This window comes from Neofelis nebulosa, chromosome 17, assembly GCF_028018385.1.
Source record: "Neofelis nebulosa isolate mNeoNeb1 chromosome 17, mNeoNeb1.pri, whole genome shotgun sequence".
Lineage (NCBI taxonomy): Eukaryota > Metazoa > Chordata > Mammalia > Carnivora > Felidae > Neofelis > Neofelis nebulosa.
Window position 1 is genome coordinate 6644637 of NC_080798.1, and position 564582 is coordinate 7209218.

The following is a 564582-nucleotide window of genomic DNA, read 5'->3' on the forward strand; positions in this document are numbered from 1 at the left end:
AGATGAAGAGTTCTGGGGAAGGACAGGTGGTGATAAGGTTGCATAAAAATATGAACACACCTGACCACTGAACTGTACACTTAAAAACAGTTAAGACGGCAAAATGTATGTTACATTTAAGATTTATCACAATCTTCAAAATTAAGAAAAAAAAGTTCCGTGAGCTCTGCCACATGAGGTGAAGGTGGGGAGTGTGGGTGTGACTGAGAACAGGGCTGACAGAGAAGGCACAGGAAAGGGAGCATAAGGGTAAGAGGGAGGTGGTTCACGAGCATGGGGTTTGGGGGACACAGAGCGCAGAGGAAGAGGGTGCAGAAGGTAAGTGCACACAGAAGTTCAAAGGTGTTGTGTGTTTAAGGGGCACTCAGGCGTCCGAGGGCACACAGAGGATAAGTGTGCAAAGCAGTGGAGGGTGCAACACATATATCGGTTAAGGGATTTGTGTGATAAGGGCTACAGCAGTCCTGGGAACCAAGGGGATATTTGGCAGGGGACAGTGGGCAGAAGTGACGAAGGGCAGGGCTGGGTAAAAGGAACAGGTGAGTTGGTTCATGTCCACAAGGAATAAAGAACACAGGGGAGGAGGAGTCTATGCTTTGGAAGATTTAAGGACTCTCTCGATGGTGGGATGTAACAGAATGACACTACAATAGATGGAAGGCAGACCTGGTCTCCTGTGAATTCCAACCACAGGCCACTAGTATCTTCCCTACTTGGTGCTCATCCTCCTTAACCACTTCCTTCCCATGAAATTCTGCACCTCTTTCCCCAGAACCCAATATGCCTCATACCCTTCACTCCCCTGCACACTTTGTCTCCCTGTACCCGCAAACATGGCAATGCCCCTGTGATATTCAGCACACAGTCTTTATCCCTCTGCCTTCTTTCTTCTCCTGCCCTCTCTTCTCCCCTCACTCGCAAGACCTCTGCACCACCATCCAGTCCCTAAGTCCTTCTTTCCCTGTGTCCTCTCTCTCACCTGCTCTGTCACTCACCCATGCACTGCCACTCTCCTACACGCCCCAATGTTCCTACCACATGTCCTGACCTAAGCTGGTATTGTTTATAGCACTTTTAAAAGACTGCATATTATAAATACTGCCTTTGTAGGCTATTGCAGGATTAGGACTATAAAGGGTGGAAAGAGAAGGCCCCATTTTTAGGCATCCAGAGATATGGAGGTATAACTATTCTTCTGGGGGGTGCCTAGGTGGCTAAGTCGGCTAGATGTCTGGCTGGATTTCAGCTCACATCATGATCTCACGGTCTGGGAGATCAAGCCTCATGTCTGACTCCATGATGAGCGTGGAGCCTGCTTGGCATTCTCTCTCTCTGTCCCTCCCCCACTCACGCATGTGCACTGATGCGCTCCCTCTCTCTCTCAAAATGAATAAACATTTACAAAAATTGAAAAAAAAATAAATCTTCTGTATGAGAACATGCTATTGAGGTGTACACATGCTGGGTGACTCTGTGGTTTTATGAAAAGGAGTAACTGTCAAGGCTGTGTTTGCAAGTTTGTGTGTGGTGTGTTCCAGAATGTTTGAATGTATAGCTAAGGTGATGTCACAGTAAGTGTTCGTGTGTGTGTGTGAATGCATATGAGTGTGTATTTCACTGCGTGAGTGTGCATGCAATTGTGTCTTTGTGGAAGTGTATAAATGAATGTGTGTGTGCGTGTGTGTGTGTGTGTGTGTGTGTGTGTGTGTGTAGTCTGGACTGCCCACCATCGTAGCTCCAAACCCTGACTTGAAAACTGGGGGTGATTGGACGGTGAACCCGTATCAAATTGTGGATTTGTGTGTAAGAAAAATCAAAGAGCCAACCTGAACTCCGATTTATGTTTGTTAATTATCAAAGCATCAAGTGCTCATGCTGCAAATTTAGCCAAAGTGTGGAGAACTGGTAACCTTTTGCTGCTCTGGAATTAGGTAAGTAACACTGGCTAATATGATAGTTTTAGGAATGGTAGAATCTCCCTGTTAAGCCATCTGATCCCACTGCTTTTACTTGTGAGGGGCCCTTTTAGAACCTTCTCTCTTCCTTCTGTGGGTATTGTTCTGTGACCACTTCCTATCATTAGAGGGAGGTCGACAATGGTAAAGGTTATTTTCCTTCAAAATTTCCATTAATAATTGGCAATTAATTGTGCAAATGAGTCCAAATTTGGACTCTGATGTTTGAGTTCAATGGTTTCAGTTTGTAAATTGCTGGCATCATGTTCTTTGTCTATTTGCATCTCTTTGAAAGCCCTTCCTAAGTATTTGGTCTCTTTCCATTTCTCTGCGAATGACTTAAACGCTCAGTGGAATGAAGCCTGGGAAAGAACTAGACATTGGGGAAAGTGCTTGGGGAAGCAAAGATCCCAGTGAGACACATGTAATGGCTGCCAGTTCCTCACACAGCAGACCCTGGCATTTCCTGCTGTCCCTCCTATGAGACCCCGTCTGCCTCCAGGGATAATGGAAAAGAAAGAGCCTCTCAAAATTACTCCAATACTCTCTTAGGAGACGCTAACTAGAAACTTGTAATTGTTTTTGGTAATTAGCAACAGGAAAAAAAGGTTTCAGAAAAGTCTTCTCAACTCCCAAGCCTATGCTCCCATTGCGGCCACAGATGAAATGGTAATTGCAGTTCTAATGGAGATGATCTGACAGAATTGCGAACTCATGTCAGGGTCTGGCTGCCTGTAGTGACCATCACACTGAGCCCACTCTCCTGGCAGCAGGAAAGAGTCAGGTATTTTCTATTTCAGTTTGAGAGGCAGAATCTGTACGGGAAGGAGGCATATCAGGATTCTGCATAGGTGACTATGTCAGAAAAAGGCATTCTCTGGTTTTAAACCTGGTCCAGTGCCAAAGCACACAGGAAGGAGAATTCCTGAGGTATTGGATGAGCTAGTAAAGAGAGATGGGAGTTCTACATCCTACCTGATGGCTCCAAATGCAATATAGTAAAATCCTCTCTGGCAGAGTTTGGTGGTATTTAATGTAATAATAAAAACTGAGTTTTAAGGTGCTTAAGGATGTAGTTGTGAAACCAATCTTCCATTCCGGCCTACTTTACAGGAATCACAGACCAAAATTTCAGGATTACCAGAGGTGCATCTATAATACCTCCATGCTTGGAATAAAGAGTACGATGAATTTGTAGGAATTATCTGATCCCACACAGAAGGTGTATCCAAATGGTAATGGCTTGAATGGAAAGATTATCTCTAACTCTGGAGACAATTAATGGAGACCATAATGGGTCTCTTGAAAACTCTGCAGTCTATTGATTATGGTGAAGCTATTTCCCTCTTAAATTTAGGGGAGGAACATTAAAGGAAAGGTTGACATAATAATTATGTGTTTCACATAGCAACTGCCTCGCTCCTACAATCTTGTTACAAAGGTACCATGCTAATGTGGGATTCTGATAGGGAGTATATGGGAAGTCTCTGTACCTTCCGCTCAATTTTGCTGTGAGCCTAAAACTGATGTAAAAAATGAAGTCTGTTAAAGTATTTATATTCTCATTATAATCCAAAAATCTACTATATCAATTTATAAAATACACAAGATTTCATGCTTTACGCCTGCCATCTTGTACATGCATCGTTTACGAATATGGCATCGGTGCAAATAATTTTAGTTAACTCTGATATTAATAGTAAATATGGGATCTAAAAATAATAATTCAGCTTCTGGCCTACAGTATTTTGTCATATATGGGTGTTTTATGTCCCCAAATGTAAGGAATGCTGTTGATTATTCCACAATTTCTGTGATAGGTGCCATTATACTTGTGTTCTTGATATAAAAGCAAATGAGCCTTTTCGTTGCCATTCTATTATCAGGCCGGTCTTGCATCCATCATACATAACTTGTCACGGAGCAGGTTCCTGTAGTATTCTGTTGCCAGCAATGCATCTACATTTCCTAAGCTTTCTAAAGCTTTATTCATAACTGATACTGGCCTATAAAGCTTTACAAATAAATGGAAACTTGTTATATCTGACACTGCAATAACAAACATCTAAAGTCAGCTGACAAGGTATAAAATGAAAACTAATAGAAATTTGGATGATTTGATGAACTAGCTTTCAGTAGAGTAGTAGTTTAATGCACTGTATTTGTTACCAGCCATTAAATTACATACAAAATGGATACTGGACTTGAAAATTCCCTGAGCAGACAAAAAAAATTGAAGCCACATAAGAAAAACTAAAATCTAGCTTATTTCATGAACATAAGCAAAATATAGGTTATTTCTTGTGAATGCCTCTGATAATCATAAAAATTTATCTTCCTAAAAATGGCATAAGACAATCACCTTTAACCAACCCCTTGTCATCTGGAAACCCCCATTGTAATAACCAACCACTGTAATCCCTTTACAAGCCATCCCGTAACATTACGCCCCTGACCTTCTTATCAGTTTTAATTTTGAAAACTCCCTGTTCATGAACATTTCTCACATGCACAATAAACTCTTACTAAATACTATGTGTTGATTTGGGTGTTTTGATTCTATTTCTGGATTTTTGACACAGCCCACCCATTTCAAGTCCCCACTCTGCCCTAAGGAGCAACTTTTGACAAATGTTTAACCTTTCTGTGTGTATGTTCTCTTCATCTGCTAATTACAGCCACGGCAGTGCCAGCCCCACAGATTTGTGAAGCATGAAGGCTTCACTCACATGAGTGCCTTCACAGGACTGATTTTACATTATGAGGGCTCTTTAAAAGTTATATGTTCAACCTCTGGAAAACTCTTAGTAAAAGAAAAACATTAAGCCAACATTTCTTAGTAGAACTAATGGTAAGTGGAGAATATTGGATTGCAATTGACGTGATACATCTAACCTGTTCTCATTCAGGGTCCTTTAGCTTAGAAGACAAATTCAGTCACTGGGAACTGACAAGATAGCTGCCAGGGACTCGGCAGTGGGAATGATATCATCATAGACCACAGCTGGAATCCTGGGCAATTTCTCTCTTCTTCACCATCATATCATCCTTTACTTTGCAAGTCAAGGTCCATAGATTTGATACTTAAGCACCTGATTATAGCCAACTCATTGGGCATTCTGCCTAAAGGAGTCCCCACACAATGACACCTTTTGGGTTGAGACGTTTCCTCAATGATTTTGGATGCAAACATTTTTTGTATGTCCAGGGAGTGGGCACGGCATGTCTACGGGTAACACCTGCCTCTTGAGTGTCTTCCAGGCCATTATGATCAGTCTCAGGAACTCCAGGTGGACAATAAAGTGAAAGCTCCCAAGTACATAAGCACCTCCATATTCCTGTGCTGAATCCTACACATGCTGGTAAACACAATTTTTCTTATGTATATCACCAGTAAACAGAGCAACAAAAACAAAAAACAAATGATTTTGGATACTGTTCTTGGACAGTACCAGAGACTTACTGTATGCAGCGTCATCATTCCGTGATGTGTTATGTTTGGAGCCCATGATCTGGGCCATGATGGTTTTCATTCTGCACAGACACAAGCAGTGGGTCATCTCATTAATAGGACCAATGTTTCCTCCAGATCATCCCAAGTCCAGAGCTACCAAAACCATCCTTCTCCTGGTGTGCACCTGTGTCTACTGTAACATCCTTTCCTCCACCTTTCAAGTCATTTTGTCTCTTTTTGATTAACACCAACTGGATGCTCTTGAGTACCACTTCAGTCATTACTGTTTCCCAACCATCAGCCCTTCTGCTCATGAGTCAAGACCCCAGTTTATCCATGCTCTGCTTTGCCTAAATAACATGAAGTCCCTCATCTAGGAGGAACACGTAAACTAGGTGTTTTCGCACAATATTCAGTCATTTACTCACTCCTCCCCCTTGGGATTGTACGAAACAGTGACATTACAAGAGTGTTGGTAAACACACACACACGTACACATATTTGTATATTATAAATGTATGCTGTGTGTTTGCACATGCGTATGTGCATACCAATCTGATTATGATTACCCATCAGGCAACAGTATCGGAAAATTGCATATAACAATGTAAAACTGAGAATTTAAAATACTGATCTTTATCTTGCCCTTCTAGTTGATGATCCTGTCAAAATACATGGAATGTACTTTTCATTTATCTACTTTAGTTCTTATGTCCTAGCTATGTCTCTTGATAAACATATCCAAATGAAGTCAAATAATATTTGACTTTAACAGGATTAACTAGTCTCTTTCTTGAGAAGCGAGTGTGTGCACGTTCACATGTACATGCAAGCAGAGGAGGAGCAGAGGGAGGGGGGAGAGTGAATCCCAAGAGGTTCCAGGCCCAGCAGAGCCCAACATGGGGTTCGATCTCACAAATATGATATCATGACCTGAGCTGAAATCAGGAGTCAGACGCTTAAGTGACTGAGCCACCCAGGCACCCCAATTAACTTATCTTTCAAGTTTAATAATGGGCAAATTTGGAAAGCATTTGCCAAGTTATTATGTATGCTTCATGATACCTGTTCTATTTTCTTATTCTTCCAATGTTGACTTCTGTGCTTATTTTAATAATTCGACATTTTACCCCTTTTTATCGGTGCTATAAACTTAACATCTCATAGATTCCAACCCAGAATTGACTTGTAAAAACTAATCATTATGTAAAGTTATTTAATATAGTTAATACAGATGACAATATAGGGTCATTGCATATTAACCTATTTACCTTCTTACAACTAATTTGTTTAGTTGCCGATATGTATTAAAAAAATATTTATGCACAACTCATGAGTGCACTAAGATACCAAACTGAACACACCTGTGTATAGATCCTAGATTAAAACAATTTCACCTCTTTGCAATTCGCATGAATGGAATCCTACAGCAGGAACTCTTTTGTATTTGGCTTTTAAAATTCCACATGTTTGTCAGGACGCCTGGGTGGCTTAGTCAGTTGAGTGTCTGACTTCGGCTCAGGTCATGATCTCGTGGTTTGTGAGTTCAAGCCCCGCATTGGGCTCTGTGCTGACAGTTCAGAGCCTGGAGCCTGCTTCAGATTCTGTGTCTCCTCTCTCTGCCCATGCCCCCCTTGTGCTCTGTCTCCCAAATATAAATAAATGTAAAAAAAAGTTTTTTTAAAATACAATTCCACGTTTGTTAATTTATCTGTATTTTCTCATGCTGTTGGTGTTAGAATTCCCTTGTCTGAATATGAATCAGTCAAGTTAACCCTTTTGTCCATGCACACAAAAGTGGGTTTCAGTTTGAGGCTATCATGAATAGCACTGGCATGTAAACGCTACAATGTGGTTTGGTGATACATGTATGTATTTCTGTTGGGTACATATGAGATAGAGGAACTTTTGGGCCACAGGTCTGTATCTACTCAGCTTTTGGAGATAACTGCCAATTTTCCAAAAATGTTTGTGTGAATTTCATACCCACCAACAGTGTACAACATGCCTAGTTTATACACGTCTTTATTCATGCTTAGTATTTTCTGTCATTTTCACTTTAGTCTTGTGGTTGGTGTGTGATATTAAACTAGGTAGTGACTTTATATGCAGTTCCTTTATTACTTAGGAAGTTGATCTTTTTTTTCATTGCTGTTGTTGTTTATTAGATATTGGGTACTTTTTTCTTGAAGTGTCTGCTTTTATTTTGTTCATTTTTTCCTGTTTTATTTTCTATCATTTTCTTACTGAATTTTATAAAGTTCTTTACGTATACTGGATGGAAATCCTTTCTTGGCTCTATCTCTTAGTGTCTTTTGATGAGTAGCAGCTCTCAATTTGTCCTCCTTTATAGTTAATGTCGTTCTGTTTAAGAAGTCCTTTTATAAAATCTCATAGGTGTTGTTTCCTTTTCAAAACACCATTTATACCTTTAAAGTTTCCATCAGCATCCATTTGGAAACTATTTGTTTTATGTATAGGTAGTGACTTAAGTCTTTTTTTTCCCCCCCTTCAAGATAAAATGTGATATTTGGTTTTCCTTTTTGGTTACTGATCATTGCCTCACCTGGTTTAACATCACCTTGCCTTGGCAGCTTTCTGTCCAGCCTCCTGGTAATTCTCTCTCTGGGTCTCTTTCAATGCTTACGACCCCAGTGTACCACACTACCAAGGTTAGTCTTGGTGTCAGAAATCTTCAGTGGAACTTTCTGTTCAGAGGATTATTTCCCCTGCTTTACAGGGAAAGCTGCACCATTGAATTATCATTTCAAGGATTTTTGTTGGCCTCAGGCAATGCCTACAGTATCCCCCCTTCAGGGAAAAGGGCAAATTACTTGACCACCATAAAAATAATGCTTCCCCCTGAGGCAAAAATTTGGGCAGTTTTTGCTTGTAACAACTTTAAAAGGTTGAGATTCTTAAGTCCTAAGCACTGACATTACTCAGTGGTAGTGCAAACGTACTAAGTGCACGGCGTCCACCTGGGTCTCTTTGCATCACCGCCATAGGACTTGAGGAGTACCAGGGGAACAAATGCAAACATGAAGCTCTTGCTGTTTACTGTGTCATTATAAATAAATAATAAATAAACAAAATAAATGATACAATCTTATCTTAGACCCAGGAGTCTCATGCCTTCCATCAGCATTCATGAAATAGACAGGATTTATCTTGCAAATGGGGTAAAATCTAAGACAATTCTTCACATTTTTTTTTTTTAATTTTTTTTTTTTTAAAGTTTATTTATTTTTGAGACAGAGAGAGACACAGCATGAACGGGGGAGGGGCCAAGAGAGAGGGAGACACAGAATCAGAAGCAGGCTCCAGGCTCTGAGCCGTCAGCCCAGAGCCCGACGCGGGGCTCGAACTCGCGGACCGCGAGATCGTGACCTGAGCTGAAGTCGGACGCTTAACCGACTGAGCCACCCAGGCGCCCCAATTCTTCACATTTCTTGACAGTCTTAGTGAGGATGAGATACTGAGAGAGATGAACCTTTGTTCTCAAAGAGGCAATTACAAAGACCTTTCAGAATCCTCAGAATCCTCCTCAACTTCCTAAGTAATAAAGGAACTGCAAATAAAGTCACTCCCTGGTTTAACATCACACACCAACCACAAGACTAAAGTGAAAATGACAGAAAATACTAAATGACAGGGGATATGAAAAGGCTTCCTGGGACAAATTTACCCAAGAGCTGGGCCAGGTGGCATTAGGGGCCTGTACTGTCCTACCTGTTAAAGAGGCTGATGGTTAAGAGGCAGGCCCAAAACAAGACGCTTGACTGTAGTTTATTATTTATTTTTGAGGAGTTAATCAAGACTGACACAGAAATGGATGAATAAAAAGCATTACACTTTCATATCACTGACCTGTAAACAGCCAAAGGCTACTGAAAACAAAAAGGCAATGTGCCTATGAGGGTCATGTCAGCAGAATGGCAGAACAGTATGCCCAGAAAGCTCCTTTCCCCAATAGACTCAGTGACTCAACAACCATAAACAGATGAATTCCTTTTGTAAGAAATCCATAAGCTAGTTGAGAGGTTCCTGCATCCTGGGTGAATGTCAAACCAGTCAGACTGAGACCAGTAGGAAAATTTGAGTCTCCTTGCCATAATACCTACCCCTGGCATAGCTCTTAGCTTTCCCCTTAGGGAAGAAAGAGCTGGATCAAACGTCAAAAGTTCCAGCTTTTCCAAAGGCTACCCAAGGGACTGGCTTGTTTTGTGTCTCAGACAGCTGACGGGACCTGGCATATTCTAGATGCCTGGAGACCAGTGAGAATAAACACAGGTTTAAACCAACATACAACCAGGCGCCATAACCCCTCTTTCAGCTCAACACAGTACGGGCAGAAGAAAAATTTCAGATACCATATTCTCCCTGGGCAGAGAAAGAATGGACCACATGTCCAAAGTCCCAACTTCTCTGTGGGATGCCTGAAGGACTGGCTTCTGTCTCACCTGTCTCAGACTGACAGGACCCAGCATATTTTAGATGCCTGGGGCCACTACAACAAAGATGGTATTTCGGACTAGTGTGAAGATTTGAGAGACTCCCAGAATCTACAAGACCAGTCCATGGAGACTGGTAGAGGTGGCTGGGTTTTTCTTAATGCACGGATACCAACACAGAGTCAAGGAAAATGATGAAACAGGGAAATATATCTCAAACAAAGGAATGAGATAAATCTCAAGAAACCAACTCTAATGAAATGGAAATAATATGATTTACCTGACAAAGAATTCAAAATAACCATCATAAGGTTACTGAATGAGGTCAGGAGAACAATGCATGAACAAAGTGAGAATTTCAACAAAGACAGAAGAAATATTAAAAAAAAGAGAAAAAGGTATCCGGGGTACCTGGTAGCTCAGTCAGTTAAGTATCCGACTTCGGCTCAGGTCATGATCTCACGGTTCATGGGTTGGAGCCCAGCATCGGGCTCTGTGCTGACAGCTCAGAGTCTGGAATCTGCTTCAGATTCTGTGTCTCCCTCTCTCTCTACCCCTCCCCCTCCCCTGCTCATGTTCTGTCTCTATGTCTCACTCAAAAATAAACATTTAAAAAATTAAAAAAAAAAAAAAAGAAAAGAAAGAAAAAAGTATCAAACGGAAATCTTGGAGCCAAAGGATAAAACAACTGAACTGAAAGATTTACTTCAGGGCTGAACAACAGTCTAGAGCAGAAGAAAGGATAAACATAGGCTGAAAGTGAAGGGTTGGAAAAAGATATTCCATGCAAATAGAAACCAAAGAGAGCAAGAGTGGCTACACTTCTATTGGATAAGATAGGCTTTCAGGCAGTATCAGTCACAAGAGACAAACAAGGTCACTATATAGTGATAAAGGAGTCAATCCATCAGGAGGATGTAACAAATGTAAATATATATAAGCCAGTACTCGAGTACCTAAATATTTAAAGCAAATGTTGACAGAGATGAAGGGGAAAATATAATAATACGATAATGCAAAAGGACTTCAATACCCCACTTTCGACATTGATGGATCATCCAGACGAAAAATCAGCAAGGAAATAGCAGACTTAAAGAACACTATAGCCCAATGGACCTAACAGACACACATGGAACATTCTATCCAACAGCACCAGAAAACAATCTTTTCGAGTGTACCTGGAGCATTTTATAAGGCAGATCATACGTTGGGCTACAAAGCAAGTCTTAACAAATTTAAGAAGACTAAAATCCTATCAAATATTTTTTCCAACACATAATGGCATGAAACTAGAAATCAATAAAAAGAATAAAACTGGAAAATTCACAAAAATGTGAAAACTAACACTCCTGAACCAACAAATAAAAAAAGTCAAAAGGGAAATCAGAAAGTATACTGAGACAAATGAAAATGGAAACACAACATACCGAAAGTTATAAGATGCAGCAAAACACTTTTAAGGCGGAAGTTTATGTAATGCACAGACACCAACATTAAGAAAATGCCTACATTAAGAAAAATAAGATCTCATATAAGCAATGTAACATCATATCTCAAGAAACTAAAAGAAACCTAGCAGAAGGGAGAAAATAATAAAGATCAGAGCAGAAAAAAGTGTAATAGAGACAAGATGGACAAAAGAAAATCAGTGAAACTAAGGATTGGTTCCTTTAAAAAAGAAAACTGACAAATTGTTAACTAGACAAATCAAGAAAGAGACTCAGAAAAATTGTAAATGAAAGAGGAAACATTTTAACTGATTCCACATAAATACAAAGGATCATAAGAAACTACTATGCAAAATAATATGCTAATAAACTGGATAATCTAGAAGACAGATAAATTCCTAGATACATACAACCTACCATTCCTGGATACTGAAGAAACAGAAATCTGAACAGACCAATAATAAGGAGACTGAATAAGGAATCAAAAACCCAACAAAGAAAAGCTCAGGTCCAGTTCATTTCACAGGTCAATTCTACCAAACATTTAAAGAAGAATTAACAACAGCCCTTCTAAAACTCTTCCAAAAAGTTGAAGAGGAGGGAATACTCCTAAACTCATTTTACAAGGTCCACAAGACCCTGATACCAAAGTCAGAGAAGGACACTACAAGGAAACAAAACTACAGGTCAATATACCTGATGAATATTGATGCAAAAATCCTCAACAACCAACTAGCAAACCAATTTCAATAGCATATTAAAAGTTCCATACATCACAATCAAATAAGATTTATCCTTGGGATGTAAGGATGGTCCAACATATGCAAATCAATAAATGTGACAGACCACATTAATAGAATGAAGAATAAAAATTATAGAATCATCTCAATAGTTGCAGAAAGCACCTAAAACTCAGTATCTTTTCATAATGAAAACTCTCAACAAATTGAGTATAGAAGGAATGTACCTCAACAAAATAAAGGTCATATATAATATGCCCACAACCATATATACTTCTTCATATATAATATGCCCACAACTGTAAAACTCATACTTAAGAGTTACAGCCGAAGCTTTTCCTGAGATTAACAATGGTGCCCACTCTCACCACTTCTATTCAATATATAATGATAAATATAGTAACCAGAATAAATCTGCAAGAAAAAAAAGGCATCCAAATTGGAAAGGACAAAGTGAAATTATCTGTTTGCAGATGATATGATCTTCTATGTAGAAAAGCCTAAAAATTCCAGAATAAAAGTGTTAGAATAAATGAATTCAGCAAAGTAGCAAAATAAAAGGTCAACAGAAAAATCAGTTGCATTTCTATATACTAGCAATGAACAATCTGAAAAGATTACAAAAACAATTTCATTTATAAGAGCATAAAAAAATAAAATAAGGAATTAACCTTATTTAATTAAGGTGAAAGATTTCTACAATGAAAGCTACTAAACATTTCTGAAAGAAATTAAAGACCTAAATAAATGGAAATGTATTCCCTGTTCATGGAATGGAAGACTTACTATTGCTAAAATGTCACTATGACCCAAAGCCATCTACAGATTCAATGCAATCCCTATCAAAACCTCAATGATGTTTTTTGCAGAAAAAGAAAAACCCATCCCAAACTTCCTATGGAATCTCAAGGGCCCCTAAAAACCAAAACAAAGAACAAAGCTAGGACTCACTTTCCTGATTTGAAAACAAGGCTACTGTAATCAAAATATCATGGTACTGGCATTAATGGTCAAATGATTTTTGAGTGCCAAGACCATTCAACAAATGGTACTAGGAAAACTGAATACCCACAGGCAAAAAAAAAAAAAAAAAGTTGGATCCCTACTTAACGCCATATACAAAAATTAACTCAACATGAAACAAAGACCTAAATGTAAGAGCTAAAACTGTAAAACTCTTAGGAGATAATGTAGGTCAAAACCTTCATGACATTAGATTTGGCAATGATTTCTTAGAAATGACACCAAAGGTACAAGTAAAACAATCCTACAATATTCAGCCTCTTATGTCTGGCTGCTTTCACCCGACATGTTTCCAAAATTCACCCATGTTGTAGCATGTATCAATACTTCATTCATTCTATGGCTGACTCATATCCATTATATGGACACACTACATTTCATTTGTCCATTCATCAGTTGATGGACATTTGGGTGGTTTCCACATTCGGGCTATTGTCAAGAATGTTGTTACCAATATTTACGTACAAGTTCTTGTAAGGACGTATGTTTTCAATTCTCTTGGGTATATACCTAGGAGTGGAATGAGTGGGCAAAATGGTAACTCTGTGGGACCAACACATTGTTTTCCAAAGTGACTATACCATTTACATTCCCATCAGCAGTATATGAGTCCAGTATCTCATCCTTACCAACATTTATCTGCCAATGTACAGATATACAAATTATTCCTGTATATCTATCTTGCATACTGCAATCTTGCTGAACTTGTTTATTAGACCCTTTTTTTTTTTTAGTGGATTTCTTAGGATTTCCTATACAAGGTCATATCATCTGCAAATACAGTTCTACTTCTTCTTTTCCAATCTGCATGCCTTTTCATTTTTCTTGCCTCATTACTCTGAGCTGTTATCACAAGGTTGAAAAGAAGTGGCAAGAGTGGATATTTTTGTCTTGTTCATGATCTTATGTGGTAAGCATCCAGTCTTTCACCATTACATTAGTTGCAGGTTTTTGTAGATACCTTTTATCAGGTTAAGGGAGTTCCCTTCTATTTCATTTGTTGTTTTTTATTATGACATCATGTTGGATTTTGCCAAATGTCTTTTCAGCATCGGTGATCACATGGTTTTTATCTTTTGATTTTTCTGATGTTAAATTAACATTGCATGACTGGGATAAATTTCATTTGATCATGGTGCCTAATTCTGTGTACTGATGGATTTGGGTTGCTAGTATTTAGTAGAGGTTTTTCGTATCTATGTTCATGAAGGATATTGGTCTGTGGTTTTCTTCTGGTGTTGTTGTCTGGTTTTAGTATCAAGGTAACGTTGGCTTCGAAATGAGTTGGGAAGTACTATTACTTTTGCAAAGAGTTTGTGAAAAGTTGGTATTAATGCTTTAAATGTTTTGGTAGAATTTACTCAAGCCATCTGGGCCCGGACTTTTGTGGATACTCTTGATTACCCATCAAATGCATTCCATATATTCCTGATATAGAGATTTCTGCTGTGATGTATATTCTACGTAAGAGGAAGCTAAGCTCTAAAGTTAGGCTTTGCTTAGACTATAGTAGTTCAGGAGAGATCAGGTTTTGCCCCCAATAACTCATTAAAAAGCTTACCGTGGATTTCTAGATTTTGCATCATGGTTAAGAGACCAGGACCCTATTTCCCATAGTGCCAGCCATGCTCTGCTTCTTGTCGCCTAGCTTATAGGGCCAGCTTTCCTCCTTGGCTAGGACCTAAAAGGATCTTGGGCTACTAGAAGAAATTAAGGCACTTCTTCTTCTGGGAGAGATTTGTGGAGTTCTGATCTGGTATGTCCATAAGAGCCCACATCAGACACCCAAAACACTCTGGGTCTGTTTCGTCGTCATCTGAAAAACACAGCTGCACAGAGGACTAAAGGGAGTGGTTGGAGCAGGGATTTCCTTAGACAGGAGGGCCGATGACAAGGCACGTGCTGAGGCTTTAAATTTTGATTAGATCTGAGAACAGGATGGGGACAGGGCCTTCCTTCCAGCTTCATCTTGTGTAACTTCCCTGTGCGTTTGAAAAGCAGAAGTGGCCTCAAGCCTACCTCCTCAATCTGCTCTCCTCGGCCACAGCCCCCACTGAGGCCCTGCCCCTGCCCCCTAGGATCACCATCCCAGCCTCCTCTCTGGCCCCCTGGCCTCATCTGACCCCAGAAGGATCTCCCCTAAATCTTGCTGGATCTTGTCCCTCAGGGTCACAATCAATCCCTTCACTGTATTTGAGGGCTCTTCAAAATCCGCCCCCACATACTTCTCCCCAGTGCCACTCTCCACACTGAATTACTTCTGTTTCCTGAGGAGTGAGGAGGGAAAGCTTTCCAGGCAGAGGTCCGTGTTACGCGCAAAGGGTTGGCGATGTCGAAGCACGTGTAGCTTTGCAGGAACCGAGACGGTTTCTCAGAGAAGAGCAGACGGTCTCAGGAGGCTTGAACCCTGGTTGCCAGGATGACTGCATCCTTCCCTTTACTCCCAGATCCAAGTGTTACCCGGTCTCAATCTGTCCCCTTGAGAAGCTTCGCTGCCCTTTTCACCCACCACCTCCCCAGCCGCACGGCACCTGCTCCAGCTCCAAACTCCTCTCTTGCTTAGACCACATCCTCCAGGTCCTCCCACCCCCTTTAATTCTGATGCTGTCGCTCCTTCACCAAAATCCCTGTGGCCGCTCTCGGCCTCCAGGATAAAGTTTACGTCTTCGGCTTCTCCAAATGCCCTATGCGCTCTGCCTTCAGCCTCACCTTGTGCTGTTGATGCCTCCACCTGCCTCCAACAGAGCTAAGATGGAACTCGAAGTTTCTCTCTGGACCATGTGTCAGAGACTATTACTGGCAGCCCCCAGTGAACCATACCCTCCAGGTTTTCACATCTTGCGAGGCCCCTCCCCGTACAGACTCTGAGCTTCACCACGTGACTTGTTTTGGTTTGTGATGCGAGCAGAGGTTTGAAAGCGAGTAAACTGGGACTCATTCTCTTGGAAGCTGCTTTGGAACCATAAGCCATCAGATAAAGAGGTCCAGCCACCCTGGAGAGGTCACAGTGCTGTAACAGGCCTCGGATGAGGTGGTGCTCCCAGACATGGGAGTGACAGACTCATCCTGAACATTCCAACTCCAGCAGATACCATATGGAGGAAGCTTCCCACTGACCTGAGCCCAGACTGCAGAATGATGAGGAATACATTTTCATTGTTTTCAATCACCAAGTTTTGCGGGTGGGTTGTTACACAGTAAAATACAGATGAAACACCACGCAGCATCCATCTGAATGTTCTTTCAACAATTAGTGGTAGACTGCCTACTGAACTTGAACGTCCATCATGCTGAAAGTGACCACACTGCCCCACCCCCAACTTCATCAATTCTTCACTCAGTCAGTCCTTCAAATATTTACGCCCCAGGAAAGGTACATTTGTATCGAGTGCAGGGTGGGGCCTGAATGTAAGCCACAGACCCTTCCCTTATGAAACCAACGTAAGTCAAAAACGGGTGGAACGGTTTCCTTCACCCTCATCCCCCCAGGGCACAGGTGGGCCTAACAGTAGGGACTCAGTAACACGAGGGCTGAGCTGGTGAAATCACTCTGCCACCCAGTGCCAATTTCCCGTCCACCCTGCTGAGCAAAATTTCACTCAGTATCGCGTCCTCTGTGAAACCTTACACGTACCACCATCCACTAAGTCTCCTGTTCCTCTCTCCGGGGCTCTTTGGCCCCTGCATCAGTTAGAATTTGGTGACCTGCAAGTGAGTGATGAAACCCCAAATGAACAGTGACTCAAACAGTTTAACTCCCCCAAGTAACCCACACTGGTGTGGGCTGTCACAGCATCAGGGACCCAGGCTCCTCTTGTTCTGCTACCTTGCTGGGCTTACTGGCCCGAGACGGCTGCTCCCACTCCAGTCATCTGATCTATAGTCTAAAATGCAGGAAGGAGGAAAAGCAGTGGGTGCATAGCTCCTCCTGGGGAACACTTCCTAGAAGCTGCACACACCGCTTCTGTTCACATGTTATTGGGCAGAATTTAGTCACAATGCCACTTCGAATGTCAAGAGGCCTGGAAAACGCCTTGAATCCAGGCAGACGTGCCCAGCTACAAAGCAGAGCGTCTCTATTAGTGAAGAAATGGGAAGAACTGGTATTGAGGGACAACGGGCTCCATCCTGCCGGTACCCTTCCCATTCATTCCCTGTGACAGCCCTGGGGCTTCCTCAGCAGCAGGGCCTGACCCACAGGGGGCTCTCCAGCAAGGCATGGCTTCTCACGTGCTACGTGCGGTTACCCGCTTGACATATATGAACTTACTTAGTCTTCACCCTGCAATCTCGACTCTACCGTTTTCCCCATTTTACAAAGTACAAAAGTGAGCTTGGGGAAACTGGGTAACCTACTCAATCAAGGTCACACAGCCATTTCTAAAAGAACTGGGATCTGGACCCAGGCAGTCTGGCTCCAAGGCACCTGCTATGAACCACCGCATACTTGGCTGATGTCTGTGAGACCAAGCTGCAGCCAGGCCTCTGCTGGCCAGAGACACCTCATGGACCCTCTCTACCCTGCAGGCCAGCTACACTCCTGGTGGTTCCCCAGAGAAATCCCAAGCCCAGTAATTAGGTCTTCCCCAAAGAGAGTGGGAGAAAGCATGGCCTTGGTGTGGCACCCCTCCTCCATGCTAGTGACTAAAACCAGAGGACCAGCTATTTCTAGACCTTTATTTCTCTGTGAAAAGGGAAAAAAGGAACAAAATAAAAACGGCACAGTCGACACACAAAAAAAACCACTGAGGGGGGTGGGGAGAGGAAGGGAAGAAGGGAGAAAGGAGGTGGAGAAGATGGGGTAGGGGGTCCCCATTACAGCAGCCGGAGCCAGTGACCCTGGACACTCACATCTCTGTGGATGGAAGTGGCCCCTTCCTCCCAGGGTCACTGCCCTGTCCCACCTTGTGCTCCCCAAGCCCCTCGGGAGGTGGACAGCAAGAAGTCGGATTCCCAGGCTGGGGAGAGGAAGAACCGTGCTGAGGGAAGGGGCCTGGGGTCAGACCATGCACAGGGAGTGACAGCCAAAGGCCCCCCACCGTCTCCCTGAGGGAGGGACTTGGGGGGGAGGGTGAACACCAGAGGCCGGCGTTGGCTCCTCTTCCAGCATCAGGCGAGAGACAGAACTGGGGGAACAGGAACAGGAGGGAGTCAGAACCACAGCTAGCCCTCTGCCCCCAACTGCTCTGCATCTCTCCCTCCCAGGAGCTGCTGTTCTCAGGCCTAGGCTCGTCCTTGTACACCACCCTCCCGCCGGGGTGTCTGCGTTCACGCCTCACCAGTCAGAGCCTCCTGGGCGAAGTACTTGACATCCACATCCTGGTCCTGGGTCAGCTTCTCTAGGATGGGCTTGACTTCACTCTGCAGTGTGCTGGAAGGAGAAAGGAAAAGCGAGGGAAGGGGTGAGGCAAGCTAGGCTGGGGGCGTGAGGGAGGCAAAGGGTTTCTGGGCAAGGAGGGGTCCAGATACAGACATGCACGTGTGCCCAGAGATGAAATGACTTCGCGGGCTGGAAGTCTAACAAACTAGGACAGAGGTCTTGGGGGTCCAGAACAGACAAAGGGAGGTCAGTCAGTCTGGGAAAGTGGGGCAGAGAATCACAGGACCCACAAGTCTCAGAGGCTCAGCAAATGGATGTCTTTATTTAACATATTTACTGAGGCCTACTATGCATTAGGTGTGAGCAGAGTGGTAAATCCAACACCTGAGCCTTGCCCGTGGCAAGGGCCTGGGCGAGGAGGAAGACACAGACCAAACTGACGATAATTAACAGAGACATATCAAGTGCTGAAGGAGAAGTACCTGGCCCAATAGGAGCCAAGGGGGAGGTATCTACTCTCCAGTAAGGGCCCCTGGGAAATGCACCCACACGGCAAGTCAAGTGTTTGGGGAAATGAAGGCATGTCCCCTTCCAGTTAACAGGACCGTTCCTTTGCCCCACACAACTACCATTCTCTCTTCTATCATCTAGATCTGTTTTGCCTATTTTTGAACTTGACGGAAGTGGAATCACAGGCTGTTTCCCTGGGTCCGGCTTCTCACTCAACATGACGCTGGTGAGAATCACCTGTGTTAAGTGGAGCAGATGTCTTCATTGCTCAATACAGTCTCGCACAGTATGAACAAACCACGATTTTATCCACTGCACTGCCGGTGGGCACTTGGGAGTGTTTCCATTCCGTGGCTAATATGAATAAAGCTACCACGAACGTCCTTTTGCTACAAACAAGCACTCGTTTCTCCAGGAATGGAAGTGCTGTGCTGGCTCACAGTGTACTTACACTTAGCTCCACTAGATTCTACCGGTTTTCAGAGTGACTGCACCTATATGCCACTCACGGCCTCACCTGCTGTGTATGAGAGTTCCAGCCATTCTACAAACGCCGAATGACCCCGAATGGTTTTCAGGTTAAGCCATTCTGGGGTGTATTTTCATTTGCAATTTCCTGATGGCTGATGATGTTGAGCACCCTGTCACATGTTAATGGCTACAAGGAGATCTTCTTTCAGAAGTGCGTCTTCAAGTCGGTTTTGCCCATATCTTTCTTGGGGGTTTGTCTTATTGATTCGTAGGAAAGTAGTCTGGATGAGTCCATCCTTAGTCAGAAATAGGTATTACCCCCAATCCTCCCAATCAGTGGCTTGCCATTTTACTCTCATAATGTGTTTCTTTTTTTTGAGAGAGAGGGGGGCATGGGCAGTGGGGGAGGGGGAGGGGGAGAGGGAGAGACTCTTAGGCAGGTTCCACACCCAGCGCGGAGCCCGACATGGGACTGGATCTCACGACCCTGAGATCATGACCTGAGCCAAAGTCAACAGTTGGACGCTTAACCAACTGAGCCACCCAGGGGCCCCTCATAATGTTCTCTTTCAATGAAGTTCTTTTCAATCAAGAACTCACCAACCTTTTCCCCTGGTGAGCTATTTAACAAATCTGAGCAATTTAATAAATCTTTGTTAACTCTTAAAGATCTTGTCCCAGATTTTCTTCTAAAATCTTTTTTATTTTTCTGATTATGGTCGATTATCTCTAATTCGCTTACACACTGAAGTGGGAACCCGCCCCCCGCCCCCCCCCATGCATATCCAACTGACTGGGCTGTCTATGAAAATACCTACATTTCACTCCTCAACCGCAGTAGCACCTACTGTTATATACACACAGGTCTGTTTCTGTGCCCTTGATTCTGGGTCACTGGGCTACATTATTGTGCCAACACCTCACTTTTTAATTACCATGGTATCATAAGTCTTGGTATCTGGTTTTAGAAGTCTTCCAACTTTTTTCTTTTTTGGGGCCACTTTTGCTACTCCAGATCTTTTCGTTTCTGTTAATTCCAGAATCAACTTGTCAATTTTTCAATAAAGAACCTGCTAAGATTGACTGAGATTATACTGAATCTATACATAAATTTGGGGAACAATTCCATCCAAGAATGTTAAGTGAATCTTTCATTTCTCAAAACAATGTTCTATAGTTTTCACTAAAAACGTTCTACATCTTTTATTAAATTTATTCCTTGGTATCTGATGGGTTTGATGCAATAATAATACACCTACACACATTGAAAAATAATTAAAACTTGCTAATTTCATTTTCTTCCCTGTTGCTACCAGTATATACACAAGTGCCATCCTACTGCCTCCCTCCCACTATGAGGTGGGCCATGGGAATTCTCATTCCACATCTGAGGAAACTAAGACCTTGGGAAGACGAAGAGACCGGCCAGGCTTACACAGCAAGAGCCACGCTGGGTCTCCAACCCTAGGCTCCAACTTCAAAGGTCAAAGATTAAGACGCCTAGAATCAGCCCCGCCGGTGTGTGAAGGAGGGTCCAGACCTCACCTGTTGTCCAGGATAGGCCCTATCTTCTGTAGGGACTTGGCCACATTGAAGCGGACATTGGCGACAGGATCCCCAGCCATACGCAGAACTGTAGGCAGCATGTGCTTGGTGGTAATGTCCTGCCCACAGACCTCAGACAGCACCTGGGGGCGGTGAGTGACAGAGAGGTGATTACACAAAGCTCATGGCTAACTCCCGTTTCCTCCTTCCTCTGAGCAGGCCACCTCAGTGATCGCCACGCCTGAGCGTGTCGCTGAGCAACATGGGGGCCTCTGAGCCCAGGTTCACTCACTCTGGAACAGTTTATTCTCCTGAGGCTGCCATCTCTACTAACGCCCTCCTAACACCTTAATACCACTGTCTCCCTATCCTGGAAACCCTCAGCTCAGACTGTCCTGGTCCCATCTGCCCATCCTCAGACTTCCCTTTATCTTCTGGGGATGGGCCTGGATTCCTAACCCCAGGATGCTTTCCTTAGTGTGACGGCTTCCAAAGTGAGATGCGGGAAGAAATCATCAGAACACTCAGTTATATTTATATGTTGTTAAATTCTATCTTTTAATTTCTAGCTATGTGGATGGTTTATTTAAGTGACTAGAAAGGAGCCCTTGCTCCACATAACACAACTGTTCTAAGCCCTGTGCGTGTATGGCCAGATTAATCTTTACAACCTCCTGAGGAAGGTATCGTGATTAACAGGATGAGTGCTTTATTGGTAAGGAAACTGAAACACTGAGCAGCTGGGAAATGTCCCAAGGCCTATGACTAATCTATGGCAGAACTAGAATTAATGAGTAGGTCTGACTCTAGAGCTTGCACACATAAACAATGTATCATATGTAAATATACACAGATACTTTATAGACAACAAGAGGGATGCTCCGAAAGGTTTGGCAGTCACTGCTCAGCACGCCAAACCTCCCCAGTCCTGGGTTTCCCCCATGCAGGTCCCTACCCCTGGCCTGTAGTTCCCCAGGGACCCATCCCTGCCCTCCTCCCCGCCCCCAACTCTACCACATCCCCACTCCCGAGCCAGATGTCTTCCCAAGGACCCCGGCCATCCCTCCTCTCCCAGGTACTCTCAGTTCCCTGGGGGACAGGCCAGCGGGCAGGTGGGGGCACTCACATTGATGCAGAAGAGTGTAGTCATGCGGTGCAGGTAGTTGGGGTCCCCAGACATGGCTAAGACCTTGGGGATGATAGTGGCATGGGCCCACTCCTTCCCAAACTTCTCCACCAGCTTCTTCAGGTTGCTGGTGGCCGCCTCACGGATGGCATAGACTGCAAAAGGGCGGGGATTCAGAAGGTGAAGGGCTGAGCGGGCAGGGAGCAGTCCCTCGCTACTGCTGACCAGGCAGCCCTGGGTGCCGGGCTGCAGGTGAAGCAAAGCCTGTGCTACTTGCTAAAGTGCGGTTCCTTTTCGTGCAGTATCTTCCCAACAGCTCCAAGACACAGCTTCCACTACCGACCTTTTTACAGATGGGTAAACTGATATGCCTAAGCAAATTATTTAGTAACTAATACTTGGAATGGCAGTGAAACAAACAAACACTTTTACCTCGGTGAAAACAATGAGCAGTTTTCACCCGTTTCACAGAGGAGTGTGCTCGGAGTTTCCACAGCCAGGGGCAGGATTCCAGCCCGAGTCACCTGCCCAGCCGCCCTGGCACTCTCTACACTGCACCGGGCCAGGCCGCCCCTGGGTGATCTGCTCTGTTTCCCTTCCCACCCTGCCCTTATCCAGGATTCTAAAAAGGGAGCTGGTCCACATAAGCGGCAGATGGCCTGGGGCAGTGACTTCACACCCCTGCAAGCCCCAGTCAATGCCGAGTCCATCCTTCCTGGAGCGCCAACAGCCTCCCCCACCTGCCGGAGGGACTCACCATGATCCACAAGCCATGCCATGCACAAGGAGTTGAGCTTCTCATCAAAAAACTCTACCCCCTGCAGGAGAAAAAAAAGAGAAGGAATCAAAGGAGACTGGGGAGTTTCCAGTGATACACAGGGAAACACACCCACCCAAACACATCGGATACTCCTCAGCTTCCCCTGGGGGACTCCCTTCCCTTCTCTGTTCTAACTGAAGTCTCTTCACCTTTACAGCCCCATTTCCCATGCCCCTTCCTCCTACTCCCCAGACAGCCCTCGGGGGCCTTGGTGACACTGTGAGAGCCCTGGACACGCTGAACACAACAAGGCCTGACTCCAGGCCGCCTCACTCACCAGCTGTCCGGCTAGCAGGGGCATATACTCGATGATGGCCAGCCGCACCCGCCACTTGGCGTCTTCGGCCAGCTCCACGATGGCGGGCAGCAGGGACTGGGACAGCTGTCGGATGCCGATGACCTCGTTCACGCAGTCCAGGTTGGAGATAATGTTCAGCCTCACCTCCGGGCACTGAGGGGAGGATGGGGGTCTAAGAGGATGCACCTGGCCCAGAAGACAGCTCACAGAGCCGCACGGCATCAACTCCCTAGAAGCCACACCACCTCCCGAGGGCCTGCTACTGCCCTGTCCAGCTCCTCCTCAGCAAGCACATTACGTGAGCAGCTTTTTGAATCTCACCACAGAGCATAAGAGATGCTTAGCTGTTCTGAAGAACTGGCAGCAATTACTGCAAAAATATGGTGCTCTGGAAAGAACAGACGTGATAACATTCCCATTCTGCTGTGTGGCAGCTGTGAGCCCGGCAGCAAGGGACAGGGCCTCCCTGGATACTAATCTGTGACAGGGAAACATACATCTTGCCTCGAGGGTGGTTGAGACCATTAAAGTGCCTGCTGGTGTCTGATCCACAAGAGGCGTGATGTGCGGGAGCTCATCAGTATCACTTCTATGACTTCTATTCTTCCCGCTAGTCTTTGAGCTCTGTAAGGAGGAAGTCTCATTCATCCTGATGTCTCCAGGACCCGGCAGAGTCTCTGGCCCTTAGCAGGCACTCAATACACTTCTGCTGAAGGAATGCACTTTCAGCTGCCTGTTGACTACCGATATTATGAGCGCTGACTTACTATATAAGTACATGCACATATACATTATGAGATACACAGACACAAACACATGTACCCCACCAACTTCCCTAAAGGAGGAGAACAACTTAAAAGAAAAGGCACATAAACACAGTTCTCGTTAATCAAAACAGAAGCAAAAATGAACTACTTAGACTTCATCGAGACAAAAGTCTGCACAGCAAAGGAAACAGTCAACAAAACTAAAAGGCAGCCTGTAGAATGAGAGAAGATATTTGCAAATGATATATCAGATAAAGGGTTAGGATCCAAAATCTATTAAGAACTTATCAAGCCCAAAACCCAAAGAACAAATAATCCAGTGAAGAAATGGGCAGAAGACATGAAGAGACACTTTTCTAAAGAAGACATCCAGGTGGCCAATAGACACACAAAAAGATGCTCAACAGCACTCATCATCAGGGAAATACAAATCGAAACCACGATGAGATACCACCTCACACCTGTCAGAATGGCTCACATTAACAACATAAGAAACAGATGTTGGCGAGGATGCGGAAAAAAGGGAACCCTCTCGCGCTGTTGGTGGAAATACAAGCTGGTGCAGCCACTGTGGAGAACAGTATGGAGGTTCCTCAAAAAGTTACAAATAGAACTACCCCATGACCCAGCAATTGCACTACTAGGTATTTATCCAAAGTATACAAAAATACAGATTCGAAGGGGTGTATGCACCCCGATGTTTACAGCAACATTGTCAACAATAGCCAAAGTATGGAAAGAGCTCAAATGTCCATTAACTGATGGAAGGATAAAGAAGATGTGGCATAGAAATATAGATGGAATATTACTTGGCCATGAAAAAGAATGAAATCTGGCCATTTGCAACAATGTGGATGGAGCTAGAGTGTATTATGCTAAGTGAAAGAAGTTAGTCAAGAGAAAGACAAATACTGTACCATTTCACTTATATGTGGAATTTAAGAAACAAAACAGATGGGGGTGCCAGGATGACTCAGTTGGTTAAATGTCCAACTGTGGCTCAGGTCATTATCTCATGGTTTGCGAGTTTGAGCCCCATGTCAGGCTCTGTGCTGACAGCTCAGCGCCTGGAGCCGGCTACAGATTATGTCTCCTTCTCTCTCTGCCCCTCCCCAACTCATGCTGTGTGTGTCTCTCTCTCTCTCAAAAATAAACAAATGTTACAAAAAATTAAAAAAACAAAAACAAAGATGAACATATGGGAGGGAAGAAGAGAGAGGGAAACAAACCATGAGAGACTCAAACTGAGGGTTGATGGAAAGAGGTCGGTGGGGGGATGGGCACCTGTGATGAGCACCAGGTGCCATATGCAAGGGATGAATCACTGCATTCTATTCCTGAAACTAATATTGCACTATATGTTAACTAACTAGAATTTATATAGAAATTTGAAAAGAAAAAAAATTTGCAAATTTAAAAAACAAAAACAAAAAACAGAAGCCCTACTGGAACCTTGTTCCAAATCGTACGTTCCCAGATGGCAGTCGTCACAAGTAGTTCTTTGTAACCTGAACCAAGTAAGAAACGAATCAACGAACCAAGTAAACAAGTACACAGTGCCATAATGGGTTTAACTCCGCAGATCCAGGTCGATCCAGATCCAATTAGGCATGTTCCAAACAAGGGTTGGGCCCCTGACCAGCTCCTGGGAGAATATCCTGTCTGATGAGAGCGACTTTGTGGTCACCTGGGAAGCTTGGGCCATGCCGGACAGACAACTCTAACAACATGACTTACAGGGAGGGCCGTGGGCCATGAGGTACCAACTTGACCTCTGGAGGGGCTGGATACAGAGTAACTGAGGTCAGCCATGCAGGCAGCTCCATTCCTTGGCTATGTGACCAACCCCTCTATAAAATCCCTGGAAACCAAGGCTCAGTGAGCTTCCTTGGTTGGCAACATGCGGTCACACGTCACTTGTGGGAGATTTAAGTGCCGTCCATAGGACTGCAAGGAGAGGACATCTGGGGGCTCGTGCCGGGTCTCCTGTGCACCTGTTCCCTCACTGACTTTATCCATTCACTTTGACCAACAGCAACCACAAGTGTGACAGCTCTTCTGGGCAGAGGGCTGTTCTAGCCTATCGCTGACCCTGAGCATGGAGGTGGGGACGTAGACGCAGCGGCCGTGACGGGTACGGCCACTACTGTGAGGACAGCATGGCTTGGCCGGCACCTCCAGAGTAGAATCCCCGGAGGCCCTGCCTACGAGCACATCTTTTCTTTATCAAACACTGTAAGGTCTCATTTAGGAACAGAAGACAGCCAGTTTCTGGCCGGCCAGTCCAACGGCTAAAGAACTCTCAGAACCAACACCATTTCCCTCCCTACAAGGTATTAATTCAGTTCTTTCTAGAGCCAAGGATGCTGAGGAAGGAACTATTCCAGTGCTGTCCACCCTGTTGGTGTCCTTCTCCTGTGACGGTTGTCTAAAAGCCTGAACTTACATGAGAGACTATATCTGTTCTTCTTTCTTTTCCTAAGAAAGATTCCCGGAGCGGGAGCTGCCCTGTCTGCCATCCTAACCCCAGGTTAGAAAAGCACGTTAGTGTAGACGTGCATGAGTCACAATCTACTCCAGGGGAAAGTAATGAGGATGATTCAAGTCAACTGAGCAGACCAAGACGCGGTCAGAGTCAGGGCTGGGAAGGGAGAGGAGAGAGCCTTGTGCATTTCCCCACTTGGAATGAAGGCATCTGTAACACCCAAAAGAGAGGGAAATTTCTTCTTTGAATAAACTGAAAACTAACTGGATTGACGGCTCATTTGAATAAAAGACATTTGAAATGCATATAAAACCACTGTGATGGCCTTCCCGTACTGAGCGGAGACCCATGTGAGGAGTCTGGCCTCAGTTTTCAAACACGATGAAAAATTAGGGGAGTCAGCACTTATCCAGGGATGTGAACGGAAATATCCTCACAGTGAATGGGCCGATTTCCTTTCTCCAAAGGTTAGCCATACACAATTCTAAGGATGAAAAAATACGGTGTGTGCCTACTTGGGAGTCTCACCTCTGGAGACAAGGAAGAAATGGGCCCCCAACAAAGCACACCGTCTAACTGGTTTTGGGCTCTGCAGCAGCACAGGAGCCGAGCTAAGCCTCCTCTGTCAACAGGCTTCCTTCCCCCGGCTGCCACGTCATTCCCTGATGTGGAGCACCTGCCATCTCAGAAAGCCCAGAAGAACAACTCCGGGCCACAGCTCAAGAGCAACCCTCGCTGGGGCATCCGAAAAGGTCAGGTACAATTCTGAGACTCCGTGTCAGCCAGAGACCAGAGACAAGAGAGGCCTTTCTCAGGTGAAGGCTTTCCCACAGACACCACTTACCCTCGGAGATGGCAAAAAACTATTTCCTTGTTAAAACACAAGCAAACAAAAAAAACAAGGTGTAGAAATGAACCAATAAACCAAGTGAGTGTGTGCAGTGAAGGGTTAACTCAGCAGATCTGGACTGTACAGGGCTAGCGCCTGCCCAGGTCCTGGGAGGGCATCTCTGAGCCCCTGCTGCACAAGCCAGTGTCCTGAACACAAGAGAAGATACAAATACGATGGCTTAAACCATTTAAAAACCTCTGTTTAGGCATACCCAGAAAAAGGCCCTTTTTATTTGGGTAAGTTTATAAATCTTATCAAGTATGAAATGTAAAGTTTACAGGTCTAGAATTGAAATTCCAGATACAAGCCAGATGAGTATCGCACACCAAGAAAGCCACGATGGGTCAGGGCACCTGGATGGTTCAGTCGGTTTTAAGAGTCTGACTCAGTCTCAGCTCAGGCCGTGATCTCACGGTTGGTGGGTTCGAGCCCCATGTTGGTCTGTTAGTGCAGAGTCTGCTTGGGATTCTCATTCATGCTCTCTCCCTCCCTCTCAAAATTAAATAAATAAAATAAATAAAAAGGAAAAAGACAAAGAAAACCATGATGGGTCTTGTCTTCTTTGCAGGAGAAGCTGCCCTGGGGCGCACTACGGCTGCAGGAACAGGACCATCACGTAGCGCTTGCTGAAGGCGAAGCCGGTGCAGAAACCGGCCCTAGCTGTGGCACTGCTGCAGCACATGTGGGCTCACCGCCACAAGCAAGCTGAATGTGGAGCTCCCTTTGATGCCAGGAAGCAAAATGCTCCTCGAGACCCTGGTGAGGTGTTAAAAGGACACAGAAGCCAACGCTCACCAGCCAAGCTGTCTCCACTTAAGCATCAGAAGCGAATACAAACTATATTTGTAACAAGCTATAGCTACAAAAAGCATGCTTATGAAAGAAAACGTGTGTGTGAAGCACTTCACTTAGGTCATAAAATTTGAGTCATTATAAAAATGAATTCTGGTTTGAACTGTAACAAGTGACACAAATAAATGATCAACAGTAAGATTATTAAGCTTTTCTTTAGCAGGTGCATTGCCTTCAACACAAGATTTGTTGAATTTGTAATTTGTACAAATTTGATTTGTAATTCTGGGGCTGAGAGATTATCCCATCATAGCAGAATAACGTGGTATTTTGGGGGAGTGGCAGGGGACTCAAATCTGATGCGATTTCCTAGCACTGTGTGTGCTGGGGAAGGGCGGGGAGGGCAGGGAGAGAGGGAGATGGAGGCCTTTGGCAACGAGGAAGTCACAAAGCACTAAAGAGTCTCACCGTCTGCCTGGTCACCACCATGACAGGAACCAGGGAGCCTGCAAACCACCCCCGCTCCGCATAGACCTTCCCCATCTCTGTAGCCACACCTCCTCTCCCACCAGTCTGGTCTCCCTGCACCTCTTCTGGCCTCCATGCTGCAATCTTTCTTTGACAGTAACCTCGGGGTTCCTTTCTGGCACCCACATCTGTGATGCCCATAGTTCAAGTCCAAACTCCTTCCCTGGCTGTCACCCCACAACCTGTCTAGCCCCCGCCTGGCACTCTCATCTTCTGTATTCCAGCCCAAATGAATGGCAAGGTGTGGTCAAATGACTGGCTCTGGCCAGTGGGGCGTGGAACAGACTGGTGGGTGCCCTCTTACAAGGACCACACATTTCCTGTTGTCTAATACCTTCTGCCTTCATCCTGGCTGGGGATGGTGAAGATTGGAGCAGCTGCCTCAGACCCAGAGAGTGTGGAGGTCAGCAGAGGTAACCCCTCATGTAGGACCCACCTAGCTCTGAACTGTTGTAAGAAAATTATCTTACATAAGCCACTGTATTTGGGGGTCTTTATTACGGCATCTTTGCCTAAATCCTAAAAGACAAGAACTTATCACAGCACCTATGCGATCATGGGATTGCCCATCTCCCTCTCTCCACTGTCAGTCTCTGAAGGTCTCTGAGGAGTGAAACTGTCTTAGTCTCTTTTGGTGTCCCTGATCCCCAGAGAAAGAATTAGCACAGAGCAAGGGTGTGCAAAACATTGCCTAATAAGTGAATGAGTGAACACACACTCCGTTGTGCCCACCAATATCCAACCCATTTGGGACCTGGGTGTCTGTTGAGATTCTAGGAGATTCCAGACCAATCTAGGAAAGCAGCTGACCCACCTGTCACCTCTGCCAATACAGAGCTCAGAGCCTTCCCGGCACCATTACCTCATCCTTCAGCTGAGCCAGGAAGAGGGGCAAGAGGTGCTCAATGGTATTGTCTTTGCCCAGGATGGGGGAGAGGCCCATGATGACGGAGGCCAAGGCTGACTTCACGTGTTGGTTGGCGTCTGACACCAGCTCCTGGGGGGGAATAGGGAAAGGGGATAGGATCAGGACAACCCCCGCAGCAGCAAATGGCCAAGCAGACTCCCACTTCCTAAGAGGCCTGAGCCATGGCCTGCTTTTGCCCATATCCCGCATGGAGCAGGGACGGTTTAGGGCACAAAGGTACACGGCAGTTTCTTACCTGTCCCACCTGCTTAGAGTTCCATGTTCCCAGTAGCCTCCACCCAATCCCAAGGCTCTTGGGACTTTTGAAAGGAAGCACCCCCACCTCCAAGCTTGCCCCCAAGCTTCAGATTCTGCCGGCACTCAGGAAACCTAACTGCTTCCAGCCCAAGTCTGCCTGGCCCCAGAAGGCTGGGGACTATCTGCGTCTGGATGTCCATAAAGCCCCATCTCCATCCCTTTAGCAGACTCAGATCTCCCCTAATCCTCCCACCAAACTCCATTACCTTGATGCAGGGTAGTATCTGTGTCATGATCACATTCTCCCGACAGTCAGCTGAGAGATTTTCACAGAATTCTGTGGAAGAAGAAGGGAGGCAGAAGAAGGTGAAACCTGACATCTGGTTCTACCTCAAACCCCTCAGACACCCATCCATTTGCTGTGTTCTGGTCGCCAGCACCAACCTTTGACCTTGTGGGAGGCTGCGGCCCTCACCTCGGCCTCACAGTCTTTCATCAGGTTCTGGAAGGCGGGGACCAGGTCTGTCTTGGTGATCTCAGGCCCCACTGCTTTCTGGAGCTGCAGACAGAAAGCAGGGGCTGTGAGACAGCTGGGCAGGTACTCCGGGCAATTGAGACCAGAATCAAAGTTCAAGGCACCAGAAGTGAGGGTTAAGAGTGCGCCCTTAGAATCACTGCTGAGATCTAATCCCAGCACCACAGGGTGAGCCGGGCCAAGTCTCCAAGCCTCTCTGAGCCCGTTTCCTTAAAAGCAAAATGAGAGGGGCGCCTGGGTGGCGCAGTCGGTTAAGCGTCCGACTTCAGCCAGGTCACGATCTCGCGGTCCGTGAGTTCGAGCCCCGCGTCGGGCTCCGGGCTGATGGCTCGGAGCCTGGAGCCTGTGTCTCCCTCTCTCTCTGCCCCTCCCCCGTTCATGCTCTGTCTCGCTCTGTCCCAAAAATTAAAAAAAAAAAAAAAAAAAAAAAAAAAAGTTGGAAAAAAAAATTAAAAAAAAAAAAAAAAAAAGCAAAATGAGGGCCATGAGACTACCTATGGCAGAGCGCTGTTGTCTGCATTAAGAATGGTAACACATCTCTACCACTCAAGCTATTTGGGGTGGGGTTTTCTCCCCCCACCAAAAAACATTCCAGTCATGTGATGGCTCTTGCTTTTTAATTTATATTCCTCTGTATTTTTCAAATTACCAGAAGATGAATTATTTTTCTAATGAAAATAGATGTATACACATTAAGGGGGAAGAAGGCCTGCTAGGCCCTGCCTATCCCCTGACTCTTGAAGCCCTAGGAGGAAGCAGGACAGTTCATGACCAAGAGAGGGACAGACAAAAACTCTGAAGGGCCTAATGCTACCTGGAACAAATGTTACCTCTTCTCCACGTAACAGGTATTTACTGAGGATCTCTTGCAGGCCAAGCGCTGCTCAAACAGTGTTAAGATCCCTGCCTTTGCTGAGCTTTTATCTAAAACCCAGTGTGATCCAGTTCATGCTGTCCAGAAGCCAAGGACAGAATTGTCTTTAACCATGGTGCTGAGCCTCCAGGGTGCGGCCACGTGCTAACATTTTCACAGGGAACATGGATGGTCCCAGGAAATATTATCTGGAGGCTCCCAGTCCTTCCACAAACACACTTACAGGAACGGGGAGCCATGGGGTGGAGTGCACCCAAGGTCAGACCCTGAGCCTCTCTCTGGCTTTCCCTCACATGGGGCCCCCAAGAGTGAGCCCCAAATGCTGCCCCTCGCACTGGCTCTGGCCTCCCAGGGCCCTGTGCGCATGCTGTCCTTTTGCTGGGACACAGTTCCTATCCCAGCTCCCACCCACCCATCTTCTAGAACCAGCTGCAGCACCACCTCCTATTCTCAGTGCCTCATGCGTGTCTGTCGGCCTGGGCACCGTTTCCCTCTACCTCAGTAGACCTTCCCAACTTCAGACTGCCTGCCCCGTGGAGGCCAGGAATGCAAATTCACTGGATCCCCTGCACCCAGAAAAGAGCTGGTGGTCAACAAACATGACGGTGGGAAAAGCAAACTTGGGTCTCCATGGAAAGAGCACTGTCCTCAGAGTCAGAGAAACTGGATCTTGTCCCTGTTCTGTCTGCCCAGTGGGGTCATTCTGACCCAAGTTTTGAGCTGTGCTATGGGCTGAACTGTCCTAACCCCTCACTATCTCAGAAAGTTGACTGCATTTGAAGACAGGATTTTTAAAGAGGTTATTAAGGTGGCCCTAATCCAAAATTACCAGAATCCTTATAAGAGGAGGTTAGGACACAGGCATGCACAACGGGGAGACCATGCAAAGACACAGGAAAAGACCATCTACAAGCCGAGGAAAGAAGCCTCAGATTAACCACCCCAGAGGACACCTTGATTTCAAACCTCCGGCACCCAGGAACAGTGAGGGAATAAAGTACCGCCCTGTCTGTGGTACTTTGTTATGGCAGCCCCCAAAACTAATACAGGCTATGCCTTCCCTTTTGAAAAGGACAGAGTTCAATTAGGTCAAGAGTACACAGGTACTACCGTTTCTCTGCTCTTATGGCTCTCCGCAGAACCTGAACTTGGCTTCAGAATCCTTTCCAACACAGCACTTCACGTTGCCAGTATTACTCAACCCGGGTTGGCCATGTGAAAGGAGACCCGGCCAGATGATCAGAGATCTTCCTGCTCAAATACCTGATGACTCCTTTGGATTTAACTAAAACTCCAGTTCCTATATGTGGCCCCGCTCCTTCCCCTCTGAGGGCCTCAGTTTCCCCATCTGTGAGACGTCAACAGTCCCCACTCACCTCTGTGAACTTGTCGGCCACCATGTACCGGACACGCCAGGACTTGTCCTCGGCAGCCTGGCGCAGGGTGGGCATCACCAGGGCCTCCAGATCCTCCTGGGGCAGGAGCTGGGCGATGTTCACACACGCCTCTACCGCCAGCAGCCGCACCGAGTCCTGGGGAGAGGATTGGAACAGGGAGAGGGAGGCAGGGGCCCGTTAGCTCTGCGATTCCTCGTAGACACGGTTTGGAGGGGGAGGAGGCTGGGGAGCACCCACCTGCTCGTCAGAGGCCAGGTTGGAAAACATGGGGATGATCTCACTCTTGACGTTGTCCAGCTCCAGCACCTTGGCAAACTCCCCCAGCTTGGAGGCTGCGGCCCGCCGCACCATGGGGGTGTCATCTGAGCACAGGTTCCGGAAGTACCTGGGGGTTGGAAATGGGGCTCAGGAGGAGGAATCCCTAGATCTCACAGCAGTATACAGTGAAAACAGCAGCTGGCTTTGCCTGCATGACCCCGGGCAAGTCAGAACCCCTCTCCCGAGTGTTCCCAGGCCTACAAAATGGAGCTGACGGCGATACTTCCTACCACACAGGGTGATAAGTTTAAATGACAATGTGGGTGAAAACAGAGCAGTCAGTCTGCACATAGTTAAGTTCCAGTGCATGGAAGGTGATTATATCATTATGACCATATAAAGTTGTTGAGCTAAGAGGCTGGTCAGGGGTCCCTCAAAGGTTTTACTTTTCAGGAGCGACTGCTCCAATTAGAGATGCATGGGGGAAGCGTACACACGTGTACACACACACACACACACACACACACACGAAGCACGTGTGGCTAGCTGTAAATCAGTATGCTGTCATGTAAGAGCTCAGGGCCTGAGCTTGCTCAAGGACAGGAACACATAGTAATGGGAAATTTTAATCCAATTAGAAGCATTTTTGTGAACTGTTCCAGGAGAGTCTTACATACAAGAAATTCTCTGGGGTATCAAGACTAAGGGAGGAGGGTGGAGGAGGCAGCCAAACTGAGCCAGCGTATGTATGAGGGCTCTGGACCTAGGGCAGGCGAAGACAGCATCACACAGCACGGGTGGAGTGCTTTTATGAGTCAGATTCCATTCTAAGCACTTTGTACGTGGTAATTCTTGTAAATCCTTACACACCCAACGGGAGGAAGGAGCTCTCATTTCTCCATTTCCTAAGTGAGCATGAGGCTGTGTCCGGACCAGGCCTGGGGACACCAGCTCTCAGGGGCGGGTGGGGGAGGGGGACTGAGTTGACAAAAGGGGTCCATGCTAAGGGCGAGGCTGGGACTCACTGTCGAAGTTCTGCCTTGACGGCGCTGGACACACGGGGGTAGCAGACAGAGAAGAGGCCACATGCTGAGGTGCGGGAGGTGAACCAGTCACCACCCGCCAGCCGCTTCACCAGCGGCACGAAGTGGGCCTCGAGGTCAGAGGGCGAGTGTTCATGTGAGATGGCCCGCAAAGACTCCACCGCTTTGTCCCGCACCACTGTCTCCTCCACCGTGGCCAGCGACTCCAGGGGCGGCTGTGGCAGAGAGGACAAGGTCACTGCAGGGTCCCTCCCCACCGTCCCAGCCTCAAGCCCCGCCTCATGCCGCTCGTGCATCTCCTCCAAGGCCCTTGAAGGTGCTTCGGTGAAAGCCACGGACCTCACATTTATACCCATCACTTTCTGAGCAGGTGGCCATAGTTGTCATTAGCTCTCAAAGTGCAGGGATAGTCACAGATGTTGACTGAACGTCTATTTGCTGGGTGTCCTAAACAGGGCCATTGCATCGCACAACTTAGGATGGGGGGAGGGGACAATGCTGGCTCTAACTCACTGAAGCCTATGAAGTAGGTCCCGTGACTGTCTTCATTTTACAGAAGAGGAAACTGAGGCACCGACAAGCTAAATCACTTACCCATGCTAGTGCTAGCTACAAGCCAGGACCCAACCCGGGCCACCAGGCTCCTGAGCTTACACAGACAGAAAGTAGAAAGCACGGCTGTGGTTTCTGTTAGATGACTGCCCCCAACAGCTCACATCACTGGGGAACCTGGGCCCGGGGACCGTAAAGCCTGGAGGGGGCAAGCTCCTTTAGGGATGTCTGACTGGCTCATCCTTATGTCCCCAGAGCCCAGCAGAGCTCCTTGGATAGGGTGGGAACTTGGCAATTACTGACCAGATGAAGGGAGACTTAAGTGACTCTAGTCTGTGCAAATAAAGGTGTGGAGGCCTGCAGTTTAAAGCCCAGTGTACTTGGACACATGTCAAAGTCAGGAAGACATCATAAATGGAAATGCCTCCAGGACCCAGGAAGGCAACAGAATGAAATAAGGAGCAAAGATGATGGGCGGGAGGAGGGAAAGCGGCAGAGCTGGGGAGGGCGGCTTCATCAACTAGCTTGGCAGGAAAACACAGCTGGTAGAGGCGTATCTATTGTTCTCCAAAAGCAGCCGAAAGGGCCAGGTGTTTATACGTCAAACATCTCATTCAACACATGGTACCCCACGGATGAATCTTGAAGACCTTCTGCCTAGCAAAACAGGGCAGTCAGAAAAGGCCATGTGTTGTAGGATTCCTTTATATGCAGACCCTAGAGTCACCAGATTCATAGAGACAGAAAGTACAAAGGAGGGTCCCAGGGGCAGGGGAAGAGGGGACTTGGGGAGATGCTGGTTAATGGGGACAATTTCGGTTTTGGAAGAGGACAGATGGTGGTGATGGCTGCACCACAATGTGAATATATTCCATGCCACAAAACTGTACAGTTAAAAACAGCTAAATTTGTAAATTTCATATATATTCTACCACAATAAAAACAAAAATTTAAAAATCTCATTTACGAAGATTAGCAATGATTCAAAAGGAAAATGTGATGCTGTTCCAGCCTGGGGGGGCACCAGTCTGTGGCCTCTGTCATAAAGCCATGCTATCGCAGGGTTTCTGGTTCTGGACCAGCTCAGAGCGTGGCTGAAGGTGGTATCACTGGGCTGCTGCAGGGGCTGGGTTCCTCTTATCCTGGTTTTCTTGCTCCCCCCCGGCTGGCACATGGGAGGTCCTCAATCAGTATTTGCCGGGTTCAGTATTTACCTGTTCCACTCAGAGAAAAACCTATCACTAGAACAGAGGCCTGGGGACCAAGGCCAGGTGGTTGGTATGTCATGCAAGGGTCTCTGCCCAGTGGGTTGCCGAAGGCAGTGGTCGTCATAGCGAGGTCTGGACCACCCACAACAAGATCACTCAGGAGGCCTAGCCCAGCACAGGCCGTAAGAATATCAGACCATAAGAATATCCTGGGGCCCAGGAAGATGTGTGGTTAGGAAACTCAGACAATGTTTTCCCATGATGAGCTGTACCGCGAGGCCTCTCTACAAAGTAGAGAGGGTGGAGCTCTCAAATCCAGAGAACATGCAGGGGAGAGGAGAGGTGTGAATCTCCTAAAATCACTGTACTTTTATGAGAGGGTCTAGAGTTTTCATCGGATTTTCAAAGGGACCCATAAATCCAAAAGGGTTAAGAGTTGATGATACAGAATCAATCCTCGTGCTATAACTACACAGGTCCCTGTGAAATTAATTCCATTTCACCTCTGCAGAGAACAAGGGCTCGGACACACCTCTGGGTTCCCAGGACCCATAGTTGGTACTCATGTTTGTGGAATGAACAAACTGCACAACAGCCATTTTCCATTGCTCTTTAATTGTCAAAATCCAGACTCACTGCCACCTCCTCCAGGAGGACTTCCTGGACAGCTCCCCCACCCCATCTGAAACAGGTTAGGTGCCTCCTCTGGGCTCTAAGCTCCCCCAGCTTCCCTCTTGTGCAGCTCCAATCAGCCTGTGGTGCAACCGAGAGCCCTTGGAGGGTAGCAGAGAGGAGTGGCAATGGTTAAGAGGCAGGGGCCTAGGTTCAAATCCTGACTCTGTCTCTTCTCAGCTCAGGCAATCCACCTAACCAGACCTGGAGCCTCAGTTTCCTCATCTGTGAACTGGGGCTAGCACCAGCGTGCATCTCCTAGGGTCGCTAGGGGAGGTGACAGGTGACTGTACAGAAGGCACCTGCAGGCACCAAGGAGCACCAGCATTTGGACCTGACTGGCCTTTGCTGGTGCTTGGGGGTTCTGAGTGCTCCACGGCCCAGGGCCCTGAGGACGTGCCTGCCAGCTCATGTGAACACCAGAACAGCAGCCCCAGAAGACATGTGACTCTCCCCCAGAAGAAGTATGGGATGACCCTGACATGGCAGGGAAAGAACCTCAGGGTTCCAGCCCTGCTCCCCAGTGGGGAGGCCCACGCCAGCTGAGGACCCTAGGCCCCTTGTTGAAGCTATGGGGTGCGTGTTTTCTGCTCCTAAGTCCTCACAGACGCTGCTGAAAGCTATACATTGTCTCCTCAGAAAAACTGCCAGGGGTTGCAGAAAGTTCCGTGGAATTCAAGGGACTCCTTTTAGGCTGGTCCCCAGACCTCCTCATGTTCCTGTTAAACGACCCTAATCTATGCAAAATGTATGAAATGACCTCATTCGCATACAATTTTCTGTGTGTACATACACGTAAATTATACACGTACACACAGACGAAAGCTGACAGACCAAAATTTAATGACAATTATCAAATTTCTTCAGACATACCTCTCCTTGGAAGAAAAATTACTGCATCTGCTCAAATCCCAAACTCCCCAGTTTTAAGAAGTGCCATTATTGCATACACTACTAAAAGGAAGAAAGGCTAATAAAAAATTTAAGACATCATTAAGGGCAGATGCCCAAGTATACAACTGTGTCTTTACGAACCATGACAGACAGAATTCCTGGGGGTGGGGTGGAGGTGGGGGCAGCAGTGGCCCAGGGCTCTGAGGGGTGGTGGGAACCAAAGGACTGGGAACCCCCCAAGGATCCTCCCTCCCGGGTCGCAGGACCAGAGTCCTCCCTTCTCTTCTCACAAACAGCGGTTACTATTAGTATCTAAACCCCCTCTGTGTCCCCAGATGCCACCAAGCACGGGGGTGCTCACGCAGGTTCCTGAAATCCCAGCTCAGCCACTTAACACCCGTGAGGCCTTGGCCAAGATGCTTAACCTCTTGGCGTGTCCAGTGGCTCATCTACAAAAAGGGAACTGTCCCTACCCCAAAGGGTGGACGTCACCTCAGGACACCATAATGACACTGACAGTGAACACCTGATAGTACTTACCACATGCCAAGGGCTTAAATCAATTATAAAGACAGGTTTTAAGGACTCCCATTTGATAGATAAAGAAAGTATAACGCAGAGAGGTTAAGTAACTCTTACAAGTCACACAGCAAATAAGCGGCAGAACTCAGATTGTCTCCAAGGGTGGGGCCTGCCACTGCTCAGGCAAGTGTCCAGCTAACAGTAAGGCAAACAAGTGCGTTTTGGGTACTGCTGACTTAATGCCATTACTGACTTACTGCTTTAGAGAGAATGTCCAAAGCCTGCCTGTTCCTAGAAGGTGGCCCCCGGCCCCTGCTGTATTCTTCCCACCCTGCTCCTGCCAGGGCCACGGGTCTGATCCCAAGGGGAGGGCAAGGGGACCACCCTGCCTCCCAGACTCACCAGCAGGCAGTGCACGTACTCAGGACCTCCCACCAGAGTGGTGAAGGTGCCCAGCTGTTCCGCCAGGGCCAAGAGGACCTCATCCTCATCGTAGATGGTGTCTGTGGAACCAAGACAGACTCCGTTACAGTCCCGCCCCAAGTCTGACCCCAGCGCCTCAGTGACCCAAGCTGGGAACAAACAGGCTCCGTTCTGCGTCCTCAAACCGTCAGCACTCAGTTTCCCCACTTTCCACCTGGGCTGGTGCGGACACTGGGGCAGAGGCTTGGGTCAGAGGACAGAGCACCAAAGTCCCGCTTCTGTCATTTACGAGGTGAGGGACCCTGGGGAAGTGAGACCACTCTGCGAGCCCATTACTACCCCTGTAAGATGGTGCTAGCCCACCTCTCACCACGAGTCAATGAGGAGCAAACAAGACCACGCAACCGGAGCGCAGAACCCGAGACACGGGGGCTTTTCGCTTCAGTCCAGATTCTACCCTCAGCACTGCCCTCTCTGCCAAGAACTCATCTTTCTCTTGAGCCTGAGAAATTCTTCTCTGTCCTTCAAGACTCAGTTCAGGGGCGCCTGGGTGGCGCAGTCGGTTAAGCGTCCGACTTCAGCCAGGTCACGATCTCGCGGTCCATGAGTTCGAGCCCCGCATCGGGCTCTGGGCCGATGGCTCGGAGCCTGGAGCCTGTTTCCGATTCTGTGTCTCCCTCTCTCTCTGCCCCTCCCCCGTTCATGCTTTGTCTCTCTCTGTCCCAAAAATAAATAAAAAACGTTGAAAAAAAAAAAAATTAAAAAAAAAAAAAAAAAAAAAAAAAGACTCAGTTCAGCTACTATTTCTTGGAAGGTTTCTTGACCAGACCAGGGCACGTCCCTTCTCCACACTCCCCCCAACTTCAAGCCACCTTGATCAGAGTCCTTATGTTAAGGGTCTAGGACTGGCTCCTCTCCGTACCCCAGTTTCTGCCAGAGACGAGCACCGCAGGAGCTCAGCCCAGGTTTGCTGAGAGGACAGATGACCGTGTGAAGACAGAGCTGCTGTGTCCTCACGTTCAACAAAGACTTTTGTCCTCAACTGCTGACCTCTGTTGCAGAAGACGTTTCCGGCAGGAACTGCTCACCTCTGTGACAGAAGAAGCTAATACCCCTGGCACCTATGCTAGCATTTCGACTTCCTGAGATTCAGCCAAACATACAGCAACCCAGCCAGACATCTTGAGGTTCCCGCGCGGCTGGCACGCCAAGTGACCATGCTCGGGCCAACGGGGTGCGAGACGAGTGGTCGGCTCCACTCCGGGTCGCTTCCTCACCTCCTCCCTCTCTGCTCACGGCGCTCTGTCATCACATGCTCATCTTGTGCTGGGTTCTCTGCTCTACTGCTGGCTGGGGGGCGAGGGGGTGGTGGTGGTAAGTCACCTCACCTCTGAGCCTGTCTTCTCACCTCCACACCCCAGCAGAGCTGTTGTGAGACCCAAGTGAAGAGGCGCTTTCTGCGAAGAGCTCAGCACAGGGCCTGGCCCGAGTCAGGACTTCCGTAAATGCAGGCCAGCGTGGCTCCGGGCCCACCAGGCGCTCGGGTCCTTCCCAGCCTCAGTTTCCCAAGCCCTACCTGTACACAGTTAACCTCACCCTCCCCATTTCCTCTCCTTGTGCATTTCCACGGCCTTAACTCACGTTCAACTCAGTCTGCAGTCCAGACTCCTTGCCTTCCTGAACGTCAAATCCGCAGAACTGCCAGCACCACACATTTTCACCGTCCCCAGCTCCACAGAACTGCTTTCCCAGCCGCCCTGCTCTCCTGGCCTCAAAGGCATAGGGCCACCTCCTCCCGCCTGACACAGACCTGCCAACCCTCCACCTCAGGGTCACTCTGACCTCACCCTCCTTGCTGGATGACTGCAACTGCTTCCTAAATGGTTTTTCTGCTCCTGCCCTGGCCCCCAAACTGCTCAGGCTCCTCCCAGAATCCTGAGTGATCCTTCAAATCACCACACTCTCCTGCCTCAATCTTCCAATGGTTTCTGAGACGTGAATTAAAATCTAGACTCCATATATCATATATGCAGCACAGCTGGATTCAAACCCAGGTCCCGCCAACTCCTTTACCCACGTTATTACAGTGCCGTGCCACACGCCATACTCCCCATGCCCCAACCTGGCCCTGTCTCAGCGTCCAAGAGCTTTCAAGTCTCGCCCACCGTTCGCCCACGGAAGCCACCTGGGTCGGGTCATCTGCTCAGCGTCACGTGTTAAATCCTCATGTGGTATTCCCAGGCAGACGGATCAGTAGGAAGCATGAAGCGGTAGTAAGAACAATGGAAACAGAGGACTTACTATTAACTGGGGGCTCAGCCTGCGTCCGCCACTGTGCTCAGTGCTGTGCACACATTTTCAGACAGGAGTGTGTGGGGCGGTCTGAGCACTGACACTTAGCAGCTCTTACCCTGCGCTGAGCACTGTATGAGCACTTTACATGGGCTCTTATTTCATCTTTGTGTCAGGCCACACTATCAGGCCCGTTTCACACACGAAGAATCAGAGGCAGGCAGATGTGAAGTACCTTGCCCAAGGTCACACAGTCAGAAAGTGGCAGAGCTTGGGTCTGAATCCAGGTAGTCAGGACTCTCAGGCACTGCATCCAGATTTGCATCCAGCACGATCAGATAAATAACCTCCTAACTGTAGGATCTCCGGCCAATATATTACTTCACCTCTTCATGCCTCAGTTTCCTCACCTACACAGCTGCTGTGAGATGAACTCGGAGAACGATGGGGACGTGCACTTACTGAGCACGGGCCCCCAGTCTGAGGACGTGAACTAACCCAATCTTCCCGAGAGGGGGTCGCGAGCACTGCCGGGCACGTGGTAGGCAGGGAAGCGGCAGCATTTATTATTACTGTTACTTGATGTTCACGTCAACGCTACGGCACGCACACGTTCATCCCTGCTCTGCACAGAAAAACTACAAGGAACAGTTAGGTTAAGTAACTCACCTAACGTCACCAGCTGCTGACTGTTAGCAGTGCCAACCTGGCTCCATCCACCTCCAGACCCCTTTTCCCAATCCCGCACCCACCCCATGAGTGCCCGGCACAGGACAGACGCTCACAAAACAATGTGTTAAATTCCCAATGAGGCCTATCTAGCAGGAACGCCCCCCCCCCCCCCCGGCAGCCCCCACTCCGCCTGGGCCCCACCTCCTTACCTGTCAGGAAGGGCAAAAGCTCACTGCGGGTCCTTTCCACCCCAAGGGCCAGGGCGATGGTGGACAGTTTCTTGATGCTGTTGAGGCGAAGCTAATGAGAGAAAAGAACAGCAGGGTCAGAGAATCTTAGCAAGCCCCAGCTTAGGGGTGTGGGGCAGCTCTGGATCCAGACAGCCTCTGGAAGCCTCACTAATGTGTGGAAGGAGGTGGAACGGGGACTTGGCACACACCGACCAGGCGCAGGAGTCAGTAACTACAATGGTAGCCGCGGCCTCAGAAAAAGCATGTAATGAGTCTTACGGAGCCAACACTCATTCTGTGGTGCTTCCCACACTCTAAAACCACGCTTAGACCGCGCTCTAAAACCGGTCACTGCTTCCCCACACTCCCGATCCTCCTCCTCTGCTTTTGCCCCTCCTGCACTCAGCACCTGACAGGCTCCAAAAGGGGCGGCCACGTTCCAGCACGTTTACTCTGCGGTCCTAGGCCAGGCACTCACACGACAACCCTGAGGGCAGAGGTGTGGTAAGCCCCGTTCTATATAGGGGGAAATAGGCTCAGGGAGCAAAAGTCCCTTCTACAGGTCACACAGCTCACGTGGCGTGGGGCAGGGACCGAAACCCAGGACCACCAGCTAGCAGTGATGATGACAGGACAAACAATATTACAACAACACTGCTACATAAACAGTAAACTGTAAACTACAGTAAACTGTAATAATACCACTAGTGTAACAGGTTGAATAGCGGCCCCCAAAAGCTATGCTCCCGTCCTCACCCCAGTAATCATGAACGTGAAAACAGGGACTCTGCAAATGTAATGAAGTCAGCATCTCAAGATGAGATCATCTAATTCAAGGGGGAGCCCTGTGAAACAGAAAATATGTTTACTGGTCCCCGCTCCTGGTTCCTGCACAGAGCTCCTAAAACCCTTGCAACTTCCCAAGTGGTAAAAGCACTAAGAGCATCTTCCATTCTAATATTTGGTTTATGACCCCGATTCCTGACACAGAGCTCCTAAATCCCTTGGAACTTCCTAAGTGACAGGAATGTCTTTTGTTCTAATGAAGCAAATCTGGGTGGGCTCCTGGATGCGTGCTGGTCACCAGGAAGATCAAGCCACAGTCACAGCCAGGAAGCCCCCATTACTGGGAAAGGGGCTGGAAATGGGAGTCGATGATCCATCATGCCTGCATGATGAAGCTTCCATAAAAACCCACAAAGTACAGGGTTTGGGGAGCTTCCAGGTTAGTGAACACACCCACATACCAGGAGGGTGGTGCATCCCAAATGCAGGGGAAGGGGAACAGAAGCTCCTGTACTCAGGACCCTTCCAGACCTTACCCTGTAGGTAGCTCTTCATGTGGCTGTTCATCTGAATCCTTTAAATCTTTTATCAAATAAGCTGACAAATCTAAGTGTTTCCCTGAGTTCTGTGAGCTGTTCTGGCAAATAATCAAATGCAAGGACAGGGTCGTGGGAACTTCCAATTTGTAGCGAAGTCTGACAGAAGCTGTGGGTGACGTGGGGACCTATTACTCGCAACAGGCATCTGAGGTCCAGGGTCTCGGGGTACCGCGCCCTTAACCTGCGGGATCTGTGCTGACTCCAGTTAGTGTCAGAACTGAAATGCACTGTGGGACACCCAGCTGGTGTCACAGAGAACTGCCTGGCGTGAGGAAAACCTCACACGTGGTGTCAGAAGCGCTGAGTGTAGTAGTGCTTTGCTCTACGCGGCCAATGACCGTGTCCCAGTGAGACAGAGAAGGAGACACGGAGACGCCATGGGGGAAGATCACGTGAAGATGGAGGGTGAGACCGAGGCGATGGGTCCACAAGCTAAGGAGTGTCAAGAATTGCCAGCTGCTGCCCAAAGCCAGGAGGGAGGCATGAACTGAATCTTCAGAGCCTCCGGGAGGAGCCAACGCCGCTGACGCCTTACTTCAACCTCCGGCCTCCAGAACGGTGAGAATCATTTCTGTTGCATTAAGCCACCAAGCGAGTGGTCACTTGTGGCACCCAGGACTCTAACGCATCTGGCTAACACAGGAGCTGTCTCACACGGAGCACCTCCCAGGGAGGTCAGCATCTGACACCCCCTTCCCTCCCGCGGAGACCGGCTCAGAGAGGCGGACACATGCAGACGCGAGCGCTGGGAGAGCAGGGACCTGGCACGCGGGCCCGGAACGGAAAGCCCTCTCGGTCCTCCAGTTCCACAGGGGCTGTGGCAGAATGAAGGGAGGTCACGCGCGTGGGAGTAGAAGGAAACACCCTTGTGAATGAGTAAGCCACTGCCGGGCACCCAGAGGGCATCCTCTTCCTGGAAGGAGAGGCCGAGCAAGAAGGCACGGGGCTCCCTGGGCGGGTTCTTTTCCCAAAGAGGTCTGCCTGCCAGTGACTGCGATCCTACATCGGTCCCCCGGTCCAGGGGTTCAAAAGTCTCTCTGAGATTACAGACACTGGTGGGACTCTGAGGAAATGCTACAGCAGCCTCAGCTCTTGGAAAAATGCACTCACAACTTCTCATACAATGTCACTGGGTTTTTGGGTTTAATCTGGTCCAAACGCTCACCTCTCTGGCAGCAATGAACCTCAAGATTAAGCATCACGAGGCCTCCGTGTTATTTTTAGCCAAAAATTAAAACACATATAGAGACAGGCCAATAAAAACATAAAAGCAAAATATGGTAAACACTAACAGTTAATGAATATGGGTGGTAAATATAAACCTCTTCTGTAAATTGCCAGCAAGTGAATATTTTGAGCATCTTGGGCCACACAGTGTCCGTCCCAACCACTCCCCTGTGCACTGGCAGTCACGGAACCAGACGATATGCCAACAAATGGGCCAGGCTGTGTTCCCATAAAACTGCACTTGCAAAGCAGGCCGTGGGCTTAATGTGGCCCATGAGTTGTAGTCTGCTGGCCCTGGTACTAGCCTTTAAATGTTATGTTTGAAGTCTTCCATAATAAAGTTTCAGGGGGAGCACCGACTCGGTTGCCAGTTTCTTTCCACCTTGTTGCCTCCAAGTTGGATCTCTGGGTTTTTCTCTTGGCTGGGCTATGGGGAAATGTACAGGGGGGCCAGGGCCACACCACGTGAACGGCAGTCCTGGGCACAAGAAGATGGTCGCAAGGGATGATCACATGCATAATGCCAGCAACAACAGCTGCTAATGTTTACTGATCACTTACTATGCGCTTGGTAGCCTTCAAGTGCTTGATGTGGAGAATTACCATATTTGATCCCTAGAAATGGGTTCTGAGGCAGGTATTGTTATTGGAATCCTTTTAGGGGTAAGGATGCTGATGCACAGAGAAGCTGTCATTTGCCAGAAAGTAGCAGAGCCCAGGCTGGAAGCCAGGAACCCCGACTCTTAATCTCAACATCACTATAGTTAAGGAAAGACGCCTAAGGGGTGGACACATGAGAATCGGGGCATCTCTGCCATGGGAGAGAGCCCCCTTCCCTCCTGCTGTCCCTGGAGATTCTGGTTTTGGTGTCGTTGAGAACATCAGATTACTTTCTTCAGCATAGACAGCACCGTGAACACTCAAAAAAGGCAGCAAGGGGTGGTGCTCTGGAGCCACACGGCCTGGGTTCAAGGCTAAGCAGCTTTGCGTTACTAGCTATGGGATCTTGAGCCACTCTGCACCTTTCTGAGCCTCAATTTCCTCACCTGTGAACTGGGGATTACAACATCACCTATCCTCAGGTTACCGTGAGTGCCGAGTGACATATCCTGGGAACACCCTAGGACAAGCTAAGACAATAATGGCAGCTGTGTCCACTTCACCTGCTGTAGCACCTGACTTTGTTCAGGTATCAAGAAGGGCTATGTGGCAGCTGGGTAGGTATCCACTGACGTCTCTCTTCCCTTCTCTTCGAGGGAGATATTTCCGTGGTACATACTGTGTGCCAGGCACCGTCCTAGGCGCTTTCATGTCTTAACTCACTGGATCCTCACAACCACCCCAGGAGGTAAACACAGGATTAGCCACCACATGATAGAGAAAACAAAGGCACAGGGAGGTTCAGTAACCTCACGCAGCTCAAAGGTGGCAGAGCCAGGATGGGAACCCAGCCACCTGGCTCTTCACCAGAACCACCAATTTGTATTTCTGTGTTTTTCCTTTGGGGGTGGGGGTACCCTGAGCAGGTCTAATAACAACCACAATTCCAAAAGAGAGGAAAGCATAGACGACCCCAGAAATATCTGCAACAGCTGAAATGAGACATGAACAGTCATGACTTCCACAGGCTTTGCCGACGCTATTTGCACTCTGCTATCATAACACTACAGTTTGTAGTAGAAGGCAAGGTAAACCGGAGTTCTAGGGTAGTGACAAAAAAGGCATTACTTTTCCCATCTGAATTCAGATGGGAATTCTCTGCTGGAATTCTAGACAGGCCCTGGGTTAAGAGCTCCTGCAATGGGCTACATTGCCTCTTGTAACCCCTGGGTTGCAGCTGTGCACACGATCCCCTCAAGACATTTCTGAACCTTGCCTGCATCCAACATGACTAGGAAATTAACGCCCAGGCAGTGAAATCCAAGCGGGAATGGTGTGTGCAACTTCTAGAAGTGTCCTTGAGAGGATCTGGGGTCACACTCTTCTTCCGAACAATGTGTAAGAGCCTGAGACCCTGACACCACGGAGTGCCACACCAGCTTGAACTGCCATCAGACAGGAGTCAGAAATAAACTTCAAGCTCATTTAAACCTCCTTTTGAATTTTCCTATGATTTACAGCCAAACTGAATCCCAATGAACTCAGCACATGACCTAGTTCTGGACAAGGAGCAAGTTGGCCAAGGAGCTTCCAAAAAAGATTTTCTTCCTTGGGAAATAAGGGAGAAGGACAGAACAAAACAAAACAAAACAAAACAAAACAAAACAAAAACAAACAACCCTCTCAGTCCTGGGTCGGCCCCTGCTTTCAGTGTGGTCCTGGGAGGACTTAATGATAGCAGACACTGCAGCAATCTTGTGACCACACTAGGCAGGTCAAAAAATCAGCATACTCTGACCCAATTCTGTGATATCCTTGAGCTGCTGAACTCGTATAGAAGGGGAAAATGAACCCTTACTTGTAGGGACAACTGTTGGGCTCTCTGTGACATTCCTGATGGAGTAGCTACCGACATCAATGAGAAATAAGAAAAGAAGAAGAAAAAAAAAAAAGAAATCCTTCCTGTTCCTTGATCATGTCACAGTGCTGGAAGAGTACCCTGTGCACTGTCCCCCAAACTGGTCCCCGGGCTGGGTCTGCCTGTATCCCCAGCAGCCTTCAGCACACAGCCCAGTACCCAAAGACATGATGGATAAAATCTCCCGTCCTGCCACCACATCCACCTATAAAAAGCACTACTTGGCTTTTTAAGGCCCATGTTCCCATTCGATCCACAAAGCCTCCCTGACGTGAACACGCACAGTGTGACCCCAGGGAGCTTTCCTGACCCAAGCGTGTATGGGGTGAGCCACACGCAGTCCATCTTCCCTTCACAATCAAGAGTGAAACCCAAAGGCCTTACTGTGGCCTCCGAGGCCCAAACACAATCTCGCCCCCGTCTCCCCACCCACTCTCACCGCCCACCACCCCCTTGCCCCCAGAAATCCCGTCACAACGGTTCCCTTGACAATAACCAACAAACCAACGCCACCCCAACTCTCCCCCAGCTCTTTGCACTTGTTGATGTGCTGTTTCCTCAGCCAGAGACACTGTCCCTCCAGACACCCCCAGTATCTGCTGGATCCTCACACATGACCCGCCCAGGGAAAAAAGCAGGCCATCGCCCTCCACATGCATGAACTCTCATCGCTCTTGACACAGACTTCTCTGTTCAGTTTGTCCTTCTCCACCCTGTGCTCCAAGCACCTAGGACAACACTTGGCACGGAGTTAGAACAAGAAATATTTGCCAGATTAATGTTTTCTCTCTTTTTTTAATAAAGGAAACACAGATGTTAGTACAAGCAGCAATAACAAGTTTCTTAGAGGAATGCGCTCCAAACCGGAACTGTTTGCAGCAGCTGGTGGCTGGCAATGGGGCGGTGGGGTCTGTGACGTAATGTGTGTGCTTTGCCAAGGAGCTGCGGCCTGGGGAAATGCCCAGTGAGTGGCAGAAGTCTCTCCACGTTCTCTAATGCCCTATATATCTTGCCTCCTTATTCCACAAAGGATCACGTTTCTAAATGAACACAATGTGTGTGGGTGTGAAAAACGAAGCATCCACCTGGCAATCGTTTAGCACTGCTGAAGAGTGGAAATGGCCATCACAACCTCTATTTCTAGATCACGTGAATTTTTTAGTAACAAAGGAGCGTACTCTGGCTTTCCCCATTAGCTAAGGGCTCCCAGGCCAGTCTGGGCACTCGGAGCTTTGGTTTCCTCACGAGAAGAGTGGGAATCTCAACAGTGCCTATGGACTCACAGGATTGCTGGGGTGATCTAATGAGGGAAACTTAGAGACAAAGCCTGGCAGGTACCAAGCACGTAAGTATTACTGTTATTCTTATCACGTCTCTTGTGTATTTGGCTTTTCGTGGGGGAGGTGGGGGAGGAACAACAGTACTCCCGCCCCCCCTCAGAAACTGCAGCACTAGAGTGAGTACCTCCCACCGCAGCTGGCCTGGCATGATGATTATTTATGGACGCGCCTGTCTCCCTGGTTTGGAAAGTGACTGGTCTCTGGGACAAGGGTCAGGACTGTTACCAGTGGCGATTCCTGAACCTTTGACAGGGCTGAGCACACTAAAGGGCATAAATAGAAACGATTTAATTTACAGAGTACTTACTATATGCCAGACACACAGCCAGGTACTCTACACGTGTTCTCTCTTGCTATTCTGTAACCCCACAAGAGGTAGACGCCAGCCCTGTGTTCATTCCGCAGACGGGCAAGTGGGGTACAGAGAGGGGAACGCAGGCGGCCCCGCGAACCGCGGCAGAACCTGGAACTCGCACCCAGTTCCACACTACCATCCTACACAACTTCTCTTTCTCTAGTTTAAACTCTCAGACAGCAACCTCATTTCTAAGTTCCGCTTCACCAATCCCCCACGCATTCCACAAAAAGAGGTCAAAGCTTGTAACGCCACGTTCCTAAGACATGGCCACGGGCGTGCTGCTGCAAGGTCTCAGACAGTGGCTGGTGACTGCCCTGTCTACACGGTACAGCTCGCTAACCCAGCCTGTTTGTCTTCCATCCTCTTTTATTTATTTATTTTTTTTAATTTTTTTTTCAACGTTTTTAATTTATTTTTGGGACAGAGAGAGAGAGACAGAGCATGAACGGGGGAGGGGCAGAGAGAGAGGGAGACACAGAATCGGAAACAGGCTCCAGGCTCTGAGCGGTCAGCACAGAGCCGGACGCGGGGCTTGAACTCACAGACTGCGAGATCATGACCTGAGCCGAAGTCGGCTGCTTAACCGACTGCGCCACCCAGGCGCCCCAATCCTCTTTTCTTTTAAACAATCAAGGCCAGAGGCGCTGAGTAGTAACTCATAAATTTCGAATCCGGGATTTCGAATCCTGGTCTGCTTCCACCCATGACATGGTCTCCCTGTGTCACTTCCAGGCGTAGGCTTTGTGTCCACAGGGGGCTCAGCTGAGTGGTGAGGAGTGAGGCCCTGAAACCCAGTGTCCCTGGCTAACTGCTAGTGTCACTACTTACCAGGTTGCGGGACACCAACTGAGTATCCTTATTTACTAAATGTGAAGATTCACAGCCAAATTTGCAAGCTGATTTAAACAAGGCGATTGTAAAAGACGCTTCTGAAGCAAGCGAGGAGATCTGATTATGAACTGAGGTTTAGGGGATACTGAACAATCACTGACGCAGATGATGGCACTGTGATTATTAAAATATCCGCTGTTTTAGAGGTGCTATGTGGGAGAAGGTATGTGGGAGAAAATGTCTGAAGCCTGGGACTGATCTTTAAAATACTTATAAACCCAGGGGGTTCCTGGGTGGCTCAGTCAGTTAAGCGTCCGATTTTGGCTCAGGTCATGATCTCAAAGTTCGTGGGTCCGAGACCCGCATCGGGGTCTGTGCTGACAGCTCAGAGCCTGGAGCATCTTCGGATTCTGTGTCTCCCTCTCTCTCTGCCCCTCCCCCACCTGCACTCTGTCTCTCAAAAATAAACATTAATAAAAAATGTTTAAAATACTTAAAACAAACAAACAACCCCCCACCCCTGCCAAAACCTGAGGGAGGGAAAGGAACACAGGAAAAAAGTTGATATTTGATATTTAACCATTGAAAAAACTTTTAATTTTTTTTAATGTTTATTTATTTTTGAGAGAAAGGGTAGACAGAGCGGGAGTGAGGGAGAGGCAGAGAGAGGGAAACACAGAAATCCAAGCAGGCTCCAGGCTCCGACCCGCCAGCACAGGGAGAGCCCGATGCAGGGCTCGAACCCACGAATTGGGAGATCATGACCTGAGCCGAAGTCGGACACTCAACCAACTGGGTCACCCGGGCACCCCTTCTGAAAAAAACTTTTAAAGGAAAGTAGATACGATGTTTTTGTGAAGAGTCAAGTAACACACACTGAGTACTCAGCAGCATGCCACCCGGCACATGGCAGGAGTTCTAGACCTCAGCACTACTGGACCGTCTCCGCGGTGGGGGTCGTCCTGTGCCGCATAGGACGCTGAGCAGCATCCCCACACCGGATGCCAGACGCACTCTCCCACCAGTCGCGACAGCCCAAAATATCTCCACATTTGTCTCCTGGGGAAACGAAGTCACCCCAAGTCAAGAACCACTGCTCTAGAGTGATCATGAATAGCTTTTAAAAATGCCCAAAGCACCTCATCTTGACAGACAAAGCCCCCATTATCTCAGCACCACTAAGACTACTACCGGCCAACACTTACCGAACACTTAGAATTCGTCAAGCACTGTTCTAAGCATTTTGCACATGCTATACTACTGAATCCTCACAACACCCTTATGAACTCCCAAATGACAAAACCACTCCATCTGATAGATGAGAAGACTGAGAGAGAGAGCCTAACAGAGACCCACCCTCTCAGCCAGGGGACCATGCTGTCAGTATCACCGTGTCCCAAGCACCCGTGGATACAGCAACCCGGCCTCTGCCACTCACGGACTGGGCAGGCCTTACATAAGGGACGCCATCTTTCTGCACATCACCTTCCCAAGTATAAACAATGAGCTACCACGACCACTGACCGAGGTCTTCACTACCGCATGCCTACTGCTAAGCAGCCACTTAACGTGTCGGGTCTACCGCAACTTCACAACCTCCATGGCAGATGCTGCTTCCTCATCATTATCCCCACTCTCAGGACGAGGAATCCGGGTCCAGTGAGGACAAGGAATTGGTCCAAGGATACACAGGGAGCAAAGTGGCGGAGCTGGGATTCAAAGCTCAGTCATCCTTGACTCCCCCTTCACCACCCACCACATTATATCCTATCCACCGGCAAACCCCAACAGCCCTTCTCTCAACAGACCTGGAATCTAACCTCTTCTCCCTACATACGTGCCGACACCAGTCCTGGGTGCTCTGCGACGGCACCCCAGCAGGTCTATCTGCTCCTGCCCAGCCCCCACTAAACAGCCACAAGGATCCTTTAGAATTAAGTCTGACCATGTCATTCCTCCAGCCAAAGCCTTGCAGCATCACCAGAGCCTTTGCTCTGGTCCACAGGCCTTCACTCCATCTCGTTTCAGACTGGTCCTCACCTCTCACCACTTTGCCATTCATTCTGCTTTAGCCACGCCTCCGGCCAGGCCGTTCTCTAAGCACAAGGAGCACGCTCCCACCTCAGGGCCTTTGTACCAACGTACCAACAGCTAGGAGAGTCCTCCCTGCCCCCAATTCATTCAAGTCCTTACTCCTGATCCCTTCCTCAGAGAACCTTCCCTACACACCCTGTCTAAAAAGCAGCCCGGGGCTTGCTCTAGTCCCGGGTCCCTGCCTTATTTTTCTAATAAACAATTACTGCCACTGACATCACATTCTTGATCCGTCTGCCTCCTCTACTAGAACGTAAGTCCCACAAAGGCAGCAGCTTTGCTCTTTTACTCCCCAGTGTATCCTACCCTTTAAAGTTTATTTATTTATTATTTCTAGAGACAGGATGGGCATGCATGCACATGCGCACACAAGTGGGGGAGGGGCAGAGAGGAGACAGAGAATCTCAAGCAGGCTCCACGCCGTCAGTGCAGAGCCAGATGTGGGACTCCAACTCACGAACTATGAGATCATGACCTTAGCCAAAACCAAGAGCCAGATGCTTAACTGAATGAACCACTCAGGCACCCCTCTCCTAGCATTTAAAACAGTTTGGTGCTGGGGCGCCTGGGTGGCGCAGTCGGTTAAGCGTCCGACTTCAGCCAGGTCACGATCTCGCGGTCCGTGAGTTCGAGCCCCGCGTCAGGCTCTGGGCTGATGGCTCGGAGCCTGGAGCCTGTTTCCGATTCTGTGTCTCCCTCTTTCTCTGCCCCTCCCCCGTTCATGCTCTGTCTCTCTCTGTCCCAAAAATAAATTAAAAAATAAATAAATAAATAAATAAATAAATAAATAAAACAGTTTGGTGCATAGGAGGTGCTGAACAAGTATCAGCTGAGAAATGAATCAAAACTAGAGGATTGCAAATCCCATGTTTTTTCTAATATCTTAGACTGTCTCATTAAAGGCCAGTTCAAGTATCTGGCATATGGAAATAGCAAGTTTCTGTCCCTCCCCAAATACTGTCCTCTCCTCAGGTCTTACCCTTCCTTTGGGAACCCTTCCTGGGTCCTCCACTTTTCAGCTGCATAAATCTGACCATGTTACTTACTGTGCTGTGCTTCAGTTTCCCCATCCGGAAAATATAGGTACACACAGGACCCACTTCAGAGAATGGCTATGAGAATTCAGTAAGCCCGCAAATGTACTGCCTTTTGTAGCCGTTAGCTTAGAGCGATCACCCAACAGACATCAGCTATCATTATTATTAATCCAACCCGTTGTGAGCTCCTGTATCACTGGATATCACAGGCACTGCCACAGGCCTTCCTGGTGATGACTGTGACTTTGGGTTCTGTTCTGAGGACTGTACTGAACCTCTGAATCCTGAGAGATGAATCAGAGCCAAGCCCTGTCCTCAGAAAGCCCATACACATGGACACAGATGCAATCTCTGAGATTCTGTCTCTGATTCTTAGGAAAATGTTCAAATTCCTTTCACACCCAGATCTGTATATATCTGTGTGAAAAGATTTGGAAAAAACACAAGCGAAAAGTGCAAGTTGCAGAAAAAAATATTTAACGTTTAAAAAAATAAAAAGCCACTTGCTTTCTTTTTCTATATTTGACTGGAGCACACTCAAATACAGTGCAGACTCCAAAAGAAATCTAATGCAGATAATAAATGCAAGCCATAAATCTAAGTTTATATCTTCTGGTAACATTAAAAAAATAAGAAGCATGCAAAATTAATCTTAACAGATTTTACTCAACCTGCTATAACAAAATTTTTATCATTTCAACAGGTAATCAAGATAAAAAGCTTCACTCCAGGGGTGCCTGGGGGGCTCAGTCGGTTAAGCGGCCGACTTCAGCTCAGGTCACGATCTCGCGGTCCGTGAGTTCGAGCCCCGCGTCGGGCTCTGGGCTGATGGCTCAGAGCCTGGAGCCTGCTTCCGATTCTGTGTCTCCCTCTCTCTCTGCCCCTCCCCCGTTCATGCTCTGTCTCTGTCTCAAAAATGAATAAAACGTTAAAAAAAAAAATTAAAAAAAAAAAAAGCTTCACTCCATTCTCCATTGTGTGTCTTTGAAATCTGGTATGCATTTAACTTCCACGTACATCTCAACTCAAACTAGCCATATTTCACGTGTTCAATAGCCATATATGGAGAGTGGCTACCACACTGAACTGCACACGCCTATGAAGATTTGTAAGGACCTGACAACATGGGTTACTCTGGGGGCGGGGAGGAGAGGATGGGATTTGATACAGAGATGGTTTAACTCAAAGGTTGGCACTCTCTTCTCTGTAAAGAACTAGGCAGTACATACTTTAGGCGTAAAGAGGCCAGACTGTCTCTGTTCTCAATTCTACCCCACTGTTGTGTCACAAAAGCAGCCATGGACAGTATGTAAATGAATGGGTCTATGTTTTCAATAAAACTTTATTAAAAATAAATAGGCAAAGGGCCACCCGTGGCCATTTGCCAATCCCTGTGATGATGAAAGATAGAAGCAGAAAACGTCCACCTTTAGCCCAGAAGGCTGACCTATAGCTTGCCTACTTTCAATAAGGACCAAATATGTACTGGTTACTACATTCTTAAAGAGGCTCATGACTGCCTGTACATCTCACCCATAGTTAATATCAAGCTAAATGATAATCACTAGAAAAACCTTCTGAAAGTAGTTTTATGAGTAGAAATTCTAAGAAAACATTTATGATCTAATACTCCCTGCAAAATCCCTCACCCTTGAGCACTAAGCATATAATAACCACTGGCTACATACAGCCGAAGTGCAGCTCTTTGTGCCCACAGGTCCTGTCCCTGTGCTACTTAAATAAATTTACTAAGCTGCACCATAAAATATCTCAAGAATTCTTTTCTGACCGTCGATCCAGGAACACCTGGTTTAAGTGATTGCTCAGGACAGCCTTGTGAGTCATGACCCCCTTCACCTTCATCTCCCAACACCAACAGCTCATTCTCTTGGCTCCAGCTACACTGGCCTTCCTGCAGTTCCCAGAACACGTGCTGCACCATTCCTGCCTCAGGACCTTTGCACTTGCTTCTTTTAGCTGAATGCTATTCCCCAGACATCCATGGGGCCTGCTCCCCACTTCCCATCTCTGTTCAAATGTCCCCTTCTCAATAAGGCCTTCCCTAGCCATTCTATCTGAACCTGTAACACTCTCCTGTCCTCCCCATCCCTGCTTCATTTTTGTTCAAAGCACTTTTACCATCCTGACAGCATACATTTTACTTAACTGTCTTATTATCTGCTTCCCCACATGGCAACATAAAGCTCCAGGAGGCGGGTAGTTTTTGTTCATCTTGTTCCCTGCTGTGTACCTGTGCCTAGAACAATGCCCTACCCAGAGGAGAGGCCCAATAAATACTAACCGATTCACTATCACAATACGCTGTTGTTTCCTCCCCACATGACACACGTGTTAATAATGTATTCAGCTGTTTCCCATCTGCCTCTTGTATAACAAATGGTGTCACCATTATATCCTCAGCACCATAAGTGATACGTGGCAGGTGTTTACTGAACAAATGAATTTACACAACAGCCCCATGAACCAGATAATGACCTCCATTTGAGTGAAGAGGAAATCAAGGCTTAAGGAGATTAACCAACTTGCCCATGTCTATTAGCAAGAAGTGGAAGAGCCAGGAGTACAACAGCAACCGGTCTGACTCCAGAGCCAGAAAGCTCTACCTCGAGATCACTCAGAGGCTGGGCCCAGCGCAATCCGCTCAATTTTATAAACAGACAAATTCTGGCCCCTATAAAGGGAGGACGGGACCTCTTCAATGACTTCTCACTCCAATAATTGTAGCCAACGTTTATTAGGCCCTCATAACAACTAAGCACCGTTCTATTTTACTTGCGGTATTAACTCCTTCAGTCCATCACAAGCACTCAGTGAGGCCTGAACTATCATTAGCCCACGTTTCGGGGAAAGCGGGCCCAGAGCCGTGAAGTAACGTGCACAAGGTCACACGACGGGTGGGAGGTGGAGCTGGGATGGGCAAACCGTGGAGTCCTTAGTCTTCTCAACCCTTGGCCAGCCCGGCTCAGCCGGGCTGCCATCCCACTCACCAGAAATGTGTTAGCCTGTTTAGTAAACTGCCCACCCGCAGTTCGGCAGGATCCCAAAAGCGGGGGGAAAGAATTTCTACCTCAAAATCCGCTCTTAAATTTAGCTAGTTGCCCCCTTGGGAGTGGGGTTTTCGCCGCCCCTCCCCTCCGGGAATCTACACCAAAACTGAAGAGGGAGGGAGAGCAGGAACTGGAAAGACAGCCGTCATCTCTCAGTCCCCATTTAGAGAGTTTACCCCCACAGCGCTAAGGCCTAGCCGCCGGATCTCACAGGAAGGGGAAAACCTACCCGGGTCCCGACCCACCAGGCGCCCCTCCCCCACTCGGAGCAAGTCGCACACCCTCCCCATCCCAAAGGGCCACTCAGGGGCTGCGGCCAATCACCGAGGCTTTCCCTCCGCCCCACCCAGTGGCCCGACCCCCTCCCCGGTCAAGGCTTCCCAGGGCCCCGGCAGCCGCATGCACCAGACAGGGCAGGCCTGGGACCCTCCAGGGTGGCCTGCCTCCCGCCCTCCGGTGGGCCGACACCCAATCCCCGGCGCCGTCTCATCCAGTCCTGGGACCCGAAGACGTGAGAGCTGGACGCTGATTGGCCGCGGCCCCCTTCCGCCGCTGCCGGCGAACACTGAGCTTTCTCCGCGAGGGCCGTCCGTGCCCCCATTACCCCTTCCCGGCTTCCCCAAGTTCCCCGTGGCCTCCGGACCTGAACATCCTCGTTGCGGAGCTCGTCTATCAGCACCGCGATGGGGTAAAGCGAGTCGTCGCCGTCCGCCGCCGCCATCTTGGCTCCGTCCCGTTCCTGTCAGACCGCGGCCAGCGCCGTGCTGAACCCGGTGCAGGGAGGGGCAGGGATGGAAAGAGGACGAAAGACGAGCGTGGGGGCGCCCGAGCCACTTTACAGGGGCTGCCCCACGGTCATTGGCCGCGCTACGCCTGGCCAAGTCTGCATTTCGTTGGTCCGGACAAGTGAAGCCCCGCCCACTGCCCATTTGCCATTGGTCGAGGGGACGAGCTGAGGCTGCCTAAGCATAGCTGAGAGGGAAGGAAACGGAAGTGCGTGGTATCTTAGCGACCGAGATTGTGCCCGCCTACGTTGCCGCTAACAACGGGCCAGACGAGCGGCTGTTTTAGCCAATGAAGGGCGGAATCGAAGGAGGCAAAACCTGCCTTCTGGCGAGCCTGCACAAAGCTTCTGCGCCGGCGTCGCTAGGATTGCATGACGTCATGTGGGGAGCGAGACAGTCCGGGTTTTGGCTGGTGAGCTGGTGGCTCTAGTGGCTGATGGATCTGTCCCCAGCAACTTTGTGAAGGAGGAGTAGGGGTTGAGACTTTGGTTTTATGCTTTATTTTGCGGAGGCCCACACAAGGGCGGCGACTTGCCTTACTTTCTGCCTGAAGCTCGAGCCCCGTGTGGTTCTGGTTCCAAAGCAGTGTTTAGGCACATCCATTCCCCGTTTTGCACTTCAGCAGTCCTGGAAAATTAGAGCCCTCTCCGTACATCGTGCTTTTTCACGTGAAACAGCATTTGTCCAAACCATCTCTTCTACTTGGAGAGCAGTTCCTATTTAATACTCAGATCTCTGCATAAATGTCTCCCCTTCCCTGCCTCTCTTCAGGCTTGGTCCTCCAGTCCCCGGAACCACATACCACCACCACCCCACCCTAAACCCACGTATCTCTCAGTCTCTCATCTGTCTCTGTCCCAGAATTTCTATCCCTGGGCTGGCACTGTGACTATGCGCTGGAGTCTTACCTCTCACAGAGTGGGAGCAGTGTTGGGTCTTACTAATTAATCTCTATTCCAAGCTTTACTCAACACAGCCCCCCACCACATTTTAAGAGCACCTTAACACAGGGAGTTGGGGAATGGGGAAGAGAAGACCTGGGATGCTTTTCCCCCCTTCACTGCCCCCTTGAAAGCCAGAGCTGAGCTAGGACTCCTGGACACGTCTGAATAGCCCAAGCTTCTTTTCCAAACACGCCTACCCACTCCAGTTAGACAACTGTTACTCATACACGGAGATGGTGGTAGCATTACATATTTCAATCCTTGCCCTGCATGTGCCCAGGATCTCCCCACCACTACAACAGCTCACTGAGGCTATGGGTCTTCATAGGTAAGAGTGCACTTTAAATATCATAAAATTTTCTTTCTCAAATATACCTCACTAAGGCTGGGGTGGGGAGGTCACAGGCGTGCCATGTACAAACAACTCCCTGAGTCAGAAACAGTCTCAAACAGCAACTTGATTCTGGGCAGACTCTGTAAAGAACAGGCCTCACCATGGGCATCTGAATGAGTGACCCAGACAAGTATTTGAGTGATACAATTGGTTTCCACAGTTCACAGCCCAAGAAAGGCAGGGCGGTCCTTAATCTGGCACCCATAGTTTTCCAAGTCGCACACTCGACAGCTAGACCCTTGGCAGCAGCCCAGGAATCTGACATGTGACCAATGAAGGAAACCACTGCCTCTGATTTCAGATTTGCAGAGCCGGCACTGAGACTAACCCATTCCAGTGGCCCAGGGGACACCATTAGGGTTCAGACTACCTAAACCATCAGCGAACAAGGACATGCTTTTAGGGGACCCTCAGAGGATTGAGGGTTCCTAGTGCCAGTGGCTTTCACCAAAGCATGGAGCTAAAAATGTCTTCTCAAGGGGCAGGTACCACTTTTTCTGGTCAAGCTGACATGTTGCTAGAAAGAGTTTGCCTTCATTCTTGAATATGCACTTTCCATGGGACATGGGAATTTGGGGGCCCTTTCTATCCTGTTACAAGTGAGTCCGTGTTGACTCAGTCCAAAATTGGAATATCAAGGCACACAGTCGAAATGCATCTAAGGATCAGTTTTGAGGAGAGCTCACTAATAAGCTAACCAGTCTTTTAAAAACTCTTTATTTAATTTAGTTTTTAAGCACTGCTACTTTAAAAGAGCACACCTGTGAGTTGTGTCACAGAAGCCTCAAATTCACACCCCCTAGGGAGCTTCTAGGTAGAGGCTGACTCCCTTTGCCAAAGGCTCCAAATGACAGACTCTCACTCGCAGAGACGTGTGCCGTCTCCCATACACCATTAAGGTCCAGTAAGGGCTGGACCTCCTTTTAGGTGATGGGAAGGCAAAGAAACAAGGGTTTTTCCCTCACTGCTGGAGGGATTGAGCACTGTAAACGTGCCCATAGAGTTCTAACGTATTTTCATTGGAATACAGGACTCTGAACTTGAGCAGGTGGTATCAGCCACCCCTACTGGCAGATAGGTGACAGCACGTGAGACAGGGTGATTGAGACTGAGGCCTCTAACTTGCAAACAGACAGTATATCATGTGTATCATGAAAACCTGGTACATCAGAGGCTGACCTAAATCCTTAGCCCTTATACACACACACTGGGGGCAAATGAAAGGCTGTGTGTCCCAGTAATACTTCTCTACCTGCACCTCACCCTGACTGGGATAATCCCCTCAGGAATTTCTGGGATGGGGAAGCACAAGCCTATAACACAATTCCTGTCACATTCTAACAGTAGAAACAACAACTGGTTGTTGAACTTGTTCCAAAGGGTCCTGCTATGGTCTGTTTGTGTCTCCTCAAAATTCATATATTGAAACCTAACCCCAAAGGTGATGGCATTTGGAGGTGGAGCCTTTGAGACATGATTGGGAGGCTCTGCCCTCATGAATGGGATGGGTGCCCTTTACAAGGAGACCTGAGGGCTCCCTCATCCCTTCCAGCCTGTGAATATAAGATACAAGAAGACTGCAACCCAGAGGAAGGCCCGTGCCAACCACACCGGCAGCCTGATTTCAGATTTTCAGCCTCCAAAACTGTGAGATATGAATTCATTTATAAGGTTCCCAGCCTGTGGAATTTTCTTACAGCAGTCCACACAGATTGAGAGAGGCCCAAACTACCTCATCAGCATAGCTTTCCTCTGCTACTATGACAACACACTAAGGCTGGTGGTTGTATGGCTCAATAGCTACCCTATCCTCATTGCTAAGACTGTCAAGAAACGTAAAGGGTGTAAGATTTTACCCCATTTACAAACCAGTAAGTTAGCCTGCCAGCTGCATGGATGCTGGTAGAAGACATGAGATGCCAGGGACTGAGACAAAGGCAGTATTATGCATGCACAACAGGCAGCAAGAGCTTTGTGTTCACATCTCTTCCCTTTGCTTCCACAGGTCTCACGGGGGCCATGCAAAGAAGTCCAGGTGGATACTGCACACACAGTAGATTCATGTCACAGCTGGAGAAAATTAAGTTCAGAAAACCCATTTTTTTCAGTTGAATTAGAAATGCATCTGCCCAACATTTGCCTCTGAGGAAGGCATTATCTCTAGTACATTGGCCAGGTAGTTAATCTGCCCTTTCCCCAAGAAAGAGAGTATTGCTATCCTCAGAGGCTGTTACACAAAAATGTTTGCAAGCCATTCCAGGACAGAAGCTGAAACAAGATATGAAAAAAAAAAAAAAATGAGAGGATCATGCAGAATGATTTGGTTATGATTGATTGAGTAAAAAGATCCATTGAAGATTTTTGATACCAAGACTGCCCTTGGTTGTGTGGTGCTGTGGCACTGTGAAAGACTGAAGGAGCAGGAAGAGACCCATATTTACCAGGACATTCACAGGAAAGATGGATCCAAAGGAGCAGTGATGTCAACCTGCATAAGCAAGGAGAGATGAAAGCAAATGAAAAGGAACAATATCACATATTCTCAGTGAATTGAAACTTGTTATCTTCTCAGAAGAAAATAGAATACATTACCCAAACATACAGCAAAATAATTCTGGATGGATTACCAATCTAAATTTTAAAGTGATATATGGGTTTTAAAAAAGGAGAATAACCGTAGTCTTAGAATAGGAGAGAATTTATTGAACAGAACAGTAAACATTATCTATAAAAGAGAAAATAGTTACATTAACATTAAGACTTTCTCCTTATCAAAACACAACACACACAGGAAAGACCAAGAGACACAGAGACAGTGTGAGAAAAGAGACCAGCAAAGGAAACTTATCCAGCAGATAAAAGGAATTACTACAAATCAATAAGAAAAAATAAACCAAAAAAACAAACAACAAAAAAAACCACAATAAAAATGGACAAAATAAACTAACACATACTTGAAAAAGAGGATGCCCAATGTCTAATAAATATGTGAAAGGATGCTCAACTTCCATAGTAATCAAGGACACTAAAAGAAAATCACTACTTGGTACCATCAGACACTAACCAGAAGTCAAAGAGAAATATGAAAAAATATTGAAACTGTTGACAAGGATGTGCACAAACCAAAAATCTCCTACACTGTTGGTGGGTGTGAAACTCTGTACATTTTCCAAACCCATTAGGCACTATCTCCTGAAGCTACAGAACTGTCAACCTGTCACCCACCAATTCCACTGTTACTTATATAGCCAACAGAAATATGTATATGTGCCAACAAAGCATGGTCTACATTTAGATACCAGTGGTATTCCTAATAGTCACAAACTGAAAACCACTCATATGCTAATTAATGGTAGAATGATTAGGTAAATTGTTTTATATGCACACAATGGAACCCTACACAGCAATGCCAATAAATGATTAATAACAGCATGCAGCAATAAATTCATAAACAACAGAAGGAATGACAAAAGCAAATACAAAAGAGTTAATGCTCTATTACCTTCTTTATATAAGATGCAAGACAGGCTAAAGTAACCTATGTTGTGCCATGCATGTCAGAGTACTGATGGCCCAGAGGAATAGTGACTGGTAAGGAGCAAAAGTCTGACAATATTCTATTCATTGATCTAGGTACTGAGTACAGAATGTGTTCACTTTCCATTTCTTGAGCAATGCACTTATCACCAGTGCATGTGTCTTTAAATTTTTCAAATACATATCAGCCTTAAAAAGATGGGATATGGTAAATAGATTAGAGCTGTCCATATATTATAAAGGTGGGGTTTAAGAACATTAAATAAAATGACACTGTGATTAGCTTTTAAATGTAAGCTGAAATTTCTAGGTAAAACAGAAATGATGAGTATACAACTTCAAAGAAAGAAGTTCAATTATAATGTAGAATTATAAATGAAAATTATATTTTGCAATCCATAGAAAAGTAGTTAACATGGATTAAATAATAAACCCCATTGCATTCAAATGTATCAATTATTATGTTACAGTTAAATGCATTAATTATACCTTTAAAAATCAAGCAATTTTTACTACATTCATTGGATGTTTTCATAAGAGGTATGGCAAAGAAACTGAATTAAAGTATAAAAATTAAAAATACATTTTATGGAATTTTACAATCAAACAACTAGCATGGAAATATACACATACTATCACATACATTTTGAGTTTTGTCATAATTGTAACTAGTACTATTTAAAATTCTTTAAAAAAAATTTTTTTTTACATTTATTTATTTTCAAGAGACTGAGACAGAGCACAAGGAGGGTAGGGGCAGAGAGAGAAGGAGACACAGAATCCGAAGCAGGCTCCAGGCTCTGAGCAAGTGTGCAGCACAGAGCCTGACGTGGGGCTTGAACCCACGAACTGTGAGATCATGACCTGAGTCAAAGTCGGTCACTTAACTGACTGAGCCACCTAGGCACCCCTAAAATTGTTCTTAATGTACAATTTTCCAGGGGCGCCTGGGTGGCGCAGTCGGTTAAGCGTCCGACTTCAGCCAGGTCACGATCTCGCGGTCCGTGAGTTCGAGCCCCGCGTCAGGCTCTGGGCTGATGGCTCAGAGCCTGGAGCCTGTTTCCGATTCTGTCTCCCTCTCTCTCTGCCCCTCCCCCGTTCATGCTCTGTCTCTCTCTGTCCCAAAAATAAATAAAAAACGTTGAAAAAAAAATTAAAAAAAATGTACAATTTTCCAATATGTTAATTGATAGATAACAAACATAATTAAGGCTACATTTATATGTATAAACACACACAGATCACACACAGATATAGATCCCTACACACAATAATTGAAGGTAGGCATGTATTTATATATTTTTCTTCTTCGTGATTTGTGATCTAAAAATGTAGTTAATATTTACGTGCCTCATGTGAGCTACAAATATGGATTCCATTTGTGGTACAAGGTTCTATCTTTAATCTGTAAAAATGGAGGTATCCATTGGGTCAAAAATTTTTTTCAAATTATTAAATTCTCAATAGTTTATATCAGCTTCAGAATGTAAATACAGAGATAGCTATATAAAAATCTCTCCTAAAATCAAAGAGAATTGAAAGTCAAGGAGTCACAAAATCCACATAAACAGAATGGATTCATGTCTCTGCCCTTCAGATGGCACTCCCTTCAGGGCTCCAAATTGAGTGGAAGTCTCCAACATTAACTAATATCTTCACTTCAAAGACTCAAGTGTGCACCTCCAAACCTTGCTTCCCAACATGCCCAAATCATCTTCACAAAGGAGGGAAAAATCTTTCTTCTCCAGGTACCAATTCCATGGAATTCATGGCTTATAAAAATGTCACAATCACTTGATATTGGTTAAGAACCAGCTAAAATGTAATTCTATGCTGTCCACTACCCTCTCCAGTCCAACCTGTCCATTTCTCCCTGAAAATGTTCCCACAAGCTTATCTCCCATGCTCCCAAACATCATACTTCACATGACTGACTCCTGCCTCTCTGGTATGACATTACACAATTATACCTGGCTCCCCAAAGCTTTCTTTGCTGACTTTATTTTCCCTCCAGCACTATTCTCTTCAGTGTAACTGATGACCTGCCACATGCTGACCCATTTCCAGGCTCTTTTTCTTATAATCCCATGCCTACTTCACTTTTGGAAAATTTACTGTGACAAATTTAAGTTACATGCTCAAAGTTTTCTCCATAATATCTGGATTTTTTCAAGACCTGGTGTTTATATACACATAAATTCTGAACTCCTCCAGAATGGCAGACATTAGTAAAACGTCAACCACACGAGTATTTACAAGATAATTATGTAATATTACAGTTATTATAATTTTTTGTTAACATTGAAGAAAATGCTCAGTATGTTCTGTTTACCATTCTTGGGTTAGCCTCTCATAATTGTACTGGAGACTCTGAGGGGGATGAGTAAATTACCAAACAAACATTATGGAAATATATTCGATTTACAGATTTCTCATAAGACGAGGGGATTTTATATTTTTTCCCCATTTTTCCTTTTTATTTAGCAGCACATACTGAGAACAAAGAATGCTTCCACTTATGTTTAGGTTTTGAGGAATCACAATGAAGAGAAGACAGGAAACACTAGTAAGATCATTCTTATTGTCAGATCCCTGGTGGCCATGCTGTCAGTCCTAAGTGACTGATACTTGTCTTCTGGGCTAGAGAATCCTAGGTGGGAATAGGAGGCAGAGGCCACATGAATCATGTCAGCTGAAATCCGATATTCTCCACTTCCCAACACTTCCTACTTTCAAATAATTACTTAAAGTTCTTCAGTCATTTAGGGCCTTCCAAGAGTTGCATGAACAACCGTTATACAACATTTGCTACATGTGAATCAGTGTTATAACAACCACCCATGTACTAAGTTAATATTTCTTATAAATACATGAGGCAGGCACTATTACATTCCTTATAAAGATGAGGACTACATAAGCACAGAGAGGTTAACTGGTTTGTCTGAATTCATTCACAAATAAGGGATAGAGTGGGGACTGGAACATGGCTGGGTGGGGAACAAAATTAGTGCATTTAATCCATAATATAAGAAAATGCTAGTAAGCTGTGTTCTTTATTTTTTCTGTATTTTTAAAATATTTTATTTATTTATTTAGAGAGAGGGAGAGCAAGTGGAGGAGGGGCAGAAGTGAGAGGGACAGAGAAAATCCCAACTCAGAGCCCAACGTGGGGCTCGATCTCAGGAACGCTGAGCTCATGACCTGAGCTGAAATCAAGAGTCGGACACTTAACCAACTGAGCCACATAAGTGTTCCAGGTGTGTTCTTTAAATAAACCAAGATCTAAATTTAGATTTGTATTTATACCTTATCATTTCAATTTAGATTAGTGCTATTTAATTTGAATTTTTATTAATAACAAGTTTCTAGTTATTTATGAAGACTTTTTCTTATAGGCAAATACAAACTGTGAATAATACCCTAGAGACCTCAGTAAACTGTAGATGCACTGAGGCAGGACTACAAAGCTGCAGGTTCCTGCCCCGTGACAACCTGGATTTAATGACCTGCCACATGCTGACCCATGTTCCATTAAGATGACAACAGAAAGAATCATTTGCTTTCATTCCACGAACAAAAGTGCAATACCACAAGACACAGGAACTCTGTAAGTAGGGTGTCACACACACACACACACACACACACACACACATGTACATAATATCACTTTTATTAATACTTGAGTTAAATAAAATTAGTACCAATAAAGCAAGATTTGTGAAAGATATTGCAATATAAGAAATATGCAAAATGGAATGTTAATGCAAGAACTTTGTATATTGTATAAGTGATATAACTTTTTGGATTGCTATTATAATATTTAAAAGCATCAGAAATATCACAAGATACATTTGAGCCTAAAAATCTCGCCCTGAAACCAAAGTTACATTTTATTTAAAAGCTGTTTCCTTGACATTACTGGGAAAAGTCTCTCCATAATCAAGACACAATTATTTAATCTATTCAGTGCGTCATAGGTGTGGAGTTACAGAAAACATTTCTAGTCCAGCAACAGCGATCAGACACATTTTTCTGTACACAATCAGATGATTACTATACATTCATCTGACTATTTAGTTGAATGCACGTTAGAAAGCTGACCATTATGTCTATGGTTCCTGCAAAGTAGGCTGAACAGGGAGTCCACAAATACAGCCCTCAAACACATTAAAAATCAGATTACATGACCACTTGGGTGAAACCACATAATCACTGTCAGTGAGGATTACACTATGAGCCTTAGGAGCCATCAGGGATGGGTGTAGGTGTAGGACCCCATCTCTTTATACCAACTCAGCTCCTGGTTCAGGAGGTATTCCACCTTCCCGTGTGGCTTTAGCACTGAGCCAGATTCTGTGTTGACAGTCAGAGAAGTGAGTACGTGTGCAAGATGGGCAGCTGGGCCCTGAGATGTGTGTTTATGACTGTGTGACACCCGCCTCCCCTCACAACGGCAATTAGCATTTCACCTGAAGCAGCACTAGCAGTGATAGGCTTGGGTCCTCAGAATATTTTTGCAAACATTCTTCCTACTTGCCAATTACTAAGAACAACTACAAGTTTCTAGCTAGCATCTCTAGAGACCACTAGTGTGTGGGAAAGGATGCAAAGCCTGAGGGAAAGAAGCAGTCTGGGCAGGAGGGCACCATGGGCCCAGGACAGAGAGCGCTGGGGAGGAGAGTGGGCGTGTGAGACACAGAGTCCAGGACAAGGGGCCAGGGTGACAGGGTTGAGAGAGAGAAGTAAAGGTTTTCAAGTTATAAACAAATGACCTCTCAGGGAGAAGAAAGGACACAGCATCTTACCTGGAAGCCAATATTTGCCTGAGAAAGACTTTTTCCTCCTTTGCTCTTCAGTTCTCCAGGCCTCTTTCTCATCATCTGGAAAAAACGTAGTTTGCAAATATGCCTTTTTTTTATGGCATCAAAATACGCCTTTTTTTTAAATCTTGAATTTATTTATTTATTGAATTTTCAAGTTAGTTAACATACAGTGTAGTCTTTTCTTCAGGAGTAGAATCCACTGATTCATTACTTATATGTAACACCCAGTGCTCATCCCAACAAGTGCCCTCGTTAATGCTCATGATCGATTTTCCCCACCCATCAATCCTCAGTTTATTCTCTGTATTTAAGAGTCTCTTATGGTTTGCCTCCCTGTTTTTATCTTATTTTATCCCTATGATCATCCTTATCCCTTATCCCTCTGATCATCTGTTAACTTTCTCCAATTCCACATGAGTGAAATCATATGATATTAGTGTTTCTCTGACTTATTTTGCTTAGCATAACACCTCTAGTTCCATCCACATGGTCGCAAATGGCAAGATTTCATTCTTTTACATCGTCAAGTATTCCACCTATACTATATGCCACATATTCTTAATCCATTCATCAGTTGATGGACATTTTGACTCTTTCCATACTTTGGCTATTGTTGATAGCGCTGTTACACACACTGGGAGCATGTGCCCCTTCAAATCAGCACTCCTGTATCCTTTGGATAAATTCCTAGTAGTGCTATTGCTGGGTTGTAGGGTAATTCTATTTTTAATTTTTTGAGGAACCTCCACCTTGTTTTCTAGACTGGCTACACCAACATGCATTCCCACCAACAGTGCAGAGGGTTCCCCTTTCTCCACATCCTCGCCAACATCTGTTCTTTCCCGAGTTGTTAATGTCAGCCACTTTGACTGGTGTGAGGTGGTATCTCAGTGTGGTTTTGATTTGTATTTCCCTGATGGTGAGTGATGTTGAGCATCGTTTCATGTGTCTGTTTGCCATCTGGATGTCTTCTTTAGAAAAGGGTCTATTCATGTCTTCTGCCCATTTCTTCACTGGATTATTTGTTTTTCAGGTGTTGAGTTTGGCAAATTCTTTATAGATTTTGATACTAACCCTTTATCCAATATGTCATTTGCAAATATCTTCTCCCATTCCATTTGTTGCCTTTTAGTTTTGTTGACTGTTTCCTTTGCTCTGCAGAAGCTTTTTATGTTGATGAGGTCCCAGTAATTCATTTTGCCTTTTATTTCCCTTGCCTTTGGAGACATGTCAAGTATGAAGTTGCTGCAGCTGAGGACAAAGAGGTTGCTGCCTGTTTTCTCCTGTAGGATTTTGATGGTTTCCTGAATCATATTTAGGTTGTTCATCCATTTTGAATTTATTTTTGTGTATGGTGTTAGAAATTGGTCCAGTTTCATTCTTCTGCATGTTACTGTCCAGTTCTCCCAGCACCATCCAGTACACTGGATACTCTTTCTTGTTTTGTCAAAGATTAGTTGGCCATACATTGGTGGGTCCATTTCTGGGTTCTCTACTATATTCCATTGGTCTATGTGTCTGTTTTTGTGACAATATCATACTGTCTTGATGATTACAACTTTGAAATACAGGCTAAAGTCTGGAATTATGAAACTTCCTGCTTTGGTTTTCTTTCTTTTTTCTTTACACGTTTTTTTAATGTTTATTTCTTTTTGAGAGAGGGAAAGACAGAGCATGGGTGGGGAAGGGTCAGAGAGAGAGGAAGACACAGAATACGAAGCAGGATCCAGGCTCTAAGCTGTCAGCACAGAGCCCGATGTGGGGCTCGAACCCACAAACCACAAGATCATGACCTGAGACGAAGTCGGACGCCCAACCCACTGAGCCATTCAGGCGCCCGTGGTTTTCTTTTTCAACATTCCTTTGGCTATTTGAGGTCTTTTGTGGTTCCATAAAAACTTTAGGATTGTTCTAACTCTGTGAAGAAAGCTGGTGCATTTTGATTGAGATTGCATTGAATGTGGAGATTGCTTTGGAGAGTATTGACATTTTAATAACATTTGTTCTTTGAAACCATGAGCATGGAATATTTTTTCATTTCTTTGTGTCTTCTTCAATTTCTACATAAGCTTTCTATAGTTTTCAGCATACAGATTTTTTACCTCTTTGAGAAGTAAAGGCTAGTCAGCATGAAATAAAAAATGCTATAACTGAGCTGTGACCTCGAATGGATGCCGCAGTGACAAGGATGGATGAGGCAGAACAGGGAATCAGCGATATACAGGACAAACTTATAGAGAATAATGAAGGAGGAAAAAAAGAGGCAGATTAAGGCAAAAGAGCATGATTTAAGAATTAGAGAAATCAGGGGCACTTGGGTGGCTCAGTAGGTTGAACGTCCAACTTCAGCTCAGGTCATGATCTCGCAGTCTGTGAGTTCGAGCCCCGCGTTGGGCTCTGTGCTGACACCTCAGAGCCTGGATTCTGTGTCTCCCTCTCTCTATGCCCCTCCCCCACTCATGCTCTGTCTCTCTCTCGCTCTGTCAAAAGTAAATAAACATTTTAAAAAATTTAAGAATTAGAGAAATCAGTGACTCATCAAAAAGGAACAACATCAGAATCATAGGGGTCCCAGAAGAGGAAGAGAGAGAAATATGGGTAGAAGGGTTATGTGAGCAAATCATAGCTGAAAACTTTCCTAAACTGGGAAAAGACACAGACATCAAAATCCAGGAAGCACAGAGGACTCCTATTAGATTCAACAAAAACCGACCATCAACAAGGCATATCATAGTCAAATTCACAAAATACTCAGGCAAGGAGAGAATCATGAAAGCAGCAAGGGAGAAAAGTCCTTAACCTACAAGAGAAGACAGATCAGGTTTGCAGCAGACCTATCCACAGAAACGTGGCAGGCCAGAAAGGAATGGCAGGATATATTCAGTGTGCGGATTCAGAAAAACATGCAGCCAAGAATTCTTTATCCAAAAAGGCTGTCATTCAAAATAGAAGGAGAGATAAAAAGTTTCCAAGACAGGGGCGCCTGGGTGGTTCAGTTGGTTAAGCGGCGACTTTGGCTCAGGTCATGATCTCATGGTCCGTGAGTTCGAGCCTCACATCGGGCTCTGTGCTGACAGCTCAGAGCCTGGAGCCTACTTCAGATTCTGTGTCTCCCTCTCTCTGACCCTCCCCTGTTCATGCTCTGTCTCTCCCTGTCTCAAAAATAAATAAACGTTAAAAAAAAAATTTTTTAAAAAAAGTTTCCGAGACAGACAAAAATGAAAGGAATCTGTGACTACAAAAACAGCCCTGCAAGACATTTTAAGGGGGACTCTGTGAGGGGAAAAAAGATGAAATTAATTAATTAATTAATTAATTAATTAAATACCAAAAGCAACAAAGACTAGAAAGGACCAGAGAACACCACCAGAAACTCCAACTCTACAAGCAACATAATGGCAATAAATTCATATCTTTCAGTACTCACTCTAATATCAATGGACTCAATGCTCCAATCAAAAGATACAGGGTAACAGAATGCATAAGAAAACAAGATCCATCTATATGCTGTTTACAAGGGACCCACTTTAGACCTAAAGACATCTTCAGATTGAAAGTAAGGAGATGGGGAACCATCTATCATGCTAATGGTCAACAAAAGAAAGCCGGAGTAGGCGTACTTATATCAGACAATCTAGACTTTAAAATAGAAACTGTATCAAGAGATGAAGAAGGGCATTATATCATAATTAAGGGGTCTATCCACCAAGAAAATTTAACAATTGTAAACATTTATGTGGCAAATGTGAAAGCACCCAAATATATAAATCAATTAATCACAAACATAAAGAAACTCATTGATAGTAATACCATAATAATAGGAGACTTCAACACCCCACTCACAGCAATGAACAGATCGTCTAATCAAAAAAATCAACAAGGAAACAATGGCTTTGAATGACACACTGGACCAGATGGATTTAACAGATATAATCAGAACATTTCATCCTAAAGCAGCAGAATATACATTCTTCTCCAGTGCACATGGAATGTTCTCCAGAATAGACTACATACTGGGACACAAATCAGCCCTCAGCAAGTACAAAAAGATCGAGATCATACCGTGCATATTTTCAGACCACAACACTATAAAACTTGATATCAACCACAAGAAAAAATTTGGAAAGGTAACAAATACTTGGAGACTAAATAATGAATGGGCTAACCAAGAAGTTAAAGAGGACATTAGAAAGTATATGGAAGCCAATGAAAATGATAACACCACAACCCAAAACCTCTGGGATACAGCAAAGGAGGTCATAAGTGGAAAGTATATAGCAACCCAGGCCTTCCTAAAGAAGGAAGAAAGATACCAGATATATAACCTAACCTTACACCCTAAAGAGCTGGAAAAAGAACAGCAAATAAAACCCAAAACCAGCAGAAGACAAGAAATAACAAAGAGTAAAGCAGAAATTAATGCTATCGAAACAAACAAAAAAGGCAAAAAACAAAACAAAACAGTAGAACAGATCAATGAAACCAGAAGCTGGGTCTTTGAAAGAATTAACAAAATTGATAAACCACTAGCCAGTTTGATCAAAAAGAAAAAGGAAAGGACCCAAATAAATAAAATCAAGAATGAAGAGGAGAGATCACAACCAACACACCAGAAATAAAAACAATAATAAGAGAATATTATGAGCAATTATATGACAATAAATGAGCAATCTGGAATAAATGGACAAATTCCTAGAAACATACACACTACTAAAACTGAAACAGGAAGAAATAGAAAATTTGAACAGACCCATAACCAGTAAGGAAATCAAATTAGTAATCTAAAAACCTTCCCCCAAACAAGAGTACAGGACTAGATGGCTTTCCAGGGGAATTCTACCAAACATTTAAGGAAGAGTTAACACCTATTCTCTTGAAGCTGTTCCAAAAAATAGAAATGGAAGGAAAACTTCCAAACTTATTCTATGAAGCCAGCATTACCTTGATTCCAAAACCAGACAGCAACCCCACTAAAAAAGGGAACTATAGACCAATTTCCCTGATGAATATGGATGCAAAAATCCTCAACAAGATATTAGCCAACTGGATCCACCAATACATTAAAAAAAATTATTCACTATGACCAAGTGGGATTTATACCTGGGAGGAAGGGCTGGTTCAATATCTGCCCTTGTTAAAACAATTAACGTGATTCATCACATCAATAGAAGAAACGACAAGAACCATATGATCCTCTCAATAGATGCAGAGAAAGCATTTGACAAAATACAGCATCCTTTCTTGATAAAAACCCTCAAGAAAGCAGGGATAGAAGGATCATACCCGGAGATCATAAAAGCCATATGTGAACGAGCCAATGCTAATATCATCCTCAATGGGGAAAAACTGAGAGCTTTCTCCCTAAGGTCAGGAACAAGAAAGGGATGTCCACTCTCACCAGTTATTCAACATAGTATTGGAAGTCTTAGCCTCTACAATCAGACAACACAAAGAAATACAAGGCATCCAAATAGGCCAGAAGGAGGTCAAATTTTCACTCTTCGCAGATGACATGATACTCTACATGGAAAACCCAAAAGATTCCACCAAAAAACTACTAGGACTGATTCATGAATTCAGCAAAGTGGCAGGATATAAAATCAATGCACAGAAATTGGTTGCATTCTTCTACACCAATAATGAGGCAACAGAAAGAGAAATCAAGGAATCGACCCCATTTACGGTTGCACCAAAAACAATAAAATACCTAGGAATAAATCCAACCAAAGAGGTGAAAAATCTATACACTGAAAACTATAGAAAGCTTATGAAAGAAATTGAAGAAGACACAAAAACATGGGAAAAGATTCCATCCTCCTGGATAGGAAGAACAAATTTTGTTAAAATGTTGATACTACCCAAAGCAATCTACATATTCAATGCAGTTCCTATCAAAATAACACCAGCATTCTTCACAGAGCTAGAACAAATAATCCTAAAATTTGTGTGGAACCAGAAAAGACCCCAAACAGCCAAAGCAATCTTGAAAAAGAAAACCAAAGCAGGAGGCATCACAACCCCAGACTTCAAGCTATACTACAAAGCTGTAATCATCAAGACAGTATGGTACTGGCACAACAACAGACACTCAGAACAGAGTAGAGAACCCAGAAATGGACCCACAAACGTATGACAAATCTTTGACAAAATAGGAAAGAATATCCAATGGAATAAAGACAGTCTCTTCAGCAAGTCATGAAGGAAAACTGGACAGCAACATGCAGAAGAGTGAACCCGGAGCACTTTCTTACACCATACACAAAAAGAAACTCAAAATGGACGAAAGACCTCAATGTAAGACAGGAAACCATCAAAATCCTTGAGAAGAAAGCAGGCAAAAACCTCTTTGATCTTGGCCACAGCAACTTCTTACTCAACATGTCTCCACAGACAAGGGAAACAAAAGCAGAAATGAACTACTGGGACCTCTTCAAAATAAAAGCTTCTGCACAGCAAAGGAAACAGTCATCAAAACTAAAAGGCAACTGACAGAATGGGAGAAGATACTTGCAAATGACATATCAGATAAAGGGTTAGTATCCAAAATCTATAAAGAACTTCTCAAACTCCACACCCGAGAAACAAATAATCCAGTGAAGAAATGGGCAAAAGACATGAATAGACACTTCTCCAGGGAAGACATCCAGATGGCCAACCGACACATGAAAAAATGCTCAACATCACTCATCATCAGGGAAATACAAATCAAAGCCACAATGAGATACCACCTTACACCTGTCAGAATGGCTAACATTAACAACTCAGGAAACAACAGATGTTGGCGAGGATGCAGAGAAAGAGGATCTCTTTTGCATTGTTGGTGGTAATGCAAGCTGGTGCAGCCACTTTGGAAAACAGGATGGAGGTTCCTCAAAAAACTAAAAATAGAACGACCCTACAACCCAGCAATTGCATTACTAGGCATTTATCCACGGGATACAGGTGTGCTGTTTCAAAGGGACACATGCACCCCATGTTTACAGCAGCACTATCAACAATAGCCAAAATACAGAAAGAGCCCAAATGTCCATCGATGGATGAATGGATAAAGAAGATGTGGTATATCTACACAATGGAATATTACTCTGCAATCAAAAAGAATGAAATCTTGCCATTTGCAACTACATAGATGAAACTAGAGGGTATTATGCTAAGTGAAATTAGTCAGAGAAAGACAAATATCATATGACTTCACTCATAGGAGGATTTTAAGAGACAAAACAGATGCACATAAGGGAAGAGAAGCAAAAATAATATAAAAACAGGGAGTGGGGCAAAACATAAGACTCTAAATATGACGAACAAACAGAGGGTTACTGGAGGGGTTGTGGGAGGGGGATGGGCTAAATGGGTAAGGGGCATTAAGGAATCTACTCCTGAAATTATTGTTGCACTATATGCTAACTAATTTGGATGTAAATTAAAAAAATAAAATCAAATAAACCACACATACATGAAGGGTAGACACAACATGAAGTTATGCTGCCATAAGCCATGGAGGCAGAAGCTGGGAAAGTGGCCTGGAGCAGACTCTCCCCCAGGATATTCACAGAGAGCATGGCCCTGAGGACACCTTGATCTTGGACTTTTAGCCTCCAGAACTGCCACACAATAAATTTCTGTTGTTTTGGTCACTCTGTTCAGGGTCCTTGTTATGGCAACTGCAGCAAACTGATACACCTTCCCTTCTGCCTGCCTCCCCACAAGCAGAAGCACCTTCAAAGGCAGAAAAGGCTGCCCTTCCATGTCCTTTTCCACAGGATGGATCCAAAGACAAACAATTCTGATCTGAAGGTCCTACCACAAGTTTCTCCTCCCCTGTCTTCAGAGACATTGCCCTCCTAGAAACATCTCAAATCCTGCTACAGCACAGGGGACGAGATGGCACCAAGATCCTCCTACAAAACCAGGCACAGCAGACCCCTGTTACCTCCCCATGGGCCAGAGCTTGGGCTCCACTCTCAGAAATGAGTCCTGGAGGGGCGCCTGGGTGGCGCAGTCGGTTAAGCGTCCGACTTCAGCCAGGTCACGATCTCACGGTCTGTGAGTTCGAGCCCCGCGTCAGGCTCTGGGCTGATGGCTCAGAGCCTGGAGCCTGTTTCCGATTCTGTGTCTCCCTCTCTCTCTGTCCCTCCCCCGTTCATGCTCTGTCTCTCTCTGTCCCAAAAAATAAAATAAACGTTGAAAAAAAAAAAAAAAAAGAAATGAGTCCTGGAGACATAACAGCTCACAGAATGAAAATGGAAGACGTCAGTAGAGCACACGTGATGGTGTTTCTGAAACCCCATGGTGATCCTAAATGTGAAACCTGTGCCAGGGACCATTTAGTTACACATTACTTCTCAAATTAATGAGCCTAGGAATCATCTGGGCATTTTCCTGTAACAGATTCTTTGGGATACTCTATGCTAAGAATTAGATTTCTGATCAGTCTGCATCTGGGAGCTGACAGAGCTCCTTCAGGACCCTGAAAATCTTCCGGGCACAATTTCTCTACCCAGCTCACTTCAACAATCAAGGCAAGTCTCCTGCTTCTCCCAAAAAGAAACTTATCCACATATCTAGTCCACCAACATTTCCTTATAACCTTTGCCTCTGAGGTGATACACTCAGCAGGTCCCACCATCATCTGTGTGTAGAAGTTCTGCTCAAATGTTGTACCTGAGACACAGGATAACAGACACAATCACAGAAATCCATGCTGAGAGACATTCTGAAAAACAAAGAGTGCATTCTTCAAAACTGTCACTTACACTGAGGACAAATTAAAAACAAGAGTGGTAACTGTTCTAGGTTAAAGAAACTAAAGAATGAAGACAATAAATTAAGTCCCTGTGACATGACTGGATCCTAGATTTCTGAAAACAGACAAAAAATGCATCATTGTATCACTGTGGGAAATCTGTCTATGGACTGTCTATGAAATGATAGCATAACACTAGTATCCTTTCTTAAGTGTGAAGGTTTTATTGCATTAGCAGAATAACCTTCACGTAAAGAGATAAATATTCTGGTATTCGGGCAAAATGTCAATATGGTGACAAATTATTCTCACATGAAACAGCAAAGACATGTCAACAGATAAAAAAGAACTGGTGAGAAAACAGTAATGATTGGTGAATTTAGATAAAGCATATGATGCGGGTGTACATTTGCTCTGAGATTACATTTTCTCCTTTACATTTTCTATTAAATTGTTCAACATCAAAAGTGACCATTTAATAAAAGGTGAAGGCATGAGGGTATGCAGATGGTGGGATCTTGCATTTTACAGCCATTCAAGGGAAAGTTCACAAGTATACATGCACTGTGAGAACATGCAAAAATGGTGGAGAGGTCAGCCCATCTCAAGAACCACTGAGACCATTCATTCATATGTGCACAAAACAACTTGATTAACAATCCACATCCCATGATGTGTGCAATGACAATATTTAACTCTTTTTTTAATTAGGAAATATAATTATTTTTCCTAATACTACAGAAAGGTTGTATATTATTCCAAACAATATACACAAAGGTTTTTTTTTGTTCTTCTTTTAATTCCAATTAGTTTTAACATATACTGTTATATTAATTTTAGGTGTGTAATATAGTGATTCAACACTTCGATATAATACCTGGTGCTCATAACAATGAGTGCACACCTTAATCCCCATCAGTAATTTAACCCATACCCCGCATCCACCTCCCCACTGGTAACCATCAGTGTATTCTCTATACTTAAGAGTCTGAGAAAGGGGTGCCTGGGTGGCTCAGTCGGTTAAGCGTTCGACTTCAACTCAGGTCATGATCTCGCCCTTCATGAGCTCAAGCACCACATCGGGCTCTGTGCTGACAGCTCAGAGCCTGGAACCTTCTTCAGATTCTGTGTCTCCCTCTCTCTCTGCCCCTCCTCTGCCAGCATGTGAATTTAGACAGATCGCTCAACCTCTGTGTCCCAAATTCTCCTTCTCTTTACAATGAAAATAATGCAATGGCAGTGCCTACGTTATACAGGTAGGAAGACCTATGAAAATACCAGAGGTACAACATGATAGCACCGATTCATGCAAACTAAGTGTTATTTAAAATTCTAACCTCAGTGGGAGAGAGTCAAAGCATAAGAGACTCTTAAAAACTGAGAAACTGAGGGTTGATGGGGGGTGGGAGGGAGGGGGGGTGATGGATATTGAGGAGGGCACCTTTTGGGATGAGCACTGGGTGTTGTATGGAAACCAATTTGACAATAAACTTCATATACTGAAAAAATAAAAAATAAAATAAATAAAATTCTAACCTCAACTCTGGGAGGCTTAACAACAACAACAACAACAAATATGTTAATTATTTTTCAGTGAATACTTGTATTCTATTTGATATGATCAATATAGTCCACACCACATGTGTTCAGGCAGGCTCCTCAGGCTCTCAAGATGATGATCTGTCACTGGGAACTGTGTGAATGGCATCAAAGCACTTACCAATATGAATGGCCTACTTATCACAGACCATCTAGGGATTCCGGGCACTTTCTCTCTTCCTTACCACCATCTCTTCCTTTTCCACCCTCATTACACATTCAGGTGCACAGTTTTGATTCTCAAGCACCTGTTTCTACCCAAGTCCTGATCATTCTCCTTAAAGGTATCCACAAGAATAGAGTTATTTGAAACACTTCCTCAATGATTTGGAATCTAACTTTGTTTTCTATCCACACAATTTTGGCAGGACATATCCAATGGTACCATCGATCTCTCAAGCATCTCTTGCTATTTTGATCAACTCAAGCAATGACAAGTTTCATATTATCTCTTTGATATATAAATCAGGAATATATTCAGAATTGATTTATCCCATGATGTAGGTAATGATTCACGTTGTATGTTTTTTTTTCCAATATGAGTAACGATTATCAGTTTCTAAAAAGGTTGTTATTAGTATTCAGCGTTCTTTCCACTTGCTATCACTTACCTTTGCTTCTTCCCAATCAAACCACCTCATCTTTAGTGCTGACACTTCCATGGAATATCCTGGTACTTCTCTCCATCTCCTCCTGCCTCTTCAAGTCTTTGGCAAGCCCAAAGGAGCAACCCACCAAAGTTACTCTTGATGTCAAAATCTTCAAGGAACCTTTTTGTTCACAGGAATGACTTTGGTTATAATTTAAAGGAAAATGTACTGAATGATAGAATAGGTTCTGGGGATTTGGCAATAGCAATAATCTTACCACAGTCGATAGTCTGACTCCTGGACAATTTCTCTCTTCCTCACCATTATGTCTTCCATTACCACACCAAAGGGAGGTTGAGACCCACAGAGTTGATTCTCATGCACCTAATTATAGCCAACTCCTTGGTGATGCTCTCAAAAGGTGTCCCCAAGACATTGGCTTGGGGGTAAAATATTTCTTCAATGAATTTGGATGCAAACTTCTTTTGTATGTTCAGAGGGTGGGCAGGGGAATGTCCATTGGCAGCACCTGCCTCTTGAGTGTCTTCCAGACCATCGTGATCAGCCCCATGAACTCCTCATAGAAGTATCTTAAAGTCAAAGCTCCAAAGTATGTTGGCATGTCCATTTCCCTCTTCTGGATCATATGTATGATAGAAAATTTTATCATTCCTATGTATGTGTTGTATGTGTCAGGGAAACAGAGCAGCCAAAAAAAAAAATCACAAAGAAAAGGGATTTTGAATACTGTTCTACATCTGACCATGAGACAATCTCAGGGTCACTCTATGCAATACTGATAGTATTCCCTGAAGTTTCACTTCCTGGACTCAGGATCTGGGCCAGCAGCTCCAGGGTTTTCATCCTGCACAGGCACAAGCACAGGTCCAACACATTCACAGCACTCATGTTTCCCCCAGATCCTCTGCTGAGTCTAGAGCAACCCACCATTACTTCCTCACTGACCTAATTTCTGCATGTTTTCCAACTGTCAGTCCCTTTCTGATAATGAGACAAGATTCCACAGTATCTAGCTTCTGCTTTTTCTGGATAAGGAACACTATCTTAGCAGAAAAATGTTAAGTTGTATCATTTTGCACAATCCTCAGTTGATTATTCACTCATCACATTGGAAAAGTCAATAGCATCTTATTTTTAAATTTTTTAAATGTTTATTTATTTGTGTGTATGTGTGTGTGAGAGAGAGAGAAAGAGAAAGTCGGGTGGGGGAGTGGCAGAGAGAGACGGACTGAGAATCTGATGCAGATCAGATCTGGTGCTATCAGCACATGGGGCTAGAACCCATGAACCATGAGATCATAACCTGAGCTAAAGTCGGACACTCAACTGACTGAGCCACCCACGCACCCCAATATGGCATCTAAAAGACTAAGCCACTTGTCATTCTATGGTGGACCCTAATGGGTATTTGGGATTCCTTCTGATGGATGAATGTAGGAACCATATAGGCACAGTAGAGGTGAATAATGCAGGTTCACCTCATCCTGATACATAGTATCCTGTTGATAGTGGTCTCAATCAAATGTTATTTGATGAAAATTGAATGAATCTGATCCTAGCCATTTGCGAGATTAATCAGAGCATTTGAACAAGGGATGAATTCATGGGAAATTGTGACAGGAGCCAATACAGTCCAGAAATGACTGCTGGATACTGTTGGAAGACAGTTCTACCATGGGTTTCTCACGTATGTACATGCCTCCTACAGAAGCATGGACAGCTTTTCTTCTATGCTGGATTACCTTATGTGTGATTAGAAAAATACCTTGGGAGACAAGAACAGTGTCACCCAATGGAACACCATACTGACTTATTTGCTGTACAGGGAAACAAAGCTAAAGTCTTCCCCAGGGTCAAAGAGTACAGCAGGTGTGCTAGAATACCCCTTTATAAATCTTGGATTTTGTATACTCAGGGTTCCTCAGGTGTGATGTAAACACTCCATGTGTAGCATTCATCGGGACCCCTCCAAGGCACCATGATTGGAATAAGGTCAGGACAAGGAAGAGGGCCTTGGAAAACTGTTGGAATCAGGATGTTCATGCTGCCTGCTGGGCCATGAGTAATAAAGTGCTTTGCATTCAATCTAGGAATCTCTTGTCTTCTGCTGGTAGCTATTAAGACTTGCAGGCTAATCTCAAACTCTCACGGTTTCTTTTTTTTTATTATTTTTTTTTTATTTTTGGGACAGAGAGAGACAGAGCATGAACGGGGGAGGGGCAGAGAGAGAGGGAGACACAGAATCGGAAACAGGCTCCAGGCTCCGAGCCATCAGCCCAGAGCCTGATGCGGGGCTCGAACTCACGGACTGCGAGATCGTGACCTGGCTGAAGTCGGACGCTTAACCGACTGCGCCACCCAGGCGCCCCAAACTCTCACGGTTTCTGAAATAACCATAGTTGTGATGCAAAACAAACAGGCAGAGCCAGAGATTGAAATATAGGTGATAGAAGATAGATAAATAGGAGAAACTCTTTAAAATATGGATTATACTGAAGCAAAGCTCAACTACTCTTTAAATCACAATATACTCAGGTATTCAGGTAACACGGAGACTTGAGAGAGCCTACCGATCCCTATCCAAATGGAGAAGAAGGTAACTTGTTTGGGCAGATCAGCAACTTGGCAGACAGGAGGGGAGGAATTGCAGGGGAAGGCACTGCATAGGAAGAGGGCAAAGATCCAAGAAGCCTCATAAACAGTGCAGTTCAGAGGGCCAATGGAAGAAAAACAACTATTTTAAGAGGATACCAACTCTTTGCCCTAGACTGCTCTGGAATCTTCTGTCATTCTGACCACATCTTTCAACATCCACATAGATTCCAGATGTTTTTCTGTGTAAGAGGATTCTTTTGGGAATGTTCACTGAGGGCTTCAGTTTGATGTCTGTCCTTATAGACAGCATGTCTAATTTTATGGGGAAAGCTATTTTCACAACACAGGAGATCCTGATAGTGTCAGCTTGTGGGAATTAGCACAAACTCCTGGGAAAACGTTAGCCTTTCAAGACTGTGGAACTGGTAGACTGAAAGACAAGATTTCAGAGGGTTAAAGCTAGACCCAGCTAATATCTAGGTCAAGTGTAGAATAGACAGAGACCCCAAGGAATATATTTACATGATGAGAGAAAGAATATGAAATAAATGGATGTCAGGAGAAGAGCAGAGAGATCAGGTTGCCCTTCCAAGCTTAGAATCGATTAGGTGAATATTGAAATGTTGATGTAATTTTTTGTGTGCTGTTCTGACCCATTTGTGAGGCCCTGGTTAGAGGTGAATAATTTCTGCCCTGCTGAGCAGCTGATTAAGTCCACACATCAAATCACAGTGAGCCTTGTGGCACTGTAACTTGTTCCAATCCTCATCCAATCTCTTCAACTCCATGGAAGCCTTGCAAACCAATCACCTTGCAACTACAGTAACAGTTAAAATCAATAACCTAGCATCCAGTCAGTGGGGGAGGGATAATGAGATTCAAACCAATTCTATCAAACTCTAATCAAATTTAAAGAGGAAGTGAGATATTACAACTTACTCTATGAATCTAGCATTCTTCTGATGCCAAAACCATTACAAGAAATTTATAGATTAGCATCTCTCACTAACCAAATGGGGAAATAAAATGCTCAAAATAAAACACAGGCTTTTCTGGCCCATACTTGAACAAAATTTAAAAAACAAAATTGAAATCAGATTGACAGAAAATAAGCAGTTCTTTAAAAATCAATAACAAATCTACTACAATTAAATACGGAATTTAATCAAGTGGCAGAAAACAAAATCCATGAAAACATTTCATGCTTTGTTTCCCAGTAGGCAGTATGTTAGCTCTATCCCACAAAGTTGGACGTGCACTATTCTTATTAAATCAGTTCAAGATGGCACCTGATTGGAGCCTTCCACTTCGACTCATCTTTATTTAGAAGTGTGTTTTCTGAGTTCAGATTATCTAGGATAATTTTCTAATATCTTTTTCCTACCAGCTACTAACTTCATTCCATTATGATCACAGATCATGTCTTGTAATTCCTTTGTTTAGGCTGGTTTTGTCCCAGAATTTGGCTTATCATGTTGAATAGTTCTCATGACCTTGTAAAGAATGTGTATCTGCCATTGTGGAGTAGGTGCCCCATTTAGATCACCATGGTTGACACACTGCTCAAGTTTTCCATATCCCTACTGATCTTCTGTGACCTTCATACACAGCCTGTAAATATTGTGAAACATAATTGTGAGATTCTCTATTTCTCTTTTTGCTCCCTCACAAATTTTAAAGCTCTGATGGTAGGTACTCAGACTTTCAGGATTGTTACAACTTCCTGGTCACTTTATCCTTCTCTCAAAGTGTTAGATCCCTCCTGCTACCTACAACTTTTCCTGAAGTCTCCTTTGTAAAATCATAAACTAGGCTCTGCAGCTTTCTTATCTTCCTGTACCATCTCTGGGACAGCACTGTGGTACAATTCACATGCAATTCACCACCTACAGTGCACAGTGGTTTCAATGTGTTTTTTTTTTAACATACACCTGTGCACATATTAACACAACCAATTCCTAATATTTTTATCACCACACACACAAAAAACTTGTAGCCTTCAACCATCACCCTAAGTAGCTTCATCCCTCCAAACTCTGGGCACCATAAGCTTATTTTCTGTTTCCATCCATTTGTCCAGTAGGGACATTTCCTACAAATGGAATCTATCATCTTTTGGAATTGACTTCTTTTAAATAACATAATATTTTCAAGGTGCAACCACACTGTAGCATGTGTCAGGAATTTCCTCTTTTTTTTTTTTCTTGAGAGACAGAGAGAGGGGGGAGGAGTGAGGGAGGGAGGAAAAGTGTGAGTAGCGGAAGGGTGGAGGGAGAGAGAGAATCTTAAGCAATCTCCCCGTTCAGCATGGAGCCTGACATGGGGCTCAATCCCATCATGTTGGGATCATGACCTGAGTCGCAATTAGGAGTCACATGCTCAACAAACCAAGCCACCCATGACCTGCCTCCTTTTAAAAAACTTTTTAATATGTATGTTTAATGTACATACAGCAAATTTTACTGTCCAATGTACAGTTCTATCATTTGTCATACACTTCTTTCATCAACTTGCCAGAAATTCTCCCTTTGTCATCATACTCCCTGTTCCTGAGACTCGGTGAGACACCCAAATAAACTTCTAACACACTCTAACACGAGGGCATTATCTTTCATCCACCTCAGACTCCGAATCAGAGACCACCTAGGGCATGAGTCTCTTGAGGCCAGAGACACTGTGCCTGCCCAGGCATCCTGCTCAGGACACAGTCTGGAGCTCTAAGCCCCCAGGGTGCACCGCAGGGGCTATCACGCCCCATGTCACTTCCACTGGTGGAGGTTAGCAGTTGTGGAAAATCGGACCCCCCTCAGCACATCACGCTTTCCCACACCAAACAGGCCTTTGTCCAAACCATTCCATACCTTAGAGAGCAGTTCCCATTCAATTCTCAGATCATTGCATAGATGTCTCCCCTTCCCTGCACCTCTGCAGGCTTGGCCCTGAACCCCAGAGCCACACTCCACCACCACGTGTCTGTCTCCCTGACCCAGAATTTCCATCCCTGGCCTGGCATCGTGAGTATGCCCTGGAGTCTGTCTCCTGTGACAGAGTCGGGAAATGTTGGGTCTAATCTCTGTTCCAAGTTTCACTCAAAACAACCTCCACCAACATCTTAGGAAGACTGTTACAGTGAGTTTGCCGATAGGGAAGGGAAGGCCTGGGATGCTCTCTCCCCCTTCATTGTGTCAACAGAAGGGCAAGACTCCCAATAAAAAGAGATGTTGAGGCATTGCATTTTTCATTGCTTGCTCTCCGTGTTCTGGGATCTCTCTCCACCCCAACAGCTCTGGGTCTTGTTAGCTGAGGCTGCACATTAAATATCATACAATTTTATCCGTCCCATATACCTCAATAAAACCGTGCAAGGGAGTCACAAGTGCGCTATGCACAGATACCTCTGATCGGAAACAGGCTCAATCAGCAGCTTCATTCTGATCAGTCTCTGTGAGAACAGGCCTCACCAAGGGCACTGAATGAGAGACCCACACAATTATTATAGCAGTAAAATGTGCTTCCGCTGTTCACAGCCCGTTAAGGTTTGCGGTGGGTGGGGGGAAGTGAGGGAAGTCATTCATCTGCCATCCACTGTTTTCCAAGTCGCACACTCAACAGCTAGACCCCTGGCAGCAGCCCAGGAATCTGACATACGACCAGTGAAGGAAGGACTGCCTCTGATTTCGGATTTGCAGAGCCAGCACCGAGACTAACCAGACCCAGTGGCCCAGGGGACACCACGAGAGTTCAGCCTACCTAAACCATCAGCAAAGGGGGCCATGCATTTAGGGGACCCTCAGGATATTGAGGGTTCCTAGTGCCAGTGGCTTTGGCTACACCGTGGAGCTAAAAATTTCTTCGGAAGGGATGGGTATGACTTTTTCTTGTCAACATGGCATGTTGCTGGAAAGAGCGAGCCTTCATTCTTGAATAGGCACTTCCATTTGACACGAGAAACGTGAGGCCCTTCCTTACTCTCTTACCAGTGAGTCCATGTTGACTCATTCCAAAAGTGGAATATGAAGCCACACAGTGAAAACACTACTAAGGGTCAGTTTTGAGGAGAGCACACTAGCAAGTTAATCAGTGTATTGTTAAAAATTTATTTATTTAGTTTTAAAACTGCTGTTTCAAAACAGTGCACCAGTTAACTGTGTTGCACGAGCCCCCAAAGCACATACCATGGGGTGCTTCTGGGTCGAGGTTTCCTCCCTTTGCCAGAGGCTCCAAATGACAGACACAGCACTCACAGAGACCTGTGCTGTCTCCCACACCCGAGGGGTTCAGTAAGACTTGACTTCCTTCTAGGTGACAGGAAGGAAACAAGAGGATTTTTCCCTCACTGCTGGAGGGACTGAGCACTTTACTAGTGAATTTTATTGGGTTCTGAATTGCTTGGGTTATATCAGTCACCCCTACTGGCAGAGGTGATGGCACATTAGACAGAGCGATTAAGACTGAGGCCTCTAACAGGCCAACAGACAGAATATCACATACGTTATGAAAACTTGGTACATCAGAGGTGGACGGAAACCCCCCAATGATGGCAAATGAAAGGCTGCGTGTCCCAGTAACACTTCTCTACCTGCACCTCACCCTGATTGGGACAATCCTGTCTGGAACTTCTGGAATGGGGAAGCAAAGCCTATAACACAACAATTCCTATTACATTGTGACATAGAAACAAACTGGTTGTTGAACTTGTTCCAAAGGGTCCTGCAATGGTCTGTTTGTGTTTCCTAAAAACACATATATTGAAACCTAACCCACAAGGTGATGGCATTTGGAGGTGGGGCCTTTGGGAAGTGACCTGAAGGCTCTGCCCTCATGAAAGTGATGGGTGCCCTTTACAAAGAGACCTGAGAACTCCCTCTTCTATTCTGTCTTATGACGATAGCAGAAGGCTGCAACCCAGAGAAAGGCCCTCAACAACCACACTGGCACCGTGATCTCAGATTTTCAAACTCCATACCTGGGAGATGTGAACTCATTTCTACACTATACACTTGTGAATTTTCTTGTAGCAGTCCACACAGACTCAGAAAGCACTCAATTACCACATCAACTCAACTTCCCACTGTTACTATGGCAACACACAAAGGTTAGTCCTTGTACTGCTCAATTGCTATCCCATCCACATTGCCAAGACTTCAAGAAATGTAAAGGGTATAAGATTTTACCCCATTTGCAAACCAGTAAGTGAGCCTGCCAGCTGCATGGATGCTGCAAGAAGACATGAGACTCCAGGGACCGAGACAAAAGGCAGTATTATTCACACACAATAGGCAGCAAGAGATTCGTGGTCACATCTGTTCCCCTTGTTTCCACATATAACATCGTGTATTCTGAAAGAATTGAAATTTGTTAGCTTATCAGAAAAAAATAGAATTCACTATCCACACATACAGCAATTCAGTTCTGGAAGGATTGCCAATCTAAAGATTAACATGATATAAAGATTTTGGTGGCACCTGGGTTGATCAGTCATTTGAGCTGCTGACTCTCGATTTCTGCTAAGTAGGGGGAGATCAAGCCCCATCTTGGGTTCCACCTGAGAGTAGAGCCTGCTAAAGATTCTCTCCCTCTCTCTTTCTCTCACTCTTTCCATCTGCCCCTCTCCCCCTTCATGCTCTCTCTCTCTACAATAAAATTAAAAATAACTTAAAAAAGGGAAGTATTCTTGAACAGAAATAAGCATTATGTATAAAGGAGGGAAGAGTTATATTAACATTAAAACGTTCTTCTTTCTTCTCGGGGCACCTGGGTGGCTCAGTTGGTTAAGTATCTGACTTTGGTTCAGGTCGTGGTCTCACCGTTTGTGAGTTTGTGTCAGCTGTGCTGACAGCTCAGAGCCTAGAGCCTGCTTCATATTCTCTCTCTCTCTCTCTCTCTGCCCCTCCCCCACTCATACTCTGTGTCTCTCTCTCACAAATAAACATTAGAAAATAAAAAGAATTTAAAGACTTTCTTCTCATCAGCACACACAACGACAGGCAGCATGTGGGTAACTCAGTCAGTTCAGCATCCCACTCTTGAGTTCAGGTCAGGTCAAGATCTCACAGTTCGAGGGTTTGAGCCCATCATCAGGTTCTGCGCTGACAGCATCAAGCCTGCTTGGGATTCTCTCTCCCTCTCTCTCTCTGAGTGTCCCCCAACTCGTGCACATGCTGTCTCTCACTTTCTCTCGCTCAAAATAAATAAATTTCAAGAAAAAAAAATGAACATACAAAGACACAGAGAGAGCATGAGAAAAAAGAGACCAAGAAAGGAAACACGTCTAACAAATATACAGACCTACTACAAAACATTGAGAAAAGGACAACACGAGGAGCGCCTGGGTGACTCAGTCAGGTGGGCATCCGACTTTGGCTCGCGTCATGATCTCGTGGTTTGTGAGTTCAGCCCCACGTTGGGCTCTGTGCTGACAGCTCAGAGCCTGGAGCCTGCTTTGGATTCTGTGTCTCCCTCTCTCTCTGCCCCTCTCCTGCTCATGCTCTCTCTCTCTCTCTGTCTCTCAAAAATAAATGTAAAAAAAAATTTTTTTAAGAAAAGGACAACATGATAGAAAAAACTGGACAAAATAAAACTAAGGTATACTTGAAAAAGATATTTCCCAATGTCTAAGGAATATGTGAAACAATGCACAACTTCCATAGTAATCAAGGAGAGTATAAGAAAATCACTACTTGATGAGGTGCCTGAGTGGCTCAGTCCGTTAAGCATCTGACTTTGGCTCAGGTCATGATCTCCTGGTTTGTGAGTTCGAGCCCTGTGTCGGGCTCTGTGCTGACAGCTTGGAGCCTGGAGCCTGCTTCTGATTCTGTCTCCCTATCTCTCTGCTCCTCCCCTGTTCACACTCTGTCTCTCTCTCAAAAATAAACATTTTTTAAGACAAATTAAAAAAAAAAGAAGTTCACTACTTCATACCAGTGCACACCGACCAGAAGTCAAAAAGAAAAAGGAAAAAAAATCAACACTGTTGACAAGCACGTCCACAAACCAAAAATCTCCTACACTGCTGGTGGGTGTGAACGTTTGTACAATTTTTCAAACTCCTTGGGCACTGTTTCCTAAAGGTGCAGAGATGTAAACCTGTCACCATTCAACTCCATTGTTACTTCTATGGCCAGCAGAAAGTTTTATGCGTGCTAACAAAGCATGGTAGAAATTTACATACAGGATTATTCCTAATAGACCCAAACTGAAAACCACCACTATCCTAAAAGTGGAGTGACTGAGTTAATAGTTTCAAATGTATGCAGTAGAACCCTCTCTGCAGCAATGCCAATGAATGATCAATAACAACATGCAGCAGTAAGTTCACAAACAACAGAAAAAATGACAAAAGCCAAATACAAAGAGTTCGTGCTCTATTACTTCCTTTATATCAGTACTAAAGAGCCTAAAGTGACCTATGCTGTTCCATGTCACGGCATGTATGACCGTGATGAGGACTGACCGGTAAGGAGCACAAGGGGCTTCTGAGTCTGACAATATTTTATCTATTGAACTAAATACCTGGTACAGAGTGTGATCACTTTGTGAACTTTCCTTGAGCGACACACTTATGACAGGAGAATGTGCCTTTATATATTTTTAAAGCATACTTTTATATATTTTTTTTCTTTTAGAAAGAGAGACAGAGCACAAGGCTGGGAGAGGGGCAGAGGGAGAGAGAGAGAATCTCAAGCAGGCTCCACATTTATCATGCAGCTCGATTCTCTCTCTCCTTCTGACCCTCTCTATTCTCACACTCTCTCTCTAAAATAAATTTTTTTTAAATCAGCTAAAATTTTAATCTATGCTCTCCACTATCCGCTCCAGTCCAATCTGACCATTTCTGTCTGAAAATGTTTACTCATGCTCACCTCCCATGTTTCCATAACATCATACTTCGCCTAACTACCACCTGCCTAAGGATGAAATGTGCCACAATCATAACTGGGTGTCCAAGGCTTTATTCATTTACTGAATTTTTCCTCTGATACCATTCTCTTCAGTGTCAGTGTTGAGCAGCCACAGGCTGATCCATTTCCAGGCTCCTTTTGCTTTAATTCCATGCCTACATCACTTCAGGGATATTTGCTGTAACAAATTTACATGACACTCCCAAAAACTTCTGCATAATATCCAGATTGTTTCAGGATCTGATGATTGAAATTGCGTAATTTATGAACTCCTCCACTAAAATCATCAGCAAAACTTCAATAAGGATTTACAAGATAATGATATAATATTGCATTATGATTACTATCGTAACTTATTTTTCACTTTAAAGGAGATGTTAAGCATGTTCTGCTTACCATTATTAAGTTAGCCTCTCACAATTATACAGGACTCAGAGGTGAAGAAGGAATAACTGACATGAGGAACATTATGGAAATTCCTACAATTTACACAATTCTCATAAAATGAGGGCATTTTATATTCCTTATACAGGGAAAGCAGACCATGGATACCCTGGGGTCTCGGCTCATGAGCAGAAAGGGACTGACAACTGGGAAACACAGAGCGATCACTGAACTGGTGTTCACGAGGTACCAGGTGGGACAGTCAAAAACAGACAAAACAATTTGAAAGACAGATGAAAGGGTATTAAAGTAGACAAAGGTACACACCAGGAGGAAAATGGTTTTGGTGGCTGTGGACTCGGGGGATGATGTGGAGGAGACACTGATCCGATGAATGTGTTGGACCCTCTGCTTGTGCTGGTACAGAAGGAAAACCATAGAAACGCTGGCCCAGAGCATGAGCCCCACAAACAACACATCAGGTAATGTTAACAACATTGTATTCAATGAATTTGTGGTTTTCTCATAACGAACAGCTGAACAGTACCCAAAACTTTTTCTGTTTGTGATGTTATTCTTGTTCAAAGTGCTACCCATAACCACAGGATACATGATATTTATCAATATCTGCAAGACCCAGCATAGGACAAGTGAAGGGACAAGGCACTTGAGAGCTTTCTCTTTAAGCGCTGCCCATCTGGAGTTCTGGGGGCTGATCGTGATGGCCTGGAAGACACTCAAGAGGCAGGTCATGCCAATGGACACGCCCCTGCCCACGCCGCGAACATAGGGGAAGAATTTACATCCAAAATCACTGAACACGTTATACCACCCAAAAGTTGACAGTGTATGGTGTATTCCAAAAGAGACCAGGACCAAAATTTTGGCTACAATCAGGTTCTTGACAATCAAATCTGTGGGCCTTGGCCTACACCCAGTGAAAGAAAAAAGGACATAATGGTAAAGAAGAGACAAGTTCCCCAGGATTCCAACCACAGTCTGGATTAAGAAGATCACTCTTATTGCCAGATCCCTGGTGGCCGTCCTGTCTGTCCTCAGTGACTGATACTTGTCTTCTGAGCTAGAGGATCCTGCGTGGGAATAGGAGGCAGAGGCCAGACAAATCATGTCAACTGAAATCTGATATTCTCCACTCACCAACACTTCTTACTTTCAAATAATTACTTAAAGTTCTTCAGTCATTTGAGGCCTTCCAAGAGTTGCATGAACAACCATTACACAACACTTGCCATGTGTGAAACAACAGTATAACTACCACCCATGAAATAACTTATTTCTCATTAAATACATGAGGCAGGCACTGCTGCCTTCCTTAGAAACATAAGGACCACAGAAGAACAGAGAGGTTAAGTGCTTGTCTACATTCACGCATTAATTAGGGGCAGACAGGTGATGAGAACTTGGCTGCGCTGTGCAGAAAGTTAGTGCATTCAATTAATGATATACAAAAACACTGCTTAGCTGTGTTCTGTAAATAAACCAGATCTATATTTAGCTTTATGTTTACACTTTGCCATTTCAAGATGGATGGCGGTGTTTACATGCAATTTTTGCTAATGAAAATGTTCCATTATTTATGAACACCCTTTCTATAAGCAACTATAAACCGCGAATACCACCCTAGAGATCTCAGAAAACTGTAGATGCACTGACTGCTGTCCAACAAAGCTGAAGGTTCCTGCCTCATGGAAACCTGGTTTTAATGAATGCAAGAAGGGCTCCATATTAAGAAGGCAACAGAAGGAATCATTGTTTTTTTCCAGAAACAAAAGTACTATTCCTAAGACCTTGGAACTCAAGACAGAAAACATTAGTTCCTGCTTAAACGATGTATACTGGAAACAAAATTACTACTATTTTCACAATCTATAGGTATCAATTTGTTAAAACCTCAGTTAAATAAAATTAGTAAAAGTTAAGCATGATTTGTGAAAGATACTGAAATACAAGGGGCGCCTGGGTCAGTAGGTTAAGGGTCCAAAACTTGATCTCAACTCAGGTCTTGATCTCTGGTCCTGAGTTCAAGCTTGTGTTGAGGTCTGTGCTGGGCATGAAGCCTATTTAAGGAAAAAGAAAAAGAAAAGAAAGACAGGACACATGCATAATGGAATGTCAGGCAAATACCTTGTGTCACTTGTAAGTGAAATAATCTTGGATTGGTTTTATAATATTTAATAGAGCAGAAATATCATAAGATACATTGGAGGCTAAGAATCTTGCAAGAAACTTACTAAGTTCTATTTTTCTTACGTGCTGCTTCCCTGTTAACTGGGAAAAGCCTCTCCATGTTTAATTCACAGACACTTCTTATATCTATTAAACACTTCAAATACCTGGAGTTAGAGAAAACCTTTTTTTTTTTTCAATATATGAAATTTATTGTCAAATTGGTTTCCATACAACACCCAGTGCTCATCCCAAAAGGTGCCCTCCTCAATACCCATCACCCACCCTCCCCTCCCTCCCACCCCCCATCAACCCTCAGTTTGTTCTCAGTTTTTAACAGTCTCTTATGCTTCGGCTCTCTCCCACTCTAACCTCTTTTTTTTTTTTTCCTTCCCCTCCCCCATGGGATTCTGTTAAGTTTCTCAGGATCCACATAAGAGTGAAACCATATGGTATCTGTCTGTCTCTGTATGGCTTATTTCACTTAGCATCACACTCTCCAGTTCCATCCACATTGCTACAAAGGGCCATATTTCATTCTTTAGAGAAAACAATTCTAAACCAGCACCTGTGATCAGACAGAATGTTTATAGATTTTTTTTAAGTTTTACTTATTTGAACAATTTCTACATCCCACATGGGGCTTAAACTCATGACCCCAAGATCAAGAGTCCCATGAGCTTCCAACTAAGCCACCCAAGTACCCCTTAGACACACTGTTCCTACACACGATGATATGATACTAGAGATTCATCAAACTCTTTATTTTGAATCAAGGTTCTGAGGGCACCTTAGAAACCTCACAGTAATGTCTGTGGTCCCTGTAACACAGGATCAAGAGCAGACTGTCTCCAGAACTACAGTACTTAAGTACATTAAAAATCACATTCCTTTGGAGAAATTGAATTACTACATTGTACACCTAAACTAATATAACTATATTAACTCTACATTAACCAACTAGAATTAAAATAAAAACTTAAAAAACACAGATTTCATGACCACTTGGGTGAAACCACATAATCACTGTCAGTGAGGATTACACTACACGCCTTAGGAACCATCAGGGTTGGGTGTAAGTGTAGGTCCCCATCTCTCTATATGAGCTCAGCTCCTGGCTCAGGAGGTAATCCAGCTTCCTGTGTGGCTTTGGCACTGAGCCAGATTCAAACGCAGAAAACCCCCTTTGTTCAATCTGGTCACTTACCTGGACTCCTGACACAGTTCCTTCCCTTACAGAGTCTACCTCTCAGATGAACACAGAGAAAACCCATGAACTTCTTCCTACTGCCTGCAATGATGGGCTCCGTGTTGACGGTCAGAGAAGTGAGTGCATGTGCAAGATGGGCAACCGGGCCCTGAGATGTGTTTATTGCTGTGTGACACCCCCCCCCCCCGCCCTCCTCACAACAGCAATCAGCATTTCACCTGAAGCAGCACTGGCAGTGACAGGTGTGGGACCTGAGAATATTTTGGCCAACTTTCTCCCCACTGGCCAATTACCAAGAACAACTACAAGTTTCTAGCTAGCACCTCTAGAGACCACTGGCATGTGGGAAAGGACGCAAAGCCTGAGGGAAAGAAGCCTGGGCAGGAGGGCACCGTGGGCCCGGGACAGAAAACGCTGGAGGGGAGAATGGGTATTTGTGAGACATGGAGCCCAGGTCAAGGGCTGGGGTGACAGGGTTGAGAGAGAGAAGTAAAGGTTTTCAAGTTATAAACAAATGGCCTCTCAGGGGGAAGAAAGGACGCAGCATTTGACCTGGATATCAATATGAGTCTGAGAAAGACGTTTTCCCCTTTGTTCTTCAATTTTCCACCCATGTTCTCACTCTCTGGAAAAACATATTTTGTAAATACACATTTTTTATGGCATCAACATACCCCTTCTTTTATGGTTTGTACTGTGTCCCATCAAACCGAATACGCTGAAGTCTTAAGCTCCAGGACCTCAGAATGTCTCTTTATTTGGAAACAGGGTCATTGCACATGGAATTACTTAAGATGAAGTCATATTAGAGTAGGGAGTCTCTTAATCTAACATGACTGGTGCCCTTACAAAAAAGGGGGGCGTAAATTTGGGGAAAAAATGCACACGGGGTGAACACCACATGAACTTTGCTGCCACAGTTCAAGGACGCAGAAGTTGGATAGTGGCCTGAAAGGATTCCCCGAGGGCCTTCAAAGGAAGCACACCCCTGAGGACAACTTAATCTTCAACTTTTAGCTTCCAGAACCACCAGACATAAATGTCTGTTGTTTCAGCCAATCCTTGTAGGGTCCTTGTTATGGCAACCCCTGCAACTGTCACACCTTCCTTTTCACCTGCCTCCCCACGGGCAGAAGCACCTTCGAATGCAGAAAAGTCCCCCTTTCTATGTCCTTTTCCACAAGAGGGATTCATGACCAACACAAACAGCTCTGATCTGAAGGTTGTCATACTATGAGTTTCCCCTCCCCTGTCTTAGAGACATTGCCCCCCTAGAAACATCTCAAATCCTGCTACAGCACTGGGGACAGGACTGCACCAAGATCCTCCTACAAAACCAGGCACAGCAGACCCCTGTCACCTCCCCATGGGCCAGAGCTTGGGCTCCACTCTCAGAAATGAGTCCTGGAGACACAACTCACAGAATGCAGGTGGGGGAGGTGTGAAGCACAAGTAATGGCGTTTCTAAAACCCCCTGCTGATCCTAAGTGTGACACTGACAAAACAGTAATGGTTGGTGCGTTTAGATAAAGAGTCTGCTCTAGGGGCACCTGGGTGACTCAGTCAGTGAAGCATCCGACTTCTGCTCAGGTCATGATCTCGCAGTTTGTGAGTTCAAGCCCCACGTCGGGCTCAGACAGTTCAGAGCCTGGAACCTGCTTCAGATCCTGTGTCTCCCTCACTCTCTGCCCCTCCCCCACTTGCACTCTCTCATGCACACTCTCTCTCAAAAATAAATGTTAAAAAATTTTAAAAAAAAAGAGTCTGCTCTAGGTTTACATTTGCTCTCAGATTACATTTTCTCCTTTACATTTTCTGTTAAATTGTTCAACATGATAAGTAAATGTTAAATGAAAAGTTATGGCATGAGGGTACACAGATCCTGGGATATTGTATTTTACAGTCATTGCAAGGGCAATTTCGCAAGTATGCATGCACTGTGAGAACATGCAAAAATGGTGGAGGGATCATCCCATCTCAAGAACCACTGAGACTATCCTCATGTGCACAAAGCAACTGGACCAACTACTGATGCCCCATGATGTGTGGGATAGCCAACATTTAACCCTTTTTTAAAAATTACAAAATATCATTATTTCTTCCTAATACTACAGGAATGTTGGATATTATTTCAAAAAAAATAGAGAAAGTTGTTTTTTGGTTTTTCTTCTAATTCCAATTAGTCAACATATACTGTTATATTAATTTCAGGTAGACAATATAGTGATTAAACACTTCCATCAAATACATGGTGCACGTAACAACAAGTGCACTCCTTACTCCCCACTGGGTCTTTAAAACATACCCTGTATCCAGCTCCCCTCTTGTAACCACCAGCGTGTTCTCTATACTTAAAGAGTCAGTGAGAAGCACCTCAGTGGTTCTGTCGGTTAAGCATTCAACTTTGGCTCAGGACATGATCTAACAGTTCGTGGGTTCAAGCCCACTGTCAACCTCTGTGCTGACAGCTCAGAGCCTGGAGCCTGCTTCAGATTCTATGTCTCCCTCTCAATATGCCCCTTCCGGGCTTGTGTCCTATTTCTCAAAAATAAACAAACATTAAAATTTTTTTAATTAACAAAAAGAGTCAGAGAAAATTAAAGGTCTTTTCATCTTACCCAGATATTCACTATCAAGAATTTTTTTCAGGGGCGCCTGGGTGGCTCGGTCGGTTGAGCGGCCGACTTCGGCTCAGGTCATGATCTTGCGGTCCCTGAGTTCGAGCCCCGCGTTGGGCTCTGTGCTGACAGCTCGGAGCCTGGAGCCTGTTTCGGATTCTGTGTCTCCCTCTCTCTGACCCTCCCCCATTCATGCTCTGTCTCTCTCTGTCTCAAAAACAAATAAACATTAAAAAAAAATTTTTTTTAAAGGAATTTTTTTCATTTAACTCTTGTACGCATAAAAACTTTTGCCTGTGTTTAGATAAAATGACTCATTAATAATCATCAGGGAATAAACTGAAATTTTTCGGGGAATATTGGAGAGCTATTTCTATTGCATAAAGATATCTCCTTTACAGACTAATGACCAATAAAAACTATTTGATTCTAAAGTATGGCCAGTATAACAATATTTATGTACACACTGAATCAAAACAGAGTATCTTCAAAAGTGTGTATTTATTTTTATGTCATTTTTTTTTTTTTTATTTTTGGGACAGAGAGAGACAGAGCATGAACGGGGGAGGGGCAGAGAGAGAGGGAGACACAGAATCGGAAACAGGCTCCAGGCTCCGAGCCATCAGCCCAGAGCCTGACGCCGGGCTCGAACTCACGGACCGCGAGATGGTGACCTGGCTGAAGTCGGACGCTTAACCGACTGCGCCACCCAGGCGCCCCATTTTTATGTCATTTCTGAGATAACATCAGATATACTCCAATGCTACGTTGAGAAACAAAATAAATCTAAATATGAAGAAAATCATTACATTTGGAGATGGAAATTGCATCAGTTTTGAGTATCAACACCTCATGTTATTGTTTATCATTACGTATGTTTCCATATTTAAAGGCACACCTTGGAGGTCTGCACATTTGGTTCCAGAGCACATCGAAAAAGCATATATCTCAAAAAGAATTCCAAGGAATTTTTCACCTCCCCATGCACATAAGTCATGTCCTCCCTGTACTGCAGTCTATTGAGTGTGCACTAGCATTATGTTTAAAAAACAACATGCATCATGTTTCAACCATACTTAGTTTCAGGAAAATGCTGACCATCATCTGAGCTTTTAGGGAGTCAGAAACTTTTTCCTGGTGGAGGGTCTTGTCGCCATGTTGAAGGCTGCTGACTGGTCAGGGTGGGCATTACCGAGGTTGGGGTGGAGGTGGCAATATCTTTCAAAAAGACAACAATAACGTTTGCTGCCTTGATTGAGGCTTCCTTTCACACCAATTTCTCTGTATCGTGTGATGCTGTCTCGTTGCATTTTAGCCACAGAACTGCTTTCAGAACTGGAGTCAATCCTCTCCAACCCTGCTGCTGCTTTACCAACTAGGACTATGTACCCTTCCACATCCTTTGGTGTCATTTCTACAATCCTCACAGCATCTCCACCAGCAGTCGATTCCATCTCAGTCCTCCAGAAGAAGCAACTCCTCATGCGCTCAAGTTTGATTATGAGATTGCAGCAACTCAGCCCCACCGACAGACTCAACATCTAATTCAGATCTCTTGCTTCTTCCACCACATCTGCAGCCCACATTCATTCATTACATTTGCTGTCTTATATGGGCATGGTTCATGGCACCCCAAAGCAATTCCAATAGTGACTTCAAAGATCACTAAACATAGATAACTAGGAGAAAAAAATGACAGAGGGAAAGTCTGAACTATTGTGACTATTACCAAAATGTGACACAGAGACGCAAAGGGAGCAATGGTGTGAAAAACTGGTGCTGACAGACTTGCTCGAGGTAGGGTGCCACAAGCCTTCCGTTTGCAAAAACCACAGATTCTGCAGCCATAAAGCAAAGTGCAACAAAATGAGGTGTGACCGTGGTAGCTTTCTGTTGTTGCTGGAACAAATTCCCATGAAATCAGCAGCTTCAAGCACCGCTCATTGATTTTCTCACAGGTCAGTAGGTGAGGAAGCCCAAATGTAGATGCTGGCTCTCCTGGGCTCTTACCTGGAGCCTGTGAAGAAGATTCACCTCCACACCGATTCACATTCTTGCCAGAGGTCCTTTCTGTGGACAATCACCTTGAGGCTCCCTCCACCCTGACAGCCAGTAACAGGCATATGAATCCCCTTCCCGTTTCAAATCTCTTCCTCTTGTTACATCTACAAGACTTCTTCTGATTTCAGGGGCATATGATAATTTGGTCCGCCCAGACAATCCAGGATAATCTCCCTATTTTAAGTCAGATGATGAGTCTCTTAATTACATCTGCAAAATCCCTTTTACCATGTAAGGCAATTAAACGAAGGGATAACACCAGAAATGTGCTACTTCCTTAGGAGAAAAATAAAAATATTCTTAATTATAACTACATCCATAAGCCTGTTACCAGGGATTACTTTCAGATGGTTTCACACAAGAAAGAAACATTACTTATACTTTTTCAATTCTGTTTTATGTTTTATTTCTTCTATATAGCATGCATTACATTTCAGATATATTGCACTAAAGAACAACTTCATCGAATCAGTTCTGGACAATGAATGTTCTTGAAGAGCGCAGTATCGGGAAGGGTCAGGCCTGCCACCTGCTGCCAACACTGAGTGCCTGGTACCAGTGAAGAAGCTCTCCTGCTAGATGCGCCCCGGACACACCCCACCTGAAATTCCCACAAAGGAGTGAAATAGGGATGAGTGCTGATTTCTCAACAGCCTACCTGTGGCCTTACAGTGTGTTAAAAATTGTGCAGGGGCATCTCATACAAGCACAAGTTTTGCTTCATGGGATCAAAGGAAAAACCATCAATGAGTAATGTGTGACTCCATGGAAATGAGAGTATTGACCAGTGGGGAAATGAATCAGTGACCCCCAAGGTGCCACAAACCATCCCCTGAATCTCCATACCGATCCCCTCTGTATCTCTATTGCCCTTGAGAACTTCATCCGATAATTCCTTTCGTCTTGTCCATAGTTCATACCCTATCACCCTCTACTTCCTTAATTTGCATTTTCCCTCCACCTCCACCAGACCCTTCTACCTCCATACCCCACCTCCAACCCTCACCCACTTAGAATAGCTTCCTTCTGCCCCATGCCACTGCTGTGACTTCAGCCAAACACTCCCGACTTCCACTGCCTCTGCCTTCCTCTGGACCTATATTTCCTCTCCTCCAGTGACCTCAGCCCAACTCCCTATCATTCTTACCCTTCCCTCAAAATCCCAGCCTTCAAATACTGAGTGTCATTACCTCCCTGTATTCCCCGATCCACAACCCTACATATGCTATTCTCCTTTGGGCCCCTTAGTGTACCCAAACACACTACTCCCCCCATTGATTTCATGACCCACAATGATCTTGTCTGCAGGAGCCCATTATCCCCGCTCTAAGGCTCCTGCTCCCCTTCAACACTAACTATCTCGACACTAACTATCCCCAGGAAATTCATATCCCCAAATACATTGTAATAGAGTTTTCAGTTTCCTGTTTTTTGCTACCTTGGCCCAGTTTGGAGTCCCAGCCTGGACTTGAGCAACTGGTCAAGTCCACATAACCACCACCACTTTCATGGAGCTCTACTTCTGGCCACCATGAATCACCTCCAATCAGTCTGGGACCAACTACCAGAAAATGAGGAACCATCCTTATGCCCCAGAACTTAAGGAATTCCATGTGCCAGTGATCAGAGAGTCCAGAAGCCCAACTAGCCCCACTCTCTTTACCATACATAAGCTGCCCCTCGACCTCCAGGGGAACACATGTGTGGCCTCCCTGTCTTCTGGAGTCAGGCTGCCTTTCATCTGAGTGTCACTGTGCTGTGTCCAAATATCAAAAGAATAGTTCAGATTTGAGGGCAATGGGGCTGCTACATCTGCAGCCCAGTGATCGCCAGAGTTGATTCCACTCATCTGGCTGTGGCTATGCGGGTGACCCGTTCCTCCCTTGCCACTGCAGGTGCATCCCTCCCAAAGCCGTGTGATGGGTGGAGGAGGATGACCTTCCCCGACAAAGGAGGACCTCTCTTTGGTCAAGAGGACGCAGGTAGCTGCACTCTTTGCTGGACCCTCAACACAAACCCCCAAGGTCCATTAGTAACAGAATGTACGGGGCGTCAAGGTTCATAGATTCCAGATACATCCAAATGAGGTGCGGCATGGGCAGTCTTCATTTCTTATGAAATAAAATGAAAGAAACCATTAATAAAGTAAATAAAATCAGTTAAATAAAACAGAATAAAAGAAAAGAATCTTTCATTCTTACAAATATATTCCCCTTCCTTTGCTATACTCCTTCACCTACTGTGGACAGGAACTCTGTGCCTCTTACCCAGTGATACTCCTCACTCACTTGTGTGCACTTTTCCTCCCAGTTGTCTTTTGTTTTCATGAGATCTGTACACCCTTTCCTCACAGACTCCAATAGGTGCTACAAGCTAATCGTTTTGCACACCTTGTCCCATTGTACCATATGGCCCAGCGATGTCCTTAAAACATGCCATATATTTTATCCCTGTGCATATTTATCCCCTGATCTCCCATAGCCACATTCCATGCTCTCTGCACCCCATCCTCCTGTACCCCCTTTCCCAGTGCTCTATTTCTAACACAGCTCACAGACCCCACACAGTGAAAGTTTCTCACCACACTCCACACCTCAAGTGGCAAAGCTCTGAGCTGTTTAAATGTTGAAGACATTAAACGTTGCCATTGTGGGCTTGGTGACAGGGAGTCTCAAAGGCAATTAGGATCCTCTTGTTTTGCCTCACAGGTCTGGAGATATGCATGAAACTTTTCTCTACAAACATGTTACTGGAATACATATCCACCTGGTGACTTAGTAACTGTGGGCAAGTGAGGGGGACAGTGACATCTGTGTGGGTAGGTGCACTGTGTGTCAGAATGTAGACATGTGCATGAAGTCAGTGCGTGTGTACGAGAAGGACTTATTTCAGTACACGTTTCAGCATGTTTCAGTCAGTGAGTGTGCATACGTGCATTTGTACATATGTCTGAGTCTCCACAGTGTGTGCATTTCTGTGGTTGATGAATGGGTTGTGAGCCATATGGCTGTTTTCCCTGATGTGGCAAGTAGGGTGTGAGTAAAGAAAAATTCGTCTCTTACCAAGGGAGGTCAATGGATCAAAAGGAAAATAAGCAATTTAGTACAAAATTATAAAAATATATGTATTGACTTTTGAGGACAGATTAGCTGTTTCTTTGAAACCATCCCACCTCACCCTGCTGCTTCCAGCGGTGGGCTTCTTCCCAGTTATACTGTTGCAGATGATCATGTACTTTCCATTAGGTAGATGCCCAGACAAACATGTGTGTTTTGTTGTGAGAGAGTCCTGGGCAGAATCCAGGAAGTGATTTGTGTAGAGAAGAATTAGCCTAACCTAAGGGAGGTCTGGCGTTTGCCCTCTGCTACTGGAGTTGATCTCTAATTGTTTGAATCTCATGCCTGATAGGGGTGTCTTTGTTTGCTTGAAGGTTTGACCACCAGGCTATCTAACAATCAGGTTTAGGATGACCCTTTGGGCCCAAAGTACCATGTCAGTCTCTGGAAGGGCTAGAGGCTAAAGGTATCAGTTCACCTTGGGGACAGAATGGACAGTGAGGTCAGCCGTGCAGAAGGTAAATGGCAGAGTTGTAGTAATACCGCTGGGCATCAAGGCTTGTGAGAGCCACCCTTGCTGGCAATACCCCATGAGTGTTATCCCATATGGACCCCAGAAGGTAACACTCCATGACTCCAGACATTGGACAACAAGGGGATCCACACTGGGTACATTTCCTGGACTCTGCCCCATGTATCTCTTCCCTAATGTTCACCCGTTCACTTTCCCTGTAATAAACCCCAACAGTCAGTAGAACTGCTCTCAGTGAGTTCTATGAGTCCTTCTAGAGAAGTATGGAAACTGAGCATGGTTTTCAGAAGCTCCAAACTTACTCTTGGTGTCAGCACTGAGTGTGGTCTTGTGTGCACGGCAGTCCCTTTAACTCCTCTGTTGAGCTAAAACTCTCAGGGGGAAGGCAGGGTAGACGTACACAAAATCGTAGATTTCTCTGTTGTGAAATCTGAAGAATCATTTTGACTCTTATACTTTATGTTTCTTCTTTAATTAGAAATTAATTACATGATCAGTGAGTGCCCTTAGGAAATTTCAGCATAAGGAAGTCTAGAGAACTCTGCTAAGCATTCACTATAGTTGAATGAAGAAAGTAGCTTTGGCTTCAATGACACTTCAGAGATGGATACAATCTGCCTGTGAAACCATCTGATCCTGGTGCTTTTACTTGTGGTGGACATTTCTTCAACATTTATTTCTATGGATTTTGTTTGTTTGTTTAGACTTACTAGCACAGCTAGAATTGATATTGTTAAAGTATATTTTCCCAGAAATTTCTAGATCATCATTTCCAAATCCATTAGCATTTAGCTCTATTAATGTGCCCAATAATTTCTGAAGTAAATGAATGATATCAAGTTTTTGCTTTTACTCTTTTCTCATTAGAAAGCTTTTCAATTAGCTTCTCTGATATCACTTATCCTGAATACTTCAATAATGGTTCAACTTAGGGATTGAAAATTAAGAATGGCATATATTTGGTGTAGCACTTCTCAAGGAAGCAGTGAACCCAGTGAGATACACCTGCTTGGCTGCCAGTCCCCCATGAGTCAAACTTCAGTAATTCCTGCTCCTTTCCTAGGAGACCCTGCCTGCCATAGGGATCATCAAAAATGAAGAGGCTCTCTCAAACACTCCAGTGGTCTATTTGAAGATACTCAGAAGGAACTTTTAATTGGTCTTTATAATTGGCAACTGGGAAACAACTTATTCATGAGTGTCCTCAGCTGCATACGGCTGAACTGTCATTGTGTGTACAGGAGAAATGATAATTACACTTCCAGGGGAGGTGAGGTCACAGATTCACAGACCTTTATCTGAGTCTGGCTGCCTCCTGTCCACATGTCCTGGCTGTTGTGATTCACACAGAGCCAACAGTCCTGACAACAGGGAAGAGTCCAGTGAGTACTTCTACTTCAGTCTGAGAGGCACAGTTTACAAGGAAATGTCGTCTGAGTAAGTACCCGTGTGTCCAGAAGGATTCTCTTGTGGTAGAAATAGATCCAATGGCAAAGCTAGAGAAAGGGGAGGAAAACTTCCTCAGTTGTGAGCTGAGCAAGTGAAGACAGATTCCCGATGACTCCTAAAATAATGTAATGATATCCTCACTGAGGATGACTGTTGGTGAGGAATACCAGTGATAATAAAATGGGTTTTCTTAGCCACCGAAAGACTTTAGTTAAGAAACTGATGTTTTGCCCACATGTCCTTACACGAACCACAGCCGACATTCACTGTATTATGAGTGATGTGCTCATAATGCCTTTATGCATATAATGAAGAGTCGGATGGAACTTTAAGAATAACTTCACATTGTGCAGAAACCATCTAAGTGACTTTATTTCTAGAATAAACCAAGTGTGTGTAAAAAGTCTAGCTCTGGGTTTGTGATGCTGGTACTTCTAACTGCTCCTGCTTCTTCAAGTCTCTGGCACTCCCACAGAAGCAAACCAACAAACTGGCTGTTGATGTCAAAACCTTCAACGAACCTTTTGTTCACAGGAATGATTGTTGCTGTAATTTAAGGGAAAATGTACTGAATGACACAAGAGCTTCCATGAATTTGGCAATAGCAATCATCTTCTCATCACAGACGATAGTTGGAATCCTGGGAAACTGCTCTCTTCTTTTCCATTATCTCTTCCATTACCACACTGAAGGGAAGTTGAGACCTACAGATTTGATTCTCAAGCAACTGATTATAGCCAACTCCCTATCGATGCTCTCAAAAGGAGTCCCCCATACACTGACTGCTTTTGGGCTGGAATATTTCTTCCATAATTTGGGATGCAGACTTCTTTTGTATGTTCAGAGAGTGGGCAGGGGGGTGTCCATTAGCAGCATCTGCCTCTTGAGTGTCTTCCAGACCATCATGATCAGCCCCATGAACTCCTGGCGGAAGGATCTTAAAGTCAAAGCTCCAAAGTATGTTGGTTTCTCCATTACCCTCTGCTGGATCACACACATCATGGTAAATTTTATCATTCCTGTTTATGGGCTGTATGTGTCTGAGAAACACAGCAGCAAAAACATAACAAAGAAAAGGGATTATGGATACTGTTCTACTTCTGATCCTGAGGCAATCACAGGGTTACTTTTTGTAATACTGATAATATTCCCTGAAGTTTCACTTTCTGGGCTGATGATCTGGGCCAGCAGCTCCATGGTCTTCATCCTGAACAGACACAAGCAGCGCATCCAACACATTCACAGCACTAATGTTTCCCCCAGATCCTCTGCTGAGTCCAGAGCCATCCAGAGCACCCTTGTCCTGGTGAGCGCCTTTGTGTCTTTTTACTTCCTCTCCTCCATCTTTCATGTTGGCATTGCTCTGATTTATAATCCCACTCGGTGGTTAGTAAACACCTCTGCCCTAACTTCTATGTGTTTTCCAACTTTCAGTCCCTTTCTGATCATGACACGAGACTCCACAGTACCCAGGCTCTGCTTTCCTCGCAGAAGAAACACAAAATCTCCTAATCTTACCAAAAAATGTAAAGTGTGTGTTTTTGCACAAAACTCAGTTTTTTATTTTCATAAGACTTGAAAAGTCAATATAGTATTGTTTTAAAAATCATTTTCTAGTTTCTCCATTTGCTTTTGAGAGAGAGAGAGAGAGAGAGAGAGAGCAAGCCAGTACAAGTGAGGGAGGGGCAAGGAGAGAGGGAGAGAGAGAATCCCAAGCCAGAAGCAGGCTCTGCACTGTCAGCACAGAGCCTGATCCAGGGCTCAAACTCACAAACCATGAGATCATGACTTGAGGTGAAATCAAGATGCTCAACAGACTGAGTCACCCAGGCACCCCAAAAAGTCAATACAGCATCTTAAAGCATAGCTGCATGTCTTTCTATGGTGGACCCTATGTAGGAACACGTGAACATTATTTGTTCTTCCAATCAATGAGTGTAGAATGTCTTTCCTTTTCTTTGTGCCATCTTCTATTTCTTTCGTCAATGTTTTACAGTTTTCAGAGTGAAAGACTTTTGCATCTGGTTAGGTTTATTTGTAGGTGTCTTATTAGTTTGGGTACAATTGTAAATGGGAATGTTTTCATTTTTAAAGTTTGTATTTAATGGGACACATGGGTGGCTCAATCAGTTAAGCCTCTGACTCTTGATTTTGGCTCGGGTCATGATCTTGTGGTTCATTTGATCGAACCCCACATCAGGCTTTGTGCTGTCACCAGGGAAACTGCTTGGGATTCTCTCTCTCATGCTCTCCCTCTCTGCCCCTTCCCCACTTGTGTTTGGTCACATGTGTACGCTTGCTCTCTCTCTCTCTCAAAATAAATAAATGAAACTTTAAAGTCTGTATTTAACTTCCAGTTAGTTAACATACAGTGCAATATTAGTTTCAGGTGTACAATATACTGATTCAACACTTCCATACAACACCCGGTACTGATCACAAAATTGCACACCTTGCTCCCCATCACCTATTTAACCCATCCCCCTCCCACTTCCCCCTGGTAACCATCAGTTTTTCTCAATAATTAAGAGTCTGTTTCTTGGTGTACTCCTCTCTCTCTTTTTCCCCCTTTTGCTCACTTATTTTGTTTCTTCAATTCCACATACAAGGGGCAGTTGGGTGGCTCAGTCGACTGAGCCTCAGGCTCTTGATATTGACTCAGGACATGATCTCTCAGTTTGTGAATTCAAGGCCCATGTTGGGTTCTGTGCTGATAGAGGGGAGCCTGCTAGAATATTCTCTCTCTCTGACCCTTCCCTACTTACACACTCTGTCCCTCTCTCAAAATAAATTAATAAACTTAAAAAAAAACTATTAAAATTCCACATCAACGTGAAATAATATGGTATTTGTCTTTCTCTAAATACCTTATTTCATTTAGAACAATACTCTCTAGAGGCATCCATGTTGCGGCAAATGGCAAGATTTCATTCTTTTTTATGGCTAAATAATATACATATCTTTTTTATCCAGGCATCCGATGATGGACATTTTGGCTGTTTCCATAATTTGGTAATTGTTGACAATGCTGTTATAAACATTGAGGTGCATGGAATCCTTTGAATTAAGATTTTTATATTCTTTTTTTTTTTTTTTTATTCTTTGAGTAAACACCTAGTGGTGCAATTGCCGGGTCGTAGCTAGAGACGAGGGAAATTGTTTGCTTAAGTTCTCTTTCCACTGTTTTGTTATTCATCTATATAAAAAGGCAACAGATTTCTACACATTGATTTTGTAACCTGCCACATTACCAAATTCATTTATCACTTCTAGTAATTTTTTGGTGGAGTCTACCATATGATACACACATATACACACAGAGAATGGAATATGAATAGCCTTCTATAACAACGAAATTCTGGTAGAGGCTACAACCTGGATGAGCCTGAAAGACATGCTATATCCAGCAAGTCAGACACAAAAGGATAAATAAGGTATGATTCCACTTAAACAAAGTACCTAGAGATACCAAATTGATAGACACACAGTAAAATCATGCTTGTTGGCAACTGGGGGAGGGAAAATGGGAAATTATTGCTTAAAGGGCATGGAGTTTTAGATTGAGATGATTTAAAAACGCTGGAAATGGATACTGATGATGATGGCACAATACGGGAATACCACTGAAGTATACAATTAAATATGGTGAAAGTGTTACATATATTTTATGTTATGTATATTTTACCATAATAAAAAAGGCACAAAACCACAATGAGATACCCCATTATACCTACTACAATGAGCATTATTTAAAAAAACAACTTGGGGCATCTGGGTGGCTCAGTTGGTTAAGCGTCTGACTTCGGCTCAGGTCATGATCTCGCAGTCCATGAGTTCGAGCCCCGCGTCGGGCTCTGTGCTGACCACTCAGAGCCTGGAGCCTGTTTCGGATTCTGTGTCTCCCTCTCTCTCTGACCCTCCCCCATTCATGCTCTGTCTCTCTCTGTCTCAAAAATAAATAAACGTTAAAAAAATTCTTTAAAAAAACAACTTAAAGATAACACATGTTGGTGAGGATGTAGAGAAAATGGAACCCTCATATGTTACCAGAAGGATGGAAAATGGTGCAGCCACTATGGAAAATGCAGTGGCAGTTACTCTGTAAGTTAAACAAGGACTTACCAGGTGACCCAGAAATTCCACTCCTATGTATGTAAGTCTAAAGAAATGAAGGGGTCAAGGGGGTCAAAGATACAAACTTCCAGGTATAAAATAAATAAGACATTGAAATGTAACGTATCACATGGTGACTATGGTTAACAACACCATATGGCTTATTTTAAAGTGGTTAAGGAGCACCTGGGTGGCTCACTCTGTTGAGCACCCCACTTTGGCTCAGGTCATGATCTTGGAGTTCTTGGGTTCAAGCCCAGCATCAGGCTCTCTGCTATCACCAAGGAGCCCACTTCGGATCCTCTGTCCCCTCTCTCTCCTCCCTCCCCCACTAACCCTCTCTCTCTCTATAAAATAAATAAAACATTAAGAAAAATATTACAGTGGCTAAGAGACTAGATCTTAGAAGTTCTCATCACACACACACACTCACACACACAAATAAAATCTGAAACTATTATAATGGTATATGTCAATTATTCTTCAGTACAAAAGAGAATTGAAATAAAAGTTCCAAAAGAGATATAGAAACATGTTCACAGCTTCACTATTCAGAAAAGCCAAAGGAGGAAACAAAATGTGTAAACATACAATGAGAATATTGTTCAGCCATTAGAAGGACTGAAATACTGACATACAGTACAACATGCATCAACCCTGAAAACACTATGCTAAGGGAAAGACACCAGAAGCTAAAGGCCACATATTATGTGATTCCATTTATAGGAAATATGCAAAAGAGTCAAATTCAAACAGATGGACAACACATCAGTAGTTCCCACAATGTGGGAGGTCGGAACGTGCGTGAATGGCTAATGGGTGGGGGATGTCCTCTTGCAGAGATCAAAATGTCAGGGACGGAGGAGCTTGGGAACTCATGACAGCGTAGGAGGAGATCACCACATCCCGCATTTACAACTAGACAACACGCACACCCAGGTCAATATATCAGAGAGCGATCCGAAGACTGGCAGAGCAATCTCCACAAGTAAATATAAAGAAGGTACATTTGAAAGACTAGGAAGGTCACAAAGGCAGAAGGAGGCTGCCGACAGAACAGAGTGAGCTCCGCTCATAGAGAGGACAGAGAAACACTGGCGTGTTCACATCGTTCAGACTAATCTCCATAACGTTTGGCTTTAAAAACCAGAGGGGCTGAACGCTGTGAGTTTGTAAAACCCAGTGGGACTTGAAGGCTGGAGCTTACACAGTCAGCTCACTCAGCCCTGGGTGAGCTGGGGGGTGAGTAATGGCTGAGTCCCAGCCATTAAACAGATGGCAGCCTGCACAGAGAGGCACACAAACATGGCAGTTTACCCATTGCCAGGGGAAAAGGGAGGCAGATCTGTTCACAGTGATTTCAGAGCAGGTCGGGGGACTTCTCTAAACATGAGGTAGCTGGCAGCTGTCATTTTCCTCTCCCACCCACCAGTTAAACACAGAGCCACCCGCAGGAAGCAGGGCTGCACAGACACTTGTAACCTCAGCCGAGGGCTCAGGGCAAATTTTGTTAAAGTTGCCCACAGACCCACACAGAGACAGCACCCAGTCACACACCCTCAGTCACTGTCCCACACTGGAACCACCCCCCTGTGCCCGACAGTGCTGGTACACAGCCTCCAGCTGTCACGGTGCTCAGTGGGACCTGACATAGGACTGGAGGCCCAGGGCAAATTTGCCAGCACCAGTGCCTGGCTCCCAAATTCCCTGGCAGGAACTTCCCCTCACAACTGGCCTCCGGGGCCCCACTAACAGCACAGAGAGCAAGTACAGTCCACGACGGGCAGAGAGTCAGTGCCCACAACCACACGGAAAGGAAAAGTGAACCAGACACAACAGCAGGGGGTCAGCAATACGCATAAGATACTCTCCCAAAGTGCCAGGTTCTGGTTAGGAGAGGACACTGCACCATGGGCAAACTCCAGAATCTCCTCTTCATACGTCACTACTTTCAAGAGCAGAAGACACAGTTGACTTTCCTAACACACAGAAACAGACACAGAGAGGCAGTAAAATGATGAGACAGAGATAACTATCGCAAACAATATAACAGGACAGGCCACCGCCAGAGATCTAAGCAAAACAGATACAAGTAACATACCTGATAGAGAATTGAAATCATTGGTCATAAGAATACTCACCGGACTTGAGAAAGACCGGAAGACACAAGTGAGACCCTTAATACATATTGAAAGAACAACACAGCAGGGACAAAGGGCTCAATAAACACATGAGAGGGGCACCTGGGCTCAGTCGGTTGAGCATCTGACTTCGGCTCAGGGCATGATCTCATCAGTTGATGAGTTCGAGCCCCGCATCAGGCTCTGTGCTGACAGCTTAGAGCCTGGAGCCTGCTTCAGATTCTATGTTTCCCTCTCTCTCTGACCCTCCCCCATTCATGCTCTGTCTCTCTCTGTCTCAAAAATAAATAAACATTAAAAAAAAAAATTTTAATAAAAATAAACACATGAGAAACACATCTGGTGGAAGGAATAGCAGGATTGAAGAAGCAGTGACCTAGTGACCTACAATTAGTGACCTAGAAGACAGAGTAATGAAAAGTAAAGCTGAACAAAAGAGACAAAAAGATTTATACAAAACAAGAGCAGACTTAGGAACTCAGTGACTCCTTCAAACATAATAATATTTGTATTACAGGACTCCCAGAAGAAGACAGAGAAGGGAGCAGAAAATTTATTTGAAGAAATAATTACTGAACATTTCCCTAATCTGAGGAAGGAGAGAGACATCCAGGTCCAGGAGGCACAGGGAACTCTCATCAAAATGAATAAAATCAGGGGGGAGTGGGTGGCTCAGTTGGTTAAGCGTCTGACTCTTGACCTTGGTGCAGTTCATGATATCACAGTTCATGGGGCTGAGCCCCACATCGAGCTCCTTGCTGAGGGCATGGAGCCTTCTTGGGATTCTGTTTCTCCCTTTCTCTGCACCTCACTTGCTCTCTCTTGGTCTCTCTCTCAATATAAATGAAGAAACTTTTCAAAAAGTCAATAAAAGCAGATCCACCCCAAGACCTATTGTAATTAAATTTGCAAAATATACTGATAAAGAAAGAAATCTTATCTAAAGGGCCACAAGACAAAAGAAGTCATTAACTTATGAGAGGTAACCCATAAGGCAGCAGGAGATTTTTCAACAGAAACTTGGCAAGCCAGAAGGGAGTGGCCTGATGCATTTAAAGTGCTGCTTTGCAAAGTCCACAGCCAAAAATATTCTATTAAAAAGGCTATCATTCAGAATAAAAGGAGAGACAGAGTTTCCCAGACAAACGCAAACTAAAGGAATTTGTGATCATTAAACCAGTATCCTGCAAAAAAATATAAAAGGGGAACACTGAGAGCAACGGAGAGATCCTAAGTGACAGTATAAACGTAGGGAGCACACAAGCAGTAAAAATGAATATTTCTGTAAAAAGTCAATCAAAGAACTCACAAACAAATTGATATAAATATAATAACATATGCCTAAAATCTGGGGAGGACATAAGAAAAGGAGCAGGGGCATCTGGGGCTTGACAATAGTCTATTTATTGAACAAAATGCCGAGTACACAACTGTGATCACTTTGTGAACTTTCCTTGAGCTACATACTTATTATCAGTGATTGTGCCTTTATATTTTTTAAAAGATTTTTTTGTAATTTTTTAGAGAAACAGAGAAAGAGACAGACAGACAGATAGATGGAACTCACAAGCCAGGGAGAAGGCCAGAGGCAGAGAGAGAGAGAGAGAGAGAGAGAGAGAGAGAGAGAGAGAGAGAATCCCAAGGAGGATCCCCATTCAGTGTGGAGCTCAATGGGGGACTTGATCCCATAACCCTGGGATCAGGACCTGAGCCAAAATCAAGAGTCTGACACTCTACAGACTGAGCCACCCAGACACCCCAGGCCTTTGTATTTTTCAAATGAATCTCACCATTCAAAAAAGATGGGATATGCTAAATAGAACAGTGTTGTTCTTCTATTGGAAAGGCAGTGTTGCACACTACATAATGCAATGACATTGTGCTTAGCTTTTAAATGTATGCTAAAATTTCTAGGTAAAACCAAGGAGCAATGTTACAACAATGATACAACTTCTCAAAGAGTACTCAATTATTGTATAGAATTATAATGTCAAATTATATTTAAAAATTCATACAAAAACACAGATGAAAAGAGAAAATAAACCCCATTGAAACCAAAAGTCAAACTGTTATATTAACCTTAAATAGACTAATTTATCCCTTTATTTTCTTTCACAGAAAATACACATTTATTGGAAAATAATGTTTCTTTCATGATGAGAGTCAAAAAATAACACCATAAGCAACGTAAAACCTCTGGCGCTGCTTCTGTAAGGAAACAGCTGAGAGGCTTCTGTGTCACTTTGGGAGCAGACCATCCTCAGGATCTCTGCGCTCCTGTGACAGCTTTGACACAGCATATATGGGCGGTATGTGGCTCCGGTCCTGCTGGAGGCCCAAGAAGCCTACATGGTCCACACAAGATCCTCTGGCCAACAGCATCACAGAGAATTTGAGGGCAGCAGGGAACCACTTCTGAGAAGGGACAGCAGGAGACAGCCTTGTCCCGCCTAACACTGGAGTGTAGACCAGTCTCTTAGACTCATGGTCCTGCTGGAGGAGTGGACGCCCACTGGCCTCGTGCTCAGTTTGTTGCCCAAATGTCTCAGCCAACAAAAACCTGAGACTCTTCCCAGGACAACTTGACCCACCAATTCTCACTTGTGTGGCCAAAGACAAGAAGGAAGTATCTGTGGTCTCAGCCCCTAAAGGCTGCTGGCTGAATCTTTGCACTTCAAATCCTGTCCATACTGGAGAAAGCAGCCAGGGTGAGCACCTCAAGCAGTAGTTCAGAACCACAGGAGAAGAGCAAGATGCTGTTCATGATGCCTTCCAGGAGGAGCATAGAGGTCTCTAGTCCACATAAATAGAATGGATCCATGTCCCTCCCTTTCAAATGGCTCTCCCTTCAGGGCTCCCAATGGAGTGGAAGTCTCCACCATAAACTATTCTCTTCACTTTGGAGACTCAAGTGTGCACCTCCAAAAACTCTTTCTTGCCATTATGGTCAAATCACCTTCACAAAGGAGAGAAATTTTTCTTCTCCAGATGCCAATTCCATGGAACTCCTGGCTTTGAAGATTGTCACAATCACCTGACGATGGAAAAGAATCAGCTAGGGGTGCCTGGGTGGCTCAGTCGGTTAAGCGTCCGACTTCAACTCAGGGCACGATCTCGCAGTCCGTGAGTTCGAGCCCCACGTCGGGCTCTGGGCTGATGGGTCAGAGCCTGGAGCCTGCTTCCGATTCTGTGTCTCCCTCTCTCTCTGCCCCTCCCCCGTTCATGCTCTGTTTCTCTCTGTCTCAAAAATAAATAAACGTTAAAAAAAAAAAAAAAAGAATCAAGAATCAGCTAAAATGTAATTCTATGCTGTCCACTACCCTCTCCAGTCCAACCTGTCCATTTCTCCCTGAAAATGTTTCCACAAGCTCATCTCCCATGCTCCCAAACATCGTACTTCACATGACTGACTCCCGCCCCTCTGGTATGACATGTACACAATTATACCTGGCTCCCCAAAGCTTTACTTGCTGACTTTATTTTCCCTCCAGCACTATTCTCTGCAGTGTCACTGATGACTTGGTCCATTTTCATGCTCTTTCTGGTTTTATTTTTAAGATGAAAAATTTTTTTAAGTAACTCTACAAACAACATGGGGCTCAAACTTACAACCCTGAGATCAAGAGTCACACACTCCACTGACTGAGCCAGCCAGGCACCCATTCATGCTCCTGTCCTTATAATTCCATGCCTACTTCACTTCTGGGAAATTTACTGTGACAAATCTAATGGACACGCTCAAAGCCTTCTCAATGATATCCGGATTGTTTCAGGACCCGGATATTACACTGCATAATTTCTGAACTCTTTCACTGCAAGCGTTTAGCACAACTTCAATCACATGAATACTTAAAGATAACTATGTTTCATTACAAATACTATTGCAACTTATTGCTTAATTGAAGAAGATACTCAATATGTAATGTTTACCATTCTCGGGTTAGCCTCTCATCATTGTACTGGGGACTCTGAGAGTGAGGAATGAACTACCAAATGAGTATCACCGAAACACTTACAATTTACATCTTACTCATAGAATGAGGAGACTTTATATTCTTTGTCCAGGAGAAGCAAACTGTGGATACCCTGGGGTCACGACTCATGGGCAGAAAGGGGCTGATAGATGGGAAACAGAGAGTGAATCCTGAAGCAGTGATCCAGAGAACCCAGCTGGGATTTTCAAAAAGACCCAAAATAATATTAAAGATAGAAGAAAGGGTGTTTAAGCAGACAAAGGGGCTCATCAGGAGAAAAAATGGTTTTGGTACCTGTGGACACAGGGGATGATGTGGCAGAGACATTGGTCTGATGAATCTGTTGGACCTCCTGCTTGTGCCATGATGAAAACCATGCAGCCGCTGGCCCAGAGTACAAGCCCCAAATATAACACATCAGGGAATAATAACAACGCTGCATATAATGAGTCCCCAGCTTTGTCACAACAAAGAGCTAAACAGTATCTAAACATTTTCCTGTTTGTGATGTTTTTGTTGCTCAAAGTATGGGATACTACTCAAAAATATGGGATACAGCATGTTTACCAGTATTTGCAAGACTCAGCACAGGACAAGTGAAGGGACAAGGCACTTGAGAGCTTTTCCTTAAGCGCTGCCCATCTGGAGTTCCAGGAGCTGATCGTGATGGCCTGAAAGACACTTGAGAGGCAGGTCGCACCAATGGACACACCCCTGGCTACGCCCTGAACATAAGGGAAAAATTTACATCCAAAATCACTGAACATGTTATACCACCCAAAAGATGACACTGTATGGTGTATTCCAAGAGAGAACAGGACCAAAATGTTGGCTACAATCAAGCTTCTTGAAAACCAAATCTGTGGGCCTTGGCCTACACCCAGTGAAAGAAAGGAGGTCACAGTGGTAAAGAAGAGAGAAGTTCCCCAGGATTCCAAGCACAGTCTGCACTAAGAAGATCACTCCTACTGCCAGATCCCTGGTCGCCATGCTGTGTGTCCTCAGTGACTGATACTGTCTTCTGGGCTAGAGGATCCTGCGTGGGAATAAGAGGCAGGGGCCACATGAATCATGTGAGCTGAAATCCAATATTCTCCACTCACCAACACTTCCTACTTTCAAATAATTACTTAAAGTTCTTCAGTCATTTGAGGTCTTCCAAGAGATGCATGAACAACCATTACAGAACACATAGTATGTGTGAATCACTGTTATAACGACCACCCAGATGGTCACTTCTGATTTCTCACAAATACATGAGGCAGGCATCATTGCAATCCTTAGAAAGATGAGGACCACAAGAGCAGAGACGTTAAGTGCTCTCTCTGAATTTATTCACAACTGAGGGGCAGAGTAGGAATTGGAACCTGAGGGGCTGGTAACAGTGTATTTAATCCATAATATAAAAAATACTACTTAGCTGGATTCTTCAAATAAACCAGATCTAAATTAGTTTTCTGTCTGCACATGGTCATTTCAATTTATAATGGTGTTATTTTATTTTAAATTTTTGACAAGTTTCTACTTATTTATGAAGTATTTTTCAATAGGTAAACATTAACTGTAAATCCCACCCTAGAGATCTCAGTAAACCGTAGATGCACAGACTGTAGAACTACAATGCTGCAGGTTCCTGCCCCGTGACAACCTGGAATTAATGAATGTGAGAGGGCTCAATATTGGAAACGCAACAGAAAGAATCATTTGCTTTCATTCCAAAAACAAAAGTGCAATACCACAAGACACAGGAGCTCTGTAAGTACTGTCTGATTAAATTGTGTGCATTAGAAACAAAATTAGTACTGTCTTCACTGTATGCACACACACACACACGCACAATTAATGCCTGAGTTAAATAAAATTAGTAGCAATATAGCAAGCTTTGTCAAAGATACTGAAATACAAGACACATGGAAAAAGATGTTAAGGCAAGAACTTTGTATATTGTATAAGTGAAATAATCTGGAATCTGGATTGGTATTATATTATGTTGGTATTATAATAATATTTAAAATTCATTTTTTATTTTAGAGACAGAAAGAGAGCATATGTGTGGGAAAGAGGGCAAAGGGTGAGAGACACAGAGAGAACCTTAAACACGCCCCGTGCTCAGCACCAAACTCAATGCGTGGCACCATCCATGACCCTAGGATCATGACCTGAACTGAAACCAGGAGTCGGACAATCAACCAACTGAGCTACCCAGCTGCCCCAGGATTATAATATTTTGAGGCAGCAGAAGTATCACAAGATGCATTTGAGCCTAAAAATCTTGCCCTGAAACCTAAGTTATATTTTACTTAAAAGTTGTTTCCCTGACATCACTGGGAAAAGGCTGTCCACAATCAATTGAGATACAATTCTTTAATCTTTTTTAAGGCATCACAGATGTAGAGTTAGAGAAAACATTTCAACTCTAGCAACTGTGATCAGATACACCTTTTCTGCACACAACCAGATGATTACTATACATGCATCCAACTATTTAGTACAAATATGGATGTGTTGTAAGTGCACCTTAGAACCTGACAATTATGCCTACAGTTCATTAAAATAGACTGAACAACATACTGATTCCACAAATACAGCCCTTAAGCACATTAAAAATCAGATTTCATGGCCATTTGGGTGAAACCACATACTCACTGTCAGTGAGGATTACACTACACGCCTTAGGAGCCATCAGGGTTGTGTGTAGGTCTAGGACCCCATCTCTCTATACCAGCTCAGCTCCTGGCTCAGGAGGTAATCCAGCTTCCCGTGTGGCTTTGGCACTGAGCCAGATTCAAACGCAGAAAACCCCCTTTGTTCAATCTGGTCACTTACCTGGACTCCTGACACAGTTCCTTCCCTTACAGAGTCTACCTCTCAGATGAACACAGAGAAAACCCACCTACTTCTTCCTGCTGCCTGCATGATGGGCTCTGTGTGATGGTCAGAGAAGTGAGTACGTGTGCAAGATGGGCAGCTGGGCCCTGAGATGTGTTTATTACTGTGTGACGGCCCCCTCCACTCACAATGGCAATTAGCATTTCACCTGAAGCGGCACTGACAGTGACAGGCTTGGGACCTGAGAATATTTTTGCAAACTTTCTCCCCACTGGCCAGTTACCAAGAACAACTACAAGTTTCTAGCTAGCACCTCTAGAAACCACTGGTGTGTGGGAAAGGACGCAAAGCCTGAAAGAAAGAAGAAGCCTGGGCAGGAGAGCACCATGGGCCCAGAACAGAGAGCGCTGGACAGGAGAGCGGGCATGAGTGAGACACGGAGTCCAGGTCAAGGGCTGGGGTGAAAGGGTTAAGAGAGAGAAGTAAAGGTTTTCAAGTTATAAACACATGGCCTCTCAGGGGGAAGAAAGGACACGGCATCTGACCTGGTAATCAGTATTAGTCTGAGAAAGACTTTTTTTTTTAAGTTTATTTATTTTTATTTTTTTTAATTTTTTAACATTTTTTTAATTTATTTTTGAGACAGAGAGAGACAGAGCATGAACAGGGTAGGGGCAGAGAGAGAGGGAGACACAGAATTGGAAGCAGGCTCCAGGCTCTGAGCCATCAGCCCAGAGCCCGATGCGGGGCTCGAACTCATGGACCGCGAGATTGTGACCTGAGCTGAAGTCGGATGCTTAACCGACTAAGCCACCCAGGCACCCCATTAAGTTTATTTATTTTTAGAGAGGGAGAGAGCGAGCAAGTGGGGGAGGACCAGAGAGAGAGAGAGAGAGAGAGAGAGAGAGAGAGAATCCCAAGCAGGCACTAGGCTGACAGCTCAGAGCCTGAAGCAGGGCTCAGTCTCTCAAACCCCAAGATCGTGACCTGAGTCAAAATCAAGAGTTGGATGCTTAGTCCACTAAACCACCCAGGTGCCCCAGACTTTTTCCCTTTGATCTTCAAATCTCTAGGCCTCTTTGTTATTATCTGGAAAAACCATACTTTGCAAAGAGGCCTATTTTATGCCATTAAAATACCCATACCTTTATGGATTGCATTGTGTCCCATCAAAATGAAATGTGCTAGGGGCTAGCCTGGGTGGCTCGGTAGGTTGAGTGTCCAACTTCAGTTCAGGTCATGATCTCACAGTTCGTGGGTTCGAGCCCCGTGTCAGGCTCTGTGCTGACAGCTCAGAACCTGGAGTTGGCTTCACGGATTCTGTGTGTGTGTGTCTCTCTCTTTGCCCCTCACCCACTCGCACCCTGTCTCTCAAAATAAATAAATGTTTAAAAACAAAAGCAAAACCAAAACAAACAAAAAATTAAAATGAATGTACCGAAGTCTTATCCCCTGGTAGCTCAGAATATCTAAAGAATACGACCTTCTTTAGAAATGGAATCACTGCAGGGGCGCCTGGGTGGCGCAGTCGGTTAAGCGTCCGACTTCAGCCAGGTCACGATCTCGCGGTCCGTGAGTTCGAGCCCCGCGTCGGGCTCTGGGCTGACGGCTCGGAGCCTGGAGCCTGTTTCCGATTCTGTGTCTCCCTCTCTCTCTCTGCCCCTCCCCCGTTCATGCTGTGTCTCTCTCTGTCCAAAAATAAATAAAAAACGTTGAAAAAAAAATTAAAAAAAAAAAAAAAAAGAAATGGAATCACTGCAGATGATATGAGTTAAGATGAGATCACACTGGAGAAGGGTACACCTAATCCAACATGACTGGCATCCACAAGAAAGGGAAAATTTAGGGGCTCCAGGGTGACTCATCAGTTAAGTGACCAACTCTTGATTTCGGCTCGGGTTGTGAACTCATGGTTCATGAGATGGAGCCCCAAGACAGGTTCTGTGCTGCCAGTGTGGAGCCTGCTTGGGATGCTCTCTCTCCCTCTCTCTGCTCCTTCCCTGTGTGCTTGCTCGCTCTCTCGCTCTCTCTCTCTCCTTCTCCCTCTCCCTCTCTCAAAATAAATTAATAAACATTTTAAAAAAACAAAAAGGGGAAATTTAGAGGCAGACATGCACACAGGGTGAACACCACATGAAGTTATGATTCCACAAGTCAAGGAAGCAGAAGCTGGGAAAGTGGCCTGGAGCAGACCCCCCAGGACCTTCACAGGGTGCACGGGCCTGAGGACACTTTGATCTTGGACGTTTAGCCTCTAGAATGACCAGACAATACACTTCTGTTGTTTCAGCCACTCCATATAAGGTCCTTGTTATGACAACCAAAGCAACTGTCACACCTTCCCTTCCACCTGCCTCCCCACAGGCAGACGGACATGAACGCAGAAAAGGCCACCTTTCCATGTCCTTTGCCACAGCGGGGATTCAAACACAAACAGCTCTGATCTGAAGGTCATACCATGGGTTTCTCCTCTCCTGTCTTCAGAGACACTGCCCTCCTAGAAACATCTCAAATCCTGCTACAGCACTGGGGACCGGACTGTACCAAGATCCTCCAACAAAACTCAGGCACAGTAACCCCTTTTACCTCCCCATGGGTCAGAGTATGATGTAGATTTACATTTTCTACTTTACATTTTCGGTTCAACTGTTCAAAATGAACAGTGACCATTTAATAAAAGGTAGAGGGTATCCGGATGGTGGAATCTTGCGTGTTACAGCCATTTGGAAGGTCAAGTTCGCAAGTATGCAGAGAATGTGAGAATGTGTGAAAATGGTGAAGTCATCCCATCTCAAGAACCACCGAGACCATCCTCATGTGCACAAAGCAACGTGACCAATTATCCACTTCCCACCATGTGTGGAAGAGCCAACATTTAACTCTTTTTTTTTTTTAATTAGGAAATATCACTATGTTTTCCCAATAATATAGGAATATTGTACATTATTCCCCCAAAATACAGAGAAACTTAAAGCTCTTAGAACCCTACCCAGATAATCACTATCAATATTTTTTTTCATTCAACGCTTTAAATGTGAAACAAGGAGGGTTCTGATAACATGAGTCATTAATCATTTCCATTGAATAAACAGCAATGTTTCGGGAATTCAGGATCTATTTCTATTGGCATAATGATACCGCTTTCATACACCTCCAGACAAACTCTCAACCAATTTGTAGGAGAAAGTAGGGGGTCAAGGTTCTGAGACTGCAGATACATCCAAATGTTTGGCCTTTTCTTATTGAATGAATGAGTGAATGAATGAATGAATGAATAGGAAAAAAGGAATGTTTCAATCTTATAAATCCATACCCCTTTTCCTGCTGTGCTCCTGAACATACTATGGACATGAACTCTCCTGTGCTTCTAACCCAGGCCTGCTCCCCACTCACTTGTGAGCATTCTTCCCCCCCCCCCATTATTTCCCCTCATCCCCACAGAGACCAGCGGGTGCTATACTCTCAATTTCGAGGCACAGCTTGTCCCCTTGTTCCATCAGGGACCCTCAGTGCCCTGGGACCACACCAAACGCTTCACCTCCTCCCGAACATTTCTAACCCCTGACTCTCACTCCCACCCTCCCCTCCTGGCACCTGCTTCTCCTGAGCCCCCTTTTCCCAATGCTCTACTTCTTACCCAAAACAGTCACATCCCACACACTCAAAGTCCCCCACCACACTCCCCACTTCCAGTGGCAAAGCTCAGAGTACTTTTTCAATGTCGAACACATTAAATGTTGCCATTGTGGCCTGTGGTGAGGAGTCCAAAGGGCAATTAGGATCCTCTTGTCTTGCCTCACAGGACTGGAGATACGCATGAAACTTTCGTCTCCGAAAATGTTACTGGGATGCATATCCACCTGGTGACCATGTGAGTGACTGTGGGCGAGTGAGACATGTCATCTTGGTGGGTGTGTGCATCGTGAATGCGTCAGAAACATGGATATCTGCATGGGGTGAGTGTGCATGTGAGGGAGGGAGAAAAGGACTTATTTCAGTACATATTTCAGTGTTTCAATCTGTAAGTGTGCATGTATACGTCTGCACACAATCTGAGTAAACACTGTGTGTGCATTTGTGTCTTTGGAGATGGGTTGTCAGACAAACGGCTCTCTTCCCAGATGTGTCAACTAGGGTGTGAGTACAGAAGAATTAACCACACCCAAAGGGAGGTGTGGCCTTCGCCTCTGCTGCAGGGAGAGACCTCTTGAGTGTTTAATATCCTGCCCCACGGAAGTGTCTTGGCTCAGAGGCTTCTCCACCAGACTGCCTAACAATGGGATTTACAATGGGCCTTTAGGCCAAAAGTATCATGTCAGCTCTGGAAGGGCTGGAGACGAAAGGTATCAGCTCACCTTGGGGACATAATGGGGACTGAGGTCAGCCATACAGAAGGTAAGTGGAACAGCTGTACTAAAAACTCTGGGCACCAAGCCTTGGGTGAGCCTCCATTGTTGGCAATACTCCATGTTTGGCAATAGTCCATGTTAACTCAACTCAACCCCAGAAAGTAACGCTCCATGACTCCACAGAGAGAGGACAATGAGGGGATCCACACTGGGCACATTTCCTGGACTCTGCCCCATGCATCCCTTCCCCACCCTATGTTCATCTGTTCACTTTCCCTGTAATAGACCACAACAGTGAGGAGAACAGTTCTCGATGAGTTCTGTGAGTCCCTCTAGAGACCTACGGAAACTGAGTGAGGTTTGGGGAACCTCCAAACCTGCTGCTGGTGTCAGCTGTGAGTGTGGTCTTGTGTGGACCGTGGTCCCTCTAACTTCTCAGCTGGAATAAAATGCTCAGGGGGGAGGGATGGTAGACATAGGCCAAACGGTGATTTCTCTCTATTTTCTATTTTCTCTATTGGAAAGCCTCAAGAATCTATTTTGGCTCTTAACTTCAGGTTTCTTCACTCATTACATACTCAGTGAATGCTCCCTAACGAAATTTCAGCGTAAGTCCAGAGAACTCTGCTAACCATTCACTGCAGCTGAACTAAGGAAGTAGCACTGGCTTCTCTGATCGTTCAAAGAATGGTACAATCTGCCTGTTAAACTGGTTCTTTCCACTTGTGACAGACATTTCATGGACATCTGTCTCGATGGATTGTTGGTTTGTTTGGACTTCCTCACACAGTTGGGATTGAGACCCTATTTTTCTATAAAATTTCTCTATCATCATTTCCAAGGCAACTTGTATTTAGCTCTACTAATGAGTCCAATCATTTCTAAGATAAATGACTCATGTCAAGTTTTCGCTTTTACTCTTCTGTCACTGGACACTGTTTTTAGTTACTTCCTCTGAGATCATTTATCTTGAATACTTCAAAAATGATGCAGCTCAGGGGTTGAAGACTACCACTCAATTTGATTTGGGGTAGAGAACTTCTGAAGGAAGCAGTGAATCCAGTGAGATACACCTGTTTTGCTGTCTCCCGTGAGTCAGACCTCAGGATTTCCTCTCTCTTTCCTAGGAGAACCTGTCAGCCTTTAGAGATCATGAAAAAATAAAAGGGTCGATTTGAAGATATTCAGAAGGAACTTTTAATTGTTCCTGATAAGTACCAACTGGGAAAATGTTTTTTCATGAAGATTCTCACCTCCACAAGCCTGAACTGTAACTGTGTCTATAGGAAAAATGGTCATTGCACTTCCAGGGGAGGTGAGGTCACAAATTCACAAACCTTTGTCTGAGTCTGGCTGCCTCTTGCAGACATGAACTGGCTGTCGTGACCTCCACACAGAACCAACTGTCCTGACAACAGGAAAGATTCCAGTGAGTATTTGTATTTCAGTCTAAGAGGCAGAGTTCTTAGGAAATGAAATCTGAATAAGTACTTGTGTGACCAAAAGGATTCTTCTGGGGTAGAAACAGATCCAATGGCTGATCTAGAGGAGGGGGAGGAATAATTCCTCAGTAAGGAACTGAGAAAGTGAAGACATGGGTGTCCTAGTCCCTACACCCATTCCTGATCCCTCCTAATATAATGAAATTCTTACCAAGAATGATCGTTGGTGAATGATACTAGTGATAATAAAATGGGTTTTCATAGCTGCTCAAACACTGTAGTTAAGAAATTGATGTGCTGTTCACATTCCCTTACAAAAACCATGGGCTACATTCACTGTATTATGAGAGATGTACCTATAATGCCTTCATGCTTATAATAAAAAGTACAACAGAACTATCAGAATAACCTCACTTTGTGCAGAAACCATGTATCTGAATTTATTTCTGGAATAAAGAAAGTGTGTTGTAAAACTCTAGTTCTGGGTTTGTGAGACACTTGAAACAGTTATTGTGTCTCTACTGAAAACATGTGCACTTTCGGTGCTCTAAAGGTTACCATGAGACTGCTTTCCTGCTTCAAGTTAGGGACGAGCATTTGGGGAAAAGTGAACTCACTCATTATGGTTTCAGAAAACACTTGGGAGGACCTAATGCATGTATATTATTCTCTCTGATTTAACTATATTCTAACCTCAATCCCAAGCTCACTACTCACTTCACTATGATCAACTTCCACTGTGCATAAAATGTCACATTCCATGTTATGTATGTCTCTTGTAGTTTACCGCACTGCACAAATTCTGCCCCATAGCTAATAGTCACACTAACTTGTGCATTAAAAAACTATGGAGTATGTGATCTGAAATAAGTAATTATTTGGCGTCTGGCCTGCCATGTTTTATCACATATTAGTGTTTCATGCATCGTGATTTAGGAACAAAGTGACATTGTTCCCTAATGTCCATTGTATCTGTGCTCCAGCAGGACAGCAAACAAGGCTTTCTGCTGCCAAAGTTAAGAGTGACACAATCTTGTGTTGATAAAATCCAACTTGTGCAAGGGCAGGTTACTTTAGGATGATGCTGTGATTAATGGATCTGTGTTTTAGTGGAATCCTCAAAACTTCATTCATATGTCACATTGAATTATACAACAAGTAATTAAATAGAAATGGAAACCTGTTACAAGCAAAACTCCCAACGATGTAAACTACAATATCAAGGTCTAAACCTAAAGAGAGAGGTGAATTATGTCAAGGCACAGCTGACATAGTTGGTTAGTGGACCACAGTGGTCAGAGCACAGTCTATGAAAACTTCACTGTCAACTTCTGGTCCCCACTCTGGGGTGAATTTAGACAGATTGCTCGATTGCTCAACCTCTGTGTACCAAAATTCTCATTTTCTGTACAATGAAAATTATGCAATGCCAATGCGTACCTCATTCAGATATTAAGACCTACCAAAATACCAGAGGTACAGCATGATAGGACGATTCATGCAAAGTAATGCTGTATAAATATTTTAATTTGAACTCTTGGAATCTCCTTAACAATAACCACAAAAACTTAATTATTTCTCAATGAAAATCTTGGACTTTATTTGATATGATTAATATTGTCCACACGACGAGTGCTCAGGCAGGCTCTTCAAGCTCTCAAGATGATGATCAGTCACTGGGAACTGACTGATTGGCATCAAAGCATTTGCCAATAGGAATGGTCCACTTAGTACAGACCATACAGGGATTCCAGGCACTTTCTCTCTTCCTTACTGCCATCTTTTCCTTTTCTACCTTCATTACAGATTCAGGTCCATGGTTCTGATCTGCAAGTACCTGTTGGCACCCACTTTCTGACCATTCTCCTTAAAGGTATTCGAAGACAAAAACAGCGAAACACTTCCTCAATGCTTCGGAATGTAACTTTGTTTTCTATCCACGCAATGTTGACAGAGCGTTTCCAATGGCACCACTGGCCTCCTAAGCATCTCCAGCCATTCTGATCAGCTCAAGTAATGACAGGCTTCACATTTTCTCTTTAATATTTAAATCCGTAATAGATTCAGAATTGATTTATCCCATGATGTATCTAATGATTCACATTGTGCTTTCTCCAATGTAGATAGCAAATTTCAGTTTTCTGAAAATGTTGTATTAAGCATATACTAAGCTGACTTTTCCATGGAATAACCTGGTACTTCTCTCCATCTCCTCCTGCCTCTTTAAGTCTCTGGCAATCCCACAGGAGCAAACCACCAAAGTTGCTCTTGTTGTCAACATTTTCAATGAGTCTTTTTGTTCACAAGAATGACTGTTGCTCTAATATAAAGGAAAATGTGTTGAATGGCAAAATAGCTTCTAGGGGTTTGGCAATAGTAATACTATTCTTATCACAGACAATAGTTGGAATCCTGGGCAATGTCTCTCTTCTTCACCATTATCTATTACCACACTGAAGGCAGGTTGAGACCCACAGAATTGGTTCTGAAGCACCTGATTGTATCCAACTCCTTGGGCATTCTCTCTAAAGGAGCTGCCCATGCATTGGCAGCTCTGGGATTGAAATATTTCTTCGATTATCTGGGATGTAAACTTCTTTCATAAGTTCAGAAAGTGGGCAGGAGGGTGTTCATTAGCAGCACCTGCCTCTTGAGTGTCTTCCAGACCATCATGATCAGCCCCATGAACTCCTGTTTGAAGGAGCTTAAAGTCAAAGCCCCAAAGTACATTGGCTTCACCATTTCCCTCTGTTGGATCATGTGCCTGATAGCAAATTTTATCATTCTTCTGTATGCGTTGTATGTGTCTGGGAAACGGAGGAGCAGAACATCACAAAGAAAAGGGATTTTGGATACTGTTCTACATTCAATCATGAGACAATCACAGTTTCCGTATATGCAGTGTTGATAGTATTTCCTGAAGCTTCCTTGTGTGGGCTCACAATCTGGGCCAGTGACTCCATGATTTTCTTCCTGCACAGACATAAGCAGCGGGTCCAGCACATTCGAAGCACTAATGTCTCCCCCAGATCCTCTGCTAAGTCCAGAGCCACCCAGAGCACCCACATCCTGGTGAGCACCTTTGTGTCTTTTTACATCATATCCTCTATCTCTCATGTTTATATTGCTTTTATTTATAATCCCACATGGTGGTTAATAAACACCTCTGCCCTAACTTCTATATGTTTTCCAACTGTCAGCCCCTTTCTGCTTATGAGACAAGTTCCTACTATAACCGGCATCTGCTTTGTGAGGGTAAGAAACACAAAATCCCCTACTCTTACCAGAAAAATGTAAATGCTATGTTTTTGGATAAAACTCAATTGTTTATTCTCATCAGACACAAAAAGTCAATACAGAATCCTAAAGAGAAGACACATATCTTTCTAAGGTGGAGCCTATAAGTATTTGGGATCCTCAGATGCCTGAATGTGGACACTACATAAGCATAGTCAAGGTGAATGAATCAGGGTAGCCTCATGTGGCGAATAAGTTTAAGAATTCTCTGAGCTTGCAACAATGGGTTAACAAGGCTTAGGATGGAAAGCCACCAGAGGGCAAAAGTGCCCCCAGCATAGAACAAAGCAGAGAGAGGAAGCCACTGTCACAGGACAAAAGCATCTGAGACCAGGAATAGGCAGAAAGCCACTGCAGCAGAGCTAATTAGCGAGAAAAATGCCTTGTTCACCCTGAGGTAGCATGCCCTATCTTAGCCCCTAGAAAAAATAAGATAAACAGACAAGGTGCCTGGTGCCTGCAATAAACGGCCTGTCTACTCAATGCCAGGACTTTGATTTGTCTTGACCCTAACTCCTAACACCAAATACCTTCAAAACCCCCTTTCTCTCACACACACGAGTTAATGATCACTGTTTTATTGTCTCTTTCTGCATGTCCGTCACGTTTGTAAGTCCTTTGATCCTAATAAATATGGAGCAAAGACCCTTACTCATCCCTGACATTAGCCTCTCTCATATTCAATTCTGCATCCACTCTCTTGCTGGACAACAGAGAACTCCAGCCTCAATGTTGGCAACAGCCTTGTCCTGATTAATCAGAGCACTTGAACGAGTGATAAATTCATGGGAAATTCTGCCAGGAGCTAATACAGTCCAGAAATGACTGCTGGATATTGTTGGAAGACAGGTCTACCATGGGTTTCTCATTATGTTCATGTCTTATGAACAGAAGCACGGACAGCTTTTCTTCTAGACCGTTTCCTTATGTGTGTTTAGAAAAGGTCCTTGGAAGACAGGGACCGTGTCACTCTCTGGAACATTAGGCTGACTTATTTGCTGTACAGGGAACAAAGATAATGTCTTCCTCATGGAAAAGAGTACAACAGGTGTGTTAGCAGTTCTCTTTAAAAGATCTCATTTTGCTGTACTCAGGCCTCCACGGTTGTGATGCAAACACACTGCATGTGTAGCACTCATCTGGGCCCCTCAGCATCACCATGATTGGAATAAGGTCAGGACAAGGAAGGGAGCCAAGAGAAACTTGCTATCAGGATGTTCATGCTGCCTGCTGTGCCTTGAGCAATAAAATGTTTTGTTTTCATCTGTAAATCTCACATTTTTTGCCAGTAGCTATAAGAGTTACAGGCCAGGGGTGCCTGGGTGGCTCAGTCAGTTGAGTGTCCAACACTTGATTTTGGCTCGGGTGATGATCCCAGCGTCATAGGATCGAGGCTCATGTCAGGCTCTGTGCTGAGCTTGGAACCTATTTAAGATTCTCTTTCCCTCTCTCTGTACCCTCTCCCCTGCTCACAGTGCCTCTATATGTACACAATGGAATGGAATAAAAATGAGTTGCAGGCTAATCTCAAACACTCACTATTCCTGAAATAACCATAGCTGTCACCCAAAACAAACAAAAGATAGATCCAGAGAGAAACACATAGATGATAGAAGATAAATACATAGAACTCTTTAAAAGTTGGATTATACTGAAGCAAAAGCTCACCTACTCTCTAAATCACAATAAATTTAGGTGTTCAGGTCAGGACAGAGACTTGAAAGAGCCAACTGATCCCTATCCAAATGTAGAAGAATGTAGGTTGTTTGGGCAGGCTGATGACATGGCAGAGAGAAGAGCAGGACCAGCACTCCACAGGAAGAGGGCAAAGACCAAGACACCTCCTGGGCAGAGCAGCCCGGAAGGACCATGGAAGAAAAACAACTACTAAAAGATGATACTGAGCGCCTGGGTGGCTCAGCTGGTCAAGCGCCCAACTTCACCTCAGGTCATGATCTTGCAGTTCATGGGTTCGAGCCCTGCGTCAGGCTCTATGCTGACGGCCTCTGATTCTGTGTCTCCCTCTCTCACTGCCCCTCTCCCACTCATGCTGTGTCTCTGTCTCTCAAAAATGAATAAACATTAACATTTTTTTCAGTTAAAAGGTATCAATTCTTTGCCATAGTGTACCATAGTACCTTTCTCTCATTTTTACAATGTCTTTTTAAAATCCACACAGGTCACAGATGTTTTTCTGTGTAAGTGGATTCTTTTGGGAATGTTCACTGGAGCCTTCACTTTGATGCCTGTCCTTATACACAGCACTGTCTACATTTATGGGGAAGGTTGAGGTGAGAACACAGAAGATCCTGATAATGTAAACTCCTGGAAATAAGCACAAATTCCTGGGAAACCTTTAGCCTTTCAAGGTTATAGAACTGGTCAGGTAAAACTCAAGATCTCCAAAGGATGAAGTTAGACCCCCGCTGATATCTGGGTCATGTGTAGAATAGACAGAGTTACCCCAAGCACAATGTTTTCATGATGGGAGAAAAGAAGTGAAATAAATGGATGTCCAGAGATGAGCAGAGAGATCAAGTTGGCTCCCCAAGGTTCAAATCAGCTATGCTGAACCGTGGGGATACTGATATAATTTTTTGTGTGCTGTCTTGAGCCTCCCAGTTGGGAGGCCCTGGTTAGAAGCTAATCATCTCCCCCTTGCTGACCAGCTGATTAAATCCACCATCAAACCACACTGAGGTTTCTGGCACGGTAACTTGTCCAAACCCTAACCTCATCTCTTCAGCTCCATGGTAGTCTTGAAAAACAACCACCTAGCAACTAGAGTAACACTGAAAATCAGCAAACTAGCAGCCACTGGAGGGGGCAAGAATGTCTCTGGAACTCCTCAAAAGCCCAACCCCAGAAAATTTTCACTGTTTTAACTTATCTGTTAGCTTGCTGGAAATACACATCTCATGGTTTGTCTCTCTTTGATCTGACGCGGATCTCTGATCTCAGATCTTTGATCTGATCTCTGCGAACACTCCTACCTGTGGGCATTCATTGGAAACAATCAGTGGCTAATGTTTACAACTGTAGAGTTTGGAAAGTGACAGCATGTGGATATGTGATATATAGGATAAGAAGGAGGCACACAGGAAGTGGGAGAACAGGATAGCAGGGTGATGTGAGGACCTGGAGGTGTAGGGTACAGACAACACGCAGGAAGAGGATAAAAGGCAAAAGGGTGTTCAATGCTGCTCAGGAGTTAAAGTGCAAGGCCAGGTTTAAGATTATGAGGGGATTAAGTGTGCAGGGAAGTTAAGAGTAAGAGAGTTAGTTATTAGGATCTGGGTGGAAAAGGTATACAGGGTGTAATGGTAACAAAGGGAATAATGGCAATGGAGAGGTGATGGGCAAACATGGTAAAATATAAGAGCTAAATCTATGAACGTCAAAAGAAAATATAAAGGTCCATCGTGATGATTTCAGATTTGATCGTGGTTTCATAGACATGACAGCAAAAGCACAAGACACAGAAGAAAACCTATATAAACTGCACTTCATCATGATTAAAAACCTTTGTACATCAAAAATACTATCAAGAGAGTGAAAAGACACCCAACAGGAAGAAAGAAAACACTTGCCAATCATATATCTGATCAGAGGGTAGTATCCAAAATATAAAGAACTCTTATAACTGAACAACAAAACAGAAACACAATTTATAAATGGCTAGGGGTGCCTGGGTGGCTCAGTCGGTTAAGTGCCTGACTTTGGTTCAAGTCATGATCTCGTGGTCCATGGGTTTGAGCCCTGGGTCGGGCTCTGTGCTGACAGCTCAGAGCCTGGAGCCTGCCTCAGATTCTGTGTCTCCCTCTCTCTCTGCCCCTCTGATGCTCGCTCTTTCTCTCTCTTTCAAAAATAAATAAACATTAGGAGATTTTTTTCAATGGCTACAGGATTAAACAGGTATTTCTCTAAAACAGTACACAGATGGCCAACAAGCACATGAAATGACACTCAATGCCATTAGTCACCAAGGAAATGCAAATCAAAACAACAATGAGCTATACCCATTAGAATTGCTACTTACAAAAGCAAAAAAAAAAAAAGTTCTGGTGAGAACATAGGGAAATTTGAACACATGAGCACTGTTTGTGGAAATGTAAAATGGTGCAGCTGCTATAGAAAATAGCACGGCAGCTCCTCACAAAATTAAGCATAAAATTACCACGTGATCCAGCAATTTCATTTCTGGGTATATACCCAAAGGAATGGAAAGCAGGAATTCAAGCATATTTTACACCAATGCTCAAAGCAGCATTATTCACAATAGCCAAAACATGGAAATAAACCAAATGTCTATCGACGAATGAACAAAATATGGTGTGTACACACACACACACACACACACACACACACTCGAGTATTATTCAGCTTTATAAAAGAACAAAATTCTGATATAGGTTACAACCTGGATAAACTCAGAGGACATTATGCTACATCTAAGAAGTCAGACGCAAAGCACAAATACTGGATGATTCCACTTAAATGAAGCACCTGGAGAGGTCAAGTTCATACAAAGTAAAATCATGGTTGTCAGGAACTAGGGGGAGGGAAAGTGGGAAGTTATTGTTTGATGGGTATAGAGTTTTAGGGCTGAGATGTGGGAAAAGGTCCATAAATGGATAGTGATGACAGCTGCACATTAAATAATGGGAATGTACTTATTGTCACTGTATACTTGTAAATGATAAAAATGGTGAGGGTCTGGCTGGCTCAGTAGGTAGAGTGTGCAACTCTTGATCTGAGGTTTAGGACTTACAGTCATATGTTGGGCATAGAGCTTACTTTATAAAAAGTATCAAAGTGGTAAATTTTAAGTTATGTATATTTTACCATAATTTAAAAAAAAGGCACTAACAATCCACAGTGAATATCACTTAAACCCACCACAATGGGTATTCTATAAAACAAAACCTTAAGGGTCCCTGGCTGGCTCAGTCAGAGGAATATGCAACTCCTGATCTTAGGGTCATAACTTCGAGACCCATGTTTGGTATAGAAATTCCTTAAATAAATGAAAAACTTTAAAAAATGAAAAAAAAGAAACCTTAAAAATAAGACATTTTGGTGAGGATGTGAAGAAATTGGAACCCTCATACATTAGTGGTGGGGATGGAAAATGGGGCAGCCACTGGGGTTATTCTGTAAGTTAAATGTGACCAAACAATTCCACCCTTAGAAATGTACTCTAAAGAAATAAAGGGGTGAGGGTTGCCTGGGTGGCTCAATCCTTTGAGCATCCGACTCTTGATTTCGGCTCAGGTCATGATCCCAGGGTCATGGGATTAAGCCCCACATCGGGTCCCACTCCACTGAGCATGGAACCTACTTAAGATTCTCTCTCTCTCTCTCTCTCTCTCTCTCTCTCTCTCTCTCTCTCCCTCTCTTCCCTGCTTGCTCTCTCTCTCTAAAATAGAAAGAAAGAAAGAAAGAAAGAAAGAAAGAAAGAAAGAAAGAAAGAAAGAAAGAAAGAAAGAGGTGAAGGACATCAAAGATACAAACGTCCAGGTATAAAATAATTAAGACATAGAGATGTAATGTACAGCATGGTAATTATGGTTAATAATAATATACTGCACATTTAAAAGTGCCTAAGAGTAGATCTTAGAAGTTCTCATCACACACAACAAAATTTGTAAACAATATGATGACCGATGTTAACTAGACTTACTGTGGCGATCATTTTGCAATATATACAAATATCAAATCATTATGTTATAAACTTGAAACTAATATAACAGTATATGTCAATTATACCTCCATGAAAAAAAGAGCTGAAAAAGATATTGAAACAAAAAGTTTACAAGAAAGTTCACAGCAGCATTATTTATAATAGCCAAAGGTGGAAAGAAAACATCACATAAACATACAATGAGAAACTTTTTCAGCTATAAAAAGGAATAAAAGACTTATAAACAGTACAACGTGGATGAATCTGGAAAACTGTATGCAAAGGGAAAGAAGCCAGAAATAAAAGGCCACATTTTATGGGACTCCATTTATAAGAAATATACATAACAGTCACATTCATAGAGATAGAAAGCATATTAGTAGTTCCCATGGTTGGGGAAGGAGGGAATAGGAGTGAACTGATTAATGAGTATGGGAGGTCCTTTTGCAGTGATGGAAATGTCATGGACCAAGATAATGGTGATGGTGGCACAGTGTTATGAATAGACTACATGCCACAGCATTGCACCCTTAAAGTGGTTCAAAGGGTCAATGTTATGATACATGTATTTTACCCCCAATTTGGGAAAGACACAGACCATAGCAATCCCACATCTGGGCTCTAGTGCATTATACCCAAAGCACCTCTCCACATAAGGGCAGGTGCATAAGGCTGTTTATTGCTTATTGTAGGGGAAAACTGAGATTCCCCTGAAATGGCTCTGAGCCATCAGCCCAGTTCTGATTCCCCTTCTGTTAGGTCGAATAGAGCTCGGTTGGTTTCTGCTAGTGTTGAGATGAATGGTATTATGGCTAGAGGTCATGCAGGAATAGTCAGATGTACTCTTGGGTGGTAATTAGTGTGACTAGTGTAAAGGATCCATTTATTTTAGCAGTACTGATAGGAGAATAATGGCGAGTGTGACTTCGTATGAGATTGGGCTACAGTTAGGGCTCCAATTAGGGCGTATTTGGAATTTGAAGCTCATCCTGATCATAGGATAGAGTAGATGGCGAGGCTTGATATAGTTAGCATAAATAGTACTCCTAGATTTATGTTAATAAGTGGATATGGTATGGGTAAGGGGATTCACATGGTGAGGTCTAGCGTGAGGGCTAGGATGGGTGCTATGATGAATATGAATATGGAAGATGTAAGGGGTCGGAGAGGTTCTTTAGTGAAGAGTTTTACGGCGTCTGCAATAGGTTGGAGCGGGCTGTATGGTCCTACAATGTTTGGTCCTTTGCGGAGTTGTATATATCTTAGTACTTTGCGTTCAACTAGGGTTAGGAAGGCTACGGCAAGGAGAATGGGGATAATTAGTGAGAGGATGTTGATTATGAACATATTGTTAGGAAGAGGAATTGAACCTCTGATAGTAAAAGTTTAAGTTTTATGCAATTACCGGGCTCTGCCACCCTAACAAACCCGAGCTCTATGGGTGATGCTGTTGAATAAACTGTCTAGATTAAGATTATATCATCTATTTGGTTAAAGGCACTTTGGTAAAGTGGGCCTTATTTCTCTTGTCCTTTTGTACTGGGAGAAATTATTTAATAGATAGAAACCGACCTGGATTACTCTCATCTGAACTCAGATCACGTAGGACTTTAATTGTTGAACAAACGAACCTTTTTTTTTTTTAATTTTTTTTAACGTTTATTTATTTTTGAGACAGAGACAGAGCATGAACGGGGGAGGGCAGAGAGAGAGGGAGACACAGAATCGGAAGCAGGCTCCAGGCTCTGAGCCATCAGCCCAGAGCCCGACGCGGGGCTGGAACTCACGGACCGCGAGATCGTGACCTGAGCTGAAGTCGGACGCCCAACCGACTGAGCCACCCAGGTGCCCCGAACAAATGAACCTTTGATAGCTGCTGCACCATCGGGATGTCCTGATCCAACATCGAGGTCGTAAACCCTACTGTTGATATGGACTCTGAAATAGGATTGCGCTGTTATCCCTAGGGTAACTTGTTCCGTTGATCAAGTTTTTGGATCAATAAGTGATGCGATGCTTTCGACTGGTTAGTCTAGATGTAAATCACTCGGAGGTTGTTTTCTTCTCCGAGGTCACCCCAACCTAAATTGTTGACTCATGTAGAGAGGTCTGTTGTGCCTGTCGGTTGATTGATAAGGTCTCTTTGAGTCAGTTAATTAAAGCTCCATAGGGTCTTCTCGTCTTGTAATATTCCCGCCTCTTCACAGGAAGGTCAATTTCACGGATTGGAAGTAAGAGACAGTAAAGCCCTCGTGTGGCCATTCGTACAAGTCCCTATTTAGGGAACAAGTGATTATGCTACCTTTGCACGGTCAGGATACTGCAGCCGTTTAACTAATGTCACCAGGCAGACAGTGCCTCTAATACTAGAAATGCTAGAGGTGATGTTTTTGGTAAACAGGCAGGGCTTGTGTTTGCTGAGTTCCTTTTACTTCTTTTAATCTTTCCTTATTTGCATGCCTGTGTTGGGTTAACAATTGGTTTGATATTCAGTTTATGGTTAGGCTATATTTATCTTGTTAACTATCAGTGGTTATCCGCTCTGATATAAGCTTATGCAAGGAGAAGTATTTCTTGTTACTCATATTAGCATTATTGCTTCTATCGTTGAATAGATTAACCCAGTATTAAATTAGGAGTTAGCTGCGTTTTTTGACATTAGGTGTTTTGACTGTTGAGCTTGAATGCTTTCTTAATTGATAGCTGCTTTTAAGCCAACTATGGTTTATGTTTGTGCTTACTCTCTAAAAAAGGCTGTATCCTAGTTCTAAAAAGCTGTACCTTTTTAGATTATATTTTAAACTTACATGAGAATTTTAGGAAGTTTTGGGGGTAAGTTTAAAGTTGAACTAAAATTCTCTTGTGGGTAACCAGCTATCACCAGGCTCATTAGGCTTTTCATCTCTACCCACAACTCTTCTCACTATTTTGCAACATAGACGAGTTCATCCTGTAAAGATTGTTCATGGGTAACTCGTCTGGTTTCAGGGGGCCTAGCTAAAGTTCTCTTTGTTAGGTTGTTCTAGCTGATTCATTGTGCAAAAGGTACAAGGGGTAATCTTTGCTGTGTAGTGCTTTTAATTTTTCTTTCATCTTTCCCTTGCGGTACTTTCTCTATAGCGCCAAGTTAAATTTCTATCTCCTGTACTTTTAAGGGTAACTAAATGTTTTATTTTACTGTCTAGTGTTAATTGCATTTATGGGTGTTTGGGCTAGCTTTGGCTCAAGATGGTGAGTTTAATATGAAATCTTCTGGGTGTAAGCCAGATGCTTTGTTTAAGCTACATCTTGTTTACCCAAGCACACTTTCCACTATGCTTACCTTGTTACGACTTATCTCCTCTTGTGGGTTTAGTGGTTTGAATAGGTTTCTTTAAGGGTTTTGTCACTTGAGGAGGGTGACCGGCGGTGTGTGCGTACTTCATGGCCTGATTCAATTGAGCTCCCTATTCTCAAATTTACTACTAAATCCTCCTTTAGTCCTTAGTTTCATAAGGATTTTCGTGGGTATTCTAGTTATAGAAAATGTAGCCCATTGCTTCCCATCTCATGGGCTACACCTTGACCTAACTTTTTTGTGTGAAGATACTTGTGCTTACTTTTCTTCCTTTCTAGGGTTTGCTGAAGATGCTGGTATACAGGCTGAATTAGCAAGAGATGGTGAGGTGTATCGGGGTTTATCGATTATAGAACAGGCTCCTCTAGAGGGATATAAAGCACCGCCAAGTCCTTTGAGTTTTAAGCTGTTGCTGGTAGTTCTCTGGAAGATAGTTTTGTTTAGTTAGACTATCTATGTTTAGGGCTAAGCATAGTGGGGTATCTAATCCCAGTTTGGGTCTTAGCTATCGTGTGGCCGGAAATGTTAAAGTTACTTTCGTGCTGTATTTTTACGCTAACTGTAGCTTCTTACAGCCTAGTTAAGGTTTAACTTTAGTATGAGTTTTTCTCTGTAACACTCTGTAACCTGGAGCCTACCAGAGGAGAGTGACTGACTAAGCATTACAGCCATTAACCATTTGGTCTGAAAACATCACATGATAGATTCTGAAGTGAAATGAGCAAGTTGCGAAATAATACACAAAGTGTTATCCTATGATTGTAAAACAAAAATAAAAATAACAACTAGAAAATACTTTTTTAAAAAGCCCATGGAGAGCAGGGCCCCCCTTACCTCCCATAGACTACAATATGGACTCACTACTCAGAAACCTATCTCCTTGGGAGCTTCACAGTAGGATTACCTGGGCTACTTTATTGAACCCTGCACCTGGACTACTTTATTAAACCAGTGCTGATTCTGGGCCCTGCCAAGACCAAACGACAGAATCGCTAGAGGAGGCACACAGGCGATGGTAGTTCCCAACACTACCCAGGGATCACAACAGGACGTCAGCGCTGAGAACCACTTTGCCAAGCATAGCTTCTCCAACTTTAACGTACAGACCAATCACCTATGGATCTACTAATACAGACGCTGGGGCCCCACATGCAGAATTTACGATCTTCCACTTCCTTTCAATCGGACTCCCTGGTCACATTTCTGCAGGGTGTCCACGTGAAGTCAGGTGGGGGTTGGGCTGGCTTCTGCTCTTGCAGCAACCTTTGAGATCTCAGAACCGGCCTCAGTCTACAGAGGTCAGGGAAGGGTCACTTGGCATGTGTGGGTGGTCCCACCAGGGACTCTGAGGCCTCAGATCATGTTCGCCTGGTCTGGGAGAACATCCTGGCTGACCCAGGGCATGTAGATGCCACTGCATGACCAGGTGGGGAGAGGAATAATGAGATTCAAACCAATTCTAGCAAACGCTAACCAAATTTAAAGAGGAAGGGATATATCCCAACTTACTCTATGAATCTAGCACTCCTCTGACACCAAAACCATTACAAGAAATCTATAGATTAGCATCTCTCATGAACCAAACATTAGCAAATAAAATGCCACAATGTATTTTAAAAGACAAGACAGTCCAACAACTGATGAATGGATAAAGAAATTGTGGTTTATATACACAATGGAATACTACGTGGCAATGAGAAAAAATAAATATGGCCTTTTGTAGCAACGTGGATGGAACTGGAGAGGGTGATGCTAAGTGAAATAAGCCATACAGAGACAGACAGATACCATATGGTTTCACTCTTATGTGGATCCTGAGAAACTTAACAGAATCCCATGGGGGAGGGGAAGGGAAAAAAAAAAAAAAGAGGTTAGAGTGGGAGAGAGCCGAAGCATAAGAGACTGTTAAAAACTGAGAACAAACTGAGGGTTGATGAGGGGTGGGAGGGAGGGGAGGGTGGGTGATGGGTATTGAGGAGGGCACCTTTTGGGATGAGCACTGGGTGTTGTATGGAAACCAATTTGACAGTAAATTTCATATATTAAAAAATAAAAATAAATAAAAAAAAAATAAAAGACATCTTTGATGCAGGGTACAGTAAAACCTTGGTTTGCGAGCATAATTCGTTCCAGAAACATGCTTGTAATCCAAAGCACTTGGATATCAAAGTGAATTTCCCCTTAAAAAATAATAAAATTCAGATGATTCGTTCCACAACCCAAAAATATCCATATAAACATGATTACAATACCGTAATATAATACAAAACAGTAAAGAAAATACAGAATACAAAGAAATATAAACAAATTAGCATGCACTTACCTTTGAAAACTTTCATGGCCGGTGTGAGGGAGACGAGAGAACGGTTATTGTGTAGAACGACTCTCACCATCACTAACAGAATCACTGCCATCTATTCGCTCAATGGAATCTTTTTCTTTTCGTTCAACTTTAACAAGGAACCTATCCAATGACACTTGCTTTTGCCTCCTCTTGAGGATTTCACGGAAATGTGACACTGCATTGACAATCACCCACAATCCCGCAGGGAGAGAGAGAGAGAGAGAGAGAGAGAAGAACGAATTGTGATCACGTGACACTTGGCATCAAGTACTAGCAGTATTGCAAGACATTGCTCGTTTATCAAGTTAAAGTTTATTAGAAATATTTGCTCATCTTGTAGAACACTCACAGAACAAGTTACTCGCAATCCAAGGTTTTACTGTACTTGATCGTAGGAATTCAAGATTAGAAGAACATTCAAAACTCAAGCCATGTATGTAACTGACCACATTAAGAAACTAAAATGAAGAGTCCCATGATCATCTCAATAGACATACAAAAAGCTTTAGACAAATGCCAGCATCCATTTCTGAAAAAGAAAAAAAAAAAAACCTCCCAGCAAACTGGTAACAGAAGGGAACTTCCTCAACCTCAACCTCACAAAGAAAATCAATGAAAACATACAGCTAACATTGTATATTTAAGTTTATTTATTTTGAGAGACACAGAGACAGTGTGAGTGGGGGAGGGGCAGAGAGAGAGGAAGAGAGAATTCCAAGGAGGCTCCTCGTTGCCAGCATAGAACCTGATGCAGGGCTCAAACTCACAAAACTATGAGATCATGACCTGAGCCAAAATCAAGAGTCGGACGCTTAATCGACTGAGCCACCCAGGCACTCCTACAGCTAAGGTTATATTTAACAATGAAATACTGAGCGCTCTGCTCTCATATCAGGATTAAAATTAGGATTTCTCTCCACTTCTAGTCTACCTTGTTCTGGTTGCGCTAGTCAGGGAAGAAAAAGAAATAAAAGGTCTCTCCTCTGGAAAAGAAGTAAAGCTCACGTCCCTCACAAATGACAAGGTCATTTACATAGAAAACTAGATGGAATTTAAAAATAAATTTTTTTTGGTTTTATTATATAAAATTTATATTTATGTAAAAATAAATAAGTAATATTATTATTAAAAAAATAATTTTTTTTACTTTTAAATAGTTTTAACTACTGACCAAGGAAGAATTTCAGGGTGAATGGACTGCTCTGGCTCCTGAGTTCATGGCTGCTCCACCTGTGGTCCCAGACCTGCTCTGCAGGCAGGCATGTGCCTCTGTGCCTTGTCAGCAATTCCCCACCAAAGACTGGAGTGCTCAGCACCCCGCTGAAGACTGGGGTGCGGCTCCCCCTGTTCAGGCCACCGAATGGGTAGTAATGACCACTGAGTGGTCTTAAGCTGTTCCTGTACAATCTGTGGAACAAAATTGAAATACAATTGATGGAAAATAGATGGTTTCTTTGAAAAATAAATAAATAATAAGAGCTCCTAAAATTAATAAAGTTGTTTGGCAAAGTTACACAAGATCCATAGAAGCATTTCAAGCTTTGTTTGCCTGTAAACACTGCTTTAGCTGCATCCCACAAAGTTGGACATGTACCACTTATTAAATCAGTTCAAGATGGTACCTGATTAAAGACTTCCACTTTGACTCATGTTTATTCAGAAGTGTTTTCTGAGTTCAGATTATTTAGGAGAATTTCCTAATATCTTTTTGCTACTGACTTCTAGCTTCATCCCATTACAGTCAAAGACTGTGTAATTTCTTTCCTTGGTTTAGATTTGTTTTATGTCCCAGAATTTTGTAAGGTTTTTCTTTTCTTTTTTTAAGTAGGCTCCATACCCAATGTGAAGCCCAAGGCGGGACTTGAACTTATGACCCTGAGGTCAAGGTCTGAGCTGAGATCAAGAGTCAAATGCTTAACCAACTGAGCCACCCAGGAGCCACTACTTTGTAAGATTTTAATCTTTTTAATGTTTACTTATTTTTGAGAGACAGAGGGCAAGCGGGGAAAGAGCAGAGAGAGAGGAAGACACAGAATCCGAAGCAGGCTCCAGGCTCTGAGCTGTGAGCACAGAGCCCAACATGGGGCTCAAACTCACAAACTGCGAGATTATGACCTGAGCCGAAGTGGGATGCTTAACCAACTGAGCCACCCAGACACCCCACTCTGCACCCCACAGTGCACACTGGTTTCAGTGGTTTTTTTATCATACAGCTGTGCACGTATTAACACAACCATTTTTTAAATATTTCAATCACCACAAAAAAAAACAAAAACAAAAAACCTTGTAGCCCTCAGCCATCACCCTAAGCAGCCTTATCCCTCCCATCTCTGGGCAACATGAACTTACTCTGTTTCCATACATTTGCTCACTCCGGACATTTTCTATAAAAGAAATCTATCATCTGTAGGAAATGATCTTTACTTAGCACAATGTTTTCAAGGTGCATCTGGCCTGTGCCTTGTATCAGAACTTTATTCCTTTTTTTCTTTTTTAAGTTTATTTATCTTGAGAGTGTGAGCCATCACGCGCGCAAGCGCGCACAGGGCCCCAAATGGGCTCTCTTCACCAACCAGTGAGATCATGACCTGATCTGAAATCAAGAATCCGATACTTAAGTGACTGAGCCACCCAAGCGCCCCCTACTTTATTCCTTTTGAAAAACTTTTTAGGATGTAGTTTAATAACATAAAGCAAATTTTACCGTGCAATGTACAGGTCGAGCATCTGTCAAACAGCTCTTTCATCCCCCTGCCAGAAATTCTCCCTTTATGGGGCGGTTTGTGAGTTCGAACCCTAAATCGGGCTCCGTGCTAACACGGCAGAGCCAGCTTGGGATTCTTTCTCTCGCTCTCTCTTCTCTCTCTCTGCCCCTTCCCGACTGGCGTTCTCTCTCTCTCTCAAAATAAACGAATTAATTAGAAAAAGGCATTCTGCCTTTATCATCACATGTCTTGTCCCCCAGGCTCAATGAGACACCCCGCCCCCACAAAAACTTCCAACAAACCACGCTCCCATCCGGGGCACTATCTCTCACCCACCTCAGACGCTGAATCAAACCACCCAGGGACCTTCGAGCCCAGGGTCACTGTGCCCACCCAGCCTCCTCCTCAGCACCCAGTCCTGAGCTCAGACCTCGGGCCTCACCACAGGGCTTCTGGGGGTTCTGCTGGGCCACCCGACCAAAGTCAAGGACTGAAGCTCCTCGTGCACCTTCGGCTACCCGCCCGCCCACCGCACTTCCGCTCGGCTCCCCGTACCCCTGACGCGCAGGCGCAGCAGCGGGTGGAAGAGCCCGTGGGGACGTCTGGGTGCCGGATTTCCCACCTCCACCTGTGAGGCAACATGGCCGCGCCCTGACCCCTATTTGCCCTTGGAGGCAGCCGCTTTAGGAAGCGCGCCAGCTTTCGTAAAACCACTTTTTCCTTGCCCGGAGTCCAAAGCTGTCCCGCTTGGGCGGAAGCGATTGTAACTAGCCACCCGTCACTAGGCCTTGCTTGTTATCAGCGGAGCACCACCACTTACCCAGCTGAGCGGCACGCTCCGCCTGGCACATGGAGGTGGTTCGTATTTGTGGCATGTGTGAGGAAAACAAGCCATCCTTTCACAGACCTCTCCATGAATGTCCTCTCACATAAAGCCCCATCATCAATGATCTCCCCCCAGATATTCCACAAGCACTGATTCCCCAAACCTCCAGTTATTACGGAACTAGCGCATTTGCTCCTTGGTGAGTTACAGATAACAAACTACACAAGGGGAGCTTGGGTGGATCGGTGGGTTATGCCTCTGACTTCCGCTCAGGTTTTGATCTCGTGATTTGTGAGTTGGAGTCCCTCACAGGGCTTTGCACTGATGATGGCGCAGAGCCTGCTTGGGATTCTCTCTTTCCGTCTCTCTGCCCCTCCCCTATCAGGCTCAAAATAAATACACTTAAAAAAAAAAAAAAAGGCAATTCCAAGTGGAATTGTCACAAAGGAAGTTTTATTTTCAGCAAATACGGAGATTACAGGGATTAACTCCCAAAGCCCTGAATTCCCAAGGAGTGAGTTTCTTTTATTTAGGGTTAGGATGAATATTCAGAAAGGGGAGTTTTGTCATCCTGTGTAGAGGTGGAAATAAGATCATGCCTGCATCTTAAGGCAATTGGCCTATACATACATTGTATGTTATGTCAATGAGGTTTGTGCTCTTCCTTAGGCAGAGATTTTTTTTAATACATATTTTTGTATTTTAGAGCTCAAACAAGGGAGTGGGACAGAGGGAGAGACAGAGAAGGAGAGAGAGGGGGAGAGAGAATCTTAAGCAGGCTCCAACTCAGGGCAGAGCCCGTTGCAGGGCTGGATCCCATGGCCCTTGGGATCATGACCTGACCCAAAATCAAGTCAGTTGCTTATCCAACTGAGCCACCCAGGCGCCCCGAGATTTTAACATTATAATGAAGCAGAAATAAATGTCAGACATGGAGAAGGGGCTATGTGCATGCTCCAAGAGCCAGCATAAACTGGATTCTTGGCCTTATCATCTTGGGCAAAGGGTTCAGGGCCTAGCTTACTTTTGAAACAGCACTTAAGAGTTTTGTTTTTGTTTTTGTTTTTACCACTGACTTTCTCTTAAATGGTTAGGCTACATAGTTTTTATATTACCTTTGTTCCCTAAAAATTCTTAACTACTAAGGTTCTTGCATTTCTTTGTAACCTAGACACCTCCTAGGAAGTTCTGCAAGAATTGTGCTAAGGCAAGTAGGGCACAGATTACAGAAAATAGCTGGGGGCCTAAAATGACTTGTAATTTTAGAAAATGAAATTTAAAAAACACCAGTAACTGGTCTTTTTCTGTGGACCCCTCTTTCTACTCACAAAATGGTTGCATTTGGGGGGGGGTGTATGAAAATATTTGACCATTAAATATTGGGATAGTACTCAGTCTATGCATCCTCTTTTAATATCTGTTCAACAATTTTGGAGAGGAAATGAATGGACACTTTTCTAAGCCACCAAATTGATTTTGCTAATTGTCATGAACTACCTGTGGTCTCCAAAGAACAGAGTCCAAAACAGTTGCTTTGGACCACCATAAACCATCTTAGGACAAAAGATGATAATGATAATTCAATCTACCACTTGCACAATGCTCCAGGCACAGTTCTAAATGCTCTGCAAACATCAAGTTATTTAAATTTTGTAAGAGGGGCATCTGGGTGGCTCAGATGGTTGAGCATCCGACTTTGGCTCGGGTCATGATCTCTCGGTTCCTGAGTTTGAGCCCCACATCAGGCTTGCTGCTGTCAGTGCAAAGCCCGCTTCGGATCCTCCGTCCCCCCCTCTTTGCTCCTCCCCACTCCCACACTCTCTCTCTCAAAATAAATAGAATTTAAAGAATTAAAAAGCTATGGCAGAGGAATAATGGCCCCCAAAGATGCCCATCCCCTACCCCCCAGAACCTGTGAACATGTTGCCTTATATGACAAAAGGGACTTTGCAGATGTGATTAAGTTGAGGATCTGAAGACGGCGAACTAATCCTGGACTACGTGGTGGGCCCAATATAATCACAGGGACTCTATAAGAGGAAGGCAGGAAGGTCAGAGTCAGAGTAGGAGATGTGAAAATGGAAGCAGAAATCAGAGTCAAAAAGATCTGAAGATGCTATGTGTCTGGCTTTGAAGAGGGAGCGTTTCTTATTTACAGAAAATTCAAAATAACTGCATGGCACCTGGGACCCAGATCTTGGTTTCTAATGCCATTCTCCAATAAAATGAACCAGGGTTCCTTGGAGAATTGACTGACTGGAGGACTGAGGATATATATAAGTTGAGTCTGGAGCACCTTGTAGTTCAAATATAAATAAATAGGTAGATAGATAAATAGAGAGTGTTCGGTGACAACAACAACAAATCCACAGTGATGGGGGTATTTTAAAGGGGCACAGGAATCAACTGAAAACAATCTCAATGGCCAAAATTGGAAAAATTCTGAGGAACAAAATAAACTAGTACTGTATAAAATAAATGTCCAGGAATCCATACTGATATAAATGATTAAACAAATAAGGTAGAACAGATAAATCTCCTATGCAGAATTCCAAATAATTTATGTAGATACCTCACCTTCAAGGACATAAAGCATTAACTCTCTACTCTGGAATTGCGGACTATCATGCACAGTGATTGCTTTCCAAAAAAGCATAGTACACAAAGGGTCAGGGACGGGGGGGAAGTAGGGAAGAATGACCTTATAATGGAGAAACCTGACAAATACATCTCATCTAGGTTCAAGGATGTTGACAGTATGTCCCCTTGGCATGATATGATATTTTACTTCTGTGGTCTTCCCCAAAAACATAGAACACCTGTCTGATAATAAAAAATATTAGGCCAATCCCAATAGAGGGACATTTTACAAAATACCTGCCCAGCACTTCTCAAAACTGTCATGGTCGGGCGCCTGGGTGGCGCAGTCGGTTAAGCGTCCGACTTCAGCCAGGTCACGATCTCGCGGTCCATGAGTTCGAGCCCCGCGTCAGGCTCTGGGCTGATGGCTCGGAGCCTGGAGCCTGTTTCTGATTCTGTGTCTCCCTCTCTCTCTGCCCCTCCCCCGTTCATGCTCTGTCTCTCTCTGTCCCAAAAATAAAATGTTAAAAAAAAAAAAAACAAAAACTGTCATGGTCATTAAAAGCAAGGAACATCTGAGAGACTGTCATAGCCAAGAAGGGACTAAGAGGTATTACAACAAGACGTAATATGGTATCCCAGATGGAATCCTAGAACAGAAAGGGACATTAGGTAAAAAACATAGTATGGACTTTAGTTAACAATAATGTAACAGTATTGATTCATTCATTGTAACAAATGTACCACATTAATGTTAGATGTTAGTAACAGAGAAACTGGATGTGGGATATATGGGAACTCTATGCAATTTTTTTTCCTGTAAGTCTAAAATTGGTCTAAAAAACATAGTTTAGGGGAGAAAAAAGTAAACATAGCCAGGCTACCGGATAAATAGTACAAGAGTGGGGCAGTTGGTTAGGTTCAGTTGGTTAAGCATCCGACTTCGGCTCAGTCATGACCTCACAGTTCATGGGTTGGAGCCCCACTTCAGGCTCTGTGCTGACAGCTCAGAGCCTGTAGCCTGCTTCAGATTCTGTGTCTCTCTCTTTATATATCCCTCCCATTTGTGCTGTCTCTCTCTCAAAAATAAATAAACGTTAAATATATGTATATATATGTATGTATAACAGTACAAGAGTAGCTAGTATAAGAGAGGAAGGAGGGGCGCCTGGGCGGCTCAGTAGGTTAAGCGTCTGACTCTTGATCTCACTCAGGTCATGATCTCATGATTCGTGAGTTCAATCCCCGCATTGAGCTCTGTGCTGACAGTGTGGAGCCTGTTTGGGACTCCCTCTCTCTCTGCCCCTCCCCCACATGTGCACTCACGCCCTCTGTCTCAAAATGAATAAATTTTTTAAAAGACATAAGGAATTTTGGGGGAGAGGAGATAACTTCTATTTCTGATCTTTATGATGAAGGAAGAACATCACAGGGGAGGGGAGGTGTTCTGGAGGCAAGCAAATATGGGAGTAGAGGCCAAATGTGGCAATACTTGTCAATTTGGGAAACGCTAGCAGAGAACCAATACCATCCGCTTTCAGAGGGATATTACTGAGAAAGGCGAGGAGGCAAGCCACAGGTACTGTCCAAGCACTGTTGAAGCAGGAAACCACGGCAGCTCTTGGCAAAGAATCTTCTTTTTTTTTTTTTTTTCTTTCCTGAAAATCATTTTTTCTGGCAGGCTGGCTCTGAGAAAGCCCTCAATGATTCCCAACTTTTGGTATTCATACTCTTCTGTAAAACTCCCCGCCCTCAGCATGTGCTGGCCTAGCAACTTGCTTCTGAGACAAGATGATAGCAGAGACAGTGGATTTAGATGTCATATGCACAATGTGATACTGTCTATAAACCATCTTCAAATGAGTTATGAGTCATTCACATAGCGATCAGGAAGAGCTCAAGGCATTCTATCTCAAAATACACATTTAGGAGATTTATCTGATGAAAAATGAGGGTGGACTTATGACAAGCCTCCAAATATCCATTGCAACCATAGGTTTATCTCCTTTGTGAGATCTCTGCCATTTGGCTAAAGATTCCACACACTTAACGTATCCACAGACATTTCTCATTTCTGACACGAGGCCACAGAATATAACTGAAAACCTTATCCTATTCACCCCTGTAACTTGGCAGGTTTGGGGTGTTCAAACCCAGCACATTCCAAAGGACTGAGCTTTTTTCCAAGTTTATTATTTAGGAGAGAGAGTGCATGAGCACATGAGCAGGGGAGGGGCAGAGACAGAGACAGAGAGAGAGAATCCCAAGCAGACTCCATGCTGTCAGCACAGAGCCCGACATGGGGCTCAATCCCACAACTGTGAGATCATGATCTGAGTCGAAATCAAGAGTCGGACACTTAACCGACTGAGTCACCCAGGCACCCCCAAGTGGACTGACCTTTGACTAGCACCTTGGAGAGAACCTCTCAGCCCCTGGAGTATACTGCCTGAGAAGAGCGTCTTTGTATATTTGGGGTTTGGGCCACACGGTGTAGTTTATGCTAGCGATGTTTTTGGTAAACACCTGTTTTTGTTCACCTGTTGACCTTGAGGAGTGTGGAGTGTGAGTTCAGGTCAGACATATGGTTACTCCATTCCTACATAAGCACAAGTAAACACCCTGGGCACTGAGACAAAGGTGAGTTTCCCTGGTTGGCAATATTCCATATGAGGTGTCACATTGTGGCGGAAGAATTAAGCACTATCCATACAATTCCACTGAGAAAAGGCAACTGGAAATATATACCTGGTTTCTCCTGGATTCTGCCCTATGCATTTTACATTTGCTAATTCAATCTGTAACTTTTCACTATAATAACTATAACTATAATAGTTATATTATGCTATATATAATGCTATATATAGGCTATATATATAATGCTATATATATAGGCTAATATATTATGCTATAATAACTATAGCATAATAACTATAACCGTAAGAGCTTTATCAGTCTTTTGAGAATAATCCAATGGGAAAGTGACCTTAAGGACCTGATATAACTGTCTTCCTATAATTTTTTTCCTATGAGAACTTATTGATGATTTGGAAGTCAAGCTCACTACAATTCAACCTTCTAAGAGCCACTGATATTTAATGACGTTTATCTTTCCATTATCAGTGCTTCATTAGGGTACTCTCAGTGAAAGTTTCCAACTGCATAAAAAGCTAAAACTTTTATTAAAAGGCTTTTCCAATACTCTGGTTTCTCTTCAGATCATATAAATCTTTCACCTTTTAAAAGGCTTTTCCATAATGAGTGTATCAAATTTTCCTTACGAGTTTACTGTGACCTAAAATAAAACACAATTGTTAACTGAAGGCACTACCACATTGACAGTATCCATAAGGTTTCTCTCCTGTGCGGGTTCTCTGTTGTCTCCTAAAAGTGCACATCTAACAACAGGTTGTCCTACAAGAACTATATTCCTATCCCCGGGCGCCTGGGTGGCGCAGTCAGTTAAGCGTCCGACTTCAGCCAGGTCACGATCTCGCGGTCCCTGAGTTCCAGCCCCGCGTCAGGCTCTGGGCTGATGGCTCGGAGCCTGTTTCCGATTCTGTGTCTCCCTCTCTCTCTGCCCCTCCCCCGTTCATGCTCTGTCTCTCTCTGTCCCAAAAATAAATAAAAAACGTTGAAAGAACTATATTCCTATCCCCACTCGTGTTTAATGTCTGGAATACCACAGAAGGCCTTCCAGTCACTGTTTAACAGAGTTTTCCTCTTGTATGGGGTCTGTGATACACAATGAGCTGGGATTTCCACAGAAACAATTTTTCACCTTGACTAAATCTACATGTGTCTCTCTCCTGTGACTTGCCTTGTGTTTGATGAGGCATGACTTGTGAGAGGCTTTCCTACAATCGCTGCATCCATATTGTGTCTCTCTGTATGGATTCCTGATGTCTACTGAGTACTGACTTTGTGAAATAGCCTTTCCCACATTCACTACATTTATAAGGTTTCTCTCCTGTATGAGTTCTTTGACGGCTCATGAGACTTGACTTCTGAAAGCAGGATTTTCCAGCGCCACTGCCTACATAGGGAGAATTTCCGGTGTCAAATCCCTGATGTGTACCGAGCGAGACTTCCTGGAGACAGCTTTCCCACACTCACTGCAACCATGGGGCTTCATTCTTCTTTCAGTTCGCTAATGTATCCTACAGAATACTTCACCACATTTAACGTGTTTACACCGTTTCTCCTGCATGAGTTCTCTGATGCGCAGTGAGCTAAAACTTCCGGAGAAATTTTTCCCACATACACTGCATCCATGGGGCTTTTGTTCTGTATGAGTTCTCTGATGTCCAGTGAGCAGAGACCTTCTCATAAAGGTTTTACCACATTCAATACATTCACAATGTTTCTTTCTTTTCCTTTTCCAGTTTGATGTGTAATGAATTGTCAATTGGTGCTGATGGTGTTTCTGTATTGACTGCATTTAATTCCAGTGTAACATTTTTCATGCTTAATACGAGGAAATAATTTATCTATTAAACTTATCGGTATTCTTCACTGCACAGCTTTTACTCTGGTTAACTAATTTTGAATTAGAGTTCAGTATGTCAAAACTACCATGACTTTGCCTTAAAGTAACAAGATTTCTTTACAGATTAAACATATTTCCAGATGAACTGTGTTCATGACCTCTTTCCATGTTTTTTTTTTTAATATGAAATTTATTGTCAAATTGGTTTCCATACAATACCCAGTGCTCCTCCCAACAGGTGACCTCCTCAATACCCCTCACCCACCCTTCCCGCCCTCCCACTCCCCATCAATCCTCAGTTTATTCTCAGTTTTTAAGAGTCTCTTATGTTTTGGCTACCTCCCTCTCTAACTTTTTTTTTCCTTCCCCTCCCCCATGGTCTTCTGTTAAGTTTCTCAGGATCCACATAGGAGTGAAAACATATGGAATCTGTCCTTCTCTGTATGACTTATTTCACTTAGCATCATACTCTCCAGTTCCATCCACGCTGCTACAAAGGGCCATATTTCATTCTTTCTCATTGCCACGTAGTATTCCATTGTGTATATAAACCACAAATTCTTTATCCATTCATCAGTTGGTGGACGTTTAGGCTCTTTCCATAATTTGGCTATTGTTGAAAGTGCTTCTATAAACATTGGGGTACATCTTTCCATGTTCTTTAGCTTGTTTTGGATTTCCAAAGGCCACTGCATATGATCACCAACTTCTCAAACTTCTAGGGAAAAAAATGAATTCTTTCACAATAATGTTACAGAACATAACTGCTTCTAAAATACCATGGTTTGGGCTAGCTCTCTGACAATTCTACTGTCACATGAAAGAAATCATTAAGCGTAAATTTCTTTCTTGGACAAGAGGAGAAATGAAGTAAATGAAAGAGGAGAAATGAAGTAAAATCATAGCGTACAAAAAAAAAAAAAAAAAAAAACCAAACCAAACCAAACCAAAAACAGTTGATACAGAATCAATGGTAGAAAATTTCCAATTAGTAAAACTTTTTGGTGCTCTTCGAATAGATCCTTGCAAAATGGGCAAAGAGGATGAAGCAGAAATGTATCTCATTAACACAAGATCAGGTAAGCTGGAGAGACATCTGATCTAATATGATGAGGGGATGTAGCCATTCATTCTACCAATATTTATTGAATGTATATTATGTATCATGTATTGTAAACAGCACTGGGGTACAGACTAAAGAGAAACGTTCTCTGCATTCCAGTGGGCAAAAAGAGAACAAAATGGAAGGAAAGAAATAAGACAACTAGAGACCAAAAAGTGGTTCAAAGGATATGAAAAAGAATGGAAGTTGATCAACTTTACATAGATAATCAGCAATGAGAAAATAAAAGTTGAGCCAAGAAACCAGGAATAAGGAATGTAAAGAATTACAGAAGGTTTTGTTCAAGTACAATGGCCGTGCAAAGGCCTGGAGACAGAGGTTTGGGCCAGATCAAGACACAGAAAGGTAGCCAGTAGGTCCTGAGTACAATCCCAATACAGGGAGAAAGAAGAGTTAATGTTCAAAAGGTAGATGAGAGTTAGATCATGTAGATCTGACAGGAGGAATCAGAATCTGACGCTATTACCAGTGACAAGCCACTGGGAGTTTTGAGCAGGTGGCATCATGTTCCGATTTACATTTCCAAAGGATTCCTGACTGTTACACAGATACTGATGGGAGAAGGCGGAGTGTGGGAGAGAGAGGAAACAGGAAGTTAATGTAGTAAGACAGCCAAGAGATAATGGTGGCTGGGTCAAGAGCAACAACAGTGGAGATGTCAAGTGGATGAACTCAGGATACATTTAGGAGAAAGAAAAGACAACATTCAATGTTGAATTCAATGTGGGCTGTGAGTAAAAGGGAGGAATCGCAGGGTTTTCCTAGGCATTTGGCTTAAATGCCTAAGTACTGGCTGTACTGTTGAGGAGCATCAGGAAGATAGGTTTTGAATGTGGGGAAAACCAGGTCTATATTTTGAGGCACAAACATTTTGAGATGGTTATTGGATATCTAAGTGCAGACTCAATTGGAGATAGGAATGTGGAGGAAGATTTTGGCTGGAAGACAAATTTGGGTGTTATCTATATAGAAATATTACCTAAAGAGAAATGACTAGGTGAGGTCTCTCTGGGAGAGTTAAAAACCAGGAAAATGATGACTCAGGCCTTTACACATTCTGACTTTTAGGGTTTTGTAAAGAGGAAATGCCCAGAGAATGAGGGAGGCCCTTCCAGGAGCAAAAGAGAAGTGACTCATGACCAGGGAAATAAGCAGGTATAGGTATTTACTTAGAACAAATTCTGGAAGAGGCAGGTCAGAAAGCAAAATTTCTTTCAGTGGACATCCTGTTCCCAAATCTTGTCTCTCTTATTAATTCAGTAATACTGCTACCAAGTTAATTTCCCTAAAGTGCCCTTCTCTTACAATGTGGGGAAGATTCCTGTAGTCAATGCTCTAACTTTCTGTCTGAGGTTATTCTCATATAAGGACGAGAAAGAGGATCATCCATATGTCTTTTAAAATTTTTAAATCCTGTGAATTTTAAAACCAAAAAGTTGGTGGGGCGTCCGACTCTTCAGACTCTTGATTTCTCAAGTTGTGATCTCACCGTCATGGGTTTGAGACCCACTTTGGCCTCTGCACTGGCAGTGCGGAGCCTGCTTGGGATTCTGTCTCCCTCTCTCTCTCCCCCTTCCCACTTGTGCTCTCTCTCTCTCTCCAAATAAATATTAAATACATACATACGTAAGTAAAAAATAAAATTAGGCCAGAGAACCATCTAAACCATCTAAGCATCCATTAGCACAACACTGCTGAACTGTCACTTTTTCCTTTCAAGTCCCTTAAATAATGGAACTACAGACTATAATAGCTGGCTTTCTCCTGTTACATTCCCCAAGCCCTCTTCTTGCCAGTGACACTCCTGATTCTTCCTGAATTCTGTATTTATACCTTAGTTGTTACAGATCTGGAATTCATCAATTAAGGGGTCCTCATTCTAGATCAAGAAACTGGGGCACTTAATCTTCGACTTGTAGAGACTGGTTTAAAGGAAGCTAACTTGGAATTCAAGGAATAGAGAGAAAACTAATTTTTTTTAAATGTTTATTTATTTTTGAGAGACAGAGAGAGACATGGCACAAGTGGGGGAGGGGCATAGAGAGAGGGAGACACAGAATCTGAAGCAGGCTCCAGGCTCTGAGCTGTCAGCACACAGCCCAATGCAGGGCTCGAACTCAAGACCTGTGAGATCACAATCTGACCAGAAGTCGGACGCTCAGCTGACTGAGCCACCCAGGCACCCTGAGAAAACTAAATATAAGCAAAATATTGTATCTTGGAGTCTCTGGATCAGAGAGGGATTTCAATATCATATAGTTGGTAACAGGGTTATAACTAGGATTTTTTAGACTAGGGAAACTAAACCAAGAGTAACAACGAAGATGAATCAAGAGAAAGACCTGATCCAGTAAATATATGTGGAAATCAGCAAAGTATCCATGAGTTTTATGGTTTGATTTCAGGTGAAACCTAAGATTGTGAATTTCTTTGTTTTGTTTTTTGTTTTGTTTTGTTTAAGTGAATTCCATTATTTCAGTACATTTGGGAGCTATAATTCATCCTGAAAATTATAATATTTATAGCTCCTCCCTTACCATTTCATTATAAAAATTTTCAAACATACACACAAGTTGAAGGAACTATACTCTGAACAGCCATATGCCCACCTCCCTGATTCTGTAGTTAACATTTTCTACACTTGCTCTATCTCATATTTGCCCATCCAGAATGAGGAACTAAATACATAAACATCAAAAGACCAGGTTGTTATGGAAACACAGCACTCAAAGTGGGTTGAAGGTCAGGAAGGGAAATCAGTATTATCCAATGAAGCAGGAAAGTTCACTAGTCAGAAGACAGCGATGAATCTGAAGTATTCTCTTTGCAGAGAGGCATGGAAGACTGGATTTCCAACGCAAGAGAAGAGGAAGGAACATACAATGGCCCTATGGCTGGCAACGAAAAAGGGAAACATTTGAGAATCCTCAGTATGAAAAAAAATCTAAGCAAAACAAATCAAGACCCTAGATGAAGTAAATCAGGACCAAATCCAGAGGTGGGAACACAGAAGTATTTTCCTCTAAATGCATAAGCGATGAATAACATAGGAAAGCAATAACCAGAGACTCCATTTAGATATCCTTAGAGACCATCAAAAGTTTAGAAACTAGAAGATGAATCACCTCCACAGTATTTCAAAGGTGTGAGGCCTTCATGAACCAAGGAATTTCCTTCTATTTCTCTTCTACCTGGATGCTTCTCATTCACTTACCTGGAAAGCTCCAAGCATGGTTTTCCTTTTCCATTTATGGTTTATCTCCTAGCTTCAATTTGAAGATTTCCATGGTCTGGTATTTTGGTACCCTATTAGGAAAAATTACAGAATACTTGGAAAAATATATTTGGGCACAATATGCAGACATTGTTACATAATACCTTTTACAGACTGTGCAAGTACACTTTGGACTAGGGCTTATCCTGAAGAGTGGGGAGAACACTCCCCCATCCATCTAGGAGACTGAGAATCTACCACTTACAAAGTTCAAGTCTTATGTAGGGGTCAGCAGACTAAGGCCCATGACTGTAACTAAGAAGAGTTTCTACATTTTAAATGTTATAAAGGAAAAAGGAGAATATGATACAGAGGACAGTTAGTAGCCCATATGGCCTACAGTATTTACTACCTGGCCCTCCAGAAAAACTTTCGCAACCTCTCTTACATTATTCAGCACTTCAGATACCCCCCAAAATCAGTCCACAATTGAGAAAGACGAGGTGTCAATTGGACACGTTGAGTGACACAGGGAACCAGTCCTTTCCGCCACATTGCTAGGAGCTGCCCACTCCTCCCAGGTGAATTGCACGGCTACATCTTCAAATAACAATGATCCTGCAGCAATAAATTCTTTTTTTTTTTAGATGGTATGTTTTGTTATGTTATTTGAGAAAGAGCACACATGAGCAGGGGAGAGGGGCAGAGGAGAGAATCTTAAGCTGCCTCAACACTCAGGATGGAGCCCAATGCAGAGCTCGATCCTACGACCCTGGGATCATGACCTGAGCTGAAATCAAGACTCAGACGCTCAACTGACTGAGTCACCCAGGTGCTTCGCAGTAAGTTCTTCTTTGATCTGAGGGGATCATTTGACAGTTTGGAAGAGATCTGTGGAAATCTAATCATTTCTAATGTATAGGCTGTATCTATACATGTGCATTTACATTATATATTGTGGAAGAGAGGGAAGTCTTATATAGACATCCTGCTACTATAATTCAGTCATCCATTTACTCAATAATTCAGAAGGTTTTCTAAATTAAAGGGGCACCTAGGTGGCTCAGTCGGTTAAGTGTCCAAGTCTTGGTTTCGGCCCGGGTCGTGATCTCACAGTTCATGGGTTTGAGCCCCACATTGGGCTCTGTGCTGACAGTGTGGAGCCTGCTTGGGATTCTCTCTCTGTCCCTCTCTCTATACCTTCCCTCCACACTTGCTCACTCTCTCTAAATAAATAAACAAATACGCTTTTAAAAAAGAAAGAAAGGGGTGCCTGGGTGGCTCAGTCGCTTAAGCGTCCAGCTTCGGCTCAGGTCATGATCTCACGGTCTGTGGTTTCAAGCCCCGTGTCTGGCTCTGTGCTGACAGCTCAGAGCCTGGAGCCTGCTTTGGATTCTGTGTCTCCCTCTCTCTCTGCCCCTCCCCAAAAGAAATAAACAAACTCTACTGGTAGTTCTATACTCAAAATCCAATTCAGCAAAATGGTTTGAGAGGCTATTTAAACCTTAATTCATCTCGATAAATCTAGGTTTTATACCTTGAAAAGGATGGGATGACAGAAGGTATTAAAGGAACTCTAGAAGGAACAACCACCGGTTCAATAAATGCTTTATGCTGGCCAGGTGTACAAATGTATAAAAATTCACTTTATTATGTGTATGCTATACCCCAATAAGAAAGCACAAACGTGCATATGTGTGTGTGTATGCACGTGCATGGACACACACACACACACACAGGAAATAGAAAAACAACCACAGAAAGCCTCTTCATGCCTACACCAGAAAGCTGCTATTGAAGCCACTACCCACTGTAGGGCCATCGAGAAATTTATTGAAATTTCAATGCCAGGAAATATTTCTGTCTCTGAGTAAAGGATCTACTTTCTCTGTACAAAACTGCAAATCACATAACATTTAGTGCTTCTCTTGCTGGAAATGGCTGCCAAAAATATTGGAGATAATCTGGGTAGCTTAACATAAATAATTCAGAGTCTTAGTTTGTTTTTTTAATTAATATTCTGACTTTTAAAATTCTGAGCAGATTCTATGACCTACACTTCCACCATTCCAAGTTTGCCTTGATTTTGACATTATAGTCAATATTTAGTTTTCTACAAATTCAGGCCTTTATCAATGTGTATTTTTCCCACTAGTCAAATCAATTTGTATACGCCTCCACAAATGCAACAGGAAAGAAAGAAGGGATAAAGAAATCTGTAAAACTCACTTGGACCTTGGTCCTTGCCTTCTGCTCTTAGAAAATGGCCAGAACTGAGATCTTTGTCCTTTTATTCTTCTAGTCACTCGGATTCTGGCCACAGATTTCACAGGTCATGTTAATGACGTCCCCAGAAATAATGCTCCCTGCTCCTGACTTCACTTGATTCTAAGGACTCAAAAGCAAATTCACTTTAAGCAGTATATCCCCCTGAGCCACACACCTTGTCCGTGGTACCACAGGTGCTGTGGTAGGCAGAATCGTGCCCACCGGAAGATATCCGCTTTCTAATCTCTGGAACCTGTGAACACGCTACATCACACGGCAAAAGGGGATTCAGGGTGCTGGTGAAATTACAGTTGCTAATCAGATAACCCAAAAATGGGGAGACTTCCTGGATTATTCGGGTGGGCCAAATGTCATCGCAAGGGTCCCCATAAGTGAAAAGCAGAAGAATCCAGAGAGATGTGATGTGACAAGAAAGCCACACACCATTGCTGGCTGTGAAGATGAGAGGAAAGGGAGACAGGAGGCAAGGAGCGGGGACGGCATCTGGAAGCTGGAAAAGGCAACGAAACAGATTCTCCCTTAGAGCCTACAGAGAAGAAAGTACTCCTCCTGACAGGAAAATCCTTAACTTTAGCAGAGGAAAATCCATGTTGAACTTATAATCCATAGAACTGTAGGGTAATAAACTTGCGTCGTTTAAGCCACTAAGGTTATGTTAATTTATTACAGAACCAATAGAAAACTCATATAGGTGTCCCCTAACATAAAATCTCAATACTTTAGGGACGCCTGGCCGGCACAGTGGGTAGAGCATCAAATGTTTGATCTCAGGATTGTAAGTGCAACCCCACGTTGGGTGCAGAGATTACTTAAAAATAAAATCTTTTTCTTTTTTGAGAGAAAGTGAGATCAAGCACCAGCAGGGGAGGGGCAGAGAGAGAGGGAGATACAGAATCCGAAGCAGGCTCCAGGCTCTGAGCTGTCAGCATTTCTGGCTTGCACTCTGTCTCTCTGTCTCTCAAAAATAAAATAAACATTAAAAAAAAATTTAGAAACCCTGAGAAAATGTGCATTGTTTTAAACCACTAAGTTTGTGGTACACAGCAATGGAACACTAATACACTGAATGACATAGAAATTTTAAATATCAAAGCTAGTGAGAAGCAGCTAAGGCAATACATGGAGAAATTTATATCCTGGTATATGCTATCTACTTTTATGTACATTAGTTCACTTAATTTCACATCCCTTGGAAAGATTTATTCAAGGCACATGGATAAGGGGAAAAGCACTATTAAACAAAAAAACAGGTTTGTTCACACCCTTTATTCTTGAGCCAAAATTATTTGCAGATAATAAGACTGCTCAACTTAAAAAAATGTAAATGTGGGGAGCCTGGGTAGCTCAGTCAGTTGAGTGTCCAACTCTTGATTTCAGCTCAGGTCATGATCCAAGGGTAGTGGGATCAAGCCCCACGTCAGGCTCCATGCCCGTGGAGTCTGCTTAAGATTCTCATTCTCTCTCTCTCTCTCTCTCTCTCTCTCTCTCTGCAACTCTCCCTGGCTTGCCCTCTTTCACTCTCAAATAAAAAATAAATAAATAATGTAAAGGAATTCACTGAAACTTTCACTTTCAATAATACCAAGAGCAAGTCTATTGCTCTTTTACAGTGCAACATTGAGAAGCAGGGAAGATTTTTTTTTAATTTTTAATGTTTATTTGCTTTGAGGGAGACAGAGTATGAGCAGGAGAGGGGCAGAGAGATAGAGAGGGAGACACAAACTCCGAAGCAGGCTCCAGGCTCTGAGCTGTCAGCACAGAGCCCAACGCGGGGCTCAAACTCACGAACCGTGAGATCATGACCTGAGCTGAAGTCAGATGCTTAACCGACTAAGCCACCCAGGCACCCCAAGAAGCAGGGAATTTTTTTAAGGTATACTTAACAACTGCAATGAAGCATAAACTACCTAGGTGCGGGGGGCCGGGCCCCGGTGCCAGGCTGAGACTGGGTCGAGCAATGTTCCCTGTTGACTCAGCCAACCCGGTGGTTCCCCCTCCCATTCATGTGGGAGGCCAGCCCCTGGCGCCAGGCTGAGACCAGGTCGAGCAACGTTCCCTGTTGACTTAGCCAACCCAGTGGTTCCCCCTCCCATTCCCCCACTTTCAAGGGCATACGAAAGCCTTGTCAAGGCTGAGAAAGTTAATTCCTGAAGCCTGTGGTCTGCAGGTGTTGGCAGTAATGCTACCTCCCTTTTTCTACCCCGAGTCAGATAGAAACAAACATGGGAACTGTGTTTTGCTAGCAATCTATCAACAAGGTCTTGTGACCCATTCAGAAAGTTCACAAGGTACACAGAACTAAATGTTTTGGCTGGCAGTGATCATGTGAAACCTGTTTATTCTTACAATGACCTGATCCATAAGAGTCTTATATTATAAAAGATTGTGTACAGCAACAATAAAGCCGTCACTTGGGCCATCAGCCCTGTTCCCAAACTTTCTTCTCTTTTTTTCTTGCATTCCCCTATCCTCAGGACCCTGACACCTCGGTGTTTGTTGCGCCGGTCGTGACACCTAGGAAAAAGAATAACCCAAAATTTCTGAGACACACATGAAAAAAGACACAACACAATGTAGAGGTGATGGGTAGGAGAATCTGGATAAGCAGAGAATCATATTATTAAAAAAGTATAAATATATGTCAAGCCTATTTAAAGTAATGTATACATTTAATATGACTCTAGTAAACTTGCCATTGGTTCACCCACCTGATGTGACACTATTATATAACCTTTTTATACTATGGAAATGTTTATAATTAGAAATTAAGTGGTATCTATGTTATACAGATCATTCCACATGTGAAGGTAGCACAAAGAGATTAAACATGCTGTGGTTTTCAGTGGACATCAGAGCTCAGGCTAATTAACAGAGATGTTTTTACGTGTATAGAACAAACCTGAAAGGAAACCTCCAAGAAAAAAATGTAGGGTAAACTCAGAGACAAGAAGGACAAAACACATCTCTTATAACACCTCACTAGATCTTACCTCATTACTGTTTGTTAGGAAGATAAGGACAAGATTGTTAATGCTGCAAGACAAAAGACTTTCATGAGTACCTTGAGCAATATATGGGCTTGAAGGAGTGAAATGGATTTGGATCAGCTGGAGGAATGTATCATCAAGTCTATTCCTAGTAGTCAACATTTAAGCCTCAACCTTAACCTACCTACTCTCCAGGGATGCAGGGTCTCCAAGGCTCCAGCCTCTTGCCTCTTCTGTACATATGTCTCCAGACATAAAATGGCTTCCTCCCAAAACAAAAACAAAAACTGACTCCAAGTTAAGTCCGAAATCCAAACCAGAAACACCCGTTCACTAACACCCTTCACCCCAGGCCTCCCTGTGTCTGAGCCCCACAGTGGAGTGTGATCCTGGACAAGAAAGCACATTCACTGATACATACCTACCACTCCAGTTCTTGGTCGCTGAGCCCCACAAACAGAATCACTCACACTGACAACCAACACTAACAGACCCTCTGCCATTTTTTTTTTTAGTTTTATCTTTTTTTTTAATTTATTTTAGTTATACAGTGCAATATTGGTTTCATGAGTAGAATTCAGCAATTCATCACTTACATACAACACCTAGAGCTCATCAAAAGTGACCTCCTTAACACCCATCACCCATCTAGCCCATCTCCCACCCACCTCCTTCAATCAACCCTCAGTTTGTTCTCTATCATTAAGAGTCTTGTGGGGGCGCTTGGGTGGCTCAGTTGGTTGAGCGTCGCACTTCAGCTCAGGTCATGATCTCACAGTTTGGGAGTTCGAGCCCTGCACTGGGCTCTGTGCTGACAGCCTGGAGCCTGCTTCTGATTCTGTGTCTACCTCTCTCTCTCTCTCTCTCTGCCTTTCCACTGTTCACCCTCTGTCTCTTTCTCTCTCTCAAAAATAAATAAACATTAAAAAAAATTTTTTAAGAGTCTTGTGGTTTGTTTTCCTCTCTTCTCTCCCCCCCCCTTCCCATACGATCATGTTTTATTTCTTACATTCCACATATGAGTGAAATCATATGGTATTTGTCTTTCTCTGATTCACTTATTTCACTTAGCATAATACATTCTGGGTCTACTACTAAAGGCCAGATTCTCCAGCGAAGCAAAAGAAATCCCCAGAAGGGCCCTTTACTGGCCTCACAGGTACTTCACTCCAGAGACACGTGCAGAGCCCCACCCACTTGACGCTGAACTTCTCTACACTCCACCGCATCTACCACAGGCTGGACCCCCTTCCGAAATGACCCCCATTCTCAAGCTCCCCCACCTCCATGGTGGTTAGGGACGCTTCAGGTGGAGCTGGAACCTTCACGAAGTTCCTGGAAGTCGAGTTCCGCCCCCAGATACTCAACACAGAAGTGGCCACCCCCACCTTGGCGATCTGGGTCCAAGCGGCCAGCAGGAGGGCTGCCAAAAGAAATTGAAATCGCTTTAGGGGTGTCACCTTGCCTTTTCCTGCCGTCTTGTGGGCTACCAGCGCTGTGATGAATGCCTCAGAGGCTGGCACTGGCCCTGCGGTTTTCTACCGAGCCTTTCGGGAAGATGGCGGTGTCCGTGAGGACTAGGCAGGAGCACTCCCACGGTCAGGAAGTGCAGCTGGCGGGGAAGACCCTGGCAGCTGCGGGCTAGAGGCCTTTGCATGGCCTTCGAGCTTTGCAGAAGCCAAGACGTAGGAAAGGCAGAGGCCAGACAGCGGACCAAATAACAGAGGCTCAGGCTCCGAGTTCTGCCAAAACTTGACAACGGGGCCCAGCGCGGGTGAGAATCCGTAACGCGGGCCTGGATTAGGCAGGTCAGAGACCTACTGGAGGGAGGGAGCTGCAAAAATGGATGCCCTCGGGGGCCTGTCTAGGGGGCTGGATTGGAGGCTACTTCTAGTAAGTAGGAGGGAGCCTCCCTCCCCATTTTCTGCCACTCTCCCCCACCCCTCTTAAAAAAAAAAAAAAAAAAAAAGGAGGCATAACCTGACTGTACATCAGCAGGCAGTTTGGTGAATTAAACACATCCCTTCACCAGAAGTCAGGTCTATAGCCGTTACAAAAGCCAATTACAGGGATGTCTTGGTGGGTCAGTCGGTTAAGCGTCTGACTCTTGGCTTCAGCTCAGGTCATGATCTCATGGTCTGTGAGTTCGAGCCCCACATCAGGCTCCGTGTTGACAGTGCAGAGCCTGCTTGACACTCTCCCTCCCTCTCTCTCTCTCTGCCCCTCCCCTGCTCACTCTCTCTGAGTCTCTCTTAAAAATAAATAAACTTAGGGGCGCCTGGGTGGCGCAGTCGGTTGAGCGTCCGACTTCAGCCAGGTCACGATCTCGCGGTCCGTGAGTTCGAGCCCCGCGTCAGGCTCTGGGCCGATGGCTCGGAGCCTGGAGCCTGTTTCCGATTCTGTGTCTCCCTCTCTCTCTGCCCCTCCCCCGTTCATGCTCTGTCTCTCTCTGTCCCAAAAATAAATAAAAAAAAAACATTGAAAAAAAAAATTTTAAAAAAAAAAATAAATAAACTTAAAAAAAAAAAGGCAATTATAAAACTATCAGTATTTTTTTAGTGACTTCTTGAAAGCATGGCATAGTGATCTCCACACAGTATTTATATGATCTTCTTATGGCAAAAGTTCATAAACATAGGCATTTCAAAACTTTGAATGGATTAAGTAAAACATAATTCTGAGTATATTAAGGGTTTGGACTTGAGATCAAGAGACTCTTCACTGAGTATGTATCCACTAAATTCTAATCAAGAGATTAACAGTATCAAATAAACTGTCTCATGCATGGCCACAGCCCCTCAAACTAGGAAGCTCTAAAATGGAAGTCCTTTTCCCCTCCAGACTGACCTCTTATTCTCTTTCTCATCCAGCATCACTATTACGCAATAAATCAAGAATGGAAGTGTGAGAGTTACCTGGATTGTAGATCACTGAAGGTTGATATGACAACATCAGGGATCAACCCAAAACATAACCTATGTATTATCTTCACAGTCACCACCAAAAAATACATGAAACTGCAAGTCTCTAAAGGGCTTATACAGAGAGACTGGGGAACCTGGCCAACTGAGGGAAAGCTGCACTGAAGAAATGATAATTGAAGATGATGAAGGATGAAGAAACCAAAAAATGAGGGGAAGGAGGAGTCCTTCTTCAGAAGGAATAAGAGTACTTTTATTATTACCACTTTTTCTGCTTTGTCCCTTTATAAACAGTTATTAAGTCTCTCATGTCACAATGAAAACACTCTGGGGTAACAAGTCTGTTCTTTAGAACCATATTTCCCTTCAGTGACAAAATATACTTTGGCCCATTAATATGTGCACTCACTTTACAAATCTATATATAATTAGGGTTTTTTTCTTTGTGCTAGAAATATAAAATCATGGAAACCAACACTCCAGTATAATCTTCTGGTGTGATGGAAATGATGACAGATTCTCTCATTGTCTCATGTTTTTGCTCAGTGCCAGTACTGTCCAGTCCTCTAGCCACTATTCACATACGACTGTTGAGCACTTCAAATGCGGTCAGTGGTACTGAGGCAATGATTTTCATCTTCCTGGTTCAGAATTTTTTAAACATTAAAATTTACATAAAGCCACTAAAATTAGGGAATTTATAATCTCCTTAAGGAAATAAGAAATAAGCATTTTTTCAAAAAAAGATACACATTTAAAAAATAAAATTATTATTAATTTTATTAATAAATTTATTTATGGGGGCACCTGGGTGGCTCAGTTGGTTAAGCGTCCAACTTTGGCTCAGGTCATGATCTCATGGTTTGTGAGTTCCAGCCCCGCATTGGGCTCTGTGTTGATAGCTCAGAGCCTGGAGCCTGCTTTGGATTCTGTGTCTCCCTCTGTCTCTGCCCCTCCCTCACTCACACACACTCTCTCTCTCAAAAACAAACATTAAAAAAAATATTTTTAAGTAACTTGTGCACTATAATCTTAATCATTAGTCTTTCCTCCATCTTCCAAAATATGCTCCTTGAACCAATTAGTCCATGTCTATTTCACTTAATATAGATATTTATGTCCTTTCACTAGATTAGCTGGTGTGTAAAGGTACCACATAAAGATAATCCATGGGGCACCTGGCTGGCTCAGCCTGTAGAACATGTGATTTTTTTTAAAATTTTTTTTAATGTTTTTATTTATTTTTGAGACAGAGAGAGGCAGAGCATGAGCAAGGGAGGGGCAGAGAGAGAGGGAGACACAGAATCTGAAGCAGGCTCCACAGAGCCTGCTGTCAGCACAGAGCCTGACGCAGGGCTCAAACTCACAGACCGTGAGATCATGACCTGAGCCAAAGTGTGATGCTTAACCAACTGAGCCACCCAGGAGCCCCAGAACATGTGATTCTTAATCTCTGGGATGTGAGTTCCCCAGCCCTATGGTGAACAGAGAAATTACTTGAAAAAAGTTAAGTTAAAGATGATCCAGGTTACCTCAGTGCTCTCTCCCGGAGACCAGGGGCTTTTTCTGTTTTGGCCACCACTGTATATTCAGCTCCTAGAACAGGACTCAGTACAAATGAAGTATTTAACAAATACCTGCCTGGCTGCAGGCTGTCCCACTATGACCACATTCCTATTTGCTAGAAGTCTACTGATGTTTAATGGCGTCTGACAAGCCACAGAAGGCACCTGCACAGTCACCACGTTAAAAAGGTTTTTCTCTTGCAGGACAACACTGGTCTGTGAGGACCTGTGACTGAGGGAGGATTTTCTACCTTGACTAAATCAATTTTCTGATGTTTAGTGAGGACTGACTTCCCTCAAAAAGATCTCCCACATTCAATGCAACTATATGGTTTCTCTCCTGTATGAGTTCTCTGATGTATAATGAACTGGGTAAGGCTTTCCCACATTCACTACATTTAAAGGGTTTCTCTCCTGTGTGAGTTCTTTGATGTTTAATGAGACCTGTCTTCTGGGAACAGGATTTTCCACATTCACTGTCCACAAAGGGAGTCTTTCCTGTGCGAAATCTCTGATGTGCTAGAATCCAAAGCAGGCTCCAGGCACGTCTTTTGGCTGAAGACTTTCCCACACTCATTGCATATATAAGGTTTCTCCTGTATGAATCCGCAGCTGTACCATGAGATTTCCCTTCTCGATGAAGCCTTTTTCACATTCACTGCACATAAAAAGTCTCTCTCGTGTGTTTTCTGATGTACACTGAGCCATGATTTCTTGAGGAAGGCTTTGCCACAAACAGTGCATTCATAAGGTTTTTCTCCTGTTTATGCGTTCTCTGGTGTTCAGTGAGCATGAACTTTCTGGAGAATGTTTTCCTGCAAAGACTGCATTTGTGGGGTTACCCTCCTGCATGAAGATTCTGGTGACCAGTGAACCAGGACTTCTGAATGAAGCATTTCCCATATTTACTTCATACGTGAGGTTTCTTTGTTTTTTTAATTTTCTGATGCTTGATGATTTGGCACTTAGTGCTGATAAGTGTTTTGCTTTCAGGGGATTTAATTTCATTCTGAAATTGTTCATGATTAACGTGAAGAAAGGATTTCCCATCTACAGTATGCTCTGCAGTGGTTCTGCTCTGGTTAAGTAGTAAAATTTGATTTCATACTTTTTCCATGTAAGTCAAACATATCATGTTTTTGCCTTAACACCAAATGAGTTTTGCTCCGAAGAAGAGAATTTTCAAATGTGTTATGTTTGTGTCATTGTTCTAGGCTATTTTCCATGAATTCATTTTGTAAGTGCTCTGGCAGATGACCATCAAGTTTCCAGATTTCTAGAAAATAAAAAAAATTAATTCTTCCACCATATTGACTAAAATAAAAGTATTTTTTAAATGTTTATTTTTATTTTTGAGAGAGAGAAAGAGTGTGAGCAGGGAAAGGACAGAGAGTGAGGGAGACACAGAATCTCAAGCAGGCCCCAGGCTCTGAACTTTCAGCACAGAGCCTGACGTGGGGCTCAAACCCACAAACCGTAATATCATGGCCTGAGCTGAAGTCAGATGCTTAACTGACGAAGCCACTCAGGCACCCCTAGAATAAAAGTATTTTTTAAATAGCTTCATTTGAGGTGACTTCATGATGAACTTATTATATGAGTATAAATAAAACTCTGTGTTTAATGTTCCTTATATATTAGAAAATAACAGTAATAATGAATAAACACAAATTTGGCAACTTTCCAAATATTGCAGAACATGCAGCCTGTGCAATACACACAATTTACCATGAGCAGCAGACTACAGATTGGAGGGTTGCCTCATCCAAACTGGCAAGAGACTCCTTCACTTCACAAATCCTTACTGATGACTACAGTGCACGGGGCATGGTGCTCATGGTGGGGACACACATGAGTCCTCATGTTCAGGAAGCCTACACTACAGTTTGGTAAAACCACTTAAAGGGCAAAGAAAGACACAAGGAGAACAACTGCAGGTTGTGAGAATGACTGGGAAGGATCACTGGAGATGGAGAGAAGGGCAGGAAATCAGGTTACACTTGGAAGACGGGCCTCCCTGGAGGATTCACTGTCATGTCCTGGTTGCCCTTGGGGAGCAACAATATGACGCAGCAGAGAGCTCCAAGCACATGTAACCTACACCTCAGAGAGCTGTCCCCTTTCCTAAAAGAGAAGCCCCAGTCCCAGCACCTCCTCTTCCGTTACTACCATCATCATGTTCCAAATACCATTTCATTGCAGCACTTTTCACCCTCTAGACATACAATATATCTTCTTATTGGATCAGGTTTACATTTTGTCATCTTAGAATGAAAGCTCTTTTTCTGTTTTTATGCTTTTTCTCACTGCTGTTACACTAGGCTATCAAGAAAAAATTCGTTAAAAAAAATGAATCAAGTAAGCAATCGTGTGTGGAAAACACTGGGGAGCTTAGGGAAAAAACTAGAAATCTCTGCGTGAGCAAGAAATAACTATTATCACAGGGACACAGAGAAGAATTTCATGTCTGACAAGTAGTATGGTTAACTGGGACTTAATGTCATCAGGATATAATGGGAAGGAAAGGGAAGCTTTCAGGAAGCGAATGCAATGGTAACATCGACAATAACCAAAAGGAAGATCAGAATTAGTAAATACACAAAGGAATTAAGATAAAGTAGGCATGAGGCACGATCTGGCTCAGGCTTGAATGGAGAATGCAGGATATTAAAATATCTTTTTAGTTAAACTTTGTGAACAGCTGAGGAGTGCCTGGGTGGCTCAGTCAGTTGAGTGTCCAACTTTCGGTTTTGACTCAGGTCATGATTGCAGGGTCATTGGATCGAGCTCCGTGAGGACTCCATGCTGAGCCTGGTGCCTGCTTGGAATTCTCTCCCTCTGCCCCTCTCCCCTACATGCACTTGACTTCAGCTCAGGTCATGATCTCATGGTTCGTGGGTTCAAGCCCGCATCGGGCTCTGTGCTGACAGCTGGGAGCCTGGAGCCTGCTTCCAATTTTGTGTCTCCCTCTCTCTCTGCCCCTTCCCTGCTTGCACTCTCTCTCCTCTCTCCCTCCCTCTCTCTCTCTCTCTCAAAAATAAATAAAACATTAAAAAAATAATTAAGAAAATGCATGATGTAGGTGGCTCAGTGGATTAAGTGACCAGCTCTTGATTTTGGCTCAGGTCATGATCTCACAGTTATGAGATGGAGCCCTGCGTTGGGGTCTGCACTGACAGTGCAGGGCCTACTTGGGATTCTCTCTCTCTGCTCCTAACCCACTCACACTCTCTCTCTTAAATAAACTTTTCAAAAATGCATGATGTATAATTATGTTCATACACAGTGGTAATGATTAGGAATGGTTAATTATATCATAAAATTATAAAGAAAAGCATGAAAGTGTTTGCTACACTAGCAAGATGGTAATTACCTTTGGGTGTGAGGACGGGATATAATTGGGAAGAGGTTCACAAACAGCAATGGGGTGCTGACAATGTTGTTTCTTAACCTGGGTAGTGACTGTTTATATATGTATATTTCTTTTATACTGATTAACTTATAGATATTTTAAATTAACAAAGAAAGGGAAGAGCTGAAATATACTAAAAGACTGTTATGTTAAAAGGCCAATAATACGTATTTGCCTCACTACAAATACCTATCCAGTCAAAGGAGAAAGTGTAAACAAATAATATAAGGAATTAGTGACAGGTATGACTCAAATAAGATAAAGGGCTTTTTTTTTTGTCTGAAAGAATACTATGAATATTTTTATGCCACTAAATTTAAAGTCTTGGATTAATGTTCTTAAAACATGTTAACTCCAGACAATATAGCAGGTGAATTTTAATGATAGGCAATAAGACAAAGATGTCCACTACCACCCCACTTTTGAACTCTATATTGCAGAGGAGAACCAAAGCATTAAGAATAAATTATAGGGGCGCCTGGGTGGCGCAGTCGGTTAAGCGTCCGACTTCAGCCAGGTCACGATCTCGCGGTCCGTGAGTTCCAGCCCCGCGTCAGGCTCTGGGCTGACGGCTCGGAGCCTGGAGCCTGTTTCCGATTCTGTGTCTCCCTCTCTCTCTGCCCCTCCCCCGTTCATGCTCTGTCTCTCTCTGTCCCAAAAATAAGTAAAAAACGTTGAAAAAAATTAAAAAAAAAAAGAATAAATTATAAACATTAGAAACTGGAATGAAAAATTAAGGTTATACTCAGACAATCTGGGCGCCTGGGTGGCTCAGTGAGTGAAGCATAGATTTCATGGACTTCAGCTCAGGTCATGATCTCACAGTCGGTGAGTTCAAGCCCTGCATGGGGCTCTCTGCTGTCAGCACAGAGCCCCCTTTGGATCCTTTGACCCCTCTCTCTCTGCCCTTCCCCCACTCGCATTTTCTCTCTCAAAAATACGTAAACATTAAAAAAAAAAAGTTATACTCAGACAACATCATCATGGACATAGAAAAAGAGATTCAAAGAATTACTATCATAAAAGAGAAAATGCTCCCCCAGAAACCAGTAAGCAGATTTTCACAGATAGCTGGCTGGAACCGCACCACATACTAAGCTCATTTCACAGAAATTCAGTCATTAGCAATCGGAACTGGGACCACCACGGCTGACTAACACCAACCGGTACTTAGTAATAAACCGACATGTGGATCACCCTGCAAGAGGGGTGGATCCTAAGCAAAACAGGCATTCTGTTGGCAAAGAACAAAGTGTGGACGTAGGGCAGGCAAGTAAGCAACAGTGTTCCCCGCTGCTATGTATTAAGAGGTGAGTGCGGGCGCTGGCAAACATTTTTCTGCAAACGGATAGATATTACACATTTTCAACTTAAGATCTCTGTCGCAAGGACTCCATTCTTCCTCTGCCCCGGGAAAACAGCCATAGACGACGACTAACACACGGCGGTGGCGATTTAGCCCCTCGGTCTGCAATAAGTCAACCCCTGGACAAAAGGCTTTACAACAAAACAAAACAAAACAAAACAAAACAAACCACAGAGGGTTTGGAACTACCCTCCTGCGCTCTGCAGTCTTCTGTCCCAGCAGCCCAACTAAGAACTTCAACCCAAACTCCAGCCCCGGGTCCTTGGCGTCCCAAGCTGCAGCCCTGACAAATGTCTCTGTACCAGACACCGATCTCACACGCCCTTATTAATCCGAAAACCGGGCGAGACACCCCGATGTCATGAGCACCCACCGGAGCCCCAACATCACTGAGCCCCAAATTAAATACCGCCCCCCCCCCCCCCCGAACCAGACACTTCGATCATCGTAAATGATCTGCCCCGCCTGCTGCAGGACTCCATATGCTCTACAGAGCGGACACGGTCGTGATCTCTACAGACCCTTAACGGTCTTTTTTTTTTTTTTTTTTAATTTTTTTTTCAACGTTTTTTATTTATTTTTGGGACAGAGAGAGACAGAGCATGAACGGGGGAGGGGCAGAGAGAGAGGGAGACACAGAATCGGAAACAGGCTCCAGGCTCCGAGCCGTCAGCCCAGAGCCCGACGCGGGGCTCGAACTCACGGACCGCGAGATCGTGACCTGGCTGAAGTCGGCCGCTTAACCGACTGCGCCACCCAGGCGCCCCAAGACCCTTAACGGTCTTAATGGCCCCAAAAGTACCCCAACCACAGACACACCTGCCTGGTTCCCCTCAAATACCTCAAATCAGAGGCCCACCTGGTTCTCCTTAAATACCTCCACCTCGGCGCTTTCTACCCTCCCCGACCGACCCCGGCAGTGATTTCACGGATCCATGCTACAGCAGGTCCACACGTCACCCTGTGAGAAGCAAAACGCCCACCGTGAATAATAATAACAACAGCAACAGCAGCAGCAACAACAACAATAATAAAACAACCTTCCAAGGACAAAACCACACACTGACCTAGTTGCCGTCAGATCCGCGGGGAGAACCTGAACGCGGATCGCCCGGCAACCCCTCAGAGTACGGCGGCCGACGAACACTGGAGGCCCTCAGAGATCCGCGAACAACGAATTTCCGGTATTTCCCATCAGGCATTGTGTCCGCGTCCGCTCTCCGTGGCCGAGCGGGCGGCCATATTGGGGCGTCCGATGTACTCAAAGCAAAAGGGTGGATTTGCGGCCAGAAGCGGGAGTGGCCGAGATGAGAAGCTTCTGAAGTTATCTCTTATCCTCAACGTCGACTTTCGCGGAAGATTGATAAATTTTCAAAGTCTGGAGCTTCGCGAGGCAGACGTGGTGCGGGCTACATTGTGTTGGACGGGCTTGTCAGGAACTTACATGACCGGGCGTATATTATCCACTTTGTGTTAAAAAAAAAAAAAAAAAAAAAAAAAGTTTCCAAACGAACTAGTAGGAGTTTAGGTGTCGATAGCGCAGCAGAGAATGAACTAACATCTGGTAAGAAAAAGTAATACGTCCGGTAAACGAACACCCACGCAAAACTTATGGCGGAAGATTGCTTGCAGAAAGTGGTTTTTAAGAACACAAGATTTCCAGAAACTGGTACAGCGTGAGGCTGGTCATCACCCACCAGAGGGAAAGAGCGGATGGACGAACCTAAATTGGGACTGCGATTGGGGCCTGGGAGAAAGGCCACCAAAAGCGGGCCAACAAAGGTCCGATGCCAATGAGAAAGGCACAGCCTGAATCCATCCAATCATGTGAGGGTGGGGGTGGTTAGTAACCCAGGATTTAGGACAGAGAGCGCCAAAATTAAGTGTATGTCAGGCCGGTGTTAAAAATGCGGAGTCCTGGACTCCAGCCCCCAGAGGCTCTGGGTTTGGGAGGTGTTGGGATGGGACTCAACAGTTTGCGCTGTTTCTCAGCTATCAGACGCGGGAGGCTTGTCAGAGACAATCCATAGAAACCATTATTAAATGTTATGGGTTACAAATACTGATGGGTGACTCCCCTCGGTAGATTTGTCTTAGCTCAAATTATATATCCAGAAAAGCCCATGGAGGGGTAAGGAGGAGGGAATAGAGCCTTGCCTATAACTACCTATTCATTAATATAAATCAGTATTACTAGGCCTAGTATTACTAGGACTTAACGCTTTCTTACATTACATAATCCACTTACTCTGCCTCCATAAAGGCAGTTCCTTTGCCTATTTTATTCACTAATGTATCCTCATTGTACAGAACAGTGCCCTGCGTTGTGTTGGTGCTTTAAAATATACCTGAAGGAATGAATACCAATATCCCAGTATTTCATATTGAATTCTGAGACAGACACGGGATGGGAAATCTCTCCTTCCAGAGAGAACTCACTGTTTATAACTTGGATAGGTGAATAACTATATGATAGTTACTTGATAAGGAGAGGCCAATCCCAGAAGAGGGAGAGTAAATAATGAAGAGAAAGCACATGTCAGTTCAGCAGTGAACAGTGGAGCTGGAATCTTTGATATGGTGGCAACTCTCAAGGGTGATAGTTTTGTAGGTAAATAACAAAGGTTCTTCTCCGTGACATCCCCGAGGGATCTCACCTCCCATCTCCTATATTCTCTATTCTTACAGACTGAGGTTCTTGTCCTCCTGTTTATGATATGTCTTCTGAGGATCCATTTTCTTTTCTGCTCTGCCTGGTTTATATTCAGTTATTGAGTTGCCAATCACACTCAGTTTGGAAGGAGACATCTGTATTATTTAGAATTGCCTCTGAAGGACTCATTCCTTCTTTTGATGACAAAACATTCCGACTAGTCCATTGGCTAATTCACTCACTTTTCCAAATCAACATATTTGTCTTAAGTTTTCTGTGCTTGGAATATAAAACCATGTAAACCAATACTCCCCAAGATAACTTTCTGGGAATTATAATAGATTTCTCTCAGTCTGTGCTTTTTAGCCATATAGTTAGCTATATATAGTTAGCCATATAGGTAGCTATCCAGTGAGGTAGCCACTAGTTACATACTGCTGCTGAGTACTTGAAATTTGGTTTAGTGCAATTGAGGAACTGATTTTTTTGTTTTTAAAACTTTACAATTTAAACAGCAAAAAAAAAATTACCAAGGAATTTTTAACCTATTTGGGAGATAAGACATGGACATGAAAAAAATAACTTACTTACATCCTAAACTGCTTTAAAGTCCATTAAGAGTCCTTGCCCTCCCTTGAAGTAATATACCCTTTGGACAAGAAATTCTCATAACCCCTTGGGCCAATTATAGTGATCATCCCTTATCCATGGTTTGGCTTTCAAGGCGTTCAATCACCTGAGGTCAAATGTGGTCTAGAAGCAGATGATCCTCCTCCTAACATCCACAGTAGCCTAACGCTAAAACCATCACAACTCCTACACGTCACTTTATATCTCGTAGGCATTTTATCATCTCACATCATCACAGGAAGAAGGGTGGGGACAAGACAAAATGTTTTGAGAGAACACATTCACGTAACTTTTATACAGTATGTTGTTATAAGTGTCCTATTATTACTGATGTTAATTTCTGTGTGTAATTCATAAATTAGACTATCACAGGTGTCTGCATATAAGAAAAAACATACTATGGGGGCACCCGGGTGGCCCAGTTGGTTGAGCACCTGACTTTGGCTCAGGTCATGATCTTGTGGTTCATAAATTCAAGCCCCATATTGGACTCCCTGCAGTCAGTGCAGAGCCTGCTTCAGATCCTCTATCCTCATTTCTCTACCCCTCCCCAGCTTGCACTCGCTCTCTCAAAAATAAACATTTTTTAAAAAATAAATTGGGGCTCCTGGGTGGCTCAGTCAGTTAATTGTCCGACTTCAGGTCAGGTCATGATCTCGCGGTTTGTGAGTTCGAGCCCTGCGTCAGAATCTGTGCTGACAGTCCAGAGCCTGGAGCCTGCTTCTGATTCTGTCTCCCTCTCTCTCTGCCCCTCTCCACTCACGCTCTGTGTGTGTCTCTCTCTCCCAAAAATAAACATTTAAAAAAAATTAAAAAAAAAAAAAAGAACATACTATGTATAGGGTCGAGTACTATTCTAGCTTCAGGCATCCACTGGGGGTCTTAGAATGTATCCTCAGCATATAAGAGGGGACCACCATACTCTCTATCTTCTATGGACTACTTGTGTCTCCCCCCCCACCCCCCCGCCAAAACTCATACATTGAAGCCTAATCCCAAATATGATGGTATTAAGTGGCCACTTGATGGGATGCCTGGGTGGCTCAGTTGGTTAAGTGTTCGACTTCAACTCAGGTCATGATCTCACGGTTCGTGAGTTTGGGCCCCGCGTCAGGCTCTGTGCTGACAGCTTAGAGCCTGGAGCCTGCTTCAAGTTCTGTGACACCCTCTCTCTCTGCCCCTCCCCTGCTCATAACTCTGTCTTTCTCTCTCAAAAATGAATAAACATTAAAAAAAATAAAGAAGTGGGCCCTTGAGGTGATTAGGTCATAAGGATGTAACACTCATGAATCAGATCAGTGCCCCTGTAAGACCTCCCACGAACGCCCTTCCCCTTCCCCTATGTGAGGACAGTGAGATGACTGCCTCCTGTGAGCCAGGAAGCAGACCTTTAAGCAGCAAATCTGCCAGTGCCTTCATCTTCGACTTTGCAGCTTCCACAACAGAAATAATTTTTTCTTCATTTTTTCTTCAAGACTTCTCATACTTAGAAAGTTTTGAAACATTCGTTATGTAGAAACTTTGCACTTTTTTAATAATTTCTTTTTTACAAGCCATCCAGGCTACAGTATCCTCTTACAGCAAACAACCAAGACTATTTCACCTAGTGTGGATATTTACATCCTCTTATTAGATTAGCTGGTGTGTAAACATACCACTTAAGGATAATCTAGCAACCTCAGTGCTCTCTCCAGGAAACTAGGGGCTTTTTCTACTTTTGGTCACTACTGTATCCTCAGCTTCTGGAACAGGACCCAGTACAAAAGGAGTATTTGACAAATACTCCATAAACTAATGAACTGACTCAGTCTAAGGCTGCTGTTTCATCAGTGCCTCTGCATAAAATAAACTTTAAGAGCTTACGGCAGACATCCCAGTTTCCAATGAATCATCTTGGCCTGGGGAAACTGAATTGATATACACATGTCCCATATCCCACCCACCCAATATTAGCCCTTTCCTGATTTTTCATTCATAGCAGCATTCCAGATACAAATTATCTTGTATGTTTTTAAAATTCACCTACTTATTTCCTCCACTTAGTTGAACTCAGATTTCCTCCATTCCTTTAACAGATACAATAGAGCAACTGATGTGTATGTGTTTGGGTTAACATCAGATTATGCCTCTGTATCAATGCATATTTTTAATAGGATGAGGAAATCAGGCTTTCCCAGCCTCAGCCTTTATACAATTCCTCTCAGTATATACTTTTCAGCCATAATACAATCTAGAAATTTTTGCTCAATCCTTCTCCACGTAGAATGTCTCCAAGCTTCCTCCTACTGGTTTTCTGTGACATAAAATAAGACATAATTGACCACAGAAGGCACGAACACATTCACTGTATTCATAAGGTTTCTGTCCTGTGCAAACCCTCTGTTATCTCCTAAGGGTGCACATCTGGCTGCAGGCTGTCCCACTATGACCACATTGCTATTTGCTAAGAGTCCGCTGATGTTTAATGGCGTGTGACAAGCCACAGAAGGCACTTGCATAGTCACTGTATTAACAAGGCCTTTCTCCTGCACAGCACCACTAGTCTGTGATAAGCTGTGACTCTCTGAGGGAGGATTTTCCACTTTGACTGAATCTCCACAGATCTCTCTTGTGTGTATTCTCTTATGTTTAACAAGGCAAGACATGTAGGCAAAAGCCTTTCCACACTCATTGCAGACGTAGGGTCTCTCACCTGTGTGAGTTCTCTGATGGACAATGAGCTTTTCCTTTGTGGTAAAGGCTTTCCCACACTCACTGCATTCAAAAGGTTTCTCTCCCGTGTGAATTTTTTGGTGTTTAATGAGACCTGACTTCTGGGAACAGGATTTTCCACATTCACTGCACACAAAGGGACTCTTTCCGGTGTGATGTCTTTGATGTGCTATGAGACAGGTCTTCTGGATGAAGCCTTTCCCACATTCATTGCATATATAAGGTTTCTCTCCTGTATGGATACGCTGATGTACAATGAGATTTCCCTTCTGGATAAAGCCTTTTCCACATTCACTGCAAATGTATGGTTTCTCTCCAGTATGTGTTCTCTGATGTATTTTGAGCCGTGATTTCTTGAGGAAGGCTTTGCCACATTCATTGCATTCATAAGGTTTTTCTCCTGTATGCATTTTCTGGTGTTCAGTGAGCATGAACTTTCTGTTGAACGCTTTCCCACAGAGACAACATCTGTGGGGTTTCTCTCCTGTATGAATGATCTGATGATCAGTGAGGCAGGACTTCCTCTTGAAGGCTTTCCCACATTCACTGCATACATGAGGCTTCTCTGTTTTTTGTGTTTTCTGAGGCTTGCTGAATTGGGACTTAGTAATGATGAGTTTCTTGCTTTCAGGGGATTTAATTTTAGTATGAAAGTGTTCATTATTAGTGTGGAGAAAGGATTTTCCATCTCCACTAGGATCTGCAGGGTTCTTTATTTCATTGCTTCTGTTCTGGTTACGTAAAGTTAACTTTGGTTTCATAGTTTTTCCATGTAAGTCACATATATCATGATTTTGTCTTAACACGGAATGAGCTGTGCTCTGATGAACAGTATTTTCAAATGCGTTATGTTTATGCCATTGTTCTAGGCTATTCTCCATTATTTCATTTTTTAAGTGCTCTGGTAAATAGTCATCAAGTTTCCAGATTTCTAGGAAAGAAAAGAACAATGAATTCATTCATCATCTTGATTTGGAAGAAAGATCACCGAAAAACTATCTTGATGTAAGGTGTCTATTTAGTGATGACCCTATGAAATTAGGATCAATAAAAATACATTTTAATGTTCCTCGCACATCGGATAAAACGATAATATAAATAACCCAAAGGATAAAAGTAGTTAGCGTAAAAACAAGGTTAGATCATTTGCAATGAATAAATACAGATTTGCCTCCTTTCTAAAGGAGGCCTCACAAAACATGCAGAGACTTTGAAATACACACAATTTACTGTGAGCAGCAGACCACAGGTTGGAGGGTCGCCTCATCCAAACTGGTAAGAGACTCCTTCACTTCACAAATCCTTACTGATGACTACAGTGCACGGGGCATGTGCTCATGTTGGGGACACACACACACAGAGTCATCATGTTCAGGGAGCCTACATTGCCATTTGGTAAAACCACTTAAAGGGCAAAGAAGGACACAAGGAAAACAGCTGCAGGTTGTGAAACGGGTGGGAAGGAACATTGGAGATGGAGAGAGGTGCAGGAAATCAGGTTACACTTGGAAAACGGGCCTCCCTATAGGATTCATTGTCGTGGTTGGCCTTGGGGAGCAATAATAATGATACACACTGGGTTCCAAGCACATGTAACCTACAAATTCCAAAAGGGAACTCCTGATTTCCCATCCCAAATCTCCTCCTCCACACAGCACCTCCATCACAGTGAATGACAACTCCAGTCTTCCCTTTAACCAGGACAGAACTCCTCAGCGCCTCCTGTCATCTGTCTGTCTTGCTCACACACAGTACCTACCTCATTGATCAATCCCACCTGACCTCTTTAGAATCATAACCAGAACTGAACCAACACCAATGACCTCCACCCTCGTGGAGGCCAATTTCTTTCTCATTTTACAGCAGCAGCCTCCTACTTGGCTTTCCTATTCCTCCCCTGCCGAGTCCTGTCTCCCGTACAATAGCCAAAGGGATCCTTTCAAACATAAATTACATCATGTCAAGCCTCCTCTGCTTGAAACTCCCTAACGTTTTCTCATCTCATGAGGAATAAAATCAAGGTCTTAACATGTCCTTAAAAGGCCTTATGTGACCTGCTACCCCAACCCCCTGTCACTACCCCAGTGACCTTCTCTCCAGTCTTGCTCTGTCCACTCTTCCTAAATTCTTCAGATCACACTCCTGCCTCGGGCCTTTCAACTGTCCAGGTTTACTTTGGAACATTCCTTACCCAGGGAGCTGCTCACATCCCTCATCTACTTGCTCAAATGTACCTTAAGGATTTCCTATTCCTCAAATCACAGCCAAGACCAAGCACTCATTCTTCAATTATGCTGTTTTAACGTTCCCTATAGCCATTTCCACCCCCAGAGTCTTACCTTCAACCTCCATTCATTCCTTCCTCTTACAGCCCATATTTACTTAAATGTCAGATCTCATCTGCCCTCTGTAATGACCGTATCCAGATCATGACCAACACGTCCCTTCCACCCATTCTGAGGACAACCAACCTGTCATGTTGTACGGCAGCCTCCTATATGGCTTTCCTGCTTACACCCTTGCCTGCTACTGTCTACTATATACACAGCAGAGGGATTCTTTGAAAACATAATTATTACATGTCACTTGCTATGCTCTCGGGCGCCTGGGTGGCTCAGCCAGTTAAGCATTTGACTCTTGATTTTGGCTCACGTCATGATCTCACCATTTGTGAGCTCTGTGCTGACAGCGTGGAGCCTACTTGGGATTCTCTTTCCCTCTCCCTCTCTGCCCCTCCCCAGCTTGACCTCTCTCTCTCTCTCTCTCTCAAAATAAATAAATAAACTTTAAAAAAAAATGAACTTGCTATGGTCTCTACTTGGAACACTCCCAACCCAGCAACCTGTTAACTTCCCTCACCTTTCGGCTCTAAGGCACCTTATCAGAGGGGCGCTCCATTCCTAAAAAGGAGACCAAGACCCTACTGTCCCATTATGGTGACTAAGTTTTTCTATTTAAATGTTTACATATTTTTAGATGTTTACTTACTTATATTTGAGGTGGGGGGCAAAGAGGGAGGGGAACAGAGGATCTGAAGCAGGCTCTGCCCTGACAGGAGTGGAGCCTGATGTGGGGCTCAAATTCACAAACCATGACATCATGACCTGAGCCAAAATCAGATGCTTAACCAACTGAGCCACGCAGGTGCCCTGATAACTAAATTTTTATCACAGTACTTTTCACCCCGATGACTAAATTTTTATCACAGTACTTTTCACTTCCCTAGACATATTTATTTATTTTGATTATTTTCTTTATTCCTTCTCTTAGAACGAAAGCTCTTGTGTTTTTCTTACTGCTCTTACCCTCAAGTATACACTGCTAAGCTACCAGAAACTAATTTTTAAAGGAATGAATGAAGGAAGCAGTCACATGTATGGAACACAGTGGGGAGAGTGTAGGAGAGATGATGAAACTCTGCCTTTGTGTAAGTGAGATGATACATCATAGATATCACAGAAAGAGGAATTTCATGTCACATGACAGGTAACGTAGTTAACTGGGATTCAATGTCATCAAATCCAATGGAAAAAATACAAGTTTTAGGGAAATGAACACAGCAGTGTCACATCTATAAGGAACAAGAAGAAAGTTCAAAATTAGTAAATACACAAAGGAATTAAAGTAGGCATGAGGTAAGATCTGCAGAGAGTGAAGGATGTTAAAATATCTTTTTAGGGGCGCCTGGGTGGCTCAGTCGGTTAAGCGTCCCACTTCAGCTCAGGTCATGATCTCGCGGTCCGTGAGTTCGAGCCCCGTGTCGGGCTCTGTGCTGACAGCTCAGAGCCTGGAGCCTGTTTCGGATTCTGTGTCTCCCTCTCTCTCTGACCCTCCACCATTCATGCTGTCTCTCCCTGTCTCAAAAATAAATAAACATTTAAAAAATTAAAAAAAAAAAAATCTTTTTAGTTAAAATTCACGAACAACTGACTCCTTTAAAGAAGAGCACTCTGCAGGTAGGGAATATCTGAGGTCATGCCTGGACGGCCAGGATGTGAGATGCACGGGAGTAAAGAAGAACCTAAACTTACAGGGGCTTTCTGGGAGGAGAGAGGAGGTGAGTTCCTTGCAGTAATTGGGAACTCAGGAGAGTTGCCACGGGGATGAGTGAATTATACAGACCTAAAGTCTGGTGGATCACATTGAGGAGATGTCAGTTTGGGAATTTTCTTAAGTGAACAGAAGAAACTTAGCTTATTAGAATGCAGAAAAGTGTGAAGGGCTAGGAGACCAGATGAGAAGATGGAAAACAGAACCTTGGGAGAACTTCAGAGTGAGGACAAGGGCACAGTGAAGACTTTGGGGACCCAGCATCCTGGCTGGGGTGGAGGTTAGGAAGGAAAATCAACACTACCAATGGGACAGAGGGGTGCAGTAGTCAGAAGACAGGAATTCAAAGTGTTCTCTTTGGAGAGAGGCCTTTGGACAATGGAATTTTATAGCAAGGGAGGTCAAAGGGAATGAAGAGGAAGGGAAAGATCAGAGAATCTTAGGAAGAAGAAAACTATGCAAATAAGCAAAATATTAACATGCAGATAAAAATGAATAGATCCCAGAATAGGCAAAGAGTATATTTTTCTCTAAACTCCTACAAAAAAAAAAGAGGTCGCACGTTGGGAGAGAGATGCATGGAGGCACTGTCTACCTATCCTCAAACCCTCTCACAGCTGTGACTCTTATCTGGCCAACTAGAATATGATTTCCACAGCCTAGCCCCCTCCTGGTTCTCTGACTCACCTGAACAGGTTCGAAAGGGGATGTCATCTTCCACTGTCCCTGTTGGTTTTCCTTGAGCCAACTTGGTGAGCACATCTGGTTTCCTGGGGTAAAAACCTGTTCATGGGAAATGACAGAAGACTAAGCATTGGGCTTGGGGTCTCTGAAGACCACAGAAATGTTATAGTTGACAACAAAACAATTTTCACATTACAAAGGAAAAACATACTGCCCTACATGTCTCCTCTCCTGTTGATTCTCTACTAAGTACTTGACTTCTGACACCTGATCCATGGGGTTTTCACACATCAAGGAATTCTGTGACACCAAAGGACACCGACTGGGTGTCCGACAATTTAGATCAGTTCTGACAATCTCCACCTGGTGACGGCTTCCGATCCCACAGGTTAGGGGTTCACTACCACAAGACTGCACACCTCTTCCACTTCAGATGCCAATCACAAGTCCAAGTTGTTTCTTGAGCTTCTGATAGACTAAATAAATATGGACTGGAGGTTCCCATGACCCCCTTTTTCAGGTTCAATTAATTTGCTGGGGCAACCCACGGAACTTAGTAGAGCAATTTACTTATTACATTACTGGTTTATTATAAACAGATATAACTCAGACATAGCCCAGTGAAAGAGATACACAGTACAAGGTATGTGGGAAGGGGTGTGGAGCTTCCATGCTGTGTCTCGGCATCCCACATTCCCTGCACCTCCGTGTGTTCACCATTTCAAGAGGTCTCTAAACCTGTTCTTGTGGGTTTTTATGGAGGCTTCATTAAGTAGGCATGATTAAGTAAATTAAATCATTAGCCTTTGGTGACTGATTCAAACTCCAGCTGTTCTCTCCTCTCCAGAGGTGAGGTGGAACTGAAAGTTGCAACCCTCTAATCGTGGTTGGTTCCCCTGGCAACCAGACTCCATCCTTAGGTCATATAGTGGCTTTCCAAAATCACCTCATCAACATAAATCCAAATATGGTTGAAAGGGTCTTGTTATATAAATAACAAAAGACACCCATTTTACATTTATCTTCTTATAACCTAGGAAATCACAACTGTTGCAGGAGCTCTGTGCCAAAATTGGAGATGAAGGCCAAAAAGATATACATATATGTACATATACATATATATGCATATGTATGTATATATGTTAAAATATACATGTACATATGTATATATGTATACAAAAGCATACATGTATATACATAAATATATATATATCACAATATCATACATTTGTACAAAGTAAAGGTTGTGCACTTAGGTGAAGGGAGAACATACCCATGTCTCTGGAGCCAGGGAGGGGACTGAGAATCTAATTTCAGAGCAGCATACATACTCCAGAGCTTTAAGAAGCCGAGAAAGGAAAGGCCACTGATGGGGACCCTCTGAGTGACACAGGGGAGCTGTCCTCACCCAATGACACCAGGTTCCTATAGTTCTCCAACATCACATCCCGGTACAGGTTCTTCTGAGCAGGGGCCAGGAGCTGCCACTCCTCCCATGTGAAGTTCACAGCCACATCATCAAACGTCAGGGATTCCTGTAATAACAGTGCTCTCTAATGAAGTGATATCCTTTTGATGGTATGGAAGAAATGTTAAAATTTTTCTGCCTATTTCCACTCTATAGGTTTTATCTAGACATGTAGTGGTGCTTTTATTTTGGTACAATGTGGACGAAGCAAATACCTAATTAAATATTCTGTAATTGTGCACTCAGTCATCCATCCATTCTTCCAACGAGAAGTTTCTATAACATGTAGAAGTTCAATCTTGTTAACCTAGAAACACCATCCATATGGAGATGACAGACAAAAGATATATGTATGTATACTTTTCAGATTAATGGAACTGATTTTTTTATAGGTCTCTACAACACCATTAGGGAACAAAGGAAAGAATAAAATAAACCAAAAGTCACCTGTGCCTGGATCATTTTTTCTGCTCTCTGAAAATGGCTGGCAATGGGGAAGCTCTGCTTTGTGTCTTCTGGATCTACTCTTAACTTCTCTTCAGAAATCTCAGTCCTGGATGAGCACTGGGTGTTATATGTAAATGACGAATCACTAAATTTTATTCCTGAAAAAAAATAAATAAATACATTTTGATTTAAAAAAAAAAGCAGAATGAAAACATGAACATGTTGTTAAAATGGGGCTTGTCCTACTACTAGGTATTTACCCAAAGAACACAAAAACGCTGACTCGAGAGGGCACATGCACCCCAGTGTTCATAGTAGTGCTATCAACAATAGCCAAAGTATGGAAAGAGCCCAAATGTCCCACTAGCGAATGGATAAAGAAGATGTGGTATATATATATACAATGGAACATTACTTGGCAATCAAAAAGAATTAAATCTTGCCATTTGCAACAACGTGGATGGAACTAGAGGGTATTATGCTAAGTGAAATACGTCATCAGAGAAAAACAGGTATCACATGATTTCACTCATATGTGGAATCTGAGAAACTCAACAGATGAACATGGGGGAAGGGAAGGAAAATCATGATAAAAACAGAAGAGAAGGGGCAAACCATAAGAGACTCTTAAACAGAACATGACAGGGATGTCCACTCTCACCATGTTCAACATAGTATTGGAAGTCCTAACCTCAGCAACCAGACAACACAAAGAAATAAAAGGCACCCAAACAGGCAAGGAGGAAGTCAAACTCTCACTCTTTGCAGACAGTATGATACTCTATATGGAAAACCCAAAAGATTCCACCAAAAAACTGCCAGAACTGATCCATGAATTCAGGAAAGTCGCAGGATATAGAATCAATGCACAGAAATCGGTTGCATTTCTATACACCAATAATGAAGCAACAGAAAGAGAAATCAAGGAATCGATCCCACTTACAATTGCACCAAAACCCATAAAATATCTAGGAATGAACCTAACCAAAGAGTTGAAAAATCTATACACTGAAAACTATAGAAAGCTTATGAAAGAAATTGAAAAAGACACACACACACACACACACACACACACACACACACACACACAAAACCATTCCATGTTCATGAATTGGAAGAACAAATATTGTTAAAATGTCAATACTACTCAAAGCAATCTACATATTCAATGCAATCCCTACCAAAATAACACCAGTATTCTTCACAGAGGTAGAACCAACAATCCTAAAATTTGTATGGAACCAGAAATGACCCCAAATAGCCAAAGCAATACTAAAAAAGAAAACCAAGGCTGGAGGCATCACAATTAGGGATTTCAACCTGTATTACACAGCTGTAATCATCAAAACAGTATGGTACTGGCACAAAACAGACACTTAGATCAACGGAATAGAATAGAGAACCCAGAAATAGACCCACAAATGTATGGCTAACAAATCTTTGACTAAGTAGGAAAGAATATCCAATGGAATAGTCTCTTCAGCAAATGGTGTTGGGAAAAATGGACAGCAACATGCAGAAGAATGAACCTGGACCACTTTCTTACCATACACAAAAATAAACTCAAAATGGTTAGAGGACTTAAATATAAGACGGGAAACCATCAAAATTCTAGAGGAGAAAGCAGACAAAAACTCTTTGACTTCGGCCACAGCAACTTCTTACTCAACATGTCTCTGGAGGCAAGGGAAACAAAAGCAAAAATAAACCATTGGGATCTCACCAAGATGAAAAAGCTTCTGCATGGAAAAGGAAACAATCAGCAAAATTAAAAGGCAGCCAATGGAATGAGAGAAGATATTTGCAAATGACATATCAGATAAAGGGTATCCAAAATCTATAAAGAGCTTATCAAATTCAACACCCAAAAAACAAATAATCCAGTGAAGAAATGGGCAAAAGACATGAGTAGACACTTCTCCAAAAAAGACACATAAAAAAATGCTCATCACTCATCATCAGGGAAACACAAATCAAAACTACAATGAGATACCACCTCACACCAGTATGACTTGCTAAAATTAACAACTCAGGCAACCACAGATCTTGGTGAGGCTGTGGAAAAAGAGGAACCTTCTTGCAATGCCAGGTGGTAATGCAAACTTGTGCAGCCACTCTGGAAAACAGTATAGAAATTCCTCCAAAAATTGAAAATAGAACTACCCTACAACCCAGCAATTGCACTATTAGGTAATTATAAAAAGGATACAGGATTACTGATTCATAGGGTCACATGCACCCCAATGTTTATAGCCGTGCTATCGACAATAGCCCAATATGGAAAGACCCCAAATGTCCCATCAACTGATGAATGGATTAAGATGTGATATATATATATATACACAATGGAGTATTAATCGACAATCAAAAAGAATGAAATCTTGCCATTTGCAACAATGTGGATGGAACTAGAGGGTATTATGCTAAGCAATGTAAGTCAGTCAGAGAAAGACGTATCATATGACTTCACTCATATGTGGACTTTAAGGTATAAAACAGATGAACATAAGGGAAGGGAAGCAAAAATAATATAAAAACAGGGAGGGGGTGAAAAAAATTAAAGCTAAAAAAAACAGGGAAAGGGACAAAACATATGAGACTCCTAAATATAGAGAACAAACTGAGGATTGCCGGAGGGGTTGTGGTGGGGGATGGGCTAAATGGGCAAAGGGGCATTAAGGAAGACCCTTGTTGGGATGAGCACTGGGTGTTATATGTAGGGGATGAATCACAGGATTCTACTCCTGAAATCATTAATGCACTATATGCTAATTAACTTGGGTGGAAAGAAGGGAAGGGGAGGAGAGGAGATGGGAAGGGATGGGAAGGGATGGGAGGGAAGGGGAGGGGAGGGGATGGGACGGAAGGGAAGGGAAAAGAAAGAAAGAAAAGAAGCCAAAATTCTACTTTGAAGCATTATTAAAGAGAAGTGTGATTTAGAAAAAAAAAAGAGAGAGAGAGAGAGACTCTAAATACAGAGAACAAAATGAGGATTGCTGGAGAGGAGGTAGGTGAGGGGATGGGGTAAATGGGTGATGGGCATTAAGAGGGCACTTTTCAGGATGAGCACTGGGTGTTACATGTAAGAGATGAATCACTAAATTCTACTCCTGAATCCAAGACTACACTGTATGTTAACTATCTTGAAAATAAATTTAAAAAAAAAAAAATCTCAATCTTCAGTCAGGTGTATCCCATAAAAACTGACACCATATCCGTAACTTCTTTCTCCTTCACATGATCCTTTTACTCCTGGGGCATCAGGACTTGTGGGTTGAGGAGATGACGTAGTCTGAGTGGTGCACTTCCTCTGGGCCCAGATGCTGTCACTACTCCTGGGCTCTCACCTTAACAAATGCCTGTAGTATTGCTAAGTGTCCCTTTTTTTTTTTTTTTTTTAAGTTTATTTACTTTGAGAAAGAAGGAAAGCACAAGCAGGGGAGAGGCAGAGAGAGGGAGAGATAGAATCCCAAGCATGCTCCACACAGCACAGAAGCCCAATGCAGGGCTAGAACTCACAAACCATGAGATCATGACCTGAACCGAGATCAAGAGTTGGACGCTTAATCAACTGAGCCACCCAGGCACCTCTACTCAGTGTCCCTTTATTTAATACCCCAGAAGATTTATTCTTCAGTAAAGCCTGAGGTTCTGAATGTGGCGAAGGTTTTCCTTCATCGTGTGATGTGTAAGCGGGGGAGTCTGACATGAGACGAGGAAAATGAGATCCACCCAACACATGCCTCAGGAGAAGGGGAATCAGGCAGATCACGTGCACACAACAGACCACACAGAAGAGGATCAGGGCACTGTTTTCCTTTAAACCACATGTGCTCAAGTATATCTTCAGAGCTTTTTGTACAGCCTGTGAGTACAGGCACTTCAGTTTAAAAACCAAAGTACTGGGAAAATCAGAAGCATGGTTTTATAAGCAATAATGGTAATATCTTAGGAGGTTTTAAATACATAAGAAACAAAAGTACAGAACATTGTAAATAAATTGGAAAGTGGTGGGGCACTTGAGTGGCTCAGACTTGGGGTCTGGGCTGGGTGTGGAGCCTGCTTGGGATTCTCTCGTTCCCTCTTCCTCTGGCCCTTCCCAGTTCATTCTCTCTAAAAAAAATTAAAAATTAAAAATAAAAATAAATTGAAAAGTGGTAAATGAAGTCAAAGTGTTCTAAGATTCCTGCATCGCTGGAGAAGAGTGTAAAAGAACTAATTAACATGAGAATTTGACAAAGGAAGGTTCCATGCCATACAGATAATGTCCAGTGTCCTGACAAAAACCAGTAATTGTCTTGATGTTCATAATTTTCATGCTGACAGAATGGGAAAATATAATGGCATGAAACTCATCCAAAACAAGGCAAAAAAGAGTAAGAAACTGAGAATAAGTGGGGTAACTACAATGCACTTGGATGACTGTTTTTAAACCAAACATACTAAGAATTATATTAAGGATAACCAGGATTCCAGTTAATTACATTAAACACAAATGCCTCAAAATTGTCCCACTGGATTAAAATTTAAAACCTAATAACATGCTAGTATAGGTTACATGTCTGAAACAATGACATGGAAAGCTCCAGAATAAAAGATTAGGAAAAAAGTATACCACGAAAAGAGTAAGCATAATCTGGTTTAACTATATTCTCAGACAAAATGGACCAGAAAGCCCAAAAATTACTAAAGAAAAAGAGAAACAACACTCACTGGTTAAGAGGTCCAATCCACCACATTATAAAAATTTGAATTTCTATGCACGTAACAACATAGCCTTGAAACGTATACAACAAAAATGGACCTGGGTGCCTGGGTGGCTCAGTCAATTAAGCGACCGACCTCGGATCACCTCATGATCTCACGGGCTGGTGAGTTCAAACTGGGGAGTCCTGCGGAGGGCTCTGTGCTGACAGCTCAGAACCTAGAGCCTGCTTTGGATTCTGTGTCTCCCTCTCTCTCTGTCCCTTCCCTGCTCTCTGTCTCTGTCTCTCTCAAAAATAAACATTTTTAAACATTTTTAAATAAATAAATTGCATTTTCATTTATATTTCCTTTATTTTTGAGGCCTTGCTCAAAATAATATAAATTATAATAAATTATAAACATTGGAAACCGGAATGAAAATTAAGATTATACTCAGACAACATCATCATGGACATAGAAAAAGAGATTCAAAGAATTACTAACATAAAAGAGAAAATGTTCCCCCAGAAACCAGTAAGCAGATTTTCACAGATAGCTGGCTGGAACCGCACCACATACTAAGCTCATTTCACAGAAATTCAGTCATTAGCAATCGGAACTGGGACCACCACGGCTGACTAACACCAACCGGTACTTAGTAATAAACCGACATGTGGATCACCCTGCAAGAGGGGTGGATCCTAAGCAAAACAGGCATTCTGTTGGCAAAGAACAAAGTGTGGACGTAGGGCAGGCAAGTAAGCAACAGTGTTCCCCGCTGCTATGTATTAAGAGGTGAGTGCGGGCGCTGGCAAACATTTTTCTGCAAACGGATAGATATTACACATTTTCAACTTAAGATCTCTGTCGCAAGGACTCCATTCTTCCTCTGCCCCGGGAAAACAGCCATAGACGACGACTAACACACGGCGGTGGCGATTTAGCCCCTCGGTCTGCAATAAGTCAACCCCTGGACAAAAGGCTTTACAACAAAACAAAACAAAACAAAACAAAACAAAACAAAACAAAACAAAACAAACCACAGAGGGTTTGGAACTATCCTCCTGCGCTCTGCCGTCTTCTGTCCCAGCAGCCCAACTAAGAACTTCAACCTAAACTCCAGCCCCCGGTCCTTGGCGTCCCAAGCTGCAGCCCTGACAAATGTCTCTGTACCAGACACCGATCTCACACGCCCTTATTAATCCGAAAACCGGGCGAGACACCCCGATGTCATGAGTACCCACCGGAGCCCCAACATCACTGAGCCCCAAATTAAATACCGCCCCCCCGGAACCATCATCGTAAATGATCTGCCCCGCCTGCTGCAGGACTCCATACGCTCTACAGCGCGGACACGGTCGTGATCTCTACAGACCCTTAACGGTCTTAATGGCCCCAAAAGTACCCCAACCACAGACACAGGCGTCACAGACTCCCACGTGGTTCCCCTCAAATACCTCCACTTTTGAGCCAGTAATTCCACAGGTCCACCCTACTCCACTTCCACGATGTGGACACCACGTCATCCCATGAGAAACAAACCTCCTATGGGACAAACCGAAAACCTTTAAGGGACAAAAGCACACACCGACCTGGTTCTCTCCAGGAAACAAGAAGACCTAAAGGTAACACTTCCGCGAACTGCTGCTATTCCTGGAACCGTCGCTCCAAGTTTTCGACAGCCTATGGCGGCCGAGGAGGACCCTAAGGCTTCGAAGAAAGGCGAACAGTTGGCCGGTATTTCCGGGAGCAGTATGTCCGCGCCCGCTGGCTGTGGCTTTGGGGGCGGCCATGCTGGAACGAGTGTGGGACAAGTGACGTACACAAGGCAAGGCGGCCGGTTTGCGGCTGCGAGCCGGTGATAGCCCGGAAGTCAGAAGCCGCCGAAATTATCTCATTTACTTAAAGTCGGGCCTTGCGGGAGACGGGTAGATTTTCAGACTCAATTTCTTGGAGGCAAACTTGGTGTGAGTTAAATTGCATTCTCGAGCTATGCAGGAAGTGACAAGGCCCGAATGTATAGTATACATTCTGTATTTTATTTTATTTTACTTTATTTTATTTTACTTTATTTATTTTTGAGATACAGAGCACAAGCGAGGGAGGGGCAGAGAGGGAGACACAGAATCCGTAGCAGGCTCCAGACTCTGAGCTGTCAGTGCAGAGCCTGACCTGGGGCTGGAACTCAGGAAGGACAGATCATGACCTGACCCAAAGTCCAATGCTTAACTGACTGAGCCACCCAGGCGCCCCTCCACGCCTTATTTTTTAAAAAAGGTTTCCGGGTACCTGGGTGGCTCAGTCCTTCAGCATCGGACTTGGGCTCAGGTCATGATCTCACCGTTCGTTTGCTCCAGCCCCCATTAGATGATCTGGAGCCCCGCTTCTCTCTCACTTTCTCTCTCCCTGTCTCTGTGCCTCCGGGATTCTCTCTCTGGAAGAAAAAAAAAAGTTTCCAAACAGTAAAAGTTCAAGTGTGGATGGTGCAGCAGAGAACAAACTTCTGGAAAGAGGAAAATACATCTGGTAACAAGCACCCACGGAAAGCTTCTGGTGAAAAATTGCTTGCAGGAGGAGGTTTTTAAGAACAGAAAAAGATTTTGAGCAACTGGTACAATGTTGTTGTGAGATTGTTGAGCTAAGTGGTGAAGAAAGAATTCTTGAGACTTTTGTGGTGCAACTTACTAAGTTAATTTAAGCAGCACCGGGACAGGACCTGTGGGCAGAAAAAGCTGCACTTTTGCTGTATGAATCTGGTGGTTATATGCTTACTACTCAACAGCAAGGGGACACGCAGGGAGTATTGGATCATCAATGTTCTCTTAGAATTTCGACTCATAAAACTACTTACCCAAGATATCTCTGGTGCTTATCATTCAGTTTGATAGTAACTATCCGTGAGATTTACAGGCAATCATCAGACCCTTTAAGAATGTAGCAACCTAGGGGTGCCTGGGTGGCTCAGTTTGGGTAAGTGTCAGACTCCTGGTTTCAGCTCAGGTCATGATCTCAAGGTTTCAAGAGATTGAGTCCGGTGTCAGGCTCTGTGCTGACAATGAGGAACCTGCTTGGGATTCTCTCTCTCTGCCCCTCTCCTACTGGCACTGTTTCTGTCTCTCGCAAGATAAATAAACTTTAAAAAAGAAGAAGTAGGGGCGCCTGGGTGGCTCAGTCGGTTGAGCATCCGACTTCAGCTCAGGTCATGATCTCACGGCTTGTGAGTTCGGGCCCTGTGTCAGGCTCTGTGCTGACAGCTCAGGGCCTGGAGCCTGCTTCAGATTCTGTGTCTCCCTCTCTCTCTGCTCCTCCCCTGCTCACACTCTGTCTCTCTCTCAAAAATAAATAAAGATTTTTAAAAAATAAAATAAAAAAGAAGAAGAATGTAGGAACCAGTACATATTTGATCCTTATTAGAACTATGCTGGCTATTGGTCAGCCTTCCAGACTAAAAGTGAACATTCTTCTGCTTCTGTCCCTCATCAGCATGGGGCTGGCCAACACCAACTAGAGGAAAGAGCAGCTGGGAGGAACCTAAACTGGGACTGAGATTGGGGCCTCAGGAAAAGGCCACTAAAGTGAGGCCAACAAGGGTCTGGAGTCAATGAGAAAGTTACAACCAGAATTGAGAGTCCAAAAATATTAAGGTCAATAGCTTTTTTCCCAAGGTACCAAGATGATTGAATGGGATTAGTCTTTTCAACAAAGGATGCTAGGATAATTGTATTTCTGTTTGCAGAAAAATAAATTAAGACCTTTAACTCTAAATATATACAAAAATTCACTCAAGATAGATCCCAGACCTAAATATAAGGGAGAGAGGTAAATGGGAGGTAATGTTCATAAACCAAATAAATTAGCCAGAGAGTTCGTGAGACAAGACAGTAATGGATGAGCCATAAAAGGTGATAAATTGGACTTGGTTAAAATTAAAAACATTTGTACTTTTTTTTTCTTTTAAACATTTGTACTTTCTAAGCACAACATTTAAGAAGAGTGGAGCCAGGGATTGGGAGAAAATATCTCCACATTGTACATCTGATAAAGGACTTATATTCAGAATATATTAAGAATTGCCAAGGGGCGCCTGGGTGGCGCAGTCGGTTAAGCGTCCGACTTCAGCCAGGTCACGATCTCGCGGTCCGTGAGTTCGAGCCCCGCGTCAGGCTCTGGGCTGATGGCTCGGAGCCTGGAGCCTGTTTCCGATTCTGTGTCTCCCTCTCTCTCTGCCCCTCCCCCGTTCAGCTCTGTCTCTCTCTGTCCCAAAAATAAAAATAAAAAACGTTGAAAAAAAAAATTAAAAAAAAAAAAAAAAAAGAATTGCCAAAACTCAACAATACCAAAACAACCATCCAGTTACTTTGGGGGGTCATGAAAATTCAAAAAAATTGGATAGTGGTGATAAGTGACATAAGAGCCCGGAGCCTGTTTCAAATTCTGTGTCTCCCTCTCTCTCTGCCCATCCCCCACTCGTGCTCTGTCTCTGTCTCTCTCTGTGTCAAAAATAAATAAACATTAAAAAAATTTTTTTTAATTTAATGAAATGGCTCTCATGGAGAAGGAGAATTTACGAAAATGGTTGCTTGTGTCAAACCTGGAAGGAAATACCTGAGGAGACTTTTGCCATAAAATAAAAATCCTGGGGCACCTGGGTAGCTCAGTGGGTTAAGCATCTCAGGTCAGGTCTTGATCTCAGGGTCATGAGTTCAAGTCTGCTTTTAAGTGTGAAGCCTACTTAAAAAAAAAAAAAAAAAAAAAAAAAAAAAGATAAAAAGCCTATCTTTATTCAGGGACACAGCACTTGATCATGGCGAACTACTCTGATTTTTGCAGGGACAGTGAGGAGAGGGGATGCAGGAGACAAATTTTGATTCGAGTTTTTGTTAGGAATCTTGAGAAGGGACTCAAAAGACTGAAAGGAAATACTTCCCCCATCCAGAAGGTTGAGCCTCATGGGGCACCTGGGTGGCTCAGTCCGTTGAGCATCGCTCAGGTCATGACCTCATGGTTCCTGTGTTCGAGCCTAGCATCAGCTCGCTGCTATCAGCACAGAGCCCGCTTGGGATCCTCTGTCTCCCCCTTTCTCTGCCTCTCTCCCACTTGTACTCTCTCTCAAAAATGAACATTAAATCACACACACACACACACACACACACACACACACACACACACACACACTGGCCTGGGGTTATGAGTCTCAAAACTTCTAGACTCCTAGGCTCTCAAATCCTGCACTCCCCAAAACAACATTGACCTCAGATTCGATGTCAAGGTTACCGCAGGAGCTCTCCTCGCGCTGGACGCACCTGCCCCTTCGGAGCCCCAGGTGAAATCGCTGAGGTCGCCGAGGCGCGGTGTTCGTGGGTCCGCAGCTCGCCCCGCGAAGTTAACACACAAGCCCCCGGTCCCGACCGGCCGCCCTCGGCCGTCGGGCCCCAAAGACCTCGCCTGAGCGCGCGCCCGCCTTCCTCGGGGACTGAGGACGTCCCCAGGCGCATTCCCGCTTCCCGGGCCGGGCCCCTCGCTAGGGACCCACACCCGGTCAGGCGCCCCGAACCCCGAGCCTCTGAGGACTCCCCGGACCTCGTGGGACTGCGGTGCTCTCGGCGCCCTGCTGGCCAGCGGCTGGGGTCTGGGCGGCGAGGGGCGTGTGCGGCGGGCTCGGGGCTTCCGGAAGTGCGTCTCGGCTCGCTCGCTCCGGGCCTGAGGGCACTCGGGTGGGAGGTGACCTCGTTTCCTCCCTGAGCTCTCCTAGCGCTTCTGACCGGAGCAGTCGTTTTGCTGCCGGCCCTCTGTCCGGCGGGAAGAATCGGAACCGTCATGAGGGCACCCGGGGCCTTCCCCTCCTCGAAAGAGACGGTCACAGGCCTCTTCAGAGGCGGGAACCTACCCGAAGCCCATGTGACGTGGGGGCGCATTCTGATCATCAGTTTGGGGAAAAAGGGCAAGCTGAGCACTTAGGCAGGAGCACCTGGGGCGCAGCCAGTTTGCGTGAAGTCCGGCGTCCAAGTGCAGGGAAGACCCCACAGAGCTTCTGGCTGGATCTTGGGTTGACTTTTCCTGAGGTCTGTATTGGACAAACCTACAGTGTCGGCCTCCTCCCGTGCTTCTCCTTTACTCACACTGGCTGCCACATGACCCTTGGGGCACTTCCGGTCACCAAATGCTTGTGGGGATTTCCGCACACCCCCGCAATTCTCCAGGACACCAGCTGGGCCCTGCAGTGTAACTCCATCCCGACACGAGCTACCTGGAGTGTCAGGTCCCACAGGTGAAGGGCTGGGCCCCACGAATGAACCCCCCTCCTCATTTCATACCCAGGGACCAGTAGTAGGTCCCCAGGTTACCTACAACTTCGGACTTGCTTACAGGTGGGAGTTCCCCACAACTCCTTCCTCCAGTTCCATTGATTTGCTAGAGCAGCTCACAGAACTCGGAGAAACACTGACACCAATTAAAAGCTAGGTTAGGGGCGCCTGGGTGGCTCGGTCGGTTAAGCATCTGACTTCGGCTCAGGTCATGATCTCACAATTTGTGAGTTCAAGCCCCGCGTCGGGCTCTGTGCTGACCGCTCAGAGCCTGGAGCCTGTTTCAGATTCTGTGTCTCCCTCTCTCTCTGCCCCTCCCCTGTTCATGCTCTGTCTCTCTCTGTCTCAAAAATAAATAAACGTTAAAAAAATTAAAAAAAAAATTATATTAAAAGCTAGGTTAAAGCATATAGGTGAACGGCCAGATGAAGAGACACATGGAATGAGACCTGGAAGGGTCCCAAGCACAAGCTTCTGTCCTGGTGGAGTTGTGTTATGTTGCCCTCCCCCAACCTGGCTGTGTTCACCTACCTGGAAGCTCACCCATCGTTGGGGATTTTATGGAGGCTTCTTCAGGACTGACCAATTACTGACTCAGTTTCCCTCTCCCCTCCCTGGAGGATGGGTGTTGGGCAGAATGTTGCAAACTTTTTAATTATGGCTTCGTCCTCATCCAGTCCTCATCCAGAAGCCTTACAGGAGCCCACCCAGAGTCACCTCATTAGAATAAAAATTGCTCCTAATGCACTCATCACTTAGGAATTTACAAGGGTTTCAGGAGCGTTTGCAGGTAACCAGGGGCAGCTGGCCACAAGGGGCAGAGACCTATATATTTCCTATTATCTCATAAGGTCAAATAGCCAACTTCAAAGAGTAAGTGCTAAATGACTCTACTTTTCTAATTAATGTTCTATAAATGACAAATTTATAGAATCTCTGATGCCAGGGAAAAGTGTCACTATGAAGGGGTGGCATGGGGAGTTTGTGTCGACAACACATTCTGAATTTTTACTGTGGTGTTGGTTACAGAAACCTACATATGTGATAAAGTTTCTTAAAGCTATATATAAAAACCAAAAATGAGTGCATGTGAAAACTGGTGAGATCCAAGTAAATCCTGTGGTTAAAAGTAGTATAATAATTTCACTTTCCTCTATTTGATATTGGACCACGGTTATGTAAGGTTTTACCTTTGGAAACAGCTGGCTGAAGGGCATTTAGGAAATCTCAGAAATACTCGTTTTTGTGATTCTAAACTTATTTCAAAATTAAAAGTCACATACGACGCGGAGGTAGCTCAGTCGGTTAAGCATCTGATGGTCATGACCTCACGGTTCGTGAGCTCAAACCCCGCACTGGGCTCTGCACTGATGGTACAGAGCCTACTTGGGATTCTCTCTCTCTCTCTCTCTCTCTCCCTCTCTCTCTCTCTCTGCCCTCTCCCATCTCGGTCTCTATTTCAAAATAAATAAACTTAAAAAAAAAAATTAGAAGTTATATAAACGTTGCATTTACATTAATTTTATAAACCACTTGATGCTGCTTATGAACTTGGTTAAACACATCCAAATATATTGAGTTACACATATGAATATATCGTTTCATTCTGAAGTACTTCAAGTATTTGGTAATAACAATTAAACTTGGAACAAAGAAACTCAAGGGTTAATTATATAATGAAACAGGCAGAGAACACTCATAGAACACTCCTGTGTTGTACATATTAAAATTTAATACATGATAAGAGTAACTGCCACAATTTAAAATTGATAACATCAATGACAAGGCAGTCAGACATATGGCTGAAGGTATCCTGTTCTCAATGTCTGAGAGGTGTATTATCTGTTATGTTAGACATATGACAGAATGCTCTCATGCATCATTTCTCCAAGGCCTCTTTCCTTAAGTTGTCTGGTATTTTGCTAAAGTCCACCACATTGAACGTGTTCCTAAGTTATTTCTGTGTGGATTTCCTGGCAAATATGTTACTTCAAGACCGGACTATATTTATTACCATAGGAAAGTACTTCTCTAGTGTGAATTAACATCTACTGAGGTCTTAACTTCTGGGCAAAGGCTTTCCTAGTCGTTCATGATCTGTGATGATCACGTGATAGGGCTTCTTCCCACCGAAGGCTTTCCTAGTCTGTCACATTCATAGAATCTATCTTAGTCAACACTTTTTAGATGTATAATGTCCTAAGATATTTTCATCAAGGCTGACTGCGCGAGCAGTTTTGTAAGTTTTTTGTCAACATAAAATGTGACACAACTGATCACTAAAGATAATACCATTCTTTGCATTCATTCTTCATTGCAAAATATTATCTTGAGGGCCTACAACTGGCAACAGGTTTTCCCAAAGTGACTATCTGTGAATTCTCTTGTGTTTAACAAGGATTGACAAGTGGGCAAAAGTTTTCCCACAATCACTGCATCCATAGGGCCTCTCTCCGGTATGTTTTCTTTGATGAACATTGAGCCCTGACTTGGTCGTGAAGGCTTTCCCACATTCCCTGCATTCAAATGGTTTCTCTCCTGTGTGAATTCTCTGATGGGTGATGAGATCATTTTTGCGCAAAGAAAATTTTCCACATTCGGTACATGCAAAGGAGGTTTTTCCCGTGTGAAATCTCTGATGTTGTACGAGGCAGGTCTTCTTCCGGAAGGCTTTATCACATTCGTTGCATTTGTATGGCTTCTCTCCGGTATGAGTCTGCTGATGTATACCTAGAGTACTCTTCATGGTGAAGCCCTTTCCACACTCACTGCATATATACGGTTTTTCCCCGGTATGAGTTCGCAAATGTGCAACGAGCATGCTTTTCCCAGTTAAGCCTTTGCCACACTCATTGCATATATAGGGTTTCTCTCCTGTATGAGTGCGCCTGTGCACATTGAGATGACTCTTCTCTGTGAAGCCTTTTCCACATTCACTGCATATATAGGGCTTCTCTCCCGTGTGAGTTCGTTGATGTCCGACCAGCCGTATCTTTGCTGGAAAGCCTTTCCCACATTCACTGCATATGTAGGGTTTCTCTCCCGTATGAGTTCGCTGGTGTACAATCAGGCGGCTCTTCACGGTGAAGCCTTTCCCGCAATCACTGCATATATATGGTTTCTCTGCAGTATGAGTTCGCTGATGTACAATGAGATCACTCTTCATGGTGAAGCCTTTTCCACATACACTACACACATAGGGTTTCTCTCCCGTATGTGTTCGCTGATGTCTGATGAGCGGACTCTTCAAGGTGAAGCCTTTTCCACACTCACTGCATGTGTAGGGTTTCTCTCCTGTATGAGTTCGCTGATGTACGATGAGACAGTGCTTCATTGAGAAGCCTTTTCCACATTCACTGCATGTATACAATTTCTCTTCTGTATGAGTTTGCTGATGTGTGAGAAGACTGTTCTTCAGGGTGAAACCTCTCCCACATTCATCGCACATAAAAGGTTTCTCGCCAGTATGAGTTCGATGATGTGCAACAAGACGCCTCTTCTCAATGAAGCCTTTTCCACATTCGTTGCATATATATGGTTTCTCTCCTGTATGAGTTTTCTGATGCGTAGTGAGACTAAACTTTGTAGAGAAGGCTTTCTCACATAGACTGCATTCATGGGGCTTCTCTCCTGTATGAGTTCGCTGATGATAAACGAGCCGACATTTCTTGATGAACGCCTTCCCGCATTCATTACATGTATAAGGCTTCTGTCCCATATGAGTTTTCTGGTGTATGCTGAATTGTGATTTCTTAGGAAATGTTTTGTCACATTCAGTGCATTCATAATGTTTCAGTCCTGTATGAATTCTCTGATGTTCAATTAGCCTGGATTTTCTGGAGAATGCTTTCCTACACATACCACATCCATGAGGTTTCTCTCTAGTATGAACTCTCTGATGATCAGTGAGCTGAGACACCTTGACAAAGGCTTTCCCACATTCACTGCATACATGGGCTTTCTGCGTATTTTGAGTTCTCTGTTGTTTCATGACCTGGGAATTATTATTAATGGGTTTTACACCTGCAGGAAATTTATTTACACTATAAAATTGTTCGTGGTTACCATAAAGAAGGGATTTCCCATCTTCATGAAATTCAGCAGAGTTCTCCAAATCACAGCTTATACTCTGGCTTTCCAAACTTGAATTTGATTTTAAAGGTTTTTCACGTAAATCAAACATATCATAATTTTGTTTCAACAGAAAATCACTTTCACTCTGGTTAAAAATGCTTGCAAATGTATTATGTTCACAGCATTGTTCCACACTCTTCTGAATGCTTTGATTTTGTAACTGACACTGCAGGGGATCATCAACTTTCCTGATTTCTAGGAGAGAAGAGAACAATGAATCACTCTGTCATCTCTCATAATCTTAGTTTGGAATAAAACTGTTTTAAAAAGGCCTTCATGTGAAGTAGTTATTTTAAGTGACAATCCTACAGGTGGTATAATAAGAAATACATTTGGTCTCTATCCACAGTTCTTGGTACAGAGCTTCTAAATGTCCTAACGGGAGTTTCTTTTGTTATTCATAACAAGCCCTTTCAATCACAACTGAGTTTATGCTAATGAGGCGATTTAGCATAGGGTTCCTACACAACCACGAAATGGGGCTGGTACCCAGAAAGACCAAGCGATTATAAGGTTGGAACTTTCAGTCCCACCCACCAAGAAAGGGAAAGGCAGGAGGAACTAGAGATTACAGCTGTACAGAAACTCTTGGGGCACCTGGGTGGCTCAGTCAGTTAAGCTCTTGACTCGACTTTGGCTCAAATCATGATCTCACGGTTTGTGATATTGAGCCCCATGTCAGGCTCTGTGCTGACAGCACGGAGCCTGCTTGGGATTCTCTCTTTCTCTCTCCCCCTCCCCTGCTCATTCTTTTTCTTTCAAAATAAATAAACATTTTTTTTAAAAAAGCTCTATAGAAACTCTTAAGTAAGATCTGATCAGCTTCTGGGTTGGTAAAGACATCCGTGTGCCAGGAGGGTGGTGCACCCCAGTTCCATGGAGACAGAAGCTCCTGCATTCAGAAATCCTTCATACTTTGCCCTATGTACCTCTTCATCTGGCTGTTCATCTGTATCCTTTATAAATCCTTTATTAAGCTGGCAAACACAAGTGTCTGAGTTCTGTGAGCTACTCTAGCAAATTAATTGAACCCAAAGAGGGGGACATGGGAATCTACAATTTATAGTCAGATGGACAGAAGCATAGGTAACAATCTGGACTTGCAACTGACATCTGAAGTAGGGACAGACTTGTGGGACTGAACCTTTAGCTTATAGGATCTGACATTCTTTCCAGGTAGATAGTATCAGCATTGAGTTAAATCTGTAAAACATCCTGATTTTATTCTCGGTATAGACAACTGAAGCAAAGGATTAAGAAGGCAATTGCAGTTTGTGAAACACAGTTAAAGAAGCAGTGGAGAAGTAAGAGGTAGAGGAAATCAAGATATATTTAAAGAAAAGATAAGGTTCACTGATGGGCTCAATGGGAGAAGTGGGAAGAGGTTAATGAAAGCGAGGACTCAAGGATCACTTCAGGAATTGTGTGGCTTGGGCTGCTGGACAAAATATCTCTCACTAAAATAAGGAATATTACTGAAGTTCAGAATGAGGGGAAAACCTAGCATGCATTGTGAAACATGCATGCTAAATGTGAAGATGTTATCTTAAAATGTGAAATCACATCTTAAAATGTGAGATTTTTTTAAAAGTTGATTTATTTTGAGAGAGAGAGTGAGCACATGAGAGCAGGGAAGGGATAGAGAGAGGGAGAGACAGAATCCCAAGCAGGCTTTGTGTTACTGGAGGGCTCAAACTCATGAACCGTGAGATCATGACCTGAGCCAAGATCAAGACCCGGATGCTTAACCAAGTGAGCCACACAGGCACCCCTAGATTGTTGAATTGTACACCTGAAACTAATATGACACTGTATGTTATTATACTCGAATAAAAAAAAAAAATCAGACTCAAGTTCTTGAAAAATTAGTAGAAATTCCATTTGCTATCACTTTAAATTTATTTTTTATTAGTTATTTATTTATTTTAACATTTATTCATTTTTGAGAGAGAGACAGAGAGACAGAGAGACAGAGACAGTGAGTGGCGGAGGGGCAGAGAGAGAGGGAGGCACAGAATCCAAAGCAGGCTCCAGGCTCCGAACTGTCAGCACAGAGCCCGACGTGGGGCTCCAATTCACGAACTGTGAGATCATCACCTGAGCCGAAGTTGGACGCTCAATCTACAGAACCACCCAGGTGCCCCATTTTGCCATCACTTTACAAATTGAAAAGTAATAATACATGGGTACATCCAGTATCAGGGTGTGACTGAATTACAATAACAACAACAACAACAACAACAACAACAAAAATAATGTCAGGGAGTGCTTCAGAGCCTGGAGCCTGCTTCGGATTCTGCATCTTTCTCTCTAACCCTCCCCTGCTCGTGCTCTGTCTCTCTCTCTCTCAAAAATAAATAATAAAAATTTAAAAAAAATCATGTGAAAACAAAAGCCTTAGGAAAATAAATGCAGTGATAACATCTAATAATTAAAGGAAAATCTGAATTAACAAAACCATGAAGGAAATCATTTGAAGCAGACATAACTTATGACCCAGTTTGGGCTGGCAATCATGTGGCATGTTAAAAAAGATATTTTCTTGTTAATTAGATAACCTTTGAGAGCTCAGCAAGCAGAGAACATTCAAGGTAATGCCAGGATGGGGACGATTTAAAATGTGTACTCGTGTTGAACTCAAAGAGAACCTAAATTAATTTTTTTTTAAGTTTATTTATTTATTTTTTGAGAAAGACAGAGACAGCACAAGCAAGGGAGAGGCAGAGACAGAGGGAGACAGAGAATCCCAAGCAGGCTCTGTGCTGCTAGCACAGAACCCGATGCTCTGTGGGTTTGAGCCCACGAAGCCGCGAGATCATGACCTGAGCCGAAACCAAGAGTTGGATGCTCAACCGACTGAGCCACCCAGGCACCTCAAGAACCTGCATTTTAAATTTTTTTTTTTCAACGTTTTTTATTTATTTTTGGGACAGAGACAGAGCATGAACGGGGAGGGGCAGAGAGAGAGGGAGACACAGAATCGGAAACAGGCTCCAGGCTCCGAGCCATCAGCCCAGAGCCTGACGCGGGGCTCGAACTCACGGACCGCGAGATCGTGACCTGGCTGAAGTCGGACGCTTAACCGACTGCGCCACCCAGGCGCCCCAAGAACCTGCATTTTAAAAAAAGGATGAAGAGAAGATGATTCCTGTGCTCACACACAGAATGGGAAGTTACGGCTGGCTGCCATGAAGAAGGGTAAAATATATAGGATGAAAGCATGCATTAGACAATATTGAGAGAGAAGTCAATTGGACATCTTAAGAAAAGAGAAAGAGGTTGACTCACGGGAATGGAGGAAACTTAAGAGTGAGGAGAACTGAGAAGAAAATGAAAACGAAAGTATGGAGAACTTCAGGGGTTCCCGGGGTGGGGGTGGGGGCAAAGAACGACATAAATGCACAGCAAAAGCCAGGTTACCATGGAGACCAAGTATCAAAGGTATAGTCAGAAGTTATGGAAGGAAATCATTATTTCCTGGTAAGCAGGCATAGTAGTGAGAAAAAAGTGGGGAAGTCAAAGTTGTTTTTTTCCAGAAAGGCCTGGAAAGTGGAATTTCACAGCAGGAGAGACACTGTCACAGTAGATGAAGATTAGAAAGTCCGAGGAAGAAGATGACTATGCAAAACAAACAAAAACAAGAAGTATATAAAGCAAACAGGGAACAGGGATCAGCTCTCAAAAGAAAAAGAGGGATATATTTTCCTCGAAATTTCAACAAAGAAGAAGAGTTCCCATAGGGGAAAACAGATGTGGTGAGGGGCTGTCACAGCTGTGACACCTTCTCTGCCTGACCAGGGTACTGCTTCTGCAGCCACCCCCCACCCTGCCAACTTCTCACTCACCTGGGCAGATTCGACTGTCGATCTCATCCTCTGTTGTCCAAAGTTCTCCTCCTTCCAACTTGGAGAGTGCATCTGGTTTGCTGGCGAGATACCCTGTTCGTGAGAAATGATAGAGGACTCAGTGGTTGGGGCACCGGGGTGGCTCAGTTGGTTCAGCGTCCGACTGTGGCTCGGGTCACGATCTCGTGGTTCGCGGGGTCAAGCTCCATGTGGGGCTCTGCGCCAGCAGTGCGGAGCCTGCTTGGGACTCTCTCTCTCTCCCTTCTCTCTGCCCCTCCCTGACTCACACTTTCTCTCTCTCTCAAAATAAATAAATAACAAAAAAAAAAAAAAGAAGAAGAAGAAGAAGACGACTCCGTGGCCTGGGGTATATCAGGAGGGCATAATGTTACATTTTAGGGAATAAACAATGTTTCACATCTGTAAACATCAAGGCTTTTCTCTCAAGAGAGGGGGCATTATATCCTCTTGTCTGAGAGAAGAAAAGGATGCGAGAATCTATCATGTCAGAGTACTAAAGAGTTAAGTAGCTGAGAAAGAAAAAACCACTGGCAGAGCACCCTGTGAGAGACACAGAGGAGTCGTCCTCACCCACGGACACCAAGTTCCTGTAGTTCTCCAGCATCACATCCCGGTACAGGTCCTTCTGGGCGGGGGCCAGGAGCCGCCACTCCTCCCGGGAGAAGCCCACGGCCACGTCCTCAAATGTCAGGGATTCCTGTTACAACACAGTTACATTTAATGAAATGATGTTCTTTCAGTGATATGTAAAAAATGGATAAGGGAAACTATTCTGTTCATTTCACCATAAAGGAAATTGGTGGTTTTTGTTCTTTAATACATGGTGATAGAATAAGAAATCTTGTAAAATATTATGTTACTGTGCAGTCTTCTCCTCATCAAAGTTGAAAATCAGAGAAAGTTTCTGTAATATGTACCATTAAATCCTCTTGCTGGTGTAAGAACATCTGTATAAATTTGAGCATCTATTTGCCAATATGGAAGTACGTAGATGAATAACACAGATTTCTAAGTTCACCACGAGCATGTGAACCAATACCAAAATCAGTGATGAAGACTGCAGATATGCTAGAATCACCAGAAAACCCATACTAATTTCAGTGGTTAATATACTAAACAAAATAAAGGAACCGTATAATACATGTATAAAGCAAAGAGATTAATGATCAAGCAAATTTATAAAAAAACTACAAATATACTTACTTATAGACACATAGATGTACATAGACAAATATATATATGTATGTGTGCATATCATTAGGCAGAGTTAACACTACAATAGAAACAATGAAGAAACAGCTGCAGGAACCACGTTTTTACATTTATGAGAAGTAAGGGCAGTTAAGGCCTTTACTCACCACAACAGATCTATGAAGAACGATCAAAGACCTATGTGAACTTCAAACCTATGTGTCATGAAACATTAACATTCCCTCAAGGAACTAGTCTGTTTTCTCCTCACAGTCGATGCCTGTGATACTGTGATATAATAAGAGGTATATATTTGGTATTCATCTCCAGTTCCTAGCACAAAGCTCCTAAAGCCTTTAGAAGGGCTTGCGGTGGGAGGGACACCTTGTGTTATTTGTAACAAGCCCCTTTCAACCATACCCGAATTTATATTAACGAGGTAACTCTGGTGGGCCCCTAGATACCCTAAGGATGTGGCTGGTTGCTATGAGAACCAAGCTATTGATTAGAGGGCTGGAAGTGTCAGCCCTACCCCAGGGTAGGGAGGGGAGAGGAACTGGAGATTGAGATAATCACTAAATGGCCAGTGATTTCATCAATCGCCTCTACATAATGAAACTTCCATAAAAAACACTAAACTACAGGGCTGGGGTGCTTCCATGTTGGTTAACACATCAAGGTGCTGGGAGGGTGGCTTGCTTGGAGATGGCATGGAAGGTCCTCGCCCCTTCTCCCATACCTTGCCCTATGCTTCTCTTCCATTTGGTTGTTCCCATCATGTAGCCTTTATAATAAACTGGTAAATGTGAAGTAAAGTGTTTTCCTGAGTTACGTGAGCCACTGGAGTGAATTCTCGAACCCAAGGAAGGGATTGTGGGAACTGCCCATTTGTAGCCAAGTCAGAAGTATGGGTACCCTGGGCACCTAATGCTTGGCATCTGTAATGAGGTCAGTCTTGTGGGACTGAGCCCTATAAACTTGTGGAGTACGATAGTAACTCCAGGTAGTTAGTGTCAAGATTGAATCAAATTGTACACGGTGGTGTCTAGAGACTTGAGGAACTGGTCGTTGGTATGAAAAAATTCACATGTTTGGTATCAGAAGTGTTGGCAGTAGAAACAGATCACAGTAACTAATGCCTGCCATGTAACTTACCAAGATTCTCTCATGATGGCTGTCAGAGATATGTGCAACATTGACAGGTATTGTGACCTACAGGGTCTTGCACAATCACATATATTCCAACAAGAGCCACAAAGTATGAATCCTATGAAAAATATGTTCCTGATCCTACTTGGCCCAGATTTCTCCAGATCCTGCTATTCTCAATTCAAACTTTTTTGTTTAATTGCACTGATTTTTTTTTTTTTTTCTACAGGCCTCTACAAATCCATTGGGGGAGGGGGAGGAAAGAATAAAAGAAACCAAAAGTCACCTGGGCCTGGATCATCTTCTTCTGATTTTGGGAAATGGCTGCTAACCGGGATGCTCTGTCTTTAGCTCTTCTGGATCAGCTCTAAATTTCTGTTCAAAAATCTCAGTCTCCAGTCAAAGGTTTCCCCAGAAATGCTGATGCCTAAGTCTTGGAATCTTCTCCTTTTTCCCTGGATTCCTCTTGTCCCTGGGGAGCCAGCACCTACAGGCTGAAAAGCAAATTACTCTGAGCGGCACAATCTCTTTAGGCCCAAATATTGTCACTGTCGCTATGCATCCACCTTAAACCAAGGCCCCCAAAGATCTGTCTTTTTGAAAAGAGAGGGAAAAAAACCACAAGATGAAGGGGCGGGCCTGTGCCGGACGACCACGCCTCCTCCCCTTGAGTAACAGGACTCCCACCCTTCCCTAGCCAATCGGCCAAGGCCACAACCCTTCCCCAGCCAATAGGCTGAGGCCACAGCCATTACCTCACCAACTGCCCCTAGACCCCAATAAAACCTTTGTGCTTTTGAAACTCGCTCTCTCTCCCTGGTATCTCACCGCTGTGTCGGTGCAGGTAGGGGATTGATCTTGAGCTAGCTCGAATAAAAGCTCTTTTGCTTTTGCATCGGACTCGGCTCCCTGGTGGTCTTTGGGGGTCACCAATTCTGGGCATAACAAAGAGACTCTTCATGATAGAGAAGAAACTGAGGAGTGATGGAGGGAGGTGGGTGGGGGATGGGCTAGATGGGTGCTGGGTGCTAAGGGGGGCACTTGGGATGAGCACTGGGTGTTGTATGTTTAACCAACTGAGCCACACAGGCGCCCCCCACTGGCCGTGGTATGCAAGTGATCAATCACTGAATTCTACTCCTTGAAACCAATATTGCACAGTGTGTTAACTAAAATTTAAAAATTTAAAAAAAAATCGGTCTTTTTATTAAGTGCTCTGGGCCAAGTGGCAGGGGCCTCCTCAGGCACATCATTTTTAGGAAAGAGGACACACAGACAGTAAGAGATACACATTTTTCTCTTAAATCATGTGTGTCCATCTACCTCTGCAAAAGTCTTTTTACATCCTAGGGGACATACACTTTGATTTTGAGAGCATGATGCTAATAAGCAAATAATAACACATTGTCTTCATAATTTCTCATTGCCATTCAGTTCTTCATACTCTGTAGAGTATTAGAAGTATAAGCCTATAGGGGCGCCTGGGTGGCGCAGTCGGTTAAGCGTCCGACTTCAGCCAGGTCACGATCTCGCTGGTCCGTGAGTTCGAGCCCCGCGTCAGGCTCTGGGCTGATGGCTCGGAGCCTGGAGCCTGGAGCCTGTTTCCGATTCTGCGTCTCCCTCTCTCTCTGCCCCTCCCCCGTTCATGCTCTGTCTCTCTCTGTCCCAAAAATAAATAAAAAACGTTGAAAAAAAAAAAAAAGAGATTTTACTTGTGTCAGAATCTGAAAAGAAATATCCAAGAGGAATGTGCAAGGAATCTCGGAGGACAAAAGAGAAAAGGCGGCAACTTCAACATAAAACTGCTATTAGATAGGCTGGCTCGTTCATCTCGGCAAAAACTTTCATTCCTGGGAGTCCGAGGATACGAAGCGGCGCCGGCTGCCAAAAAACCAGAGCTGAAAACAGGACCCGGGGCGAAAGGGCAGAAGCGGGGACGCACACCCGCTGTCGTTGGCGGCAGCCCAGGCCCGAGCTCCGCACGCCGCGGCCAAGCCCCCCGCCTCCAGGCGCAGCCCACGCTCCCACCCGTACCCCCGACGCACCCGGCGGCCCCCGCGTGAGCTCCACGGACCCCGACCCGTGAGCCCCGAAACAGCTCGTCTCTGAGCCCCGAACAAAACCCGCTCCACTTGCAGCTGACCGCCACCACCCTCCCGCTCGCAATCTCCGAGCCCCAGCGAGTAAACGGCCCCCAAATGTGCCCTCTGCACCCGGTCGCTGTTCCCGAGAAATCTTTACCCACGAACTACGAGAGCACCTCCTGACCGAGACCCCGGGCACCGCCAGCGCACGCCCTAACACGGAAGAACACCCACCCACGGTCTCCTCCCGCAAGAATTCCACCCACCCCAGGCAGACGCTGACGAACCCTCCCCGGCCACAGTCCGCGAACGCACCTGATTCTCGCCACACACCACTGCGACCGACCGGCACCTGAACTTACTTCGCTGAACTTCGTCCGCGTCCCTCAGCACCGCGGGGCTGCGGCCAACAAGGGTCTGAAGCATTTCTAGAGAAAAGACAACTGGACCCCGGCTTTGCCGCTGCGGCAACATGGCCGCACCCTGGCCATGCCCCGTGGGGGCAGCCATCTTGGATCTCGGCCCTACGGGGCGCCAAGAGCCCGATTCCGCGCCCGCCGGCAGGGGCGGCTGGGAAAGTGAAAGGGCCGGTCAGTCTGGGCAGAAACGCACAGGTGGGAGGAGCAAAGCTGGAGCTTACGCCAGGCAAAAAACGGTGCGGGGAAAATCCCTTTCAGCGAGCGGACTGGAAAATTAAAATTAGGACACGGCTCGGTTGGCGTGATCCTGTTAACAGGGAGTGGAGGTATTTGTACAGCACAGAACTCACAGAAGCCTCCTCGGGGGAGTTTCCAGCAGAAATGGGTTTGAAGCGACTTTTGGACGGAGAACAACGTTCGAGAAGCTCTGAGGGCACAGGGATGACGGTCACTGATTAGGAAAGAAAACCGCTGGAACGCGCCAGTTAGGCGTGGGCAAGAATAATGGGGTGGGAAGACCACTAAGGCCCGCGAAATTGAGAGAAGATCAATGCCCAGGGAAGGGCGGAGCCTAGGCTGCACAGAGCTTTTCCTGGGTCCAGAGAGGAAGGCAGGGCTCTGAGGACCAGTGGCCAGGAATAGGCAACTGTGACAGCTTCCACAAGAATAAAAGTTGTGTAAAAAAAAGAATGTTATACCACATGTGTCAATTGCGAAAAGCATCAACAATCACAGCAATATAAATCCTAAATTTGGATCCAACTGAACCTGTCATATATATTGGAAGAATGGAGGGAAAGGACAGGAAAGGCCTGAGTGTGTGTGTGTGTGTGTGTGTAAGAGAAACCGCCAAACTTTTCCAGAGTCAATGTGCCAGTTTCCATTTCTATGATCAATACATGAGATCCACTCTTCCACACCCTATTACAAAAGGAATAAGAGAAAGGCCAACCTAATTTTTTAAATAACTAAATAATAAACAGGCCATTTACTTTTAAAAGTCGCAAGTACTCATAACAAGTTTTAAAATGCATCTAATATTCAAATAAATGCAAAATAAACATGAAACAAAAACATTTTAAACCTTAACATTCATGATGAGCAACATTCACAGTGGTGAGGCCATGTGGATAAAGGCACTCTTATGCTAAGCCTAAGTTTTATTTTTTCTCATCTGCATAGTAGGTAACTGTTGTCCACCATGTACAGCTTTGAATTAATTGAGGTTATTATCATGCTTATCACAGTTCTAAGTTTAAAAGATGCACACCACATTTAATAAGTTTTAGGTATTTGGTATGTTTAGGACGACAGGCTTCAGACCAGAGTATGTAAATTAGTAAAATGTTTTTAGAGTACAATCTGCAATTATCCAATTTAAGCTTTTCATTCTCCTTGAGCCAGGGCTTAATATTAAGAATTGATTCAGTAGAAATTAATCTTTTTGAGAACAAACATATACAAGGATATTTATGGTATAAATTTTGACAAATGTAAGGAAATAAAACACTCTTGTGATTCTTAAATTTACTCTTGCAGGGCGCCTGAGTGGTTCAGTCGGTTAAACGTCCAACTCTCGATTTTGGCTCAGGTCACAATCTCACAGTTCATGAGTTCGAGTCCCACATCCGGCTCTGCACTGACAGTTCAGAGCTTGCTTGGGATTTTCTTTCTCCCTCTCTCTCTGCCCCTCGCTTGCTTGTTCTCTCTCTCAAAAATAAACATATTTAATTTAAAAAAATAAATTTATCCTTCCATCTCTATATTCACACTTTTGGATAGCATCCCCTCCTAGGGACTCTGACTAATGTGTCCAATAAGACAGTAACAAACAGGACAGAACCAGACTTGCTCAGTGAGGTCTGGTATATGGTTCTCTTGAAGCTCCTCTAACACATTATACTAGAGCCCAGGCTAGCCTCTTGCAGCATGAGATTGTGAATGACCCCATCCATTCCAGGGACACTTAGACGTGTAAAAAAAAAAAAAAAAAGCCATCTAGCTCGTGCAGCCCCAGTCGAAACAGCCCACACTAGACAATCCAACCCTAGACCCACACAACAGAATTGGTAAATGTCTTTAGACATTAACTTTTAGGAAAGTAGTTTTGTAATGCAGTCAAAAGAAACAAATACCAGTATGAATGTACACCAGTAGGTGATTTGTTAAATCAGAGATGTCTCTTCATGAACAACCTACAGACATACTGTAAACTGGTGCAGCCACTGTGAAACAGTATGGAGGTTCCTCAAAAAATTAAAAACAAAACTACAATATGATCCACCAATTCTCCTGTATCCACTCAAATGGAATGAAGTCACTGTTTCAGAAACACAGCCGTACCCCCAAGTTCACTGCAGTATTGTTTACAATAGCCATGCATCAAAAGCTAAGTGTCCTATACAAACGAATGGATTTAAAAAATGTGGTACAGGCACAAACACACACAATTGAATATTCAGCCATAAAAAAGAAAACCTTGGGACACCTGGGTGGCTCAGTTGGTTAAGCATCCAGCTCTTGGCTTCAGCTCAGGTCACGATCTCACGGTTTGTGAGGCTGAGCCCCGTGTTGGGCTCTGCACTGACAGCGTGGAACCTGCTTGGGATTCTCTCTTTCTCCCTCTCTCTGACCTGCCCCCAATTGTGCCCTCTCAAAATAAATAAACTTAAAAAAAAAAAGAAAAGAAGAAAATCCTGTCATATATGACTCATGAATAGATCCTAAGGGTATTATGCTGAGTGAAATAAATCAGAGAAAGACAAATACTGTATGATCTTATTTATATATGGAATCTAAAAAAACCCCCCAAACTCCTAGATACAGAAAAAAATTTGGTTGTGACAGGCAGGGGTGGGGGTGGGATGTGGATGAAATGGGTGAAGGTGATCAAAAGGTACAAACTTCCAGTTATAAGATAAACAAGTCTGTAATAATAGTAGTAATGATGTGTGGAATATCGTTAGCCATTAGGGAGACCCAAGTTAAGCTCCAGATCGGTTACTACTATATACCTAATAAAATGGTTAATGTAAAATACAACGACAATACCAAGTGCTGGTGAGGATGGAGAGCGACTGAGTCTCTCCTACGCTGCTAGTGGAATGGCTAAAATAAAATCTACAGCTGACCCTTGAGCAACGTGGGGTTGAACTGCATGGGTTCACTTATATGCAGGGTTGTTGTTGTTTTTTTTTTTTACAGTAAAGCACTGTAAATATACTTTCTCTTCCTTGTTTTTGTTTTTCTTAGGCTTTGTAAATTTTTTAACATTCCAGTATAATTAACATACAGTGTTATACTAATTTTAGGTGTATAATACAGTGATTCAACAATTCTATAAATTACTCAGTGCTCACCATAAGTGTACTCTTAATCCCCATGTTTTTACGCATTCCCCTACCCACCTCCCCTCCTAGTAACCCTCAGATTGTTCTCTATATTTAACAGTCTGGTTTTTTGGTCTTTTTTTTTTTTTTGCTTTATTCATTTGTTTCTTTAATTCCATGTATGAGTGAAATCATATGGTATTTTTCTTTCTTCCCCAAAAGTCTGATTTTAACATTTTCTTTTCTATTGCTTACTTTAAGAATACAGTATATAATACATACAATATACAAAATATGTGTTAAGCAACTATTTATGTTATTGGTAAGGCTCCCGGTCAACAGTTGGCTATTAGTAAAGTTATATGTGGATTTTCAACTGCGTGGGGGTCGGTGCCCCTAACCCCTACATTATTCAAGGGCCAAGTATACTGAATGCCCAGTGCTGGAGAGGATGTGGAACAGTATTTCATACACTGCTGGTGAGAATGTAAAAGAGCACAGGGACATTGGAAGAGACTAGTTTCTTAAAAGGCTAAACACAACTTACCATCCATCCCAACAATCATACACTTGAACATTTATTGTAGAGGAATTAAAATTTATGTTCACACAAAGCCCCGTATGCAGATTTCATACCATCTTTACAACAGTTGAAACCAGGAAATCTCAAGTGAAGGGAAAGGGGCACCTGGGTGGCTTAGTCAGTTAAGCTTCAGATTTCAGCTCAGCTCATGATCTCACGGTTCATGAGTTCAAGCCCCATAATCGGTGAGCCCGAGACCCACTTTGGGTGAACTCGTGCTGCGCTGCAGGTAAGCCCCGCTTCTCTCTCCATCTCTCTCCCGTTCTGCCCCCTGCTCACGTGCGTTCTTTCTCTCAAAAATTTTTTTTAATTTAAAAAATTTAAAAAAATAAAGGGAAAAATAAACTGGTCATGTGTATTACTAATAAAATGTGTCAGTAATGACACATTTGTATGTGTACTACTCACGATAATAAAACCATCCAGCAACTCAAGTAAGTCTTCAGAGCAATTTGCAAATGACAAAAACATGAAAAGTTTACATGCTCCCTATTAATAAAAAATTATAAATTTGTACATAGTCAATAATACTGTAATAACCTTTATCAAAATTATAAAATTATATAAATACAATATATCTACAAAATATATAAAATCCAGTTATAAAAATGATTTTTATAGCATTCATAGAATTACACGGTTATACTGATGGAAAATGTAAGTGGTTGCAGGAGGTAGGTCTGGATAAAGGGTATGAACATAAAAAGGGAGAGACTCTGTGTTGATTACAGTTTTACATCCTGGTTGTGGTAGTGGTTTACATGACTCTCTATAATGTAATAAAGCTGCTTAGAATTACAACCTAAAAAAACAAAACAAAACAAAAACTATGAAAATCTAATGAAATCCAAATAAGGTTAAGGGTTTAGCTAACAGTACACTACCAATGTCATTTTCCTAGATTCAACAACAAAATGTGGTTTACATACTGGGAGACATTAGGTAAAGGATACTAGGGAAGTCTCTGGACTATCTTGCAATTTCTTCTAAGTTAAAATGATTTCAAATTAAACATTTTCAAAAATAACTTGGGGGGTGCCTGGGTGGCTCAGTTGGTTGAGCATCCAACTTTGGCTCAGGTCATGATCTCGTGATTGGCGAGTTTGAGCCCCACATTGGGCTCTGTGCTGACAGCTCAGAGCCTGGAGCCTACTACAGATTCAGGGTCTCCTCTCTCTCTGCCCCTCCCCCGCTTGTGCTCTGTCTCTCTCTGTCTCAAAAGTAAATAAACATTAAAAAACAAAATTAAAAAAAAACTTGGAAAGTGGTTTTATAAAATATCTGGTCATAATTAAAAACTGAGTTAAGCAAGTACAAATATCTGCTATCATAAATTTAAAAGTTTCCTTTTAAAATACTTCAAAATACAGGGCGCCTGGGTGGCTCGGTCGGTTAAGCATCCGACTTCGGCTCAGGTCATGATCTCACAGTCCGTGAGTTCGAGCCCCACGTCGGGCTCTGTGCTGACCGCTCAGAGCCTGGAGCCTGTTTCAGATTCTGTGTCTCTCTCTCTATGCCCCTCCCCTGTTCATGCTCCGTCTCTCTCTGTCTCAAAAATAAACGTTAAAATTAAAAAAAAAAAAAAAAAAAAAAAACTTCAAAATACTCGGGGCGCCTGGGAGGCTCGGTCGGTTAAGCGTCCAACTTCGGCTCAGGTCATGATCTCACGGTCTGTGAGTTCGATCCCGCGTCGGGCTCTGTGCTGACAGCTCAGAGCCTGGGGCCTGTTTCAGATTCTGTGTGTCCCTCTCTCTCTGACCCTCCCCCGTTCATGCTCTGTCTCTGTCTCAAAAATAAATAAATGTTAAAAAAAAATTTTTTTAATAAAAAAAAATACTTCAAAACACTAAATTTACAAATCATATAATACAGGGTAGTCCTAGAACACTCCATAGAACAATAAATATTAGTCAATGATGAAGAAAGCAGACTAACTTTTAAACTATGGAATTAGTGACAAGGCAACTAGAAAAGGGTTCCCAAGTATCATCTGAAAATGCATATCAGGTGAATTACCTGATGTATACAATGAGGTCAGACTTGCAATATTTAAAAGCACTCAAACAGGGGTACCTGGGTGGCTCAGTTGGTTAAGCGTCCAACTTTGGCCTAGTTGGTCATGATCTCGCAGTTTGCAAGTTCGAGCCCCGCATTAGGCTCTCTGCTGTCCACATAAAGCTGGCTTTGGATCCACTGTCCCCGCTCCCCCCACCCCCGGTCCCTCCCCCACTTGTACCCTCTCTCTGAAAATAAACATTAAAAAACCTTTTTTTAAAAAGGCATTCAAATATTTTCCACTTTCACAGGACTTCATTCCTTCACGAGTTCTCTGATATCTGACTAAAGGTGCTCTACATTTAGCATGTCCATAGAGTTTTAATTTCTGTATGATACCTGACCAAACAAGGCAGGATGTATCACTGACATCCTGTCATACTGTCCTCCTAAAGTTTTTCTCCAGTGTGGACTCTTGACACTCACTGAGGTCTTCTTTCTGGGTAAAGGCTTTCCCATGGTCATGGTCAACATGAATTTCTTTAAAATGGTATTTCTATGAACAATAAGCTCACTGATGATCTACGACGATCCCTGATAATAATCTACCTTCCCACCGAAGGCCTTCCTAGTCTCTGTAGTCAACAGAATTTGGCTCAGTATCCACTTCTCCGAATATAATGAAACTAGCAAGTTTTGCTCAAGGCGTCTCCATGCTCAATGCACGAGTTTTTCCAACATGTTTTCATTGACAGAAAATACGAGGTAAGGATCACGGAAGGCACCACATTCACTGTATTCACCAGGTTTACCTCCTGGACGAGTTCTTTAATCTCCTCAGGGCACACATATGACAACAGGCAGGGACACAATGACATTCCAATCTGCTGGAAACAGTGATGTTTAACGAAGTCTTGGTTGCCACAGAAGGCATCACATTCAAAGGGCTTTTGTTTTGCACGAGTTCACTCGTTAAGTAATGAGCCCCGACTCTGTGTTAAAGGAATTTCCAACCTGACTGAATCTACCCGTTTCTCTCGTGTGCATTTTCTTATGTTTAACAAGGTTTGACAAGTGCGAGAAGGCTTTCTCACAATCGCTGCATCCATAGGGTCGCTCTCCTGTGTGAGTTCTTTGATGGACGTTGAGTACTGACTTTGTGGTGAAGGCTTTCCCACATTCACTGCACTCATAGGGTTTCTCCCCCGTGTGAATTCTCTGATGCGTAATGAGACCGTATTTGTGAGAATAGGATTTGCCACACTCAGTACACACAAAGGGAGTCTTTCCTGTATGACACCTCTCATGTTGTATGAGGCAGATCTTCTGGCTAAAGGCTTTACCACACTCCCTGCATTCATAGGGTTTCTCACCTGTATGAGTTCGCTGATGTATAATGAGGGTGCGCTTTGTGGTGAAGCCTTTTCCGCATTCATTACATAGGTAAGATTTCTCTCCTGTGTGAGTTCGCTGATGTATAACGAGGGTGCGCTTTGTGGTGAAGCCTTTTCCACATTCAGAGCACATGTAAGATTTTTCGCCAGTATGAGATCGCTGGTGCACAATGAGATTACTCTTCACAGTGAAGCCTTTTCCACATTCGCCGCATATATACGGTTTCTCTCCGGTATGAGTTCGCTGATGTACAACAAGATAACGCTTCATGGTGAAGCCTTTTCCACATTCAGTGCACATGTAGGGTTTCTCCCCTGTGTGAGTTCGCTGATGCACAACGAGGTTGCTCTTCACGGTGAAGCCTTTTCCACATTCGTCACAGACGTAAGGTTTCTCTCCACTGTGAGTTCGCTGATGTGCGATCAGATAGCGCTTCATGGTGAAGCCTTTTCCACACTCACCACACGTGTAGGACTGCTCTGCCATACGGGTTTGCTGAGGCACAGCAAGGCTGCTCTTCGCACTAGCGCCTCTTCTGCAGTCGTGGGCTATACAGACTCTGTCTGGTGCGGGAGTTTTCTGATGCTTAGTGAACGTGACATTTCTGGAGAAGGATCTCCCACACGGATCATACCCGTGGGGCTTCTCTCCTCCGTGACCACCCTCAGGGTAAAGGAGCCGGGACTTCCTGATGCACGTTTTCTCACCTTCGATGCATGCTTGGGAGTTCTCCGTGTCAGGAGCCCTCTGATGCTTAAAGACTTGGAATTTAGTGCTGACGTGTTTCGCACATTCAGGGAATTCAATTCCAGTATACAAACATTCATGATTACCACGTAGAAAAGATTTCTCGTCTCCGTTAAAGTCATCGGCTTTCTCTTTTTCGTATCTTCTCTTCTGGTTAACTAGACTTAAACTTGATTTCAAAGCTTTTCTACATAAGTCAAACACATGATTTTGTGTTAAGGCAAAATGTAATTTGCTCAGGTGAACAGCATTTCTAAATGTGCTCTGTTCTCCATATTGTTGAAGGCTCTTCAGAAATCTGTGGTTTTGAGAGTGCTCTTGCAGATGACTGTCAACCTTCCCAATTCCTAGGCAAAAAGACAGTAACAAATTGTCTCATGAGAACGGTATGAAATAAAAGTGTTTTAAAGATGACATAGCAGGGGTGACTCTTTATTGTTGATCATATGATCCCAATTTATTGAAAAAAAATTTTTTTCAACGTTTATTTAGAGAGACAGAAAGAGACAGAGTGTGAGCAGGGGAGGAACAGAGAGGGAGACACAGAATCCAAAGAAGGCTCCAGGCTCTGAGCTGTCAGCACAGAGCCTGATGTGGGGCTCGAACCCATGAACCATGAGATCATGACCCGAGTAGAAGTCGGACGCTTACCATCTGAGCCCCCCAGGTGTCCCCTCCATGATCCCAGTTTAAAAGAAAATTATAAAGATGTAAGATGAAATAAATGGAAGATCCAAGGAGAGAAAAGGAGCATATTTAAAGCTAAATAGGCACAAAGAAAAACAGTTCTCATCTGGGGAAAGGAGTATCAGGAGGGGCTGTTTAGGTATCTTCAGACACCCTCTCTGCTGTGACACCTTGTCTTCATGACTAGAATGTAACTTCCTCCACCATTCCCCTTGCTGGTTCTCACTCACTCACCTGCACGGGTTCTATCCTGGATTTCATCCTCTGCTTTCATCCATGCTTCATCTCTGTGTTCCAACACAGAGAGTGCACCTCGTTTGGTAGCTTGACACCCTGTTCATGAGAAATGACAGAAGACTTAGATGCTTAGTGACTTGGGGTACAGTAGGTCAAGATGGGAAAATACTACATTTTAGAGACAACCAATCTCTCACATGCAAAGATTCTCTTTCAGGATAGAAAAGATTACACTGCTTTGTCTGGGGTCAAGAAAGGGAACCAAACATTGGACTCTTCTCAAGACCACAGCGATGGCAAAGCTTTCATTGAGTGATAGAGGAAAGGCCAGTGCCCAGGCACCTCTAAGTGACACAGGGGAGTTCTCCTCACCCACTGACACCAGGTTCCTGTAGTTCTCCAACATCACATCCCGGTACAAGTCCTTCTGGGCGGGGGCCAGGAGCTGCCACTCCTCCCGGGAGAAGTCCACAGCCACGTCCTCCAGTGTCAGTAATTCCTGTAACAACAACAGTCCTGTTTAATGTGAATTACTTTTAACATTTATTTATTTTTGAGACAGAGAGAGACAGCATGAATGGGGGTGGGTCAGAAAGAGAGGAAGACACAGAATCTGAAACAGACTCCAGGCTCTGAGCTGTCAGCACAGAGCCCAACGCAGGGCTCGGACCCACGGACCGCGAGATCATGACCTGAGCCGAAGTCGGATGCTCAACCAACTGAGCCACCCAGGCGCCCCTGATGTGAATTACTTTTATCAACACGGAAGAAGCATGAGGGAAGTTGTAATCACCAAAGCCTCATCCAAATATGTTTTTTTTTTTTTTTGAGAGAGAGATGGTGCAAGTGAGCAAGGGGCAGAAAAAGAGAGAGAGAGAGAGAGAGGGAGGGAGAGAGAGAGGGAGAGAGGAGCAGGGCTCACCTGAAGCAGGGCTCAGGTTTACCCAAAGCCAAATGCAGGACTCAAGTTCACCCAGAGCCCGATGCATGGCTCGAGCTCACCTGATGTGGGACTTGAACTCACAAACTGCAAGCTCATGACCTGGGCCGAAGGCAGAGGCTTAACTGAGCCGCCCAGGTGCCCCTATATACTTTTCTTAAATGCATTTTAGTGGAAGCAAAATCCTATCTTTCAATATATTTTAGCACCATTTTCTTTTTCACTTATTTATTTTTCCTTCAACTTTTTATTTAAATAGTTAACATACAGGGCGATATTGGTCTCAAAAATAGAATTCAGTAGTTCATCACAGGGCACCTGGGTGGCTCAGTCGGTTGAGTGTCCAACTCTTGATTTCGGCTCAGGTCATGATCTCATAGTTCAAGAGTTTGAGCCCCGTGTTGGGCTCTGAGCTGATAGCCCAGAGCCTGCTTGGAATCTCTCTCTCCTCTCTCTCTGCCTTTCTCCTGCTTGCTCTCTGTGTATCAAAATAAATAAATGTAAAAAAAAAAAAAAAAAGAATTCAGTGGTTCATCACTTACCTACAATACCCAGTGTTCATCATAAAAAGTGCCCTCCTTACTTTCCATCACCCAACTAGCCCACCACTCTCCCACTCCCTCCATTAACCCTCAGTTTGTTCTCTATCCTTAAAAGTCTCTTACGGTTTGGGCCACCTGGATGGCTCAGTCAGTTGAGTGTCTGACCTTGGATCAGGTCATGATCTTGGAGTCCTTGAATTAGAGCCACATGTTGGGCTGTATGCTGATAGCTCAGAGCCTGGAACCTGCTTCGGATTCTGTGTCTCCCTCTGTCTCTGCCCCTGCCCTGCTCGCACTCTCTCTCTCTCAAAAATAAATAAACATTAAAAAAAAATTAAGAGTCTCTTTTGGTTTGTTTCCTTCTCTCTCTTTTTCCCCTGTTACCATATGTTCATCTGTTTTGTTTCTTAAATTCCACATGAGTGAAATCATATAGTATTTGTCTTTCTCTGATTATTTCGCTTAGTATAATAATATACTCTAGCTCTATCCACATAGTTGCAAATGGCAAGATCTCATTCTTTTTGATCGCTGAGTAATATTCCATTGCATATATATACCACTTCTCTATCCATTCATCAGTTGATGGACATTTGGGCTCTTTCCATACTTTGGCTATTGTTCATAATGCTCCCACAAACATCGGGGTGCATGTGCCCCTTCGAATCTGTATTTCTGTATCCTTTGGGTAAATACTTAGTAGTGCAATTGCTGGGTCATAGAGTAGTTCTATTTCTAACTTTTTAAGGAATCTCCATACTGTTTTCGAGTCGCTGCTCCAGTTTGCATTCGCATCAACAGTGTAAGAGGGTTCCCCTTCCTCTGCATCTTTGCCAACACCTGTTGTTTCTTGTGTTGTTAATTTTAGCCATTCATTCTGACAGGTGTGAGGTGGTATCTCATCATGGTTTTGATTTGTATTTCCCTGATGATGAGTGATGTTGAGTATCTTTTCATGTGTCCATTAGTCATTTGGATGCCCTCTTTGAAGAAGTGTCTATTCATGTCTTCTTCCCATTTCTTAACTGGATTATTTGTTTTTTGGGTATTGAGTTGGTAAGTTCTTTATGGACTTTGGATACTGACCTTTATCAGATATGTCACTTGCAAATATCTTCTCCCATTCCATAGGCTGCCTTTTAGTTCCATTGGTTGTTTCCTTTGCTGTGCAGAAGATTTTTATCTTGATGAGGTCCCAACAGTTCATGTTTGCTTTTACTTCCCTTGCCTCTGGAGATGTATCTAGTAAGAAGTTGCTACGGCCAAGGTCAAAGAAGTTGCTGCCAGTGTTCTCTTCCAAGATTTTGATGGTTTCCTGTCTCACATCTAGATCTTTCATCCATTTTGAATTTATTTTTGTGTATGGTATAAGAAAGTGGTCCAGTTTCATTCTTCTGCACGTAGCTGTCCAGTTTTCCCAACACCAGTGGTTGAATAGGCTTTCTTCCCCACACTGGATATTTTTTCCTGCTTTGTCAAAGACTAGTTGACTACATAAGCACCATTTTCAAATACTAAAAATAGGCAAATAACACCAGGACAAATAAAATATTTTTACTTTACAAGAAAACTTCACAGCCAATATGAGCATCAACCAGACCACATTCACAGTTTATAAGATAGTATTTTTAATAAATGTAAGAGAATAAGAAAAACCATACAAGGTATATCTAATGCAAAAAGACCACTAAAGTTGATTAGGAATATTTGGAGGGAAAAAAAGAAACTTCTAATAGACAAACATACATACACATACATCTATCAGTAGACAGAAAACAGCACATTAGATACACTGTAGTAAGCTGGAATATAACTGAAGAAATTACCAAAAATGGACCACAGAAAAGAAGGTTAATGTAAGAAAGAGATTAATAAGCATACAGTGTCAAAAGTCTGATATATACCAGCTTATAGTTTCTCAAAAATAAAAGGGAATACCGGAGAAGCAGTATCCAAAGACCTAAAAGCTGAAAAACTCACAACTAATTAAATACTCCAAACCTCAGATTCACAACTCCCAAAAAACTCCAAGCAGGAAGTCTATACCTCAACGCATTAGACTATGATACACCAAATGCAAAGGGAAACTATAAAAGCATCCAGATACAAAAGCCAGATCACCTACAGCAGAAACAACCAAATTCAGAAAAGAATGCAATATTCTTTTCAAAGCCCTGATTTTTTGTGCCAAAATGGCCAGGCATGAAGGCCATTTGATATTGAAACACAGGACTCTCCTTGTGAAGTGTGGACAGCATTGTGTACTCCTAGTCACGGTGACTGTACTCAAGACTGTTGCCAACCTAGGAAGTTCACCTAAACCTCACTGTCCAGAGTTTTCACTGAGGCCTCATGATTTATGCATGATTTACTGAAACACAGACTACATCACTGAACTCAATCTCCAGGTTCCTTCCCCTTCCTGGAGGTCACCTGGTTCAAAGCCACAAATCACATGGTTGGTCCTTCTGGCATGGACAGTCCCGTCTTGAGTCACCTCATTAGCACAAATTATTTAGGGCCTACATGAGTCACTTCATTGACATAAACTATAAAGTGTGGTCCCCGTGGCCCATGATGAATAACAAAGACACTCCAATCACACAGGTAATTCCACGGGTTTAGAGGTGACCTCATACAATTGTGCGTGTGAATTCCATCTTGCTAACAGAACCTGTCCTTTGATGACTTTGATGTAACAAGTGGCATGTTGGGGGGCCCATGTGGCAAGGAACTAAAAAGAAAGAATCTTATACGAGCAGACAGGTAGGAACTGAGGATCTCATTTGATCGGCCCTTCTGGAAATGAATCCTGCCAAAAACCCAATAAGTGAGCTTAGAAGTGCATCCTTCCCCACCTGAGCCTCCAGATCAGACACCACCCTGGCTTACACCTTGATTACAGGCTCAGGAAAGAGTGTGAAACAAAGTACCCAGCAGCAACATGACACAAAATATTTGGCTTTTGGCCCTGGTTCCAAGTACAAAGAACTCTGAAAATGCCTAGAATCTCCAGTGTTAAGTGTTTTTTGTGTGCTAATGAGATGACTGGTAGCCCAGGCTATCACACCACTGCAGGATGGGGGCTGGATGCCAGAAGAACAAACCCATGATTACAGGGTTGAACTTTTGGCCACACCTCCCAACCTCCATAGAGGGGAGAAGGATTAGAGATGGAGTTTACGTGGCCAATGATTTAATCCATCATGTCCACATAACAAAATCTTCACAAAACCCCCAAAACTACAGGTTCAGCAAGCTTCCTCCAAGTTCATTAGCACATCGAGGTCCTGGAAGGGTTGCAGTCCTCCACACTGTCCTGAGAAACGGACCATGGAAACCGTGATAAATTTAGAGCCCATCAGGGGCACCTGGATGGCTCAGTCAGTTAAGCGTCCAACTTCCGCTCAGGTCATGATCTTGCAGTTCATGAGTTCCAACCCTACATCAGACTCTGTGCTGACAGCTCAAAGCCTGAAGCCTCCTTTGGATTCTGTTTCTCCCTCTCTCTCTGCCCCTCCTCCACTCACACTCTGTCTCTCTCTCTCTCTCAAAAAATAAATACACATTAAAAAAAAAATTTAGAGCCCATCAGTCAGTGCAGGAGACCAAGACTCGTGATTGGCATCTGAAGTGGGGGCATTTTGCTGGTCTGCAGCCTTAAATCTGTGTAACCAGTTGCTAACTGCAGGTACTCAGTGTCAGAGAATTGGAGAAGTGGTGTTGGAAGAGATCCAATATCTGGTGTCAGGAGGAAAAAACCTCATACGGTGTCAAAGGTGCTATGAGTAAAAACAACACAGTCTAGCTAAATCATGTTAAAATTATGGACCACAGAAAGTATGAGATTAAAAAAAGGTGTTGTTTGAAGTTGCTAAGTTTTGGAGTAATTTGTCAGGCAGCTGAGAAAAACTCACTTCTGTTTTTCTTTACACACTCACACAGAATACCTCAGTGACCAGATGTGTGGGTTTTCCACACCAAGAAATTCTGGCACCAACCACCTGGAGTCGGCATAGACCCCACACGTTTACTATATTGTAAAGGACATTTTACAGAATACAAATGAGGCGAGCCTGGCTGGCTCAGTCGGTAGAACACGCAACTCTTGACCTTGGGGTCATGAGTTTGAGCCCCACGTGTGGCACAGAGTTTACTTAAAAATTAAAAAAAAAAAAAAAAAAGGATATGAATGAACAGCCGAGATGAAGAGGCACCTAGTGAAAGGTCTGGAAAGTCCCAAACCCACAAGCTTCTGTCCCTGTGGAGCTGGGGTACGTGACCCTCCCAGAATGTAGATGTGTCTACCCATCCAGAAGCTTTGCAAATCCTGTACTTTTGCGCTTTTTATGGAGACCTCATTGCATGGGCATGATCTAATAATCAATTACTAATTCATTATCCAGTACCTCTCCCTTCTCAGGAGGATGGCGGGTGGGGCTACAAGTTCCGCGCTTCTAATCATGGCTTGGTCTTTCTAGTGATTAGCCCCCACAGGGGACATCCAGGAGCCCACACCAAGAGTCACCTTATTAGAACAAAAGATGGTCCTATCACCCAGAAAATTCCAAGAGATGTAAGAGCCCAGTGACAGACATTCCTATCACCAGGAAATTGTAAGGGTTTCAGAAGAACTCTTGGGCATGAGCCAGGGTAAAAGACTAAGTATTAACAGGAACCAGGGGCAGAGATTTACATATATATATGTTCTTATTTCATAGCATCAATACTTAATGAATATGGGAGATAAACTTTTAAAGAAAGAACTTATGAAAGAATAGAAGAAAATACGGAATGTTTATAGCACAAGAAACCATGAAGAAAAAGACTAACACATTTTAATTTGAATAAAAAAATAAAACTTTTGCATGGAGAAAAATATTAAGAACAAAAGCTAAAAGACAAGGAAAATTCTAGAAAAATATTTGCAACATATAAAAGGATCAATATACCACAAGACAAATAATATAAATCAGTAAGATAAAAAAGTTAACTTTTATTTTTTTTAATTTTTTTAATGTTTACTTATTTTTGAGAGAGAGAGACACAGAGTGCGACTGGGGCAGGGGCAGAGAGAGAGCGAGACACAGAATCTGAAGCAGGCTCTAGGCTCTGAGCTGTCCACACAGAGCCCAACGTGGGGCTTGAACCTACAAATGGTGAGATCATGACCTGAGCTGAAGTCTGATGCTTAACCAACTGAGAGACCCAGGCGCCCCTAATTTTTAAAATGAGCAAAGAAGAAATAATCCAAAAAAGCAACAAAGAGACATGTATCTGACCCTCACAACTGATGAGGAAAATGCAAAATGAAATAAGGCAAGAGAATATTAGATCCTACAAACTGAAAAATATACAATTTGATAACATAACAACAAGTGTTGGCAAGCTGTGGGGCACTGAATGCTATTACATACTGCTTTCTATCAACCAGGCACTGTTCTAAATGCTTTGTCTAGATTAACTCACCCTTCCTCCCTCCCTCCCTCCCTCCCTTCCTACGTGTCTGTGTATCTATCTATCTATCTATCTATCTATCTATCTATCTATCTATCATCTTTGAGAGAGACCAAACACATGCTCGTGCTCATGTTCACGGGAGAGGGGCAAAGGGAGAGGGAGAAAGAGAATACTGAGCAAGCTCCACACCCAGCATGAGCCTGATGAGGGGCTCCATATCACAACTGTGAGATCATGACCTGAGCCTAAACCAAGAGTCAGATGCTTGGGGGTCCTGGGTGGCTCAGTCGGTTAAGCAACTGACTCTTGATTTCGGCTCAGGTCATGATTTCACAGTTCAGTTCGTCACTGACAGTGCGGAGCCTGCTTGGGATTCTCTCTCTCTCTGCCTCCTACCCGGCTCATGCATGAGAGCTATCTCTCAAAATAAAAAGACTTAAAAAAAAAAAGTCAGATGCTTAACCAACTGAGCCCCTAGATTAACTCATTTTGTTTATTTATCTACTTACTTATTTTTATAATTTATTTATTTTTGAGAGAGAGACAGAGCACAAGTGGGGAAGGGGCAGAGAGAGAGGGAGACGCAGAATCCAAAGCAGGCTCCAGGCTCTAAGCTATTAGCAGAGCTCGACACGGGCTCAAACCCACAAACTGCAAGATCATGACCTAAGTCAAAGTCAGACACTTAACCAATGGAGCCACCCTGGTGTCCCTTATTTATTTATTTTTAGTGTTTATTTATTTTTGAGAGAGAGACAGAGTGTGAGCAGGGGAGGGGCAGAGAGAGAGGAAGACATAGAATCCAAAGCAGGCTCCAGGCTCTGAGCTGTCAGCACAGAGCCCAAGGCGGGGCTCGAACCCACGAACCATGAGATCATGACCTGAGCCGAAGTTGGACGCTCAACTGACTGAGCCACCCAAGTGCCCCAATCCAAACCCTTAATAGGGAAACACACTTTCCACTTACTACTGCCAAATCTCTACTCAAACTCCACTTCAATTACCTATTTATGGAGGACCATTTGAAAGTCATGCAACCTTTCCACTTTCGTAGGCCATTTCAGTGGTTTTATTCCTGAATAAAACCAGACTGCTATGAAATTGGGTCCCTGGGTCACCAGACTATGGTGCTCTGAAGAACTGTATCCTCTGAGCTCTGCTTGACATATGGCATATTCCCAGAGGAGGCCCTCAGTAAGAGACAGCTATAGAAAATCTGCTTTTCCACTTACCAGAAGGCTGTGGGTGAGGATATACCCCAATGATCCCCTCCCAAGACATCCACTGACGAAATTTCCCAAGACCTAAGTGACATAAACTATTGAATCCCCCAAGAGACTGGTCTGCCTGCCCCACAGAGTCAGTGGACATCACGTAGCTTTTCATGTCCGTCTGGTTGTGATGTCTGTTAGAGATACGAGAGGCAAAGTGACAGCTAATGTAACCCACAGTGTTCCGATGTCATCCTTTCGGATGACGCCTGTGAGTAATATATTCCTGATCTCACTTTGCCCTGCTTTTGAATTTAGGGTCTAAGTTAATTTCTCCCTAGAACCCAAGTATCCCAGTTTATACTTCTTTTAGTTGAATTGATTTTTTCCAGGTCACCACAAATATGTCAGAAAACACAGGAAAGATGTAGCAAAAGAAAATTACCTGGGCCTTGATCATTTTCTTCTGTGCTCAGGAAGCAGTAACATGGATTCTATGACTTTGGTGTCTCCTGCATCTGCCACGAAGTTCTTAGAGTCAGAAATCTTGATGTCCCCTTGAAGTTCTCCCCAGAAGCAATGATAGCCAAGTCCAAGAACTTCCTCTTTCTTCCCTCATTCCTTCACTTGACCTCTCTTGCTCCTGGGGACCCAGGACCTGTGGGGTAAAGAGCAAACGGACTTTGCCTACACATTCGCCCTGGGCCCAGGTGCTGTTACTGCTGCTATGCACTTACCTTAAAGGGCCACAATATTTCCAACGGTTCCTTCATTTGGTGCCCCTGAGGCTTTCACACCGTAAGGCAATAAAGCAGGGGAGTTCTAAATGTGTGAAAGGTATGCCTTTCCTCTGTGGAGCGGAAGTGGCATGGCTATTAAAGGGGAGTTGGGAAAGCAAAAGCAGAAGAGCACAATGCCTCAGAAGCAGGCGGATTATCAGGCACATCCATTCAGGACATATGGAAGGTTCCAAAGATCTGGATAATGTGCATTTAAAAAGCAAATGTGGGGGCGCCTGGGTGGCTCGGTCGGTTAAGCATCCGACTTCGGCTCAGGTCATGATCTCGTGGTCCGTGAGTTCGAGCCCCGCGTCAGGCTCTGTGCTGATAGCTCAGAGCCTGAAGCCGGTTTCAGATTCTGTGTCTCCCTCTCTCTGACCCTCCCCCGTTCGTGCTCTGTCTCTCTCTGTCTCAAAAATAAAATTAGAAAAACGTTTAAAAAATAAATAAATAAATAAAAAGCAAATGTGGCCAGGGGCGCCTGGGTGGCTCAGTCAGTTAAGCATCCAACTTTGGCTCAGGTTATTACCTCACAGTTTGTGGGTTCAAGCCCCTCATGGGACTCTGCACTGACAGCTCAGAGCCTGGAGCCTGCTTCAGAGCCTGTGTGTCCTTCTCTCGGACTCTCCCCTGCTCCCACTCTCTCTCAAAAATTAAAAAAAAAAAAAAAAAAAAATTTTAATAAGCATTAAAAATAATTTAAAAAACCCCCAGCACATCCTGTATAAGTCCATTTATATAAAACTTAAAAATATATAAACTAGCCTATAGTAATGAAAACTAGATGAGTGGTGGCTTGGGGAGAGATGGGGAAGTATGAGAGGGGTAGATTAAAAAGGAGCATAAAGAAAATTTGGTGCTGAGGGGTGTGTTTATGATCTTCATGGTGGTGATACTTTCATGAGTATATATGTCAAAATACCAATCAATATGACTTTTTTTAAGTTTATTTATCTTGAGAGAGAGACAGACAGACATAAAGGGGCAGAGAGAGAGGGAAAGAGAGAGAATCCCAGACGCCACTCTCAGTACCGGGCCCCATGTGGGGATCGAATGCACAAACCATGAGATCATGACCTGAGCCAAAATCAAGAATCAGTCGCTTAACTGACTGACCACTCAGGTGTCCCCCAATCAATATGACTTAAATATCTGTGGCTTACTGTAAGTCAATTTTGCCTCAATAAATCGCTTGGGAAAAAGGGGAGAAACCTGGTGAGAATTATAATATAGACCAAAATTTAATGCCAATCAAAAAAGGTGGCAACAGAAGACTATACATACTTTATGATTCTGTTTATAAGAAATGTCTAGAAATTGCAAACTAATAGACCCAAGAAGATGATCAGTGGTTGTGCATGGCTGGGGGTAGGAGTGGAAGGAGTGGATAGAAGACCAAGAAAACTTTTCAGAGTGATGAAAATGCTTTAAAACTGGATTGTGCTCGGGGCGCCTGGGTGGCTCAGTCGGTTAAGCGTCCGACTTCAGCTCAGGTCACGATCTCGCGGTCCGTGAGTTCGAGCCCCGCGTTGGGCTCTGGGCTGACTGCTCAGAGCCTGGAGCCTGTTTCAGATTCTGTGGCTCCCTCTCTCTGCCCCTCCCCCACTCACGCGCGCTCCCTCCCTCAAAGATAAATAAAGCTTTAAAAAATCTAAAATCTCGATAAGTATAGTAAACTTAAATTTTTTAAATGTTTATTTATTTTTGAGAGAGAAAGCGCAAGCAGGGGAGAGGCAGAGAGAGAGAGGGAGACCCAGAATCCTAAGCAGGCTCCAGGCTCTAAGCTGTCAACACAGAGCCCGACGCAAGGCTCGAACCCACGAACGATGAGATCACGACCTGAACCGAAGTCCTACGCTTGACGGAATGAGCCACCCAGGCACCCCCTTAAAGGCAAGAACAAGAACTACATCTTTAACAGTAAATGTTATCACTAGCTCATCCCGAACACACTGAATTTTGCGGAGACAGTGAGAAGAGTGGTGATGTGGGGAGGCAAAGTTTTTTCTTAGGTCCGTGAAGACCTTGAAGGAGTGAACTGGGTTTCGATTAACTGGGGAAATGCAGGTTTCAGGTCTGTTTACGGCATTCAGGGTTTGAGCCTGAACCTTCCGATTCTCCGAGGACCCTGGTCCTCCTCAAACACTGACAGCGCCCACCGTGCGTCTCGGAGAGTGAGTCTTCTATTAAACGCCATACTGAACCAACCCAGACTTCTCTAACACGGAGCCCCACATTAACTCGCGAACCTGAACGAGACACGCGTTCACGGAAAAAAAACCTTCCACCCGACTTCTCACGCACCGAGTCCCGTAAGCAGCGCGATCCACGTGGACCTCGAACCCTAACACAGTCGGCCTCTCGGTGGACGATTTCCTCAGACTCTTAATCACCGATTCCCAAAGGCCCCATCACTACCCCGGATTCCTCAATGACTGAACCCAAATAAAATCCCAACGGCGGTCCTTCACACGCGCTCCCGTTTCACGGACGCCACAGGCGGCGAGCCAAGCCCAGATCCCGACTCACCTGAACCAGTACCTCTCGAAACGCCGCGGGTTGAGACGAAAGGCCGCCCACGTCCGAAGCTACTTCCTGGTCGGAAGCCCTTCTTCGCAGTACCCAGGGACTCGGATACACAGGAACCAGCGAATCCCGCGAGGACCTGAGGGCGCTGAGGGATTTCGGGGCTCCGACGGCGGGCTCCGCTCTATGATGTCAGCGGCCACGCCCACCCCGGCGTTTCTAACGGGAGGGGCCAGAGCGGCTCTGCGAGGAGGCCAAAATCATTACTGGCCACCTCAGTGTTTTCACCTCCTCCGTGCGAGGGATGACCAACAAAGCGGTACTAACCAGGTGAGACTTCAGAGACAGGTGCTTACTTAAGGCCACCAGGCACATTTATCCGTCAGGGGAAGAAAGATGGCAGCGCCCTTGTGCACGGCCGAGCGCCGACGTCAGACTGGAGCACCATGGGCGCGGCCATCTTAGAGAAAGGCCGGTGTCCGTATGGCTGAGATGGGCTAGTGCCCCGACAGACGGCGGGGGGAAAAGGTTTGTAGAACCTGAGACGTCTTGGAGAAGCGGCGGTCACAGAGTTGACAAAAGCAGTGGTCACTTGACATCTTGGGTGTGGGGAGAGGGTGGTTGTGTTTAAGGAAGACTGCCATTGAAGGGACGAAGCCAATAGGGCGGAGCTTCCTAATAGATGCTAATGTCCCCCCCACCCCCCCCCCCCCCCCCCCCCCGGGAGTAGATACATAGCTACCTCTAGCGGGAAGGGATGAAGTGAAGGTGCAAATGAGTATGTTTCCTTCCAAAGATAGATGAAGGTGGCCGTGGGACATTGCAGAATATGAAATTACGAGATGATACTTTGCACATTTCCCAAATAAAAAAAAAAGCACACTTTAAAATTTTATTACTATTTAGGCGTGGGAGGTTTAATCTTAGAAGATGTTAAGTAGCTACTCCCTTTATTTTTTTTTTTTAAAGTTTCTTTAAATTTATTTTTGAGACAGGGAGAGACAGAGCATGAACAAGGGAGGGTCAGAGAGAGGGAGACACAGAATCTGCAACAGGCTCCAGGCTGTCAGCACAGAGCCCGACGCAGGGCTCGAACTCACGGACCGCGAGATCGTGACCTGAGTTGAAGTCGTCCGTTTAACGGACTGAGCCACCCAGGCGCCCCTAGCTACTCCCTTTTTAGAAGGCAACTTGAATCAATTTAAAAATTTCTCTTTGACCTAGAAATTCTTTTTTTTTTTTTTCCAACTTTTTTTTAAATTTATTTTTGGGACAGAGAGAGACAGAGCATGAACGGGGGAGGGGCAGAGAGAGAGGGAGACACAGAATCGGAAACAGGCTCCAGGCTCCGAGCCATCAGCCCAGAGCCCGACGCGGGGCTCGAACTCATGGACCGGACCGCGAGATCGTGACCTGGCTGAAGTCGGACGCTTAACCGACTGCGCCACCCAGGCGCCCCTTTGACCTAGAAATTCTAATTGCAACAGTTTACTCGGTAAAAATGTTTCTTAATATTAACCACATTGGCTTTTGTAATTTAGAAGAAAAAAACTAAATGTACAATAATACACGAATACTTTGGGAAATTGTGGAATATCCACTCAGAGAAACAGTATATAGAAATTGAAAAGAATATATGGTAGGGGCCTCTGGGTGGCTCAGTCGGCTAAGCCTCCGGCTCTTGATTTTAGCTCGGGTCATGATCTGAGGGTTCATGAGATGGGTTCATAAGACTTGAGCCCTGCATCAGACTCTGCATTAACCATGCGGAGCCTGCTTGGGATTCTCTCTCTCTCTCTCTCTCTCTCTCTCTCTCTCTCTCTCTCTCTCTCTCTCTCTGCCCCTCCTCTGCTTGCTCTCTCTCTCAAAATAAATAAGCTTAAAAAAGAGAGAAAAGAATATACTGCAACTGTCAGTTTAAGGAAATATAACTTTTCTCAAGAAGAAAAAAACACGTCTGCTGGATAGTATAAATATTATGACCCCCGTTATGGGAACAAATCATAAATATTTGTCATTGGCTAAATATTTAGTTTGGATTACTTCAGCGTTTATACTTATGGGTAGTGAATGTCAGAAGTTTTCATATTCTTGCAGGCCTGGCTGGCTCAGTCCGTGGAGCGTGCCATTCACTCTTGATCTCTGGGTTGTGAGTGTGAGCCCCACGTTGGGTGTAGAAATGACTTAAAAAAAATAAAAACCTTGGAAAAAAATAAAAGGTTCATTCTTGAGTCACGGAAGAGATATCATTTTTTAAAAAAGTTTTCACATTCCCAATTTTTGCAGTTTTCCATTAACATCTTTGTATCATGATTCTGTTACTTTAATATTATAAAAAGATGTCAATCTTAGAAAAGTTTTAGAATATTTAATGATGTAGATGTTCATAACATAGTAAATATAAAAAGCCTCATTTTTCTTTCATGAAAGACATACATATGTTTGAAAATTTGGGAGAAGATACTGTTAACAATGCTAGACTCTCAGGTACAGTTATGGGTGATTTAAGATGTCTTCATTTGCTTATATATGTTTTCTAGTTTCTATACGTTTAGAACTTATTGTTGGCATAATTTCTTAATAGTATTATATTCCCTTCAAGGATTAAATGGGCAGCCCCATTCACCTGGGATGTCAAGCTCTGAAAAGTGAGTTCAGCATCTGGTCCAGAGAGCTCAGAGCAGCCTGGGTAGCCTATTCTTGGACCCTGCCTGATCAGTTTCCTTGCCATGGCAGGATGTGTAGATTCACAGAAGGATAAGAAGTAAAAGGGTTCTAAGCACTTGCTTGCTAGAGCATTCATGCCTGTTTGTTTGTTTGTTTGTTTGTTTGTTTTTACTGTAGAGTGCCCAGAATCCATCCTGTTACAGAGTGGAGATGGTGACAGAACACTAATCCAGGATTTAGGGAAGAGATGTTAAAATTTAAGAATAGTTCACAAAGATCATTTTATAAATGCAGGGTCCCGGACCCCAATACTAGAGGTTCTGGTTTAGGAGGTCTGGAGTGTGACTCAAGGATTTGTATCTTTTTCAAGCTTTTCAGAGAATGCTGAGGCAGGAAGCCCAGAGAAAACACTTAGAAACTGATCTGGAGTGTTCCTGGCTTACAAATATGCTGGCTGGTTACCCTCAGTACACTTAGGTCTTGGTTCAAGTTACATCTGCTCAGAACAGCCTTCCTTGAAAACCCTTATTAAAATAGTTCCTCCATTACAACTTATGTACTAAGCTTAATATTTCTTCATAGCACTTAGCAGAACTGACGTTCTATTATGTATTTATTTTACTCAGTCGCATTCACGACATATGTACCACAAAGGCCATGACTTTGCCTGGTTCATTTTGTTCATTGATGTGTCCCCAGCGACTACAGTGGTGCCTGGCACAGTGTAAATGCTCAAAAAATGTATTTTTAGGGGCGCCTAGGTGACTCAGTCAGTTAAGCATCTGACTCTTGATTTAGGCTCAGGTCATGATCTCACAGTTCATGAGTTCAAGCCCCACGTTGGGGTCTGCACTGACAGCGTGGAGCTTGCTTGGGATTCTCTCTATCCCTCCCTCTCTGTCCTCTCCCCAACTCATGCATATGTGCCCACACTCTCTCTCTCTCTCAAAATGAATAAACATTAAAAAAAAAATTTATGTTTATTTTTTTATTTTTGAGAGAGAGAGAGAGAGAGAGAGAGAGAGAGAGACAGAGCATGAGTGGGGGAAGAGCAGAGAGAGATACACACACAGAATCCGAAGTAGGCTCCAGGCTCTGAGCTGTCAGCACAGAGACTGACGTGGGGCTTGAACCCACAAACTGTGCGATCATGACCTGCGCTGAAGTCGGACGCTTAACTGACAGAGCCACCCAGGCGCCCCCAAAATTTTTTTTAAATAAATGAATTACTCAACACTAAGTTGGTAATGAATTTTACCATAACACTGCATGGCAAATGTCTTTTTTTCCCCACAAGTAGGATTTGTAAATTGGATTGCATATCCTTATTATATCAAGAGAAATAACTGACCAAAAAAGAGAGAACCAGAAAAAAGAGAGAACAAGAGCCCTTTTGCTATGAAAACTAACAATTTGTTGCCAGCAGATCTGCTCAAGAATTACTAAAGGAAGTTTTAACAAAAAGGAAATGACAGAAGGAAACATGAAACATCAGGAATGAAGAAAAGGGAACATATGGCCAACTAATTTTTGACAAAAGCAGGAAAGAATATCCAATGGAATAAAGCAGTCTCTTCAGCAAGTGGTGCTGGGAAAACTGGACAGCGACATGCAGAAGAATGAACCTGGACCGCTTTCTTACACCATACAAAAAAAAAAAAAAAAAAAAAAAAACTCAAAATGGATGAAAAACCTGAATGTATGATAGGAAGCCATCAAAATCCTAGAGGAGAAAGCAGGCAAAAACCTCTTTGCCCTTGGCCACAGCAACTTCATACTCAACACATCTCCAGAGGCAAGAGAAACAAAAGCAAAAATGAACTATTGGGACCTCATCAAAATAAAAAGCTTCTGCACAGCAAAGGAAACAATCAGCAAAACTAAAAGGCAACCAACAGAAGGGAGAAGATATTTGCAAACAACATATCAGATAAAGGGTTAGTATCTAAAATCTATAAAGAACTTACCAACTCAACACCTAAAAGTAAATAATCCAGTGAAGAAATGGGCAAAAGACATGAATAGACACTTCTCCAAAGAGGACATCCAGATAGCCAACCGACACATGAAAAAATGCTCCACATCACTCATCATCAGGGAAATACAGATCAAAACCACCATGAGATACCACCTCTCACGCCAGTCAGAATGGCTCACATTAACAACTCAGGCAACGACAGATGTTGGAAGGACGTGGAGGAAGAGGATCTCTTTTGCACTGTTGGTGGGAATGCAAACTGGTGAAGCCACTCTGGAAAACAGGAAGGAGGTCCCTCAAAAAGTTAAAAATAGAACCACCCTACGACCCAGCAATTGCACTACTAGGTATTTATCCAAGGGATACAGATGTGCTGTTTTGAAGGAGCACATGCACCCCCATGTTTATAGCAGCACTATCAACAATAGCCAAAGTATGGAAAGAGCCCAAATGTTCATCGATGGATGAATGGATAAAGAAGATGTGGTATATATATACAATGGAGTGTTACTCAGCAATCAAAAAGAATGGAATCTTGCCATTTGCAACTACGTGGATGGAACTGGAGAGTACTATGCTAAGCAAAATTAGTCAGAGAAAGACAAATATATGAGTTCATTCTTATGAGGAATTTAAGAGACAAAACAGATGAACATAAGGGAAGGGAAGTAAAAATAATATAAAAACAGGGAGGGGGACAAAACATAAGACTCTTAAATACAGAGAACAAACAGAGGGTTGCTGGAGGGGTTATGGGAGGGGGGATGGGCTAAATGGGTAAAGGGGCATTAAAGAATCTACTCCTGAAATCACTGTCGCACCATATGCTAAACAACTTGGATGTATATTAAACAATAAATAAATTAAAAAATAAAATAAAAATAAAAATATCAAAGTAAAAAAAGGAAAAGGTAAATGTATCATCAGACATGATAGGCTGTTCCCCTTTGAGTTTTTAAAATTATGTTCGATGGTTGAAAACAAAAGTAACAACTTTCCCTGATAATGGTTCTCAGCATATGTAGAAGTGCTAAGTAAGCATCACGTGCCGTTGGGAGAGCTAAGACCACCACTATGTGCTACATACACACACTGGATGGGATGTCTAGGATCCGATGTGACCGTGCCAAATGCTAGAAAAGACACAACTGGAGCATCCGTACACTGCTGGTAGGAATGTAAATTAGTATGGCTACTCAGGAAGAGTCTGGCTGTTTCTTATAAGGTTAAACACAAATTTAACATGGGTACTTATCCCGGAGAAATGAAAACTTACGTTCACACGAAACTGGATTCATAGCATCTTTATTCATAACAGTGAAACACTAGAAACAACCCAAAGTCCATCAACACTGAACAGATAACCATGGTACATTCATCACAAAAGAACACTACTCATAACAAAAAGCAAAACTATTTATATGCCCAACAAAGTGGATGGAACTTAAGGGCAATTTGCTGCGTAAAATAAAGCCTGTCTTCAAAGGCTACACTGAATCATCCCATTTCAACAGCATCCTTGAAATGACAAAATCAGAGTGATGGAGTACTGGTCAGCGGTCGCCATGGGTCAGGGTTGTGGGGAGAGTGTGACTGTAAGGGGCAGCCCAAGGATGTTTCTTTGTGTTGGCACAATTCTGCTTCCTGCTTGTGGTGTGGTGGGATTTACAGAAATCTATATATGGCATAAAGTTTCTTAGAACTCTCCACTAAAAAACAAAACAAAGCCTCACACAAATTACTGCATGCTAAAACTAGTGAAAACCAAAAAAGGTCTATAGTTAACAGCATCGTACCAATGTTATTTTATTGGGTTTGATTACGTATTACAGTTATGTAAGATCACGTCGCTGAAGAAGCTGAGTACAGGTAACTCAGGAACTTTGCATACTTTACACTTTCTTGTGAGTCTAAAATTATTTCAAAAAAAATTAGAAAAATCATATATAAGGTTATTTTTGTAAACTACTTAACGCTAACTTATAAACTTAGATAAATACATCCAAATGTTACGTTACATTTATAAATATATTCCTTTTTCTTTTGCCCAAAAGAGATGAATTTAGAGCCTCAGAAATGCAAGAATCAGATGACACATGTTGGGCACAGAACACCCCTGCCTTGTGTACAACATTAACATTTAATCAGCGGTGAGAACACCCTGCTTTAAAATTATGGAATCACTGAGAATGTGATTCAAGGTACCCTGCCCCAAAATGGACATCAGGTGTATTAAGTTTAGATTTGTGACAGAAAACTCAGGTATGCATCATTTTCATGAGGCTTCTTTTCTTCAGAATTTCTGATATTTTGCTAGTTCCAACACATTTAGTGTGCTCATGAGTTTTATTTCTGCATGACTTCATGAGAAAGGATGAGGCAGAATGTATCACTAAAATCCTGCCATATTCACGGCCATTTTCCTTCAGCATGACTTTCAGACAACTATTGAGGTTTTACTTCTAGGCAACGACTTTCCCACGATCATCATGTTGCTACTGTGTGTACGTTCACTGGTGATCTGTTATGATCACTGATTAGACAGGACCTTTATTCCCATGAGGCTTTCCTGCTCTCTCCAGTCACAAGATTCATCTTACTGTGTGCTTTTCAGATATATAATTACCTAAAAATGTTTCCTCAAGACGTTTCTACATTGAATGGGTCAGAGGTTTTGTCTACCTGTTTTGACTTACGGTGTGAGGTAACTGATCACTGAAGGCACTAGCACATTCTCTGCATCCATTAGATTTCACTCCTATCCAAATTCCCTACCTTCCCAAGGGTGAAAATTTAGCAACAGGCTAATTAATCTACACTGACTTTTTCAGGTATGCTGGGAGCACACTGGTGTTTAATGAGTTCACTGAACTATCACTGTTTGTCTCCTGCCTGGGTTCACTTGTATGTAATTTCAGATTCCCTGCAAAGGATTATGTATTTTGACTTACACATTTTTTGTGTGTATTTTTTTAGGGTCTATTTTTGAGAGAGAATGCAAGTGAGCCAGGGGCAGAGAGGGAGGGAGGGAGACAGAGGATCCAAAGCAGGCTCTGTGTTGAGAGCGCAGAGCCTGATGCACTGAGAGCACACAGCCTGATGTGGGGCTCACACTCACAAACCGTGAGATCACATGACCTGAGCCAAAGTAGGATGCTTAACCGACTGTGCCGCCCAGGCGCCCCCATTTCTTGTGTGTATCAACGAGGCTTGACAAATGAGAGAAATGTAATCCTCAGTTATTGAACCCATCGAGTCTTTCTCATCTATGAATTCTTTGATGTCCAATGGTGCTGACTTGGTGTCGGAAGACTTTCTCACACTCACCACATACATAGTTTGTCTCCTGCATAAATTCCCTGGGAGGTACTGAATAGGATTTTCCACAGTCGGTACAAATAAAGGAAGTCAATCCTGTGTGAAACCTCCAATGTGGCACAAGGCGTATTTTCCTCCTCAAGGTGTGACCGCGTTCATTGTGTCATTAGGGTCTGTTTCCATTATGAGTTCTCTGATGTACAATCAGATTTCTCTTTGAGGAGAAGCCTTTTCCACATTCACCGCATATAAAAGGTTTCTCTCCTGTATGAGTTCGCTGATGAACGATTAGACGGCTTTTCACCGTGAAGCCTTTCCCACATTCATTGCATGCATAAGGTTTCTCTCCAGTATGAATTTGCTGATGTAAAATGAGCTCGGTTTCCACAGCGAAGGCTTTACCACATTCGCTGCAGACATAGGATTTCTCTCCTGTATGGATTTGTTGATGTACGAGGAGATAACGTTTCATGGTGAAGCCTTTCCCACATTCACTGCACGTAAAGGGTTTCTCTCCAGTATGAGTTCGCTGGTGTACCACGAGATTGCTCTTAAAGGCAAAGCCTTTTCCACATTTATTGCATATATAGGGTTTCTCTCCAGTGTGAGTTCGCTGATGTAACATCAGTCCACTATTCACAATGAAACCTTTCCCACATTCACTGCATCTGTAAGGTTTCTCTCCAGTATGTGTTCGCTGATGTACGACCAGCCGACTCTTCAGGGGGAAGCCTTTCCCACATTCGCTGCAGACGTAGGGTTTCTCTCCAGTATGAGTTCGCTGGTGTATGATGAGCATGCTCTTCACAGTGAAGCCTTTTCCGCATTCACTGCATACGTAGGACTTCTCTACCGTATGATTTCTCTGATGTACAATGAGATTACTCTTCCTGGGAAAGCCTTTTCCACATTCGTTGCATACATAGGGTTTCTCTCCGGTGTGAGTTCGCTGATGTTCAATCAGTCGACTCTTCATGGTGAAACCTTTCCCACATTCATTGCATAGATAGGGTTTCTCTCCTGTGTGATTTCGCTGATGTATGAGGACATAGTGCTTCGTGGTGAAGCCTTTCCCACATTCACTGCAGATGTAGGGTTTCTCTCCTGTGTGAGTTCGCTGGTGTATGATGAGCATGCTCTTCCCAGTGAAGCCTTTCCCACATTCACTGCATACATAGCATTTCTCTCCAGTATGATTTCGCTGATGCACAATGAGATTACGCTTCCCTGGGAAACCTTTGCCACATTCGCTGCAAACATAGGGTTTCTCTCCGGTGTGAGTTCGCTGGTGTTCAATTAGACGGCTCTTCATGGTGAAGATTTTTCCACAATCATTGCATATAAAGGATTTCTCTCTTTTATGAATTCTCTGATGTTCGTTGAGCCTGGACTTTCTGGAGAAAACTTTTGCACAAATATTGCATCCATAAGGTTTCTCTCCTGTATGAACTCTGTGATGATCTGTCAGCTGAGACTTCTTAACGAAGGCTTTTCCACATTCACCACACACATGGGCTTTCTCTATGTCATGAGTTCTCTGATGCTTAGTGACTTGGGACTTGTTGCTGACAGGTCTTGTACTTACAGGGAATTTAACCGCAGAATGAAAATCTTCACGCTTATCATGCAGAAATGATTTTTCACTTCCGTTGACTTTTGTAGAGTTCCTAATTTCATAGATCTTGCTCTGGTTGGCTAAACTTAAATTTGATTTCAAAGTTTTTATATAGAACTCAAACATATGATTTTGCCTGAAAGGAAAATGACTTTTGCTTTGAGGGACGATATTTCCAAATGCATTGTGTTCGGGGTACAGTTCCATACCTTTCAGCATTCTTTCATCTTCCCAGTGACCCTGCAGGTGATTATCAACTTTGCCAGTTTCTAGAAAAGAAGAGAACAATGAATCCTTTCATAATCTTGTTTTGAATAAAACTTTATTTATTTTTTATTTTTTAGAGAGAAAGAGAGAATAAAACTTTATTTTTTAATTTTTTAGAGAGAGTGACGGAGAGAGAGATCATCTCAAGCAGATTCCAGACTTGGAGCCCGATGTGGGGCTCAATCCCAAGATTCTGGGGATCACGACCCGAGCCAAAATCAAGAGTCGGACACTCAACTGACTGAGCCACCTGGGTGCCCCTGAATAAAACTTTAAGAAATTCTTTGGTGTTTCTTAAAAATGGCATTTTAGTGACAACAGTATAATACAGAATGCCATATATAAATGTTCCTTATGTCTTATACGTTGATAAAAACACAATTATACAGGCAAACGAAAAGAAAAAAGCAGTAAGTGTACCAATAAGGTGACACCGTTGACAACGTACGTACATTTGGCTGCTTTCTAACTAGGAACTTGCAGAGATACTAAAACACAAGTCATTTTTGGCAGCAAATGACAAGGTCGGAGGGATACCATTCCACAGAACTTGGAAAGACATCAGGTCACAGGGGTAGAAGAGACTACTATCCAGAACGATGAGGGTTGTGTTTATTCACTCCAAGCTCTTTACTGAATGGCTCCTGTGTACAGGCACTTATGCTGGTGTTTGGAACATTTAAAATATGCCTCACTTTCACTGATCTTAAGCCTAGTTGGGGAAAACCAAATGAAGAAAAAAAAAGAAAGGAGTTGGATACTGTTAAATGTGATTAAAGGAGAAATGGACACTGGAAAGTAGAGAAAAACAGGACATACTTCCATAAGGAAAAGACAGTTAAATGATGAATTCAGCAGACAGTGGTTAGGAATCAGGGTGACCCTGCTAACTTTATGGCTTGAGCCACTGGGTAGGTAGAAACATGTCAAATGGAGATGAGGAATATTACTGAGATCCAGAAAGTGTTGGAAAAAGTCTGTGTTGCAAACATCGAGAGGATTATTAGGAATGTAGTATAGGGGCATCTGGGTGGCTCAGCTGTTTGAGCGTCCACCTCTTGGTTTTGGCTCAGGTCATGATCCCCTGGTTCGTGGGATGGGGAGTCCTGCATCAGGTTCTGTGCTGCTTGGGGTTGTTTCTCTCCCTCTCTGCCCCTCCCCCCACACACGGTCTTTCTGTCTCTCTCTCTCAAAATAAATAAACTTAAAAAAATGTAGTATAGACATCAAGATCTGGTTGGGGGTATAAATAGAGATAGCAGTGTGGAAATAATACATACCTGTTATTCAAAAGAGGACCGGGTGAAACATTGGGAGGACACAGAGAATGAAAGATAATGAAGGTTTTAGATAGTCCAACATTTAGTTTGCGGATTCTTTAAGTTCACTGAGAGAAACCAAATTCTGACTAGAGAGATCAGGGAAATACGCATACTAAGGTGTATATAGAAAAAATGCATTTGTTACCTAGCAAATAAGAAAGTAAGGCCTTCAGAATTTAACATGAAAGGAAAGATACTCTTGCATTATAATCCTGTTTCTAAATGTGCCTTTCTATATAGACCACCATCCAACTAACTTCCCAAACATCAATCAGATTTAGTGGACCACAGTCCAACCTTGGTCCACCCGGTTCATATTATCCTATGTTCCAATCATACTGAATAGGCCACGCGTGATTGGCAGGAAATCTTTGTACAAAAAAGACAAAACCAAGCACAGCCCTCCACCATGCTACCTCGATTACTCACCTACCAAACCCAGTCATCCTGGCAATAAACGTGTACATCATCATGAATACTCCCATTCATCCCTGTCCCCGCTGCTTCTCCTACAGACACCTTCTAATGCTGGCTTTCATCCAGCCAATTCCAGACCACTCTGAATAGTCAACCCCATGACCTTGCCCATTTCCTATTTCATGCCTTCATTCCTAATTCATGGCAGCATCTTCTTAATTCAAAATGTACGTGTACCTTATACATATCATGCTGTCATTCCATTCTGATCGGACGGCCATGAGCTCCATTTCCTCTTTATTTCTAAATTAATCCCTTTATTGTTCATGTTTAGAGTTACCTTCAGTGAAGATTTAACCTCACCCAAAGAGAAGTCTGGCCCTTGCCCTTGGCTCCAGGGAAGTGATCTCTAGGCCCTTGGAATGTCCTACCTGACAGGAGTGTCTTTGTTTGCCTGGGGTCTTTGACCACTGGACATTCTAACAATGTGATTTACGATGGAGGCTTTGGGTCATGCCGTATCAGTTCCAACCTTCAGACCCTCAGAGGAACTGGAGACTACAGGAATTAGCCTGATTTCTGGAGGGGCTAGAAACTAAAGTTCAGCCATGTGGGCAATTGAGCCCCAGTAAAAACACCCAAAGGATCAAGTGAGGTCCCCTGGTTGGCAATACTCCGTTATTGTCACATCCCGTGGCTGGGAGGAGGAAATGCTGACCATGAGTCTGGAAGCACCATGTTCAGAGACTTCCTGGACTCCATGTGACCCAAGAATTCCACTCCTTGATGTATACCCAAGAAAAATTAGTGTTCACAGAATAATTCATAAAAGCCCCAAAAGTGGAAGAACCCAATGTCCACCAATGGATGAGTAAGTAAATAAAATGTGGTATATCCATACAGTGGGAGTATTACTTGGCCAATAAAAAGGAATGAAGTGCTGACACATGTTAAAGCACAGGAGAACTTCAGAAACATTAGGCTAAATGCAAGAAGCCAGACACAAAAGACCAAATATTTTATGATTATATGAAATATCCAGAACAGGCAAATCTGTAGATATAGAAAGTAGAGCAGGGGTTGCCTGGGGCTGGGGGCCTGGGAGGAAATGTTTCTTTTTATTCTTTATCTTATTTTTTTAAAGATTTTACTTAAAAAAAATTTTTTTAAACGTTTATTTATTTACGAGAGAGACAGAGTGTGAGCATGGGAGGGACAGAGATAGAGGGAGACACAGAATCCGAAGCAGGCTCCAGGCTCCGAGCTGTCAGCACAGAGCCCAACGCGGGGCTTGAACTCATGAACCGTGAGATCATGATCTGAACTGAAGTCAGAAGATTAGCAGACTGAGCCATCTAGGCACCCTTTTAATGTTTGTTTATTTTTGAAAGAGAGAGAGAGAGAGAGAGAGAGTGTGTGTGTGTGTGTGTGTGTGTGTGTGTGTGTGAATGGGGGAGGGGCAGAGAGAGAGGGAGACACAGGATCTAAAGCAGGCTCCAGGCTCTGAGCTGTCAGCACAGAGCCTGACGCAGGACTTGAACTCATGAACCATGAGATCATGACCTGAGCCGAAGTCGGCCACTTAACTGACTGAGCCACCAAGGCACTCCAAATTTTACTTTTTTTTTTTTACTTTTTTTTTTTTTTGAGAGAGAGGGAGAGAGAGAGAGAGAGAGAGAGACAGAGAGAGAATACGAGTCGGGGAAGGGCAGAGAGGGAGAGAGAGAATCCCAAGCAGGCTCCATGCTGTCAGCACAGAGCTCAATGCAGGGCTCGATCTCACAAACCATGAGACCATGATCTGAGCCGAAATCAAGAGCCAGACACTTAACCAACTGAACCCCCCAGGCGCCCCAAAGATTTTACTTTTAAGTAATCTCTATAACCCTCAGATCAAGAGTTGCATACTCTCCTAACTGAGCCAGTAGCCAGGTGCCCTAGAAATGTTTCTTTTTAAAGTGATAAAAATATTTCAGAAAAGGAGCCCTAGAAATGTTTCTTTTTTTTTTTTTAACTTTCCTTTTTTAAATTTATTATGAGAGAGAGATAGAGAGCAAGCGGGAGAGGGGCAGACAGACAGAGGGAGACAGAATCCCAAGCAGGTTCCATGCGGGGCTTGAACTTAATGAACCGTGAGATCATGACCTGAGCCAAAATCAAGAGTCAGACACTTAACCGAATGAGCCACCCAGGCGCCCCAGAAATGTTTCTTTTTAAAGTGATTAAAATCTTTCAAAATCAGGAATGGTTACGTAACTGTGTTAATGTGATACAAAGCACTCAATTGTATGCGTTAAGTTGGCAAATTGTAGGCTATGTGAATTATCTTAAAGCTGCTTACAAAAAAAGAATATGAAAAACAAATGATTTAGAGAAATTAGTACAACGGGAAGACCTACAATGAACCAAAGGAAAATCAGAAATATCAATCATAGGAAGGAAGCCACAGAAGCAAACACAGCTGATTTAGGCTAGACCTGATGATGTAAAACCATCTTTTCCAGTGAAACAGTCAACAGAAACTTTTCTAGTGACACAGTCAACAGAAACAGCAGAGATCTTTAAGACAAGAATGCCACAGTTAAAAGCATGGGCAGGGTAAGGTGTGCAGTACTAAGACAGAATAATGTTAAAATGGGATGAAGAGGGATTTTTTTTTTTTAATTTTTTTTTCAACGTTTTTTATTTATTTTTGGGACAGAGAGAGACAGAGCATGAACGGGGGAGGGGCAGAGAGAGAGGGAGACACAGAATCGGAAACAGGCTCCAGGCTCCGAGCCATCAGCCCAGAGCCTGACGCGGGGCTCGAACTCACGGACCGCGAGATCGTGACCTGGCTGAAGTCGGACGCTTAACCGACTGCGCCACCCAGGCGCCCCTCAAGAGGGATTTTTTGTGTGGAGGGCAGAGGACTCCTATTCCTCATGTAGGGACTCGGAAATCGTAGGCAGGTAAAATACCTAGAACTGAATTCACACTAGACAACAAGTAGGGAGGTATCGACTTGGAGTCTCAACCAGACATCAGAAAGAGCTTAATCCATAACCCAGAAGAGAAATCTCAGGTATTAGGAATACAGCAAAGAAAATGGAAAGGATCTGAAGACCTTCGAGGTAGGGGAAGAGCTAGGAAGTGGACCAGGGAAGAGAACAGGTTACTGTGGAGACACAACATACAGGGTAATCACCATTTCCGGAAGGGCCGGAACGTGCAACCGTCGGAAACAGTGTGAAGTCACGCATTGCTCTTTGGACTCAGCCCCCGGGAGGGTAATTTCACAGCCAGGGTGGCAGGAACAGGGACACCCACTCTGATGGGGCACAAAGAAGGGGGTCAGCTACAGAATCCACGGAAGAACACTAGGCAAAAGCAACACAAATTAAGGTGTAAAATGAAAAAAAGCAAGGATCAGATATCAGAAGAGGAAAAGAAGACTTCTACTTCCTTCTAAAGACCTGGAGGAAAAGCTCTCCCATGGTGGGGAGATGCATGGAGTCCTCAAGCACCCGGCCAGCCTCCTCTCCCCGGCTGGAGGGGGACTTCCTCAGTGACCCAGCTAGCTGGCTCCCACTCACCCGGACTGGTTCCACTGCGGACTTCCTCTTCTATCGCCCACGGTTCTTCCCCTCGTTCCAGCTTGGCGAGCACGTCTGGTTTGCTGGCTTGATGACCTGCCCGTGGGAGAGACAGGACACTTGGAGATGGGCTGGGGTGTGTCGGGATGGGAGGACGCTACATGTGAGGGGCTGAGGCAGTTTTCGCATCTGCACGGCAGGGGTTCTTCTCTTGGGAGAGGGCACTCGTGATGCTGTGATATTATAATATATATTTAGTCTTTGTACAGGCTCCCGGAACAGAGCTCGTAAGGCCCTTGTAATTTCCTGAGTGGCAGCTGTGATAGGAACATCTGTTCCAGGATTTGTTCTAAGTCCCAATTCCTGACACAGGAACTTCTAAGGCCCTTGGACTCTCCAGAGTGAAGGGTGTCTTTTGTGAACTAATGACTGGTCACAGGGGCACTGATCTAGCTTTAGCCTGGGGGCTGGCTGCCAGAAACACCCATGAGTGATTAGGAGGTTGGGACCTTCAGCTCCAACCCCCTCCCCCGGCCACTGGAGACTGAGTTAATCACCAGTGGCTAATGATCTCAGTAGTTATGTCTACATAATGAAATCTCCATAAGAAGTCCCAAAAAACCAGGCTGGGAGAGCTTTCAGGCTGATGAACACACTGGGGTGCTAGGAGGGTGGCTTACCTGGACAGGTCATAGAAGGTCCACACCCCTCCCCCCATACTTTCCCTTCTACCTTTCTTCCTTTTGGCTGCTCCTGAATTTTATCCTTTATAATAAAATGATAATCTTCTTTTTTATTTTTTTTTTATTTTTATTTTTTAAATTTATTTTTATTTTTATTTTTGGGACAGAGAGAGACAGAGCATGAACGGGGGAGGGGCAGAGAGAGAGGGAGACACAGAATCGGAAAACAGGCTCCAGGCTCCGAGCCATCAGCCCAGCGCCTGACGCGGGGCTCGAACTCACGGACCGGACCGTGAGATCGTGACCTGGCTGAAGTCGGACGCTTAACCGACTGCGCCACCCAGGCGCCCCAGATAATCTTCTTTTTTAACGTTCATTTATTTATTTTGAGAGAGAGAGCACAAGCAGGGGAGGGGCAGAGAGAGAAAATCCCAAGCAGGCTCTGCGCTGTCAGCACAGAGCCCAATGTAGGGCTCAACCTCATGAACCGCGAGATCATGACCCGAGCCGAAACCAAGAGTCAGACACCTGACCGACTGAGCCACCCAGGTGCCCCCATAAAATGGTAATCCTAAGTAAAGTGCTTTCCTCAGCTCTGCGACCTGTTCCGGCAAATTAGCAGACCAGAAACGGGGTTGCAGGAATGCCTAATTTATAGCTGGACTGAAGCGTGGGTACACTGGGTACCCAATACTTGCAGCTGGCCTCCAAAGTGAGGGCAGTCCTGCGGTACTAAACCCTTAAACCTGTGGAGTCTGACACCAACTCTGGGTAGTGTCAGAACTGAAATGGATTGCAGGACACCTAGCTGTTACCTGAAGAGCTGGAGACCTGGTTGTCGGTGCGGAAAAACCCCACGCACTTGGCATCATTTGTGTTGCTAATAAAAACAGCTCATAATACGTTAGACCCTTTTAGCATGTGCCAGAGGTGGTCCTGAGAATCAGCCATTCAGAACAGTGCAGGGACCCTGAAGTGTAAGCAGCTGAGAAAGGAAAGGCCACCGACCGGGCACCTTCTGAGGGACACAGGGAAACTGTCCTCACCCACTGACACCAGGTTCCTGTAGTTCTCCAGCATCACATCTCGATACAGGTCCTTCTGGGCGGGGGCCAGGAGCCGCCACTCCTCCCGGGAGAAGTCCACGGCCACGTCCTCCAGCGTCAGTGATTCCTGTAATAACAAAGCCCTGTTTAATATGAAAGGTTCGCTTTTACTGGTTCATGAGGAATATAAAGGAAGCTGCCCTGCTAATAGGAACTATGACGCTGAGACCAGTTCTGAAGTATAGGTGGTGTTTTTGTGTGTTTTTTAAGCCCTTCTCTGACACCAGCTGGAATGGCCTACAACTGAACTCAATTCTGACACTACCTACCTGGAGACGGCGTCACATTTCACAGGTTAAGGGGTCAGTCCCACAAGACGGCCCCTGCCCCTGCTTCAGACACCAATCCAAGTCCGTGTTGTCACCCGTGCTCTAACAAACTACAGAGTGGAGGTTCCAGTGACCCCCCCTCCTTGGGTTTGATTAATTTGCTTAAGCAGCTCAGAGAACTCAGTTTACTTAACCGCGTACTAGTTTATTATATATGATAAAGGATACAGATTTCATCCAGATGAAAGAGACGAACAGGGCGAGGTCCGAGGGGAGGGGCACGTCACCCCCTCAGCACCCACGTCCACTAAGCTTGGAGCTCTCCAAACCACACACCTTTGGGATTTTATGGAGGCTCCATCACAGGCATGGGGGGTCATGAACTCCATTTCCAGCCCCTCTCTCCTCTCTGGATAATGGGGACACAGCTGAAAATTCCACACTTCTGATCACGGCTTGGCCTTTCTGCAGACCAGCCCCCATGCAGGAGCCCACCCAGAGTCACACCATTAGAACAAGAGCTGCTCTGGGGCACCCGGGTAGCTCAGTCGGTTAAGCGTCCGACTTCGGCTCAGGTCACGATCTCACAGTTCGTGGGTTCGAGCCCCGTGTCGGGCTCTGTGCTGACAGCTCGGAGCCCGGAGCCTGCTTCCAATTCTGTGTCTCCCTCTCTCTCTGGCCCTTCCCTGCTCATGCTCTGTCTCTCTCGGTCTCAAAAATAAATAAACATTTAAAAAAATTAAATAAAAAGTTTATTAAGAACAAGAGCTGCTCCTATCACCCAGGACATTCCAAGGGATTTAGGAACTCTGTCACAGATGAGATCGAAGACCAAATATTGGACCGAAAGACGCCTCTAGTGCTCTTTTCACTTAAGGAATTACAAGGATATTAGGGGCGCCTGGGTGGCTCACTAGTCAGTTAAGCGGCTGACTTCGGCTTGATCTCACGGTTCGTGGGTTCGAGCCCCAGATTGTAATTATGCAAGTTGATAATGTGCTATTATTAAGCATTGGCGAAGATTTTAGGCATAGACGATCCACATATCACTTAGAAGGTACCCGCTAAATGCTTTACACAGTTTTACTCATTGAGTATGACTACAGACCAATGGAATTTTGTATAGTTAATATTCATCAATCCATTGCAGTCATTATTTCTTTAGATGCCTGGATTAAGAACAGATTATGTTCTTTGGAGTATGGTTCCACCGACACACAAAATGTCATGACAGGTGTGTTTACATACACAGATGTACATAAATCCAGTTACATTTGTAAGTGGGCCACGTGCACAGATGCACACACAGGTCCAGGGACAGCAGGAGCACACCACACATCTGTTAAAGCGGTATGAAGGAATGAGGAAAGAGGACATGAAAAGAGAATGTACTTTTTTGCTTTTAAGTTTTATTTATTTACTTTGAGAGACAGCATGAACAGGGGAGGTGCAGAGAGAGGGAGAGAGAGAATCCCAAGCAGGCTCCATGCCATCAGTGCAGAGCCTGACATGGGGCTTGAACTCACAAACTGTGAGATCACGACCTGAGCCGAGATCAAGAATCAGATGCTTAACCGACTGAGCCACCCAGGTGCCCCGATTTTTTTTTTTTCTTTAAAAGGTACTCGTGAGCAATTTGTATAGTTACAGGAAACAAAAGCACTAAAAAGAAGAGTAGGTAAAAACTGGATCTAAAAACGGGAAAGGGGGGCGCCTGGGTGGCTCAGTCGGTTAAGCGTCCGACTTCAGCTCAGGTCGTGATCTCGCGGTCCGTGAGTTCGAGCCCTGCGTCGGGCTCTGTGCCGACAGCTCGGAGACTGGAGCCTGCTTCGGATTCTGTGTCTCCCTCTCTCTGACCCTCCCCCGTTCATGCTCTGTCTCTCTCTGTCTCAAAAATAAAGGTTAAAACAATTTAAACAGGAAAGGATTCTTCATTTTCTGAGATAACACAAAGCTGTAAAGCAAACACCCTAGAACCCAGTAATTCAAGCCCTTACTAGACAAAATTTTGTGCAACTATCTAATGCCAAATCTGTACTTGAATGCCAGTACAGGCACCTGTTCCTAGAGCCTTACTTTGGTCCCCTGAAAAAACCGTGTTCACTGAATTTGCTTGGTTTATCCCCCAAGAGTCTCTGTAGAACTCTATAATAAACAGCAGGAGGGAGTCAGCTGCTGCCTTCATTAGAAGGTTAGTGTTCTAGGGCGCCTCAGTGGCTCAGTTGGTTAAGTGTCCGACTCGTGATCTCTGCTCCGGTCATAAACTCACAGTTTGTGAGTTCGAGCCCCATACACTGCACTGATGGCACACAGCCTGTTTGAGATTCTCTCTCTGCCCCTCCCACGCTCGTAGTCTCTCTCTCTCTCAAAATAAATAAACTTTAAAAAAAAAAAAAAAGGTGACTGCTGAAAACACTGTCTACCCCATCACCTCTAAGAAGAATATAAAATTTTTCCTGAGTCCTCAGTGCCATGAAATATTGACATCCCCTGAGGAACCTTTCTGCTTCCTCCTCTCAGTCACTGCATATCATGTAACTTAGCATGATTCTCTTGTCGTTGTCACACATATTAGATGCAGCGTGTCAGCTGATGTAACCCAGAGGATCCTTTAGTTACATATTATGTTCCAACGCTGGTCATTTACCAGGAATCACATTAACACTATATTCTTGATTCTACTTTGCCATGATGTTGGAGGTACAGTCAAAGTTTATTTCTCTCTAGATACTGAACGGATTTTTTAAAAAATTAAGTTATTTATCTTGAGACACAAAGAGAGAACGTGAGCAGGGGAGAAGCAGAGAGAGAGGGAGAAAAGGAGAATCCCACACAGGCTCTGCACTGTTAATGCGGAGCCTGATGCAGGGCTTGAACTCACCAACTGTGAGATCGTGACCTGAGCCGAAATCAAGAGTCAGACGCTTAACCAACTGAGCCACTCAGGCTCTATATTTTCACAAGCCTGTATAAATTCACCAGGGAATAAAGAAGAGAATTTAAAAAAGACAAAAATCACCTGGGCATTGATCATTTTCTTCTGTTTTGAGAAATGGCCAACAACTGGGATATTCTGTCTTTGTCTCTTCCGGATATGCCCCAAATTTCTAGTTAGAAATCTAGTAGCCAGTCAAAAGTGCTCCAGAAATGACACTGTCTAGGTCGTGGAACCTCCTCTTTCTTCATTCATTTCTTGTCTCTTGTCAGGACCTGTAGGCCGAAGAGCAAAATTACTTTCAGTGTTACATCCTCTCTTGCTGTGTACTCGCCTTGACACATGGTCCCCAGTATTTGTGTCTATTTATTTGGTTCCCCAGGAATCATGACTTAGGCATAAGATCCTGAAGTAGCAGGTAATGGGAAGTGGCAAAGGAGAATCGGAACAGAACTCTGCCTCAGTGGCAAGTAATGTTCAGATCAATTTTAGAAATGAGGCCATATGGACAGCGAGGAACAGGGAATTTTTCCTTTAAACTATGTTGCTCTATCTCTTTATTTACCCTATGTACATACACTTCAATATGCAGAACAATGAGCACACCAAAAAAAAAGAGAGAGAGAGAGAGAGAATATGAGCTATAGAATCAAAGTTTTAAAAACACCTCAACAAATTAAAAATTAAAAGACAACTCAAAAGTATAAATACTGAGCAGCGCCTGGGTGGCTCAGTCCGTTAAATGTCCGATGTGGTCTCAGGTCATGATCTCTCAGTTCATGGGTTCGAGCCCCACATTGGGCTCTGTGCTAACAGCTTGGAGCCTGGAGCCTGCTTCGGATTCTGTGTCTCCCTCTTTCTCTGCTCCTTCCCCTCTCACACTCTGTCTCTCTCTCTAAAAAACCAAACATTTAAAAATTTTAAAAATAAATACTGGGAAAATAGCAGACTTTACATAATATATAACCTGAAAGGAAATATCCAAGACAACACACAGTAAAATTACAGAAGGATAAACACAGAATCTTAAATAAAAGGCTAATAAAAACAAAAGGCTAATTAATTTTAAATCTGCTGAATCGTTTCTCTCTCCCAAAACTTTCATTTCTGCGGATTCAAAGGGACGGGATGATGTGGAGAGCCAAAAGAGATTAGAAAATTATATGGAGGAGGGACTTGGACCTGAAGCTTTTAAGGAATGTTAACATTCAACACTTCTGTTCCAGCAGCCGGTCTGAGCCCAACGCACGAACCAGCCGGGGCCCCTGAGCCTCCAAGCCTGCTGTCACACGATCCTGCACAAAAGACAGGCCACGACCCCACCGAATCAATACCAAAACTGGATCAGCTACGTATGTACACTGACCTCCCTTAATGGTTCCTCAATCACTGAGCTCCAAATTATTGCAGAACCAGAGCCAAACACCGCCTTCTGTGACAAACACCACCCCACCAGCTGTCAATCACCTACAGGCTGAGTGACCTGCGAAGACCCTAAACCCTGACCTCAGGACTCTCGGTAGCTGATCTGTTGAGATCTTTAATCACTGACCAGCACAGCCCCCCCAGGATTGACCCCAAAGACATCTCGATTACAGACATTCAATACAGATTCCTCCGTGCTCACCTCCAAAAACACAGCCGCCCTACGCTACCTTCACCGACTTAGGGGAGCAACAACTTACCTAGAGGCCGACAGGCCGCCCCTCTCCCCGCCTTTTCTACAAATAGACCCACACAAGGACTTGAGTCTCTCCTGAACCTGCAGCGACCTCTTCAGGGCCTAACTTACTTCCCTAAACTTCCTTCGCTCTAGTTCCCTCGCCCGGCCTCCTCTCCCGGGGACACCTGACGAGGGTCAGCGGCGTTTCTGGCGCGTTTCTATGGAGAACGGAATACGGGTTTCCGGCTCCTCCTTATGAGGTCATAAGTCCGCGCGGCCGTCGCCTCGGCGCCCCGGGGGCCGCCATCTTTGAATACCCGCCGTACGGAAATCTGGGCAGCGGTGTGTTTGCGCCGTGAGACGGCGGTGAAAGAACGCCGCGGAAACCCTCGCCCTTTCTCGCCCCTCCAGGCCTCACAGGAAAATGGGGAGATGTTCAGAGGCTCCCGCTCACGCGAAGCAGACGTGATATGGCGGTAACCTTTGAAGGGACAGAGGACCCTTAGTTGTTAGGGGACGCGGAACGGCGCCGAGTTGACCAAGGCCGGAGCCCTTCCCCATCTAAAGGGCGCGGCTCCTCCGCTCGGTGGGAAATTAAAATAACCTCTGGGCACCTCGGTCTCGATTCTCATTGCGGAAAGGCTCAGCGGCCGTGTAAAAGCTCCAGCAGGCTTGCCAAGAAAGCGGGCGGCGCGCTGCGGCCGGAGAGGGCCGGGGCAGGTGCCCGCCGGCTGGGAGGGAGCCGCGCGGCCGGGAGCTCGGCGAGGGTGCCGGGGAGACCACGGTTTGGAAAAGTGAGATGGGGTGGGGCATGCGGCGGTCGCCAAGAGAGCTGAAGCCACGGTCGTTGTGAGCCTCTTGCCAGCCTCATCCCATCCATGTCCCTTACACATCCCAGGCAGCCACTTCTGTCACTCAAGATTAGGGGCGCCTGGGTGGCTCTGTCGGTTAAGCGTGGGACTTTGGCTCAGGTCACGATCTCACGGTTCGTGGGTTCCAGCCGGCGATCGGGCTCTGTTTCCCTCTCTTTCCCTGCCCGTCCCCCACTCGTGCTCTCTCAAAAGTAAATACATGTTAATTTTAAAAAATTTATAAAGGGGCGCCTGGGTGGCACAGTCGGTTGGGCGTCCGACTCTTGGTTTCGGCTCAGGTCATGATCTCACTGGTTCGTGGGTTCGAGCCCCGCATCGGGCTCTGTGCTGACAGTGCGGAGCCTGTCGCTCCCTCTCTCTCTGCACCCCCGCCCCCGCCAAAGTAAATAAATAAACTTAAAAAAAAATTATAAAGATTAGTCTGCAACATATTCATGAAATTAGTTGCGTATGTACTCCTTTTTCTAGCTTCTTGCACACAGCATAATTGCCTTGGGGTTGTTTCCAGTGTTTTGGATATTGCAGCTGCAACTGCTGTGAATATTCACGTGCAGGAAATAAAATGAGCACAAAAAACAGATTGACCACAGCCCTGTGCATCTTCACCAAGACGAGTTTGCCAGCCTTTTGCAGGCCTGCTACCCGTTTCCAGCCTGCTCTCGCTCATATTCTCCTCTCCACCCCGCACCGCCTCCCCACCCCCACTCCCGCCAATGCCAGTTGCTGAGCTTAGAAGTCTCCCTCACCCCCAGGAACCAGACACCTCAAGAACACAGGCTGTGTTCACCTGTTTGCCCCCGCTGTGTTAAAACCCGTAGGCTATTATAATTTTCAGAATGCACCTGATAAAGTCATGTCACCACAGGTCAAAGCAAAGGACAGTTCCATCTTCATACGCCTCCATCATTACCATGCTGGCCCAGTCTCGCCCCTGATACTAAAATTGTCCCTGCTGGGGCGCCTGGGTGGCGCAGTCGGTTGAGCGTCCGACTTCAGCCAGGTCACGATCTCGCGGTCCGCGAGTTCGAGCCCCGCGTCGGGCTCTGGGCTGACGGCTCGGAGCCTGGAGCCTGTTTCCGATTCTGTGTCTCCCTCTCTCTCTGCCCCTCCCCCGTTCATGCTCTGTCTCTCTCTGTCCCAAAAATAAATAAATAAAACGTTGAAAAAATAAAAATAAAAAAAATAAATAAATAAAATTGTCCCTGCTTGCACCGTTGGTCTGTGCCAAGCTCGTTTTCATACAGCAGGCAAGGTGATGTTTGTAAAATACAAATCAATCATGAAAAATTTCCTGTTCTCCATTATCTAATGACTGCAATACAGAATAAAATCTCAGGAATTGAGATAACCAAGTTTAGGTGCTTAAAAATGCGTTGGGTTGGGGCGCCTGGGTGGCTCAGTCGGTTGAGTGTCCGACTTTGGCTCAGGTCATGATCTCACAGCTCGTGAGTTCGAGCCCTGCGTTGGGCTCTGTGCTGACGGCTCAGAGCCTGGAGCCTGCTTCGGATTCTGTGTCTTCCTCTCTGCCCCTAACCCACTTGCATTCTGTCTCTGTCTCTCTCAAAAATAAATAAACATTAAAAATTAAAAAAAAAAAAACATAACATTTAAATGTTTAAAAATATATATATGTCGGATTCAATTTACCCCTTAATTCAGGGTTTGTGATGGAAATGTAAAACAGCTACTGCATAGCAAATATCCATTTCTTCTCTAACCAGGACTCAAGCAGGGTATCTTTATTGAATCAAGAGAAAGACTGGAAAGAGGAGAGAGGACAAGAGCCCCAATCATAAGAGGAAAAAGGAATAGAAAAGGCAAACCACATATGCTGTTAAGCAGGTCACAGAGGAAATGGGAACTCAAATTACAACAACTTTCAAAGGTGATAGGGCTGTGAACAACTTAAGGGTTCTTCTCCAATACACTCAAGAGGAATCTTACCTCCTTTCATATCCCAGCTTTCCTCCATCTTGCCTGAGGTTCTCATGTTTTTTATTCTGCTTCTCTGGGGATCCTAGTCCTCTTCTCTCCCCCTTTTATAGGCAAACATTTAGCCTAATAACACACACATACACACAGTATTTTTTTTGAACAATTCCATTCTTTACAACTGCCTTACAATCGCTCATTCTTTGCACTGATAGAACTTTTTTCTTTATAGTCCATTCACCTTCATCTTCCAAATCAACATCTAATTCTTTTATTTCTTCTATGTCACAAAGAATGTATGACCCTATAAAGCAGCACCAATCAATAGACGGTTCTGTGATGATGTAATTGTCATGTAATACATCTGTATTGTCCGACATGGTAGTCACTAGTCACCTAGAACTACTGAATTCTTGGAATGTGAACTCTTGATATTAAGGAAATACATGTTTAACTTAACTTTAATTAATCTACATTTAAATAGCCGCATGTGGCTAGTGGTACTGAAGCAGTGCAAAACTATCAAGGAATGTACAGTCAACGTGGGGAGAAAAGACATGGGCATTTCTAAAGACGTATTTGTATCCTGGATTATTTATACATTATTTTTCTCTTTCCAAGTTTTAATTTAAATTCCAGTTAATTAACATACAGTGTAATACTAGTTTCAAGTGTAGAATTTAGTGCTTCATCACTTAATACAAGACCCAGTGCTCATCACAAGCGCACTCCTTAATCCCCATCACCAGTTTAGCCCACCCCTCCCCACCCTCCCTCTCGGTTTGCCTCTTTTTTTTTCCTCCCCTATGTTCATTTGTTTCCTAAATTCCACTAGTGACATCATAAGGTATTTGTCTTTCTCTGACTTATTTTACTTAGTGTAATACTCTCTAGCTCCATCCATATCATTGCAAATGCAAGATTCCACTCTTTTTGGTGGCTAACATTCCATTTGTGTGTGTGTGTGTGTGTGTGTGTGTGTGTGTGTGTGTGTGTATCACATCTTTATCCATTCATTAATCAATTACTTATACATTATTAATAGGACTCCTTCGCTTGTCTCCCATTCAAATACTCTCCTTGGGGAAAAATGTACTTAGGATCATTCTAACTCCACGTCATTCCAAGCACAAAACCCGTGATCCAATTATTTCACGTCCCATTTCACCTAATGTGGAGTTTACATACCCTGAGTATGTTAGATGGAGCGTGAAGATACACCACTTACATATAATTCAGCTTTTTTTTTCTTTTTTTTCTATTTCATTTTAACCAATTTAATGTTTTTACTTATTTTTGAGACAGAGAGAGACAGAGCATGAGTGGGGGAGGGGCAGAGGGAGAGGGAGACACAGAATCCGAAGCAGGTTCCAGGCTCTGAACTGTCAGCCCAGAGCCTGATGTGGGGCTCGAACTCACAGACGGTGAGATCTTGACCTGAGCTGAAGTTGGTCGCTTAACCCACTGAGCCACCCAGGCGCCCCTAATTCAGCTAACTTAACACTCATTCCAGGAGGGCAAAGACATTTTGTTCACCTCTGTGTCCTTAGCTGGTAGAATAATACCGGGTATAAAGCAGGTACTTCACAAATATTCACTGAATGAACAACAATTCATTGAAAGGCTGTTTCTCAGGTGACTTTACATAATATAAGGTCCTGAAAATCTGTGAAAGGAGTACCGACCGCTTTTCAATTAATCCTCCACACTATCCTAGGGAAACTGAACAGATCTTATATGTTCCCCAAACTCCACTAGTCAAAGACTGCTTTTTCCTATCAACCAACTCTATATTGTAAAGATTTTCATTCCTAGCAATATCCAGATACCAACGACCTTATCTCTTTATACTCACAGCAGTGTTTTGTTTCACTTATGATCCCAGGCATTCCAGATTAGTTGACGAAACTGAGCAATTGATGTGGAAGCTAGAGAGTATTATGTTATGCAAACTACCTCAGAAAAAGACAAATGCCTTATGATGTCACTCGTGGAATTTAAGAAACAAATGACATAGGGGAGGAAACAACAAAAGAGGCAAACAAAGAAACGACACGGTTACTAACATCAGACTGTGTCTCTGTATCAACAATATAGAAAATGAAATTTATCAGGTTTTCCCAGTCTCTGCATTCATATTTCTCTCAAAATACACTTAACTATATAATGGCCTGGAATTTTTTGTTCACTGTTTTTCTACTCTGCAGTTCCTTCCCATAGGTTTTTTGAGACATAATGTAAGAAATCATTGACCACTGAAGGCACAATCACATTGACTACATTTGTAAGATTTTTGTTCCCCTGGGCAAATTTTCTGCCAACACTGGAGGGCGCAACCTAGCTAGAGGCTGTTCCAAAAGGGCTAAGTTCCTATTTGCTAGAAGCCCACTGATATTTAATAATGTCTGAGTGGCGACAGAAGGCATTTGCACAGTCACCAAATTAACAGGACTTCACTTCTAAGAAGCTGTGACCCTGTGGAAGGGTTTTCCAATTTTATAAATCTACGTGTTTCTCCTTTGTGTGGGGGGTTTTTGTTTGTTTAATAAGGCAAGACTTGTAGGCAAAAGCTTTCCCACACCCAGTGCATTCACAGATCTTTCTCCTGTAGGAGTTCTTTAATGGATAATGAGCTGTTGCTTCCTGATGGTTTTCCCACATTCACTACATTTATGAGGTTTCTTTCCTGTGTGCGTTTTCTGATGTTTAATGAGACCTGACTTCTGAGGACAGGATTTTCTTTTTTTTTTTAATTTTTGAGAGAGAGAGAGAGTGAGAGATAGATCGTGAGTGGGGAGGGGCCGGGAGAGAGGGAGACACAGAATCTGAAACAGGCTCCAGGCTCGGAGCCGTCAGCACAGAGCCCAACACGGGGCTCCAACTCACGAACCATGAGATCATGCCTGAGCCGAAGTTGGACACTTAACTGACTGAGCCACCCAGGTGCCCCTGAGGACAGGAGTTTCTACAGTCCCTACATACAAAGGAAGCCTTGTTTGCATGAACTCCCTGATGTCGTAAGAGGCTCAGCTTGTGGATGAAGCCTGGTCCACATTCACTACATATACAGGGTTTCTCACCAGTATGAGTTCACTCACGTACAATGAAACTAATCTTCTGGGTGAAGCCCTTTCCACAATCATACATAGGGTTTCTCTCAGGTATGAGTTTTCTGAAGTAAAATGAGATGTCATTTAATGAGCAAGGCTCTGCCACATTTAGTGCCTCAATGGGGTTTTCTCCTCTTCCATTTCTCTCGTGTATAATGACTTCTGACTTCCTATAACAGGCTTTGCCATATTCACCTATAGGTTTCTCTCCTGTGTGAATTTTCTCGTGTCCAGTGAGCCTGGACTTTGTGGTATGTGCCTTCCCATATGTACTGCATCCATGGGGTTTCTCTCCTCGGTGAATCCTCTCACATTTAGTGAGCTGAGACTTCCTGATGAAGGATTCCCCACATTCACTGCATACGTGCATTCCCCAATTTTGTGAGCCCTCTGATGCTGAACAAACGGGAGCCTTAGTGCTGATGGGTTTTCCAATTTCAGGCAATTTTAGTATGAATTTGCTCATACTTTGTAAGGAGAAAGGATTTCTCATCTCCACTACATGGAGTTCTTTATTTCATAGCCTCTGCTTTAACTGACTGAATTTAAATTTGATTTCAGAGTTTTTCCCTAATTTTGCCTTAAAGGAAAATGATGGTCCAGATGGACAATATTTTCAGAGGCATCATGTTCACAGCATTGTTCCGCATTTAGTTGTCTTTAGGCATCTCCAGCCACGTAAGTGTCACCGTAGGTGATCATCAACTTCAGCTTCTAGGAAAGAAGAGAACAATGAGTGCCTAGGTGTGGACTAGCCAATCTTTAGTGTTGACTGCGTGATCTCAGTATAAAAGAGTCTCTATTAATGTCCCTTATTTCTTGAACACTGGTAAAAACACAACACACAAAAATCAAGTGGCAAAAGCAAAAAGCATACAAATAAGTTTAGATAGTTCACAATGAATAACTATACAGTCGGCTGCTTTCTAAATAGCATCTTGCAAAACATGCAGAGAGAGCAGAAAACAAGAAAACCACTGTTAGAAGAGAAAACACAGGTGGAAAAAAAACTTCATCCAAGGTTACAAGGGCTGCATTCAGTCATTCCACAAATCCTAATAAAATGCCTGGTAGGTACTGGCCACAGTGCTGGTGTTGGGGACACGTGAATGTATTATTCTGAGTTTACATTCTAGGTACGGAAAATACACTGAGCAAAGAAAAATGGGAGGCAGGGGCGCCTGGGTGACTCAGTCAGTTAAGTGTCTGACTTCAGCTCAGGTCATGATCTCACGGTCCATGAGTTCAAGCCCTGCATCAGGCTCTGTGCTGACAGCCTGCTTTGGATTCTGTGTCTCCCTCTCTCTCTGCCCCTCCCCCACTCATGCTCTGTCTCTCTCTCAAAAATCAGTATCGAAAAAAAAGAAAAAAGGGAGACAGCTGCGAATTATGAGAAGTGGTTAGAAGAAGCAAAGGAGATGAAGAGAGGTGGAGGAAATGAGGATACACTGTGGAGTAAGACAAGTCTTACTACTGAGTTCAAAATGGGAGGGGAAAGCACATGAAGAATTAAGGTTCACTCCTAAATATTTTGCTGGAGTCAAGAGGTAGGTGGAAACTTTCTTCAAGAGGGTGGATGTTACTGAGGTTCAGAATGTGGGGGAAATAAGTGGACTTTCCGAAGCATATAAACATTTTGATTTTTATTAGACGGCAGTCTATAAAACTGGCCAGTACCCAGTTGGATAGAAAAATGTTGAGAACTGGCCTGAGTGGACACAGCGATGTGGAAAATATCCGTATGTAAATTTTTAAGGATAAAGGATAAGCTGAGGTCGTGTTCAGAGCGCAAAGACTGAAACAAAGTTGAGGCAAAGGACCAAGATGTTAGTTGCTCAAACATTCAGACTTCCGGTTTGGAAGAGTCCCACCAAAGGAAGCAAACGGACTATGGTGGTCAAGGGCAGAAGCAGATGCTTGTTATGAACAAACATCTCAGGCAATTCAGAATGTTGGACCCTCAGTGTTTGAGTTTGACATTTCTGTGATACTCTTGGGTGGTCGTCCGCTTTCTAAAATTTACCCCTTTCTTCATTCTTCAGAGCACCATCACCCTGGCCATACATTTAAGGGACAGAGTCTTATCTCCACACTCCCAACTTTTAGTCTAGCTGGGGCACGTTCCTGAAGAAAGGGGCAAAGGTGAGAGAGAATGACCATCCAGGAAATTCCACCAGACTGGTGGACACGCAGACTTCTCCAGGGACAGATGTGCTTCCATACGGAAGAAGAAGACCATCACCTTCTGTCGCACTCTGCAAGCTGTACCTGTACAGATGTCACATCTGATTTCCTCCCATTTTGACACCCCTAAGGCACTGATCCCTCATCTTGCAATGGACTGCGTCTTCTTCCATAATTCTGCATTTCTGTCTCCATGTTGGCCTCAGTTAAGCAGCCTTTAGGACCACTTGCCTCCTTCTGAACCAAGACTCGGGCCACTGGTACGCTGTTTTTCCCACAGCCTCAGGCCCTTCCTTATTATTGCTACACAGCTGCCACCAGGTAGAAATTAAGACAACCCAGACCTGAAAAAACAAAACAACAAAAAACCCCTACCATTCATCATGCTACCTCAACTAGTTCAATTACCAATACCTAAAGTCTAAACAGTCAGCCTGGCAATAAAAGTTAATATCGCCTTGGGGTGCCTGGGGGGCTCGGTCGGTTAAGTGTCCGACTTCGGCTCAGGTCGTGATCTCACAGTTTGTGAGTTCGGGTCCTGCATTGGGCTCTCCACTAATGATGTGGAGCCTGCTTGGGATTCTCTCTCTCCCACCCCGCCCCCGTCCCTCCCCAACTCGTGCTTTCTCTCTCTCAAATAAATAAACTTAAAAATAAAAAAGATAACATTGCCTTGATCACCCCATTTACCTGTTTCCATTCCAGTGCTGCCCCCACAAATACCCTCTGACACTGGCCTCTGCGAGGCTTCAGGCTGCTCTGTGGCAGTCTTGGCCATGGCCTTGCAGATTTCTTACTATTTATGCCTCTCTTCTTTGCCCTTCATTACCTTCTTTATTTAAAATCAAGGTATGCGCCCACATATCGTGGCGTTATTCCCCAGGCTCTCTATATAACTGTAGGTTCTATTTCCTCTAGATTTCCACAGTATCACACCTTTGCTAATCATTTTGACATGTAACCTCAACCTTGAATTCTAGCAACAATACTATGTGTTCAAAACCTGTATTGCATACAGATTTTCTAATCAACCAGGCTGAGAGAGAAAGGCCTGGATGCATGCATTATACACATGGTCTCCAACAAAAGCCTTGGATTTAAGAAATGTTTGAAAAATAGATACGATGTTTTCAAGGCTGAGTTTCAGTGCTGTGGGCACAAAGCACTAAGAGAATTCATAGAAGGATAACAAGCAGAGACCATTTCATGAAAAGAGAATTCAAAGTGCAGCAATACACACACGCGCACACACACACACACACACACACACACACACACAATTATATGAATGGGAAGACAACACTAAGATCATATCCCTGTCCCTTAGTTTATGTCTTTCTTGCTGAATCAGCAACTCCCGACGACGTTTATGGCTCTTACTTTCCTGAAAGACATTTTTGTTCTGCTTTTGGAGAACCAGCCTCTCTTAGATCTTCCAACCTCACCACCTCTTTCTTAATTTCCATTGCTCTTTCTTTCTTCTTTTATATTTAAGAGAGAGAGAGAGAAACAGAGTGTAAGCAGGGGAGGAGCAGAGGAGAGGGAGATACAAAATCCAAAGCAGGCTCCAGGCTCCCACCTGTCAGCACAGAGCCGGAAGTGGGGCTCAAATCTACAAACCATGAGATCATGACCTGAGCTGAAGTCAGATGCTTAACTAAGCCACCCAGGTCCCCCCCATTCTTAACCTTCTATAGTACTCATTTTGCTAAACTGTTAGAAGACACTAAACTTAAGGGAAAAAAAAGAGGAAGGTGGAAGAAATTTTCTTCTAGAGAAAGTGATTTTAGTTCCTTACTAAAAAGTCTGAATTCATTCAGGAGTTTCTGTGAACTTAGTCTCTGTTGAAAATAAAAGCTTAACTCAGAAATTAAAGGGAAAGTTTAAGGACAGGAGAACAGAACAAGAAATGGAAAACAGAATCTTTGGACAACTTCCGAGTGGGGAAAGAGAAGTGTCTCATTAGTTCATTCAGGTTGCTAGAACAAAAACCGACAGAAATGTATTTCATATTTTTGGAGGCTGGGAAGTCCCAGATCAGGGTACCAGCAGATTGGGTGTCTGGTGAGGCCTGCTTCCTCGTGGGCAGTACCTTCTAGTTACAACCTAATATGGCAGAAAGGGCAGGACCGTCATGACCTAATCACCTCTCAAAGGCCACATCTCATAACACCATCACCTTGGGGATTAGGATTTCAACACTTGAATCTCGAGAGGACACAAACATTTAGTCTAGAACAAGAAGCTAAGAAGCCATGGAAACACAGAGATCAGATTACAGTGTGGACGCAGCATCCAAAGCGAGGCTGAATGCTGGGAAGGGAAATCACTAGTTTGCAATGGGGCAGTTACATGAACCAATTGGAAGACTATTTTGAATTCAAAGAGCTACGTTTGGAGTAACACTTAGAAGGTGGAATTTCATAGCAATGGAAGTGTGGAAGAAGTAGTTAGAGACACTGCAACAATGGACAAAAAAGACTTGAGAACTGTAGGAAGAAGAGAACTAAGCAAACAATGATAAAAATCAAGATGGGAACGCCCGGCTGGCTCAGTCGGTACATCATGTGACTCTTGATCTCAGGGTCATAATTTTGAGCCCCACATTGGATGTAGAGATTACTTAAAAATAAAATCTTAGGGGCGCCTGGGTGGCTCAGCCGGTTAAGTGTCCCATTTCGGCTCAGGTCATGATCTCACAGTTCACAAGTTCAAGCCCCACGTCAGGCTCTGTGCTGACAGCTCAGAGCCTGGAGCCTGCTTCTCCCTCTCTCTCTGCCCCTCCCCTGCTTGTACTCTGTCTCTGTCTCTGTCTCTCAAAAATAAATAAAACATTAAAAATAATAATAATAAAATCTTTTAAAAAAATTAAGATGTACATAAAATACACTGGGGTCGGCTCTCGGAAGAAGAAAAGGGGCATATTTTCCTATCGACTCCTACAAAGAAGCTCTCATCAGGGAAGGATATGAGGGGCAGCTGTTTAGACATCCTCAGACATTCTCACAGCCCTGGAACCTTCCCTGGCTCGTGAGAATGTGACTTCCTCAGCCATTCACCTTGCTGTTGTCACTTGCTCACCTGGACTGGTTCCACTGCGGACTTCCTCTTCTATCGCCCACGGTTCTTCCCCTCGTTCAGCTTGGAGAGCGCGTCTGGTTTGTTGGCTTGATGCCCTGCCCGTGGGAGAGACAGGACACTTGGAGATGGGCTGGGGTGTGTCGGGATGGGAGGACGCTACACGTGAGGGGCTGAGGCAGTTTTCGCATCTGCACGGCAGGGGTTCTTCTCTCACAGGAGCGGACACGTTATGCACTCTTGTCTGAAGCCAGAGAAGGACCCGAGAATCTACCACTGGAAAGCGCTGCAGATACTCTGAAGTGTTAAGCAGCTGACAGAGGAAAGGCCACTGATGGGGAGTCTCTGAATGACAGGGGGGCTGTCCTCACCCACTGACACCAGGTTCCTGTAGTCCTCCAACATCATGTCCCGGCAGGTTCTTCTGGGTGGGGGCCAGGAGCTGCCACTCCTCCCACATGAAGTCCATGGTCACATCCTCCAGTGTCAGTAACTCCTGTAATAACATGGTCCTGTTTAATAGAAGTGTTTCCCTTTTATTTGTTATTTTTTTTAAGATTTTATTTTTTCTTGGGGTGCCTGGGTGGCTCAGTTGGGTAAGCGTATGACTTCAGCTCAGGTCATGATCTCATAGTTTGTGGGTTCGAGCCCCATGTCAGGCTCTAGGCTGACAGCTCAGAACCCGGAGCCTGCTTCCGATTCTGTGTCTTTCTCTCTCTCTGCCCCTCCAGACGCAGGGCTCGAACCCATGAACTGTGAGATTATGACCTGAGCCAAAGTCAGATGCTTAACCAACTGATCCACTCAGGAGCTCCACAAGCAGTTTTTTAAAAACCACTTTGTAGGGGCACCTGGGTGGCTCAGTCGGTTAAGCATCCGACTTTGGTTCAGGTCATGATTCACGGTTTGTGAGTTCGAGCCCCACATCAGGCTCTGTGCTAACAGCTCGGAGCCTGGAGGCCACTTTGGATTCTATGTCTCCCTCTCTCTGCCCCTTCCCCGCTCACACTCTGTCTCTCTCTCAAAAATAAATAAACATTAAAAACTATTTTAAATCAGTCTGTAGAAGGAAAATACTATTGGGATATTCTGCATTTATACATTCAATAGTCCATTTATTTGACAAATCAGAAATTTCTGTAATAAGTAGATATGACATTCTCTTGCCAACCAAGAATCATATACATGGGAGTACTTACTTGCCAAACATTATACACTTGCCAAACATTAATCTTGATATTAAGATTAATAAACCAAGATTAATCAATATTAATAAAACAAGATTAATAAAACATATTATTACACTCATCAAGGGCCTTCCCAGATTTGGTGGATCTGAATTAACCATGTGGAGACAAGAGATGCCAGAACTACAAGATATGTCATGTTTAATAAGTGTGTTTAAAATGTTCTAAGGAATTTTTATTTTTATTTATTTATTTTTTTTAATTTTTTTTCAACGTTTTTTATTTATTTTTGGGACAGAGAGAGACAGAGCACGAACGGGGGAGGGACAGAGAGAGAGGGAGACACAGAATCGGAAACAGGCTCCAGGCTCCGAGCCGTCAGCCCAGAGCCTGACGCGGGGCTCGAACTCACGGACCGCGAGATCGTGACCTGGCTGAAGTCGGACCCTCAACCGACTGCGCCACCCAGGCGCCCCTAAAAAAATTTTTTTAATAAAAATTAATTAAAAAAAGAAAAAGAAAGCTGGACCAGATACCACATGAGGACACAGGGAGAAGGTGGCACGTACAAGTCGAGGAAAGACCTCGGAAGGAACCAACCATGGGGACCTTGATCTCAGACTTTAGCCTCCAGAGTTGTGAGAAATGTCTGCTGCGTGGGGCGCCTGGGTGGCGCAGTCGGTTAAGCGTCCGACTTCAGCCAGGTCCCGATCTCGCGGTCCGTGAGTTCGAGCCCCGCGTCAGGCTCTGGGCTGATGGCTCGGAGCCTGGAGCCTGTTTCCGATTCTGTGTCTCCCTCTCTCTCTGCCCCTCCCCCGTTCATGCTCTGTCTCTCTCTGTCCCAAAAATAAATTAAAAAAAAAAAAAAAAATGTCTGCTGCGTAAGCCAGCCAGTCTGTGCTCTGTTATGACAGCCCGAGAAGACTAATACACCCACCCCACTGAGCCAGACAAGGCAGTGACCCATGTAGACCCAAGCCCTTAGACCTTAGGATCCTCACTCATCACCCTGTGCCACAGCTGAGAACGTGGCACCTGGACCGAGGGGAAAATGATGAGGCTTCAAAGGTAGAAAAGCAGTTCCCTAAAATACATGAAGATGGAAACGGAGCACTCCAGAGTCTAAGTAACCAACAATGCCATTATCATCTGGCAGTCAGCACGCTTAGTAATTGTTACGATTTTTATGAAGGTGAGGGGTGGAGCCTAGAGGATGTAAACAGACATGGCCTTCTCAAAGAGGACCATCTGGAACTACCTATCCTACTAAAATGTTTTATTTACCTGGGACGCCAGCCTCGGAAAGGTGAGTCAGCACCTGGGCCTCAGGGTTTGAGGCAGGCCTGGGCAGCCCCTTCAGGGACCCCGACTGAAGATTCAAGGACAAAGACACGGGCCACGAGAGGCGGTGCAGATTCGCAACACGAGGAGTGGAGATGACCTGAAGCCTGAGCCGAACAAGAGTCCATTTCTGATTCTTTGAAGAGCATCTGTCCCAAAACCATCCTTCCAGAGGCCATTATTTTGCATGTTTTGTTCACCAGTGTGTACCCCATGTCTACAACAGTGCCTGGCACAGTGCAGGCGCTCAAAAAAACATCTGTTGCAGTAAATTCCTCAAAAACCCAGTGTTTGGAATTCAATGATGAGACAGCCACTTGATGGCAAATTTCCACTTTTTTCCCTTGTAATCAGCGCTCCGCTTTTAAGCTGGACAGATCTTTCCTGAAGCAAGGGAAAGAACCCTGAGTACAGGAGAGAGGACAAGGCCCTGTTCCCAGGACAGTGAGCATGATGAAGCTACGTGTCCCAGTTCATCACATCACAAAGGAGCTGGGATCCCTGAGATAAAAGTCTAACAGGGGGCAGACTGTGGAGCGAGGGTCAGGGCGCTTCACAGCATCGAAAGAATCTCACCTCCACCCATCTAACGCACTGTCCTCCTTTTTGGAGGTGACGTCATTTTCTATCAATTGGGCTTGCTCTGAGGATCCTATTCCTTCTCTGATCTGCCCTTTCTCTATTGCCAGGGGCCTCTATTCAGGATTCTTTTTTTTTCTTTTTATAATTTTCTGATCTTTGAAATTTCTTTCCCGTAGCTCCTTTCCTTAAGTGAACAAAAATCCGCTTGATTAGTCCAGTGGGTCATTCATTTAGGCCACACATTTACTTTCAGTTGCCTTTCAAAGCCATGGGATTTGTTTCCAGTCTGCTATGGGCTGGGGAATATGCGAAAATCTATAAACTATCTGGGTAGGGATTTATAATCCAGGTAGAAAGAAAGTATCTTTTAACAAAGTATCCACATCCTATTTTACACATGTAAAACCAACTGAGTCTTTTCCCCATCCCTGTCCAAATAATAACATGCCCCTCGAGCAAGAAATTACCATGATACTTTGTACCTTTTACCTTATGTCCCTTTCAACTAATGTAGGTGTATCTATCCTCTGATTACATGTGCTGGAAGGTCAAAGTGCTATATGCATGTAATTCAGTTTAAAAAGAAAAAAAAAAAACACTTCAAAGGCAGCAAGGATTCTTATTTAGTTCACTACTGTCAGCATCTGTAGATCATGTATGGAAATAGCTAATGAAAGGTTTTCTGAGCAGTGTGTGTACCGGCTGGGAACTGTCTTCTAGGCAAAGAACTTGACGGATATGTTATTCAGGAGTTCCGAGTAGTTGTTCCTTTGGGAGATATTTACAAAGTCAAACGCATCCAAATATGCCACGGTACAACACTGAATTAAATGTATTCAGCTTCCTTTTGAAGGACTTCAGTGGTCTAAAATTAACTGAATAAATTTAGAACCAAAATAATACAGGAGCTAACCAAATACTATTCCTGGGTGGGAATGAAAGGTTCATGCGCCCCCCCAGAAAAGGGGGGGTGCACTGTTATAGTTCTAACCACTGATGTGCACCATCTACCACCTCCTTTGAATTAAGGAGTCACCATCACATCAATTAGGAGTCTGATTCAAGGTATATTGTCCTGAAATGCGCACTGTGTGGAATGAGTCTAGACTTCTGGCAGAAATCTCTGAAATATTCACTTTCACAGGGCGTATTCGCTGGATGTGTTTGCTGCTATTTTGCTGAAGACATTCCACAGTTGGTGTGCTCAGAGTCCTTTTTTTCTGTAGGATTTCCCCAGCCTGAGGATGCTTCAGTGACAGTCCTGCCACAGTCACTGCCTTCAAAGCTCTTCCAACAGTTTCTCTCCTGTGGGAACCGTCTGGCACCTAGTGAGGTCTTCTCTCTGGGGAAGGACTTTCCCACAGTCATTATATTTCTACCAGCTATGAGCTCACTGCTGATATGGGACCCGTGAGACACCTGGTAGGCTCTATCTTTCCACAAAGGCTTTCCGGATCTTTATTCTATTTGTCTTTTTATACTATTCCCGGGCTTCACACTATGCGTCTCAGTATACGCCTGTCAGCCACACACTGACCTGGCAGGTTTTATTCAAGGGCTTTCCACCTAGATTGTATCACACTTTATGCCTGTGTGCTTTTTCCTGTGCAAACTCGGTTATCTGCTGGTGGTGCACATCTAGCACCTGGCTGTCCCACCGTGGCTGTGTTCCTATTTGCTAGGAGCCCACAGAGGCGTAACGAAGTCTGAGCCGCTACAGAAGGCATTGGCCTGGACACATTAACAGGGTCTTTCTCCTGCGTGCTATCACTTGAACGTGATGGGCTGTGGCTCTCTGAGAAAGGATTCCCCACTGTGACTGGACGTACACCTTTCTCTCTTGCGTGCAACATTCCCTTATGGTAAACGAGGCAAGACAGGTGGGAGAAAGCCTTGCCACAGTCAGTGCACCTGTAGGGCCTCTCTCCTGTATGAGTCCTCCGGTGTCTGTTAAGGCACGACTTATCTCTAAAGGCCTTCCCGCAGTCACCGCAGGTATAGGGTTTCTCTCCTGTGTGAATCCTCCTGTGGTTAATGAGACCGGACTTGTGGGAACAGGATTTTCCACACTCACTACACACAAAGGGCGTCTTTCCAGTGTGAAATCGCTGATGGGATATGAGGCAGGTCTTCTGGCTAAAGCCTTTCCCACATTCGGTGCATACATAGGGTTTCTCTCCAGTGTGAATGCGTTGATGTTTAAGGAGATTGCCCTTCTGAATGAAGCCTTTTCCACAGTCACTGCATACGTAAGGTTTCTCCCCAGTGTGCGTCCGCTGGTGTACGATGAGATTGCCCTTCTGAATGAAGCCTTTCCCACAATCACTGCATATATACGGTTTCTCTCCTGTATGAGTCTTCTGATGGGCGTTGAGCTGCGACTTCCAGCGGAATGTTTTGTCACATTGGGTGCATTCGTAAGGTTTTTCTCCTGTGTGAGTTCTCTGGTGTTCAATGAGCCTGGACTTTCTGGAAAATGCCTTGTCACACAGACTGCATCCATGGGGCTTCTCTCCCGTGTGAACTCTCTGATGGTTAATGAGCCGAGACTTCTTGAAGAAGCCTTTTCCACACTCACTGCATACATAGGGTTTCTCTCCTGTGTGAGTTTTCTGATGCACAAGGAGCCGTGATTTCTTGGGGAATGATCTGTCACATTCAGTGCACGCGTACCGCCTCTCTCCTATGTGAGTTTTCTGGTGTTCGGTGAGCCTGGACTTTCTGGAAAAGGCTTTGCCGCATATGCTGCATCCATGAGGCTTCTCTCCTGTGTGCACTCTCTGATGATCTGTGAGCCGAGACTTCTTGAAGAAGCCTTTTCCACACTCACCGCATACGTGGGGTTTCTCTGTCTTTTGAGTTCTCTGATGCTTGATGAATTGGGAATTTGTATTTGCAGAATTTCCACATTCAGGAAATTTAATTTCAATACAATACTGGTCATGCTTTGTACGGGAAAAGGATTTCATGTCCCCATTAACCTCAGTCAGGTTCTTTACTTCGTAGCTTCTGTTCCGGTTAACTGAACTTAAATTTGACTTCAGTGTTTTCCCATGTAAGTCAAAGATGTCATGACTTTGCCTTACAGGAAAATTACTTTTACTCCGATGAACAATGTTTCCAAATGCATTATGTTCATGGCATTGTTTCATTCTCTTTGGACATCTTTGATTTTGCAAGTGCCCCTGTAGATGGCCACCATCTTTCTTGATCTCTAGGAAAGAAGAGAAGAATGAATCTTTCCATGAGCTTGATATATCAGCTTGATATACACTAAAACTATTTCTCAAGTGGATCTGTGTAGGTTGGTTCCTTATTGACAACCCTATGACCTCATTTTAAAGAAACTCCAGGAAATATGTTTGTTATCATTTGAACAAAGGTTAAGCACAATAATATAAGCAAAGAAAAAAGGGAAGAATAGTCAGTGCATAAATAAGGTTAGATCACTCAAAATGAATAAACATAGATTTGGCTCCTTTCTAACTGTGACCTTACAAAGCATGCTAAGAAAGTACAATAAAACCAAGTTCCCAGAGGAGATAGAAGGATATCCGTTTTAAAATGTTGTGGGACACATTCATACATCCATAAATCCTTAGGAAACTATGACCGTGTACCAGGCATTGTGCTGGTGATGAGGACATAGAAACACATTTCCTGTTTCCACTGAGCATACGTTCCAGTTAGGAAAAACCAAATTAAGCAAGCAGTGACAGAGAAAGCTGCAAAGCTACAAACTGTGAAAAGTGGGTTCAGGGAGCAATGGAGAGGGAGGTGGAGGGAGTCAGAACATAATGTGGAGAGAGGAAAGACAAGACTCGCTCACAACTTCAACTTGGGGGGAATTAATACACATGAGGAATCAGGTCTTATTCTGAAGTATTTGACCTGGGCCAATTGACAGGTGGGTAGTGACTTTTAATGAGATGGGAAATATTATTGGGGTTTGGAATGTGGGGAAATTAAGCGAGCGTATCAGCCTTCAGAGGCGTTTTGGATAGCTGATACAGACACGAAGAGCTTGATTGGATATGCAAATCCTAAGAAAGGTCTCAACTAGAAATAACAGTGTAGAAATCACCAGTGTATAAATGTCACATAAAGACAGGAAACTGGTTGGGTTCGCACTTGGATAAATGAGTACGTTGAAAGATGAAAGTACGGGACCATGTTTACAATTACTGGAACATTAGGAGTTTGGGTTTTTAAATGTTTATTTATTTATGTTTGAAAGAGAGAGTGTTGGGGGCGGCGGGGAGGCAGAGAGAGAGGGAGACAGAGAAACCCAAGCAGGCTCTGTGCCGTCATCACAGAACCCCATGCGGGACTCAAACTCACAAACCGTGAGAGCATGACCTGAGATGAAATCAAGAATTGGATATTCAACTGACTGAGCCACCCAGGCACGCCAGGAGTTTGGGTTTTAAACAGCCCATGGACTGGGGCGCCTGGATGGTTCAGTCAGTTAAGGGTCCACCTCTTGATTTCAGCTCTGGTCATGATCTCACGGTTTGTGAGATCGAGCTCCACATCGGGCTCTGTGCTGACAGTGCAGAGCCTGCTTGGGATTCTCTCTCTCCCTCTCTTTCTGCCCCTCCCCAGCTCTCTCTCTCAAAACAAATAAGTGAACATTAAAAAAAAAAAAAAAAGCCCATGGAGGAAGACAAATACCATATGATTTCACTCATATGTGAACTTTAAGAAACAAAAACAGGGGCCCCTGGGTGGCTCAGTGTGTTAAGTGTCCGACTCTTGCTTTCAGGTCATAATCTCATGGTTCATGAGGTTGAGTCCCGGGTCAGGATCCATACTGACTATGGAGCCTGCTTAAGACTCTCTCCCTCTCTCTCTGCTCCTCCCCTGCTCGCAAGTGCATGCTCTCTCAAACAAAGAAACAAAAATACACAAAGGGAAAAAAAAAAAAAAAGAGAGAGAGACAAACCAAAAAAACATACTCTCAACTATAGAAAACAAACTGACGGTTACCAGAGGGGAGGAGGGTGGGGGTAGGTGAAATAGGTGAAGGGGATTAAGATTACGTTTATCTATCATGATCAGCACTGAGTAGTGCGTCCAATTGTCGAATCACTATATCGGACACCTGAACTGAATATAACACCGTATGTTAACTATAGCGGAATTAAAACTAAAAATTTAATTAGAGGGGCGCCTGGGTGGCGCAGTCGGTTAAGCGTCCGACTTCAGCCAGGTCACGATCTTGCGGTCTGTGAGTTCGAGCCCCGCGTCGGGCTCTGGGCTGATGGCTCGGAGCCTGGAGCCTGTTTCCGATTCTGTGTCTCCCTCTCTCTCTGCCCTTCCCCCATTCATGCTCTGTCTCTCTCTGTCCCAAAAATAAATAAAGAACGTTGAAAAAAAAAAAAAAATTTAATTAGAAACAAAAATACCAAAGGGGGAAAAAAAAACCCAGGGAGAAGCAACAAACATTGTCTACATTAATAAGGGAAATAAACATGCCCATAGTCAGGAAATTACAAGGGTTGTAGACACTCTGTGCCAGGAACCAGGGCGAAAGACCAAATACGTGTTTCTTACATCACAATACCACACGAGGGGCTGTCACCTTCTTCTGTCACATTTACATTTTGTACTTGCACACAAGGAATATTCCAACTGTTCCCATGTCAGTGTAATGAGCCCCCAAATCGATACCTTGCCCCCAATACCATCTTTTTCCAAAATTCTTTTTTTTTTTTAAGTTTACTTTTTTATTTTGAGAGAGAGAGAGAGAATGAGCGGGGGTGAAGAGGGCAGAAAGAGAAGGAGAGAGAGAGAATCCCAAGCAGGTTCCATGCTGTCAGCACAGAGCCCGACATGGGGCTCAAACTCACGAACCGTGAGATCACGACCTAAGCCGAAATCGAGAGTCGGACGCTTAATGGACTGGGCCAGCCAGGTGCCCCTCTTTCAAAATTCTACATATACATCTTGGTTTCCATCGACCCTTCTCCCACTCTGCGTCACTGTGAGCCGTTTCCCCTCGGTTTCTAAAGTACTCCTAGCTTTACCGTTCACTGACAATTAACTTCACCCAGCCCAGAACTGTAGTGTGAGACACCTCATTCAAAGCTGAACCTCCACGTTTTACATGCCAATTTGTCCCGTTTTCTTTTTTTTATGTTTATTATTTATTTTTGAGAGAGAGAGGAAGAGTGCACTCATGCATGCGAGCAGGGGAGGGGGAGAGAGAGAAGGGGGACAGAGGATCCAAAGTGGGCTCTGTATTGACAGCAGAGAGCCCGACGCGGGGCTCCGACTCACGAACCTGCAAGATCATGACCTGAGCCGAAGTCAGACACTCAACCAACTGAGCTGCCCAGAAGCCCCTGTTCTCTATTTTCTACTAAAATCCTACTTCTAGAATATATTGCTTTACTTCTCACTAAATTCAATTTCTTCCAGCACATATGAAGACTGTGGCTCAACCAATTAGGCTCAAGAGGGCCTGTTTTACAGCATCATATATAGACCAGCCCAGGCCATCACCCTGAAGCTAACAAAAACACACTCTCAAAAGAAAGGGTCTGGGAAACCCTGCGTTTAACAAATGGCCACCTTCTGATTCCTAGCTGTCTAAGGCTCTTTTTTTTTTTTAACGTTTTTTATTTATTTTTGGGACAGAGAGAGACAGAGCATGAACGGGGGAGGGGCAGAGAGAGAGGGAGACACAGAATCGGAAACAGGCTCCAGGCTCCGAGCCATCAGCCCAGAGCCTGACGCGGGGCTCGAACTCACGGACCGCGAGATCGTGACCTGGCTGAAGTCGGACGCTTAACCGACTGCGCCACCCAGGCGCCCCTCTTTTTTTTTTTTTTAAATATCTATTTATTTTTGAGAGAGAGAGACACACACACACAGAGCGTGAGTAGAGAGGGGCAGAGAGAAAGGGAGACAGAATCAGAAGCAGGCCCCAGGCTCTGAGCGATCAGCACAGAGCCCAGCGATGGGCTTGAACTCACGGACGGCGAGATCATGACCTCAGAGGAAGTTGGACGTTTAACCGACTGAGCCACCCAGGCACCTCTGTCCAAGGCTCTTCTTAATCTGTCCACATACGACACGAGATATACTCAATCCATATTTCCATCTCTAGTCCTAAACTCTCCCTGGACTCCTCTGCCATATCCAAACGCAGCATGCTAGCCTGGACACGCGTGAGCACAGTCTGATGTACAATGTGCAAAACAGAACTCACGGCTCCTCAACCCACACCTCCTCCTCCGCACGTCGTCTTCATCTCAGAAATGGAAACTCTACTCCTTCCGGACTCGCACCCGAAAGACTTCCTGTCATCCTGCTTCTGTGTCTTCTCTCGCAGCCTCTACGTACTTCAGTAGGAAATTATTTCTGCCCTCTTTACAAACACGTTCAGAAGCTGACCGACCCTCACCCTCTCTGCCCAGGTGTCCTGGACCATAGCAACAGGTTCCCAGCTGGACTTCAGCCCTCAGCCTGTCTGCTACCATCTCCTTTCTAAAAGTAGCCAAAGCCATCATTTTAAATAGAAGTGATTTTGTATTCATTCTCTACTGAAAACTCCCTAATGCTTTCTTATCTCGTTATTTAAAAATATCAAGTCCTGGGGCGCCTGGGTGGCGCAGTCGGTTAAGCGTCCGACTTCAGCCAGGTCACGATCTCGCGGTCCGTGAGTTCGAGCCCCGCGTCAGGCTCTGGGCTGATGGCTCGGAGCCTGGAGCCTGTTTCCGATTCTGTGTCTCCCTCTCTCTCTGTCCCTCCCCCGTTCATGCTCTGTCTCTCTCTGTCCCAAAAATAAATAAAAAACGTTGAAAAAAAAAAATTTAAAAATATCAAGTCCTTGGGGCGCCTGGGTGGCTCAGTTGTTTAAGTGACTGACTCTTGATTTCAGTTCAGGTCATGATCTCACTGTTCATGAGTTCAAGCCCCGCATTGGGCTCTGCGCTTACGGCACAGAGCCTGCTTGGGATTCTGTCTCTCCCTCTCTGTCTGCCCCTTCCCGGCCTGTCTTCTCTCTCTCTCTCTCTCTCTCTCTCAAAAATAAAAAAAATATTTTAAAAACATCAAGTCCTTGAAATGTGCTTCCAAGGTCATACACGAGATGTCTAATCTAACTCCAGCCGCTACCCCATTGCCCTTATCTCCATGTGATCACCAGCCACTGTCCCTCTGGCTCCCTTCCCTGTACTCACACCAGCTTCCCTGAGGTTCCTCAAACATGTTCCTGCCTCAGGCCTTTGAACTTGCAATGATGTCCTCTGGCAGCTCAGTTCACCCGAGGCCCTCACACTCCTCATACAGCTGCTCAAAGGCGTCTTACCAAAGAGTTACTCCCATCCCTGAAGACCTAAGCTTAGAGGCCCCAGCTAGATTCCCAGCTCCTCCAGCAGCCCTGGGGCCTCGCACACAATTCCACTGCTGTCCCACCGATCTTCCCGGACTTTTCCCCACAAGACGTTACACTTATTTGCTTGTTTTGATCAACTTTGTTTCCCCTCATACAAACTCATCTCTGAAAATAATTTGTTATTGCTGTTGTTGCTCACGGCTGTCTGTGCCCACGTGTACAAGGCTACCAAAAAACCATTTAAGGTAATCAGAAAATATTTCAAACAATGAACCAAGGAAAGATCCTCATGTATGGAACACATTAAAAAGACTCCTTCATCCTATACACCAACAATGAAGCGACAGAAAGAGAAATCAAGGAATCGATCCCATTTACAGTTGCACCAAAAACCATAAAATACCTAGGAATAAATCTAACCAAAGAGGTGAAAAATCTACACACTGAAAACTAGAAAGCTTATGAAAGAAATTGAAGAAGACACAAAACATGGAAAAAGATTCCATGCTCCTGGATAGGCAGAAAAAATACTGTTAAAATGTCGATACTACCCAAAGCAATCTACATATTCAATGCAATCCTTATCAAAGTAACACCAGCATTCTTCACAGAGCTAGAACAAATAATCCTAAAATTTGTACGGAACCAGAAATGTCCCCGAATAGCCAAAGCAATCTTGAAAAAGAAAACCAAAGCAGGAGGCATCACAATCCCAGACTTCAAGTTATACTACAAAGCTGTAATCATCAAGACAGTATGGTACTGGCACAAGAACAGACACTCAGATCAATGGAATAGAATAGAGAACCCAGAAATGGACCCACAAACGTATGGCCAACTAATCTTTGACAAAGCAGGAAAGAATATCCAATGGAATAAAGACAGTCTCTTCAGCAAGTGGTGCTGGGAAAACTGGACAGTGACATGCAGAAGAATGAACCTGGACCACTTTCTTACACCATACACAAAAAGAAACTCAAAATGGTTGAAAGACCTCAATGTAAGACAGGAAGCCATCAAAATCCTCGAGCAGAAAGCAGGCAAAAACCTCTTTGATCTTGGCCGCAGCAACTTCTTACTCAACACGTCTCCGGAGGCAAGGGAAACAAAAGCAAAAATGAACTACTGGGACCTCATCAAAATAAAAAGCTTCTGCACAGTGAAGGAAACAATCAGCAAAACTAAAAGGCAACCGACAGAATGGGAGAAGATATTTACAAACGACATATCAGATAAAGAGTTAGTATCCAAAATCTAAAGAACTTCTCAAACTCCACACCCAAAAAACAAATAATCCAGTGAAGAAAAGGGCAAAAGACATGAACAGACACTTCTCCAAGGAAGACATCCAGATGGCCAACCGACACATGAAAAAATGCTCCACATCACTCATCATCAGGGAAATACAAATCAAAACCGCAATGAGATACCACCTCACACCTGTCAGAATGGCTAACATTAACAACTCAGGCAACAGCAGATGTTGGCGAGGATGCAGAGAAAGAGGATCTCTTTTGCATTGTTGGTGGGAATGCAAGCTGGTGCAGCCACTCTGGAAAACAGTATGGAGGCTCCTCAAAAAACTAAAAACAGAACTACCCTACGACCCAGCAATTGCATTACTAGGCATTTATCCATGGGATACAGCTGTGCTGTTTCAAAGGGACACATGCACCCCCATGTTTATAGCAGCTCTATCAACAACAGCCAAAGTATGGAAAGAGCCCAAATGTCCATCGATGGATGAATGGATAAAGAAGATGTGGTATATAGATACACAATGGAGTATTACTTGGCAATCAGAATGAAATCTTGCCATTTGCAATTACGTGTTTGGAACTGGAGGGTATTATGCTCAGTGAAATTAGTCAGAGAAAGACACAAATCATATGATTTCACTCATATGAGGACTTTAAGAGACAAAACAGATGAACATAAGGGAAGGGAAAGAAAATAATATAACAACAGGGAGGGGAACAAAACAGAAGAGACTCATAAAGATGGAGAACTGAGAGTTACTGGAGGAGTTGTGGGAGGGGGGATGGGCTAAATGGGTAAGGGGCATTAAGGAATCTACTCCTGAAATCACTGTTGCACTATATGCTAACTAATTTGGATGTAAATTTTAAAAAAAGAAAAAATAAAATTTAAAAAAAGAAAAAAAAAGACTCCTTCCAATACAGTTGACCTTGACTTTAGGAAAAGGGAAGCAAATTCTATATAAGCAAGAGACAGCATATTATGGAGACTGTTGATCGAAGAGAAATTTCTGTCCTATATAAGACTGGTAATGTGATTAGTTGGGATTTAATGTTGGTGATTATCATAAGGAAAAGGAAAGATTCAAGGGAATGAATCCAGCAGTCTCATTTAGGAAGACTAAAAGAAAGATCAGAATGAATAATTATACAAGGAAATTAAAGCAATGATGTAGTCTGGGCGGAGAACAAAGAATGAGAAATTTTAAGAAATCAAAAGGCTTTAAATAAGGGAGCTAAGGAGGTAGGGAAGTGTCGAGGGAAAAAGACACACTTCACCGCCCCAGGTTCCCACAGAAAACGCCCCAAACCCTTACAATTTCCTAAGTGATAAGAGCACTCAGCATCTTCTGTTCTAATGTTTGGTTTCTGACCTCGGTTCCTGACACAGGGTTCATAAATCCCTTGGAATTTCCTGGGTGATAAGAGTATCTTTTGTTCTAATAAGGTGACTCTGGGTGGGCTGCTGGATGGGGGCTGGTCAGCAGAAAGACCAGGCCTGATTAGAAGCTTGGAACTTTCAGCCCCACCCTCCATCCTCCAGAAAGAAGAGACTGGAGAGAGAGTTCATGATTGATCGTGTGTGTAATGAAGCCTCCAGAAAATCCCTGTACTATGGGGTTCAGGGAGCTTCCGGGTCGCTGAACGCATGGAGGTATGGGGAGACAGAGGCCTGTAGAGGGATGAAAGCTCTGTGCCCCTTTCCACATACCTCTCCCTACACACCTCTTCCACCCGGATGTTCATCTGTATGCTTTACCATATCCTTTTATAACAAACTAGTAAACAGTAAGTATTTCCCCAAATTCTCTGAATTATTCTAGCAAATAATCAAATTCAAGTGGGAGGAGGTCATGGGAACCTCGAATTTGTAGCCAAGTCAGACAGAAGCTGTGAGTAACCTGATTGATATCTAAAGTGGGGGGCAGTCTCATGGGATCTGCCCTTAACCTATGGGATCTAACACTACTCTCCAGGTAGATAATGTCAGAACTGAGTTCAATCGTAAGACACCCAGCCGGTGTCACAAAGAACTGCTTGGTGTGGGGAGAAACCCCAACATGTAGCATCAGAAGTTCTGTGCATGTGGCCGTGGTGTCAAAGGAGAGACACGAGAGGTTTCCTACACAGCCCGGATGCAAGATGGGAAGATCAGAAGTTACGTCCCTCCCAAATTCACATGTTGAAATCCTAACTCCCAATCAAAACCGGAAGTGAATGTTAGGAAGGGAAAATGATGTTATCCAAAGGGACAGGAAGGGGCACTAGTCAGAAGACGGGGCTCAAATTGAACACTTCTCTTTGGAGAGAGGTGTGGAAGGTGGACTTTCGGAGCAAGGGAAGCAGAAAGAACAGGTGATGATACAGCACCGGGCAAAGAAGGCTGATGAGATTTGAAGATTTGAAAAAGAAACCCAGAGAGAAAAATAACGGAGACCTGTATGAAACAACCACGAATTGAACCCAAGCAGAGACAGGTCCTCTAAGCACCTAAAAGAGAAAGGACCCTTCTACGGGAGATTCTCAGAGCTCTGTGACACACGTCCTCAGACACCCTTGCAGCCGTGACACTCTGAGTGACTAAATGCGACCTCCTCACCATCTTCCCCACTGGCTCTCACCTGGACAGATCCGACGGCGGGTTTCATCTTCTGTCATCCACCGTCCCCCTCGTTCCAGTCTGGAGAGTGCAGCCGGCATGCTGGCCACATACCCTGTTCGTGGGAAACGACAGAAGAGGCAGGCTCTGTGAACTGGGCCGTGGTCTGCCAACACAGAACAACGTTCTATTTCAGGGGCCATGCAATTGCAATTTCCAGGCAGGCAAAGATAAAGGGCTTGTCTCGGGAAAGGCACATGACACCCTCGAATCTGGGGCCAGAGGGGACGGACTGAGAACCTACATGTCAGAGCAGCACAGACACGCCAGAGCTCTCCGAAGCTGACAGAGGAAAGGCCACTGACTGGGAACCCCCTAAAAGAGAGACACAGGGGAGCCGTCCTCACCCACTGACACCAGGTTCCTGAAGTTCTCCAGCATCACGTCCCGGTACAGGTCCTTCTGGGCGGGGGCCAGGAGCCGCCACTCCTCCTGGGTGAAGTCCACAGCCACATCCTCCAGTGTCAGCGATTCCTGTAACAACACAGTCCTGTTTAACATGACTGTTCCTCGAGTTCCTGAAATGGAAGGAATATAAGGAGAGTTGTTCTCATTTTCGCCACATAGGCCACATATGTACACTTAGGTCTTTGGATATATTTTTTTAATTTATTATTTTTTGTTTTATTTTTAATTTTATTAAAAAATTTTTTAATGTTTATTTATTTTTCTTTCTTTCTTTTTTTAACGTTTATTTATTTTTGAGACAGAGAGAGACAGAGCATGAATGGGGGAGGGTCAGAGAGAGAGGGAGACACAGAATCCGAAACAGGCTCCAGGGTCTGAGCTGTCAGCACAGAGCCCGACGCGGGGCTTGAACTCACGAACCACGAGATCATGACCTGAGCCAAGGTCAGACGCTTAACTGACTGAGCCACTAAGGCACCCTAGATATTTTTTAAACTATGTTGCTATAGAAGCAAAATACATCCATGTTTAAAGTATGTATAACAAAATACTCAGTAAGCGTGCAGTGAAGCATCATTCAACAAATCAGAAGTTTCTGAAATAAGTAGTCATTAAATTCTGCTAAACTAAAAACATTTGCAATATAAGTATTTGAAGCACTGGCTGTATATATACATGAAGAAGAATCATACTTTTGCTATATAACTCTGTAATCATTGGAGTTTTTTACCTTTAAAATATATCCAGGCTGTTCTATGGGGTTAATATTTAAAAGGTAACAGAAGGAGATGGCACCTGGATGGCTCAGTCGGCTCACTCTTGATTTAGGCTCAGGTCATGATCTCACAGTTCGTGGGTTTGAGCCTTGAGTCACAGGGCCTGCTGGGATTCTCTCTCTCCCTCTGCCCCTCCCTCACTCACACACACACTCCCTCTCTCAAAATAAATAAACTTTAAAAATATACTGTATTCCAATGGGGTGCCTGGGTAGCTTGGTCAGTCAAGCGTCTGACTTTGGTTCAGGTATTGATCTCACAGTTCAGGATTCAAGCCTCACGTCAGGGTGCTGACAGCTCAGAGCCTGCACCCTGGTTCAGATTCTGTGTTTCCCTCTCTCTCTTCCTCTCCCCCGCTTTCTCTCTCTTTCTCAAAAATAAACTTTAAAAAAATCCTTAAAAATATACTGGATCTCAAAAAACAAATAAAATAGGGGCGCCCAGGGACACCTGGGTGGCTCAGTCAGTTAAGGGTCCAACTTCAGCTCAGGTCACGATCTCACGGTTCATGGGTTCAAGACCCGCGTCGGGCTCTGTGCTGACAGCTTGGAGCCTGGAGCCTGCTTCTGATTCTGTCTCCCTCTCTCTCTGCCCCTTCCCTGCTCATGCTGTCTCTCTCTGTCTTTCAAAAATAAATAAATGTAAAAAAAAATTTTTTTTTTTTAAATATTGGTGCCTGGGTGGTTCAGTTGGTTAAGCATCCGACTTCAGCTCAGGTCATGATTTCGTGGTCCGTGGGTTCAAGCCCTGCATCGGGCTCTGTGCTGACAGCTCAGAGCCTGGAGTCTGCTTCAGATTGTGTCTCCCTCTCTCTCTGCCCCTCCCCTGCTCATGCTCTGTCTCTCTCTCTCAAAAATAAACAAACATTAAAAAAATTAGTAAATAAAATAAAATAGGAGACAGTAGAAATTGGCTTTGAACATGAGCAAGGAGCATGTACTATCTTACATTAAGGGGGAGTTTGAAAGCAAACCGCCTGGATCCCAACAACCTTACCCAACAACAGTACTTTCAACTCTCTACTGCCATATTTGGACTCAAACACCAACCAGTTCAGCCCCCTGTTCATAAGGACTTTTTAAAGTCATGCAGTCCTTCCATTTTCTTAGGTCACCTGGGTTTTATTTTCAGATTAACCCTGACGGCCGCAAGGCTGGATCCATGGGCCCTCTAGTTATGGTCCCAGAAAAAACTGTGCCCACTGAGGTCTCCTGGTCTATTCTCAAAGAGGCCTCTGAGGAACCCTGTTTTGCATTTAGGAGAAAGTTGAAGTTCAAGACACCATATCACGTCTAGGAAGCACCCCTAGACAAAAGTCCGGATGCCTAGGTGCCATGAAATATATAGTGACATCCTTGTGGAACCAGTCTGCTTTCTCCTCAGTCATGGTCTATCCTGTGATCATCGTGATTCTCCGGTTGTGATGGCCATCAGAGACATCAGACATAAGCCGACAGCTAACGTAGCCCAAAAGATGCTCCAGTCACACGGGATGTTCTAACACGAGTTAGTGTGGATCCTAACAACAACATGTTCCTGAGCCTATCTGCCTCGATACTGGAGTTGGAATCTAAATCTATTTCTGCACAAATCCTATTTACCACTGTATACTCTTCCATTTAATTCAGTTGCATTTTAAAGTCCTCCAAAAATCAATCACAGAATGAAGGGAAGAATAAAATAAAGTCACCTGGTCCTTAATCATTTTCTTGTTATTGGAAAACAGCCAGTAACGGGGACGCTGTGTCTCTAGTTTTTCCTTGCATTGCCCTAAATTCCTGGTTAGAAATCTTGGTCTCTGGTCAGTGGTGTCCCCACAAATGACCGCACGCAGGTCCTGAGACCCGCTCCTTGCTTCGCTTGATGGATCTTGCTCCCAGAGCTGGGACCTGTGGGCTGAAAAGTAAGTTCACTTTGAGTGCACATTTCCTCTGGGCCCAGATGCTATCACTGCTACTGTCACTCACCTGATTTCAAGGCCATCTGTCCCTTTGTATGGAGCCCCAGAGGCTACTGCACTCTGGAGCAAAGAAACACCAGACTGTGAGTGTGTGGGCACTTTCTTCTAGGAAGTGAAAGTGGGGTCTGCAAAAGGCGCCATGAAAGGAGAGACAACACAGCGTGACGCCCCCAACGGGGGCCTCTCACACAGGTCAGTGTTTGGGAGGAGAAGAAGTAAAAGGTGAGAATTTGGACATCTATTCCTTTAAAATCACATGTGTTCGTGTACCTGCCCAAAAGTCTTCATACATGGCTCAGTTTGAAGACCCAATGTGCTCAGCAAAGCATTATCTAACAAGCCATTTTCATTAATTGTTATGTGAAAGAAACAAAGACAAACCAATGGGAAAAAAATTAAAGCATATTGAACAAGGCTATTCTTTCTGGCTATATACACATTGAATGAAACTATAAAAACATGCTTTATATAAACCGAGTTCAGAGGCGCCTGGATGGCTCAGTCGGTTAAGTGTCCGGCTTTAGTTCAGGTCATGATCTTGCAGTTCATGAGTTCGAGTCCCGCATTGGGCTCTGTGCTGACAGCTCAGAGCCTGGAGTGTGCTTCCGATTCTGTGTCTCCCTCTCTCTCTGCCCCACTGCTCCCCACCCGCTCGCATTCTGTCGCTCAAAGATAAACATTAAAAAAAAAAATGTTTTTAATAAAAAATAAAAAAAATAATAAGCCAAGTTCAAGAAAGTCATAGTAGTGCCTGGCTGGCCCAATCAGTGAAGCATGTGACTCGATCTCAGGGTTGTGGGTTTGAGCCCCATGATGGGTACAGAGATTACTTTAAAAAGGTAAAATCTTGGGGCGCCTGGGTGGCTCAGTTAAGCGTCTGACTTCAGCTCAGGTCATGATCTCACGGTCTGTGAGTTTGAACCCCACATTAGGCTCTATGTTGCCAGCACAGAGCTCGCTTCAGATCCTCTGTCCCCCTCTCTGTCCTTCCCCTGCTCATGTGCGTGTGCATGTACTCTCTCAAGACTAAATGAAGTTAAAAAAAAAAAAAGGGTAAAATCTTTAAAAGAAAGAAAGAAAGAAAGAAAGAAAGAAAGAAAGAAAGAAAGAAAGAAAGAAAGAAAGAAAGAGAAAGCCATTATCTCTGGGGAGGGGAGGGGGTGGATTAGAGGCCATCACTTAAGTTGCATTTGCAGTCAGTGAATTTTTTTAAAAAAGATTTTTATTTGTTTATTTATTTTTAAGTAATCTCTACACCCAACGTGGGGCTCAAACTCACAACCCCAAGATCAAGAGTGGCATACTCCTCCGAATGAGCCAGCCAGGCGCCCCGCGATCAGTTTATTTCTTTAAAAAGTACCAGTGACCAACAAAACAAAACAAAACAAATCAGGTACATCATGAAGGAAAATTCCCACTGAATGACAATGACAGAGTGGGAAGTTTCAAGGGCCCATAACTCTACAGAAACATCAAAAAAAAACAAGCAAGAACTGTCAGAATAAAGAACAAAACAAAACCTTTATCATAACTCTGAAGAACTCTAAACTCATAGGTTTATAGCAGCAGAGTGATCACTCAATCAAGAAAGAGGCAACTTGGTGGATGCCTGGGTGGCTCAGTCTGTTAAGCGTCCAACTTCAGCTGAGGTCATGATCTCACGGTTCATGGGTTCGAGTCCCGTGTCGGGCTGTGTGCTGACAGCTCAGAGCCTGGAGCCTGCTTCCGATGCTGTGTGTCCCTCTCTCTCTGCCCCTCCCCCCTACTCATGCTCTGTCTCTCTCTGTCTCTCAAAAATGAATAAACGTTAAAAATAAACAAGAAAGAAATAAAAGCACCAGTGCATACTGGGGAATGTATAAAGCCAAGTACATGCACAGGGCAGGACACCTGCTCAGAAAAAAACCTGAGAAGACCCTAAGCTTTCCCTCTGGCTGATCTCTACACTCAATGCAAGTAGGAAATGAACGGTAAGGCAGAGTTGTAAACAAAATAGTCTGGCTAAGCACTGAAGGAGCACCCCGGGATACAACACACAACCATGAGGCATACCAAGTGAAACAAGCCAGACACCAAAGGTCACATGTTGTATGATTCCACTTCTATGAAATATCCAGAATAGGTAAATCCACAGAGACAGAAAGCAGATTGGTGGTTGTCACGGTCTGGGGGAGCAGGGGAGTATAGAGTGACTGCTTAATTGTTAGAGGATTCCCCTCAGAGTGATAAAAATGTTCTGGAAATAGAAGTGGTGAGGGCACAATGTTATATATGTACTGAAACCCACTGCATTGTTGACTTTAAAATAGTTAACGTTGTTTTGTGAATTTCATTCAATAAAAACAATCCAACACGTCCTAAATATGTTCAGTGAAACAATAAAGTACCTTCTTTAAAGCCAAGAACAAGAAAAGGATGAGCAGTAACACCTCGTTACATAATCTGTACCTATTCTGGAAATGCTACCCAGTTAATTTCATAAAGAATCAAGTAAGAGAAAAAAAGAATCAAATAAGAATAATCAGTATCAGAGAAGAGGAAGGATATGATTAAAAGTTCCTTCAATGTGATTACGTAAGGGTCAGAACTTCAGAGATTCGAGTGAACATATACCAAAAATAAGTTTTTCATCTTACATTCTATGAACTAAAAAAACAATATTTCTGGTATAAAAAAAATAAGTTTTTGGTCAGATGGCTGATTATAGGACTTCCTTCTAAAAGTAGATAGCATTCTGGGGCACCTGAGTGACTCAGTCAGTTAAGCATCTGACTTTGGCTCAGGTCATGATCTTGTGGTTTGTGAGTTCGAGCCCCGTGTCAAACTCTGTGCTGACAATCAGAGCCTGGAGCCTGCTTCACATTCTGTGTCTCCCTTTCTCTGTCCCTCCCCTGCTCACATTCTCTCTCTCTCCAAAATAAATAAACATAAAAAAAAAATTAAATAAATAGACAGCATTCCAAAACACACATTTCTTACAGCAGTGTTACGTGACTGACCATTTTAGGGGAATGGCTTAACACTTCGTATTGAACACTTTCAATAGAGATTTTGCTAGAATCCAAAAAAAATCCACTTTTAGGAAAAGTTGCAAAAGAAATAATGGAACAAGCAGGCCAAGTTGATATAAAAGTATAATTTTAGGTCTGCTAATAGAGAATTAATTGAATGAATAAAAGTATACACATCCAGTGAAATATTATGCAGCTATGAGAAATGCTAACAATCTATATTTAGTGAAAAGATATATACCTTGAAGTTATGCATAGCATAAGCACATGAAAAGATGCCCAATATCATTCTTCTTCAGAGAAATGAACATCAAAACCACAATTGAGATATAGTAAAAAAAAAAAAAAAAAAAAAAAAAAAAAAAAAAAGAAAATTGCAAGCGTTGATGAATATGTGGAGGAAATGGAACCCTCATAACTGCTCGTGGAAATGTAAAATGGTGCAGCCACTTTGGAAAATAGTCTGGTGGTTCCTCCAACAGTTAAACATATTTACCGTGTGACCCAGCAATTCCACACCAGGTTTATATCCAGAAGTAAAGGCATGTCCACACAAAACTTTGTACACACCGGCGCCTGCGTGGATCAGTTCCCTGAATCGTCTGACTCTTGATTTCCACGCAGGTCCCGATCTCACAGCCATGAGAAAGAGCCCCACTTCGGCTCTGTGCTAACGGTGTCAAGCCTGCTTGGGATTCTCTCTCCCTCTCCCCTCTCCCTGCCTCTCCCTCGCTCTCTCTCACCATAAATACATAAACTTTAAAAATATATATATTATTTTACTTGTGTTACAGTGGCATCGAAAAGAAGTGTTTCCAAGTGTGTGTGTATGTGTACACACAGTAAACTTCCAGAAAGGGCAAAATCCTCATCTTTAGTAGAAACCTTCCCACTTTCGTTGTGTTTAATGCTCGATTTCCAACAAAGCTCTCATATCTAGGGGGTCGAGAGGAAGAGATGCGACCCCGAGGAAGAGAGGAAGAGAGGAAGGAAGGCAAACTAGGGCTTGGACTGGAAGGGCTGACAGGGAAGGAAACGTCGGAACCCACCCACCCACCTGCTTCAGCCCTCACAAACCTCTCAAGGGCCGACACACCTGGACTTCCCCCAAACACTCGTCACCCCCCACCCTGGAATAATCCCGAAACCTGCACCAGACACCTGTGTTCACTAATCGCGCGCCCTCGCTCCTGTCAATGAGCCACAGGGTAAAACCCGAATCAGAAGCGGACACCGCTTTCATTAACAAAATCCACTTCCAAAACTAGTCCTCAGTCGCTGGGCGCTACAGACGGGCACCGAACCCTGACCACAGACTCGGAAACGTGGATCTCGACAGACGTGTAATCACTGACCCTCACAATCCTTCAGGACCGACTCCAGAGGCACTGCACCCACACACACCCGACCACGGGCTCCCACTTCCGTCCTCTCCCCACGGACCCCACAGTCACCTCGGTCCTCTCACCCTGTTCCCCAGACGGACCCACACACAGACCTGATGTTCTAGAGACCCCACGACGACCGCCTACAAACTGCACTTCCGCGAATTCTCCTGCCGCGCCCGTGCCCAGCTCCCCGCCAGCGACGGCGGCCGGCGAGGGCCAGCGGCGTTTCTACGGAGCACGGACGCCTGGACTTCCGGCTTTTCCCGGAGTCAATATGTCCGCGCCCATCTGGCCACGGGTGTCCCAGGCGGCCATCCTTCTGTACTTGACGTACAGAAGGCGAAGTGGTCCTATTGGCGAGTCGCCAGGAAAGGCTCGGCACAGTGAGCACCTACGGAAAAACACTCCCATTTCTCGCACCTTAAATCTTGCGCTGCAGACCGCACGGATATTCAGAAGCCCGAGTTTACACAAGACAAACATGGGGTAATAAGCTATGTCCATCTCAGCGGGCTCGCGAGAAAAGTAAACGACTTTGCGCAAGGAAAGATTGCGGAAAGACACAAGGCGCAGTCATCTTAGAAGTTGGGTGTCTCTACAAAGGAAAACACTTGTCAATGGAGGATAAAGGGCAAACATAAAGGGTAAACACCCCAGGAACGCTGATGACTGGATATAGGGGGCAAGAGGAAGATTTGGAGAATCTTCAGTATCTTCTCCAGTATCTGGAGAAGCACTCACAATATAGGGAGAGCGATAATGCCATCCAAGGAAGTAAAGAACAGCGACTGGAAGAAACCAGGCTTCCTTTGGGGAGGTGGAGGGAGACACTGCAGCAGGATTCTCACACGGAGAGATGGGACACATAGGCTTTTCAGTCCAATAAGCAACTTTATTTGTCGAGCCTGCACAGGCTCAGTGGGTTCATACCCAAAAAACTGAGCCTCGGGCACAGAGGAGTGTAGCTTTTATGCAATTTATACTTCTTTGTCTCCCATGTATGGTGACATACAGTCTGACCGGACACAGTCCAAGTTACAGAGTAATGTCAGAGCTACGCATATGCCTATAGGAGTTGATTGGGCCACGTTACCTTCCTTTGTTCTGAGGAGGCCTCCACCACATTCCTTAGGGAGGCACTCTACCACATTTCCTCCTTTGATGCTGGGACCCCCTTCCTTTGGGTCAAAGAGCATCACCTTGGTTTAGAGGTATGTATTTCCATAACATCATCACGTGCATGGCCATTTCTTTTTGACCATTGCCTCAATGAGCCTGGAGACAGACGGTATAACCAGGGGAGCTAGGCAAGGTAGGATTAAGCAAGTTCCCCAAATCAAGAGAATAATATCTATGAGGGTTTTGAATCCCCCAAGAGTTGAAAACCAATCTCCAAATAACTCCCCAGGGTCCCAACCTTTCCAGATCTGGATGGGACATGAGCAATCTTTCTCATTCGATCTGTGATCTCCTTTATGACTTTTCCTTCACCATCTATCTGTAGGCAGCAGTTGTTCAGGTTAAACTTTCCACAAAGTCCTCCTTCAGAAGCAAGCAAGTAATCTAAGGCCAAGCGATTTTGATAGATGGTATTGCACATTTTGGTTCTCTGTTTAGCTAGTAAGTTAAGAGCCCTGGCAGTTTCATTGGTTATAATTTCTACAACTGCTTACAGTCTGATTAGTCTGTTTAGCATGTAAATGGGAGTGCGGTAACCCCAGGTCCCATCCTCTGCCCAGGTGGCAGGACCATAATATTGGATTATATGCTAGGGAGGCCATTCACCACCTTTCCAATTGCCAATTTGTAGGGCACATCATTTCCTTTGAGTCTCTCTGTCCCCATACACTTGGACTCCCAAATATTCCCCTCTGGCAAGTGGGAGCAGGAAGAGAGATGGATGAATGGTTTCCAGCACACATAACCCTGGCCAGCCTGAGGGAAGTGCTGTATAGGCTGTCCTTCCACATATCCAGTATAATCCACCTGGGCCCGCCATTTGATGGCTGTGTCAACATTGTCCCAGGCCTCTCAGAGATGAGAGAAGTTAGACAAGGGGTGGGGATCTGGTTCAAGGTGATCTGGGGACCCCCACCATTGGGTTTCCCAGGTGGTTGAGTTATAAAATCTTTGGCCTAGGCATGTTATGTTTCCAACAGAAATGGTGAACTTTCTTCCCCACTGGGCAAGGCAATTTTTCCCAATAACTGAGTTTTTGAGGAGCCAAGCCCCAGTACTAGGACTGGGGTATTCTGTTCCATTATAAGCTTCACAGGGATCTAATTCTATAGCCTCCCATGGCCATTGATCCCCCATGTTGGTTCCCCTGCATACATAGCAAGAAGAGATCTTTAGAGTCTGGGCTATGTCTCTGCTAGGGCTAGAAACAAGTTTCTTACTGTGACTGAAGTGGGAGGGGGGCTACTTCTTATTTCTTCATAGAAGGCGTGGAAGACTTGATGGAACATGGTTGGATGGGCGGTAGTGACTCTCTTGAAATATAGCACAGTCCCTGGGTCTCTGCCTCACCCATGGATCCAGATGCCAATTCAGGTGCCCCATTGCCATTTGGAATCTCCTGGGTTAATAATGGTAAAATTAACAGGGTTACAGGCCTTCAATCGACAATCTGATGTAGTGGCCCCTTCTGAAGGAGCACTGTTGTGCCTTCTTTTTTCCAAGTAGCCCATGAAACACAGCTCCAGCTGGGGCATAAAAACTCAGGTGTATAGGCACATAAACCGCTTTCCTCACACACAGATTTGTCATTGAGTCAGTATTCCGGCAGCCGATCTAAGCCTCTGCATGGTATATCAAGAGTCTGTGGGACCTCTATGATGAGTGCCTGCTTTTTTCGTATGACAGATGCCCCTGGGCCAATACTTATAACCGCACAGACGTCAAACAGCATTGACACCGGTCGCTTTGGGTCAGTAATTTATGTCTGGCTGACAAGCCCCCCCCCCAGCCCCCACCCTTGGTAGGATTGGACTTCTAACCAATCTTCACTGGGGGAGTATTGTGGGCCAAAGCAAGTGTTTTGACTCTCCCGTTGGCAGATAGAATAGGTGGTCTTATTGTGTCTTCAGGGCCCCAGGACCCTTCCCTGGCATGAGAAGTGGGTATGGTATAGTAAGGTCCGAGTGACTCCCTGGCCTGACCTGGTTATGTGAATACATGGGTCACGTGATGAAGAATCTAGGTCTACAGAAGAGATCCAGATTAGAAGCAACCAATGCCAACAAACCATCCTATCCACAAAAGGAAGGCGAATGCTAACAGAAACCTCTCACCACACTCCCAGCTGGCCGGGGCGGCCTCTGCCAATCCTATGGCGAAAAGTAGACCAAGAATCACAATAACAGTGAGAGATGAAAGGTGACAGTGCATCAGAGTAAGGAAACAGATACAGAAGATAAGGACAGTCTATTTGTTCCACCGGACCGTCGACTCCTCAAGCTTCTGCCATGCATGGATCAGTCAGCTTCCGGAGTGACTAAAGCAGGGCTGCAGTCTCCCGGAGCCTCTGGAGTTGCAGATTGCTTCTTCCATATGGTCAGCTTGCACGGCGTTGATGGATCATGAATGCACTCCCAGTTTGGAGATGCCAGCTTCACTCTGCTGTGGTGAATCCAAGGGACCCACCTCGGCCACCTTTACTGCAGGAGGGGCGGACAAAATGACAGTGACCGGGTCCCTCTAGAGGGGTTTTAGGGACTGGACATTCCACTCCTTCACCCATATAGCATCTCCTGGTTCAAAGGGGTGAGTGTCTCTGTGGTCAGACTCACAAGTAATTGCTCCCTAACCCAGTGGTGGAAGATGGTTAGGGTAGAGCCAAGGGCCCGCATCTGTTGTTTTAGGATTAGATTCCCTATCTCATTTAGATCCCTCCTTATGCCCTTGAAAATACAGGGAAGGCGCACATAAAGGATTTCATAAGGGGAGAACCCCATCTGCTTAGTGGGGCTACACCTTTTTTAAAAAAGTTTTTTTTTTTAATTTTTAATGTTTATTTATAGTTGAGAAAGAGCAGAGAGAGATGGTCACAGAATCCGAAGCAGGCTCCAGGATCTGAGCTGTCAGCACAGACAGCACGTGGGGTTCGAATCCATGAAACATGAGATCATGACAGAGCTGAAGTAGGACGCTTAACCTACTGAGCCACCCAGGGGCCCCTACACCTTGATTCTTAACAAGGCAGTTTGCAACACCTGGTCCCAGTATAGGTGGGTTTCCTGACCTAGTTTACTTACTTGCAGCTTCAGGGTTCAGGTCATTTGTTCCACCTCCCCGGAGCTCTGGGGTCGGTATGTTGTGTGTAACTTCCAGGTGATCTTTAACCCCTTTGCCACCAGATGCACCACCTTGGCCACGAATGCTGGCCCGTTACCTGATCCCATAGTGATAAGGATCCCAAATGGAGGAATGTCTTTTAGAAGTTGGGCCACTTCATGTGCCTTTTCTATGTGAGTAGGGAAGGCTTCCACCCAGCCAGAGAAGGTGCACACCAAAATCAACAGATATTTACAGACTTGGACCTGGGGAAGCTCAGTGAAGTCCACTGTCATATATTCTTTTTTTTTTTTTTAATTTTCTTTAAATGTTTATTTTTTGATCGCTTCTCGGCCTTTTGGCTAAGATCAAGTGTAAATGTTTATTTTTTGAGAGAGAGAGAAAGAAAGAGAGCGTGAGCAGGGAAGGAGCAGAGAGAGAGGGAGACACAGAATCTGAAGCAGGCTCCAGGATCCAAGCTGTCAGCAAAGAGCCCGATGCAGGGCTCAAACCCAAGACCTGAGCCAAAGTCAGATGCTTAACTGACTGAGCCATCCAGGTGCCCCCACCATGATATTTTCAAATGGGGCTCCCCCAACACTCTGTACCCCAAGGGCAGCCTTGGGTCCCTGACATGGGTTATGCTGGGGACACATTTCACATTGCTCGCCTACTGCTCAGGCTATGCTAGAGAGTAAAGGGATGTAGAAATGTAGGCTGAAAGTAGTCTCAAGAGCTGTCTGGCCAATATGGGTTTCCTGATGGAACTGCTTGACAAGAGTAAGGGCCAGGGCCTTAGGAATCGCTACTCGGCTGTCTTCGAATTCCCACCATCCACCTAGGAGGTAGCTTCCATTTTCAGTCTTAAACCAGGTACTATCATGTTGTGAGTAATTAGGGTCCCACTCTGCCCAGTGGACTAGGGAACAGTGTGGTGGTTAAAGCTGCTGATGCCGCTGTTCCTTTGGAGGCTGCAAGCTTTGTCTCTTGGTCTGCCTTACAGTTTCCCCGTGCAGCCGTGGTGTCTCCCCTTTGATGTCCCCAACAATGCCTGACTGCCACTCTTTTAGGGGCTCACACAGCGTCTAAGAGTTCAAGGATTTCCTTACCATACTTTGTGTATTTTCCTCGTGAGTTTATTAGACCCTCCTTTTTATATAAAGCCCCATGTACGTGGAGGGTGGTGAAGGCATACTTAGAGTCTGTGTATATATTAACATGTATCCCTGCCACCAGTTGGAGGACTCTGGTTCGTGCGATGAACTCTGCCTTCTGTGCTGAAGTCCCCTTTGGCAGGGGTTTGGCCTCGATACAATTCAGGGTCACCGTGGAATACCCTGCAAGGCGTTCTCCCTCTTTCACAAAACTGCTACCAATCGGGGAAATACTCAGAGTTGGGGTCCTTGAGGGGCTGGTCCCTCAAGTCTGGTCAGCTGGAGAACACCTCATCCATGACTTCAATGCAGTCATGATCTGGTTGACCTGGCCTGACAGGCAATAGGGTTGCAGGGTTTAGGGGCTGCACTACCTCTAGGTGAATGCATGGGTTCTCACATAGCATTCCCTGATATGTGGCCATCCGGGCGTTGGATAGCCAGTACTGTCCCTTGTACTCCATTAATGTCAATACTGAATGTGGCACTCAGACAGTCAGTTCTTGTCCCATAGTTAACTTGTCAGCCTCAGACACTAAGAGGGCCGTGGCTGCAAGTGCCCGTAGGCAGGGTGGCCAGCCTTGGGCAACAGAGTCAAGCTGCACAGATGTGCCACCGGGAGGCGCCATGACCCCAACATCTGAGTTAGGACTTTCAGCACAATGCCAGTATGTTCATGAACATACAAGAAGGGCTTGGACGTGTCTGGGAGCCCCAGACCAGGCATGTTGGCAAGGGCCCACTTGAGCTCTTTAAAGGCCCTTTGCTGTACTTGCTCCCATAACAGGCATCCCTGCTCTCCCCACTTGTGGCCTCATAAAGAGGTTTTGCCAAGACCGAGAAGTTAGGTATCCAGATTCTACAGAAACCTGCAGCCCCGAGTAACTCCCGAACCTGACGTCGGGTCGACATGACCGGAATTAAACATATGGCCTATTTTCTCTCCAGGCCGAGTTGGCACTGCCCCTGGGAGAGGTGAAAGCCAAGGTACTTGACTTTCTTTTGACAGATTTGGGCCTTTTTCTTGAGACTTTATAGTCAGTTTCCCATAGGAGGGTAAGGAGCTCCCGAGTTCCTTCCATGCAATCCTCCCGAGACCTTCCAGCCAACAGTAAATCATCTAATACTGAAGCAGGACACAGCCATGTTGATCCGCTGGGAAGGCTTTTAGGTCTGAGGCTAATGCAGTGCCGAAAATAGTTGGGGAGTTTTTGAACCCCTGAGGCAATCTGGTCCAAGTCAACCGGTCGTTGTCACCATTTTCAGGATTCTCCCACTGGAAGGCAAAGACTGGTTGACTCTGGGGAGCTAGGTGGATGCAGAAGAAGGCATCCTTGAGCTCTAGGCATGTGAAGAAGGCAGCTTCTGTGGGGATGAGATCCAAGAGAGTGTATGGGTTTGGGACAACCGGGTGTAGGGTGACAACGGCCTGGTTTACTGACCTGGTGATAGCATGCAGGTCTTGGACTGGCTGATAGTCATCGGTGCCCAGCTTTGGACTGGTATGAGAGGCATGTTCCAAGATGACTGACGGGGTTGGAGGATCCCATATTTTAGAAGTCTCTCCAGGTGCTTCTGTAGCCCTACCTGTGCCTTACGAGGGATGAAATGTTGTTTTTGGTGGATGGGCTCTGCCCCTGGCTACAATTACTGGAGGTATGTTCCAGGCCAGTCCTGGGGGGTTGTCCTCAGCCCACACAAGCATACTCTGAAGGGCAGCTCAGGTCCCTGTTGTGGTTCCTCCATGAGACTGTAGAGGCGCCATTCTTCCTCTTGAGGAATCCTGACAGTCATAATCTTTGCTTCCGGCTTTCGTAGGGTCCAGAGCAGCTTGTCCATGGGAGTTGAAAGTTATCTGGGCCTGCAGCTTTCCCAACAGGTCCTGGCCCATTAAAGCCACAGGGCAGGAGGGGAGGTACAGGAATTCATGGATGACTTCATGGCTGCCTAAACTGCATTACCGAGGCAGCAGGAAGGGACTGCATGTCTGATTGCCTGTGGCCCCCACAACAGTAGCTTGTCTCTGTGAGAGGGGGCCCACTGGTTGCGTCACCACCGAGTGTTCTGCTCCAGTATCTACCATGAAGTCAGTGGGTGAGCCCCCCATATTCAATTGGACCATAGGCTCTTGGGGGCCTAACAAAATAGAGCCCAGTCTGTCCTAGTCCTCCTCATAGTCCTCCATGGCAGTTAGCTCCACAAAATCATCTTTGGGGGCCCCATGAGGCCATGATGCTGGTTGGTACCGGCCCTGGACCACATGGCCCCTTTGTTTCTGCTTGGCGCCCTGCTGAGAATTACCCAGCCGCAGGGGGCACTCATTTTTCCAGTGGCTCTCCTGAAGGCAGTGACCACACTGGTTCCGTCCTAACTTTGGTCCTGGGCAAGATGATCCTCCCCGCCTGTCCCCTTTTTGGCCCCGGCTCCGTCCCTATGGGGCACCTTTCCAGGAGTGTTCCAACTGCTCCACCAAGGCAGCAGCTAACAAGTCTGCCTTCTTCTGGCATTCTTGACTCCATGCCACCTGGTCACTAATGACAAACACCTGAGTTGCTACTTCCAGCAAATGACTGGCATTCATGCCAGCAAAACCCTCCAGCTTTTGCAGCTTGGGCCAGCTGTCCCGTTGGGCCTGACTGACAAAAGCCCATTGACCATACGCTGGGTCACGGGCGCTTCTGGATCAAAACAGGTGTAGAGACGAAATGTCTCACATAATGTCTCGTAGAACTGGCTTGGGCTCTCTTCGGGTGCCTGGAGTACTTCTGGTGTTTTACTCACATTTATGGCCTTTTCACCCCCTTCCTTCATGCCATTTAGAAGGGCTTCTTGAGACCGTTCAGTCCTTGCGAGCCCTCCATCTACACTTGAGTCATTTGGGGTCCTCCCCAGGGAAGTGAGCTTGAGCATAAGCCTGGGTGTCTAGCATCCCAGCCGGGGTATTCTCCTGTAAGCATTTTAGGGCCACCTGGGTAATTCCACAACACCCCTCTGTGTCAAAGAGGGTCAGGAGGAGTTGGCAGCGGTCCATCCAGGTAGGTTTGTGGGTTTGAATTATGGATTAGTTCAATCATAGCCTGGGCTTCTCCGTATGGGAAGGAGTATGGTGCTTCCAATTTAGGAGGTCCATAGTGGTAAAGGTTGGGTACACAAAAACATGCTGGTCTCCTCGGATCTGGCTTTCCTGATCATAAGAGACAGGTCCCCTAGTTTCCCTTAGTGGCATCTGTAGGGCTCTGGTGTTGCTGCAGGGAGGGACTGTCTCTGCTGGCCTGATCTTCTAGTTGCTTTCCAGGAGGGGTGCATGGGGTTAGGACAAGTGCTCCAGGCAAGCCCATCACCTCTGGAGAGGCCGGTGGTGCTGGAGGTGGTGAGGTCTCGGGACTAGAGGCAGGCTCCGGTAGGGTTTCGGCAGCCCAGTGGCTGGAGGCACAGGTGGCAGTGAGGGGGACAGTGGGGCATATCGTGGTGGGGTCTCCTCAAGTTCTCCTGACAGCATGGGTTTTTCAGTTTTGGGCTGGCATTTGGAGAAAGCTGTGACACGAGCCATCATAACTTTACAGTTCTCCTCAATACAGACTTTTAGCCAAGGTAGCCAGGATAGGACCAGGTCTTGCCAAAAATCAATGTAAGGAAATTGGTTGGGGTGGCCTGGATCCCCCACAACAACCCTGAACACTCGGCCAACTAGTTTCTTATCAATGAGTCATCAGAGGACCAGCCCACCTTGAACGATGGCCAATCAATTTCACAGATTGTCTGGAGCTTTCTGGGAGTTAATTTCATACCATAGTCTTCTGAATATCGCTTTTTGAAATTCCTCAACATACACTCTAGGGGAGTCAGTTTACTCTGCTTTCCACCCATTTCCTCCCCCTAACGGACAACTTTCATGCACAAGAGAGGAAAAAAGGGGAAGGGAGGGACTAATTTGGACAGGATGCACACTCGCTTTGCCAGTTTCCTGCCGCTCTCCTCTAGGAGATATTGTAGGTGCCTCTTAGCATTGGCGGGTTCAGTATCAAGTTCTGACAGGGATCAGACTCCTGAGGAAGTCTGACACCACCCTAAGCCGTATGAGGTCCCCACGGAACCGCATCGGGGACTCAACACTTACTGTGGCCCAATGGTCAGGTAGGAACCTTTCCACTGTCTGTCTCATTCACACACAGTCACATAGGGACTCCAACCCACCGTCCAGCACCCAGTGCCTTGAAATTGCAGTTTTGTCCCTTATGGAACTACTCAGGCAACTCTGGGAGATGATCAGGCTCCCCTTCTGCCTCTTAGGGACAGGTCTACCAAAATGAACCCAGGTTCTTACCAGTCTGATGGGCGGAGCTCCCTGAGCTGGTTCCTGGGCCTCACTGGGTTCCATTGTGCATCCTTGCCAAGCGGTCCACTGACGCTAAGTGAGGTCACTTCTCCTGGAGCTCCAAGGTTCGCACCCTGGTGACAAAGGAAGTGGAAACACAGTCTCTGGATCCCAGATGTGAGCCCCCAAGAACACAATTACCGCCCAGTAAAGGTGAGGAGAGCAGTCTCCAGCCAATGTCCAGATGGCAAGTTACATGTGGTAGCAGGCTCCCCATCCTGCTGTGGAGCCAGTGACAAGGACCAGTGGTTCTCTGAGAATCAAAGGCCAGAATTTCTGGAAGGAAGGAATAAGGCAACTCCAGGGAGAATAAAAAATTGTGCAAGAAAGGAAAAATAATCATAGTATACTACATGGCTGAGCTATAAGTAGTATTTACATAGTTATCATAAAGTAAACACCAATCTAATCCAACCAAAATTGACATGTAACTTGGGGGTGCCTGGGTGTCTCAGTTGGTTAAGCATCTAACTCTTGATTTCAGCTCAAGTCATGATCTCCGGGTGTGTGAGTTCAAGCCCTGCACTGGACTCTGCACTAATGGTGCTGAGCCTGTTTGGGGTTCTCTCTCTCCTCTCTCTGCCCCTCCCCTGCTTGTGCTCACTCGCTCTCTCCAAATAAATAAATAAGTAAACATGAAAAAAATATATACAACTCGATTGGAAGAATGAGGAAAAGGAAATGCCTATGGCAGAAGACTGTATTTGCGGGAGGGTTGTTTTGAAGTGTCCTTCATGATAAATCATGCCCCCAAATAAATCCATTAGAAGTATATCCATCTTACTTAAGATATCAGAAATCTTTAAAAGACTAAAAATCCTTTCAAAACTAACTCCTAAGCTTAAGAGAATTGCAAAATAAAACTGAGAACCATATGAGAGCAGCAGTTCCACTCCTAGATATCTACTCAACAATGCTGAAATGGTATATCTTCAGGAAGATTTACACAAGAATGTTCATAGCACCTTTATTCAAATAGCTCCAAATGAGAAACAATATAGGTGTCTGTAAATATAAGAGAATGGGGGTAGAATTAATAGGTATAAATGCCCCCAATACGATTAAGAAAAAGATAACCGATTTAAAATACTGAGGGAAATGGAAGTAAACAATTTATAAAATAAACTAGAATAAGATTTAAAAAAATTTTTTAATGTTTATTTTTGAGAGAGAGAGAGAGAGAGAGAGAGAGAGAGAGAGAGAGAGAGAGAGAATGTGAGTGGGGGAGGGTCAGAGAGAGAGGGAGACACAGAAACCGAAGCAGGCTCCAGGCACTGAGCTGTCAGCACAGAGCCCAACGCGGGGCTCGAACCCACAAAAGGTGAGATCGTGACCTGAGCCAAAGTTGGACACCCAACCAACTGAGCCACCCAGGCACCCCACCCTTAAAATGGGCACAATTTAAAAGATTGATGAGGTGTTGAGGAAACAGATATTCTGATACATTTGGCCTTCCCCCCCCCCCCCCAATATGGGAAGCGAGGGTAATGTTTAGGATCACCATCTATAGCTTTCAGAGTACCAAGATAATCTAATTATTATGCCTGAAATAGTTTCCTGTTCAAAAAATGTGTATACACTTACTAAAAATTAGCTATTAGTTTTAGGATATAGTCCTTCAAGAAGGGAAGCAGCCAGTAAAATGTGTCATTAATAGGACACTTTTGGACAACAATCTGGAATTATCTACCCAATTAAAATTTTACATTCTCTTTGACTCAATTACAATAACTTCACTAAAAATTAAATGCGAAAACATTTGAATTGAGGTAAAGCCTGTTAATTAATTTCTACCAACAATTTCTAGTCTTCTATTCCTAGCATTTCGCCACCCTCTACCTTGGCCAATACCGTTACCTCTCCCTCACTACTAGCTCTACCTACCCTGTCACCTTTCACCGGGAGATGTCACCGAAGGGCCACCAGCAATCCCGTCAGGAAGAGATCTTTTCCTTAAACTGAATTAGTTTACTCTGTGCCCACAGTGAGGCAGGCTGCCTTTGTCACACTACTTTGGCTTCTCTAAGCCCTATATCATTCTTCATAAGCACTTCCCGAGATTGTTCCCCCTGCTTTGCACTCCCTAAAGGACGACTCCCTTTCCAGCACGGATATGTGCACCTTTGTCAAAACGGCCGCGCCTGCTGTCAAGTTTTGCTGCTTGCCAAGTTTTGGTGCCTTTGGCTTGGTGCGCCTCCGGGTTCCAAGCAGACGGGAGCAAGAGCATCGCCCTTTGCGTCGCTCACAATTGACGTAACGTGGAGTGGTACTGTTATCTAGGGCAGAAAAAGATGTTGTACGGCATCTTCCAATATGGCGGCTCCCGCATAAATCGGCCTACAGGGCGCCGCCATACTATCTCGTAGTGTCTTTGTCTAAAAGACCGAAAGCTGAACGGAGTCTTCATCGGTGGAAGGACGCCCCCGGTGTGGTGGTTGGCAACCCGCAGACTCGGATACCAAAGACGTTAAACTTGACCTGGGAGGTGCAATAGTAGCGCTTGTGAGTCTAAAGCCGAAGTGATGGACCGTGGCCCTTTCTACCAACCCAACTGGTGCGCGAAGGCTCTATTAAGGGGTCTCAGTTTCGCGTCCTGGGAGCGGAATCAGATTGAGCTTGGCTTGTGGAGATTTGGGGTTTAGGGTAGGGAGGTTTTGGGTTGCCCGTGAGGGAAGCAAGCCGTTGTGGGCGGTGGATGCATTCCATGATTGAGGAAGCGGGATTGTCGGAAATGGTGCAGGTCTGGGCTGGTGAGGGATTGGAGTGGCCTGGAGAAAGGTGTTAGGACTTGGGGTATTGCTTTTGTGGGGTAGGTCAGTGACTTGGGCTGCGGTCTTGGAGGTAAATCAGTGACTGGCGTTTCCTAGACGTTGGGTCAGTGTTTGGAATGCGCTTAGGGTTAATGTTTGTGGTGTCTTTCAGGTTAAGCCACTGATCAGAGGCAAATGTTGGGTAGGTCAGTGTTTGGGGTGTTCATGAAAGAAGTCAGGAATGGGAGTGCCTTTGGAGATGGTCAATGAATGGAGTGGCTTGTGGTCAGTGCTTGGCCAGCTTTGTTGTCTTTGAGCGTTTCCAGTGGTTACTTTATTTTTTATTTTCTGGCAGATATAAAAGCAGCTATTTTAAAAAAATGTTTTTCTCTTTTCTTTCTTTACTGAACTCTTCTCACTAATGTAACTACTAATTGATTCTTGTAGGTTTTCCAGGTAAGCAGTCAGAGTACCTGCAGGTAAGTTTAATTCAGAGAAAAGAATATGGACTTTGGATTTGGGCAGACCTAGGTTTTTATCCATATTCTGTCACTTTACTATGTAAACTTGAGCAAGTTTCTCAACCTCTCTGAGATTCTTTTCTCATTTGTTAAAAAAAGCAAAAAAACACAACAGTACTAACTACTCATACAGTTAAGGATCACACAGTGGATACCCAAGACAGGTCAGCAAGCAGTATTCCAGTATTTATACCCGTTTCTCTGGATTTTTTAGGCTTTTAAAATTTTCTCATTGGACATTTTTCTCCCCTACTTCTTTGCAATGGTCTTTCTCTAAGTGTAGATTTAGTTTTGAGTACAGTTTCGGTAAAATTACATAATTTAATGGTGACACTTTATTGTTAGTGTTTATTATATAATAATTATTGAGCCATCAGGTAATACATATTACTTGTTTTCTTTAGATGATTATATTTACCTAAAGAAAACAATTTTTTGATATACCTGTATTTGTGTATATCTAAAATACATATACACATACAAATCACATACAAATGAGGACTCAAACAACTCAGAAAAATCTGTTATACTCACAGTTACAATTTCTATAATTCCCAGGTCCTGGCTTCCTGGGATAAAATAGTTCTTATGAAAGAAGGAAGTGAAGATACAAAGATCAATGCTGCATCCTTGACCAGAGACCTTGAACTAGAGCTTCAGAAAACAGCCCAGAATCAACAACAGAGCAGATATTAGACTTTCTGACGGTGTCTAAGGGCCCCAGAAAATGTCCAAGTCCCCAGTGAGTTGTATATTTATATATATTTTTTCCATTAGTCTTTGCAGTGGGTTTGGGGAGATTTAATAATACACCTATTAACAGAATATGTTTGGGGCGCCTGGGTGGCGCAGTCGGTTAAGCGTCCGACTTCAGCCAGGTCACGATCTCGCGGTCCGTGAGTTCGAGCCCCGCGTCAGGCTCTGGGCTGATGGCTCGGAGCCTGGAGCCTGTTTCCGATTCTGTGTCTCCCTCTCTCTCTGCCCCTCCCCCGTTCGTGCTCTGTCTCTGTCTGTCCCAAAAATAAATAAAAAACGTTAAAAAAAAAAAAAAAGAATATGTTTATTCAGTATTTATGCTGACTACTCTATACCAGATAAGGCATGAAGAGATAAATGTCAGAATCTGGGGAAAAATAGACAAAGAATCAACCTCACAGCCAGGCAGCAATGAGAATATGTAAATCATATGTTATACACATTGTTTTAAAGTTAGAATATAGATTATAGTCCACAAAGTTCGAAATCATAAAATTGAGCTACAAACTTGTCTTTAGTATTTCCTGTTCCAGTTATTTATTGCTGCATAACAAGCCACCCTGAAACCTGGTGATATGCATTTAATTTTATCATCCTCATGGAGTCAGTGGGTCAGGAATTCAGTGGGTCAGACAGGGCCCCTTGGTGGTGCCCTACCTGTTCATGAGTTCCCAAGACCACCCTCAGAATCAGTGATTTGTTAGAATTCAGAGTGCTCAGAAACATTGTTATATTCACGATTATAGCTTATTACAGCAAAAGGATACAGATTAAAATCAGCCACAAAGAAAGTCTGTAAGGTCACATCCAGGAGACACCAGGCAAAAAGTTCTCTCCGTGGAGTCACGTGGACAGTGTTGAATTTTCCCGGCAGTGATTTGTAACACACATATTGAGTATTGCTAATCAGGGAAGCTCACTCACATCTTAGTTTCCAGGGTTTGGAGTTTTTAAAGAGAGAGAGAGTGTGTGTGGTGCAAGAGCAGGGGGGGAGGGGTCAAGGGAGAGGGAGAGAGAATCTCAACATGGACATGGGGCTTGATCTCACGACCCTGAGATCATGACCTGAGCCTAAATCAAGAGTCAGACACCTAACCGAGACACTGAGGCGCCACTGCAGGGTGTTTATTTGATTCGGGCACGTAGGCAACACTCACTACATCAATGGCTGACTTTAGTCTCCAGGCCTTTCAGAAGTCCAGCTGCTATGGTGTGGCCCAAGCCCCCCCACCATGAATCACATTGATAGCATAGATCATCTGGTGTAGCTCAGAGTTCTCAGGTAAAGATATTTCCAGGCCTCAGAGGTTACTTCCTATGAACAGGTAAGGACCAAACCTTTCTTTGGCATGTGCAGGGTGTGGACCACCCAGACTGCTGTGTTACTCCTTTATTGCAGTTTGTCTCCACACCATGGTTCTGGAACCTCAGCTGGGAAGACTCAAAGATTGGGAACTGGAATCATCTGAAGGCTTCTTCATTCCCGTATCTGTTTTCCAGGACGACATGACTCAAAAGCTAGGCTGGGCTGGGGCTATTGGAGTATTTATGCACGGCCTCCCAGGGTGGCTCGGGCTTCTCAGAGAATGATGCTAGATGATGACAGAACCAGACTGAAACTACATGGCCTTTTCTGCATCATCCCTTCAGCTGCATCCTCTCTGTTACAAGCAACACCCTAAGACAAACTAGATTCCAGGAGAGGGGAACAGGTTCTGCTTCTTGACAGGGGAGTAGCAAGGTCATGTTGCAGAAGGCTTTGGAATGGGACATATTATTGTAGTCATCCTTGGGAAATATAATCTACTGCATGGCTGTCAATAAAAAATTGTTGGTGAGGGGCAACCAGGTGGGGCAGTCAGTCAAGCATCCGACTCTTGATTTTGGCTCATATCATGATCTTTAGGTTCATGAGATCAAGACCTGAGTCAGGTTCTGTGCTGATGGCAAGGAGCCTGCTTGGGATTCTCTCTCTCTCTCTCTCTCTCTCTCTCTCTCTCTCTCTCTCTCTTCCCCTATGCCTCTCCCCTGCTCGTCTTTGTGTACTCTCTCTCAAAATAAACTTAAAAAAACAATCATTGGCGATTTGCCTTACCTTAAGGAGAAAGCTCCTCTAGAAAACTAGATAGCTTCTGTCACATAAGTAGAAGACATTTCTTTGGTGGGTATTTAGGTTAGATTGCTTAGTGCTCAGTGCCTTCTACATATAGAAAACGACTAAAAAAGTGGTGAGTTTCCTTTGATTATTTCTCAGCCATCCACAGATAAGCCAGTGGTGTTACACCAGAGCCAAACTCAGTGATCAGAGTGCTTTAGGGGTTCAAAACAGTGTAGCTCAAGTCCACAGCTTCCTGGTGGTCTGACTGTATTCAGGGATAACACCTAGATTATCAACAAGAATGGATGGATTCTAAGACCATCATTTGGTCTTCCACAAACAGCTCTCAAAATTAAGTTTTTTCTTTAAATCAGTGATTCTCAATTCGAGATGATTTTGTCTCCCCAGGGGACATTTGACAATGTATGGGACTTTTTTTTTTAAGTTTATTTATTTACTTTGAGAGAGTTGGAGACATCACAAGCAGGGGAGGGGCAGAGAGGGAGAGAGAGAATCCCAAGCAGGCTCCGTACTGCCAGCTGCAGAGTCCAATGTGGGGCTTCAACCCACAAACTGTGAGATCATGACTGGAGCCAAAATCAAGAGTCTGACACTTAACTGAGCCACCCAGGCACCCCTCTGGGACATTTTTGATTGTCATAACTGTTAATGGGATCTAGTAAATAGAGGCCAGGGATGCTGGTAAACATCCTACAGCACACAGTACAGGGCTCTATCACAAGAAGTTATCCAGCCCAAAATGTCAGTAGGGTTGAGGCTGAGAAACCCCAACCTATTAGTGAAGTCTTAGAATATTTCCTTTGTAATCTTTTCACACCCCAAAATGCAGATGTCAACTGTCAGTTCATAGCTCATTTCTTCTATTATAAAATTTTTCCAATTATATTAGTAAACCTTAAAATAGTCTCAATGTCTAAACTTTCAAATAGTACAGAAGTTTCTAGAGCTAAACTTGTAAGTCCCTCATTGATCCTTTTTCACCACCCTCAAAATAAATAATCTAAAAAGTTATATGTATTGTTTTGAATTTCCCTGTCAGCAATTACATATATAATTATGAATTTTTATATATTTGAGTTGGGGGTCCTTGGCCCACCCTCCGTCTTGATGATTCTCCAGAAGAACTCAAAAGGACTCAAAAAAGCTGTTATACTCACAGTTATGGATTATTACAGTGGAAAAAATACAGATTAAAATCAGCAAAGGCAGGGGCACCTGCTTGGCTCAATTGGTTAAATATCTGACTCTTAATTTTTTTTTTTCTAATTAAGCATCTGAGTCTTGATCTCAAGGTCATGAGTTCAAGTCCTGTACTGAGCTCCACTCTGGTTGTGGAGCCCATTTAAAAACATTTTTTTAAGTAAAATCAGCAAAGGCAAAAGATACAGAGTAGCATCCAGGAAAGACTCAGCATCAGCCTCCAGCTATCCTAACCCAGTGGAGTAGCTCGAATAGTACTTAATTCTCCCCATGACGATGTGTAGCAACAGGTGGAGAGTGCTGCCATCCAGGGGGGCTCACCTGCAGCTTGGTGTCCAGGGTTGTATTGAATGTCAGTCAACATAGGCATTTAACATATGTGACTGACCTCAGCTACTCAGTCTCCAGGCCCCCCAAATTCTGATAGAGCGTAGCCCAAGCCTCAGGAATGTGGAAACACCTGTATTGGGCTGGATATTCCAGGGGTTCAGAGGTTATCACCCAGGAGCAAGTCGATGGCTGGTCTTCCTGAAGACAGGCCTTTCTTTGGAGCGTGCAGGGTTTTGGCAACCCAGGCCTGCGGAGTCAACCCTTTTCTGCACAGACCCTAATAACCCATTGTCATAATTGAGATTATAGTTCATGTACTTTTCTGTAACTTATTAAGTGTACTTAAGCCAGTACCTTGGAAATTCATCCCTATCAACATTTCAGTAACAAAAAATAATAAGTGAACATTTTTTTTTTTTTGAGTGCTTACAGTGTGCTCTACCTGCTTTAAATTCAGTCGTTTGGTTTCACAACTCAGGATGTATTTGCGGGTTTTAAATGCTCATGGTTTTTCATTGTGCTGTCATTCATGTTACTTCTTTCTTGTATTTTTTAATGTTTATTTTTGAGAGAGAGCACACGCATGCTCATGAGTGGGGGAGGGGCAGAGAGGGGGAAGGACAGAGGATCCAAAGCAGGCTCCACTGTGACAGCAGAGAGCCCTATATGGGGCTCAAACCCTTGAACCATGGGGTCATGACCTGAGCCTAAGTCACACACTCAACCGATTGAGCCACCCAGGTGCCCCTCATGTTACTTCTTTCTTGAATTCCATACACCTCTCTCCTTACCCCTCTGAAGTTCAACCTTTATAATTTTTCTGCTCCCTGTTGGTGCCCACATGGTATGTATTTCTTTCTTGCCTTCTATATATGTATTGTAGACTTGTGCACTTCCATTCCTCTTTCTGCAAGCCAGTATGCTCCTTCAGGGTGGAAGCAAGTCTTCCGTACAACGGAGTATCCAATGCAGTGTCTGACATAGAGGTGCGTTCACATAGGTTGTAGTTGGTTCCAAGATAAAGGATTTGAGGATGCTCTAGTCTATGTCTCTTAGAAAGAATGAACATGTACATCAGTGAATGATTGGAAGCACCAAGATAGGATATTTAAAAAATTTTAATGTTTATTTTTGAGAGAGAGAGAGACACAGCGTGAGCAGGGGAGGAACAGAGAGAGAGGGAGACACAGAATCCGAAGCAGGCTCCAAGCTCTGAGCTGTCAGCACAGAGCCCAATGTGGGGCTCGAACCTACAAACCATGAGATCATGACCTGAGCCGAAGTCAGATGCTTAACTGACTGAGCCACCCAGGTGCCCCAAAGATAGGAAATTTTAAACAAAAAATTAGTTTTTCCTAAAAAGTATGATGCAAAACTAGTTATGTAGAAGGCAAATGACTTACCACCTGAAAAATTATTATATGATACTTATTTTTGTAGTATTAACCAACGATAATCCCTTTAGAATGAATAGGAACGTTCTATTGCAGGGCTTACTGTCATTCAAGGATGTGGCTGTGGTTTTTACATGGGAGGAGTGGCAGCTACTGGACCCCATTCAGAAGCACCTGTATCAAGATGTGATGTTGGAAAATTATAGCAACCTGATATCAGTGGGTAAGCAGAGCCTTCCCAGGGTAATGCAGGCAATCAGTTGCTTTTCTTTTCTCAGCAATGAAATGTGTGGAGCCTTACAAGTACCTTACTTTTTTCAACTTGAGTTTCATAACTCATAGATTTTAGTACATTCTGGCCTTTAACAAACAGAGTGCTTTTCTTTCGCTCCCAAAATAAAAGGCCTTTACTTGGCTAAGAGGCAAATTGTTCGCGCCCTTAAAAACAACCTTCCCCGGGGCGCCTGGGTGGCGCAGTCGGTTAAGCGTCCGACTTCAGCCAGGTCACGATCTCGCGGTCCGTGAGTTCGAGCCCCGCATCAGGCTCTGGGCTGATGGCTCGGAGCCTGGAGCCTGTTTCCGATTCTGTGTCTCCCTCTCTCTCTGCCCCTCCCCCGTTCATGCTCTGTCTCTGTCTGTCCCAAAAATAAATAAAAAACATTAAAAAAAAAAATTAAAAAAAAAAAACAAAAAACAAAAAACAACCTTCCCCGTTTTTCAGAGGCCTTGTAAGCCCAAGTATGTGGGTCCATGGATCCGCTATAATTTTCCTTGAGTAGGGTGTCAAGTTACCAAAGCAGATGCATTCTACCAGTTGGAACAAGGACCACCATGGATAACAGAGGAAGAAATCCAGAGTCAGATTCATCCAGGTGAGTGAGAAACCATCCCCGGGGCATAAATGGAAGTAAATTTCTATTTGGTCAGAAACGGGGAGGTACCTCTTGTTGTTCAGAGAAATCTTGAAGTTTTTAAGCTCTGAGTATGACTTAGAACAGGGGATGTAAGGGGCGCCTGGGTGGCGCAGTCGGTTAAGCGTCCGACTTCAGCCAGGTCACCATCTCGCGGTCCGTGAGTTCGAGCCCCGCGTCGGGCTCTGGGCTGATGGCTCGGAGCCTGGAGCCTGTTTCCGATTCTGTGTCTCCCTCTCTCTCTGCCCCTCCCCCGTTCATGCTCTGTCTCTCTCTGTCCCAAAAATAAATAAAAAATGTTGATTGAGCCTGGAGCCTGTTTCTGATTCTGTGTCTCCCTCTCTCTCTGCCCCTCCCCCGTTCATGCTCTGTCTCTCTCTGTCCCAAAAATAAATTAAAAAAAAAACGTTGAAAAAAAAAATTTTTTAAAAAAAGAACAGGGGATGTAAGCTCCCACATAACATTAATATTGACTCCACAAAAAGTGTTTTTTTGTTATCTCATTCTTTTTTTTTAATTTTTAATTTTTTTAAAGATAATTTATTGTCAAGTTGGCTAACGTACAGTGTATACGGTGTGCTCTTGGTTTTGGGGGTAGATTCCCGTGATTCATTTCTTACATACAACACCCAACATCCCAACAAGTGCCCTCCTCAATGCCCATCACCCATTTTCCCCTTTCCCCTGCACCCCTGCCGTCAGCCCTCAGTTTGTTCTCTGTATTTAAGGGTCTCTTATGGCTTGCCTCCTTCCCTCTCCGTTTATAACTTTTTTTTTAATGTTTGTTTATTTTTAATGTTTGTTTATTTTTGAGAGAGAGACAGACTGTGAGTGGGGGAGGGGTAGAGAGAGTGGGAGGCACAGAATCTGAAGCAGGCTCCAGGCTCTGAGCTCTGAGCTGTTAGCACAGAACCTGACACAGGGCTTGAACTCATGAAACCTGAGATCATGACCTGAGTCAAAGTCCGATGCTTAACCAACTGAACCACCCAGGTGCCCCTAATGTTTGTTTATTTTTGAGAGAGAGAGAGAGAGAGAGAGAGAGAGAGAGAGAGACAGAGTGCGAGCAAGGGAGGGGCAGAGAGAGAGAGGGCAACACAGAAACCGAAGCAGGCGCCAGGCTCTGAGCTGTCAGCACAGAGCCTGATGTGGGGTTCAAACCCACGAATCATCAGATCATGACCTGAGCCGAAGTCCGGCACTTGACCAACTAAGCCACCCAGACGCCCCTTGATTCCACTTTTTAATCTCTTCATATTAGGATTCTTTTGTTTGGTTTTTATTTCTTTTTAATGTTTATTTATTTATTTTGAGACAGTGAGATAGAGAAGAGGAGGGACAGAGAGAGGGGGAGAGAGAGAGAGCATCCCAAGCAGGCTTCACACCGTGAATGCAGAGCCTGACATGTGGCTCAATCTCACAAACCGTGAGATCATGACCTGAGCCAAAACCAAGAGTTGGATGCTTAACTTACTGAACCACCCAGGCTCCCCTTTTTCTTGGTTTTTAAAAGAATACATTTTCGGGAGCACCTGGCTGGCTCATTCAGTAGAGTGTGAGACTCTTTTTTTTTTTTTTTTTAATGTTTATTTTATTTTTGAGACAGAGAGAGACAGAGCATGAGCGGGGGAGGGGCAGAGAGCAAGGGAGACACAGAATCCGAAGCAGGCTTCAGGCTCTGATCTGTCAGCACAGAGCCCGACACAGGGCTCAATCCATGAACCGCGAGATCATGATCTGAGCCGAAGTCAAACGCTTAACCAACTGAGCCACCTGTGTGTCCTGAGTGTGCGACTCTTGATCACAGGGTCATGAGTTCAAGCCCTGTGTTGGGCATGGAGCCTACTTTTAAAAGAAAAATTAAAAATAAAAGAAAATGAAAGAATACATCTCCTTCTCTTTTGTATTTGGATCAGATCCCCCTCTAGTGCATCTTGGAACTTGCTGACCTAATTAATCTTTCTCTCTGGCTGGCATCCTCAGTTTACCTGCCTTCTCCTCATCTTTGTTTCCCTAACCCACAGTTATAGCTTTCTTTTCTTATATACTCAGCATTCGTAAATTGTCCCTCTTCTCATTTTTTAGTTTATTCCCTTTTTTTTCTTCCTTCCACTTACAAATGTCTCAGACTTTCACTGTATACCCAGTCTCGTCTCCTCTTCTCTGCTTGGTCTTTGCTATGAAATTCCACTCCTTCTATTACATGATCATTGTGGTTCCTTGGTCTCCTTTCTAGATGACACCTGGCAAGTGGATAGTCATACAGACTGGCACCAAGAAAACCAAGGCAACCTTGAAACTATGGAGAGTCACCACATAAATAACCCATTTAGAAAAATATTGTCTCTAAGCTTAAATTCTGATGTCCCTTTAGCACAAAGATCCCATACATTTGACATACTTGGGAAACACTTGAAACCTAACGTAGAGCACATTATTCAGAATAAAAGCTATGCAAGAAACGAAGTGGAATTTAATGGGTACAACAAAGTAGTTCTTTATACCAAGCATGGGAAAATTCATAATGGAGAAAAATATAATGAATTTAATGAACATTTGAAGGCTTTCGGCCATAAGTCACAGCTTATTGAACACTGGAAGACTCGAGCAGGAGAGAAACAGTTTAACTGCAGTGACTGTGGGAGAGTCTTTTCCCAGAAGGCAGACCTCATTAAGCATCAGAGAACACACACAGGAGAGAAACCCTATGGTTGCAGTAGATGTGAGAAAGCCTTCAGCCGGAAGTCCCATCTCATTTTACATCAGAGAACCCACACAGGAGAGAAACCTTATGAATGCAATAAATGTGGGAAAGCTTTTACTGATAAGTCATGCCTTAATAAACACCAGAGAACTCACACAGGAGAGAAACGGTTTGAGTGTCGCATATGTCAGAAAAGCTTCGGCGGTAAGTCACAACTCACCTCACATCAAAGAACTCATACAGGACAGAAGCCCTACAGGTGTGGTGAGTGCGAGAAGAGCTTCAGCAACAAGTCACAGCTCATTATTCATCAGAGATCTCACACGGGAGAGAAACCTTACGGTTGCGACAAATGTGGGAAAAATTTCCCCCTTAAGTTTAGCCTCATTTTACATCAAAAAACTCATACAGGGGAGAAACCTTACGGATGCAGTGACTGTGGAAAAGCCTTCATCCAGAGATCTGAGCTCATTAGACATCAGAGAACTCACACAGGAGAGAAACCTTACCATTGCAGTGAATGTGGAAAAGGCTTCAGTGTAAAGTCACTCCTCAATACTCACTGGAGAACTCATACGGGAGAGAAACCCTATGGGTGCAATGAATGTGGGAAAACGTTCTCCATCAAGTTTAGTCTCATCCTACACCAAAGAACACATACGGGTGAGAAACCTTATGAATGCAGTCAGTGTCAGAAAGCTTTCACCCAAAAGTCACACCTCACTATTCATCAGAGGTCTCACACCGGAGAGAAACCTTATGAGTGTAGCGAATGCCACAGAGCCTTCAGCCGGAAGTCCTATCTCCTCATTCACCAGAGAATTCACTCAGGAGAGAAACCGTATGACTGCATCCAGTGTGGGAAGACTTTCTCTCACCAGTTTAGCCTTATTATTCATCAGAGAATCCATACAGGAGAGAAACCCTATGGATGCAGTGAATGTGGGAAAACTTTTCCTATTAAGTTCAGCCTCATTTTGCATCAGAAAACACACACGGGAGAGAAACCCCACGAATGCAGCGAATGTCAGAAATCTTTTGCCCAGAAGTCACATCTTATTATCCATCAAAGAACTCACACAGGGGAGAAGCCTTATGGATGCAGTGAGTGTTGGAAAACTTTCTCCCACAAATTCAGCCTCATGTTACATCAGAAAACTCATGGGGGAGAGAAATCATGAAACATCCGAAACTTGTCTCTGAGAGTGAGTGGCTCATAACACCAGAGCTTACATAGGAGCAAAACAAAGGCTACCGATGTGGACACACTTTTTTTTTCCCCAAGCTCGCACGTCATCGCTTATGAGAGGATGGTACTGGGTAGAATGCCAGACAGCAGGAAATCCCTTCCCCAGTACATTTCAGGTGAATGTAGCCCAGAGGGAACAAATAGGAGGGAAGATCTGTGTGTGTGTGTGTGTGTGTGTGTGTGTGTGTGTGTGTGTATAGATTGTGAAGATGTTGTTGGCATGAAATCCTGCTACACTGATAATCAGAGAACTGACACTGAGGAAAAAAAATCTATAATGAATCTGAGGAATCATCTTTCATGGGTGTTGTTTTATGAGGGATGTCATATTCTGTAATTGTGACACAATAGACAATTATGGGAAATATTACGTATGTAAATATACCTGTCAGAAAATAAAGCAAAAATTATATAACTGTGAGAATATGGGTTTTACATCTATTTTTACTATTGAAATGATTGTTCATAATTGGGAATTGCTTGTATTATCATACCAATTGGGACTCCCTAGGACTCATATTTAAATGTACACAAAACTTGCCAATAGAATATTTGCATTGCATTTTTACATCATTACATCTGTTGTAATGGAACTACACGGTTCATTATTTTAGTCATAAATAAAAAAGTTATTAATAAAAATAAATTTATAGTATAAAATTAATAAAATTTATTTTATGAATAAAAATTAATAAAATACTGAATATCTCCTCCTCTGCCACGCCTCTATTTACTGGTATTTGTAAATGGGCCTGGAAGATTTGTAGCATTTCTTGAGTAAAACATTTTTTCAACAATTCCAAGATAGAATTTTTCCCCCACATAATTAAAAATGAAGTTAAAATGGAGCATACAGTTGATGGTTTGACATCTTTAAATTAAAAAAAAAAATTTAATGTTTATTTATTTTTGAGAGAGAGACAGAGCATGAGTGGTGGAGGGGCAGAAAGAGAGAGAGACACAGAATTCAAAGCAGGTTCCAAGTTGTCAGCACAGAGCCTGACACAGGGCTCAACCTCACGAACTGTGAGATCATGACCTGAACCAAAGTCGGACACGTAACCAACTGAGCCACCCAGTTGCCCCAACATATTTAAAATTTTTTAACGTTTTTATTTATTTTTGAGAGAGAGAGAGAGAGAGGCAGAGTGTGAGTGGGGGAGGGGCAGAGAGAGAGACACACACACACAGAATCAAAAGAGGCTCCAGGCTCTGAGCTGTCGGCACAGAGCCCAATGCAGGACTCGAACTCATGAACTGCAAGATCATGACCTGAGCACAAGTGGGACGCTTAACGGACTAAGCCACCCATCTGCCCTTATGGTTTGACATATTTAAGTAGAGAGCTTAGTACATAAAATAATGGTGCATCACACAACCGAAGGTATTTTAGATGGGATGCAATACAGTGGAAGTATCTTTAAGAAAGAATTTTGTATCTTATAAACTGATCAGATATTTAGGGTTGGAAAATGCCAACTATTCACACGTTGTATACCCCTGTGAATTCTAAACAGTTTGCGAGATAGTCCCTGATATTAAAAGGCAGAAATAAATACTAGCTTTGGTCCTGGTATTGCTTGATTGGACAATGTAACTTGTTCCCATAATAAATAAAATAGGGTTCTATTTTCCCTATACTACACAAGCTATGCTTCCCTTAGAAAGAGCGTAAGTGAAACTTTAGAGGTGTTATTAATCCTTTCATAGAATGTAGCTGGAAAGTCTCACAAATTATTTTCTTTAAAAAAAAATGTTTATTTTCAAAGAGAGAGAGCAGGGGAGGGGCAGAGAGCGAGGGAGAGAGCCAAGCAGGCTCCACACTGTCAGCATAGAGCCTGGAGCCCAATCAATTTCATTGACCATGAGATCATGACCCGAACCAAAATCCAGAGTCAGAGTGGAGCCATCCAGGCACCCCCTCATGGGAATTAAACTCTAAGACAAAATGAGCTTAATTTTACTAAAGTAGGTTTCCTTTCCAAGCACATTGTTTTACATTAGAATGGGGGAAGTACCACTACAGCAGGTACCCAGTTTGAGGTGACTGAATGGACTCCCACAGCTCCACGACTTACACTTACAGAAGACTCCAATAAAGACAAATGCTACCACATAGCCTGAGAAAAAATAAAACAGGTAAACCTCAAGGTGCTCCGCAACATGCGGGCACAGATTCCAGGGACCTTTTTCAGTCACAGCACACTGTCTCTAAATCATAAGCCACCAACATACATGTGAAGTGTCTCAGTTTCCGGGAAATCAAGGCACAAGTTTACTCAGGGGTCTTTATACTCACTGGTCACACAACCAGAAGCAGCCTTTGTAAAGGGGGTAGATCCTCTTCCTCTGTTTTCAATAAGCGATGTAGGCTAGGTGGTAATGCCCACCCTGAGCGGTACAGTACAGCATGAGACAAAAGTCAGAAAGGCTCATGTTTGGGGCGCCTGGGTGGCTCAGTCGGTTAAGCGTCCGACTTCGGCTCAGGTCATGATCTCATGGTTTGCAGGTTCAAGCCCCGCGTCGGGCTCTGTGCTGACAGCTCAGAGCCTGGAGCCTGCTTTGGATTCTGTGTCTCCCTCTCTCTCTGCCCCTCCCCTGCTCTCTCTCTCTCTCTCTCTCTCTCTCAAAATAAATAAACATTAAAAAAAATTAAAAAAAAAAAAAAAAAAAAGAAAGGCTCACGTTAATCCCAGGGATGCTGACAGACTTTCTATCCCAAACCCAGGCACTGCTAGTCTTGCACATGGGGAAAGTTTGCAAATCTTGAGGGTGTGAAGGGTCATAATGGCATGTCAACTACAATGTGACATTATGGTTAGCAAAATAAATACTACTGTTCTACTGTGTACATTCCCAAAGGATTTGTTCTGGAATGACTGGAAGCTCTCCATTGTCTTGAGTGTAAAGCCTGGGAAGTTGAGGAGAGCACTATTCTCTTGAAGACAAAGATTCTTACCTGTGATCCCAGAAGCATTTCAGTGAATCAAGAGTCTTCACCATCTTGTCCTTCCAGAGCTCCCACCCCAAACCACTTTCCAACAGGAAAGTCAGCAGGATAAGTGCTTCCCAACTTTGCCTGGCCATGTTCAAAATATTAAAAGGGGAAGAATCTATTCACTACCAAGGTGGAAAATTTGTGGTTCATCACTCATCGTTGCTCGCTCGTCAGTCAAACTGTATTTGCAGGGAAGGAACTGCGATCAGATACCAACCAAAGTACAGCAAAGACTACTCTCACTTCTCTCTCAAATTTTAATTCCAAACCTAGACTTTCATCAAAACATTTACAGCATCTACAGGATCTTGTGAGATTGAAGGTTACATAAACTACCTCTTTCTTGACAAACCCATTGGCAATGTCATTTGACTCAATTCTTTCACTATGACGTGAGACTAGGAGCTAGTGATAGAATTGCGGACCCCATGGCTTCTCTCTCAACTAGCCATGGTTTGCCTGGGGTGCAAGGGAAGTGTAACAGTGACAGAAGACTACTTTGAGCTACAGAATCTTTATCTTTTTCACCTTGTGCTGACTGTCAGCATTGTGGGGGCTCGTGCAAAAACATGTCAAGCCCATATTAAAAAAGAATAAAGCTTTGCATTTATTCTCACGACATGGTACGGGCCCCTCCGAGTTTACTTCCCCATCCTATCGTAACAGGTAACGGCCCTAAAATTGGCAGTGGCTTTTCAGAACTGGCATGTTGAAGAAATATCTGTAGAGGACTTATCTGGCGATGGTCTCCTTGCGGACCCTTGTTACTGCGTGGATTCAGGTCCTCTTGGTATTTTTACATCAAGACTTGCCCTCTACTGAGCATCAGATTATATAAACCCAAGGATCACTGGTTTATCTCAAAATTCCTCAATCAGAAAAATAATCTTGATGAATGGAAGGCATATATTGATGCTGGATAGTGGGAATTAAGAATTTTATTTGTGGGGCGCCTGGGTGGCTCAGTTGGTTAGGTGATGAACTTCGGCTCAGGTCATGATCTCACAGATCGAAAGTTCGAGCCCTGCATCGGGCTCTGTGCTGATGGCTCAGAGCCTAGAGCCTACTTCAGATTCTGTGTCTCCTCCTCTCTCTACCCCTCCCCTGCTCATGCTCTGTGTCTCTCTGTCTCTCAATAATAAATAAATGTTAAAAAAATTTTTTTTTAAGAATTTTTTTATGTGACTCAAGTTTTTTTTTTTTTTAATGAAAGATAAAAGCAAGGAACACATGGTCCCAGAAAGCTGTAAAAAACAGAAGGCAGAAGGCAGAGGTATACACTTGACATTACTGACTAGCCCTACATTCCTTAAGCTGGATATCCAGGTTGGCTCACCTGTGTGACTGAGGCTACCCCCAGTGTACATGGGTTTTAGAAGACGTTGCAAAATGCTCTTAAAATCACTGACTTGTCCTGTAATCCAGCAATTTAGCCATGAGGTCCCTGGTTTTGTCAGTGTTAAGTACACGTTTCCAACACCTATCAGACCCTCTGATTTAAATGCTATAGTTTCTAGGGCCTACAGGCCTATGCACAATTGCATTTCCACTCTTTCTGTCGTTTTCATTTTTCATACCCCCATTATTTCAGTCCCCGTAGAGGGCTGTGAAAGTCATTAGGGCTGGCCGTTCACAAGTCTTTCTCCTCTGGGACACACACAGAACAACTGTGCTTCTCCGCGTATTTGAAGTTACATATCACCATGAGGTAGGCTTGGTTGACGAATCAGCAGAAGCCTTAGCCAGTTTGTACTCTTCTATCTTCTGGTTCCATCTCTCCTAGGAACCAGTAATATTCCAGGGAGGAGTCCTATCCAGGGGTCCCGAGTGAGGACAATGATGATGTGGAGCAGAAGTCCCAGGCGACCCACAGGCACATGGAATACGAGTGAGAAGTTGATCTTTGTTGTTTTAAGCCACAGATATTTTGGGGTTGGTTTTATTTTATTTTTTTTTTTAATTTTTTTTTTTCAACGTTTTTTTATTTATTTTTGGGACAGAGAGAGACAGAGCATGAACGGGGGAGGGGCAGAGAGAGAGGGAGACACAGAATCGGAAACAGGCTCCAGGCTCCGAGCCATCAGCCCAGAGCCTGACGCGGGGCTCGAACTCACGGACCGCGAGATCGTGACCTGGCTGAAGTCGGACGCTTAACCAACTGCGCCACCCAGGCGCCCCTTGGGGTTGGTTTTATTATAACATAATGCAACACGCTCACTCAGTCTGGAAATCCTATTAAGAAATTCATTGGGGCGCCTGGGTGGCTCAATTGGTGAAGCGTCTGACTCTTGATTTCACTTCACGGCAGGATCTCATGGTTCGTGAATTTGAGCCCCACTTCGGGCTCTGCACGCACAGTGTGGAGCCTGCTTGGGATTCTCTCTCTCCCTCTCTCAAAATAAATAAATAAACATTAAAATAAATAAATAAATTCATTTGTAGCTCTCTATGGACTTAAAAAAAAGTCCAATCTCCTTGACATGCTATGCAAGGACCTTGTATTATTATCTATTGTGTAACCAAAAAGCATCCCGATCGGGTTTCTATAATCCTAACAGGCCAGTCCTAAAATTCACACAGGAGACAAACTGCCAAAAAATATTTCAAGCAATTCTAACACAGAAATATGATGGGGGTTTTGCTCTACTTGATAACAAACAAGATTTACTCTAAATGAATAGTAATTAATATATTGCAGTATCAAGTACAGGGATAGAGACAGATTACAAATTGTGAAAGACAGCTCAGAAATTGATCTATACACATGGAAATTGGATATGGATATCTGAGATGGCATTACAAGTCAGTGCAAAAAGGGGTATGATTCAGAGTTAGTTAAAATCAAGGTTAAGGGTACTGTCCTCAATTCAGCCACCAGCTATAACTTCAGGGGTTCCCAGGGCCACTCTCACCTTTTAACCAATTGGCTACAAATTTAGGAGTTCCCATATCCACCCTCAGATAAGAAAGACTTACAGGGGTGCCTGGGTGGTTCAGTCGGTGATGCGGTTAAGCGACCAACTGTTGACTTTGGCTCAGGTTATGATCTCAAGATTCATGAGTTTGAGTCCCCGGTAGGGCTCCATGCTGATAGTGCAGAATTTGCTTGGGATTCCCTCTCTCTCAAAAATAAATAAACTTGAAAAAAAGAGAGACTTACAGAACACCAAAAGTCCTATTCTTATTCTAGTTTTATAATAGCATAAAGGTACAAATAAGAACAACCCAAAAGAGACACATAGAGAAAAGTCTGTAAGGTTGTAAACCTAAATCTTCCATCACCCTTCAAGATGCATCACCCACCGGGCACTGAGAAATGACATACTGAAAAGAGTATTGCCAACCAGGGAATTTCCCCTGAGCTTCCTGTCCAGAGGTCTAATTTGGGTTTTATTACACAGACATGATCGATTTGGGGTCAAACTCAATCTCTAGTCTCTACTACCTCCTGGAGGTCAGAATGATATCGTATGGCTCAAGGCCTCAATCTTCTAATCACATGGTTGGTTTTTCTGGCTGGCCAGCTCCTGAGGTGAGTCATCTCCTCAGCAGAAACTACCTTGTGGTTTGGGGGCCCTTCATGTATAAAAAGACACCCCTATCACTCAGGAAATTCTAAGGGTTTAGAGATTACCTCTTAGGAACCTGGGACAAAGGCTAGCCAAACCCCTTATGGCGGTTATTTTTAAAACAGTCCAATGATAATTAGTTATCCTATGGAAAAAGTAAATTAAGGTGTCTACTTGACACCCTACACAAATCAATGCTTCATGTATTAAGACTAAAAAACAACAAACTGATTTGACACAGGGCCAGACAGTATTTTAGAATTTTCAGGCCACATACAACCTCCATATATTTAACTCTTTAAAAATTTATAAACCAGGGGCGCCTGGATGGCTCAGTCGGTTGAGCATCCGACTTCGGCTCAGGTCGTGATCTCACGGCTCATGAGCATAGGGCTCTGTGTTCACAGATCAGAGCCTGCAGCCTGCTTCCGATTCTGTGTCTCCCTCTCTCTCTGCCCTTGCCCCACTCACGTGCACTCTCTCTCTCAAAAATAATAAACATTAAAATTTTTTTAATTACAAAAAATAATTTAAAAACCAATCTTAAGGGCAAAGCCAAACAGGCTGGGGGCTGGATTTTGCCCATAAGGTGCTGACCTGTGGAACCCTAAAAGTTTTAGAAGAAAATAAAAGAGACTATCTTTATGATCTTAATGAGGGGAAGGATTTCTTTTAAAAGACAGGTAGAAACTACAACAGGAAAGATTGTTAAATTTCAGCTACATTAAAATTAGATATTCCATCTAAAATACATCAAAAACAGTAAGAACAAGCTGCGCACTGAGATAATCTTTTTGTAATGCTTAACCGAAAAAGGATGAAAACTTAAGATTATATAAAGAACTCTCACGAATCAGTAAGAAAATGACAAGAGTAAAAACCAATAGGCAAATATTCACGGAAGAGACAACTCTCAATAGCCAATGAACACAAGATACTTTTTAAAAATTTTTTAATCTCTACACCCAACATGGGGCTCAAACTCCCCAACCCGGGATCAAAAGTCGCATGGTCCTCAGCCAGCCGGCCAGGCGCCCCAAAGAAACTACATTTTAAATTGGAAGCAGCCCAATTTGTGCATGAGCCAATTCTCAGATTTCTTTGATCTTTTCAAAAAAAAATTCACAGCAGCTCCTATTGGAATGGGTAGTTTTAACAGCTTTCGGAGATTTTCACAAAGTCACGGTTGACCGATGTATATTGTCTGAAAAGTTTGCAGCACTTGGTATGTCTCTGTCAGGGCTCAAAGCCGCTGGCCTAGAGCGCAGAGAAGTAAGGCGGGCGCAGAGAACGCGGACCCGCGCACCAAAGCGGCAAAACGGCACGCAGACGCTCCAGAATCCTCGGAGGTTCCAGTAACATGAGCTGCAAGCAGCGGGCTTTAAGACGTGATGACACTGCCATCGAGAATGCTGGAGCGTGATTTCTTCAAAAACCATTCGCACCGCATTGCTGAAGCTACGATAGCGTCACCGCTGCTTTTACATCCCGTTATTTCATAGCCCATACTTCCCGATTTCAACAATTGGTGTTTTCCAAACAGGCCTGGAACAAAAGGCGACCTTGGCTGGGAATTTAGATCGCGACGCTCCAGCACACCTTCCAAGCCTAACCTCAATGGCTGGGATGCCCACTTAGATCCCAGCCGAGCGGACCCTTCCCCCGCGCCCCCTTCCCGGCTCCACAGACCCCTGACATTCCGCCAACATGGCCGCGCTCACAGCCCGCTCGTTTCCGACCGTTTCTCGGGCGTTCGTGCGGCGAGCGCAGCGTTGTTTGCGAGCTTCCCCATGGGAGGGACACACGTAGACGCCAGTAATCTGACCGGAACCCCCCAGGTGAGCGGCGGAAAGACCGCGGGGGCAAAGACCGCTATGCAGCGCGCGTGCGCTCTGGGTGCCGCCGGAAGTGGGGACGCTCGCGCGCCCCCGCCCCGGCCGCCGCAGCCGGTGCCCCCAGAGCTGGGTGTGCGGCCGGGAACGGGCGAATTCGCAGAGGTGAGGCGTGGCCGCCGGAGGTCGCAGTGGACTCGGGGGGAACCCAGATCAGCGTGTGAGTCTCGGCGGAAGAACTTAAGGAGGGGAGAGGATCCACGGAGGTCCGTGGCTCTGAGGTTGCGATGCCTTTGCCTCCAGGCCCGGGGGACTGCGGTGGTCGGGCATTCAGGCTCTGTGGAGATCGTGAGGTCAGAGTTTGGGGTCTGTGCGGGTCACTGTGCCAGGGGCGTTCCGGGATTGAGAACTGGAGGGGAGTGGGTATCTGTCGATGAAAGCGCTGTTCAGTTTCCTCTTCACCGACTGTTTTGCAAGGCTCCTCAGGCCCCCACAGATAAGAATTTTAGGGAGATCAAGGATTAAGCAAATCTAAACTGCTAAGCCTTCTGTTAAAAATGACTTCACTGTAACTAAACTTCCGTTTTCACTGGAAGTTTATTTGGATATTTGCTTTCAGATTGACACCAGTAAAACAACATTTGTAGCCTCCCAAATTCTATTTCCCAAACATAATTTTTAATCAAAAGTGTATTTCAAGTCTTATTTCTTTTTTTTTTTTCCTTTTCTTTTTTCTTCTCTTCTCTTCTCTTCCATTTAGAGAGAGAGAGAGAGAGAGAGTGCGCAAGCTGGGGAGAGGGGCAGAGGGAGAGAGAGAATCTTAAGTAGACTCCACGCTCAGCACGGAGCCCTATTCGGGGCTCCATCACACAACCCTGGGATCATGACCTGAGCCAGAGTCGATCATTAACCGACTGAGCCACCCAGGTGTCCCTCTGCTTAATTTTCACAATTCAGATAAACTCTGGAAATACTGGGATAATTTGCTCTTTTTACTTAATTTCATATTCTAAACATTTCCATGAAACAAATTCTCTTATGAAAAAATTGTTTTAGTGGCTACACTAATAAACAGGTAAAAGAAGGAGTGATGTTGTGACTAGAATATGATTAAATACTTGCATCTATTTGGATTGCTTTTGAATATTTAAAATATTTAGTTATTCTCTTGATTTTGGCTCAGGTCATGGTCTCACCATTGGTGAGAATGAGCCCTGCGTCCGGCTCTGCCCTGGGTGTGGAGCCTGCTTGGGATTCTCTCTCTTCTTTCTCTCCCTCCCCCTCCCTCTCTCCCCCTCCCTTGCTCGCAAGCTTGCTCTCGCGCGCGCTCTCTCTCTCTCTCTCTCTCTGTCTCTCTCGTTCGCTTGCCCCCAAAATAAACTAAATATATATATACATACACGTATATATATATATATACGTGTATGTATATATACGTATATATATGTATATATATATATACACGTGTATATATATATACACGTATATGTGTATATACACACACACACACACACACATATATATATATATATATATACACGTATATATACACACACACACACACACACGTATATATATAGTTTTCGTCCCTGTTCCTGGCAAGAGCTCCTAAAATCCTTGGGATTTTCCAAGTGTCACAGTGGTTAAGGTGTCTTTTGTTATATTAATGAGGCCACTTTTGCTAAGCATCTGTGGGTGGGGGCTGGTTGCCAGGGGAACCAAGTTTGTGATTGGAGGGTTGAAACTCGTAGGCCACCCCCTAACCTCTGGGGAGGGACCCGAGCTGTAGGTGGAATCGGTCACCGCTGGCCAATGAGTTAATCATGTCTACGCAATAAAACCTCCATAAAACCTCCATGAAACGCCACATGGCCACGGTTCGGGGAGCTGCTGGCCTGGAGAACGTGTGGAGCTGGGCGAGTGGAGAACCAGGAGGGCAAGGAAGGTGCACGCCCTTTCCCCATGCCATCTGCGTCTCTTCTGACCGGTCCCGAGTGACAGCCTCTTATCATAAGCTGGTAACCTAGTAAGGAAAAGGTTTGACATCTGTGAGCCACTTTCTCAAATTAATTGCAGCCGAGGAGGAGGTCATGGGAACCTGATTTATAGCCAGTTGGTCAGAAAGATAAGTCACAGCTGGATTTGGGACTGACTGGAAGCAGTGGAGGGGGGTGGAGGTGCAGTCTTCCTTTCCTTCCTCTAATAACTGCTATCTAGTTTTATATCACACGTCTTCATGCTTTTACTAGATGTGTATGTATCTACAAACAATACATACTCTTTTGTGCGAGTTTTAGAAACATGAGAATGGTAGTATATTGTATGTATTAAAAACATTACAGGGGCGCCTGGGTGGCGCAGTCGGTTAAGCGGCCGAATTCGGCCAGGTCACGATCTCGCGGTCCGTGAGTTCGAGCCCCGCGTCGGGCTCCGGGCTGATGGCTCGGAGCCTGGAGCCTGTTTCTGATTCTGTGTCTCCCTCTCTCTCTGCCCCTCCCCTGCTCATGCTCCCTCTCTGTCTCTCAATAGTGAATAAACATTAAAAAAAAAAAAACCCTAAAAACAAAAAAAGGAATCATGCAATATTTACTAGTTTATCTGGTTTCTATCACTTCATGAAAAGACACAAAAATCCTAAACATGTATTCCTTCCATAACAGAGCACCATTCATCAAAATAAGTATACCTGATGGGGCGCCTGGGTGGCGCAGTCGGTTGAGCGGCCGACTTCGGCTCAGGTCACGATCTCGCGGTCCGTGAGTTCGAGCCCCGCGTCGGGCTCCGGGCTGATGGCTCAGAGCCTGGAGCCTGTTTCCGACTCTGTGTCTCCCTCTCTCTCTGCCCCTCCCCCGTTCATGCTCTGTCTCGCTCTGTCCCAAAAATAAATAAAAAACGTTGAAAAAAAAAAAATTACAGGTAGGGTGGCCGGTTAGCTCAGCTGGTCAGAGTGTGGTACTAATAAAACCAGTTACAGGTAGTGTTTTGTTTTGTTCTTCATGCTGTGGAAGTAATGAATTCCTAACTAAGGGCTCAAGTTTGAAATAGGTTTTGGATTTTTATGGAATGTTTTTCTCAGCATCAATTTTGGTGACCGTAGGACTTTTCTAACCTGCTAATATATTGTAGCAGACGCAGTTGGTCACTTGCTGTTGCGGAGAAGAGTTAACACAGCTCTTTTTAGAAAGGCCTTCTTGCAAGGTTGCTTACAGGTCCCTTGCCTGGCATCTGGGACCTTAGCTTTGGGGAGGGTTCCCATCACTCCCTATTGAATGGCTCACTGTGCTTAAACCGTTCTTTCAAGCAGTACGGTTTATTCTCAACACCTGCTCTCCTCTGGGAATCTGGGATTTTGGCATGTGCTAGGCAGTGGGTGCCTACATGAACAGCCCCAGTAAGAGCCGTGGGCACCATGTCTCTAGTAAGCTAACACATTGTGTGTTATCACAGCCTGTTGCTGGGGGAGGTAAAGGCTTCCTGTGTGACTTCACAGAGACAGGACTCTTGAGAGCTTGCACCTGATTTCCTCCAGATTTTGCCATTTGGACTTTTTCTCTTTGCTGATTTTGCTTTGTATGCTTTCGTGGTAATAATTTGCTGAGGTCTGTCAGTCCTAGTTAATCACTGGCCCTGGGGGGTGGTCTTGGGTATTTCCAGCACATCTGCCCAACATCCATTCACTTCCTTCCGTTTTTCTAACAGATTCTCCAGGTGTTCCTTGGCTTGTGGCAGCTTGTCTCTACTCTGCCTCCATCTTCACATCGTCTCATCTTCCCTGGATGTAGGGTCCATCTGGATACTCCTGGATTCTCTTAAGATCCTTAATTACATCGGCAAAGACCCTTTTTCCACATGAAGTCTCATTCACAGGTTCAAGGGGTTAATACATAGATATAGCTTTTGGGGGGGGGCACCATTTAACCAAGTACAAATGGGGATGTGGATTTTAAGGGATTATATGTCCAGAGTCTAACCTTCTGTATGTCCTTTTTCCCACTTTCCCTTTCTCATTCATGCTGCTGCTTCTTTTTTAAGTTTATTTATTTTGAGAGAGAGCATCCCAGGCAGGGTCTGCACTGTCATTGCACAGCCTGATGCCAGACTTGATCTCACAAACTGTGAGGTCATGACCTGAGCCATGATGAAGAGTCAGACACTTAAATGACTAAGCCATCTAGGCACCCTTCATTCAGGCCACTTCTGCTTCACTGAAGAAAGGCATGCCTCCCCCACATTCAGATGTTATGTTTTATTTGCCTGGGTTAGAAAGTCTTTGGGGGCACCAAGTAAAGAGAAAGTTACAGATACTGACTTTGACTTAAGGTGGGTGCACAGCAGCAGTGTCAGTGTCTGGGCCCAGAGCGAATGGATCATCCAAAATGAACTTGCCCTTCACCCCACAGGTCCTGGATTCTCAGGAATAAGAGAGATCCAGTAAAGGACGAGTAGGGGTTCTTGGAGTTGCATACGGCCATTCGTGGGACATCCTTGTCCTAAGACCAAGATTTCTGAACAGAAAATTAGGGCAGATCCAGAAGAACTAACATCCCTGTTACTGGGCATTTTCTGAAACAGAAGAAAATGATGAAGGCCCAAGTGACTTTTGGTTTGTTGTATTCAAACGTTGAGTCTTTCATGGATTTGGGGAGGCCTGAAAAAATCAGTTCGACTAAATAAAAAGTGTAAATGGGGAAAAATGGGCTCTGGGGAGAAATAGATGTCCCTTCAAAATTAGGGCAGAGTGGGATCAGGAACATGTTGTTCCTAGAGTTCGTGCATGACTAGTGCTGGACTATGGTGTATGGATCTGCAGGATCCTGCTGGTACAACCATCAGTGTGTACCTACTTACTATCTCTGACAGTCATTGCAGCCAGAAAATCACGGTAAGTTACATCAGATGCCTTGACTCAGGACAAAGCATATCAGTTCCTCAGGAGAGGTCACCATTTCATGGCACGTAAGCGTTAGGAACTCTCTTTGATGGTTTCTTTCCAGAGGTGACCTGGTAGGCTGTGTGATCTCAGCAGCCTTCTTCTAATCAGTGTACGAGCATGGCTGTTACTTACCTGATTATTCTGAGTCCCCCGTGGGAGTAGATCAAGTGGAATTCAGTAGACACTGGTTTTTGAGGAGACCACAGCCCGATGACTTCCATACCCAGCCTTACTTCCATCTGGATTTGTCCTTGAGTAGAACTGAAAGTGCCGAGTAAAATGGAAGGTTTGCACACCTTTCCGAGGCCCTCTGTGAACAGGTCGCTGGACTGGTGTTTGAGTACAGATTTGGCCAGAGGGAGTTACAAGTTCTTATCTGGTGCTGGCTCGGGTTGTTGAGATCCACACAGGGTTGCCTTAGAACTTCAGCTCATCTCAGAAAACATAGAGCCTTCTGTGTTCAAAATCGAGTTGTCACCTTCCACCTTTGTACTGCCTTTAATTACACAAATGACTCATTGTGGCATAATAAAAAATATATATGTATTTGCTCTTTGTCTCTGGTTCCTGGCTGAGCTCCTATATCCCATTATTTCCTAAGTGGCAGGAGTGTCTTTTGTTTTCATGACAAGCCCCTTTGAGCATATCTAAGTTTATGCTAATGAGGTGACTCAAGGTAAGCCCCTAGATAGCTTCAGGATGAGGGCTGGTCCCCCAAAAGACCAAGCTTTGACTAGAGGGCTGGAACTTTCAGCTCCACCTGGAACTCGGGACAGGAGAAGAGCTGCAGTTGGAGTTCTGTCACCAGTAACCAGTGATTTAATCAGTCATGCCTATGTAACGGAACCTCCATAGAAACTTGACAGGGTTCAGAGAGCTTCCACGTGGGCAGATCCATCCACCTGCTAGGAGGGCAGTGCACCCCAACTCCTTGGGGACAGAGGCTCCTCCACGCAGGACCTCTTTGGACCTCACCTGAGTACCTCTTCATAGTATGATTTATAATAAACTAACTTTTTAATGTTTGTTTATTTTTGAGAGAGGGTAGAGAGATAGAGACAGGGAGACAGGAAACAGGCTCTGCACTGAGAGTAAAGAGCCCGATTCAGGGCTGGAACTCACAAACCGTGAGATCATGACCTGAGCCGAAGTAGAATACTTAACCAACTGAGCCACGCAGGTGCCCCCATAATAAACTAATTTTAAGTCCAATATTTTCCTGAGTGAGTTATAGCAAAATCACACCTGAGAGGGGAAGGTTGTGGGAACCCCTAAATTTATAGCCACGTTGCATAGAAGTGCAGCTAACATGGGGACCTGGTACTTGTGACCGGTCTCTGAAGTGAAGGCAGTCTTGTAGAACCGAGTGAGCGCTTAAGCCGGTAAGGTCTGATGCTGGCTCTGAATAGTTAGTGTCAGATAGGATTGAATTATAGGATGCCCAGTGCCTGAGAATCAGAGACTTGGAAAATTAGTATTGGAAGAGACCATGTATTTGGTGTCAGGAAGAACCACAGAGTCAGATACATTTTCAGTGTAAAAGGCTCATTATATAGTACACATAGTGATAAAGTTCCCCTCCATACATTCTTTGGCCCACAATTCTCTGGCACATCATTAACACATGCTTGGTAGTGTGTTCCTGTGTTCTGGCATTTACCTATGTGTATCTATGTGTGTGTGTGTGTATATGTGCATGCCTGTGTGTGCATATATCTACGTGAATCTATGTAGGCAAATGCTTACACCCGTGAAGACATTTTTACGAGCATAAACTCATACTATGTCACCCTGATGTCCCTAGCATTTCATACAGTGACTGACAAATAGGTGCTGAAATACACAGATTGCAAATGATCTCAGGTTAGCAGGAGGATTTAATGGCTGCATATCACAGATATCTGTGATTTGTGGGATAAAAGAATGACTGAATATTTTAATGACTTTGCTTCTTTCGTGATTAATTGAAAAAAATAAGAATAGAAACAGGTTACAAGGTGAAAATGAGCAGAACCACTTCCTTCACATTCCTTTCGAGTAGGGAAAACCTCGCCCTTCCTCCTTTGTGTCTCCTTAACTCTCATATCACTGCTACAGTCACATCACTTCTGATGCCAGGCATGGGGACCCCCCCCCCCAAACAATTCTCTGACACCAGCTGGGTGGCCTACAATTCAAATCAATTCTGACATTTCCTAGAGTTAGCATCAGATTCCAGGTTAAGGGCTCACTCCCACAAGACTGTCCCCTACTCAGATGTTAATTGAAAAACTGTAGGTCGGGGCGCCTGGGTGGCGCAGTCGGTTAAGCGTCCGACTTCAGCCAGGTCACGATCTCACGGTCCGTGAGTTCGAGCCCCGCGTCAGGCTCTGGGCTGATGGCTCAGAGCCTGGAGCCTGTTTCCGATTCTGTGTCTCCCTCTCTCTCTGTCCCTCCCCCGTTCATGCTCTGTCTCTCTCTGTCCCAAAAATAAATAAACGTTGAAAAAAAAAATTTAAAAAAAAAAAAAAAAAGAAAAACTGTAGGTCCCCAGGTTACTCACAACTTCCGTCTGATTTGGCTACAAATTGGAAGTTCTCCACGACCCCTCCTCCAGTTCAAATTCAGTTTCAATGAATTTGCTAGAGTGGCTCACAGAACTTGGGAAACACACTTACCAGTTTATTGGAAAAGGTAATAAAGGACACAGGTGAATAGCTGGGCCGTAGAGATGTGTAGGGTGAGGTGTGTGGGAAAGGGCATGGAGCCTCCACCCCCTCTCCAGGCACCATCCTCCCAGAAGCTCTCCAAACCCTGTACTTTAGGGATTTTATGGAGGCTTCCTCACCTAGGCATGATTGATCATTAACTGTTTTCCAGCCCCTCTCTGTTCTCAAGAGAATAGATATCATATCTCAAGAGATATGAGAATTAAGGAAAGTTAACTGGTCTGAAAGTTCCAAGCTTCTAATCATGGCTTGGTCTTTCTGGTGACCAGCAGCATCCAGGAGCCCAACCAGTTGCCCCATCAGAACAAAGACATTCATACCGTTCTTAACACTTAGGAATTTACAACGGTTTCAGGAACCCTGTGAGAAATTGGAGTTAAAGACCAATTAGAGAATAAAAGATGCTCCCAGGGCCCTTATCACCTAGGAAATTATAGGGGTTTTAGGAGCTCTGCCAGGAACCGGGGACAGAGCCCAATATATGTATTTTTTATTACCTCGCACCTTCCATTTCAATAAAAGGGAAATACTTCCAAAGAGGACCGTTTTGTTACAGGAATCGCTGACACTGGAGGATGTGGCCGTGGACTTCACGTGGGAGGAGTGGCAGCTCCTGGCCCCCGCCCAGAAGGACCTGTACTGGAATGTGATGCTGGAGAACTACAAGAACCTGGTGTCACTGGGTGAGGACAGCCCCCTGTCACTCGGAGGCCTTTCCTCTGTCAGCTTCTGAGAGCTGTGGCGTGTCTGTGCTGAAGTGTAGGTTTTCAGTCCCTTCCCTGGCCCCTGATGTGAAGGCAGAAGCTCTCCTTGTCTCAGAGAAAAGCCTTTGATTTGCGAACATGCAAATTGTGCAGTCCCTAACATGTATCGCCCTCATATCATTGCAGAGCCCAGGGCAGTTTGATGAGCCTAATAAGTCTTCTGTCATTTCCCATATACAGGGTATCAAGCTCGCCAACCAGATTCACTCTCTGAATTGGAACAAGAAGAACCACCATGGATTTTCAAAGATGAAGTCCAAAGTCAAACCCATCCAGGTGAGAGAAAACCAGCAGTGGGGGAGGGGGAGAGGGGAGGGGAAGGCTGTGGAAATCACTTTCTTGTCATTTCAGGAAGGCATCATAGTGGTGAGGGTGTCTGGGGCTACAGAACTGGAACTTCTATGTATCTTTCTCCTCAGATGAGAGCTCTTTCTTGCTGTAGGAATTTAGAAGAAAACATACTGCTTGATCTCTTCGTGGAACTAATCCCTATCTATTTTTTCTTAGATGTCAACATTTTTTACCCTAGGACTATTCTTGCTTAGATTTCCACATCTTCCCACTTCATCACTTGTCAGAGTCCCTTTCACCTCTCTTTATGAAATTCTTCCTTCCATGTCTTGTTAAGAGAAAACTTTGAATTCATTGTTGTCTTCTAATACACCTTCCTGCCCCGTTGGGAAATACTTATTTCCCTTCATAACATCCAACCTCCCCCCCCCCCCCCCCCGCTTGGATGCCTTGCTTCCACGGTAACCTCATCTCTCTCTTTTTTAAAGCTGCTGCTTTTTTTGAGGGAGTGCACACATGGAGGAGGGGCGGAGAGAGACAGAGACAGAGAATTTCAAGCAGGCTCCACGCCCAGTGCAGAGCTCAATGCAGGGCTTGATCTCAGGACCATGAGATAATGATGTGAGCCAAAATCAGGAATCAGACACGTAACTGACTGAGCCACCCAGACGCCCCAACCTGGTCTCTTCTTATGCATTTATCTGCTTCTCTCTTTCCCCACTCTGGGGTTACTCAAAGGTTCTCTTTTTATTCTCTGCTCTGTCTCAAAGGCCTTAAAACCTTACTTTATTAAAAAATGTTAAGTTCCTGTTCTTTGTGGAGATTCCCAAGTTGAGATCTCCTTTAATATTGTCTAATCTATACACAGTTGACTCTTGAACAACATGGGTTTGAATTGTCTGGGTCCACTTACGCACGGATTCTTTTCCATACAGTATAGTACTATAAATATACTGTCTCTTCTATGATTTCCTTAACATTTTCTTTTCTCTGCTCACTTTATTGTAAGAATACAGTATATAATACATATATAAAATATGTGCTAACTGGCTGTTGGTAGTAAGGCTTTCAATCAACAGTAGGCTATTACTAGTTGTGTTTTGGGGGAGTCAAAGTTGCATGTATATTTTCGACTGCCCCAGAGGGTCGGTACCCCAACTCCTGTGTTGTTCAAGGGTCAGCTGCAGCTTACCTCTTTCCATGGCAACTCCCTAGAGTTCACACTTATGTGAGAAACTAGAATGATCTTCCCTCTAAGAAAACCCTTGTCCATCATCTTTTTCATTAAAAATTTATTTTTAATATTTGCTAGGGTTTTGTTGAGGTATAATTGACATTACATTATTTTACAGTTTCATTGTCTTTTTATTTTATTTTTTAAAACAATTTTTTATGTTTATTTTATTTTTTATTTTTGAGGGAGGCAGAGAGAGAGAGACAGAGCACCAGTGGGGGAGGGGCAGAGAGAGAGGGAAACACAGAATCCGAAGCAGGCTCCAGGCTCTGAGCTGTCAGCACAGAGCCTGACACAGGGCTCGAACTGTGAGATCATGATCTGAGCCGAAGTGGGAGGCTTAACCGGCTGAGCCACCTAGGTGTGCCCCAAGAGAATTTCAGTTTTTAAAAAGACAATGATAGGGGCGCCTGGGTGGCGCAGTCGGTTAAGCGGCCGACTTCAGCCAGGTCACGATCTCGCGTCTGTGAGTTCGAGCCCCGCGTCGGGCTCTGTGCTGACAGCTCGGAGCCTGGAGCCTGTTTCCAATTCTGTGTCTCCCTCTCTCTCTGCCCCTCCCCCGTTCATGCTCTGTGTCTCTCTGTCCCAAAAATAAATAAAAAACATTGAAAAAAAAAATTAAAAAAAAAAAAAAAGACAATGATAATGTTTAAATAAATATTAAAAAAAATTTTTTAATTTGAAATTCTCTTGTACTTCTGTACATCTTAAATCCTGGCCATGCTGTGATTACCTTGAACCTTCTCTAGTCTCTAGGGTATTTAAGGTGTCTGCTGTTCCTCTTCTTTAATTAGGATACAATTTCTTCTTCTCAGTTCCTAGCCTAAATAAAGCCTCCTGTCCGCTTTACTGTAATTCCTTTGTATATTTGTTAATTCTACTCTTTCTTAATTCAACTTAGATTTTGTTAATGGATTATTGTCCCTAAAGCTTTCCCTTGTCTCCCCATAGATTGATGACAGTAAGTTGCAGTTGACCCTATTATCATCCATGACACAGAAATTTTATTTCTTTCAAAGACCTAAAGTCTCTACTCTCAGAAAGGGGGAGGCATAAATATAACAAAAGTAAACATGCAGAGTTTCAATTTTATTAGAGGAAAAGAGTTATGAAGATGGATAGTGATGATGGTTGCATGACATTATGAATATATTTGATACCACTAAACTGTAAACTCAGAGTGGTTAAGATGATAAATTTTGTGTTGTGGATTTTATCACAATTTAAGAAGTGGGAAAAGTACATAGAAACTATGTCTAGTGGTGAAAAGGGCTGTGAACACCAATCCGTTGGCATCACAGAACAGTGGGTGGAAGGGATGGGGTCTGCCCTTCTACAAATAGGAATGTCTGTGGACTACAAGACGCCTGTGAGCAGAGGATGAGTGACAGGGAGTAGGTTTCCTGGGTGAAAAATGAAGAGAATGGGAAGTGCAGAGCCAGAGGCAAGAATGTGTCTGAGGAACATCAAAGAAGCCTGTGTGGATACTGCAGAGTGAGCAAGAGGGAAAATTACTGGAGATGAAGTCAATGGAGTAGTGATGATAGGTTGGTTGGTCATGGAGGGCCTTGTAGTCCATTCTGAGGACTTGATTTTACTCCTAGTAAAGTGAGAAACAAAGTTTATAGTATAGCAGTGACAGATATAATTTATATTTTGGAAGTGTCACTTTGACTATGGGTAGACTGGAATAGGGCAGAAGTTGAAGCAGAAAGCCAGATAGGAGACCTGGTCATTGGTGGCTTCCCTAGGCTTGAGATGTGAGTAATAGAAGATTCTGGATTTGCCATCAAAATAGATATCAGGTATCTTAGTTTCCTAGGGCTGCTTAACAGATAACTGTAAGTTAGGTGGCATAAAACAACAGAAATTTACCTTTTAGTTCTAGATGCTAAAAGTTGGAAATCAAGGTGTTGGCAGGCTATGTTCCCTCCAGAGTTGAAATAGGAATCTTTTCTTGCCTCTTTCTAGCTTTTGGTGGTTGTTGGAAATTGTTGGCCTTCCTTGACTTGTAGGAACACCTTTCCAGTCTTTGCTTCTGTCATCCTATGGCCATTTCCGTGTATATTTTCTGTGTCTGTGTCCCAAATCTCCTTTTCCTTATAAAGTTGCCAGTCATACCCTAATCCAAAGTGAGCTCATCTTTTTTTTTTTTTTTTTTTTAAGATATTTAACATTTATTTATTTTTGAGACAGAGAGAGAGAGAGAGCATGAACAGGGGAGGGTCAGAGGAAGAGGGAGACATAGAATCTGAAACAGGCTCCAGGCTCTGAGCTGTCAGCACACAGCCTGACGCGGGGCTCGAACCCACAGACCGCGAGATCATGACCTGAGTGAAGCCAGACGCTTAACCGACTGAGCCACCCAGGTGCCCCGAAAGTGAGCTCATCTTAACTTGTTTATATCTGCAAAGACTATTTCCAAAAAAGGTCACATTCACAGGTACCAGGGGGTTAGCAATTGAATATATCTCCTTGGGGAACAAGTTCAACCCACAATATGGGGTGAGAAAAGGAGACAGATGAATGATGATGCTAAGAATTTTTAGCATGAGTCACCAGAAGAGTGACTCTTCTGTCATTCACTGTGATAGAGAAGGTATGTGGGAGGAGGAGATTTGAGCTGGGAAGTCAAGAGTTCTATAACGGAGATTGTAAGTTAGATGTGCTTGTTAGCATCTAAGGGGGGCTCTCTGTTGCAGTTTGATGTACCTGGAAAGGTCAGGGAGAGGTGAGGTGCAGAGAAAGAAATTTGGACCAGATGAGATCTCCTGGGGAGTGGATCCAGATAAAGAAAACAAGAGCCTTGGACAGTCAGGGATCAACAGATGAGTGTGTAACAAACATGGTAGAGAGAGAGAGAGAGCGCATGATGAGCAAGACAAAGTCAATCATTTTCTAGAGAGTTGACAATGCATCAAGTAAGGTAAGAACTCAGGGAGAAGTAGGTCATTTTTTGTTTGTTCTTCCCACTCAAATAATATATATTTTCACTTTAAATTCTTCCCATGAGATGGTTTATTGCTAAACAAAAATATAGTATTATCTTTCTTCTCTGAATTGTACTTTGGCCCAGTTAACCAGCCACTCCTGAAGATACTATATCTCTATGATTTGGTGGTACCTGAGGCTTCTTTACTTTTCTTGTGTCAAGGGCTTGCTTTTCATTCCTCCTTGTACAAGAAGAAAATACATCTTGGTCATCCATTTATGTCTTCATCAAATAACTATTGTAGCCAGGTTGGAGAGAGACCCACACTTTTCCATCTGTATATCAAGGATTTCTTAAATGCCAGATTGGTATTGAAGGAGTTTTCATTATAATCTTACCAATGCTGCTTCCTCAGAGAGTTGGGTTTTATTAGAATAGGGTTCAGGGCCCGCATATGTCTTATGCAGAGCCCCCCAAGGGTGCTATTGTGACCCAAGCTGATGAACTACAGTCCTAACACACAGTAAAAGAGATTGAAATTAGTGGGAAACAAAGTTAAGTGTTTCTCTACACCAAAGATTTGATAAGCAAAGATTGGACAGATCTTCATGTAATATTTAGAAATGAAGCTTTTGATTGTGTGAGATGTTTTTGCTATAATTCAAGGCTCTACAAAATTCAAGCAAATAATAAACATAGGGACTACAGTTGACCCTTGAGCAACACAGGTTTAAAAGGCACAGGTCCACTTATACACAATTTTTTTTCCAATACAGTTCTGTAAATGTAATTTATGATTTTTTTTAAATTTTTTTAACATTTATTTATTATTGAGAGACAGACACAGAGCATGAGCAGGGGAGGGGTAGAGAGAGGGGGAGACACAGAATCTGAAATACGCTCCAGGCTCTGAGCCGTCAGCACAGAGCCCGACGCGAGGCTCGAACTCACAAACTGAGATCATGACCTGAACCGAAGTCGGTCACCCAACCAACTGAGCCACCCAGGCGCCCCTAATTTATGATTTTTTAAATAACACATTTTTCTCTAGCTTTTTTTTTTTTAATAAGAATACAGTATATAACACATATAACAGACAAAATATGTGTTAATGTCTTTATGTTATCAGCAAGGCTTCTGGTCAACAGTAGACTATTAATAGTTAGGTTTTGGGTAAGTCAAAAGTTAATGTGTATTTTCAACCACAGGAAGGGGGGGTTGGCACCCCTGACCTCCCATGTGGTTTAACAGTCAACTGTGTTTTAGAAGTTTAGAAGAAAAGTAACCTAAAGTGGTATAGAAGGAATGGAGAATGATAGTATCACAAAGTACCTTACGTTGCAAGAGATATAGCTAGGCTTTGAAGAAGATGAAGAAACATGCCAAAAAATTGGAAATATGCACAGCCATATGGGGACTGTCAAAAGATTGGCCTAAAACCAGCCACATGAAGATCAAGGTCAGAAAGTATTTGTTGGAGACTAGTGAGTGGAAAATTGGGTAAACTGGGCACACTATGCTAATGTAAAAGTTTATCACCAGGTTACTTTTGTGATTTTTCCATGTTAGCAATTAACAGGGCACGGTAGAGGTTAGGTTTTCTAAATTTCTGTAGGTAGGCACTGTAGCAATAGTAAGGTGTAGCCAGATGTTCTAAGTAAAACTAAAGGCAAACCTGCCAGAGTCTTGATTCAGGAGGAAGGTGGTCCATTAGGACCCCTTAAATGATACCCCATAACCTAACTATTAATAGTCTACTGTTGACCAGAAGTCTTGCCGATAACATAAAGAGTGTAGAATTAAGGAAGAAGCTGTTAGTGGCAAGACGAGAGATTAGTCTGTCAGGGACAGTGAAATGGGAGAAACTCCAGTATGATCTCCATGCGGGTACAGTATGATGAAGAAGGTGACAGTTCCCACATCTGGTGCAGCAGATCTGCTTGTAGAGAAGACTGTGCATGTTGTAAAAGTCTGTAAGGATGATCATGTCTCTCTTTCTGTGAGAACATATGAGAACGTGTCACACCTAGAAGAAAGGTTAGAGTCTTTGGGAAAGTTCATTTGACGATGGTCTACATAATGAACAAGAATGACGTGTTTTGGCAACAAGGTGAGCACCCGGAGTCTGTTAGAATTTTTTTGAAATCAGATTCTATGTATCCAACATTCCGACTTGTCTCTGGGATATTTGTTCTAACACTGGGTCCGCTTATTTCTCTATCAGTGTGGTTGATGCTTGGGTCTCTTCAGCGGTCTCTCAGAGTCCCAAAGCTCTGTATGTTGAAATGACTAAGGTCATAGTCTTGTGCCTTCATCTGCTTTCAGTCTTGACCTTCTGAAATGTGATCCCGTTTAACACTCTGACCTTAGTGATATTTACGTTCTGATGATTTCCACATATCTCCATTTAAGACCTCTCTCAAGTTTCATATATATCTGACTGGGTTTTCCATGTCTGTACTTGGATATCTAATAATTACCTCAAGGGTGATGTGCTTCAAAATGCACTTGTTCTCATCCCATTTGAACTTGAACAACATCTTCATCTTATTAAAAGGCATCACCCACTTACCCATTAGCTCAAGCCAAATACTTAGGAACACGCTTTGATTTCCTCCTGTTACTTATCCCCAGATAAATCCAGTAATGGGTCTTATCCATTCTTCAAAACACATCCAGATTTCTTCCACTTTTCATTCCCTTTGCTTCCTCAAACTAGGGTCACATTTGCAATTGCCTACTTTCTTCTTTTTCTTGCGTGCTTATTCTGTTTCTCTTTCCATCCTTAGAGTAGGAGTTCAGTGAAAATAAAGAGTATTTTTTTATTTCTCCAACACTAACATGATACCTGGTATATGGTAGTAGCCACTTAAGAAGGATGTATTGAATGAGTGGATTTTGTCTCTTACCATTTTGAATCAGGTATCCCTCCAGCCTCTGTGATCTGATGCTGCTAGTGACTTCCTTGTATTTTACTGTCTCCAGGGCCTTACTTACAAAGCAGATAATTCTTGATCTGTTGTGAATTTACCCTATATGACACTGACAGCTGTCATCTTTTGGTTTGTTGTATTTGTATTACTGTGTTTCTAAACATTTCTAACAGATAAGTTAGTGTTTCATGAGTACAGAATTTTTTTAGGTGGGGAAGATAGAAATGTTCTAGAGATGGATGATGGTGGTGGCTGCACCACAGCGTGACTGTACTTAATGACACAGAACTGTACGCTTAAAAATGGTTAAAATGGCAAATTTTACCTTATGTGTATTTAGCTACAATTTTAAGAGCTTTTTTTAAAAAGAGATAAGGAATATGTATACAAGGATATGCTTGGAATTTCTTTTATGTTGATACTAAAAGTTTTCCACTAAAGAGCCAGCCCACCCCACAGTACTTTTGAAGCAGTTTTATTCCATATGATGGTCGTGGAAAGATTCACCGTTGTCTTCTTTCCTAGAAATTGAGAGAGTTGACGATCATCTGCCTCAGCACTTAGAAAATCTCAAAATGCCGAAGAGGATGGAACAGTGTTATGAACTGAACACGTGTGGAAAGACTGTTCATCAGAGCAAAAGTCATTTTCCTTTCAGGCCAAATCATGATAGGTTTCATTTACGTGGAAAAACTTTGAAGCCACACTTAATCAACCGAAGTAGAAGCTGTGACAAAGAGCCTGCTGAGTCTGGTGGAGACGGGAGATCCTTTCTCAGTGCTAATCACAAGCAAACTCACACCGAAATTCAATTCCATGAAAGTAGAAGGCCCACCAGCACTAAGTCACAATTCCTTAAACATCAGCAAATACACAAAATAGAGACGGCCCACGAATGTCCTGAATGTGGGAAAGCCTTCCTCAAGAAGTCTCGGCTCACAGAACATAAGAGAATTCATACAGGAAGAAAGCCCCATGGGTGTAGTGTATGTGGGAGAACCTTCTCCAAGAAGTTCAAGCTCACTGAACATCAGCGAATTCACAAAGGAGAGAAACCCTATGAGTGCTGTGAGTGTGGGAAAGCCTTCCTCAGGAAATTTCAGCTTACTGAACATCAGAAGACTCATACAGGAAATAAACCCCATGGCTGCGGTATATGTGGGAAAGCATTCTCCAGAAAGTTCAAGCTGACTGAACACCAGAGAACTCACACAGGAGAGAAACCTTATGGATGTACTGAATGTGGCAAAGCCTTCTGCAGGAAGGCAGAACTCATTATACATCAGAGAAATGAAAGAGGAGAAAGGCCCCATCAGTGCAGTGAATGTGGAAAAGGTTTCGCCAGAAAATCACAACTCATTCTACATCAGAAAACTCATACAGGAGAGAAATCTTATATATGCAGTGAATGTGGAAAAGGTTTCATTCAGAAGGGCAATCTCCTTATACATCAACGAACTCATACTGGAGAGAAACCCTATGGATGCACTGAATGTGGTAAGGCCTTCAGCCAGAAGGCGTGCCTGATAGCACATCAGCGATTTCATACAGGAAAGACTCCCTTCGTATGTACTGAATGTGGAAAATCTTGTTCACAGAAATCAGGACTCATTAAACATCAGAGAATTCACACAGGAGAGAAACCCTATAAATGCAGTGACTGTGGGAAAGCCTTCACTACAAAGACAATGCTCACTGTCCATCAAAGAACTCATACAGGAGAGAGACCCTATGGATGCAATGAATGTGGGAAAGCTTTCTCCCACATGTCATGCCTTGTTAAACATAAGAGGATACACACAAGAGAGAAACATGTAGATTCAGTGAAGGTTGAATATTCTTCCACAGAGGGTCACAGCTTATTAGATACTAGTGAATTCATGCAGGGGAAAAGCCCTGTTAATACAGTGACTGCACAGATGCCTTCCGCGATCCCTCAGACCTCATTAAACATCAGTGGGCTCCTCGCAGATAGGAATGCGGTCCTAGTGGGACAGCCAGCTGCCAGATGTGCACCCTCAGGAAATAACGGAGAATTTGTACAGGAGAGAAACCTTATGAATGCAGCGAATGTGGTTGTGCCTTCAGTGGTCAATTACATCTTATTTTATGTCACGAAAAACACATAGAAAAAAACTGGTACATTCAATTAGGAAAAGCCTTGAGCAATAATGTCTTGCTGATAATATGGTTATACACGAACAAAACCCATGAGTGCAGAGGCTAGTTTTAGAAGACCGACTCTGTCTGTCATCAGTGATCAACATAGCTCATCAGGGAGCTTATAGTGAGTAGAGACATGGCAATAGTGGGAAAGTCCCTACCCTTAATATGTCAGTTCATACTGAGGAGAAACAGGAGGCAATGAACGTGGGGCACCTAGGTGGCTCAGGTCATGATCTCACGGTTCGTGAGCTCAAGCCCCGTGTCGGGCTCTGCGCTGACAGCTCAGAGCCTGGAGCCTGCTTCAGGTTCTGTGTCTCCCTCTCTCTCTGCCCCTCCCCCGCTCAGCTCTGTCTCTCTCTCGAAAATAAACATTAAAAAAAAAAAACAGTGAACATGGCTCGGATTTCAGTGGTACATTCTGCCTCATGCATTAGCAGGTAAAATCACAGAGAAATAAACCTGTTAATCCACTAATTGTGGAATTCCTTTAACGAAATACTAAAGTTCTTGTGAAACAAAGGTTTGTGAAGATGAGGAACATTTAAGAGCTTTATGTACCTTTTCTAATTTGACCTATATGTCATGTAATACACCTGATGAACATTTTCAGACAGGGTACCTTGAACCACATTCCTAATTACCATGTTAGTGATTCCATAATTTAGAGGAGATAGTTTCTGCCCTACATCACTGGCTAACATTATCACACTATATTCACTTTTCCCATTTGTGGATTCTTTTTTTTTTTTTAATTTTGTTTTAGAGAGAGAGAGTGTATGCATGTGAGCTGGGGATAGGGGCAGAGGGAGAGAGAGACTCAAGCATGACCCTGGGATCATGACCTCCACTGAAATCAAGAGTTGGAAGCTCAACCAACTGAGCCATTCAGAATTAAAACAGGGCCAGGAAGAAATTAAGTAAATAATAAAACAGGGCCAGAAAGGACCAAACTTTCCAAGTAACCTCAGGTGCACCTCTTTCGGTTTTTCTAAAATTTTCTTTAATTCTAAAATTCTTCAGTATCATATAATGTTTACCCTGTTGCATTTCTTTGGCTTTAGATTTTATTTCAGGCAACTGAAGTCCTTCAAAAAGAAGTGAATATTTTAAACTCATGAATATAATTTAATTTCCTTTGATGAGTTTAAGTTCAATTTAAAAATAAGAGCAAGCATTACACAATGTCACCATAAAAGCGATTTTTAAAATTTTCTAGACCTGAAAAGATAGAGAAACCAGGTTTGCAAAATGAACTAAAAGCCCAAGTACAATTAGTAATTTAAACCTACACATTAAATAACAAAATACATTCCAACAAAGCTCTCAGTAGTCATTTTCGAAAACATGAGAAAGTAAGGTAGGCAATTTGAACACAAGAGGATTACTTCCATCCTAGCTCTCCCCGTCCCTTACCTGATTATTGAATTCTCAGAATGCTGGGAATCTGAAGTTCTAAATGCCTGGATAACTATCCAGTTGCCTCCCCTTGGAGGCAGTACCCTGTCTAACCCTAACTTTTGCTTCATTGATGGAACCACCCCAACATTCTTCCTAGCATCTATTCCCATTTTCTCTCAACTCAGAGGGACTCTGAGTCCTACAAACACGAGGAAGACAAAAGTAGATCTTCATAGAATCAGCCTTGGACTGGTATCTCATGCTCCACAAAGCCAGAGAGACTTGGGTTTGGACCTAGAGTAGGCATAGGGTTTCTGGAAGAGTAGGGTGAATCTAGTGCTGGAATTACTGAAGGCCTGTAACCAGCCTGGAAAGTATTTTTGGAATCTGATATGTATAATTAGTTAAATGTAGTCAGGGGTAATCACAGGGGCTGGCATAAACAATACAGGAAGAAGTTCAGACCACGTCTACTGGTGAAAAACTGATCTGAAAAGGGCATGAGGTCAGGTCTCAGGGAGAAACTAATGGTAGAGGTCTGTCAGACGAGATAGTTGAGTGGCATTTAGGCAGTTGATTTTTTTGTAAATGACATAAACTCCACTAGAATCACTTGGAGAGAACATTTCACTTGTTTTCTTCGAGATTTTGATATGGAATATAAAGACCTTGGGTCATGTATAAACGTTACCAATTTTAATACAAACCATATTACAATATCAACTTTATGCGCAAGTGTAAGGTCTTGAATGTAAGTTATACACTGTGAAAGTTAGACTATAAGCTTCATGAGGGTAGGGAACTTCTGATAACCCCTGTATACAAGATGTCTAGAAGAATATGTGATATAGGGTAGGCACTTGATACACATGGTTAGTTGACTGAATCCCATCCAATAAGCAATCTTGCTTAACTGAGATTTAAAGCAGGGCCAGGAAGAAATTAACTAACCAAATAATAAAACAGGGCCAGAAAGGACCAAACTTTTCAAGTAACCTCAATGTATCCCAAAACAATTCTTTGTAAGAGGAGCGCTTCAAGAATATTTGTAAGAGAGGCGTCTGGGTGGCTCAGTCGGTTAGCATCCAACTCGGTTTTGGCTCAGGTCATGATCTCACAGTTTGTGGGTTCGAGTCCCATGCTGGGCCCTGCACTGACAGTGCAGAGCCTGCTTGGGATTCTCTCTCTCTGCCCCTCCACCCCCACTCTCCTCTCTCTCAATAAATTAAATAAATAAATAGAGTGCAAAAATATCCTGATCTCCCCTGTTGTACCTACTCCCCCATAATCCCATAATAAAGTTGACAAACCTATCAGGCAGGAAAATGTGACCAGTGTTGAAAGACCAATCAAAAGTGACCTAGAACTGATATCAATGCTAGATTGAGCGAACAAGGACATTGTATAAACGGTTATAGCTGTATTCCATTATATCAAAGAGAGGAATGATTAACATGTTAATAACAACAATGTCTTGGGTTGATAAGATATGTAATACATCTTACTTCATATTTTATAAACCTTCCCAGAATACTGTTGTTTGTTCACTATCTTGATCAGAGAGTGAAGGGCAGTTAGCAGTTTCCCCTAGGCATTCCTCACAATACCTCTTTTGCCACTTGGCCAAGAACATAAGGCCGCCTTTTTTTTTTAAGTTCAGGTTCTCTGAACAGTTTTTCACTTTTTAATAAAATCTTTTGTTCTCATTATGCTTAAATTTGTACTTTCTTTTGCCTTGCCATAAAGTTCACTCATGTTTTGCATACACGAATAGGGTAAACTGCTCCTAGTTTTTAGACTCCCCCCCCCCCACCTGTTTTTCATTTTGGATAGTTTGTATTGCTGTGTCTTTTCAGTTCACTAATTTTTTCTTACACAATGTCTACTCTGCTAGGGACACCTGGGTGGATAAGTCCTTTAAGCTTCTAACTTCAGCTCAGGTCATGATCTTGTGGTCCATGGGTTTAAGCCCCACATGAGGCTCTGTGCTGACAGCTCAAGGGCCTAGAGCCTGCTTTGGATTCTGTGTCTCTCTCTCTCTGCCCCCACCCCTCACTCACACTCTGTCTCCCTCTTTCTCTCAAACATAAATAAACACTAAAAAGAAACAATGTTTGGTCTGCCATCAATCCCATCAAGAGTATGTCTTATTTCTAGAAATTTGAATTGGGCCTTTCTTTTTAGATCATTCATATCTCTATTTAATATGGTTTATTTTTTGGGTCTGGGTGGCTCAGTCAGTTGAGTGTCTGACTTCAACTCATGATCTTGGGGTTCATGGGTTCAAGCCCTACACTAGGCTCTGTGCTGACAACTCGGAGCCTGGAGCCCGCTTCAGATGCTGTGTGTGTCTCTCTCTTTCTCTCAAAATAAATAAATAAGCACCAAAAAACAAAAACAAAACATGGTTTACTTTTTTTTTTTAAGTTTTTATTTAAGTAGTCTCTACAAATCACAACCCTGAAATCAAGTCGCATACTCTACCGACTGAGCCAGCCAGGCATCCCAACATGGTTTACTTTTAACCTAATTGTGACAGTATTTAAAGTGAGTTTTCAGTATTTAAAGTGAGTAGTTCCAGTTAAGCATCTGACTCTTGATTTTGGTTCAGGTCATGTTACCATGGTTTGTGAGTTCGAGTCCTACACTGGGCTCTAGTGCAAAGTGTGCTTGGGATTCTCTCCCTCTCTCTCTCTCTCAAAAATAAGTATTTTTTTAAAAAGTAGGCAGCATATAGTTAGACCTAGGTTTTTGTTTGTTTTGTTTTTTAATCTAGTTGACAATCTCTTTTTATTGGGGTATTTAGGTCATTCATAATTAATGTGGTTATGTTCAAATAATGTGCAATTTGTTATTTATTCTATCTGGTTTTGCTCTCCTTTTTGTCTTTTTCTACCTTCTTTTGGAGTAGCTATGTTTTATGATTATTTATATCCTTTGTTGGCTCATTAGGTGTAACTTTGTTATTTAAGTGGTTCCTTTAGAGTTTACAGAATGTATCATTCACTTAACAGTGTATCTTCAAGTTATCATACTTTTCACATGTAGTACTAGAATCTTGTAATAGTATACTTCAGTTTTCTGCAGCCAGATCAGTTTCGTTGAAGAGATTATCTTCTGGATGCTCCTGGGACACTTTTTTTTTTTTTTTTTAAACCCTAGGATATATTTTTAGGGGATGGATAAACTGGCTTTACATAATTACACATTAGCATTTCTAACTCCATATACTTTCAGAATCTTTAAAAAATATGAAGAAATTTCTGGCATTTAAACTTTAGGCCACCTTTGAGTCAGGTTACATTCAACCAACAAAGCAAACTAAAGCCATTCTAACTGAGCTTACACATTAAAGCCAGAATCCATTCATGGTCAGCCCATATTGTTAAGTTTGCCTGATCCAAATTTTTATTCCTTTTTACCATAATCCCACAAATGTTTCCCAGGATTCTCTTTATATAAGCAATATATATATATAAATAAATACTTCATAACTACATTGTGTTTATCCAAGGGATGCAAATTAAGTTAGTTGGTTTAATTTTCTTTCTTTTTTTTTTTTTTTTTAATTGAGAGAGGACGCAAGTGAGCAAGGGCGGGGTGAGAGAATCCCACAAGGGGCAGAGAGAAAGAGAGGAAGAGAGAGAGAAGCGGGGCTCACCCAAAATGGGGCTCAAGCTCACCTAATGTGGGACTCAAACTCATTAACTGTGAGATCATGACCTGCGCCTAAGTCAGATGCTTAGCCGACTGAGCCATCCAGGCACCCCTCACCACTGTATTAGACTGCTTTGGCTGTCATAACAAAATAACACAGAGTGAGTGTTTGAAACAACAGAAATTCATTTTCTTACAGTTCCTGAGGCTAGAAGTTCACAATCCAGTTTCCAGCAGATTTGGTTTCTGGTCAGGACTCTAGCTGCCATCTCCCCATGTCCCTGCAAGGCATTTCCTCAGTTTGTCTGCACAGACAAAGAGCACTCTGGTGACTCTTGTACTAAGGACACCAAACTACTAAGATCAGAGCCCTACCCTTTGACCTCATTTAATTTTAATGACTTCATTAGAGGTCCCATCCCCTAATATGGCCACACTGGGTGTTAGGATTTCTACCCCTGAATCTAAGAGGACACCAACATTCAGTCCATAATATTCCACCCTTAACCACCCCCCAATTCATGACCTTTTTGCATGCAAAACACATTCCATCCCAACAACCCTCAAAGTCTATCATTCCAGCATCAACTCTAAAGTCTATATAATCTAAGTCTCATCTAAATCAGATATAGGTGAGACTTCTGGTACAATTTACCCTGAGGCAAAATTCCTCTCCAGCTGTGAACTAAAATTAGAGAGGTGATTCACTTCCAAAAAAAATGGTGGGACAGGGGTAGGATAGACATTCCCATTCCAAGAGAGAGAAATTAGAAGAAAGGGGGTGATGAGTCCCAAGCAAATCCCAAACCTAGCAAAGCATATCCCATTAGATCTTAAGACTCAAGAATAATCATCTTTGGAGTGCCTGGTTGGCTCAGTCAGTGCATCCAACTCTTTTTTTTTTTTTTTAATGTTTATTTATTTTTGAGAGAAGCAGAGAGAAAGGGAGACACATGATCTGAAGCAGGTATCAGGCTCTGAGGTGTCGGTGCAAAGCCTGATGTGGGGCTGCACTTCATGGATCACGAGAGCATGACCTGAGCCGAAGTCCGACACTTAACCAACTGAGCCACCCAGGCACCTCTCGGTGGGTCCAACTCTTGATGTTGGCTCAGGTCATCATCCTGGGGTTGTGGGATGGAGCCCCAAGTCTGGCTGTGTGCTGAGCATGGAGACTGCTTAAGATTCTCTCTCTCTGCCTGTCCCCCGGCTCTCTCACTCTCTAAAAAAATTTTTTTTCCTTAAAGCATGGAAGCTAATAATACAGGCTTTAAAAAAAACTAATGATCTTCGGTAATTTATCTTTGGTTATGCTCTGGCTGGTAGGCATTGTAGGCAGGACTCATAACAGTCTTGCAACTTTACATTCAAACCATCAATTTTACATTCTGCGTGTCAGTAGAACGTTAAGCTCCACGAAGGGTATTTTTGTCTGCACTTATAGCTTTTGTATCCCCAGCACGCAGAACAGTGTTTGCCACATTTTATAAGCATCTGCTGAGTGAATGAATGAATCATTAATCCCTTTAATGGGGAGGCGCTCTGATTGTGGTTGTGTAACTATGGGGAATGAGTTTTGCACTGGGAGCTCCTCAGTTTAATCATTTGGGCTGAAATATTGAATACAACCACTTCCCTTTCTTAGAGTTTTTTTTTTTTAAGTTTTTAATTTTAAATACAATCTACCCCCAAGATCAAGAGTCACATGCTCTACCAACTGAGCCAGAGAGGCCCCCTCAGCACTTTTTTTTAAATGTTTTTAATTTTTTTTTTAATTTATTTTTGAGAGAGAGACAGATAGACAGAGTGTGAGTGGAGGAGGGGCAGAGAGAGAGGGAAACACAGAATGGAAGCAGGCTCCAGGCTCTGAGTTGTTAGCAGAGCCCAACGCGGGATTGGAACTCACGAACCGTGAGATCAGGACCTGAGCCAAAGTCGGATGCTTGGCCGACTGAGCCACCCAGGCGCCCCCCATACACCGCGCCCCCCCCCCCGCGTCAGCACTTTTGATGCAAGGAATTTTCCATCTTTATGGAAGGAAAATCTTGCCCAGCCTTTGGCTCCTTCCACCATGGGAGAGCCACGATTCTCCACTGGCTCTGCCCCTTCTGTTGACCCCTAACAACCACCAGCCACAGTTTCTCCTACACAAATCATACCAAGAGCTCTATGTGATTCTGTTTACCTACTCTCTAACCAACGGCTTTTTCAGCGGTTCTCTACACCCTAGACTGGCCTGAAATGCCACTTTCTCCACAAAGCCCCCTCTAGCCAGCATTCCCAAGATGCTAGCCGGGTTCCCTCCCAACTGTTGTTCCCTTCGGCTCGGGCTTCCTCCCGGTCGAACTTCTACGCTGGCTGCGCCCACCCGGCTTTTCCCTAGCCTTGAAATCAAAGTGTCAAAGTCCGCCACCTTCTCGGCCCGTCCTGAGAAGAATTCTGGGCAGGCCCGAGTTTCTGAGAAGCTAAGCAGTTTATGCACTGCCCCTGGTGGAAGTTGTAAATTCGGGGCCCAGGGGGTCAAGTGGCCTGGAAATGAAGTGAAATAAAGCGTTTTCAATAGCTTCTCACCGTCTTGGGCCTTCCCCTGAAAAACAGAAAAAGAGATGACCCCCGCCGTAGGGCAATAGGTGGAGAACTGGCGGCTCCCTTCAAGTAGCCTGGAGCGGGCGCTGCAATATGACGTCACAGAGGCCGAACCTAGCGCCAGAATTCGCGTCTCTGGAACGACGCGCGCTGACCCTTATCGGTCACCATCCTTTCCGTTTCTGAGGGTCTGGGAGAGGCTGAGGTGGGACTCAGGGGGGTCTGTGGACACAGAGGCAAAGTGTTTAGAGACGTGGTACCGTGGTTTTCTCCAGTGGTGAGGAGCGAGGCCATCGCCAGGTCAGTGTCGGTTCTGGGAGTGTTTCGGGGCCAGGGAGAGCTCGTTGGTTTTTTGTTTTTTGTTTTTTGTTTTTCAAACCTCGGAGCTCGTGGGGGTCGGTGTTGGGGGAAGCTAGTGGGAATTCCCGCTGGGGTGTTCTGTGTCGGAGGGTCACGTGGGGGTTCCGTGTTGGGACGTGCACTTGGAGAGAGCAGCGCTGTGGGGTGTCTGTGGTCGGGGAAAGCGGGAGTCGTGTCCGTGTCGGTGACCGCCTTTGGGGAGTTCCGTTGTTGATGCTTTTCACATCCTTACTTTTAAAGATGGGGTTTCTGGCCACTTGCGTCCATGTTTTACTGTATGTTCTTATTGAAAGTACATGTTTTCAGTTTTATTTCCTGCCCATGTAATGACATGCCCAAACTCTTACATACTCCGGAAAATAACTCTTGTTAAAATATAGTGTATTTCGCTTTTAGTGTTGGGATCAGTTTTGTGTAGGTAGTGACATAATTTTATCAGCTATTTCCATATTTTTAACTCTGGAAGTTTTCATCTTTCTTTTTTTTTTAATTACTGCAGTTATGTTCCATCAAGTGGGTGCTTTAATTTGGGTGGAACTGATGAGGGTTAGGTCCACCACTTTCTGGAACATTTGATGGATTTCCTTTAACCCAAGTGTTTAAAAAGGATCTGACCAGCTGTGGTGGTAATTTTTCCACATGTGTCTTAGACATATCTGGTTATGTTTATTCCTAAATAGTTTATACTGTTGGGTTGCCTGGGTGGCTCGGTTGGTTAAGCGTCGGACTTTGACCGAGGTCATGATCTCACAGTTCTGTTCCAGCCTCGCACCAGGTTCTGTGCTGAAAGCTCAGAGTCTGGAGCCCGTTTCCGATTCTGTGTATCCCTCTCTTTCTGCCCCTCCCAGGCTTGTACTCTTTCTCAAAAATAAATAAAACATTTAAAAAAAAATAGTTTATACTGTTGTTGTAATGGTAAATGGTGTGGTTTTTCTCCATATGACCGCACTCCCTCTTTTTTCTTTCTTCTAATTTTATATAATGCACAAGAACAAAACTTTAAAAGGTACACTTATTCTGTCACCTCAGTCTACTACCGTTACTGCTACTAGCTTATAAATCAATTCCTTTATATTTTCTAGTTGACTGTTTTTGTTATCTGCAAATAATTTTGGTCAGGTGGCAAGTGTATGGACTGTGGAATAAGAAGAACCTGCTTCTGCCTCTGACTTGGGTAGGTTAATGTCTGAGTCAGTTTCTTCATTTGTGAAAAAGCTATCGTAATTCCTAGTTCATAGCGTCATTATGAAAATTAAATTAGCAGATGTTCTTTAAATACAAAGTGTAGTGCCTGGTACCTAGTCTAGTCTGAATAAATGGTAGCCATGATTTATCAAGCTTTATTCCTCTTTCTCAAAGATCCCCCCCACCATTCTCAAAGATCCCCCCCTTCCAGCTTTAGTGACATATAATTGACATATAACATTCTGTAAGTTTAAGGTGTACAACTGTGTTGATTTAATATACTTATGTATTGCAAAATAATTATTACCTTAGGTTAGCTAACACCTGCATCATGTCACATAATTACTGTTTCTTTAAAAAAAAATTTTTTTTTTAACGTTTATTCATTTTTGAGAGACAGAGAGGGACAGAGTATGAGCAGGGAGGGGGCAGTGAGAGAGGGAGACACAGAATCTGAAGCAGGCTCCAGGCTCTGAGCTGTCAGCACAGAGCCCGACGCGGGGCTCGAACTCACAAACTGTGAGATCATGACCTGAGCCGAAGTCGGACGCTCAACCGACTGAGCCACCCAGGCGCCCCCATAATTACTATTTCTTTTATGTGGTGAAAACATTTAAGATCTACTTGCTTAGATCTTAAAGCTTTCAGTTCTATGGTACAGTGTTGACTGTAATCACTATGCTGTATATTAAAGCTCTTTGAATCACTTAATAAAATTATTTTCATTTATATTTTTCCTCTCTCTAATATTTGCTTTACAGATGGCTAGATTTCCCAGTGTCTTATATTCCTGGGAGAAACCATACTTCTCCATAATGATTTGTTCTTTTAATATGTGGTTGGGTTTTATTTGCTAATATTTTACTTAGTATTTTTGCGTCTAGAAATAAAAAGATGTCTCAGATTTGCTTTAGAATAATCCAGTGGTAGAGGGAGATGAGTGGTGGTGTAGATATACAAAATTAGGTTTGCGTTGCTAACTATTGAAGACACAATGGATGTGAGGAATTTGATTATACTGTTCTTTCCTCTTTCTTTGTGCATGGGGTTTAATTATACTGTTTCTTCTTCTTTGATTTGGAATTTTTCATAATAAAATTTAAAAATATTTGCTTCTACATTTATAAGTGAAACTGAGCTGTACTTTTCTTTAAGAGTATTTTTCAAGTTGGGGCACCTGGGTGGCGCAGTCGGTTAAGCGTCCGACTTCAGCCAGGTCACGATCTCGCGGTCCGTGAGTTCGAGCCCCGCGTCAGGCTCTGGGCTGATGGCTCAGAGCCTGGAGCCTGTTTCCGCTTCTGTGTCTCCCTCTCTCTCTGCCCCTCCCCCGTTCATGCGCTGTCTCTCTCTGTCCCAAAAATAAAAATAAAAAACGTTGAAAAAAAAAAAATTTAAAAAAAAGAGTATTTTTCAAGTAGGGGCGTCTGGGTGAGTCAGTCCAACTTTTGATTTTGGCTCAGGTCATGATCTTTCAGTTCGTGGGTTGGAGGCCTGCATGGGGCCCACTGCTGTCAGCACTGAGCCTGCTTCAGATCCTCTGTCCCCGTCTCTCTCTGCCCCTCCCCCCACCAAATAAATAAACATTAAAAAAAAAATTAAGTGGCGCCTAGGTGGGCCAGTTGATTAAGCATCCTACTTTTTTTTTTTTAATTTTAATGTTTATTTTTGAGAGAGAGAGAGAGAGTGACAGCATGAGTGGGGGGAGGGGCAGAGAGTGGGAGACACAGAAATCTGAAGCAGGCTGCAGGCTCTGAGCTGTCATCACAGAGCCCGATGCAGGGCTCAAACTCACGAATTGCGAGATCATGACCTGAGCTGAAGTTGGACGCACAACTGACTGAGTCACCCAGGTGTCCCTGGGTCTGACTTTTGATTTCAGCTCAGGTCATGATCTCATGGTTCGTGGGTTCCAGCCCCACGTTGGGCTCTGTGCTGATAGCCTGGAGCCTGCTTGAGATTCTCTATTTGCCCTCTCCTTTCTCTCTCCCTCTCTCTCAAAAATAAATAAATTAAACATTAAAAAATTATTTTAAAGTATTTTTCAAGGGGCACCTGGGTGGCTTAGTCAGTTAAGCATCCAGCTCTTGGTTTTGGCTCAGGTCATGATCTCACGGTTCGTGAGTCTGAGCCCACATTGGGCTCCATGCTGGCAGTGTGGAGCCTGCTTGGGATTCTCTCTCGCCCCCTCTCTCTGCCCCTCCCCTGCTCATGCTTTTTCTGTCCCTTTCTCAGAAATAAATTAATTAATTAAAAAAATTTTTAAGCATTTTTAAAGTATAAATGAAAAATTAAAAAATAAGCTATTATAACAACCTAGGAGCACCAACTCATCCTAATCCCCTTCTTCTCTAGAGGTATTCTTATCCTAAAAACGTTATATTAAATTTGCCTGGTTGTTAACTTTATGCAGATGGAACCATAGGTTACCTGTCCTTTTGTATCTGCCTTCTTTTGCTCAGTATTTTGTTGTGAAATTCATCTAAATTGTTGCATATAGCAGTAGTTAATTTCTTTTCATTGCTGTGTAGTATTCTTTGGTGTGATTATATTATGTATCCATTCTGCTATTAACAGACATTTAGGTTGTTACTGACTTGTGTCTATTATGAGTAGTGCTGACATGAACATTTTTGTACTTTTTGGTGCATAAAAGCTGTACTGGGTATACACTTAGTAGAATTCCTGAAGTGTAGGGTGTACTAGATACAAGGAGAAATGACAAATGCCCAGTGGTAATGGGAGTTCTCAGCACACCTCTCTCAGTAACATAGAACAAGGAGAGAAAAAGCTAGAAGGCTATAGTTTAACAGTGGTCGGCAAACTTTCTGTAAAGGGCAGCGAGAGTAAATATTTTAGGCTCTGCGGGCCAGATGGTCTGTCTGCACCTGCTTAGCTCTGCCATTGTAAGATGAAAGTAGCCATAGAAAATACATAAACAAATGGGTATGGCCGAGGTCTGGAAAAACATTATTTACAAAAACAGGTCACCAGCCTACGATAGTGCTAACCCTGAACCGTTAGAATAACATGATTAACAAGAATAACATGATTAACAAACTTGATTGATGTGAAACACTCCACCCAACAATTTTCCTCAGATGCACATAGAACATTTATAAAAAGTTTGCATGTGGTAGGCCATAAAGCCAGTCTAAACAAATTTCAAAGGATTGAAATCATTTGGAAGATTTTCTCTACTACAGTGTAATTAAGCTTAGAAAGCAATACCAAAATGATATCTAGAAAAATCTCCATTTTGGGGCGCCTGGGTGGCTCATTCGGTTAACATCCTACCCTTGATTTTGGCTTAGGCCGTGATCTCACAGTTCGTGAGTTCAAGCCCCACATCAGTCTCTGCACTCTTAGCACCAAGCCTGTTTGGGATTCTTTCTCTCTCCCTCTCTGTTCCTGCCCTACTCATGCTTGTGCTCTGTCTTAAAAAAAACATTTTTTAAAAAGAAGGAAGAATGAAAATCAATGTGTAAGCAAGCATCTATGTAGTTCTCTCTTTTTCTAAAAATATCTAGTGATTAGTATTTTATTTATTTATTTTAATATTTACTTATAAAAAAAATTTTTTTAACATTATTTGTTTTTGAGAGACAGAGAGAGACAGAGCATGAGCAGGGGAGGGGCAGAGAGAGAGGGAGACACAGAATCCGGAGCAGGCTCCAGGCTCTGAGCTGTCAGCACAGACCCTGATGCGGGGCTCAAACTCACAAACCCCGAGTTCATGACCTGAGCTGAGGTCGGACGCTTAACCAACTGAGCCACGCAGGCACCCCTAATATTTATTTATCTTTGAGAGAGAGAGAGAGGGAGAAAGAGAGAGAGAGAGAGACATAGAGTGAGCAGGGAAGACACAGAATCCGAAGCAGGCTCCAGGCTCTGAGCTGTCAGCACAGAGCCCGACATGGGGCCCAAACCCATGAACCACGAGATCATGACCCAAGCTGAAGTCAGATGCTCAACCAACTGAGCCACCCAGGCGCCCCGTAGTGATTAGTATTTTAAAGTGCTGGCTTCATACAATTAGTACAGAAACTTCTCCTACTTTACTGTGATCTGTGAGAGTTTATATAATACCAGAATCATCTGTACTGTAAACTTTAGGTAGAAGTCGTCAGGCCCTGATGACTTTTTTCTTTTTAACTTTTTTTCATGGAGATTCAGAGTAGAGAGAACATTACAATTTATGCCCATCACCAAGCTTCCACAATTATCAACTCATGGCCAGTCAGGTTCATCATGCCTCTGCCACTTCTGGTTTTTCTCTGGAGAATGTCATAGCACATCCAAGGCCTGTTGTCCTTAAACTTGTAAATATTCTATTGTGCATCTCTAACTGGTAAGGTCATTTAAAAAATTCATAACCAGTAGGCCATTTTCAAATGTATCAAAATGAATAATTCTTTTATTTGATCCAAGACCCAGTGCCTATTCATATTCAAGTTTTTTCTGATATTGGCAATGTTGCCCTTAACATTGGATTGTTTGAGTTATGACCCAAATAATGTGCATTACATTTCCTTCTTATACCTCTTAGGTCTCTGTTATTCTTTAACAGCCCCTCTTCTGTTTCCTTTTTTCCTCCTCTTATGTGTCAACATGTTGCATTAAGTATATGGCACCATTAATGAAAGATTCTTGCCAAAAGAGTCATCAGACCTCATAAGTCCAACTACCCAGTTTATAAGAAAAGTTTAGGGGAGGTGGGGAAGAACAAGTTAAACTATAGAATGATGAAGCACTCAGCCAAATCCTGAAGCTAGGGTATCTTATGGGCCAGGGTACTTGTTTTCTTCTGTCCTCTCTTCATTCCTTCTTAAAGCCTATGGCTGTCGATTTACAATGACTTGCAACATCTTTAGTTTTATTTCAAGTGCAGATTTTTTTTTAATTTAAAAATATTTAATTAAAAAAAATCCTGTGGTATTGCAGGGAAGAAAAAAGACGTGAATTCCATTTTCCCAATCTACAGAGCCAGCTATAACAGTTATTCACATTGTTATATTTATTTTTGTGTGTATAAACACGTACACACACACACACACACACACACACACAGATATAGATGTATTGCTTTACTTTGGCAGAAATACAGTATCATATTATATACATAATGAGTAGAAATGTGCTTTGTTCATTGAGCTGTATAGCGTGGACATTTTTTATTTCCGGAAATATGTATTAACATATTAAATAATCACATAATATTCCATTAGGTAGAATATAATTATTCATTCAATTAATCCTCTATCAGTGAACCAGTACCTCAGGGGTTTCTACACACCCCCTTTCCTCAAGTTCAGTAATTTGCTGGAACAGCTCACAGAACTCAGTAAAGTAACTACTTTACTTACTATCACCAGTTTATTATAAGAGATACAAAGGAACAGCCAGGTGAAGAGGTACATAGGGTAGTGTCCAGAAGGGTCCTGAGCACAGGAGCTTGTGTCCTTGTGCGGTTGGGGTACACCACCCTCTTGGCACCTCGAAGTGTTCACCAACTCAGAAGCTCTCCAAACCCTGTAATGTAGGAGATTTTGTGGATTAAATAGGCCTGATTGATTAAATCATTGACCAAGCTCAATCTCCAGCCCTTCTCTGCTTCCCAGAGGTTCCAGAGGTGAGGCTGAAAGTTCCAACCCTCTAATCATGCCTTGGTCTTTTTGGGGACCAATCCCATCCTGAGGCTATTTGGGGACCCCCAGCCACCAATAAATCATTGGCATATAAAAGCTACTCTTGTCTCTCTCCAGAGAGTCCAGGGATTTTAGGAGCTCTGTGCCAGGAATCTGGGACAAATACCAAATATCTATTTCCCATTGTACCATGAGTCTAAGGAAGTAGCCACTCCATTCCTAGGTTTGTAACAAAAAGAATACTGTATCTTATGAACTGCTTTTTAAAATATCAATTTAGGCTTTTCTCCTGTAACCTATTAATTTATTTTAGTGGCTACTAAAATAAAGGGCTAATAAAATAAAGAGGTTGGCTGCCAACCTGACATCTATGCCCCTTAAAAAAAAAAATCCCTATTTTATTTAGACAGCTATCCATCTGGGAACTTGACTTTAACATTCAGTTCAGCAGGAAATGCAGATTAGTCCTACCAGTCAGGGTACGTCGTCCATTGCCATTCTCAGTTTCATTGCTGTGTTCCAGGCGTGAACATTTTATGCAGCTCTGATCTGTTAAATGTGAGGGAAAGTCTGCCAAGGAGCTTCTTGGAAACAGTTGGGTCCTTGATCTCCATTCCTAGAGATCTCAGTTGTAAACTCATTCCTATCTCACTCCCTAGTTGCTGCCTTGTAGGGTGAAAGCAGTATTCAAATTGACTTCATGGTGTTGGTGTCCTCAGTGTGGGTTTCCAGTTTCCAGCATGGCTCCAGGGCTTGGCCCGTGGGGAGACTGATCTCTGATCTGCTGCTACTGAGGCAAGAATGAGGCTGCATTTGCTTTCCTGATTATGTGGAAGGAGTTGGCTGGGGGTGGACAACAGATATTACAAGAGACAGTTGCAGGGGCTCTGTTTTTGTAACTGTGACCATATAGCCACTCCACAGTATGGCCACTCCACAGTGTGATGTGCCAAGGGAGTAAAGTTCATAAAGTGCATGAGAAAGAGAGAGAGAGAGAGAGAAAAAAAAACCAAAAACTGTATCGTGAGGCTATTGGAAAAGGGATATGTCATAAAGGAGAGAGGCAGATGTGGATTCAGATCCCACGTTGCTACTTAGGAAGGATGTTAACCTGGACAACACACGTCACCTGACCAAGCCTCAGCTTACTTGCGCTTAAAATGGAGACAATGCTTGGGGCGCCTGGGTGGCTCAGTCAGTTAAGCATCCGACTTCGGCTCAGGTCATGATCTCGCGGTTGGTGAGTTCAAGCCCCGCGTCGGGCCCTGTGCTGACAGCTCGGAGCCTGGAGCCTGTTTCGGATTCTGTGTCTCCCTCTCTCTGACCCTCCCCCGTTCATGCTGTGTCTCTCTCTGTCTCAAAAATAAATAAACGTTAAAAAAAAATTTTTTTTTTAAATGGAGATAATGCTTACCTTATAGAGTAGTACTGAGGATTAAATAAGACGATGGTCATGATTTGTATAGTACCTTGGTCTTCAAATGGGATAATTGCTCCAGTGCAATAAACAAAAATTTCAGGGATGTGTAGGCACAGGTGGGTTTAAGGCAGTTTCCAAAGCCACCACTTATATACATTATCTTTCCTAAAATTGATCTGTGTGAGAAATTGACAGCAGGCAAGACCATGAGCCGTGTTCTTCTCCCATTTCTTTCACATCCATTCTTGTCCAACTTCCCCCCCCCCCAAAAAAAAAAAAAAACAGACATTCCCCTCACCCATTCCGTATCTTCCCATGGAGCGTGGCCTCATAATGTAAAAGCTTCCTGGGTGTTAAAGAGACAGAGGAAATGTTGGGGCCTGTTGTTAGAATCCACACAGCCGAAGAGAGCTGTGGTCCCAGGTGTATGTCCTCTTGCCATTGAATTTGCTCTTGAATCCACAGGTTCTAGTCCAGGGGAACGAGGCATTATTGGTCCTAGAAGGAGGAGGTTCCAGGCCTGGGAGATCATCATTTCTGGCAGCAGCCTGACCTGAGATACCTTGACTATATCTTCTGGGCAGGCCCAGAGCAGACAGAAGACAGAGCATATCCTGGAGTTTCTAGCCCTTTTTTAAGAACAAGAGAAAATGACCAAGGCCCAGGTGAGGTTTGTTGTACCTTTCTGTCCTTTGTTTCCCAGTGGATTTGTGGAAGCTTCTAACAGTTTGATAAAATGAGACAGTATATGTTGATAAAAGTCAGGGTCTGTTGGAAAATAAGTTTGGGTTATAATCTTCAAATCTGGGCAAATAAGGAAGCAAGGGATATGTATAGGTCCTAGGGTCCATACAAAGTCCTTAAGGATGGGAGCTAAATGGCTGTATAAGGCCTTGTGGGCTGTCTTAGCTTTGAATTTGTGTCTCCTCCTCTTGGCAGCTGTGGTACTAAGAAAAACACGAAATATTACATGATTTGCAGTGTCTGTGAGGAGAAAGCAAACCATTTCTTCAGGGAAAGTAATCTCATTGCTCAGAGAGTCTAAGAAATTTCTTTTCCTAGCTCTCCAGAGAGATTTTGTGGTAGACAGTGTCCTCGATATCAACCATGTAATAAAGGCATAGGATGCTTCCTTTGGCTTTTTCTCATCGTGTTCCTCAGAGTAAGCTCAGGGGGTAATGCCAGAGCAGAACTGGATTGGACGGAATTCTTCAAAAGCAGTGCACCTTGACAATAGAACCTTCCAGCAGTCCACACTTTACCCAGGAATAAAGCCTGGATTATTTAATAGAATGAATGGGCTGCTTGACCTTTGAGCCATTCTCCATGAAGAATTCTGCCATTTGGCGGAAGACAGCTAAAAGTTCCATTCTTTGATAACAGCTTGGAATACAGATAGTGACAATGCTCCCTCTATACCTTTTTGTTTGTTTGTTTTCTAGGGAGAGAAAGAGAGAGAGGATGCACCTGCACGCATGTTATGTGTGAGAGGAGCAGAGAGAGAAAGGGAGACAGGATCCAAAGCAGGCTTTGTGCTGACAGCACGGCCCCTCCTTTATACCTTCTTTTTTAACTTTTTAAATTTTTTAATGTTTAATTTTGAGAGAGAGAGAGAGAGTAGGGGAGGGGCAGAGAGCTAGGGAGACACAGAATCCAAAGCAGGCTCCAGGCTCTAGGCTCTGAGCTGTCAGCACAGAGCCCGATACAGGGCTCGAACCCACAGACTGTGAGATCATGACCGACCTGAGCCAAAATCGGACACTTAAGCAACTGAGCCACCCAGGCGCCCCTATACCTTCTTAACCACAGGTTCAGAAAAAGAAGTCAGAGTCAACTATTCTTAGTTTGGCCTTTGTATTTTTATTTTATTTATTTTAATTTTTTTAAATGTTTATTTATTTTTGAGAGAGAGAGAGAGAGAGAGAGACAGACAGACAGAGCACGAGTAGGGGAGGAGCCGAGAGAGAGAGGGAGACTTAGAATCTGAAGCAGGCTCCAGGCTCTGAGGTGTCAGCAAAGAGCCCGACACGGTGCTCCAACTCATGAACCGTGAGATCATGACCTGAGCCAAAGTCAGATGCTTAACTGACTGAGCCAACCAGGTGCCCCTGGCCTTTGTATTTTTAAATACTTAATGGTGCATGGCTATATTTAAATGTAAAAAAGTCAAGCAAAAAGAAGTATTTGCACTAAAAGAGAATATCCCCTTTTACCTTTTCCTGCCCAACCCCCAAACCAAGGAGTAACAGATGTTAATAGTTTGGGTCTCTGACTAATCTCTGTACAATTAACATATGGTAGAATATATTTATACACATTTCTATATGCATACGTATGTGTATATGTTAAGATTTTTTAGGGGCGCCTGGGTGGCTCAGTCAGTTAAGCATCCGACTCAGCTCAGGTCATGATTTCATGGTTTGTGAGTTTGAGCCCTGCATCCGGCCTGCTGCTGTCAGCTCAGAGCCCACTTCAGATCTTTTCCCTCTCTGTCTACCCCTCTCCCATTCTCAGTCTTTTTCTGTCTCTCTCAAAAATAAATAAACATCAAAAAAATCTTAAATCTATAAAGATTTTTGGTCTTTAATCTATAAAGATATGTCTGGAATACATATATACTAGTTGGGGACTTGATTTTTTTTTTTTTTTCATGTAAGAGAATGCCTTGAAGATCATTGATACCAATGTTTATATCTACCAAATTGATTTTAACGTTTGCATGGTATATTACAGCATGGAGGTGCTGTAATACATTCTTGCCTGCTTTTGATGGGTGTTTAGATGATGGATAGTTTTTCACTTATAAACAAAGAATGAACATTTCCTTCTGCACATTGTTTTGTCTCTGAAAATATTTTTTTTCGAATATTATTTTGATACTCTTTTAGCCTACAAAGAACTAATTAGTAGAATTCCATGGTGCTGTTGGCTGAATGTTTGTGTTCCCACAAAATTTATATGTTGAAATTTTGCCCCCCAGGGATGATGGTGTTAGGCGGTGGGGGCCTTTGGACCAGCAGGTGGGCCCTCAACAGAATACAACCATGCTGGCTCCTTGATCTGGGATCTCCTACCTTCCCCAACTGTGAGAACTAAATTTCTGTTTTTATAAGCTACCCAGTCTGTGTTACTTTGTTATAGCAGCCTGAGACTAAGACACAGGGTCCTGTGGTATGTGAAATGGTAACCGTGCACATAATTTATCACAGGAAGTCAATCAGAACGTGTTCCTGTCCCACTTTTCTGCATCATCTGTTCTGCCTTAGAGTGCATTGGCTTTTGTTGTTACAGGCACCGTTATCATTTGAGGACGTGGCCGTGAGCTTCTCCCGGGAGGAGTGGCGGCTCCTTGTCCCTGCCCAGAAGGACCTGTACCGGGACGTGATGCTGGAGAACTACAGGAACCTGGTGTCAGTGGGTGAGGACAGCATCACAGTCAGTTGTCTTTCATTTCTCATTGCATAGAACCCATAGTGTCTCTGAAATATCTCCTGGTTGGCACTAACATGTGGTAGGGTATAGACTTTTATTTTCCCGTTTGGCCCTAGAGTGTATACGCTCTCCCTTCCCCCAGGAAAAAGATTTTACTTTACTGAAGTACAAATGATGCATAAACTTTCTCCGGTTTATGTAGGTGCCCAAGCTAAAATACTTGGTGGCAAGTCTTCAGTGATTTCCCATTTTACAGGATACCAAGCCAGCGAACCAGATTCACTCTTCCATTTGGAGCATGGAGGACCACTGTGGGCAGTAGAGGGAGCAGCTCCGAGGCCACCCTGTCCAGGTGAGTGACTGAAAGGAAAACCAAGAAAACTAGAATTCCAGTCGGTCAGGGAAAGGTTAACTCTTGGTTGTGTGGAGAGCTTTTCTTATACCAGTTGGTGACACAAATATAATCAACTCCTTTCTGTATCTTTGTTCTTTATTAGGGCTGTTCTTTGTCAGCTATTAAAGGATGAGGTTTTCCCCACACCCCGTTTTTTTTTTTTTTTTCTCATTTCTAGATCTGATTATAGTCTGTCCCACCTTGGATCCATACTCTCCTGCCTCAGCTGTGCACACCTTCTTCCTTATTTATTTATTTATTTATATTTATTTATTTATAGAGGTCTCCCAGGAGTGGGGGAGGAACAGAGGGAGAGGGAAAGAGAGACTATCAAGCAGGCTCTGCACTGTCAGTGAGGGGCCGGATTCAGGGCTCGAACTCGTGAACTATGAGATCATGACCTGAGCCGAAATCAAGAGTCAGATGCTTAATTGACTGAGCCCCCCAGGCGCCCCTCCCTTTCTTTTTCTGCAGTGTTCCCACTTCCTCTTTTCTGCCTGCTTGCTCTCAAACAGATGGCTTTGGACTTGGCCCAGCTCTCATCTTCTGCACATCCCTGCTGCCCCTTTTGAAAGGGCTGATATCCCTCCCTGCCAACTCATGTCCCCTGAGGTCATCTGAAACCACACGTACCTTGTCTCTCAGGGCACCTCTATCTATTTCTTCACCCTCTGCTTCCCCAACTTGCAGGTTCTGTTGTTTTTTTTAATCTTCTGCTTGATTCTCATATTAAAAGTTTCATTCATTGTCAAGGCCTAAGCTCCTGTCCTGAGAGAGTCCCAGGTTGGGAGAGTCCCAAATTGACCTCTTCTGCTAACGTCTAATCTGCACTGTAATGCAGGTATGTTGCCAGCCACCAGGGCAGCTGCCCTTTGACGTCCTACTCGCCATATGCGAAACCAGAGTCCTCCTTTCTCCTAGATGATGTCTTCACCATCATAGAGCGTATTCATATATACTGACGAGTTAAGCTGTCTGTAGTCTGACAGTTATTCCCAAGTGGACACCTGCCCTTCTGTAGTCTGATCTGACCTTTAATTCTCTATTTTGCCTGCACCCAGGATAATTATCCTGTGAAATCCTTTTTCCTTCTGCTTCAGTGCCGGAACCTGAGGTCATTTTTCCTCCTGGTGAACCCTTTCATTCCTAGTGCATTTTACTTAGTTTCTGCTGTACTGCTGTTCACACTGGTGCCTGGTCACCGGTGAGTTTTGCCTTGAGTTTTCTGTATTTCTCTATTACTTTTTGGAAGGACTTTGCTGTTTGTATTAAATTTGTTGTTTTGGGGTGCCTGGCTGGCTCAGTCAGTGGAGCATGCAACTCTTGATCTCAGGGTTGTGAGTTCGAGCCCCGCATTGAGTGTAGAGATTACTTAAAAATACAATCTTTAAAAAAGCTCTTTTTGTTGTTTTGGAAAGGCCTTTGGAAATTGCATGCACATGCTCAATTCCCACCTCAGAGTAGGCTGTGATCATTTAGACTTGGATTGCTGAGTTGCTGCACTCACCCCCACACTGGCTGTTTGCAGTTTTTGGTTTGTCCCTTTTTTTTCTTTTCTTTTGAGAGAGAGAGTATGAAGGGGAGAGAGGGGCAGAAGGAGAGGGTGAGAGAGAATCGTAAGCAGGCTCCACACCCAGCACAGAGCCTGACATGTGGCTTGATCTCATGACTGTGAGATCATGACCTGAGACAAAATCAGGAGTCAGACACTTAACCGACTGAGCCACCCAGGCACCCCCGGTTAGTCCCTTTTTTTTTTTTTTTTTTAAATTTTTTTTTTTTAATGTTTATTTATTTTTGAGACAGAGAGAGACAAAGCATGAACGGGGGAGGGTCAGAGAGAGAGGGAGACACAGAATCTGAAACAGGCTCCAGGCTCTGAGCTGTCAGCACAGAGCCCGACGCGGGGCTCGAACTCACGGACTGCGAGATCATGACCTGAGCCGAAGTCGGATGCTTAACCGACTGAGCCACCCAGGCGCCCCAAGTCCCTTTTAATGGTATGGCTGCATTCCTTTGTGGGCAGAGGGCATTAAAGCAGTGAAACTTAATGAGAAAACATGAAAGTGAGAATTGGTTAAAAAAAAAAAAAAAAAAAAAAGGCCCACATATATTTAGAAGTTGAGAAGATAAGAACCCAGCCAGGTAGAGTGAGAAGTATCAGGGCTCTGGAAGGAGGAGGGTCAGAAGATGTCCCAGAAACAAGCCACAAACTTATTCTGGGGAGGCAGAAGTGATATATTTTATTGAATGCCACAGATACCACAGTGTCCAGTGAACTAACGGCTGGCATCTATGCATTTGATTGTGTTGCATTTTTACGTCCAGATACTGCCTTCTTTTTATCTCCCCAAAGTTCCAGTGCACACTTGGAACTCCATCTTCCCTAACGTCTCTGTACTCTGTCTAAACTGCACTGACTCAGTCATGATCGACAGGTGTTATTGTATTGCTTCGCTGGTTAGGATGAGGCTTCCTTTTCCATACAGAGAAAGGGTGTCTATCTCACTCTTCCTTACTGCGTACAGACTGCATAATCATTCACGTGCATCTGTTCATCACATCTTGAAAATAGGTCTTGCTTCGGTTTTTTGTTTGTTTGTTTGGTTTTTAAATCAGGGATCTGCGTAAACTGTGTGGGAAGTTTTTCAAACCACAGACTTTGTCTCTTAAGATTTATCTTCTGATCTACTCGGTATGGGGAGGGTCCTGAGCAAATGAGGTTGGAAATGCTCGCTAGGCCAGCTGTGCTTTGATCCCTGTATTAGAACTGCCACCCAAATACAGCTCCAAAAGGTTCAAATGTAATGAAGGACAGAAATACCTTCCAAGTGTCCAAAGTCCTCAGTTGCGAAGGGTTGACAGAGATGCCTGAAATTCTAAAATTGTTAGCATTTGATTATGAGGCATAGAAGGGACTGTTTTTGTAAAGTTAGAGAAAATTGAGCTTTGATAAAGTGTTACAGAAAGAATGAAGTACTTTTTGGAAGCATGATAAAATAATTTCTGCAAGAAAGATGTTAGAGTTTCAAATAAAAATGATGATGGAAGGCCTGTGGGTCAGTAAAAAGATTTTGGAGATGGAAATGAGGAAGGCAATTGAGAGATGAGACTATGTGAAAGGAAATGGCTGATTACTGTGGATTTTATGTTAATAATTGGCTTAGAAAGTGTGACTTTGGTTCTGTCTGAGCTTTTTTTGCTATTTCTAGAGAGTCTTGCTTGATAGATAGCTGGGTAGTAGCATTGGAACAATAAGAAGTTAGAGCTTGGAGCTCTAGAATAAGTGGAAGATAAGGCAGGTCAATGTTTTGTTCCTGGATAGAGGATGATTCTTCAGAATCTCTTAACTGGTGCCAGAGAGGAGATAGGAATAGAGATTAAGGAAGAATGTAGCATTAGTTGAAAGGAAAAAATTGGGAGATGAGTCTATCAAGTAGATTATAATGGCAAATATGGATATTACCGTATATACGGATGTGATAGTCTGTACTGTGCCGTCCATTGTGTTGGCCACTGGTCACATGTGGCTACTTAAATTTATTTAACATTACGTAAAGTTACAAATTCAGTTCTCCTGTCACTTTGGTCACCCACATTCAGGTGCCCAATAGCCACACACAGCTAGTGGGTACCATATTAGAAAACACAGATATAAAACATTCCCATTGTTGCAGAAGATTTTATTGAATAGCACAGTACACAGTTGCAGTATGATGAAACTGAGGAGAAGCTGATGTTTCCACCAGTTAGGACAGCTATACTCTTCTCTGGGGCAAGGGCGGATGGCCCAAGGACCTATTTTTAAATTCCAGGTGGACATATACGTGTCTGGATATATTGGACTGAGGGAGGTTGTATCGTTTTTACATAGAAAGTTGAAGTATTGGGTACTGTACTACTCTAAATAGGTAATTGGTGTTATTATAAAAGTTTAGTTTTGATGTGCAGGTGGAATGAGAGGGGAAAGGTTTAGTAACAAGGGATTATTGACTATTTTTCCTCAATAATCTTGGGATAAGATTCCGTAGATCCTGCATTCTGATTTTCCAATTTCAGCCCTTTCTTATGAAAACCTCCATTGTTTATATGTTTGGTCAGCATTTGTTTGATGTTTCTGGATGGGACTTTCATATTCTCTTTGCATATCACTCTCCCAAAACTCTTAAGACTTGGAATTCATGAATTCTTGTCCAGGGCCTTCCCCTTTCTCTGTCCATTACCTCATCTGGTTCTGTGTAGTCCAAATGTTTAAGTACTGTTTATATACTCAACTTAAAATTGTTATCTGAAGTCTGGAACTTTCTCCACACTCCTAGATCTAACCGGATACTTCATATTTGTTCTTGAATGTTTATCTCAGACCTGATGCATTCCTCAAAACGGAACGCTTGATTCCCCACACATACCAAACCTAACTCCCTGATTTTCCTCATCGTATTAAAATGGCACCAGTACCCTACACAAATGCTTAAGCCACATATCGAGGAGCTATCCTCAATGATTCCCTTTTCTTCTTCTAGCACTCATTCTTGAGTGAGCCTTCTCTTTTCCTCCTGTCACTGTCTTTCCCTTCTCTGTACTATGTCCTTGTTTTTGTACATTTCTCTAACTCCATTGTAGTCAGTCACAGTGAAGCTGCTGTTACCTCTTTTGAGCGGGGGAGAGGCAGAGAGAGTCAGGGAGAGAAAGAATCCCAAGCAGGCTCCACACTCAGCACAGATCTCGGCACAGGACTCAGTCTCACAACCGTAAGATCACGACCTGAGCCAATATCGAGTTGGATGCTTAACCTACTGAACCATCCAGGTTCCCCAGAAGGTGCTGTTACCTCTTGCCTGAACCCTGCTATAGATTCTTGTGTATTCTTTCAATATTTTCACCTCTCCAGTTCATTCTTCATGCAACAGCCATGTGACATTTGGAAATACCAATTCAGAATGGGTTGTATTCCTGCCAGAAAATGTTTGGTGGCTTCTGGCCATCGCTCTTAGCATAAAATCCAGTTTTTTTAAACTTTTTTTTTTAATGTTTATTTATTGTGTGAGAGAGAGAGAGAGCACACATGTGCATGCAAGCAGGGGAGGGGCAGAGAGAGGGGGAGATAGAATTCCAAGCGGGCTGCGTGTTGTCAAGTGTAGAGCCCAATGCAGGGTCTTGAACCCATGAACCTCGAGATCATGACCTGAGCCAAAATCAAGAGTTGGATGCTTAACGAAATGAGCCACCACCCAGGCACCCCAATAGAAAATCCAGTTTCTGACAAAGTCTCCCTATATCATCTATATGGTCTCAGTTCTGCCTCCCTTTCCAAACTTACCTGTTTCTACTTCACTCAAGCCAAGGACATAATCCAGGTGCACCAGCCTCTCTTATGTTTCTTGATCATGCCTAAGATTTTCTGCTTCTGAGTTTTTGCATTGGTTGTTCCTTTTTGGAATGTTATTCATCGAGTTATCTGTATGACACCGCCCATTCTTACCCTGTGATGTCACCTTAACTTCCTTGTCTCATGGATGATTATTTTATCTAAGACTAACCTACCACTACTCTGTCACCTTCTTCATACACACTGTTTTGCACGTTCTGTAATTTTTTTATTTCTTTGGTTACTTGTTGATCCTCCCTTCCCCCCATCTTTTTCTCTGTCTTGTTACTAGAATGACAGCTCCACAGAGACAGAATATATAAGTTACCTTAGTGTGACCGATATATTGTAATTCTAATATTCAAACATAGTATGGTAATATTCTAATATCATATTCTAATGTATTCCCAAACACCAGCGCATTCAGTGTTTGTTGGATGAAAGGATCCATCCCCTCCATCTTCTTTTGTTCTGTTCCAGTCACAGTGTGGTTCTGTTTTTACTTGTCTCCATTTTGCAAGGTCCTATTTGGAGAGAAGCCTAAGTTATATTTATTCATTGTAGACTATCCATTGTTGTTTCTAAAGTACGTGTTTTTCCTTTTGCTGTTTTATAGTGTTGTCTTTTTCTCACAGAGCACAGGGTACATTTCTCTTAGACTTCGATCTTAGAGCTAGCCCAAACCATGGCTTTTTTTTTTTTTTAACCTTCTTTTCCCCCTAAAATTATCATGGATGTTTTCATTGTTCTTTTTCCTAGAAGAAATATGGGAGATTGACCATATGCAGTGGCAACCAGAAAACCAAAACGAGATTAAAACTTTGGAAAGATGTCAGCAAAATTATGCACTTGGAAATAATTTCAATTTATGCAAAAGTCTTGTTCCTTTAACACAAAGACACAATAAATTTGGTTCACATTGTAAAGGTTTGAAATCACATTTAGGTTTTGTTCTCCAGAATAGAAGATATGCAGGAGAAGATCGTGATGAGTTTAGTGGATATGGGAAATCCTCTGTCTACATCCAACAGGATACAACTCTTACTGGAATTAAATGCACTAAATCACAGCTCGGTGAACATCAAAAAACTTACGCAGAAGAGAAACCACATGAATGCAGTGAGTGCGGTAAGGTCTTCTCCAGGAAGGCACAGCTCATTAGACATCAGAGAACTGAAAGAGGAGAAAAGCCCCATGGATGCAGTGAATGTGGGAAGACATTCATGAGGAAGATTCAGCTCACTGAACACCAGAGAATTCATACTGGAGAGAAGCCCCATGAGTGTAATGAATGTGGAAAAGCGTTCTCTAGGAAGTCACAGCTTATGGTACATCAGAGAACTCACACAGGAGAGAAACCCTATGGATGCAGTGAATGTGGAAAAGCCTTCAGCAGGAAGTGCCGGCTCAATAGACACCAGCGATCTCACACTGGAGAGAAACTCTATGGATGCAGCGTATGTGGGAAGGCCTTTTCCCAGAAGGCATACCTCATTGCACATCAGAGACTTCACACAGGAGAGAAGCCTTACGAGTGCAGTGAATGTGGAAGAACTTTCTTTTTTAAGTCAGACCTGACCAAGCATCAGAGAATTCATACAGGAGAGAAACCTTATGAATGCAGTGAGTGCGAAAAAGCCTTCAGGAGCAAGTCAAAGCTCATTCAGCATCAGCGAACTCATACTGGAGAGAGGCCGTATGCATGCAGTGAATGTGGCAAAGCCTTTGCCCACATGTCAGTCCTCATGAAACATAAGAAAACTCATGCAAGAGAGAAAACTATAAATTCACTGAAAGTGGAAAAACCTTCCTCAGGGAGTCATAGCTCTTTATACGTGAGTAAACTTGCCCAGGAGCAAAACCAGATAAACACGGTGCCTGTGGAAATACCTTCTTCGGGAACTCAGCCCTTGTTAAACCTCAGTGAGCTCCTTGCGGGTAGAAATGTAGTGTTTGTGGAACAGCCTTTTCTAAGAAGTCAGGCCTCAGTAAGTAATCTGGAGTTTGCACAGGGAATATGTCTTGCAAATGCAGTGAATGTGACCACACCTTCTGTAATAAATTATATCTTATATGTTACAGACATTGTGTAGAAAAGAAAATCCTCTGGTACCAGGATCTATCTGATACTAGAAAAGCCTTTAGCAAGAATCCTCCACACATTCTATGTGAGAGCTCATTGTGGACAGAAATGCTGTGGAGGCAGTGGTGGTGGAGGCTACGTCTGTGAGAATTCAGACTTATTAAATATCCATGAAATCCCAGTCCACAGAAATGCAGCTATTGTGGGGAACCCGTTTCCCGGAGATGATTATCTCCATTGCTATCAAAGAATTCCCACAGGACCAGAACATGAGGAAAGAATGTGATGATGTTTTCAATGATAAGTGGTAACTAATCACATGCCAGAGAAGTGTAGAAAGATATTAGAGACACTGAATACAGACAGCATTTTTAGTAAAATGTGGAAGAACTCATAGGAAAGAGAGACCCCTGAATGCAATGAAAGATGGAAATTCTATCACCAAACTAACTAATGTGTCACAATTTTATACCTTGGGAATGAATCTGGGAAAGACTTCTCTAATAAATGAAATCTTGGGCACCAGGAATTGCGTTATGTAGCAAAAACCTATGAATATGATGAATGTGGAGATACAACTGTATTAGTTTCTTATCGCTGCTGTAACAAATTACCATAAATTTGTTGGCTTAAAATAACAGAGATGTATTATCTTATAGTTCTGGAGGTCTGAAGTCTGAAATGCATCTCACTGGGCTCAGAGCAAGGGGTTGGCAGGACTGCATTTCTTTCTGGAGGCTCCAGGGAGAACCTGTTCTCTTTGTCCTTCTAGTTTCTAGAAGCCGCCCAAATCTGTGGCTTGCAGGCCCCTTCCACCTCATAGCCAGCAATGGCCAGTCAACTCCTCCATCACTCTGGCACTGCCTCCTGCCTCCCTCTCCCACATTTAAGGACCTGTGTGACTACATTGGGCCCACCCAGATAATCCAGGATAACCTTCCTATTTAAAATCAGCTAATTAGCAACCTTAACTCCACCTAACTACCTTGATTCTCCCTTGCCTTATTCTCTGACATATTCACAGGTCCTGGTGATTAAGATGTGGATATCTTTGGGGGGCCATTATCCTGCCTATTGCAGACCACCATCTGGCACCCAGTGATTTGTGTCCATACCACATGGAAAATACATTCGCTCTATCCCAGCACCTCCAAATGTCGCAAACTATTAACAGCACCAACTCAAAGTCCAAAAATCCCACCTAAATCTTATCAGCTCAAAAGCTCTAAATCAAGCATTGGGTGAGGCTCTGCATACAGATTGTCCTGAGGCACAATTCCTTTCTTGACTGTGAGCCTGTGAAACTCCAGAAACGAGTCACATGGCCCTAAAATACCCAATTGCGTCTTTTACTTCAAATGCCCTGTGCCCTGTAGCGTGACACATTTACAGGTTCTGGGGATTAGGACATGAATGTCTTTGGGAGGTCATTTTGTCTACCACAAAAACATTACATTTCAGAGAATTCATACTACAGTAAATTCCTACCTAGCCATTAAATAAATGTAGAGAAGTATGTTCTCAGAGAAGTAATTGTCTTTAGTTATCATGGTCCAAATACAGTAACACTTTTCCCTGAAATCAAGGAATCTTACACTTGTGTCATTAGATGTGATCACCATGGAATGCTCTTGAAATATGGAAATCAAGTGATACACTGGAGAAGAACTAAATGTTTTAAAGGAACATGAGATTTATGTGCTGCAGATGTTGTCAAACGTATGTTTGTATCTATTCTGAAATTGTATAAATTATCCCGTTCTGAGTATGGTACTCCATACCACACCTAAGTGTGAGAATTTTTCACAGCCAATTCCAACAGCCCTGTTTCTTTAACAGTAAATGTTTAATGTATATACCCTCATTAAATAATGAAAAAGATAGAAAAATACAGGAATGGACCGCAGACATAGGGTAATAGGGACATCAGGACAGCTATCTCTCAGAGAAAGGAAACAAATGAAGGAAGCCTTACGATTGCCCCCAGCTTATAGCCTGGAGAGAGTTTCCACTCTGCAGCATAGGGAGAGGGAATCTAATCAGATCCTGGCAGTCTGTGAACTGAGACAGTTTAGAGTTCGGAGAATTCAAAGCGACTCAAATTCACCGGGCAGATCACAGGAGAGGACAGAGCTGCACCCAGGGTGAGAGCGTTCCCCCATATGATTTTCAGTTGTGAGCAGCACGTGTATGTGTGGAAACTCCCAGGGCTGGAGAAAGAACCACTGGAAATGAACAGGCAGAACCATCCTTGGAGGTTGCACACGTGGGGAATAATTTGTGTTTCCACCAGCTGGAATGGAAACCCCTCCTAACATCGGGAGAATCACAGTGGGACTTCAGAAAAATAGTGACTCTACTGGGTGATTCATGTTGGCTCTAGACTAAAGGCTGCTCTGAACCCTCCTGACAAAGGAGAAATGCAAGCGGCTACCAACGCAAACTGTTTCCAAGTAATTTAACTCCTTCCCAGACCAGAGCCCAGTAGTATTTAAAGAATAGAAAGGAATCCCATCGACCAACAATGTCAAACTCAGTGTCTGGCATCTAGTCAAAACCTACCCAGGGATGCAAACAAAAAAACAAAACAAAACAGGAAAACAGGACGTGTAAACGTGAAGAAAAGTCAATAGAGACCCAGAATTGGCATGGGTGACAGAATTAACAGAAAATTATGTTAAAAACAGCCATTGTAAGTGTTCTGTATGCTCAAGAAGGTGGTGTCAGGTGGATTATAAGAGTTATAATTTACTGGGGTTTCTCTCCACAGGAGCAAAGGGATAGATGAGGCTCAGTCTAGTCACTGGAGCCCCTAACCCCAGGTTGTTCAGCCTCCCAGGAAGAGGCCAGAAGATCATTTCCATCAGTGAGGACCAGGTCCTGTGAGGAGGAGACCCAGACCCAGCTGAAGTTGGGGAGTGTAGTTTGGTCTCTGTCTAGTCCGTCTTTGGTTTTTGTGGGAACCGAGGCACCTGTGCACGGCCACAGGTTTCTGGAAAGTGTGGTTTGGGGTGCATGGTCTTCCTAGTTACGGGCTGGTGCTTCTTGGCTGTTTGGCTGCCACGGGGGTTCTGGCACATGTAGTTCATCTGCCTTTGTCTGTTTTTCTTCACATGAGAATTTGGCCTGGGTCCAAGCGGTTGTTGAAGAGGGTGCCTGTCAGAACCTTATCAAAGACCGCTGGGGCTTCTGTATGCAGCATGTGAGGGAACTGGCTTTCCATGGGTCAGTTCCAAACTCATCCTGTGGCTCAGCTTGGGCAAGGTCAGATCTTGGTAGGTCTGTCCTGCTGTATGGCTGGGGTAAGAGATGGCACTAGACAGCTCCTTTGTTGTGTGGGAGGCATTCGCCCTTGTTCCTCCGGGTTCTAGGTGGCTAGATGGACCCCATGTTGGGAGCTTGGGAGGGGAATTTGATTGTGGGTCCTACTGAACCTTACTATACCTTCTATCCCACCCCTTCCCCTCCTGGTCCCCAGAAAAACTTGGAGTGTCTTTGTGTTCTGTGGGGTGTCTTGTCCTGGCCTCCTCTTACCCGCTGTGTCACCATGAACAAAAAACTTCTAGAACAGTGTCTGCCATGCAGTGCCTTGAGGACTAAGCAAGCAACTTTCAAATAGTATTCTTATGAATGAGATGATTTAGGCAGAAAGAAATTTGATTTACACACTTTAGAACATACAACAATCTGTACACATTTATAGATTCTACCTACTTTGTCTTGATTTCCAGCCTAGAGCTTCAGTCTCTAGATTTTAGAACCTGCCAGACCTCAGAGGAGAAGTCCAGAATCAGCTAGCCCACAACAAGTTGTCTGGTGCTGGTTTGGGACAGGGGAGGATTTACTCCAGGTTTGCCTTTTTCTGTGTTTGTAGGTTTGTTTTAGGGGTGAAGGTAGAAGACTAGAGATTCCTAGTTGGTGTGTGGGCTGATTAGTCCCCTGTCTGAGGCTGTCTTCCTAACCTTAGCTTTGTGCTTTTGAGGGTTCATCCTTCATGAAAAGAGGGGAGTTGAGTAATTGTCAAAACCCTAAAAGCTAGCCTCTCATTGAAATGTCTCCTTTAGGGGCGCCTGGGTGGTTCAGTCCATTAAGCGGCCGACTTCGGCTCAGGTCATGACCTCATGGTTTGTGGGTTTGAGCCCTGCGTCGGGCTCTGTGCTGACAGCCTGGAGCCTGCTTCAAATTCTATGTGTGTGTCTCTCTCTCTTCTTCCCCTGCTCGTGCTCTGTCTCTCTCTGTCTCTCTCTCTCTCAAAAATAAATACACATTTTTAAAAAATGGCTCCTTTATCCTTGGTCAGCGCTCTCTTGTCAGATGTTCAGAACCAGAAAAGACAATTGACTAAAAATGCTGGCCATTTCCTAAGAACAGAAGAAAACTTGAAGGTCCTGGTGGGTTTTTGTTTGTTTCTGTGTTTTGCCTTCATTCTCATGGGTTTGCAGAGGCATGTAAAAATAATTATCAAATGGAAACATACGCTTTCCTAAATTCAGAATTTAAGGAAAAATAAGCCATTAAGATTAGGACAAAGGTAGAATAGGGAAATGTAAACCATAGAGTTCACTTAAAGGAGTACTGGTGAATAGATATGTAAGAATGTATGATGTGTGTAAGTTGAATTACAAATACTTTTTAAGATTTTATTTTTAAGTAATCTCCATGCTCAACGTGGGGCTCAGACTCAACCCCAGGATCAAGAGTCTCACACTCTACTGACTGAGCCAGCCAGGTGCCCCAAATTACAAATACTTTCTAATGTTTCCATTATCAATAATGTGTTAGTTTTCTCTTGCCCAAAAAATTCTCACAAACTTTTATAATGCAAATTTATTATCCCACAGAGGTTTGGATTGACTTGGCTAATTTCTCTGCCCTGAATTCAAGGTGTCGACCCACAGGGCTTTTTTAAAAATGTTTTTATTTTTATTTATTTATTTTTTTTTTTGAGAGAGAGAGAGAGAGAGAGAGAGAGAGAGAGAGCGCGCGCAAGCGGGGGAGGGGCAGAGAGAGAGGGAGACACAGAATCTGAAGCAGGCTCCAGGCTCTGAGCTGTCAGCACAGAGCCCAATGTGGGGCTTGAACTCATGAACCGTGAAATCATGGCCTGAGCTGAAACCAAGAGTCAGACGCCTGACCAACTAAGTCACCCAGCCACCCCGACATTTTATCTTGTGAATTTGGTAGATTCACTCATAAATTTTGTAGTTTCTGTAGGCTTTCTTGGGTTTTCTTTATACAGAATCCTGTTGTCTGCAAATAACAACAATATTCTTTTCTGATATTTAAGCCTATTATTTTTCATGTATTATTGCGCTGTGAGGTCCTCTAGCATGATGTAGAGTATGGGAGTGAACATTTTGTCTCATTCTCAGTCTTAAAGCAAAAGTGCATTTTGCACATGGAATGGTTGTGAATTTTGGTGCCTCAAGGACAGACTGTGCTGGGTTGAATGTTATGTCTTGTTTTTATTATTGTTGTTGATTTTATTGTTATTATTTTAGTGGTAGCTATAGAGCTCACAGTGTGACATTTTTAATTCATCAAGGTTGACTTAGAATTGATATTGTGCCATTTTACACTATTCATTTCACACATGACACCTTACCTTTCCTACTTCACACTTGTAATTCACACATTCTACATCACACTTCCAAAAATGTAATAACCTAAGGGCCATATAATTCCTTTTAGGTCCACACCTTGTCTTTTGAGCTATTGTTGTCCCACTTTTTAGTTTTTTATTGTTATAAGCCCACCTTACAGTGTTATTTATTTTGTACTGAGGCAATAAAGGGTGAGATAGTAAATACTTTCAGCTTTGCTGGCTATACAGTCTCTATCACATCTGTTCAATGATCTCTTCTAGAGCAAAAGCATTCAGAGATATGTAAACAAATGGATGTGGCTATGTTCCAATAAAACTTAATTTACAGAAGTAGTCAGGGAGCTGAATTTGGCCCATGGACCTCGTTTCTAAACAATTCACCCTTTAAGGAAAATGAGAAGAATATCTTATTATTTACCATATCTGGTGTTGACTGTTTTCTACTGATCGGAGTTTTCAACTAGAAAATTTTCTTTTAGCCTGAAAACATCCTTTAGGATTTCATTTGTGCAGATCTTTCAGCAGTGAATTCTCTCAGATTTTGCTTATTTAAAAATGTATCTCCAGTGGCTCTGTGGTGTAATGTGTAGTGCATTGGACTTCTAGTGACGAAAATGTCTTTATTTCACACTGCTTTTAAAATAATATTTTCCCTGAGGATAGAATTCTGGGTTAACAGTGCTTGTTTGTTTGTTTGTTTGTTTGTTTATTGGTCACTTTAAAGATGTGATTAAAGTATCTTCTGACCTCCCAGAATTGTTTCTGGTTAGAAGTCAGCAATCATTCCTATCACTATTTCCCAATATATAATGTGCCTTTTTCCCCCTCTGACTCTTTTCAAGATTTAGTTTTTATCTTTGGTTTTCAGCAGCTTCAGTATGATGTGCCTGAAATGTGCTTTGTCATTAAAAGATATCATATTTTCCTTTTTTTTTTTTTTTTTTATTTTTATTTATTTTTGGGACAGAGAGAGACAGAGCATGAACGGGGTAGGGGCAGAGAGAGAGGGAGACACAGAATCGGAAACAGGCTCCAGGCTCCGAGCCATCAGCCCAGAGCCTGACGCGGGGCTCGAACTCACGGACCGCGAGATCGTGACCTGGCTGAAGTCGGACGCTTAACCGACTGCGCCACCCAGGCGCCCCTCATATTTTCCTTTTAATGTCTTTAGGATTAGTAGTGTTGATTAATTTTTCATCACTTTGTTTTAGTTTCTCTTCTCTCTTTTTTGTTAATCAGTCTCCCTATGGCTTTACCAATTTTAGTAATCTTTTCAATTTTCTTGTTTATCAGTTTCCTATTCATTTGTTTTTAGCATGTTTAGTTTGTTTGCTGATTTTCCCCCTAGCCTCATAAAGTAGCAATTAGATCATTGATTTTACACCTTTCTCTTTTACCTATAACCACTGGTAGGCTGCATTTATGTTATGTAGACCTTATCAGTATAACTGCCAAGCACACACAATGATTTTTTTTAATTTTTTTTTCAATATATGAAGTTTATTGTCAAATTGGTTTCCATACAACACCCAGTGCTCATCCCAAAAGGTGCCCTCCTCAATACCCATCACCCACCCTCCCCTCCCTCCCACCCCCCATCAACCCTCAGTTTGTTCTCAGATTTTTAACAGTCTCTTATGCTTTGGCTCTCTCCCACTCTAACCTCTTTTTTTTTTTTTTTCCCTTCCCTTCCCCGATTTTTTTAATTTTTAAGAAAATATTCTTTTTTTTGTTTTTTTTTGAGAGAGAGCATGAGTGGGGGAGGGGCAGAGAGAGAGAGGGAAACACAGAGTCTGAAGTAGACTCCAGGCTCTGAGCTGTCAGCCCAGAGCCTGATGCAGGGCTCAAACTTGTGAACTGGGAGATCATGAGCTGAAGTCAGATGCTTAACCGACTAAGCCACCCAGGCACCTCTAATTTTTTTTTATTTGTTTTTGAAAAAGAGAGAGAGAGAGAGAGAGAGAGAGAGAGACAGACATGGAGGGAGGGAGGGAGAGGGAGAGGGGCAAAGAGGGGGACAGAGGATCCAAAGCAGGCTCTGTGTTGACAGCAGAGAGCCTGATGGTAGGGCTCAAACCCACCAGCTGTAAGATCAGGACCCGACCTGAAGTTGGATGCTCAACCAACTGAGCCACCCAGGTACCCCCAGAATGATATTTTTATTTATTTATTTATTTTATTTATTTATTTATTTTATTTATTTTTTTAATTTATTTTTGGGACAGAGAGAGACAGAGCATGAACGGGGAGGAGCAGAGAGAGAGAGGGAGACACAGAATCGGAAACAGGCTCCAGGCTCCGAGCCATCAGCCCAGAGCCTGACGCGGGGCTCGAACTCACAGACTGTGAGATCGTGACCTGGCTGAAGTCGGACGCTTAACCGACTGCGCCACCCAGGCGCCCCAAGAATGATATTTTTAAAGTGGGCCATGGTTTTGAGAATTGGTAAAGATCAGTCATGCCTGGTAATAACCCACTTTGTCAATATTTTCCTTCCTAGTTAGTGCTTTTTGCATCTTGTATATGAAATCTTTGCATATCCCATAATAATCGATGAGTCTTGTAAGTTTTTCCCTAGAAATTTGAATACTTCATTGTTTATATTTAGGCCTGTGATCCATCCTGTATTTACTTTTCGGTATGTGTGAGGTGGGAGTGAAAATCTTGCCCCCTCCCCGTATAGTTATCCAATTGAACAGCTGTTGTTGAAAAGACCATTGTTTTTCCCCTACTGAATTACATTGGCATCTTGTCATAAAATAGGTAATTTTGTATACTGAGTCGTCTTTCTGGGATCTTTGTATTTTTTTCTATTGTTGTATTTACTACCCTAGTACTAATAATACTACCATATCTTGATTACTATAGGTTTTTATGTATTAAGTCTTAAAATCTGTGAGGGTTATGCTCTCCAGGTTTTGTCTTCTTCAACATTGCCTTGGATATTCCAAGTCTTTTCTGCATCAGTATACAGTTTAGAATTGACCTCTATGTTTCTTACTCTCTCCTTTGCATTTCAGGCTGGGGGTTTAGATCTCTATTCCAATATACTAATTCTTCATCTGTATCTGTTCAGCTATTAAATTGTCAATTAGGTCACTAGTTTTAGTTACTATATACACTATATACACTCAATTCTTATTATTGACAATAGTTACATTCTGTAAAGTCACCATGAACACTGATTACCAAATATTGAACAATTGCTCCTAGGAGAAATATGGGTTAGATTCCTGTGAGCCCCTGGTCACAACATTTTCGTCAAGCAAGGCATAACCTTGGTTTTTGTGTGCTTATGTTTAAAGACACCTTATTTAACATATATCATTAATTTATTGATATAAATCTCATGACCAACTACATTATAACTCATGCCTATACAGAGCTTATCTAACACATAGATTTTCTCCATAAGGGGCATCACTGCCTTACTGCCTTATTGCACTTAGGAACATTAAACAGTTTTTCAGCACGTGCTTGGGGACCATTTCAAATAGCAAAATCACTAAGAAAAAAGCAAAAACGTGGGGGAAAAAACCCAAAAACAATGGCATTAAATAGACCATGAAAAGGACCCTGGTTTACAGTGTGAGAACTGAAACAAGAAGGCAGGACATCATTTTGTTCAAACTCAACTGGGAATATACCCAAGGGGGCAATTCCAATTACCCACTGCTCAAATGACTCTTCGCTCCCTGCAGAATTTCACTGTGACTGTTGATATCGGGGTTACAATGAAATATTAGCAGGTAGGTGAATTCACAGTCAAGAAACCCTCTGTGACTAATGAGGGTTGACTGTACACTTGACCTCTTGAACAACATGGGTTTGAACTGCGTGGATCCGTCACATTTCTCTAACATCCTTTATTGAAGGACTACAGTATTTAAACATATACAAAATATGTGTTAATGGTTTATGTTATTGGTAAGGCTTCTGGTCAACATTAGGCTATTAGTAGGTAAGTTTTTGGGGGGTCAAAAGTTATACATGGATTTTTGACTGCATAAGGGGTTGCTGCCTCTAACCCTCATATTGTTCAAGGGTCAACAGGTTCATATACATCTGAATAGTCATTAAAAATTTTTTTATGAGAGCCTGGGTTGCTCCATCGTTAAGTGTCTAAGTTTGGCTCAGATTAGGATCTTGCAGTTCGTGGGTTCAAGGCCCACAAGTCTTGCTTGGGATTCTCTTCCCCCCCGCCCCCCGCCCCTCTTCTCTCTCTCTCAAAATAAATAAATAAACTTAAAAAAATAGGGGTGCCTGGGTGGCTCAGTCAGTTAAGCCTCTCACTTCAGCTTAGGTTATGATCTCACTGTTCATGAATTTGAGCCCCGTGTCGGGCTATGCACTGACAGCTCACAGCCTGGAGCCTGTTTTGGTTTCTGTGTCTCCTTCTCTCTCTGCCCCTCCGCCACTCACACTCTGTCTCTCTCTCAAAAATAAATAAATAAACATTAAAAAAAAAATTAGGGGCACCTGGGTGGCTCAGTCGGTTGAGCGTCTGACTTCGGCTAAGATCATGATCTCACAGTTCGTGGGTTCGAGCCCCACATCGGGGCTGACAGCTCGGAGCCTGGAGCCTGACAGCTCGGAGCCTGGAGCCTGCTTCGGATTCTGTGTCTCCTTCTCTCTCTGCCCCTTCCCTGCTCATGCTCTGTCTCTCTCTCTCTCAAAAATAAACAAATGTTAATAAAAATAAAAAATTTTAATATATTTAAAAAATTTTTTAAGTTAGTTTGTTTGTTTATTTATTTATTTATTTAGAGGCCACAAGTGAGTGAGGGGCAGAGAGAGAGGGAGTGAGAGAGAAGCAGGGCTTGTGCTCACCCGAAGTGGGGCTCAAGCTCACCCGATGCAGAGCTCGAACTCCTGAACTGTGAGATCATGACCTGAGCTGAAGTCCGATGTTTAACCGACTGAGCCACTCAGCCACCCTTGAGTTTATGTATTTTTAGAGAGAGAAGAGTGTGCACACATGAGTGAGAGCAGGGGGTTGGGCAGAAAGAGAAGAGAGAAAAAGAGAATCCCAAGCAGTCTCCGAATGCTGTCAGCACAGAGCCCAATGTGGGACTCAAACTCATAAACTGAGATCATGACCCGAGCTGGAATCAAGAGTTAGATGATGGGGCGCCTGGGTGGCTCAGTCGGTTAAGTGTCCAACTTTGGTGCAAACCATGATCTCATGGTTCACGAGTTTGAGCCCCATGTCAGGCTCTGTGCTGATGGCTCAGAGCCTGGAGCCTGCTTAAGATTCTGTGTCTCCCAACCTCTCTGCCCCTCCCCTGCTCGTGCTCTGTCTCTCTCAAAAATAGTAAATAAATATTTAAAAAAAGGGTTGGATGCTTAATCAACTGAGCCACCCAGGAGCCCCAAGATTTTATTTTTAAGTAATTTCCACACCCAAATTGGGGCTCAATCTCACAACCCTGAAATCAAGAGTCACATAGTCTTCCAACTGAGCCAGCCAGGCGCCCTGAATGGTCATTTTAATAATATCTCATTCTTTCCTCATATTTTGGGTGTGTTATTTCTCAATATATTACAATATACTAATGGCCCATGCTGATAATTAACGCATGTGCAGTCATTTCATGTCTGATTCTGTGTTCTCTCTGTTGATACATGTTTCCCTGTAACTGTGCATCGTGATAGATGTTAACTAGACTTACTGTGACAGTCATCTCACAGATCTTTTGCAAATCATTATGTTGCACACCTGAGACTGATATAATGTATGTCAATTATACCTCAATAAAAATAAATAAAAGGTAGTGTTTAGTTGGAAAAAAGATAAAAGGTCCTTGAGGGCTACTTGCTGTGTTTTTATGTTAGCACTTTGCTCTCTACCTTTTAAATAGATGTTAAAAATGTTTTTCAGAGGGGCGCGTGGGTGGTTCAATTAAGTGTCCTACTCTTGATTTTGGCCCCAGTTGTGCATCTTACGGTCATGAGATTGAGCCCTGTGTCAGGCTCTACTCTGACATCAAGGACTCTGTTTAGGATTCTCTCTCCCCTTCTCTCTCTGCCCCTCCTCTGTGTCCCCATGCCCGTGGGCACACCTCCCTCCCTTTCTCTGTCTCTCTCTCTCAAAATAAACATTAAAAATGTTTTTCAGAGATTTCTATTTCAGGGATATTTTACCTGTAGGATTTAAGTATTCCTTTCAAAAACTCCTAATTTACTTATTTATTTTTTAAAGTAGGCTCCACGTTGATCTCACAACCCTGAGATTATGAGTCACATGCTCTACCCACTGGGCCAGCCAGGTGCCCCCCAAACTTCTAATTTATTGGATTAGTTGATAGTTAAGTGCACAATTGCAATATATTTTTTAAATTGAAATATATTTGACATATAACATCATATAAATTTAAGGTGTGTAACATGTTGATTTGACACATCCATGTATTATAATATGGGAAGGCAGATTTAATGGCATTTTATTTCTTACCATAATGAATAATGAAAAGTATTACACAGGGGGCGCCTGGGTGGCGCAGTCGGTTAAGCGTCCGACTTCAGCCAGGTCACGATCTCGCGGTCTGTGAGTTTGAGCCCCGCGTCAGGCTCTGGGCTGATGGCTCGGAGCCTGGAGCCTGTTTCCGATTCTGTGTCTCCCTCTCTCTCTCCCCCTCCCCCGTTCATGCTCTGTCTCTCTCATCCCAAAAATAAATAAAAAACGTTGAAAAAAAAAAAAAGAAAAGAAAAGTATTACACAAAAACATAGCCTTTGTAAGGTATGGTAAAAACAACCGAAACATATACCCAGAGATCTTTCTCACGACAGTAACGATCACCACAAATTGAAGAAGAATGTGTTATTATAGGGATTCGTGTCATTTAAGGATGTATCTGTGGACTTCACTGGGGATGAGTGGTGCCTTCTAGTTCTGCTCAGAAGAATCTATACCAAGATATGATGTTGGAGAATTATAGCAACCTGTGACAGCAGTTCAAGATGATTGCCCTGTGTCAATCAGAGTGTCACAGACAGTAGCCTTTCCTTTTTCATTTGCCCTGGCTTCCAAAGAGCTTCAACATACTGGACTTTAGTTTATAGGCAATAGATTCTTAATCTGTCTTCTGTTCCCAGACAGAATTTATGTGCTGTCACCTTCAATAGATCCTTAATCTGCCAAAGTGGAAGTATGTCAGTTCCTGAGACCTTGTGCTTTTCCTGGGTATCCCCCACCCAGTCAGATTATAAGTGTCCAAGTCTTTGTCATTTCCCATGAACAGGCTATCCAGCTACCAACCCACATATGATCCTTAATTTTGAGCACGGAGGGAAGCCATGGAGCATAGAAGATGAAATGCAATGTCAGTACTCTTCAGGTAAGTGAGCAGCTGAGAACCAGGAAGCTGTGAGACTTTGAAAGTAAAGTAGTTGCCCATGAGGGGATGACCCCTTCCAAATGTGTTTAAAAAGGCCAAAACGTTAAAGATCATTGCAAATACCTAAGTCATTAACGAGGCTCTCATTTGCCTGGTGTTTCAAGGGAGATGCACCTCTTGTTCTCTCTTTTGGGTTGATTCATATTCAGGAGGATGTTTTCTGTGCAGCTTGCAGACTTCCTTCTCCTCTTCTGCTTCCTGTCTGGCAATGTCCCTCCCTGTGTTCTCCGCAGCTCTTGTTTTCACCCCTCTCACCTGACTGAATAATGTCACAATTCACCTAGTTAACACCGAAGCCTTTTATCCAGCAATCTGGTTTTTGGATTTCTGTGGGCCATGTGAAAAATGTATAAAAACAAGCGAGAAGTTAGGAATGTTGACCACAGTGGTATTCTCTAAATATGATATTAGAGTTTTGGGAAGGTTCACTGTCTATAGCATGGAGAACTAGAGAAGAATCAGTACGAGAGAATAACTATGCTTATCTTGCAGTGAGAAGCCAAAGGTCCCTAAATTTAACCTGCTTCTCCCAGGTATTTGTTCAAGACTTAAGTTGGCATCTTTCCTTGGTCATCGTTTGCACCTGATGGATGGACTTACTTCATTCTCTGGGCATCTTCTAAAGTCTCCAGAGTCAGAGAGCATGAAATTTCATCCTTGCCCATTTCCATCATTTGTTCTCAGTGGTTTCATTCATTTTCATGGACTTAAGAATACCATTTATGTGCTGATGACCCCCAAATGTTTGTTTGTAGGCCAGACCTTCTTTTATCCATGCACATTGACCTAGATATTTCATTTCTGCATTTGGAGACTTAATAGCTGCTTCAAACATCATGTCACCTGGTTCCTCTTTTCACTTACACAACAAATCCAATCCATAAGCGACTTCAGTCTATACTTTCTCCTTATTGTATCTGGAGGTCCTCCACTCCTTCCTGTAACTAATGTTTCACCCAAGGCCCAACGTTCATCGTCTCTTTCCAAAATTAATATAGTTTTCTTGAAAATGCTCTCACTTCTTTACTCTTGCTTCTCTCTGTTCGCCACATAACAGCCAGATTTTTTTTGTTTTGTCTGATTTTATTGCTTGTTTTTAAAAGTAATAGGGGGAGCCTGGGTGGCTCAGTTGGTCGAGCGTCTGACTTTGGCTCAGGTCACGATCTCACAGTTTGTAGGTTTGAGCCCTGCGTTGGGTTCTGTGCTGACAGTTCAGAGCCTGGATATGTTTCAGATTCTGTGTCTCCCTCTCTCTCTGCACCTCCCCCACTTGCACTCTGTCTCTTTCAGAAATGAATAAACATTTAAAAAAAAAAAGTAATAGAAGTCAGTTTTTTCCAGCCTTTCACCCTCCAAATTCATGGACACAGAAACAAACAAACTTTATAAATCTGGATTTATAAAGATATCACGTTCTGACAATTACTTGGGTAGGAAGAAATGGGTATGGAAGTTAATTAAGCCATCATATAGAAAGAATGATCTGAGTTGGAGAATAGAGGGAAATATCTAAAGTATAATCCAAGAAAAATCCTGTATGCAATAGTAGATCTTTACCAATTTTCACAAGCATAGTCCACAATCCTAAAAATAGTGTTTATGTAGCAATACTTAAGACCTTATTAGTGTGATAACGGATATATACACACAGGATGACATTCTTAAAGAGAAAATCAGGACATGTCACCTGTCTCCCACTGTTACCTTGAATGGCATCTTGCAACTATTAGTATAATAATTCTTTCCAGGATCCTCCCACATGTGAGCATTTCCTGACTCCTGCCCAAACTTTTGCTTACTTTTTTATGTAAAAATTTTTAATGTTTATTTATTTTTGAGAGAGAGAGAGAGACAGAGAATCCCAAGCAAGCTCTGAGCTGCCAGCACAGAGCCCAACACAGGCCTCAAATTGATGAACTGTGAGATCATGACTTGAGCCGAAATCAAGAGTCGGACGCTTAACCGACTACCCAGGTGCCCCTAAAATTTTTTTTAAAGTATAGCATACATGCACAAAAGCGTATAGATACAAGGGTCCGGCTCAGTTAATTTTTACAATCAGTGTACTGTGTAACCAGCAGTAGATCAAAAGTACCAGACTTCTATGCAAGATCCACTGTGCGAACATAAAATAATCTCTTCCACATTCAGGTGTTGTAAGTAATATTCCTATATATCTTTACATAGATGTCTTTTATTTTTTATTTTTCTCCATTTGAAAATGTTTATTTCTGAATAGTTTAACTCAATGAGAAATCCCAAAATTATACACAAATTTCTTACACATTGTTTTTATAGGTTTCCCTAACTGGTAATATTCTACCACATTTGCATTATCATAGTATATCTACCTATTATTCCATACATATGTACATACTGTTTTTCTGAACTCTTTACCCCTAAATATGTAAGTGTGTGTTTCTTAGGAACAAGGTAGTTTTTTCATATAACCAAAATATTCAAAAAATTATCAAAAAAATAATCCAAATCAGAATACTGACATTGATACAGAACTATTACACAATATACAGAGCTTCCTCAAACTTTACTGATTTTCTCATTAATTTTTTTTATAGTAAATGAAATAAATTTTTTCTGGACCTTTCCTTATTATCTCGCTCATTCTATTGTGGGTACACTGGCTTTCACCCAGAAGTCAGAGCTCACTAATTATCACCTAACTCCTTTAGGGAAGAAACCATATGGATGCAGTGAATGTGCAGTGAACGCTTTTGAACCACTCATGACTGTGCTTCAGAGAACTTGTGCAGGAAGGAAATCCCATGAATGCACTGATTGTAGGAAAGCCTTTCCCAGTAAGGTGAAGCTAATAAGTAAAGCTACTCATCAGCAGACTCACACAAGGGAGAGACCGTTCGGGTGCAGTCAATGTCAAAAAGCCTTCGTTACAAAGTCAGCACTCAGCTTTCATCAGAAAACTCATCATAGAGAAGGGAAATCCTATGCATGCAGTAAATGTGGGAAAGCTTTTCCTTGGAAGTCAAAACTCAAATTACATCAGAGAACTCATTCGGGAGAGAGACCTTTCAGATGCAGAGTATGTGATAAAGCCTTCATGGTTCAGACACATCTGACTGTACATCAGAGAACTCACACAGGAGACAGACCATATAAATGCTTGGATTGTGAAAAAGCGTTCTCAAAAAAGGCTCAGCTCGTAATCCATCAGCGAATTCACACAGGAGAGAGACCATACAGATGCAGTCAATGTCAGAAAGCGTTCATTACAAAGTCAGCACTCATCTATCATCAGAAAACTCGTCATAGTGAAGGAAAATCCTATGGATGCAGTAAATGTGGGAAAGCTTTTCCTTGGAAGTCAAAACTCACCTTACATCAGAGAACCCATTCGGGAGAGAGACCTTTCAGATGCAAAGTATGTGATAAAGCCTTCATGGTTCGGACGCATCTCACTGTGCATCAGAGAACTCACACCGGAGAGAAACCATATGAATGCTTGGATTGTGAGAAAGCGTTCTCAAAAAAGGCTCAACTCATGGTTCATCAGCGCATTCACGCAGGAGAGAGACCCTATGAATGCAGTCAGTGTCAACAAGCCTTCATCCAGAGGTCAGATTTAACTAATCATAAGAAAACTCAGCATGCAATAGGGAAATCTCATGGATGCGGTGAATGTGGGAAGGTTTTGTCCTCTAAGTCAACTCTCGTTATACATCAGAGAACCCATACAGGTGAGAAGCCCTTCAAGTGCAGTGTATGTGATAAAGCCTTCACATCAAAGGCACATCTTATTGTCCACCAGAGAATTCATACAGGAGAGAAACCATATGAATGTTTGGATTGTGAGAAAGCCTTCTCCACTAAGGCACATCTTATGATTCACCAGCGAATTCACACAGGAGAGAGACCCTATGAATGCCGTGAATGTCAACAGGCTTTCATCCAGAAATCAGGTCTCACTAACCATATGCAAAATTGTCATGCAAGAGTGAAATCTCATGGCTGCAGTGAATGTGGAAAGGTTTTGTCCTGTAAGTCAACTCTCATTATACATCAGAGAACCCATACCGGTGAGAAGCCTTTCAAATGTAACGTATGTGATAAAGCCTTCACGGCTAAATCGTATCTCACTGTCCATCAGAGAATTCATACAGGAGAGAGACCATATGAATGCTCTGATTGTAAGAAAGCATTTGCTACTTTGTCAACTCTCATAGGTCACCGGAGGACTCACACAGGAGAGAGGCCCTATGGATGCAATGAATGCCAAAAAGCCTTCTTTCGGAAGTCAGCTGTTCTTAATCATCAGCAAACTCAGCATAGAGGAAAAGTGTCTATGCAGTGACCATAGGAACATGAGAAATAGGTTTTGATGAGTCAGTCCTCTCTGTTCAGAGAACTCATTCAGAATAGAAATGCCATGAATGCTGTGATTATAGTAGACCTTTCTGAAACTTCAATAGGAAGTAAACCTTATAGATGCAAGGAAAGTTGTAAGCCTTTCATCCGAAGACTCCTCTCAGTATACCACAGGGATCTCACCAAAAGAGAGAAACATTATAAATGCAGTGATTGTCAAAAATTTCATTCGGGGGCCTCTGGGTGGCTCAGTCAGTTAAGCGTCAGACTTCAGCCTAGGTCATGATCTCGCCATTCCAGAGTTCGAGTCCCACGTTGGGCTCTGTGCTGACAGCTCAGAGCCTGGAGTCTGTGTCAGATTCTGTGCCTCCCTCCCCCCTTCAAAAGTAAACAAACATTTAAAAAATGTCATTTGGAAGACGCTGTGCATTTAGGAGGCAATACCTGTGAGATGCAAGGAAAGTGGGAAATCAATTTCAAATCATTTTCAAAGCACATTTGTTATACTTTAGGGTATTCGTTCAGGAGAGGGACCCTAGAGTTGCAGTGAGTGTAGAAAAGCCAAGGAAAATCACATCTCATTGTACATAAAAATAAAAATTACAAGAAGGTTGTGATAAAGGACTTACCATTCTCTGGAAAGTCAGACTCGTTGACCATCTTGTGCAGGAGAGAAATACTGTGAATGTGATACAGTCCTCCAATTAATGCATATCTTTGTACATCAACAAACTTGTGTAGGAGGAAAACCCTATTAATGTAGCAAATGTAGTAAAGGCTGCATCTAGACGTCAGAGCTCACTAATTATCTGCAAACTCATATAGTAGGTAAATCCTTTGGCCACAAAACTCATTGCATAGCAAGAAAGAAATGCCATTAATTACACTGATTATCTAAAATGCTTTATTTACAATGGGGTTCCTGGGTGGCTCAGTCGGTTAAGTTTCCGGCTTCGGCTCAGGTCATGATCTCACAGTTTGTAAGTTTGACCCCTGTGTCAGGCTCTGTGCTGACAGTGTGGAGCCTGGACCCCAGAGCCCGCTTTGAGTTCTGTGTCTCCCTCTCTCTCTGCCCCTCCCCTGCTCACAATCTCTCTCTCTCTCTCTCTCAAAACTAAATAAACATTTAAAAACATTTAATACTTTATTTACAATTCAGAGATTTTTAAATTGCTTTTTATTTTTTATTTTTATTATTATTTTCTTGAGAGAGAGAGAGAGTACAAGTTGGGGAGAGGCAGAGAAAGGGAGACACAGAATCTGAAGCAGGCTCTAGGCTCTGAGCCATTAGCACAGATCCCAATGTGGGGCTCAAACTCACGAACTGCAAATCATGACCTGAGCTGAAGTCAGATGCTTAACCGACCGAACTACCCAGGCGCCCCTACAATTCAGAGCTTTTTAAAAATAATTTCATATCTTGTTGAACAGATGGATCTTTCACCACTTCTGAAATGTAAAGCTAAAATAAGACTTTAAGAATGTAGAAGAGGGGCGCCTGGGTGGCGCAGTCGGTTAAGCGTCCGACTTCAGCTCGGGTCACAATCTCGCAGTCCGCGAGTTCGAGCCCCGCGTCGGGCTCTGGGCTGATGGCTCAGAGCCTGGAGCCTGCTTCCGATTCTGTGTCTCCCTCTCTCTCTGCCCCTCCCCCGTTCATGGTCTGTCTCTCTCTGTCCCAAAAATAAATAAAAAACGTTGAAAAAAAATTAAAAAAAAAAAAAGAATGTAGAAGAGTGAAGGGGGGTGAAGTCATAGTCACACATTTAGTGAGTAGTAAACTGGAAAGGTATGTAAAACTTTGAGTTGCAATCAGAGGGGAGACCTGTTCAGGGCTGAAGGGAGGTCCTTAGTTTCTTACTACAAAAATCTCTTAACTAAAGGCTACACAAATAAGAGTGTCAGTTTATAGAAAAAATCCAAATTGCACAAAACCCCATGAGGCAGGAGAAATGGACAGGATGGCAGGATGTGGGCTGTGGGGGCAGCCAGTTTGCAGCAGGGATGGCTGGGCTGGACCTGTAGGAAACAGCAGGCTGGCAAGTATAGAGGCAGAGGTTAGTGCATTCACCCAAAGCCCTTGCTTTCCAATCAGACTTTCTAGGATGCTGGTGCTTTCCTCAAACAGGATACAATTCAGAGCTTTTTAACTGCCCCCTAACTCCCATAGCGGAGAAATCCTATTCTCAGACGAGGAAACAATTTCCAGGTTCAGTGAAGTTATAAAACCCATAAGGAATCATGTCTGATATATTATAGAAATACTGTGATCATAGTCACTAAAAATGCTTTCTGTGGAGGATTGGATATCATTGAGCATAATAAGCTCTTAAAAATAGAATTTGCTGTCCACAGAGCAGTGAATGTGGCAAAAGCATCAGTAATAGATTGTGTTTTACTTTTGCATTTCTGGATTTATTTCTTCACATCTGACCATATCTTACGTGTGATGCATGCTAGATTTGATGAAATGTCAGGGTTTTTCTATGTTTGATGGCATTTTAGATTTGGGTTATTAGCTAAACTTGGAAGCTATATATAGAACAAAATTATTTTATAAGGGATTAACATAATGGTTTTAGAAAGGATTCCAGAGATATTAGATATTTTCTCTGCAAATATGATACCATTTGAATACATTTAAAAAATCAGAATAAGGAGAAGTTGAATAGTGACAAAGGTTTATAGGAGTTATGTTCTGGACTATACTGTGTAATGTGGACTTTATGTATTTACCTTTATTATTTCTTGGAGTTACATGAAGGAACATTATTTTTAGGGTTTATTTCTCAGCATAGACATAGAGTATTGAGTAACACAATCTTGTGTAAATAGGGATGTTCTATTTCCTTATGAGTCAGAATGTCTTGTAATATGTAATTTGACTCATTAATAAGTATTATAAAGAATTAGACTGCATAAGTTTGCTCTCCTTATTTTTACTGTGTTTTGTAATGTTTCTGCCAAGTGTGATAATCATCACTACTTGAAGCCTCCGTTTTTCTAGAGCCTTATTTCTTAAGTATGCAAAAGTGATAAAAGAGTTACATGAAATACTAAAAACCAAGCAACACATGAGACAAAGGGGGAGAAAAGACTTGGGTTTGTGTGTGTGTGTGTGTGTGTTCATGTATATTTATTGCAAGTGCTGTGTCATGCAGGAACTTTGGATTTATTATGAAAACACGTCCTTAAGCACTAGAAACATTTTCTGTCTTAGCATTTCCTAAAATACCCAGTATTTACTAACATTAGGAATGACATTGCAGAAATTGGAATTCTTGAGCATAACTGGAATGTGAAGTGGTTCATTTGCTGTGGAAAACAATTTGGCGGTCCCTCCAAAAAGTTAAATATGGAATTATGTATGACCCCAGAATTCCACTCATAGGTATATATTCAACAAAATTGAAAACAGGTACTTCAATACTTGTACATGAATGTTCACAGCAGCACTATTCACAATAACCAAAAGGTGGAAATAATCTAGATGTCCATCAGTGAATGAATGGACAAACAAAATGTGGTATGTATATACATACACGTATATATTACCTGTATGTATATATACATGTATATATATGTGTGTATATATATTTATATATGTGTATATATATACGTGTATATATACACGTGTGTGTGTATATATATATATGTGTGTGTGTGTGTGTGTGTGTATACACACACGTATACACTCATATATCTGTGATGGAATATTGATTGCCTACACAAGTGAAGTGTTGTTAAATGTTATCACAGAAGCCTCAAAAACATGCTAAGTGAGAGAAGCCAGACAAAGAGGACCACATGTTGTATTCCTGTTTATATAAAATGTGCAGAATAGGTAAATGTATATAGAGACATAAAGCAAATTGGCGGTGGGGCGCGTGGCTGGCCCAGTCAGAGGAGCATTCAAGTCTTGGTCTGGAGGTCGTGAGTTCAAGCCCCACATTGGATGTGGAAATTGCTCAAATAAATAAAACTTGGGAAAAAAATATAGCAAATTGTTGGATTGGCTCTCACGGCCTGGGGAGAAGAGGGCATGGAGACTGACTGATTAATGGTCACGGGTTGGGTTGGGTTTGGTTTGGTTTTAGAACGATGAAAATGTTTTGGAACGAGGTGGCGATGGTGGTAGCATAACATTGTGAAGGTGTAAACGTCACTGAATTGTATACTTTGAAAGGCTAACTTACGTCAACTTCTACGTCAATAAAAATATACTTGAAAAGAATATCATTGCAAGAACACTGGCCCTCAAAATACAGATAAAAGTCGACGGTTATTTGTGAAAAAACATAATTTCTCTGCAAAGCAGATGTAAATATATCTTCTCAGCTTAATGGGTATTGGCTAGCAAAACTTTACAGCTAACATCACATTTAATGATAGACCCTCAAAGATGTTCCCAGGTTGTTGGGCAATGGGGTACACACATCTGCTGCCACCTTTCTCCTAAGCACTCCTGGAGATCTCAATCAGCACAATATGACAATAATAACGAAAGGGCTTAAAATTGGAAACAGGAAAAAATTGCCATTATTTGCAGATGATATGATTGCCTACATGGGAGGAGAATCCACAGGCAACCACGTAGAATAGTAAGAGAACCCAGGAGGATTCTCTGGATGCTTGATCAATATGCAGCTTCAGTTGAGTGCTAGGCAATAATCAGAACATTTTTGAAAAGTACTCTGTTCACGGGACACCTGGGTGACTCCGTCGATTAAGCGTCTGACTTCGGCTCAGGTCATGATCTCAGTTTGTGAGTTCGGGCCTTGTGTCGGGCTCTGTGCTGACAGCTCAGAGCCTGGATCCTGTTTCAGATTCTGTCTCCTATTTCTGCCCCTACTTGTGCTCTGTCTCTCAAAAATAAATAAATGTAAAAAAAAAAATTTTTTTTTTAAGTACTCTGTTCACGATAAACCTTATAAGAGAATTAGACAGTTTTACACCACTTTATTGAAAACTACTCGAGGTAACCGAAATAAAGGAAGAGGTAGATAGGTTACTAAATGTGAAGGCTCAGGGTCACTAAGACCACCTTCACCTCCAATAAGTCTTCCAAGTGCCAAGATGCCGTCAAACATTGCTGAACAGGCAAGAACTGATGAAGTGTAGTTCCCATGAACTTCTTCAAGAAGTTACTGGAACGTGAATTTTACCCATAAGAGATGAACAGGTAAACAATGGCAAAAGAACTGAGTGTAAGCGTCAAATCCCTTTAAGCAGAGATATAAAAGCCTTTAGTAGATTTTGGGAATTTTAGTCACAGAGCCTAATGTAAGTGCTAAAAACAATGATAATATAGAAATTGTAAAACAAAAATTTGGGAGAGAATTGGGGAAAGAAGGTGAAAGGTAATGTGAGAACCTTGATCTCATCATTTTAGGGAGGGAGGTAAATATCTAAACTGACTTATCAAGAAATGGAAGAATACACATAAAGTATATAAAGAAACATCGAGAAAGATCTGTAGTCAGCTCTGGGTAGTGGAAGGAAAGAAAGGAAGCAGAACGGTGTGAATTGTACTATTCCTCATAGTAGGGATTCCAGGATTAGGGTGGAGGCACCTTCAGAAATGGAAAGCAGAGTCACTTGTTGACCACGCTGCCTTGGCAGGACAGCTCGAGAAGACAAACTTGGGAATGGCCTGAGAGGTGGGTAGGACTGGCGGTAACGGGGCCCCCACAGGAGGATGGGGATAGCACTTGTTGCAGCCTTCCCAATGTCTGGGTGACTCAGACTATCAGCAGAGGTCACGCCCTTAACAGTGAACCATTAGAACTCAGAGTCTAGTGTGTATGCGACACATCTCGTCACTGTGACCCTAAGTGGGAGCAGGACTTGGAAATGACGATGCACTTTGCAGACGCTGGTAGGACCTTTCTCAGCACAGAGCTGAGCACGCCCTGTCTGTCCCTCGCTCCCTTAGATGCAAGGTTCACCGCAGGGGGCTCGGCAAAGTTTTCTCGCAGCTGCACCTGCTGTTAATTAGTCTATGTCTTAATGATCCCCAGGAACTGCTGATGCTGACTTGTCTTGGGACTAACATTTACAGCTTCTCTGCAGATGCACCGTGGTCTCTTTGTAGAAGGTGTCAGTGCCTCACAGATGACAGGGTAATTGCGGCTCCTGGGGGGAAATGAACTTGGGGAATCTCGGCATATATTTACTGATGGCCACAGACCTGCTGCCGGTTCCTGTAAGAGGCCTGGTGAGTGTCTCATTACGGCTTAGACTCGGGTAAGGTATGGGGGGAATGTCTGAGGGGAGAGGGCAGGTACAGAACTGAACAGGACAGCGGTTTTCCCCTTGGGTCTCGGGGCAACTTTGCCTCAGCTCTGGATTCCTTTCTTGGCTGACAGAGTGGTGGGACAGCGTAACCACAGAGACCCCAAGGCAGGCAAGGGATGGTCATGGGTACGAGCCTGGATGGGGCTGGACATTGCTGAGACTGAGGCCAGCCTGAGGGGAAAGAGTTGCAATTCTCCCTCCGCTTTCCCCTTAAGATTGCAGACGAGGGGTTTCATTGGCTCAAACCACTGAGAACTGGGCTGGGAGCAGTTGATAAATTTGATGTCAAGAGTTCGGGGTGAACGTTCAGCCTCTAGGTGGGGTCCCATGCATACACACACAGACTCCTGCTGCTTCAGGACCTCCCGCAGACAGATTTCAGGATTTGGAATGGAGCTGGAGAGATGGATGGATGTGGGTTGTGATTGCGTGTGGCTTTTCTTCACCACTGAAAGGCACCATTTAAAAGCAACACTGACGAAGAGTCCAGCCTTTAGAACGAGAGGCAGCTTTTTTTTTTTTTTTCAATTCCTAACTCAGCCTCCCTCCCTGAGGGACTGGGAGCTCCTGACCGTGCGTCTCAACGTCCCAACCTGTGAGCCAGGGATAGGAATGCAGGGTCACTCCGCACACCAAGTAGAGTGACTGAAAGAGGGTGGCGTTGCTGGTACACAGGAAATCTCTAGCAAATAGTAGTCATAGGTCCCTTCTGGATGATTCTAGAGCCAGTATTTTGCAGTAAGATGGACACACAGCTGGCAGCCGCATCATCAAATTCACCCCGTCTCTGTGTGACTCTCCCTATTGACGTCCCAACTCCATTTTTGTGTGGTTTTGGACACTTTGTGGGATGAGTCTGAATGACTCTGTGTGTGTGTGTGTGTGTGTGTGTGTGTGTGTGTGTGTGTGTGTGTGTGTTTGGGAGACCAAAGCTGGACATGGGTATCTAGACACGATGCTTACCAGTATTCCAGTGAATTAATCCTCTCCCAGATATGTATGAATAATGAGACATTACATACCTCAGGTCATCAGACCTTGTCTGCCATGTACTGGAATTGAGTGACGTTGAGAAAGTTGAATTCTCTCTGCCTCATTTTCTATCCATGTAAAATAGGATAAGAATATTCTTTAACACCGAACACTCCATGTTAACTTACATGAAGGCCCTGTACTTCCCCCTAATGCCCAACATACAGAGAAGGTCATCAAGAAATTGTATCTGTTCATAGTTTGTCTGAACAGACTGTGAGCCACTTGTTGGGAAGTGGGTTAGAAATACAGAAAATGGTAGCACTGTTCTAATGTCTTCTTTCCGTGATCTGCATTTCTCTCTTTCATGTTTATTTCTGATGAGCGCTTGCCCCTGGGGCACTTACATTAATGGAATTTTTCCCTCCTCATTCCTGCTGTCAGCTTAAAATTTGTTTCCATAAAGAAGACCCCACAAAGCACAGGCACCCAGGGGAAGAAGGAAACCCAGTGGACATCTTGGGGTCCACTGCAGAAACTTTTAGTCCGTGGCAAAACAAAGCAGATGACACAGGATCCCTAAGACCTGGTTTGCGGGGGTCAGCTCCCACACCCACCACTAACTAATTGTGTGACTTTGGGCAAGGTTTGCACTGTCTGGGTTTCATTGTCGCTACCTGCCAAATGAGAAGAATAATTACTCTATTTATCCCATTGGGTTACGTGGGTATTAAATGAAATCACTGTATTCAAAACCCTGAGAGCTGGCACAGAGGCAATACTCAGTGAGTTTTCACTAATTCCTTATTATCCTTATTGTCCTGGTCTTACAAAGCATAGGTTATAGTGCACGTTTCATTTGGAGCCTGGAGCAGGGCTGGGATTTGGTGGGATTTGATGTATCGGAACCATGTGTCACCTTTCCAGAAGGAAACACTAATTCACCCAGCCCCAATTTGATCCATGACCTGGCTGTGCTATTCTCTCGCGCACGTTCTGCAGTTTCTGGTCCTGATGGTGCCCTCGCTGCTGGAGAAAAGGAGGGTAGCCGTGTCTACGAGAGTCAGCGTGAGAGGGTTTTACAGGAAATCAGCAATACTGTCTGTGGGTGTCACAGCTCTTTATGGAGCCAGCACTGTTACTCTATAGAAACGTCTCCCTGGGACAGACAAGCCAGTGGGTCTTGTTACAGTCTGGACTGAAAGACAAATGTTAGAAGGAAGACATAATTAGGTCGCAAAACGCAGAGCTGTGGCTGATAGTCAAACAGATTTGCAGGTAGATCTGACTAGTCCTAGACTGTAACCCAGATCTCTCACCTCTGTTCTTCAGGCCTAGATGCTTTCTTTACCAGGTGGGGCTACTTTGCTCCTTACTATGGGGAGCCTCTCAGGATATTCAGACAATACCATCATTATATATTGTCGTAAGACCTTTTTATTAAGCATGAGATACATGTTCCCCGGTACACCATATTCACTTTAGAATGGAAAAAAGCAGAATCTTGGAGGTATTTGCTACTTACTATTTTTGGGAAAAAAAAAAAAAAAGTCTTGTGTGTTGGTAAACATGGTAGTAAATTCACCTCCAGGGTTATGTTGAGCCCTTAGTCTGTGTCCCTGTGTGTGTGTGTGTGTGTGTGTGTGTGTGTGTGTGTGTGTGTGTTTTAACTAGAATAAAAACCTGTGTCAAAAATTCACAGTCCTAAATCTTGCCTCCTCCGGGGCCGTGCATAACTTTGCCGCCGCCAGGAATGATTGACGGCCACGTGGGGGAGTGGTTGAGAAAGTTGCCAATGAAACACAAGCAATTGCCGTCATTTCGAAGCTATTTGCTGACGTGTCCTGTAGGCCCGGTAGCCTGCCGAGTGCTGGGGAGGCAGAGACCACAGAACAAACGCGTCCCCTGCTGATACTGAATTTAAGCTGGGGGGCTGAAACACAAAGTGACTATAAAATCTTGTATGAATAGCAGAAAGAGGCCTGAGTGAAAGCTGAAGGATTTTTGCTCCAAGGGAGAAAATAACTGGTGGCACCTGATTTAGGAGGCAGGCTTAGCGCCAGTGTCGCAGACAGAGCAACCGTAGCTGAGACCGAAGTCATGACTCAGAGTAATGCTGGCCTATGGACTGTGGAGGATGTTGCAGGCAAAGAGAACATTCTCTGTCTTGAAAATAGGAACGGGCTTAAAAACACAAGTCCTGAGAAGGACAGCTGCATCCCGGGGGGCGTACTGGCTGTGCACAGGGGCGGGAAGATGAAGCCGGGAAGGTAGGACTTGGGGAAGGATTTTGTCTTTTAGTCCTAAGCACTATGGGATGTCAGCGAAAGCTTATCCGGGGAGTGACATGATACAATCCAGGTTCCAAAAGTATTAGCCTGCTCTGGAGAATGCGTTGGTGGGACGCAAGGGCCGTGTCGGGTATAAATGGGACAAAGGATTCAACGCCATCGCAATTACTGATAATGTAGCAACACTGCTGGACAATCCAAGAGAATTAATGGAAAAAATATGAACAGTAATATGATTGTTCAGTTAGAGAAATAAGAGATGATGATCATTAGCTTTCTTATACAAAAGCAAGAAAATAGGAAATAAGAAATAGGAATAGAAATTAATAGAAAATAGGAAATAAGAAATTAATGTGGCAAAAAGTAGCAGTAAATGGAATAAGTTTGAAAGAAGTGTGCAGGGAAAAAAAAAAAAAACGTGAGCTGAAAATAAGCAGAGCAGCAAAGAGAAAAAATTAGGAAATGTATCTCACAATATTATAAGGATATTAGTTCTTCTCCTTTTTCTCTATGAATTTAGAGAAATTCCAGCCAAAACTTAAACTATTCTAATAATTCACTTAAAGAAGAAAATGTGGGAAAATGACAAATAATTTGAAAAGAAAACAATACTGACAAGAGACGTGCCAGATACACTTATCTGAAGCCAAATTTATAAATTTAACGTTTATTTATTTTTGAGACAGAGAGAGACAGAGCATGAACGGGGAGGGGCACAGAGACAGAGGGAGACACAGAACCGGAAGCAGGCTCCAGGCTCTGAGCCGTCAGCCCAGAGCCCGACGCGGGGCTCGACGCGGGGCTCGAACTCACAGACCGCAAGATCATGACCTGAGCTGAAGTCGGATGCTTAACCGACTGAGCCACCCAGGCGCCCCCAAATTTATAAATTTAAAAGTTCCATTTTTAGTTCTTTCTTCTTTTTGGCGGGTGAGGGGATATTTATTTTACTAATTTTATAAATGTTTGGCATTTTATGTTCAGTTTTTTTTTTTTTTAATGAAGTAGAATTGACATACAGTATTATGTTAGTTTTAGGTGCACATGGTGATTCAACATTTATATACGTTATGAAACAATCTCCATGCTAAGTCTAGTTACCATGTGTCACCATACAGAGTCACTAAAATACGATTCATTATTTTATCTATGCTGTACTTTACATCCCCATGACTTTTTTATTTTTATTTCTTTAATGTTTATTTATTTATTTTTGAGAGAGAGAGCAGGAGAGGGACAGAGAGGGAGAGAGAATCCCAAGCAGGCTCCACACCATTAGGGCAGGGCCTGACTCAGGACTTGAACCCACAAACCATGAGATCATTACCTGAGCCAAAATCAAGACTTGGACACTCAACTGACTGAGCCATCCAGGAGCCCCATTATTTTATTTTATTTTATTTTATTTTATTTTATTTTATTTTATTTTATTTTATGTTATGTTATGTTATGTTATTTTACTTTAATTTATTATTTATTTTTATTATTTTATTTTATTATTTTAATCTAAAAAGTATTTTTAATGTTTATATTTGAGAGAGAGAGAGGGAGAGAGCACAAGAGGGGGAGTGGCAGAGAGAGAGGGAGACACAGAATCTGAAGCAGGCTCCAGGCTCTGAGCTGTCAGCACAGAGCCCGACGCGGGGCTTGAACCCATGATTTGCGTGACCTGAGCCGAAGTCAGATGCTTAACTGACTGAGCCCCTTGGGCGCTATTTTATTTTTAAAGATTTTATTGTTAAGTAACCCCGGCACCCAACAGGAGGCTTGAACTCACAACCCCAAGATCAAGAGTCGCCCTTTTCACTGACTGAAGCCAGCCAGGTGCTGCCCGCCCCCCCCCCCCCCGCCACCTTGACTTATCTTATAACTAGAACTTTATACCTCTTAATTTTCTTTCTTTCTCTAATTTCTTTCTCTTTCAACATTTAGGATATACATTTACCTCTGAGAATAGCTCTAACAAACTCCAAGGCTTAGATGTATAGTGTTTTCAATATCATTCAACTTTAACCATTTTTGAAAACCCTTTTATATGGGAATAGTTTAGAAGTCACAGAAAGTCCCTCCGCCTTCTGGGATCTCTCCTGCACCCGTTAGGTTTTGGTGTGAGTCGGCGGTTTTAGAAGTATCCATATTTAGATGTGGGTGTTTGTTTCGTCTTCAGTTCTCCCACTTCTGGGATTTCCTTAAATTTCCAGCTTTTTTTTTTTTTCTTTATCCCTGAATTCTGTTCCCTGGCACCTTGAGATGTTAAGCCCTGCTGTTGTAACTGTGATCAAGGGACTAAATGAAGAGAAATTCCCTTTACTACCCTGATCACAGTTATAAAATCTGTTTTAAAATAATTGTCTGCCAATTCCAACATCTGGGTCATCTCGGGTTTAGTCTCTATTGGTTACTTTATTTATTTTTCTTCCTTGAGCATGGGCTACATTTTCATGTTCCTTTGTATGTTTAGAAATTGTGGGTTGTTTACTGATACACTGTAGAGAGTGGATTTTGTTACATTTCCCCAAAGAATATAGATTATTTTCTTTCAGCCAACATTTAATTTGGCTAAGTTTAAATACCATATTTTGAAATCTCAGTTTGGATAGTTTAGGCTTAGATGGACCACTTGCCATCTCGTCCACGTGTGCATAGTCAGGGGTCAGCCAGAGCCTTGGATAGAGGTTACATCCAAATCTATAGTTCCACCTTTGTGGCTTTCTTTTTTCACAGACTTCCTTCTCCTTTGCAGCTTCTGTGATCATCCTGAACTTTGTTTTTTGGTTCTTTAGACCAACAGGACTACGGAGATCTGTTTGGCTTCAGGCATTTTGCACGTTGCCAGCTACAGCCTGAACCTCAGAAACAGTGTCATTAAAAAAAATGGAAAACCTGGGGCGCCTGGGTGGCTTAGTCAGCTGAGCGTCTCCAATTCAGGTCATGATCTTACAGCTTGTGAGTTCGAGCTCCGCATCAGGCTGTCTACTGTCAGCACAGAGCCTTCTTTGGATCCTTCTCCCCTGCTTTCTGCCCCTCCCTCCTTTGTGCCTGCAAGCTCTCTCTCTCTCAAAAATAAATAGACATTAAAAAAAAAAAAAAAAAAAAGGAAAACCCATAATTCTTCCAAGTGTCAACCCCTTCCAGGATCTGCTTGCTGTTGTTCCCTCTTTAGTGAACTAACTCTTTAGTTAGTCGTTAAAAAAAAATATTTTGTCTGGAGTCTATGGCGATTGTTTGCAAAGAAGCTGGTTCAGTGAGAGTTGCTCAGCTATTACCAGAAGCAGAAACTGCTCTTTCTTTTCTAGTTGACTGTTAGTGTTTTGGCCAGGAAGACCTCTTTCTTTTAATCTTTGGTGTAGTTGACTTCATTGATATTTTATTACCTTCTGATTTTGAGTCCATTAGAAAGTATTTCCCAGATTTTACATCTTCTAATATTTATATGGAGTGTTTCATTTTAACAGACTTATTTATCTTAGTTATCTTTCTGCTCTCATCTGCTCCACTGTTCTGTTTGTCTGTGTGCAAGTATGACACTCTTAATTACAGACTTTGAAGTATGTTTTAATTTCTGATAGAACTACTCTCTAGCTCATAGCAATTTCATACTTTTCCTACCTAACCTAGCATGTTATTCTTCATTTAATCTTTAGAATCCACTCACTGGGAGTGGAGGTTATGTCCTGAGCACGTATACTCAAGGATTTGGGAATAGACTAAATAATGAACCATCTTGAATGGCTATATGAACATAAGCAGAAACATGCCAGGATGGCTACTCTGAGGGGCAGTTTTGAGCTCACTAGTGTGGAGTGCCCTTCCCAGAAACGTTATTTCCATCCTCAGAAAGGGTAGTTGTCAAGGACCCAAGAGTCCCTTTCAGAGCTGGAAATATTGGAACAAATCTGTGACCGATGCTGTCACACTGAGTTCTAACTTTGTGACCTTCAGGCTCTTTGCTGAACCGCTTCTTCCCATGATCCCAAGAGAATGATGTTTGGCGACTTGATCCTGATGCTACTTTTCTTTGTCCAGACTGGGATTGGGGTCCTGGGGAATACCTTTCTTCTCTCATCCTATGCTTCCACGTCATGTACTGACCATGCCCTGAGGCCCATACACTTGATTCTCACCAACATGGCTGTGGCCAACTTCTTGGTTCTTGTCTCCAAGGGGATCCCCCAGATGATACTCACCTGGAGAGTAACACGTGTGCTGGGCACCATCGGGTGTAAATTTGTCTATTATATCCATAGAATGGCCCGAGGCCTTTCTCTCTGCACCACTTCCCTCCTGAGCAGTTTTCAGGCAGTCACCATCAGCCCCAGAGGCGGCAGGTGGATGGGCCTCAAAGAAAGAGCTTGGAAAAACATCAGGTCTTCTTGCTTTTTTTTTTCAACTTTTTTTTTTTTTTTTTTTTTAAATTTTTATTTTTGGGACAGAGAGAGACAGAGCATGAACGGGGGAGGGGCAGAGAGAGAGGGAGACACAGAATCGGAAACAGGCTCCAGGCTCCGAGCCATCAGCCCAGAGCCTGACGCGGGGCTCGAACTCACGGACCGCGAGATCGTGACCTGGCTGAAGTCGGACGCTTAACCGACTGCGCCACCCAGGCGCCCCGAGGTCTTCTTGCTTTTTATGTTGGATCTCCAACCTGCTGATAAACATCTTTATTCCCATAAATTTAGAATCTATTCAGCCTGTTCACAATTCTACCAACATACAGGATTATGGACTGTGCTCTTCTAAAACTCCTGAAACACCTGGTGCTACAAAATACACAATTCTAATGACTTTCCCAGATGTTATCTTCATGGGAGCCATGATTGGGGCCAGTGTTTACATGGTACTTTTCCTTCATAGACACCACCGGAGAGTGAGGCACATTCACACCCTCAAAAACGCCCATAGATTCTCTCCAGAGGGGAGAGCCACTCAAACCATCTTGCTTCTAGCAAGCACCTTCACATTTTTTTACTTCACCAATTCTGTCCTTACATTTTACAGTGTTTTGTTCAAGTCTCACCTCTGGATGCAGCAAACCACCACCTTTTTGGCGGCATCTTATCCCACCCTCAGCCCCCTGATACTGTTGCATCGAGATCCCCAAGCACTAAGATTCTGCTCTTAAATGGCGTGGAAAAAATCCCAAGTTACTAACGATGCATTCACAACACTTTCTCTTTTCTTCAAAGAATCTGGTTATTCACTGACTCAAGCAAAGATATAGGGCTGTCTAGAACGTGACAGACACGTACCCAAGATACTGATGATAAAAAGATTTACATGACGTCATAGTCATGTAGAGGCTTTCAGCTTCGCTTAGAAGGCAATCAAATAAATACAATAATGCATAAATGTCTATATTGTCTCAGCGCTTTGTGATTTTTTTTTCTTTGAAATAATTGATGGAAGCATGGCCAAACTGTCACCTGCCTCAGCATTGAAGTGGTGCCTCAACACACAAATTATTCTTGGCAAAAGGGGAAGACTTCCAAGGCAGCTAAGGAAATCCCTGACTAATCTGATAGCCAAGCAAGGATTTCAGTGACCACATTCTACAGTGAAAACAGACTTTACTGAATTAGTCCAGGAATGTCACCAAACACACAAATTGCAACAACAGTAACCGCAACAAACCATGAGGCAAGGGGGGCAACTTTATATTATCTAAAATGTCTAGTTTCAATAAAAATTTGTGATACACAAAGAATCAGAAAAGTGTGGCCCATACACAAGGAAAAAAGGAGTCCATAGGAACTGTCCCCGAGAGGTCTTCTGTGTCAGACTTAATACACAATGACATTATCAGCTGTTAGAAGTGTGTTCGAGGAGCAGAAAACTAAAGAACTAAAGGGAAGTATGATAATGGTTCTTCACCAAATGGCATATATCAACAAAGAGATAAAAACGATAAATTTACTAGAGGGGCTCAGAGCAAATTTGATCTGGCACAAGACAGAACAAGCCAACACGAAGAAAGATCAATAAACATTATCCACTGTGAGAAAAAGGAAAAAGTGAAGTAGAAAAAAAGAAAAAGAAAAAGTGATCCGAGCCTCAGGGATCTATAGCACACCCTCAAGCATACCACCATATGCATAATGGAATCCCTAGAAGGGGGAGAGAATACATGGCAGAAGGTATATTGGAACAAAGAATGACAAAAGCTTCCAAATTTGATGAAAACACTCTATACATCCAAGAAGCTCACATACTCCCAAGTAGCGTCAATTCATTACCTTCCCCGCAGGCTTTCAGTCCAGGAAGCCAGGCAGAAACCCTGCTTCTCCCTGGGGATGAGTATAGAATGGGTTCTTCCAGATGAGTGCTGATTTCTACCAGTAATCTAAGTTTGGACAGAACCTCTAGTTTCTTCTCCCACTTCCTCCCAACTGCAAACACACACACTAAGGAGAATCAGTTACATATCCAAAAACAGTCACTAGTAGTTTCCCAAGCCTTTTATAAAAATCTTCATGTACATACAAAAACTCAAAGAATAGTACAGTGGACACCATTATGTAGATCACATAAGTTCAGTAAATGTTACATTTTGCTGTATTTGCTTTATCTGTGTATCTTCTACTTATTCATCCATCTCTACTATCCAATTTACTGCTTTTTTAAAGTAAACATTTTTTAAGTTCATTTATTTTTGAGAGAGGAAGAGAGAAAAAACATGAGTGGGGGAGGGGCAGAGAGAGAGAGGGAGGGACAGAGGATCTGATGCATGCTCCGCACTGACAGTACAGAGCCCGATGTGGGGCTCGAACACGTGAACTATGAAATCATGACCTGAGCCAAAGTCGGATGCTTAACCAACTGAGCCACCCAGACACCCCCCCCCAATCTACTTTTGATTGAACTAATTGAAAGTAAGATTGCAGACATACGATCCTTCGCTGCCAAATACCTCAATTAGAATCTTCTTTATTTATTTTTGAGAGAAAGGGAGAGAGAGAGAGAGAGAGAGAGAGAGAGAGAGAACATGAGTGGGGGAGGGGCAGAGAGAGAGGGAGAAAGAGGATCTGAAGCGAAGTGGGCTCTGTGCTGACAGCAGCGAACCAGATGTGGGGCTCGAACTCATGAACCTGAGCCAAAGTCAGATGTTCAACCAACTGAGCCATCCAGGAGCCTTCAACTTGAATCTTCTAATAATAAAAGATACTCTCCTACAAACCACAGTGTCTTTCTGATGCTAATCCTTTGATAGTGTGGTATTGGAAAAAAATAAGGCCCAGATACTGAAAAGAGAAACCTCACTTCAATGAAAGTGTCAGACAAGAAAGCCACAGTGAAGCTTCCTGGGGCCAGGAAGCCCCCAAAGCCAAAGATACAGTATAAAGCAGCAACAGAGCCTTCATGAAATTTAAAAATACTATGACTGTGTTCAGAATCAGGCCCTACTGTATTAGCTTCCACATGGTTACTAGGTCTTGGGACTGAACAACCATAGTCCTTTAAGTTGGGCAAATTGAAGACCAGAGTCCTTTAATGCCTCTGTGAAAAGAATGAAACAATTGAGCTCAACACTCAAGATCTAGCAGGTAAATGAAAAGGAGGGGAAAATGGGAGCTCTTAGGATAGTGCTCTTTTCACATGAGCTTTTGGCTCCTAGACCAGATACTCGGGCCTAGCTAAACACAATCCTCTCTGTCTGTATTTTTTATATTTTTAAAAGATTTATTTATTTTTGAGAGAGAAAGAACAAGCAGGGGAGGGATAGAGAGAGGGAGGACAGAGGATCTGAAGTGGGCTCTGTGCTGATGTGGGGCTCAAACTCATCAACAGTGAGATCATGACCTGAGCTGAAGTTGAGAGCTGAACTCTCAACCATCGAGCCACCCAAATGTCCCCCCCCCTTTTTTTTAAGATTTTTTTTTTTTTGAGAGAGAGTGAGCGAGAACAGGGAAGGGGCAGAGAGACAGGGAGAGAATCCCAAGCAGGCTCCATACTGTCAGTGTGGAGCCTCACATGGGGCTTGAACTTGCAAACTTCAGGATCATAACCTGAGCCAAAACCAAGAGTCAGACGCTCAACTGACTGAGCCACCCAGGTGCCCCTTAAAGATTTTATTTTTAAGTAATGTCTACACCCAATGTGGGATTCAAACTCACAACCCCAAGATCAAGAGTCACATGCTCCACCAATTGAGCAAGCCAGGCACCCCAAACACAATCCTCTCTTTTGGGATGTTTAAGCTATTTGGTTCCGTGAAGTATTCATAAAAGTGAAGGCAGTTGTTGCCTGTAACTAAAAATCTATTAATTCTACCTAGTTGCCAGCTGTGTAAAGTGGAGTATGTACAATTATTAAAACATTTGTATTCTAGAATATACCATACAGAAAAGTATATTAAATATAATCACACACATATGTGTTAGTTTAACATAAAATGGCAACACCCATGTGTTAATAATTATGTGCTACCACTCAGATCAAGCCATAGAACATTCCAGAAGCCCTATTTATCACTTTCCAGTAAACACCCTTACATCATTTTTAAATTTTTAATATTTATTTTTGAGAGAGAGAGAGAGAAAGACAGAGTGCAAGTGGGGGAGGGGCAGACAGACAGGGAGACACGGAATCCGAAGCAGGCTCCAGGCTCTGAGCTGTCAGCACAGAGCCCAAAATGGGGCTGGAACTCTCGAACCTGGAGATCATGATCTGAGCCAAAGTCAGATGCTTAACTGACTGAGCCACCCAGGCGTTCCTCCTTCTTATCATTTTCAATGGTCCCGATCCCTTCACAGAGATAGCCCTGGAATGCTATTCTAGATTTTTTCCACAAACACTTCTGTGTGTGTGGAAGTTCACAAGGTGAGTTAAAATTTTATTTGAAAATATAGGGGTGTCTGGATGACTCAGTCGGTTAAGTGTCTGACTCGATTTTGGCTCAGGTCATGATCTCATGGTTCCTGGGTTGGAGCTGTGCTTCAGGCTCTGTGCTGAAGGCGGGAGCCTGTTTGGGATTCTTTCTGTCCCTCTCTCTGCCCTTCTGCCACTCACAGTCTCTGTCTCTCTCAAAACTAAACTTAAAAAATCTTATTTGAAAATATAAAGGGCCTAAAGAACAAAGACAGGCTCATAGAAAAAGAATATGGTAGGAGACCTTGCTTTATCGGATTGTGAAGACTTGGAAAGCTCCCATAGCTAAAACATAGTGGTACCGGCACAGGGATAAACAAAGAGACCAGTGGAACAGAACGTCCTAAGTCAGAGCCATGAAGGGAAGGAGACTTGATTTATGACAGATGGTACTACATAGCAGTGGGGGAAACCGACTAAATAATGCTGCTGGGATCATTATCTGTGCGGTATTCACAAAAACAAATGACTGGTGGACTGTGACTAACGAGGATACACAGGATCCTTCTTTAATGTACTCAGTTTATGTTGGGACACGAGATACAAGAGTTAATCTTCTGGCGTGGACCTCGGGTCCCAGTGAATGCTTCACAACCGTCTCTCATCGCGAAGCACACATCCAGAGCGCTCTCCTCGTACCGCCCCTGCTCCTCCAGATCCAGTTCTAGCCTCCTAATCCCCGTTTTCTCAAACGTGCCGTGAACGCCTCCGGATTCCCAGCCCTGAAGTCCGCTCTTCCCTGTACGGATCCAGACTTTCCCAATATGGCCGCGCCCTCAGAGCGGCTTCCAAAGGGCGACGAGACAGAGCGGGAGCGGCCATTTCCGGCTCAGGCCTGGTCTGTGATTGGCTTAGCGTCCCGGTGAGGTTGGAAGACTGGAGGAGAGAGCGCTGAGGTCCTACTAAGCATGCGCGACGGCACTGACAGCCGCTGCCGAGGTGGAAGGACCGGACATGAGAAGTCTCGAAAAGTGGAGAAAGGATGGGCTGGATTTGCACCTTTCGTGTCTGGCCGGCCTACTCCGGTCGCCTACGGTGGCCATCTCGCTCTCCGTACAGCGCACGACGCAAGATGGCGGGCACGATCCGCAATGGCCGCTCCCACCAATACGCAGCGAAATCGTCGCGGCGGAGTTAGCCAGCGGTAATTCTAGCCGGGGCCGGAGTGAGGGTTTGTGGCTTGACCGCTCACTCCAAAGTGCTACTGAATCTGAGTAATGGCCCTGGACACGGGCCAGCACACCAGGTGAACGGAAGCGGAAGTGGCGTACTGAGGATTGGGTTCTCACGGCGTAAGGTCACAGATTCGCGGTCGAGGTCCTGTGAGGTTTCTGCAGGCTCCTTTCAGAGTCCCGCGTTGTGGGAATTCCTCGACCTGAGCTGCGGTTTGCGGTGGGTGCTCGTAGGAAGGGGCTTGTTTAAGGCGGTTTGGAGGCTGTCGGCGTCTTCGGCTGGCATCAGTGTTTAGGACGAGAGACCATTCCTGCTGACAGTGACAGGTGTGCTTCGGCACGCGCCCCCAGGCCGTAGACAGAGGCTCTGGGGGAGCCACTGACCCAGGGGCCCATCGGGGTCCGGTCGGTGAGGAAAGGATTGGGGGTTAGTCGTCTGGGGTTCCTGTGGTCCAAGTTCGAGCATCCGAGGGGTTCGTGATCCCTGTGAAAATAGCTGTCTGGGGGGCTGTGAGTAGGTGCAAGAGCGAAGGGCAGGGTGTGCAGCAGCCTGGCGTCCGTGGGAGAGGTGGGTGGGGTTGGCACGCGAGGAGGCCTCAGGTAGACAGACATTTGGGTGTGATGAAGCATTGAAGTATTAACGTTTCCCAGCTTTTCATACTGAATTTTAAGCATAAAGAGAACTCGAAAGAATAGCGAAGTGATCACGAGTATACCTGCCATAAATAGATCCATTGTTAAAAATTATGCCATAAACACTGTGTGCGCGTGTCAGCCAGTGTATACGTGTTTGCATGCAAGTGAAATCATGTTAGTCCCAGCTTTTTATGTCCGTTCTGCTACTTGTGTGATTTGGGGTGAGGTACCAAGTTCTATCTATAATTCGCATTTTTCTCATTCAGACAAATTGGTGTATCTACCTCACAGAGGTAGGTACTCCTGAGGGCCCTACCTTCATGACCTCATCAAACCTAATTATCTCCCAAAGGCCCTGTGTCCAAATACACAACTATACCTGGGTTTGGGGGTGTGAATTTTTTTTTTTTCTTTTTTTAAAGTAGGTTCCCCGCCCTAGGTAGGGCTTGAACTCACAACCCGGGACCCTGAGATCAAGCGTGGCATGCTCTACTGACTGAGTCAGCCAGGCGCCACCTAGAGGACATAAATATTAAGTCCATAACAGGTAGGTACTTGACAAAAGGAAGTTATGGTTATAGACTTATCATCAATAAAAGCAGATAAAAATCACCTTAAAGTGTCTGTACTATTTTCAAATGTATTTAAAAAAAAAATTTTTTTTTTAACGTTTATTTATTTTTGAGACAGAGACACAGCATGAACGGGGGAGGGGCAGAGAGAGAGAGGGAGACACAGAATCGGAAGCAGGCTCCAGGCTCTGAGCCATCAGCCCAGAGCCCGACGCGGGGCTCGAACTCGTGGACCGCGAGATCGTGACCTGAGCTAAAGTCGGACGCCTAACCGACTGAGCCACCCAGGTGCCCCCAATTTTGTTTTTTTAATTAAAAAAAAAAAAGTCTGTGATTCATCCATCTTGCATGTAAGTTTGGCTCATTAAAATGAATTTCATTGCATGAATATAGTGTAGTTCACGCATCCATTCTCCTACTGTTGGACATTCGTATTGTTTCTGGGTTTCGGCTGTTAAAAGTAGTGAAGTTCCAAAGTCTTATAGATCTCCTGGTCATTGTGAGAATTTATATAGTCTAGCCCAGAAGTATAATTTCTGACATAAAATAGATTAATTTTCATCTAGAAGGAAAAGCCAAATTTCTCTTGTACCACCTTACTCTCTCATCAGTATTGTAAAAGTGCCTGTTGATCAGTAAGCTTTCCAACACTTAGTATTTTCATTCTTGTTTTTGACCATCTTTTGGGTGTCAAAGTCCTCTCGTTGTGGTCTCCAAATGTACTATTCCCATAACTATGATGGTTGATTATCTTTTTTTTTAAATTTTAATGTTTATTTATTTTGAGAGAGAGAAAGACACAGCATGAGTCGGGGAGGGGCAGAGACAGAGGAGAGAGAGAATCCTAGGCAGGCTCCACGCTGTCAGCACAGTGCCTGATGTGGGGCTCAAACTCACAAAACCGTGAGATCATGACCTGAGCAGAGATCAAGAGTCGGATACTTAACCAACTGAGCCACCTGGGTGCCCCGATTATCTTTTTATATGTTCATTGGCCAGTTTTATTTTATTTACTTACTTTAATTTTTAAATTTCATTACAGTTGATACAACCACGTTACAGGTGTACAACATAGTGATTCAACATCTTTATATATTACGTTGGCCAATTTTAAAACTTACAAGTTTGTCTTTACTCATTTTAGAGAAGAGTCACGTACTTAGAAACTTAGTCTTTTGCTAGGTATTTTGTGATAAACCATTTGCTTGGGCTTTGTTCCCAGTTCCTGGGAGGTAGCCTCTAAATTGTTGGAATGTCCTAAGTGACAGGCGTGTCCCTGTTATTATTCATGGTGGGTCTATGGGTAGTTTATGCCAATGAGGAGACTTGGCATGGGGCTGTTTATGCCAGAAAGACCAACCATGCGATTAGAGGGTGGGGGCTTTGAGCCTGGTGAGACCAGCCTTAGCTCCCAGATGGTGGTGGTGCTGGGGGCTGAGTCAAATGGCCAGTGATTAAATCAGTCCTGCTTACTGATTACTGAAATTCTAATAAAAACTACAGACACTGAAACTCAGATGCACCTCTGTGGTGGCAATACCCTACATATTGGCACTCGTGGATATGCTGGACGGATAAGTAATGTGTCCCGACTCCCAGAGGATAGGACAATGGAAACTTCTGGTTTGGGATCCTCCCGAACCTCACCCTCTTGTCCCTCTCTCCATTTGACTGCTTATGATTTGCATTCTTTTGCTATAATCTGTTACCTTGCACAGGTTCCCCCCAGGTACTTCATAGGTTTTGCTGGTATTGTAAATACTGGTTTTAACCCCTTTTAAACCTTAATTGTTGTTTGAATGTGAAATTCCAATTGATGTTTATATTGATCTCAAAACAGTTGCATAATGACAGTTTTGGTTTTTTTCCAGTCTTCTTTCAATTGATTTTGCCCATTTTATTGCTCAGGTTCTGATCTGTGGTACATTTTTGACTAAAGGTTCAGTGAGAGGTTATCCGTGTCCCTGAGTTTAAAGAAATGTGCTGTGGATTATTTTGTAGATACTCTTTCTTGTCTATTTCCAGTTTAGTAATATATATTTTTTTTAATTGAGTGGCTTGGGGTTTTCTGACATCTCTTTTCTTCATCTTTCGAGAGAATTAAATGGTTCTTATTAAACTATCCTTGCATTACTGGAATAAAGTCAGCTGTGCATAGTACAGTTCTTCTGTATTCAGTTTTCCTAGTATATACCTCCTACATACCAGTGGATACAGTTACCTAGCATTTTATTTCGAGTTTTTTTAAAATTATTTTTTTCCTAAGCAATCTCTGCACCCAACATGGGGCTCAAACTCACAACCCTGAGATCAAGAGTTACATCCTCAGGGCGCCTGGGTGGCTCAGTCCGTTAAACGTCTGACTCCGGCTCAGGTCATGATCTTGTGGTGTAAGGGTTAAATTGTAGTGTAGGGCTAATGCTTAGCTGGAAAAATAACAGCTTGTGTTGACACTGAAGGTTAAGAGATAACAGCCTTGCTTTGCTCTGGTAAACTACGCCTCATACTCTTGTAAATTAGGCTTCACCAATTAAGGAAACAAAAGTTCAAAGAAAAGAGCATCAGAGGCAGGGTCAAGGAGATCCACTGGTTGCAACTTAGAGGCAGAAAGTCTAAAGTAAACACCTCATTAGGCAACTGTTTCTAACTCATCTGGAAACTGTTTCTTCGTTCTGTTCCCAGGTGATGATAAAACGATGTGATCGGTTATAAAAAACTCTGTACCCCGGCTGTTCGAGGCTGCACTCTTATCAAGAGTGTTGGTCCCGATCGTTGGCCTTGCCTCTCATTGTAATAAACTTTGTTGTGACTGTCACTGGTGCCCGTAGCATTCTGTTTCAGGAGTCGTGTGGATGCAACAGTGGTTGATGAGTTCAAGCTCTGCATCAAGCTCTGTGCTTTCAGCTTTAGATCCTCTGTCTCCCTCTCTCTCTGCCCCTCTCCCTCTCATGCGCGCTCACTCTTCTCTCTCTCTCAGATATAAATAAACATTAAAAAAAGAGAATACCATTAAAAACAAAAGAGTTGCATGCTCTATCCACTGAGCCAGCCAGGAGTCCCTTATTTCAGGTTTTTAATTTTTTTTTCAACGTTTTTTATTTATTTTTGGGACAGAGAGAGACAGAGCATGAACGGGGAAGGGGCAGAGAGAGAGGGAGACACAGAATCGGAAACAGGCTCCAGGCTCCGAGCCATCAGCCCAGAGCCTGACGCGGGGCTCGAACTCACAGACCTCGAGATCGTGACCTGGCTGAAGTCGGACGCTCAACCGACGGCGCCACCCAGGCGCCCCTAGGTTTTTATAGAGAAGCTAATAAATGCAATTGGCCTATAAATTTCTTTCTCCCATTGTCTTTGAAATCCAGTTCTGTTTTCTTCAGTTCTCCTACAGTCTAAGACACAGAGTTGTATTTTCTTTCAGAGTTCTCAGCAGTGTGATATTGAGAGTAATAAACTGTGTCCAAGTATTTCCAGGATGTCCTGGCATCTCCATATTACTCTGTGGTAAATTAATTTTGCATAGCCAGAATTAATTCTTTAACAGTCAGCACTGCTCGGAGTACATAAGAGATCCAACTGGGATTTTGTGTGAAGATAAAGTCTCAACAAGAGATAAGTATTTGAGATGTTAGTTGAGACTTCATTGCAGAATTGAAGGACACAAACTTTGTTTTCAGAGGCAGACAGCCTGTATTTGTTTTGCTTTTGCTTTTGTAGGCAAAAGTTAGCTTGATTGAGGTATAATTTACATACAATAACACTTATCAGTTCTTTTGTTTTTTTCTTTTTTTTGAGCGAGGGAGTGCCAGTGGAGGATGGGCAGAGAGAGAGAGAGAGAGAGAGAGAGAGAGAGAATCCCAAACAGGCTGTGAACTATGAGCGCAGAGCCCATTGTGGGGCTCGAACTCACAAACCGTGAGACCATTACCTGAGTGAACTCAGATGCTCAACCAACTAAGCCACCCAGGTGCCCCTCGGTCTTTTAAATTATAGCCATTCTGGGGCACCTGGCAAGTCTTGATCTCAGGGTCGTCAGTTGGAGCTCTACATTGGGCCTAGAGCTTAATTATATAAATAAATACATATATACACACATATGTAAACACATAAATAAATGACCATTCTAACAGGTTTGTAGCAATATTTTATTTTGGTTTTAATTTGCTTTCGTTGTGTAACCTAAAACAGTTTTTCATGTGCTTAATTGCTGTCTCTCTATGTTTGGGAGGAAGTGTCTGTTTAAATCTTTTGTTCCTTTTTTTTACTAGATTGTCTCTTTTGTGAAGTTGGAAAAGTTCTTCATATTTTTTACATAGAAGTCTTTCAATCAAGTATGCACTTCATTAATGTTTTACTCTAACCTCCTCTGGCTTGATCCTTCATTTTACAATGATCTTTTGCATATCAAAAATTTTTAGTAATGAGGAAGTCCAATTTATCATTTTTTTTTTGTTTGTTTATTGTGCGTTTTGTGCCCTGTAATAAATCTTTGCCTAATCCAAGATCACTTAAAGTTTTTCTGTGCTTGGGGCTCCTGGATGGCTCAGTTAGTTAAGCATTCAACTCTTGATTTCAGCTCAAGTCATGATCTCCTGTGCACTGACGGCACAGAGGCTGCTTGGGATTCTCTCTTTCTCTCTCTCTCTGCCCCGCTTCCTCCCCCTTCTCTCTTCTCTCTCCTAAAACAAATAAATAAACTTAAAAATTTTTTTCTGTGCTTTCTTCTAGAAGTATCACAGTTTCAATTCTTACAACTGTAATCTATTTGAGTTAATTTTGGTATGAGGTAAACGTAAATGTCCTAGTGTTTCAGTCACATTTGTTAAGTATTTTAATAGTTTTTCATCATGTTCATGCTTGTCTCTAATGTGTTGAATATATGGAGTATATATATAATAGCATTTTTTAATTTTTTAATGTTTATTTGAGAGAGAGAGAGAGAGACAGACAGACAGCTCAAGCAGGGGAGGGACAGAGATAAAGGGAGACAAAGAATCCAAAGCAGGCTCCAGGCTACAAGCTGTCAGCACAGAGCCCGACATGGGGCTCGAACCCACAAACCACGAGATCATGACCTGAGCTCACCCTACTGAGCCACCCAGGTGTGCCTATGATAGCGTTTTTAGTGTACTGGGTGCCAGGTCTCTCCCTTTGGCCATTTTTGTCTCTTTCTCTTGCTTGATTTCCCCCCTAGCCATGGGTCATATTTCCTTGCTTCTCTGCATCTCTGGTCATTTTTGATTGGATATCATATATCGTCAGCTTCACACTGTTTGCAGGATTTTCTTTTATTCCTTTCACTACTTTTGAGGTTTGCTCTGGGATGTAACCAAGTTACTCTGAAAGAGTTTTGATTCTTTGGAGGCTTTCTTTTAAGCTTTCTTAGGTGGGGCCATAAGAGTCTTTTTGGTCTTATTTTGTCCCCATTATTGAGGTAATATTCTCCTGAGACCTCTGCACATTTGAAAAACAGGCATACTAGAAGGTCTTTCCACCCAGGCTAGTGGGAACACTGGCTGTTCCTGATCTGGTGTGAGCTCCAGGAATTGTTGGACCTTCTCCTTTCCTCACAGTTCATTAGACCTTAGCCAGAGACTCAAAAGAACCCTCTGTGCATCTGCAGAGTGAGTTTTCCCTCTCTCTCTTCTCTGGTATACTGCCTGGCAAGTGCTCGTCATCTTTGCTTCCTCAGACTTTGACTTTTTTATCATTAATTCAGCAAGCCTGCTAGCCTCTTTGGGTTCCTTCTCCCCAACTGTGGCCTAGAAGGTCTCCAGGCAGTGAGTCTCAGCACACAAATGTTCCCCTTCTTCTCTGACTTCTGTGTCTGAAAATAGTTGTTTTAGATATTTCCCCCATTTTTTTTTAGTTGATTAGGATGAAAGGATAATTCATCATTCTGGTAATTTCCCTGGAATCAGATTCTATCATTTCTGAGGGTTTGCGTCTTAATCCTTGGTCCACCAGTTACCGTGTGGCTTTTAGTTAGGTGTTTGATCTTTCTTTTCTTTCAAATGGAATAATTATAGTCTAGCCACTAGGATTGTAGGGTTAAGTGAGAAATGAAGACGCTTAAAAACAGTTCCTTGCCTGCACAGGAACTTGCTTTTATTATTATTTCCATGCCAAACAAATCTTTCTTTGAATCCACAGATGCTGCCTTCCCAGAATGAGGCACTTCCTATAAAGGAAAATAAGTAGATCTCGAGTCTAGAAATTCATCCTGAGGATACTCTTGACACCGGAGACACCTGAATGCTGAAAATGACCAAGTCCCAGGTGAGCTGTTTATTTCCCATATTTCTAGAGGTTTATAAAAATGCATACAATCTGATGCTTGCCAGAGTTGGTAAGGGAGTGAGGAGTTGGGCAAAATGGGTGAAGGGAAGTGGAAGATACAGGCTTTCAGTTTTGGAATGAAGAAATCATGAGCATAAAAGCTACAGCATAGGGTAGCACCTGGGTGGCCCAATCGGTTGAGCAGCCGGCTCTTGATTTCACTCAAGTCATGATCCCAGGATCTTGGAATCGAGTCCCATATCAGGCTTCACGCTGAGAGCCTAAAATTCCCTCTCTCCCTCTGCCCCTTCCCTACTCACACTCTCTTTCTCTCTAAAATAAAACAATTAAAAAAAATTTTTTAATGTACAGCATAGGGAATGTAATCAATGATATTGTAATAGTGTTGTATTTAGACAGCTACACATGCAGTGAACACGACATGACTATAGTTTGTTGAGTCTCTATTATACAACTGAAACTAATGTAACATTGTGTGACAACTAATTAACTAGTTAACAATTTAAAACACGTACACAATCAAAGTGAACTATGTATATAGACACATTGCAGCTGGGAGAGATGTGCTTAGACCCAGAGACGGAATAAATGATCCAGAGGAGCCAATGAGGAAGGGAGTTCTAGCTAATCTGCATGTCACATGTTGCCAGGTGCTAACAGTTGGAACATTGCCACATAAGCAGTGGGATCCAGAGCTGAGTTGCAGACATATCTGTGGTAATACTGGAAACCATCACAAAATAATAAAAACATGTTATAAGATTTACTTTGTATAGGGGCACCTGGGTGGCTCAGTTAGTTAAAGTGTCTGACTTGCGCTCAGGTCATGATCTCACCACTTGTGAGTTCGAGCCCCGTATCAGGCTCTGTGCTGATAGCTCAGAGCTTGGAGCCTGCTTCCAATTCTGTGTCTTCCTCTCTCTCTCTGCCCCTCCCCTGCTCATGCTCTGTCTCTCTTTATCTCAAAAATTAATAAACATTTTTTAAAAAAGGGATTTACTTTGTATATAAGGAGGAAGCACATGAACTTTTTGAGTAAATATTCCCAGGCATTAAGTGTGAAGAAGTGTCCTCAAACATCGATGGGTCTTCCTCTCCTGTCCTTCTCCAGAGTATGGACCCAGTGAACGGTCATCTTCCTAAGGAAATGTAGGAGATATAAAAGGCATAGCTAGAAAACTTAAAAAAAAAATATCTTATTTGCAAAGAGTAATGCTCACCTAAGGGTCATTGTGCAGATCATTGTGTTAACACATATGAAGTGTTTAGAGCAATACATAGTAAGTGCTTTCTGTTTGCTTTTGTATCATGAGTTAATATGTAGCACAATTTCTAAAAGGTAATTCTGAGCATAACATACTTTTGTATATGAAAAACACTGCAGGCGCACCTGGCTGGCTCGGTTGGAAGAGCATGTGACTCTTGATCTTGGGGTCATGAGTTCAAGCCCTGCATTTGGTGTAGAGATTACATACATAAACTAACTTAAAAAAAAAGAAAAAAGAAAAACACTATAGTGTCTACCAAGTGTCTATAGGAAATGTAAACACTTGCTCCAAGGTCTGTTGCTGCCTGTGCCCAGGGCATCTGTTCTCTTTGGCCTCTTTTGTCTCGCTGAACTTTTTGCAGTTTCTTGAAGCCAGTATGGTACTTAACACTTTTTTTTTTTAACTTTATTTATTTTGAGAGAAAAAGAAAGGGCACAAGCAGGAGAGGGGGAGAGAGAGGATCCCAAGCAGGCTCAGCGCTATCAGCACAAAGCCCAACTTGGGGCTTGAACCCACGAACTGTGAGATCATGACCTGAGCTGAAATCAAGAGTCAGCTGTTCCACTGACCAAGCCACCCAGGCTCCCCAGGATTTAACACTTTGAACTCGTCCTCCCTTTGGAAGACCCATGGCCCCCACCTCTTCTAGCTCTTACTGTGGGACACACCACTGAACATACCGGATGTAGCTCTAGCTTGACCACTTCTTCAGGACTGTTATTTCTCCACCTACTTGTGCCCATGTTTTAACTTGAGTATACTTCTGTCGTAACCCTTAAACCATAATGTCTTCCCATATGTCAACTCTGTCAAGGAGTGTACTTGCCACTCTGCACTATCAGAAGCTACATGAAGGCTGGATTATGCTTTATTTCCTTTTTTAGTGCATATGTGTTCCTATTACAGTAGGTAACATTACTCATTTTTAAAAAGTTAACTTGAGAGAAAAGAGTATGCGCACGTGGGAATGGGGAGGGGCAGAGAGGGGCAGGGGGCGGGAGAGAGAGACAGAGAGAGAGAGAGAGAGAGAGAGAGAGAGAGAGAGAGAGAGAGAGAGAGAGAGAATATGAATGAATCAATCAATCATCCATCCCAACCAGGCTCCGCGCTGTCAGCACAGAGCCGACTCGGGGCTTGATCTCACAAACCGTGAGATCATGACCTGAGCTGAGCTCAAGAGTCGGACACTTAACCAACTGAGCCACCCAGGCGCCCCAACATTAAACACTCCTAAGGTGGGTTGCAGATCGTTTTTAGGCAAAGTTTTAGCAACATTTTGCATGGGTGAATGAATGAGTGAAGTGAATGAAGAATGCAGAAAGGATAGCTTAAATGAAGTTATTAGCCCACAAAGCATAAATCAAAACTAGGCATAGAGAAATACTTGTTTATAAATGTCTATAGCAAAAATAATCAGAATAATATCTATCTCCTACATTTTTTCCATTATATTAACTCCAGATCAAAAAGGGTTATGTTATTACAGGGCTTATTGTCATTCAGTGATGTGGCTGTGGATTTCACCTGGGAAGAATGGGAGCTGCTAGATACTGTTCAGAAGAACCTCTACCGGGATGTGATGTTGGAAAATTACAGCAACCTAATGTCATTGGGTAAAGACAACTTTCCTAAATATCTCAGCATGAGCCCATTAATTGCCCTTCCCCCCCCCCCCCATTGCTACAATTTATGGGTACTCTGATATCCTTAATGATTTTGGACTTGGAAAGGTGATAGAACCTATTTTCCTTATGACCAGTGATGGTACTTATTTTCATTTTTGGAATAAAGAGTTTCTGTTCTGCTGACATTTACTGTCTGTTCCCTAAAACAGAACTTTCCTTCAATAGGCCCTAATACTGCTCAGTTCTCTGTGATGACCCCTTGACAGGTTATCACGCTCCCTGGCCAGAAGCAACGGTTCACGTGGAGAAAGGAGTGCAAGGACTGGTAGAGAGAGAATTCCCAAGTTCGTGTGGTCCAGGTGAGTATACCAGTGCAGTGGGAGTTAGCGGAAGCCAAGTGACAGTTGATCTTGGTGCTTTGGGACCCTTGTTATTTTGGGTTTTTTTTCTCATCGTCTTTGAACCTTTAGAGGTGACTTTGAGTGAACAGAGGTCACCAGTGTGAACGGTGCTTCCTTCTCTTACCGTGTATGACTCATTTGCTAGCCACCTCAGAGAAGACGTACCTCCTTTTTTCTGCCCTGGGTCAGATCTTGGCCTGTTTCATTCGGTCTTTCCTTTTTGGCTCAGTTGTTCTTTTGCAGCTTGTTAGACACAACCCACTTTCCCCATGTCTTACCCATATTCACTTAGCTCTCCTTCTTTTTTTTTTTTTTTTTTTAAAGAGGTAAGCTTTTTTTTTTTTTTTTAAAGAGGTATGCTTTTTTTTTTTTTTTTTTTTTTAATGTTTGTTTTCGAGAAAGAGGGAGAGTGAGCAGGGGAGGGGAGAGGGAAGGGGAGACAGAGAATCCCAAGCAGGCTTGCGCTGTCAGTGCAAAGCCCAACATGGGGCTTGAACCCTCACACCATAAGATAATGACCTGAGCTGAAGTTGCGGACACTCAACCAACTGAGCCACCTGGGCACCCCCACATAGCCCTTCTGTTACGCTTCTAGAGATTTCATAGATTCCCTCCAAAATTTGATGACACCCATGTCCTTCAGTTCATTACTTATTATCTATTTCTTTTATTGGATGCCTCTGACTTCTGTGCACCTGCTGTGTCACTTTCTCCATTCTCTTTAGATAGGGACTTGAGATTCCATCCCCCTCCATTTCATAATGATAGGATTTTTTTCTTTTCCCTGAAGTAATGTGGCAGGTTTAGGATTAGTATCAGGAAAATATTGAGAATGATGAATCTGTTAAGCAATAATGAAAATAATGCATTGGGAAAAATTTTTTCTCTGAGCAAAACTTTGTTCCATTTGCAGAAAGACCCCTTCAGTGTTTCTCAAGAGGAATACGTTTGAAACAATATTCAGATTCAAAACTTCAGAATAAAAATTCTGCAGAAATGAATTCCAATGAATTAAGTGGCCATGGGAAATCATTTTTCCATACCCTACATGAAACCTGCCATACTTCAGCCCAGTACAGTGAACATAATTTCAGTGTGAAGACTTTCAGCACGGTGAAAAATCTCAAAAGACATCACAGAATTCACACAGAAGGAAAACCTTATGAATGCAGTGAATGTCCCAAATCCTTCAGGTATAAGTCAAAGCTCATAATACACCAGAGAACTCATACAGGAGAGAAGCCGTACAGATGCCCTGAATGTCAGAAAGCTTTCAGTACAAAATGTCATCTTACTCTGCACCAGAGAACTCATACAGGAGAGAAACCGTATGGATGTTTTGAGTGTCCAAAGTCTTTCAGAACAAAGTATCATCTCATTTTACACCACAGGACTCACACGGGAGAGAAACCCTACGAATGCAAAGAATGTGGCAAAGCCTACAGAGAGAAGACAAAGCTCAGGTTGCATTACCGCACACACACAGGAGAGAAACCTTTTGAGTGTAGTGACTGTGGGAAAGGTTTCATGCAGAAGTCAAACCTACTTATCCATCAAAGAACTCATACAGGAGACAGACCCTATGCATGTAAAGAATGTGAAAAGACCTTCTGCAGTAAGTCTCAGCTTGTTGTTCACCAGCGAACTCACACACGAGAAAAATCGTACGAATGCAAGGAATGTGGGAAAGCCTTCAGTAAAAACTCACATCTCCTGACACATCAGAGAATTCATATAGGAGAGAAGCCTTATGAATGCAATGAGTGTGGAAAAGCTTTCGTACACACATCACAGCTCACTGTACATCAGAGAAATCATACAGGAAGAAAACCTTATGAGTGCAAGGAATGTGGGAAAGCCTTCAATAAAAAGTCACACTTCATAACACATCAGAGAATCCATACGGGAGAGAAGCCTTATGAATGCAGTGAATGTGGAAAAGCATTTATAGACAACTCCCAGCTTATCGTTCATCGAAGAACTCACACAGGAGAGAAACCTTATGAGTGCAAGGAATGTGGGAAAGCCTTTAATAAAAAGTCATCCCTCATAACACATCAGAGAATTCATACAGGAGAGAAGCCTTATGAATGCAGTGAGTGTGGAAAAGCCTTCATAGACAAGTCACATCTCATTGTCCATCAGCGAACTCATACGGGAGAGAAACCCTATGAATGCAGTGAGTGTGGAAAAGCTTTCATACGAAAGGCAATGCTCATTGTCCATCACAGAACGCATACAGGAGAGAAACCCTTTGTATGTCTCGAATGCCAGAAAGCCTTTAGCAGTATGGCAATGCTCAGTAGACATCAGTTGATTCACACAGGAGAGAAACCCCATGGATGCAATGAATGTGGAAAAGCTTTCCGCCAAAAAAGCCATCTTATTATCCATCAACGGTGCCATACTGGAGAGAAACCCTATGGGTGTGTTCCATGCGGTCAGATCTTCAACCAGAAGTCACAGCTCATTAGACATCAGAGACGCCACCACACAGGAGAGAAACCATATCAGTGCACTCAATGTGGGAAAGCCTTTTTTGAGAAATCATACCTCAGTGTTCATCAGAGAAGTCACGTGGGACAGAAACCTTATCACTGTAATGAGTGTGGGAAAACATTCTCTGTCAAGTTCTTTCTCACTTCACATGAGGAAATTCACACAGGAAAGAAATCTCGGGAACACAGCGCTGGAAAGACTTTAGTGAAGGGCCAGATCTCACAGAATACAAAAGAATCCACACAAAGGACACCCTCTGAATGCAGGGAATGTTAGGATAATTTTGGTCTTTGTCAGTTCCAGAAAACTTATCCAGGAGGGACCTTTTAAATGCAGTGAATATAGGGGCGCCTGGGTGGCGCAGTCGGTTAAGCGTCCGACTTCAGCCAGGTCACGATCTCGCGGTCCGTGAGTTCGAGCCCCGCGTCAGGCTCTGGGCTGATGGCTCGGAGCCTGGAGCCTGTTTCCGATTCTGTGTCTCCCTCTCTCTCTGCCCCTCCCCTGTTCATGCTCTGTCTCTCTCTCTGTCCCAAAAATAAATAAAAAACGTTGAAAAAAAAAATTAAAAAAAAAAAAAAAATGCAGTGAATATAGGAAAGCCATCTACCACCAGTGTAGCCTAATTTCATTAGGGAAAGGCCTACAAATGAGGTGAAAAGTCAACATCTTTTTTCGAGAAGAGAAATCCCATTATACGTCACACAGAAATAAAACCTGGCCGCAACAGATGTGTTTGAGGGGTCATGATATAATAGTTTTCACTGAGGGGGAAGAAAAAAACTCGTAAATGTTGGGAATCCTGGAACACCTTCCAAACAAATGAGCTTTCACACCAAAGAAGATAGCTGACTGAAGACTTGTGATAAGAGATGCCTCTGGCATGAAGTCCGAAACTTACTGTGCATCAGATAATACTTATTAAGGAGAGTTAGTGTAATGTAATGACGCTGGGCCAGTTGCTTACATATAAACTTTATAATAGAAATTCTGTTCCTGTCACATTACCATTTATTTATAAAAAATACAACATGAAGTAGTCAAGAAGAGCAAATAACTGCAGTATGCTAAAAGACAGTTTTGTTTCATGTTTGAATATATGGAATAGTCAAAGCAGTAAATTAAGAAAGGTCCAAGATGTATGTGATTTTGTGTCCAGAGGATTTTTGTAGCACATGTATGTCCTGAGTTTCAGGTTTCATAAGATCATGAAAGAAAATCGTATACCATAAAATTTCTTGTTTGTAGGTGTAGAATCCATCAAGAAATGCCAGCATTGTAAATTTTTGTATATCTTATAAATTGCAAGGGAAGTAATTAGGCTTAAAACTAAACAAGACTTAAAAAAAAAACTTGGCTGGTATGTGTAAACGGATCTAGTAATACTTTTTAGCCATTTGGGATAATATTCTTTTTTAACACAAATTGTCTTCTGCCACTCTGATTTAATTGATTTAAATATATCAATACGTGTGGTGTAAAAGTTAAATAAGTCTATAGAATAAACAAGGTCCCTTTTCACCATTTCCCCAAATCCTCCCTTTCCTTTTCCATTATTATTTTTTTTAATGTTTATTTGAGAGAGAGAGTGTGTGTGCGCATGAGCAGGGGAGGGGCAGAGAGAGAGCAGGAGAAAGAGAATCCCAGGCAGGCTCCACACTGTCAGTGCAGAGCCCAATGCTGGGCTCAATCCCCCGAACCATGAGATCAGGAGCCAAAATTCAGAGTCGGAAGCTTAACTGACTGAGCCACCCAGGTACCCCCCAAAATACTGAGATTTAAGAGTGATGAGTAATCACAACTCTTCTGTCCCTGAGTTTTGAAAAACTGGAAGCAGCTGGTATCTGCCCCACTCCCCTGCTCATATACTCTCTAAAATAAAAAAATAAACTTTAATTTTAAGTAAATAAAACCTAAAAAAAAAAAAATCCATGTTTAAAGTAATCATTAAGGGAACAGGAACAGAGTCCATATTTTCCAAACTAGTCAAGGGCAAAGGGAGAATGAATAAAAAACAAAAATTATCATGAACCCAAAAGAAGGCAGAGTATAAAGAAACGTGGAATAAAAAAAGATAAATTTATGCCGATAAAAATATTTATAAAAGTTTTGAACAACATAACAAAAATCGATGTAATGGAGGTATTGTATACAATGTTCTCAAAATTCACAGAATTTTCAAGCACTTATTTTCCAAAGTTTACCGTGTTGGCCATGTTCTAGCCTATAATGCAAATCTCAACAAACCTGAAAGGACTAAATAATGTGCACTCTTGTTCTGTAAGCCGACATACACTAAGTCCAGGACAAAAATTAGCTAGAAAATCTGTAATTCTGGGAATCAAGAAGTAAATTATAAATACTACATTGTTGCAGACCTTGAGTCTGGAGTTCTCTCATGTTCAGCAAGAGAGCAGACACAGAAATGAACACGAGAGAGGCTAATGTCTGGGAGGAGACAAGAGCCCTGAGTAAGGTCCTTTCTCCATATTAGGATCAGAAGGACTACATATATGATGGTCATGCCGAAAGACAATAAAACAGTTATCATTATTCATGTGTGTGAGAGAAAAGGGGTTCCAAAGGTATGCGATGTTAGGGGTGAGGGTCAAGACAAATCAACGTCTTGGTGCCAAGCAGGCAGCCCTTCACTGCTGGCACCGTATTTGTCTACCTTAACTTTTCTAGGGACTAAGGTGAATGGGGCATGCCACCTCAGGCTTAACAAGGCATATTTCTCGCTAGCAAACCTGGGACGCTTTAGCCCTGCAGCCGCGGCTCTCGGCCTCTACCAGTTCTTGGAGGCTTTCGTCCTGTGAAAGCGGCTTTCCGCCCTAAGCCTTGTGAACCCATTGGTGCAAGTTCAGAGAATTCTTAAACTTATCCCCCCACATTGCATGAGTCAAAGAAGAAATCGTTATTTTTCCAACTTTGCATTCTAACAATTTTTAAGTATAAAAAGGTTGAAAGTCTAAATAATGATGAGGCCTATGTACCTACAAAATAGGTTCAGCAACTTCACCATTTCGTTATGTACCTATTTTCCATTTAGTTACCTACCTGTTTATCTTTTCAGAATCCTCTGGTCATAAAGATACTATCACATCTATATTATCATCCAACCCCTACATAATCAAAACATCATTACTAAACCTAAGAAATTAAACAGTGAAAGTTAAGCCACTGGGGATTCCCTAAGTAATAAGAGCCATAAATGTGTACACCAGGAGACTTGGCTGCCGCCTGGCGACAGGTCACATTAACATGACTAGTCCCATTTGGGCCTGGGTCTCCACTTTGTCGTTGGGAAGATGACAAGATACTCTTCCTGCGTGTTGAAGAAGCATTTAAAGCCAAGCCTTTATGTGACATCTCCAACCCAGATAGGTTGGAGGCGTCCAGGTGAAGTATACTGTTCTTTGATGGAGTAACTTGAACTCTTGTTTCCCAGGATGTGTCACAGACTGTGGAGTTTGGGGTAGGGCTGGTTGGTATGATCAGCGGAGCCTGGCAGACGATTCCAGAAATGCAGTAGTTCCGATCTGCACTTTTTCTGGCTTTAGCATTGGCAACAGTTCCCCGGCTCTGCTGCTGCCGGGCGCCTCGGCCACGTGCAGAGCTCCCCCGCCGCCCTCCACTGGGCCCTCTTTCTCAGGGTCAGGCACGCAGCCCGCCCTCACAGTTGGCTTTCCCCTCCTACTGGCCCCGGTGTCTCCTTTCCCTTTTCCTCTTCCACAACCTCTATACGAATACCCTAGAGTTACCTCTCTTCAACGCACGGGTCTACTGTGTCCCCCAGAGCCCGCTGCCCATCATCAGAAGTCTCGGATTCCGCTACCAACCCTCCTGCTGGAGGTGCCCACCCGGGAGGCGCTGGGCATCGGACGCGCTACTGAGCATGCGTAGCGGCTCCCGGAGGCGCGGCGGACAGGACGCGGTACTGAGCATGCGTGGCGGCCCGGGAGGGCTGCAGAGGCGCGGGCCTGGAAGCGAGGGAGCGACACAGAGCGGGAGAAGTGAACGGAGGCCTCAGACCCGCATGTATTTCAAGACAAGCGCTCCCATTGTGAAGCCGCTCAGTGCGGGCAGCAGCATTACTTGCCGTGTATCCACGGCCCTGAATTCCAGCGTTTGGGAGGATGCGGCCCTCTTATGTCCGCGTGCCCAAGAGTGAGCAGCAAAGGTGGTCGGCGCGGGGTGCGCCGGAAACGGAAGTGTCGTGTGCTGTTCTTTTAAACCTCGGGTGATGGGCTAAGTCTGTAGTGCTTGCTTAGAGGGGCGGCGCCTAACAGTGCTTGGGCAGGGTGGTGGTGCGGTCAGTAGTTGGTGAAGGCAGCCTGGGGGCATCTGGCGATGGGTTAGGGGATCTGTGATGAGTGAGGGGAGAGGAGGCTTCGGCGTGAGAGCAGGTGTCACGGGAGTACGTCAGCGGGGCTTAGGGATAACTCCATGGGGTCTTTTTTTTTTTTTAAGTTTTTATTTACTTTGAGAGAGAAAGCGCAAGCAGGGGAGGGGCAGAGAGACAAGAAGATTGTGCACTGTCGGTGCAAAGCCCAACACGGGGCTGGAACTCATGAACCGTAAAATCATGACCTGAGCCTGAGTCTGCTGCTCAATGAACTGAGCCACCGGGGCGCCCCTCCCTGGGGACTTTTGGTGGTCTATGTTTGTTTGGCTGCGAGAGTCCGCGATAACTTAAATGCCGTGGGTTTTTGAATGGGGTGACTTGGTTCAGGATAAGATAGAAGAGTGGGCTTGAGTGATTGTGATGTGGGGAACAAAGGCAAAAGAAAAAATTAAATTTCTTTATAACTTACAGCCCATTGGCAAGTCCTTGAAATAGGCAGAGTGACTGTTTTCCAAGAGGTCAGCTGCCTGGATGTTGACACTTTGCTAAGGGCAAAAGGCAATCTTAGCATTATCCCAAACCCCCAGGATCCTGTGCGCCTACTTAAAACATATAGAAATTCCTTTGGAAGCTTTCTTTATTTCTACCTCCCAAGATGCATGTTAGCCATCATTCTCTAAGTATATGGCCCACTGATTCACAGCTGAAGGGTCTCATGACTGAGGGTTTACTAAACAGTCATTTATTACTGGTTAGTCATTTTCCTAACCACAGCTACCCCCTCAAGGTCCTGGAAACCTTGTTTCCAAAATTCTTGGAGGCTTGTGCTGTCCCTAATGCCTTTAGGAGTCTAGTGCAGCTCTCTTCCTGCCCACGTGTCCTGTCCAGTGCTTTAATAAAGCAGTTTTTTTGCACCGACGTCTCAAGAATTCTTCCTTGGCTCTCATCTCCAAATTTCAAGATTTCCACATCAATTGGACAGCCTTATTTATGTTTGTGATTGGGTAGCTTGTTGGGGTATGCACAGGTCTGAGAAGTGCAGTGAATTGGGAAGGTCTTCATGGACAGAGGGTTTCAGTAATTTGAGTCCACCACCTGGGAAAATGGGAGAAGGCTCTTTGGCGGTATGATTCTCACAGCTGACACACAGTTTGGTCCATCATATCCAATCTCCTACTCAAGGTCCGTTTTCGACTCCCCTTTGACCTCAAGTCCTACTCTCCTTTTATTCTATGAAAAATGAAAATACTTTGAAGTGATTAGATTAATCTGCAAACTATGTGTGTTATGAAAGTCAAAAAGCTTCTGCCTTTTTTACTTTTGAGTTTTGTAAATTTCACTTGAGTATTTCCTTTGTGGTTGATCATGACACAGGTAGTGAGAAACAAGCCAGTTCCCCATCCCCCCATATATGCTACCTAGAGATAACAATTGTTAAATTTTCATTATTTTTTAAGGCTTTTTATGCATTTTGAAAAGTTATTAATTGAACAGTTTCTTAAAACTAAGTTTGTCATGTATGCATTCCCACATTCTTTTAAATTTATTTTTTAAGTTAAAAAATACTTTTAGTATTCCATTAAGTGAATGTACAATGGAATTTTGACTGGTGTCACATTAAAACCCAGGGACACTTGGGTGGCTTAGTTGGTTGAGCCAACTTGATTTCGGCTCACATCATGATCCCAGGGTTGTGGGATCGAGCCCCATGTTGGGCTTTCTGCTGAACGTGGAGGCTGCTTAGAATTCTCTCTCTCCCTCTCCTGCCTTCTCCCTGGTGCTCTCTCTCTAAAAAAAATAATAATAAAATTTAAAAAGAACTAAACATAAATTTGGGCAAAACAATCTATACTTTAAAAAAATGTTTTTTGTTTATTTTTCAGAGAAAGAGATAGAGTGCAAGTGGGGGAGGAGCAGAGAGAGAGAGGGAGACACAGAATCCAAAGCAGGCTCCAGGCTCTGAGCTGTCAGCACAGAGCCCGATGAGGGGCTCGAACCCATGAACTGTGAGATTGTAACCTGAGCCAAAGTTCGACACTTACCCGACTGAACCACCCAGGCACCCCTACTTTTAACTTAATACAAATTGGTCTCTCTCTCCAGCTCCTCAAGAAAATTTTCTGGTTTAATTACGTGCTGGATATTTTTGTTGTCTTTAATAATTTTTACTGTTGTTTTAGTCATCAATGTAACTTGAATTTTCTGAAATGTTTTTCATTATCTTGATGTTTTTTTATTTAATTGTTGTGGTGAATTATGTTTATTGGCTTTAGGATTTTTTTTAAGTTTTTATTTATTTTGAGAGAGAGAGAGAGCACAGGTGTGTGAATGTGAGCAGGAGAGGGAGAGAGAGGGTGAGAGAGAGAATTCCAAGCAGGCTCAAGCAGGGGAGGGGCAGAGAGAGAGGGAGATACAGAATCCAAACCAGGCTCCAGGCTTTGAGCTGTCAGCACAGAGCCCGATGCAGAGCTCGAACCCACAAACCATGGTGTCATGACCTGAGCCAAAGTCGGATGCTTAACTGACTGAGCCACCCAGGTGCCCCCTAACTTTAGAACTTTATTTTATTAAAAAAATTTTTTTAATGTTTATTTATTTTTGAGAGAGAGAGCACAAATGGGGAAGGGGCAGAGAGAGAGGGAGACCTAGAATCTGAAGCAGGCTCCAGGCTCTGAGCTGTCAGCACAGAACCCGACGAGATCATCACCTGACCTGAAGTCAGATGCTTAACCAACTGAGCCACCCAAGTGCCCCAACTTTAAGATTTTAAATAAACTCTGTACTCCTGGGGTAAATACCCTGATGACATCCTAACTTTAGGATATTTTAACTTTTAGGGGCCCTAAGTTTAGGGTTTTTTTTTTTTTAATGTTTAGTTTTGAGAGAGAGAGAGACAGAAACAGAGCATGCATGAGAGGGGAAGGGGCAGAGAGAAAGGGAGACACAGTATCCAAAGCAGGCTCCAGGCTCTGAGCTGTCAGCCCAGAACCTGACACAGGGCTGGAACCCATGAACCACGGGATCATGACCTGAGCCAAAGTCAGACACTTAACTGATTGAGCCACCCAGGCACCCGTAACTTTAGGTTTTGAATCAACTTTGTACTCCTAGGGTAAAACCCTTGATGACATCCTAAATCAGCTTCTGCTAGAATTGATTTCTCCTCCTCCCTCTCCCCGTTATCCTCCCCCTTCTCTGCCCCTCCTCCTCCTGGTGCAAAGGGATGGTTTGGTAAAGCATGGGGACAGGATCTGTGGGCAGAAAGAGCTGCCGATTTATTATTCTTTTACATAGTGTCACTAGTGTTCATGTATGAGATTTGCCTGTAGTTTTATTCTCTTGGACTGTTCTCAAAACTCAGTTTTTACCAGTTATTGTATGTTTCCCAATAGACTATACTTGTGAAGTTGCACGTTTTAATATATATTCAAAGACTCAAATTTTAATATAACTATTGTACTGAGACAGTAAAAACCTTGGGAACAAGCCTCTATGCCCCTGGGAAGCTCCGTGCTGGCCATTACCACTTCTCTTGCAGAGCAAGACACCAGCTAAGGATCAGAGCAAACTAGTCTGAGACACAGTGTCTGCCAGATTTGACCTTTTACTGACTTTTGCCCTCATTATAATAGTAAAAATCACATGCAAGGGGTGGAGATTTTAACATGTTAGACACATGACACATGAAGAAGTGTGACCTTTAATTTTTTTTTAATGTTTATTTATTTATTTTTGAGAGACAGAGACAGAGCACGAACAGGAGAGGGGCAGAGAGAGAGGGAGACACAGAATCCGAAACAGGCTCCAGGCTCCAAGCTGTCAGCACAGAGCCTGACGTGGGGCCCAAACTCACAAACCATGAGATCATGACCTGAGCCAAAGCTGGACACTCAACCAACTGAGCCACCCAGGCGCCCCAGAAGTGTGACCTTTAAATGCACGGGTATAAATAACGTTTTCCCACCTAAGTTTCTTTAAAAACTTTCCCTGACCTCTCCTTGAGCTCAGCTTGAGGATTCCTCCCTTAGTGCTGCCTCCCTTATGCTCGAGCATAAGCCCCAATAAAGCCTTCCCTTGTGCTTTAAATTCTGGGTCCAGCCTCATTTCCATCGTTGCTGGAAATGGACTTGAGTCTGGTAATGGTACGTGGGAAAGTCATCAATCCATAAGTATGCTTAGGATGTCCTTGGGAATATTAATAGCATCTCAGCCTTGGACACTGTATTTCCAGAGCCTTTGGATTAAACCAAACACTTAAGGCTATTTTTGTTCCCAGAAGCCTGATCAGAATCAGCAGAAAGCCTAGCCTGGAGTTCCATGTGAGGATACGGCCTCGACAATAAAAGCAGAGATTCAGGGCCTGGAGTTAACATGCCATCTAACATAAGTATTCCCCTTAAATCCACAGGTCTCACTTTCTGGGAAAAGATTACGTAATGTGAGGACGTAGCATTCCTGAGTAAGAGGTGCCTTGTCACTGACGGTTCTCTTGACCGGAGAGTTCATACCAAGATTCAGAGAAGAGCTGGAAGAGTCCTTTGGGCAGATGTTGGACTCACTGGCCATTTCCCAAGAGCAGCTGAAAATGACCAAGTCCTAGGTGAGCTGTCTTTCCAAAGGATTTGGGGAGATTTCTAAGAATGTGCACAATTTTGAGAGCAACACTATGTGCACATAATAGTCACGTGGGAAAAAGCATGGACGAGAAGATAGAAGATTAAGACACAGCCAGGTGGAGCCTACATAGATCGTGGGTGAGAGCGCTTAACGTTGAAACATTGCCGCGTGAACCATACAGTCCAGAGCAGGGTTGCTGATTTTCCGCTGGTGCGGATGGCAGCCGTAATCAAAAGAGAAACGGGCATTTTTATGAAGTACATTTTCCATTAAGACAGTTCCTCACAGTCAATAAATGCTTTCTGTCACTTAGGGAACAAGGTCTTCATCAAAAACCAACACTTAGTGGGGCGCCTGGGTGGCTCAGTCGGTTAGGCGTCCGACTTCGGCTCAGGTCATGATCTCGCGGTCCGTGAGTTCAAGCCCCGCGTCGGGCTCTGTGCTGACAGCTCGGAGCCTGGAGCCTGTTTCAGATTCTGTGTCACCCTCTCTCTCTGGCCTTCCCCCATTCATGCTCTGTCTCTCTGTCTCAAAAAAATGAATAAACGTTAAAAAAATGTTTAAAAAAAAAAAAACCAACACTTAGGCAACAAGGTCTTCATCAAAAACCGGAAGAGTCGCCAAAACTCCGTATCACCAGTCCCTCCTCCCTCTCTTATTTGAACCCACTTCAGTTGCTTTTAATCCCCTCCTTCCTCCAAAAGTGGTTTTTATCAGGATCCTCGGTGACTTCCTGTTGTTAAATCCCATGCTCAGTTTTTACTGGACCTTCCAGCAGCATCTAACATTGTCGATACTTCCTTCTTCCTTGAAGTACTCTTGTCGTTTGGTGTTCAGAACGCCATGCTCTCTCGGTGTTTCTGCCTTATTGGCCACTTCTAGGGTTCAACTTCTTTTTGTAATTTGTCTTGTCTCCCAATCCTCTTATCTTGTCTCATGGCTCATTCCCTGCATCTTTTGTGTCTGTACTTTCTCCTTAGTGCTCTTGTCTGGTGTCACAGTTTATTTATTTATTTATTTATTTATTTATTTATTTATTTTTATTTTATTATTATTTTTTTAATACATGAAATTTATTGTCAAATTGGTTTCCATACAACACCCAGTGCTCATCCCAAAAGGTGCCCTCCTCAATGCTCATCACCCACCCTCCCCTCCCTCCCACCCCCCATCAACCCTCAGTTTGTTCTCAGTTTTTAACAGTCTCTTATGCTTTGGCTCTCTCCCACTCTAACCTCTTTTTTTTTTTTTCCTTCCCCTCCCCCATGGGTTCCTGTTAAGTTTCTCAGGATCCACGTAAGAGTGAAACCATATGGTATCTGTCTTTCTCTGTATGGCTTATTTCACTTAGCATCACACTCTCCAGTTCCATCCACGTTGCTACAAAAGACCATATTTCATTCTTTCTCATTGCCACGTAGTATTCCATTGTGTGGTGTCACAGTTTAAACCGCACTCATGCCGATGGCTTCCTCTTTCTGTCTCCAGCCTGCACTTGTCCGCCAAGCATCACCTCCTGTACCTTACTGCCCCCTTGACATCTCTAAGGTGCACATCTCTACAGGTGCGTCCATTTTGCCATTTACCAAACCAAGCTCTGAATCTCCCCTGAAGCCTGTTCCTTCCACAGTTTCCCTCTTTCAATGAATAGCTTCTCTTAGCTTCTCAGATGAGGGGTCAGCAAACTTCTGTGAAGGGCAAAATAATAAGCCTTTGTGGGCCAGACAGTCTCTGCTGCAACTATTCAACTCTGCCACCACAGCACAACAGCAGCCATAGCGGACACATCTCCACTTCTCGCACTTTCATCGGTCTCTGTGTTTCCCATCATGCGAGGGCAAATCCTGTTGGTTCTGTTTGCAAAGCCGAACTCAGATCTGTCGCTCTTCCTTGCCACAGCACTACCCTAGTCAGAGCCATCGTCATCGGTCACTTGGACCACTGCAGCTGCCGCCTCACTGTTCTTGCTCACGTTCTTGCTGTGTCACAGGCTCCTGTCCAGACCCTTGGTATTTTCTTATAAATTTTGTTTATTTTTTAAAACAGTATTTTAAAATTATTTTTTTATTTTAGAGACAACTCGCAAAGGGTGGGGCAGGGGGGCAGAGAGAGAGAGAGAGAGAGAGAGAATCCTGAGCAGGATTCCGTGCTTAGTACAGAGCCCGCCACAGGGCTCAATCCCACAACCCTAGGATCATGACCTGAGCCGAAATCAAGAATCAGACGCTCAACCAACTGAACCACCCAGGAGCTGCTCTTGTAAATTTTAGAATCAGCTTGTCGGTTTCCAGAAAACACCTACTAGAATATTGGTTTTATTGCATTGGCTCTATTAATTTGGGGGATAATCAACATGCCTGTACGGTGGAATTTTCTAATCCAAGACACGGCATATTCTTGCCTTTATTCACATTTTCTTTAACGTGTTTCAATAGAGTTCTATGGTTTTCAATATTGAGGTCTTGCACATCCTTTTAAGAATTATTTCTAGGCAGGGGTACCTGGGTGGCTCAGTCGGTTGAGCGTCTGACTTCGGCTCAGGTCACGATCTCACAGTCTGTGGGTTCGAGCCCCGCATCGGACTCTGTGCTGACAGCTCAGAGCCTGGAGCCTGCTTCGGACTCTGTGTCTCCCCCTCTCTCTGCCCCTCCCCTGCTCATGCTCTGTCTCAAAAATAAATAAAAACATTAAAAATTTTTTTTTAATTAAAAAAAGGAATTATTTCTAGGCATTTGCTGTTTGATACTATTATGAGTGGATTATTATTTAATTTCATTTCCTAGTAGTTGGCTACTGTTGAAATACAGTTGGTTTACTAATACTGATCTTATGGTCAGTGACTTTGAGAAATTCATTTATGAATTCTAATAGTTTATAATTCTTACGGATTTTCTACTTTCCAAATCACGTCCTCTGTGAATAATAAATTTCTTCCTAATTCTTTTGCCTCTTACTTCTTTTTCTTGCCCACTTGCACTGGCAGGGCCTTCAGTACCATTTGAATAGAAATGGTGATAGGCATCCTTGCCTCATTCTTAACCTCCGTGCAAAGACTTTTAATAATTCACCATTAAATGTAATGTTTGCTTTAGGTTTTATATGGATTTTTTTTGAGAGAGAGAGAGAGAGAGAGAGTGCACATGTGCAAACAGGGGAGGGGCAGAGAGAGAGAGGGAGAGAGAGAATCCCAAGCAGGCTCTGCATTGTCAGCATGGAGCCCGATGCAGGGCTCGATCTCACAAACCATGAGATCATGACCTGAGCCAAAGTCAAGAGTCAGACACTTGACTGAACCACCCAGATGCCCCTATGGATATAATTTTTTCAGATTAAGGCAGATTACTTATATTCCTAATTTGCTAAGTGTTTTCATCATTAAAGGGTGTTAAATTTTACTATGTGCTTTTTTTCTAGTATTTTTTTGATGTTTTGTTATAAAAAATTTCAGATGTACAGAAAAGTTGAAAGAATTTTACAGTGAACACCTATATACCAACCAACTAAATTCTATAATTAATGTTTTACTTGCTTTATCAGCTATGTGATACTGTGATTCATGAGAAATATGCATTTGGTCATTCAGTCAACCAAAATACATTTTTCATGTATATTTGGTCTTATCCACAGTTCCTGGCTCACAGCTCCCCAGATCCTTGGAATTTCCTAAATACTGAGAGTGATAACAGTGTCTTTTGTTACGTGAATGATGACTTCTTGGAAGCCTCCAAGGAAGAGGTTGGTTGCCAGGAGAATCAATCATGTGTTGAGAGGGTTGGAACTTTCAGTCACATCCCCCTGACCTAAGGGAATGGGAAAAGGGTAAGAGATTGAATCTGTTGCCAGCAGCCAGTGATTTAATCAGTCATGCCTATGCAATGAAGCCCTCATAAAAACCCAAAAGGAGAGTGTTTGGACAGCTTCCAGGTTGATGGAGACTGGGGAGGGTGGTGCACCTGGAGAGTGTGGAAGCCCCATGTCCTTGCCCCATACCTGGCCCTATGCATCCCTTTCACTTGTCTCTTCCCTTGTTAAATCCTTTCATAGTAAACTCTTATTCTAGAAAGTAAAATGTTTCTCTGAGTTCTTTGAGCTATTCTAGCAAATTAATTGAACCTGAAGCAGAAGTTTTAGGAACCTCTGATTTATAGCCAGTCAGTCAGCAGTACAGGTGACACCCTAGACTTGTAACTGGGATCTGAGGTGGCAGAGGGGAAAGGCAGTCTTGTGGGACTGACCCCTTAAAGTGTGGAATCTGATGCTATCTGCAGGTAGATAATATCAGAATTAAGCTGAATTGTAGGACACTGAGCTGGTGTCCCAAGAATTGCTTATTGTTTTTATGAGGGAACCACCCCTCTGCCATGTTAGAAATTGGGTCTCAGAATACCAAAATATTTGCTTTTATTTAGCCATCCCTTGCTCCCTTGTTTTTTTTTTTAATGTATTTTGAAGTAAATTTCAAACATTAGGGGGTGGCTGGGTGGCTCAGTTGGTTTAGCATCTAACTCTTGGTTTCAGCTCAGGTCTGATCTCACGGTTCATGAGTTCAAGCCTTGCATTGGGCTCTGGGCTGACATTGTGGAGCCTGCTTGGGATTCTCCCCCTCTCCCTCACTCTCTGCGCCTCCCCCGCTTGCTCTCTCTGTCTCTCAAAATAAATAAATACACTTAAAAGATATATTTTAAAAAAATTAGTAAACTTCCCCCTAAATACTCCAGCATGTATATTATTAACTAGAGTTTAATATTCGTTTATAGCACTTTTATTTATTTTGAAGTAAAACTCATATACAACCAAATATACAAATCTTAGCAAACCATTCAATAGTTTAGACATATGTGTGCTCACTGGTGTGACATGCTTTCCATGGATCCATTGTCATGATGATAAGACTTTTATCCTTGGGGCACCTGGGTGGCTCAGTCGGTTAAGGGTCTGACTCTTGGTATCAGCCCAGGTTATGATTTGCAGTTCATGAGATCAAGCTCTAGGTTGTGCTCTGCACTAACAGCATGGAGCCGGCTTGGGATTCTCTCTCTCCCTCTCTCTCTGCCCCACTCATGCGCGCTCTCTCTCTCTCTCTCTCTCTCAAAAATAAATAAATAAATATTTTTTATCCTTGGTTCTGTCAATGTGGTGAGTTACACTGGTTGATTTTTGAATGGCAGGATATTTTTAATGAGCTGTAAGTTTCTTCCGTGGGTACAAGGCAAAATTAGATTCGCCAAACCTCGGGTATATAATGTATTGGGAAAATGATCATAATAAATCCATGTGCATTTTTTTCCATACCATTGAGTGAAAAGTCACTTGAAACAATGTGTCATTACAGGTAACACTCACCTGAGGATGCGGCCGTGCACTTCACATCAGAGGACAGGCAACGACTGGATGTGGTCCAGAAGAAGCCGTACTGGGTTGTAATGTTGGAAACTTACAGCAACCTCAGGTCAGTGGGCAAGGACTATGGGGAACCCCAGTCTGTTGCCATTTCTTTTTTAACTGCTGGAATTTAGAAGCTCTCTGAAGTGTTTAATGTCTTTGAACTTAGGATTTATAAATGATAGAGCCTTTGTGTCTGTCTGAACGTGGAGAGAGGATCATGCTCTCGCCTCCCAAATTAAAGTTTTTCATGGGGCGCCTGGGTGGCTCAGTCAGTTGAATGTCCAACTCTTGGTTAAGGCTCAGGTCGTCACCTCACAGTTCATGGGTTCAAGCCCCACATTAGGCTGTGCACTGGCAGTGTGGAACCTGCTTGGGATTCTCTCTCTCTCTCTCTTTCTCTCTCTCTCTCTCTCCACCCCCCCCCCCCCCGCCCCTCCTGCCCTGGTGCTATCTCTGTCTCTCTCAAAATAAATAAATAAACTTAAAAAAATTTTTTTTCACTTTGCTGAGGTGTTGACTCTGAAACAGCCCCTTCCTACTTCTTCAGAGGTTCTGAAGATCAACCTCTTGGCACCGTGTTTAGCCGTGATCAAATTGTTAGGCTTCCCGACTAGCAGCGGTCCTCCAGCTGGAGCAGGGAGCCATGGATGGCAGAGGGGGAAGTCAGTAGTAAGGACCATCTGGGGGAGTGGATAACAGCCAGGTAGATGAGTGAAAGCCTAAGGAGCTATAACTTTTTTTTAATTTATTTTTTTAATGTTTCTTTATTTTTGAGAGAGAGAGAGAGAGAGAGACAGAGTGCGAGTAAGGGAGGGGCAGAGAGAGAGGGAGACACAGAATCCGAAGCAGGTTCCAGGCTCTGAGCTGTCAGCACAGAGCCCGACGTAGGGCTTGAACCCAGGGACTGCGAGATCATGACCTGAGTGGAAGCCGGATGCCCAACCGACTCAGCCACCCAGGCGCCCCAGGAGCTAGAACCTTTGACAGGTTATTTTGAGGACATTATTTAAAAACCCTTGAACCTTTGGGGCTCCTGGTTGGCTCAGTTGGTAGACCATGTGACTCTTGATCGGGTCATGAGTTCAAGACCCACATTGGGTGTAGAGATTACTGAAAATAAATAAATAAGCTTCCAAAAAAAGGAGATAGGCCATTATGTCTTTGCACTCTGTGTCAGATCTTGGCCTCAACTAGGACCCAGCTCTCTTGGTTATTCTTCGTTTCCAGCATCCTCACTCTTCATCACCAGTACTGTTCATGTTGCCTTCCTCCTACTCAACATCTCACCTCTGGTCAGAATTAAGCTTCCAGATACACATGAATTTTTCCCCTTTACCATGTCCCTCTGCTTCCCTTCTATTTTCTCTTCTTCTACTGGATGCCTCTAACTTGTTTCCTGATTAAAAATCCTCATTTGTAAGGATCCTTGATCCTCATTGTGAGAGTTGGCCTCTTCCACTGCCTAATTGTATACAGATTCATCGGTCTCCTTCCTAGAAGATGCCTAGCAAGTTGATGATGAGACAGACTGGCTCCAGGAAAACTCTGACAAACTTAATCTATGGCAAGGCACCAGGAATGTGACGTATTTGACAAAATGCCTCACCTGAGAAAAGACTTTGATCAATTTGATTCAAATGGGAAAACTTTGAAACATAATTTAGATTTACTTTTCCAGAACAGAAATTATATAAGTGAAAAAGCTAAGAAGTTAAATCTATCTGAGAAATTGTTTTTCCATACTATGCATAAAAATGCTCATTCTGGAATTAATTGCTGTGAATATGATTATGGAGAAGCTGTCAATAAGATGTCATGCCTGAATATAAGTCATATAGAAATGAGATTTTATAAAGGTAGTAAATGTCAAAGATCCTTTAACCATGTGCCGTAACTCCTTCTACACCAGAGAAGTCACACAGGACAGAAACCCTATGGATACAGTGAATGAAGAAAAATTTTCTCCCAGAAATCACAGCTCATGGTACACCAGAGAACTCATACAGGAGAAAAAACATATGAATGTGACAGATGTCTCTAAGCTTTTATTCAGAAGGTAGAGCGTATTTTATATCAGAGAACTCACACAGGAGAGAAACCCTATGAATGTAATGAATGTCAGAAAACCTTCATTAGTAAGACACATCTTGTTAAGCGTGAGAGAACTCATACAGGTGAGAACCCCTGTGGCTGTAAGGAATGTGGAAGAACTTTCTCTCTTAAGTTTAGTCTCACTTTACTTTACAAAACGGGTACTGCAGAAAAGCCCAGCGAATGCAGTCATTGTCAGAGAGCTTTCATCCACAGGTCACAGCTCATTGAACACCGAAGACAGCACACTGGAGAAAAAACCTTTTCATGTAAAGAACACCAGAAGGCTGGGAATGCAAGCTGGTGCAGCCACAAACAGTATGGAGGTTCCTCAAAAAACTAAAAATAGAACTACTCTATGACCCAGCAATTGCACTACTAGGCATTTATCCACGGGATATAGGTATGCTGTTTCGAAGGGACACATGCACCCCCACGTTTATAGCAGCACTATCAACAATAGCCAAAGTATGAAAAGAGCCCTAATGTCCCTCGATGGATGAATGGATAAAGAAGATGTGGTATATATATACAATGGAGTATTACTCAGCAATCAAAAAGAATGAATTCTTGCCATTTGCAACTACGTGGATGGAAGTGGAGGGTATTGCTAAGTGAAATTAGTCAGAGAAAGACAAATATCATATGACTTCACTCATATGAGGACTTTACGAGACAAAACAGATGAACATAAGGGAAGGGAAACAAAAATAATATAAAAACAGGGAGGGGGACAAAACAGAAGAGACTCATAAATATGGGGAACAAACTGAGGGTTGCTGGAGGGGTTGTGGGAGGGGGGATGGGCTAAATGGGGAAGGGGCATCAAGGAACCTACTCCTGAGGTCATTGTTGCACTATATGCTAATTTGGATGTAAATTTTAAAAAATAAAAAATAAAATTAAAAAACAAAAAAGAATGCCAGAAGGCTTTCATCTGGAAGTCAGAGCTCACTGTATATCAGAGAGTTCATATCAGGGAGAAGCCTTTCTGCTGTAGTGAATGCCAGAAAGCCTTCAGTTCCAAATCAACACTCGCTATACACCAGAGGACACACACGGGAGAGAAACCCTACAGATGCAGTGGTTGTGGGAAAGTTTGAAGTCACAACTCATTGTGCATCAAAGAACCTACACAGGAGAGAAACCCTGTGAATGAAGTAATTGTCAGAAAACCTTCAGCCATAAGTCCCCACTCATCATACACGGGAGAACCCACGCAGGAGGAAAGCCCTGTGTATGTAGCGAATGTGGGAAACCTTTCGCCTGGAAGCCTAGTCAAAGTAGGCATCAAAGAACACATACAGGAGAGAGACCCTACAGAGGCAGTGAGTGTGTGAAATCCTTTAGTGTCAAGGCACACCTCAGTAGACACCAAAGAGGGCAAAATCAGATGGGTATGGTGAAAATGAGGAAGCCTTTAAGGAGGTCATTCCAGCATGAAATTGCAGGCGTATGGGAGAGAATTCTTTTTTTTTTAATTTTTTAAAATGTTTATTTATTTTGGAGAGAGAGAGAGACAGACTAGTGGGGGAGGGGCAGAGAGAGAGGGAGACACAGAATCTGAAGCAGGCTCCAGGCTCTGACTGTCTGTCTGTCTTTCACACAGACGCAGGGCTCGAACCCACAAACCGTAAGATCATGACCAGAGCTGAAGTCTGGCGTTTAACTGCCTGAGCCACCCAGGTGCCCTTATATGGGAGAGAAGTCTTATGGTGACTAAGAAGCTTCCACAAGGATGTTTACTTTTTTTTTTTTTTTTAATTTTTTTTTTCAACGTTTTTTTAAATTTATTTTTGGGACAGAGAGAGACAGAGCATGAACGGGGAAGGGGCAGAGAGAGAGGGAGACACACAGAATTGGAAACAGGCTCCAGGCTCCGAGCCATCAGCCCAGAGCCTGACGCGGGGCTCGAACTCACAGACCGCGAGATCGTGACCTGGCTGAAGTCGGACGCTCAACCGACTGCGCCACCCAGGCGCCCCAAGGATGTTTACTTTTATAGGAAGCTAAAATGAGAGAGAAATCTAGTGCAGTAAATAAATATGACAAAATCGGGGCTCTTGGGTGGCTCAGTCAGTTAACCGTCTGACTTCGGCTCAGGTCATGATCGCTTGGCTTGTGAGTTTGAGCCCCACCTTGGACTCTGTGCTGACAGCTCAGAGCCTGGAGCCTGTTTCGGATTCTGTGTCTCCCCCTCTCTCTCTCTGCCCCTCCCCTGCTTACACTCTGTCTCTCAAAAATAAACATTAACAATTTTTTTAAAAAAATATGACAAAATCTTCAGTAACAACCTGTAGTGCGTTGTTCATCAGGAAAATGCATACATGGGAGAAACTGAATTTAGCAAATGTGCAAAAGTTTTTCACACAGAAGTGTTAGCAGGCACTTAGGAGGCTTAGTCGCTTAAGCGTCTGAGTCTAGATTTCGACTCAGGTCGTGATCTCGCAGTCATGGGAACGAGCCAAGGCCCGCACATCCAGCTCTGTGCTGGCTGTGGGCCTGCTTGAAATTCTCTCTCTGTCTCTCTCTCTGTCTCTCTCTCCCTCCCTCCCCCTCTGCCCCTCCCCAGCTTGGGTGTGTGTGCATCCACTGTCTCTCTAATAAATACATAAATAGGGGTGCCGGGGTGTCTCAGTCGGTTGAGTGTCTGACTTTGGCTCAGGTCATGATCTCATGGTCCGTGAGTTCGAGCCCCACATCGGGCTCTGTGCCGACAGCTCAGAGCCTGGAGCCTGCTTTGGATTCTGTGTCTCCTTCTCTCTCTGCCCCTCCCCCGCTCATGCTCTGTCTCTCTCTCTCTCTCTCTCTCTCTGTCAAAAATAAACATTAAAATTAAAAAAATACATAAATAAAAATGTATAAAAGAAGTGGTGTGCACTCATTATACAACAGAAAGACAGCCACTGTGAATGTAGTAATTTTGTGAAAACTTTCAAGAAGTATAGGTCATTTTATATCGGAGAAACTCATATGGAAAAGAAATTGTACAAGGGAGGGAATGTTGTAGTATTTTGACTGAGAAACCAAATTCTGGATGCATCAGAGAGTTTACTCCAGAGTGAATCATAGAAGAGTAATAAATGTGAGAAAAACCTTTTGTTGAAAGTCATAAGCCTGTGGTATTAGAGAGTTTACACTAAGGAATAACTTCGATTGCCATAAAATGCTTGAAAACCTTTTCTGATTATGAAAAAAATGTGTACAGACAATACATATAAAAATGCAAACCTAGGGGCGCCTGGGTGGCTCAGTCGGTTGAGCGGCCAACTTCAGCTCAGGTCACGATCTCGCGGTCTGTGAGTTTGAGCCCCGCGTCGGGCTCTGTGCTGACAGCTCGGAGCCTGGAGCCTGTTTCCGATTCTGTGTCTCCCTCTCTCTGACCCCCCCCCCCCCCATTCATGCTCTGTCTCTCTCTGTCTCAAAAATAAATAAACGTTAAAAAAAAATGCAAACCTATGAATGTATTAAGTGTGGGGATGACTATACCATGAATAAACTTCATTGTGTGTAAGATAATTTATATTTATGAAAAATTAAGCCAGGTCAGTGAATTGAGGAAATCATTTTCTCTAGAAATAATTTTGTAAAGTCATGTTCTTGCTGTGAATACCATGTTGATAAAATATTTCAGGGGTGCCTGGGTGGCTCAGTTGGTTAAGTGTCCAACTCTTGATTTTGGCTCAGGTAGTGGGATCAGGCCCCATATCTGGCTCTGAGCTGACAGTGCAGAGCCTGCTTGGGATTCTCTCTCTCCCAACCCCTCCCCTGCTCATGTTCTCGCTCTCAAAAAAAAAAAAAAAAAAAAAAAAAATATATATATATATATATATATATTTCAAAAGGCTTTCAGTAGGAAGAAGAGATGGTATGAGAGTTTTTAAGTGTGTGAGTAAATGGAATATTCAGAATAAGAGAAGAAGTCATCAACTATTTCAACTCTATATCTATGTGTTACTTCCTAAGAGTATCAGCCCAAGTTGTAGGCTTAACCGATTGAGCCACCTAGAGGCCCCCAAAATAAAGAGGAGCCCAGGTGGCTCAGTCAGTTAAGTGGCTGACCCTTGATTTCAACTCAGGTCATGATCTCACAGTTCTTGAGTTCGAGTCCCACATCAGGCTCTGTACTGACAGCATGGAGCCTGCTTGTGATTCTCTCTCTCTCTCTCTCTCTCTCTCTCTCTCAAAATAAATAAACATTTTTAAAAATTAATTAAAATATAAATAAATAAAATGGTACAGACAAGTTTCTTAGATACTACACTTGATCTTAGCCAAAAGGCCGAGAAGCAATGACAAGTTTCTTAGAGAGTTATATATAGTAAAGCTATAAAGGTTAGAGGAATGCTAGACACAAAATTTAGGAAAGTAGTTACTTACGGGTATAAAAGGGGAATTTGGTCAGAGAAGGGCAAAGACAAAGCTTTCATAGCATTGGTAGTGTTCTCTCTCTTAAGCCTGGTGGTGAATGGGAGTCTTCACTAATTTTTTTTTCTATCTTACATGTATATAATAGTCCTTTGTATGAAATACTATAATTTCATAAAGTACTAATCTGTGAATAAAATATCAACACATCACCTTTTTTTGTTTTCACTGTGATACCTGATGTAGAAAATGTTGGGGTTCAGAGCTGATGGCCAAGAAAGCATTCTTGAGATGTCTTCGGTGCAAAAAGGTGGTTTTATTAAAGCAGGATCCATGGGCAGGAAGAGCTACACTGGGTGACTTGTATACTTTCTTTTTGGTTTAAAAAATTATTTTTAATGTTTATTTATTTTTGAGAGACAGAGACAGAGAGACAGAGCGTGAATGGAGGAGGGGCAGAGAGAGGGAGACACAGAATCCTAAGCATGCTCCAGGCTCTGAGCTGTCAGCACAGAGCCTGACACAGGGCTCGAACTGTCTCTTGAACCAAGAGATCATGACCTGAGCCACCCAGGCACCCCTATACTTTCAAGTTGGGAGGGGGTTCGAGATAGCACAGGTATTTTGGAAAAAAAGGTTTCCAGGACCTTGAAGGAGCGAACTATTGTTACAAAACGTCGTTTATTACTGTCTAATAAAACTTTAGTCATGAGACCCTTCTGATGTATATCAGTGGGCCATATGCTTGGAGGATGATTGCTAATATATATTTTGGGTATAGAGACAAAGGAAGTTTCCAGAGGGATTTGTGTATGTTAAAGTAGACTTACGGGGGGGGGGGGGGGGGGGCGGGCAGGTGGGCTAAGATTGCCTTTTGCCCTGAGCAGTATGTCATCATCCAGGCAGCTAAGCTCCTAGAGGAAGGTCACTCTGCCTGTTTCAAGGACTTGCCAACGGGCTGTAGGCAGTGATGAAATTTAATTTTTCATTTGCCTTTGTTTCCCACATCAATACCTACTTGACAAAAAGTGTCTAACCCAAGTACTTGTGATCAGTACTTAACTATATTTGAACAGTAAGATTTCACAGTGTCTTTCCATTTTTATCATCATAGGAATTTCATGAAGTGCCTGACGATAATGTCACAACACCCTTATTATACTAGTCACATACTTAAGAGAATTTGGGACATTTTGGAGCAGTAAAAAATAATTTGGCTTCATTTTTGTTTCACTGCAAATTTCCACAAGACAAAATCATTGGAAACCAAGCGTTTTATTGTTTTAAAGCAATAAGGGTGTGCCTGTCTGGCTCAGTCAGTAGAGCATGTGACTCTTGATCTCAGGGTTGTGAGTTCAAGCCCCACAATGGGGGTAGAGATTACTTAAAAAAAAAGAGAAAGGACATTGCAGAAAACATAAGTGAATATACCACAGTTTATCCACACACCTATGAATACACTCCTGGGTTGTTTCCAGTTGGGGGCTATAATAAATAAAGCTAATATGGGGGTGCCTGGGTGGCTCAGTTGGTTGGCCTGACTTCAGTTCGGTCATGATCTTATGGCTGGTGACTTTGAGTCCCATATTGGGCTCTGTCCTTACAGCACAGAGCCCACTTCGGATCATCTGTCTCCCTCTCTCTCTGCCCCTCCCCAGCTTCTGTTCTCTCTCTCTCAAAAATAAATATTAAAAAAAATAATAAAGCTACTGTGAACCTTCTTATAGTCTTTTTGTTGAAATATGTTTTGGGTTTCTTTGGGTAAATATCTAGTATCTGAGGAGCTGTTTAAAATATGTAGTTGTAGGGGCGCGTGGGTGGCTCAGTTGGAAGCATCAGGCTTCGGCTCAGGTCATGATCTCACCGTTTGTGAGTTCGAGCCCCACATCGGGCTCTGTGCTGACAGCTCCGAGCTTGGAGCCTGCTTCAGATTCTATGTCTCACTCTCTCTCTCTGCCCCTCCCCTGCTCATGCCCTGTCTGTCTCTCTGTCTCTCTCAAAAATAAATAAACATTAAAAAAAATTGGGGGCACCTGGGTGGTTCCGTTGGTTAAGCATCCGACTTTGGCTGAGGTCATGATCTCACAGTCTGTGGGTTTGAGCCCCATGTGGGGCTCTGTGCTGACAGCTCAGAGCCTGGAGCCTGCTTCGGATTCTGTGTCTCCCTCTCTCTCTCTGACCCTCCACTGCTTGCTCTCTCTCTCTCTCTCAAATATAAACATTAAGCAATTTTTTTTAAATATGTAGTTTTAGGGGCACCTGGGTGGCTCAGTCATTTGAGTGTCTAACTTCAGCTCAGATCATGATTTCATGGTTCCTGAGTTCAAGCCTCTGTGCTGACAGGGCAGAGCCTACTTTGGATTCTGTTTCCCCCTCTCTCTCCCCTTCCCCCACATGCGTTTGTTTTGTATCTCAAAAATAAGCATTAAAAAACATTTTTAAGAAATAAAGTAAAGTAAAATATGCAGTTTTGTTGGGATCTAATTGACATGAAACACTGTTAAGTTTATGGTGTATCACACAGTAGTTTGGCTTACATATATTGTGGAATGATCACCACAGTAAATTGACTTGTCCATCATCTATCATCTCTTAGATGCAATAAAGAGAAAGCAAAAAAAGAAAAAAAAATGTTTTTCCTTGTAATGAGAGCTCTTAGGATTTAGGCTCTTAACAACTTTCAAGTACCCTGTATGGTAGTGTTCCCCGTCATCATCATGGTGTATGTTGCTTCCCTAGTTCTTCCTCATCTGGGAACTGGAAGTTTGTACCTTTGACCACCTGCCTCTGATTCCCCTGCCCCTGTTCCCACTGTTGGTCACCAACAACCACTGTTGGTTGATCTCTTTCTCTAGGAGTTTGATGTGTTTTTTTGTTTTTAGATTCCACACTTAAGTGAGATCAGACAGTACTTGTCTTCCTCAGATTTGTTTCACTTAGCATAGTGCCTTTATTTTATTTTTTTAATTTTTTTAACTTTTTTTTTTTATTTATTTTTGAGACAGAGAGAGACAGAGCATGAACGGGGGAGGGGCAGAGAGAGAGGGAGACACAGAATCGGAAGCAGGCTCCAGGCTCTGAGCCATCAGCCCAGAGCCCGACGCGGGGCTCGAACTCGCGGACTGCGAGATTGTGACCCGAGCTGAAGTCGGACGGTTAACCGACTGAGCCACCCGGGCGCCCCTCTTTTTTTTTTTTTAAGAGGTGTGTGTGTGTGTGTGTGTGTGTGTGTGTGTGTTGCATTGACTACAGATTCAATTTCTTTTTTTTTTTAATTTTTTTAATGTTTATTTATTTATTTTTGAGAGAGAGAGAGACAGAGCACGAGCAGGGGAGGAGCAGAGAGAGAGGGAGAAACAGAATCCGAAACAGGCTCCAAGCTGTCAGCACAGAGCCGGACGCGGGGCTCGAACTCGCGGACCGCGAGATCTTGACCTGAGCTGAAGTCGGACGCTTAACCGACTGAGCCACCCAGGTGCCCCGCGTAGTGCCTTTAAGGTCCATCCTTGTTGTCGCAAATAAATGTTGTGGACATTATGGAAAGTCCACTGTGGACTTATGGAAAAATTGCCACAGGTGGTATTTGGGGAAGATATTTGGGGGAGGGTGGGGGAAGCTGGGAATTCAGGGGCGAACAGTATACAGCAGTTATAACCTATTTTCTTCAGCCTAGTAACAGTGAGGGGTGAGGTGAGGGCCAGTCTCTTGAATACACATTTGGATGGATGAGGATATCCTGGATTTCTTGGAAGGTTGTTTGTTTAGGGGCCGCAGAAAACTCAATCTGGAGAAGCTGACAGAGAGGTAGGTGAGTTAGGAGTCTCTCCCAATGGGGGTGAAGAAATGAGATTCTGCCAAACTTCCTCTTCCTTAATTGTGCCAGAGCTCCAAGTAACCACTGGGTGGGGTTTGTGTTCTTTTTTTTTTCTTTTTTCTTTTTTAAAATTTTTATTTATTTTTGACAGAGCATGGCGGTGGTGGAGAGAGAGGGAGAGGGAGAGAGAGAGAGAATCCCAAGCAGGCTCTGCACTGTCAGGACTCTAGTGAGGCTCAAACTCATAAACTGTGAGATCATGACCTGGGCCAAAGTCAGATGCTTAACCAACTGAGCCACCCAGGCGCCCCCATTGGGGTTGTGTTCTAACTCAAGTTTTCATTAGCTCTTGAACAAATAAAATAGGAGTGGCATCAATCTCAGGTCAGGCCCAAGTTGTTTTGCTTGCTGTCTCTTTGATCTCCCAGATTTCTCTCTTCTAATGAGCCCAATTTTAGATAACATAGCTCTGATATGAATAGGATGCCCTACTTCAGACTGCCTGGATCCCAGAAGCCAAGAGGCTTCTTTAGTGTAAAGGGAAAGGAATGAATTCATTTTTTTTAATGCCCCCCCCTTAAAAAAAAGTTTATTTATTTATTTATTTATTTATTTATTTATTTATTTATTTATTTAAATTTTTTTTTTCAACATTTTCTATTTATTTTTGGGACAGAGAGAGACAGAGCATGAACGGGGGAGGGGCAGAGAGAGAGGGAGACACAGAATCGGAAACAGGCTCCAGGCTCCGAGCCATCAGCCCAGAGCCCGACGCGGGGCTCGAACCCACGGACCGCGAGATCGTGACCTGGCTGAAGTCGGACACTTAACCGACTGCGCCACCCAGGCGCCCCAAAAGTTTATTTATTTTTTGAGAGAGAAAGAGAGACAGAGCACAAGCAGGGAAGGGGCAGGGAGAGAGGGAGACACAGAATCCGAAGCAGGCTCCAGCCTCTGAGCTGTCAGCACAGACCCCAAAGCGGGGCTCGAACTCACGAGCCACAAGATCATGACCTGAGCTGAAGTTGGACACTTCACCAACTGAGTCACCCAGGTGCCCCTACCATTACATTGAGTTAATTGCTTTTGCATTTTCCAAGGCATGTTTGTATCCCCATTACTGAAGGTTTTGCTATTAAATACATAGTTTAAAAATCTAAAAAGAAAAGAAAATAAACCTAATCATGTGTACCTAAGTAGTAGAGTTTAATTTTGCCTTTTGGAAAACTGCACGTAAAAAAGAATATAACAGATCTATTCTGATATCTGTGGCTTTTTCATTTAGCGTGATGATCTTAAGATTGATCCATGTTGTACAGACTACTTCAGTTATCTTATTGTATAGTAATTCATTTTAGGAATATACTGCAATTTTTTAAATGTTTACTTATTTATTTTTGAGAGAGAGAGAGAGACATTCAGAGTGCAAGCAGGGGACGGGCAGAGAGAAAGGGAGATACAGAATCTGAAGCAGGCTCCAGGCTCTGAGCTGCCAGCACAGAGCCCGATGCAGGGCTTGAACCCACAAACTGTGAGATCGTGACCTGAGCCGAAGTCAGACGCTTAACCGACTGAGCCACCCAGGCACCCCTGCAATTGTTTATCCTACTGTTGATGGACATTAGATTTGTTTACAGTTTGGTGCTATTATGAAATATGTACGTATTTTATAATCTTGGACACACACTTGTTCAGCTGTGTTTTTCCCTTACCTACGATGTATGTGCCCTAGTGTCCATAGGCACACATTTGTTGGTAGGGCATTTATGCATTTATCTAGGAGTGGATTTGTTGGGTCATAGAGTGACTTTTAAAAGACTTTGAAGTGGAAAATGGAAACATATACAAGAGTAGTAAGCTTCAAAAGTTGAAAACATTCTGCTGATCTCTCACTGATTGCCTTTTTTTCTTCTGGGGATTATCTCTAATCAGATATCATGTGTCATGTCATTTTCCCTGTAAATACTTTAGTATGTATCTGTAACAGATAAGGGTTTAAAAAGACTATAGCCACCATTACACCCAACAATTAACAATAATTTTTAAAAATATATTAGGGTTCTCCAAAGAAACAGAACCAGTAGGTTGCATGGGTGTGAGTGTGTGATTTATTGTGAGGTATCCACTCGCATGATTATGGAGGCTGAGAATTTGGAGTTGGAAAGGGTGAGGAAGATGTCTTCCTGATTAGTAACTTGTTAGCTGTTCCTGAGAACCTCTCCTTTTAGAATAGAATTACCTCACCCCCATCTGCCATTTCAAGACCAAAGCAGCTCCAGAGGATCTCAAACAAGATACTGTACAGCAACCTTTCTGTTAAGATTTATTTTGCTGGGGCGCCTGAGTGGCTCAGTCGGTTGGGTGACCGACTTTGGCTCAGGTCATGATCTCATGGTTCGTGAGTTCAAGCCCCGCATCAGGCTCTGGGCTGAGAGCACAGAGCCTGCTTGGGATTCTGTCTCTCCCCCTCTCTCTGCCCCTCCCCTGCTCATGTGTTCTCTTGCTTGTGTGCTCTCTCTCTCTCAAAAGTAAATAAACATTAATTTTTTTTTTTTATTTTGCTAACTTAACTGCCCACATTGCCCTTCTAAGAGCTGCCTCACCACCCCATAAGAAGACCATTTGTTCTTGGGTGTGGACTTTAAAGATATATCTGTGTTTCCAAGATCTGTTACTGGTTCTTAGTCGGTTCTCTTGTAAAGAGAACACTTATTCAACTGGTAATCAGCACAGGAATCTGATTGTACACACAGCTACCAGGGAGCTTTGTGAATGAATACAGATTCCTGCATTCTGTATCAGACTCTGTCGATCAGATGGCTTGGTGCTGCAGTGACCTAACCCATATTTAAAAACATACCTCCCCAGGTGATTCTGATGGAACAGCATCAGTTGTAGATCCTTATTTGGGAAACAGTTACCTAGATGGTATTTGGAGCTGGGAGAGCCAGGAGATGGAAACACAAGGAAAAAACACAGTTGCTCAATCTTCAGTGTCCCAAGATTATGAAACATTCACACAAAGTCCCTTTTTATCTAGTAGCGAGTTTATCTAGTATCTTAGGGTGGGATGAGATACAGGAGACAAGCCCACTCTCCTATCTCTGGAATGAACATTCTGGAATGAATGAGGGGGACTTCCTGGATTACAAAACAGATTTCCTTGTTCAGATGCACTTGGAAATTCACTTTGGGGGAACTCACCTGGAAGAGAATCTGGTTCTTCTAGAGGATCTCTCCCAGTGAGGTTAGGTTGTAGAGCTGAGGAGGCGGCCAGACGCCTGTTTCCTTGCTTAGTTTTCTGGAAGCCACAAGGTGGAGCTCTATTTCTAAGTCTGTTTTCTTTAGCGCTTAAAGGACACCAAAGCTGGGATTGTTCACTGCTGCTTGCTTCCCTTTGACCCCTCAGCTCTCCCTGTCCTAATAAATCCAAATTTAGAGAACTGCAGTGTCTGTATGAATGGGTTGCCCTACTTGAATCAGCCTAAATCCAGAAGCTATGAAGTTTTCCTGGTATGAAGGAAAAGGGATCTGAATTTCCCTGAACTGTTAAAAAAAAAAAAAAAAAAAAAGGAATATAACAAACCTAAGGGCAAAAACAGATAGAAGATAAACATGGAGATTAACATATTTGCATAAAGGAAATCCCCATGTACCACCAGCAGTAGAGATCACAGCATTCCAGAAGCGATCAGCTGCAACATACATTTTCCTGATCAGTTTCTCTCCTTTCTTCCAATTATATAACCACTATCTTGATTATGGCAATCAATTCATCACTTTCCTTCATAATTTTACTGCATAGGTCTGTATCTCTAAACTGTATAGTCTAGGGGCATCTGGGTGGCTCAGTCATTTAAGTGTCTGACTCTTGATTTGGGCTCAGGTCATGAGCTTATGGTTTGTGGATTTGAGCCCCGTGTCCAGCTCTGCACTGATGGTACAGAGTCTGCTTGGGATTTTCTCTCTCCCTCTCTCTGCCCCTCCTCCGCTTGTGCTCGCCCCCTCTCTGTCAAAATAAATAAATAAATAAATAAAAATACAGTTCAACTTTATTAACTAAAAATTTTGAAAACATAAATGGAATGCTGTACATACTGTTGTCTTTTTATTTTGTCTATGTGATAGATTCATGTTGTAGTTTTAAAATATTTTATTGCTGAAGAGTAATTTACTATTACTACACTTTATTCTGTTAATGAACTTTTGGGTTGTTTATAGTTTGGGGCTGTTGTAAACAATTCTACAGTGACCATTTGTGAAAACATGTGCTGTTGACATGAATATATAAAATTTAGGGTATGTGGAATTGCTGGGTATAGAAATCTTTTTTTTTTTTTTTAAGATTTTTTATTTATTTTTATTTTTTTTTTAATGTTTATTTATTTTTGACAGAGAGAGAGACAGAGCATGAGCAGGGGAGGGGCAGAGAGAGAGAGGGAGACACAGAATCCGAAGCAGGCTTCAGGCTCTGAGCTGTCAGCCCAGAACCCGATGTGGGACTTGAACCCACAAACTGTGAGATCATGACCTGAGCCTATGTTGGACGCTTAACCGACTGAGCCACCCAGGAGCCCCTGGGTGAAGGACTTTTGATAACAAGACTACCTAATATTTAGAGTTCTTTCTTTTGCCAATGCATCAGGAAAGTATGTTACACAGTAATGGATATTTGGATTATTTGCAAGTGATTATTTGCAGAAAGCCAAAAAAAAAAAAAAAAAAAAAGCCGAGTATTATTGTAGACTGATTTATGTCAAAACAGAAGCACCAAGCAACAGTCAGAGTGCTTTACTTGAAGTAGAAATTCAAAACCAGATTCATAAAAATGTAAGCTACATGGGAATTTATAAATCTTGTAAACTGCAATGATATGAGGGTCAGAGATCATTTTAGCTAGCTTTAAAGGTTCTCACTTGGGGCGCCTGGGTGGCTCAGTCGGTTAAGCGTCCAACTTCAGCTCAGGTCATGATCTCATGTTTCACAAGTTCAAGCCCCATGCTGGGCTCTGTGCTGACAGCTCAGAGCCTGGAGCCTGCTTCAGATTCTGTGTCTCCCTCTCTCTGCCCCACCCCTAATCATGCTCTGTCTCTCTCTCTCAAAAATAAATAAAACATTAAAAATTTTTTTAATAAAATAAAGGCTCTCACTTGATATCTGGATGATACCATTGTTTATTTATTCATCAATTCAATATTTATTGAGTGTCTGTCTATCACATGTTAGGCACTATATTACACATATGGTATGGGGATCCATTGGTGAACAATATGGACCAAAATCCCTGCCTTCAGATAGCTTACATTCTCATTATGTAAAGGAAAGCATACCAAGTACTACACACAGTTATTATACCATTTCATGCCAATAAATTTGACAGTTTGGATGAAATGGCTAAATTCATTAAACGTCACAGTTTGTCAAAATTGACGGAAGAGGAAATAGAAAATCTGAATAGTCCCATAACTATGAAAGAAATTGAACTCGTTACTAAAAGCCTTCCCAGAAAGAAAACCCAGGGCCAACTGTCTTCGCTGGTGAATTTCTGAACATTTATGAAAGAATATAATCAGAGAAATCACTTCCCAAGTCTGTGTAGGAGGCCATTAGAAGTTTGGTGCAAAAGCTGACCAGGATATTAGTGGAAAGGAAAATAACAGACCCATCTTTACATAAACATAAATGCATAAGTTATAAACAAATCTAGTGACATAAATTATAATTAGACAAAATACATCATGACCAATCCTGGTTTATTCTAGGAACGCAAGGGTAGTTTCACATGCAAAAATCAATCAAGGTAATGTATGATGGCGTAAATAAAAGGATAAAAATAATATCTTCATATATGCATAAAATTCATTTGATACAGTTCTATAGCCATTCATGATTTTTAAAGGAAGAAAACACTTAGTAAACTATTAATACAAAGAAATTCCTGTAATCTTATTAAAAATAGCTTAAAATAAAACCTATAGCAAACATCTTAATGGTAAAATAACTAAAGTTTTCCCCTTACCATACCCTCTTATCTAAGCGTTACCAGTTCCCCATCACTTTCTCTTCTCCTCCCTTGTACCCCTTTACAGTCTCCACTTATCCCAGGGGAAGAAGCTGAGGCCCAAAATCCAAAAATGACATCTTAATGTCACTTTTTCCTTTCATGATGCATGTCTCAGTATGACCCAAGGTAAGATGGAACTGGAAATGGGAGAAGGGTAGGAGCATACAGAGCTCAAAAATGTCCCCCAGCTGCCCTCACATTGCCTGTAACTCTGCTTCTTCATGAGGTAAAGTGGATCTGTTTGTTGTGTCACTGGTCTGGGATAAGTCCTCAGTAAGGGCCCTCTCCAGACTGGCAGGCAGGGAGTGGATCAGTCTCTCTCGGAAGTCTTGGCCCATGAAGACGTAAAGGATTGGATTGAGGCAGCTGTTGAAGAAGGCCAGGGAGCTTGTTGGATTAGTCAGGACATCAAGGATTTTGTACTTGCCCTCAAACAGTATCTGTTTGAGCCAGACTGTGCTTAAAAGGGCAACCATTTGAAAGGGGAACCAACAGAGAAAGAAGGAAGCCACAACAGCAGTAAGGACCCTTAAGGGACGGCTGGATTTAATCATGCCTTTTTTACGTATCTTGGCAGCAATGAGCCCATAGCAGATAGCAACAATGGACATTGGCATACTGAAGCCAATGATAAACCGGATGATCCCTCTGATTGTCAACATGGTGATAGCCACCTTCAACCTCTGTTCAGTACTGTTGCCCCAGTGTGCAAAGTTGAAAGTACAGTATATATTCCCTGTTCCATCATTTACTGTAGTCAAGAAGATGAAAACTGGCAAGGTAAGGACTAGGGCAAAAATCCAGGGTCCAATGATGAGTTTTGTAGCCAGACTTACAGTGCGGTGGTTCTGGGCCCAGACTGGATGCAAGACACAAATACAGCGGTCCAGGGCAATGAAAGCAATGAGGAAGACACTTCCAAACAGGTTGATGTCCACCACAATGTGAATTACCTTACACAGGAACCAGCCAAAAGGCCACCGTTCTTTCATGGCCATTGAGACAATGAGAAATGGCAGAGTGGCAGTGAAAGAGAAGTCGGCCAAGGCCAAGTTCAGGTAACAGATGGTGGTGACGCTGCGTGCCATCCGGAATCCAGCCACCCAGATCACAAGCCCATTGCCCAGGATGCCAAGGACAAAGGTGATCCCAAGCACCACCAGTGATAGGATCCACAGAACAGTGTAGCCAGCAGACTCGTGGAGTATCTCTTCATATTCATTTGGAGTGATGGAGAGGTTGGTTTCCATCTTGCACACACCTGAAACATTTCAACAATGGCCATTTCCAATCCATGAACCATCTTACAGCCTCCCTATTCATGGACAACATCAACTACCACTCCAACTAGGACCCCTACTCTACTGAAACTTGGCCGGTTATACTGTAAAATTGACACTCTTTTGGCTATTACTTTGGGAAAGGATAGTTCTCCATATTCCCATAATAATTCATATGCATTCCACCTATCAGGCTGATTGCTTAGCCAAGAGGATTACAAGGCTCCTGTTTACTACCAGAAAACTACACCGAGGGTGAATAGATAAGAGAAATTGATTAGGAGCCAGTTACAGCTTAGTGAGGGAAGCGCTAGACTCAGAGTCAGCAGAGGAGGCACATTGCTTAATGTCATGCAGAGTTTCTCAGCCTTGGCACCATTGAACATTTGGAACTGGATAATGCTTAGCTGTGGAAGACTTTCCTGTACATTGTACAATGTTTTAGCAACATCCCTGGCCCCCGTCTAGCAGCCCCACCCCCAGTTGTGACATGCAAAAGTATCTACAGACATTATCAAATGTCCCCGGGTGGGTGGGTGAATCACTCCCAGTTGAGAGCCACTGTTAACAGTATGAAGAGTGTTGGGCTCTGGGGGGAGGTCAGTCTGTATTCTCATCTGACACCTGCCCAATGGGTTCTTGGTGACATCTCTTTGAGCTTCAGTTTGCTCCTCCACAGAATAGAGGCCATTTTATGGAGGAGACTGATTTTCAGGTGAGGGTTAGTTGAGAGCGGACATGGAAATCTTTCAGGCAGGACCAAGTGAGTCTAACAGATGGGAACTTTCAGTTTTCCCCAGGCTCTATGCTGTGTCCTGGGGCTTAGTCCTGGGCCATCCATGCATCATGGAATCTCAAGTTCAGGTCAAGTACAGTGCTCACAACAGTAGCAGCTAGTACTTACGAGCATTTTCCATATGCCAAGAGTTCCTGTAGCCCTCACCACAACCCTTGTGTATGGCGTTTGAGGATTGACGTGTGCCAGAATTTGAGCTCAACCAGACAGATTCCACCAGAATTGTCCTCTCAACCTTCTTCCACCTGCTATACTTCCATAACAGAGTCAAGTTCTCTCTACCCACTCACTAAGCACCCTACAAGGCACTCAGAAGGGATGATTTTGCTGCAACAGGGAAAGCCAATTGTGCAATGACAGGAGAGGAAAGTCCAGTGAGACAAAGTTGTAAAATTAGGGCCGCACCCTGGTTGCAGTGTGGGACACAGAACCTGCAAACCACAGACGATACCCCAGTGGATTATGATGACTACTATTTGGTAAGCCCCTCAAATGTGCCAGTCACTGTACCTTTTATGATCTCCAGTTACAACAGTCTTGCTTTTGGATAAGTATGATTACCACATAATTGGGGCACCTGGGTGGCTCAGTCAGTTAAGCGCCCCACTCTTGACTTCTGCTCAGGTCATGATCTCGCTGTTTGTGAGCTCGAGCCCAACATTGGGCTCTGTGATTGCGGAGCCTGCTTGGGATTCGCTCTCTCTCCCTGTCTCTCTGCCCGTACCTTGCTCTCTCTCAAAATAAATAAATAGACTTAAAAAAAATAAAAAACTGAAGTATCATTACCACATAACGTAAAAGGAAGCCATGACTCTGGCAGGGGAAGTGACTTGTCCAGTGTCGCAATTACTAAGGGGCACAGTTGGATTTCTGACCGAATTTCATATGGCAGCTCAGCATTTGTGTGTCTGCTGACTCTACTTCTCCAGCATATTTGCATTTCCAAGTTTTGAAATAACTGTTGTAGTTCCACTTCCTCCCGTCTGCTTTTCCCTGGCCTCTCCCCTCCTCATCTGTGCGCTCATCTGATGCCTTTGCCTCATATTTTAACGGGAAAATGGTAACCATTGGAACTTTTTAGCCTTCCCTGCCCCAAACCTTCCAATCTGCCTGCACTGCTACAGTCAGTGTAGAGTTCTCGTTCATCCCAGTGGCTACCTTCCCATGTTTGCTCTGGATCCCTCTCTACCTCACCTTCCCAAGAACTTTCCTCCTGCATTATTCCTTTTCTTTTTTTACCAAGAACAAAAACCCAAGATTTTCTTAATATTAGATTATGTTATCTTATCTCTTCCCCTTACAAAGAAACCATTCCAGGGGCTCCTGGGTGGCTGAGTCAGTTAAGCAACAGACTTGATCTGGGCTCAGGTCATGGATTCATGGTCGTGAATTCAAGCCCCGCATCAGGCTCCGTGCTGGCAGTGCAAAGCGTGCTTGGGATTCTCTCTCCCCTCTCTCTCTCTGCCCCTCCCCAGCTCTCACTCTCTTTTTAAATAAAAAGAAACCATCCTGGGGACCCAAGGGGCCCAGTTGGTCAAACATCTGACTCTTGATCTCAGCTCAGGTTTTGAGCTCAGGTCTTGATCTCAGGGTCGTGAGTTCAAGCCCCACGTTGGGCTCCACACTGGGTGTGAAGCTTACTTTAAAAAATAAGTGGGGCATCTGGGTGGCTCAATGGGTTAAGCATCCAACTTCAGCTCATGATCTCACAGTTTGTGGATTCAAGCCCTGAGTTGGGGTCTCTGCTGTCAGCACAGAGCCTACTTTAGATCCTCTGTCCCCCTCTCCTTTTGCTCCTCCCCCACACTCTCTCTCAAAAATAAACCTAATAAGTAAATGAACAAATAAATGAATATTTAAAAATAAAAAGAGGGACGCCTGGGTGGCTCAGTCGGTTGAGCATCCGACTTCAGCTCAGGTCATGATCTTGCCGTACGTGAGTTCAAGCCCCGTGTCAGGCTCTGTGCTGACAGCTCGGAGCCTGGAGCCTGTTTCAGACACTGTGTCTCCCTCTCTCTCTGCCCCTCCCCGACTCATGCTCTGTCTCTCTCTCTGTCAAAAATAAATAAACATTAAAAAAAATTAAAAAAAAATAAAAAGAAACCATCCTGTTCCGTTTTTTAAAGATTTCATTTTTAAGAAATCTCTATACCCAACATGGGGTTTAAAGTCACAGCCCTGAGATCAAGAGTCACACACTCCACTGACTGAGCCAGCCAAGAGCCCCCTCTAAATTTCACTTTCAATGTTAGGGCAGCCCAGGGTTTGTACCTGCTCCCCTCCGTCCTCTCTATGTAGTCTTTCCATAGGTAGTATCATCTGGTCTCATGGCTTATAATACTACACTGATAACTTCCTTTTTAGGTTTTATTTATTTAAGTAATCTCCACACCCAACAACCCCGAGGTTAAGAGTCCCACACTCCACCAGCTGAGCCAACCCAGGGCACCTATACTGAAAACTTCTCATCTAAGGCATCAGCCTTGGCTTCTCCTTAGAGCTCTAGCCTGATATAACCACCTGACTTCTTGACAGCTCCCTGTGGGAATGCCATAGGCACTCCAAACCTGACATTACCCAAACCAAACTCAACCATTCCATCCTCCCAAATCTGCCTCTCTCACAGTATCCTGTATCTATTTGGAATGTAAACACCCAGCTGTTAAAGCTCCAAATCTAAATCGTATCCTTGCTGTCTTTGCCTTATCATCCAAAGCAATCCAAGTTTATAGATTCTGTCTGCAAAGCAACTGAATCCACACCCAGAATCATTTCCATCTCCACTGCCCTTGCCCATGGCCCCTCTTCTGGTCTGCATGTTTCCACTGACCTTACAAATAGCTTGTTCCTGTTCCGAATGCCTCCCCCCACTCACCCCAAACCATCCATTCTCCAGACAGTGGCCATATGACCTTTTAAAAACACAGATCATGACATTATTCTGTTCAGCACCCTCCAGTGGTTTCCAAACTCCTCACTCAAGCTTACCAAGCCCTGTTGGATCTGCCCTGTCTACCCTTCTTTTGTGACCCAATTTCCAAAGTGTGGGGAGTCCCCACACCAACAAACAATTTCTAAGAATTCAGCTCAGTTCTGACACCGTCAGATCACACCGGTTAAAGGTTCAGTCCTAAAAGATGCCCCTCCTGCCCCTGGGCCAAATCAGACACCAGCTGCAAGCCCAGGGTACCTGTGCGACTGACTGACTGGCTGTAAATCAGAGGTTCCCATAACCTCTTCCTCACAAAACTTAATGATTTCCAGAACCCAGAGAAATATTTTACGTACTAGATCACCAGTTGATTAGAAAAGGTTGTAACTTAGGAACAGCCAGTTGGAAGAGATGCATAGGGCCAGGTATGAGGCAAAGGCGCGAGGCTTCTATGGGCCCTCCAAGTGTGCCGCTCTCCAGGCATCTCCATATGTTTTCACCAACCCGGAAGCTCTCTGAACCCTGCGTCCTTTTGGGGTTTTATGGAGTGTTCATTACATAGGCATGACTGATTAACTCATTGGGGTTAATGAGGATTGGGGATTGAACTGGGGATTGAACTCAGTTTCTACCACTTCTTCTCTCCCTGGAGGTCAGGGGGCTGAACCTGAAAGTTCTGGCAACCAGCCCCCAGCCTTAGGTGCCTCCCCCAAACCACTCATTAACATAACAAAAGACACCTCTATTGCTCTCCTCACTTAGGAAATTCCCAGGGTTTTAGGAACTTGGTGCCAGAAACCGGATGAAGACCCGACATATATTTCTTATTATGTATCACAACATCACACTGGATCGTACTTCATACATTCACTGTGATCTTCTTACATAATGGGCTCCATCCAAATTGAATTCCTTCAATTCCTCCAACATGCTGAGCTCACTGCCATCTCGGGGCTTCTGGATCCTCTGTTCCTTCTGCCTACGATGCTCTTTCAGGCTTCCCACATTTGGCTCTTACTGAATATTCAGTCCAAGCTTAGATACTAACATGTTCAGAGGCCCCACCTGGCCCATAATGCAAAGCAGCTATACCAGATATTTTTCCTGTGTATCCATTTGTTTATTTTCTACTCTAAATATCCTCCACATTAGCATATATGCTAGAAGACTACCAAATTCTTTCAATGTTATACTTCTAGAGTAACGCTCTCCAATGGAAACATAAATGTAAGCCATAAATATGAGCCATATATGAGGGTTACCATTCTCTTTACAAAGTAAAATAAATTGATTATAATAACATATTAACTTTGATAATATATTGTATGTAAGCCAACATATCAAAAGAATATTATTTGAAAATGTAACCAATATAAGAATCATGAGTCAGGGGGCTCCTGGGTGGCTCAGTTGGTTGAGCGTCATAATCTCACAGTGAGTGGGTTCGAGCCCCACTGTGCTGTCAGCACAGAGCCCGCTTTGGATCCTCTGTCCCAGTCTCTCCTTGCCCCTCCCCTGCCTGTGCTTTCTCTCTCTCAAAAATAAATATTAAAAAAAAAAAAGTTACCAATCAGATATTTTACATTCTTTTTTTTTTTTTTTTTAATGTTTTTTTTTTTTTTTTTAATTTTATTTTTGGGACAGAGAGAGACAGAGCATGAACGGGGGAGGGGCAGAGAGAGAGGGAGACACAGAATCAGAAACAGGCTCCAGGCTCCGAGCCATCAGCCCAGAGCCTGACGCGGGGCTCGAACTCACGGACCGCGAGATCGTGACCTGGCTGAAGTCGGACGCTTAACCGACTGCGCCACCCAGGCGCCCCATTTACATTCTTTTTTCATGCTAAGTCTTTGAATATAACATTGGTTTCACACTTCCCAGCACATCGCGGTTTGGCCTAGCAAGAGCTCAACAGCCATATGTGGCAAGTGGATTCTGTATTGGACAGCCCGGCCTAAGGGCTTAGGAGGTATCTGCCACATGGTAGAGGTTCAAATAATAAGTTTTGAAATTGTCAAGTCCCCAACTTACCACCAGCTGAGATCCTTTTTCTGTCTCTAGTTCCTGGCTTCTGGCAGAGTGACTCAACTCGGGCAGATGCTTTATTGGATAAGGGGGAGGGACAGTGGAGCTGGGACCAATCAGGTGACAGAAACCCAGGCTTCTTGCAGTTTCCAGAAAGCAACCCCTTCTTAGAAGCATCCCCTTCTTAGAAGTCTGAATATTCCCCTCACCTCCAACCTACTGTGGGAGACAAGAATTCAGCCCTCTAAATGTCAAGAATCAAGGAATCTGGATGTTCAAGCCCTCCCTTTCTCCTTCAGGGATTCAAGAAAATGAAAGAAACAATTAGTGAGATGAGAGGAACTCAAGGCAAGGAATAAAAAGCATAGAAGATAGTCAAAATCTTGTTTCTTTACTCACACAACAGTTTTTTTTTTTAGTTTATTTTTTAAGTAGGCTCCATGCCTGGCATGGAGCCCAAAATGGGGCTTGAACTCACGACCCTGAGATCAAGAGTCAGATACTTAACTGACTGAACCACCCAGGCACCCCTGCCCATGTAGCACTCATGATACCAAATGTCTAGTAAAGGGCTCAATCCCACAAGCCTCCCCCATTTCAGATGCTACTTCTCAGCTTGCCACCTGTACTTCTGACTGACCAGCTAAATCAGGGGCTCCTGTGACCCCCTTAGGTTCAATGATTTGCTAGAGTGGCCCAACAAACTCAGGAAGGCAATTTGCTTGTGTTTACCAGTTTATTATGTAAAGGTTATGACTCAAAAACAACCAAAGCCTGTGTCCATCTTGTCATTTCAGATGAAATAAAGAACAATAGGGTTTGTATCAACCCCCAGGCATAGCTGGACAGCCAAGGAATCTGTGGGAACCCTACTAGCTTCTAAGTAGTTAATCAGCACTACCCTAAAGATATAATCACAAGGGGTACCTAGTGAAACCTCTAACATAAAAAATAAAGATATTTTTCAGGGCACCTGGGTGGCTCAGTCAGTTAAGCGTCCGACTTCTGCTCAGGTCATGATCTCACAGTTCATGAGTTCGAGACCGCATCAGGCTCTGTGCTGACAGCTCGGAGCCTGAAGCCTGCTTTGGATTCTGTGTCTCCTTCTCTCTCTGCCCCTCCATGACTCGCACTCTATCTCTCTCTCTCAAAAATAAAAATAAACACTAAAAAAATTATTTTTAATTGGAAGGAAGTAGGTTCTGAGTCTGAACAAGAATTGAGTTTATTATAATTCTTCCAGTCCACCATCCCATTGGTTTTCTTCCAGGGGCTTCCTGAACATGACCACGAAATGGCTGCCATTGTTCCAGACATCACCATCATGGCCACATAACCTCCCAAGCCAGGAGAATGGGGATGGGCAGAAAAACAGACTTCATTAATATGCCTCTCTCATATTTCTTCCTTTATAAGGAAGGAAAATCTGTTCTGCTGTCTTTGCAAAACCTCTTCTTACTTTCCACTGGCAGAACCAAGTAATATACCCATTTCTAGACCAATGCCTCACACACACACACACACACACACACACACACACACACACACACACAAAGTTTTAATGAAGTTGCCCTGATTGGCTTACGATGAAGGAAATTGCCACCTGGATAAAATGGAGTCCACTTATCAAGGAATAAAGGTGGTAGATAAGTGTATAGGTATAGATCTCCAAAGGAGTTCTCCCTTGCTGGTTCCTGGGGATGTAGAAAGTAATCAGACATGGGCTCTGACCGACTGGATGAAGAGATGAGACAGTGAAGGGCTTGTGTCACTGACTTAGGTCCTTTGGGTTCTCCGAGCAATAGAAATTTACTAGAGGCATTGACTAGAGGAGTTTCAGGCTTTCATTGGAGCTTATGCTCAAGCACAAGGGTCCTTTGTGCTGCCTCTCTGGCAAAGGCCAGAGAACGTTCTTTAAAAGAGACTGAGATGGGGCAGGAGTGACTCTAAGTCATGTAGTTGGGGAGAGATACAGGAAATTGGGTGCACAGGTATAGTGAACAGAACATGCTTCATCGTGCATTGCATGTCTCATTAGTATGTTAAATCTCCACCCCTGGGAGTGTTTTTAGTATTATAATCGGGGAAGAAGTCAGTGAAAGGTCAGTGCTGGGGTCCACTCTTGGCGCAGGCTGGTTTTGATTTGTCTTTGCCAGTCGAGACCCTCCTTTGGTAAGCATCCTGCTTCCACATTCCTGCAAAATATGCTACTTAAGGGGCCTAGGGCTTCACCTATCAAGGGACACTGGGTTGCTTAATCAGGATTGAGGGGACTCAAGTCCAGTCCCTGCTCTGTCTCACTTGGTCACAGTAGAGTGAGAGTATACATAGTGATAGAGAGATGCCTGGGTTTTTATGCGAACCTCCAAAAGAAACAGCTAAACTCAGACTGACAAGACCTAGTAGTATAGAGATGTTGCCTAGAGGGAACATCTAGGCTGGGTCTTAGAGGCTCAGGTAAAAAAGAGAAAGAAAATTGCATTCCAGGCAGAGGGGAGTGAAAATGCACAGGGGAGAGGCCAAGAAATAAGTTAAGTTGGTTATTGGAGCGTAGGTAGTGAGGCAGAGAGCAGTAAGTGATAGCAAGGGTCGTCTCTTAGAGGCTCTTCACTGCTACAAGGACTTGGACTTTCTTCTTAAGGAAATGAAAAGCCATTGGGACCATACCAAAATAGAAAGCTTCTGCACAGCAAAGAAACCCGTTAACCAAACAAAAAGACAACCTAATGAATGCGACAAGATACTTGCAAATGATATATCCAATAAGGGGTTAATATTCAAGATCTATAAAGAACTTATACAACTCAACACCGAGAAAACAAAAACAAAAACATATAATCTGATTTTAAAGTGGGCAGAGGACCTGAATAAACGTTTCTCCAAAGAAGCCATCCAGATGGCCAACAGACACATGAACAGATGTTCAGCATCTCTAATCATCAGGAAGATGGAAATCAAAACCGCAATGAGATACCACCTCACACCTATTAAAATGGCTAGAATCAAAAAGACAGAAATAACAGGTATGGTGAGGATGTGGAGAAAAAGGAACCCTCATGTTGGTTGGAATGTAAATTGGCACAGCCACTGTTGGAAACAGTATAAAGGTTCCTCAAAAAATTAAAAATAGAAACAAAAGTAGAAATTCAACCACCAAGTATTTATCCAGAGAAAGCAAAAACACTAACTTAGTGTTTCATTACTGTTTAATTCTTTTTGAATTAAAAAAATAAAAGCACCCTTATGTTTATTTGCAGCATTATTTACAATAGCCAGTGGGGTGCCCAGATGGCTTAGTTGGCTAAGTGTCTGACTCTTGATCTCAGCTCAGGATTCGGTCTCAGGGTCATGGGTTCAAAGCCCTGCATTGGGCTCCATGCTGGGTGTGATGTGTACTTTAAAAACAAAATACCCAACATATGGAAGCAACCAAAGTGTCCATCAATAGATGAGTGGATAAAAAATATGTGGTATACGTATACAATGGAATATTAGCCATAAAAAGGAATGAGATCTTGCTATTTGCAACAACATGGATGGACCCAGAGGGTATTATGATAAGTGAAATATCAGTCAGAAAATGATAAATACTGTATCATTTCATTTATATGTAGAATCTAAAAAAAATAAGACAAGTGAACAAACATACAGAAACAAAACCATAAATACAGAGAACGAACCGTTGGTTGCCAGAGGCGGGTGGGGAGTGGGAATTGGCAAAATGGGTGAAGGGGAATGGGAGATACAGGTTTACAGTTATGCAATGAGTAAGTCATGGGGATGAAAGGTACAGCATAGGGAATATAGTCAATGGTATTGTGATCATGTTGTATGGTGACAGATGGGAGTTACATTTGTGGTAAGCATAGCATAATGTGTAAAGTTGTTGAATCACTATGTTGTACACCTAGAAGTAATGTAACATTGTCAACTATACTTCAATTTTTAAAAAATAGGAAAAATGAAAAGCCATTTAAACAAGAAAGGGACTTGTCAGATGCATGCTTCAGGAAAAAAAAAAAAAAAAAAAAAAAAAAGCCCTAGAGTTCTGCAAAGGAGTAGACTTGAGAATGCTCCCAATTGAAGCCAGAGACTGTAGAGTGGCGGGTCTTGCAAAAGATTAAAGGAAAGTTGTTGAAGAGCTGCCCAGGGCAGGAACAGTGTCATAGAGAGGAAGTGTGGTCTGAGGAAAGATTGTTCAGGCTCAGGAGATGGGCTCTGGAGACTGGGCAGCCATGGGGAATGAGAAGGAAGAAGGGCTCTTAATGAATCCCTCGGTTTTTGAGTTCCTGTTACTATTGCTACATAATAAGCCACCTTAAAACATAGCGATGTTTGAAAACCAATTTGACAATAAATTATATTATTGATTATATTATATCATATTAAAAAAAAACATAGCGATGTCAAACAACCATTTTATTATGCTCATGGATTATATGGGTTAGGAATTAGAACAAGGCACAGAGGAGATGTTTCTTTCTGCCCCCCTAAGACTTGAAAGTTTGGAAGTGACTTGAAGGTTGGAGACTGGAGTCATCTGGAGCTTCCTTCATCTACGTGTCTGGTACCTGGGTTGGGATGACCCGAATGCCAAGAACCTACACAAGGCCTTTCCAGCATGGCGCCCCAGGATAATCAGATTTCTTCCATAATGACTGCCTTCCTCCAGAACAAGAGTCCCAAGAGAACCAGTAGAGGGGTGCCTGGATGGCTCAGTCGGTTAAGCATCCGACTTTGGCTTAGATCATGATCTCGCCATTCCCGAGTTCGAGCAGGGCTGTGTGCTGCCAGCTCAGAGCCTGGAACCTGTTTCAGATTCTGTGTCTCCCTCTCTGCCCCTCCCTGCTCATGCTCTGTCTCTCTCTGTCTCAAAAATACATAAACATTAAAAATAAAATAAAATAAAATAAAATAACCATACCAGGGTAATTTGGTGGGTTTGGGGGCCATCACTGATAGAATTCCATGAAGAGAAACAGAGAATATTTAGTTTCCTAGGGATGCCTCAACAAAACCACCACAGACTGGGCACCTTAGACAACAGAAACATATTTCCTCATGGTTCTGAAGGCTGAAAGTCCAAGATCAAGGTGTCAGCAGGACTGTTTTTTTCTGAGGGCTCCCTCTTTGGCTTGTACATGGATGTCTTCTCACTGTGTCTTCACATGATTTTTCTTCTGGGGCACCTGGGTGACTCAGTTGGTTAAGTGTCTGACTCTTGATCTCAGCTCAGGTCTTTTTTTTTTTTTTTTTTTTAAGTTTATGTATTTTGACACGGAGAGAGAGCAAGTGAGGGAGAGGCAGAGGGAGAAAGGGAGAGAGAGAGAATCCCAAGCAGGCTCCACACTCAGCACGGAGCCGGATGCGGGGCTCGATCTCACAACCACAATTTCATGACCTCAGCCGAAATCGAGAGTTTGACACTTAACCGACTGAGCCACCCAGATGCCCCTGGTTTTTATATTTTTTAATTATAATAATCTGTGTTAAATGAAATGACATAAAATTCCATTTTCAGCATCTTCAATAAAGTTTTATTGGCACACCGCCGTGCTCATTGTCTACATATAGCCGATGGCTATACTCACGCTATAATGGCAGGGTTGCATAGTTGTGACAGAGACACTACGGCCTGCAAAACACGGAAGATTTACTATTCTGGCCCTTTAGAGAAAATGTTAGCCAACCCCTGGGTTAGATGGCCTGATTGATTGCGGAAGGAGTCAAGGGTACATTTGGGTTTCCAGCCCAGGCAATCTGGCTTCACCATCTCAGGCACTGCAGTTTACTGAAAGACTCTGAGGTTCACAGAGGCCACTTAGGATATCAGCCACCACAGGGGTCAGGGATTTTGCAATACAGGCAGGAATTTGCCCCACCAGGGCCAACCCCAAAATCATTTCCCCTTTGGCCTTACACACATTAGACAAGGTGGACACTCAGGAATCAGAGTCCACTTGGGACTTGCCCTTTTTTTTACCTTAGTCACTTTGCCTCTGTCAGTTCTGCAAGTCCTGGTGTGTCAATCATGGGCCCCTTGGTAGCAAAGAATAAAACCTGCATATACTTCATGGCTTATGGGAAACAGGCAGGGGCATCCAAGAAGTCTGGTTTGGGGAAGTCAGACTCCCAAAGGCCTGGAAATTTGAGAGTTACACTCCATGGGGTCCCATGTCTCGTTTTCTCTCAGCACCTGAGCCCTTCTCCTCTATGAACAGTAGTGCCCTCTGCCATTCTTTTCACTTTAATTCCCGGCAAGACTGTGACTTCCTTTTGGCTCCTGGTCACATCCACACTTGTTACCCTTCCTCCTTTGGGAACATTCTAAACTGTGTCTTCTATGTGTGCCTCCAGAGACGTTTGTATAAAATACGCATCTGAACATACCCCACTTCTTTTAAAAACCTTCAGTGATTCCCGTTCCATCCTCCTCCTCCTGACTTGAAGTGCTGTGGTGTGAAGTTAGGAGCTGTGGCAGCTGTCTTGCAGCCATTAGGTGGCAGTCTCCAGGAAGAAAGCCACCATATTGGGGATGATAAAATGGAAGAATTAAAAGTAAATGTTCTCGGGGCGCCTGGGTGGCTCAGTTGGTTGAGCGTCTGACTTCGGCTCAGGTCATGACCTCACAGCTCGTGAGTTCAAGCCCCGCATCGGGCTCTGTGCTGGCAGCTCAGAGCCTGGAGCCTGCTTCGGATTCTGTGTCTCCCTCTCTCTCTGCCCCTAACCCACTCGCATTCTGTCTCTCTCTCTCTCTCAAAAATAAATCAACATTAAAAAAAAATTAAAAAAAAATAAAAGTAAATGTTCTCTGAATAGTTGCCTGAGTTGTTAACGTTAGCCATTCCTCTGCCCCTAACCCACTCGTATTCTGTCTCTCTCTCTCTCTCAAAAATAAATCAACATTAAAAAAAAAATTAAAAAAAAATAAAAGTAAATGTTCTCTGAATAGACACTTCTCCAAAGAAGACGTCCAGATGGTTGAACAGACACGTGAAAAAATGCTCAACATCACTCATCATCTGGAAAATACAAATTAAAACCACAATGAGATACCACCTCACACCAGTAAGAATGGCTAACGTTAACAACTCAGGCAACAACAGATGTTGGCGAGGATGCGGAGAAAGAGGATCTCTTTTGCACTGCTGGTGGGATTGCAAGCTGGTGCAGCCACTCTGGAAAAAGTATGGAGGTTCCTCAAAAAATGAAAAATAGAGGGGCGCTTGGGTGGCTCAGTTGGTTAAGCGGCCGACTTCGGCTCAGGTCATGATCTCGCGGTCTCTGAGTTCGAGCCCCGCGTCGGGCTCTGTGCTAACAGCTCAGAGCCTGGAGCCTGTTTCAATTCTGTGTCTCCCTCTCTCTGACCCTCCCCGGTTCATGCTCTGTCTCTCTCTGTGTCAAAAATAAATAAACGTTAAAAAAAAAATTAAAAAAAATTAAAAATAGAACCATCCTACCACCCAGCCATTGGGCTACTGGGTATTTATCCAAGGGACACAGGTGTGCTGTTTTGAAGGGGCATGTGCACCCCAATGTTTATAGCAGCGCTATCAGCAATAGCCAAAGTATAGAAAGAGCCTAAACATCCATCAGTGGATGACTGGATAAAGATGCGAGGGGCGCCTGGGTGGCTCAGTTGGTTAAGCGTCCGACTTTGGCTCAGGTCATGATCTAATGGTTCGTGGGTTTGAGCCCCACGTCGGGCTCTGTGCTGACAGCTCGGAGCCTGGAGCCTGCTTCAGATTCTGTGTCTCCCTCTCTCCCTGCCCCTCCCCTGCTCACACTCTGTCTCTCAAAAATAAATAAATGTATAAAAATTTTTTTAAAAAAGATGTGGTATAGATACAATGGAGTATTACTCGGCAAGCAAAAAGAATGAAATCTTGCCATCTGCAGTAATGTGGATGGAACTAGAGGGTATTATGCTAAGCAAAAAAAGTCAGAGAAAGACAAATATCATATGATTTCACTCATATGAGGAATTTAAGATACAAAACAGATGAACATAAGGGAAGGGAAGCAAAAGTAATATAAAAGCAAGGAGGGAGACAAAACATAAGAGACTTTTTAAATATAGAGGCCAAACAGAGGGTTGCCGGAGGGGTTGTGGGATGGGGGATGGGCTAAATGGGCAAAGGGGCATTAAGGAAGACCCTTGTTGGGATGAGCACTGGGTGCTATATGTAGGGGATGAATCACTGGAATCTGCTCCTGAAATCATCGTTGCACTACATGCTAACTGGATGTAAATTAAATAATTAATTAATTAAAAAATATATGTGATGGGGTGCCTGGGTGGCTCAGTCGGTTAAGTGTCCGACTTCGGCTCAGGTCATGATCTCATGGTCCGTGGGTTCGAGCCCCGCATCGGGCTCTGTGTTGACAGCTCGGAGCCTAGAGCCTGCTTCAGATTCTGTGTCTCCCTCTCTCTCTGACCCTTCCCCGTTCATGCTCTATCTCTCTCTCAAAAATAAATAAATGTTTAAAAAAATTTTAAAAATATATATGAGACATCCAAGAAAATAAATAAATAAATAAATAAATAAATAAATAAATACAAAATAAAATAAATGTTGTCCTTAATGATATCACTGAAACAGAACCTAACCTAGTAGTATCCATTTCCAAAATTCTTTTTTTTTTTAATGTTTATCTTTGAGAGAGAGTGTGAGTGGGGCAGGGGCAGAAAGAAAGGGAGGCAGAGGATCTGAAGGGGCTCTCACAAACTGTGAGATCATGACCTGAGCCGAAGTCAGATGTTTAACCGAAGTTGGATGCTTACCCAAGACTCAGCCACCAAGACACCCTTCCATTTCCAAAATTTTTGTAGAAGCGCTGTTCTATGCACGGGGCGTGTGATTCTTGATCTCAGGGTTGTAAGTTCGCGCCCCACATTGGATGTAGAGATTACTTAAAAATAAAATCTTAGGGGTGCCTGGGTGGCTCAGTCGGCTGAGCGTCAGACTTCCGCTCAGGTCATGACCTCGCAGTTTGTGAGTTTGAGCCCCGCCTCAGGCTCTGTGCTGATAGCTCAGAGCCTGGAGCCTGCTTCCGATTCTGTGTCTCCCTCTCTCACTCCCCCTCCCCCCCCCCCCCCCCCCGCTCTCTTTCAAAAATAAAGAAACATTAAAAATTTTTTTAAATATAAAATAAAATCTTAACTTTTTTTTTTGTAAAGAGTAAGTGTCTGGTTTAAGAGATTGTTAGGTGTAATTGTAAATTGTAAGTGACTTAAAATTGAAAAGACCTAATTGATTCAGGGCCTTGGGAATAATGTTTTTAGGAAGACTGCCTTTACTCTTCTCAGGACACCAGAACTTAGAACTATCTGGAAGAACAGGAAAAGGCCAGGTGGGAAATGTATCCTTAGAGTCTGGGGAGCTTGACAAGGGCACACTCGGAATGGAGGGGACGACAGACTCTTTGGAGTGAGTTATAGAAAAATGCACGGTGAAGAAATCAATATATTGAACATACAGTATTCCTTCAGGACGTTTTTCTGTGAAAGACAGCCAAGGAATTTGTTGGAAACTAAAGAAGGATGTGGCATCTAAAAATTAATTTCTTAAAAGATAAGAGTTCCTGGGGCACTTGGGTGGTTCAGTGGGTTAAGCGTCCAGCTCTTGATTTCAGCTCAGGTCATGATCTCACGGTTTGTGGGATCGAGCCCCTCATCCGCAGAGCCTGCTTCAGATCCTCTGTCTCCCTCTCTCTCTGCCCCTCCCCGACTTGTGCACATGCTTGCTCTCTCTCTCTCTCTCTCAAAAATAAATGTTTAAAATTTTTTTAATAAGAAATAAAAGAGGTTCAATACCATATCAGGGTGCTGATGGGAATGATGGAGTCTCAGAAAGAAAATACTGTTGCGACAAGAGAAAGAGGGGAAGACAAAGAAGGAAAGTTCTGGAGAAGGTGGGGGTGGGATTCACAAGAGAAGTAGAAGGATAGGTCTTGGGCAGGGGTACACAGACAGGAGGGTAGATTTGGTGGAACATAAAACAAGTACATCGGCTGTGAGTGGGCACGATAGAGGAGGTCCGGAGCTTTATGGAGAAAGCAGAAGGGCCAAAATAATTATTATAGGGGTGCCTAGGTGGCTCAGTCGGTTAAGTGACTGACTCAATTTCAGCTCAGATCATGATCTCACGGTTCGGTTTGTGGGTTTGAGCCCTGCATCAGGCTCTGCACTGACAGTGCAGATTTCTCTCTCCTTCTCTTTCTGCCCCTCCCTCTCTCTCTCTCTCAAATAAATAAATAAACTTTAAAAAAATAATAGGGGCGCCTGGGTGGCTCAATTGGTTAAGTGTCTGACTTCAGCTCAGGTCATGATCTCACTGTTTGTGAGTTTGAGCCCTGCATCGGGCTCTGTGCTGATGCCTTAGAGCCTGGAGCCTGCTTCAGATTCTGTGTCTGCCTCTCTCTCTGCCCCTCCCCTGCTCAAGCTCTGTCTCTCTCTTTCTCAAAAATAAATACACATTAAAAAATTATTATTATAGAACTTGGGGAAATGAAGGCAATAGGGAAGCAGTAGCCTTCCAGAGCAGTGATCATGCATCCCCACATGAAGAGACTGGTCCTGGAGGTCCCATGGGACCAATCAACAGGACTCAGCTCTGCCTCCTCGAAATTGCGATCTTTGGGGCACCTCGGTGGCTCAGTCCCTTAAGGATCTGACTTCGGCTCAGGTTATGATCTCATGACTCGTGAGTTCAAACCCTACATTGGGGTATGTGCTGACAGTGTGGAGCCTGCTTGGGATTCTCTTTCTCTCTCTTTGCCCCTGCCCCCCCCCCCACCTCAAAATAAATAAATAAAAAAAAAAAAAAGAAAGACATTGTGACCTTAAACCTTAGGGCAGTCATTTCCCCTCTCAAAGCCAGAGTTTTTTCTGTCATTTGGTGATGACGATGGCTAGCCAGTTCGGAGCTTGTTGAGCTCAGAGGCAGGAAGAGTCGGGATGTGGTACAGTGACTGCCCCAATAGAAGCGGCTCAACGAGGGCGGCCACCATGATTTGTACTGGTTACAGATAACAGGTTTCCTCCCCACCCTCAAGCCTTGATGGAGTAACAACCACACAGCCTTTCCTCTGTGGTGTGTCCCTTCCTGGTATTACAGAATCTTCCCTATGCATTGCTTTTCAAATGATTGCCTTAAAGATTCTTGAGGACAAACTGTCCTCAGGCATCTCTGTGGTTGGTTGGGGGTGAGAAAACATCTACAAGCTATTTCTAGGCTGTAGAGCATTGAATTCCATCGCAAGGTGAGCCATGCGACACCGGGCATCTTGGGGCACCTGGCTGGCTCAGTCAGTAGAGCATGTGACTCTTGATCTCAGGGTCATGAGTTCAAGCCCCGTGTTGGTTGTAGGGATTACTCTGAAATAAAATTTTTAAAAATTGGGGAGTCTCGGTGGCTCAGTCAGTTGAGCATCCAATTCTTGATTTTGGCTCAGGTCATGATCTCACAGTTCATGAGATTGAGCCCTGCATCAGGCTCTGCAATGACAGCATGGAGCCTGCTTGGGATTCTCTCTCTCTCTCTCTCTCTCTCTCTCTCTCTCTCTGTCCCTCCCCTGCTTGTGCTCTTGCAAACACACACACACACACACACGCTCTGTCCCTTAAAACAAATAAACTATAAAAAAAGAAAAAACCAACCAAATATTGTGCCTGACCTTTCACGATGGTGGAGGAAATGGGGGCTTTTGTGCCCCTTAAGAGAGGGGGGGGGCACAGAATCTGAGACAGAGAAGTTGCATATCTTACAGCTCTCAGGAAGAGACTCATGGGAGGAGGAAAGTCTGAGCTCATGTCTGTCTGTGAGTCACTGGACTCATCCTCAATCTCATCAATCAATCATCAACCAGATATCCACACACTTTTTTTTTTTTTTTTTTCTTTTTAAAAATTGTGGTATGGGAGCCTGGGTGGCTCAGTCGGTTAAGTCTCCAACTCTTGATCTCAGCTCAGGTCTTGATCTCAGGGTCATGAGTTCAAGCCCCACACTGGGCTTCATGCTGGGTATGAATTTTAAAAAAAATTGTGGGGTCGCTTGGGTGGCTCAGTTGGTTAAGCATCTAAGCTCAGGTCATGATCTTGCAGTTTGTGGGATCAAGCCCCAAGCTGGGCTCTATGCTGGCAGCAAGGAACCTGCTTGGGATTCTCCACACCCCCTCCCGCCCCCCAGCTCTCCCTCACTCATGCACATACTCTCTCTCTCTAAAATAAATAAACTTTTTAAAAATTTAAAAAAATAAAAAAATAATTTAAAAATTGTGGTAAAATACACGTAATATTTATCATTTTAAGTACATAAATCAGTGGCAGTAAGCATATTTGCATTGTTGCACAGCCATCACCACTGCCTAGTTCCAGAACTTTCTCATCACCCTAGACAGAAACTATGTAGCCAGCCAACAGTAACTCCCCATTCCCCAGCCCATGGCAACCTGAATCTGCCTTCTGACTCTGTGAATTTGCCTGTCCTGGACATGTCAACTGTGTGGAATCAGATGATATGTGACCTTTTACGTATGGCTTCTTTCTCTTTGTGAGGCTTATCCAGGTTATAGCCAGCATCAGGGCTTTGTTCCTTTTTCTACAGCTGAAAAATATTCTGCTGTATGGATGGACCACACTTTTGTCTCTCCATCCATCTGTCGATGGACATTTGGGATGTTTCCACCTTCTGGCTGCCCTGGAGAGTGCTGCTATGACCATTTGTGCACATTTTTGTTAGAGTTTTTGTTTTCTACATATACCTTTTGCCCAATCTGTTCTCTTGGAGGGCAAGGACTTTTTCTTCTTCTTCTTCTTCTTCTTCTTCTTCTTCTTCTTCTTCTTCTTCTTCTTCTTCTTCTTCTTCTTTTTTGATATTTATTTATTTATTTATTGAGGGAGAGAGAGCAGGGGAGGGGCAGAGAGAGAGAGAGAGAGGGAGAGAATCCCAAGCAGGCTCCATTCTTGTCAGCGCAGAGCCTGACATGGAGCTCCATCCCACGAACCATGAGATCGTGGCCTGAGCGGAAGTCAAGAGTCCGATATTTAACCGTCTGAGCCCCCCAGGCACCCCTGGACCTTATCTTCTTTAGCTAAGTGGTCTCCCTGCTAGGTGGCTTGTATGTTAACATCTGTGATACTGTGATGTATAATAAGAAATATCTATTTGATCTTTATCCCTGTTTCTGGCATAAAGCTACCAAATCTGTTGGAATTTCCTGCGTTGGGAGTGATGAGGGTGTCTTTGGTTACGTTAATGAGGTGGCTTTTGAAAAGCACCCCAGGCCCGCAGACCCATGGGTGAGACATTTGGATATTCAGACCAAGAGTAGATGGTGGAACCAGTTTCCGGGCACATGCTCCTGGGCACTTTCCTTCATCACCTCCCTGAGTCCCAATTTTGGCATTTGGGAAAGGGAACTCAGTACAGGAATCCGAGTTGCCACGGGGAGGATAAGAGCTGGGTTGGAAACACGCAGCCGGGGTGCTGGCACCAGATGGAAAGCGGAGTCTGCACTGTTTCCTTTTCTCGTCTCCCAGCTTTGTGACTGGAGCCCCCGGAGGGCGCGTGCCTGCAGCACCGACCACCGAAAGGGGCTCCAGGCATCTCACCTGCTCCTCTGACTTCCTCCGTCTGGAGCCCACAGGGGCAACTCTCCTCGACGCACCATCTCTGCTGCACGCCGTCTGCTCCCTAAACTTGTCCGAGCACCTCGAAATAGCCTGGAGTAGGCAGGATCTTCACTCTCCTCCAGACACGAGGAGGCCGGGGCCCGGAGATTTGCTCCATGGCCAGCCCAGTCCCGTCCATGCACATAGTGGGGTCGTGGGCTCTGCTGGTCTGCAGGTGGGACACCTGGCCAGGGTAGGACAGAGCTTGCCTAAGGCCACCAGCCTCGGAACCCTGGAGCAGCTGACTCCAGACCGTGGGCCCCTCCAGGCCCTTACCGGGCTGACTCCCCAGAGCACCAGTGAGGTGGCCAGGACAGGTGGAGCGTCCCCCTGTTGCCACCTGAATCATTCACGGAGACCCTCCGTGCGGCCGCTTCAGGAAGAGCTAACACGTATCTCACGTGGCAGTGTGCCAGGTCGAAGCCCTCTCTCTGACTCCTACGCTGACAACTTGAGATATTCCCATTTCACAGATGAGGAAAGAGAGGCTCAGGGGAATGAAACGGCTCCTTGCCAAGAGCACACAAGTCACCAGGCCCTCCTTGGGGCCCCAGACTGTGCCTCCAACTCCACATCCTCACATCTGTCTTCTGACTCAGATGGCCGTGTTCCTTCCAAGGAAGCTCATCAGGCCTTGGCCTGTGCTGGAAGTGGACTTGGGATTCACAGTGGACTGCTTCCGGAAGGGAGTGGTGGAGGCACATGGCCAAACCATGCGTGTAAGGGTAACCTGGTTCTCACAAGATCTCCTGTCCGAGCTCGGAAGAGAGGCCAGGGCCAGTCCTCTGCAGAAGTGCAGACCCCTCGCTCAGACCCAGGGGTCCTGCCCCAGCCTCCTCCTCCCTCAGACCCAGGGGTCCTGTCCCAGCCCCCTCCTCTCTCAGACCCAGGGGTCCTGTCCCAGCCCCTCCTCCCTCAGATCCTGGAGTCCTGCCCCCAGCCCCTCCTCCCTCAGACCCAGTTCAGGCCCCCAGCCCCCTCCTCCCTCAGACCCAGGGGTCCTGCCCCAGCCCCCTCCTCCCTCAGACCCAGGGGTCCTGTCCCAGCCCCTTCCTCCCTCAGACCCAGTTCAGGCTCCCCCGCCCCCTCCTCCTTCACATCCAGGGGTCCTGTCCCAGCCCCTTCCTCCCTCAGACCCAGGGACCCTGTCCCAGCCCCTCCTCCCTCAGACCCAGGGGTCCTGTCCCAACCTCCTTCTCCCTCAGACGCAGGGGTCCTGCCCCAGCCCCCTCCTCCCTCAGACCCTGGAGTCCAGACCCCAGCCCCTCCTCCCTCAGACCCAGGAGTCCTGCCCCCAGCCTCCTCCTCCCTCAGACCCAGTTCAGGCCCCCAGCCCCCTCCTCCCTCAGACCCAGGGGTCCTGCCCCAGCCCCCTCCTCCCTCAGACCCAGGGATACTGTCCTAACCCCCTCTCCCTCAGATCCAGGGGTCCAGCCCCAGCCCCCCCTCCCTCAGAGCCAGGGGTCCAGCCCCAGCCCCCTCCTCCCTCAACCCAGGGGTCCTATCCCAGCCCCTCCTCCCTCAGATCCTGGAGTCCTGCCCCCAGCCCCCTCCTCCCTCAGACCCAGGGGTCCTGCCCCAGCCCCCTCCTCCCTCAGACCCTGGAGTCCAGACCCCAGCCCCTCCTCCCTCAGACCCTGGAGTCCTGCCCCCAGCCCCTCCTCCCTCAGACTCAGGAGTCCAGACCCCCAGTCCCTTCTCCCTCAGACCAAGAGTCCAAGCCCCAGCCCCTCCTCCCTCAGACCCAGGAGTCCTGGCCCCCAGCCCCCTCCTCCTTGCTGCCTCACTCTGGCTAAGGAACTGTTCTCCTCAGGCATCAGGCTCCCTCTCTGAAAAAGGAGACCCCTCCTCTCTTTCTTCCCTGGAGAGGATAGAACTCCCAGAAAAAGAAGTCTCCTTCTCCCCTCTCCCAGTCTGTGGCTGTCTCTGTTTCTGTTTCCTACAGGGATGTGGACAGCAATGAAGGAATCTGGGATGTGGTCACGGGAAGACAGGGCCCCGCAGGCCCCACAGATGCTTCCCAGAGGCAGAAGACAGACCTGCAGTCACCCCTGCCTCCCTCTCTCCCTCCCTCCCAGATTTCCACAGAATCTTGGAGGCCTAGGTGTTTCCCAGAATTCCGGTGTTGGCTGCCACTGTCCAGGGCTCCCCTGAGAGCACTGGACCCAAGCCCTCTGAGTTCCTGGAAGTCCAGAGGCAGTCTGCTTCCAGATTTGAATCTTGTCCATCCTGGGGCGCCTTGCCTAGGGTCCCACCTCCCTGGGAGCCCCTAGCCCCACCCCTGTGAGGACTGGCCACTCTGGGATGCTCCCCAGCAACTGGGTAGGGGTGGGGGTAGGGGGTCCCAGCGCGGGGGCTCTCTCCCTCCCACTTTCTCCTCTCTCTGCCCCTCCTCCTCCTCCCTCCCTCCTTCCTGTTCTCTCCTTTCCCTTCTCTTCTCTTTCCTCTCCGTCTGTCTCGACAACTACCATTCTGTCTCACCATCGGGATCTCACTCATGCCCTCGACACGTATTTGCCAGGCACCTACTGCGTACGGGCCACGGTCTGGCTCCTGAACAGTCACAAGCAAGACAGGCAGAGACCGTGCCTGCTGGTGGCTGGTGGGGAGCTTGCATTCTAACGAGGGAGATGCCCATTATCCAAGAAGGGCAGTCAGTGGGCAAGTGACACTTTAGGTAGGAAGGTGGAAAATGCTGTGAAAAACAAGAAAGGGCAGAGGGAGGGAAAGGGGAAGGGGGCTCCGGGGTGGGGCACGTTTCCGTATTAGACTGGGTGGCCAGGTAAGCCTGCCTCCCTCTTCCCTTCTCTCTCCCTCCCTTCCTTCCTCCGTCCCTTCTCTCCCCCCTTCCTCCTTCCCACTCTCCTCCCTCCTTCCTCCCTCTCCCCCTCCCGCCTCCTTCCATCCTCTGTCTCTCCGCATCTACTCTCCCAAAGCGCTTCCTAGTCCCCCTGGAGGCAGGAAAGTAATCGTCGCAAAGGGTACCTGCCCGAAATGAGGCAAATGCCGCCGGAGGGAGCGCAGACGAAAGGCTCCGTGAGCTGCCTCCCAGTCTCCTCGCTCCTCAGGGTTTTCTCAGGGACCTCTGCTCGGCCTCTCTCTGTGCGCTTCGTCTCTTCTCCAGCCCCACAGCTTCTGCCCGCATCCCGGCTCGGACTTGCTCAGAGAAGACCCTGATAGAAACACCCTGGCCAAGAGTCCCTGGGCCCTCCATCCAGTCTCTCCCTCACGGGCACCCACAGCTGACCCAGCCCTCCCACAGCATAGCTCTCCAGCACCCCCAGGATGAATCCCAGCCCCTGAACCGGTCAATCCAAAGCCTGCTCCAGGTGAACTCAGCACCCCCACCCCAGGGCTCCGCCTCTACATCAACCAATCTATACTTTGCTGACTGGCCCAGGACATTTCCTGCCTTGCAGGCCCTTCCAACTCCGCTTTCTAACCACCAGCCACCGCCCCGCCCCCCCCCCGCCCCCCCGCCCTTACCTTGGCTAATTTCCCATCAGTCAAGACTCTGCTCCTCCAGGACATCACCTCCACCACGAAGCCCTCCCTGACTCTCCAGCGGGGTTGGTGCATCCATGCACTGGTCTTTGATCCTCTGTTTACACAGCTGTCTCCTCCCCAAGATTGGCATCTCCTCAAGGGCAGGGCCCAGGTCTGAGTCATCTCTGTGGGCCTGGCATCACCCAGCCAAGAGCCTGGAGCACCAGCGGTGCAGGAGATGTCCCTACAGCGAACAAATGTTCTTTTCTCCATTTCTGCCTTATTATCTCCCCACTCTTCACTCCTTCTGTCCTGGTGTTCTGTAAACCAGACCCTGAGGTTTTCTGATGATGATTGAAATCTTGGGAGGGCCACTGTGCACCCAGGACAGGGACAGAGATTGGCCTCCACTGGAGTGGAGGGTTCTGGGAAAGAAGGCTGTTAGGGCAGCAGGACATCATCCCACCACTACCTCTTGCCTCCTGTGGGAGTGTCTGGTTCCATCTGTCCTTGTCTTGGCTACCACCAAGCCTTGGTCATCTCTCCCTGCAAGGAATTCTGGGAGACTGGATACGTAAATCTGAGGGAGGAGGGGGCTGGGGGCTTGGACTTTTGGGATTGAGGGAGGAAGGGGATGGGGGTCTGGACTCCTGAGTCTGAAGGAGGAAGCTGGGGGCCAGGACTCCTGGCTCTGAGGGAGGAGGGGCTGGGGGCCAGGACTGCTGGGTCTGAGGGAGGAGGGGCTGGGGGCAGAACTTCTGGGTCTGAGGGAGGAGGGGGCTGGAGGCCTGGACTCCTGGGTCTGAGGGAGGAGGGGCTGGGGGGCAGGACTCCTGGGTCTGAGGGAGGAGGGGGCTGGGGGCCTGGGCTCCTGGGTCTGAGGGAGGAGAGGCTGGGGGCCTGGGCTCCTGGGTCTGAGGGAGGAGGGACTGGGGGCCTGGGCTCCTGGGTCTGAGGGAGGAGGGGCTGGGGGCCAGGACTGCTGGGTCTAAGGTAGGAGGAGCTAGGGGCCAGGACTCCTGGGTCTGAGGGAGGAAAGGTTGGGGGCCCCCCCGGACTGCTGGGTCTGAGGGAGGAAGGGACTGGGGGCCTGGATCCTGGAAGAGGAAACCATAGGGGTTTAAAGTCCCGGTCCCTCCTCCCTCATCCACACTCTGGTTTTAGAAACATCTGGTTTTATACAGCTGCTCCACCCGGGCAGGGTGGGGTGGGGGCTGGGCAGCCAAATGCCCAGCTTCTGAGTGGAGCCTGGGCTGTCCCCACCCCCACCCTGGGGTAGAGGAATCTCCCTCCCCTCCTGCTCTGGGCTCAGCTCCCGCCGGAGGATCCATCATCCTGACACAGCCGGACACCAGGCAGCCCAGGCTCCAGGCAACAGCGTCACAGACGCGGCCCCGCCCTGGTGAGGTAGGCGGGGTGCCTCTCACTGGGGCCCTGAACTGGCCTCCCCGACAGCCAGGCTCAGGCAAGGCCCAACCTAGCGATGGCCCCCCCCACACCCTGCGTCCCCGGGGAAAACCAGGGAGTGAGGACTTGGGTGTCCTGCAGGGGAAAGCTCCGGGACAGTCTGGGCCGGATGGAGCCGCAGGGAGAAAGAAAGGAGCACTTCAGAGACAGAAAACACAGAGAGAAACAGTGAATGAGAGAGCGTGAGAGAGAGAGAGACCAAAAAACACATACAGCAATGGAGCCTCAGAAGGAGATGCACAGAGATGCGGGGAGACCGACCGAGAGAGGGAGAGAGAGACAGAGAAACAGCCACTGAGAGCAACAGGGAGAAACACAGAAAAACTGGGAGATGGGGCGGAGGGAGGGGGGAGATACGAATACAGATATTCAAAGAGAAACAGAGAAGATAGACAAATGCAAAGGAAACAAAGGCAGAGACACACAATACGCTGAGAAAGGAAGAGAGACAGAGACCAAGAAAGTCAGGGAGACCAACAGAAATGAGACAGACAGACACAAACCCAGAGGGAAGGAGGTAGAAAAGGACACAGAGACAGAAAAAGGGGGGGGGGGGGGAGATAGGCATGGAGACAAAACAGACAGGAACACATGGAGAGAAGCAGACAGGTGGACTGGGAGGTAGAGCCAGAGTGACAAAGTGACAGAGACTCAAGAAAAAAAGGAGATGGGAATGTACAGCCAGGGGCAGAGGGAGAAGCAGAGAGAGAGGCAGCTACAGAGGGAGAGAGATGGGCGTTGTCAGTCCACAGGAAGAGAAACAGAAACAATTAGATATAGAGAATGGGGGGGGGGGTGCGCCCGGGTGGGGCTCAGTCGGTTGAGCTTTGGACTCTCGATACCGGTTCAGGTGAGGATCTCAAGGTTCCTGGGATCCAGCCCTGCGTCGGGCTCTGCACTGACAGCTCCGAGCCTGCTTGAAATTCTCTCTCTGTGTCCCTCTCTCTGTCACTCAAAATAAATAAAACATTAAAAACAAACAAAAAATTTTTTAAAGATACAGTTTTTTGTTTTTGTTTTTAATCATGGAAAGAAGGGCATGGGAGCAATGGCATTCATCACAGTCTCCTTGTCCTGAGGGGCTGGGGGCTTAGATGCCCGGGACCCCAGTCTCTTTGACTTCTAAGCGAGGTCACTGCCGCCTTCGCTCTCAGGTCGCAGGGGGGGTCCCTGGGGGCAGCTGACCTACAACTCTGTGACTTCGCCAGGGAGCCCCTGGGAGTCAAAGCCCAGCGCCCAGCCCCCTCCCCAGCCCTGGCACACGCGGGCACGCACGGACACGCACACACGCAGACCCACAACCACTCACAGCTCCTGGCAGACGGCGCGCCCCACGGCCAGCGCACGCGGCCACGCCCACAGCGGCGCACGTGTGCGCATTTTCTCCATCCCCGGGGCTTCGAGGGGAGGGGCTGGGCGGCGGGGGGAGAGATCGGACAGACGGGGGGAAAGACGGGCGTTGGGGGCGCCCGAAGGCAGAAGGAACGCGAGGGAGAGGAGCGCAGAAATGGAGAGAGACCAGAGGGGGAAGAGAGCGAGAGCCGGAGAAGGACGGGTGCGACGGAGGGGAGGCCTCGGAGGGCAGGGAAGGGCGCGACGGCGGCCCTGGGAAGGGAGGCCGTCGGGCGCGGGGGTGCGGGCAATGGCGGGAAGCGGGTGGAGCTGCCCGGCTCGTCCGTGACCTCAGAGCCCCTGGCCCAGCTCCGCCCTGACGTCAGCCCTCCTCCGCCCCCGCCCGCGTCGGGCTTCAAATGACCCCCGGGCTTCCCAGCCCCAGCGAGACCCGGGAGCCCGCAGAAGAGGAGCGCCCGCCGGAGCCATAGCGATGACACAGGTGCGTGCGAGAGTGCGGTCGTGCGGGGCCCGCTGGCACCTGTGTGACCACGTGGGTGGGCGCACTGCGCGCGCTCCTGTGCGTGACGGCCACCGTCAGTGTAGGACAGGGACCCCGTGAGGCCGAGTTCGGGTTCCATACCCCTGTGTGGGTGGCCATCCCGCCGGTAGTATAGATGTGACAAGTCCATGCTTATCCTGCTTTAAGTCCGCGTCTGTGTGCGGGGTGCGGGTGGGGAGGCAGGGCGGTATTTGCTCGACACATGGCCTGGATTTCTACTTTTTTGTGTCCAATAACTATTAAGTTGAACCAAACGAAATCGCCGCTGTCTGGTCACTTTTGCCCTTTGAAAACGGCAATTTCATGCAGTTCAACCTTAACCCTTACTTTCTTCTTGCTCCGGACCCAACCTTAACCGTTAACCTAACACGTGTTCCCAAGTTCCCCTGCATGGCTGTTGGTGGGGGTCTCAGGATCACTGAGTTGTTTCTGTAAGTTTATTTAGTTCTTTATTTTTGAGAGAGACAGAGCGTGAATTGGGGAGGGACAGAGAGAGAGGGAGAGACAGAATCCCAAGCAGGCTCTGCGTTGCCAGCACAGGGCCGGACTTGGGGCCGAACCCACGAAGGGTGAGAACATGACCTGAGCGCAAACCAAGAGTCGGCCACTTAACCAACTGAGCCACCCAAGTGCCCCAGGGTCACTAAGTTCTAAGAACAAGTGCCTGGGGAGATCTTCTAGAACATGAATGTTCTCCTATGTTGGCACACTCTCTGGGTCTCTTTTCACGTGTGAGTGTATGTGTGGGGCTGTGTGTCCACAGCTGATACAGGTGTGTTTGTGAGTGTTGGCATTAGAACCCTCTGATCACCCACCTGTCCCAGCATGAATTGGGCCACCCCCAGCATCTCAGTCAGGGCCAGGTTTAGGGCAAAAGGACAGAGAAGGAGAATTCCAGAAGAAATAATAATGTAATTATTAATATTGAGCATTTATTAGCACCAGGCCAAAAGCTCTATATAGAAACTAAAAGTACTATCCTATAGAAGCATAAAAGTAAAATGAATTTCAATAATATATTTTATTCAACTCAGTGTATGAAGGGTCATCAAACTTTTTCTGTACAAAGCTAGACAGTCAATATTTGAGGGTTTTGTGTGCCATATGGTCTCTACGGCAACTACTCAACTTTGGTGTGGTGTGAAATCAGCCACAGACAATATGTAAACAGAGGAGTGTGGTTGTGTGGCAGTAAGACTTGATTTAAGGATGCTGAAGTTTGAATTTCATGTCATTTTCCTATGCAACAAAATTGGTTTTTTTTTTTTTACTTTCTTCACCCATTTATTTTTTAACTTTATTTAGAGAGAGAGAGAGAGGCATTGAGAGAATCCCAAGCCAACCCTTGCTATCAGAAACATAATTTCATGGGACGCCTGGGTGGCTCAGTCATTTAGGCGTCCAACTTCGGCTCAGGTCATGATCTCCCGGTTCATGAGTTCGAGCCCCCCATTGGGCTCTGTGCTGACACCTCAGAGCCTGGAGCCTGCTTTGGATTCTATGTCTCCTTCTCTCTCTCTCTCTCTCTCTCTCTGTGTCCCTCCCCCACTTGTTCTCTCTCAAAAATAAATAAACATTAAAAAAATATTATAATTTCATGAATAGATGCAGTAGACTGTATTTGCTACAACATAACAAACTTCATAACAAGATTTTTAAAACTATCATTTCCATATGTAACCAATACAAAAATATTAATGAGATATTTTCCTTTCTGTTTTTCAAAGGAAAGCCTCAAAATCCAGAAGCGTAGCACATCACATACAGATGCTATATTTTCATTGGAGATAACTTGATCTGTATTTCGATTTCATAAAATTTACACTTGAAAAAGCAGGGCTTCCCACGCCCTACTTGTTTCAGACATACTTAAAAGCTTTCCAATAACTGAATTAAGTATCAGTTCCTAAACTTAAATATTGAAATAAAATGAGAATTTCAGTTCCTCTGTCATTTTGGCTGCTTCCCAAGCGCTCAGGAGCCACACGTGGCTGGTGACTCCTGTACTGGACAACACGAATCTGTATCTTAACTCACTTAACTCATAAATAAGCCCATGAGGCAGGAGCCGGTGACGCACGAGGCAGTTGAGCATAGAGGACGGTGCAGCCAAACTGTCTGAGTGGCCCTGGGCCAGAGAATCACCTCTCCGTGCCTCAGTTTCCTCATATGGAATAGGAGTGATAACAGTATCTACACCATGGAGCAGTCCTTGGCATGCAGAAGGCGCTAAATCCCCATTTTACAAGATGAGAAAATGGAGGCACCCCCCCCCCCACCCCTGTCTGATTCTGAGTTCTTCCAGCAACATGAACTGGGCACTCGGCCCTGTTGGGGAGACCTGAGCAGTGGAGTTGGAGAATGTGGCCATGGCTTTGGGAAGTCAGAGAAAAGATTCCTCCTCCTGTGAGCTTCATGACCTTGAGCAAGCCCGTCTTCTTGGCTAATCAGTCCTGTTTTGCCATGTGTATGGTGGCAGTAAACATTATTTGTCCCCCCCCCGCCCCCCCCCCTCTCCTTTAGAGTAAAAGCAGTTTATGAGCTGGTGATTAAGTGACCAGATTCCTGAGGTTCAAATCTTGGCTTCTCTGCTATCCAGGTGTGACCTTGGGCAGGTTGCTGCCCCCCTCTGTGACTCAGTTACCTGATCTGTAAAATGGGGATAATAGTAATAGTACCTACTCCTACCGCTGTTGGGAGGATTAAAATAAGTTAGTTTCCCCGGGGGCGCCTGGGTGGTTCAGTCTGTTAAGACTGGGACCTCAGTTTAGGTCGTGATCTTGCCGTTTGTGAGTTTGAGTCCAGCATGGGGCTTGCTGCTGTCAGCGTGGAACTGCTTCTGATCCTGTCCCTCTCCCTTCTTCACCTCCCCCCACCCTGGGCTCTTTCTCTCAAAACAGTTTCTGTAAAAGGCTTACAGCAGTACCTGATATATGTCAAACTGCATTATATTTTAGATAATGATGATGGTTGTATCAACACTAGGAAACCTTTGATTGTGAGATGAGTGATTATGTTATATGTGCCACTAAGATAAGAAAGGGGGGGGCGGGGAGAGAACCCCTGTTCCCCTGTGACATTCCATTGAGTGTAATCCTCACGGATTGAAGAGCTGTTTAAAATGTGAAAACATGGGCGCCTGGGTGGCGCAGTCGGTTAAGCGTCCGACTTCAGCCAGGTCACGATCTCGCGGTCTGTGAGTTCGAGCCCCGCGTCAGGCTCTGGGCTGATGGCTCGGAGCCTGGAGCCTGTTTCCGATTCTGTGTCTCCCTCTCTCTCTGCCCCTCCCCCGTTCATGCTCTGTCTCTCTCTGTCCCAAAAATAAATAAAAAAAAAACGTTGAAAAAAAAAATTAAAAAAAAAAAAATGTGAAAACAAAAGTACCAGAATGCATATAATCAGGCATTAAGCCTTGCTGTTTGCCTCAATTATTTTCAAATAACTTTGCAGTACCCAGGGAATTTTTTTTTTTTTTTTTTTTTTTTTTTTTAACGACAAGGGGATGCTATGTTGGCTTGGGGCGGGGGGCGTGGGTGGATCTAGGTCTTCTCTTCCCGGAGGAGGATTTCAGAACTCTCTTCCCTTGCTGTCCCCTCTCCCCGCTCCCAGCAGGACGTGCCCAAGCCCACCCCGGCCGCCCGCCACTGCTCCGGCCTGGCCCGGCGGGTGCTGACCGTCACGTTCGCGCTGCTCATCCTGGGCCTCATGACCTGGGCCTACGCCGCCGGGGTGCCGCTGGCCTCCGATCGCTACGGCCTCCTCGCCTTCGGTCTGTACGGGGCCTTCCTCTCGGCGCACCTGGTGGCGCAGAGCCTCTTCGCGTACCTGGAGCACCGGCGGGTGGCGGCGGCGGCGCGGCGGGCGGCGGCGCGGGGGCCCCTGGACGCGGCGGCGGCGCGCAGCGTGGCGCTGACCATCTCGGCGTACCAGGAGGACCCCGCGTACCTGCGCCAGTGCCTGGCGTCCGCCCGCGCCCTGCAGTACCCGCGCGCGCGCCTGCGCGTCCTCATGGTGGTGGACGGCAACCGCGCCGAGGACCTCTACATGGTGGACATGTTCCGCGAGGTCTTCGCCGACGAGGACCCCGCCACCTACGTGTGGGACGGCAACTACCACCGGCCTTGGGAGCCGGCGGGCGCGGCGGGCGCGGCGGGCGCGGGCGCCTACCGGGAGGTGGAGGCCGAGGACCCCGGGCGGCTGGCGGTGGAGGCGCTGGTGAGGACGCACCGCTGCGTGTGCGTGGCGCAGCGCTGGGGCGGCAAGCGCGAGGTCATGTACACCGCCTTCAAGGCGCTCGGCGACTCGGTGGACTACGTGCAGGTGAGTGGAAGGCGTCCCCTCCCCACCGTGCCCCTGCCACTCGGGATGCCCCTTCTCTGGGATCCTTTTTCGGTGCAGAGATCGGAATGAACCTCCAACTCCCTTTATTTATTCATCCGTTCAAAGTAGCGATTCTTTCCTTCACTCGTTCATTCTTCCAGGGAGACAGACTCATTTGTTGTTTTCGTTCATGCGGCGATTCATTAATTCCTTCCTTTCTTCACTCATTCATTCTCGAGTGCATACTCTTTCTTTCATTACTACTTAAAAAAAAAATTTTTTTTTTTAATGTTTATTTAGTTTTTTGAGACAGAGACAGAGCATGAAAGGGGGAGGGTCAGAGAGAGGGAGACACAATCTGAACAGGCTCCAGGCTCTGAGCTGTCGGCATAGAGCCCGACGCGGGGCTCAAACTCATGAACCGCAAGAACATGACCTGAGCTGAAGTCGGACGCTCAACCGACTGAGCCACCCAGGCGCCCCACTACTCTTTTTTTTTTAAGTTGAAGTGTAGTCGACATCACACATTCTTACACCCATCTCCAATATGGAGATCATTCATTTTACTCATTCATGTATCTGTTGGATGCAGACTCTCCTTCATGCATTCACTCATCCGTCCATGTAGTCATCCACTCAGTCTAAAGATTTTTTCATTTATGCATCTAATATAGATTTATTTGTTTGCTTGTTTTAAGATTTTATTTTTAAGTAATCTGTGCACCCAACATGGGGCTCCAACTCACAACCCCAGGATCAATAGTTGCACGCTCTACTGATTGAGCCAGTCAGGTAGCTCTTATGTCTGTATTTTCATCCATTCCATGTAGAGATTTCTTGCTTTCTTCATCCAGTGTAGAAATTCTTTCCTTTACTCATCGGTTCATGCATCCATTATCCATCTAATAGGGAGACCGTGCATTCATTTATTCATTCATTCACTTACCCATTGAACGCAGAGACATTCAGTGTGGAGATCACTTTGTTCATTTAGTCATCCACTTATCTATTCAATATATTCATTTGCTCAATTAGTCATTCATCCATTCAGTGTAGAAATTCATTCATTAATGTACTGCATTCGTTTTCTATGACTGCATAACAAATTACCACAAATTTGGCCGCTGGAAACAAAACACTTATTATCTCATAGTTTCCATGAATCAGGAAAGTCTGGGCAAAGTCTTACTGGATCCTCTATTCAGGGTATCATCAGGCTACAATCGTGGTGTCAGCTGGGTCCTATCTAAGGCCCGGGGCCTCTAACAAGCTCATGTGTTCGTTGGCAGAATTCATGTTCTTGCCATGCTAAAACTTGCCTCTTCCAGACCAGCAAGAGAAACTCTCAGACTTCTAGATCCCCTGTCAAAGGGCTCACCTGATTAGGTCAGACCTACGCAGGAAATGTCAACAGATTAAGGATAAATTACACTGCAAAACTCCTTTACCATTTGTATACAAGGTAGTATAATCATGGGAGTTGTGTCCCATCACTTTGGCCATGTTCTGTGGGTTAGAAGCAAATTACAGGTCTCACCCACACACCAGAGGAGGGTGTTATACAGGGGCATGGGTCTCGGGGAGGAGGTCATCTTAAAATGTGATTAGGCGTTGGAAATAACGACAAAATTCAAACGTATGTTCAGGTTGGCTGTAGCACGTCCCAGCAGCTCCCCCCGCCCCCCGGGTGCCCTCCCCTCAGGATCTGGCCTGATCCCAGCCCCTTCCGCTTCACAGGTTTGTGACTCGGACACGAGGCTGGACCCCACGGCACTCCTGGAGCTGGTGCGGGTGCTGGACGAGGACCCCCGGGTGGGGGCTGTTGGGGGGGACGTGCGGATCCTTAACCCCCTGGACTCCTGGGTCAGCTTCTTAAGCAGCCTGCGGTACTGGGTGGCCTTCAATGTGGAGCGGGCTTGTCAGAGCTACTTCTACTGTGTGTCCTGCATCAGTGGACCCCTAGGTGAGCAGAGGTAGGGCTTGGGAGGGCCATGGGTGGGGTGGCGGGGGAGAACGGGAGCCAGAACGGGTTGAGGATGTGATTGAGACTGGGGACAGAGATGGGGCTGCGGCAGGAATTGGGATGAGGGACAAGACTGGAAGGTGGGATGGTGTCTGGTGGGGTTGGAGAAAGGGTGTGGATGGGAATAGGTGCTGGGTGGCTTGGGGAAGGGGATGGGATGCAGTTGGAGTCAAGGACAGGGTTGGGGCCAAGTCTGGGGTTGGTGATGGGCTTTGGGATGGGGATGGGTAGGGGAGAGGACTGAGAATGGATACGGGGTTGGGCATGGAGTTGAGGTGGCTTCGCCATCAAAAATGGATGTAGGTGTGGGCCAGGGGCAGGACTGGGGCAAGTTTGGGCATAGGATTGCAGTATGGGGTTGAGGGTAGAGGGTTAAGGAAGGATCGGTGTTGAGAACGGGATCAGGGCTGGAGGCGGGGCTGAGGACAGGACTGAGGTGGTTGAGGATGGGCTGGAGTCGGAGGCGAGTTGGGTCGGAGACAGGATTGGGGACAGTATTGGCAACAGTAGAGGCTGATGCTCTTCCTGTACTCCCCACCCAGGCCTGTACAGGAACCACCTTCTGCAGCAGTTCCTTGAGGCCTGGTACAACCAGAAGTTCCTGGGCACCCATTGCACCTTTGGGGATGATCGGCACCTCACCAACCGCATGCTCAGCATGGGTTATGCCACCAAGTAAGCTGAGGGCTTGGGTGGGGTGTGTGTGTGTGTGTGTGTGTGTGTGCTGGGAATTACCCAAACCCAAAATACCTTGCTGCACAGTGGGCTCTACCAAGTGAGACATTAGGGGAGAGTGGAAGACACCAGAAGGGACAGGGGTGGCAATCCCATTGATCACGTGACGCAGTGGACTCGACCAAGTGAGGCAAGGTGAGGGTGGGGGATTCCACCTGGGAGACACAACACGAGATCAGGGCAAGGTGGCTCTACCACGGGCGGCACACATTCCTCCCAGTGACATGGGAAGGGAAAGAGATAAACAGTGGGATCTAGTGAGCGAGTGAGTGAGAAGAATCACATGCTTCAAGAAGAGTTGTAATTGGGGCGCCTGGGTGGCGCAGTCGGTTAAGCGTCCGACTTCAGCCAGGTCACGATCTCGCGGTCCGTGAGTTCGAGCCCCGCGTCAGGCTCTGGGCTGATGGCTCGGAGCCTGGAGCCTGTTTCCGATTCTGTGTCTCCCTCTCTCTCTGCCCCTCCCCCGTTCATGCTCTGTCTCTCTCTGTCCCAAAAATAAAAAAAAAAAAAAAAAAAAAAAAAAAAAAAAAAAAAAGAAGAGTTGTAATTCAGTGAAACTAGGGGAGTACATCTTCCAGCAGGTCAAGTTCGGGTGGGGTTGGGGGGAAGAATTCCACAAAGCTAGACCCCATGAAAGGGCCAGAGAGCACCTGGGGTATATCAAGCAAACCCATGCATTCATTCACCCGTCAAGTATTTATTACAATTTTTTTTTCAACGTTTTTTATTTATTTTTGGGACAGAGAGAGACAGAGCATGAACGGGGGAGGGGCAGAGAGAGAGAGGGAGACACAGAATCGGAAACAGGCTCCAGGCTCCGAGCCGTCAGCCCAGAGCCTGACGCGGGGCTCGAACTCACGGACCGCGAGATCGTGACCTGGCTGAAGTCGGACGCTTAACCGACTGCGCCACCCAGGCGCCCCATTACAATTTTTTTTTAAGTTTATTAAAGTAATCTCTATGTCCATTGTGAGGCTCGGCCCAGTGATCAAGAGCCACACTCTCCCGCTGAGCCAGCCAGGCGCCCCTCATTACAATGTTCGAAGCGCTAAGAATGCAGCAGAGACACAAATTCATGCTCACAGACACCCGGGGACACAGTAAATACGTGGATGATGGCACGTGCCGTGTGGTTGGATAGTCCGGGAAAAGGGGGGATAGGGTGTTTGGGAGCAGGGAATGAAATGTTAACTAGGATGCCCCAGGAAGGGCAGAGGCAGAGGCTGGAAGCGGTGCCGCTGGAGCCTAGCAAGGGGGGGCGCATCAGGGCAGGACGGAATGGTCACCGGGGCGGGCGTACTACGAACGGCTTGTAGGCCACGCGAGAACTTTGAAGTACGGGAGGGTTCCGGGCAGAGGGGTGAGGTGCTGCTGTGGTAACAGGATCCCTCTGGCTGCTGTTTCGAGTTCAGACTGCAGGAGGCAAGGGCAGGGCAGGGAGGCTACACAGGGGAAGGAGACCGGACACTGTCCAGTAATACCCGTGAGGATAGAATAGATGGACGCCTCCTAACCAACCGACTGCTAGCGGCCACCTGCTGACGTTCCCTAAGAGGGATTCTAGCCTTGCCTGGGCTTAGCTGGAAACTGGGTGGGGACCGATCAGGATGTCTGCTGCGGCCACGGGAAGGGGGCTTGATGGGTCCCTTGAGCTCTAACCCGTTGGGCGGCTGCCTTCGGCGGGAACATCTCCTGGCTTTTGCCTCACCGTGGGGCCTGCCAGTAGTGGTGAGTGCTAGAGTATTCGTAATAGATTAGTGAGAGCATTAGTAATAGGTCAGTAACTGTAATGCTGTTAGTAACGACAGTAGTGGCATTAGTCACCGTGAAAACGGTAGTAGCTGCTAATACTTATTGAGTAACCGGGCTGGTAATCCTGATTCAGCGCTCACGGCAGCCCTGTTAGGTGGGAATCCTCGTGGATCGCATCCTGCCTACGAGAACCGGGGGCCCAGGGAGGGCAAGAAAGCTTACAGCCCGGTGGCCGCGCCGCAGTGGCCTCTTCTGGCCCCGAGCTCTGTCCTGGCCACGGGGAGGGCCGTGCTGACGCCCCGCCTCGTCCCTCCCGTGCAGGTATACATCCCGGTCCCGCTGCTACTCCGAGACACCCTCTTCCTTCCTGCGCTGGCTGAGCCAGCAGACGCGCTGGTCCAAGTCGTACTTCCGCGAGTGGCTGTACAACGCGCTCTGGTGGCACCGGCACCACGCCTGGATGACGTACGAGGCGGTGGTGTCGGGCCTCTTCCCCTTCTTCGTGGCGGCCACCGTGCTGCGGCTCTTCTACGCCGGCCGCCCGTGGGCGCTGCTCTGGGTGCTGCTGTGCGTGCAGGCCGTGGCGCTGGCCAAGGCGGCCTTCGCGGCCTGGCTGCGCGGCTGCCCGCGCATGGTGCTGCTGTCGCTCTACGCGCCGCTCTACATGTGCGGCCTCCTGCCCGCCAAGTTCCTGGCGCTGGCCACCATGAACCAGAGCGGCTGGGGCACGTCCGGCCGCCGGAAGCTGGCCGCCAACTACGTGCCCCTGCTGCCGCTGGCGCTCTGGGCGTTGCTGCTGCTGGGGGGCCTGGTCCGCAGCGTGGTGCAGGAGGCCAGGGCCGACTGGGGCGGCCCCTCGCGGGCCGCCGAGGCCCGGCACCTGGCCGCAGGGGCCGGCGCCTACGTGGGGTACTGGGTGGTGATGCTGACGCTCTACTGGGTGGGCGTGCGGAGGCTCTGCCGGCGGCGGGCGGGCGGCTACCGCGTGCAGGTGTGAGTCCCGGCGTGCGGGGGACCCCGGGAGCCACGGACTTGCCGGCCTCGGGTTCTGTGGGCCTCGCTTGCCCTCCTCCGTGAAGCGAGGGGGTCGATCCGAGACTCTTCAGCCTGGACTATTTGGGGGCTGGGACTTGGGGTCTTTGGGCAGGGGTATTTATTGGTCAGGGTGTGGATTTTTTAGGGGCAGGGGGAGACGGGGGTCCCCATATGCTGTCCTGGGGTCTGCTTTCTCCCTGTTCGTATTTAATATCCATTTGTACTGTGTGATTAAGACATAATAAAGAATTTTATTTATTTTCTTCTGAGTCTCTCCCCCTTTTTTTTTGAGAATGGAGGGGCTGTGTGGTCGAAGGTTGGAGACTCATGGGTCTGTAATGTTTCTTTTTGAGAGACAGAGCATGAGCGGGGGAGGGGCAGAAAGAGGGAGCCACGGAATCCGAAGCGGGCTCCGGGCTCTGAGCTGTCAGCACAGAGCCTGATGTGGGGCTCCAACTCATGAACGGTGAGATCATGACCTGAGCTGAAGTCCAATGCTTAACCAACTGAGCCACCCAGGCGCCCCAGGCTGGTTGATGTTTTTGTTTGTTTGTTTTTTAAGTTTTATTTATGGAGGGTGAGAGAGGGAGAGAGAGAATCCCAGGCAGGCTCTGCACTGTCAGCACAATGTCTGATGCGGGGCTCAAACCCAGGAACCGTGAGATTGAGACCCAAGCTGAAACCAAACGTTGGCTGTTCAACTGAGCCACCCAGGTGGCCCAGCTGCTTTTTGTTTGTTTGTTTATGCATTTATTTTCTGGGGGGGGGGGGGGAGTTGGTGCAGAGAGAGAGGGGGAGAGGGCGAATCTCAAGCAGGCTCTGCACCATCAGCGCGGAGCCCGATGTGGGGCTCGGACTCACAAACTGTGAAATCATGACCTGAGCAGCAGAAGTCAGCTGCTTAACTGAATGAGCCACCCAGCGCCCCGCCCCAGCTGTTTGAACCTAGACAGGATACCCTCCTTCTTCGGAGTCTCGGTTCTCTGGGAAACGGGGATACTAATCCCATGGGTCAGAGGTGTGAGGGTGAAATTTCTCAACTCCTCACTCACAGACACGGAGTACCTACTACATGGGGACACTGTCAGGCACTGTGGGTGGTGTCTTCCTGGTCCATCCGCTCCGCTCCTAAGAAGGGGAACTTGTACCGTGTCTCCTCAAACCCCTAGCATCTCACCCTTGGCTTGCTTCCCATTCACTGAGAAAACAGAGTTGGACGAGAAGACTTCCAGTCCCCACCCACGTCTTCCCACTGCCTCTGTGCCCACACAGGCCACCTTCCCCCACTACTGCAGGTGAACCCTCTGTGTTCCGATGCCAACCTTCAGGCACTAGACCTCATGCCGTCTGGTCTGTCTACTCAAAGATCTCCCACGCGCTCACCGTCATCAGTTCTTCCCTTCCCACGGGGTCCTTCCCACCAGCGTCCAAAGGTGCCATCCCTCGAATTTTTAACACTCCCTTCCTATTCCTATTTCCTCCTGAGCCACTCATTTTTAAAAAAGTAATCTCAGGGGCGCCTGGGTGGCTCAGTCGTTTGGACGACCGACTTCGGCTCAGGTCATGATCTCATGGTTTGTGGGTTCGAGCCCCCCGTCGGGCTCTGTGCTGACAGCTCGGAACTTGAAACCTGCTTCGGATTCTGTGTCTCCCTCTCTCTGACCCTCCCCCACTCACGCTCTGTCTCTCAAAAATAAAATGTTTTTAAAAAATTTTTTTAAATAAAAAGAAAAAAGTAATTTCTACCCCTAGGCACCTGGGTGGCTCAGTCGGTTAAGCGACCGACTTTGGATCAGGTCATGATCTCGCGGTTTGTAGGTTCGAGCCCCACATCAGGCTCTGTGCTGGCAGTGCGGAGCCTGCCTGGGATTCTCTCTCCCTCGATCTCTGCCCCTCCCCCACTCGTGCTTCTTCTCTCTCAAAATCAGTAAATAAACTTAAAAAAGATTTTTTAAGAAGTAATCTCTACCCCCAGTGGGGCTTGAACTCACAACCCTGAGATCAAGATTTGCAGGCACCCCAAACTGTCTCGTTTCTAACAACAAAACTCCTTGAGGGCTGTTTATATTTGTCTCCAGTTTCCACAAAGTTCAGCCGTGTAAGTGTATAATTCAATAGACGTGTGCAGCCATTACCGTCATCTGATTTTTGAACATTTTCATCACCCCCAAAAAGGAACCCCATACCCACTGGGAGTCACTTGCACTCCTCACGCACTCATTCTGGATCCACCTCCACACCCCAGGCAACCATAATCTACTGTCTCTACAGATTCGCCTCTCCTGGATATTTCACACAAATGGGATCATGCGACGTGGATCTTTTGCGACAGACTTCTTTTGAGGTTCGTCCGTGTCGTTGCATGTATCGGTGGCTCTTTCCTTTTCGGGGCCAAATAATATTCCACTGTAGGGATGTATCGCGTTTGGCTGATGCATTTATCAGTTGATGGACATTTGGGATGTTTCCATTTTTGGGCTATTGTGAATAACGCTATGAACATTCACATTCAAGCTGTTGTGTACACACAGGTTAAATTCTCTCGGGTGGAATTCTCTAGGAGTGGAGTTGCTGAGTCACAGGGTGATCCTACATGTAATTTATTGCCAGGTGGTTTCCACAATGCCTGTACCATTTTATATTCCCACCAGCGAAGTATGAGGGTTCTGATTTCCCTGCATCCTCACCAACATTTGTTATCACCTGGCTTTTTGATTATAGCTTCCCAGGGGGTGTGAAATGGTATCTCACTGTGGTTTGGATTTGCATTTCCCTGATGACTAACGTTGCCTCCCACTGACTTTTAAACCCATGCGAATCACATGGTTCCCCCACCTCCCACCCCATTGCTCTATAGAAATTGCTCAGGGTAAGTTCATCAGTGCTGTCCATGTGGCTAAAACCAACGGCCAATTCTCAGGCCTCCTATTTCATGATGTGGCAGCATGTGACCCAGGTGGTCACTCTCCTTGAAATGCTTTCTTTGCCCGGCTTTCAGAATGCCACAGCTGCCTTGTTTTCCCTCTCCGTTTTCCTTCTCGGTTCCACGTAATGTTTCAGACTGCTTCACCTTGGAGAAGCCTCCTCCTACCCACTTCTCTTCTCCTTCTACACTCGTTTCCTCTGTGTATCCAGCGATACGGCTCTGAATGCCTCGTTCATGCTCCCTGCCTGGAGAAGGGACTCTGGAACTTGTATGTTCAGATCAGACCTCACCCCTACATTCGAGACTTGTATCCCCAACCGCCTCCAGGACATTTCCACTTGGGATACCTCAAAACCAGACCCAGCTCCTCATCTGTCCTCCCCTTCCTCCCCCTTAATCCCCAGGAAACCTGACCCTCCAGCAGCACCGATATCCAGAAACAGAACCCCTACCTTAGAGCTGCTCATGCCGTGTGCGTTGTGCACAACAGTAACCCCTACCACATAGGACTATTTGATTTCTTTTCATTCACTCATTCTTTGACAAAGTCAATCAGTCACAGACCCACTTACCAAGTATGAATTGAATCCCACACTTTGCCAGGTTTGCAAATACAGAAACGATTTAAGAGGCAGCGCCTGACTTCCAGGCGCTCCTAGTCAAGTAAACAAAGAGTGTGATCCAGACTATACCCAGGATGCCCAGACACATCCCTCTGTGACTACTGTTTTCAAAGACGAGGGACAATTTAAATTATCAAAGCTACAAAAGATTATAAATTTAGCTCCTCAGTTGCACTGGCCACATTTGAGCTGTTTCGTGGCCACAGGTGGCTGGTAGCCACCATGATGGACAGCGCACATCTAGAACGTTCCCATCATGGCAGAGGGTTCTACTGGACATTGGTGCTGCCCTGACCACTGACACCTGCCCCTTCTCTTTTCTTCCCCTCACACCCAACATCCCGATCCACAAGCAAGCCCCACTGCTCCACCTCTAGGGCAGATGGAGAACGACTGCTCTCACTGTCACCACTTCGTCCCTGACGCCGGATCTCTTTCCTGGATTAAAGCTGTCCAGGTTATCACGGCACCAAACAGTGGTTTCTGCTTCTACCCTTCCCGCTACGGTGTAGTATCGACACAGTAGCCACGCAAATCAAATCAAATCATGACCTTCCTTGCCTCAAAAACTGCCCATAACGTTCATCTCAGAGGAAAACGCAGACCTTCCAGTGGCCAAGGTCCTGCATGACCTGGTCCCCTCACATCCTCTCTGACCTCACTGCGTAGCCATTTCCTAAAGTCCTGCTCCAGATGCCCTGCCATCTGGCCATGTCCCCGATGCTGGGCACACTCAGGTTGTTTCTGACTTGATCCATGCCTCATTTTTGCTTCATTTTGTTTATCGTCTGACCATACGTGAGGACATAAACTCCGTGAGGGTGCAGACTTTTGTCTGTCCTGATTTCTTCATTGCTGTCTCGACCGTCTCTTAAAAATGCCTGGCACATAGGAAGTACTCAGTAAGTATTCTCTAAACGAATGAGTAAAGGAGAATACATCAGTGAATAAGAACGAGTAGATGCCTAAAAGGAGCTTGTCTTTCACATGCGAGGACACAAACCCAAATAAAAAACACAAGCTGACATTAAGTCCCAATGAGTGCTTATGCACAAGCTAAAACAGGGGGATGTCCACGGAGGGGGAGCGTAGTCAGAGAAGATGGCATTTGGGCTGGGACGTGTGCACTGAGATAGAGGTAGCTTCACAGTGAAGTCATTTCAAGTATGAAAAACAGCATGTGCAAAGGCCTGAACATGGGACCGAGCTTTGTATGTTCAAGGACCAAAAAATGGCCAATGGGGATAGAGAGTAAAGAGGGGGGACAAGAAAAGAGAGTCAGGCAAATACAGTGCCAGGCACACAGAGCTGTCGTGGGGATTAAATAGGTTAATACATGTAAAGGCTTTTCAGAGGAAACCATAACTGGGTTAACTAGCCATGTAATAAGGTCCTGGAGAGAGTGACAAGAATCATGACAAACGCAAGGAATAAGCAAAGGCCAAACGAACTGCAGGGTAGAAAGATCAAGGGGAAGAGTGGGACAAGGCTTGCCCGATCATCAAGGGCCAGAACCTGGGGTATCTCGGAGGCCTTGACAAGGAATTGGATTCTGTCCCAATGGCAATAGGGAGCCACTGAAGGCTTTTGAGCCGGAGTAACCTGATCTGACACACTTATTTTTTTAACTTTATTTATTTTGAGAGAGAGCATGAACAGGGGAAAGGAGCAGAGAGGGAGAGAGAATCCCAAGCAGGCTCCATGCTGTCAGCACAGGGCCTGATGTAGGGCTCGATCCCATGAACTGTGAGATCATGACCTGAGCCAAAATCCAGCGCTGGACCCTTAACGGACTGAGCCACCCAGGCGCCCCTGATCTGACATACATTAAGATATTACTCTGGCTGCTATGTGGAAGGTGGACTGCAGTGGGGCAAGGCCGAGTCGGGGCAGGGGGGCAAGTGGGGATGCTGCTGCGGTGATCTAGGCAAGAGATGATGGTGACTGGGACCACAGAGAGAGGGCAGCTGCACAAGATGTTTAGGAGTTAAAAAGGCTCAGGCATGAAAACCGGAGAGGAGGAGGAATTAAACTTAGGTTTCTGGGGGAGCAGCTAGGTGGACGGGGGCGCCTTTAGCAGGAAAGCCTCAGGGAGGCACGGGCTTTCAAGGAGACATCAAGGACTCTATCTGAGGGTGTCTTCTGCAGGCTGCCAGAAATCCCGGGAGGGGTCTGGGCTTGCACCTAAAGCCCTCAGCACCGGCCCTTGCACTGTGACAACTCTACATACTCCCGTCATTAGGAGCCTATCCGCCTGAACGTATCTGGGTACGCTGCCTCTTCTGCTACCTGCGACAGTACTGACCACCTTCAAAGATGGAAAGAATCTAGAGAGCGGAAAGACCTTCTTTATTTTAGGGATGAAAACAGGACAAGGAAGTAAGAAACAGATACCTTTGTTAGTTGCCCTTGAAGTACCATCGAAAGAATACCCTGGGGAAACAAGGAGGCATTTTGTGTTGGGGGCAGGGTTGGGGATGAGATACTGGGGTCCTGGAAGCCTGAGTCCCAAAGGTGGATAAGGCCTGAACTCCTGGATCTGAGGGAGGAGGGGGGCCGTGGGCCTGGACTTACGGGTCTGAGGGAGGAGGGGCTGGAAACCTAGATTCCTGGGTCTGAGGGAGAAGGGGCTGGAGGTCTGGACTCCCGGGTCTGAGGGAGGAAGTGGATGGTGGCCTGGACTCCTGGGTACGAGGGTGCCGGACACTCAGGTCTGAGGAAGGAGAGCGGATGCTGGCACTCCAGGGTCCCGGGGACTCACCACACCATAAGGGTCGTACTGGCTGATGCTACGGCTGCGAGGGCCGCGAGCAGGCACTGGTTGCCCGGCGTCAGAGCCTCGGGCCTGGCCAGCAGCTCGCCCAGGCTTGGCCTCCACGGTTCCAACGTCTCCGTCTCCTTCGGCGCCCAGCGCAGCACGTTCCGAAAAGAGACCTGGAGCTCGATCTCCCCACGCGGGGGCGCACTGGTCACTGCGGGGGCGAGCACGTCATCGGGCGCGCTCCCGGCGCCCCGCCCCCTCGCGCAGCCCCGCCCCCTCGCGCAGCCCCGCCCCCTCGCGCAGCCCCGCCCCCTCGCGCAGCCCCGCCCCCTCGCGCAGCCCCGCCCCCTCGCGCAGCCCCGCCCCCTCGCGCAGCCCCGCGCGCACCGTTAAGAAAAAAGTAGAGCCGCGCCACTGGGCGCTGGTCGTGCAGGACGGAGCAAGAGAAGGTCCCGCTGTGCGTGGGCTGCACCGGCCGGATCCGCGCCAGGTATCCTTGGGCCCGCGGGATGTCTCGGAAGTAGGACTGGTCCTGCGTCCGGAGCTAAGGGACGCTCGGGCTGAAGCGGCGGGAGGAGCGGAGCCCTGCCCTAACTTGGGTCAGGCTCCCCCTGCAAGCGTCTCGCCAAACCAGAACTTTCGAGTCCCGACCCCGAACTAGACCACGCCTTCTCGAGCCTTGGCCCCACCCCTCATCCCTTATTAGCGGACCTTCCCCCCCCCCCCGCCTCCACGCATAACCCCGCCTCCTGGGCGCCGTACTCACTCTCCGGCCCTAAATCCTTCCTTACACGTAAGCCACCCTCCTGAACCTTGACTCCACTTCTAACTCCTGGGACCGTCCCCTTGCACGAAACGTGAATCTAGACCGAGCTCCCTCGAGTCCCAGCCCCCTGAGTCCTGACCCCCCCTCCCCCCCATCCTCTAGAGGAGCATAACCCGCCTCCTAAACCCTTCGCGTTGGCCCCGCTCCGACTCACACCTCCTCCTGCGAACTTCCAGGAATAGGTGATTTCCTCCTTAGGCAGTTGGAAGTTCACAGTGCAGGAGAACTTAGCCTGCTGACCCCGAGTCACCGTCAAGTCCTGAACTGAAGACATGTCCGCGTCACCACCCGGGCCCGCCCCCGTGCGGCCGCTTCCCTTCCCCGCTCAGCTCTAGTTTCTCCAGTTCGTACCGTTTCTTCTCCTTCCAGGCCCCGCCTCTCACCTGGGCAGTCCAGCGGGAAGTTGCAGGCCTTGGAGTAGCACCCGTAGCAGAGGAAACGCCGGGCGACATCCTGGAACCCTGTGGGACCGAAGCGTGCACCTGGGCTTCGTCTGCGTTCCCCAGCCAGGGTCCCTTTGGCCAACTTAAGGTCTGTTAAGCCTCGGGCTCTATCGGCCAGACAGGCCCTGGGCGCCGCCTTCCCTGCGCTCACTGGCTGACTCGCCACACTCTTCGGCCTCTAGGACTCCTATTGGCTTGTTTTTGCTTTCAGGCCCGCCTTATATGAGGTTTGTGAGCAATACCTGGTTTTATTACTTTTCTCCAGGGCTCTTATTGGCCTCCTTCGGACCCGCCGCCCACCCAGGTTTCGATCCCGACCACCTCCCTGCCCCCTCAATTCTGAGCTTCGAATGAAGTGCTTACCGCAGGGAGGGACGCAGGCCTGGGCTGTGGAGAGAGAGGAGACGTAACTACCTTGGAGGGCCTGGAAGTGCCCATCTGGAGCTCCCATAGGGGATGTTACTGGGCCAGATGCTTTCCTCCTAGGGGGCGGGGCCAGGGCTGCCGCGGCCCACCTAGGGGGCGGAGCCAGGCCTGCCGCGGGCGACCCAGGGGCGAGGCCTGATCTGCCACCGCCCACCTAGGGGGCGGGGCCAGGCCTGCAGCATTCCAGTAACATCAGGCCCAGGCATGCTGTTTCTAAGGGCGCTGGGCGGACCCCAGCGTGTTCCACTGAGGGAGCGGGGCTAGACCCCGGGCGATTGTTTTAGGGACAGGGCCTAACTAGCGGGCTCAGAGTAGAGGTGTTGGCTAGGCTAGAATTCCCCCACTGAGAGGGTCCACTTGGAAAGGAAATGTCAGAGTGCGCCGACAGATCCAGGGAGAGGCCCAGGCCAATCTGGGACGGAACCATCCCAAGAAGGGGTCCTAGCTGGAGAGGAAACCTTCCACCGAAGCGGGGACCACATCCAGAGTGGTCCTGGCAGGGGGAGAGGCTGTGTCAGGAGTGACCCACCGAGGGCAGCGGCTCAGAGGGACTGGGCAGAAGGGAGACGATGGCTGGCTCAGAAATTTTCTAATCGTGTGTGTCGCGCTTAAGGGAAGGAACTGGAGCCTCTTTTACCTCCTTTAAGCTTCATAATGACCTTCCGCATTTTCTCGGCAGCATCAGGGAAAGCAATGTTAAAGGAGCCTGGAGAATGGAGGGGGGTGCCTTGTAGTAAAGACCCTTCCCTTTCTCAGCCCCTCCCCGTCCCTATGTGTCTAGTATATACTGCACCCCCTCTTCTCACCTCCTCCCACCCTGTCTACCTGGAAGCCTGACGGATCCCCAGATGTCCTTCCATCTGCCCCTGGACTATCTCTCCAATGGAACCCCTCTGCATCCTGTGTTGATCTTATTGAGGGGGAAGGGGAAGATAAAGATCAAATTCCTCACCAAGTCCTACTACCCCTACAAGGTCTGGCTAGTTTCCTCTGGCTCTCTATTCCATCGTGCCCACCTATCATTTCCCCTAGTGTGAAAACAACCATATTCTCTAGCACCTCAGGGCCTTTGCACATGCTGGCTTCTGTTTCTAGCACATATTTCCCCCTATTCCTACCCATCCTTCATCTCCGACCTCATGTCGTCTCCTGCGAGGTTTTCCCTGACCACAGATCTAATCCAGTTCCCTATTTTTGTCTCCCGAAATGTTCCATTCATTCCATTTAGAGTTCTCAGTTTAGAATGCTATGTATTTATATAATTTATTTTAAAAATTGCAATGTTTATTTTTGAGACAGAGAGCACAAGCAGGGAAGGGGCAGAGAGGGAGACACAGAATCTGAAGCAGGCTCCAGGCTCCGAGCTGTCAGCACAGAGCCCGACGTGGGGCTCGAAATCACAAACCGCGAGACCATGACCTAAGCTGAAATCGGACACTTAACCGACTGAGCCACCCAGGTGCCCCCTTACATAATTTATATATACAGCAATCATGTGAGCGTGTACACTGTTAAGTTCGTAAACACATTGTTCTTCGTTCTTCAGTGCCGTATCCCCAGAACCCAGGGGAGGGCCCTGAGTCTTAGTAAGTACAAGTATGTGTAGAATGAATTCCAGGATCCAGCTGGAATGGCGACTACAACCGGTGGCCTGTGGCTCCAGTCCATCTCTTGCATGTGTTATATTTGGACTGGAATTTATTTTTAAAAATTAACCAGTTGCCAGCATGTAAAATTTGGGAAAGTCACATAAAATGTTTGGCATTTCTTTTAAAACATTTGGAAGAGGTGCAACACAGAGGCTGTGTTCTTGTGAGGGGGTAAGTAACTACAGCTTAGGGGCGGCTACCTGCTCTACACAGGGCATGCACCTGACCCTCCTCTGTGGTCTCCAGTCTCTGTTCATTCCTATCCCCCTTTTATGCTTTCTTTCTCCGTCCTTATGGGTGTTGGCAGTTTTGACCCTTGCAGGGGCCTCCCAACTGTAAGGTTTTGTGGCTTTTCCCAGAGTGAACGGCTGGATGGTGGACTGGCGATTGGTGGAGATGGCTTTGCAAATTAGAAATATGGCAGGTGTTATGGACTGAATTGTATATTGCATGCAGTCTTCCCAAATTCGTATGTGGAAGTCCTAACCCCGAGTACCACGGACTGTGACTGTGCTTGGAGGTACAGCCTTGAAGAGGTCATTAAGTTAAAATTATGTCATCAGGGTGGACCCTGATCCAGCATGACTGACGGCATTGTAAGAGGAGGAAAGCTAGACACAGACACACAAAGGGAAGAGCGTGTGAAGACACAGCAAAAGAGAAGATGGTCATCTACAAGCCAAAGAGAGAGGCCTCAGAAGGACCCAGCCCTGCTCACCCTGATGCCTTGATCTTGGACTTCTAGCCTCCAGAATTGTGAACAAATACCTTTCGGTTGTTTAAGCAACTCAGTTTACGGCACTTTGTTATAGCAACCCCAGCAAGCTAACACACAGGGATTGCTAGTTACCTCCAAATATCTCTTTAGTAACATCACACTGCATTTCAGCTGGGAAAGCACCCCCGGCCCCGCCAACCACCCAGCTAAAAGACTAGATTTCCCAACAGCCCTTGCAGCTTGTAGCTGCAGTCATGTGACCCAGTGTGGTCCTATATAACCAAGTTCATAGGACATAGTCTTAGAAGAGACATAGCACATTTTATCAATCTTTCCCCTCTCTCCATTTTGCTGCCTGAAGCTTGGATGGATGGCCGGAGCTCTAGCAGTCATGTAGAACCACGAAGATGAGGGCTCCACCCTAGGATAGTAAAGCAGGCAGCCGGAAGGGGTTTGGGTCCCCAAGAAGGTGAAATGGTGCTGCCGTACTGAAGTGCCTGCCTCAAGACTTCTTTTACACGGGAGAAATAAACTTCTAGCTTGCTTAAGCCGTTGCACATTCCTCTGTGACTTTTTTTTAAGTAGGCTTCATGCCCAGCGCAGAGCCCAGCACGGGGCTTGAACTCACAATCCTGAGATCGAGACCTCAGCTGAAGTCAAGAGTCAGACGCTTAACCAACCCAGCCACCCAGGGGCCCTGTTCCTCTGTGATTTAAGACCATATAAAAATGGAAGGAATGGAAGATATTGGCAAGTGTGGCTGATGTGGTGATCTTTGGGTATAAATTGGAGAGAGGGGGCACTGAAGCCAGGAAGTGGGTTCAGAATGAGGGGTCAAGGACTTAGGTGTCTCTCCTTGGTCACAGGGCAGATGTGTGGTCTGGAGATGGCAGGATGATCAGGAGGATGTGGTCAGAGTGGGGTGCTCAAATGAGAAGCCAGGATGTTGGGAGTCGTCATCCAAGGAATATCTTTGGGCCAAACCAAGTGACTCACAGGGAGGATGAGTGTGGGATGTACCAAGTGAGCCATGCCCAGGGTATGTGTGCGTGCTGTATCGATCGAGTAAATCATGGGAATAAAACAAGGATAGAGTGGGGGCGCCTGGGTGGCTTAGTCGGTTAGGCGTCCGACTTCGGCTCAGGTCACGATCTCGCGGTCCGTGAGTTCGAGCCCCCCGTCGGGCTCTGGGCTGATGGCTCAGAGCCTGGAGCCTACTTCCGATTCTGTGTCTCCCTCTCTCTCTGCCCCTCCCCCGTTCATGCTCTGTCTCTCTCTGTCTCAAAAATAAATAAACGTTACAAAAAAATTAAAAAAAAAAAAAAAAAAACAAGGATAGAGTGAAATGTCCAGAGGCAGAGGGGTGGAGGTTGTCTCAAGTGAGCCACAAGGGGGCGTGGGTAGATGTTGTAAAGTCTCCCCAAAAGAGGTGCATGTGAAAAAAAAGTGCGTTTCCGTAGGAACTTCAACTGTTTCAGACCATCCGGGTTTGAGTCCCGGCTCATCCATCTGTTATGGGTGTTGGGAGTTTTGACCCTTGCAAGGGCCTCCAAACTGTAAGGTTTTGTGGCTTTTCCCAAAGTAACGGCTGGATGGTGGATTGGCGATTGGTGGAGATGGCTTTGCAAATTAGAAATGTCACAGCTGAGACATCCATTTCCAGCCCTCTTCCTTATGTGACCTTGGCCAAATATTTAACTTTCCTGATCCCCAGTTTGCAAGACGGGGACAGTATCAGCGCCTGCCTCTTAGGGCTGGGGTGGAGGGCGGGGGTGAGATTTAATGCCATACAATATAAAGGGCGCCCCCATGCCAAACGATGTGCCGTTTAATGGCCGCGTGACAGAATGTCTGTAAGCGCTTCGGATGGCACGCGGTGAGTGTTACGGACGGGTCAGCGGCTCGGATCGACCACCTCCAGGTTTGAGATGGGGAAACTGAGGCACAGAGACGTTAGGAAGGGGGCCCGAGGTCACACAGCTAGACTTCAACCCAGGTGGTTGAGCTCCATGACCTGTGGCAAACCTCCCTTCTCTACACCATGCCGTCCACTCCCTGGTTTTTATACGCAAACAGGATCACCTGCTACCACAGAGAGCCTCTCGGAGTCAGCGTGTCCATCTCTTGGGTCCTCCGTCCCGGAGACCTGGAGCTGCCCTTCCCATCCCCCTCACCCTGCACACACCCAATCCAGCATCTCCTGGGTCCGTCCGGGACAGAAAGTCCAGCTGGGCCCCAGCTTCCCCATCTAGAAAATGGGGCCACAAAACCCCACCTCACAGGGCCGGTATGGAGATGTCCTTGAGGAGGATAATTAACGTGTGTAACCGCAGACACGGCCCCTCCCATGTATGGGGCACGTTTGGCACGGTCACATCCTTGACCTTCCTAATCTTCCACGCTCAGGCCCAACCCTCGTCTTGGCCCACCTGGCCCACTACAGCTGGTCCAAGCACCGCTGACCTTCTCAGTGGTTGCCCTGCTTTTGCCCTTAGCCTACGTGGCCTCAGTCAGATACCGTCTCTTTCTTTCTCCCTGAAACCCTCCAGTGTGGCTCCCGCCTCGAGAGCAAAAGCTGAGGTCAGTTCAAGGGCCCACAAGAACGGTTCTCAAAGTGTGTTCCTGGAGCATCACCTGGGGACTTGCTGGAAATGTGCGCTTCCTGGCCCTGCCTCAGACCTACTGGTCCGAAACGGAGGGTGGGGCCCAGGTGTCTGCATTTTAACCGGCTCCCGGGTGATTCTGACATCTATGAGAGCTTGACAACCACTGGCCTACAGGGTCCTACGGGATGTGGTTCTTCAAAGCCTCTGATTTCATCTCTCGCTTTTTCCCTCCGCTCCAGCCCCTTGTGCTGGCTCTTCCCCCAGATTATCTGCATGGCTCTGTCACCTCATGCACATCTTTGCTCAGCCGCAGCTTCTAATTTGCAACTCCCCTGACCAACCTACGTGACATAATCACCCCACGGGGCGCCTGGGGGGCTCAGTCGGTTGGGTATCCGACTTTGGTTTAGGTCATGATCTCGCGGTTTGTGAGTTCGAGCCCCGTGTCAGGCTCTGTGCTGACAGCTCGGAGCCTGGAGCCTGCTTCAGACTCTGTGTCTCCCCTCTCTCTGCCCCTCCCCTGGTCGTGCTCTGTCTCTCTCTCCCTCCAAAATAAGTTAAAACATTAACATTTTTTTTTTAATAATCATCTCATGGGGCACCCTGTTCCCTTTCTGTCCTCTGTTCCCCTCCATATCCTGGATTACCAACTGACACACTTATAGTATTTCACTGATTACGTTTATTGTCTGTGCCTCCCACCGCCCCCAATACAAGCAACCTGAGGGCTAGTGGTTTGGAGTTCTGGTCACAGCTATGTCCTCAGTGTTGTTTCCAGCACATTCAATAGAAACTTGTCGCTTATGTTGCACCAGCTTCTCCCGGCCTCCGGTCTGTCCCCCACACAACCCCAGAGGATCTTGCTACGCCCAGAGCTGAGCCTGCCCTTTCCCCACTCATAGCCCTGCTCCTTCAGGACAGTCTCCAGTCTCCCTGACCTTGCAGCTAAACCCTGGACGCATGTGTCTAGCTGCCTCCTGGATGTCTCCTGTGTCCCTCACGGTCACTACATCCTAGCCCAGCTCACCACCTACTCCCACTCCTGCTCTTTTGCCCGGACTCCCCGTCTCCAGGGATGACCCAGCCCCCACCCTTGCATGGGGACCCCGGGTGCTGTCCATTATCCTGCAACTCCCTGAACAGCCCATCAGACCCACCCCCTGTCCCTCTTGCTCTGGACTCTCATCTGCGCCCGTGTCCTCTCCTGCACCGTCACAGCCCTTCCCCGGCTCAGGCCTCCCAGCCTCCACTGTCTCCCCACTCCAGTCTGTCCCACACACAGCTCTAGGGGGAGATCTTTTACGTGCAGAACGGGACTCGTTCCTGCTCTTTTCAGAAACTTCTGTGAGGAGGTGGTCTACGTGGGGAGAAAAGGTGTTTTCTGGAGTCCTGAGCCCCTCCCCCCACCCCAGCTCTGAGTTGCCCAGGCCTCTCTTTGGGGTTTGGGGGTCTGGAGCTGAAGTCTTCTCCATGCTCACCCCCTCCCCAGACACCCCCTGGGTGGACGGGAACCTCCCCATCTTTCAGGGTCCTTGTCAGAAAGCTTGGTGGGCAAGAGCAGAAAACAAAAGGCCTAACTGCAGATGTAGAAATAAACCCTGAGCCCTGGACCCCCAACTGGCCAGTTCATGCTGCAAACAGCGCTCAGGCCTCCCTCCTCCCTCCCACCCTCGAGGTCTGTCTGGTCAGGAGGCTTCTTCCGCTCACCACGCTGCACAGCCGTCAGGGAAGCAAAGCAATTGTCCCATCTTACAGGTGGGTGAGCTGAGACCCTGAGGGAGGCAGCAACACATCCAGAACCTCACAGCCAGGAAGAGGGGGAGCCACACAGCCAGGTGGCTCGGAACTCATGTCTGCCTGCTCCCGACTGGGCTTCAGACTCCAGGTCATTTCTGCACTATCCTTTGACCTCCCTGCCAGCATCCGGCCGTCCCTTCTTCCCGGCAGATAATCAAGCTCACTCAGCCTATGGCACCGCCTCAGGATCTGCCACATTTGCCCCCCACGCCCCGCCCCGCACACACACATCTACCTCTTGGGGGCTTCCAACCCACATCCGCCAGACCATCCCCACCCCACTCACCCTGAGCGGCAGCTATCTCCTGGAGAGAGTGGGTCATCTGGGTGAAGGCGTCATGCAGATGGCTTCTCTCATCGTAGTCTGGGAGTAAGGGCGGAGGGCAGAGGCTGGGAAAAGCAGTCCCCTCGACACCACGTCCGAAGTGTGGAGATTCTCTGTCTAAGATACCTTCTGTCTCCGAGTCTCAGTCCACCTCCCCCCCCCCCCCCACTGCTATCCTGCCCTCTCTGAGTCTGTCCCCTATCTCTGAGCCTATCCCCCCATCTCTCTCCTCCCTTGAGTCTGTCCCGCTACATCTCTATTCTCCTCCTCTCTGAGTCTGTCCCCCATCTCTGTTCCCCCCCGTCCATCCCCCCATCTCTATCCTCTCCTGAGTCTGTCCTCCATGTCTATACTATCCCCTTCTGAGTCTGTCCCCCCAAATGTCTGTCCTCCCCCGAGTCTGTCCCTCACTCTCCATCCTGCTCTAAGTCTGCCCCCACCATCCCCTCTCTGTGTGAATCCCAGTGGTTCTCAAGGCACTCGGGGCCCTCCCTGCACATACCCCCCAGGACCCCGGAGGAGAGTGGCAGGTCTCCTCACTGATTTCAATGTCGGCGAGGTCCGCAAAGGCGCTGCTGAATGCCTCCTGACACTTCTCCAGCTCGGGGCCCTGTATGCCAGCAAAGATGTGGCAGATGCGGGTGCGTTCCTTATAGGATGTGAAGCAGATCAGACAGGCCCAGGCGGGGGCCCTGAAGACCGTGAGGGCCACCAGGGCACACGGGACAGCGCTGTCTTGGGCCAGCAGGGCCATAGCGGAGGGTCTAGGCCCGGGGAGAAGCTGGTGACCTTTGTGAGGTCACCATGGTGGGGGGGGAGGGGCACGTGGTCTAGGGTCAGAGGTCGGATTTCTGTGGCTGGCCAAACGTCAAGCTCTGGGTTTTCCGGGAGAAAGGGTGTGAGCGGTCAGGGGTCAGGTGGGCAATCCCCAGGCTTGTGGTTGGTCCGGACGCCAGGCTCCCAAGAACCTCACCTGTGACCCTGGATGTCCTCACAGGTTAAAGGGTCTCAGGGACCCAGAGGCCGGCAGTGTGGTATGGGGTGGCCTGACAGGCGCTGGCGTGGGGTGGGGGTGTGGGGTCAGAGTGGAGATGGCACAGAGATACTGTGAGATCCCGAGAGACAGGAGCTGAGACATGGAGGGATGCCAGAAAACACAGTAAGAGAGAGATGAAGACAGCGTCTGAGAGGCCGCTGTGCAGACACACAGAAGACTCCAGAGACACAGTGGAGACGGAGAGACAGCCCAGCTCCTCCACCCAGGGTCCCCCCGGCATGGGGCAGCGGTCCGGGGCTGGGGTCCCCGCCGGGCGTCCCGTGCAGGGCGCAGCCTGGGGAAAGCTAGGAGGCCGTATAGTGATCTCCGTGGGTGTCCTCCTCAACTATACAACCTCCTACCTCAGCCCGGGGGGCGCGGCAGGTGGACAGACAGACGGATGGACGGACAGATGGGGGCCAGGAGGACCAGGGAGGGCGGGGAGGGCCGGGAAGACCCCAGCCGCGATGGTGAGCCCCCGACACGGACCCACAGACTCGAGCTTGTGTGCGGCGAAGGCCCCGCAAGGTCGGTTCTACGGGTGGGTGCCAGGACCCAGGAATCCGGGCCCCCGGCCCCCTCCTCCCCAAGGAACCCAGGAATCAGTCCCTTGGCCCCTTCCTCAGCAGGGACCCAGGAGTTCAGGCCCCTAGTCCCTTCCTCCTCAAAGGGCCCTGGAATCCAGGCCCCCCCAGCCACCTCCTCCCTCAGACCCGGGAGTCCAGCCAGGCCTGCCTCCCTGGGGGAGGCATGGCCCGGCTTCCCGGATGCAGAGTCAGAGGGAGCCTCACCTGTTTTGGAGTTGGGCCCCTGGGGCAAGCAGCTCCCTACCTACCTGTCAGATTCTGGAATCCAGGACTAGGGCGGAGGCGGGGATATGAAACCTTCGAACATCTCTGGATATTCTTCCCCTCTCTCATTTCTTCTTTTGGCCTCCCATCATTTATAATGATGACAGCTATGATCCCTGAGCGCTAACACTGCCCCAGGCCTAGTAAGGTGCTGTCGGCTCCCCCCATTGGGCAGGTGAGAAGGCCTCCGCACTGCCCCACGAGGGGGAGAGGCTGGGCCAGAGCAAGTGGGAGGGGCCGGGCCTGGTAGGCTCCGGGGCGGGCACCCAGCCTCCCCACCCGAGGGCTAACCTTTAGCCCGTCTGTGCACCTGCAGGCAGCAGGTCGGTCCCTCCGTCCAGTTGTGTCTGTCCCTCGCTCTAGCTCCATCTTTCTGGCTGTCTCCTCCTGCTGTCTGTTCCTGCTGCGCCTGGTGTCCGCGTCAGCGCCCAGCTTACCTGGTCTCTACCTCCTTCTGCGTCTGTTTCTCCCGGCTCCGCATTGCTCATTCCCCGTTCTCGGCCTTCTCTCTCGGCCTCGCTCAGTCTGTTTCTCCCCTCCTTGGTTCCGGCACTCTCCCTCGCAGATGGCCTCTCCCTCTTTCCTCCTTCCTTATTCTTTTTCTTTCCCTTCTGTCTTTCTTCCTCCCTTGTCCTCCTCCCTCCCTCTCTCTTTGTCTCTCATGCTCTCAGTCTCTTTCTTCCTCAATGTCTCTGTCTCTGGCCGTCTCCCTTCTCCTCTCCCTTTCTCTCCATCTCTGTCTCCCTCTGTCTCTTTCCTCCCTTCCTTCCCACCCCCTTCTTTCTCCCTCCCTTCTCCTTCGCCCCCTCTCTGCCTCTCTCTTCGCCTCTCTCTCTCTCTCTCTCTCTCTCTGTCTTTCTCCTTCCCTCTCTCCCTCCCCCTCGCAGCTCAGAGCCAGGTCTGGAGCTGGGGGTGGGGTGGGGGTGGTTGGAGAAGGGGCCCAGGGCTGGGGTAGCGACCTGCTGAGGAGGGGGAGGAGAGGCGGGAAGGGGGCGGAGGAGGAAAGGAGGAGATGGGGGGCCAGAGTCGGTCCGGCTCTCATCCCCCTTCCCTCCTTCCCAACCTCCCAGACCCTCAGGCGGGGGCGAGAGTCAGGCCAAGGTGGGGAGGAAGGGGAAGGGAGGAGGCTGCCCCCGCCCCCCCACAACCTGGCCCAGAGCCCAGGCCGGGTTCCCAGCATGCCCCGGGGCTGCCTGGGGCCTGAGGAGGGGGTGAGAGGGGAGCTGAGAATCTTAAAGATTTGCAGGACCCGAGCATCTCCCCACGCCCCCCCAAAATTTCTCCTTGGGGAAACTGAGACGCAGAGAAAACCGTCAGGACTTGTTCAAGGTCACCGGACACGGCGCTGATGGAGACACGAACTCCCTGGGCCCATAGGCCCGATTTGGGGAGGGGGTTGGCGCTGGACTTCCCTCAGGTCTGGGTCCCCCTCCCCCTCTCTGCAGACCCTGGGGAGCCCCCAAGGGTCAGAGAGCAGACCCAAACAGTCTGGCACCATGGCAACCGGCTGGCCCCGCCCCCTTAACCCCCAGAGGGCTGGGATCCAGCTGGGGCTTAAAGAGGAGGTGGGGACGCCTGGGTTCGGGGGAGGAAGGGGCAAGGGGCCCGGACTCCGCCGTTTTGTGAAGGGTGGGGGCTGGGCTGTGGACTCCCAGGTCTGAGGGAAAAAGAGGCCCGAGGCCCAGTCTCTCTCGGGTCCTGGGGTAAAGAGGGCTAAGGGTTCGGATTCTGGGGGAGGGGGCTGGGTTGCGGACTCCCAGGTCTGAAGGAGGAGGGGGCTGAGGCCTGGAATCCCAGGTCCCCAAGGGAGCCTGGATGCTGGGCCTCTCCTCCGCCAGACATCGCCTGCCCCCGCCGCTGACCCTGGCCTGTCTGGCAGCCCAGACAACCTCCCCCCCCCCCCTCCGCCCCCACCTCGCACGGCTCACCCTTGACCCCTCAAAGCCCCGCAGCCCCTTCCCTGCCCCTCCCCCTCCCCTCCAGCCAGACGTTAACCCTTCCGCTGCCAGAGGCACCTCCAAAGCCAACCTCTCTCCCTCCACCTCCCCTGAGGGCTCGGGCGGGCATCTTGCCCCAGTGTCCTCCAGCCTCCGCGTCCAGCTACCCCGGCCCCAGCTCCCTCCTCCTCTGGAATCCGGGAGGCGTTCCCCGCCCTCTCCTCCTCCGGACCCCGGAATCCAGGCCCCCAGCCCCCTCCTCCGAGGATTCAGGAGTCTGGGTCCCCAGCCCCCTCCTCCTCCAAGAACCCAGAAACCCAGGCCGCTGCGGCCTCCTCCCCCTGGGACCCGGGGTCCCGGCCCCAGCGCCCTACCCCCGCCCCCCGCCGCCCCACCCCCCGCCCGCTTTCCGCAGACTCACGGCTCCGCCGCTCCCGCGTCGGAGGGCAGGGGCTCCCCGGCCAGCCCCCAGGCCGCGCCGCGCCGGGCCCGCCGCCGCCGCCGCCGCCCGCTCTCCATCCTCTCCCCGCCTCCGCCGCCCGACGGCCTCTCCCCTTCCTCCCGGCGGCCCCGCCATCCTCCTTCCCTCCTCCCGACTCCCTCCGGTCCGCGTCTCCGCCCGGGACCCCGCGGGCCGGCCCCCTCCCCGGGCGCCCCCGCCCCGGCCCCTCCCCGCCGCCGGCCGGGCCCGGCCTGCCTCCCCCGGCCCCGGAGCTGGCCCCGGTCCAGGGGAAAAAATTCCATCCAGCCCCGGGGAGGAGGCGCGGGCGGGGGAGGGAGCGCGCGGGGAGGCCGGCCGGGAGCGTGACGCAGGGCGGAGGGAAGGGACAAAAGGGGCCGGGGCGGCGGGGCGCCGCGCTCCACTTCTCCCTCCCTCCGCCTCCTGCGGCCGGCCCGGCTCTCCCCTCTCCGCTTTCTCCCGCGCCCTCCACCTCTGCGCCCTCGCCTTGTCGCCGCGGTCGCCGCCTCCTGCGCGGTGCATTCTCCTCCCGGTCTCTCCGTCTCTGTGTCTCTCCTCTTCCTTCCCCCCCCCCCTTCTCCCGCCCCAGCGGGGTCTGCTCCCCTCCTCGCTCTCCCCCCTTCCTGCCCTCCCAGCCTCCTTCCCCTCCCTCCGCTTCGCCACCCCCCGCCCCCCGCGCTGGGGCCCCAAAGGTGAATCAGACCCATAGCTGCCCTTGCAGACGGAGCTCACAGTCTGATGGAGGAGACAGCCCCAGACGCAGACAGTTCCAATGCAGGGCGATCGGGGTATGACAGAGCCAGAGGCCAGCGGCTGTGCGAGCCCAGGGGAGGAAGGAGCCCTTTGGGCTGGAGACAGCCGAAGGGACCTCCGAGAACCGGGAGAAGTTAGATCTGGATGGCCGAGAGGGGGGCTGGCCGCAGCAAGGACGTTCCTGGCAGAGGCTCTAAGGCAGGGAACCGGGGGCGATTCCGGGAGGACCGCAAAGCAGTCAAGTCCGCCTGGAGCCTTAGAGGACAGGAGCCGAGGAGCTCCGAAGATGCGGCTGAGGCGGTGGGCGGGGCCAGGCTCGAGAGCGTTTTGAAGGCCGGGCTGGGAACTTTCTCCTGGGGGTGACCGGGAGCCGTGGAGGGTGGTAGTCAGATCTGGACGTCAGAGAGACCCCTCTGGGGCCCTGTGGGGGATGGGTGGAGGGGGCGGATGCCCGGGCTGGGGCTGGGACCCTGCGCACAGAAAGGAGAGGGTGGGGCAGAGAATGTGTGCCGGCAGGAGGGACTGGGCACTGACCGACTGTGGGCGTGATGGGGAGGGGAAGCCGTGAAGAAGATACAGCCACCAGGAGTCTGGCCCAGGAACTGAGGGGACAGAAGTTGTTCCCAAATGGGAACCAGGAGGAAGAGGGAACTGGGGAGGATAGGTGCTATGCGCAGCTTGGAACTTTGTGGGCGTTTGGGTCAGGGGACATTTAGGGAACACCTTCAGGCAGCGGTGGGTATATGATTCTAGGGCTCCAACAGTGAAAAATGCGTTTGCCTTCCACCCTGCCCCCCAGACACCTAGTACTTGCTGGAGATAGCTTAGGCTTACCAATTTCTTGTGTATCTTTTCAGCCGAATTCTATATATCTATGCACATATATTATGCCACCCCTTTCTCTTTTTTTGTCCCCAGCTGGGATCACATTGTCCTACACTTTGCTTTTTTAACACTGCGTCTTGAAGATCCTCCCCTATCCATGCTTATAGACCCAACTCCTCCATTTTAGGGGCTATATAGTATTCCATTGCATACATTATCCATACTTAACTCAGTCAATTGGGAGATTTGTTTTCTTGCATACAGAAACTAATGCTTATGCATATGCAAATTACTTCTTTTAAAAAATGTTTATTTATTTTGAGAGAGAGAGAGAGAGAGAGAGAGAGAGAGCGAGCGCGCGCACAGGAACTGGGGAGGAGCAGAGAGAGAGAATCCCAAGCAGGCTCCACACCATTGGCACATTGCCGGATTCCGTGCGAAGCTCAGGAACCCTGATACCATGACCCAAACCGAAGTCAAGAGTTGGATGCCTAACGGACTGAGCCACCCAGGAGCCCCATTTGTTTTTTATTTTTATTTTTTGCTGATTTCTTCCAATGCTCTTAAGCCTCTGAACTCAGATATTGGATACTGACCTCAGAGTCTTTTAAATTTTGTTTTTAATTACTAACGATAGGAATAATGGTAATGACAACACATACCCTTTGCTGAGTGTCTAGTTTGGGGTGGGACCTGGGCTGGGTATTTGTTATAAATCAGATCATCCAGTCATCACAGCAAACTTACTATTTTTAAAATATTTTTTAAATTATTTTATTTATTTGATTTAATATTAATATTTTAAATTTAAATTTTTATTTAAATTTTTAAATTTATAAATTTAAAAAATTTATAAATTTATAAATATATAAAATTTAAAAAGTTATAAAAATTTTAATTAAAATTAAGTTTATTAATATTTTAAATTTAAAATTAATATTTTATTTAATATTTTTAAATATGTTTGATTTAGAGAGAGAGCGTGGGGGGCGGGGAGAGGAGGGGCAGAGAGCAGGAGAGAGAAAATCCCAAGCAGGCTCCAGGCTGTCAGCACAGAGCCCTATGTGGGGATTGATCTCATTGTGACCTATGCTGAAACCAGGAGTTGGACGCTCAACCAGCTGAGCCACCCAGGTGCCCCTCAGAGCAGTCTTGCTATTGGAATTGTTTTATCTCTGTGTAAGGATAGGGAACTGAAGTTCTGAACAGGGAGTTAGCCAACCTCCAAAGTGAATGGCAATGGCAGGACTTGAACCCTGGTCTCTGTGGCTCCACGGTCCATGCCTCTCCTTTGGAGGTGAGCTGCCTCTGCAAAAATATGCAGCTTACTTGGGATTAGTATTTGGCTCCTGTCATGCACACGAATTCACATGGGAGAAAAAGGACATTCTGTCAGGCCTTACACCTTGATTTGGTATCCAGAATTACTGTCACTCTACATTTACCCCAGATGCCCTATAGTCAGGACAGGACAGTAACTGCACCACCCTGCTGTCTCCTTTTCCTGGCTCTGATCCTGTCATGTTGTGATTCTCGGTGTCTGGGTCTGGCTCTGGGAATTCACTGAGGGCACCATCTAGGCCTGAGTCATCTCTGTGTCCTCACTATCACCCAGCATAGGGTGTGGCTCATAGCAGGGGCCCAGGAAAGGGTTTGCTAACGAAATGGAGGGATAGATGAATAACAAACAGCTTTATGGGTTGGGTTGGCTTGGGACTTGCTTAAGCCTCTGGGGTAAAAGAACATACATAATTCCCGTTAGTTCCTAAAACATAAGGCCTACATTCTCATTGGTTAGTGAGTCACAGGACCAACTGTTTCCATCATTCTCTGATATAGAGTTTGTGACTCCCTTGGCACCGAACACTCAGCTGACCCATTCCCACTAATCGCTGAGACTCAGGACCCACCATTCCAACGAATCCCTGAGAGTCATGACCCACCCTTCCCATCAGCCCCTGGGACTCTGGACCCACCCTTCCCATCAGCCCCTGGGACTCAGGACCCACCTTCCCATCAGCCCCTGAGACTCTGGATCTACCTTTCCCATCAACCCTGGAGACACCAAGGCCACCATTTTCATCAGACACTGGCATACAAATACTGTTGTTCTTTTCAGTCCCTGAGACCCAACATCTATAATTCCTATACCCCTAAGATACAGGGCCCACCATTCCCACCAACTCCTGAGATGCAAGTTCTGCCATAATTATTATCCCTTGGAACAGTGTGCCAATGGAAAATAGAACCATCCCACCCATCACAAATACATCTCCACGATCCCAGAACAGGAACTATTAGCCATGAAGATACCTGTCTTGAAGTAGGTCTGAGTCAATAATTCACTGATTAACACTGTAGAAAAGAAGGCACCAGGTCATGAAGAACATCAAAGTAGCAGAGAATCCTTCCATATGAGGGATCAAACCCAAACCCGAGATAATCCTACAGTACCGCCAGAAAGTCCTTCCACGTGGGGGTTAAACTCCAAACTCAAGATAATCCTACAGCACTACTTAATCCCCACAGGTGCGATAATCCTCAGGCTGGCAGAGCAACCAAAATACCAGATGATCCAAATGCAACACAAGCTCCCGTTGCGCCATTAAATTATCCCAGATGGGTACTTGCCCCTCGTAGGACTTGGGGACAGGGGCACATTTTCTGTGTGTGTGTGTGTGTGTGTGTGTGTGTGTGCGTGTGTGTGTGTGTGCGTGTGTGTGTGCGCGTGTGTCTGTCTGTCTGTGTGGCGGGTGCAGAGAACACAAAGCTTTGTCCCTTCATTAACCCTTTCCTGGGTGGAGGGTAGGAAACATGGGAGGGATTTTGAAGGGAGAGTTTCTCCGCAGCTTGTTTCTTCCCCTTAGGGCCATGCCTTCTGTTCATCCAAATAGTGAAGGACCTCCAGCTACCCTGTTTTTTTGCATCTCTTCAAAAGGTAGGGAGGGTGGTTCTGAGGTTCAAGGAGACTGGCGTGGATGGGTGGTTTTCCAAGCCCCTCAGCGGCCATCTATTTCCGCTTCCTCTGGTAATAGAGCCTCTTTGGTGTACGAAATCCACCCACGTGACTCTACTGAGAATGTTCTGGGACTAATGCAACTTCCATTCCGCAAAACATGTGGTCTGGGCATTTGACCCAACACAGGCCAATCAGAGCATTCATTTGTGTCCCCCCCGACCCTGAAACAGAACTGATTAGAATCCAAGCTTTTACTTTTTAGTCTTAAAAAAATTTTTTTAGAGGATTTTAAGACTCATAACCCTGAGATAAAGAGTTACATGCTCCACTGACTGAGGCAGCCAAGCGCCTCTTTACTTTTTTATTTTGACGCCTCGTTTTGTTATTTATTTTTTATCTATTTGGTCTTATAAAATATACAAGCATTAAAAAATTTTTTCTTTAACGTTATTTGTTTTTGGGAGAGAGAGAGAGAGACAGAGCGCGCCTCGGGGAGGGGCACAGAGAGAGGGAGACACAGAATCTGAGGCAGGCTCCAGGCTCTGTGCTGCTAGCACAGAGCCTGACCCAGGGCTTGAACCCACGAACCGCAACCCAGGCACTCCAAGTATACAAACATTTGTACACATATGTAGTGTTTTTGTTTTCCAAGAACAGAATTATATTGTATATAGCAAAGTGTTTAAGAGCACAGATTCTGAAGCCAGGCTGAATCCTGGCTCAACCATTTTCTTAGCTGTGTCTTTTTATGCCTCAATTTTGGCATCAGTGAAATGGGTATGATAATTAATAGTACCTACATCACAGGGTTGAGATATGAGGATTACAGGAGTTAATATGTATAAAGTGCTTAAAACAGTGTCTGGCACCCAGTAAGCCACAGATAGGATTATCTGTTGTTATTATTCCCACAAAAAATAGAAAGCTAGCTCTTTAGTCTAATTTCTACATAAACATGCACAGCATTTTCTAGAAACAGGACAATTTATACATATGGAAATATTTTTTACTACATTCTTCCTCCTCTCCCTCCTCTTTCTTTTTCCTTTGCTTGCTTTTTTTTTTTTAAGGTCTTTATTTTTTTTTAATGTTTATTTATTTTTGAGAAAGAGAGCGAATGAGCACAAGTAGGGTGGGGGCAGAGAGAGGGAGAGGCCAAGGATCCGAAGCAGGCTCTGTGGCTCAGCGCACAGCCGGATTTGGGGCTTGAATTCATGAACCGGGAGATCATGACCTGAGCCCGAGTCAGACGCTTAACCACCCGAGCCACCCAGGCACCCCTTGCTTGTCTTTTCTCGACTCCTTCCTTCTTGTCCACGCCCCAGGCACCTCTTCACCCTGAATTACATATGGTATCTGTCATGGGTTGAATTATGTGCCGCCCACCCCTGTGTTGAATTCTTAACTCCCAGTACCTGTGAATGTGACCTGATTTGGGGGTCTTTAAGATGTAATCAAATTAAGATGAGATCATACTAGAGTAGAGTGATCCTTAAATCCAATGACTGCTATTTTTTTTTTTAATGTTTATTTATTTTTGAGAGAGAGACACAATGCAAGCAGGGAAGGGACAGAGCGTGAGGGAGACACAGAATCTGAAGTAGGCTCCAGGCTCTGAGCTGTCAGCACAGAGCCCGACGTGGGGCTCGAACTCACAAACCGTGAAATCATGACCTGAGCCGAAATCAAGGGTCAGATGCTTAACCAACTGAGCCACCCAGGCGCTCCTAAGATCATAAAAGCCACTTTTAAATTTAAGCATCCTGGTGTAAGGTGGAGTGAAAACCTTGTGTGTGCATTCAAAGTCAAAATTTTATCTGTCAGTTGAAGTGTGTGTATATGTGCGCGCGTGAGTAATTGCATAATTACAGGAGTAAGACGCTGAAATAATTAATGATGATTGCAGGCTGTAGGTTGGGTTTTCAGGAAAGGGACTCTGAAAAAGAAATTAGGGTTTAGGATATTAACTGGGGAGCGCTGTCAGGTTCAGCAGCGTAAAGGGGGGCAGGGAGAGGAAGAAGCTGAACTATGATACCTCATCCAGTCGCACAGGCAGCTCGAGCTGAATGCCCCCAGGCATGTGTCTCAAGAGGCAAGAGGACCAAGTCTTTGTATTACACATTGACCTGGCATTGGATGTGGGCTGCCCCTAGGGAGGGGCTGTGACCAAGGGCAAGGGAGTGGGCAAGGCAGCCCTTTTCCTCTGAGGGCAGTCTCTGGGACGGGCACTCAGCTGCAAGACCTCAACACCCTCAGCAGTGTCCTCGAGGGGAAGTCTGTCCATTATAGCATGCCTTTTACATGCCCCAAACAAATTTTGAGAGCTTCCGTGTAATTATGTAAATCAGGAAGGAGAGTGAGTGTTGGTGTGAATATTAAAGGCGCTTCATTCAGATACCATTAGGAAGACAGTTTTCTCCTCTTGCAATGGACAAATTCCTGTAAAAATGTGAATAATAAATAACGTGAGGCAAAGCAGCAAAGATCAGCTCGAATGGAAATTCAGAGATCATTTCTATGGCAGGCAGCCTTCTTTGTAGAATTGTTTTGTATTCTACCATTCATACTATTAAAAATAATCTTTAATAACTATATTTGATTTTTTATTTATTTAATTGTATTTTTTCAACGTTTTTTATTTTATTTTATTTTTTTTTTATTTTTGGGACAGAGAGAGACATAGCATGAATGGGGGAGGGCCAGAGAGAGGGAGACACAGAATTGGAAACAGGCTCCAGGCTCTGAGCCATCAGCCCAGAGCCTGACGCGGGGCTCGAACTCACGGACCGCGAGATCGTGACCTGGCTGAAGTCGGACGCTTAACCGACTGCGCCACCCAGGCGCCCCAATTTAATTGTATTTTTAAAAAGTATTACTTCAGGGGAGCCTGGGTGGCTCAGTCGATTAAGTGTCCAACTCTTGATCTCGGCTCAGGTCTTGATCTCAGGGTTTTGAGTTCAGGCCCTGTGTTGGGCTCCACACTGGGCATGAAGCCTACTTAAAAAATAAAAAATAGGGGCTTCTGAGTGGCTCAGACAGGTAAGCATCCAACTCTTGATTGCAGCTCAGGTCATGATCTCACGGTTTGTGGGATCGAGCCCCACGTTGGACTCTGCACTGGCAGCACAGAGCTTGCTTGGGATTCTCCCTCTCTCTCTCTCTCAAAATAAATAAACATTAAAAAATTATAATGAAATAAAAAGTTAAAAATAAATAAATGGTAAAAGGTATTCCTTCACATTTGTGAGGATGAATTTTAAAAGTTTGACAGCTTTGCTGACTTAAATTTCTTGAAGTGGAAATAAAACTCTCTAAAATTATGTACGACAACTTGTATGATAAATCACCTTTTTTTTTTTAATTTTTTTTAACATTTATTTATTTTTCAGAGCATGAATGGGGGAGGGTCAGAGAGAGGGAGACACAGAATCCGAAACAGGCTCCAGGCTCTGAGCTCTGAGCTGTCAGCACAGAGCCCGACGCGGGGCTTGAACTCACGGACCGCGAGATCGTGACCTGAGCCGAAGTCGGCCGCTCAACCGACTGAGCCACCCAGGCGCCCCAATCACCTTTGATCCAGACATAATAGTGAATGCAAAGAGCATGAGGAAAATAGGAAAGTGTTAGAAAATTAGATCCGCTGAATACATGTTGTTCTCATCAATCAAACCTCAAAACAACATATTTTATAAGAATACTTTTGAGAGGTGTCTGGGTGGCTCAGTCGGTTAAGCATCCAACTTTGGTTCAGGTCATGATCTCGCTGTTCCTGAGTTCAAGCCCCACGTCAGGCTCTGTGCTGACAGTTCAGAGCCTGGAGCCTGTTTCAGATTCTGTGTCTCCCTCTCTTTCTGCCTCTCCCCTGTTTGCTCTCTGTCTCTCTCTCTGTCTCTCTCTCTGTCTCTCTCTCTCTCTGCCTCAAAGACAAACATTAAAAATTTTTTCTAATAAAGTAAAAGAATATTTTGGAAGGATAATTTATATAGATACAAGTGCATATATAAGTTTTGAGCCTATTAAGGCCAAAAGCTTACATCAAAGCTGCCAAGTTGACTGCAAAATACTGTCAACTGTTTTCAGAAGTGGAAAATGAATGATTTTCAAAATTTTCCCAAGCTATTAGTCCCACAAGTTCTTTCTAGAAAACATAGTTGAAAAATTGTCTGGATCTTATTAAGCCGTGCACAGACTTACTATGTGTATTATTTCCATATCTTGTACATGGAACATTTGGATATGAAGAAACCATCAGGTATCTTTTTATCTGATTTGTAATGAAAAATTTTTAAATTTATTTATTTTGAGAGAGAGAGAAAGAGAGCACATGTGCATGCACAAGTGGGGGAAGGGGCAGAGAGAGAGGGAGAGAGAATCCCAAGCAGGCTCTGAACTGTCAGCACAGAGCAGGATGTGGGACTTGATGTCACGAACCGTGACATCATGACCTGAGCTGAAATTGAGTCAGATGCTTAACTGACCGAGCCACCCAGGTGTCCCTGATTTATGATGAACTTAACCCTGTTTCTACTTGATTGCTGAGATATTTCTAGGTCTTATACATAGTTAATAAGACAGTGAATATGGCTTATGAAATATATGTGGAATGGAAAAGCAGTGTTGTCATTGATAATGGAACGAAAATGGAGAAGGCTATGAGGGAATTAGAAATTGCAAGCGTATTATGATGTGTTCACACTCTTTAGCTGTGTGTCTAAAGTGATTGGAGCTCAGTACCAGGTGAACAATTACCGGCCATAAGCAGAAAGATGGCGAGCTACACTGTTATGGTTCTCCTTCAGCCAAAATCAATCTATGTTCAAAGGCCCACTTGAGCAAAAGAAGATATTTTATTTTTTATTTTTTAAAGTTTATTAATTTTTTTTTTTTTTTTTTTTTTTTTAGTAATCTCTACACCCAAGGTGGAGCTTGAACTTATGACCCTGAGATCAAGAATCTCATGCTCAGGGTGCCTGGGTGGCTCAGTTGGTTGAGCATCCGACTTCAGCTCAGGTCATGATCACACAGTTTGTGGGTTTGAACCCTGCATCCTGCTGTGTGCTGACGTCTCGGACCCTGGAGCCTGCTCTGGATTCTGTGTCTCCCACTCTCTCTGCCCCTCCCCGACTCGTGCTGTCTGTCTGTCTGTCTCTCTCTCTCTCTCAAAAATAAAAAATTAAAAAATATTACAAAAAAAAAAAAACCAGCAGAAGGTCATGCTCTTCCAACTAAGCCAGCCAGGTGCCCCAAGAAGAGATTTTATGGTATACTCTGCATGGCAATATTAACATATCAAGACTTCCTGACAACTGAGAGTTGCTTATAGAAAAAGCGGTTGGTTTATCTGATGAGCCTACTGAAGAGGTAGCCAAACCAAGGTGCTTGGAGCATGGAGGTAGTCTATACAGATACGTGTTATAAAAAGTTTGCCGTCATCCTGCTCCTACCAAGGTGCCAAAATTGGTGTGTAGCTGTTGAAAACCGGGCTCACAGATGGAAATTCAGACCCCATTCTTGTAGTGTAGGTGCCTTCTAAAATGGCTCCCAATGATCTCCACTTCCTGGTGTTCATGCCCTTGTGTAACCCAGCTCCCCTGAGAATGGGCCGCACCCATTGACTTGCTTATAACTCATAGAATATGGTGAAAGTGATGGGATGTCATTTCATTTCCAAGATCAGGTTACAAAGGCCTGGGATTTCTGTCAAATTCTCTCTATTGCCTTCCTGGCTTTCATTATTAATGAAGTAAGTGGCTATACTGTGATCTCCCATTTTGGAAGGACCTAGGTGGCAAGAACCTGAGGGAATCCTAGCAAGGAACTGAGGCACTCGGTACAACCTCCTATGAAGAATGTTGCACAAAACCAATGAATGAGCTTGGAAGTGAGTCATTCCAAGTAGAGCCTTCAGACAAGACCGCAGGCCTTGGATCAGCACCTTGGTTTTAGCCTAGTGAGAAAGTATGAAACAGAAGACTGAGATAAGCTATGCTCAGACCCTTGACTCACAGAAACCTTGAGATAATAAATGTGTTGGGTTTTTTTTCTTTTAATTAAGTAGTCTCCACACCCAATGTGGGGCTTGAACTCATGACCCTGAGATCAAGAGTCACATGCCCTACCAACTGAGCCAGCCAGGTGCCCCAATAAATGTGTTGTTTTAAGCTGCTTAGTTTTGGGATCATTTGTTACACAGCAAAAGATGACTAATACAGTTTTGACATCCTGGAAGTCAATGGCCTTGCTCCATTGTCATGTTTCTCATTCGAGATTGAAGAACAGATTATTCCTGAGTAATTATGCGAAGTAGCCAGTGCCTGCAAAAACCTCAGGGGAAAAGAAAAAAATGTGAGAGAGGGCAGGGCTTTCTCGCTTTTGATAATGTCAGGCTGGGTTATTTCAATCAGCCCTTCTAGTGAAAACAATGAAAAGTACTGGATAAAATGCTAACAACAGTTCTTGCAAAATCATGAAAGATAGGACAATCTAGTGAGGAGTTTCCCAGGTTAGGTTTTTTTTTTTTTTTAAATTTTTTAATGTTTATTTATTTTTGAGAGAGAGAGAGAGAGACAGAGCATGAGTGGGGGAGGCAGAGAGCAAGGGAGACACAGAATCTGAAGGAGGCTCCAGGCTCTGAGCTGTCAGCAGAGAGCCCGACGCGGGGCTTGAACCCACCAACTGTGAGATCATGACCTGAGCCAAAGTCGGATGCTCAACCGACTGAACCATCCAGGTGCCTCTCCCAGCTTAGGTTTATTAAGGGGAACTCAGAGAAATAAGAAAAGCATTCTGAGCTGCTCTGATTATGAAAATGAGCCATAGTTTTCAACAGGCTCCCGGAATGAAGGGAACCCAGATCAAAGTGGTACCCCACTGGTGCCATGGCAAATGGAAAAGCAAACTTACACCCTCTCTGGAGGAAGGTTCTTAAATCACAAAAAGAAAATGGTCCCAGCTGGAAGGTGTGAGATGGACAGAGCAAGAAAGTGGTCAATGTATAGATGTTTCCATCAGAATCTCACTGTGAAACTCATGACCCTGTGAAGGGCTCAGTTGAACATAAGGTAATGGCCCTATTAAACATAACTAGTTACAGAGGTGTGGCAGGATTAAGAGGTCCAGTAAGGGATAGTGGGATTTCTGGTACCAGCAATGGTGGGGAGCCATTACCACCCCCAGATCTGATGGGACAAGGAAGGAAACGATGGCACCTGAAGCCAGTGAGACATGTAGGCTTGGAGGATGGGTCTCTTAGGGTGGTCTGGAGAAACAGAACCAATAGGGTATAGATACATAGGAAGAGATTGTTTATATGGAATCGGCTTATGCAATTATGGAGGCTGGGAAGTCCCACAATCTGTTCCATCAAGCCAGACCCTAAAAACATTCCCAAACAGGCTGATGGTGGCTTGGTCCGTTAAGCATCTGACTCTTGATTTCAGCTCAGGTCATGATATCCCAGTTCGTGAGTTCGAACCCCACGTCTGGCTCTGTGCTGACAGCACTGAGCCTCCTTGGGATTCTCTCTCTCTCTCTCTGCCCCTCCCCTGCTCACGCTCTCTCTCAAAACAAATAAATAAACATAAAGCATTCACAAAAATGTAAAACAATGCCATTCTTTTCATTGACTTTTGTTTTAAAAGAGTGTTTTCTATTAAATACATTCTTTGTGTTAACTTGTAATTTTAAAATGTGATTTTTAAATGGATTAATACATAAATATTTTGAAAGTTCCTCTATTTTAATTCCTCATAAGGTGAGTATTCATAGTTATAAACTGCATAAGCCAAAGCTCTTGGGGCTCTCAATACTTCTTTTTTTCATAGCGTAAAGACGTCCTGAAACTGAAAAGTCTGGGGCCTGCTGAGAAGCATACAACTATGTATAGAATTCTCACACACATTGTGTTGCAGAAAATAAGATACAAAAGGATACAGAAAGTCTTGTTTCATGTGCATAAATATCTATCCTTGAAAACAGGCAAAAGAAAACTAAGTGAAGGCATTAAAAAGAAGACTCAGAGCAATGGTGCCTGGGTGGCTCAGTCTGTTGAACATCTGACTTTGGCTCGGTCATGATCTCATGGTTTGGGAGTTCAAGCCCTGCATTGGGCTCTCTGTCTCAAAGATAAATAAACATTAAAAAAAAAAAAAAGAAGATTGAGGACAAGTTTATCAAAAAGTTAGAATGTTGCAAACTTCTGGAGGTGTGGAGGAGTTACCATTGAAGAAAAGGAAAACACATGGGTGAGATTCTGAAATATTGTGTATATTTCATTTCTTGACCTATGTGACAATAGAGTGTTGAATTTTTTAAAATGTTTTTATTTATTTTTGAGACAGAGAGAGACAGAGCATGAACAGGGGAGGGGCAGAGAGAGAGGGAGACACAGAATCTGAAACAGGCTCCAGGCTCTGAGCTGTCAGCACAGAGCCCGTCGCAGGGCTCGAACTCTCGGACTGAGAGATCATGACCTGAGCTGAAGTCGGACGCTTAACCGACTGAGCCACCCAGGCGCCCCTAGAGTGTTTACTTTAAAATTACTCGTGTGTAGGGGCGCCTGGGTGGCTCAGTCGGTTAAGCGTCCGACTTCGGCTCAGGTCCTGATCTCACGGTTGGTGAGTTCGGGCCCCACGTCAGGCTCTGTGATGACAGCTCGGAGCCTTGAGCCTGCTTTGGATTCTCTCTCTGCCCCTCCCCTGCTCACACTGTGTCTCTCTCTCTCTCAAAAACAAACACCAAAAAAATTAAAGAATAAAATAAAATTACTCGTGTGAAAATAAGATAAAATTACTCGTGCATATGAATACATTTGTTTTATGCATCTTTATGTAATATTTCACAAGAAATATATAGCTGAGAGCAAGAATCTTACATCTGCTTCTGAAATGGTTGAGAAAGCAGCAAAGATTCAGTCTGTGGAACATCTTTAATGAAGTTACATCATTGCTTTTGACCAAATTTTCCCGAAGAGGAAGTAATCCTTTCCTTTAATCACCTTCTCAGGAAGGAAGGAAAGCTTAATACCCTGATGGTGACATCACTATCACGGGGATCCTTTACTGGCAAAGTGAGCATTTACTTAGTATCAGAACTGTGCAGTTTGGTGAACAGAGAGAAAAAGAAATAACAGCTGTTAGTGCCAAGAGGGGGCGCCTGGGTGGCTCAGTCAGTAAAGCATCCAACTTTGGCTCAGGTCATGATCTCACGGTTTGTGAGTTTGAGCCCCAGTCAGACTCTCTACCTTCAGCGCAGAACCCGCTTCCAATCCTCTGTCTCCCTTTCTCTCTGCACCCCCCCTCTGCCGTGTTCTCTCTCTATGAAAAATATATAAACATTAAAAAAATAAAAGTGCCTAGAAATCATTGTTCCCACACTCTACTGTTAAAATGTTAAAGTTAGATCATCATACAGTTTTAACTCTTTATGTTGAACTCATTTTAGTGTTTTGAAAAGTTGCAAAAATAGTACCGAGAATTCCCACATACTCCTCTAACTTTCCCTAACGTTAACTTCTTACATAACTGGTGCCAAGAATACACAATGGGGAAAGAATAATCCCTTAACGAATGGTGTGGGGGAAACTGAATATTCATGCAAAATAATCAGATTGGACCCTTATCTTATAGCCTACACAAAAATCAACTGAAAATGGGTTGAAGACCTAAGCATCAGACCTTAAACTATAAAGCTCTTGGAACAACATAGGGAAAAGCTTCATGACAAAGGTCTTAGCATTGATTTCATGGATATGACCCCAAAAGCACAGGCAACAAAAGCAAGAACAAACAAGGAGGACTATATCAAACTAAAAAGCTTCTGCACAGCCAAGGAAACAATCAAGGGTGAAGAGACAACCTATGGAAGGGGAGAAAATATTTACAAACCATATATCCGATAAGGAGTTAATCTCTAGAATATGTAAGGAACTCCTACAATTCAAGAGTAAAAAAAAAAAATAAAAGCCTTAGTTTAAAATTTAGCTCAATTTAAAAAATGAGGTGAAAATTGAATAGACATTTCTTCCAAGAAGACACATAGATGGCCAACAGATACATGAGAAAATGCTTCGCATCACTCCTTATCATGGAAATGTAATCAAAACCACAATAAGATATACCTCACACCTGTCAGGATGGCTATATAAACAAAACAAAACAAAACAAAACCCCAAAAGTGTTGAAGATGTGGAGAAATTAGAACCTTTGCACACTGTTGGTAGGAATGCAAAATGGCAGGGGTGCCATTGGAAACAGTATGGAGCTTCCTTGAAGAATTAGAAAGAGACTACCTATGATCCAGCAATCTCACTTCTAGGTATTTATCCAAAAATATTGAAATCAGGATCTTGAAGAGATATTAGTGCCTCTATGTTCATTGCAGCATTATCAACAATAGCCAAAATGTGGGAACAACTTATATGTCCATTGACAGGTGGATGGATTGAAACAAACAAACAAACAGACAAACAAAACCCCTGTGGTATATACATATGATGGAATCTAATTCAGTTTTAAAGAAAGGAAATTCTGCAACATGCAGCAACATGGATGAACCTTGAGGACATCATGCTAACTGAAGTAAGCCAGGCACAGAAAGACAAATGCTGGATGAGTCCACTTACATGAGGTATGTAAAATAGTCAAATTCAGGGATACCTGGCTGGCTCGGTCGGTAGAGCATGTAATGCTTGACCTCAGGGTTGTAGGTTCGAGCTCCACATTGGGTGTAGAGATTACTTAAAAAAAAAATAAAATCTTTTAAAAAATAGTCAAAATTTGGGGCGCCTAGGTAGCTCAGTCAGTTAAGCGTCTGACTTTAGTTCAGGTCATGATCACAGGGTTCATGGATTCGAGCCCCGCGTCAGGCTCTGTGCTGACAGCTCGGAGGCTGGAGCCATCTTCGGATTCTGTGTCTCCCCCTCTCTCTGCCCCTCTCTTGCTCATTCTCTGTCTCCCTCTGTCTCTCAAAAGTAAATAAATGTTTTTAAAAAAAACTTAAAAAAATAGTCAAATTCACAGGATCAAAGAGTGGAATGATGGTTGCCAGGGGCTGGAGGAAGGAGGAAATGGAAAATTACTTATCAACTGACATAAAGTTCAGGTAAGCAAGATGAATGAGTTCTAGAGATCTGTGGTGCAACACTGTCCCTACAATCAACAGCACTGTGTTGTACCCTTAAACTTTGTTAGAGGGGGAGGTGCCTGGGTGGCTCAGCGGGTGAAGCCTCTGACTTTGGCTCAGGTTGTGATCTCACAGTTCTTGAGTTCAAGCCCTGCATCCGGCTCTGTACTGACAGAGCAGAGCCCATTTTGAATCCTCTGTACCCCTCTTTCTCTCCCCCTTCCCTGCTTGTGTGCTCTCTCTCAAAAATAAGTAAAGATTTTTAAAAAATTGTTAAGAGGGTAGATCTCATGTTGAATTTATTGCAATAAAATAAAAAATGTCAAAACTCAGGAAATTGGGGCACCTGGGTGGCTCAGTCGGTTAAGCATCCACTTCGGCTCAGGTCATGATCTTGTGGTTTGTGAGTTCGAGCCCCATGTCAGGCTCTGTGCTGACAGCTCGGAGACTGGAGCCTGCTTCGGATTCTGTCTCCTTCTCTCCCTGCCCCTCCCCCACTTGTGCTCTGTCTTTCTCTATCTATCAAAAATAAATAAATGTAAAAAGAAAAAAATTTTTTAACTCAGGAAATTAACATTGGTATAATGCTACTGACCTTACTCTCTCTCTCTCTCTCTCTCTCTCTATATATATATATATATATTTTTTTTTTTTTTTAATTTTTTTTTTAACGTTTATTTCTTATTGAGAGACAGAGACACAGATTGTGAGCAGGGGAGGGGTGGAGAGAAGGGGAGACACAGAATCCGAAGTAGGCTCCAGGCTCGGAGCTGTCATTACAGAGCCCGACGGCAGGCTCGAACTCATGAACCGTGAGATCATGACCTGAGCCGAAGTCGGACATTTAACCGACTGAGTCACCCAGGCGCCCCTGTTATATTTTTAAATAATAAAGTTATCAAGAACCTTTTTTTTATTTTTTATTTTTTTATTTTTTTTAACGTTTATTTATTTTTGAGACAGAGAGAGACAGAGCATGAACGGGGGAGGGGCAGAGAGAGAGGGAGACACAGAATCGGAAGCAGGCTCCAGGCTCTGAGCCATCAGCCCAGAGCCCGACGCGGGGCTCGAACTCACGGACCGCGAGATCGTGACCTGAGCTGAAGTTGGCCGCTTAACCGACGGAGCCACCCAGGCGCCCCTATCAAGAACCTTTTAATGTAACTCGTGGTCATTTGGGCTTTCTGTGAAGTCTGCTCAGGGCATTAGGCAATTTTGGTATTGGGTTGCCTAATTCTTTTTCTAATTAAGTTTGTGGTTTCTTTATAATCCTCATCCAATGAGAATTGCTGTCAAAAGTATTACAACCACGTCGGTTGTAGGGATCACTTAAATAAATAAAACCTTAAAAGAGAGCGAGAGATTGTTTTACAGTTTTGCAAACCTCTTTAGTCTCCGGCTTAATGGGAGATAACAGAATTCTCATACCTGTGTCTTCATTCAATTTGTTGTGATAGTTGGCTTTTTTTTTTTTTTTTTCATTTTGGCTTGTTTTCAGTGATGTCAGTGAGCCAAAGTTCATTCATCCATGATTCAGCTGGTGAGCGTTCAGTTTGTGTTCAGTGTTGTGGGTTTCGTTTGGTTTGCTACCATGAGAAATGCTACCATTAATATCCTTGTTTGTTCATCCTTATGTGTTTCTACCTCTGCTTCCGTGGAATTAATTCTCTGGAGTGGGATGGTTGAGATCAGGGCAGTGTGTAGATGTAATGCTAGTGGCCGATGCCGTATCACTTCCACATGTAAGCGTGTTCTTTCGTCACACTCACGCCAGCTAAGGGTGTTCCAATGCCTTATAATTTTGCCATCTAAAGGGGCACCGTATTTTTACTCAGATACGCACTTTTCAAACTCCTGGTTAATTTGAGCGTTTGTTTCATGGTTAGCTTTTTGGATTTGTTTTGTTCTATGAATTCTCTATTCTCATTCCTTGCCCATTTTCTATTGAGCTGTTTCTCTCTTTTTAACTTCTTGTAGGAGAATGGATCTCGATTTTTAATAGCCATCAGTATTGAAAGATGTACTATCCATGACCCTCGGTACACTGATGATTGTTTGGGTGCATTTTGCTATACAGAAGTTTTTATTTTTATTTTTACATATAGAGAGTATTTATTATTTTTCCCCCCAGGTTTTTATTTAAATTCCAGTAGTTAGGGGTACCTGGGTGGCTCAGTCAGGTAGGCATCTGACTCTTGATCTCAGCTCAGGTCTGGCTCTATGCTGGGTGCGAAGGCTACTTAAAAGAAAAAAATTCAGCTAGTTAACATACAGTGTAATATGAGTTTCAGGTGTATTTAGTGATTCAACACTTACACGCAATACCCAATGCTCATCACAAGTGCCCTCATTAATACCCATCATCTATTTATTTATTTTAATGTTTACTTGTTTTTGACAGACAGAGAGAGACAGAGCGTGAGCGGAGGAGGAGCAGAGAGAGAGGGAGACACAGAATCCGAAACAGGCTCCAAGCTGTCAGCACAGAGCCCGACGCGGGGCTCGAACCCACAAACCGTAAGATCATGACCCAAGCTGAAGCCAGCCGTTCAACCGACTGAGCCACCCAGGCGCCCCACCCATCATTTATTTAACCCATCCCCTCACCCATCCGCCCTCTGGTAACCATCAGTCCATTCTGTGTAGTTAAGAGTCTGTTTCTTGCCAAAAGTTCTTTTTTTTTAATGTTTTCATTTAATTATTTTGAGAGAAGGTGAGTGGGGGAGGGGCAGAGGGAGAGGGAGAATCCCAAGCAGACTCTCCACTGTCAGCACAGAGCCTGGCACGGGACTCTTTCTCATGAACCGTGAGATGGTGACCTGAGCCAAAATCAAGAGTCGGATGCTTAATGGACTGAGCCACCCAGGCACCCCTTGGCAAAAGTTTTTATATCCATATAGTCACATGACTATTTTTTCCCCAGACCTTTTGGTCTCCTGCTTAGTTACCTCCACAGTCGCATAATTGCCTTGATTTTCTTCTAATATGTTCACAACTTAAAAAAAAAAAAAAGTTTAATCCTCTCATGCCTTTCTGTATGTGATGTGACCTGAGATGGGAGTCCAGCTTTATTATATTTTCAGATAAGTCTGTTTAGCCAAGACCTGTTCTTTTTTTTAAGAAGTTAGCATTGTTGTTTTTAAGATTTTATTTATTTAAAAAAATTATTTAATGTTTATTCATTTTTGAGAGAGAGACAGAGAGTGAGAGGGGAATGGGAAGAGAGAAAGGGAGACACAGAATCTGAAACAGGCTCCAGGCTCTGAGCTGTCAGCACAGAGCCCGACGCGGGGCTTGAACCCATGAACCGTGAGATCATGACCTGAGTCGAAGTCGGACACTTAACCGACTGAGCCACCCAGGCGCCCCAAGATTTTATTTTTAAGTAATCTCTACACCCAACGTGGGGCTTGAATCCACAACCCCAAGATCAAGAGTCACATGCTCTACCAACAGAGCCAGCCAGGCACCCCAAGTCCTGTTTGTTAAATACACTATTCTTTCTCATTTGAATAGGACCATCACCATTGTTACATTTAAAATTCTCATGTAGACTTGGATGTATTCTGGGTTCCTTAGCATGTCCTTTGAGCTAGTTTTCTATTCCTATTCCAATATTACACTAGTTTGATAACACCAAATTGATAGTATATTCTTCTGCATTAAAACAAACAAACAAACAAACAAACACCCTTCATTACTTTTCTAAGAGCTTTGATAAATGAATGACAGGAAAGAGTAAGGACCCTACACGCTCTGTCATCGTAGATTGTAGGAGCCATAAAAGCCTGGATCAGCCTGTAGCCACCTTCATGAGCGTCAGTGGAAGCAACTGTCTGTAGGTAGTGAATTAAAGATCATTTATTTATTTATTTATTTTTTAATGTTTATTTATCTTTGAGAGAGAGAGAGAGAGAGAGACAGAGCGTGAGTGGAGGAGGGGCAGAGAGAGAGAGAGGGAGACACAGAATCCGAAGCAGGCTCCAGGCTCCGAGCTGTCAGCACAGAGCCCGACGCGGGGCTCGAACTCGCGGACCCTGAGATCACGACCTGAGCCGAAGTCAGACGCTTACCCAACTGAGAGCCACCCAGGCGCCCCAGATATCATTTAAAAAGTGGAGAACTAGCTTCTTGCCATTTCAGTCTCTTCAGCAGGAGGTGAGAACAATAAAAGGGGGAAAGAACAGCTATGGAGCAACCAGTCAACTGTACCAACCCTCCTACAAAATGATGAACACCAACTCTACTTACCTGCTGGACTCAGAGTAAGACAATGATGGGGATTGTCATCACAGAACAGAAGTATAAATCTATAAGCCTATAAGAGTAACACGCTGATAGGGGCACCTGGGTGGCTCAGTCGGTTAAGAGACCGACTCTTGGTTTCAGCTCAAGTCATGATCTCTCAGTTTTGTGAGTTTGAGCCCCATGTCCAGCTCTGTGCTGACAGCTCAGAGCCTGGAGCCTGATTTGGATTCTGTATCTCCCTCTCTCTCTGCCCTTTCCCCGCTCACACTCTGTCTCTGTCTCTCTCAAAAATAAATAAAGCATTTTAAAAAAGATATAAAAGTAAAAACCAGGGGCGCCTGGCTGGCTCAATCAATAGAACATGAGACCCTTGATCTAAGGGTCGTGAGTTCAAGCCCCACATGGGGTGTGGAGCCTACTTTAAGGAAAAAAAAAAAAAGTAAAAACCAGAACTAAGAAAAACAGTGAAATCAACTAAAAATTGGGTGTGGAGGGGATGAAAGGAAGTGGAAATATTCTAATTTTGTCATTGCTCATAGTGAAGAATGATCACACACACCCACACACACACAACAAAAAGAAATATAGACCATATTGTGAAATATAATTTCAAAAGAAGCAATAAAAACAGAAAGTATAACATTAAAATGTTGATAAAACTAAGGGAAAATATATCTGTCATAGAAATGAATTTAAATGTGCTTATTCTACATTTTCTTTAAAGCAATTATCACATCAGATCACACAGTAAAACCCAACTATTTTCTGGAAATAGTAGAAACATGTTAAAACAAATGGATGCAGAAGGTTTGCAAATGAAAAGATGGGCCAAGGCATGTGAGACCAATTGAAAGAAAAAGAAAGCAGGGCTTCAATTTTAATATACAACAAAGTTGAATTTAGGACAATAAGCCATAAACAGGATAAAGAGAGATACTTGATGAGAATATATATATATATTCTGTATATATATATATATATACACACACACACAAGAATGATCTAATAACACCCATGATATTCTACATACCAAATAATATAGCATCACAATTTTTTTCTCAATAGAAATGTCTTTTTTTATATATAATTCATTGTCAAGTTAGCTATTTATGTATATAATTCACTTGTCAAGCCAAGTGTGCTCTTGGCTTTGGGAGTGGATTCCCATGATTCATCACCTACATGCAACACCCAGTGCTCATCCCAACAAGTCCCCTCCTCAATGTCCATCACCCATTTTCCCACCCACCCCACCCCATCAAGTCTTAGTTTGTTCTCTGAATTTAAGAGTCTCTTATGGTTTGCCTCCCTTCTGTTTTTAACTATTTTTTCCCTTCCCTTTCCCCATGGTCTTCTGTTAAGTTTCTCAACTTCCACATATGAGTGAAAACATGACATCTGTCTTTCCCTGACTGACTTTATTTCACTTAGCATAATACCCTCCAGTTCCATCCGCGTTGTTGCAAATGGCAAGACTTCATTCTTTTTTGTTGCTGAGTAGTATTCCATCATTTTTTATCGTTTGTTACCACATCATTTTAATCCATTCATCCGTTGATGGACATTTGGGCTCTTTCCATAATTTGGCTATTGTTGATAGCGCTGTTATAAACATGGGGGTACATGTGCCCCTATGAATCAGCACTCCTGTATCCTTTGGATAAATTTCTAGTAGTGCTATTGCTGGGTCATAGGGTAATTCTATTTTTCATTCTTTGAAGAACCTCCACTCTGTTTACCAGAATGGCTGCACCAGTTTGCATTCCCATCAACAATGCAAGAGGGTTCCCCTTTCTCCACATCCTCCCCAACATCTGCTGTTTCTTCAGTTGTTCATTTTAGCCACTCTGAGCAGTGTGAGGTAGTTTTGATTTGTATTTCCCTGGTGATGAGTGATGTTGAGCACTTTTTCATGTGTCTGTTAGCTATCTGGATGTCTTCTTTGGAAAAGTGTCTATTCATGTCTTCTGCCCATTTCTTCACTGGATTATTTGTTTTTTTGTGTGTTTGGTAAATTCTTTTTTTTTAATTTTTTTAAATTTTTATTTATTTTTGAAGGAGAGAGAGAGACAGAACATGAGTGGGGGAGGAGCAGAGAGACAGGGAGACACAGAATCCGAAGCAGGCTCCAGGCTCCAAGCTGTCAGCACAGAGCCTGATGCGGGGCTTGAACCCACAAACTGTGAGATCATGATCTGAGCCGAAGCCAGACGCTCAACCGACTGAGCCACCCAGGCGCCCCGGTAAATTCTTTTCAGATTTTGGATACTAACCCTTTATCTGATATGTCATTTGCAAATATCTTCTCCAATTCTGTTGGCTGCCTTTTAGTTTTGTTGATTGTTTCCTTGGCAGTGCAGAAGCTTTTTATCTTGATGAGGTCCCAGTAGTTCATTTTTGCTTTTATTTCCCTTGCCTTCAGAGACATGTCAAGTAAGAAGTTGCTATGGCCGAGGTCAAAGAGATTGTTGCCTGTTTTCTCTTCTAGGATTTTAATGGTCTCCTGTCTCACATTTAGGTCTTTCATCCATTTTGAATTTATTTTTGTGTATGGTGTAAGAAAGTGGTCCAGGTTCATTCTTCTGCATGTTGCTGTCCAGTTCTCCCAGCACCATTAGCTAAAGAGACTGTCTTTTTTCCATTGGATACTCTTTCCTACTTTGTTAAAGATTAGTTGGCCATACATTTGTGGGTCCAGTTCTGGGTTCTCTATGCTATTCCATTGGTCTATATGTCTGTTTTTGTGCCAATACCATGCTGTCTTATTGATTATAGCTTTGTAGTAGAAGCTAACATCCAGGATTGTATAGCATCACAACTTAAACAGCAAAACCACCGAACATTAGGAGAAATACACAAATATTGATCTGTACTAAGAGATTTTTTTAAAGTTTTTATTTATTTCTTTATTTAGAGAGATAGAGTGAGCAGGGGAGAGGTAGAGGGAGAGAGAGAGAGAGAGAGAGAGAGAGAGAGAGAGAGAGAGAGAATCCCAAGCAGAATCCCAGGCAGGCTTTGTGCTATTAGAGTGGAACCAGACGAGGGGCTCAATCCCATGAACTGTGAGATCATGACCTGAACCAGAACCAAAAGTCAGATGCTCAACTGACTGAACCACCCAGGCATTCCTGTACTAAGAGATTTTAATTTACCCCTCTTGGCTATGGTAGATTCAATGGGTAAAAATAAATAAAAATTTAGAGCTGTCCTGTCTAATACAGTAGCCACTAGCCACATATGGCTATGTAAGTTTAAATTAATTAAAGTGAAATAAAACTGAATATTCAGTTAGTCACAACTAGCCATATTTCAAGTACTCTCTAGTCACATGTGGCTAGTGACCACTATATTAGACAGCACAGATGGAAAGTACTATTAGACACATTGTGTAGAGGATCTATTTCATGTAATTAATGAGTCATCGTATCTATCACAAAATGGTAAAAGTCACACAGAGCCAAAATGGAAGGAAAACATTCTCTGACAATAGGCCCATCAAAATCGCTATTTCAGAATATCTAGAAAATAATCATATCAAATCCAACAGAGTCCAGCCATCTCAACTGCTAAAGAAATTTAAGAGTCATTAGTGATAATGGTGAAATTCTAAAGTCTTCCCAGTTATGCCAGGAACCGGGTGGTCTATTAACACAATTGTAATTGCTTCTGAAATGCTAGCACAGGCAGCTAGACAGGAAATTGAAATAAACAGTGTAGATATGAGAAATGAGCGGCAAGCTGGTCATCTTTTGAAAATGATATGATCCTTCACCTAAAAAACCCAAGAGAATTTACAGAGAAACAGAACTCCTTATCAAGTTCTTTGACTTGGCAAGATAGAAGATAAATATACTCATCAAGATCTTATGAAGAATCAACGGGTAAAATTAAAAAAAAAATTTAATGTTTATTTATTTTTGAAGGAGGGAGTGAGACAGAACATGAACAGGAGAAGAGCAGAGAGAGAGGGAGACACAGAATCCGAAGCAGGCTCCAGGCTCTGAGCTGTCAGCACAGAGCCCGACATGGGGCTCGAACTCACGAACTGTGAAATCATGACCTGAGCTGAAGTCGGACGCTTAACCGACTGAGCCACCCAGGCTCCACAACAGATAAAATTAGATGTGTCTTTCAAACAATACACAGGGTCATTCCAGATGGATCTAATGTGATTTTTAAGGTAATTTATGTATGAACAAAAAATATTTTCCATTATAATTTTGGATTGGGTGTTTTTTAATGTAAGAAAGTTATTGATTTTTTTTATATTGATTGTACAACCCAATCCAAGCGGGGACAATTTTGGTTTCCCTCCTGGGGGCACTTGGCAAGGTCTGGAGACATTTGTTCATCCTGATTGGGGGAGAGGGGTGTTCCTGGCTTCGGGTGAATGGAAGGCGGATCAGTAGTGCTGAAATTGAAAATCTGTGGTGTAACTCGACACCTTAATGAGTTATCATATTGTTTTTAACAGTGTTTCCAGTTCATTTTGGATTTCCCAGGGATGCAATCCCACTAATCGCAAAAAATAAGGATATATCCTTTCCAGTATTTATACCTCTTATTTGGTTCTGTTTTGTAATTGCATTTGGCTGGCACCCTCACACCCGTGTTTGCACTGAGCAGCTGAACTCTACTTCTCTGTTTGGGAATTCTGTCCTTGTGAGGGCCCACTTCCTACCATTAAGGACCTAACGGCTAGATTACTTGCTTTCCCTGAAACCTAGCATGCAGGTGTCTGACTGAACTCACACTGAGACTTTATAAAGACATCAAGGGGGCGCCTGGGTGGCGCCGTCGGTTAAGCGTCCGACTTCAGCCAGGTCACGATCTCGCGGTCCGTGAGTTCGAGCCCCGCGTCGGGCTCTGGGCCGACGGCTCGGAGCCTGGAGCCTGTTTCCGATTCTGTGTCTCCCTCTCTCTCTGCCCCTCCCCCGTTCATGCTCTGTCTCTCTCTGTCCCAAAAATAAATAAAAAACGTTGAAAAAAAAAATTAAAAAAAAAAAAAAGACATCAAGAAGGGGTCAGTGCTCACTTTGATGGCTTTGGCACTGAACCAGGCTGTCCCTAGGCAAACTTGGCGATGATTCTCCTTTCATTGTTTCCTTGGGTTCTGACCCATTTTCTAAACTTGGTACTTCAGCTTTCTCAGCTGCCCCATGTCCTATGAATGAACTCCTTTTCTTTTTTGTTGTTAACCCAAATTGGTTTCCTTCGCAACCAAGAACCCGACTATTAGAATGTTAAATAATAATTGTGATAGCAGGTGCCATTGTCTTGCTCCTGACTTCGCTGGAAATAGTCTCTTGTTTGCACACATTCATTAACTCATTCACAAAATGAATACTGAAGTCCACGCATTCATTCCTTTACCTCCAGTTGCAATCCAATGATCACATGGGCCATTCTAGTTTCCGCTTTCCTGCTGGTGTAAATCCCTTCTCTGAAAACTGGGAACCCTGTTTCCCATTATCCATCATATGTGTACTTATTCCATCAGTCCCTCCCTCTCAGCCACCATTCCTCCCTATTGGCTCTGCTTTCGGGGCTGGGACGTTCCCACCCTCCTCCACCAAGGACTCCCTCTCATTCTGCTGGGTCACTCCAGAGAGTAAACACGTGCAAATGCCCTCCTCATCTTGCTCAGGTTCTGACATTCCCCCATGACATTCTTCTTCTTCTTTTTTTTAATGTTTACCTATTTGTGACAGAGAGCATGAGCAGGGGAGGGACAGAGATAGATGGGGACAGAGGATCTGACGTGGGCTCTGCACGGACAGCAGCAAACCTGATGTGGGGCTCGAACTTACAAACCATGAGATCGTGACCTGAGCCCAAGTCAGATGCTCAACCGACTGAGCCACCCAGGCACCCCTCCTCTATGACATTCTTGAGTAGACACCCTCTTCACTGTGTTCGAGACACCTCATTCTAGGCCACCACTCTACACGGGTATCCGTCTTGCACCTGAGCCCTCCTGATCAGAAGAGAAAGACAAAAGAAGAGACAGGAAAGGAAGGAGGGACAGGGCAGGGGAAGGAGAAGATGAATTTTCAATATATTTTGAATGCAGAGCCGAGGGGATTTCCAGCTGGATGTAGGGTGAATGAGGAAAGGAGACAAAGATAACTCTGAGGACTTTGCCCTGAACAGATGGAGTTAAACTCTCCCGAGATGGGGAAGGCTGTGGGAAGAGCAGACATGGAGCAGAAATCTAGACTAAGGTTTGGGCATGATGAGTTTAAGAGACATATTAGATACCCCAAGCAGGCAAGTAAATTGAGGAACCTGGAGCTTTGGTGAGAGGGTCAGAAGGGAGATACACATTTGGGAGTTACCAGGATTTTGTCGTCTTTAAAGACTTCAGACTGGAATAAATTGCTTTGGGAATGAGTAAAGATGGCAGAGAAGTGGCCCAAGATGTAGGTCTTGGGGTAGGCTGCCAATGCAGTGTTTTACAAGGAAGCATTTAACTTGTCTTTGGTTTTATGTGACCTGAGAGATTGGTAAGTAGAACTCTCAAGGTTTTGTTTGTTTAATTTTTTTTAACGTTTATTTATTTTTGGGACAGAGAGAGACAGAGCATGAAAGGGGGAGGGTCAGAGAGAGGGAGACACAGAATCTGAAACAGGCTCCAGGCTCTGAGCAGTCAGCACAGAGCCCGACGCGGGGCTCGAACTCACGGACAGTGAGATCGTGACCTGAGCCGAAGTCGGATGCTCAACCCACTGAGCCACCCAGGCGCCCCTCAAGGTTTTTTTTAAGTTCATGTATTATTTTTAGTAATCTCTACATCCAATGTCAGTCTTGAACTCCCGACCCTGAGATCGAGTCCCATGCTCTTCTGATTGAGTCAGCTAGGAGCCCAAGTAGAATTCTAAATTAAAGGAAATAATCCTATGTAAGGGGATTATTGTTGGGAAAGGTATCTGAAAATTAGGAGATCTATCTGGCCATGGTGTGTGTGTGTGTGTGTGTGTGTGTGTGTGTGTGTGTGTTTGTATAATATTTATTTAATTATATAAAAGAAACTGGAGGTTTCTTTATTTTTATTTGAGAGGAAAAGAGAGGAAGAGAGAAGAAGAGAGAGAGAGCACAAGTAGAGGAGAGGGGCAGAGGGAGAGAGAGAGAGAGAGAGAGAGAGAATCCTAAACACGTTCCACGCTCGGTGCAGAGCTCAACATGGGGCTCAATCCCACTACCTTGGGATCATGACTTGAGCTGAAACCAAGAGTTGGGTGCTCAACTGACTGAGCCACCCAGGCGCCCAGTACTGGAGGTTTCTATTGCTTGTTATCTATGTGTCTGTAGTTTTCCCTTATTGTGTTACCATATTCAATTTTTATATTATGCAGTGCTGACTCTATAAAGATAATTTGGGAGTTTTATTTAAAAAAAAACATTTTTTAATGTTTATTTTTGAGAGAGAGAGACAGACCGTGAGTGGGGGAGGGGCAGAGAGTGAGGGAGACAGAATTTGAAGCAGGCTCCAGGCTCTGAGCTGACAGCAGAGAGTCTGATAGGGGGCTCGAACCCATAAACCATGAGATCATGACCTGAGCTGAAGTTGTATGCTTAACCAGCTGAGCCGCCCAGGTGCCCCAGGAAGTTTTAATTTTTATCTTAAGTTTACGTGGTTCAGAATCGTCTGTCTGTTGATAGTTTAAAATAATATGCTTCTGTCCATTTATTTCCAAAGAATTTTTTAAAATGTTTATTTATTTTTGAAAGAGACAGAGAAACGGAGCATGAGTGGAGGAGGGGGAGAGGGAGAGGGAGAGGGAGAGGGAGACACAGAATCTGCAGCAGGCTTCAGGCTCCCAGCTGTCAGCACGGAGCCCAACGCGGGGCTGGAACTCATGGACTGCAAGATCATGACCTGAGCCAAAGTCAGATGCTTCACCCACTGAGCCACCCAGGTGCCCCTCTGTCAGTTTATTTCATCGTGACCAATCTATTTAACATGTTCATCTCTTCCTGGGAATATTTTTGCAACTTAGGTTTCTGAAAAATCATCCATTCATCCCACGTGTTTTACTTATTAGCAAGGAGCTGAACAGAGTTCTCTAATGTGGTTCCTCCAGAGCTGTCACCGTCCCTCTCATTATTTTCACCCTTTGGCTCTTTCCCCCGCATCCTGTGTGATTTTCCCGAACTTGGAAACCATGCCACTCGTGTTTATTTTCTGTGTGCGGAGTCTTGTATTTTATCCTTCTAAGCCCCATTTTAATTTTTCATTGTCATCATTTTCTCCTTAATAGTTTGCCCTCGATTTACCAGTTCTGTTTGCATTTTTCTTTCTTTTTTTTCCAAGTTTTATTTCTATTTATCTTGAGAGAGAGAGCGCGCGCCTATGCACCTGCTCGAGCAGGGGAGAGGCAGAGAGAGAGAGAGAGAGAGAGAGAGAGAGAGAGAGAGAGAGACAGAGAGAGACAGAGTGAGGGAGAAATCCCAAGCAGGCTCTTCACCGGCAGCGCACAGCCTGACACGAGGCTCATTCTCACTAACTGTGAGATCATGACCTAAGGTGAAGTCAGATGCTTCACCCCCTGAGCCACCCAGGTGCCCCTGTATTCTGCTTTCTTATCGTTGCTCATAGAAGTTTTCTTCAATTTCCATATAAATGGAAGCTGCTAGAGCCTACCATTGTTTTGCTTCCTGCAGTTAAGAAATTAAAATACTCTTTTATAAATAAATAAATACTCTTTAACAAAATCTTTTATTTTTAAGTAATCTCTTCATCTAATGTGGGGCTCGAACTCACAACCCTGAGATCAAGAGTCACATACTCCACCGACGGGGCCAGGCGAGCACCCCTCTTCATAATTTTTTCATTCTCTTTTCTTTTTCTCCTTTATTATTTGTCAAAATTGTGTTGGAAGAGAGAGCTGGAGCGTTTTTTAGGCATCTAAATTGGGAATCCTAGGAATTCACTCCATGGTTTACGGGCCAAGCGTGCTGAGCGCACTTTGTCCGGCAGGGGGCACACTTGGACTTTGATTGCTTCCCTGCCTCAGGTTCCACAAGATCCGTGGCTGAGAAATGAAGTTTTTGCTTCATGAGTCAGGGCATCTATTTTCCCAGCAGATGCAAAATCAAACCCCTACAATAGAAAGGCAGGGACAGAAAATGAGGTAGCAGACGTGCGGTAAAGGACAGTAGTGGGGCAGGCATACATGCTGACAACTGGGACCTGAGCTTTGGCCCCAGTTCCACTGAGACCACGGCACTGGCTGGGAGAATGGCGCCAATTAAGGCCCTGCAGATTCCGTTCAGCCCTAGCTGATCTGTCGTATGGGAATGCCAGAGGATCAATACGTTCAAGAAAGGGTGGACATTCAGATTATTGGAAGAGATGTCCGAATTTTTTTTAGTGTTCATTCATTTTTGAGAGAGGGAGAGAGAAAGAGAGAGAGAGCACGTGAGCAGGAGAGGTACACAGGATCCAAATCCGGCTCTGCACTGACAGCAGAGAGCCCGAAATGGATCTCGAACTCATGAACTGTGAGATCACGACATGGGCTGAAGTCAGATGCTTAACTGCCTGAACCACCCAGACGCCCTGAGATCTCCAAATGTTAAACTGCGACCAATGAATTAAAACTGTTTCAGGGGGTACCCCAGGGGGGGCTCAGTTGGTTAAGCATCTGACTTTTGATTTGGGCTCAGGTCATGTTCTCATGGTTTGTGGGATTCAGCCCTGATAGCTGGGAGCCTGCTTGGGATTCTCTCTCTCTCTCTTTCTCTCTGCCCTTCCCCCCCCCCCCCCCCCCCCACACACACACTCTCTCTTTCTCTCTCAAAATAATTAATTAACTTTTTTTTTTTAAGCATGAACATATGTCAGTGTCTTTCCCGGAAGTCCATGGAAGGCTTATGAACTGTGAAAGTGAAGTCAAGTTTCACAGGAAGGTGCTGGCAGCTTCAGGGATTGAGGCAGAGCAGGTAAGCGGGCGCGGGCGCGATGGTTAGCAGAGAGGGGATGTTAGACCTTTTGAGTACGTGTAAGATCAGCCCAGTTCAAACTGGCCTAATGGAGGGGGGAAGAAAAGTATCAACTCACTACAATTCTCCCAATTCCAACGTCTTTTTCCTTACACATCCAGGAAATTCTCAGACACTCGTTGAGTGTCTTACAGTTCAACTTAACTCTGACATTGGCTACCTGGAAACAGCCTAGGATCCCACAGGCTAAGGGCTCAGTCCCACAAGACCACCCCCTTCCCCTAGATGCCAGTCAAGGGTCCCAGCTTGTCACCTGTGCTTCTGACCCACTGGCTGTAGATCAGAGGCTCCCAAGACCCCTTCCTTGGGTTCAGTTAATTGGTTAGAGCAGCTCACACACTCAGAAAACCTGTTTACTCACTAGGGTACCAATTTATTACAAAGAATATGGAAGGCTAGGAATCAATAGCCAGATAAGAGGTACATAGGGTGATGTCCTGAACAAAGGAGCTTCTGTGCCTGTGAGTTTGGGACCCTGCACGGTGGCACATGGATGCGTTTTGGTTCATGCATCTGAAAGCTCTCTCTGGACCTTGTCCTTTTGGGTTTTTACGGAGGCTTCATTATATAGGCTTGAATGCTTAAATCATTGGCCACTGGTGTTCGAACTCAACCTCCAGCCTCTCTCCCTTCCCTGGAAGTCAACATGCTCGGACTGAAAGTCCCAGCATTCCTTTTGTTGTTGTTGTTGTTAATATTTCTTTTTTTTTGGCGGGGGGGGGGGGAGAGGGAAAGAGAGAGAGAGAGAGAGAGAGACAGAGAGAGACAGAGAACAAGTGGGGGAGGGGCAGAGAGAGGGGGAGACAGAGCCGTGAGACCATAACCTGAGCAGAAGTCAGATGCTTAACTGACTGAACCACCCAGGTGCCCCCAGAAAGTTCCAACATCCTAAGAGCAAGGTTGTTTCCCCTGGCAACCAGCTCCGCCCCTTAGGTGCTTTCCAAGTTACCTCATTAGCATAACAAAAGAAACCTTTATCTGCTCTCCTCACTAAGGAAATTCTCCGAGGGTTTTAGGACATTTCTGCTGGGAACTGGGACAGTGACCAAATATATATTTCTTATCATAAATCACAGTAACACACTCTGCTGGCTGAAAGGTTTTGAAATACACTGGCCTGTGGCACAGAGGGTTCTAGAGCTTGGTCGATGTCACCGAAATCCTTTTAAAAAATTTGCTACCCCTGTAGCTCTGCTCTCCTCTGTTGGCTTTGTTCTCAGGCAGGCTGTAGCCCAGTTGGGCTCTGACAGCTCCAGGCTTGAATCTTACCCTTTCAGAGACCCCAGGAGAAACAGGGCAGCTATATTTCCCGAAGGTATAGCAGAAGTCCTGGAAACTCGTTAGAGGAAAATGGATATAGGCTCATCCAGGAGCCGATAAATTGACCGTGGGTGTTATCGGTGATGAAATATGCCCACCGGTTAGTGTTGGTTCACAGACTCACCCATAGAATAAGGAATCAGGTTGATAATGGGACGATGGCTGTCCTCCAAAAGGAAATCAAGATGCTTTTATTTGTTTTTTTGTTTATTTATTTATAATTTTAGTTAATATACCCTGCGATCTTGGTTTCAGAAGTAGAATTGAGTGACTCATCACTTAGGTACAACACCCAGTGCTCACCCCAAGTGCCCTCCTTAGTACCCATCACCCATTTAGCCCACCCCCCACCCACTTCCCTCCATCAACCCTCACTCAGTTTGCTCTCCATTGTTAAGAGTCTCTTGTGGTATGTTTCCCTCTCTTCTCTCCCCCCCTTCCTATGTGCTCATCTGTTTTGTTTCTTAAACTCCACATATGAGTGAAATCACATGGTATTTGTCTTTCTCTGATCGACTTACTTTGCTTAGCGTAGTACATTCTAGCTCCAGCCACATCATTGCAAATGGTAAGATTTCATTCTTTTTGATGGCTGAGTAATATTCCATTGTATGTGATGTGGGAAACAAAGGCAGAAGGAAATGGTGGATAAAATTAAATTTCCTTATAGCCTGCAGCCCATTGACAAAGACTTGGGGCAGGCACAGTCTACCATTTCTCCAGGAACCCCTACTGCCGTAACGTTAATGCTTCACTAGAGAGGACAACAACATTAGCTTGACAATAGCTAGGCTTCCAGGATCCTAGGAGTCTTCTTTAGCAAATGAAAATCCTTTTGGGAACCTCTCTTTTGCCTTTTCCTCCCCCAGCTCCATAGTATATAATCTGTCACCTGTCACAACCCCAGTGCAGCAATTCCTGCCCACAGGTCTTGTCCCCGTGCTTTGATAAAACCACCTTTTTGCACCAAAGACATCTCAAGAATTCTTTCTTGGCTGTTGGCTCTGAATCCAACCAATCGCTACAAAACTGCATCATTTTTGGTGTCCAACATGGGACTCCTAGTCTTTGCATCTGGACTCTGAGCTTCAGTGCAAATTTGCTGAGTATTTTCTCTTTTCTTCCTTTACTCTCATTTCAGGGGCTTTTCAAGGAGTATGGTCTTATTGGAACATTTTCATGTCGATTGCTCGGGCTGCAGTCCTCTAGCCCATGGCTACTCTATGGGGAGGAGAAAGCCTGCCTTTTGGCTGGAAGTTAGTAGCCTGGCTGAAATGGTAATAAGGCCCAGAAACTTGAGGCCCTCTCTTTATTCCTGTCCTTACACAAAGTTGTCCATCTTGGGCACGGGACTGCCACCAAAGTGACTAGCATAGCTTCCAATCTTAAGACTCCCTTGTGAGATTTTCTCCTCGTTGGTCTTATGTGATCCCCTCCACATCTCTAGTCTAGCAGCTTCTGGCCGTGGGACCTCCCGCAGAGCTGGCCAAAACCAGTACCTGACTGAATTAAAACCCAGTCAGAGACTGTTTGCTAGGAAGTCAGCTGTGAGGACTACATGTGTTGGAATGTCACTTAGATAATGATGGATTTCTAGCTTTACTGTTTTCCATCATTGTTTTCTACTACATAAGTGGGTAATTTCACCTTGTAAAGTTTCCCAGTGTTTTCCATGGGTTAAAAATGACGGGTTCTTCACAGCCTTCTCAGCAAGGCAAACTCAGTCCCTATGCCAGCATCCATTGTAGTCTAGAATGCAATGGGGAAGCAGGGGGAGGGCCGTTCTCTCTTCTACAGGGCCTTTATGGCAGGTGGTGATCATAGCAATTTAGTTCCAGGGATGCCTTGGGCTGCTTTGACACCAGGAACCTCTGACATATGCTGTGTGGGACACCACCAAGAGTCAGGGGGGATTTTCTTAGTAACTGACCTTCTTTAAGTCCCCAAGGACTCTCCCTTCAGATGCCTTTTTTTTTTTTAAGTGTTATTTATTTATTTTTGGGAGAGAGAGTTCTAGTGGGGGAGAGGCAGAGAGAGAGAGAGGGAGAGAGAACCCCAAGCCGACTCTACACTGTCAGTGCAGATGCAAGGCTCAAACCCATGAACTGTGAGATCATGACCTGAGCTTAAATTGGACACTTAACCAACGGAGCCACCCAGGCACCCCTGGGATGCTTTTTTTAACCCACTGGAAACGACTCAGATTGTAAAATTTGAGAAAGGACTGATCTTCTGTAACACTGCATGGCCTCAGTAGGATCTAGCAGTTAGAGCTCTTCTGCAGGAAACAGGGCAAAAGAATGGAGGTGCCCTAGATCCAGGCCTTTATGGCTCTAAATCAGGACCGAGAGCTAAGGGCCTCTTATTATCTGAACAGGACTCCTCTGAATAAATCCACATTGCTAGAGGAAATACAGGCCACCTCTAATGAAGAGTATACCATCTGTCTCTCACTCTTCTTCTCCTAATAGATGTGGGGGCTTCTCCCTCATTCATTTACCCAGCTAATAACTTTAATTGGAACCAACTGTCTCTGATAAGTCTACCTTGGGATGGGGGCTTTAAGTAATATTCCCAAGCAGCTGGTGAAACTCCCTTTGTTTCAGGAAATTCCCTGTCTTCTCAGGCCCAACACGGACTGCTATATCCACTTTGGTGGGAAAAAAAAAAAAAAAAAAAACACATGGCGTCTGCTCACCTGTCTGAGCTGATGAGGTTTAGAACCAGGAAGCCTCTTTCTCTGCATTCTGGGAGCACCTCGCCTCTTCTGCCTCCCCCTCCTCCTCCTATTTCTGCACCACGTTCGGTGCAGCCTCTGTAACTGGTACCTATGCCACCCTCGGTGCCTCTGGCACCACTGGCTCCTCCTCCCCCCCTCTCTGTCAAGGAGCAAGAGCACCTGCCTTGGACCACCCACTTCAGATTTCCCCACCAGTGGCCCAGGTAAAAATTGACCACGGGGAACAAGTTGGTGGTCTTTTAAGTGGACCCAAGTGGAACAGGATTTGGTGTTTAATCTAAATTGAGTTTGCTGGTTTAATTAAGATACACATGGGGCGCCTGGGTGGCTCAGTCGGTTGAGCGGCCAACTTCGGCTCAGGTCATGATCTCACGGTCGGGAGTTCGAGCCCCACGTCGGGCTCTGTGCTGACAGCCCAGAGCCTGGAGTCTGTTTCAGATTCTGTGTCTCCCTCTCTCTGACCCTCCCCCCGTTCATGCTCTGTCTCTGTCTCAAAAATAAATAAAAAAAAAAAAGATACACATGCCTTTAGAGTTATCAGCATTAAATAGGAAACTTTTATTCTTCCTAGGTTTACTGAAGGTCAAACAAACTCATGTTTTCTCTGTTGCAATTTGGCAGCAAAAAGATGACTGAAAATGATAGTTAATTTTTTCTGTCTTAAGGTTTTCATGGGTGGTTGTTAAGATCGCTTTCAGCCTTTGGTAACTTGAAACTCTGAAGTTTTGCTTGCATGATAAATGGGATTGAATTCATTGGGCATTTAAGTCTTTTCCAAATGAGATAAAATACCAAAGCATTGATTATTGAACGTTTTTGTTTCTTACTTATTACGGAGAAACTAAGAATACTTGAGTTTGCCATCCAAAGATTTCTGGTATCACAGTTCACAATCGGTTACTACTAGTTTTCACTGGAGATGAAGGTTTCTAAGAGTTAAAATTCTGCTAAATGTAGTTAGGTGGATGGAAATAAAGAAAAAAAACTGGATTAAAAAGTTCTTGTGAAAGGCTTATGAAGGGAAATCTTTGCAAAGGAATTTTATGTGTGGTCAGGACTAAAGTTGAATGGATTTTAAAAGTACACTGGTATAAGATTGAAATTATGCTTTCTTTCCATTAAAAAAACAAAAACAAAAAAGCTTTCTTGGATTGTTGGTCTGCTCTTGATAAGCAAATGTAAACAAAGGTTTTTGTTTTTCCTCTTTTGTCTGCCCAGAAAACCAGTTTTTATATTTTGTCTTTATCAGGTCTTTGATGACGCAGTCAACACTTCTCAGTATTAAAGGAACTAGGTTTTGCTAACACCCATATAACCCTAACTATTTGCCTTTGCAATCTTTTATCCTTACCGTGGTTAAACAAACAATAAGCCTTGGGTTACATTTGGGTAAACGCAATAACTATTCTAGAGATATACTAGGCAATTCCTAAAGTTTTAATATATTTTGGTATAAGGCCATCACTTGATAGTCTTAATTATCGAAGTGTTGTGTGCCACGGAAGCGACTGAATTTCCCTGTCAATTGCATCATAACGCACTCTCCTCAGATCTCTAACCTTGTCCGTTTTTGAGTCTTTTTGTCATTTGTAGTTCTTGTGACTCCTGTTTAAAATATTGCTGTTCTCTAATGTGTGCCCTTCCACGTTAAGGAAACTTTCTCTTAAGGTATCTGTGACCCCTTTAGAAATGTGACAAAATATTCATTTGTGAACAAATCGAAGCATTTAACTTTTCTCTCTACCTGAACCTTCTGAAATTCAAAAAACTCCCCTTGAGTGTTCTTTCTTTCATGGCCATCATAATTATTCACATAAATTCAGTAAGAATCTGTTCTTCGAAACGCCTGGGTGGCTCAGTCAGTTAAGCATCTCTTGGTTTTGGCTCAGGTCATGATCTCATGGTTTGTGGGTTTGAGCCTGCTGTCAGCGCAGAGCCTGCTTGGGATTCTCTCTCTCTCTTGCTCTCTGCCCCTCCCACCTGCTCTCTCTGTCTCTCTCTCAAAATAAATAAACTTAAAAAAAAAAAAAAAAGGAATCTCGGGGCGCCTGGGTGGCGCCGTCGGTTAAGCGTCCGACTTCAGCCAGGTCACGATCTCGCGGTCCGTGAGTTCGAGCCCCGCGTCAGGCTCTGGGCTGACGGCTCGGAGCCTGGAGCCTGTTTCCGATTCTGTGTCTCCCTCCCTCTCTCTCTGCCCCTCCCCCGTTCATGCTCTGTCTCTCTCTGTCCCAAAAATAAATAAAAAACGTTGAAAAAAAAAAATTAAAAAAAAAAAAAAAAAAAAAAAGGAATCTGTTCTTCATGTAACAGGACACCATTAGAAACGTTGGTTATTTTACCAGGGCTTTGACTGGAATGTCCTATTTGAGAGACATGCGTAGACTCAGATATAACCAGACGACTTTAAGGAACTAAGGTTGACTTTATGAAACGTGGAGTCATAAAGTCCATTGGAAATGTTGGCCTGATACCTTGCTTATAGAGTTCCCAGCAGCCTCACCAGGTGAGTAAAGAAGGTCACTTCCTGGCAGGTGCAGGAACCTCAGGATATCTTGGGGACCTCGTAAAGAGGAGTTGGCCCAACTCTACAGGCCTTACAGGCCTGTCTGATGGCAAGTATTTGGCTTGGCTTCTGGCCTAGAGAGGCTACTAAAAGTTCAACTTAGATTCCTCATGAAAAGTTCCAACAAAGCAGATTTTAAAAGATCTATATGGCCAATCACTATTCTTGCTGAGCTTATGTAAATAATTATTTACCTCAGCTGCCTAATTATTTACATAAGCTCAGCAAGAATAGTTTGGTGTTTAAAAAATTTTTTTTTCATGTTCATTTATTTTTGAGACAGAGACAGACAGAGCAAGAACAGGGGAGGGTCAGAGAGAGGGAGACACAGAATCCGAAGCAGGCTCCAAGCTCTGAGCTGTCACCACAGAGCCCAACGTGGGGCCCGGACTCACAGACCATGAGATCATGACCTGAGCCGAAGTCGGAGGCTCAACCGACTGAGCCACCCAGGCGCCCCAATGTAAAGTTTGTTAAAACTGGACTTGTTTTACAAAAGAATTAGTCTTGATTTGGCTATGGCTCTCCAAACTAAGGTTTTCAGTCTGCTTCCAAAAGGCCTTCCTTCACAGTAGACCTATCAATAGGTAAAGACTATAATGCTCTGTTAAATTATTTGCTTGAGGCCGGGTTAATTCATAAATCTCTAAATGAATATGCAAACCATATCCTCCCTAAACCTGATCTGACAGTTACTAGAAACCCATCCCATATAAACTCAGGAGACCTAGTTTATTTAAAGAACTGAAAGTCTCGGGGCACCTGGGTGGTTCAGTCACTAAAGCCTCCGACTTCAGCTCAGGTCATGATCTCATGGTTTATGAGTTTGAGCCCCACTTTGGGCTCTGTGCTGACAACTCAGAGCCTGGAGCCTGCCTCGGATTCTGTGTCTCCCTCTCTCTCTGCCCTCTCCCGCTCGCATTCTGTCTCTCTCTCAAAAATAAATAAAAACATTAAAAAAATTTTTTTAAAGAATCGGTGTAATAGGTCAACTTGCAAGATATCAGAAAGCTTATTGATATAAGTTCGGCTTAAACTCACCTTTCATGAATAATTGAGACAAAAGCTTATGTAGTTCCCTATTAGGGTTATTGGAAATTACTAACTGCCCTATCTCGCTTCTGTGACCTTGCCTGCTTGCTAAATAGATAACTTAGGATGCAAAATGCTCCCCCATAAGATATCAGAAAGCTTATTGATATAAGTTCGGCTTAAACTCACCTTCCATGAATAATTGAGACAAAAGCTTATGTAGTTCCCTATTAGGGTTATCGGAAATTACTAACTGCCCTATCTCGCTTCTGTGACCTCGCCTGCTTGCTAAATAGATAACTTAGGATGCAAAGCGCTCCCCCATAAGATATCAGAAAGCTTATTGATATAAGTTCGGCTTAAACTCACCTTCCATGAATAGTTGAGACAAAAGCTTATGTAGTTCCCTATTAGGGTTATCGGAAATTACTAACTGCCCTATCTCGCTTCTGTGACCTTGCCTGCTGGCTAAATAGATAACTTAGGATGCAAACGCTCCCCCACCCCTTCTACCAAGATCTGGCCTAGGCAAGGCCAACATGTAAAAAGTCACGTACTCGCTGCCCCACGGTATCTCAGGTGTCTAGCTATGATTGGTCATTTTAAACCCTCTTAGGACAAAGAACTTTAAATTGATAGGTTCCCGCCAAAACTAACGTCTGTATGTCACAATATAATTGACTACCATGAAATGCTGTAAATTAGAATTGGCTAACTAAATAATGACGTATTCTGACTTGCTAAAATCCATATAAGCTCACTGCTGCCTTTGTTTGGGGCCATTCTCTGCACTTTTCTCCTTAAGATCAGGAGGTCAGGTTTGGCCCGACCGTGAATAAAATCTTGCCTCGCTTCTATTTGGCGTCTGGTGGATTTTTCCGACAGCACCCTGTTTCAATCCGAAGTCTAATACAACAGGGGATTTAACTCCAAAATGGAAGGACTCCTACCGGGTCACATTATGTATTCCCTTCCACGGCAGTAAAATTAGAAGGACATTCCTCATGGACTCACATATCAGGAATTAAACCTGTACCTTCCTCAAAGGAATCTAGTATGCCAGCTGACGCACCTCCTTATTCCTGTGAACCCGTAGAAAACCTCAAATGTCTCTTCTAACGACAATGAAGGCCTTGAGGAAAGTTCAGATTAACTACCAAAGGCTGTTTTTATCGGGCTTCTTCTTATAATAATATTAACCCTAATTTGTTGTCGTTTCTGGTGTCTCCCTGCCTGGTGCCCAAACTCCTATACTGCCTATAACTTGTAGCTGACAGATGATCCTTTCTACTCCAGGAGGTTTATATATGTTGTCCACCTCGAATGGCTGCCTCTGCCTTTGGTAATTGTACATAAATACCCCACTTGACCAATGTTGACCCATAGGTGGGGACATCTCTAGCCCCTGTTCAGCTGGAGGAAACTACAGATGAGACCTTCCACCCTGAGCAACCTTAAAGATTTCAGGGTCAGAATGGTTCAGGGGGGAATGATGTGGGAAACAAAGACAGAAAGAAATGGTAGGTAAAATTAAGTTTCCTTATAACCTGCAGCCCACTGACAGATAGATACCTGAGGCAGTGGAGTAAAACATTTCTCCAGAAATCCCCACTGTTTTCATGTTAATGTCTTACTCAGGGAAAATACAACCTTAGCTTGACAATAGCAAGGCCTCTAGTATCTTGTGAGTCTTCTTTTTTTGGTTGTTGTTTTGTTTTGTTTTTGCGTTTTTCAGGTTTATTTGTTTTGAGAGAGAGTGTGAGTGGGGGAGGGGCAGAGAGAGAGAGAGAGAGAGAGAGAGAGGAAGAGGGAAAGAGAGAGAATCCTAAGCAGGCTGTGCACAGTGTGGAGCTCAATGATGAGCTCGAACTCACAAACCCTGAGATCATGACCTGAGCTGAGGTCAGACACTCAACCAACTGAGCCACTCCTGAGTGCCCCTCTTGTGAGTCTTCTTTAGCATATGAAAGTCCTTCTGGAAACTTCCCTTTTGCCTTTCCCTCCCCCAAGGCCACAGTATATAACCAGTCACTCCTCACAACCCCAGCACATCTCTTTCTGCCTTTAATAAAAATCCCTGTGCTTTAATAAAATCACTTTTTTGCACCAAAGACATTTCAAGAATTCTTTCTTGACTGTTGGCTCTGGACCCCCACCTCCACTCCCAAACGCAGCATCTCCAGCTGTAAAACAGGGCTTGGCACATGGGAGATGTCCAGGAAACAGAATTTGGATGAACAAATACCCAGTGCCAGCCACTGCCCTAGGCATCTGATACACGCGAACTCATTTAAGGTCACATAGCATGTGCAGTAGTGGCCCCATTTTATGGATGAGCAAACTGAGGCACTGCGAGGCTAACTAATTTTGGCAAAGTTGAGCAGGTGGTAGGAGAAGTGGTAGGTAGATAGCTGTCTGGGTTCCAACCTGGTGACTCCAGCCCTCAACTCGCACACTCCAAATGCCCGGCTCTCGGGTCAACTCTGCATCAACACCAGGGCCAGAGTCTGAGGCAGCCTGGGATGAGGACAGTGGTGGGAAGGGGGACCCATATCCAAGGGGTCAGGAGGCCACAGGGTCACTGGTGGCAACCACATCTCTAGGGACTACTGGGGACCGAGTGATGTCCTACCTGATGTATTTGTCCCTGAGAACTTACCTTCCCTGATGCCGCCTGGCTTCTCAGCCTGGGAGCCTCTCCTTAGAGCCCCGTCGTGTGATAATGCATTTGTCTGATCTCTTCCAGCGCCCATGGGCTCCCATCCCAGGGAGCTAGCCAGGTGGTGTTCCCTTCTCTTCCCTGTGCAAACATGGTGTCCGAGGAAAGGGCTACTACCGTTCTGGGGCCTTATCCGTCCAGACAGGCCTCGGTCCATCTCCAGTAACTCCCGGGCTCCACCTGCAACAGGCAGGGAGGCAGGAGGAGATGAGTTCTCAGCCCCGCTCTACTCCCCCCCACCCCACAGCCTGTGCTGTCCAAGTTCCCCTTCCGTGGTGACCACAGCTCTGTCACACACGGCTTCCTGTTGGGGCTTCCTTGGCCTCACCCCACATTTGGGGCATTTCCCTCCCTGACAGAAGGACCTGGATCCGGGCTCCTGCCCTGGCCGGTGCAGACATGGTGCCCCTGCTGCTGCTGCCCCTGCTGTTCGGGGGTGAGTGGGCCTCGGGAGGAGGGCTGGGCACAGGTGGGAGGGGCTGGAGCCCCGGCTGAGCCTCCGTGTCCCCCCAGGGGAGGATCCAGAGTACCAGCTCCGAGTGAAGGAATCCGTGACCGTGCAGGAGGGTCTGTGTGTCCACGTGCCCTGTTCCTTCTCCTACCCCTGGAAGCCGTGGTATTCCCGGACGATGCTCTACATATACTGGTTCCGGGACAGGGACACCTCAAGCAACCGTTATCCGGTGGCTACAAACAACCCACAGAGAGCAGTGAGGACAGAGGCCCGGGGCCGATTCCACCTCGTCGGGGACCCCTGGGCCTACAACTGCTCCCTGAGAATCAGAGACGCCATGAGGAGTGACGAGGGAGTCTACTTTCTCCGAGTGGAGAGAGGAGAAGACGTGAGATATACTTACACAGATACGACGGTGACTCTGCGGGTGGCAGGTACAGCAGGGGCCCCGGGGGAGGGCTCTGGGATGGACAGCCCCTCTTAGAGCAGGCACAGGACGCCGGGAACATTCCCTGCTCTGGGTCTTGGGGCTGGGATGGTTGGAAGAGATAACGGGGCCCGGGGTCAGCTTGGGCCCTGAGGCCCGGACCCTCTCAGGGTCACCCCATGGGTCCCCACCTCCCTGGGGCCCGGGCACCTCCCTGTCTCTTCCTCAGCCCTGACACAGGAACCCGACATCCACTTCCCGGAGCCCCTCAAGTCTGGCTGGCCCACAGAGCTGACCTGCAGCCTGCCGGGGTCCTGCGAAGGGGGAAGACCTCTCACATTCTCCTGGGTGGGGGCTGCTCTGGACTCGCTGGACCCCGAGAGCCTGCACTCCTCGGTGCTGGCCTTCACCCCGAGGCCGCAGGACCATGGCACCAACCTCACCTGTCAGGTGAAACTGCCAGAAGTTCAGGCCACCGTGGAAAGAACCATCCGGCTCAATGTCTCCTGTGAGTGCTGGGGGGAGGGCTGGGTCCCTCAGGGCAGTGGGGTTTGAGCAGTTCTGGGAGTAGAGGGAGGGGAGACAGCAAGGACGGCCATCCCCACCTTCTCAGTGCTCCTACCCCTTCCCAGTGCACCCCACCCCTTCCAAGTGCTCCCCACCTTGTCAGGGCTCCCCACCTTGTCAGTGCTCCCTACCCTTTCCCAGTGCTCCCCCACCCCTTCCCAATGCTCCCTACCCCTTCTTAGTGCTCCCACCACTTGCAAGTGCTCCCTACCTTCTCAGTGTCTCTACCCCTTCCCAATGCTCCCCACCCCTTCTCAGTGCTCCCCTATGCCTTTCCAGTGCTCCCTACCCCTTCCTAGTGCTTCCTACCCTTTTTAGTGCTCCCCTACCCCTACTCAGTGCTCCCTACCCCTTCCCAGTCCTCCCTAACCCTTTCCAGTGCTCCCCACCCTTTCCTGATGCTCCCCACCCTTTCCCAATGCTCCCGGCCCTTTCCCAATGCACCCACCCCTTCCAAGTGCTCCCCTATGCCTTTCCAGTGCTCCCTACCTGTTTCTAGTGCTTCCTACCCCTTCTCAGTGCTCCCCTACCCCTTCCCAGTGCTCCCCTACCCCTTCCCAGTGCACCCCACCCCTTCCAAGTGCTCCCCACCTTGTCAGGGCTCCCCACCTTGCCAGTGCTCCCTACCCTTTCCCAGTGCTCCCCCACCCCTTCCCAATGCTCCCTACCCCTTCTTAGTGCTCCCACCACTTGCAAGTGCTCCCTACCTTCTCAGTGTCTCTACCCCTTCCCAATGCACCCCTACCCCTTCTCGGTGCTCCCCACCCCCTCCCAGTGCTCCCCACCCCTCCGGGGGTGCTAGGTCAGCTTCCATCCCAATCCTCACCTCTGAAGCAGAGCCGTATCTTTCTACCCCAGATTCTCCCCACAACCTCACCATCAGCATGTTCAGCAATGTCACAGGTAGGAAAGAACTGTCCTCTTGGGGGCTGGGGCCTGGCCTGGGGTGGGGGTGGGGGGTCAGCTCCCAGCAAGGGACCATCTGGCTTACTGTCTCCCATGAGTGCTGGAGGGAGGGCTGGGTCCCAGAGGGCAATGGGGGAAAGAGGGATCCAGGCCTGGGATCCTTTTCCCGGAGGACATTGGGGGAAGTCTGAACACCCCATCCAAGGTTTTCACTTACGGGGCTTCTGGAACAAAGGGCAAAAGCCCACCCCTCTCAGCCACACCGCAGTTGATGACCACCCACAATCCGCAGGGACACAACACAGGCAGGAAAGATCCTCTCTTCCCTGGGGCTGTGATAGGAACTGGTTCTCTGCGTGCTCAGGGCTCAGGGTTCAGGGCTTGGGGATTGAGACCCCTCGCCCACTCCTCAGCCCTGTGGTCTGGGTCTGCCCCCCCACCCACCTCACCAGCGTCTCTATTGCTTTTGGCTGCTGCCTCTTCTTTTCTCTGGTTTGTGTGTATTATTTATGTTTTACTTTGGCTGAGGACTCATCGACACACAACGTTGTATTGTTGTGTTCGTTTTTAGCTATACAACGTAATGATTTGGTGTTTGCATGTATTGTGACATGATCACCACAGCAAGTCCAGTGAACATCCCTCATCACACTTAGTTACTGTTCTTTTTTCCTGTGGTGAGAACATCTAAGATCTGCGCTCGTAGCAGCTTTCTTTTTTTTTTTTTTTAATTTTTTTAACGTTTATTTATTTTTGAGACAGAGAGAGACAGAGCATGAATGGGGGAGGGGCAGACAGAGAGGGAGACACAGAATCGGAAGTAGGCTCTAGGCTCCGAGCCATCAGCCCAGAGCCCGACGCGGGGCTCGAACTCACGGACTGCGAGATCGTGACCTGAGTCAAAGTCGGACGCTTAACCGACTGAGCCACCCAGGCGCCCCAACAGCTTTCAAGTCTGGGGTACCGCTATTACTTATGGTCTCCGTGCCTGCGCGTTACATCCCGTGACTTATTTGTTCTATAACTGGACGTTGGTTCCTTTTGACCTTCTCCATTGTTCCTTAGTTTTTTTTTTTTTTTTTTTTTTTTTTTTATTTATTTTTGGGACAGAGAGAGACAGAGCATGAACGGGGGAGGGGCAGAGACAGAGGGAGACACAGAATCGGAAACAGGCTCCAGGCTCCGAGCCATCAGCCCAGAGCCTGACGCGGGGCTCGAACTCACGGACCGCGAGATCGTGACCTGGCTGAAGTCGGACGCTTAACCGACTGCGCCACCCAGGCGCCCCCATTGTTCCTTAGTTTTAAGGTCTGTGGTTTTTTAACTTCATTTTAAGTTTTATTTTAGCGAGAGAGAGAGAGAGAGAGAGAGAGGGAGGGAGGGGCAGAGGGAGAGAGAGAGAGAATCTCAAGCAGGCTCCGAGCTCAGCCCAGAGCCCTACGCGGGGCTCGATCCCACCACCCTGGGATCAAGATCTGAGCTGAAGTCGAGAGTCAGACAGTCGACTGACGGAGCCACTCAGGTGCCCCAAAGTCTATGTCACTTGTAGTGAAACAGACATAGGTAACACTTACTACCTTCCCCGTGTTTAAGGGTAGAGCTCAGCAATGTCCAGTCCATTTGTGGTGTTGTGCAACCAGTCTGCAGGGCTCCCTCCAGCTCACAGAACCGAAACTGTGTCCATCAGGCACCAACTCCCCTCACCTCCCCCCTACACCTCCCCTCCCCTCCCCTGCTCCCTGGCGGCCTCCCTTCCACCTTCTGACTCTCCAGGTTCTGCTCCCTGGGCTGGAGTTGCTGTCTGCTCTCCTGCCTCTCTGATCTGGTGGACCCTTCCATGTTCCCCTTCCCCACAGCTCCAGCCTGGACCCCTGTTTCTTTCTGTCTCCACTCTCGTGGGCTTGCTCATTCTGTCCCTGTCTCCACCTGTGCCCCCATCCCTATCCTGACCCTATCCTGGTGCCTCCCACAACTTTCTAGTCCCCTCCTTGCCAGCATCCCCCCACGAGTCGGGGAGTCTCGAGGACCTCACTTCCCAAATCATTCCCCTCTTCTTGCCCTTGGCCCCAGACCCAGCTCCAGTCTGCTCCTGGACCCTGAACCCTCACCTCAGCCTCCTCCTCAGCCTCCCTGCCTCCTGGTTAATCTCTCCCCTGCACTCCCCACTTGGCCCCAGCAGGATCTCTCTAGACCCAGTGCTGATTCTGCATTTCCCCTGCTTACAGCCCCTACTGCTTCCCAGTAACCTCAGGGCAAAGCTCAAGGCGCTCAGTCCAGCCCTCAAGGCTCACCCCGCCTTCTCTCCCACTGGGATCCATCGGGACGGTGTCTGTCCTGGTTCTCCCTGCCCAGGCGCAGGTGTTCCTCCCCTCACGTGCCAGGCCCTCAAGTCTTGGCACATCTCCACGGGAGCTGCCCGCCCACGGCTCACCCTCCCCACCTCAGCGCAGCCCCCCTTCTTTCTGGTGGCCTGACTTGACCGCCAGGGTCGTTAATCAGCCATGAGTAGCCCCGCCATCAGCCCTTGTGGCATGGCCCTATCTTTCCACTTCTGGCTCTGCGGGCACAATCTGGAAGGGACTCATGTCACGGCTCCACCCGCCTTGTGGTGAATCTCTTACTCAGTCCCCAAGACGCTGTGCAACGGTATGTCGCTGCCGGTCCTGGAAGGCCAGTTCCTGCGGCTGGTCTGCGTGGCTGACAGCAATCCCCCTGCCGTGCTGAGCTGGTCCCAGGAGGGGAAAGCCCTGAGCCCCTCCCAGCCCTCCGCACCCGGGGTCCTGGAGCTGCCCCACGTAGGGGCTGGAGATGAAGGGGAATTCACCTGCCAGGCTCAGCACCCGCTGGGCTCCCAACACATTTCCTTCAGCCTCTCTGTGCAGAGTGAGTTGCAACACGGGTTGTGGGGGTGGACAGCCTGGCCAGGTGTTTGGGATGTGGAAGGGCCTGGGGCCTGCGGGCAGGACTTCATCCTCTGTCCCCCGCTTCGCCAGGAAGCCCGTCTTCCTGCAACTGTGTGACTGATGGGCAAGAGGGCTCCTGGCCCCTGGTCCTCACCCTGCTCAGAGGGGCCCTCATGGGGGCTGGCTTCCTCCTCACCTATGGCCTCACCTGGATCTACTACACCAGGTGAGCGGGCCCGTCCCTCCCCAGGGCAGTCTCCAGGAAGTCCCTGAGTTCCAGGTGGGACGCAGCTGTCCCACCCGCCTGGAGTTAGAACGAAAGGGACAACTCTCTGATCTGAGACCCATGTTGTCCCTGCAGGTGTGGAGGCCGCCAGGAAGCAGGGCTGAGCGTCCAGACCGAGCCTCCCTCCTTCTGGAGACGGGACTGAGGTGTGGCCCTGGAGCCCAGAGGGACAGATATGGGGCCCTCGTGGTCAGCTTCTTCCTGGAAGCTCTCAACTCAAGCCTGCTCAGTTCCTGGGAGTTTAATTTGGAGAGCGGACTGAGTGACAATGTGGGGAGGCCACGCCATCAGAAGAAGGGACTACTTAGGTTTCAGCAGGGGCTGTGGCACGCCATGCCATTCAGGGCCGCAGGGGCAGAAGCAGGTGCAGGGAGGCCTCGCCAGAGACGACAGAGACCTGTGGGAAAGGCCAGGCCGGGAGGGCAGCTCGGGACCAGCTAGTTTGAGCCATTCTGGGGGGGCCTTGGCCTAGAGGGGTGGCTCTGGGTGTCTGGTTCCTGTCCTGGGTGTCTTAGGGCAGGGGAAATGGCGGCCTGGCGTGGGAGTGAGAGAAAAGGGGTGTTTGGGGGACACGGGCTGGGGATTGGTTGGTTTGCTCTGAAGGGACTGAGCCCTCTGCTACCTTTAAGACCCGGCCCGGCCTGGAGGGGCCGTCTCCCCAGGGATGGCAAGATTTTTAACACGTCGAAAGTCACAAGATACAGGAAACAAACAATCTGACTAGTACACACCCCACGGGCACCCCCTCTCCCCCCGTCTGTGCCTGTGGGTGTCTCCTTCTGTTCAGCCTGCTCCTCCTTGCTGGTGTCACCCCTCCCACCCTCCTCCTCTCCATCCCCAGCCCTGCCCCTGCGAAGGGAATGAGCTTCATTCAGGCTTATTTTCATGACCCAGAAGTTACCTGCCTAACCCCCGACTTTCTGGTCTCCCAGATTTCCTGCTCAGTGTAGACGTCAATGCACAGTGGAGTCAGGAACACGTCTTTCCCACTCGAAAGACGCCTACCTCATAATAATTGCAAGAGAATATCACGGGATTTTTAAAGTTTATTTATTTATTTTGAGAAAGAGAGAGGGAGAGAGAGAATCCCAAGCAGCCTCTGCACTGGCAGTGCAGAGCCCGATGTAGGGCTTGAACTCATAAACCTTGAGGTCATTGACCTGAGCCTAAATCAAGAGTTGCGCATTTAACCGACTGAGCCACCCAGGCACCCCCAGAACATCACGTGTACTTATAAATACAAGTCAGTGGCGCCTGGGTGGCCCAGTGCATTGGGCGTCTGACTTGGCTCAGGTCATAATCTCAGTTTGTGGGTTCGACTTCCAAGTCAGTCTCTGTGCTGACAGCTCAGAGCCTGGAGCCTGCTTCTGACTGTGTGTCTCCCTCGCTCTCTGCCCCTCCCTGCTCACACACTCTCTCTCTCTCTCTCTCTCTGAAAAATAAATAAACATTAAAAAAAATAAAAAATTGTATATACGAGTTTGATTAAAAGTGAGACATATTTTATCATTTAATGTCTATAGAAATTTCTAGAGCAAAATTATGTTTTAGTCTTCTCTTCTTTTTTGCTGAACAGTTTCTAACCAAGACTTTTCCTTTATTCATTGTGTTTGGGGGCCTAACTTAAATAGAGTAAAATATGCAAATCTAAAGAGTGCAACTCAATCAGTGCTTACCTGTGTCAACACCCTTGCTTCCCCCACCAAGCTCAACCTACAGATTCTTTCCACTTCCTCCTGGAGGTCAGGTTCCACCACTAAGGTGGGGAGGGTGAGCGGTGGGCGGGCAGTCAGGGTGGAGATGTGCCAAGACCTGAGACGGCCCTGGCAGATGAAGGGGAGGGCCCCTTGCCCGCCGCGTGGCAGGAGTTCCAGAAGCACCAGAGACAGGATCACCGTGGGAGAGAAGGCAGGGTGAGAAATGTTGGAGCCTTGAGTGCCCAGCTGAAGGCATTGGGCTTTGTCTTAGGCCCCTTCAAGTCACACATTTACAACTGTATGGCCTCCCTCTCTTCTGTCCCTGCAGGTCCGCAGCTCCCGTTTTTTTGTGTGCGCTACGAATGGGGGCTCAGATACTACACAAGCCTTAGGGTCTGACTTCTTTCTCTCAGTTTTAAGTTTTTCAGGTGTATCCATGTTGTTCCATGCATCAGTAATTCATTTTTGGTTTTGGTATTCTTTTTGCTTGTTTTAATGTTTATTTATTTATTTTGAGAGAGCAGGGGAGGGAGGGAGAGAGAGAGAGAGAGAGAGAGAGAGAGAGAGAGAATCCCAAGAAAGCTCCGCAGTGTCAACCCAGAACCCAATGCAGGGCTCAAACCCACAAACCATGAGATCATGACCTGAGCCAAAATCAAGAGTCAGACACTTAACCAACGGAGCCACACCGGCACCCCAGTTTTTGCTTTTAATTAGTATCGTAGGTTGGACATCCTGCCATCTGTTTATTCTAAAATACAGTGACTGCAGGGGCGCCTGGGTGGCTCAGTCGGTTGAGCGTCCGACTTCAGCTCAGGTCACGATCTCACGGTTTGTGAGTTCGAGCCCCGCGTCAGGCTCTGGGCTGATGGCTCGGAGCCCGGAGCCTGCTTCCGATTCTGTGTCTCCCTCTCTCTCTGACCCTCCCCCGTTCATGCTCTGTCTCTCTCTGTCTCAAGAATAAATAAACATTAAAAAAAAAATACAGTGACTGCATTTGTTGCCGGGGTTTGGCTTTTATTTGTGATGATGTATTTATATGATTTTTTATTTATTTTTTTTTTTTTTAAATTTTTTTTTCAACGTTTTTTATTTTTATTTTTGGGACAGAGAGAGACAGAGCATGAACGGGGGAGGGTCAGAGAGAGAGGGAGACACAGAATCGGAAACAGGCTCCAGGCTCTGAGCCATCAGCCCAGAGCCTGACGCGGGGCTCGAACTACGGACCGCGAGATCGTGACCTGGCTGAAGTCGGACGCTTAACCGACTGCGCCACCCAGGCGCCCCTATATGATTTTTTAAATCTGTTTAAGTAGGGTCCATGCCCAACGTGGGGTGTGAACTCATGACCCTAAGGTTGCAGGCTCCACCGACTGAGCCAGCCAGGCGCCCCCGATAGGAAAGTTTCGCTGAAAAAGAAGGAACGCTAGCACTTCGCTCCATCACGAGGTAGGCGTGTAATCAGCTGCAGAGAATATCATGAAAGCCTTCTCCCGAATAGTCACGTGAATTCACATCCCCACCACCATGTTCGTGTTTTCTTTTAATATTTTAATTTTTCCAGACTTTATTGAGTTTCTGTATTTGTTTTCAGAGAGAGAGAGGGAACGCTCAGGGGGCAGGGGGAGAAGGGGACAGAAGATCCAAAGTTGGCTCTTGCCGACAGCAGAGAACCCGATGTGGGGCTCGAACTCACTAACTGTGAGATCATGACCTGAGCCGAAGTCAGACGCGTAACCACCAGACCACCCAGGCGCCCCCCGTGTGCATGTTTCAAAGTTCTAACCTTGCTCCATCCAGCAATTTCCCTTCTAGGCAGATAGATGCCCAGAGGATGGAAAGCAGGGACTTTGACGGATCTTTGTGCATCGGTGTTCGCAGCTCCTTCTTCCTCGATAGCTGCCAGCCGACCAGTGTCCATCCGTGGCTCCATGGATAAACCACATGAGGTGTATACACACAATGGGACCTTATTCAGTCGTGAAACGGAGGAACTTTCGAACGCGTGCCACGGCGTGGGTGAATTTGAGGACGTTATGCTAAGGGAGAGAAGTCAGACAAAATGTGACGTACATGGACCGTGGTCAAAGTCACAGAAACAGAAGTAGAATGGCGGCTGTCAGGGGCTGGGAGAGCGGGAAATGGGGAGTTGGTGTTTATTGGGTACAGAGTTTCAGTTTGGGAACTTGAGGAAGTGCTCGAAATGCGTGATGGTGATGGTTACACAACAGGCTGAGTGTACTGAATACTGTTGAAGTGTATACTTTAAAATGGTCCATGGGGCGCCTGGGTGGCTCAGTCGGTCAAGCGTCCGACTTCGGCTCAGGTCACGATCTCGCGGTCCGTGGGTTCGAGCCCCGCGTCGGGCTCTGGGCTGACGGCTCGGAGCCTGGAGCCTGTTTCGGATTCTGCGTCTCCCTCGCTCTCTGCCCCTCCCCCGTTCATGCTCTGTCTCTCTCTGTCTCAAAAATAAATAAACGTTAAAAAAAATTAAAAAAAAACAATGGTCCAGGGGTAGGGGCGCCTGGGTGGCTCCGTCGGTTAAGCGTCTCTTGATTTCGCTTCAGGTCATGATCTGGAGGCTGTGGGACTGAGTCCCGTGTTGGGCTCTGCATGGACTGGGGACCCTGCTTGGGGTTCTCTCTCTCCCTCTCCGTCTCTGCCCCTCCCCCACCTCAAAAATAAATAACTTTACAAAAGGGGCAAGATGGCCAAAATGCTCGTTTTTGTGTTCTGTCTTCCGTACCCAAACGAAACCCTTCTATAAACCTAGTCAAGACAGACAGAATGGGAACGGGAGACGGATAATGCCGCCCAGTGGAAGCCAGACGAGAAAGCAGGCACAGCCCCCTGGGTTTTCTCTCTTCTTGCCCGTGGTGCACAGCTGTCGTGGTTGGAGCCCTTGAGAATCGCTTCCCCCTACCTCGGCCCGGCCGCACGGCACCATGCGCTCAGGCACGGGGGTTACCGCTCCGTTCCCAGGGCCTCTGTCTCACTGAAACGTTGGCAAGTTGTGCTGCACCTGACTGTCTTATTTCAGTTTTATGCTACAGCGGCAGATTTCAGTTTTATGGTACAAACCAGCACAGCAAATCCCGCACCCTGCTCAGACTTTTTTATTAAAAAAATTTTTTTTTTCTAATTTTAGAGAGAGAGTGGGAGAGGGCAGGAGAGACAGAGACTCTTTTTCTTTTTTAATGTTTATTTTTGAGAGAGAGAGAGAGCACAGGGAAGGGGCAGAGAGACGGAGATAGAGCACACGAAGGAGGCTCTGCACTGAGAACAGAGAGCCCGACGTGGGGCTCGAACTGACAACCCGTGAGACCGTGAGACCGTGACCTGAGCCAGAGTCGGACGCTTACGTGCCCAAGCCACCCAGGCGCCCAGAGAGAATCTTAGGCGCGGAGCCCAATGCGGGGCTCAACCCGGAGACACTGGGATCGCGACTTGAGCCAAAATCAGGAGTTGGATGCTCAACTGACTGAGCCACCCAGGCGCCCCTCATCCTTCTCAGATTTAACATCCACAGAAGGTGACCGGATCTCTCACACTTACTCACTGCAGAGAACCCAGAGCTGCCAACCCAGCATGATACGTGGGAGTCTTCCTGAGGGTGATGCGTGATTGTCACAGGCAAGCTGATGTCCTTTCCCGCAGCGTGAGAACAAAAGCTTCTTCCCCGCATCCCCAGCACTCAACCCAAGGGTGTTTTGTGTCAGGCGTATGTTCCAAGACCCCCAGGGGATGCCTGAACCAACAATCCTATATATATTATGTTTCTTCTCTCTCTACAAACCTATCATAAAGTTACACACGAAGCACAGTGAGATATGAACCGGAGGAAGTAATAACAAAGCATAACCGTGGTTAACACTATACTGTCCTATAACGCATGTGAATGTGATCTCTCAGTCTCTCTCTCAGAATTTCCACTTGTGCTGTCCTCACCCTTCTTCTGAATGCGACGATGCAGATGACCAAGCGCTACTTTCTGAGACGAAGGGAGGGGAATGAGGTAGGCTTGTGATGTAGCGCTAGGCTGCCATTGACCTTCTGGTTGTCCTAAGGAAAAAGCATCCAGACCGCAGCTGACCTCAGGGGAACTGAAACCGCACAAAGTGAAACTGTGGACTAAGGGGACCCGCCGTCCTGTCAGGCAGTTTTGCAAAGTGACCGTGCTCATTGACATTCTCACCAGCAGGGTCTGAAGAGGTCTGGGTCCCTGCATTCTGTCCAACACTGGATGAAACCAGGCTTTTCAACTTTAGCCCCCCCTGGTGTGTGCAGATGCATGTTTTTTCATGAGTCTTAGTAAGAACTGTGACTTAGGTCTCAGGACTTGACTTTATTTTTTCAAATGTTTATTTATTTTGAGAGAAAGAGAGCGAGTGCACCCAGGGGAGGGGCAGAGAGAGAGAGAGAGAGAGAGAGAAGATCCCAGGCAGTCTCCACACTGTCAACTCAGAGCCCGATGTGGGGTTTGAAGCCAGGAACTGCGAGATCATGACCTGAGCCAAATCATGAGTCAACGCTTAAGTGACTCAGCCACCCAGTGCCCCTAAAGATATTTTCATTTTTAAGTATTCTCTACACTCAATGTGGGGCTCAGACTCACAACCCCGACATCAAGAGTCCCATGCTCTACTGATTCAGTCAGCCACGGATCCCTACTCCAATATAAATTTTATAATGAAAATATCAAGTTCTTCAAAAATCACCCTGGGGGATTGGTTGATATATGGCTCTGATTCTGCATATGAATTTAGGTGGACTTGACTTTTATACAGTATTATTTTAAACCCATTAACATGACATATTTTTCAATTTACTTACACATTTAAAAATATTTTTTAAAGATATTATTTTTATTTTATTTTATTTTTTTGAGAGAGACAGGGCACAAAAGCAAGGGGAAGAGACAGAGGAGAGGAGAAGAGAGAGAGAATCCCACCAGGGACAGAGAGAGAGTGGGTGGAGGGAGAGAGAGAGAGAAAGAAGCGGGGCTCATGCTCACCTGATGTGGGACTTGAACTCCCAAACCGGGAGATCGTGACCTGAGCCGAAGTCGGACGCTGAACCGACAGAGCCACCCAGGAGTCCCCGGATCTTTGCTATTGTAAATGCTGCTTCAGTGAACACACAGGTGCACATATGTTTCTGAGTGCTTTCATTTCCTTCAGATATGGACCAGAAGTCCATTGCCAGATCATGTGGTATTTCTGGTTTTAATTTCTTGAGGTACCTCTGGACTGTGTTTCAGAGTGGCTGCACCAATTCACATTCCTTCCCGCCAACAGTGCACAACAGTTCTCTCTTTTCCACATCCTTGTCAACACTTGTCGTTTCTTGTCTTTTTGGTCATCGCAGCTTGAGATTTGTCAGACCGACAGCTGTCGGCACAGAGCCTGATGCGGGGCTCGAACTGCTGAACTGTGAGATCGAGACCTGAGCCGAAGTCAGGGGGAGGGGTGCGTTGGGGACGGGCAGAGAGAGAAGGGGGCAGAGGATCCCAAGTAGGCTCCATGCTGTCAGCAGATTTACCATGCAGGTCTCAAACCCATGAACCATGAGATCATGACCTGAGCCGAAGCCAGAGGCCCAACCCACTGAGCCATCCAGGCGCCCCCACATATGATTTAAAAAAAAAAAAAATGCACCATGTCAAATTGCAAAAGCAAAAATGCTCAAAATCCAAAAATAAGATATCTCACAAGCATTAGAGACTCCTTTCATCAGTCGTTTGCGACACCTCTCTGGTGTATATATATATCTATATATGTGTGTGTGTGTGTGTGTGTGTGTGTGGTGTATATATATATATATATCTGTATATATGTGTGTGTGTGTGTGTGTGTGTATTAGGTTTCTATGTATTGATTTTTGTAACCTCTACACCCAACGTGGGGCTCAGAATCATGACCCTGAGATCAAGAGTGGCACACTCTTCCTACTGAGCCAGCCAGGAGCCCCAAGAACTTGACTTTCAATCCTACAGCTTGCTACGGGAATGTCTAAGGTGTTTATGATCATGGTGCAATTTGAGGAACGCTTTATCAAGGTTGAGCCCCTCCCAGTGCTTTCAGAAAGGGTCCCTGAAAGGTAGAGCCTCATGACCTTCATGGCAGCAGGGTAATGCTGCTTCTCTGCTAAAGTCACAGATTTGGGGTGTCCCCGCCCAGTGGGGTCCCGGTCTCCCTTGATCCGTCATTTTGCGCGGCCTAGGCCATCACTGCCCCACAAGACCCTCAGATCCGCAAAGACAATCATTTGAGGATGCCGTGTTCCCAAAACCCGTCAGGGCAGAAGGGCTTTGACCCTGAGCCTTCCCCTGCTTCCCCCCCCTCCCCTGGATTTGGGTCCGGAAATGCCTTCCTTCCTGGCCTGCACTTGAATGGTTTTAAGGAAATGGTAAATGATCCTTTTCCAGAACCAGCAGTGGTTTTCAGCTGGAGGGTGAGTCACACTGAATCTCTAGGACTTTCCCCTTTCTCTCTTTAGAAAGGATTAATTACAAGACAGCAATCTTTTTTTTTTTTTTTTTTTTAAAGAGACTAAATACGATCAGAGGGGAGGGGCAGAGGGAGAGAGAGAAAATATCAAGCAGGCTCCAGGCTCAGGGTGACGGGACTCCATCCCGCCACCCTGGAATCATGACCTGAGCCAAAATCAAGGGCCGGACATTTAACCGACTGAGACACCCAGGTGCCCCAAGACAGCAATGTTTTATTGAAACTTCTTTTTTTTTTTTTTTAGTCTAAAACATGGGAGGAGAAACTAATCTCTTCATATGTTCCTAGGAACATAAGTCTAATATCACTATTCCAAACCAGTATTATTTACAAAAATGACTCTTTACTTTCTTGCCAGGTTCACAAGGACTAGTTTTTGGTTTTTTTTGTTTTTTTTTTTTTTGGGAGGGGGGTGGGGAGTAAGCGAGGAATACAGAGAGAGAGAGAGAGATTGGGAATTGGGGCTTATACTCACGAACCATGAAATCATGACCTCAGCCAAAGTTGGACGCTTAATCGACTAAGCCACCCAGGTGCCCCACAAGGACAAAATTTTAAGCCCACCTCAGCATAGCTTTGCCAATCTCCCTGCCATCAAATGCCCAACAATCCTTACGGTGGAAAGGTCGGCCTTTTCATGGCCATGGCAATATTCACCATGCACCGGGACCACAGAACCCCAGGCAGCAGCAACAAGATGAAACCCCTCCACACCATTCCTGTTTGCCTTCCAAAAGCATGCTGTGTCTAAATCTCCCTTGTCTATCCAGACTGAGGCAGATGAACCCCGGAGGGTTTTTTTGTTTCCTTTTTTTTTTGAGGTCTGTGCTCAAATGTCGCCTTATCGCCATGGGTTCCTGGGAAGGATCTCTCTCAGAAGATGCCCTCCCCTCTCCCCCGGGGCTCACCACTTCCTCATCTGATTTTCTATCAGAGTTTAGCAAAATTTTCCTTAAAGGGACAGGGCCAGTATTTGCAGCCATAGTGTTTCCGCATACGGTTTTTCAACTCTTACTGTAGCACAGAAGCAGCCATAGGCCACGACCGGATGGGTAAGTCAGACTCGTACACAAAGTGGTTGGCCGGATTTGGCCACATGCCCGCATTCCGGACCCCTGTTCTAGATGAAGGCGACTACGGATCATCTCGGGTCCTGTCCTTTCCCGTTACGGAATTGCAAGCTTCTTGAGAGAAGCCACACACTTTTGTTCACTGGATCTTCAACGCCAAGAGCGACTGGCATCGACTCCAATGTTCACGGGATAACAGAAATCCATCCTTGCAATACCTTCTGGTCCTACTGCGTCTATTTCCCTCCTCCAGTGGAGGAGGTGCTCCTTCTGCTCCGTCTGTCCCCTCAGGATGCTTCCCTTGTATTTACTTCAACTAGACTCCACCCTCCTCTAGAGCAGAGGTGGGTCTCTTCCATTCTGGAAGCCCCGGGCGCATCAGAATACTTAACCGAACACACTCTATAGATCTGCACGGAAAGAAGAAATCGGTCACCACAAGAAGATCGAGGTAAGAATCGAGAAGGCTAAGCGGTGATGGGAGACGAGCTTCTAGGGAAAAAGAGGATCGTGGGAGTGAGTGCTGGCCATTTTCTCTGATTATAGAAGACGGGGACGATGTTCTGCGGTACGATTTGTCAGCCAAACGCTACCCGCAGGGCTTTGTTCTATGGCTGGTGCCCATATTTTATTTTATTTTATTATTTTTTTTTTAAATTTTTTTCAACGTTTTTTATTTATTTTTGGGACAGAGAGAGACAGAGCATGAACGGGGAAGGGGCAGAGAGAGAGGGAGACACAGAATCGGAAACAGGCTCCAGGCCCTGAGCCATCAGCCCAGAGCCCGACGCGGGGCTCGAACTCACGGACCGCGAGATCGTGACCTGGCTGAAGTCGGACGCTTAACCGACTGCGCCACCCAGGCGCCCCAACCCATATTTTAAGATGGAACATTGTGTGGTCCCCCAAGGGAAATTTACTGTTAACTAAATTCACCACTTCAGAAAGTGAAGTGTGCCTATGGGTGAGCCGCTATGGACACCAGCAGATAATATAGAAAACTTCAGGGGCGCCTGGGTGTCTCAGTCGGTTGAGCATCCGACTTTGGCTCAGGTCATGATCTTGTGGTCCGTGAGTTCGAGCCCCACATCGGGCTCTGTGCTGACAGCTGGGAGCCTGGAGCCTGCTTCTGATTTTGTGTCTCCCTCTCTCTCTGCCCTTCCCCTGTTCACGCTCTGTCTCTGTCTCAAGAATAAATGAACGTTAAAAACAAAAATTAAAAAAAAAAGAAAACTTCAGGGGTGCCTGAGCTACTCAGTTGGTTAAGCGACCAACTCTTGATCTCGGCTCAGCCCATGACCTCAAGGTTCATGAGATCAAGCCCCGTGTCCAGCTCTCAGCTCAGGGAAGCCTGCTTGGGATTCTCTCTCTCTCTGCCCCTCCCCTGCTCGTGTGCCCACTTGTGCTCTCTCAAAATAAAGAAATAAACGTTTCTTAAAAGAGAAAAGAAAACTTCAAACCCAGAATAACGTGTACCCCCAACAACTGGACAGCTCCAATGGATAATTTTAATCTGGATCACGGGGCCATTGCACTGCCTTCCAGTTAAACACATTGCTAAAAATCTTTCAAAGCAGATAAAGAAATTCAAATGAAAAGGTTCCATAATGAAAAGTGCTGGCTTATTATATAGTTTCTGCCAGACTCCGAGATCCTGGGTGCCAGAGAGTAATTCTATCCCAGTTGCTGGCAAAAAGATGAATCTCGTTTACACTAAAAGGGCGGTATTACAAGACCCTAGTGTCACCTGTCAAGACAAGAATATCTAGAACGGAAATTCCAGTAAGCCCTTGGGATGAAGGGCACTCAGAATACAAGAGCAAGCAAAATGCACGTAAATTAACTCCTAATTTGAGAAATCAATAGAGTGTGTGTGTAAATTGATACACACTGTCTAGTGGGTAGCTAGTTTCTAACTCAATTATGACGATCCGGCCTCCGCTCTCTTCCCCGGATCAGTCTGTTCCAGAAGGACCCCCTACAGCTAAGCAGAGGGTAGCTCCGAGGCAATCGCTTCATTTATAAATCTGTCAGATACTAAGTACCAAGGGAACAGTGATAACCAACAGGACAAGCACCAGAATACAGACGTTCTTGCGAGATTTTCTTTTCTGATCGTAAGCAGCTTGCGGAAACTGACCGGCGTGGCTCTGTCTGCACGCACCTCTGGGCCTTCTCCGTCGGCTTCCGTGCTGTGAGTGGGTCTCCTTGGTCACGGATCATCACGGGCAAATCTTTAAACCTCTGACGGACGTCCAGAGTGTGAGCCTGCAGCGGCCGAACTGCCCTTTCCCTCTCTTTAATCAGTTCCAGATCCGGCTCCGAGGTGGCCACGTCATCCCCCTGGTTCTGCATCTGGTCCCACTCGTTGTGGCCATCAAAGGACAGGCGCTGCTCTTTCCTGGCCTCCCCTCTGCAGGGAGACATGCGGCTCTCGCTCTGGCAATCTTCTCCTTTTCCTTTGCAGACCCTCCTCTCCACCCAGCCTGGAAATCCTTGAAGGCTGCAGAGAAGTCATTCAGTTGGCGTCCTTTGTTCTTTCGGAGCATCCAGTTCCTAACTATTGTATTTCCTGGGCAAGGTGCTTTGTGGCCTATTACAACTGTTGCAAATTTTCCTCCTGTTGCTTGAGTCCTGCTGACTTCCTGGTAGGCTCAGCAAATTCTTTGAGCAGTGGCTGGGCGTCCCCGCCCACCTGTGACTGCTGAAGTCCCAGGGCTGGGGCTCGGAGGGCCCCAGGTTTGGGAAAAGGGACTGTAGGGCATGAGGAGGACCTAAGACCCACTGGTCTTGCACGAAACTCCTCGAAGCAGCCCCCGCCTGGTTGCACAGGCTGATGGGGAGCTGGGAAGAGAAAGGGCTGGGGGAAGGGGCTGAGGCTGCCCACAGGCTCCCTGTTTCTCTTTCCCAGCTGCTCTTGTCCTTTGCTCACCTCACTCTTGACTTAAATGGCATTGGCCTGGTGACCACCCTCAGATTCACATCTGGATGAGCACCCCAGCCTCCGGGGCCCTCGGTATTTTCACGGGCTGTGTCAGATGCAGAGATGAGACAAAATAATTTCTTAGTTCCCAACTCACCGCAACCCCCTACCCCCCCGCGGCCTGTGCTGCCCAAGTTCCCCTTCCGTGGTGACCACAGCTCTGTCACACACGGCTTCCTGTTGGGGCTTCCTTGGCCTCACCCCACATTTGGGGCATTTCCCTCCCTGACAGAAGGACCTGGATCCGGGCTCCTGCCCTGGCCGGTGCAGACATGGTGCCCCTGCTGCTGCTGCCCCTGCTGTTCGGGGGTGAGTGGGCCTCGGGAGGAGGGCTGGGCACAGGTGGGAGGGGCTGGAGCCCCGGCTGAGCCTCCGTGTCCCCCCAGGGGAGGATCCAGAGTACCAGCTCCGAGTGAAGGAATCCGTGACCGTGCAGGAGGGTCTGTGTGTCCACGTGCCCTGTTCCTTCTCCTACCCCTGGAAGCCGTGGTATTCCCGGACGATGCTCTACATATACTGGTTCCGGGACAGGGACACCTCAAGCAACCGTTATCCGGTGGCTACAAACAACCCACAGAGAGCAGTGAGGACAGAGGCCCGGGGCCGATTCCGCCTCGTCGGGGACCCCTGGGCCTACAACTGCTCCCTGAGAATCAGAGACGCCATGAGGAGTGACGAGGGAGTCTACTTTTTCCGAGTGGAGACAGAAGACGTGAGATATACTTACACAGATAGGACGATGACTCTGCGGGTGGCAGGTACCGCAGGGGCCCCGGCGGAGGGCTCTGGGATGTGGACACCCCCTCTTAGAGCAGGCACAGGACGCCGGAACATTCCCTGCTCTGGGTCTTGTGGCTGGGATGGTTGGAAGAGATAACGGGGCCCGGGGTCAGCTTGGGCCCTGAGGCCCGGACCCTCTCAGGGTCACCCCGTGGGTCCCCACCTCCCTGGAGCCCGGGCACCTCCCTGTCTCTTCCTCAGCCCTGACACAGGAACCCGACATCCACTTCCCGGAGCCCCTCAAGTCTGGCTGGCCCACAGAGCTGACCTGCAGCCTGCCGGGGTCCTGCGAAGGGGGAAGACCTCTCACATTCTCCTGGGTGGGGGCTGCTCTGGACTCGCTGGACCCCGAGAGCCTGCACTCCTCGGTGCTGGCCTTCACCCCGAGGCCGCAGGACCATGGCACCAACCTCACCTGTCAGGTGAAACTGCCAGAAGTTCAGGCCACCGTGGAAAGAACCATCCGGCTCAATGTCTCCTGTGAGTGCTGGGGGGAGGGCTGGGTCCCTCAGGGCAGTGGGGTTTGAGCTGGTGTGGGGCAAGGAGAGAGAGCAAAGATGGCCATCTTCACCTTCTCAGTGTTCCCCTACCCCTTCCCAATGCTCCCCACCCCTTCTCAGTGCTCCCCTATGCCTTTCCAGTGCTCCCTACCCCTTCCTAGTGTTTCCTACCCTTTTTAGTGCTCCCCTACCCCTACTCAGTGCTCCCTACCCCTTCCCAGTCCTCTCTAACCCTTTCCAGTGCTCCCCACCCTTTCCTGATGCTCCCCACCCTTTCCCAATGCTCCCGGCCCTTTCCCAATGCACCCACCCCTTCCAAGTGCTCCCCTATGCCTTTCCAGTGCTCCCTACCTGTTTCTAGTGCTTCCTACCCCTTCTCAGTGCTCCCCTACCCCTTCCCAGTGCTCCCCGCCCCTTCCCAGTGCACCCCACCCCTTCCAAGTGCTCCCCACCTTGTCAGGGCTCCCCACCTTGCCAGTGCTCCCTACCCTTTCCCAGTGCACCCCACCCCTTCCCAATGCTCCCTACCCCTTCTTAGTGCTCCCACCACTTGCAAGTGCTCCCTACCTTCTCAGTGTCTCTACCCCTTCCCAATGCACCCCTACCCCTTCTCGGTGCTCCCCACCCCTTCCCAGTGCTCCCCACCCCTCCTGGGATGCTGGGTCAGCTTCCATCCCAATCCTCACCTCTGAAGCAGAGCCGTATCTTTCTACCCCAGATTCTCCCCACAACCTCACCATCAGCATGTTCAGCAATGTCACAGGTAGGAAAGAACTGTCCTCTTGGGGGCTGGGACCTGGCCTTGGATGGGGGGGGGGGTGGGTGGCTTCCACCATGTGGGATGGGGATCGTAGCTGGAATGGGACCAGATAAGGGAAGAGCACGGATAAAGATCACCACCCTCCCTCCTCCACCTTGCCTGGGTGCAAAAGTGGCGTGCTCAGGCACACTCTGTTCACCTCTACGGGGCGCTGCTGTGGTTTTCCTCCTCCCCTCCCACCCCAGCCTCCTCCATCCTGTTTCCTGCCGAGTTCACCGACTGAGGCCACCAAACAGTCCAGGCGTGTCCCAGTGGGGGCACTGAGCCTTCTCTGAAGATGTGAAGCCCGGACACTTGAGGTCAACCTCTTTTGGGCGTAAAGCCCAGCCTTTGAGCCCTGTTGGACCCAAGTCAGTGGGCCAGGGAAGGCGAGGGAGATGCCAACCAGATCCTGGGACGGAGGGAGACGTGGAGACTGCCGGTCTCCAGCGGCTGTCTCAATGCCTCTCTCTCCTCTCTCTACATCTCTCCCCCAAAGCCCTCAGCATTCTGGAAAACACCTCATCCCTTCTCATCTGGGAGGGCCAAGATTTGCGGCTGCTCTGCGCTGCTGCCAGCAACCCCCCCGCCGAGCTGAGCTGGTTCCGGGGGTCCCCTGCCCTGAATGCCACCCCCATGTACAAGACCCACATCCTGGAACTGCCTCAAGTCGGGGCTGCGGAGGAAGGAGTCCTCGCGTGCCGAGCTCAGAACTCGCTGGGCTCCCAGCACGTCTCCCTGAGTCTCTCTGTGGTCTGTGAGTGTGGGGACCCCCGGGGGGGGGGGGCGGGATGCCCGGGGCCTGGGGAGCAGAGGCGTCGCTGACCCTGCCCCCACTCCTGCAGGCCCCCCGCGGCTGCTCGGCCCCTCCTGCTCCTGGGAGGGCGAGGCGCTGGGCTGCACCTGCTCCGCCCATGCCCGACCGGCCCCCACCCTGCGCTGGCGGCTGGGGGAGGGGCTGGTTGAGGGGAACCACAGCAACGCCTCCTTGACCATCACCTCCAGCTCCGAGGGGCCCTGGGCCAACAGCTCCCTGAGCCTCAGGGGGCCGCTGGGCTCCGACCTCAGACTCGGCTGCGAGGCCCGGAATGAGCACGGGGCCCAGAGCACCGACGCTGTCCTGGTGTTGCTGCCAGGTCTGGGGGCTGTGGGGGAAGGGTGGGCAGAGCCGGGGGTGGGGGGTGGGGGTGGGGGTAGGGGTGGGGAAGGAGTCTGCATCCTAGAGAAGATGGTCTGGGTGGGCGGGGGGCGGAGGGCGATTGGTGGGACAGGGTGGTCCATCTCGGGCCTCAGCAGGCCCTTCAGTGAGTTCTGCAAGGAGCTAGGAAGGCAAGAGACTGAGTCCTGCAATTCGGTCTCCCTCTCTCCGCAGGGAAGTCGCTCTCCCTGGCAGAAACCGCGACTGCAGCTGTGGGCGGCGCCGGAGCCATGGCTCTGCTGTGCCTGTGTCTGTGTCTCCTCGTCTTCTGTGTGTAAGTCTGTTCGCAGAGGCGCAGGGAGTGCGGGGAGGTCCCTCATCCCAGAAGTACAGGGCTGAGTAGGGCAGCTCGAGAGAAGAAATGCACACCTTCATTTTCATCCTGTCCCCATCCTCCCCCAGTCCTAGGGGACCACCAGTCTATTTTCCGTCTCTCTAGATTGGCCTCTTCTGGACTTAAACAAAAATGTTAACGTTTATTTATTATTGAGGAACAGAGAGAGACGGAACGTGAGCAGGGGGAGAGCAGAGAGAGGGGGAGACACAGACTCCGAAGCAGGCTCCGGGCTCCGAGCTGTCAGCACAGAGCCCGATGCAGGCTTCGGACTCACGAACCGCGAGATCACGACCTGAGCTTAACCGACAGAGCCGCCCAGGTGCCCCGGCGTGTACAAGTTTTTCTGTGTTAGACGGATCTTTCGTGATGGAAGTTCAGTCTGGCCAAACCTCTGGTCACCCAGGGGGATGGAGTGCTTCCTGGCCTGTCAGGAAGGTCTGAGTCTGGTTCCAGACCGGATACCTCAGCGGATTGGCCGGGGAGCAGGCAGCCTGCCCACGGGAGCCTTCGTGGCTGCAGCGTGCTGCTTTCTCCTTTTAGGGTGAAAGCCCGCAGGAAGCAAGCATCTAGGAGTCGAGAGGGCATGGCTAATGAAGACCCTGTCATGGGTACAGTCGCCTGGGTGAGTGATGCCGGGGTCTTCTCGTGCAGTGGGGGGCTCTGGACCTGTCCATTGGGACTCCAGACGGAGCTCCTCAGCATTTCCCCGCCCCTGCCCCAGCCTGGTCACCTGAGCAGTCACCTGGGAGGTGACTTCCCTACTCCACTCTTCCCTACTTCCCTTCCAGCCCTTCTGGAGTTTCTTTTTTTTTTTAAACGTTTATTTATTTTTGAGACAGAGAGAGACAGAGCATGAACAGGGGAGGGGCAGAGAGAGAGGGAGACACAGAATCGGAAGCAGGCTCCAGGCTCTGAGCTGTCAGCACAGAGCCCGACGCGGGGCTCGAACTCACAGACCGTGAGATCGTGACCTGAGCCGAAGTCGGACGCTTAACCAACCAAGCCACCCAGGCACCCCCCTTCTGGAGTTTCAATGATGCTTGTTCCCAGTGCTTTGAGAATCAAGTCACATTCCTTGTCCCATGTTTGAAGTCCCTCAGGAGGTGTCCCTTGATGGCCACTCCAGCCCTGGTCCGGCTATGGTGCCGCCACACTGGCCTTCTCGCGGTCTCCCCTACCGCTTGGACCCTTTGCACGTACAGCTCCTCCCACCAGAAATGCCCTTCTGTCCCCATTTCCGTCACCCCACTTCACGTATCAACATCTTCTGCTCTGGGAAAGCTTTGCCATTTCCTTCCCTGCCAACGCCCACGCCTCCCTCCTCTATGTCCCCAGAGCTCCGTGTCCAGCCCCGTCTCGAGGGGCACATCCCACAACACCACTGCATTTCGTCGTGTTTGGGATGTCTTTGCTGGCGGGGGCTGCGGTTGTCTCTCACTCCGCCCCTGCCCACCATGTCCCTTCTGCCCTTTTATGAAACTGGGGCCGTGTTGCCCTACATGGAGTCATCCAGAATGCGTTGTTCATGGCCAGTCCCTGGAACAGGCATTGTTTGCTTGCACGTACTCGTTTTGTCCATAATACGATGAGCAACGATGAACCTGCCATCCAACCTCAGACCTCAGACACCGACAGGAACCTACAAAGGGTGGCACCCTCTGTGCGCGCTTCTCCGGCTCCCTTTGTGGACTCACCAACCCTGCAAATTAGGTCCTGGAGATTCACCCCTGTTGTTAGCTGCAGTTACCTGTTTACGGTGTTTCGTTTTATGATCATGTCTATTGCCTAAGCTCGTCTTGCTGGACATTTGGGTTGCTCCAGATCTCATTGGATTCACATACGAGCGTTCGGTTTTTTGTTTTTTGGCAACATTACGTAAGAAGTTAATTACTAGGTCAGAGGGTGTGTGAATGTTCCTATCATGACAAATGGTTTTCCAAAGCAATCGCATCCATGTGTACACCCGTCTGTGCCTCTTGGATCCTGTTGACCTATATAGTCTCTGTGCTTGGTTTTCTCAATTTTTTGGGTCGTCTCACTCTCTCGCTATGGTTTTGATTTGTGTTTCATTAGTTGTCAAGGAGCATGAAAATCTCTGTCTTCAATGGCATATGAACACCTCCTCTCGAAAATGCTTGGTCCTGGGGCGCCTGGGTGGCTCAGTCAGTGAAGCGTCCGGCTTTGGCTCAGGTCATGATCTCACCGTTCAGAGTTCGAGCCCCGCATTGGGCACAGAGCCCACTTTGGATCTTCTCTCAGAGCCCCTCCCCTGCCCCCTCTCTCTCTTTGTCTCTCAAAAATAAAATAAATGTTAAAAAAATAAAATTCCTGGTCTCATCTGCAGCCCATTTCCCTGCAGCCCATAGGGTGTTTGACTTTCTTACTGAATTGATTGGAGAGCTTTATACATTTTCATACTGGTTTCTTTTTTTCAGTTATATGCACTGTAAATATCTTCCAGTGAGTAATTTGTCTTCACTTTTTATTTTTTTATTTTTTTATTTTTTTTAAATTTTTTTTTTCAACGTTTTTTTTTTTTTTTTTTTTTTTTATTTATTTTTGGGACAGAGAGAGACAGAGCATGAACGGGGGAGGGGCAGAGAGAGAGGGAGACACAGAATTGGAAACAGGCTCCAGGCTCCGAGCCATCAGCCAAGAACCTGATGCGGGGCTCGAACTCACGGACCGCGAGATCGTGACCTGGCTGAAGTCGGACGCTTAACCGACTGCGCCACCCAGGCGCCCCTGTCTTCACTTTTTAAAGGTGACCTTTGATGAACATAAGTTCTTAATTGCAATATAACCATATTCACTAATCTTCTCTGTTCTTTTTTTTTTTAAAGATAGATTGACATAGCCTTCTTTTTTTTTAAGTTTTTATTTGTTTATTTTGAAATAGAGAGAGAGAGAGAGAGAGAGAGAGAGGGGGAGGGGCAGAGAGAGAGGGAGAGGGAGAATCCCAAGCAGGTTCTTCCCTGTCAGCACAGAGCCCGATGTGGGCCTCGAACTCACAAACCATGAGATCATGACCTGAGCCGAAATCAAGAGTTGGTGGCTTAACCAACTGAGCCACCTGGGTGCCCCTGATCTTCTCTTTTCTGTTGAATGCCTTTTGGGTTTCATTTAAGACAATCTTTCTTTTTTAATTTTAATTTTTTTTAACTATTTGTTAAAGTTTATTTATTTATTTTGAGAGAGAGAGAGAGAGAGCACGCGAGCATGAGCAGGGGACGGGCCGCACTGTCAGCGCGGAGCTCAACGCAGGGCTCCAACTCAGGAACCTCGAGATCATGACCTGAGCAGAAATCAAGAGTCGGACGTTTAACCGACTGAGCCACCCGAGTGCCCCTAAAAAAGTCTCTCTTCTCCTAAGATTAGAATGATATTCAAGTATAGTTTCTACTAAAAGTTTTACGTATTCCTTTGGACACGTGAAGCCTTAATGTACCCGGAGTTGATTTGTGTGTGGTGTGCAGTTTTGATCTATCTATGTTCCTCCTCGACATGTGGAATAATGTCTCTCTCTCGTCTCTGCTGATGTGCCATCTACTCTGTCAGACATCAGAAGTCTATACGTGCGTGGCCTCTGTCTGTGGCCTTCTATTCTGTTCCAGTGGTCGATTTTACTGTCCCTGAGTCAGAACTGTCTATAGAGGCAATAGAATCTACAGACCCAAAACTAAGTCCTACTATCTGATAGAGCAGGATCCTCTCCTTAATCTTCTTTAAAATAGTGTCTTGGCTATACCTGGACTTTTGCTGTTCTATTAAATATTAGAATCGGTTTATCAAGTTCCAAAAAACACTCCTGTTAGTGTTTTGGCTGGAATGACATTGCATCTGTAGATCAACTTGGGAAGAATATACTTGTGTATAAACTCAAGTCTCCTTGTCTGCAAAAACAGGTTATCTATTAGTTTAAGTTTTTTTTTTCCCAAGAAAGATGTAGAAATCCTTCAACACATCTTGTGAACCTTTTGTCGGTTTTCTTCCTTAATACTAGTTTTGTTACTGTTATAAATGCCATCTTTTTAAAAGTGCATTTTCTGATCACTTATCGCTGATATGCGGAATGAAAACATTTAAAAAAAATTACAGATTGGTCTTAGATGTCATTTAGAGTCTTGCTGGTTTGGTAGCTGGAGCATTCTTAGATATGATTCATAAGCCTGCTGAACCATTCTTTTACAGAGATATGGATACTGTCTGAAAAGTTTGTGATATTCTTGGTTTAAATTGTCATGGCTTTGGGGCGCCTGGTGGCTCAGTCGGTTAAGCGTCCACTTCGGCTCAGGTCATGATCTCGCAGCTCATGAGTTCGAACCCCGTGTCAGGCTCTGTGCTGACAGCTCAGAGCCTGGAACCTGCTTGGGATTCTGTGGCTCCCTCTCTGCCCGTCCCCTGCCCGTAGTCTGTCTTTCTCTCTGTCAAAAATAAGTAAAACATTAAAAAAATTAAAAATTAAAAGCATTGCCATGGCTGCTGAATCAAAGCAGCTGATTTCATGCAAATATAGTGTCATTTCCTTCAAAAATCAACTCATCCTTTTAGACTTTAGATACAGAAGAAGAAACACCTGATCTCATGCATTCTCTGCGGATGTATTTTTCTTCTAAGAGATTTCTTTTTTTTTAACTTGAGAGAGAGAGACAGCGCACATGCACAAGTGAGGCAGAGAGAGAGAGAAGTGAGGGAGAGGGGGAGAGAGAGAGAGAGAATCCCAAGCAGGCTCCGCGTGTCCGTGCAGAACCCGATGTGGGGCTCCATCCCGTGAACCGTGAGATCACGACCTGAGCTGAAATCAAGAGTTGGACGCTTAACCGACTGAGCCACCCCGGCGCCCCAAGATTCCATATTTCAACAAATGACTCGCTCCCCTGAATCAGTGATGGGGAAAGTAAGCACACTCAGACTCTGGCCTCTGGTAAACAGAGGTCTGTGGAACACGATTGTGGGCAGTAAGTGACTAAAGACTGAACACCAGCCAGTTCCTTCATTTGTTCAGACAGCGCCTCCTTCTACTTTCCCCCTTATGGGGCCAAACCGCCCCGCAGATTCTTCTGGGGCTTCGCTGTAAATGTTCACGTCTTCCTAGTGACACCCGCCCCTTCAGGGGGTTAGTGGTCTGGATCCTAAGCATTGTCTTCAGTCTCTCACTAGATGCAGCAACGTATGAAACACAATTACGTGCTTGTCGATCTTATATTCTTCCAACTTGCTAAGCTCTCTTGTTCGTTCTCATCATTTGTATGTAGACATTGAACTATTTTTAACAGGGTTTTGTTTTGTTTTGTTTTGTTTTGTTTTTTTTGATTTAACAAATATCGCAGGGGTGCCTGGCTGGTTCAGTTGGAAGAGCATGTGACTCTTGATCTTGGGGTGGTGAGTTCCAGCCCCCACGTTGGGTGTGGAACCTACTTAAAAAATTAAAAAGGGGGGTTGTGGGAGGGGGGGATGGGCTAAATAGGGAAGGGGCACTAAGGAACCTACTCCTGAAATCATTGTTGCACTATATGCTAACTAATTTGGATGTAAATTTTTTTTTTAATTTTTTTATTTTTTTTTATTAAAAAAAATTTTTTTTTAACGTTCATTTATTTTTGAGACAGAGAGAGACAGAGCATGAACGGGGGAGGGTCAGAGAGAGGGAGACACAGAATCTGAAACAGGCTCCAGGCTCTGAGCTGTCAGCACAGAGCCCGACGCGGGATCGAACTCACAGACTTCGAGATCGTGACCTGAGCCGAAGTCGGACGCTTAACCGACTGAGCCACCCAGGCGCCCCTGGATGTAAATTTTAAAAAATAAAAAATAAAATAAGTTAAAATTACAAAAATTTGTAAAGGATCCTAGGTTGGGGTGCCTGGCTGGCTCGGTTGGTGGAGCTCGGTTGATCAGAGCATTAAATAAATGTTCTCAAACCCACAAGTCCTCAGAAGTCTTAATACAAGAAAACCCAAACTGAAAACACATTACACTTTCCCTTTGGTTCTGATATTCTTTTTTTTTCTTCTTAAAGCTTTTTTTTTTAAGTTTATTTTTTTTTAAGTTTATTTATTTATTTTGAGGGAGAGCAGGAGAGGGGCAGAGAGAGAATCCCAAGCAGGCTCTCCATCCAGCAGCGCTGAGCCTGATGCGGGGATCAAACTCGCGAACCATGAGATCGTGATCTGAGCCAAAACCAAGAGTCGGACACTTAACTGACTGAGTCACCCAGGCGCCCTGGTTTTGCTATTCTTAAAATTTACTATACTGTATTGGGGTGTGAGGTTTCCCTGGTCTTTTTTCTTGTGCTTGTGGGCCCTTTCAGCTGGAATGGTTTACCTCTCTTCAATTCAATTCTATTGCCACTATTTTTGTTCACATATTTTCTCCTCTTTTTATTTCCAATAACACAACAGGCCTGAGTTTGGTTCCTGGCTCTGTCTGTTACTAGATGAGTAATCTTGGGCCTCCTACCTCAGTCTACCATGTCTGTAAAATGGGAATAATAAGTATCATTCATACTGTGTGTGTGTGTGTGTGTGTGTGTGAATTAAATGTAATTAGTAAGCCTTCAGTATGGCCTAATCAGTCATAGCGTTACAGAATTTTAAATGGATGAGTGAAGGGCACCTGGGTAGTTCAGTCAGGTAGGTGTCTCTTGACTTCAGGTCAGGTCAGGTCATGATCTCACGGTTCGTGAGTTTGAGCCCAGCATCAGGCTCCACACTATCAGCTTGGGGTTCTCTCTCTCCCTCTCTCTCACTCCCTCTGGCCCTCCCCTGCTCTCTCTCTCTCTCTCTCAAAATAAATAAGTAAACTTAAAAAAATAAACGGATGAGTGAATCATTGGGTTCGTAGGAAATGTGTGTGAATAGGAGGATGAATGAACAAATGTCCCATTAGCCCAACCTCCCTTGAGGGGGACCACGTCTGCCTCATTCCTTCTCCGACTCTCTCGTTTCTCTTTCACTCAGGGTTCCAGGAAGAAGCCCTGGCCAGACAGCCCCCCAGATCAAACGACCCCTGCCGGGGATGCCCCTCCCTCGGGGGAGCAGCAGGAGCTCCATTACGCCTCGTTCAGCTTTCACGGGATAAAGATGAGGGAACCTCAGGACCAGGAGGCCACCAGCACCAGTGAGTACTCAGAGATCAGGACAAGCAAGTGAGGGCCGCCTGGAGCCAGGAATCCCAGCCCCTGCGGGGAGAGGAGAAGTCAGGCGCCAACTGATGAAGCGCGTGGAGCCCTGTGGCAATATAAAAGAGCGGGACTGTCCGGGTGTCCCCCGGTAGAGCAGATTTGGGCTCAAACGTAGCCTGTCAAGCAAGTCACTTCATCTCTGAGTGCTTCAGTTTCCCGTTCCGTAAATCAGAGATCATGCCTTCTGCCTTAAAGGTGGTTGTGAACAGTAAAGAAATTAACACAGAGAAATCAGCCAACAGAGGTCCTATCGCACCATGGGGCTCAGTGCCTACTGATCTGTCTTCTTTGGACAGAAAGGTCCTGCTGGAAAGTTACCCTGGGGCTGAGGGTGACCGTCCCGGCACACAGTAGAAACCGGCTGGTGTCATTCTCCTTCAAAGCCTCCCCAGGGAAAGACCAGCCCCGCAGCCTGGATTTTGGTTTCACGATACACCATCTTATCATCTCTGTGGGGTCTTCTCCGCGTCCCACTTGTATCTGTCCATTCTTCCAGCACATTCCATCACCTCCTGACCTCCAGTCCCTTCCCTGTCTCATTTATGGGCCCCACAGGGATCCGTCCAACAGCCAGAGAGCTGACCCTGAGTCTCCTCCACAAACCCATTCAAGGCTCCCTAGGCTTAGACAATACATCACAAACATCTGCCCCCACCCCTGGCATTTGAAGTCCACCCCCCCCAACCTCTGCTATCTACTGTTGGAAAAGAAACAATGGGCCCCGAGTGGAGGCACTTGCCCCCACAACAGCAAACCCAAGACTCACTGTGGTTTCAACCTCTCCCAGAAATGTGACCTTTAAACAGTCGGTCCAAAATTTCCTGATCAGCACTGGTGAGGTCACCTGCAGGGTAAGATCTTCCCCCCAAAAGATGGCCCGATCTGGGGGGGAAAAATCCTTCCTTTCTTTTGAGAATACTTCCTCATGCCACCCTCCTGCCTTTAAACACCTTCTGCTACTTACAACTCCTCAGGGCACCCATCTCCTTATTGGAAGGGACACTGCCAAACTCATGAGCCTTTGAATAGAGCCAATTACATGCCCAGATTTCCTTGGTTGAGTTTTTATTCTTTTTCAAAAATGTTTATTTATTTTTGAGAGAGTGTGCGAGTGAGGGAGGGGCAGAGGATTCAAAGCAGGCTCTACGCTGAGAGCCAGATGCGGGGCTCAACCTGTGAGATCATGACCTGAGCTGAAGTCAAGAGTTGGATGCTTAACCAACTGAGCCACCCAGGTGCCTTCAACAAGCTTTTCTGATCCCAACTGCCTGACACTATGCTTTTGATTGCCGTACAAAAGAAAAGTTTTTCTAGAAGGAGGGGAGCAAGAAAGTTATCAGCTACAGGAAAGGATTGTTTCAGGCAAGACTGCTCTCCTCCTGTGTGTGGGGTAAAGATAAGGGGTCTTCTTGTGCAGATGACCTCATCTTCATTTAGGGGATGGAGAGGTCCTTGTGGCCAACTCATTGGCACTGATTGTCAATAGCCAAAGTATAGAAACAGCCCAAACGTCCATTGACGGATAAATGGATAAAGAAGATGATATAGATAAAGATATAGATATAGATATATAGCGTGTGTGTGTATACACACACACACACACACACACACACACACCGGAGTATTACTTGGCAATCAAAAGGAATGAAATCTTGCCAGTTGCAACAATGTGGATGGAACTAGAGGGTATTATGCTAAGTGAAATTAGTCAAAAAAAGACAAATACCATATGACTTCACTCACATAAGGAAAAGATATAAAACAGATGAACATAAGGGAAGGGAAGCAAAAATAATACAAAAATGGGAAGGGCGACAAAACATAAGAGACTCTTAAATACAGAGAACATACTGAGGGTTGCTGGAGGGGTTGTGGGAGGGCGGATGGGCTAAATTGGCAAGGGGCATTAAGGAAGACACTTGTTGGGATGAGCACTGGGTGTTATATGCAGGGGATGAACCACTGCATTCTATTCCTGATATTATTAGTGCGCTATATGCTAACTAACTTGGATGTAAATTTAAAAAAATAAATGATTTAAAAAATTCCTGACTATAAAATAGTTCAATGTCTACATACAAATGATGAGAACGAACAAGAGAGCTTAGCAAGCTGGAAGAATATAAGATCGACAAGCACATAATTGCGTTTCATACGTTGCTGCATCTAGTGAGAGACTGAAGACAATGCTTAGGATCCAGACCACTAACCCCCTGAAGGGGCGGGTGTCACTGAAAAGACGTGAACATTTACAGCGAAGCCCCAGAAGAATCTGCGGGGCGGTTTGGCCCCATAAGGGGGAAAGTAGAAGGAGGAGCTCTCTGAACAAATGAGGTTAAGACTGTATTTCTGGGAGAGAACAAGGACTTTAATCATCTCCACTTTGACCTTGGTCTGTACTTTCTAATTAAGTTCTTCTTTCCAGCATATTTCTTCACTCAGGCAAAAGACCTTGCAGGCAAAGCATCCCTCGTTGGGAACTGAAACTACTCCCTCAAGCAATAAAAAGACTGCCCCGGGCCAGCAAGACCCAGCATGACTAATCCCAAGACCGTGATCAACCTGATCTTTACTGCCCAACCACATGTCCCCACTGCCCTTCATCCCACATTTTCCTTATATAAACCTATGAATATTTTCAGCACTCTGGAGACAGAGTGAGATGTTAGTCCTGCGTCTTCCCCGGGGTTGGCCTCACTGGAGTAAGTCCCTTTCTTGTTCCACCTCCGCTTATGTCTCTGCCTTCGGATTTTGTCAGCAGCAAGTGGCCAACCCAGTCTGTTTGGGATCCTCGGAGCAGGTGCACTTGCGACTCTGTGCCTTGGTTATATGAGGTTGAAACTGTAGTTAGGTATGTGTTAACTTAAGTGATGCCATTTGGGGCCTGTGGGTTTTCTTTTCTATTTTGTCTTTTCTTTTCTTTTCCTTTCCTTTATATTTTATTTTATTTTACTTTAGTTTTTAGTTTAATTCCAGTATAGTTAACATACAATGTTATATTAATTTCAGCCGGTACAATGTGGTGACTCAACGGTTCTATATCTTACTCAGTGCTCATCATGAGGATAAGTGTACTCTTAATCCCCATCACCTATTTCCCCCATCTCCCCCACCTCCCCTCTGGTAACCATCTGTTGTTCTCTAGAGTTAACAGTCTGTTTTTCAATTTGTCTCTTTTCTTCTTTGTTCATTTGTTTTGTTTCTTAAATTCCACATATGAGTGAAATCATATGGCATTTGTCTTTCTCTGGCTGACTTACTTCGCTTAGCTTTATTCCGTCTAGATCCATCCATGTTGTTGTAAATGACAAGATTTCATTGTTTATGGCTGAGCAATATTCCATTGTGCACGTATACCACGTCTTTCTTACCCACGCATCTCTGGATGAACACTTCTCTCTTCCATAATTTGGCTATTGTAAATAATAGTGGTTTTTGTATTCTTTGGGCAAATACTGAGTAGAATTACTGGATCATATGGTAGTTCTATTTTTAATTTTTTTAAGGAACCTACATACTGTCTTCTCACCGTGGCTGTGCCAGTTTGCATTCCCACCAACAGCTCATGAGGGTTCCTTTTTCTCCACAGCCTCACCAACATTTGTTGTTTCTTGTGTTTTTGTTTTTTGGGTTTTTTTTTTTTTTGAGAGAGAGAGAATGACAATGCAAGTGGGGGATGGGCAGAGAGAGAGGGAAAGAGAGAACCTCAAGCAGGCTGCATGCCTAGTGTCGAACCCGACATGGGGCTTGATCTCACAAGAGTGAGATCATGACCTGAGCCAAAATCAAGAGTTGGACACTTAAGTAACTGAGCCACCCAGGCACCCCTGTTTTTTTTCTGACGTTTATCTTGTTTTAAATAATCTCTACACCCAACGTGGAGCTCAAGTTC

General features: G+C 45.0%; 17 protein-coding genes, 6 long non-coding RNA genes, 1 other non-coding gene and 6 pseudogenes across 92 annotated transcripts; 14 read left to right on the forward strand and 16 right to left on the reverse strand.

Annotated features, from left to right (window-relative positions):
• The first annotated feature begins 273 nt into the window (after positions 1-273).
• Positions 274-5654, forward strand: LOC131500142 (vomeronasal type-1 receptor 4-like; annotated as a pseudogene).
• A 12083-nt stretch (positions 5655-17737) lies between these two features.
• Positions 17738-56044, reverse strand: PPP2R1A (protein phosphatase 2 scaffold subunit Aalpha). The gene is made up of 15 exons (XM_058708399.1): positions 55867-56044; positions 41345-41435; positions 38151-38251; positions 33883-34115; positions 32837-32984; positions 32579-32734; positions 30238-30352; positions 30060-30130; positions 29491-29625; positions 23144-23317; positions 22804-22864; positions 22047-22201; positions 20921-21063; positions 18354-18445; positions 17738-18200 (listed from the first exon to the last, which is right to left on the reverse strand). The coding sequence occupies exons 1-15, from the start codon at positions 55942-55944 to the stop codon at positions 18184-18186; spliced, it is 1770 nt and encodes a 589-aa protein (XP_058564382.1). The 5' UTR covers positions 55945-56044; the 3' UTR covers positions 17738-18183.
• Positions 56045-76797: 20753 nt separating this feature from the next.
• Positions 76798-77721, forward strand: LOC131500144 (vomeronasal type-1 receptor 4-like; annotated as a pseudogene).
• Positions 77722-87641: 9920 nt separating this feature from the next.
• Positions 87642-88917, reverse strand: LOC131499895 (vomeronasal type-1 receptor 4-like). Its single transcript, XM_058708445.1, has one exon. It carries the CDS (start codon positions 88665-88667, stop codon positions 87642-87644), a length of 1026 nt encoding a protein of 341 aa, XP_058564428.1. The 5' UTR covers positions 88668-88917.
• Positions 88918-99261: 10344 nt separating this feature from the next.
• Positions 99262-109634, forward strand: LOC131500145 (vomeronasal type-1 receptor 4-like). Its single transcript, XM_058708917.1, has 3 exons — positions 99262-99291; positions 101062-102178; positions 109456-109634. The coding sequence occupies exons 1-3, from the start codon at positions 99262-99264 to the stop codon at positions 109632-109634; spliced, it is 1326 nt and encodes a 441-aa protein (XP_058564900.1).
• Positions 108956-112031, reverse strand: LOC131499894 (vomeronasal type-1 receptor 4-like; annotated as a pseudogene).
• Positions 112032-119349: 7318 nt separating this feature from the next.
• Positions 119350-122867, forward strand: LOC131500146 (vomeronasal type-1 receptor 4-like; annotated as a pseudogene).
• A 7063-nt stretch (positions 122868-129930) lies between these two features.
• On the reverse strand, positions 129931-132546 carry LOC131499935 (uncharacterized). The gene is made up of 2 exons (XR_009256092.1): positions 130345-132546; positions 129931-130111 (listed from the first exon to the last, which is right to left on the reverse strand). It is a non-coding gene; the product is annotated as an uncharacterized LOC131499935 (long non-coding RNA).
• A 12520-nt stretch (positions 132547-145066) lies between these two features.
• Positions 145067-152868, reverse strand: LOC131499943 (uncharacterized). The gene is made up of 3 exons (XR_009256112.1): positions 151328-152868; positions 149099-149190; positions 145067-145479 (listed from the first exon to the last, which is right to left on the reverse strand). It is a non-coding gene; the product is annotated as an uncharacterized LOC131499943 (long non-coding RNA).
• A 5255-nt stretch (positions 152869-158123) lies between these two features.
• On the reverse strand, positions 158124-164840 carry LOC131500147 (zinc finger protein 350-like; annotated as a pseudogene).
• A 3529-nt stretch (positions 164841-168369) lies between these two features.
• On the reverse strand, positions 168370-182726 carry ZNF350 (zinc finger protein 350). 6 transcript variants are annotated; one of them, XM_058708407.1, is made up of 6 exons: positions 182561-182726; positions 180302-180395; positions 176283-176440; positions 175776-175902; positions 174371-174466; positions 168370-170564 (listed from the first exon to the last, which is right to left on the reverse strand). In XM_058708407.1, exons 3-6 carry the CDS (start codon positions 176295-176297, stop codon positions 169204-169206), a joined length of 1599 nt encoding a protein of 532 aa, XP_058564390.1. In that variant the 5' UTR covers positions 176298-176440; positions 180302-180395; positions 182561-182726; the 3' UTR covers positions 168370-169203. The 6 variants fall into 6 exon arrangements, with proteins under 6 accessions (XP_058564390.1, XP_058564387.1, XP_058564389.1 ...); XM_058708404.1 differs by having other exon boundaries at positions 182426-182726; XM_058708406.1 differs by lacking the exon at positions 180302-180395.
• Positions 182727-188778: 6052 nt separating this feature from the next.
• On the reverse strand, positions 188779-201118 carry ZNF615 (zinc finger protein 615). Of its 3 annotated transcripts, none has more exons than XM_058708320.1 (5): positions 200060-201118; positions 197900-198107; positions 195844-195970; positions 195253-195345; positions 188779-191602 (listed from the first exon to the last, which is right to left on the reverse strand). In XM_058708320.1, exons 2-5 carry the CDS (start codon positions 197912-197914, stop codon positions 189642-189644), a joined length of 2196 nt encoding a protein of 731 aa, XP_058564303.1. In that variant the 5' UTR covers positions 197915-198107; positions 200060-201118; the 3' UTR covers positions 188779-189641. The 3 variants fall into 3 exon arrangements, with proteins under 3 accessions (XP_058564303.1, XP_058564301.1, XP_058564302.1); XM_058708318.1 differs by having other exon boundaries at positions 200013-201118; XM_058708319.1 differs by having other exon boundaries at positions 199855-201118.
• Positions 201119-204010: 2892 nt separating this feature from the next.
• On the reverse strand, positions 204011-220710 carry ZNF614 (zinc finger protein 614). The gene is given in 7 exon segments (XM_058708377.1): positions 204011-207005; positions 207007-207067; positions 207069-208512; positions 209087-209185; positions 209462-209588; positions 217688-217900; positions 220551-220710. Coding segments are annotated over 6 exon segments (1920 nt in total). The 5' UTR covers positions 217703-217900; positions 220551-220710; the 3' UTR covers positions 204011-206831.
• A 5771-nt stretch (positions 220711-226481) lies between these two features.
• Positions 226482-257118, reverse strand: ZNF432 (zinc finger protein 432). Of its 3 annotated transcripts, none has more exons than XM_058708360.1 (5): positions 242385-242601; positions 240784-240974; positions 237436-237562; positions 235707-235802; positions 226482-230394 (listed from the first exon to the last, which is right to left on the reverse strand). In XM_058708360.1, the coding sequence occupies exons 2-5, from the start codon at positions 240796-240798 to the stop codon at positions 228677-228679; spliced, it is 1956 nt and encodes a 651-aa protein (XP_058564343.1). In that variant the 5' UTR covers positions 240799-240974; positions 242385-242601; the 3' UTR covers positions 226482-228676. The 3 variants fall into 3 exon arrangements, with proteins under 3 accessions (XP_058564343.1, XP_058564344.1, XP_058564345.1); XM_058708361.1 differs by having other exon boundaries at positions 242492-242587; XM_058708362.1 differs by lacking the exons at positions 235707-235802; positions 237436-237562; positions 240784-240974; positions 242385-242601 and adding exons at positions 253542-253636; positions 253910-254034; positions 256010-257118.
• On the forward strand, positions 227253-230675 carry LOC131499940 (uncharacterized). Its single transcript, XR_009256110.1, has 2 exons — positions 227253-227342; positions 230510-230675. It is a non-coding gene; the product is annotated as an uncharacterized LOC131499940 (long non-coding RNA).
• A 129-nt stretch (positions 257119-257247) lies between the features above and the next one.
• ZNF613 (zinc finger protein 613) lies at positions 257248-334272 on the reverse strand. Of its 9 annotated transcripts, XM_058708379.1 has the most exons (7): positions 334178-334272; positions 331804-331911; positions 286207-286331; positions 271785-271990; positions 269258-269384; positions 268873-269016; positions 257248-259862 (listed from the first exon to the last, which is right to left on the reverse strand). In XM_058708379.1, exons 4-7 carry the CDS (start codon positions 271797-271799, stop codon positions 258232-258234), a joined length of 1917 nt encoding a protein of 638 aa, XP_058564362.1. In that variant the 5' UTR covers positions 271800-271990; positions 286207-286331; positions 331804-331911; positions 334178-334272; the 3' UTR covers positions 257248-258231. The 9 variants fall into 9 exon arrangements, with proteins under 9 accessions (XP_058564362.1, XP_058564364.1, XP_058564363.1 ...); XM_058708381.1 differs by lacking the exons at positions 331804-331911; positions 334178-334272 and adding an exon at positions 288379-288546; XM_058708380.1 differs by lacking the exons at positions 331804-331911; positions 334178-334272 and adding an exon at positions 288142-288546.
• LOC131499870 (zinc finger protein 84-like) lies at positions 288635-300907 on the forward strand. 4 transcript variants are annotated; one of them, XM_058708390.1, is made up of 6 exons: positions 288636-288811; positions 289455-289486; positions 290087-290270; positions 295424-295550; positions 296107-296199; positions 298475-300907. In XM_058708390.1, exons 3-6 carry the CDS (start codon positions 290256-290258, stop codon positions 300121-300123), a joined length of 1884 nt encoding a protein of 627 aa, XP_058564373.1. In that variant the 5' UTR covers positions 288636-288811; positions 289455-289486; positions 290087-290255; the 3' UTR covers positions 300124-300907. The 4 variants fall into 4 exon arrangements, with proteins under 4 accessions (XP_058564374.1, XP_058564373.1, XP_058564371.1 ...); XM_058708388.1 differs by lacking the exon at positions 289455-289486; XM_058708389.1 differs by lacking the exon at positions 289455-289486 and having other exon boundaries at positions 288637-288759.
• LOC131499867 (zinc finger protein 613-like) lies at positions 308623-329655 on the forward strand. Of its 9 annotated transcripts, none has more exons than XM_058708374.1 (5): positions 308653-308755; positions 312290-312457; positions 316788-316914; positions 317176-317271; positions 324911-329655. In XM_058708374.1, the coding sequence occupies exons 2-5, from the start codon at positions 312440-312442 to the stop codon at positions 326512-326514; spliced, it is 1845 nt and encodes a 614-aa protein (XP_058564357.1). In that variant the 5' UTR covers positions 308653-308755; positions 312290-312439; the 3' UTR covers positions 326515-329655. The 9 variants fall into 9 exon arrangements, 7 of the variants coding, with proteins under 7 accessions (XP_058564352.1, XP_058564357.1, XP_058564354.1 ...); XM_058708371.1 differs by having other exon boundaries at positions 308659-308943; XM_058708372.1 differs by having other exon boundaries at positions 308659-308856.
• A 54-nt stretch (positions 334273-334326) lies between the features above and the next one.
• Positions 334327-386333, forward strand: LOC131499863 (zinc finger protein 577-like). 13 transcript variants are annotated; one of them, XM_058708346.1, is made up of 7 exons: positions 334327-334492; positions 335635-335726; positions 343268-343467; positions 346094-346220; positions 346437-346586; positions 366927-367022; positions 369773-372909. In XM_058708346.1, exons 3-7 carry the CDS (start codon positions 343453-343455, stop codon positions 371407-371409), a joined length of 2025 nt encoding a protein of 674 aa, XP_058564329.1. In that variant the 5' UTR covers positions 334327-334492; positions 335635-335726; positions 343268-343452; the 3' UTR covers positions 371410-372909. The 13 variants fall into 13 exon arrangements, with proteins under 13 accessions (XP_058564329.1, XP_058564328.1, XP_058564337.1 ...); XM_058708345.1 differs by lacking the exon at positions 335635-335726; XM_058708354.1 differs by lacking the exons at positions 335635-335726; positions 369773-372909 and adding an exon at positions 385979-386333 and having other exon boundaries at positions 334336-334492.
• A 4374-nt stretch (positions 386334-390707) lies between these two features.
• LOC131499862 (zinc finger protein 260-like) lies at positions 390708-404658 on the forward strand. Of its 14 annotated transcripts, none has more exons than XM_058708340.1 (6): positions 390708-391344; positions 392076-392200; positions 398379-398504; positions 401255-401406; positions 401685-401777; positions 402733-404658. In XM_058708340.1, the coding sequence occupies exons 4-6, from the start codon at positions 401268-401270 to the stop codon at positions 404592-404594; spliced, it is 2094 nt and encodes a 697-aa protein (XP_058564323.1). In that variant the 5' UTR covers positions 390708-391344; positions 392076-392200; positions 398379-398504; positions 401255-401267; the 3' UTR covers positions 404595-404658. The 14 variants fall into 14 exon arrangements, with proteins under 14 accessions (XP_058564323.1, XP_058564324.1, XP_058564312.1 ...); XM_058708341.1 differs by having other exon boundaries at positions 401264-401406; XM_058708329.1 differs by having other exon boundaries at positions 401280-401406.
• A 6919-nt stretch (positions 404659-411577) lies between these two features.
• Positions 411578-413972, forward strand: LOC131499949 (uncharacterized). Its single transcript, XR_009256120.1, has 3 exons — positions 411578-412606; positions 413072-413601; positions 413875-413972. It is a non-coding gene; the product is annotated as an uncharacterized LOC131499949 (long non-coding RNA).
• Positions 413973-424858: 10886 nt separating this feature from the next.
• LOC131500530 (U2 spliceosomal RNA) lies at positions 424859-425050 on the reverse strand. The gene has a single exon (XR_009256340.1). It is a non-coding gene; the product is annotated as a U2 spliceosomal RNA (small nuclear RNA).
• Positions 425051-434094: 9044 nt separating this feature from the next.
• On the reverse strand, positions 434095-442267 carry FPR2 (formyl peptide receptor 2). Of its 2 annotated transcripts, none has more exons than XM_058708442.1 (2): positions 442042-442267; positions 434095-436263 (listed from the first exon to the last, which is right to left on the reverse strand). In XM_058708442.1, the coding sequence occupies exon 2, from the start codon at positions 436250-436252 to the stop codon at positions 435197-435199; it is 1056 nt and encodes a 351-aa protein (XP_058564425.1). In that variant the 5' UTR covers positions 436253-436263; positions 442042-442267; the 3' UTR covers positions 434095-435196. The 2 variants fall into 2 exon arrangements, with proteins under 2 accessions (XP_058564425.1, XP_058564424.1); XM_058708441.1 differs by lacking the exon at positions 442042-442267 and adding an exon at positions 437187-437323.
• A 6693-nt stretch (positions 442268-448960) lies between these two features.
• On the reverse strand, positions 448961-466422 carry LOC131499946 (uncharacterized). The gene is made up of 4 exons (XR_009256117.1): positions 466232-466422; positions 459197-459440; positions 455651-455894; positions 448961-449057 (listed from the first exon to the last, which is right to left on the reverse strand). It is a non-coding gene; the product is annotated as an uncharacterized LOC131499946 (long non-coding RNA).
• HAS1 (hyaluronan synthase 1) lies at positions 462255-472684 on the forward strand. The gene is made up of 5 exons (XM_058708400.1): positions 462255-462497; positions 466170-466877; positions 468615-468840; positions 469443-469575; positions 471709-472684. Exons 1-5 carry the CDS (start codon positions 462489-462491, stop codon positions 472382-472384), a joined length of 1752 nt encoding a protein of 583 aa, XP_058564383.1. The 5' UTR covers positions 462255-462488; the 3' UTR covers positions 472385-472684.
• Positions 472685-476735: 4051 nt separating this feature from the next.
• On the reverse strand, positions 476736-491261 carry SPACA6 (sperm acrosome associated 6). 10 transcript variants are annotated; one of them, XM_058708450.1, is made up of 10 exons: positions 488063-491260; positions 487484-487561; positions 481065-481133; positions 480365-480388; positions 479910-480019; positions 479713-479817; positions 479120-479276; positions 478733-478943; positions 478366-478404; positions 476736-476884 (listed from the first exon to the last, which is right to left on the reverse strand). In XM_058708450.1, exons 1-9 carry the CDS (start codon positions 488274-488276, stop codon positions 478371-478373), a joined length of 1002 nt encoding a protein of 333 aa, XP_058564433.1. In that variant the 5' UTR covers positions 488277-491260; the 3' UTR covers positions 476736-476884; positions 478366-478370. The 10 variants fall into 10 exon arrangements, with proteins under 10 accessions (XP_058564433.1, XP_058564432.1, XP_058564436.1 ...); XM_058708449.1 differs by lacking the exon at positions 476736-476884 and adding an exon at positions 477588-477938; XM_058708448.1 differs by lacking the exon at positions 476736-476884 and having other exon boundaries at positions 478300-478404; positions 488063-488651; positions 489394-491260.
• LOC131499939 (uncharacterized) lies at positions 479109-483348 on the forward strand. The gene is made up of 2 exons (XR_009256109.1): positions 479109-479222; positions 479928-483348. It is a non-coding gene; the product is annotated as an uncharacterized LOC131499939 (long non-coding RNA).
• A 41117-nt stretch (positions 491262-532378) lies between the features above and the next one.
• LOC131499884 (sialic acid-binding Ig-like lectin 14) lies at positions 532379-539286 on the forward strand. Of its 2 annotated transcripts, XM_058708424.1 has the most exons (7): positions 532379-532527; positions 532605-532979; positions 533202-533480; positions 534398-534442; positions 537071-537328; positions 537439-537574; positions 537710-539286. In XM_058708424.1, the coding sequence occupies exons 1-7, from the start codon at positions 532491-532493 to the stop codon at positions 537777-537779; spliced, it is 1200 nt and encodes a 399-aa protein (XP_058564407.1). In that variant the 5' UTR covers positions 532379-532490; the 3' UTR covers positions 537780-539286. The 2 variants fall into 2 exon arrangements, with proteins under 2 accessions (XP_058564407.1, XP_058564408.1); XM_058708425.1 differs by lacking the exon at positions 537710-539286 and having other exon boundaries at positions 537439-537578.
• Positions 539287-546285: 6999 nt separating this feature from the next.
• Positions 546286-561742, forward strand: SIGLEC5 (sialic acid binding Ig like lectin 5). Of its 5 annotated transcripts, none has more exons than XM_058708365.1 (10): positions 546286-547361; positions 550126-550202; positions 550280-550651; positions 550875-551153; positions 551892-551936; positions 552472-552729; positions 552818-553108; positions 553345-553444; positions 554048-554129; positions 554600-555143. In XM_058708365.1, exons 2-10 carry the CDS (start codon positions 550166-550168, stop codon positions 555086-555088), a joined length of 1953 nt encoding a protein of 650 aa, XP_058564348.1. In that variant the 5' UTR covers positions 546286-547361; positions 550126-550165; the 3' UTR covers positions 555089-555143. The 5 variants fall into 5 exon arrangements, with proteins under 5 accessions (XP_058564348.1, XP_058564346.1, XP_058564350.1 ...); XM_058708363.1 differs by lacking the exon at positions 546286-547361 and adding an exon at positions 549385-549491; XM_058708367.1 differs by lacking the exons at positions 546286-547361; positions 554600-555143 and adding an exon at positions 555581-555924 and having other exon boundaries at positions 549971-550202.
• On the reverse strand, positions 548941-549459 carry LOC131499930 (syntaxin-12-like; annotated as a pseudogene).
• Positions 561743-564582: the final 2840 nt, after the last annotated feature.

Bases quoted from the DNA above. Each gene is read 5' to 3' on its own strand.
- LOC131499862 (XM_058708329.1), top strand. From the start codon at position 398,481: ATGCTGAAAATGACCAAGTCCCAG. The intron at 398,505-401,279 runs GTGAGCTGTTTA...ATGTTATTACAG, and splicing joins TGAAAATGACCAAGTCCCAG to GGCTTATTGTCATTCAGTGA. The intron at 401,778-402,732 runs GTGAGTATACCA...TTCCATTTGCAG, and splicing joins CCCAAGTTCGTGTGGTCCAG to AAAGACCCCTTCAGTGTTTC.
- ZNF615 (XM_058708320.1), bottom strand. The intron at 195,346-195,843 runs GTGAGGACGACT...TCTCACGAACAG, and splicing joins CAGGAACTTGGTGTCCGTGG to GGTATCTCGCCAGCAAACCA. The intron at 191,603-195,252 runs GTGAGTGAGAAG...CTTCTCTCCTAG, and splicing joins CGACAGTCGAATCTGCCCAG to AAATCAGGAAAGTTGATGAT.
- ZNF350 (XM_058708406.1), bottom strand. The intron at 174,467-175,775 runs GTGAGGACAGCT...TCCCATGAACAG, and splicing joins TAGGAACCTGGTGTCATTGG to GTTTTTACCCCAGGAAACCA. The intron at 170,565-174,370 runs GTGAGTCAGAGA...TTTCTTTCCTAG, and splicing joins CCCCTTTCGAACCTGTTCAG to AAATCTGGAAACTTGATGAC.
- SIGLEC5 (XM_058708365.1), top strand. From the start codon at position 550,166: ATGGTGCCCCTGCTGCTGCTGCCCCTGCTGTTCGGGG. The intron at 551,154-551,891 runs GTGAGTGCTGGG...TTTCTACCCCAG, and splicing joins CATCCGGCTCAATGTCTCCT to ATTCTCCCCACAACCTCACC. The intron at 552,730-552,817 runs GTGAGTGTGGGG...CCACTCCTGCAG, and splicing joins CCTGAGTCTCTCTGTGGTCT to GCCCCCCGCGGCTGCTCGGC.
- LOC131499867 (XM_058708369.1), top strand. From the start codon at position 308,633: ATGCAGCGCGCGTGCGCTCTGGGTGCCGCCGGAAGTGGGGACGCTCGC. The intron at 316,915-317,175 runs GTGAGGACAGCC...TCCCATATACAG, and splicing joins CAAGAACCTGGTGTCACTGG to GGTATCAAGCTCGCCAACCA. The intron at 317,272-324,910 runs GTGAGAGAAAAC...CTTCTTTCCTAG, and splicing joins CCAAAGTCAAACCCATCCAG to AAATTGAGAGAGTTGACGAT.
- ZNF613 (XM_058708379.1), bottom strand. The intron at 269,017-269,257 runs GTGAGGACGGCT...CTGTGTTGGCAG, and splicing joins CAGGAACCTGGTGTCAGTGG to ACCACGGCCCAGTTCACAGA. The intron at 259,863-268,872 runs GTGAGAGCCAGT...CTTCTTTCCTAG, and splicing joins CCGCCGTCGGATCTGTCCAG to AGATCAAGAAAGATGGTGGC.
- LOC131499870 (XM_058708390.1), top strand. The intron at 295,551-296,106 runs GTAAGCAGAGCC...TTCCTTGAGTAG, and splicing joins TAGCAACCTGATATCAGTGG to GGTGTCAAGTTACCAAAGCA. The intron at 296,200-298,474 runs GTGAGTGAGAAA...TCTCCTTTCTAG, and splicing joins CCAGAGTCAGATTCATCCAG to ATGACACCTGGCAAGTGGAT.
- SPACA6 (XM_058708450.1), bottom strand. From the start codon at position 488,276: ATGGCCCTGCTGGCCCAAGACAGCGCTGTCCCGTGTGCCCTGGTGGCC. The intron at 479,818-479,909 runs GTACGAACTGGA...TCTTCAGTTCAG, and splicing joins GCCTGGAAGGAGAAGAAACG to GACTTGACGGTGACTCGGGG. The intron at 478,944-479,119 runs GTGCGCGCGGGG...TCGCCCCCGCAG, and splicing joins GCTCTACTTTTTTCTTAACG to TGACCAGTGCGCCCCCGCGT.
- PPP2R1A (XM_058708399.1), bottom strand. From the start codon at position 55,944: ATGGCGGCGGCGGACGGCGACGACTCGCTTTACCCCATCGCGGTGCTG. The intron at 22,865-23,143 runs GTGAGTGAGGCG...TTTCTCCTGCAG, and splicing joins CCCTGCTAGCCGGACAGCTG to GGGGTAGAGTTTTTTGATGA. The intron at 22,202-22,803 runs GTGAGTCCCTCC...GCCCTTTTGCAG, and splicing joins GGCATGGCTTGTGGATCATG to TCTATGCCATCCGTGAGGCG.
- ZNF432 (XM_058708360.1), bottom strand. The intron at 235,803-237,435 runs GTGAGGACAGTT...TCCCACGGGCAG, and splicing joins CAGGAACCTGGTGTCAGTGG to GTCATCAAGCCAGCAAACCA. The intron at 230,395-235,706 runs GTGAGTGGGAGC...CTTCTTTTCTAG, and splicing joins CCGCAGTGGAACCAGTCCGG to AAACTGGCAAAGTTGATAAT.
- LOC131499884 (XM_058708424.1), top strand. From the start codon at position 532,491: ATGGTGCCCCTGCTGCTGCTGCCCCTGCTGTTCGGGG. The intron at 532,528-532,604 runs GTGAGTGGGCCT...GTGTCCCCCCAG, and splicing joins GCTGCCCCTGCTGTTCGGGG to GGGAGGATCCAGAGTACCAG. The intron at 537,575-537,709 runs GTGAGCGGGCCC...TTGTCCCTGCAG, and splicing joins ACCTGGATCTACTACACCAG to GTGTGGAGGCCGCCAGGAAG.
- HAS1 (XM_058708400.1), top strand. The intron at 468,841-469,442 runs GTGAGCAGAGGT...CTCCCCACCCAG, and splicing joins CTGCATCAGTGGACCCCTAG to GCCTGTACAGGAACCACCTT. The intron at 469,576-471,708 runs GTAAGCTGAGGG...CCTCCCGTGCAG, and splicing joins AGCATGGGTTATGCCACCAA to GTATACATCCCGGTCCCGCT.
- LOC131500145 (XM_058708917.1), top strand. From the start codon at position 99,262: ATGAGTGTTATCCCATATGGACCCCAGAAG. The intron at 99,292-101,061 runs GTAACACTCCAT...TAAAAAGTCTAG, and splicing joins TCCCATATGGACCCCAGAAG to CTCTGGGTTTGTGATGCTGG. The intron at 102,179-109,455 runs GTAAAGTGTGTG...CAAATGTCTCAG, and splicing joins TCCTAATCTTACCAAAAAAT to CCAACAAAAACCTGAGACTC.
- LOC131499863 (XM_058708346.1), top strand. The intron at 346,221-346,436 runs GTGAGGACAGCA...CGGTTTATGTAG, and splicing joins CAGGAACCTGGTGTCAGTGG to GTGCCCAAGCTAAAATACTT. The intron at 346,587-366,926 runs GTGAGTGACTGA...TCCCATGAACAG, and splicing joins TCCGAGGCCACCCTGTCCAG to GCTATCCAGCTACCAACCCA.
- LOC131499895 (XM_058708445.1), bottom strand. From the start codon at position 88,667: ATGATTTGTCTGGCCTCTGCCTCCTATTCCCACGCAGGATCCTCTAGC.